The sequence below is a fragment of the Rhinoderma darwinii genome, chromosome 1, assembly GCF_050947455.1.
Source record: "Rhinoderma darwinii isolate aRhiDar2 chromosome 1, aRhiDar2.hap1, whole genome shotgun sequence".
In the NCBI taxonomy this organism is placed as follows: Eukaryota; Metazoa; Chordata; class Amphibia; order Anura; family Rhinodermatidae; genus Rhinoderma; species Rhinoderma darwinii.
Window position 1 is genome coordinate 238,794,794 of NC_134687.1, and position 576,716 is coordinate 239,371,509.

Consider the following 576,716-nt stretch of genomic DNA (forward strand, 5'->3'; position numbering starts at 1 on the left):
CACTAATTGTACCTGAATTACATGCATAAGCACTGAATGGCCGGGCACATTACCTTCCCGACCAATCAGCGCCTTTCAATGATGCTAGCAGCGCAATGACGCTTCCATTGTTGAAAGGCACGGATTGGCGAGGCAAGTTAGTCTGCCCTGCCAATCAGCGCCTTTCAACGATGCAAGTGGCGCAATGACGTCATAGCTTGCGTCGTTCAGCCCCGGCAGATCTGCTCAGAAGAGAGCAGGTCTGCATTGCTACCAGACGGTGAGGGAACGGGATCATATAAATAGGTTACGTTTTTTTTCTAATAAAACTGTAAGTGGCATTATCTACAGGGGGGGGCTATATGTGGGGATGTGGAGCACTATCTAGAGGTTGAGCTATATCTACAGGGGTGAGATACATATGGAGCTATATGTGAGGCATTATCTACAGGGGTGGGCTATATGTGAGACACTATATACAGGAGGACCTATATGTGAGGCACTATCTACAGAGGTGGGCTATATGTGGAGCACTATCTACAGAGGTGGGCTATATGTGGAGCACTATCTATAGTGGGAGCTATATGTAGGGCAGCAAGGTGGCTCAGTGGTTCGCACTATTGCCTTGCAGCACTGGAGTCCATATGTGGGCACTATCTACATGGTGCTGTATGTGGGGCACTATCTACAGAGGCTCTATGGGGGTCACTATAGGGGGCCTATGGGGACAGTGCGTGTGTGTGTGTGTGTGTGTGTGTGTTGCATGCGCAAGAGGTACATAACAGCTCCGTGTGTCAGTAGCATATGATGCGTGACTGCGTGATTTTCGGCAACCGCCATAATTATGACACGGTTTGTAAACAGAAAAGCACGTGGTGCTTTTGTTTTCATTCATAGTTTTTACTGCTGTTGCGTGAATCACACGCGTCACACGGAAGTGCTTCCGTGTGCTACGCATGATTTTCACGCACCCATAGACTTCAATGGGTGCGTGATACGAAAAAACGCACAAATATAGGACATGTCATGATTTACGCAGCGGACACACGCTGCTTTAAAATCATGGACTGCCTGAATGGCCCGATTGACTAACATAGGTCCGTGCGAGGCGCGTGAAGATCATGTGCGTTGCACGGACGTATTACACGTTCATCCGAATAAGCCCTCACGCAGGGGCATAGCTGAGAGGTGACTTCAGGGGCTTTTAGAGACTAGGCTGCCTGCAAACAGTGGAGACAGGCAGTTAGTCCAAAACATCTAATGTTTCTCAGTGCACCCTTAACCCCTTCCCGCGTACAGTCATGCCCTGTAGATGAAGCGGGCACAGGAGCTGTGCACGCTTCATCTTCAGAGGCTGTCAGCTGTAATACACAGCTGACATCCCGCTGCAAGGCAGTTACTGGCGATTGCTGCCGTTTAACGCCTTCAATGCGGCTGTCAATGGTGTCCACCGCATTGAAGTGGTTGACAGAGGGAGGGGGCTCCCTCTGTACCCCCGGCCCACCGTGATGGATCGTGGGTGGCTAGGGCAACCAGGAAGCCGTTGCTAGGCTTCCTGATTTCCCAGGTACAGAAGCCTATTAGGTCCTGCCCGAGGCAGGACCTAATCCGCCAACTGTCAGATGAATGACAGTAAAGCAGGGGTCTCAAACTCGGTCGGGTAAGTGGGCCGCATATAGAAAAAATGGGAAGTTGACGGGCCGCATTACTTTCAAATTTGATACAATACAAAATTATTGTTAATCAATTAGTTATTTGAACTACTAGAACACTATATTACTAGAATAATAATACTACATTACTATAATAATAGCGCTAGGTTTAAAATTTGAGATATTTCTCCACGTGCTTATTTCAACAATCCAGCTTTCCAGTTTAAGTGTCGCTAAATGCAGTCCGGCGGCTCAGTTAGCACACGTGTCAAGATTGGGCAGCCCCTTTTTAGATAATGCCGCAGTGCCCTCTGTGGATGCTGCCGCAGTGCCCTCTGTGGATAATGCAACACACCCCTAGATAAGGCCACAGTGCCCTCTGTAGATAAGGCCACAGTGCCCTCTGTAGATAAGGCCACAGTGCACTCTGTAGATAAGGCCACAGTGCCCTCTGTAGATAAGGCCACAGTGCCCTCTGTAGATAAGGCCACAGTGCCCTCTGTAGATAAGGCCACAGTGCCCTCTGTAGATAAGGCCACAGTGCCCTCTGTAGATAAGGCCACAGTGCCCTCTGTAGATAAGGCCACAGTGCCCTCTGTAGATAATGCAACACACCCCTAGATAATGCCAGTGTCCTCTTCAGATACTGCCACACACCCACTTGCAGATAATGCCACAGTGCCCTCTGTAGAGGCTGCCACAGTGCCCTCTGTAGAGGCTGCCACAGTGCCCTCTGTAGAGGCTGCCACAGTGCCCTCTGTAGAGGCTGCCACAGTGATGTCAGGGGCTTGCCCAGAGCTGGAGTCCCGGAGCAGAGCCGCTTCTGGCACTCTGCCTGGGATTCCAGCTCTGCTCCTGACATCACTGTCCATATATGGACAGAGATGTCAGTGGCAACCCCAGAGCTGGAGTCCCAGGCATAGCGCTAGTAGGCTCTTCCTGGGACTCCAGCTGTGCTCCTGACATCACTGGGACTCCTGCTCTGGGGAAGCCCCTGACATCATTGTCGATGTATGGACAGCGATGTCAGAGGCTTCCCCAGAGTCCCGGAGCAGAGCCGATAATAGCGCTCTGCCCAGGACTCCGCTCTGGGGAAGACCCTGACACACTGTCCATATATGGGCAGCGATGTCAGGGAATTCCACAGAGTCCCAGAGCAGAGCCGATACTAGCGCTCTGCCCGGGACTCCGCTCTGGGGAAGACCCTGGCACACTGTCCATATATGGGCAGATATGTCAGGGAATTCCGCAGCGTCCCGGAGCAGAGCCTATACTAGCGCTCTGCCCGGGACTCCGGCTCTGGGTAAGCCCCAGACATCGCTGTTCATATGTGGACAGCGATGTCAGGGAATTCCAGAGTCTCGAAGCAGAGCCGATATTAGCGGCTCTGTGTCCCGCGGGCCGCAGATGACAGCCCCAGGGGCCGCATGCGGCCCGCGGGCAGCGTGCTTGAGACCCCTGCAGTAAGGGTATGTTTTACGCCTCGAATTACGCCCGAAAAAATGGCTCCATTAGCCTACGAACATCGGCCCATTGCTTTCAATAGGTTTTACGGTGTTCTGTTCCCATGAGGTGTTTTTTTACGCGTCGCTGTCAAAATACGGCGCGTAAAAAGACGCCCGCGAAAAAGTGCATGTCACTTCTTGGGACGTTTTTGGAGCCGTTGCTCCAATAACGTCCGTAAAATACGCCGCGAAAAATGGGAGCTGCTACAAAAAAAAAAGTCTGAAAATCAGGGAGCAGTTTTCCCTTGAAAACAGCTTCGTATTGTCAGATGTTTTTAGTCAGGGTATGTTCACATGCTTAGCAAAAAAACTTCGGAATATACGGAGCGGTTTTCACGGGAAACCAGCTCCTGATTGTCCAGACACTTTTTTAGCGACTCACTTTTTTCACGGCGTTTGAGGCTTTTTTTCGGCCCGAAAAACATCCTAAAATGGCCTGTGTGAACATACCCTAACAATAGACTGAAAAAAAAAAATAATTTAAAAAAAAAAAAAAAAAAAAAGTGATCAAAAAGCTGCAAGTAACGGAAAATGGTACCAATGGAAGCTACAGTTCATCACGCATCAAACAAGTCCTCCCGCAGCGATATCAACTAAAAAATAAAGTTATGGCAACACTAAAAGCATTATTTTATTTTTTTTATTAAAGAGTATTTTTATTGTGGGAACGTAGTGAAACTTAAAAAAAAATTAAATACATTTAGCGTCGCTACAATCGTAATGACCCACAGAATAAAGTTAACATGTTTATACTGCACGGTGAACATCCTAAAAAACAAAAAAAAAACAAAACAAAAAAAAGAAAACAAGCATGTACCCCAAAATGTAACCAATAAAAATTACATCTCGTTCCGCAAAAAATGATCCCTCACACAGCTCAGTTAATGGAAAAAGATCGATTACTTAGCGGTAATCTGTTTTTCAAGAACCTATGACAGCACCCCTGGAGAGACGTCCCATCCGCTAGACAGGAAACCTGAGGATATAAAATGGACACCCCTCTCCACACCCAGTCTTTAGGAAGAACTCAGGATGAGAAGTAGTTTAGTTTGTATGTGTTTTTTTTTTTGGGCAAAGTCCCTCACACCTTAATATGTACAATATTTACAGGGACGCTCAAATTAAGGGTAGTGATCCAGTTTATGAGGGTCATGTACTACAGACATGGGTAACAGCGGGGTGCCGTCATAAGTTCTTGAAAAACAGATTACCGGTAAGTAATCGATCTTTTACCTATTCACCTATGACAGCACCCTTGGAGATGTAAAGTAGAAATCATTATTTCTAGGGTGGGACCACAGCTTGTAGTACCTTTCTACCGAAGGCCAAGTCAGAGGCTGTATGTAGTTGTAATCTGTAGTGTTTAAAGAAGGTGTGAGGAGAACTCCATGTGGCCGCCTTACATATTTGGTCTAGGGACGCATCTGCTCTTTCTGCCCATGAAGTGGATACGGCCCAAGTGGAGTGTGCCCCGAAGAATTCTGGGGGTTTGAGTTTTTGGTTTATGTAGGCTAGCCGTATGGCCTGCTTGATCCACCTTGCTATGGTAGCTTTGCTGGCTGCTGAACCCTTATTGTGACCCTGAAACTGGATAAACAAGTTTTGTGATCTCAGATCTTGGGTAACCTTTAGGTACTGGACTAGACATCTTCTTACATCTAGGCAGTTAAACTGTTGTTCCCTCTGATTCTTTGGGGAGTCACAAAAGGAGGGAAGGACAATGTCTTGGTTTAGGTGAAAGGGTGAAGCCACTTTAGGAAGGAATTCTGGTAGGGTTTTTAAGAGGACTCCATCATCTAGTAGTAGGGTATGTGGAGGAAAGGCAGAGGGCCTGGCTCTCGCTCACTCTACAGGCTGATGTAATGGCTAATAGAAAGGTAATTTTGAGTGTTCGCATCTTCCAGGAAATAGAGTCTATGGGTTCAAAGGGTGGTTTTATCAAAGCCTGGAGAACGAGGTTTAAGTCCCAGGGAGGAACTGGGGACCTTATCTGGGGTTTAAGTCTGCAGGCGGCCGCTAGGAATCTTTTGATCCAGGGGTGTTCTGCTAATTTAAAATTGAAAAAGGAACTTAAAGCTGAAATCTGAACCTTTAATGTAGTAGGCCTAAGGTTTTTTTTTAGTCCCGCCTGGAGAAAATCCAATATTAGGGGAATATCTGGATTAGTTAAAGGATTAACCTCCCTGCCTGCGAAGTTTAAGAATGCGTTCCATGACGTCAGATATATCTTTGAGGTAATCGGTTTCCTACTAGCTAGTAGGGTGGAGATGACGGATTCTGAAAATCCTTTGCCTAAGGATTATCCTTTCAGTTTCCATGCTGTCAAGTGGAGCTTCTGAATGTCGAGGTGTAATACTGGGCCCTGATATAGAAGATCTGGCCTGTCTGGAAGAACCCATGGTTCTTCCAGACAAGGGGGCGTAGCCTCTCTAGACTCCAGCACTGGGAGAGTGCGTCTATTGCTGTTGCGTGATCTGAGGGATTTAGGGAGAAGAACCTCTGAGTTTTCCTGTTTCTTTTGGATGCGAACAGATCTATGGATGGGGTTCCCCATCTGAGGATGATCTCCTGAAATACTGTGGTATTCAGGCACCATTCTGATTGGTGAAGCCTTTCCCGGCTTAGGAAATCTGCCACCAGGTTGTCCTTCCCTCTGAGATGAACAGCTGATAGAGTCAACAGGTGGTGTTCTGCCAGAGAAAATATCTGTGTGGCTAGGCCCATCAGTGAGGCCGATCCCGTAGCCCCTTGTCGGTTTATATAGGATACTGTAGTTGTGTTGTCTGAATAGATCTTTAGGTGCTGACCTGAGATCGCCTATATTGATCCCTTCAGGGCCTGAAGAACTACTGCTAGTTCCCTGAAGTTGGAGGATCTGAGAATGGTCTGCTGGTCCCACTGACCCTGAAGGAAAGATGAGTCGAAATGAACGCCCCATCCCCAGGGACTCGCATCTGTGGTCATATTGAGAGTAGGGGTTAACCTCCATGGAATATCCCTTGTGAGATTTGCCCTGTCTAGCCACCATCTGAGGTACAGCTTTCCTGTGGAAGAGATGTGAAAGGGTTGGTCCAGGGAGAAACTGTTCCTGTCCCATTGGTCTAGGATGTCCCACTGCAGTGGTCTGGACTTGAAGTGAGCCCATAGTACGGCTGGGATGCATGATGTCATGAGGCCCAAGACTGACAGCTTCCCTGAAAGATGTCGTATGTTTTAGGTAGATCTCTGATATCCTGTTCATCATGGAGGGCTCTGTATTGTAGGTGGCATACGGACCCGTTGAGTGTTACTGCTACCCTTAGGTACTTTTGATGATGGTGACATATGGGTACGTGATAATAGGCATCCTCTAGGTCTATTGAGGCCATCACGCAGTCTTTGGAGAGGAGGTTTATAGTTGACGTGATACTCTCCACGCGGAATTTGTAGGTCAGATAGCAGTTCAGTTTTTTTAGGTTTATAATGACCCTGTGTTTTCCTCCTGGTTTGTTCACTAGGAAGAGGGGGGAATAAAAGCCCTGACCTATCTCTGTCTGGAACCTGTATTAGGACCTCTTTTTTTATAAGTGACAGAACTTCTACTTCTAGGATCTTTTGTTGAACTGGGTTCCTTAGGACCCTTGTGGGAAGGAATCTGTCTGGGGGGAGGCTTGTGCACTCTAGTATATATCCTGTTTTTATGATTCCCAGAATCCAAGGATTCGATGAAATCTTCCGCCAATGTTTGAGGAACAGGGAAAGGCGACCCCCCCACTGCCCACTTGGCGTCATTGTTGGTCCCTATTTTTAGGGTCCTTCTGGGGCCTGAAAAGAAAGGACTTGTTTTTTCTTGGAAATCTCGAGGGTCTAAATTCCTGTGCCCTAGGGTTAGCGTACCCCCCTCTTTTGTTACTTGGCCCTCTGGGACGAAAGGACTCTTGTTGGCCTGGTTTGTGCCGGGAACCCCTTTTTACTGTCGGATGCCTTTTCTAGCATGTCATCAAGTGGGGGCCCGAAAAGGTAATCTCCTGAACAGATGATAGCGCAGCTTCCCTTTGGATCCGGTATCCCCCTTCCAGGTCTTCAGCCAGATAGCTCGTCTAGCTGAATTCGCCAGAGCCGCTGATCTGGCGGAAAGGCGTACCGCGTCTACTGAGGCGTCTGCCAAGAAGTCTGCTGCTTTAGAAAGTGTTGGGAGGGAGGCTAAGATTTGATCCCAAGGGGTTTTGTCTTTCAGATGTACCTCCAGTTGTGAGAGCCACACTTTCAGGGATCTGGCCACGAAGGTGGCTGCAATGGCTGGTTTGAAACACCCCGTAGAGGCTTCCCAGGTTCTCTTAAGGTAGAATTCGGCCTTTCTATCCATAGGGTCAGACAGGGAGCCTAGGTCTTCAAAAGGAAGGGAGTGTTTCCTTGAGATCTTGGCTACTGGAGCATCGAGCCTGGGGATGTTATCCCAGTCCCTGCATGCGTCTTCCTCAAAGGGATACTTCCTTTTGAGAAACCTGGGAATGCTTGTCTTTTTATCAGGAGTTTCCCATTCCTTTTTAATAAGGTTAGATATGTTCCTATCGATGGGGAAGGTTCTATTCTTTTTAGGTCCTAGCCCTTGAAACATAATGTCCTGGATGGACCATGGTTCTTTGGGGTCGTCTATATTCATAGTCGCCCTGACCGTTTTTAGGAGTAGGTCAACGTCCTCCGTTAGGAATAGATTTCTCTCTCCCTCCTCCTCCTCACCTGAGGAATCGTAGGAGCTGTACTCCCCTTCTTCGCCTAGCTGGGGGTCCCCTTCAGCTGAGGAATCCGAATCCAACCTGCTAGAAGAGGCGACCGGAGGATCTCTTCTCTTTCTAAGGGACTTTAGTGAGCTCCTCACTTCAGCCCTTACAATATCTTTAATGCTTGTGGCTAAATTTGTGGACTCTTCTGATAGAATATTATCTAGACATTTCTCACAGTCTTTTGTTATAGGAAGAGGAGTTTCTTTTTGCATATCGCACATTCCTTGTTATGGGCCTTATCCTGCTGTTTCCTAGGACAATCCCTGGCCTAAACGTATGTACAAGAGAAAGGGGAACAGCATTAAGTAAGGGAGAGGTCCTTCTCTTACCCCACTCGTGTCCTCAAGTACCGGGCTGGAGGACTTGGCATCCGAGCGTTCAGTGCGTCCTGGAGCTTCTCCTGGCGACTCCATGACTGTGGAAGCTGGAGAGCGAGTCCTGCTGTTACTGGCCTAAAATAGGCCAAGGATTGGCTGGGAGGCCCTCGCTCCGGATGCTGGAGCACCACCTCCCCACGTGGGCCACCGGAACACCGCCCCCTGGAGTGTTGGAAGCGCCCGGAAGTGACGCGTTGCGGCGACCGGACATGCCAGTGAGAGTGCCGGGAAGCCGCCAACGCTGGGTCTGGTCCGGCCCTTCCCCAGGCCGAACAAGCCCCCGGGGATCCGCTCCCCACTAGAGGAAGGCCCACTCTGTGGACCTTAAATCACCATCCTGTTTTGCAGCAGGAGGGGGGACGATGGACCGGGAGAGGCGGGAGTACCTATCCCAGACTAAGGTTGCTCCCAAGGGGGAGACATACCTTTCCAGAGCACCCCTAGTGGAATAAGGTAAACCTTGCTAGGGGGTCTGCAATCCCGGAGAAGTGCTTTCTCCTCAGGAGAATCTTCCATCCGGAGGACAGGAAACCTGACTGGGTGTGTGGAGAGGGGTGTCCATTTTATATCCTCAGGTTTCCTGTCCAGCGGATGGGACGTCTCTCCAGGGGTGCTGTCATAGGTGAATAGGTAAAATAACACGTTATGACTCTCAAAACGCAATGATGCAAAATGACGGCCCAGACAATTTTTTTTTTAGGTCCAGTAGAATTTCACTAAATACCCCACATCATAATTTGCTGGACCCCACAGATGGACCCTGTAGATGCAGCGGAGATGAGGAAACTTTAGGGCCTTGTGCGGCTTATAGGGCTAGTGAAGAAGTCAAATATAAGGCAATACTGGAGAGCAGATATTTTTTATAATACCCAATAAACCCGGCCTGTGCATAAAGGATTGGTTCAAAGCGTACCACACCAATCCAAGTATTATTCATTCACCCATTACATCATCCTATTATGCCCTGATGTACTCCGCCCAGTTTACATATGCCCCCACATTATAAACTGAAATACCAGTAAAACACCAAGCAAAATCGGCGCTTCAAAAGCCAAATGGTGGTCCAACTGATCCTGGCAGTGTGCCCAAACGTCAACTTCTGACCACATATGGGATATTACTGTATTCTGGAGAACCCGCTAAACAATTTATGGGGTGTCTACGGTGGTACAAGCTGTGCACAACACATTGGGCATTGAAATGGAATATCTGTGGAAAAATGCAATTTTCAATCTGCAACATCTATTGTGTACTCATTTTTGCAAAACACTTGTGGGGTCAAAATGCTCACTACACCCCCAGATAAATTCTCTGAGGGATCTAGTTTCCAAAAGGAGATAATTTTTCAGGGTACCACTGTACTGGTACTATAGCTCAATGCAACATGTTGTCAAAAAAAACAAAAAAAAACAAATCTTGTAAAATCTCCACTCCAGATACTAAATGGCACTCCTTGCCTTTAGAGCCTTGCTGTGTGTCCAAATAGACATTAATGACCACGTGTGGGGTATTGCCTCAGGCCCCATGCACACGACCGTGCCCGCAATACAAAGCATGGGAGCACGGCCCGCAAAATGCAAAAGAACGGACATATTCCATAATTCCCTGAACATTTCCGCGGCACGGACACCCTTCCGTAGTGCTACGGAAAGGTGTCAGTGTTCAATGAAATTGAATGGCTCCGTTTTTGCGGGCCGCAATTGCGGTCCGCAAAAACTTAGGTTTTTTACGGTCGTGTGCATGGGGCCTTACTCTGGAGAGAATGCTTTACGAATGTTGAAGTGCTTTTCTCCTATAGTCTTTGTGAAAATGCTAAATTTTGGGCTAGAACTACATCTTTTCGCAAAAAAATTCTCATTTTCACATCCCAATTCTAATAAATTCAGCAAAAACCTGTCTGGTCAAAATGCTCACTACACCCCTAGATTCCTCAAGGGGTGTAGTTTACCAAATGGAGTCACATTTCAGGGGTTCTTACTGTACTGGTACCTCAGGGGCTTTGTAAATACAACATGGTGCCCAGGAATCAATCCTGCAAAATCTGCGCTCCTTCCCTTGTATCCTGCAGTGTATCTAAACAGCAATTTATGACCACATATGGGGTATTTCCCTATTCTGAAGAAGTTGCTTTACAAACATTAGTGCTTTTTCTCCTTTGTTGAGAAAATGAAACATTTTGACCTAAAGCTACATCTTAGGCCTCATGCACATGAACGTAAAAACGCCTGTAATTACAAGCCGTAATTATGGCCCGTAATTACACGCCCATTGACTTTTATTGGCCACGGGTACCTTCCCGTGTGCTTATGGGAAGGTGCCCTTGCCGTTGAAAAATATAGAACATGTCCTATTCCAGGCCGTAATTACGACACGGGCAGGCCCATAGAAGTCTTTGCGGCTCCCGTAATTACGGGTGGCTACATGTGTGCACCCGTAATTACGCGAGCGTTGCTAGGTGACGTCAGGGGATAGTCACTGTCCAGGGTGCTGAAAGAGTTAACTGATCGGCAGTAACTCTCAGCACCCGGGACAGTGACTACCGCTGGAGTTAATAGTATTAAATGTTAACTTACCTGCTTCTTCCTCCAGTCTGGCCTCCCGGGATGACGTTTCATCTCTTGTGACCGCTGCAGCCAATCACAGGCCAAACACAGGCTGCAGCGGTCACATTGACTACGATGTCATCCAGAGAGATCGGACTGGATGTCAAAAGAGGGACAAGTCACCAAGACAACGGTACGTAGGAACTTTTTATTTAAAATCGCTGCGGAAACTCTGCCCGAAAGGGTTGCCCCTTCTCTTTCCAGCACTGATAGAGAGAAGGGGGTGCGTAAATACGGGTGGAATACGGGTGGAATACGTGTGACAAAGAACCCGTATTTACGGGAGGAAAAAAATATGTTCGTGTGCATGAGGCCTTAATGGAAAAAAAAAAACACATTTCATTTTTACTGCCCAATGCCTAATGGAATCTAACACCTGGGGGGGGGGTCAAAATGCTCACTACACCCCTAGATGAATTCCGCAATGGCTGTAGTTTGCCAAATGGAGTAACTTTTGGGGAGTTTCCACTGTACTGGTACCTAAGGGGCTTTGCAAAAGCAAGATGGTGCAGAAAAGACAATCCAGCAGAATCTGCTCTCCAAAAGCCAAATGGCGCACCTTCCCTTCTGAGCCCTGATGTGTCTTCATACAGTAGTTTATTACCACATTTGGGGTATTTCCGTTCTCTGGAGAAGAAGTTGCTTTACAGATGTTAGGGTGCTTTTCCTCATTTAATTGTTGAAAAATAAATTAAAAATTCTGAGGTAAAGCTACATCTTATTGGAAAATAATTTAATTTTTTAATTTTCACTGCCCAATTCTAATGAAATCTATGATATACCTGTGTGGTCAAAATGCTCACTACACCCCTAGATGAATTCCTCTAGGGGTGTAGTTTCCCAAATGGAGTCACTTTTGCGGGGTTGCCTTTGTTTTTGCACCACAAGACCTCTTCTAACCTGACATGGTGCCTGAAATATAATTTAAGAAAAGGAAGGCCCAAAAATCCACTAGGTGCTCCTTTGCTTCTGGGGCTTTTCTTTCAGTCCAGTAGCGCACTAGGGCCACATGTGAGATATTTCTAAAAACGGCAGAATCACGGCAATATTCAGTTCTTCCTCCAGGTAAAAACCTTCAGTATTAAAGGGAAATGGATTAAAATTGAATTTTTGCAAATAAAAATGAAATTTGCAAATTTCCCTTCCACTTTGCTTTAATTCCTGTGAAACGCATAAAGGGTTAAGAAACTTTCTAAATGCTGTTTTGAATACTGTAAGGGGTGCAGATTTTAAAATGGGGTGATTTGTGGGGGTTCCTAATATATAAGGCCCTCAAAGCTACTTCAGATCTGAACTGTTACCTAAAAAAAAAAAAAATAATTGGCTTTTGAAATTTTCTTGAAAATGTAGTAAATTGCTGCTAAACTTATAAGCCTTGTAACTTCGAAAAATAAAAGGATGTTCAAAAAAATGATGCAAACATAAGGTAGACATACGGGAAATGTTAACTAGCCACTATTTTGTGTCGTATAACTATCTGCCTTACAAGCAGATACATTTGAATGAAAATGCAAATTTTTGCAAATTTTATAAATTTGTGTTTTTCACCAAAAAATATTGCATTTAGCGACAACATTTTTTCACTAACATAAAGTACAATATGTCCCGAGAAAACAATCTCAGAATCGCTTGGATAGGTAAAAGCACTCCGGAGTTATCACCACATATAGTAACACGTCAGATTTTAAAAAAATGAGGCGGTGTCATTTGGTCGAAAAGTGGCTGCGTCCTTAAGGGGTTAAAGCCCTAATTGGTTTTTTTTTACGATCGTCACATGGCTGCATTAAAATCCTATAGGGCTATTCACACAGCCTGAAGTCCCTGAGCAGAGCATCAGCTAGCGCTCTTCCCGGGGACTCCTGCACTGCTCCTGACGTCACTATTTATACATGGACAGCGATGTCAGGAGTTTTCCCAGGGCCAGAATCCCGGGGCAGAGCCTCTATTAGTGTTATGCCCGGGGACTCAGACTCTGGGGAAGCCATTGACATCACTGTCCATGTATGTATACAACAGGAGCTTTCCCTGGACCGTAGTCCCGGGTCAGAGCCTCTATTAGCACTCTGCTCGGGGACTCCTGTACTGCTCCTGATGTCACTATCCATATATGGGCAGTGATGTCAGGAGTTTCCTATCGCTCCAGCGCTAGACCCAGGAAAAGGAAGTATAATAATTGTTTTGCTTTTATATGTGTTCGATTATTTTTTTGGTGTTTTGACAAGTTTGGTTGTTTGACTACTTCGGATTCGAGGACTACTTCGATTACTTTTTTTATTCTCAATAAAATGGTTAACGAGGTGAGATAGAGATAGATTTTTTATTATATTACTACTGCCTTAGTAATGGCCGCTGTCTGACAGCATCTATTACTAAAGAGGGGCTTAGTGTTAGCCGGTGAAAAGGCTACTACCTCCCCATTATTACCTCGGTACCCACCACCTCCAGGGGTACTGGGAAGAGCTGGGTATGATCCAGTACCCAAACATCTGTAGTGATGGTCAGGCAATGGGGTGGCTGCAGGCCGGTATTATTAGGCAGGCAAAGCCCAAAAACCATGCAATTTCCCATCCTGGTAATGCTAGCCTGCTGCTGCTATGTTGTATCTGGCTGGTTATGAAAAATAGGGGGGGGGGGACCCCCATTCTAGCCGGAGCCTGCTGCCGCCCCAGTAGCCGACCGTCGCTGAAGATCGTTGGGTACTGGATCGTACCCGGCTCTTCCTGGTACCCCTGGTGGTGGTAGGTAGGTTAGTGTTAGCCTCTGCACCAGCTAACGCTAAGCCCCTCCTTAATAATGGACGCGGTCAGCCAGCAGCCATTACTAAGGTAGCAGTACTAAAGTTAAATAAAACAGAAATTAACCTTCACGCTTTGGCCACTTTTGACTTTCGTGACAGATTTGAAAACGGAGGCTCTGACATGTTTCACTTTATGTGGTAATAACTTCGGAATGCTTTGACCTATCCAAGCGATCCTGAGATTGTTTTCTCGTGACACATTGGACTTTATGTTACTGGCAAAATTTGCTCAATACATTCAGTATTTAATTGTGAAAAACACCAAAATGTAGCGAAACATCGCAAAAATTAGAATTTTTCTACATTTAAATGTATCTGCTTCTAAGAGGCAGTTATACCACACAAAATTGTTCCTAATTAACATCCCCCATATGTCTACATTAGATTGGCGCCAACTCAGCTTCTGAGCCGGCACCAACTCGCTGATGGTACCGGTAGCCCTTTATGCCCTGCCGCCGAGCGGGGCATAGGAGGCTTCCATTGCTGGCAGACCGGGAGGCCAATATTAGGCCATGGGTTGCAATTGCAGCCACCGGCAACCAAGCGGTATCGTTGCTGGGGTGCCGGTGGTTAAGAACGCCTCACATGCCGCGATCTCTATAGATCGAAGGGTCTGAGGGGTTATCCAGTCGAATCGGAGGCTAGCTTCGGTCCTGGCCATTACATCAGGGTGCCGGCTCCTCTGCACGCACTATCACCGCAACATAATAGTACTGTGCTTTGTGGGAAGCCCTGCCCGACAGCGCCGTATATATAGTATGTAGTCCTCGAAGCCAAAGTAGTCCAACAACTGAACCTGTAAAAAAAAAAAAATTTGTAACACATAAAAAAGGAAAGCAATTATTACACTTATGTTTCCTGGGTCCAGCGCTGGAGCCGCAAAGTCAGCGAGCTACGCTGTTTTTCGTAACTTTATGAGTTATAGGGCAACATCAGCTCTAAATACGGCCCAGCTTTCACCAACACTCAACCTGCCCCCCCCCCCACCAGGGCCGGCCTTAGGTTGGATGGCGCCCTCCCTGTGCGAGACGCTCTATTGCTGCCCTCCACAAATAAAAAATTAACCACAAATCTACTGTACATAAAGATAGATTTAGACATACAGGGGGAACACACACACACACACTATTTTTTTCACTTGCAGTAAAAGCTTCTAAGGCTTTTTCCACACCATGATATAACTATGATAAATGGATCCATAGACCCCCATACACCCAACAGAGGCTAAAAAGAAAAAAAAAAGCTGTGCTATTCCATGCATTTATTTTTATTTTTTTTACATGGGTGCCTATTGAAAAATGATAGCAGGGACACTCATATTTTAAACTGTTTATTGCATCTCTTGGAAGCTTGATCAGCACATACATTAAATTAATAGAAATACTGTGGTGTGAAATGCATCTAAGAGTGTCCAATGCAGATGTGAACACAGCCCAATGCTGACAATAGTAAGGCTGCATTACTACAGCTATCACCAATGTTGCTACAGCTGACATGCTGACTGCGCCTACTTGTGCGGGCCCCACCTACAACATGGGGCCACTTTTAGATTATTTTTTTTCCAGGGCTACTTTAAAGAGGCTCTGTCACCAGATTTTCAAACCCCTATCTCGTATTGCAGCAGATCGGCGCTGCAATGTAGATAACAGTAACGTGTTGTTTTTTTCAAAAACTAGCATTTTTGGCCAAGTTATGAGCATTTTTATATTTATGCAAATGAGCCTTTCTTAAGTACAACTGGGCGTGTTTAAAGTTAAGTACAAGTGGGCGTGTATTGTGTGTGTACATCTGGGCGTTTTTACTTTTTACTAGCTGGGCGTTGTGAATAGAAGTGTATGATGCTGACGAATCAGCATCATCCACTTCTCTTCGTTAACACCCAGCTTCTGGCAGTGCACAGACACACAGCGTGTTCGAGAGATCACGCTGTGACGTCACTTCCTGCCCCGTGTCGGACGAGCGAGGACACATCGGCACCAGGCGACAATACACGCCCACTTGTACTTAAAGAGGCTCTGTCACCAGATTTTGCAACCCCTATCTCCTATTGCAGCAGATAGGCGCTGCAATGTAGATTAGAGTAACGTTTTTATTTTTAAAAAACGAGCATTTTTGGCCAAGTTATGACCATTTTCGTATTTATGCAAATGAGGCTTGCAAAAGTCCAAGTGGGCGTGTTGAAAAGTAAAAGTACAACTGGGCGTGTATTATGTGCGTACATCGGGGCGTGTTTACTACTTTTACTAGCTGGGCATTCTGATGAGAAGTATCATCCACTTCTCTTCAGAACGCCCAGCTTCTGGCAGTGCAGATCTGTGACGTCACTCACAGGTCCTGCATCGTGTCGGCACCAGAGGCTACAGTTGATTCTGCAGCAGCATCAGCATTTGCAGGTAAGTAGCTACATCGACTTACCTGCAAACGCCGATGCTGCTGCAGAATCATCTGTAGCCTCTGGTCCCGATGTGTCCTCGCTCGTCTGACACGATGCAGGACCTGTGAGTGACGACACAGCGTGATCTCTCGAGAACACGGCTGTGTCTGCACTGCCAGAAGCTGGGCGTTGTGAAGAGAAGTGGATGATACTTCTATACACAACGCCCAGCTAGTAAAAGTAGTAAACACGCCCCGATGTACGCACATAATACACGCCCAGTTGTACTTTTACTTTTCAACACGCCCAGTTGTACTTTTGCAAGCCTCATTTGCATAAATATGAAAATGGTCATAACTTGGCCAAAAATGCTCGTTTTTTTAAAATAAAAACGTTACTGTAATCTACATTGCAGCGCCTATCTGCTGCAATAGCAGATAGGGGTTGCAAAATCTGGTGACAGAGCCTCTTTAACTTTAAACACACCCTGTTATACTTAAGAAAGGCTCATTTGCATAAATATAAAAATGCTCATAACTTGGCCAAAAATGCTAGTTTTTGGAGAAAAAAAAACACGTTACTGTTATCTACATTGCAGCGCCGATCTGCTGCAATACGAGATAGGGGTTTGAAAATCTGGTGACAGAGCCTCTTTAAGCTCCCAATCCGCGCCCGAATGAGCATGTCCGAATATAATAAGTACATGGGGGATGGATTTAAGCGACCAGGTTTTAGAGCCCTATTTAGTTAAACGCAGAACAAAAACCTGGTACAAAAAAAAGTGGCTATTTATCTGCTACAGGTGGCAATCCACAATTCATTTGTGCTCAACAAAAGAAAGAGGCAGACACGCATCTGGATTTCCAGGAGAAAATTATTGAAGGCCTCATATTTGACGTTCAGGAAACCAGAGAATGCCCCCAGTTTGAGGATGTAAAATGATTGACTGAAAGGCATTTTATCACTCCCATTCCTCCAACACCAACTAGAAGTAACCCCCAGGAAAAATGATGCGTCTGCAGAAAAGATGGACGCCGCAAAGATTCTTTTTTTTTTGTCCCTCAACCAGGTTAATGCATTCACCGAGGGCCGGCATCAGCACCCGGCGAACCCAGGCCCACTACCCTTGGGGGGCCCACACGGCCAAGTGCGGACGCTGCTGTCGTCACGGCATCACTGTCCATATATGGACAGTAATGTCAGGAGGAGAGAAGGAGTCCCAGGCAGAGCGCTAGCGACTCTGCTCCAGACTCAGTCTCTTGGGAAGCCCCTGGCATCACTGTCAATATATGGGCAGTGTTGTCAGGAGCAGAGCAGTGCCGCAGGCAGAGTACTAGTAGCGCTCTACCCCGGACTTTGGCTATGGGGTTGCTCCTGACAACATTGTCCATATATGGACAGTGACGTCAGGAGCTTCTCCTGAAGCGGAATCCCCAGTCAGAGCGTCGGCAATGCTCTGACCGGGGACTCCACTCCTAGAGGAAACCCCAAAAGCGCTACCTACAGGGAAATGTCTGTGCGGTGCTACCAGGGAGGAGGGGGGTGTGTCACGCTACCTAGAGGGCACTAAATTTATGGGGGTACATGGGTCCTAATTTTTATATGGGGACAAACAGGGCCTAACTTCTATATGGAGGCACAAAGTGAAGTTTCCTGCCATTTTACTGCCGCCGTAAGTTCCCCCGCAAAGGGGCCTTATAAGTCTGTTGCCCAAGAGCCCACATAAACCTGGAGCCAGCCCTGCATTCACCCATGTTTAAAAAAATATATACTATTCTGAATTAGACTTTCGATTATTAGTTGAAAATAGATTATCCCTACATTTCATTTTTATTTTTCCCCTTATTTTACTCCAAGGGTGAGGAAGGGGATGTCATCTTTGCATATTTTCTAATATTAGACTGCTGGAAAGCTCTATTTGCATAAACCTGCAATTTCATATTTTAGGAAACTAAAATAAGAAATATTCCCATTATACCCCTAGATGAATACTTTTGGGATCTATGCTTCAAAAGCAGATATTTTGAAAGTGTTATTTAAAAAAAAAAAAATTCAAAGATAAAACTTTATTCACCTGCAGAGTTAAATTCATCTAAAGAAGTGCATAGCAAAATTGTGACATTTTCTCTGGTCATTTAGCTGTAAAATATAATATAATTTATTATAAAAAAAAAACAAACAAAAAAAAGTGTCCTGAAATCTTGCAGTTCTCACTGGCCACTGAGCCCTCAAAATAGGCTGACAATTCCTGTTCTGAAGAGATCACTCTTTAGCCTTCATCTAATTATCATCACAGGCAGGATTACAATGAAAGAGAATACCTCTATTATAATGCTGTAGGCAGAGAACACAGGATCACATGATTGACAATAGATGGGCATAGCTTCCCTCCTCCCTTCATATTGGCCTCCGCATAGTGTCCCAGAGCTTGCCCACAACACCCTCCCAAAGAATTTAAATAGGTAATTTCCTGACTGAGGGTATGGCAGCTGTAAAGCAAATATCTTAATTGTTGTTCAATGGTCAGAGCAGCAACTAAAAAGATGGCTGCCCCAATAATGATGTACAAAGAATAAAATAAAAAACAGATTATAAAATAAGAATCAGTATTTTGCTTTAATTAGTCAAATAAATATAGGTGATACACTTAAGATATGATATACCTTAAAAGTGGGAAAATCGTCTGCAAATCAATAGAGTGATGTAAACTACTGCTAAATTCACACTTGCGTTGTATAATCAGTTTGATATTTGACATCAATGATACAAATAACCCATGCGTTAGAAATAAATTTTTTTGAACGGAGTAAAAGTCCTGTACTCTGCACTTTTATCCCCGTCAAAAAAACAAAACCGCATGACTAACATAACTGATGCAATTAAAAATTCATCAATTTCGATAGGATTTTTAACTGATCCATTTTGATCCTCATTCTGATCTAAAAACGGATCAGAGTAAAGGATTATACAACACAAGCGTGCAAAACATGTCAGATTTGTTATATGTCATTGTACCATTTGCTAACTTGAACAAGTGTAGGGAACAGCCTTACAGTATAAAGCAGGGGTCTCAAACACGCGGGCCGCATTCGGCCTGAGGCGGTCATCTGCGGGGCACAGAAGCTCCCTCGGGAGAGGAGAGAGCAGGCCAAAAGGAGAAGCACACCAGCACTCCATTATGACGTCATGGAGTGCAGTCCCTTTTCCGCACTGCTGGATCGTTGGTGGTAGGTGAGCAATAGCCACACAGCTCCCTGTAGATCGCACCCCACCCTGTTGATAGCGCTACACCCCCCTCACTGTAGTTAGCGCTATTGGGGGCTACCTCTAGGAGTGGAATCCCCAGCCAGAGCGTTGCCAACGCTCAGGCCAGAGATTCCTCTGCTGGAGGAGCCCCTGAAGTCACTGTCCGCTCTGGCCAGGGAATCCGGTCCAGGAGGATCCCCTGAAGTCACTGTCCATATATGGACAGGCGGCAATGCTCTGGCTGCGGATTCCACCCCTAATAGAGCTATCTACAGAGGGCACTGTGGCACTATCTAAAAAGGGGCTTTCCAATCTTGGCATTCTTATGTCTGCCAAACGAGCAGCCAGACTGCATTTAGCGACACTTAAACTGGATTGTTAAAATAAGCACATGGAGTCACAAATTTCCGGTAAGTTTAAACCTAGCACTATTATTGTATCTATTGTATTTTGAAAGTAATGTGGCCCTTTAACGTTAAATTTTTTCTATGTGCAGCCCATTTACCCGACCGAGTTTGAAACCCCTGGTATAGAGTATCTGTAGATTTAAGATCAGGAATTCTCACAACAACTTTCTTTTTGCATGAAAGAGAGGTCATGGCTATTTTTTTTTATATACCCATAAACCCACTGTGTGCTAGTTACCTAGTTAGCAACATGGTGTGGCCTGGATCAGAATGAAATCAATGGCTCTTGGTGATGGGTGAAGTAATAGTGGAAGCCGTGCTCTCACTGACTGATACAGCAATTCACAGCCTTTCCCCAAGAAGACAAAGCCGAGAAGATCGAGATAGATAAATAAAAACAGATATCTATGCTTTGTGCACAAATGCTGTGTTTTCTGCATTGATACAGTAGAAGATATTACGGGTAAACATGAAAACTTTCAGTCATAACACATTTAAAGTGGCTCTGTCACCAGATTTTGCAACCCCTATCTGCTATTGCAGCAGATAGGCGCTGCAATGTAGATTACAGTAACGTTTTTATTTTTAAAAAACGAGCATTTTTGGCCAAGTTATGACCATTTTTGTAGTTATGCAAATGAGGCTTGCAAAAGTCCAAGTGGGTGTGTTTAAAAGTAAAAGTCCAAGTGGGCGTGTATTATGTGCGTACATCGGGGCGTTTTTACTAGCTGGGCGTTCTGAAGAGAAGTATCATCCACTTCTCTTCAGAACGCCCAGATTCTGCCAGATCACGCTGTGACGTCACTCACAGGTCCTGCATCGTGTCAGACGAGCGAGGACACATCGGCACCAGAGGCTACAGTTGATTCTGCAGCAGCATCAGCGTTTGCAGGTAAGTAGCTACATCGACTTACCTGCTAACGCCGATGCTGCTGCAGAATAGGGTAGTCGTCAGGGTCTCCGCAGGAAGCCCCTCTATTAGTCATTGCTGGAGAGAGCTGCTGCCACTGGGGGCAGGGGCCTGCACAAAAAGTATGGGCCCCACTGAGAGCTCCGACAAATTTTTTATTAAGTTAATGTTCACCATAATTTTATATCAGATTTTTTTAGTGGGAGCTCTGTTATTACTGATGCAACATGTGAGCCCTATTGATAAATCTGGCTTAAAGGGGTTTTCCCATCAGGGACATTTATGACGTATCCACAGGATGTGTCATAAATGTCAGAGATGAGGGTCCCACTTCTGGGACTCGCACCCATCTCTAGAACAGGTTCCCTAAACCTGACTATACAGTCGGAGGTTATGAAAACAGTGTAACTCGCTGAGCTACGCGGTTTACATAAGCCCCATAGTAGTAAATGGCAGTTACGGAAGCAGCGTAGCATGCGAGCTACGCTGTTTATGTAACGACCATTCAGTTGGACATTTACGAAAATAGCCTAGCTCAGCGGATTTCTTCTTCATGGTCGGAAATCTCCTGCTTCAGCTGCAACACAGAGTATAACAAGGGTTTAGGGAGCCCCGTTCTAGAGATCAGTGCGTGTCCCAGAGGTGGGACCCGCATCTATCTGACATTTAAGTCTTATAGGAAAACCCCTTAACGTACCTGGACGCAACTGTACGTTATGGTTTGCCCTGCATTAAAGCACCATGAAGTACAGTTACGTCATGGTGCTTTTCGGTCACCATGTCAAAAGACATGGTGACCGGACAGTGACATTGGCTGTCGCAGACAGCAGATAGTCACTGTGACTCATCGGGGAACAATCCCGGTGCAGCGCCGCCAGTGATCGCTCTGATTGGTCAGTCAGTAGTGACTGACCAATCACAGTATGGTTACCGGGCTAAAAGAGCCGGGTAGCCACGCTAGCCGATCAGCAGTTGGCAAGAGGAGGACTAACAATGTTCCCCTGTCTGCCAAGTACTGCAGGCTTAAAAGGCTTCCGGACGCAGATGAAAGATGGCGGCAGGCTCAGAAGCTGACTCTGCGCCATCAGCCGAAGGGTGTCAGCTGTATGGAACAGCTGACCTCCTGCTGTAACGGCAAGGAACGGAGCTAGCACTGCTCCCTGCCATTAACACCTAAAAGCGATCGCAGCATCTTAGTGGTTTCCAGGAGATCGGCATCGCTGCGATATGGTCGCAGGGATGCCGATCAATCCTATGGGAACCGGAGGCCAACAGTGGCTTCCTGGTCTGCCACGTACAGAAGCCTATTAGGCCCCACCTGGAGGTGGAGCCTAATAAACTTGCTGTCAGTGAATAGCTGACAGCTCTAATGCATTTCATTACGTGGGTAGTGCAATGTAGTAGAATAAAGATAAGGTGCAGGTCTTCATGTCTCCTAGTTGGACAAAAAAATTAAAAATTCAGCTATAGTGTAAAAATGTAAGTTCTAAGTTAAAAAAGTGCCTTTTTTCCCCTTGAGGTCTTTTATTATAGGGAAAAAAGAAACCATTAAAGTACACATATTTGGTATCACTCCGTTCGGAACCCAAACTATGTTATTTTTCCGCCACACGGTGAACACCGCAAAAAAGAAGTCCTTACACAGCCCTGTCAACGTAAAAATAAAAAAAGTTACGGCTCTCAGAATATGGTATATACCGAAATCGAACAAAAGGAGCATATAGGACTAGATTATATTTTATATCGAAAAAAAATTATTAATTTAAGCAACAAAGATAAAAACAAAAATATATAACGGATTACAAAAATAAAAATACAATTATATCAAACACCAACTATACAATGCCACATTAGTTTACATGGAGTGAGATGAGATATTATTTTGCTACATTAAGTAAAAGCCGCATGGCAGGGAATATACCTTGCAGATATAAATCAATAAATAAAGGTCAGTACATATCACAATGGAGGTGTATTGAATGATCAACTTGAAAAACCTCTGACATCAAATATGCATGCATATAGTACTGAAACCATGCCAGGAAAAGAAAAGATTAAACTGTTCCTCACATAAAACAAAGTGCAGTAACTGGCATGTATGCCACCTCAATGCACATTTCTAGTTAGTTCTCCTAAGGAGGCATGTTAATGAGGTGATTAAATATTTGACTGGAGCCAATGGAAGTCAACATATCTGATTGACAGATTATGTGAGCCAATGGAAACATAGGGAGTACAGCTTGTGTATAAGTAGCTTGTTGAGAGAAGATCGTCATGACATTGCAGTACATCCTGCGGAAGTGGGGCTAAGCAATGCAAAGCAGAGCACATAAGGAATCCTCACTGTGCAAGTCCCGTCGGCCATCTTGGAGGTGGCATGCAAAGCTGTAATTAGTTTATATTTCTAAACATGATTATTATGTGTATGTTTAGATATAAATATGTCATTTAAGGAGAAAGAAAATGTTAGTATGAAATATATCAGGACAGTGAATTACATCAGTTTAGATATAGTCAGTGAATATAAGTGTATATATAATCATCGTAATATCAAAGTGGGGTTAATTGTGTATTTGTTATCTAAATGTAAGGAAACATAATACTAGTAGGGAAGTGAAAAGAAGGTGTGTTGAATTGTGGTATACTGGCCAGAGTGAGTGTACCCAAGGTGATATACTTGTGTATTCAGCATTGAACTGATTATCATGACAAAAAAGAATTGTATATGTGAAGTGGAAAAAGGAACCAGGAGAAGATCCCTTGGGAAAAGAAGAACGGAAGACTCCATCTACATCTGGTCCGTCCGAATCAGACCAGAGTATCATGGTGGTCCAGCGTGCATCCAAACCGCGGGATTGTAAGTGAAATATAAAAGTATTAGGATAAGCCGAAACTGTATGTCAAAGCTTGCCCACGCACCTCCCCATATATAAAATAAATAATATATATTGGAGTGAGAATGAAGGTTCGGAATATATATATATAGTCAGTATATTGAGGATTATACATGCCACTGAAGAACCAAAGAGAACATGATCTCCCGGTGAGGAGAGCTTCCCAATTCTCCCATTTATCAATCTACATCCAACAAGGAGCAAAATTACTATCTTCACATGCCTCTGGAAAAAAGATCGTAAAAGACCATCTATTTGGTTTTTATAGTTATCATCAGTGGCGTAGCTATAGGGGTCGTAGCGGTCACAATAGCGAACAAGCCCCGAAGCCAGTGGGGCCCACGGCCCCCCACACCACATCAATAAAAAGTTACTATAGTAACTGGGGCTGCGTGCACAGCATCCTGATCCTGGATAGAGTCAGCTGCGGCTGAAGAGGAGGGTAAGATTAAAATCCCTGTCTGCTGAAGCTGATGGGCGGGGTCCGACTCCCGGGACCCCGCCAATCAGCTGTTTTGAAGGGGCCACAGCACTCGTGCGACAGCTGCTTCCCCTTCATTCCGGTCACTTGCTCATATTGTGAATTCGTATCGGCGATTCACAGTGTGAGCGAGTAAGGGAAGCAGCTCTCGTACGAGTGCTGCGACCCCTTCAAGATAGCTGATTGGCGGGGTCCCGGGAGTCGGACCCTGACCTATCAGCTATTGATGGCCTATCCTGGGGATAGGCCATCAATGTTTAGGGACTGGACAACCCCTTTAAACCTACGATGTGGCAGGCTTAGAGGGCCCATGAGACAGGATCACAGATTGTGTGATGCTGTCTGCTGGGCCCTGTATCTAAGCCAATCACATGTTAGGCTTAGATACATGGCCCATGTGTGATCCTGTCTTATGGGCCCTGTATATAAGCCTACCACATGGTAGGCTTAGATACAAGGCTCCAGCAAACAGTAATCTTATACTGTGAGATTACTGTCTGCTGGGCCCTGTATCTAAGCCTACCTTGACAGACAGTATCACACATGGGCCCTGTATCTAAGCCTATCACGTGTTACTAATCATTTTTTTTGTGTTTTCTTACAGGTTCGGTCATTGGACTACGTCGGATTCGAGGACTAATTCGATGACGGCTATTTTTATTATCAATAAAATGGTTAATGAGGGTTGTGTGGGGGGTTTTTATTTCAATAAAAAAAAAATTCTATGTCTTTGTGTTTTTTTTTAAAACTATATTACTACCGCCTTAGTAATGGCCGCCGGCTGATTGACAGCATTGACACCGGTGCAGAGGCTAACGCTTAATTCACACGACAGGGTCCGAGTGTCGGCCGATAAAATCGGCCGTTTTGGGCCGTTTTTCCCGGCCGGTTTGCATCCGTTTTGCATCCGTTCCGATTACGTTCCGGGCCGTGTTGACGTTTTTAACGGCCGATTTTGACCCGTTTTGCAGCCGCTTTTTTCCCTGTCCGTTTTAAAATCGGATGAATTTCATTTAAATTTGTTGCCACACACAGCCCTTTGTAGATAATGCCACACAGCCCCCTGTAGGTAATGCCACCCAGCCCCCTGTTGGTAATGCCACCCAGCCCCCTGCAGGTAATGCCACCCTGCCCCCTGTAGGTAATGCCACCCTGCCCCCTGTAGGTAATGCCACCCAGCTCCCTGTTGGTAATGCCACCCTGCCCCTTGTAGGTAATGCCACCCTTCCCCTTCTAGGTAATGCCACCCTGCCCCTTGTAGGTAATGCCACCCAGCTCCCTGTTGGTAATGCCACCCAGCTCCCTGTTGGTAATGCCACCCTGCCCCTTTTAGGTAATGCCACCCTGCCCCTTTTAGGTAATGCCACCCAGCTCCCTGTTGGTAATGCCACCCTGCCCCTTGTAGGTAATGCCACCCAGCTCCGTGTTGGTAATGCCACCCAGCTCCCTGCTGGTAATGCCACCCTGCCCCTTGTAGGTAATGCCACCCTGCCCCTTGTAGGTAATGCCACTCTGACCCTTGTAGGTAATGCCACCCTGCCCCTTGTAGGTAATGCCACCCAGCCCCCTGCAGGTGATGCCACCCAGCCCCCTGCTGGTGATGCCACCAAGTCCCCTGCAGGTGATGCCACTAAGTCCCCTGTAGGTTGCACCCATCCCCTCCCCCACATTCCAGGAAAACTCACTGACTTCAATGTCCATATATGGACAGTGTAGTCACTGACTTCTCCTGGAGAGGAATTCCCTGCCACAGGTCGGGGATTCCGCTGCAGAAGTGACTGTGTCCATATATGGACAGTGTAGTCACGCACTTCTCCTGTAGCGGAATCCCCGGCCATAGAGTCGGGGATTCCGCTGCAGAAGTGAGTGACGTCATTGTGTCCATATATGGACAGTGTAGTCACTCACTTCTCCTGTAGCGGAATTCTTGGCCATAGAGTCAGGGATTCCGCTGCAGAAGTGAGTGACATCGCCGTGTCCATATATGGACAGTGTAGTCACTCACTTCTCCTGTAGCGGAATCCCCGGCCATAGAGTCGGGGATTCCGCTGCAGAAGTGAGTGACATCGCTGTGTTCATATATGGACATTGTAGTCACGCACTTCTCCTGTAGCGGAATCCCCGGCCATAGAGTCGGGGATTCCGCTGCAGAAGTGAGTGACTTCGCTGTGTCCATATATGGACAGTGTAGTCACGCACTTCTCCTGTAGTGGAATCCCCAAATACCGGCCGGGGATTGGGGATTCCGACTCCTACAGGGAACAAAAAAAGACCTTCCTCCTCCCCACATGCCCTCTGCACTGTGAGGAGGAGGAGGAGGAGAGAGAGAGCGCGAGTGAAGGAATACATGGCCATCACTCGGGACACATTCCGGTGATGGCAGTGTATTACCCCGGCCCCATAGACTTCTATGGGAGCCGGGCGGCTGGGTAAACGGCTGAAAATAGGGCATGTCCCATTTTTTGACTGCCAGGTTTCCCGGGCCGTCAAAAAATCGGTTGTGTGAATAGCCCGATTAGGGGTCTATTGTTCCTAATGCAGCCGGGTGACGGCCGATTTATGAACGGCCGTCACCCGGCTGGGAAACCCTGTCGTGTGAATAAGGGCTTACACTAACCCCCATTATTACCCCGGTACCCACCGCCACCAGGGGTGCTGGGAAGAGCCGGGTACGATCCAGTACTCGACCATCTGTAGTGATGGTTGGGTAATAGGGTTGCCGCAGGCTGGTATTATCAGGCTGCGACAGGCCAGAAACAGCGTCCCTTTTCCCCCTGGTAATGCTAACCAGCTGCTGCTTTGTTGTATCTGGCTGGGTATGAAAAATGGGGGGGCCCCACATTGTTCATAACCAGCCAGATACAACACAGCAGCAGCAGCCTAGCATTACCAGGGTGGGGAGGACCACTGTTTTTGGCCTTCTCCAGCCTAATAATACCAGCCTGCGGCCGCCCCGTTACCCATCCATCACTACAGATAGTCGGGTACTGGTTCGTACCCGGTTCTTCCCAGTACCCCTGGTGGCGATGGGTAACTGGGTAATAATGGGGGTTAGTGTTAGCCTCTGCACCTGCTAACACTAAGCCCCGCCTTAGTAATGGAGATTGTCAATCAGCCGCGGCCATTGCTAAGGCGGTAATAATGAAGTTTAAAAAAAATACAAAGACATAGAAAAAATATTTTATTGAAGTAAAAAAAACACACACAACCCTCATTAACCATTTTATTGAGAATAAAAAAACGCTGTCATTGAAGTAGTCCTCGAATCAGACGTAGTCCAACAACCGAACCTGTAAAATAACACAAACACACAAAAATAATTAATAACACATAAAGAAGAAAAACAATTATTATTCTTACCTTTCCTAGGTCCATCGCTGGAGCCGCAATGTCAGCGGGCTGAGCCCTGTATCTAATCCTATCATGTGTGATACTCTCTGCTGAGCTACTGTATCTTATTCTATAATGTGTGATACTGTCTGTTGAGCTACTGTATCTAATTCTATAATGTGTGATACTGTCTGCTGAGCCACTGTATCTAATCCTATCCATAGCTATAGGGTCGTAGTGCTATAGATATACACACATATATACACACACACACACACACACACACACACACACACATATACTGACACATTAACGTTACTGAAGTGTCTTGACAGTGAATAGACATTCCTTCCAGCCAGGACGGGATGTCTATTCACAATCCCGACACTTCGTTAACGTTTGTGTGGCACTTACAGCAGAGCATGCGTAATCTCGCTGTAACCTGTCATTTAGAGCGTGATCTCGCGAGATTACGCTTGCTCTGTTGTAAGTACCACACAAACGTTACCGAAGTGTCGGGATTGTGAATAGACATCCCGTCCTGGCTGGAAGCGATGTCTATTCACTGTCAAGACACTTCAGTAATGTTAATGTGTCAGTATGACAGCACATAGTCAACAATGCAGTGTCACTATGCTCTGAGTAAATGAATGGAGAGAAGTGTATGACACTGATTGGTCAGCGTCATACACTCCTCTGTACAACGCCCACTTGGTCTAAAGTAAAAACACGCCAAGTTGGGCATTAAGAACATAATTAGCATAAAGCTAAAATCGCTCATAACGTGGTAAAAATAGACAGTTTTTCTAAATAAAAAACACTGCTGTCACCTACATTACAGAGCCCATCTCCTTATGTAGGAGATAGGGCACTTATAATGTGGTGACAGAGCCTCTTTAAGTTGTTCCAGATCTTTAGTAACTAGGTTGACAAATATATCCACCGCTGGACATAGGCTAATGTCACAGTCACAGGGTATGTGGACCCACTAGGCCGCTCCGCCGTAGCAGGCAGGCAGCTGACCAGGTCACAGTCTACACGAAAGTCAATAGCAGATAGCAATGCTTGGGTACCTGAATTAGTCCAGACGGTGGCTGTGGCTTCAGCACAGATGGGGGCCGGTGCGGCAGGTAGTGCCAGACATGGCGGGCAGCATCCGATGTAGCAGAAGACACTGGACGTGGCAGAAGACACTGGACGTGGCAAAAGACACTGGACGTGGCAAACGACACTGGACGTGGCAAACGACACTGGACGTGGCAAACGACAGCAGGTGCAGTAGACACGACTTCAACACTGGTAGGCACAGGAACAAGAACAATACGGGATACAGGAACGGGTAACAGGGCACGGGTAACAACTGGAACAGGGAAACACTAAGGGACCATTTGCGAGACAGACTGGAATAGACTAACAATGCTCAGGCAAGGATCAGAAGGCCTGGGGCCTTCTTATAGACCAGGAAATCATGGCAGTGGATGATGATGACGATTTCCTTTGTGCGCGCGCTGGCCCTTTAAGGCCGGGCATGAGCGTGCGCACGCACCCTACGGGACACAGCAGAACGGGGCGGAAGTGAGCGCTGTCATCTCCTAGGAAGGATCCATGGCTGCGGGCGTCGGGAGGTGAGTAAACCCGACGGCCCGCGGCCATGGACGCTACAGTATCCCCCCTCTTACGCCCCCTCTTCTTGGGGCCAGAGCGAGAGAGGATTTTATTTCATTTTTTTAAAGTATGTATTTTTTATTTTCCAACAATTACAGACAAATGAACAAAAATTCAACAACATGTCCCATGGCAATAGCATCTCTGAACACTAATATCATTATGTTGCAGAAAATATAACCTACAAGTCATATAAATTATTGCAAAAGATCCTCGTTAGAACAGGAACGGTATGAGAGATTTTACCCCAAAAACAAAGGGAAAAAGTATCAATATTCATAGGACATGTAACACACAAAAGAAACCATAAAGAAAGGGGGAGGGAAGGATAGAAGAGGGAGGGGGGGAGGATGGACACGTGTATCCCCCAGCAGTACCACAATTCCATATTGATACTTAAGGAATCATAGCATGATTGGTGTCACCCCAGACGGCTGATGCTCCAGGTACCAAGTTGAGGAGCCAAAGCATGCAATCAGCTTTTGCTTAATGTGAAGTGGTAAGAGGGGTATAAAATTCTCCCACATCTTGAAAAAGCCCTCCGTTTTGTGCTCTTTCCGAAGGGAGGTTTCCACCCAGTCCATTCGGAAAAGGTAAGATAGTTTTTCCAGGAAAATACGGTGTGTTAGTTATCCAAACCTGGAGAATTGCCTTCCTAGCAGCTGCAGAGACATAGTACAGCAGTTTTTTGTGATGGTTCGGGATAAAGAGCATGGAAGATGGTAGGATCCCAAAGAGACCCCACTTTTGGGCTGAGGGGCATTATATGGACAGGGTGTTTGACACAAAATATTGAATCTTTCACCAAAAGTCAACAATAGTTGGGCATAACCAGAGGCAATGTAATAAGTCTGCATGCGGTGCTTCACACTTTAAACACAAATAGTCAGAGGAGTTACCCATGAGAAAACCCCTGTAAGGGGACACGTAAGCCCTATGAGCTATTTTAAAAGACATCTCCCAGTACATGGCTGATGGGATGTATTTGGCAGCAGTGGTTACAGATGACAGGATATCGTCATGAGTTATGTGATCTAAGTGGTCAACCCAGTAAAATACACCCGATCGTGATTTAGCGTAGTCCAATGGCTGTCTTAAAACGTTATAATATGTAGTGATTAGTCTCTTTCTGCATTGATGAGATGGAGTTAAGTGACAGAAGAAGTCATCCCAGTCTTGATTTTGTAAGTGGCTAATGACCTTATGAGCATAGCTACAGGCCTGCATATAATAAAAGGGGTGTTGGCCCAAAAAATCTAAATGAATACGTAGTTCATTAAATGAATAGGGAAGGCGAGTGAGCATGTTAATTATCTGACTAATACATGTCAACCCCTTCCGAGCCCATCCACGAAAGACCACATGGGGATTGGCGTTTTGGAAGTCAGAGTTATGGATCCAAGGAAGGAGTAGGGAAAATGTAGGGTTTAATCCTAAATGCTGTCTAACCTTGGTCCATGTTGTCACGTAGCGGGATAGTGGACCCATTAGGCCGTACAGCCGTAGCGGGAAGGCAGCTGGACAAACCGCAGGAAACCCCAGAAATACAATGTCCCGCACAAGGGTACCTGAATAGTCCAAATGGTGGCCGCAGCTCTGGCACAGATGAGATGGGTGCAGCGGATGGCGCCAAACGTGGTGGATGACACAGGAGCCGCAAGTTGCGCCAGACGTGGCGGATTCCTCCGGACGTGGCAGATGACACAGGACGTGGCAGATTCCTCTGGACGTGGCAGATTGCACAGGACGTGGCAGATTCCTCTGGACGTGGCAGATGACACAGGACGTGGCAGATTCCTCTGGACGTGGCAGATGACACAGAACGTGGCAGATTCCTCTGGACGTGGCAGATTCCACAGGACGTGGCACGACTTGATACTAAGGCAAAGCACGGAAACAGGCACGGGGAAAAAGGCACGGGTAACAACAGGAACGGGAAACACTAAGGGACCATTTGCAAGACAGACTGGGAAAACTAACAACGCTCAGGCAAGGATTAGAAGGCCAGGGGGCTTCTTATAGACCAGGAAATCGTGCAAGTTGATGATGATGACGATTTCCTTATTGCGCGCACTGGCCCTTTAAGGCCGGGCGCGAGCGTGCGCGCGCACCCTACGGGACACAGCCGAACAGAGCGGAAGTGAGCGCTGGCGTCTCCTAAGAGGGAGACGGGGACCAGCGCTCCCAGATCCATGGCTGCGGGTGTCGGGAGGTGAGTGAACCCGACGTCCCGCGGCCATTGACGCTACACATGTCTTCCAGGAGGACATGACTAGGGGATTAGCCTGTTGATCAGGCGATAGAGCCGAGTAGGGAGTGTGTAGAAGGCATGTTAAGGAAATGGGTCTGGAAAATTGGAGATCTAATGTCGAATCAGTAAAGCAGGAGCTGCCGGTTATCCAATCTCCAATCACTTGCAGTTGAGCTGCCATGTTGTATAAATGAATCTGAGGAAAATTAATCCCACCATGTTCACGGTGCAGTATGCATAGACTCACTCTTGGTCTCCTCTGGTTCCAAATGAAGCCTCGGAAGAGAGCATTCAGCCGTCTAACGTCCACTGGTCTCAAGTATATAGGCAAGGATTGTAGTAAATATAACAATTTAGGGAAGACAACCATTTTCAATAGATTGGCCCTACCCAAAAATGTTAGAGTAAAGTGCCTCCAAGCCACGCGCTGGGATTCCAAACATGCAACATAGGAATTAAGGTTTTGTTGATATAAACGTGATGGTTGTCTCGTGATGCGTACCCCAAAATAGGGAATGTAATCAGAGTTCCATTTAAATGCATGCTTCGAAGACCAGAGTAGCCTGGAGGGACCCTTGAGAATTAGGGTTTCTGATTTTTGTAGATTGATCTTAAAACCTGACAAGGCGCCATAAATTGAGATATCCTGGAGGATTGGTTGTAGCGTAGAGGCAGGGTTGGATATGAACAGCAAAATATCATCTGCAAATGCCGATGTAATGATAGGGGTAGGGAAACGGACAAGTGAGCCCTAATCTACCCGCCACTCTGACCCTGCCTACTTGCAACGACCCGCCCTAGGCGACGGGGTACAACTGGGCGGCGGTCCCTACGCTCAGTAAGTGCACGAGACAAACAGACAAGGGTACACAAAGCTAAGGGAAATGGGGCAGTTGCCCACGGCAACACCGTGAGCAGCAGAGTGGTGAATGAGCCGAGTCAAACCATGAGAGAACGAGGTACCAAACGCAGAGCAGGAGAGTAGTCAGTAAGCCAGGGTCAGTATGAAGCAAGATCAAATAGTTAGTAGCTGTAGCTGGGCCAGGAAACCACACGAGAAGAATCACAAGCAAAGGAGGAACAGGAAAGGCAGGTATAAATAGACAGAGGGCGGGAGTTGGCTCCGTCTGGCCAGGCTGCGATAGGCTCTCCCACTCCTAAGCCTGCCATCCTGAGTCGTGGAAGATGGAGTCAGTCTCAGAGACATAGACTCAGGTGCAGACTGATTACCTATGGGCGTATACACAGAAGTTGTGCCTGGCAGATCCTTTACAGTAAGGCTTTCAAATGATGTAAAGATTCCATAGTCTGCAATATCGTTACCTAAACTATCATACTCTTGACCTGCCTAGGTAGAGTCGTGTGTTAACCTTAAACCATACTATCCCCCACCCCCATTTAGTAACGACACATGACACCGAGGTTGGATGTGAAATGGCCACAGCAGCCGTTTATTAATTTCACAGTTTTATAAAAACAATTTAAATCCGAAACATTCGGATAACTAGTTAGGAATCCACCAGAGAATTCCTCCTAATAATTCACATGACCCAACATGGGTCAGAATCATAAATAACAATTAAACGTTAACATTAACCCGAGCAGAGGAAGTCCTTGAAGCCCCTTCAGATGTTCCTTTCAAGAACACACCGAATTAGCCATCTGCAAACCACTAATTACCTCCAGCCGTAAACCAGCTCGGAAGCACCGTTCACCTCTGCAGATGGCTCCAACCACTAGAAGTCCACTTCAAGGGGATAACACCCGATGAAGCCCTCAAGTGATATACCGACCACTAGAAGTCCACTTCAAAGGGATAACACCCGATGAAGCCTTCAAGTGACATACCTTCTACCAGAAGACCACTTCAAAGGGATAACACCCGATGAAGTCTTCAACCATGTACCTTTTTTGGGGGACGCATACCCCCGATGCGACCCCCCCACCATTTTGTACTGACTGGCCTCAAGGACTCCCCCCGCCAGCTGCCATGACAACAGAACCTACTCCGGAAAAAAGAAAAACATGTTAAATAAGCACACAAAATAAAACACAACGCTCATAGACAGACGTACATAAGACCTAAGGAGTAACAAAACAAGGGTGGGAGGGTGGGAGCTTTGCTTACTGTGTGTTACTCCTCCCGCTGCTTCCGGCTCAATGCCGAGAAACAGCGGGAAGCGCAGTAACGGCCCCCCCCGCCCCCCTTAACTCCTCCCCGTCCCTCCTTCAGCTCCTTCAACTTTCCCTCACCTCGTAACATTAACCCTTTCCCTACCAGGACGGTCATGTCGGCTTCCCTTAAGCCTGCAGCTGCGTCCAGCCTCTTCTTGACCTGCCTAGGTAGAGTCGTGTGTTAACCTTAAACCATACTATCCCCCACCCCCATTTAGTAACGACACATGACACCGAGGTTGGATGTGAAATGGCCACAGCAGCCGTTTATTAATTTCACAGTTTTATAAAAACAATTTAAATCCGAAACATTCGGATAACTAGTTAGGAATCCACCAGAGAATTCCTCCTAATAATTCACATGACCCAACATGGGTCAGAATCATAAATAACAATTAAACGTTAACATTAACCCGAGCAGAGGAAGTCCTTGAAGCCCCTTCAGATGTTCCTTTCAAGAACACACCGAATTAGCCATCTGCAAACCACTAATTACCTCCAGCCGTAAACCAGCTCGGAAGCACCGTTCACCTCTGCAGATGGCTCCAACCACTAGAAGTCCACTTCAAGGGGATAACACCCGATGAAGCCCTCAAGTGATATACCGACCACTAGAAGTCCACTTCAAAGGGATAACACCCGATGAAGCCTTCAAGTGACATACCTTCTACCAGAAGACCACTTCAAAGGGATAACACCCGATGAAGTCTTCAACCATGTACCTTTTTTGGGGGACGCATACCCCCGATGCGACCCCCCCACCATTTTGTACTGACTGGCCTCAAGGACTCCCCCCGCCACCGCGAAACAGGCCTTGACCACCTTAAGCCTGTGAGTTCCTCCACACCACCACCGCCCTTTCTATGCCTTCTGCTATAGCCAAGCTCCAAATATCAATGCCAACCTCGGTCAGATGAACCCCGTCACTCCTCCAGAAATTCCCCAATCCTGACTCCAAATCCCTATGCCTCACGCAAATGCCCCCGTTCTTCGCCACAAAACGGGACACCGCCCGGTTAACTTTTATCCGAGCCTTATTGACTCTCTCCACCGATCTAGCTAACCGCCAATGCTTCCTTGGGACTATGTCCGACCACACTACCACCAACTTGGGATAAGATACCCACAAACACAACAAATCATGTTTGATATCCCGCACCAACTCACGAAAAGGGCGGACTCCTAAGTCATTCCCACCCACGTGCAACACTAAAACCTCCGGAACCCTATCAAGCCGCACATATGTCTGGAATTCCGCCAACACCCTGTTCCACGACATACCTCTAAACCCCAGCCAATGCACAACCGCATCCTGTCGCGGAATGCGCAACTGGCGACCATCCGGGCGGACGTCCGCCCTCAAAGCCCCCCAGTGCACGTACGAATGACCCATCAACCACACCAGACAAGGAGGCGAATCTGAAACGGAAAACACAGTTAGGCACCACCATATAACATTTGCAAGCATAAACAACAAAATTACAACATATGGGGGCGGACATAGGACTTAAACCTTTTAGACTCCCAACGACCAATACGCCTCACCCCCTCATCATCCAACCCCCAGCGCCCCGCTTCCGTTGCTGCGCCAATCCTGAAGGAATGAGATGAATATGGGCCTGCCGCAACCCCAACCGCCGTCAAACATTTTTTAAAAACAGCTCCAAACTGAAACCTGGACAAGAACGACCCGTCCACATGACGTAACAAAGGCAAATCTGGAGACCCCCTGTTTTTTGTAAAACCCCGCATGCACTCTACTGGGCACATGACCGACCCCGGGAGAGCGAACAAAACTATCAGTTTTCCCTTCCCTAATTGGTCAGTTTTTGATCTACGCAACCATACCTCCAACCGATCTGCAAAAAGGCTCACCTCCCCAGATCTCAGCCCCCCTGCCTGTTTAGTACTTGGCGACACCAACTCACCTATTCTAAATGCTCCGAAGAACGCCAACGAGAAAGCCAACCGAAACAAATCCATTTCATCTGAAGAACGACATACCGATGCCAATGAACCGCCCAACAAGCCCAGCAAAGCAAACGACACCGGCCTTCTACTATCCGCCTCCACCCTACCTCTGCTCTTACCCACTCCTCCCACTGCCTCCAACAAGCAGCATAAGCCCTCCACGTCGTGCGCGCCAAAGACCTTTGTAACAGCTGCTCTACGGGACCGATACCAGATCCCATAGATGATCCGGACAAGCCAAACCGAGACGTTCCGCTCCCGGGGCCAATTGCCGAAACCGGTCCCACTGCGAGCGAGAAAGAGCATCAGCAACACAATTCCGTACACCCGGGACATGCACCGCCACCACCCACGCGTTCAACGACAAACACACCAACACTAAATGTCGCAACAATTGAACTACCGGAGGAGAGGACGCCGTGATGTTATTAATGGCAAGCACCACCCCCATGTTGTCGCAGTAAAAACGGACCTTCTTATCCCTGAGCCTGTCCCCCCAAATGGTAGCCGCCACCACGATGGGAAACAGCTCGAGCAGGGCCAGATTCCGCGTCAATCCACTGGACACCCAGCTAGCCGGCCATTGACCTGCGCACCACGGACCTCCCCCGTAAGCTCCAAAGCCACCCGCCCCAGCCGCATCCGTGAAAATATTCAGATCACTCGTATCCTGCGCTGGGGCCATCCATAGCGAGCGACCATTGTACTGGCCCAAGAAGTCATCCCAAACCTGAAGATCAGCTCGGTGCTCCTCCTTGAGCCTCACAAAATGATGCGGCGCCCGCACTCCCGCCGTTGCCGCCGCCAACCTTCTACCAAACACCCTCCCCATCGGCATAATCCGACAGGCGAAATTCAACTTCCCCAGCAGCGACTGAAGCTCCCTCAGCGACATTTTCTTCCTTCTACAAGCCCGTCGCACCTCCAGCCTCAAAGCACCCAACTTATCCGCCGGGAGCCGACACTCCATTGCCACCGAGTCAATTTCGATTCCCAAGAAACAAATCGTCGCTACCGGGCCCTCCGTTTTTTCCGGCGCCAAAGGGATCCCAAAATCCCTCGCCACCTTCTGCAGGGCATGAAGCAAGTTACCGCAAACCGGCGAACCCCCCGGGCCAACGCACAAAAAATCATCTAAGTAATGGATCAACGAATCGACCCCGGATACTCCCCTCGTTACCCACTCCACGAAGCTACTAAACGCCTCGAAGTATGCACAAGAAAGAGAACACCCCATCGGAAGGCACCGATCCACGTAAAAGGCCCCATTCCAAAAACAACCCAACAGCCGTTGGCTTTCTGGATGGACCGGCAACAACCTGAACGCCGCCTCGATGTCGGTTTTTGCTAGCAGCGCCCCCGGACCCGCAGCCCGCACTAACCCCACCGCCTTATCGAATGAGGTATAAACTACGGAACACAACTCGTGATCAATCCCGTCATTTACCGACGAACCTTTGGGATACGATAAATGTTGAATCAAACGAAACTTTCCGGGCTCGCGTTTAGGGACAATACCCAAAGGGGACACAACTAAATCTTTCACCGGCGACTCCACAAATGGCCCCGACATGCGCCCCAACGAAACTTCTTTTAACAACTTTTCCGACACGACTTCCGCATGCAAGTAAGCCGATTTTAAATTTCTCCGCGTAACCGGAACCTCATAAGGAGGCGGAGGAATAACAAAACCAACACTAAACCCTTCATAAAGCAACTTAGCTGCCGCCCTATCCGGATACTCATTTAGATAAGGGGCCATCCTTTCCACCCTCACCGGCGACACCCCCTTGACCAGCCCCCTGCTGGTTCCCGGACCTCTTTTTTCGCAGACATTTTGCCGCCCCGTGTGATGCACCATTACACTCGGAGCACACGTGCTTGAACTTGCACGTGGCCCCAAACTTGCACTGGCCTTCATTGAATTGCCAGCAAAACCCCGCCTTTCCCCCGCCGCTTGGTCCACTCTGACTAGACTGGCCTCCCTGGCCACCGCTCCCGGGAAAGGGCTGCCTAACCGGAGCCGTAACCCGTAACCAGAGAGCAATATCCTTCTGGTCCCACCGAATCGCCGGCCGAACCGCCTTCCGCTGACGGAATTGCTCATCATATCGCAGCCACGCCTGACCCCCATACGCCCTATGAGCCTCCCCAATAGCATCAAAATAACAAAATAACGCCGAACAATTTTCCGGCGCCTTTTCCCCTATCACACTAGCCAATATGGCGAACGCCTGCGACCAATTAACGAACGTCTGCGGGATAAGCCTATACCGCCGCCGTTCCTCCTCGTCCTTTTTACTCTCATCCCGCTTGCTCTTATCCAAATTGAATTTAGCCAGCGGCAAGAGAGAAAAAATTTCAACATATTCATCTTTCCAGATCCGATCACGCACCTCCTGCTTTAAATGCGCCCCCAACGGACCCTCAAAACAAACATACACCTCCCCCCGAGCACGATCGTCCATGCGCACTCGATCGCCGTCCTTCTGTGCCTCAGTCTGCACCGACACCGCGACCGCCTCTCTAACCGCCACCACAGGACGCGCCTGCAACGATCCCACGTCCCTGGGGCCTTCCCAAACTACCGCAGGGGACACTTCCGTTACTACCGGCGCCGCGGCCCTATCCAGGCGCCCCACCAGCTCCCGTAAGCAACCCACTAACTCTGCCATACCCGCTCCGTCGCGTCCGCCCGCGCCACTACCGGCCCCCGATGCTATGCTAGCAGCCCCCCCGCCGACACCCGACATAAAAATCGCTGGATAAGACAATAATGGAGTTATACACTCACCGGTCTGCACAGGCGCTGTGTTCCCGTCAGCCGGACCATCCTGACCTCGACGATAGACGTCCAGTTCACCTTCCTCCAGTTCTTCTCTCGCCGACGACTGTCCCTCCCAACGACATCTTCGAAAAGGGGATGAGGACGCGCTGACCGATGGGCCGGCAACCTGCCGCCCGACCGCCGGGACCCAGACTTCCGACCGGACCTGTTGCCTCGACGTCGCTGCAGATCTAGTCGTCCGTCTAGACGATCCTGACGAAGCCTGCCCCCTGGCCGGAACATCACCATGCGGGGCGGCCGTACCTTGCTCTCGACATCTTCCATCTGATGGGGGAGGGGTGACAGGGAGCCCAGCCTGCGACTCCCTGCTTACCGCCGGACCCCGTCGCGGCCTGGGATTCCTGCCAGGACGCAGGGCCTGGGAAGGGGCGGTCCTCCCAGCTGCCTGGCCTGCAGCGTCCGGGATCGGGCTCCCTCTGCGACGCCGTGTCCGCGGGACTACCTCCGGACTAAGGCGCTCTGGAGGTCGGGACCGCCGAGAGGGACGGGTCGACACAGCCTGCATCGCCGTCACCCCTGCCACCGCTCTCTGCCTGCCCAGCGCAGGAGCGGTTGTTGCCGACTCCCCCCCCGCCGCCATAGCCATGCTCGTAGGGGGGCCGGGGGAGGGGAGCCTGTCCCTTACAACAGACCCCGAACGCCGTGCCCGACGTGGCGAAACGGCGTCCGGGATCCGCGTTAATGCAGCCACGGTCTCCTCCAGCCATCCGGGACCGTGGTGCACAGCAGCGGCGCGCAGCCGCTCTAAAATCAGGGCCTCTGCCATCACTAAAAAACCGGGCAACGGGGAGCTTTGCTTACTGTGTGTTACTCCTCCCGCTGCTTCCGGCTCAATGCCGAGAAACAGCGGGAAGCGCAGTAACGGCCCCCCCCGCCCCCCTTAACTCCTCCCCGTCCCTCCTTCAGCTCCTTCAACTTTCCCTCACCTCGTAACATTAACCCTTTCCCTACCAGGACGGTCATGTCGGCTTCCCTTAAGCCTGCAGCTGCGTCCAGCCTCTTCTATACCTTATCCAAGACTGTAATACTTTTGTACTGACCGCAGGCTGGTTTCAAATGTCCTGCATTCCATCTATTCTCCAGTGTAAAAAAGTACTTGAAGGTTTACATAGCCTTTAAGACAGCCTTGTCTATGAAAGAATATGGTGCAGCTGAATATCTAGACTGTACATAATGTTGTTCACGCCACATTTCTGGGCAAAAAAGCGGAGAAAAATGTTTGTATATGCAGCAGCCCAGGGGAGCGTGTGTTGAGAGGATGGGAGTCGTAGTACACGGCGGGCTGTAGTTTATGGTGTAGCCGGTGATTCCTAGGGACTCTAACTTCTCCTCCCCCACGCCTCTTGGACTGGTACAGTGATAGGGAGGGCTGCACTGATGATGATGGTGGTAGTGATCTTTCCTCCGCAGAAACACCCGATACAATATAGTGTCTTTGGCCGATGTTGTGAGTGGGGTGCCCCTGATGGTGTAGTGCAGGGACCAGAGGACACAGATGGATGGTACAACTCATGTTTACTGCAGAATCCAAATATGTACAATACGTCCAAGATGGAGGCACAGTTCTTGCGGTCCACTTCAGCTAATAGGGACCTAGTGACTAGTTGTTTGTGGTTTCTCTTATCCAGCAATACCTTGGCAGAGATTCCACAATTTCCAGCAGCAGTTGAATAGTTACATGAATTCACTTCTGCAGTGATTTTGGTTAAATGGAGTGACTTGATAGACACTTATATTCTGTTGCCGCATGGGGCAAAACCCTAGACAATGCCGGTACGTGCGCTGAAGCCCAGTAATGGTTAAAATTCTCTTCAGAGGCAGACAGCTTCTTTGGAGCTGAAGGAATATTGCTGTGGAGTTGTGGTGAAAGCCGGTATGCAGATGGATAATTCTCAGTTTCTTGTCTGCATTGAGGCTGTGGTAGGCTCAGCTAACAGGGCTGAGGCCTATCGCCTTTCTGGAAAGTGTAACAGTGTATAGAACCTAGAACCCCCTCCACTGCTTAGAGCAGGCAGGGCTCAACTAACTAACTGTTTTCTGTGAGAGCTCTATGGTTAAAGCAGGCTCCACTTTCTTCCAAACACACCAAAGATGTACAATGCTCCCTCTAGTGGCTCCCAACTAGAACCGTCACATCCTATTTGCATAGTGAACAGCACAGAATGTGGAAAATAACAAAGCATGTCAAATACACTTAGAGGGGAACCAGAAGGGTATCTTCTGGGATGCTGCATATATCACTTGCACCTAATGTAATCTGAAAGTTACATGCCCTTTTTTCGACACCAATGAAAATGGCTTTTCTTACTTTTATATTTATTCTCCATCACTGAACCTCACATATGTTAAAGGGTAGCTAAACTTTCAGAAAACTTCTGACATGTCATAGTGAAATGTCAGACGTTTTGATCGGTGGGGGTCCGAGCACTGAGACCCCAACTGATCACTAAAACGAAGCAGAGGTGAGCGCTGAGCTGCTTAGTTTTTGATTGGCTTTTCTCGGAAAGCCAATGTAACAGGGTACAGGCCCATAGACTTACTATTGTGTCCGTACACCGTTAAATCGGCTGTCCGAGAAAAGCTGATCAGAAACCAAGTGGCTCAGCGCTCACCCGAACGCTTCTGCCATTTCCTTTTAGCGATCGTGGGGGGCTCAGTGTTCAGACCCCCACCTATCAAAACTTCTGACATGTCACTATGACATGACAGAAGTTTTCTGAAAGTTTATTTACTCTGTAATGTCTGGGCAGAACACCCGATACACTTCTGACAACATTAGTAAAGTTTTCTCTTGTCCCTTCATAGATATCCTAATTACACCTAATAAACATATGAATACACATAATTAACATATTAATATACAAAGCTCAGTACATATATGTATAGGTAAAAATTCAGTCCTAATTGTAGGGCCTGTGAATAGGAGGCCCTCTGCTATTTTACACTGCATATAGGGTAAGGAATTGAGACTCGCATGAGCTGGGGCCCCCTTTCACAGGGCTTGCAGCAGTTGCGTGGGCAGCCTATATGGTACATACACCATTGATCTCCACTATATTTCAACCAACCTGATTCAATGACCAGACCATTAAAAGCATTTGCCATTGCCCTGTCTATATCAAGATTCTTTTTAGGGACTGCTGCCTATTTAGAAGCTTATGTATAAACTGACTTATATTGTATGTAGATTGTGTTGCATTTATCCATATTTGTTATTTTTTTCTATTGTCTATCTCCACACAGGTAATGTTGTGTTCACATCAGCGTTGGGCTTCCGTTCATGGGTTCCATTCGACCTTTCCGTCTAAGGAACCGATGAACGGAAAGCCAAACAGAGACCATACCTTCCTTTGGTATTATTTCCGCTAAAAAATACCTGAAAACTTACAGAACGGAAATAAACGGAAACCATCTGCAACAGAAGCATTACCATTTAAATCAACGGTAATGCTACGGAAACTATGGTTTCCGTTTGGCTTTTCGTTCATCGGTTCCTCCAACGGAAAAGTCGAACACAATCCATGAACGGAAGCCTGACCCTGATGTGAACAGGCCCTCAGTGAAATTTACCATAGTTCATTGAAGTTACATATTTTGGGTTTTCTCCTCTCAAGGTTTTAACTTGGTGGAGTTGAACTTAAAGAGGCTCTGTCACCAGATTTTGCAACCCCTATCTGCTATTGCAGCAGATAGGCGCTGCAATGTAGATTACAGTAACGTTTTTATTTTTAAAAAACGAGCATTTTTGGCAGTGCAGACACAGCGTGTTCTCGAGAGATCACGCTGTGACGTCACTCACAGGTCCTGCATCGTGTCAGACGAGCGAGGACACCGGCACCAGAGGCTTCAGTTGATTCTGCAGCAGCATCGGCTTTAGCAGGTAAGTCGATGTAGCTACTTACCTGCAAACGCTGATGCTGCTGCAGAATCAACTGTAGCCTCTGGTGCCGATGTGTCCTCGCTCGTCTGACACGATGCAGGACCTGTGAGTGACGTCACAGCGTGATCTCTCGAGAACACGCTGTGTCTGCACTGCCAGAAGCTGGGCGTTCTGAAGAGAAGTGGATGATACTTCTCATCAGAGCGCCCAGCTAGTAAAAGTATTAAAAACGCCCTGATGTACGCACCTAATACACGCCCACTTGGACTTTTACTTTTCAACACACCCACTTGGACTTTTGCAAGCCTCATTTGCATAACTACAAAAATGGTCATAACTTGGCCAAAAATGCTCGTTTTTTAAAAATAAAAACGTTACTGTAATCTACATTGCAGCGCCGATCTGCTGCAATAGAGGAAAGGGATTGCAAAATCTGGTGACAGAGCCTCTTTAATTCTGGATATTATTTTCTGTATTTACTTATTGTATAGCCTCATTCTGTTCAATGGATACAAATAAGCAATTGTAAGCCAATGGAAAAAAATCTGTTTAGACATGGATTCATCTGCATAAAAGAGCGCTTAGCACAACAGTATGGGACAAAACGAAAGAAAACTAACATAGCTTATATCCTTCTTGTACTTATACTCCAACTTAGGCCTCATTCACACAAGCGTATCAGAATCTGGTCCGTGTGTCTTGCTTCAGTGTGCTTTGCGAGTGGCATGCATTATTCATGCACTCGCAAAGCACATCTTTTTTTATTTTTTATTATTTTCAATTGGATTGATGCACAAATAACGCATCAATCCAATGTGCATCCGTGTGCAGAGCGTGGTTTTCATGCACCCATTGACTTCACCAATATAGGAGATGCAGTGAGTTTCACGCAACGGACTCTCACTTCGTGAAAAATCACGCATGTGTGAATGGCCCCATTGAAATCAATGGGTCCGTGTGCTGTGCGTTGTTTCAACGCACAGCACACGGACGTGATTCACGCTCGTGTGAATGAGGGATTAGGCCTATTGTTTTAAAGCAAGCTTGGATGTTTAACAATTTAATTTGTTTCACTGTAATGTATATCCTTATAGTTATGAAATAACTTTCAATAAATTATATTTGAATGTGAAAATAAAAAAAAAGTGTGAAACAGTGATATCATTTGTATAAGTGAATAAAAATTATTTAGAAAAAGAGTTTAAGAGTCATGTTAGATTACATATAATGAAATCACTGTCACACACGTACAAGGTGTAATAATTTATCAACCTTTGCTATACCAGTTTTAGAAAAGTTGCAAAAGTGCCCAAAAGTCGTCTTTTTGGCCTTTTTGCGCCACCCTCGCCTCTTTTGTGAAAAGGGGTGTGACCTCAGGAAAAGGAGGCGTGACCACCACTGCCCAACAAATTTATTATAATTTGAGCCAGAAGACTGATTAAAATGTATAGTTCAAATATACGCCAGCTGCTAGCTGGCGTAGATTTTACTCTATGGAGCGCAGCCAGGTAGAGGCCCATGCTGGGCATACCTTGCCAGCCCATGACCTGACTACCCCTTCTCCCCTTCCATTGGACAGTTAAATAAATAAAATAATGTTGTAAGCGACGCAGCACTGATGACGTTGAAGTGCTGCGTTGCATATAAGGTTCTGACGCTGCTCGGCATCAGGTCCTTGTATGAGCCGCGTTAGAACGATGAAGGAGCCAGAGGAGTGAAGAAAAGCGCTGAAGTGAGTATGAATGTGGGGGTGTGTGGGGCACATGGCCACAGTCGTTGCGCCAGAGTTGTAGCCCAGCCGAAAGATGGAACATATTAAGAGGCTTTTGCCTCTTAATAAATATTTTGGAGTTTACTCTAACTTTTTAGTCTATTAAGACTGGCGTGTGAAACGCCAGTCTTAATAAATTCCCACTATAGCAAATCACATAGTAAACACACATTGCCCAAAAGGTTTTTATTTGTAGCTAACCTAAATAACTTGTACATAAATGTTATAGAAGCTTAGTGTGAATTACACGGAAATCATTCCCCAGTTGTAACAATGAGTGCCAACATTGTGTAGAATAAGGCAGCAAGGTTCGCAAAGGGGCTTCATTGTCTGTGTTGTATTTTAATTTATACAGCATTCATACAGAAAATCTCTGTGCCATTGAGAGACTGGTAGCAGATTTAATGTGTAAGATACCCGTGACAATTACCAATCTTTTCTCTCCACAAAACACTGGGAGACATTACCTCTAATATTCTAAAACTTTAATACATTCCTATAGTAAAACACAATGGAACGAATAAAGAATGTTTAATAGTAACATTTTAATTATGGCAACCATTAGACCTGTGTATATTAGTTTCATTTTAGTACAATAAATAAAATGTAATTAAAAGTCTGATGCTACCAATGATGCTTATAATAAAATGTTTTAATGTAAAGTGGTAATGTAATGTTTGCACCAGGGACCATGAGCCTCTAGTAATGCCTCTGAAAGGTGCAAAGAAAATAGATGCAACCCTTAGGATAAGATCACACAGAGACGATATACTGCGTAAAGGTACACAGCGTATCCGCCGCGGTGGCGACAGGGAATTCCATGCAAAAAACCCCACCAAATTGTGGTGCAGTTTTTCGCTCAGAATGTTAGCTGCGGAAAACTGCAGCATTAGCCTGCCTGCGGGCAGGCCAGCCTCCTGGGATGATGCTTCATCACAGGAGACTGTTACAGCCTGTGATTGACTGCAGCGGTGGTCACATTGGATGAATCGTCATCCCAGGAGGCCAGCCCTCTGACGTCATCCAGGCAGGACTCCTGGGCAGACATTTCATCCCATGTGACCACCGCTACAGCCGGTGATTGGCTGCAGCGGTCACATGGGATGAAATGTCGTCCCAGGAGGCCGGCCTGCAGAACATCAGAGGTAAGTATAAGGTGTTTTTTTTTTCTAAGTAGCGATGATTTTTGCTGCGTAATCGCTGCAATCCCGCTGCAAAAGTCGCAAAACACTTGACTGTTTGTTGTGGGTTTTAGATCCCCATTGAATTCAATGGGGAAAACCGGTAATTCCGCAATCACAATTGAAATGCTGCGGCTTAAAAAACAATGCAATGTAGGTCAATTTGTGTGCGGAATAGCCGCATATCACATACGCAGTGTGTGGATGAGATTTCTTGAAAACTCATTTACTCCTCTGCTACTCTATTATGCTGCGGATTTTCCACAACAAAATACGCTGCGGAAAATACGCAGTGTTTATGCTACATGTGGACTAGCCCTTAGAGACGCTTAGAAACCCTGCAGAAGGGTAGTAATTGAATATTATGGAGTCACGCTGCCTATGTTAAAGGGCAGCATGGTGGCACAGTGGTTAGAACGGATGTCTTACAGCACTGGGCCCCTGACTTCAAATCTGACCACAGGACAACATCTGCATAGAGTTTGTGTATTCTCCCCATTTTCAGGTGGATTTCTTCTGGGTTTCTTTGGTTCCCTCTCACACTCCTAACATTACCTTACTGATAGGTTCATTGGCCCCTGTGTGAGTGTTTCTAAAAAGGACTGATATGAATAGTGATATTCTCTGTACTGCATTGCAGAGAAAGTTGGTGCTAACACAGCAAAGAGGAATAAATAAACACTCTTCGAAAAATGTACTGCATATACTGTGTTATGTGTAGTGCAGGGTCTGAGGGGTTGGTGCATGGTGCAAAGAACACCAAAGAGCAAAGTAATGCATCGTTCCCTCATTCTCACATATTCCCACGCTCTTCAAGAGAAATCTCATAATGTTACAAGAACACTTATTATGACTATTGTTAGCAGGGCCGGTATTAGACTAAGTGTGGCCCAGGGCAACGTTAAAGTGGGGCCCCAAATTCTGAATTATTGTAAAGGATCTGCCAGGCACAGCGGGGTTAACTCCCAGAACTAATCAGTCAGCACCTGAGAATACATCCCTGAGACTGACTCCTGCTTCCACCATTCAGGCTGGCAGGCTTAGGAGTTGCAGAGCCTATCGTAACCTGGCCAGACTCAGCTAGCTCCCGCCCTCGGTCTATTTAAGCCTGCACTTCCTGTCCCTCGGTGCTTGTTATTGCTTGTGTTTCCCTCCTTGTGGTTTCCTGGCCCAGCTACAGCTCCTGCCATTTTTGATCCTGCTCCATACAGACCCTGGCTTACCGACTACTCTTCTGCTTTTCGTTTTGTACCTCGCACACTCCTGGCTTGACTCGGCTCGTTCACCACTCTGGTTGCTCACGGTGTTGCCGTGGGCAACGGCCCCTTTTCCTTGCTTGTGTTCCTTGTATGTTTGTCGTGTTTGTCGTGCACTTACTGAGCGCAGGGACCGCCGCCCAGTTGTACCCCGTCGCCTAGGGCGGGTCGTTGCAAGTAGGCAGGGACAGAGTGGCGGGTAGATTAGGGCTCACTTGTCCGTCTCCCTACCCCCTGCCATTACATAATAACAAGCCCATACCTAGTCTACCCCTGGTCCCTGACACCACTATGGATCCCCGTGAGACCCTGGCTCAGCAAATGCAGGGTCTCTCCCTACAGGTCCAGGCCCTGGCTCAGAGGGTCAACCAGCCTGATGCTACCCTGGTAGTTCCCCTCACCGCACCTCTTGAACCCCACCTCACGTTGCCCGACTGGTTCTCAGGGGACCGGAGGGCTTTTCTCTCCTTTCGGGAGAGTTGTAGGCTTTACTTTCGTTTAAAGCCTCATTCCTCAGGTTCTGAGAGCCAGCGGGTGGGTATAATTATGTCCCGGCTCCAGGAAGGGCCCCAAGAGTGGGCCTTCTCCTTGGCTCCTGACGCCCCTGAACTTTCCTCCGTTGATTGTTTCTTTTCTGCTCTCGGACTTATTTATGACGAGACTGACAGGATTGCCTTTGCCGAGAGTCAGCTGGTGACCTTAAGTCAGGGTAAGAGACCTGTTGAGGAGTATTGCTCTGACTTTCGGAAGTGGTGCGTAGCTTCTCGGTGGAATGACCCTGCCTTAAGGTGCCAGTTTAGGTTGGGTCTGTCGAATGCCCTGAAAGACCTGCTAGTTAGCTATCCCTCTTCTGACTCCCTAGACCAGGTTATGGCTTTAGCGATACGACTTGACCGACGTCTCAGGGAACGACAACGTGAACGTTTATGTGTTTTCTCCTCCGACTCCCCCATGATGCCTCCCGAAGCTCCGTTGCTTCGTTCCTCCCCGAAAGATTCAGAGATACCTATGCAACTCGGGGCCTCCGTGTCCCCCCAACAACGTAGAGAATTCCGCAGGAAGAATGGTCTCTGCTTCTACTGTGGGGACGACAAGCATCAAGTGAACAACTGTCCTAAGCGTAAGGTTGCAGCCAGAGAACTTCCGCGTCTAAGTGATCATCGGGGAGGTCACTTGGGCGCACAGGTATTTCCAGTAAATATGAAACATACTAAGATCTTGCTTCCCTTTCAGGTCTCTTTTGGTGGTAGGTCTGCTACCGGCAGTGCCTTCGTGGATTCAGGGTCCTCTACTAATATCATGTCTGTGGAATTTGCTATGTCCCTTGCTATGCCTCTTATTGATTTGCCTAAACCTGTCCCGGTAGTGGGTATCGACGCCACTCCTCTTGCTAATGGTTATTTTACACAGCATACCCCTGTTTTTGAACTCCTTGTTGGCTCCATGCATTTGGAGCAATGCTCTGTACCGTTGATGCAGGGATTATCGTACGATTTGGTTCTAGGTCTTCCCTGGTTGCAGTTGCATAATCCTACGTTTGACTGGAATACTGGGGAGCTAACCAAATGGGGTAATGAATGTTGTACGTCATGTTTTTCTGTTAATTCTATTTCTCCCCCTAAGGAGGCGAATACGCTACCCGAGTTTGTTCAGGACTTCGCTGATGTTTTCTCTAGGGAGGCCTCCGAAGTGTTACCTCCTCATAGAGAATATGATTGCGCTATCGAATTGGTACCAGGAGCTAAGCTTCCTAAGGGTAGGATATTTAATCTTTCTTGTCCCGAACGTGAAGCTATGAGAGTGTATATCCAGGAATCCCTGGCCAACGGTTACATTCGTCCCTCTTCTTCTCCGGTAGGTGCTGGCTTCTTCTTCGTGGGGAAGAAGGATGGTGGTCTTAGGCCATGCATTGACTACCGTGGCCTGAATAAGGTCACGGTAAGGAACCAGTATCCCCTTCCTTTGATTCCTGATCTCTTTAATCAGGTTCAGGGGGCCCAATGGTTTTCTAAATTGGATCTACGGGGGGCGTATAACCTTATTCGCATCAAAGAAGGGGATGAGTGGAAGACTGCGTTTAACACGCCCGAAGGCCATTTCGAATACCTCGTCATGCCCTTTGGGTTGTGTAATGCCCCTGCGGTCTTCCAGAATTTCATAAATGAGATTTTGAGAAATTACCTGGGGATTTTTCTGGTAGTGTACCTTGATGACATACTGGTGTTTTCCAAGGACTGGTCCTCCCACGTGGAGCATGTCAGGAAGGTGCTCCAGGTCCTTCGGGAAAATAAACTGTTTGCCAAAACCGAAAAATGTGTGTTTGGGGTACAGGAGATTCCATTTTTGGGTCAAATCCTCACTCCTCATGAATTCCGCATGGACCCCGCCAAGGTTCAGGCTGTGGCGGAATGGGTCCAACCTGCCTCCCTGAAGGCGTTACAGTGTTTTTTGGGGTTCGCTAATTATTACAGGAGATTTATTGCTAACTTCTCGGTCATCGCTAAGCCCCTTACGGACCTCACTCGCAAAGGTGCTGATCTCCTCCACTGGCCTCCTGAGGCTGTCCAGGCTTTTGAGGTCCTTAAGAAGTGCTTTGTCTCGGCCCCGGTGCTGGTTCAGCCCAACCAAATGGAGCCATTTATCGTGGAAGTTGACGCATCTGAGGTGGGAGTGGGGGCTGTCTTGTCCCAGGGTACCAGCTCCCTCACCCATCTCCGCCCCTGTGCCTACTTCTCCAGGAAGTTTTCGCCAACTGAAAGTAACTATGATATTGGCAACCGCGAACTCTTAGCCATTAAATGGGCATTTGAAGAGTGGCGCCACTTCCTGGAGGGGGCTAGGCACCAGGTAACGGTCCTTACCGACCACAAGAATCTGGTTTTCCTAGAATCTGCCCGGAGGCTAAACCCGAGACAAGCTCGATGGGCGTTATTTTTTACCAGATTCAATTTTTTGGTTACCTATAGGGCTGGGTCTAAAAATATTAAGGCTGATGCACTGTCACGTAGCTTCATGGCCAGCCCTCCTTCGGAGGAAGATCCTGCTTGTATTTTGCCTCCAGGTATAATCATTTCCTCGATCGATTCTGATTTAGTCTCTGAAATTGCTGCTGATCAAGGTGCAGCTCCCGGGAACCTTCCTGAGAACAAGCTGTTTGTTCCCCTGCAATTCCGGCTAAGGGTACTTAGGGAAAATCATGACTCCGCACTATCTGGCCATCCAGGCATCCTGGGTACCAAACACCTCATTACCAGAAATTATTGGTGGCCTGGGTTGCCTAAAGACGTTAAGGCCTACGTCGCCGCTTGTGAGGTTTGTGCTAGGTCCAAGACTCCCAGGTCCCGACCAGCGGGCTTACTGCGTTCGTTGCCCATTCCCCAGAGACCTTGGACACATATCTCCATGGATTTTATCACCGATTTGCCTCCATCCCAAGGCAAGTCGGTGGTGTGGGTGGTGGTGGACCGCTTCAGTAAGATGTGCCACTTTGTGCCCCTCAAGAAACTACCCAACGCCAAAACGTTGGCTACCTTGTTTGTCAAACACATCCTGCGTCTCCATGGGGTCCCTGTCAATATTGTTTCGGACAGAGGGATACAATTTGTTTCATTGTTTTGGAGAGCCTTCTGTATGAAGTTGGGGATTGATCTGTCCTTCTCCTCTGCCTTCCATCCTGAAACCAATGGCCAAACGGAGAGGACTAATCAATCTCTAGAACAATACTTAAGGTGTTTTGTCTCTGACTGTCAATTTGATTGGGTCTCTTTCATTCCCCTCGCCGAATTTTCCCTTAATAACCGGGTCAGTAACTCGTCAGGGGTCTCTCCTTTTTTTTGTAATTTTGGGTTTAATCCACGGTTCTCCTCCGTTTCACCTGGTAGTTCCAACAATCCTGAGGTAGAGGTCGTTCATCGGGAACTGTGCACAGTCTGGGCCCAGGTTCAGAAAAACCTAGAGGTGTCCCAGAGTGTACAAAAAACTCAGGCTGATAAAAAACGTTCTGCTAACCCCCTGTTTATGGTCGGGGATCTGGTGTGGTTGTCGTCTAGGAACTTGCGTCTCAAGGTTCCGTCCAAGAAGTTTGCTCCCCGGTTTATTGGGCCGTATAAGGTCATTGAGGTCCTCAATCCTGTCTCCTTCCGGCTGGAGTTACCCCCGTCTTTTCGGATACACGACGTGTTTCATGCCTCCCTCCTCAAACGCTGCTCCCCGTCCTTGGCTCCCTCGAGGAGACCTCCTGTTCCCATCCTCACCCCGGAGGGGGTGGAATTCGAGGTGGCCAGGATTGTGGACAGCAAGATGGTCCAAGGCTCCCTCCAGTACCTGGTCCATTGGAGAGGATACGGGCCCGAGGAGAGGACTTGGGTACCCGCCCGGGATGTTCACGCTGGGGTATTGGTCAGGAGGTTCCACCTGCGTTTCCCCAGTAAGCCAGGTCCACTTAGAAAGGGTCCGGTGGCCCCTCATAAAAGGGGGGATACTGTAAAGGATCTGCCAGGCACAGCGGGGTTAACTCCCAGAACTAATCAGTCAGCACCTGAGAATACATCCCTGAGACTTACTCCTGCTTCCACCATTCAGGCTGGCAGGCTTAGGAGTGGGAGAGCCTATCGTAACCTGGCCAGACTCAGCTAGCTCCCGCCCTCGGTCTATTTAAGCCTGCACTTCCTGTCCCTCGGTGCTTGTTATTGCTTGTGTTTCCCTCCTTGTGGTTTCCTGGCCCAGCTACAGCTCCTGCCATTTTTGATCCTGCTCCATACAGACCCTGGCTTACCGACTACTCTTCTGCTTTTCGTTTTGTACCTCGCACACTCCTGGCTTGACTCGGCTCGTTCACCACTCTGGTTGCTCACGGTGTTGCCGTGGGCAACGGCCCCTTTTCCTTGCTTGTGTTCCTTGTATGTTTGTCGTGTTTGTCGTGCACTTACTGAGCGCAGGGACCGCCGCCCAGTTGTACCCCGTCGCCTAGGGCGGGTCGTTGCAAGTAGGCAGGGACAGAGTGGCGGGTAGATTAGGGCTCACTTGTCCGTCTCCCTACCCCCTGCCATTACAATTATTGTATCAATAATGCAGTCAATTCAGACGGTGATGTGCAGAGAACTGCATAGCTGATTTCTAGCGCGTCCAGGAATGTTGCAAGACCCAAAGCACATGACCCCCCCCCCTCTCACACAAAAAATTATCTATATACATATACAATTATTAAATCATACCACTATACCAGATTAAATATTACCTGCATACTGTTACTGAACACAACTCACTATTATTAGACCATTATTACAAATAATAACACAATATAAGGTTCATATAATACCGTCACACCATAACCACATAATGACTGAATACCCCCATACTGTTACTGAATAAAAACCACTATATAAAGATCAATATTACCACCATATAGTAACCATATAGTGGTAGATGGCAGTTATACACAGGAGCTCTGCAGACGATATAAGTGAGTACAACACATTTATTTCCAGTGACTCACAGGTGATATTTTCTCTGATTAGAGTTGCTCACTTTCCCCTTTCTTCTCCATCCAGACCACCGTGACGACTTATTCCAGCCACGACTAGTCTCTGCAGAATATGACACACAGACCACTCATAATCCACAGTGTCCCAGATGGTAATAATGTTCCGTTAGTGCTCGACACAATAAAAGTGTCCATCAGTAACCATGCCCCCTTTGTGCCCCCAGACAGTAATAATTCTCCCTTTGTGCCCCCTCGTAGAGTGCCACAGTGCAAATGTAGATAGTGGCACAGTATCCCCTGTAGATAGGGACACAGCATCCCTTGTAGATAGAGACACACACAGCCCCCTGTAGATGGTGCCACACACAGGCCCCCGTAGATGGTGCCACACACAGGCCTCCGTAGATGGTGCCACACAAAACCCCCTGTAGATGGTGCCACACAAAGCCCCCTGTAGATGGTGCCACGCAAAGTCCCCTGTAGATGGTGCCACACACATCCCCCCGTAGATGGTGCCACATACAGCCCCCCGTAGATGGTGCCACACACAGCCCCCGTAGATGGTGCCACACACAGCCCCCCTTTGATGGTGCCACACACAGCCCCCCGTAGATGGTGCCACACACAAACCCCCTTGTAGATAGTGGCACACAGCCTCCCATAGATAGTGCCACACACAACCCACCTTGTAGATAGTGCCACACACAACCCACCTTGTAGATAGTGCCACAAATCCCACCTTGCACATTGTGCCACACAGCCCCCTTGTAGATAGTGCCACACAGCCCCCTTGTAGATAGCGCCACACAGCCCCCTTGTACATAGCGCCACACAGCCCCCCTTGTATATAGTGCCACATAGCCTACCTTGCACATAGTGCCACACAGCCCCCTTGTAGATAGTACCACGCAGCCCCCTTGTAGATAGTGCCACGCAGCCCCCTTGTAGATAGTGCCACGCAGCCCCCTTGTAGATAGCGCTACACAGCCCCCCTTGTAGACACTACCACACAGCCAACCTTGTAGATAGTGACAGACAGCCCCCTGTAGATAGTGCCACACACAGCCCCCTGTAGATGGTGCCACACACAGCCCTGTGTTGATAGTGCCCCACAAGGCCCTCTGTAGATAGAGCCAGACAAAGCCCCTGTTGTAGATCCTGCCACACACAGACCCCCTTGTAGATAGTGCCATACACCCCCTGTAGATAGTGCCACACAGCCCCCTTGTAGATAGTGCCACACAGCCCCCTTGTAGATAGTGCCACACAGCCCACTTGTAGATAGTACCACGCAGCCCCCTTGTAGATAGTGCCACACAGCCCCCTTGTAGATAGCGCTACACAGCCCCCCTTGTAGACACTACCACACAGCCAACCTTGTAGATAGTGACAGACAGCCCCCTGTAGATAGTGCCACACACAGCCCCCTGTAGATGGTGCCACACACAGCCCTGTGTTGATAGTGCCCCACAAGGCCCTCTGTAGATAGAGCCAGACAAAGCCCCTGTTGTAGATCCTGCCACACACAGACCCCCTTGTAGATAGTGCCATACACCCCCTGTAGATAGTGCCACACAGCCCCCTTGTAGATAGTGCCACACAGCCCCCTTGTAGATAGTGCCACACAGCCCACTTGTAGATAGTACCACGCAGCCCCCTTGTAGATAGCGCTACACAGCCCCCCTTGTAGACACTACCACACAGCTAACCTTGTAGATAGTGACAGACAGCCCACTGTAGATAGTGCCACACACAGCCCCCTGTAGATGGTGCCACACACAGCCCCGTGTTGATAGTGCCCCACAAGGCCCTCTGTAGATAGAGCCAGACAAAGCCCCAGTTGTAGATCGTGCCACACACAGACCCCCTTGTAGATAGTGCCACAGCCAACCCATAGATAGTGCCACACAAAGCCCCCTGTGGATCATGTCACACACAGACCACTTTGTAGATCATGCCACACACAGCCCCCTTGTAGATAGTGCCACACAGCCCCCTTGTAGATAGCGCCACACAGCCCCCCTTGTAGATAGCGCCACACAGCCCCCCTTGTAGATAGTGCCACATAGCCTACCTTGCACATAGTGCCACACAGCCCCCTTGTAGATAGTACCACGCAGCCCCCTTGTAGATAGTGCCACACAGCCCCCTTGTAGATAGTGCCACGCAGCCCCCTTGTAGATAGTGCCACGCAGCCCCCTTGTAGATAGTGCCACACAGCCCCCTTGTAGATAGCGCTACACAGCCCCCCTTGTAGACACTACCACACAGCCAACCTTGTAGATAGTGACAGACAGCCCCCTGTAGATAGTGCCACACACAGCCCCCTGTAGATGGTGCCACACACAGCCCTGTGTTGATAGTGCCCCACAAGGCCCTCTGTAGATAGAGCCAGACAAAGCCCCTGTTGTAGATCCTGCCACACACAGACCCCCTTGTAGATAGTGCCATACACCCCCTGTAGATAGTGCCACACAGCCCCCTTGTAGATAGTGCCACACAGCCCCCTTGTAGATAGTGCCACACAGCCCACTTGTAGATAGTACCACGCAGCCCCCTTGTAGATAGCGCTACACAGCCCCCCTTGTAGACACTACCACACAGCTAACCTTGTAGATAGTGACAGACAGCCCGCTGTAGATAGTGCCACACACAGCCCCCTGTAGATGGTGCCACACACAGCCCCGTGTTGATAGTGCCCCACAAGGCCCTCTGTAGATAGAGCCAGACAAAGCCCCAGTTGTAGATCGTGCCACACACAGACCCCCTTGTAGATAGTGCCACAGCCAACCCATAGATAGTGCCACACAAAGCCCCCTGTGGATCATGTCACACACAGACCACTTTGTAGATCATGCCACACACAGCCCCCTTGTAGATAGTGCCACACAGCCCCCTTGTAGATAGCGCCACACAGCCCCCCTTGTAGATAGCGCCACACAGCCCCCCTTGTAGATAGTGCCACATAGCCTACCTTGCACATAGTGCCACACAGCCCCCTTGTAGATAGTACCACGCAGCCCCCTTGTAGATAGTGCCACACAGCCCCCTTGTAGATAGTGCCACGCAGCCCCCTTGTAGATAGTGCCACACAGCCCCCTTGTAGATAGCGCTACACAGCCCCCCTTGTAGACACTACCACACAGCCAACCTTGTAGATAGTGACAGACAGCCCCCTGTAGATACTGCCACACACAGCCCCCTGTAGATGGTGCCACACACAGCCCTGTGTTGATAGTGCCCCACAAGGCCTTCTGTAGATAGAGCCAGACAAAGCCCCTGTTGTAGATCCTGCCACACACAGACCCCCTTGTAGATAGTGCCATACACGCCCTGTAGATAGTGCCACACAGCCCCCTTGTAGATAGTGCCACACAGCCCCCTTGTAGATAGTGCCACACAGACCCCCTTGTAGATAGTGCAACACAAAGCCCCCATTGTAGATCGTGCCACACACAGACACCCTTGTAGACAGGGACATGCAGCCCCCCAGTAGATAGTGGCACACAGCTCCCCGTAGATAGTGACACACAAAGCCCCCTGTAGATCATGCCACACAAAGCCCCCGTTGTAGATCGTGCCACACACAGACCCTCTTGTAGATAGTGCCACACAGCCACCCCCCTGTAGATCATGCCACACACAGCCCCCTTGTAGATAGTCCCACATACCCCACCTTGCACATCGTGCCACACAGCCCCCTTGTAGATAGTGCCACACAGCCCCCTTGTAGATAGTGCTACACAGTCCACCTTGTAGATAGTGCCACATAGCCCTACTTGCACATAGTGCCACACAGCCCCCTTGTAGATGGTGCCACACAGCCCCCTTGTAGATGGTGCCACACAGCCCCCTTGTAGATGGTGCCACACAGCCCCCTTGTAGATGGTGCCACACAGCCCCCTTGTAGATGGTGCCACACAGCCACCCCCCCTGTAGATAGTGCCACACAAAGCCCCCTGTAGATCATGCCACACACAACCCACTTTGTAGATCATGCCACACACAACCCACTTTGTAGATCATGCCACACACAGCTCCCCTTGTAGATAGTGCCACATACCCCACCTTGCACATTGTGCCACACAGCCCCCTTGTAGATAGTGCCACACAGCCCTTTCTAGATAGCGCCACACAGCCCCCTTGTAGATAGTGCCACACAGCCCCCTTGTAGATAGCGCCACACAGCCCCCTTGTAGATAGTGCCACACAGCCCCCTTGTAGATAGTGCCACACAGCCCCCTTGTAGATAGTGCTACACAGTCCCCCTTGTAGATAGCGCTACACATTCCCCCTACCACACAGCCCACCTGGAAGATAATGACAGACAGCCCCCTTGTAGATAGTGCTACACAAAGCCCCCTGTAGATTGTGGCACACACAGCCCCTTGTTGATAGTGCCCCACAAGGCCCTCTGTAGATAGAGCCTATATCATTAATAAATAAGTTGAATAATAGTGGTCCCAGCACTGAACCCTGTGGTACACCACTTATAACCGGGGACCATTCAGAGTAGGAATCATTTACCACAACTCTCTGGATACGGTCCTTGAGCCAATTCTCTAATTCCATTTGTGTCTACATATTCTACTGCTAGTAGAAAAATCTCTAAAATTGTTAGGGACTATTGACCTATCCTCAGTGATACTTTTCCTGAGGACATTGAATTCCAAGGTCCTCCTATTATGTCCTTTCGCATTGGCGATCTATATATGTATTTTTCACTGTATTTGATTCTGATTATGTGGGGGCTTTTTTGACTATGTGACGATGTATTTATGAGGGTATTGTACTGTTGTTGATGTTGTATACGTTCAGGAAGTGATGTCACACAACATGTGGTATATAAAGCGTGCACTAATGTATTATCACTAGGCTTGACAAAGACCCAATAGGGGTTGAAACGTTGCAGTTTTTTATGCTTGGTGAATAAACCTACACTCTTTTGGATATCTGAGTGCTGCAGTCTTTCTTCTTACTACCAATTCTCAATCCAATTACAAACTATACTTTCTAAGCCTATAGTCCTTAATTTACCCTTTAGACGTCTATGAGGGACAGTGTCAAATGCCTTTGCAAAGTCCAAAAATACTATATCCACAGCAGCCCCTCTGTCTAGGCTTCTGCTCACATTGTGCCACACAGCCCCCTTGTAGATAGTGCCACACAGCCCTTTCTAGATAGCGCCACACAGCCCCCTTGTAGATAGTGCCACACAGCCCCCTTGTAGATAGCGCCACACAGCCCCCTTGTAGATAGTGCCACACAGCCCCCTTGTAGATAGTGCCACACAGCCCCCTTGTAGATAGTGCTACACAGTCCCCCTTGTAGATAGCGCTACACATTCCCCCTACCACACAGCCCACCTGGAAGATAATGACAGACAGCCCCCTTGTAGATAGTGCCACACAAAGCCCCCTGTAGATTGTGGCACACACAGCCCCTTGTTGATAGTGCCCCACAAGGCCCTCTGTAGATAGAGCCTATATCATTAATAAATAAGTTGAATAATAGTGGTCCCAGCACTGAACCCTGTGGTACACCACTTATAACCGGGGACCATTCAGAGTAGGAATCATTTACCACAACTCTCTGGATACGGTCCTTGAGCCAATTCTCTAATTCCATTTGTGTCTACATATTCTACTGCTAGTAGAAAAATCTCTAAAATTGTTAGGGACTATTGACCTATCCTCAGTGATACTTTTCCTGAGGACATTGAATTCCAAGGTCCTCCTATTATGTCCTTTCGCATTGGCGATCTATATATGTATTTTTCACTGTATTTGATTCTGATTATGTGGGGGCTTTTTTGACTATGTGACGATGTATTTATGAGGGTATTGTACTGTTGTTGATGTTGTATACGTTCAGGAAGTGATGTCACACAACATGTGGTATATAAAGCGTGCACTAATGTATTATCACTAGGCTTGACAAAGACCCAATAGGGGTTGAAACGTTGCAGTTTTTTATGCTTGGTGAATAAACCTACACTCTTTTGGATATCTGAGTGCTGCAGTCTTTCTTCTTACTACCAATTCTCAATCCAATTACAAACTATACTTTCTAAGCCTATAGTCCTTAATTTACCCTTTAGACGTCTATGAGGGACAGTGTCAAATGCCTTTGCAAAGTCCAAAAATACTATATCCACAGCAGCCCCTCTGTCTAGGCTTCTGCTCACTTCTTCATAAAAACAAATCAGGTTGGTTTGACAGCTTCTGTCCTTAGTAAAACCGTGCTGGCTGTCACTTATAATACCATTTATTGTCACATAATTCTGTATATAGTCCCTCAATAGCCCATCAAACATTTTCCCCACAATGGATGTTAAGCTTACTGGTCTATAATTACCCGGGGAAGACCTAGAGCCCTTTTTGAAAATAGGCACCACATTTGCCCTGCGCCAGTCCCTTGGCACTATACCGGTCTCTAGAGAATCTCTAAATATTATGAAGAGGGGGACAGAAATAACTGAACTAAGCTCCTTAAGAACTCTAGGGTGTAGCCCATCTGGTCCCGGGGCCTTGTGTACGTTTATTTTATTTTATTTAGCTTGCACCATATCTACATTCATCCAATTCACTATATCAATTGATATATAAACAGCACTGGCACCAGCTACATCAGCTGCTCTTTATTCTGTTGTATATACAGAGCTGAAGAACCCATTTAGTAACTCTATTTGACATTAGTTCTTCCCAGTCTATATCCTGAATTGCAGCCCTCATCCTGGGGACACTGGCCTTCTTAAAATTAAGTGTTTTTGCCCTCCCAGCCTGTGTTTGTTTTTTATAGTATAGGTAAAATGTAACTATATTGTGATCACTGTTACCGAGGTTTTCATGAACAGTGACGCTCCCAACAAGCTCTGCATTATTAGAAATGACCAGATCCAACAGAGCGTCACCTCTAGTCGGGTCTTCCACAAAACTGGCCCATAAAATTTTCCTGCAACAGGTTGAGGAAATGTCTCCCCTTTACAGTTGAAGCTGAACCATGACACCTATTAATATCCTGGTAATTAAAATCTCCCATTATCACTACTGTACTCGCCTGTGTAGCCCGCTCCATCTGTTTATATAGCTGATCATCCATCTCCTCAGTTATATTGGGGGGGTCTATAGATTACACCAAAAGTCTTTTTTTCAGTGTTTACCTCTTTGTAATTCCACCCACAAGGTTTCAACCTCCTCACAATCTTCACCCACTAATGTCTCATTTACACTCACCTTCATATCGCTTCTCATATACAGACATACACCACCACCTTTCCTATTCACCCTGTCTTTCCGAAACAGTGTAAAACCCTGTAGATTTACAGCCCAGTCATGTGAAGAGTCCAGCCATGTTTCAGCAACACCAAGTATATCTATATTTTCTTCCAGTACCAAGGCTTCCAGCTCCCCCATTTTGCTTGCTAGACTTCTGGCATTCGTGAACATACACTTTAACTTGCCTTTAAATGTTTCACTTTCAGTATCAGAAATTTTATTATTTGACATTATTTGGGAATTTTTATTTTCACTGCTGTTTTGTAACGAAAGGATCTCCTTATCTTGTTGCCTAGTCCTCTTTTGTATAGTTTTGACCTGTTTTGTATAGTTCTAACAATTGCAGAACTGGTATTACAGGAAATTTGAGAATCCCAATTTGAGTAGATAGGAAAGACATCAATCACACCTATTGTCTTATGCCATATGTTTGCAAATTACCCAGACTATTACATTAAAAGAATTTACTATGGACTGAAATAGATGGACAAAATTAAAGGAGAGTAGGCAGCAGAGACCAAAATCTCTAGCAGGTAGACAGCTTCCATTAAAGGACGGGTGTCGCGAAAAAAAAATTTTTTAGATCAATTTGCTTTTAGTGTTTTATTTAAAAAAAAATTATTTATTTGTGTGTTTGTGTTTTACTTTTTTTTTTTTTTCAAACATTTTCTTCTCTATGGGGGCTGCCATTTTTTTTTCATCTCTGTATTTTTCGATTAACGACACATACAGACATGGAATACGGCACATACAGCCCCATAGAGAATGCAAACGGGAGCCATTCCATTCACTATGCGCATGCGCCGCTCCCACACAGTCCACATGGAAGGTCTTTGGCCGAGCGACATCCGGCGCCATTTTCTTGTGGACCGAAAGCCGCGGCCGGACAGTAAGATGACTACTTCCGGTCGCGGCTTCCGGACATGTGTTCTGAAGCAAGCACTAGGAGCGGAGGGAGCGGAGGGAGCAGACGGAGCGGACGGACCGGAGGGAGCGGCGGCGGCAGGAGCAGGTAAGTTATGTCTGTGTATGTTCGTGTTTTAGTGTGTGATTACCACTGTATGTAAGCCTACTACACTGTGTATTCGCTCAAAAAATGGCGGCACACAGTGTAGGAGGTTTGAACATTCAATCCCCTCCTTTCTCCTGGTACTAGCCAGGATAAGGGAGGGGGGATACTGTGAGCTCACTAGAGCGAGTGTGTTTACACCAAATTTGCAGCATAAAGCAATGTGGTTGCTTTACCACATGCCAATGCTGCAATTTTGGGAATTGCTCCCTCTAGTGACCAGCACAGGGAAATGTTATAAATTAGAATCTAATTTATAATATTTCCTGACTTGTGAAAAAATAAAAATAAATTATAACAATGTCTAATCATGTATACACTAACTGTTTAACTAAAAAAAATTCAAAATATTTTCTAGCGACACATTCCCTTTAACCCCTTCGCGCCATTTCACGTACAGTTACGTGATGGGAGATGGTCTTTTCGCGCATCTCCACGTAACTGTACGTGAAGGAGATGGAGCTGGCTCAGGAGCTAAGCCAGCGATATCACAGCCGGGTGACAGCTGTATGTTACAGCTGGCACCCAGAGGTATCGGCCAGGACCGGAGCTAGCTACCGTTCCAACCAATTAACCCCTCACATGCTGCGTTCAATAGAGATCGCAGCATGTGAGGCGTTTATAGCCACCGGCGCCCCAGCAACGTGATCGCTGGGTTGCCGTTGGCTGCAAAGGCGATCGGAGGGATACTACTTACCTCCCGGTCTGCCAGTAACAGAATCCTCCTATGCCCCGTCGTTGGCGGGGCCCAGGAGGCTTCCGGTACCATCGGCAAGATGGCGCCGGCTCAGCTTCCGGCTCAGAAGCTGAGCCGGCGTCATCAGCAGTGGGTGTCCGCTGTATGTTACAGCGGACACCCCGATCTATCGGCAGGAATCGGAGCTAGCTCCGATTCCTGCCATTAACCCCTTCAATGCAGCGATTCAATGCAATCGCTGCATAAAAGTGGTTTGTATGCAATCGGCAGCCTTGCCATGCGATGGCAAGGCTGGCGACTGCTACTATGGCAACAGGATGCCTAACAATGGCTTCCTATCTGCCATTACGTTAGCCGATTAGGCCCCGCCCGGAGGCCGAGCCTGATCGGCTTGCTGTCAGTGAACAACTGACAGTTCCAATACATTGCACTACATAGGTAGTGCAATGTGTTAGAACATCAAACAAACAGTTGGAGCTTCAAGTCCCCTAGTGGGACTAAAGAAAAGTGTAAAAAAAAAGTGTAAAAAATGTAAAAATAAAAGTTGTAAAAAATACAATAAAAGTTTCAAATAATAACACAAAACACAATCGCCCTTTTTCCCTTATCAAGTCATTTATTATTGAAAAAAATAATAAAGCCATACAAATTTGGTATCGCTGCGACCGTAACGACCTAAACTAGAAAAATATGATGTTATTTATTCCGCACAGTGAACTCCGTAAAAAAAAAACTAAAAAATACTGACATAATTGCTATTTTTTGGTCACTTTGTCTTCCAAAAATTGAAATAAAAAGTCGCATGTACCTAAAAATGGTACCTATAAAAACTATAACTCGTCTCGCTAAAAACAAGCCCTCGTACAGCTCCGTCGACGAAAAATGTAAAACCGTTATGGCTCTCACAACTTGGCGACAGAAAAAATCCATTCTCTTTACAAAAGTTATTTTATTGTGCAAAAAGTTGTAAAACATAAAAAGTGCTATAAATTAGGTATTACCGGAATCGGACTGACCCGCAGAATGCATGGTGAACGCTGTATAAAAAAAACTAAAAAAATATGCCAGTATTGCTGTTTTTTGGTCACCTTGCCTCCCAAAAAAAAAAGGATAACAAGTGATCAAAAAGTCGCAGGCACCCCAAAATGGTACCAATAAAAACTACAGCTCGTCCCACAAAAAACCAGCCCTCATACCACTACGTCTATGAAAAAATAAAATTAGTCAAGGCACCAATAAGCCAGGAAATAAAAATATGCAGTTGTGCCGGGCCCGAGGGGAACGTTTGTTCTGTTTCAAGTGGCGAATTATCAAGGCCCCTAAAATTATTGAACCAGGAAGGGGAGGGCCCAAACATATCTGCTGGAAGTGAGGGCGCCCGTATTATACCAGGGCAACACTTTCCCAGCAAAATTCCCCAAACTTCAAAGGTGCCGAGTGTGGACCAAAAGGGGAATAAGTAGAGACCATTTATTAGTGCGACACCGGCCTGTGCAGAAAGGATTGTGTCACAGCATAACACACATCTATGGATTATTTTATTGGTTTTTTTTACCCCACTATACCACCTGACTATGCCCCTTATATACTCCGCCCGCCTTACATGTACCCCCACATTATAAACGGAAACACCAGTAAGACTCAAGACAAAACTACTACAAGCAAAATCCACGCTCCAAAAGCTAAATGGCGCTACCTCCCTTCTGAACCCTACAGTGTGCCCAAACAGCAGTTTACTTCCACATATATGGCATCGGCATACCCGGGAGAACCTTTTTAACAATTTTTGGGGTGTGTGTCTCCAGTGGCACAAGCTGGGCGCCACATATTGGCATATCTATTGAAAAACCATTTTCACTCTGCAACATCGAGTGCACACCAATTTCTGCCAATCACCTGTGGGGTTAATATGCTCACTACACCCCTAGCTGAATACATTGAGGGGTGTAGTTTACAAAATGGGGTCACTTCTGGGGGGTTTCCACTGTTTTGGTCCCACAGGGACTTTGCAAATGCGACATAGCGACCAGAAACCAATCCAGCAAAATCTGTACTCTAAAAGCCAAATGGCGCTCCATCCCTTCTGAGCCCTACTCTGTGCCCAAACAGCAGTTTATGACCACATATGTGGCATTGCCGTACACAGGAGAAGTTGCTTTACAAGTGTTGGGGTGCTTTTTTTCATTTATTTGTTGAGAATATGAAACATTTTCAGCTAAAACTACGTCTTATTTAAGTAAAAGGATTTTTTTTATTTTCACTACTTAATTCTAATAAAATCTATGAAACACCTGTGGGGTCAAAATGCTCACTACACCCCTAGATGAATTCCTCAAGGGGTGTAGTTTCGTGAATCGAGTCACTTTTGGGGAGTTTCCACTGTACTGGTACTTTAGGAGCTCCTTCTCTTCTGATCCTTGCCGTATACCCAAACAGCAGTTTATGACCACAAATGGGGTATTGCCGTACTCCAGAGAAGTTGCTTTACAAATGTTGGGCTTCTTTTATTCCTTTATTTGTTGAGAAAATGAAAAATTTTGAGCTAAAGCTACGTCTTATTGGAAAAAAAGGATTTTTTTTATCTTCACTGCCCAATTCTAATAAAACCCCTGTGGGTTCAAAATGCTCACTACACCCTTAGATGCATTCTTCAAGGGGTGTAGTTTCCTAAATGGAGTCACGTTTTTGGTGTTTTCACTGTTTTGGTCCCTTAGGGGCTTTGCAAATGCGACGTGGTCTCCGCAAACCATTCCTGCTAAATTTGAGCTCCAAAAGCCAAATGGCGCTCTTTCCCTTCTAAGCTCCGCCGTGTGTCCAAACAGCCGTTTATGACCACATGCGGGGTATTGTTTTACTCGGGAGAAATTGCTTTACAAAAGTAGTGGTGCACTTTCTCCTTTTAGTCCTTGTGGAAATTAGAAAAAATTAGCTAAACCTACAGTTTCTTTGAAAGAATGTAGATTTTCATTTTCACAGCCTGCTTCCAATAATTTCTGCAAAAAACCTGCGGGGTCAAAATGCTCACTATACCCCTAGATAAATTCCTCAAGGGGTATAGTTTCCAAAATGGGGTAACTTTTGGGGGATTTCCACTGCTTTGTCACTGTAAGAGCCTTTCAGACCCGACATGGAGCCTAAAATATTTTCTAATAAAAAGGAGACCCCAAAATCCTCTAGGTGCTCCATTGCTTCTGAGGCCTGTGCTTCAGTCAATAAGTGCACTAGGGCCACATGTGGGGTACTTCTAAAAACTGCAGAATCTGGGCAATCGATATTGAGTTGCGTTTCTCTGATAAAACTTTCTGTGTTACAAAAAAATAGATGAAAAAAATAAAAAATTTTTCTTCATTTCACATCTACTTTGCCTTAATTCCTGTGAAACATTTAAAGGGTTAAGAAACTTTCTAAATGCTGTTTTGAATACTTTGAGGGGTGAAGTTTTCAAAATGGGGTGACTTATCGAGGGTTTCTAATATATAAGGCCCTAAAATCCACTTCACAACTGAACTGGCCCCTGTAAAAATAGCCTTTTGAAATTTTCTTGAAAATGTGAGAAATTGCTGCTAAAGTTCTAAGCCTTGTGATGTCATAGAAAAATAAAAGGAAGTTCAAAAAACGATGCCAATCTAAAGTAGACATATTGGTGATGTTAATTAGCAACAATTTTGTGTGGTATTACTATCTGTCTTACAAGCAGATACATATAAATTTAGAAAAATGCTCATTTTTGCAATTTTTTGCTAAATTTTGGTGTTTTTCACAATTAAATACTTAATGTATCGAGCAAATTTTGCCAGTAACCTAAAGTCCAATGTGTCACGAGAAAACAATCTCAAAATCGCTTGGATAGGTAAAAGCATACCTGAGTTATTACCACATAAAGTGACATGTCAGATTTGAAAAAATAGGCTGTGTCCTTAAGGCCAAAACAGGCTAAGTCCTTAAGGGGTTAAAGAATAGTTATGAATGAATACCTTCAAGACAGGAAAATAGTATTCTTCCTAAAGAAGTATTTAATAATATTATTGTACTAAGAGACACCAATACAGCATTTTTAAGAGAAACTTTTTTTTTATGCTAAATTTCTCTTACATGTTTTTAATCATTAATATATTAATGAAATTTCAGTGAACTGCTCTAGGCTTCCTTTACTTGCTGGAAGATGAATACATCTCCTTCCTGCTGAGGACAAGTTTGCAGTTTGTTTTTCTGTGTCCCCTAGCATTTCCTGAATTTAATTAGAAAGATTTCCCATTACTTAGCAGCAGAGATATATATGTATATATATATATTATTTTTTTTTAAATTATTTTTTTCTTTTCTAAGTGTGATTTGTATACTCAGCTATTCTAAAAACAAACTTATTTTATGCTGAAAAGAAATAAAAGTGTGTTTTCATAGTTGCTGTATGAATGAAATATATTTTTATGTTGTTGAAATTTAAAACATTGAAAAATATGTTTTTTGTCGTACTGCTGGACATTCTTTTTTCCAAATGTATATAACCACCAGGGGTCTTGTATTTCCTGTTAAGCCAGATTCACAAGGACAAAATAGCTGGTCTACTGAATTATGTACATATTATGTGACTCATGTATATGATACCTCTTGAGTAAAAAATTGGATCGGGTTTATTTTGTAGTTAAGCCGCAAAATATGATAGCGACATCAGCTCAGTCTAGGGTGCTAGGCTATGTTCACACGCTAAAGCAAAAACGGCTCTAAAATACAGAGCTGTTTTCAAGAGAAAACAGCCTCTGATTTTAGCATCAAACGTCTATGGATTCGTTTTTTGGAGCGTTTTTTGGATCTGTTTTTTATTGACACAATGAAAACCGGCTCCAAAAACGACTCAAGAAGTGACATGCTACTTCTTTTTACGAGGCATTTTTTTAAATTCAGCAGCATAAAAATACACCTCATGTGAACAGCAGTGTATTTCCCATTCAAATCAATGGGAAACTGTATGCAGGCTTATTTCAAGTGTATTTTGGCTTGTAACACTAGGCTTTTCTGCTCCAAAATCAGCCTGAAAATAAGCCGTGTGAACATACCCTTAAGGGTATGTGCACACGGTAGCAGGCTTTTACGTCTGAAATGACAGACTGTTTTCAGGAGAAAACAGCTGCCTCGTTTCAGACGTAAATGCTCCTCCTCGCATTTTGCGAGGCTTCTCTGACAGCCGTAAATTTTGAGCTGTGCTTCATTGAGTTCAATGAAGAACGGCTCAAATTACATCTGAAAGAAGTGTCCTGCACTTCTTTTGACGAGGCTGTATTTTTACGCGTCGTCGTTTGACAGCTGTCAAACGACGACGCGTAAATGACAGGTTGTCTGCACAGTACGTCGGCAAACCCATTCAAATGAATGGGCAGATATTTGCCGACGTATTGTAGCCTTATTTTCAGACGTAAAACGAGGCATAATACGCCTCGTTTACGTCTGAAAATAGATCGTGTGAACCCAGCCTAAGGGCAGATACAGACGGACGTTGCGTTTTTGCGCGCGCAAACAACGCAGCGTTTTGCGCGCGCAAAAACCATTTGACAGCTGCGTGTGTCATCCGTGTATGATGCGCGGCTGCGTGATTTTCGCGCAGCCGCCATCATAGAGATGAGGCTAGTCGACGCCCGTCACTGTCCAAGGTGCTGAAAGAGCTAACTGATCGGCAGTAACTCTTTCAGCACCCTCGACAGTGAATGCCGAACACAATATACAGCAACCTGTTAAAAAAAAAGAAAACGTTCGTACTTACCGAGAACTTCCCGGCCGTTGCCTTGGTGACGCGTCCTTGGTGACGCGTCCTTGATGACGCGCCTCTCTTGACATCGGGCCCCACCTCCCTGGATGACGCGGCAGTCCATGTTACCACTGCAGCCTGTGCTTGGCCTGTGATTGGCTGGAGTTGTCACTTGGACTGAATTGTCATCCTGGGAGGTCAGACTGGAGGAAGAAGCCGGGAGTTATCGGTAAGTCAGAACTTCTTTTTTTTTTACAGGTTCATGTTTATTGGGATCGGTAGTCACTATCCATGGTGCTGAAACAGTTTAACTCTTTCAGCACCCTGGACAGTGAATATCTCCGGACGTCGCGTACCGGAAATTTTTTTGCCGAATTCGGCCAAAACGAGTTCGGCCGAACCCCGTGAAGTTCGGTTCGATTGTCCGGGTTCGCTCATCTCAAAGACACTCCATTTGGATGTTTGGAAACAGAAAAGCACGTGGTGCTTTTCTGGTTACATTCATCCTTTTGACAGCTGGTGCGCTGTTTCAGTCGGTTCGCACGGAAGTGCTTCCATGCGACCTGCGTGGTTTTCACGCACCCATTGACTTCAATGGGTGCGTGATGCGCCAAATACGCGGAGATATTGAACCTGTCGCGCTTTTTGCGCAGCTAACAAACGCTGCGCAAAAAGCACGGACTGTCTGTACTGCCCCATAGACTTGTATTGGTCTGTGCGAAGCGTGAAAACCACGCGGCCCGCACGGACCGAATACACGCTCGTGTGAATCCCCCCTAAAAGTGTAGTCCACTATTCACCCTAGCTATCCATATAGTATCTTTAAGCTAAGTTTACACATACCACTGTGACATGCTCTACAAAAATAGTTGCGTACACAACATGTAAATACAAAATTAGCAATCTTAACCACTTGCGGACCGCCCATAGACTATAAACTTCCGGGCGGTCCGCAATTAACTTTGCAAGGATGATCCAGAACGTCCTGCAGAGTTAGCAGGTGTGCCGCTCCCCGGCGGCATTTAGCTTTGTAATACAGCTGTCTGTACAAACAGTGTGGTCTCCGGTCATGTGATCGCTGTGACAGCCTACACAGCGATCACATTGTTCCTCCCAGCTGCGCTTGCGTGCCGATGGTAAGGAGCTCCATGATAAAGCTGTATCACGGGGGTTCATCCAGAGACCACTCAGTGTGGTCTCTGGTCAGATGATCGCTGATGATTTTTGCAATAAATAAATTTGTAGGTCTGTCTGTTTATCTGCTACACGCTCGACGCAGGTCGCCCAGTCAAAGATCACTATGTCCCATAGCCAACGTTGCCTGTAATAAAATTAAATGTGGTTGTGTCACAACGCGCAAGTTGCCGCAACGTGACAGTTGTAAGACATCCAAACTGTCGTGTCGCAGTTAATTGCAGGTCGTAACGAGATCACATTGACTTTCATTACTTGCGGTGTAGGCAATGGGACATAGTGATCTTTGGCTGGGCCTCCCAGCCGCCCAGGGAAAAAACTATTTTGGCAGTTTTTTGCACTGATTCCAACGCAGTTTCCACGTCAAAATCGGCGCCCAAAAAAATTCTGTGTGAACTGGGCCTTAGGATAACGTTAGATGTGGCGGATTCATTGCAGATTTTATCTGCGGATTTGCGAGGGTAAAGTCTGCAGCTGATTACAGTACAAGGCAAGTAAATTAGATTTTACAAATGTTATCCACATGCTGCAGAGATTTTACACGGCAGATTTTCAAATCTTTGATATGTCGTTAATTAATAACTTGGGGGGGTCTAATTTCCATAAAGTAGTCATTTTGGGGGTGTCAAATGGGTTTTCCAGTCCACAAAAATTGATGGCTTATCCTCAGGAGGATAAGCCATCAATATCTGATCGGTGGACGCCCGACTCCCGGCAGCCCCACCGATCAGCTGTTTTAAAGGGGCCGTGGCGCTCGTATGAGCACTGATTCCCCTTCATTTCCTTTATTGCTCACACTGTGAATCGTGGACACACTTGTAGCGGCGGTTCACAGTATTACAGTATACACTTGAATGGGAGAAAGCTGTAATACTGTGAACTACCGCTACAAGTGTGTCCGTGATTCAGTGTGAGCAGTAATAGAAATGAAGGGGAAGCACTGCAACCATCAATTTTTGGGGACTGGAATCATCACAATCAGGGGCGTAACTAGGAAAGACTGGGCCCCATAGCAAACTTTTGACAGGGCCCCCCCCCCTCCCCTGGGTGTCACACAACCCCCCCCCCCCTTGTAGATAGTGCCTTTTTTACAGCCCCTCCTGTAGATAACGCCATACAGTCCCCCCTGTAGATAATGCCATACAGCGCACCCCCCGCTGTAGATAACGCCATACAGCCCCCCCTGTAGACTGTATGGCGTTATCTACAGGGGGGACTGTATGGCGTTATCTACAGAGGGGGACTGTATGGCGTTATCTACAGGGGGGACTGTATGGCGTTATCTACAGGGGGGACTGTATGGCGTTATCTACAGGGGGGACTGTGTGGCGTTATCTACAGGGGGACTGTATGGGGTTATCTACAGGGGGACTGTATGGCGTTATCTACAGGGGGACTGTATGGCGTTATCTACAGGGGGGACTGTATGGCGTTATCTACAGGGGGGACTGTATGGCGTTATCTACAGGGGGGACTGTGTGGCGTTATCTACAGAGGGACTGTATCGCGTTATCTACAGGGGGACTGTATCGCGTTATCTACAGGGGGACTGTATGGCGTTATCTACAGAGGGGGCTGTATGGCGCTAACGCCATATGGCCCCCACTGTAGAGAACGCCATATAGCCCCTCCTGTAGAGAACGCCATACAGCCCCCCCCTGTAGGGAACGCCATACAGCCCCCCCCTGTAGGGAATGCCATACACCGCCCCCCCCTGCAGGGAACGCCATACAGGGCCCCCCCCTGCAGGGAACGCCATACAGCGCCCTCCCCCCTGCAGGGAACGCCATACAGCGCCCCCCCTGCAGGGAACGCCATACAGCGCCCCCCCCCCTGCAGGGAACGCCATACAGCGCCCCCCCTGCAGGGAACGTCATACAGAGCCCCCCCCCTGCAGGGAACGCCATACAGCGCCCCCCCCTGCAGGGAACGCCATACAGCGCCCCCCCCCGCAGGGAACGCCATACAGCGCCCCCCCCCCGCAGGGAACGCCATACAGCGCCCCCCCTGCAGGGAACGCCATACAGCCCCCCCCTGCAGGGAACGCCATACAGCCCCCCCCTGCAGGGAACGCCATACAGCCCCCCCCTGCAGGGAACGCCATACAGCCCCCCCCTGCAGGGAACGCCATACAGCGCCCCCCCCCCTGCAGGGAACTCCATACAGCGCCCCCCCTGCAGGGAACGTCATACAGCGCCCCCTGCAGGGAACGCCATACAGCGCCCCCTGCAGGGAACGCCATACAGCGCCCCCCCCCCCCTGCAGGGAACTCCATACAGCGCCCCCCCTGCAGGGAACGTCATACAGCGCCCCCCCCTGCAGGGAACGCCATACAGCGCCCTCCCCTGCAGGGAACGCCATGCAGCACCCCCCCTGCAGGGAACGCCATACAGCGCCCCCCCCCTGCAGGGAACGCCATACAGCGCCCCCCCCCCCCCGCAGGGAACGCCATACAGCGCCCCCCCCCTGCAGGGAACGCCATACAGCGCCCCCCCTGCAGGGAACGCCATACAGCGCCCCCCCTGCAGGGAACGCCATACAGCGCCCCCCCTGCAGGGAACGCCATACAGCCCCCCCCCTGCAGGGAATGCCATACAGCCCCCCCTGCAGGGAACGCCATACAGCCCCCCCCTGCAGGGAACGCCATACAGCGCCCCCCCCCCTGCAGGGAACTCCATACAGCGCCCTCCCTGCAGGGAACGTCATACAGTGCCCCCCCCCCAAAAAAAGAAATGCGACCTATAGTGTGTCCTGCAAATAACATGGATAGGGGATACATGTGTGATCGCTGGCAGCGATAGGGAGAACGGGGGACTGAAAGTCCCCTCAAGTTCTCCATGACTAACCTCTGACTTCCGGCGTCTGTGTCGGCAGCTCAATAAAAATGAAAGGAGCGCTGGTCACGCATGCGCACAAGCGCGACCGGCACTCCATTCATTTCTACGGAGCTGCCGACACAGACCCCGGAAGTCCGAGGTTTGTGATGGAGAACTTCAGGGGACTTTCAGTCCCCCGTTCTCCCTATCGCTGCCAGCGATCACACATGTATCCCCTGTCCTGTGGATAGGGGATACATGTCTTTTGTTTAATGGCAGAGCGGGGAGATACCTCCCTGCTCTGCCATAGTGTTCAGTGGCGTCCCGCTGTAGCACCCATAGCGGCTGCTAGCGGAGCCTGCGGCCATGGTGGGGGCCCGTGCTGGAGGGCGACACGGGCCCCCTCATGCCGCGGGCCCCGTAGCAGTCGCTACTGCTGCTACGGCGGTAGTTACGCCACTGATCACAATATCTGTAATGGTCATATAGTGTCAGCAAACCAGCTTTGGAAAATTGCTCTCTAAAAGCCAGTTTAAGCACCATTCATTGTAAGTTCCACACAGATATTTGGTATTGTTGAAGTCAACAGAGGTTGCCAAATATGTATTCAGGTGTGTTTACCCAGTGGCATGCACCAGATGACCATTAAACATCACCTAAAATCAAATATTCATATTTTTTTTTTCATTTTACACAATATGGAAGCCCAATATGTTCTGAGAAAAACAAGACCAAATACATGTAGGTTGGAAAAATAATAGAACAACAATTTGCTTTTAAATTGGCACATGGGTAAAATGTAAAACTGGTCCTGGTCAGGAAGTGGGGTAAAGCTTCTGGTCAAGTGGTGTTAAGGGGTTGTCCAGGTTGTCAGCTGTTGCTTATACTGAAGATCTATCCACAGGATAGGTCATCAGTATATGATCGGTGAGGGCAGGGCCGTCCTTAGGATAGATGGCGCCCTGTGCGAAATGATGTTTCGGCGCCCCACCCTCATCATTAAAAAAAAAAAATGTGAGGACGTGCTTTTCTTAGCTCCTCCACCAGCTTTGTAATAATCGGCTAACATTCAGTACCTGCAATGGGGAAGGCTACTAAAAAACATAAGGCTGCAGCCTCTACCCGTCCCTCATCTCCCCAGAGTGACAATGGGTCCTAATTTTGGCAACAGACCCCGATGCAGTTGAGGACTCCGCTCCGGGAGGAGGCCCGAGGACAAGATGGCGCCCGGCCTCTCCACCCTCGCTGTTCCAGTTCTCCGAGATCCCTGTGAGGTCCCAGGAGGACGGCGCCTTGCCTACCCAGGTGCAGCTGCTGGAGGTCTCGGACTCCCTGCATCCTCCTCGGGATGTCGGTGGTGCTGAGGCCCGGCCACCGCCGCCGTTTGCCACCATTCAAGATGGCCACCGAGACTTCCAGGTGCTGGATATCGGGCCTGCTCAGGCGAGTACGGCCCTCCAAACAACCGCCCCTGCTGGGGGAGCTTGGACTACACCGGTGATGGATCCCTTACATGTCCTGCTGCGGCGGCCACTCTCCATGCTGCGGACCACGTGGCTCTCCAAGATGGCCGCCGGCACTCTCCCGCCGAGACACAGATGCTGGGAATCTGCCTCCCACACACTCTCCTATCATGGCCTGTGGGCCCTTCTCCTCCAGCCCCTGTGTGGGCTGCTAACACGTGATCTGGGAACGGCTGGGCTGCTGGATTCCGTGTCGGCGGTCTCTGGTGCAGTGGAACTCCCTCCTTCATCTGCCGGTGTACAGCTGGAGACTACATCCAGGAGGCACAGTGAGTACCGAGGTCCTGGGCCTCATGCCACCTTGTCTGCTGCTAGGCCTTCAGGGCTGGAGGCCCAAGAACTCCTCCATCCTCCCCATGGTCTGTGTTGGTAGGGGTTTCTCCCTCTTGGTTCTCTGGCTCCTCATGGAGCAACCCCCCTAATATGCAGCCGACCATACCCCCGTCACTGCCTCAGGGGTCTCCCCCACACCACTGGACTTTGCCCGTAGTGCACACCCAGAGTCAAGGATCTCTGTTCCATTCCTTTACTCATCCTGACCCGGATTATGCTCATGCTCCGGCTGATATTCCAGGGGTTCTCGGATTAAGTCTTTCAGATTCCGACTCTATGTCCGTCTGTCAAAACTGACCAGCTACTCTTTCAGATATCCGTCAGCTTGCACAATTGTTACCCACTAGGGCTGATATGACTTCTTTTGCCAAACAGATTGTGGAAGAATGTAAGCTGGAGTTTACCAAGTTCCGTGCTGAACTTTCCTCACTTTCTATGAGGGTGGACACCCTTACTCAAGAACACTGCCAATATTGCAAATATTCAATCTACTATACAACAGCACTCGGCTCAATTATTCGTTTTGCAACAACATCTCGATGATATTGAGAATCGTAACTGGAGGAACAATTTACGTATTCGGGGGTTACCCGAATCCATTCCTGCGTCTGATCTGTTCTCTACTTTGTCTACCATCTTCAACAACTTGGCCGTCCGCTGAATACTCATTTAGAACTTGATCGGGCACATCGGGCCCTCCGTCAATATAGAGCGTTCCTATTGTTTTGAGTATTGTTTTCAAATGCCTTACAGTGCCTTCCTCCCTCTTTTATTTACAGTGTGTACATAATGTTAGCTGTTTATACTTATAATAATTTGAGCTGGGGAGTGCGGATAGCTCTTATCTGTCACCTTCCCCCTCTAGGTATTGGACCGAACCTTTGGTCCGCCGCATTTTTGCGCTTAGCTTGCGCGGCAGTTGTTTTCTTACTGCTTTTTTTGTTTGAATTTTTGTCTTTGTTTTTGTCTCTCTCTCATGCTGTGCTTTCTGTTTCTAGCTTGTCTTCTTCCCCTTTTCTCCTCATGGTGACCCTGGACTCCTGCCTTTATTGTTTCTTCCAGAACATCTCAGTGAGCAGTCTGCATCCATGGCTGACCTTACTATAGCCTCCTTCAATGCGAAGGGGCTGAACACTCCTGAAAAGAGGGGGCAAATCCTACACCATCTTCACAAGCGTAAGGTACACATTGCATGTTTCCAGGAAACACAATTCAAGGAAGGACATTCCCCTACCATTAAACATAAATTTTACACTAATTGGCATTTCAATAACAATTCCCTTTCCAGATCGTGTGGAGTTGCCATAGCTCTCCACAAATCTCTCCCTCATCAAGTTGTAAATTCTGTTGTAGATTCCGAAGCTAGATACATCATCCTGGTACTTAATATTGGTGGGCGGGAGTTCACTGTAATTAATGCTTATGTTCCTAACCAGGGCCAGGTACCTTTCCTTCTTAAACTCACAGATACTGCCCCTCTGGTGGTCCGGAGGACTGTGGTGTTGTGCGGAGACTTTAAACTTACTTTGGATTCGACGGTGAATAACTCTACTGGTCGCTCTAGTGTTGCATATGGTGCTATTAGGTGGCTGAGGTGTGCTCTCTTACAGCTTCAACTTTGTGATGCTTGGCGCCTTCAAAATCCCTCTGATAAGGATTATAGTTTATATTCCCATCCGCATGGCACCTACAGTCGCTTGGATTACATCTTCCTTCATCATCATGCACTTCCCTGGGTTGTCTCTACGTCCATAGGCAGTATCCTTTGGTCCGACCATGCCCCTGTGTATTGTACCTTACATCTTCCTTTCCTCACTAAGGGCCCCTGGACTTGGAGACTTAATGAATCTTTGCTCCTGGATGGGGTGTGCCATGCTGACCTGCAAATAACGGTTGAGCCTTTCATATCTGATCCCGCCCTTGATGATACGTCTCCCATGGTACAGTGGGAGTCCCTTAAAGAGGCTCTGTCACCAGATTTCAAACCCCTATTTCCTATTGCAGCAGATCAATGTAGATAACAGTAAAGTTTTTTGTTTTTTTTCAAAAACGAGCATTTTTCGCCAAGTTATGACCATTTTTATATTTATGCAAATGAGCCTTTCTTATGTACAACTGGGCATGTTTAAAGTTATGTCCAACTGGGCATGTATTGTGTTCGTTACAGCTGGGCGTTTTTACTTGTTTTACTAGCTGGGCGTTGTGAATGGAAGTGTATGATGCTGACGAATCAGCATCATCCACTTCTCTTCGTTACCACCCAGCTTCTGGCAGTTCACAGACACACAGCGTGTCCTCGCTCATTCCTCCTGTGGGAGGAAGTGAGTGACGTCACAGCGTGATCTCGCGAGGACACGCTGTGTGTCTGTGCACTGCCAGAAGCTGGGTGGTAACGAAGAGAAGTGGATGATGCCGATTCGTCAGCATCATACACTTCTATTCACAACGCCCAGCTAGTAAAACAAGTAAAAACACCCAGATGTACACACACAATACACGCCCAGTTGGACATAACTTTAAACACGCCCAGTTGTCCATAAGAAAGGCTCATTTGCATAAATATAAAAATGGTCATAACTTGGCCAAAAATGCTCGTTTTTGAAAAAAAAAACAACGTTACTGTTATCTACATTGCAGCGCCGATCTGCTGCAATAGGAGATAGGGGTTTGAAAATCTGGTGCGCTTTCTCTTCCGATTTTGCGGGAGTTGCAAGTTGCCCGACAGGACGCTAGGCGTTTGTTGGACTCGGCCCAAAAGCGTGCTCTTCAAGTCTGTCGTAGTAAGTTTTAGGAGTTTGGCAAAAAAAGCGGACGCATGTTGGCCAGAGCTTTAAAGGCTCGGATAGCCCAGTCGCATATACCAAAGGCTAAATCTCCTTATGGCCATGTTGTTCACACGAACCCAGAGATAGCAGATTGCGTTCATAAATTTTATTCTGATCTCTACAACCTTCGTCCTCCCACCCTCTCCCCATTGTTGTATGTCTTGGTCATGGAGCATCTCATGACCTCCATTCGGATTAGCCCAGATATTAAAGGTATTACCATAGGAGGGACGGAATATAAGGGCTCTGCATTTGCTGATGACTTGTTGGTTTACCTCACAGATCCGCATGTCTCTCTCCCCTCGTTCATGTTCCAAAACGTGACAGCTCGGACATCGTCTAACTTCAAGATCAACTTCTCCAAGTCTGAGGCTTTGAATATCTCTCTCCCGGTCCCGGTAGTGTCGCTTCTCAAAAGCAATTTCCCCTTCTCTTGGCCATCTACTGGTATAACATACTTGGGTGCACGTATAAGTAGTGACCTTACACAACTATTTACAAATAATTTCATTCCCCTATTAGCCAAGTTTCGCACAGATCTCAATTACTGGCATAAGACGGAATTCTCCTGGTTTGGCCGTATTAATATTTTTAAAATGTCTCTCCTTCCCAGATTACTATTTCTCCTGCAGATGATCCTCATCTCCATCCCATCCTCTTATTGGTTGCGTATCCAGCAATGTTTTGGATCCTTCATATGGCCAACAGGTCGTCCCCGTCTGAGTAGAACTATTCTTACTCGATCCACTCGCCGTATGTTTGAATATTCCCAGTTAAAACATTTTTATGGTACTATTAATCGCCGCGCCCATCTTCATAGGCTGCTTACTAACTTTGAACGCTTATGTGTTTCCACCCTCTCCCCTACCCATGCCATCTCCACATTATATAAACTCCTCCTTGCCCAACGATCCCAGTATCTCCCTTCCTTCTGCAGGGCTTGGGAGAAAGAATTACATACTACATTCAATCATGCACAAAGGAAGAGGTGTTTTTCCCTTTCTCAAAAAGCCTTTACAGCCATTAGAGTCCAGGAAACTAGTTACAAAATTGTTTCTAGATGGTACCGGGTTCCTGCTGCTCTTCATAAATGGTATCTGTCCGTGCCTAACAATTGTTGGCGTTGTGGAGCTATGGGAGGTTCCATGTCTCATGTTTGGTGGAGTTGCCCCTCGTTGAGGAGTTTTTGAGTTGCTATACTTAAAATAATATTAGAGGTTACTGGAGTCTCTGTTCCCAATTCTCCAGAGGAGGTTCTTTTATTTATGTTCCCTATGCCATTACACATTTATAAAAGTTCACTAACTAGACATCTCCTTCAGGCAACAAAGTCAGTAACCCCGCGTAGGTGGAAAACGGCGGTTCCCCCAACGTTAGATGAGTGGTTTCAAGAGGTTGCCTTGATACAGAGAATGGAACACCTGGTGGCCCATTCCCCGGCTGCTTCTGTAAGATACACGTCTACATGGTGTCCATGGATTACGTTCCTTTCTTCTTCCTCCTATCTTACTACAGTAACTTGAGTTGCACCCCTCTCCCCCTTTTTTCATGTGTGTCTTATTTTGAGGAGATGTTCTTTGTAGTTCCCTGGGATTTTTCTGGTTCGAATGTGCCCCTACTATGTGTATTGCGGTTCTTGCTCTTTTCTGTTTTGTTCATGATATTCCGGGACTGGAGTCCAGGCTCCCCATGTCAGCCCCCAACTCACAGTAAAATGACCACCAGCCCACCACTCACAGATTCCCCCTGTAGGTAGCGCCACACAGCCCCCTTGTAGGTAGCGCCAAACAGCCCCCTTATAGGTAGCGCCACACAGCTCCCTTGTAGAGAGCGCCACACAGCCCCCTTGTAGAGAGCGCCACACAGCCCCCTGGTAGGGAGCGCCACACAGCCCCCTGGTAGGGAGCACCACACAGCCCCCTGGTAGGGAGCGCCACACCGTCCCCTGGTAGGGAGCGCCACACAGTCCCCTGGTAGGGAGCGCCACACAGCACCCTGGTAGGGAGCGCCACACAGCACCCTGGTAGGGAGCGCCACACAGCACCCTGGTAGGGAGCGCCACACAGCCCCCTGGTAGGGAGCGCCACACAGCCCCCTGGTACGGAGCGCCACACAGCACCCTGGTAGGGAGCACCACACAGCCCACAGCCCCCTGATTCGTAGTGCCACACAGCCCACAGACCTCCCCATTGTAGACAGTGACCCCAAACAAAAACAAAAATTGTACTCACCTAGGCCCTGTTCCCAAACTGAGCTGCTCCACGATGGGATCTCGTAGTCTGGTACAGAGTTACCCAACCTTTTCAGACTCGAGGCAGCACTGGAAAAATTAAATGTTTCCTATTCACACATACCACACTTACCAGAGCCTCTTCCTCTGCGGTGCTTGTGCTCTGACAGCATCCAGGACCTTAATCATGGGACTGTGATGTCACCACAGGTCCTTTACCTCATATTTGCAGTCTTGCCGTTATCAGGCAGATGCTGGAGGTTTAGACAGATGGGACAGTGCACAGCAGCACAGGGGAGCAGACTGTCAGGGAGAGAGACTCCAGCACCTGCCCATTACAATCTCTGACAATCTTCTCTGTACCGCTGATGTGCTGTGCTGTGCTGTGATGCCCGCCCCCTGTTCCCTGGCCGAAATTGACTGCACCTGCACATGCCCCCCCCCCCCACCTCCGCTTCATCAGCAGGTGGGACCGATGACCGCAACAGGCAGCAGCCCTGGATCATTTTTTTTTAACTTATATGCGGTTTGGGCCGCCATAACCGCCCATATGAGGATCCGCCACTGTGGTTAATGCATGGGTTTCTATAAATGCGGGCATAACGTTTTCAAATCATATGAATATGCCTCAATGTCAAAAACTTTTCAGGCCAAAAACGATAATAAGGTTTATCACATCTCGCCTTACATTAATTAGAATGCGAGATTTGTTGTATATTTGATTGATAGTGAATTATTCCATCGTCAATGCGTGTGCATGTCATGCCTACAAAAAATTTGGATATAAAACAATATTTATCAGTTGTGGTCAATCATTACAGCACAAATGTGTCTGCGGTATCCCGATTTTCACAAAAACATGATGGGATGTTACACCCTACATCTATGGCCACGGTCTGTTGGTCTAACTTGCCCCTCAACGACCGCGGCCATGGACGTCCTGCTGCTGTGCTGCGTCGTCCCCCTGTGAGGCGCCGGCACTCACTTCTGGGTATCGAGCCTGTCTCCAGGAGGGTGCGCTCGCGCGCTCGTGCCCGCTCTTAAAGGGCCAACGCGCACCTGGAAATCATCATCATCAACTCCTGAATTCTTGGACTATAAGAGGATCACCACCCTTCTTATCCTCACCTGAGCGTTGTTGTTGTTTCCCTTAGTCTGTCTTGCAAATGGTCTCCTAAGTATCTTCCAGCTTCCAGTGTTTCCCGTACCTGTATCCTGTATCCTGTTTCCGGTGCTATCAGTACCATCCTGGTCTACTGCCGTGCTGAACTGTTGTCATGTTGGGCTGCATGCCACGCCTGTTCTACTACTCCACGCCTGACATCTACATGCTGCCTCGTCCCAGCCGAGCCTGTCTTGCTACTGTCTACATTGCCTCAGGTACCCTTTTCTGTACTATAGACTCTATACCTTACCTGTTTGGCCAGCTGCCATCCCGCTACGTGGTACGACCCAGTGGGTCCACACCCCACCTAGTGACAGAGGGTATATTCACGGGCTGTAAACGGCTGAAAAATCGGAAGCAGAACGCCTCCAAACATCTGCCCATAGATTTCAATAGGAAAAACGGCGTTCTGTTCCGACGGGGTGTTTCTTTACACGGCCGTTTTGAATAATGGCCGCGTAAAAAAACGCTAGCGAAAAACAAGTGCATGTCACATCTAGAATCGTTTTTGGAGCCGTTTTTCATTGACTCTATAGAAAAACAGCTGTTTTCAGACGTTTTTGGTTAAGCGTGTGCACATACCCTTATGGATTTTTCCTTTAAAGTTATTGAAAGGGTTAAGTTACATATCAGAGGTAGAGACCACAGGCAGGCCTACTAAACAGGGAAGCATACTGGATTTTTGTTCTCAATAATCATATTCCTAATGGTTTAAACTATAGACGTGATCTGATTTTGCATTACTTCGGTCACTTTCACATGACAGTATTTTGGTCAGTATTTGTAAGCACAAGGTGAGGAGTGAAACCTACACAGAGAAATCTATAATGGAAAGCTGTGTACCTCTTCCATGTTTTGTTCTCCTGGTTATGGCTTACAAATACAGATGCAAAATACTGACCAAAGTACTGCCAAGTGAAAGTGGTCTAAAATAGGATAAAATGGTAATCATAATATCTTAATATAAATATACAGTCTTATGTATGTCCATACCTCCCAACCATCCTAGATTCAATGGGATAGTCCAGGATTCCGGGCGGTATCCCGCTGTCCCGGCCGGTCAGAGGTATGTCCCGGTGTCAGCTGTATCTGCATCCACAGGATACAGATACAGTAGAATCCAATGCTCAAGCACGAAGGGTCTATGGACCCACTGGGCTGTACCGCCTTGGCGGTATGGCAGCTGGCCAACAGGGCGCAGGACAATGTCTATAGTTCGTATAGGTACCTGTAGAAGCTCGGACAGCAGCAAGGCAGGCTCGGCTGGGACCAGGCAGCAGGCAGACGTCAGGCGAGGTGAAGCAGGTCAGACGTGGGATACAGCATGACATGACTTTGGCACAGCACAGTGCTCGACCAGGATGGTATGGAATGCATGGAACAGGAACTGGAACAGGTACAGGAAACAGGAACACACTAGGAGGCCATCACATAGACAAACTTAGGAAACATCAACAATGCTCAGGCATAGAAGCAGGGGGCTGGACCCCTCTTATAGTCCAGGGTACTCACGGGTTCAAGTAATCAGAAGTCCGGTGCACATGCTACCCCTTTAAGAGCGGGCACGAGCGTGCGCGTGCAGCCTACGGGATCCGGCTGAGGTGAGTGGACGTGAGCGCTGGCGTCTCCTGAGGAGGAGGCATTCACTGTCCACTCGTCAAGCATTCCCCGGGCACAGCGCTACTTTAAATGGACAATGATGTTGGGCTTTCAACTATGGAGTCCCCAGCCAGAGCAAATTCAAACTCTCTGGTCGGGAACTCGTGTCTTGGCAGAAGCCCTCCCGGGGATTCCGCTCCTCAAGGAGCCCCTGACATCACTGTGACATCAGGGGCTCCTCCTAGAGCAGATGCTATGGCTGGGGATTCCACTCCTAGAGGGAGCCCCAATTAAGCTATCTACAGGGGGGGTAGCGCTATCTACAGGGAGGGGTGGCACTATCTACATGGGCTCTGTGTCACTATATGGGCACTAACTGCATGAGACACTGGCGCTATCCACATGGGCACACTGGCATTATCTACATGGGCACTGTGGCACTATCCAGCTAGAGGCCTTGGTACTGGAGGAACATATAGATATAGTTGGTGTTGCTGAAACATGGCTAGACTCTTCACATGACTGGGCTATAAGTCTACAGGGTTTTACACTGTTTCGGAAAGACAGGGCAAATAGGAAAGGCGGTGGTGTATGTCTGTATGTGAGAAGTGATATGAAGGCGAGTGTGAAAGAGACAATAGTTGGTGAAGATTGTGAGGAGGTTGAAACCTTGTGGGTGGAATTACAAAGGGAGGTAAACACTGAAAAAATAACTTTTGTTGTAATCTATAGACCCTCGAATAGAACTGAGGAGATGGAAGGTCAAATATACAAACAAATGGAGCGGGCTGCACAGGGGGGTACTGTAGTGATAATGGGAGATTTTAATTACCCAGATATTAATTGGTGTCATGGTTCAGCTTCAACTGCAAAGGGGAGAGATTTCCTCAACCTGTTGCAGAACATTTTTATGGCCCAGTTTGTGGAAGACCCGACTAGTGGTGACACTCTGTTGGATCTGGTCATTTCTAATAATGCAGAGCTTGTTCGGAATGTCATTGTTCGTGAAAATCTCGGTAACAGTGATCACAATATAGTTACATTTTACCTATACTGTAAAAAACAAACACAGGCTGGGAGGGCAAAACACCTAATTTCAAGAAGGCCAATTTTCCCAGGAGGAGGCCTGCAATTCAGGATATAGACTGGGAAGAACTAATGTCAAATAATGGTACAAATGATAAATGGGAGATTTTAAAATCTACTTTGGGTAATTATAGTGCAAAATTTATTCCTATAGGTAACAAGTATAAACGACTAAAATTAAAACCCACATGGCTTACACCTTCTGTAAAAAGGGCAATATATGAGAAAAGAAGGGCATTTGAAAAATACAAATCTGAGGGTACAACTGTAGCCTTTTAAACTATAAAGAGCTTAAAAAAAAATTTGCAAAAAGGTAATAAAATCAGCAAAAATACAAAATGAAGGGCAGGTGGCCAAGGATAGTAAAATCCCCAAAAATCCTTCAAGTATGTAAATGCGAAGAAACCAAGCTCTGAACATGTAGGACCCCTAAAGAGTGGTAATGGGGAGTTGGTGACAGGGAATCAAGAGAAAACAGTTACTAAATGGATTCTTTAGCTCTGTATATACAACAGAAGAAAAAGCAGCTGATGTAGCCAGTGCGGTTAATATATCAGTTAATATACTTAATTGGCTGAATGTAGATATGTCCAAGCTAAATTTAATTAAATAAATGTACACAAGGCCTGGGACCAGATGGGTTACACCCTAGAGTTCTTAAAGAGCTTAGTTCAGTTATTTATGTCCCCCTCTTCATAATATTTAGAGATTCTCTAGTGACTGGTATAGTGCCAAGGGACTGGCGCAGGGCAAATGTGGTGAATATTTTCAAAAAGGTCTCTAGGTCTGCCCCGAGTAATTACAGACCAGTTAGCTTAACATCAATCGTAGGAAAAATGTTTGAGGGGCTAATGAGGGACTATATACAGGATTATGTGAGAATTTTTTTTTTATTATAAGTGACAGCCAGCACGGTTTTACTAAGGACAGACGTTGTCAAACCAACCTGATTTGTTTTTATGAAGAGGTGAGTTGAGGTGAGCAGGAGCCTAGACAGAGGGGCCGCTGTGGATATAGTGTTTTTGGACTTTGCAAAGGCATTTGACACTGTCCCTCATAGACGTCTAATGGGTAAATTAAGGACTATAGGTTTAGAAAGTATAGTTTGTAATTGGACTGAGAATTGGCTCCAGGACCGTACCCGTCACGGCGCGGGGTGTGGAACCACTGGCGAAACAGGTACAATACAAAGTCTATAGTCCAGAAAGGGTACCTGACGCAATGTAGACAGTAGCGGTGATTCAGGCTAAAGATGAGGCTCCGGCAGTAGACAGACACCCGGCAGGTGTGACACAATGGATGCAGCGGAAGAAACAACACGACTCCAACTCTGGTCTGCACAGAGGCATGGTAGCACGGGATACAGGGTACAGGCAAAGGAACGGGTAACACTGGGAACTGGAAAACACTAGGAGACCATTTGCAAGACAAACTTTAGATACACAACAACGCTCAGGCAATGATCAAGAGGTCAGAGCCCTTTTTATAATCCAGCCGCATTCTGGGCTAATTGCATCTTTCCTGCAATTGTGCGTGCACTGGCCCTGTCTCTGAACCAGGAAGTGAGTGCCGGCGTCTCTCAGGAGGGAGATGCCGCCGATTACTCACACGTCCATGGCCGCCGCCGTCAGAGGGTAAGTCAGAACGATGGGCTGCGGCCAAAGACGTTACAGTATCCAGAGAGTTGTGGTTAATGATTCCTACTCTGAATGGTCCCCGGTTATAAGTGGTGTACCCCAGGGTAACGTGCTGGGAACACTATTATTTAACTTATTTATTAATGATATAGAGAATCGGATTAATAGCACTATTTCTATTTTTGCAGATGACACCAATATGCATGCATCATATGTCCTAGGGGGAGCTATACTGGGAGAGTCACTTGTTGAGAAGGATCTAGGTGTACTTGTAGATCATAGACTAAATAACAGCATGCAATGTCAATCAGCTGCTTCTAAGGCCAGCAAGATATTGTCATGTATTAAAAGAGGCATGGACTCAGGGGACAGGGATATAATATTATCACTTTACAAAGCATTAGTGAGGCCTCATCTAGAATATGCATATTAAAATAATTAAACCTATTTATCCTTGAAAAAACGACTAAGCGGGGACATGATTAAAGGAAACCTGTCACCAGCATTTCATATATTAAACCAGCAATACCAGGTGGTAGTGGGTGAAAAATCATTTCTATATAACCTATAATTGTCTTCTTAGTCAGCTCTGTAGCTTTAGTATTCAGCTTTTTAGTGTTCCCACATCATATGCTAATGAGCATAAAAGAGTAATATCTTCGTTTCAAAAGAGTCAAATCTTCGACTGAAAAGAGTCCTATCTTCATTTCTCAAGTCTTTCCGAGTTTACCCCGCCTCCTTACTTTTGATTGACAGCTCCTCGCCTTCCCCCAGCACAAAAAAATCCCACGCTTGTGTATTGATGTCCTCTTCTGGTGTGTGTGTGTGTGTGTGTGTGTGTGTACAACGGGACACCGGATTATTACGATAAAAGGCGCAAAATGTTTGCAGACAGGTTCGCTTTAACTTATATAAATATTTGAATGGCACATAATAAAAATATGGTGAAATCCTGTTCCATGTAAAACCCCCTCAAAAGACAAGGGGGCACTCCCTCCGTCTGGAGAAAAAAAGGTTCAATCTGCAGAAGCGACAAGTCTTCTTTACTGTGAGAACGGTGAATCTATGGAATAGTCTACCACAGGAGCTGGTCACAGTAGCTACAGTAGATGGCTTAAAAAAAGGCTTAGATAATTTCCTAGAACTAAAAAATATCAGCTCCTATGTGTAGAAATGTTTCCCTTCCCTTTTCCCATCCCTTGGTTGAACTTGATGGACATGTGACTTTTTTCAACCGTACTAACTGTACAGTATGGGGACATCTGTGTGGGCATTATTCTGTATTTGGGGCAGCTATGGGTCGTTATACTGTATGGGGGCATTATAATGTGTGTGGGGAATCTATAGGGGCATTATACTGTGTGTGGGGGTTCTATGGGGGTATTATACTGTGGGGAGGCACTATGGGAGCATGATTCTGTGTGGGCTGAACCGGGTGTGTATATGCTTATTTTTACCCTCTATCCCAGGGGTGGGGAATGTCCTGCCCGCAAGCCGTATAAGGCCCGCGAGATCGTTTAGTCCGGCCTGACCTCACTCAGACTGTGCTGTGAGGTTGGTGCGTGCCGGACCAAGAGTGGACCAGTCCGGTCGCCTGACCAGAGTCAGTGACGTGTGGTTAGGTGACTCAGGTCAGGTGACCTGACTGGTCCACTCCTGAGCCTTTACACACTCTGCCAACGTACTTTCTTACTCACATTTAGGAGCAGGAGGAGGGCGGCGGTCTGAGCCAAGTATGGCGGCGGTCTGAATGAGGCCGGTGCGTGGCGGCCCGCGAGTCGACCAGTCACCTTACCTGAGTCATCAGACATGAGGTCAGGTGACTCAGGACAGATGACTGGACCGGTCAACTCCCGAGCCTTTATACACACTGACCTCCTCACTCAGACCGCCGCATCCTCATTCACTAGTAGTGAATGACAGTACTTGGCTCCATCTGCCCTCCTTCTGCTCCTGACCTAAAATTTAAAAACTCAGCGGAGGCCTAAATGTAGAAATTTAGCTGTAGTGTAGACATAGGACCTGTCCTAAACGCATGAAGGGAGGTCAGGTGACATAAAGGTTTTTTTTTCATCATGGAAACTTATGATATATCCACAGAATATGTCATAAATGTCAGATAGATCGGGTCCCACATCTGGGTCCCAGATCTATCTCCAAAACAGGGCCCCCTAAACCCCGTTCTACCCCTCTGTGTTTGACTGACTCGTGTGATTCACGACCATAAAGATGAAAACAGCGTAGCTTGCTGAGTGAGGCTGTTTCCGTAAGCCCCATAGAACTGAATGGTAGTTACGGAAACAGTGTATCTTGCATGTTACGCTGCTTCCGTAACTGCCATTCACTACTATGGGAGTTAGGGAAACAGCACAGCTCAGCGAGCTACGCTGTTTTCTTGTTCATGGTCGGAAATCAGCCGGAACACAGAGAGGTAAAACGGGGTTTAGGGGGCCCCAATCTAGAGATAGGTGTAGGTCCCGGAGGTGGGACCCGCATCTATTGGACATTTATGACATATCCAGTGGATATGTCATAAATATCCCTGATGGGAAAACCCTTTAACTAAGTGAGTCAGAACAACTTACTGCAGCAAGCAGTTCTTTTCAAGACTTACCGTTGTAAAGAGTCAACTACGCTCCAGACTGAACGACGCAGTAGCAACATCATCAATACCGGCTAACATCACACGCCTCACCAAAGACAATCAGTTACAGCCATCACATTTGGGGTGAGTTAATTCAATGTTTGGCCAAATATAGCAGGCAAATTGTTAAGTTGATCATTTTGTGTGGCCCGCGAATGATGTTATAAATATCCAAATGGCCCTTGGCAGAAAAAAGGTTCCCCAACCCTGCTCTGTCCTATGGCTCACAGAAGTTTCCTGTGGGTATTTGTACACCTGTATCTGTACTCATTTTGCTTTGACTAAGGGCATGTGTTGCTTGAAGCGCATAAGCGGATAGTCTACTGGATTTAAACTCCTGTTTGACAAAATAAAATAAGATTTTTTCACCATTATGTTGTTGGATTATTTTGCTATTTTAGAATCTCTACTGTAACCTTGTGGTGCCACAACAGTTGGATAATTTTTCACATGAAGGAAGGACCTTATCGCAATACAATTTTTACATTTTTATTCAGCAGCTGAATGGTGGTGGCTGACAAAAAAAAAAGTAAATCCAGTTTATTATGATCTTCAGATCTGGTAATAAAGCAATCAGGTTATGAAGCCGGAGCACTACTGATACGGAAAAAGTCTGCTATGTAAACATAACCTAATTAAACTAATCACTTCTGATCAAACTGAATGTTACAGTCAAATGCTACAAATAAGAATTGTTTTTTTACTGCAGCCGCAGTGTGATTTTTTTTGTATTTTTTTGTTTTTTGTTTTATTGAACAAACTTCATTAAAAAGTCTACAGGAAGCTGTTCAGTGGAAATCACAGAGTTAAGCATGCACATCAGTATGATCTGCAGATAGGGGGAATAAGTAAAGGGAGAATCATATGACGGGGAAGATCCAATTGGAAAAATGAAGCAGTTACTTCTAGTGTTGCTTGCTGCTGCCAAAGCAGATCTAAGAAGACAACCAACAAGGCAGCATGTTAGAGCTGGAAGTGTGAGAGATACCGAAGAGGCAAAGAAGGGGGAATTAGACATGGATGAGTCAAGCATCCTGAGGCGGAGAGGACTGCAAGTGAGTCTTTGTATCTTCTACAATGCTGTCTGGTTCTCAGTGCAAAAAGTTGATCTATAGCGCTACTGTTTAATGCCTAGCTTGTTTGTTTCAGTATATTATGTTTCTTATGATGGGTGCAAATCTTACTAAACTATAACTCTATTCGCATTAGCTATATGCTCTGTGAAGGGGTTCCAGTATTTTTTACTACAATAATAGTACAGCCTGCAGCACTATTTTTGTTATAAAAAATTCCAAAACCCCAATGGAAACCTGATGGACCCCATTATGAGTCAATAGGATTCATCAAAATGTATTAGGCCCATTCAAAAACGGATCCGTCATGGCTGTCATTTCTCCTAATGAACTATGGTGCTAGTGTAAACAGATCCTAATACATAAAATCTGGGAAACTTGTCAGTTACGCAGGTACCATAAAAATAAACAGTTATCTTGTTGATATAGTTACATTTTAGACAATTTATGGATGCCTTCTTAGAAGGAAGCTCAGTGATATATTATAGATGGTACTGTGGATTCTATGGGTAGAAACGTAGCCAAAGTAACAATACATTCTATTATGAAATGTTTTCTCCCAGTTTAAACCCACTTTTTAAATTGTACATTTAGTTAGTTTACATTCAATGTTTCAGTGGCTACCATGAATGAAGAGGAGTGAAGAATGAAGAGGAGTGAAGAATATGCTGCCACTATACAAATAAATGTTATGACTATTATCTGACAACATATCTAAGGTGGCGTTGGACTTTATCTACTGACAGTTACTGAGCATCGATCTTCTATATATTGTACATAGTTTTGATAAAGTCGGATACACTAGGTTGTGGTAGGGATGAACTGTAGAAGCACTCTTTTTTTTTTTTGTTATCAGATCCATTGATGTGGATTTCAAATAGTTAACTGCCAACATTTTAACAGGTCTGATTTTAAATTCATTGCTAAAGAGCAAGCCTACATTCAGAAAAATTAATGTTTCTAATGTTTCCAGACATGTCATGCAGCATAACCCCTAATGTCTCAGATTGTGCATACCAGTCCTAGATTTCGTGCACTCTGCCATTGTCCCCAGTATCTCCTGCCTGGTACCAACTGGTGCAATTTATTACCGTTTGAAGACGGTTTTGCATTGCAACTGACCGGACGTTTATTTTAGTAGGTCTACATCTATTGGACTTTGTCTAAATTGTGTAGCCGGACACTCACGCAACGTGGAGGACATAGTGTTAGATGTTTTTTAATTATTTCTTGACCATGTGAATAAAATGGGTTGCATCTATTTCTCAGTTTGTCGTGTTTGATCACTTTCCTGTTTGACCTATTTTTGTCACACTGAATTTGTGTCTGGTAGATGTCAGCATTATGGGGAAACAGCTATTTGTGTGTCACAAAGGGTCTGTGGACCCACTGGGCCGTACCGCCGTGGCGGTAAGGCAGCTGGCCAACAGGGAGCAGGTGACTGTCTTTAGTTCTATAGGTACCTGTGGCAGCTCAGACAGCGGCAGGGCAGGCTCGGCTGGGACTTAGGTAGCAGGCGGGCATCAGGCGAGACTAAGCAGGTCAGACGTGGATGTAGCATAATACGACTTTGGCACAGCACAGTGCTCAACCAGGAAGATATGGATTGCTAGTAACAGGAACTGGAAACAAGTATAGGTACAGGGACAGGTACAGGGACGGGGACTGGAACAGGGACCGAAACAGGAAACAACTAGGAGGCCATCACATAGACAAACTTAGGAAACACAACAACGCTCAGGCATAGAACTAGTGGGCTGGACCCCTCTTAGGGTATGTGCACACACACTAATTACGTCCGTAATTGACGGACGTATTTCGGCCGCAAGTACCGGACCGAACACAGAGCAGGGAGCCGGGCTCCTAGCATCATACTTATGTACGATGCTAGGAGTCCCTGCCTCGCTGCAGGACAACTGTCCCGTACTGTAATCATGTTTTCAGTACGGGACAGTTGTCCTGCAGCGAGGCAGGGACTCCTAGCATCGTACATAAGTATGATGCTAGGAGCCCGGCTCCCTGCACTGTGTTCGGTCCGGTACTTGCGGCCGAAATACGTCCGTCAATTACGGACGTAATTAGTGTGTGTGCACATACCCTTATGGTCCAGGGTACTCACGGGTCAAAGGTCGTCCATGAGGTCCGGTGCGCGCGCTGCTCCTTTAAGAGTGGGGACGAGCGTGCGCGCGCACCCTACGGGATCCGGTAGAGTGGATGCGATCGCTGGCGTCTCCTGAGGAGGAGGCTGGGGCCAGTGCTTGCCGACTCGTGGCTGCGGCTGTCAGGGGGAGGTTGGAGCTGACAGCCCGCAGCCACGGACATTACATTGTGCTTACATATTGGCATAAGGGTGGTCTGGTGGTCATTTTTAGGCCACGCTATATTTTATGTTCGAATAGCGGTGGATTGTAATCCTTTAAGGTTGATGTTTGTTGATCCCGTTAGGGTAAGTGCCTCCCTTTGGGAAGGCACCATTTTGACTTTGGTGTGTTATAGACACATTATGGTCTTTGTATGCACATCTGGTGTCTCACTAACCCACATGAAGTGTGGACTAGCTGGTACCGCCGAGTTGTCTGAACCCTTACACAACATGACCCGTTAGTGGGTTGACAATCGCACTTGAATTCTAATATTGATAGGCTGTTTTAGCCTTAGCGTTGATATACCCTTTACCCAGGGCCTGTTCAATGCATGAAATGGGTGTGATATTACTGCTCCCTTGCTCCTCTTCCATTAGAGCCATTAGTGTGTTTTCAAGGTGGCACGGATGTAAAATTATGAGTGTGCATGTGCCATAGGTCGTGACTCTGACAGGTCGATGCTTCCCTGCTCATAGTGGTTGCTAGAGATGCTAGAACTGGGAACTGGATCACTGGGTTCTGGATCACTGTCACATAGAATGATAGGACGTCATGTGACCTTACTGGTCAGTTGATCATTTTCTTCAGACATACGCAGTAGTGAACACCAGATACCGGGTACCGGCGTGGTATGTGGCTAATTAATTGAGCGCTTGGTCTGTTATGGCCCGAGATGGGGGTGAGTGCTGGCTATTTTGCATAATAGGATTATGTCTCTATTTACATTTGCATTAAAGGTTTATGATTAATGTTGATCTTTTTTGCTCTGTAACACTTGCAATGCATTGTTCTGTATTAAGCACTTTATTGTGATTATCCTCATTCAATGGCACTATAAATAACATTTTTATAAATTGACACATTGAGTTTTATAACATTTGGTATTTAGAATATGTTAATATTGATATTTTGCTCCACCCACTGTGGGTTGTATCATAACTCCCAACTTTCAAGTAATGCAAAGTGGGACAACCGATGCGGCGCGCGTAGCTCACACAGTATCATGATCATATAGTGCCTCCCCACAGTATAATGCCTTCATAGAACCCCCCACACAGTATAGTGTCCTTATAGCTGCCCCCACACCGTATAATACCCTATAGTGCCTCCCACACAGTATAATGCTAAATAGTTGTCCCCACACAGTATAATGCCTCCATAGCAGCCCTTCACACAATATAATTCACCCATAGTGCCCCCATGCAGGATAATACCCCCATAGATGCCCCATACAGTATAATCTCTCCATAGATGCCCCAATACAGTACAAAGTCAACAGAGATGCCCCCTTACAGTAGAATGCCCACACAGATGCCCCATACAGTATGATGCCCACAGAAATTCTCCATGCATTATTATGCCACATAGCTGCCCCATACAGCATAATGCCCCCCTAGCTGCCCCATACAGCATAATGCCCCCCTAGCTGCCCCAGACAGTATAATGCCCCCATAGCTGCCCCATACAGTACTATGCCCACATAGACCCCCCAAACAGTATAATACTAACACAGATGCCCCATACAGTATAATGACCCATAGCTGCCCCCATACAGTAGAATGCTCACACAGATGCCCCATACAGTATAATGCCCACACAAATTCCCCATACACTATGCCCCATAGCTGCCCCATACAGAATAATGCCCCCCTAGCTGCCCCATACAATATAATACCCCCATAGCTGTCCCATACAGTACAATGCCCACACAGATGCCCCCATACTGTAACGTTGGGTATATTGGGTACGCCTTGATGGTATGGCAGCTGGCCAACAGGACATGGGTCACAGTCTATTGTTCGTATAGTGTACCTGTGGTAGCTCAGACAGTAACAAGACAGGCTCGGCTGGGACTAGGTAGCAGGCAGGCTCCAGGCTTGGTGTAGCAGGACAGGCGTGGTACACAGCGCAGCACAACTTCAGCTCAACACGGTACTTGACCAGGATAGCACGGGATACAGGTTGCAAGTGGCAGGAACGGGAAACACTGGGAACTGGGAAACACTAGGAGACCATTTGCTTAGACAGACTATGGTAGACAAAAAGGCTCAGGCATTGCAGGGAGGAGCACAGCCTTTCTTATAGCCCAGGGTGCTCTGGCAGCAATCATCTCAATCTCCCACCTGTGTGCGCTTTGGCTCCTTAAGTCTGGACTGAGCTCGCGAGCGCACCCTGGTGGTCACTGTGGAACAGGATGGCCGCATGTGCAGACATCTATGGAGGGAAGGGCGTCGACTGGATGGAAGGAGTTTGTGGTCAGCGACCACGAACGTTACACATACATTATAATGCCCACACAAATTCCCCATACATTATTATGCCCCATACAGCATAATGCCCCCGTAGCTGCCCCATACAATATAATGCCCCCACAGCTGTCCCATACAATACAATGCCCACACAGACTCCCCAAACAGAATAATACTAACACAGATGCCCCATAGCTGTTCCCATACAGGATAATGCCCCCATAGCTGCCCCCACACAGTATAATGCCCCATAGCTGCCCCATACAGATAATGCCCCCTTAGCTGCCACCATACAGTATAATGCCCCCTTAGCTGTCCCATACAATATAAAGCCGCCTTAGTTGCCCCCATACAGTATAATGCTGCCGTAGCTGCCCCATACAGTATAATGCCCCCTTAGCTGCTCCTACTTCCAGTGCCCACATATAGAGTGCCAGTGCCCACTTACATAGTGCCACAGTGCCCATGTAGATAGTGCCACAGTGTCCCCTGTAGATAGTGCCCATATAGTGCCACAGTGCCCATGCAGATAGCCACATCCCCTTGAATATAGCACTACCCCCCTGTAGATAGCGCTACCCCCTCCCTGTAGATAGCGCCTAGTGGGAGCGGAATCCCCAGCCAGAACATTGGCCACGCTGTGGCCGGAGATTCCGCTCCAGGAGGAGCCCCTGATGTCACTGTCCATATATGGATTGTGACGTCAGGGGCTCCCTCTAGGAGCGGAATCCCCAACCAGAGCATTGGCAACGCTCTGGCTGTGGATTCCGCTCCAGAAGTAGCCCCCGACGTCACTGTTCATTTATGGATAGTGACGCTCTGGCGGGGGATTCCGCTCCAGAAGTAGCCCCTGACATCACTGTTCATTTAATGTATAGTGACGCTCTGGCGGGGGATTCCGCTCCAGAAGTAGCCCCTCACGTCACTATTCATTTATGGATAGTGACGCCAGGGGCTATTCCAGGAGCAGAATCCTCAGCCAGAGCGTCGGCAACGATGAGAACGCAGATACAGTTGACACTGGGACATACCACTGCCCGCCCTGGACAGCGGGACACCGCCCGGAATCCGGCACTGTCCTGCTGAACGGTTGGGAGGTATGGTTGTATAAATGTATTGGAACACCTTTGTATCTTTGCTTCACAGAGGTTGCATTGAGCAGCTGAAACGTTGCATCTTTTGCACATTTGGGTGAATAAACCGTGATATTTACTTTGGAGTGTTACCTCTTTTCGAAGTCGAATTCCTGGAGGCTGGCACCCTCCTGGCCCTTGGAAAGTCTATTTTTTACTGTGCTGCTTCTACATCTGGTGTGTCGATATGCTGCAAGAAATGGTTCTAGACTGTAATCACACATGTTTTTTTTAGCCAAACACAGGGGTGGATCCAAAATTAAGTAAAATTATTAAGAATGACTAATATGTCTATCGTTTGTATCCACATGTATTTGGCTAACAAAAACTAAAAACAAAAAATGCATGTGTGATTCCAGCAATACAGAGGGCTATATAGAATGTGCATAGTGCTTTGCTACTGACAAAAGTAGGATATATTCACACGTTGCAGAAACTTTCGCAACCGTTCCCTTCATCTTTATTAGGGTATGTTCACACGTAGTGACCAAAAACGTCTGAAAATACGGAGCTGTTTTCAGGCGAAAACAGCTCCTGATTTTCAGACTTTTTGTAGCCACTTGCGATATGCGATATGCGCTGCGTTTTTAACGGCCGTTTTTGGAGCGGTTTTCCATAGAGTCAATGAAAAATAGCTCCAAAAACGTCCCAAGAAGTGACATGCACTTCTTTTTCACGGGCGCCTTTTTACGCGCCGTATTTTGGCAGTGGCACGTAAAACAACACCTCGTGGGAACAGAACATCGTAAAACCCATTGAAAGCAATGGGCAGATGTTTGTAGGCGTAATGGAGCAGTTTTTTCAGGCGGAATTCGAGGCATAAAACGCCCGAATTACGTCTGAAAACCGTGCGTGTGAACATACCCTCAGGGCTGAAAAAGTATGAAATAGATTTTCAGTTGCAAAAAAATTCTGCAACAAATTAGCTGCCTGTACATTTTTTAACTTATAATGAATGTTAAAGCTAATTAAATATCATGGTTTATCCATAACGTGAAATAATACTGCATTTTATTTTCCTATGCGAATGTTGAGAATCGCTTGCTTGAAAGTTTTCGACCAATGTTATATTTTATTTCACACTTCTATTACGGCAGTAACACACGCAGCCACCAGAGGGCATCATATACTTTTTAAATGAACTGCTGCATGACATTACTAAGAGTAATTGCTAGATCAATTTTGTTCTGACAGGAAAACATTATGAGATCTAAGAATATGTCATCCACATGACTTTTCTATAACCAAATATTGTATATGCACAAAACTTTTTCAGATTTTATGTTTTTTTGTTGTAATGTTTCTGGACATGTGTAACGTCCGTGGTCGCTGACCATGAACTCCTTCCATCCAGTCGACACCCTTCTCTCAAGAGATGTCTGCACATACGGCCGTCCTGCTCCACAGTGACCAATAGGGTGCGCTCACGAGCTCAGTAGAGACTTAAAGAGGCTCTGTCACCAGATTTTCAAACCCCTATCTCGTATTGCAGCAGATCGGCGCTGCAATGTAGATTACAGTAACGTTTTTGTTTTTTTTCAAAAACGAGCATTTTTGGCCAAGTTATGAGCATTTTTATATTTATGCAAATGAGCCTTTCTTAAGTACAACTGGGCGTGTTTAAAGTTAAGTACAAGTGGGCGTGTATTGTGTGTGTACATCTGGGCGTTTTCACTTGTTTTTCTAGCTGGGCGTTGTGAATAGAAGTGTATGATGCTGACGAATCAGCATCATCCACTTCTCTTCGTTAACACCCAGCTTCTGGCAGTGCACAGACACACAGCGTGTTCTCGAGAGATCACGCTGTGACCTCACTTCCTGCCCCAGGTCCTGCATCGTGTCGGACGAGCGAGGACACATCGGCACCAGGCGATTCTGCAGCAGCATCGGCGTTTGCAGGTAAGTCGATGTAGCCTCTGTCACCTGGTGCCGATGTGTCCTCGCTCGTCCGACACGATGCAGGACCTGGGGCAGGAAGTGACGTCACAGCGTGATCTCTCGAGAACACGCTGTGTGTCTGTGCACTGCCAGAAACTGGGTGTTAATGAAGAGAAGTGGATGATGCTGATTCGTCAGCATCATACACTTCTATTCACAACGCCCAGCTAGTAAAACAAGTAAAAACGCCCAGATGTACACACACAATACATGCCCACTTGTACTTAACTTTAAACACGCCCAGTTGTACTTAAAGAGGCTCTGTCACCAGATTTTGCAACCCCTATCTGCTATTGCAGCAGATAGGCGCTGCAATGTAGATTACAGTAACGTTTTTATTTTTAAAAAAACAAGCATTTTTGGCCAAGTTATGACCATTTTTGTAGTTATGCAAATGAGGCTTGCAAAAGTCCAAGTGGGCGTGTTTAAAAGTAAAAGTCCAAGTGGGCGTGTATTATGTGCGTACATCGGGGCGTTTTTAATACTTTTACTAGCTGGGCGCTCTGATGAGAAGTATCATCCACTTCTCTTCAGAACGCCCAGCTTCTGGCAGTGCAGACACAGCGTGTTCTCGAGAGATCACGCTGTGACGTCACTCACAGGTCCTGCATCGTGTCAGACGAGCGAGGACACCGGCACCAGAGGCTTCAGTTGATTCTGCAGCAGCATCGGCGTTAGCAGGTAAGTCGATGTAGCTACTTACCTGCAAACGCTGATGCTGCTGCAGAATCAACTGTAGCCTCTGGTGCCGGTGTCCTCGCTCGTATGACACGATGCAGGACCTGTGAGTGACGTCACAGCGTGATCTCTCGAGAACACGCTGTGTCTGCACTGCCAGAAGCTGGGCGTTCTGAAGAGAAGTGGATGATACTTCTCATCAGAGCGCCCAGCTAGTAAAAGTATTAAAAACGCCCCGATGTACGCACATAATACACGCCCACTTGGACTTTTACTTTTAAACACACCCACTTGGACTTTTGCAAGCCTCATTTGCATAACTACAAAAATGGTCATAACTTGGCCAAAAATGCTCGTTTTTTAAAAATAAAAACGTTACTGTAATCTACATTGCAGCGCCTATCTGCTGCAATAGCAGATAGGGGTTGCAAAATCTGGTGACAGAGCCTCTTTAAGAAAGGCTCATTTGCATAAATATAAAAATGCTCATAACTTGGTCAAAAATGCTCGTTTTTGAAAAAAAACAAACGTTACTGTTATCTACATTGCAGCGCCGATCTGCTGCAATACGAGATAGGGGTTTGAAAATCTGGTGACAGAGCCCCTTTAAAGAGGCTTTGTCACCACACATAATCTCCTACATAATGAGATCGGCGCTGTAATGTAGGTGACAGCAGTGGTTTTTATATAGAAAAACGATCTATCCATTCATTTAGTCAGCGCATAGTGACACTAAGTTGGTCACTATGTTCTGTCTTATACTGACATATTAACATTACTGAAGTGTTTAGACCGTGAATAGACATTCCTTCCAGCCAGGATGGGATGTCTATTCACAATCCCTACCCTTCGGTAATGTTTCTGTGGTACTTACAGCAGATCAAGCGTAATCTCGCTGCAAATGACAGGTTACAGCGAGATTACGCTTTGCTCTGCTGTAAGTGCCAAAAAACCTTAACGAAGTGTCGGGATTGTGAATAGACATCCCGTCCTGGCTGGAAGGAATGTCTATTCACTGTCTAAACATTTCAGTAACGTTAATATGTCAATATAAGACAGAACATAGTGAACAACTCAGTGTCACTATGCACTGACTAAATGAATGGAGAGGAGTGCATGACGCTGATTGGTCAGCGTCATACACTCCTCTGTACAATGCCCACTTGGTCTAAAGTAAAAACACGCCCAGTTGGGCATTAAGAAACGAATTAGCATAAAGCTAAAATCGCTCCTAACGTGGTAAAAATAGATTGTATTTCTAAATAAAAAGCACTGCTGTCATCTATATTACAGTGCCGATCTCCTTATGTAGGAGATAGGGCAGTTATAATGTGGTGACAGAGTCTCTTTAAGAAGCCAGAGCGCACACATGTTGGTGATTTGAGCTAATTGCTCCAGAGCACCCTGGGCTATAAGAAGGTCCCAGCCCCATCCTCCCACGCCTGAGCTTTGTTGTTGTATTCCAAGTCTGTCTTGCAAATGGTCCCCTAGTGTTTCCTGCTCCCAGTGTTCCTAATCCTGTATCCTGTAACCGGTCTCCTGATCTAGTACCGTGTTGAGCTGTAGCTGTGCTGTGCTGTTTACCACGCCTGTCCTGCTTCTCCACGCCTGACGTCTACCTGCTGCCTAGTTCCTGCCAAGCCTGCCTTGCTACTGTTCGAGCTGCCACAGGTACCCTATATAAACTATAGACTCTGCCCTGCGCCCTGTTGGCCAGCTGCCATACCGCCAAGGTGGTACGGCCCAGTGGGTCCACGTGACAGTAAGCTCAGGCCATGGACCCCGCTGGTCGATCCAAGACCATGACGACGTCACAAAAGATGCGGGCGGATATGCTAGAGCTCCGGTCTCCACAGGACCTATTCCTCCAGGCCTTGAACATTCTCGCACGTCGGCAGGAGGTACGAGCTGCCGTTCCTCCTACTACACCCCCTGGCAGTGTTGATCCTCAGACTACACCTCCTTGCAGTGTCAACCCGCGTTTTTCTTTGCCACTTACGGACCGCTATGATGGAGACGCAAGTACCTGTCGTGGATTTTTGACCCAGTGCCAGATCCACTTCAGATGTTAGACTAGGACATTTTCATCTGACGGCGCAAGTGTCGCTTTCATCATCTCTCTCCTCACTGGCAAGGCTCTTGCATGGGAGAACCCTATCTGGGAGAGACAAGGACCAGAGACCCGTGACTTCCAGGGCTTCCTCCGGAATTTTCGCATGGTGTTTGAGGAGCCTGGACGGGTCTCATCTGCAGCGGCTTCCTTGATTAACCTACGCCAAAGAGACACCTCCGTGAGTGAGTACGCCATCCACTTCCACACCCTGGCGCGAGGACGGTTATGGAACAATGAGGCCCTGGTGGCTGCATTCTGGCATGGACTGGCTCTTAAAATTAAGGACAAACTTGCCGCTCGAGACCTGCCATCTACCCTAGATGATCTCATCATTCTGTCTGCCCGGATTGATATGCAGATCCGAGAACGCCTCCAAGAGGTTCGTCGGGAGGGAGGCCTTCCTAGTTTGGTCCCTACTTTGCAGCAACCCCTGCTGTCCTCAGATGTCTATCCTCCTAAGGAGTCTATGATGATGGAACAGTGTAAGCTATCCACCCAGGAGAGACAACGCAGACGCACTTCGGGACTCTGTCTATATTGCGGCCTCGGTGGCCATCTTGTGCGCCTGTGTCCCCAAAAATCGCAAAGCCTAGGGTTGCTAGGAGAGGCAACCTTGGGTAAGAAAGGACTTCTGTCTAAACGGTATATACCAGTGACCATAGTATCCGGCGAGAGAACGCATAGGATCTCTGAGTATCTGGACTCTGGATCCGCTGCTAACTTCACCTGTAGAGACCTGGTGGATCTTCTTCAATTACCCACCACCCCCCTGGAGAGGCCGTTGATGGTTGCATCAGTGAATGGACTACTTCTGCCAGACCCAGTTATAGCTGTGATCAAGCCGCTGAGGCTCCAAGTGGGAGCTTTTCACTCCGAACTCCTGTCGTTCTATGTCCTATCCAAAGCCGTAAACCCTGTGTTGTTGGGCCTGCCTTGGCTCCGACTACATGCCCCAGTCCTAGACTGGAATTCTGGAGAGGTTCTCCAGTGGGGCCCTGAGTGTCAAAGCCGATGTCTTGTGCAGATTCGTTCGGCTCAGCCTTTGCTGCCTCGGTCATTGGCAGGTTTGCCGGGCCATTATGCAGCAAGAGGGAGGCGGAGACATTGCCTCCACCCCGGGCGTATGACTGCCCTATCGAGCTGACTCTTGGTGCATCCCTTCCCCGTGGTAAGGTATATCATCTCTCTTTGCCAGAGACTCTGTCCATGTCCGCCTATGTGAAAGAGAACTTGGAGTGGGGCTTCATACGGAGGTCTTCCTCCCCGGCAGGAGCCGGGTTCTTCTTCGTCAAGAAGAAGGATGGTTCTCTCCTCGTATACGTGGTGCCAAGATTTTTTCCAAACTAGACCTACGTGGGGCTTATAACCTAGTCCGGATTCGCCAGGGTGATAAATGGAAGACTGCATTTAACACCCTTGATGGACACTACACCGTGTTCCAAATTATTATGCACATTGGATTTAAGTGTCGTAAACATTTAATTATTCGTTTTTCAATTACACTCATGGATGGTACTGTGTCTTAGGGCTCTTTGGATCATTGTAATCAATCTCAGATACCTGTGATAATTAGTTTGCCAGGTGTGCCCAATCAAAGGAAAACTACTTAAGAAGGACGTTCCACATTATTAAGCAGGTCACTGGTTTCAAGCAATATGGGAAAGAAAAAGATTTCTCGGCTGCCGAAAAGCGTGAAATAGTGCAATACCTTGGACAAGGTATGAAAACCTCCAGAGGTTTGCAAGTGTTCATAAAGCTATTATTCGGCCACCCCTAAACAATGCTCACAAGCAGAAACGGTTGCAGTGGGCTCAGAAATACATGAAGACTAATTTTCAAACCGTGTTGTTTACTGATGAGTGCCGTGCAACCCTGGATGGTCCAGATGGATGGAGTAGTGGATGGTTGGTGAATGGCCACCATGTCCCAACAAGGCTGCAACGTCAGCAAGGAGGTGGCGGAGTCATGTTTTGGGCTGAAATCATGGGGAGAGAGCTGGTAGGCCCCTTTAGGGTCCCTGACGGTCTGAAAAATTAGCAAAATTATCTTCATGCATGACAATGGACCATCTCATGCTGCAAATAATACCTTTGGCTGCTATGGGCATAAAAGGAGAGAAACTCATGGTGTGGCCCCCATGTTCCCCTGACCTCAACCCTATTGAGAACCTATGGAGCATCCTCAAGCAAAATATCTATGAGGGTGGGAGGCAGTTCACATCAAAACAGAAGCTCTGGGAGGCTATTCTGACATCCTGCAAAGATATTCAAGCAGAAACTGTCCAAATACTCACAAATTCAATGGATGCAAGAATTGTGAAGGTGATATCAAAGAAGGGGTCCTATGTTAACATGTAACTTGGCCTGCTAATTTTTTTTTGATTGAAAGAGCTTTTGATTTCTGTAAATATGACCTCCTGATCAGGGGCGTAACTAGGAAAGACTGGGCCCCATAGCAAACTTTTGACTGGGGCCCCCCCTCCCCCGGGTGTCACACAACCCCCCCCCCCCTTGTAGATAGTGCCTTTTTTACAGCCCCCCCCTGTAGATAACGCCATACAGCCCCCCTGTAGATAACGCCATACAGCCCCCCCTGTAGATAACGCCATACAGCCCCCCCCCTGTAGATAACGCCATACAGACCCCCCTGTAGATAACGACATACAGACCCCCCTGTAGAGAACTCCATACAGCCCCCTCTGTAGAGAACGCCATACAGAGTCCCCCCTGTAGATAACGCCATACAGTCCCCCCTGTAGATAACGGCATACAGCCCCCCTTGTAGATAACGCCATACAGCCCCCCTGTAGAGAACGCCATACAGCCCCCCCTGTAGAGAACGCCATACAGCCCCCCCTGTAGATAATGCCATACAGACCCCCCTGTAGATAACGCCATACAGACCCCCCTGTAGATAATGCCATACAGTCCCCCCTGTAGATAACGCCATACAGCCCCCTGTAGATAATGCCATACAGCCCCCTCTGTAGAGAACGCCATACAGCCCCCCCTCTGTAGATAACGCAATACAAACCCCTCTGTAGAGAACGCCATACAGTCCCCTGTAGATGGCGCCATACAGCCCCCCCTGTAGATGTCTACAGAGGGGGCTGTATGGCGTTATCTACAGGGGGGGCTGTATGGAGTTATCTACAGAGGGGTTTGTATGGCGTTATCTACAGGGGGCTGTATGGCGTTATCTACACAGGGGACTGTATGGCGTTATCTACAGGGGGGACTGTATGGCGTTATCTACAAGGGGGACTTTATGGCGTTATCTACAGGGGGACTGTATGGCGTTATCTACAGGGGGGACTGTATGGCGTTATCTACAGGGGGGACTGTATGGCGTTATCTACAGGGGGGACTGTATGGCGTTATCTACAGGGGGGACTGTATGGCGTTCTCTACAGGGGGGCTGTATGGCGCTAACACCATACAGCCCCCACTGTAGAAAATGCCATACAGCCCCCCCCCTGTAGGGAACGCCATACAGCTCCCCCCCCCCTTGCAGGGAACGCCATACAGCCCCCCCTGCAGGCAATGCCATACAGTCCCCCCTGTAGAGAACGCCATACAGCCCCCCCTGCAGGGAACGCCATACAGTCCCCCCTGTAGAGAACGCCATACAGCCCCCTCCTGTAGGGAACGCCATACAGCCCCCTCCTGTAGGGAACGCCACACAGCCCCCTCCTGTAGGGAACGCCACACAGCCCCCCCTGTAGGGAACGCCACACAGCCCCCCCTGCAGGGAACGCCATACAGCCCCCCCCCCCTGTAGGGAACGCCATACAGCCCCCCCCCCTGTAGGGAACGCCATACAGCGACCCCAACCCCCCAAAAAACATGCAACATACAGTATATCCTACAAAAGACATGTATCCCCTATCCACAGGATAGGGGATACATGTGTGATCGCTGGCATTGATAGGGAGAACGGGGGTCTGAAAGTCCCCTGAAGTTCTCCATGACTAACCTCTGACTTCCGGCGTCTGTGTCGGCAGCTCAATAAAAATGAAAGGAGCGCTGGTTGCGCATGCGCACAAGCGCTCCATTCATTTCTACGGAGCTGCCGACACAGACCACTGAAGTCCGAGGTTTGTGATGGAGAACTTCAGGGGACTTTCAGTCCCCCGTTTTTCCTATCAATGCCAGCGATCACACATGTATCCCCTGTCCTGTGGATAGGGGATACATGTCTTTTGTTTAATGGCAGAGCGGGGAGATACCTCCCTGCTCTGCCGTAGTGTTAAGAGGCGTCGCGCTGTAGCAGCCGTAGCGGCTGCTAGCGGAGCCTCCGGCCATGGTGGGGGCCCGTGTCGCCACGGGCCCCGCAGCAGCCGCTACTGCTGCTACGGCGGTAGTTATGCCACTGCTCCTGATGCTGCAAATTCAACAAATTACCATTTTAGTTCTCTTTACAACCTTTAAAATGTTTTGATCTCTGTTGTGCATAATAATTTGAAACAGTGCATTTTGAGTATTTTACTTCTAAAAAAAAATCTGTTATCATTAGAAGATTTGTTCAGTAAAATTTGCATTATACTCCAACGGTTGATGGCTTGAAGATTATACTGACTGTCATTTGCATCGACTATTTAGGAAAATCAGCGAAAAATAACATTTGCATAATAATTTGGAAAGCGGTGTAGTGCTACACAGCCCCCTCTCCCCTTGTATATAGCACTACACAGCCCCCTCTCCCCTTGTTTATGGCGCTACACAGCCCCCTCTCCCCTTGTACATAGCGCTACACAGCCCCCCTCCTCCCCTTGTGTATATAGTGCTACACAGCCCCCCTCCTCCCCTTGTGTATATATTACTGCACAGCCCCCTCCTCCTCTTGTGTATATAGCGCTACACAGCCCCCATCCCCTTGTATATAGCACTACACAGCAATTCCCCCCTATATATAGCGTCACACCCCCATAGATAGTGCCACACACAGTCGCCCCGCTGTAGATAGCGTCGCCCTCCCATAGATAGTGCCACACAGCCCCCCCCGTAAATGGTGCCACACATCCCCCCTCCCGTAAATGGTGCGACACAGCCCCACCCATAGATAGTACCATAGCCACACACAGCCCCCTTGCATAAATATTGCCACACACCGCCCCTTGTATATATAGTGCCACACACAGCCCCTTTGTATATATAGTGCCTCACAGCCCCCTTGTATATAGTGTCACACAGCAATCCCCCTGTATATAGTGCTACACAGCAATTTCCCCCTGTATATAGTGCTACACAGCCCCCTCTCCCCTTATATATAGTGCTACACAGCCCCCTTCTCCCCTTGTATATAGTGCTACACAGCCCCCTCTCCCCTTGTATATCGTGCTACACAGCCGTCCCTCTCCCCTTGTATATCGTGCTACACCACCCACCCTCCCCTTGTATATCATGCTACTCAACCCCCTCTCCCCTTGTATATAGCGCTACACAGCCCCCCTCTCCCCTTGTATATGGCGCTACACAGCCCCCCTCTCCCCTTGTACATAGCGCTACACAGCCCCCCTCCTCCCCTTGTGTATATAGTGCTACACAGCCCCCTCCTCACCTTTTGTATATAGCGCTACACAGCCCCCCTCCCCTTGTATATAGCACTACACAGCAATTCCCCCCTGTATATAGCGCTACACAGCCCTCCTCTCCCCTTGTGTATATAGTGCTACACAGCCCCCTCCTCCCCTTGTGTATATAGCGCTACACAGCCCCCTCCTCCCCTTGTGTATATAGCGCTGCACAGCCCCCCTCCTCCCCTTGTGTATATAGCGCTGCACAGCCCCCCTCCCCTTGTATATAGTGCTACACAGCAATTCCCCCCTGTATATAGTGCTACACAGCCCCCTCTCCCCTTGTATATCGTGCTACACAGCCCCCCTCCTCTCCTTGTATATAGTGCTACACAGCCCCTTCCTCTCCTTGTATATAGTGCTACACAGCCCCTTCTCCCCTTGTATATCGTGCTACACAGCCCCCCTCCTCTCCTTGTATATCGTGCTACACAGCCCCCTCCTCCCCTTGTGTATAGTGTTACACAGCAATTCCCCCCTATATATAGCGCTACACACCCACATCATAATTTTGCTCAGTGGGAGAGAACTTGCGGGAAAAGAAGGCACAGGGTCAGAGGTGAGTGTGAGAAGTGGGACCCTGAGACAATACTGCTCCCACACCAACCTCGGAAGCATCCACATTAACCTCAACCCGGTTGAGTTTGATCCGGTTGGATTAGTACCGGGGCGGAGGAAAAGCACCTCTTAAGGAGCTCATAGGCTCGGACCGCCTCCAGAGACCAGTGGACGAGATCTGCACGTCTGTAGTAATTTGCGAACCCTAAAAACCTTGGGACGGCTTTCAGGGAAGCAGGCCGGACCCATTCAGATACCACCTGGACCTTGGCAGGATCCATGTGGAAATCCTCAGGGGTAAGGATGTGTCCCAAGAATGGTACTCAAGAGATGCCTAAAATGCATTTTTCAAATTTAGCGAACAAATTATTCTCCCTGGGAATGTGGAGGACAGTCCTGACATGTTTGATGTGCGAGTCCCAGTCTTTGGAAAACACCAAAATGTCATCCAAGTATACCACCACCAAGAGCCCCAGATAGTCCCTAAAAATATAATTTAAGAAAGTCTGGAACACAGCTGGCGCATTACATAGACCGACGGTCATCACCAGGTACTCAAAGTGCCCTTTGGGGGTGTTAAAGGTAGTCTTCCACTCATCCCCCTTACGAACTCTAATAAGGTTATAGGCCCCTGAACCGGATTAAAGAGATCAGGGATGAGCGGAAGTGGGTGTTGGTTCTTTATGGTAATATTGTTAAGCTGACAGTCAATACAGGGTCGGAGCCCCTGTCTTTCTTCCCCACAAAGAAGAAACCAGCACCTACAGGTGATGAAGAGGGGCGGATGTACCCCTTGGCCAGGCTCTCCTGGATATACTCCCTCATCGCTTCATGCTCACGGCAAGATAGATTAAAGATTCTACCTTTGGGGAGCTTGGCTCCAGGTACCAGGTCGATTGTGCAATTGTTTACTCGATGAGGAGGTAAATCTTCAGAGGCTTTTTTTTTTTTTTGAAAATATGTCACTGAAGTCCTGAATAAATTCAGGAAGAGTGTTCCCTTCCTCAACGAGACTGACCCTTATGGTGGACATACAAGATGATAAACACTTCTTACCCCAAGTAACAAGTTCCCCTGTCACCCAATCAAAGATGGGGTTATGCTTGCGCAACCTAATAAAATCTCGGTGGGTAGCCACTTATGGACAAACATAGTACATTCCTCAAAGTGAATTGAACCAATCTTTAAACAAAACACAGGGGTAGACTGGAAAACGTGCCCACAAGCTAACGGGGAGGGGTCTACCCCTACCAGGGGAATAGGAACAGACAAATCAATAAGGAGTAAACCAATCGACAAAGCAAAACTGTGGGAAATAAAATTGGCAACGGACCCCGAGTCCACAAACACAGAACCTATCCCAGTCTTGCCCAAAAATGACACCTGGGCTGGCAACAAGACCTTATTAAAACGAACGGGAAATACCTGTGCGCCCAAGTGACCTCCCCAATGACCACTTAGGCGCGGAAGTTTTCCAGAGTCTTCTTTTTGCGTTTGGGACAGGCGCTGAGTAGATGGTCCGCGTTTCCACAGTAGAAGCATAAGGCATTTTTGCGGCGGAACTCCCTGCGAACTTTAGGATCTCCTGTGATCCCTATCTCCATCTGTTCCTCCTGGCAGTCAACTGAAGATGGCACTGGGACAGCTCGAGACCTAGGAGGAGCGACTGGAGTAATAGGACTGGACCATTCCTGCCGACGCTCCCGGATGCGTCGGTCGAGATGGACAGCGAGATTCATGAGCTGATCTAGGGAATAAGGGGGGGGGGTAACCTACTAGCAGGTCTTTCAGGGCGTCAGTCAGTCCTAGCCTGAAGTGGTACTTCAGGGCTGAGTCACCCCAGGTAGATTCCACTGACCACTTCCTAAACTCAGAGCAGTACTCCTCTACCGGCCTCATACCCTGACGAAGTCCCCCTGAGTTTCAGCGAACGCTGGCCTGTCAGGTTCGTCATAGAGATGTCCCAGGGCGGAAAAGAAAGCGTCGACAGAGGAGCATCCGGGACTAATGGGAGATAAGAAAAATGCCCAATCCTGGGGGTCCCCCAGCAGACGGGATATGATGATCCCCACATGTTGAGACTCAGAGCCAGAAGAATGGGGCCGTAACTGAAAATAAAGCATGCAGCTCTCACGAAACGATAAAGACAATTTTCGATCGCCAGAGAAACGATCGGGTAACTGGATTTGGGGTTCCAGCACAGGTGCGGGAGGGTAGGCTGCCACGGGTAACACAGGGGCGGCCACCTGCGGGGCATGCTCCTGCTGGTAGACTCTCTGGGCCAGATCCTGCACCAACTGGGTGAGACCCTGCATTTGCTTTAACACTAATTCTGTCACTGACAAATACACTGTAAACAGTGAGGTCCCTGTTCTTCCCAAACCTCTGTCCCTACCTACTTGCACGACCCGACCTAAATGATAGCGCACAACTGGGTGGCGTACCCTATTCTAGTACAAGTGAAACTGACAAACGGATATGACAGAGACAGTACGAAATAACAAAGGGTCACCTGGGAAGTACACGGAGGGAGAGGCAGGGCAATTGCGCCACGGACATATCCAGGCGCAAAAGTCGGAGTCAGGCAGGCAGTGTCAAACCGGGAGAGTGCGGAAAAACAAAAAGTCAGAAGGCAAAGAAAAGTCAGGAGTCCAGCCGGGGTCAGGGGTCACAAAGGAGTCAAAATGCAGGTCGCTCAGGGGAGTCTGAAACAAGGGAAAGCACCAGGCAAGGAAACTAATTGCAGGCAAAGCCTACTAACCCCAGGCTGAACTAAATAAGGAGAGGGTGGGAGCTCAGGAACATCAGCCAGGCTTTGATTGGCCTCACGTTCCTGAGCTCCTATTGGCTGCAGACTGCCTCAGTCTGCCAGGCCGGGCTACGCCTGAGCGAGTGACTCTCGACGTCCTGGAGATTGAGGGAGCAGCAGGAAGGAAATACGTGACATTCATATATTATTTTTTGGGTAGGAATGTGAATAATAAACAAAGTCAATATTCTAATATATAATTTTAAGTCTGTTATATAGAATAAAAAAATAACAATGATGCACTTTTTTCTTTTATTTCAGAAAGAGCTAAGTTTGCCACGTCGTGGGAGTATGTAAGTAAAAATATATATGTATTCATTAGTTCCCAACAGGACAATTATTACTATAATATATATACATGTGTGTATGTTGCAAATATCCCTTATGAATTCCCTCTGCAATGTTTCTTTTTATATAGTAAACATTTGATGGTATTTTACTGAGATTAAGATAATGACATTACAGAATTAAGACATTTTCTCTAGGCCTTCTAAAACCTCATGCATACCACCATATTTATTGAGGCAAAATATGGCAACTATGCATTTACGTTATGCTATGCATAAAGGCACAGAAAAAATATTTCACTAGACAGATTTTTTTTATGTGGCATGCTCCATCAGATGCTGTATATTAGAGTTTTTCCTAAAAGTCCTGTTTTCAGTAATTCTTGGGAAAATATAGCTTCAATATATGCTACCCCACATGGAACTATGCAAGGCACAATATGGCCACATTATAGGCCAAACCGCACATGGTCGATCCTCAGTATGGTGATGCTTCTTCCTGCTTTTAGTACCTCAATAACTTCTACATATGCTTGGCTTGTTGTATGCATTGTTTATCCCAGTGAATTCAAAGGGAGGCTAAAACATGAAAAGAAGGCATATAAAAAATAGTCAAAAATGCATCAAAATACATTAAAGTTCATTAAACAATAACTTAAAAAACATTGTTTTTGAGGTCTATTATGTATCTTTTTTTTCAGCCATCAAATTACGCCATGTCTCAGCCTTACTCGCCTTTTTATGTACAGTAGATTTGTGGACATATACCTAAAATATAAAACACCAACTTATTGCAGAGTACCAAATTAATAGTGAATCCTAGTAAAACCACAGCTATTGTCTCACCTGTTTATATAATTTTATCAGCTCCTAGGAAAATTACATATAAGTAGGTGTACCTGCATGTACATGTAAATCATTTTAGATTTTCTAGTATGTTCTAGTTTGCAATGCTAGTTGCTACTAGTGCAGCCCTGAAAATAAAAGATATTGCGAAAGATATTGGCCCACATTTACTAATACTGTCTAAGTCCTTATTTACACAAGTGTATTTCACGTCCGTGATACGCGCGTGAAAATCACGCACGTCGCACGGACCTATGCAAGTCAATGGGGCCATTCAGGCATTCCGTGCTTTTCACGCAGCGTGTGTCCGCTGCGTGAAACTCACTGCATGTCCTATACTTGAGCGTTTTTTGTGCATCACGCACCCATTTGAAAAAGAAAACCACCTCCTTCATTTCATTTTGTAAACGTCAAAACCGCGTGACATAAGGATGGCATACGCACGAAAATAACGCAGACACGCACCAAACACTGATAACACACGGAACTGCAACGTGCGCAAAACGCTGCGTTTTTTACGCGCGCAAAACGGACACATTTGTGTTAATAAGGCCTTACAGTTAGACAGTATAAATTTAGAACAGGCAGGCACAAATGCGCCAAATTTATCACAGTGGTACAGGTTGCATTATCATTTTGGCACATCTTGCATGACCTGTTAGACAGTTCTTCTTTATACCACTTATGACTTGGCTTATTTTGCGCTTGCTTTTTGCACCAGTTTTTTTGGTGCATTTTAAGCCACACCCTTTCCAACAAGCCACACACCCTTTTCGGAACACATTTAAAGCATTTTTGGCGCACTTGTCTACGCTTTCTAGACCCAGACACAGTAGTAAATCTGCCTCAATTCATATATAATTGCCAGCATTTCCTTATTTTCACTTGGTGATATTTTTCCTTTTTTTTAATAAATGTATTGATTAAACAAACAAATTGAGAAATTAACAGAAACAGGTAAGGCCTCATGCACACGACCGAGCTTTTGTGGCCGCAATTTATGCACATTTTTGCGGATAAATTGCGGACCCATTCATTTCTATGGCCCAATGCACACGGCTGTTGTTTACATGGATCCATGTTGTGGGCCGCAAATCCGGACCGCAAAAACTCAGTACAAGTCATTTTATGGTCCGGATGACACATGGATGCACAACAAAGCCCAATGGACTGCAACAGACCTGTGGTTTTGCGGACCGCAAAATCAATGCGGTTGTGTGCATGATGCCTAACCCAGATCAATCAGCCATGTTTACATTCTTTTCAAATCACTACCCCTAATGACCACCAAGAGGGCATGTTCCGCACAATACCCACCAATAAAAAGCATATTAATTTTGTGCAATATAATTTATACTTTGCATTGGGCAGGAATCATATCATACTATACTTCTAGAAATGATATGTAGTAAATGTTTACAATTCAGTAATTACAATAAACACACTATATTCTGATTTAATCCATTCTAAGGCCCTGTTCACACGGAGTATTTTGCAGGTGGAAAAAATCTGCCTCAAAATTCCATCAGGAATTTTGAGGCAGATTTTGACCTGCCTGCACTGTTTTTCGCCCATGGCCATTGAGTGCGATGGGCAAAAAATGCCATGAAAAACGCATTTTCTGACTCCCATTGATTGCAATGGGGGGTCAGAGGCAGAACCATGGCAAGAAAGGATGTGCTGCTTTCTTCACCCGTGGGGGAAAAAAACACCTCTGTCTCCCATTGAAATTAATGGAAGACGGTTTCAGCCATTTTTTGGCGCAGATTCTGACGCGGTTTCCGTGTCAAATTCAGCACCAAAAAACTCAGTGTGAACTGGGCCTAATATTCTATTGGGTTTGTTCCCATCCAAAACCTGCTATTTACTGTTTCAGGTCTCATGTATCAAAACATTCCTTAGAGATGATAGCGCTCTTGTGTGCAATGATATCAGCAGAGTTTACCGTGCAATAAAAAGTTCATACACACTTTTTCTGTATTGTATTACTAATTTTGTTTAGTAGGCCGAAACTACTTATGATATGTCAATGCATCATCAAAAAGTGAGATTGGAGAAGGTGTGCCCACTCCGACCCCCCCCCCCCTCCAACTATCGTTCCCTATAAACATATCCAACACACTGACGGTCTCCAGTACTAGCCCATTTCAGGCCACTGTGTTAGGTTAAGGCCACACAGAGCAGCCCTGACACGGTCACAACGCGGCCAATAACCGCCCTGGCACCATGTTTGGTGCAGCTGTCAAATAGCCTGTTAGTGGACGCACATTAATGCGGGTAAACCGTCCCTTTATCTGCAAAATCGTGAGACCATGAATTAATACACTCTTTATGGCCGCACGATTTTGCAAGTTACCCTCTATTCATTCTCTATGGCTATCTCCGGCGCTCCCATAGAGAATGAATTGAGCGGCAGTTTGAACAACTTCGGGCTCCCCGTTCTCGTAGACGGTGGGGGTCCGAGCTGTCGGACACCCACTGATCAGCAAGTTACCCCTTACCCTACGGATAGGGGGTAACTTGTTGTAACCGGAATATGCTTAACATAGTGCCAGCGAGTTTGTTGGCCGCGTCGAGACTGTGTCAGGGCCGCTCCGTGTGGCCTTACCCTTACACTATGCCACATTTTCTGTTTCAGAAAAGTAATATACAGAAAGATGTTAGATAAATGTGTGTATAATTTTCCCCAAAAGAAATCTTTTAAGCACGTTTTTTATTTTTGCATCAATGTCGACAGAGTTGTTCTTTAGGTGCTGCTAAGACAACTCAACTAAATCTTACTACTTTGCTAAGATACAGTAAAACAGTTTACACCAGTGATAATATTGCTACTGGTATTTTTTTCTCGTCTATACGCGTTGTTGTTATGGCAACCAGGAAAACAGAGTGAGATCAGTGAGGGGCAACCTGGGACCTAATTTTCCTACCAGAGAAATAGTTTCTTCTCTAGAGAATCTAAGACCTAGTATGTTAATGAGCGGCATGAACCCTTGTTAATCCCGTAATTACCTAGGAGTTCTCCCCAATGCTGTGTATGAAATTCATGGGTTATATAGATACATTTATGTAGGAAAACGTTTCGCTAGAAAGAGGACTGTAGATTTCCCTTAGAAATATACATATATTATGAGTAAAAAAAAACAACAACTTTAAAGTATGTATTATTGAGGTCTGTGAGCACTAGCAGCATTTCCATGAAAATAAAAATTCATAAATTGTAGAAGAATTGTCCTAATTCCTATAATCTCACTGTGACAACATTTAAATGAGATATTATCTGTATTTTAAGAAGCATTCTGGGGAACATCTGTTCATTCGCATAGCACTGCATACACGGCTTATCAGATGAAAAGCTACAGGTTGGGAGGAGGCAGAACATCTTCACTGCCAGATGGCACCTGCATGGCACTTGAGGCCTTTCTTGGTGCAGCCAGGTTATGAACAGGATTAAGAAGCATTATTAACACTCAAGTACTCTAAAGTGTTCTTTAGTTAATCTGTCGAGTCTTTTGATTTAGGAAATAATAGCTCCGTGTTGTGGATGTAATAAATATCTACACATATAAGCAACAGGAAATAAATACATTAAAAAAATGCATAAATAAAGCCTTAGAATTGCCTCTGAACATTTTTGTTTTTCTGATGCCTGTCCCAACTTCTGACATGGCTCCCATCCTCTCCATTTCTACGTGGTGAAAGGGAAGAAACAACCCATCTGGGCATTCATGGTATATGTTGAGGTTTTTTAAGCACAAGGAAAGTTACCACACCCAAGGTAGAATGTATACAGTGTGAATTTTTCAGAAATAATTGAATCGCTACTTAATTAATCTCTGTCTCAATAAATGTATCATTATTACACCATTAGCCCTATACACTTATCCATGCCAACAGTCCCGAATTTTATGGGACTGTGCTGAATTTACAGAGACAATCCCGGCAAATTACTGTCCCAGACATGTCCCGGCAAACCCCGCCCCCTTTGACCAAGGCCGCAAGGCCCTAACATACTAGTGGCATCGCTAGCACTGGAGATTGGCTCGGTGCCCCAGACGACTGCCAAATTCAATTGTATCTGCGCCTTTAGGCCCAGATACAATAAAATACTATGGCAGAGCAGGAAACTATCTGCTCCCTGCTCTGCAATTCACTAGGCTACAGGCCACAATTGGCCTGTAGCCTAAAAGATGCTGGGACATCACATCACTGTATCGCGCCGGCCTACACAAGAATCCCGTCTCAGCGCCTCATATGCCGCAGGAATGAAGAGGCTGTAGAGCTCTGTTCTTCGCGGGAACGGAGCTAGGTGAATATAAGTTTTTTTTTATTTGTTTGGGAAGCACCCAGGCGCTATCTACAGGGGGGTTGTGGCAATATCTACAAGGGGGCTGTGTGGTATTATCTACATGGGGGAGGGTGGCACTATCTACAAGGTGGGAGGGTGGCACTATCTACAGGGGTGCATGTGGCACTATACATGAGTACATGGGGCACTATCTACAGAGGTGCGTGTGACACTTTCTATAGGGGGCTGTGTGGCACTATCTACAGGGCGGTATGGCACTATCTACAGAGGGAGGCACTACCTACAGGGGGTTCTGTCTCTACAGAGGGCACGATGGCACTATCTACAGGAGAGCGGGGTGGCACTATCTACTGGGAGCAGTGTGTGGCACTATCTACTGGGTGAACTGTGGCACTATCTACATGGGCTGTGTGTGGCACTATCTACAGGGGCAGCATGGAGCAACATCTACAAGGGGCACTGAGTGTGGCACTATCTACCCTGGTTTTTACACTACCAGTAGTGGTCAGCACATATCGCCTAGCCTTTTTTGTATTAGAGCTTGTAATATAAAGGGCTCGGCTGGTTGACACGTGCAGACCAATGCGTAAAAACCAGAGAGTACAGTAGGCGTGGTGAAAATAACTTGGTTTGAAAAGTATGCTTTTGGAAACCCCCCTTTAAAAGCTCTGATGAGTCTTTCGGCGTAATGGCCACTAAGTAATATAGACCGCTGCCTTCCCCGGTGTACAGTTTGCCCACTGAAAGTAGAGAGCAGTGGACAATATAAAGGTGAGGAAGTCCCCGCGATATACCGACTGGTATGTAGAACGATATTGACTTATTTACCGCGGTGTTCTTCCTGGTGTGTGGCAATTGTGAGAAACAAGGTAAATTATGTTTCCAGATGGGACCTGTCATTCTTAGCATATGTGCCATAACTAGTAATTCATATGTCTTCCTATTTATTACTCTTTTTATCCTTGGCCGCAGTTTTTCCAAAACTGTATCTTCGGCCTACAGTATAGGGCTATTGTAGCAGCCGAGTGAGGGTATGTGCACACACACTAATTACGTCCGTAATTGACGGACGTATTTCGGCCGCAAGTACCGGACCGAACACACTGCAGGGAGCCGGGCTCCTAGCATCATACTTATGTACGACGCTAGGAGTCCCTGCCTCGCTGCAGGACAACTGTCCCGTACTGTAATAATGTTTTCAGTATGGGACAGTTGTCCTGCAGTGAGGCAGGGACTTCTAGCATCGTACATAAGTATGATGCTAGGAGCCCGGCTCCCTGCACTGTGTTCGGTCCGGTACTTGCGGCCGAAATACGTCCGTCACTTACGGACGTAATTAGTGTGTGTGCACATACCCTTACAAGTAAAGACAGGTTATATTTATAGAAGATATGACTTCAATTATTGAGATGTTGCCTTCTTACAAGATTTTTTCAGCCTTTGCCCAGTTATATCCGTTTCTGGGAAAGCTGAGTGACAGCTGCTGAGTGACAGCTAATATTGCCCTAACTAAGCTCCCATAAAGTTTGTTACAAAGTTTTCCCAGACCCTAGTGATAAGGTGATACATCACCTGACTGTATACAACCAGATAACCAGAGAAAGATATCGGCCACCATAGTAGTTGTCAGACAAACGAGTGCAGAAAATTTTGTTCGTTTATTTGTATGCAGAAATTCTGGGAAGAAAGCTACGCCTCCATTAGCCACACCAAGCAGATAAGCCACACTGCCAGAAGATACACCTACCAGATAAGCCACCCCCAGAGGGCACCCCCACCACATATGCTGTGCCCCAATCCGTCTCCATATCCAAAGTGTCCCTGTAAAAAAAAAAAGTACGGATGTTGCCCCAACACATGCATGCCATGTAATCCTATTTCTGACTAAATGTCAGAGGTCACCCAAGACAGTTTTGAAATATACGCACAATGTAGCTGAAATGCCTCTTTGGTCTCATCCGTGGCTGTCTCATTTTTGGGGTCTGCATGATTCAGCTTTTTGGATAGCCTTGGGAGTGACAGACTTGCAGAATCTGATTGATGAAGAGGGTCATACGTTGTCTGCTAGAGAGATTCAGGATACGTTCCAGGTGCCTGATAGAGACACATTTAGGTGTATACAAATTCGGCATGCTTTGGAGTCTCAGTTTAGGGAAGATAAAGGGCCAATCTCTTAATTACCGCTTATAGGAATTCTTAGAACTCAGGGACCGAGGGGGATGGTGTCGGTCCTCCATACTTACCTATTGTCTTGGAGGGTCGCTCACGCTGAGTTTTCGGTAGAGGTCGGGTGGAGGGGTCTTATCCCTTCATTATCCACTGAGGATTGGGAGGAAGCTATGCAGTCGCATCTCTGGGTCTCGCCTGCGGCAAATAATAAAATGACGCAATTGTACATCATACACAGATGTTATATTACTCCAACTAGGCTATTTCGTATGGGAAGGGCATCCAGCTCACGATGCCCTAGATGCTCGCAAGACCAGGCTGGTTTTGATCACATGATGTGGCAGTGCTCAGTCATAGCAAATTTTTGGAGGGAGGTGTAATGACAGGGATAGGGAAACAGACAAGTGAGCCCTAATCTACCCGCCACTCAGTTCCTGCCTACTTGCAATGACCCGCCCTAGGCGACGGGGTACAACTGGGCGACGGTCCCTACACTCAGTAAGTGCACGACAGACAACCAGACAAGGAAACACAGAACAAAGGGAAACGGGGCAGTTGCCCACGGCAACACAGTGAGCAACAAGAGTAGTAAACGAGCCGAGTCAAATCAGGAGAGTACGAGGTGCCAAACGCAGAGCAGGAGAGTAGTGAACAAGCCGAGTCAAACCAGGAGTGTACGAGGTAGCAAACGCAGAGCAGAAGAGTAGTCAGTAAGCCAGGGTCAATACGAAGCAGGCACAAGTAGTTCAAGAAGCTGCAGCAGGGCCAGGAAACCAACAGAGAAGAATCACAAGCAAGGAGGAACAGGAAAGGCAGATATAAATAGACAGAGGGCGGGAGCTAGCTCCGTCTGGCCAGGCTGTGATAGGCTCTCCCACTCCTAAGCCTGCCATCCTGAGTGGTGGAAGATGGAGTCAGTCTCACAGACATAGAAGCAGGTGCAGACTGATTACCTATGGGCGTGGATACAGAAGCTGTGCCTGGCAGATCCTTAACAGGAGGTAACTCATCTGCTTTCCTAGATTTTGGACCATGTGGTCCCGTGTGAACCTGGACTATGCTTATTGGGGCTGATGCCCACAGGGGTCTGGTCGCACTATGAGGGAGTTTTCCTACGTGAAGCCTTGTCCTTAGCTAGGAAAGTGATAGCCATTCGTTGGATGGGGGATATCTCTCCAGAGCTCTCCCAGTGGAAAAAGCCAGTTAACTCTATACTCCCGTATGAGAATGTGGTGTATAAACACAGAGGATGTCAACATAAGTTCATGAAGGTTTGGGGGGGGGGGTGTTCTTCACCTCGTACCTCTTTCAGCTTGGGCGACCTTAGAGCTTCCTTGCCGCACAGTGTTATTGGGGATTGATTGACCTCCGACAGGATAATTTCTAACACACTCTTTCCTTGTCTTTGACCTGGGTATTGTTATGTGCATGGAATATGGTTTTTTATTTACCAACTTATCCATGTGTCTCTGCCCCGCCTGCGGTGCGGTGTCATTATGGGGTCTAATATGACTACTTTCTATGTATCCTATGTGATATTATTGCTTACCATGTGAATTCGTTTTATGCAGGAATGTTAATGTTATTGTTTTTGTTCCTATCAATGGTTTCTGTATGCATAACTACAATAAACCGAGTTTAAAAAAATGTCAGAGGTCACATGATATGTGTGTAAGGTGGTCAAATGACTGACGCCATGTTAGGTCATATTCAGTTAGCTCATGTATGCATTACACTGGACTAATCCGTGGGCTATACCATTCTACTGTCACAGGGGCCTCATGCACTATAAGAATGTATTTGAGCAGAATTTCTAATACTTGTATATTAGAAAACTGTATGATTTCCTATTCTACAAATAAGTAAAAAAAACTGGGCATCCCCTTTAAAGCGGATTTCCACCCAGAACTTAATATTGGCCATGTATTAGTAAATCAGACATTAGAGCATTTAGTAATTATGTTTATTTTACGTACAAAGTTATCAGAATTTTCTATTCAGTTGTTGGGGCAATTTTTAAAAAAAAGACAACATGAAGTTTAGCTATATTAGTTGTCACTTTTGAATTATTGCCTCTGAAACGGATGGTAAAACTGATTTACTAATATATGGCCAATAATACATTTTGGGTGGGAATCCTTTTCATTGTTAATACTGCTTTTCTTCTACCTTCTTCATTCGGGATGGAAGCATTAACCTTTTTATTATCTCTGCAAGATAATAACACACGGATAGCTTTGAATAAACGGCCAATAAACATAAGACTTTTATGTCCGTTCCTGTAGTTTTCAGCAGGATCTGCAGACAATGTAATGTGCATGGAAGCCATCAGGCACCCCCCCTCCCCCCCCACCACCACCTCCACTAACTGTTCTCAGCACAAAGCAGGGTTGGTTTTCTCTGGAAAATCCTCTTTTCCTATTATGTTATAGTGAAAGTGTCCGGAAGTATCTTACTCCTCCTCCTTCCATGTGCATGACCTGAATCTGTCAGGTCAGCGGGACTGACGGGTTCAGTGACAGCGGGCTCTGCGTGTCTCTTGCACGCAGGATCGAGCTGTTATCGATCACATCTAAGTTCATAACTTAGATGTGATCGATAAGAGGTGGATCCTGCGTGACAGAGACACGCAGAGCCCGCTGTCACTGAACCCGTCAGTCCCGCTGACCTGACAGATTCAGGTCTCAGTGCAAGATACAGCTGCCCTGTATACAGGATACATAGAAGCAGGAACTCAAAAAGTAAAAATAATTTTTAATAAAAAGCAATTAGTAGTTGCACTAATCAGATTGATACACTGTTTTATTTGAAGAAAAATTCAAAGGTGTACATAGCCTTTAAAGAGGCTCTGTCACCACATTATTAGTGGCCTATCTTGTACATAATGTGATTGGCGCTGTAATGTAGATCACAGCAGTGTTTTTTTATTTAGAAAAACGATCTATTTTCCCCAAGTTATGACCTATTTTAGATTTATGCTAATGAGTTTCTTAATAGACAACTGGGCGTGTTTTTACTTTTGACCGTTGTGGAGAGAAGTGTATGACGCTGAACAATCAGCGTCATACCACTTCTCTCCATTCATGTAATCAGCACATAGTGATCCTGCGTTGTTCACTATGTGCAGTCACATACACACACATTAACGTTACTGAAGTGTCTTGACAGTGAATAGACATCACCTCCAGCCAGGACGGGATGTCTATTCACAATCCCGACACTTCGGTAACGTTTGTGTGGGACTTACAGCACAGCAAGCGTAATCTCATGAGATCTCGCTGTAAACGACAGCACAGCGTGATCTCGATGAGTAAGTCACACACAAACGTGTCTGAAGTGTCGGGATTGTGAATAGACATTGCGTCCTGGTTGGACGCGATGTCTATTTAGGGTATGTTCACACACACTGTTTTCAGACGTAATTCGGGCGTTTTGCGCCTACAAACATCTGCCCATTGCTTTCAATGGGTTTTACAGTGTTCTGTTCCCACAGGGTGTTATTTTATGCGTCGCTGTCAAAGACGGCGCGTAAAAAGACACCCGTGAAAAAGAAGTGCATGTCACTTCCTGGGACGTTTTTGGAGCTGTTTTTCATTGACTGCATTGAAAAACAGCTCCAATAACGTCCGTAAAATACGCCCGTGAAAAACGCGAGTAGTTACAAAAACTTCTGAAAATCAGGAGCTGTTTTCGCCTGAAAACAGCTCCGTATTTTCAGACGTTTTTTGCTAAGCCGTGTGAACATACCCTTAGGGCGGGTTCACACATGGCGGATTTTCACTTAAATTCCGCTGCGGACACTCCGCAGCGTTAATCCGCAGCGGAGCCGTTTCTCCATTGACTTTCACTTTAATTTCGCAGTGTTCGTTTACACGATGCGTACAATTCCGCTGCGGAGCATAGGCTGCGGAGCGGAATGTGGTGTCCGCAGCATGCTCTGTCTGTTGCGGAGCAGTGGCGGACTGGTTGCGGACTCATGGCGGAATTTCTCCATTGACTTCAATGGAGATTCTAAGTTCCGCAATGAAGTCCGCAGCTGTCATGCACATGTTATGTGTGGTGCGGAGCGTATTGGTTTTTTTACATGACATTTCTTCATTCTGGCTGGACCTATGTATTTCTAGGTCTACAGCCAGACTGAGGAAGTCAATGGGGCTCCCGTAATGACGGGAGCGTTGCTAGGAGACGTCAGTAAATAGTCACTGTCCAGGGTGCTGAAAGAGTTAAGCGATCGGCAGTAACTGTTTCTGCACCCGGGACAGTGACTACCGATCCCAATATACATGTATCTGTAAAAAAACATATAAGTTCATACTTACCGAGAACTCCCTGTTTCTGTCTCCAGTCCGGCCTCCCAGGATGACGTTTCAGTGGAAGTGACGGCTGCAGCCAATCACAGGCCAAGCACAGGCTGCAGCGGTCACATGGACTGGCGCGTCATCCAGGGAGGTCGGGCTGGATGCCGAAGGAGGGACGCGTCATCAAGACAACGGGCGGTAAGTATGAATTTCTTTTACTTTCACTAGGGAAAGTGCTGTCCCTTCTCTCTATCCTGCACTGATATGGAGAAGGGAAGCACTTTTCCTGCAGTCCGCAGCGGCCAGTCCGCATCAATTTTCTGCACATTTTGTGCAGATCCGCAGCCGTAATCCGCAACCCGGATTAGGTGCGGCATTGATGCGGACAGTTGCGGAGGAATTCCGCCATGTGTGGTCATGCCCTAACTGTCAAGACACTTCAGTAACGTTAATGTGTGAGTATGTGGCTACTCATAGTGATCTAGTAAGATTACTATGTGCTGTGTAAATGAATGGAGAGAAGTGTATGATGCTGATTGGTCAGCGTAATATGCTTCTCTCCACAACGCCCAGTTGTCCATTAAGAAAGTCATTAGCATAAATCTAAAATAGGTCATAAGCCTCATGCACACGAACGTAATTATGGGCCCATAGATTTCTATTGGCCACGGGTACCTCCCCGTATGCTTACGGGAAGGTGCCCGTGCCATTGAAAAATATAGAACATGTCCTATTTCAGGCCGTAATAACGGCACGGGCAGGCCCATAGAAGTCTATGGGGCTCCCGTAATTACGGGTGGCTACGTGTGTGCACCCGTAATTACGGGAGCGTTGCTACGCGATGTCAGAGGATAGTCACTGTCCAGGGTGCTGAAAGAGTTAAACGATCGTCAGTAACTCTTTCAGCACCCTGGACAGTGGCTACCAATCACAATATAGATCAACCTGTAAAAAAAAAAAAAAAAAAGACGTTCATACTTACCCAGAACTCCCTGCTTCTTCCTCCAGTCCAGGCTCCTGGGATGACATTTCAGCCCATGTGACCGCTGCAGCCAATCACTGGCTGCAGCGGTCACATGGACTGCCGCGTCATCCAGGGAGGTCGGGCTGGATGTCGAAAGAGGGACGCGTCACCAAGACAACGGCCGGGTAAGTATGAATTTCTTTACTTTTACTGCGGAAAGGGCTTTCCCTTCGCTCTATCCTGCACTAATAGAGAGAAGGGGCTGCCGATTAGTGCAGTGCAATTTTGCAGCGAAAACGTGCCCGTAAATACGGGTGGAATACTGGTGACACCGGACCCGTATTTACGGGCACGCGTCCGTAAATACTGGTGCAATACGGGTCGAATACTTGTGACCAAGGACCCGTATTTACGCCAGAATTAACGGGAGGAAAAAAATAAGTTCGTATGCATGAGGCCTTACTTGGTGAAAATAGATTGCTTTTCTAAATAAAAAACACTGCTGTAATCTACATTATAGCGCCGATCACATTATGTACAAGATAGGGCACTTATAATGTGGTGACAGAGCCTCTTTAAATCTATTACTACTGCCTTTATAGCTATGCCAGATAAACTTCTGAATGCATGCAGCTTTTTCCACAAGTAATTAATAATATAACACAACATTCTATTCTTATGACCAAGCCAGATAACATTTATTGAGGCCAAAGTTCATGTACTGTCTGACTACAGTAACATTCAATAAATCGGCTTCATAGCAGCAGAATGGTAGTTTTTAAAGGGAACCTGACCCTGGAGTACAGTGAAATTAATCTAAACCAATCACCAGGAAGAGATGATCAAAAATAAATCACTGACTACTAGGAAAATAAAAATATATAACTATAAGGGTATGTTCACACGTAGTGAGCAAAAACGTCTGAAAATACGGAGCTGTTTTCAGGCGAAAACAGCTCCTGATTTTCAGACGTTTTTTTATCAACTTGCGTTTTTTCGCTGTGTTTTTTTACGGCCGTTTTTGGAGCTGTTTTTCAATGGAGTCAATGAAAAACGCCTCCAAAAACTTCCCAAGAAGTGTCCTGCACTTTTTTTGACGAGGCGTCATTTTACGCACCGTATTTTGAGAACATCGTAATTCCCATTGAAAGCAATGGCCAGATGTTTGTAGGCGTATTAGGGGCGTTTTTTCAGGCGTAATTCAAGGCGTAAAACGCCCGAAATTATGTCTGAAACCACAGCGTGTGAACATACCCTTACAATGATAAAACTATTTTGTTTATTTAACAACTAAATTCAATCCTGACACCTGCGGAGTTGTAGCACTGTCTATGTCAGATACCTAGATTGTGGTCTACACTTCTATGACCAGGTAGCTAGCATCATAGGCCCATCCAGCTGAGATAAAAAAAAAAAAAGCTGACACTTTCCATGTTATTAACTATCCCTCAATCCAGTGATAGTGAGACCAATAGTAGGCTAAGGCTGGATTCACACAGCACGCAAGTTTTGTTGCAGATTTTGATGCAGATTTTCGTGCCAAAGCCAGAAGTGGTTTCTAAAGGAATGGGAAATATAAAGGAAGAACTTATACTTATCCTTCCTCCTTGATCCAGTTCTGGCTTTGGCTAAAGAATTTGCATCAAAATATGCAACAAATACACGATGTATGAATCCAGCCTAAAGGTCTGTTTATAGGCAATTTTTAAATCTACCAATGTATGATCAGTGGGTTGAAAAATATCTGACGGACATTTCCATCAGAATATTCATGATACATATTGCTGCCATTTTTATAAATATTATTGCTGTGTAAACAAAACCTAAGGCCTTGTTCACATGGCACAAAAAAAAAAAAACGACGTGTAAACGCGTCAAAAATGCTAGCGTTTTTGCAAAGCGCTTTTTGAAAGTACACGTGTTTTTGACACATTTTTTGCCACGTAAAATGCTTCAAAAACGCGTTGCACACACGCCTTGTGAACAAGGCCTTAGAGACAGGAGACATATCACTAGGTAGATTTGATAATTTTTCTGATCCTAATCCTCTATTAATATTTAACATCTCCATGTATTTCCGCACCCTCATTAAACATTATATCTGAAGTCGAGATGAAAACTTGTATATTTCTTTGAGCTCAAGGCTACATTTCAGCTAAATCTCGACATTGATGCCAGCCACACAATAGAGAAATCCCTGCATCCCTCTTTCGTCACTACTGGTACTTTATAGATGTTAACATGTTTTGTAACATTATAAAGTAAGATGTAAATAAATATACTTTAAATGCCGGAAGGGGATGGTTTCCAACTATTCATAGAACGTTTGTGCAGGATATTCTAAAAGTAATTATCATGATATTAAAGTTCACAGTAAATGCTGCTAATGTGTTCATATCATTCTCAGCCAGTGTCAGACTGGCCAACCGGGGAGCCAGCATAATGGCCCCATGGTGGCAAAATTGCATCTTACCTGGAGTCATCCGAGAGTTGCATTGTTTAGATGATTACCAATGCACTCTACATTGATAAGCCAGGGAGCAATGCTAAAATAAGACTTGAGCTGGTTGGCTGAGACTCAGCCAATTAACGCTAGAGATTGTTTCTGCACCGCCCCATTGTTCATAAGTGCACAGTTGTAGAGCGGAACCACGGAGGAGAAGAAGGCCCGGTCTCTGCCAACGCAGAAAACAAGCCTAGGGCTTATTTGCCACAAAGACGAGGGTACTGGTAGGGGCTGATTAACCCATTAGTGATAAGAGTATTTTAGGCCTTAACCCCTTAAGGACATGGACTAGTTCGCACATTCAGGACGCAGCCCCATTTTTCAAATCTGACATGTTTTACTTTATGTGGTAATAACTTTGGAATGCTTTCACCTATCCAATCGATTCTGAGATTGTTTTCTCCTGACACATTATACTTTAAGTTATTGGCAAAAAAATTTCGATACATTCAGTATTTTATTGTGAAAAACACCAAAATTTAGCGAAAAATTCCAAAAATTTTCATTTTTCTAAATTTAATTGTATTTGCTTGTAAGACAGATAGTTATACCACACAAAACAAATGCTAATTAACATTTCCCATATGTCTACTTTAGATCGGCAATGTTTTTTGAACATCCTTTTATTTTTCTAGGATGTTACAAGGCTTAGAACTTTAGCAGCAATTTGTCACATTTTCAAGAAAATTTCAAAAGGCTATTTTTACAGGGACGAGTACAGTTGTGAAGTGGTTTTGAGGGGCCCATACAATGCAAAACCCCATAAATCCCCATTTTAAAAACTGAACCCATTAAAAAAATAATTTAGAAAGTTTATTAACCCTTTAGGCGTTTCACAGGAATTGCATCAAAGTAGAGATGAAATGTACAAATTTCATTTTGTTTGCAGAAATTAATTTTTAATTTCTTTTTTTCTATAACAGAGAAGGTTTTACCAGAGAAACGTAACTCAATACTTATTGCCCAGATTCTGCAGTTTTTAGAAATATCCCTTGTGTGGCCCTAGTGTGCTACTGGACTGAAACACAGGCCTCCGAATCAAAGGAGCACCTAGAGGATTTTGGGGCCTTCTTTTTATTAGAATATATTTTAGGCACTATGTCAGGGTTGAAGAGGTCTTGTGATGCCAAAACAGTGGAAACGCCCCCAAAAAGACACCATTTGGCAAACTACACCCTTCCCGTAGCGGGATAACAGCTGGCCAACTAGGTACAAAACAATGTCTATAGTCCAGAACGGGTACCTGAGGCAATGTAGACAGTAGCGGAGACACAACTTGACTTTCACCGTAGATGGAACAGTAGATGCAGCGGAAGACACGACTTGACTCTCACTGTAGATGGCACACTAGATGCAGCGGAAGACAAGACTTGACTTTCACTGTAGATGACACAATAGATACGATAGCACGGGATACAGGGTACAGGCAGCAGGAACGGGTAACACTGGGAACTGGAAAACACTGGGAGACCATTTGCAAGACAAACTTTAGGTTTACAAAAATGCTCAGGCAAGGAACAAGTGGGCAGAGCCCTTTTTATACTCCAACAGCATTCTGGGCTAATTACTGATAATAGACAGCTGGACGCGTACTGGCCCTTTAAGGCCGTGCGCGCGCGGGCGCGCGCACCCTGCGGGAACCGGTCACAGAACCCAGAAGTGAGTGCCGGCGTCTCCCTGGAGGAGGATGCCGCCGGGAATACAGACGTCCATGGCCGGAGCCATCAGATGGTAAGTCTGAACGACGGTCCGCAGCCATTGACTTTACAGTGAACCATTTGGCTTTTTGAGCTCAAGTTTTGCTGTAATGTTTTTCAGGTGCCATGTCGCATTTGCAAAGCCCCTGAAGAAATAAATTAGTGGAAACCCCCAAAAGTGACCCCATTTGGGAAAATACACCCCTCAAGTAATTTATCAAGGTGTATAGTGAGCAATTCGATCCCACAGGTTTTTTGCTGACATTAGTGCAATTAGGCCGTGAAAATGAAAATCTAAATTTTATCTAATAAAATGTAGTTTTAGCTCAGATTTTTCCATTTTCACAATAAAAAAAAAGGAGAAAAAGCACCCCAATATTTGAAAACCAATTTCCCGATTACGGCAATACCCCATAAGTGGTCATAAACTGCTGTTTGGACACACGGCAGGGCTCAAAAGAGAAGGAGCACTATTTGGAGCTCAAATTTAGCTGGAATCGTTTTCGGGGCCCATGTCACGTTTACAAAACCCTAAGGTACCAGAGTACAGTGGAAGCCCCCAAGAAGTAACCCTATTTTGGAAACTACACCCCTCAAGGCATTTATCATTTGCAGGGCTCAGAAGTGAAGAGCAACATGCGCAATTGAGGTCTATTTTGGTGATTTTCACAGCATTGGCCCACAATTGCAGGGACCTCAGATCAAATAGTAAAACAAATCCCCACAGTAGTGACCCTTATTTTGGAAACTACAACCCTTAAGTCATTGCGTTTTGCCCCCACAGGTGTTCTTCCATTAGTAATGCGCAGCGGATGGTGCAAAGTGAAAATTGCAATTTTCTGCTGATATGCCATTTTAGTAATGAAAATATATAACCCCAGCACTCACAGAGGTACGCAAAAGATCCAGATGCAAACAAATTTAAGTTTTATTGCAACAAAAGATGGTAAAGTTGAGGTGGAAAGCGACTTGGTAAAGACGTTTCGGCCGAACCTCGGCCTTTGTCACGGTCGCTGTAAGACGATATCACTGGTATGGGTTGTCCACGGACAACCCATACCAGTGATATCGTCTTACAGCGACCGTGACAAAGGCCGAGGTTCGGCCGAAACGTCTTTACCAAGTCGCTTTCCACCTCAACTTTACCATCTTTTGTTGCAATAAAACTTAAATTTGTTTGCATCTGGATCTTTTGCGTACCTCTGTGAGTGCTGGGGTTATATATTTTCAATATTGTGGGATTCTCGTCCCTACCTTACTAGCACCACGCCAATTGATTGAGGAGTGCATCCCAATATCTATTTTTGATGCCATTTTAGTACACAATATGTTGTGCCCAGTTTGTGCCACCAAAGACAAACACCTCGTAAACTGCTAAGCTGGTTCTCCCGGGTATGGCGATGCCATATATGTGGACGTAAACTGCTGTTTAGGCACGCTGTAGGGTTCAGAAGGGAGGGAGCGCCATTTGGATTTTGGAGTGCAGATTTAACTTGGTAGTTGTTCTGTTTGGGGTTTTGCTGGTATTTCAGTTTATAATGTGGGGACATATGTAGGCTGGTCAGAGCACATCAGGGCATAATAAGAAAGTATAATAATCCGGTAAATAAATAATTCATAGATATGTGGACAGTCTCGCACTGATAAATGGTGCCCGATCTTATCCGCTTTTGGACATTGCACATTTTGTATCGCCATATTCTGAGAGCCAGAACAGGAAGAAACAAAGTCCATAATGTCCTTGGGCAGCGTGGGCCACCAGAAATGACGAGCAATCAGATCCCGGGTCTCACGGACCCCCACGTGACCTGCCAGTCTAGAGGAGTGTCCCCAGCGGAGGATTCTTCCACGATTGGCCAGGCGCACAAAAATCCTCCCTGGTGGAATGTCCCCAACTTGCAGGGGATTGACAGAGATAATGCAAGACGGATCAAAAATATTCTGTGGACTCTCCAAGGTGTCTTCCGTCTTGAAAGACCTGGACAAGGCATCGGCCCTCACATTCTTGTCGGCCGGGCGATAATGGAGCTCAAACTGGAAACTTGTAAAGAACAGTGACCACCTGGCCTGACGAGGGTTCAGCCGTTGGGCCGTCTGGAGGTAGGTCAGATTCTTGTGGTCTGTTAAAATCAGGATCGGATGAGCTGGTCCCTCTAGTAGATGTCTCTATTCTTCCAGGGCCAATTTGATGGCCAGTAACTCCCGATCCCCAATCGAGTAGTTGCGTTCTGCGGAAGAGAAGAGGTTAGAATAATATCCACATACCCTTCATACCCTTGGGACCTCTCTGGAACAGGAGTGCACCAGCACCGACAGAGGATGTGTCTACCTCCAACGAGAACTGCAGAGAGACATCCGGATGATGGAGGATAGAGGCTGACGTGAGGGCACTCTTCAGGCTTATGAATGCGGACTCTGCCTCGGGAGTCCACACCTTGGCGTTCATACCCTTTTTAGTAAGGTTAGAGATGGGAGAAGTCAGTGAGGAGAAGTTTGGAATAAACTGCCTGTAAAAATTAGCGAATCCCAGAAAGCGCTGTATGGCCCTCAAGCCTTGAGGGCGTGGCCATTCCAGAACAGACTTTACCTTCTCAGGATCCATCTCGAGACCTCGGTTCGAGACGATGTAGCCCAGGAAGGGTAGAGCATCTTTGCCAAACACGCACTTCTCCAGCTTGGCGTACAGACGATTCTCCCTTAACCGTAGCAGAACTTGACGGACATGTCTCTGGTGCGTTATAGGATCTGGAGAAAAAAAATCAAGATGTCATCAAGGCAGACTACTACACAAACATTGAGGAGGTCACGGAAAATGTCATTCACAAACTCCTGGAAGACCGCGGGAGAATTACACAGGCCGAAGGGCATTATTAGATACTCATAGTGTCCATCACGGGTGTTAAATGCAGTCTTCCATTCATCACCCTGGCGAATCCGGACTAGGTTGTAAGCCCCATGCAGGTCTAGTTTAGAAATAATCTTGGCACCACGTATACGATCGAACAGTTCAGAGATCAGTGGCAACGGATATTTATTCTTCACCGTGATCTGGTTGAGACCTCGGTATTCGATACAAGGACGAAGAGAGCCATCTTTCTTTTTGACGAAGAAGAACCCGACTCCTCCCGCGGAGGAAGACTTTCGTATGAAGCCCCTCTCCAAGTTCTTTTTCACATAGGCGGACATGGACATAGTCTCTGGCAAGGAGAGAGGATATACCCTACCAAAGGGAAGGGATGCACCAGGAATCAGCTCGATAGGGCAGTCATATGCCCAATGTGGAGGAAATGTCTCCCTCCCTCTTGCTGAAGATGTCCAAAAATGCAGCATAATGACTCGGCAATCCTGCCAATGACCGAGGCAGCGAAGGCTGAGCCAACAGAATCTGCACCAGGCAACGACCTTGACATTCAGGGCCTCACTGGAGAACCTCTCCAGAATTCCAGTCCAGGAGCATGCAGTCGGAGCCAAGGCAGGCACAGCAACACAGGGTTAACAGCTTTGGATAGCACATAGAAAGGCAGAAGTTCGGAGTGAAGGGCTCCCACTTGGAGCCTCAGTGGCTTAGTCACAGCTATAACTGTTTTAAATATAAAAGGCTCATAAGGTTTTAGGTAAAGGGTTGGGTGCCACCCACAAGTGCCAGAGCACCCCCACTATAAATATAAATTTAAAGGCAAACTTCAAACAATGATGGAAACAACTTATATAGAACCAGGAAGTCAAAAAGCCATACAAATAATGAAAAAGTACAAATTTTATTAGAACATACAACAATAATCACAAACATTAAAACTTCAAGGAGATCTAAAAGAACAGTGTGGGTATTGAAAACAATTGTTTAGGGTATCCTACAAAGAATGGAATCCATGACATAACAAAAGACAGTGTATCTGTCAAGAAGAGAAGGGGGAGGGGAGGAAAGGCAAGGTGTTACAGTACTGATTAGAGCACATATGATCGGTATATCAGAAGTATCACTGGACGTCAGTGCATTCACTACCAAATGCAATGGATATTTGTGAGTGTCCAGGGTCAAGGGATTAGAAATCCTTAACTCTCCAAGATAATATTAAGTAGAAATGACAACCGACAGTATTGGAGTCAGAGAGGAGAAAAGAAGCATGGAAAACATCCCAGGTACATGTAAATCCAGAGGGATCTACTCAAAGAGCAGATCACTTATGTGGCAGGCTTACCCATGATGATGGTGGTATGTACGGTCCCACACTGCGACCCAAAGTGATAGCGCCCCCTCAGCGGCTTAGTCACAGCTATAACTGTGTCTGGCAGAGGTAGTCCATTCACTGAAGCAACTGTCAACGGGATCTCCAGAGGGGTGGTGGGTAATTGCAGAAGGTCCACCAGGTCTCTACAGATGAAATTCACAGCGGATCCAGAGTCCAGATACGCAGAGACCTGATGCGTTCTCTCGTCGAATACTATGGTCAGATGTGCGTCTGCGTTGTCTCTCTTGGGTAGATAACTTATACTGGTCCCTTATCACAGACTCTTTAGGAGGATCGACATCTGAGGACAGCAGGGATTGCTGCAAAATAGGAGCCAAACTTGGAAGGACTCCCTCCCGTCGAACCTCTTGGAGGCATTCTCGGATCCATGTATCAATCCGGGCAGGCAGAAGGATGAGGTCGTCCAGGGTAGACGGCAGATCTCGAGTGGCAAGTTCGTCCTTAATTCCAGAAGCCACCATGCCAGAATGCAGCCACCAGAGCCTCATTGTTCCATAACAGCTCTCCCGCCAGGGTGCAGAAGTGGATGGCGTACTCACTCACGGAGGTGTCTCCTTGGTGAAGATTAATCAAAGATGCCACTGCAGATGAGACCCGTCCAGGCTCCTCAAGCACCATGCGAAAAGTCCAGAGGAAGGATTGGAAGTCACGGGTCTCTGGACCTTTTCTCTCCCAGATAGGGTTCGCCCATGCAAGAGCCTTGCCGGTGAGGAGAGAAATGATGAAAGCGACCCTTGCGCCATCAGACGAAAATGTCCTACTATACAGGCTGAAGTGGATCACGCGGTTCAACACTGCCAAGAGGTGTAGTCTTAGGATCAACACTGCCAGGAGGTGTAGTAGGAGGAACAGCAGCTTGTGCCTCCTGCCGACGTGCAAGGATGTTCAACGCCTGGAGGAGTTTGTCCTGTCGAGATCGGAGGTCCAACATATCTGCTCGCATCTCCTGTGATGTCGTCATGGTCTTGAATCGGCCAGCGGGGTCCATGGCCTGAGCGTACTGTCACAAAGGGTCTGTGAACCCACTGGGCCAAACCGCCTTGGCGGTAAGGCAGCTGGCCAACAGGGAGCAGGTGAAAGTCTATAGTTCGTATAGGTACCTGTGGCAGCTCAGACAACAGCAGGGCAGGCTCGGCTGGGACTAGGCAGCATGTAGACGTCAGGGCGAGGTGAAGCAGGTCAGACGTGGACACAGCACGACACGACTTTGGCACAGCACAGTGCTAGACCAGGATAGTATGGAATGCAAGGAACAGGAACAGGAACTGGAACAGGTACAGGAACAGGAACAGGACTTGAACAGGTACAGGAACAGGAAACACACTAGGAGGCCATCACATAGACAAACTAGGAAACATCAAAAATGCTCAGGCATAGAAGCCGGTGGGCTGGACTCCTCTTATAGTCCAGGGTACTCACGGGTCAAAGTTCATCAAAAGGTCTGGTGCGCTCGCTGCCCCTTTAAGAGCGGGTACGAGTTTGCGCGCGCACCCTACGGGTTCCGGCTGAGGTGAGTGGACGTGAGCGCTGGCGTCTCCTGAGGAGGAGGCTGGGGCCACCGCTTACCGACTCGTGGCTGCGGCTGTCAGGAGGGGATTGGACACATAGACTAGAGTGGCCCTGTTTCTGGAACAAATATTTTTTATTTCGATCATGTACAACCTCTTTAGTGGCCCATTTTACTTGCACATTGTTTGCCACTGCTATTTGTGTATCGAACGCAGCTACTGTTTGCATGTTTTTAAGGCTATAGTTGGTATTATTGTGTCATAATAAAAAAAAGAAACTTCTTCCTGTAAGATGAATGTGGGCAATAAGGATTACTAAGATATTTATTTTATCAACTTATATCCCAATAATCCTTATTGACAAAAATTTATAAAATAAATAAAGGGATATTACCATTACAAACTTTTATAACATATCCATGGGATATGCCGTAAATGCCTAATAGATCAAGATCCGACCTATGGGTGGGACATGCAATGTTTTTATATAACTGGAGGGTAGTCCCTTAAAATTAATTAATCTGTTGGACCCAATGTGCTACAGTCTGAAACTATTCTCAGATATAGACATATCTTACTTATCGTCTTTATTATTCAGTTTGGTTTTCCAATTTGTTTGTAAACTTTTGGCTGTCCATGATTTTGCAAAATTGTCCAGAATAAAAACAATGAAATGATGGTGGCAACCCTGGTGCCCACTTTTCCTTGGTTGTCAAAATACTGTAGCCACTCTGACCACCTACAGTCATACATTAGTTTACTGGATGAAAGTGGGCCACTAATTTTGTCACCAATGTCTTCAAGGCACTGTAGATATGAAATACGGCATAACAACGCAATGGAATTTGATGCTTTTTTTGGTTCAGTGAGGTTATGAACATGCTAGCATAGGACATGGTTGGGCAGTGATGATGAAGAACTAGGACAGAATAATAACAGAAATCATTTTAACATGTGTGTGGACCTGTGCTTTAACTTAAAGCGGACCTGTCACTAGGTCATTATCACGGTTCTCACCAGGTTCGTTTGTGGATCCTTTGTGTCGTCCGGGAGATGGTGCTAGTAACCCAGGGAAATGCTTGGCACAGCAGGTTGAGAGGCAGTCGGATGTATAGGCCAGAAGTCATGACAGGCAGCAGACGTCGTTACGGGTATCGATAGCAATAGGTCAAGGCAGGCGGCAGGCAAGGATAGTCAAAGTTCAGGCAGAGGTCAAAAACTGGAAATCCAGACAAAGGCAGAAGGCAAGAAAACAGGGAACCAGGGTACAGGGAAACTCACAGGGGGAACTTGGTTGAACAAGCTAGGATTCAGAGGGAGGAGGATCCTTAAATAGGAAGTCTTGGAATTATGGCACGTGCTGGCCCTTTAAAAAGGAAAGAGTCAGCGTGCGCGCCCTCTAGTGGCTGTAGCCGCACATCGTGGATGACGGCCGTGGAGGGAGGTGAGAGATGCAGTTACCTGACGACGCCCAGAGCCTGCAGAGCGTCCGGATCGGGTAAGTGGAGCTCGGGACGAGCATGAGGAAATGGAGGGTGCAGGAACCAGAGCAGAGGCCGTGGAAGAGGCGGCGAACGGCGCGGCAGCCGTTACAGTCATATAAGTTGAACTGATTTACTGTCCTGAATAGTGCTGTCTTCCTGATTCCAGCACTGTGTCACGTAGCGGGTTAGTGGACCCACTAGGCCACACCGCCGTAGCAGGGAAGCAGCTGGCCAAACAACAGGAACTTCAGAATACAAAGTCCCGCACAAGGGTACCTGGATAATCCAGACAGTGGCCCCAGCTCCGGCACAGATGGAGATGGGTGCAGCAGGTTGCGCCAGACGTGGCAAATTCCTCTGGACGTGGCAGAAGATACAGGACGTGGCAGAATGACACAGATGCCGCAGGTTGCACCAGACGTGGCGAATTCCTCTGGACGTGGCAGATGACACAGGACGTGACACGACTCCAACACTAATAGGCACAGGAACAAGAACAGCACGGGATACAGGAACAGGTAACAGGGCACAGGTAACAACTGGAACGGGAAACACTAAGGGACCATTTGCAAGACAGACTGTGAAAACTAACAACGCTCAGGCAAGGCTCAGAAGGCCTGGGGAAATCATGGCAGTTGATGATGATTTCCTCTGTGCGCGCGCACCCTACGGGACACAGCAGACCGGAGTGCAAGTGGGCGCTGGCGTCTCCTAGGAAGGAGATGGGGACCAGCGCTCACGGATCCATGGCTGCGGGCGTCGGGAGGTAAGTAAACCCGACGCATGGACGCTAGACACTGTTTTTCTTTTTTTTCCTGGACTCCTCTATGCTATTTTGCTGTAGTTAGCCAACAGGACGTGAACTACCCTCATGCTGCCTCGCGCTGATTGATCAACTTCAGAGGCAGAGAAGCTAGCTCCACCCCGTTGGCGAAATACAGAAAATTAGCATATAGGGAGCCAACACAACAGTGGACCATGTCATAGTCACAGGGTATGTGGACCCACTAGGCCGCTCCGCCGTATCGGAGAGGCAGCTGACGAGGTCACAGTCTATACAAAAGTCTATTACAGTTTAAATTCCAGTTTAAGAGCGGCCACGGGCGTGCGCGCGCACCCTACGGGACACAGCAGACCGGAGCGCAAGTGAGCGCTGGCGTCTCCTAGGAAGGAGATGGGGACCAGCGCCCACGGATCCATGGACGCTACATACCACATCTCCGGAACGGGGGAAGGGGAGTGAGTCTAGGAGAAAACAAGAAAAACAGGAATCAGGAAGACAGCCTTACTCAGGTCAGTTAACCAGTTAAACTTATATGACCTAGTGACAGGTCCTCTTTAACAACTCTTAAAATAATACCATTTTGTCCTATGCATACTGTTTGTTTTTTGTTGTTGTTTTTTGTAGCTTGAAATCTATACTGACTAATATTATCAAATTAGAACAGTTTCAGTAATTTTTTTGCCATGTCTGGTGTCTGAGCAGATATGGAATGGACTATATAAGACTCCTACTTCTCTAGTTTAATAAGTCATTTTGTGTCCTGAGTAATCTGTATGTATTCTACTGAAGACCAACTGACAGCCTATTTGCAAATGTATTGTCTATTTGAATGATATTTATAAGCGTTTCCTCCTACTCCACATATGTGTTCATTGTCCATCTGTTGCTCGGTTCTTAGCCAAAATGAGCAGTTTGATGATGTGGGCTCCGACTCTGTTTGTTATTTAAAAAATAAATCAGAATTTGTTCCAGCTGACATCATTTCATACAAACCACTGTAAAACCACAGACTCTTCACATTAAAGTGAATCGGTTGCTAGAATTTTTGTAATTTTTTTTTAGTTAACCCCTTAAGGACGCAGCCTAGTTTTGGCCTTAAGGCTCAGAGCCCATTTTTCAAATCTGACATATTTCACTTTATGTGGTAATAACGTCGGAATGCTTAAACCTACCCAAGCGATTCTGAGATTGTTTTCTCGTGACACATTGGGCTTCATGTTCGTGGTAAAATTTGGTCGATATATTCAGTGTTTATTGGTGGAAAATTGCAAAATTTAGAGAAAACTTATAAAAAATTGCATTTTTCAGAATTTAAATGCATCTGCTTGTAAAACAGACGGTTATACCACCCAAAATAGTTACTAGTTCACATTTCCCATATGTCTACTTTAGATTGGCATTGTTTTTTGAACATTCTTTTATTTTTCTTGGACGTTACAAGGCTTAGAACATAAACAGCAATTTCTCATATTTTTAAGAAAATTTCAAAAGCCTTTTTTTTAAGGTACCTCTTGAGTTCTGAAGTGGCTTTGTGGGGCCTATGTATTAGAAACGCTGATAAAACACCCCATTTTAAAAACTAGACCCCTCAAAGTATTCAAAACAGCATTTAGAAAGTTTTTTAACCCTTCAGGCATTTCACAGGAATTAAAGCAAAGTGGAGGTGAAATTTGCAAATTTCATTTTTCTTGCGGAATTTCAATTTTATTCATTTTTTTTTCTGTAACACAGAAGGTTTTACCAGAGAAACACTACTAAATATGTATTGTCCAGATTCTGCAGTTTTTAGAAATGTCCCACATGTGGCCCTACTGTGCTCGTGGACTAAAACACAAGCCCTAGAAGCAAAGAAGCACCTAGTGCATTTTGAGTCCTCTTTTTTTATTAGAATATATTTTAGGCAGCATGCCAGGTTTGAAGAGGTGTTGAGGTGCAAAACAGTAGGAATCCCCCAATAGTGACCCCATTTTGGAAACTACACCCCTCAAGGAATTCATTTAGGGTTGTTGTTACCATTTTGACCGCACAGTTTTTTCACAGCACGTATTTGAATTGGGCTGTGAAATGAAAAAAATGAAATTTTTTCCAATAAAATGTCATTTGTGATCAAAATTTCTTATTTTCACAGGGAACAAAATACCCCATTTTGTTGCCCAATTTGTCCTTACTGTGGCAATACCCCATTTGTGTTGATAAACTGCCGTTTGGGCCCATGGGAGGGCTCAGAAGGAAAGGAGCGCTATATGTTTGTTGGAGTCCAGATTTTGTTGGATTGGTTTTCGGGTGCCATGTCGCATTTGCAGAGCCTCAGAGGTATCAAAGCAATGGAAACCCACCAAAAGTGACCCCATTTTGGAAACTACACCCCTCAAGGAATTCATTTATGGTTGTTGTTAGCATTTTGACCACACAGTTTTTTCACAGCACCTATTTCAATTGGGCTGTGACATTAAAAAAATGACATTTTTTCCAATAAGATGTAATTTTTTACCAAAATTTCTTATTTTCACAGGGCACAAAATACTCAATTTTGTTGCCCAATTTCTCCTGAGTGCATCAATTCCCCATTTGTGGCAATAAACTGCCGTTTGGGCCCATGGGAGGCCTCAGAAGGGAAGGAGCGCTGTGTGTTCTTTGGAGTACAGATTTTGCTGGTTTGGTTTTCGGGTGCCATGTCGCATTTGCAGAGCCCCAGAGGTATCAAAGCAATGGAAACCCACCAGAAGTGACCCCATTTTGGAAACTACACCCCTCAATGAATTCATTTATGGGTAATGTGACCATTTAGACTCCATAGTTTCTTCACAGAACTTATTTGAATTGGGCTGGGAATTTAAAAAATATATATTTTTTCCAATAATATGTCATTTTAGCTAAAAAATTCTTATTTTCACAAGAAATAAAATACTCCATTTTGTTGCCCAATTTGTCCTGAGTGCGGCAATACCCCATTTGTGGTGATAAACTGCCATTTGGGCCCATGGGAGGGCTCAGAAGGAAAGGAGCGCTGTGTGTTCTTTGGAGTCCAGATTTTGCTGGATTGGTTTTCGGGTGCCATGTCGCATTTGCAGAGCCCCAGAGGTATCAAAGCAATAGAAACCAACCACAAATGACCCCATTTTGGAAACTACACCCCTCAAGGAATTCATTTATGGATGTTGTGACCATTTTGACCCCATAGTTTTTTCACAGAACTTATTTGAATTGGGCTGGGAATGAAAACAAAATTATTTTTTTTCAAATAATATGTAGTTTTGGCTGAAAATTTCTTATTTTCACAAGAAACAAAATACCCCATTCTGTTGCGCAATTTGTTCTGAGTGCCGCAATACCCCATTTGTTGTGATAAACTGCCGTTTGGGCCCATGGGAGGGCTCAGAAGGAAAGGACCACCATTTGGCCTACTGGGGATTTTCTAGTGCGAAGTCATGTATGCAGAAGCCCCTGAGGTACCAGTACAGTTGAAACCCGCAAGAAGTGACCCCGTTTTAAAAACTACACCCTTAAGGCATTCATCTAGAGGTGTAGTGAGCATTTTGACCGGAGACCTACACCCCATAAACTGTAATGTGGGTTCTCCCGGGTATGGCAATACCCTACATGTGGCTGTTATCAGCTGCCTGGACACACAGCAGGGCTCAGAGGGGAAAGACGAGGGGGGATAAGCTGTGCGGAGTGCATCAGGGTAAGTAAAATTGGGGTAAATTATAAACCAAGGGATGTATGATACATTTTAAAACACTCTTTCATACAGAGCTCTGGTTATTCGGGACACATATCACATTGATATATTGTGTCCTCCCTTACCCCCTCTTATAGCAGACTTTGCACCTCTTTTGACTTTTTCCCTTCTTGCCAGTTTGGGGAACTTCTCCTGGAAAGTGTTGCCCTGGTACGATGCGTGAGGCCTCGCTTCCAGAAGTACTGGGTGCCCCCCCTTCTTGGTCCCTAAAGATTAGGTTCTTGATAATCACCTCTTGAAATTCCAGGAAAGTTCCCGTCTGGCCTGCACATCGACGTATCACGTACGCATTGTACAAAGCCATCTGTATGATGTGCACGGTCAGCTTCTTATACCACACCGCAAAGCGCTGTAGGGCTTCAGGGCTTGATCTTACAAGTCCATCCCTCCCATGTACCTATTGTAGTCCAGGATGCAGTCTGGTTTGGGGATGGCCTTCCCTTCATATAGCCTAAACCTGTAGGTATACCCTGATGCACTCTCGCAGTTTATACATCTTCACGCCATACCTTGCCCTCTTACCCGGCAGGTACTCGCGGAATTGAACCCTCCCTTTAAAATGTACCAGGGACTCATCAATAGAAATACACTTCTCGGGGGTGTATGCTTGGGAAAACCGGGCACTGGAACGGTCTAATAGGGGTCTCCGTTTATACAAACTGTCAAAACTGGGGTCATCTCGGGGTGGGCACGGCTCATTATCAGTATAATGTAAGAAGCGAAGTATTGCCTCATTTATTTATTTTTTTAGGTTCCAGTTCAGTTCTGAAGTTGCTTTGAGGGGCCCATATATTAGAAACCCCTATCAAACGCCCCATTTTAGAAACTAGACCCCTCAAAGTATTCACAACAGCATTTAGAAAGTTTATGAACCCTTTAGGTGTTTCACAAAAATTTAGAGCAAAGTAGAGGTGAAATTTACATTTTTTTTTTTGTCAGAAAATCCTCTTTATACCATTTTTTTTATAACACAAAAGGATTTATCAGAGAAACGCAACTTAATACGTATTGCCCAGATTCTGCCGTTTTTATAAATATCCCACATGTGGCCCTAGTGCGGTAATGGACTGAAGCACCGGCCTCCGAAGCAAAGGCGCACCTAGTGGATTTTGAGGCCTCTTTTTTATTAGGCACCATGTCCAGTTTGAAGAGGTCTTGTGGTGCCAAAACATTGGGAACCCCCCAAAAGTGACCCCAATTTGGAAACTAGACCCCTTGAGGAATGCATTGTAGTTTTCATGGGGTGCATGCGGCTTTTTGATCAGTTTTTATTCTATTTTTAGGTGGCGTGGTGACTAAAAAACAGCAATTCTACTATTTTTTTATTCTTTTTTTTTTTACAGCGTTCACCATGCGCTATAAATGACATATTCACTTTATTCTGCGGGGCGATACGATTACGGCGATACCAGATGTTTATAGTTTTTTTTATGTCTTATGGCGTTTGCACAATAAAATACGTTTTGTAAACAATCATTCACTTTTTGTGTTACCTTATTCTAAGAGCCATAACGTTTTTATATTTCAATCAATAAAGCCGTGCGAGGACTTATTTTTTGCGTAACGAACTGTAGTTTCGATCAGTACCATTTTTAGGTACATGCGACTTTTTGATCTCTTTTTATTCCATTTTTTGGGATGTGAAGTGACCAAAGAATTGTGATTGTGGTACGGTTTATTATTATTTTATTTTACGGCGTTCACCGTGCGGGTTAAATAATGAAATAATTTTGTAGTTCAGGGCGTTACGGACGCGGCGATACCAATTATGTATAGTTTATTTGTTTGTTTATATATTTTTATTAATAATAAAGGACTGATAAGGGAAAAGGGGGGATTTTTACTTTTATTACTTTTAAATCTTTTATTTTCTTATTTTTACACATCTTTTTTTAACTTTTTTTTTACTTTATTACTTTGTCCCACTAGGGGACATGAGGGCAGGAGGCCCTGATCGCTATTCTAATACACTGCACTACATGCGTAGTGCAGTGTATTAGAACTGTCAGCTACTCACTGACAGCAAGCATAGTGGGTCCTGACGTTGTCAGGACCCACTAGGCTTCCGTCTATGGCATAGCCGGACGCCATTGTTTGGTGTCCGGTTGCCATAGTCACCATCGCCGGCCGCTATCGCGTAGCAGGCCGGCGATGGCAGCTTAACCCCTAAAAAGCCGCGATCTCTATAGAACGCGGCTTTTAAGGGGTTAATCAGCGGGGACACAGCGATCGGTCCCCGCTGTAGGAGCTGTGACAGCTGCTGAACAAGACAGCAGCGTCACAGCTCCTGTATGTGTCGGGAGGACGGCCGAAACGGCCGTTACTCCCGAGACGTACTATTACGTCATGGAGCGCGAACGATACAGCTGCCATGACGTAATAGTACGTCAAGGAGCGGGAAGGGGTTAAACAATTATTATTTAAGTGATTACACATTGTTTCAATTTTTTTAATTTTTTCACAAGTCAGGAAATATAATAAATTAGATTCTAATTTATAACATTTCCATGTGCTGGTCACTAGAGGGAGCAGTTAACAAAATTGGAGCATGGTCAATGTGGTAAAACAACCTCATTGCTTTATGCTGCAAATTTGGGGTAGACACACTCTCTCTAGTGCCAGGAGAAGGAGGGGTTTGAATCTTCAAACCTCCTACACTGTGTGCCGCCATTTTCTGAGCGACTGCACAGTGTTGGAGGATTAGATACAGTGTTCAGCAGACAGTATAACACGAACATACACGAACATAATACACACATCACATACATGAACATGAATTACCTGCTCCTGCCGCTGCTGCCGCCTCCGCTCCTATTCCTTGCGCCTTCGCTTCCTTAAAACATATGGCCGGAAGCCGCGGCCGGAAGTCGTCATCTTACTGTGCGGCAGTGGCTTCTGGTCCACATGAAAATGGCGCCGGATTTCGCTCTGCGAACGAGCTTCGTTTTGGTCTGTGTGGGAGCGGCGTATGCGCCGTACCCACACAGACGGCATACGCTGCAGAGAATGGAACGGATCCCGTTCGCATTCTCTATGGGGTTGTATGTGCTGTATTCCATACAGAAATTTTTTAAAAAATGGCAGCCCCCATAGAGAAGTAAAAGTAACTACAAAGAAAAAGTAGAACACGAGAACACAAAGAAATAAAATTTATGTTCATATCATATTAAAAGCAATATGATAAAAAAAAATTAAAAAAATCATGACACCTTCCCTTTAAGGATGCTCGGTTAATATAAAACTTAAATCTATGTATATACATTTTGATATATTCAGCATATGTGTATATCAATAACAGCTCCTTCCTATATCAGTGCTCTGACTAATAACAGCTCCTCCCTATATCCGATACTTCCTATAAAAGATTTATCCATCCCACCACACAACAACCCTTGAAAAAGCTAACGGCGAAACGCGCGTCGGGGTTCTGTGGTGGTGGTTTGGTGATATTTGGGATTCACTATGCAGCACAGTGGTTGGTATCTTAACCTAGTGATATCCATGTTTTAGACATCTCTTCAGTCTTTGAGATAGGACTGTGCGCATGCCACCATCCTGCAAAGGCCAGGGGGGGGGGGGTTTACCTATAACCCTTAAATAATTAGACCGACACCAATTTCCTTTTAACGTGGTTGACTCGAGGGTCGGCCACAGCTTTATTTATTATTTATTTATTATCCAATTTCCACATAACTTATTAACCGTTTCATACCCGTATGCCAGCCTGCCTAGGGCAGGGCATGTAGGTCACTTCTTTTATAACAAAATACCGCCTGCTGTGACATAAGATCACCCCAAAACTACACCATCTTCACCATCACATAGCCATAACCATACCATCTCCATCACACGTAGTACAAAATTCCAAGAATAGCACCAATCGTCATAAACCGCTCATGAAACTAACCGGGTAACTTGTCCTAAGTACTTTCTTTGTCTTCCCCTTTTTTTTTTTTTATATAACCATTCGATCCCGTGAGGCACTCACAACCCAAACATAGGGAGCGAGGGTGGGACAAGCAAACGGCCAGAAGAGGAAGATGGCCGCCCTCCGCTGACTTAAGAACCCTTGCCATGAAGGGAGGGTCCCCCGACCGCAGCCCGCCTGCGGAACGCCCATAGGGGCGGGTCCTTATGTCCCCATCACGACTCCTTACACACGCTGCTCCCTGCTCTACCCGCCCTGGCCTGCCTGTTAACCCTTTAACCCCCGCTGCGCCGCACAGTCATGAGCCCAGCGGCTAATACGCCTGAGGGCTTCCAGCACTGACAAACAGTAATGTACTGAGTGCATACACTTCTTGTCTCCTTGTGCAATATGTATTGCCATTTCATGTGATACTCTGTGCTATTTTGTGCTATCTTTTGTACTGTATTGGCGTGATAAGCTGCTCTGTATGTTGTAGCTAAACTTGTTTGTCATTTTTAGGTCGTGTTGGCCATTGTTTTTACTATTTGTGATTAAATATAATAAAAATCTTTTTGCATGGTATCTATGATGTACTAATATGTTATTGTAGTATTTATATGGTAGTATCTATATATATATATATATATTTATAGGGATTTTACATGTGTATATCAGTCTGCTCACTTATCAATGCATTACTGGAAACAGCACTTTTTCATGGGATTATGATGTGTCACTTACCCTAAGGGCTCATGGACCCAATACGGCGACACACAAAGTACCTACAGGTGTATATTACAGACCCCTTGTCATTGCTGTATGGTGCCTATGTGAGCTACGGTATTCTTGCCTAGGAGCAATATCTCTAGAGGAGAACAGCTCCGTTGCACTGGAGCACAGCACAATATTTTTCTTATGGATTTCATATCCCGGCCTCCATACTTCCGAGGAGTCTTGTATTACACATCCATACAACATGGATCTGTAATGCAACCACGTACATGAGAACTAAGGGTATTTCCTTTTCAGTTTTTAAATCTCCATTGGATAAGACACAGATATATTATTGTGAAAATTCTGTGATGTGAAATTATATTTATATGCATAACAAATGTTATAATATATAACACAAAAATGATATCAGGAACATCTAGTAAGGAAAAAATATGTACAGAAAAATTAAAGATAAAAAAGTGTAAAGATATTCCACCTTCTAAGGCTTTGTTCACATCTGAGTGGTTTCCTATGTTATCCTGTTCTCTTGTTTTGTTTTACAGAAAAAACTTAGAAAAATCATTTACTGGTTAAATTAAATTGTAATGGATTCTTTTGTTGACGAATGCCATTATTTATACTATTATTCTGTCCAGTAAGAAAAAAACTGAAACTTGACAATCCGTTATTTTCACCTTTGAAGTCGATGAAAAAAGGATTAAAATGCAAGGCAACTCTTAGCATACATTGTTATTTCAGTTTCAAACCATTAGGAAACGTTAGTACGTGCTTTTGCATTTGCACTAATAAATTATTGTTTTCGCTTTTCTCAGTTGCTGTTCTATTTTATTCATCCATGATATATCTAGTGGGAGATTCGCCTTTACTTGTTTAAAATTTTTTAAAGTCTACCAACTGTCTTCCTAGTCTATGCTTCCCCGTTTTCTTCTATCATTTGCTCATTACAGTAACCTCTGGGCCTAGTCTTTGAGGACCACCTGTAGACCTATTCACCAGGTGGTCGATCATTTTTCACTCTGCTGAATGTCTTTTTTCCAGTTTGCTAGTGGATGAGCCCTGGGCTGCCACTGACCGAGCTCATCGCAGTGCGGGTGAGGAGCCTTTTCTTCTAGGAGTCTGGGAGGCCCTCCCTTTTTCGGAAAGAGTAGGCAACCCTGTGCTAGAGCTATAGAAGATGCAGTCATGACATGACATTAGAATATAATCACCAGCTTGTGTGGCTGTTCGGCCTCTGTTCAGCCCTCCCACCTCATGCTGCAGATCTTCCTGTTCAGATTGGCTGCTGAGTATTATAACAAGCCCAGCAGGAAGTCACTTTTTGCAGAGCTAATATTTATTAAATCAAGTATTGAATGATTGTGAATTGCAAGGAATTAAACCACCAATAAAAGAAAGTAGATTATCAGTAGCTGCCACAGATACACAAATCAGGTGGGATCCTGGAGTTTTTTTTCTGTTTACAAATTTAAAAATGACATACATACGTTATATGTGTTTACCTTTTTATCTAGATTGTTGCTTGAATCAATGTAGAGTCAGAATGAATGTAATCCTGGCGACACATTTTCTTAAGTGTAAAGTTCAATAATAGTTATTTATACAGCTATATCTATAGTTACACCCCTGATTGTACTTTTAATTTCCACCTATTGATTCAGATTGTAAATAATCTCTGGAAAAGATTCTAATAGGGCAGCAAATTATAAGTAGTGTACTGTATGTGTGTAGTGAGTGTCTGTGCAGTGGGTGTAAATGTGTATGTGTGGGTGCATGTATGTATTTGTGTAGAAGTACAGTATTGTCTTTGGGTACAGCTTCGCTATAATTGCACTGTTGTTTGCATGGGAGCAGTGTTTTTGGTAAAGATGTACTGTTGTGTGTATGGGTGCAGTGTTGCTGGTTTAGATTTACTGTTGGGTACATGGGTACAGTGTTACTAGTATAGGTGCACTGTTGTGTGTATGGGTGCAATGTTGTTGGTATGGTGCACTGTTGTATATGGGTGCAGTGTTGTGTGTATGGGTGCAATGTTGTTGGTAAAGATGTACTCTTTTGTGTATGGGTGCAATGTTGCTGGTTTAGATTCACTGTTGTGTATATGGGTGCAGTGTTACTAGTATAGGTGACCTGTTGTGTGTATGGGTGCAGTGCTACTAGTATAGATGCAGTGCTGTGTGTATGGGTGCAATGTTGTTGGTATGGCGCACTGTTGTGTGTATGGGTGAGGTTTTGTTGGTATAGGTGCACTGTTGTATGTACAGTGAAGGAAATAAGTATTTGATCCCTTGCTGATTTTGTAAGTTTGCCCACTATCAAAGACATGAACAGTCTAGAATTTTTAGGCTAGGTTAATTTTACCAGTGAGAGATAGATTATATAAAAATAAAAAAAAAAGATCACATTGTCAAAATTATATATATTTATTTGCATTGTGCACAGAGAAATAAGTATTTGATCCCCTTGGCAAACAAGACTTAATACTTGGTGGCAAAACCCTTGTTGGCAAGCACAGCAGTCAGACATTTTTAGTAGTTGATGATGAGGTTTGCACACATGTTAGATGGAATTTTGGCCCACTCCTCTTTGCAGATCATCTGTAAATCATTAAGATTTCGAGGCTGTCGCTTGGCAACTCGGATCTTCAGCTCCCTCCATAAGTTTTCGATGGGATTAAGGTCTGGAGACTGGCTAGGCCACTCCATGACCTTAATGTGCTTCTTTTTGAGCCACTCCTTTGTTGCCTTGGCTGTATGTTTCGGGTAATTGTCGTGCTGGAAGACCCAGCCACGAGCCATTTTTAATGTCCTGGTGGAGGGAAGGAGGTTGTCACTCAGGATTTGACGGTACATGGCTCCATCCATTCTCCCATTGATGCAGTAAAGTAGTCCTGTGCCCTTAGCAGAGAAACACCCCCAAAACATAATGTTTCCACCTCCATGCTTGACAGTGGGGACGGTGTTCTTTGGGTCATAGGCAGCATTTCTCTTCCTCCAAAAACGGCGAGTTGAGTTAATGCCAAAGAGCTCAATTTTAGTCTCATCTGACCACAGCACCTTCTCCCAATCACTCTCAGAATCATCCAGATGTTCATTTGCAAACTTCAGACGGGCCTGTACATGCGCCTTCTTGAGCAGGGGGACCTTGTGGGCACTGCAGGGTTTTAATCCATTACGGCGTAATGTGTTACCAATGGTTTTCTTGGAGACTGTGGTCCCAGCTGCCTTGAGATCATTAACAAGTTCCCCCCGTGTAGTTTTCGGCTGAGCTCTCACCTTTCTCAGGATCAAGGATACCCCACGAGGTGAGATTTTGCATGGAGCCCCAGATCGATGTCGATTGACAGTCATTTTATATGTCTTCCATTTTCTTACTATTGCACCAACAGTTGTCTCCTTGTCTCACCCAGCGTCTTACTTATGGTTTTGTAGCTGATTCCAGCCTTGTGCAGGTCTATGATCTTGTCCCTGACATCCTTAGAATCTCTTTGGTCTTGCCCATGTTGTAGAGGTTAGAGTCAGACTGATTCATTGAGTCTGTGGACAGGAGTCTTTTATACAGGTGACCATTTAAGACAGCTGTCTTTAATGCAGGCACCAAGTTGATTTGGAGCGTGTAACTGGTCTGGAGGAGGCTGAACTCTTAATGGTTGGTAGGGGATCAAATACTTATTTATCTGTGCACAATGCAAATAAATATATATAATTTTGACAATGTGATTTTCCTTTTTTTTTTTTTATATAATCTATCTCTCACTGGTAAAATTAACCTAGCCTAAAAATTCTAGACTGTTCATGACTTTGACAGTGGGCAAACTTACAAAATCAGCAAGGGATCAAATACTTATTTCCTCCACTGTATGGGTGCAGAGTTGGTGGTATAAGTGCACTTTTGTGTGTATGGTTGCAGTGTTGTTGGTATACCCCAAAAACATACCAATAGGGAATTTAGATTGTGAGCCCCAATGGGGACAGTAAGTGAGGACCTCTGTACAGCGCTGGTAATATGTTGGCGCTATATAAGTAACTGAAATAAATAAATATATGTGCTCTGTTGTGTATATATGTGCAGTGTTACTAGTATAGATGCACTGTTGTGTGTATGTGTAGAGGATCTGCCAGGCACAACTTCTGTGTATATTCCCATGGGTAATCAGTCTGCACCTGGTTCTATGTCTCTGAGACTGACTCCATCTTCCACCACTCAGGATGGCAGGCTTAGGAGTGGGAGAACCTATCGCAGCCGGGCCAGACGGAGCTAGCTCCCGCCCTCTGTCTATTTATACCTGCCTTTCCTGTTCCTCCTTTGCTTGTGATTCTTCTCGTTTGGTTTCCTGGCCTTGCTGCAGCTCCTAGCTATTTGACCTTGCTTCATACTGACCCCGGCTTACTGACTACTCTCCTGCTCTGCGTTTGGTACCTCGTACATTCCTGGTTTGACTCGGCTCGTTCACATCTCTTGTTGCTCACGGTGTTGCCGTGGGCAACTGCCCCATTTCCCTTTGCTTGTGTCCCCTTGTCTATTTGTCTGTCGTGCACTTACTGAGCGTAGGGACCATCGCCCAGTTGTACCCCGTCTCCTAGGGCGGGTCGTTGCAAGTAGGCAGGGACTGAGTGGTGGGTAGATTAGGGCTCACTGTCTGTTTCCCTACCCCCCTGCCATTACATAATCACAAGCCCATATACCTAGGCTACCCTGGTCCCTCACTCTATTATGGACCCCCTTGAGACCCTGGCTCAGCAAATGCAGGGTCTCTCCCTACAGGTCCAGGCCGTGGCTCAGAGGGTCAACCAGCCTGACGCTGCCATGGTAGTACCCCTCACCTCACCCCTTGAACCCCACCTCAAGTTGCCTGACCGGTTCTCAGGGGACCGGAGGACTTTTCTCTCCTTTCGGGAGAGTTGTAATCTCTACTTTCGCTTAAAGCCCCACTCCTCAGGTTCTGAGAGCCAGCGGGTGGGTATAATTATGTCCCGGCTCCAGGAAGGGCCCCAAGAATGGGCCTTCTCCCTGGCTCCTGACGCCCCTGAACTTTCCTCCGTTGACTGTTTCTTTTCTGCTCTCGGACTCATTTATGACGAGACTGACAGGACTGCCTTTGCCGAGAGTCAGCTGGTGACCTTACGTCAGGGTAAGAGACCTGTGGAAGAGTATTGCTCTGACTTTAGGAAGTGGTGCGTAGCTTCTCGGTGGAATGACCCTGCCTTAAGGTGCCAGTTTAGGTTGGGTCTGTCGAACGCCCTGAAAGACCTGCTAGTTAGCTATCCCTGTTCTGACTCCTTAGACCAGGTTATGGCTTTAGCGGTACGACTTGACCGACGTCTCAGGGAACGACAACTTGAACGGTTTTGTGTTTTCCCCTCTGACTCCCCCATGATGCCTCCCGAGGTCCCGTTGCTTCGCTCTTCCACGGAAGACTCGGAGGTACCTATGCAATTCGGGGCCTCCGTGTCCCCCCGACAACGTAGAGAGTTCCGCAGGAAGAATGGTCTCTGCTTCTATTGTGGGGATGACAAACATCAAGTGAACACCTGTCCTAGGCGTAAGAATAAGCAGCCGGAAAACTTCCGTGCCTAAGTGATCATCGGGGAGGTCACTTGGGCGCACAGGTATTTCCCGTAAATATGAAACGTAATAAAATCTTGCTTCCCTTTCAGGTCTCTTTTGGTGGTAGGTCTGCTACCGGCAGTGCCTTCGTGGATTCAGGGTCTTCTGCTAATATCATGTCTGTGGAATTTGCTATGTCTCTAGCTATGCCTTTGATTGATTTGCTTAAACCTGTCCCGGTAGTGGGTATCGACTCCACTCCTCTTGCTAATGGTTATTTTACTCAGCATACCCCTGTTTTTGAACTCCTTGTTGGCTCCATGCATTTGGAGCAGTGCTCTGTACTGTTGATGCAGGGATTATCGTCCGATTTGGTTTTAGGCCTCCCCTGGTTGCAGTTGCATAATCCCACGTTTGACTGGAATACTGGGGAGCTTACCAAATGGGGTAATGAATGCTTGACCTCATGTTTTTCTGTTAATTCTATTTCTCCCCCTGAGGAGGTGAACACGCTACCTGAGTTTGTTCAGGACTTCGCCGATGTTTTCTCTAAGGAGGCCTCCGAAGTGTTACCTCCTCATAGAGAATACGATTGCGCTATCGATTTGGTACCAGGAGCTAAGCTCCCTAAGGGTAGGATATTTAACCTTTCTTGTCCCGAACGTGAAGCCATGAGAGAGTATATCCAGGAATGCCTGGCCAAGGGTTACATTCGCCCCTCTACTTCTCCGGTAGGTGCTGGCTTCTTCTTCGTAGGGAAGAAGGATGGTGGTCTTAGGCCATGTATTGACTACCGTAACTTGAATAAGGTCACTGTAAGGAACCAGTATCCCCTTCCTTTGATTCCTGATCTCTTTAATCAAGTCCAGGGGGCCCAATGGTTCTCTAAATTTGATCTACGGGGGGCGTATAACCTTATCCGCATCAAAGAGGGGGATGAGTGGAAGACTGCGTTTAACACACCCGAAGGTCATTTCGAATACCTCGTCATGCCCTTTGGGTTGTGTAATGCCCCCGCGGTCTTCCAGAATTTCATAAATGAGATTTTAAGGGATTACCTGGGGGTATTTCTTGTAGTGTACCTTGATGACATACTCGTGTTTTCCAAGGACTTGTCCTCCCACATTGAGCATGTCAGGAATAGATATGTATAGATCAGCAGCACAGGATAAATTTTTCAAGAGGGTGCACGTCTCCTGGGTCACAGTCCGAGTGACCCCTCAGTCAAGACAAAAAAGAAATGGAGACAGCACTACCGAATTTTCAAAGTGAAGATCCTTTTATTCCACGGTGCAACGTTTCAGCTCAATGCTTGAGAAAGGCTCGTATTGAGCTGAAACATTGCACCGTGGAATAAAAGGATCTTCACTTTGAAAATTCGGTAGTGCCGTCTCCATTTCTTTTTTGTCGAGCATGTCAGGAAGGTGCTCCAGGTCCTTCGGGAAAACAAACTGTTTGCTAAGACCGAAAAATGTGTGTTTGGGGTGCAAGAGATACAATTTTTGGGTCAAATCCTCACTCCTCATGAATTCCGCATGGACCCCGCCAAGGTCCAGGCTGTGGCGGAATGGGTCCAACCTGCCTCCCTGAAGGTGTTACAGTGTTTCTTGGGGTTCGCTAATTATTACAGGAGATTTATTGCTAACTTCTCGGTCATCGCTAAGCCTCTTACGGACCTCACTCGCAAAGGTGCTGATCTCCTCCACTGGCCTCCTGAGGCTGTCCAGGCTTTTGAGGTCCTTAAGAAGTGCTTTATCTCGGCTCCGGTGCTGGTCCAGCCCAACCAAATGGAGCCATTTATCGTGGAGGTTGACGCATCCAAGGTGGGAGTGGGGGCTGTCTTGTCCCAGGGTAACAGGTCCCTCACCCATCTCCGTCCCTGTGCCTACTTCTCCAGGAAGTTTTCGCCCACTGAGAGTAACTATGATATTGGCAACCACGAACTCTTAGCCATTAAATGGGCATTTGAAGAGTGGCGCCACTTCCTGGAGGGGGCTAGGCACCAGGTAACGGTCCTTACCGACCACAAGAATCTGATTTTTCTACAATCTGCCCGGAGGCTAAACCCGAGACAAGCTCGATGGGCGCTATTTTTTACCAGATTCAACTTTTTGGTTACCTATAGGGCTGGGTCTAAAAATATTAAGGCCGATGCACTGTCGCGTAGCTTCATGGCCAGCCCTCCTTCGGAGGAAGATCCTGCTTGTATTTTGCCTCCTGGTATAGTCGTTTCTTCTATTGATTCTGATTTAGTCTCTGAAATTGCGACTGATCAAGGTTCAGCTCCCGGGAACCTTCCTGAGAACAAACTGTTTGTTCCCCTGCAACACCGGCTAAGGGTACTTAGGGAAAATCATGACTCCGCACTATCTGGTCATCCAGGCATCCTGGGTACCAAACACCTCATTGCCAGAAACTATTGGTGGCCTGGGTTGCCTAAAGACGTTAAGGCCTACGTCGCCGCTTGTGAGGTTTGTGCCAGGTCCACGACTCCCAGGTCCCGACCAGCGGGCTTACTACGTTCTTTGCCCATTCCCCAGAGACCTTGGACCCATATCTCCATGGATTTTATCACCGATTTGCCTCCATCTCAAGGCAAGTCGGTGGTGTGGGTGGTAGTAGACCGCTTCAGTAAGATGTGCCACTTTGTGCCCATCAAGAAACTACCCAATGCTAAGACGTTAGCTACCTTGTTTGTCAAACACATCCTGCGTCTCCATGGGGTCCCTGTCAATATTGTTTCGGAGAGAGGGGTACAATTTGTTTCATTGTTTTGGAGAGCCTTCTGTAAAAAGTTGGAGATTGATCTGTCCTTCTCCTCTGCCTTCCATCCTGAAACTAATGGCCAAACTGAGAGGACTAATCAGTCTCTAGAACAATATTTAAGTGTTTTATCTCTGACTGTCAATATGATTGGGTCTCATTCATTCCCCTCGCCGAATTTTCCCTTAATAACCGGGTCAGTAACTCGTCAGGGGTCTCCCCCTTTTTCTGTAATTTTGTGTTTAATCCACGGTTCTCCTCCGTTTCACCTGGTAGTTCCAACAATCCCGAGGTAGAGGAACTGTGCACAGTCTGGGCCCAGGTTCAGAAGAACCTAGAGGCGTCCCAAAGTATACAAAAAACTCAGGCTGATAGAAGACGTTCTGCTAACCCCTTGTTTATGGTCGGGGATCTGGTGTGGTTATCGTCTAAGAACTTGCACCTTAAGGTCCCGTCCAAGAAGTTTGCTCCCCGGTTTATAGGGCCGTATAAGGTCATTGAAGTCCTCAATCCTGTCTCCTTCCGACTGGAGTTGCCCCCATCTTTTCGTATACACGACGTGTTTAATGCCTCCCTCCTTAAACGCTGTTCCCCGTCCTGGGCTCCCTCGAGGAAACCTCCTGTTCCCGTTCTCACCCCTGAGGGGGTGGAATTCGAGGTGGCCAAGATTGTGGACAGCAAGATGGTCCAAGGCTCCCTCCAGTACCTGGTCCATTGGAGAGGATACGGGCCTGAGGAGAGGACTTGGGTACCCGCCGGGATGTTCACGCTGGGGTATTGGTCAGGAAGTTCCACCTTCGTTTCCCCAATAAACCAGGTCCACTTAGAAAGGGTCCGGTGGCCCCTCATAGAGGGGGGGTACTGTAGAGGATCTGCCAGGCACAACTTCTGTGTATACGCCCATGGGTAATCAGTCTGCACCTGGTTTTATGTCTCTGAGACTGACTCCATCTTCCACCACTCAGGATGGCAGGCTTAGGAGTGGGAGAGCCTATCGCAGCCTGGCCAGACGGAGCTAGCTCCCGCCCTCTGTCTATTTATACCTGCCTTTCCTGTTCCTCCTTTGCTTGTGATTCTTCTCGTGTGGTTTCCTGGCCTTGCTGCAGCTCCTAGCTATTTGACCTTGCTTCATACTGACCCCGGCTTACTGACTACTCTCCTGCTCTGCGTTTGGTACCTCGTACATTCCTGGTTTGACTCGGCTCGTTCACCTCTCTTGTTGCTCACGGTGTTGCCGTGGGCAACTGCCCCATTTCCCTTTGCTTGTGTCCCCTTGTCTGTTTGTCTGTCGTGCACCTACTGAGCGTAGGGACCGTCGCCCAGTTGTACCCCGTCGCCTAGGGCGGGTCATTGCAACTAGGCAGGGACTGAGTGGTGGGTAGATTAGGGCTCACTGTCTGTTTCCCTACCCCCCTGCCATTACAGTATGGGTGCAGTCTTGTTGGTATACGTGCACTGTTGTGTACATGTTTGCAGTGTTACTAGTATAAATGCACTCGTGTGTATGGGTGCAGTCTTGTTGGTATAGATGCACTGTTGTGTGTATGGGTGCAGTCTTCTAGGTATAGATGCAGTGTTGTGGGTATGGATGCAGTGTTGATTGTATAAGTGCATTATTGTGTGTGTGTGTATAGGTGCAGTTTTGTGTGTATGGGCGCAGTGTTGTTGGTATAGATGCACTGTTGTGTGTATGGGTGCAGTGTTGTTGGTATAGATGCACTGTGTGTGTATGGGTGCAGTGTTGTTGGTATAGGTGCGCTGTTGTGTGTATAGGTGCAGTTTTGTGTGTGTGTGGGTGCAGTGTTGTTGGTATAGATGCAGTGTTGTGTGTATGAGTGAGCTTTTGATGGTATAGATGCAGTGTTGTGTGTATGCGTGCAGTGTTGTTGGCATAGGTGCTGTAACGGTCGGTGGGTATGTAGACCCACTAGGCCGCACCACCGTAGTGGGGAGGCAGCTGGCCAAACAACAGAGCACCCCAGCAATACAAAGTCCCGCACTAGGGTTAAACTGTGTTAGAAGGCTAATGGATGAATAGAAAACACTTGAAAACCCTTGTGCAATTATGTTAGTACCGCTGTAAACAGTTTTGCTGTTTAGAGGAGCTATAAAACTGACCTTCCTTTGAGCTAGTTGAGAATCTGGAGCATTACATTTGTAGGTTCGATTAAACTCTCAAAATGGCTAGAAAAAGAGAGCTTTCATGTGAAACTCGATAGTCTATTCTTGTTCTTAGAAATGAAGGCTATTCCATGCGAGAAATAGCCAAGAAACTGAAGATTTCCTACAACGGTTTGTACTACTCCCTCCAGAAGACAGCACACACAGGCACTAACCAGAGTAGAAAGAGAAGTGGGAGGCCCCGCTGCACAACTGAGCAACAAGACAAGTACATTAGAGTCTCTAGTTTGAGAAATAGATGCCTCACAGGTCCTCAACTGGCAGTTTCATTAAATAGTACCCGCAAAACGCCAGTGTCAACGTCTACAGTGAAGAGGCGACTCCGGGATGCTGGCCTTTAGGGCAGAGTGGCAAAGAAAAAGCCATATCTGAGACTGGTTAATAAAAGGAAAAGATTAATAGGGGCAAAAGCACACAGACATTGGACAGAGGAAGATTGGAAAAAAGTGGTATGGACAGACGAATCAAAGTTTGAGGTGTTTGGATCAGACAGAAGAACATTTGGGAGACGCAGAACTGAAAAGATGCTGGAAGAGTGCCTGACGCCATATGTCAAGCATGGTGGAGGTAATGTGATGGTCTGGGGTTGCTTTGGTGCTGGTAAAGTGAGAGAATTGTACAAGGTAAAAGGGATTTTGAATAAGGAAGGCTATCACTCCATTTTGCAACACCATACCATACCCTGTGGACAGCGCTTGATTGGAGCCAATTTCATCCTACAACAGGACAATGACCCAAAGCACACCTCCAAATTATGCAAGAACTATTTAGGGAAGAAGCAGGCAGCTGGTATTCTATCTGTAATGGAGTGGCCAGCGCAGTCACCAGATCTCAACCCCATAAAGCTGTTGTGGGAGCAGCTTGACCGTATGGTACGCAAGAAGTGCCCATCAAGCTAATCCAACTTGTGGGAGGGGCTTCTGGAAGCATGGGGTGAAATTTCTCCCGATTACCTCAGCAAATTAACAGCTAGAATGCCAAAGGTCTGCAATGCTGTAATTGCTGCAAATGGAGCATTCTTTGACGAAAGCAAAGTTTGAAGGAGAAAATTATTATTTCAAATAAAAATCATTATTTCTAACCTTGTCAATGTCTTGACTATATTTTCTAGTCATTTTGCAACTCATTTGATAAATATAAGTGTTTCATGGAAAACACAAAATTGTCTGGGTGACCCCAAACTTTTGAACGGTAGTGTGTATGTATATATATATATGTACAGTGAAGGAAATAAGTATTTGATCCCTTGCTGATTTTGTAAGTTTGCCCACTGTCAAAGTCATGAACAGTCTAGAATTTTTAGGCTAGGTTAATTTTACCAGTGAGAGAGAGATTATATAAAAAAAAAAAAAAGAAAATCACATAGTCAAAATTATATATATTTATTTGCATTGTGCACAGAGAAATAAGTATTTGATCCCCTACCAACCATTAAGAGTTCAGCCTCCTCCAGACCAGTTACACGCTCCAAATCAACTTGGTGCCTGCATTAAAGACAGCTGTCTTAAATGGTCACCTGTATAAAAGACTCCTGTTCACAGACTCAATTAATCAGTCTGACTCTAACCTCTACAACATGGGATGTCAGGGACAAGATCAGGCACATCTAAGGATGTCAGGGACAAGATCATAGACCTGCACAAGGCTGGAATCAGCTACAAAACCATAAGTAAGACGCTGGGTGAGACAAGGAGACAACTGTTGGTGCAATAGTAAGAAAATGGAAGACATATAAAATGACTGTCAATCGACATCGATCTGGGGCTCCATGCAAAATCTCACCTCGTGGGGTATCCTTGATCCTGAGGAAGGTGAGAGCTCAGCCGAAAACTACACGGGGGGAACTTGTTAATGATCTCAAGGCAGCTGGGACCACAGTCTCCAAGAAAACCATTGGTAACACATTACGCCGTAATGGATTAAAACCCTGCAGTGCCCGCAAGGTCCCCCTGCTCAAGAAGGCGCATGTACAGGCCCGTCTGAAGTTTGCAAATGAACATCTGGATGATTCTGAGAGTGATTGGGAGAAGGTGCTGTGGTCAGATGAGACTAAAATTGAGCTCTTTGGCATTAACTCAACTCGCCGTTTTTGGAGGAAGAGAAATGCTGCCTATGACCCAAAGAACACCGTCCCCACTGTCAAGCATGGAGGTGGAAACATTATGTTTTGGGGGTGTTTCTCTGCTAAGGGCACAGGACTACTTTACTGCATCAATGGGAGAATGGATGGAGCCATGTACCGTCAAATCCTGAGTGGCAACCTCCTTCCCTCCACCAGGACATTAAAAATGGCTCGTGGCTGGGTCTTCCAGCACGACAATGACCCGAAACATACAGCCAAGGCAACAAAGGAGTGCCTCAAAAAGAAGCACATTAAGGTCATGGAGTGGCCTAGCCAGTCTCCAGACCTTAATCCCATCGAAAACTTATGGAGGGAGCTGAAGATCCGAGTTGCCAAGCGACAGCCTCGAAATCTTAATGATTTACAGATGATCTGCAAAGAGGAGTGGGCCAAAATTCCATCTAACATGTGTGCAAACCTCATCATCAACTACAAAAAATGTCTGACTGCTGTGCTTGCCAACAAGGGTTTTGCCACCAAGTATTACGTTTTGTTTGCAAAAGGGATCAAATACTTATTTCTCCGTGCACAATGAAAATAAATATATATAATTTTGACTATGTGATTTTCTGTTTTTTTTTTTTTTATATAATCTATCTCTCACTGGTAAAATTAACCTAGCCTAAAAATTCTAGACTGTTCATGTCTTTGACAGTGGGCAAACTTACAAAATCAGCAAGGGATCAAATACTTATTTCCTTCACTGTATATATATATATATATATATATATATATATATATATATAAGCAGCAGCATGGGGGAGATTATACAGAAGTATGAGCTATGTAGCTAAGAATCCAGCTGCAGCGTCTGTTCCTCTTGACAAAACTTCAGAACTGATTGTTCACTTGCTGCCTAATACATCCCACCGCTTGAAAGATGCCATTCTAATAAGATAATTAATGTTATTCACTTCTCCTACCTGACATCCTATTCTTAACCCATAGGCCATCAATATGAAGTTGGTTCCCCCTTTGCAGCTAAAACAGCTTTCACTCTTCTGGAAAGGCTTTCTACAAGATTTTGGGTGTGTCTGTGAGATTTTTTTGCCCATTCAGACCAGATCAGACCCTGATGTTGGACAAGAGGGCCTGGCTCATAATCTCTGTTCTAGTTAATGCCAATGGTGTTAGATGGGATGGAGGTTAGAACTCTGTGCGGCCAGTCACGTTCTTCCACACCAAACTCACCCAACCATGTCTTTATGGACCTTGTTTTGTGCGCTGGGGCACAGTCATGCTGGAACAGAAAAGGGCCTTCCCCAAAATGTTCAAACAAAGCTGGAAGCATACAATTGTCCAAAATGTCTTGGTTTGCTAAAGTAGTAAGATTTTCCTTCACTGGAACTAAGAGACCTAGGCCAACCCCTGAAAAATAACCCTATAGCATTATCCCTCCTCCACCTAACTTTACAGTTGGCACAATGCAGTCAGGCAGGTAATGCTCTCCTGTCATTCACCAAACCCAGACTAGTCCGTCAGACTGCCAGATAGAGAAATGTGATTCATCACCCCACAGAGCACATTTCCACTGCTTCAGAGTCCAGTGGCGGCGTGCTTTACACCACTTCATTCGACACTTGGCATTGTGCTTGGTGATATGGGGCTTGAATGTAGCTTCTCGGCCATGAAAACCCATGCCATGGAGCTCCCAGTGCACAGTTTTTCTGTGAATGTTAATGCCAGAGGAGGTTTGGAATTCTGAAGTTATTGAGTCAGCAGAGTGTTGGTGACTTTTATGTACATGGCCCCTCAGCACTCGGTGACCCCACTCTTTACGGGGTCTTGGCTGAGTTTTTGTGGTTTCCGAAACGCTTCCACTTTGTAATAATAACACTCACATTTGATCGTGGAATAGCTAGGAGAAAATAAATTTCAAATACTGACTTGTTGCAATGGTGGCATCCTATTACAGTACCACACTGGAATTCAGTGAGCTCTTTAGAATGACCCATTTTATCACAAGTGTTTCTAAAGGCAGACTGCATGGCTAGGGGCTTGATTTTATACACCTGTGGCAATGGAACTAATTGAAACACCTGAATTTAATGATTAAGAGGTGTGTCCCAATACTTTTGTCCATATAGTATAGGTTGTACACCACATGGCAGTTAGTACAGTTTCCTATATCATCAAAAGGCACCTGGAAACTGGTGGAAACTCCGACAGAAAGAGATCTGGAAGACAAAGGCCACTACAAAATTAGATGGCAAGTTTTTGAGAGTTAACAGTTTGTGTGATTGGCGCCTCACAGCACAAAATCTTAAAGCCCAGCTTAATGCAGCAGAAAATATACACCTTTCAATTTCAACTATGAAGAGAAGACTTCTATCTGCAGGTTTGGCAGGTCAAGTATCAGTAAGAAAGCCGCTGTAAGATTGCAAAATTAAAGAAAAAGACTTGCCTGGGCCAAGCAGCACCTTCAGTGGACTACTGAAGTGTGGAAGAAGGTCTTATGGAGTGATGAATCAAAATTTTACTTCTTTGGTACATCACGCAGGGTTTTTGTACGTTGACGAGTACGTGAAGGGATTCTTCCTCAGTGTGTGACACTAACTATCAAACATGGAGGAGGAAGTGTGATAGTCTGGGGCTCTTTTGCTGGATCCAGAGTTGGCAACTTGCACAGGGTTACTGACACACTGGACAAAAAGGGCTCCCACAGCATTTTGATGCGCCTTGCAATACCCTCTGGTGTACGTCTACTTGGTAAGTGGTTCACATTACAGCAAGACAATGATCTAAAACATCTAAGTTATATCAGAACTATCTAAGAAGACAATAAGAAGCCGGTAGGTTTTAAAGGATGGAATGGCCTGCACTGTCTCCAGACTTAAAGAGGCTCTGTCACCAGATTTTGCAACCACTATCTGCTATTGCAGCATATCGGCGCTGCAATGTAGATTACAGTAACGTTTTTATTTTTTAAAAACGAGCATTTTTGGCCAAGTTATGACCATTTTTGTATTTATGCAAATGAGGATTGCAAAAGTCCAAGTGGGCGTGTTTAAAGTAAAAGTCCAAGTGGGCGTGTATTATGTGCGTACATCGGGGCGTTTTTACTACTTTTACTAGCTGGGCGTTCTGACGAGAAGTATCATCCACTTCTCTTCAGAACGCCCAGCTTCTGGCAGTGCAGACACAGCCGTGTTCCCGAGAGATCACGCTGTGTCGTCACTCACAGGTCCTGCATCGTGTCGGACGAGCGAGGACACATCGGCACCAGAGGCTACAGTTGATTCTGCAGCAGCATCGGCGTTTGCAGGTAAGTCGATGTAGCTACTTATCTGCAAACGCTGATGCTGCTGCAGAATCAACTGTAGCCTCTGGTGCCGATGTGGCCGACACGATGCAGGACCTGGGGCAGGAAGTGAGTGACGTCACAAGCCTCATTTGCATAAATACAAAAATGGTCATAACTTGGCCAAAAACGCTCGTTTTTAAAAAATAAAAACGTTACTGTAATCTACATTGCAGCGCCGATCTGCTGCAATAGCAGATAGGGGTTGCAAAATCTGGTGACAGAGCCTCTTTAAACCCCATTGAGGTTGTTTGGGATGAACTGGACAGAAAGGTGAAATCAAAGCAGCCTACAAGTGCAGCACATTTGTTGCAACAATGTTGGGAAGAAATTTCTGAACAATATCAGAATGAAATTGTAGAAAGAATGCCTCGATTGTGTAGAGCTGTTATATCAGCCAGAGGTGGCTACTTTGAAGAGTCAGAAATCTAGATTAAATTTTTTTAAACATAGTTATTTTTATTCATCTTAACTTGTTTATTTCTTCTATGCTTTAATTTCAAAGTACATTTGAGACATTAAACTGTGTAAATATCAATAAAAACTGGAAAAATTGAGGTGCTCTAAAACTTTTGACCGGTAGTGTACATGCATTATATACAGTACTGCATGAACTAATAAACTGAAAGTTGTCCCCAGCAAGTAAAAACACATGAACTGTGCTGAATACTGTCTCTTGTATATGGTGGGCACTGTATTTACAGGAGACTGGCATTCAGTTAAACAATGTAATATTATGCCATAAATGCAGGAAAGACCCTTGCCTTCTAGTAACAACTATATAACAAACTATTTTTACATTTGCGGTTTCTTCACACACAAAACCAAAATACATTTAACGCTTTTTGATAAAAACTCCCACTTCTAAAGTAAATCCATAAGTCATGCATTTATTCACTAAAAATACCCGAACCAACAATTAAGATTAAAGAATATAGGCGCTGTTCCGACCACCTTAACAAAGTCATCCTTACCCTTTAATATTGTTCGGTGCTCCGTCAAACTAACATTTACATTTAACAAATCATCATACTAATCAAGGCATTTTGTCTATATCCACTTATGGTTCTTCATTTATACTCACCCCCCGTCCCTCTCTTCTTTTTGGCAGATACTCTCCCTGTTCATTGTCCCTTCTGAGCAGCCCAGCGATCCCTCGCGTTATGCGGTTCACCGTGCGTTCCATTTCCTTTTGGACCGCATCGGCTTCCGTAACATAGTTGGTCTCCTTGGCAACGTGTAAACAGCATAACCACCAGATAGAATCGTTCACGTCTCAAACATAACTAACATTCTTATGACTTAACAAACAATAATAAAAATCAGATACGACTTGCTCACCTTCCTCTCCCGATGACACCAGCTAACGATTCAAGCAACCAAATGTTGCTGTCCCCTAGACACGACACAACGTTTTTATCCACCCCTTTATATCGCTCCAAAATCATTCACGGACGTGACACCACGTCTTTTATTACGTATAGACTTTTATTTGTTTATTTATGTGTTTATATTAAAACTTTTAATAACTGCTATTGTAATAGATCCTTCCCTTTGAACTTTGACCCGCCCGATTTCGCGTTTTTTTTACCTAATTGATCAGTCTGAACTGGCCCTAACCAGATGGCCTCATGTCTGTATATAAACATGTCTCTTTCTTTCTGTATCCCTTATGCCTGACGAAAACGCCAGTTCGGCGTTGAAACGCGTTGCAAATTTAGCAATAAAACAGTTTACATAAACTGGTCTTTTGGATCTTACCTTGTCCACACCACGCAGCAGCGCCAACATAGATCCCATTTGTTCTTTCCTGCATTTATCGTACCCAAGCGGTCACCTCGGTAACCGGCTCGGATCTGGCAGCAGCTATCCCGTGGACCCCTCAATTCAACTCTCCTAACCTCACGGTGAGCATATATATCTCCTTTATTCCTCACCTCCATCTCCTTTGATCCACACCAAGTGGCGCCGTGGTTTTTTGCTCTCTTTCCTAATATTATGCCATGAACAGCTCATAACTCATTATATAACCATAATTGACTAATCTGAAAATGTCCGTCCACTTGCCAGAAACTTGCTTGTGCCGTATGAAGCTTCTGCACAAGGGGGTTATCTTATTCCAGCCAGAAGAGCCATTGATGGGATGACCCATATACAGAGAGCACTCTGTAAATTTGCATTACACAGTCTTTACACACATGCTCCCGCCCTCCTTCCCTCTTCTCCCTCCCTCCCTATGGCCAGCTGTGCCTTGTACACTTATTATCTCTGGCTGTGCTGATAACATAAGGGAAAGAGAAGACAGCGAGAGTGAGAAACACACTACAGCACGATTCATCTGTCAACAGCCATGAAATCCAGGAGAGAAAAACTGAAAATCCCGTCATTGACATTAGAGTGAGTATCTGCATATGTCTGCAATTTCCTGGGGGTTGGAATCAATGAATTAATAGACAGATTCGGAGAGGTTCATGGTATTTCGGGAGTGCTTTTGGGAAATGGCTGAAACAGCTGTTGAAGCCTACCGTAGCATCTATCTACCTGTGACATGAGTGAATGCATGACTGTAAGTAATACTATATAATAATAGAAAATCTAGCTGTAATAGAGACCTGTTGGGAAAAAGCATGTTTTCCTGTGAATGGCAGTGGCTGCATGTCAACAACATTAAGGTATCGCATTATATTGAATGATACTGGAAATCGGTAGGCAGTAGCCTATCTCTGTCCATCAATGAAAAGAAATGATATGGTTAACTTACGCACTAGATCCCCAAAGTAAGGTTGTATTTCAATGTGCTACGCAATATCTGATACATGAAAAGTAAGTGTTGATCCTTGCCATACATGGATGAGGGGGGAACACTTGGGACCACCATGGACATTGTCATAAGTTAAGGTAGTAGCAACATGTTAGAAAGTAAAATAAAAACTGATGTACAGAAGAGACCACCGATGAATGATGGGGGACTATTGTAATGCCATAGTGCGCTTGTGCAATATTTCATTGCTGAGGAATTGACAACATTTACTGATGAATTTAACTGTGTAGATGAATTGTTTTGGATAGTACAACTATAAGGCTGGATTCGCACGAGCACATTACGTCCGTAATGGACGGAACGTATTTCGGCCACAAGTCCCGGACCGAACACACTGCAGGGAGCCGGGCTCCTAGCATCATAGTTATGTACGACGCTAGGAGTCCCTGCCTCGCTGCCGGACAACTGTCCCGTACTGTAATCATGTTTTCAGTATAGGACAGTAGTTCCACGGAGAGGCAGGGACTCCTAGCGTCGTACATAACTACGATGCTAGGAGCCCGGCTCCCTTTAGTGTGTTCGGTCCGGGACTTGTGGCCGAAATACGTTCCGTCCATTATGGACGTAATGTGCTCATGTGAATCCAGCCTAACCGTTACCTAAATAAACAAGACAGCTATTAAATGTTCTGCGAATAGAAGCTAGACTAGCGACTTATTAGTTGTATAAGATGATGAAAGTTGGCTACTTACAAGCTGTAGCAGCTTTAAGGCCACTTGAGTCTTGCTATAGGATGTGGTACATGACAACGCATCCCTTAAGAATGCATTGAGTTGCACAATGCGTCCTCAGCACATCTGCAGAGCTGCATCAAGGTGCAACATTCACTAGGACTTGGCTGTTAAAGCAGCAGTAGCGCCAAGTGAATGGAAATTATGCTCGACTACAATGGTTAAATCATTAACCACCAAGGCATGATGACGCCGCAGTTCCCCTGTGTAAATCCATTTTGATTTGAAGTTTATTCTACTCTAATTTTTCTTATGCTTGGTTGCTGTCAAACTGACTTAAATCTCTCATTGTAAACAGTATAAATAATAGAATAAGTAAATTTCCAACTTTTTTTTAACTTGCTAGTTTGTTAAAACAAAAAAAAGTCGAATACACAATTAGATAGATTGAATAGTTTATTTTTAAAGAAAGGATGAGTTTATGTATTTTTATACATTATAAAATCGGTTTCTAAATTTTACTTTGCATGCAACTCATTTGAATAAGTTATTAGTTATTAGTTGACAAATATAGTCAGCAACGTTTTTTCTAGCAATACCAGAGAATAAAAATGAACATATCCATCTAGACAGCCTAGTTGTAGCATGTCTCTCTTAATCGCAAACTGACATTTATTCTGTATCATTATTTCCTATTGCTTGATGGTTTCCATAGTTTAGAAATGCATAAGAAAGGCTATTGAATGGCATGCAGGATAAGCAAATGAAGAAACAATGGATGAATGCTGAATATTATGTTCCTTTTGTGCATCAGAAATGGTAAAAGGTGTATACTTCATAGTAAAACGCAACGATATTCAAGATTAAGGCCTCCTGCACACTGCAGTAGCTATGTGCACAGTCCGGGATTACGGCACAGACAGGCAGCGGAGTGTCATCCGTGGACCATCCGCAATCACGGATCGTGCACACACAAAATGTGCATTCATTTCAATTTCCTATCTTTTTTGCGGTCCGGGCTCCGGGCAATGCATGAACCGTGGAAACCACGGTCATGTGCATTGGCCCATAGGTTAGCATGGGTTTTATACTATCCGCAATTGCAGATAGTATACGGCCGCAAAACTACTGTCGTGTGCATGATGCCTGTAGGACAAAAATCTGTATTTACCTTTTCACAGGATGTTGAGTAGTGTTGTCCAGATCTAGGCCATTTTTGGAATTGCTGTTGTCGTTTTTCCATGGATGTTTACAAGTGGTAGTATCAGTATAGTTCACTCATGTGCAGCAAAGGATCTTAAGCTGGCCATAGATGTAAAGGTTTTTCCACAATGAGCGTTGTCATTTTTACTTTTTTGTTTTGCAATCCGAATGCTATTGCCCGATATATACTTTTCTTGGCCGCTAATATAGTAAACGCTACAATTGACGGGGCAATTTCCCATTGGTTGTAAACACATTTTTTTAGTACCATAGATGTCTATAGCCAGCTTTAATGTCCTATCATATCATTGTATAGGTTATATGTATGTTGATATTATATAAGTTGTCAGTGTAACAGGATGTATACATGTGCGGAGATGTGTTTCCAATGCTGGAGCCTATAGACACATAAAGCTATGTTCACGTCTGTACTGGAGGCTCCGTTAGGTAAAACGGAATGGGTTCCACCAGGCGCTGTTAGTATCCCGGCGCCTGACGGAACCCATTCCGTTTTACTTAATGAACCTGGCGCTTCCGGTATTCTCATTGCTCTGCCCCTATGACAGAGCAGAACAGCGGAAACACTGAACGCGGATGTGAACGAAGCCTTACGTTTACATAATAAGTGTATACACAAAGCATTGTTTATCTTTACCTTTAGAGAGCAGAATATTAGTCATCCCACCATAGTGACGCCTAGTATCACTTCACATTCTTTGCCATGATATGCCTGATGTGGGCACAGATCAGCCCTGTGTTAGTGCACGCACGAGTCTGTATTTGTTTAATCACAAAATAATAGGCATTTGTTGCACAGCACTAGAGTCAGATGCCTTAACTATTGTTTTTAGCAGATTATTTTAATGCCATCATTCTACTATTGAAGGACTTAAGCGGTATCCTTGTCTAACTCCTTTTATAAACCTCACAGTGAAAGGGGATCTTACTGCAGTGGTACTGATGGGGTTACCATGGAGACAGAATCTTCCAGCCGGAAAACACCCCTCCATTTATAACCTAGCCTAATAGCAAACACCACCTTTACAAATCTCACACACCGCCTCTCCGGAAAGCCTGGAGTTCCACCGCTTGTCACTTCAGATCAAAGATTCTTTAGGGGGTTATTTGGCTAAATGTATCACTGTTACTATGATACCAGATCTTATCGTTTAGTAATAAAGGGAGCTCCATAGGTAGTTAAAGAGGATCTGTCACTAGTTTAGTAATGTCCTATCTCTTAGCTAATCTGATAGGCGCTGTCACAAGGATAATGCTAGTGAAAATTGTGTCCCAAAATGTTTATTATTTTAAACATTTTTTCTAAATATGCAAATGAGCCTTTATTAGACAAGTGGGTATCTACACCAGCGATACTCCTGAGGTGGCGCTACCTCACAGCCTCTGATGCTGTCCTATCATCATGAAGCTGCTTCACACAGTGTGAGAGACTGAGGCTGGAAGGAAGGGGGATCACATCAAACAGCAATATCTCGCGCTCTGGACCACCTAGAACAGCGTTTTTGGTGGCATATGAAAGAGGAGATTCAGTTCTAGCTGATATCACCAGTTGAAAACACAGTCAGGAATGGAAGCTGTATACTATATGATCACGCTGTGTTGCTGGGCAGGGAAGGGGGAGAAGCTGTATGAGGATTTGACAGCGTCATACAGAAAACATTACACCGTCCAGAGTGAAAAGAAAGAGTCACCTCCTATTTGGCTACAAGAGCCACATTACCATATGTAGAAAAATGCTCATAACTTTGCAAATAATAAAGGTTTTTTTAAAAACAAATCACACTAGTTATGAGCATCATAGCGCCTATTAGATTAGTTAGGAGATAGGGAATTAATAAACTGGTCACAGAGCCACTTTAAGTGCATTTGTATGATGAAAAAATATATATATTTTCCTACACAAAATTGTCTACACATTGTTGTCTTTTGTCTTCTGTTTGCTACACATTGTTTTTCTTTTTTCTTTTTCTTTTCCTCTTATAGAAGTGAACATGTTTGATTTGTACAAACCAAGCAATTGGCTTTTCATTGATATGTAACCTTTTCTCATTCTCAAAAACCTAAGGCCAGGGCAGCACCTACACTTTTGGTACTGCTATTAATAATTTTAGCTATTGAGCTACAGCTGCAGTCCAAATAACTACATTAATGTTAGGGATCTGCCAGGTACTTCATCTAGCTATACTCCTGGGATTAATCAATCCACACCTGAGGCCAGACCTGTTCGACTGACACCATCTCCCACCAACCAGGGTGGCAGGCTCAGGAGTGGGAGAGCCTATCGCGGCCTGGCCTGTCGGAGTTAGCTCCGCCCCCTGCCCTTTATTACCTGCCCTGTGCTCTCCCTCAGTGCTTGTAATTCTTTTGGATTCCTGGCCCCACTGCTGCTTGCTCCAGCCTGCTTCTGCCGTGCTTCTGCCTTGCTGCAGTTCTGCTTGCCCTGCTTTGCTTTGCCCCTGGCTTGCTTCTGTCTCCGTGCCCGCTCGGGTGTACTCACTTCGTCCTGGTCCTGACTGTTCGTTCGCCGCCCCGTTTCCTCGTGGCGTTCCGTGGCTACTGCCCCTTCCCTTGCGTGTTCCCTGTTTGTCTTCCTGTGCACTTAGCCAGCGTAGGGACCGCCGCCCAGTTGTACCTCGTCGCCTAGGGCGGGTCGTTGCAAGTAGGCAGGGACAGGGCGGTGGGTAGATTAGGGCTCACTTTCCCTTCACCTCCTTCCTGCCATTACATAATTACAAGCCCTTACCTAGTCTACCATTTCTCCTACGCTGACGCTGTCATGGACCCCCTTGAGACCCTGACCCAGCAGATGCAGGGCCTCTCCCTACAGGTCCAGGCCCTGGCCCAAAGGGTCAATCAGGGTGACGCTGCTTTAGTAGTACCCCTCACCTCACCTCTAGAACCCGACCTCAAGTTACCTGACCGGTTTTCAGGGGACCGTAAGACGTTTCTCTCCTTCCGGGAGAGTTGCAGACTGTATTTCCGCCTAAAGCCCCACTCCTCAGGTTCCGAGAACCAGCGGGTGGGTATCATCATATCCCGACTCCAGGAAGGGCCCCAAGAGTGGGCCTTCTCCTTGGCTCCTGACGCCCCTGAACTTTCCTCTGTTGATCGTTTTTTCTCTGCCCTCGGACTCATTTACGACGAGACTGACAGGACTGCTTTAGCCGAGAGTCAGCTGGTGACCTTACGTCAGGGTAGGAGACCGGTTGAGGAATACTGTTCTGATTTTAGGAAGTGGTGCGTAGCTTCTCAGTGGAACGATCCGGCCCTAAGGTGCCAGTTTAGGTTAGGATTATCTGACGCCCTGAAGGATCTGCTGGTTAGCTACCCCTCGCCTGACTCCCTTGACCAGGTTATGGCCCTAGCAGTACGACTTGACCGACGTCTCAGGGAACGTCAGCTAGAACGCTTCAGTGTGCTCCCCTCTGACTTTTCTGCGATCCCCCCCGAGGTCCCGTCTCCTCGCCCCTCCACGGAGGACTCGGAGGTACCTATGCAACTCGGGGCCTCCATGTCCCCTCGACAACGTAGGGAGTTTCGCAGAATGAATGGTCTCTGCTTCTACTGTGGGGACGACAAGCATCTACTGAACACCTGTCCCAGGCGCAAGAATAAGAAGCCGGAAAACTTCCGCGCCTAAGTGATCATCGGGGAGGTCACTTGGGCGCACAGGTATTTCCCGTTAATGTGAAACGCAATAAAATTTTGCTTCCCTTTCAGGTCTCGTTTGCTGGCCGGTCTGCCACGGGCAGTGCTTTCGTGGATTCTGGCTCATCTGCTAATATCATGTCTGTGGAATTTGCTATGTCTCTAAAGATGCCTTGTATTGATTTACCTTATCCTATCCCTGTAGTAGGAATCGACTCAACCCCCCTTGCTAATGGTTATTTTACTCAGCATACTCCTGTTTTTGAACTCCTGGTTGGCTCCATGCATTTGGAGCAGTGCTCTGTACTGGTGATGCAGGGATTATCGTCTGATCTGGTTTTAGGCCTTCCCTGGTTGCAGTTGCATAATCCCACATTTGATTGGAATACTGGGGATCTCACCAAATGGGGTAATGAATGTCTTATGTCATGTCTTTCCATTAACTCTATTTCTCCCCGGGAGGAGGTAAACACGCTTCCTGAGTTTGTTCAGGACTTCGCCGATGTGTTTTCTAAGGAGGCCTCCGAGGTGTTGCCCCCCCATAGAGATTACGATTGCGCTATCGATTTGGTGCCTGGTGCCAAGCTTCCTAAGGGTAGGATATTTAATCTTTCATGTCCTGAACGTGAAGCGATGAGGGTGTATATCCAAGAATGCCTGGCCAAGGGTTTCATTCGCCCCTCGACTTCTCCTGTAGGTGCTGGCTTCTTCTTCGTGGGGAAGAAGGATGGTGGTCTTAGGCCGTGCATTGATTATCGTAACCTGAATAAGGTCACCGTAAGGAACCAGTACCCACTTCCTTTGATTCCGGATCTTTTTAATCAGGTTCAGGGAGCCCAATGGTTTTCTAAGTTCGATCTACGGGGGGCATATAACCTTATCCGCATCAAAGAGGGGGATGAGTGGAAAACTGCGTTCAACACACCCGAGGGTCATTTCGAATACCTGGTCATGCCCTTTGGGTTGTGTAATGCCCCTGCTGTCTTCCAGAATTTTATTAATGAAATCCTGAGAGAGTACCTGGGTAATTTTCTTGTTGTGTACCTTGATGACATACTGGTGTTTTCCAAGGACTGGTCCTCCCACGTGGAGCATGTCAGGAAGGTGCTCCAGGTCCTTCGGGAGAATAATCTGTTTGCTAAGACTGAAAAATGTGTCTTTGGGGTACAGGAGATACCATTTTTAGGGCAAATCCTTTCTCCTCATGAATTCCGCATGGACCCTGCCAAGGTTCAAGCTGTGGCGGAATGGGTCCAACCTGCCTCCCTTAAGGCGTTACAGTGTTTTTTAGGGTTCGCCAACTATTACAGGAGATTTATTGCCAACTTCTCGGTCGTCGCTAAGCCTCTTACGGACCTTACCCGCAAGGGTGCCGATGTCCTCCATTGGCCCCCTGAGGCCGTCCAGGCCTTTGAGACTCTCAAGAAGTGCTTTATCTCGGCCCCCGTGCTGATTCAGCCCAACCAAGAGGAGCCATTTATTGTGGAGGTTGACGCTTCCGAGGTGGGAGTGGGGGCCGTCTTGTCCCAGGGTACCAGCTCCCTCACCCATCTCCGCCCCTGTGCTTACTTCTCTAGGAAGTTTTCGCCCACGGAGAGTAACTATGATATTGGCAACCGCGAACTTCTAGCCATTAAATGGGCCTTTGAGGAGTGGCGGCACTTCCTGGAGGGGGCCAGACACCAGGTAACGGTCCTTACGGATCACAAGAATCTGGTTTTCCTAGAATCGGCCCGGAGGCTTAATCCTAGACAAGCTCGGTGGGCACTATTCTTTACCAGATTTAATTTCTTGGTTACCTATAGGGCTGGGTCCAAGAATATTAAGAAGGATCCTGCTTGTATTTTACCCCCTGGTATAATCGTCTCTGCCACGGATTCTGATTTAGCTTCTGATATCGCGGCTGATCAGGGTGCAGCTCCCGGGAACGTCCCTGGGGACAAACTGTTTGTTCCCCTGCAATACCGGCTGAGGGTACTCAGGGAAAACCATGACTCCGCTCTATCTGGTCATCCTGGCATCTTGGGCACCAAACACCTCATTACCAGAAACTATTGGTGGCCTGGGTTGCCTAAAGATGTTAGGGCTTACGTCGCCGCTTGTGAGGTTTGCGCTAGGTCCAAAACCCCTAGGTCCCGACCTGCGGGCCTACTACGTTCCTTGCCCATTCCCCAGAGACCTTGGACCCATATCTCCATGGATTTTATCACCGATTTGCCTCCATCTCAGGGCAAGTCGGTGGTGTTGGTGGTAGTCGACCGCTTCAGCAAGATGTGCCACTTTGTGCCCCTTAAGAAGCTACCTAACGCCAAGACGTTAGCTTCTTTGTTTGTGAAACACATCCTGCGTCTCCATGGGGCCCCAGTCAATATCGTTTCTGACAGAGGGGTACAATTTGTTTCCTTATTTTGGAGAGCTTTTTGTAAAAAGTTGGAGATTGATCTGTCCTTCTCCTCCGCCTTCCATCCCGAAACTAATGGCCAAACGGAAAGGACCAACCAATCCCTGGAACAATATTTAAGGTGCTTCATCTCTGACTGTCAATTCGATTGGGTCTCATTCCTTCCCCTTGCTGAATTTTCCCTGAATAACCGGGTCAGTAACTCGTCAGGGGTCTCCCCGTTTTTCTGTAATTTCGGGTTTAACCCAAGGTTCTCCTCCGTCTCCCCTGGTTGTTCCAATAATCCTGAGGTAGAGGAGGTTCATCGGGAACTGTGCACTGTCTGGGCCCAGGTTCAGAAGAACCTAGAGGCGTCCCAGAGCGCACAAAAGATTCAGCCGGATAGTAGACGTTCTGCTAACCCCCGGTTTGTCGTCGGGGATTTGGTCTGGTTGTCGTCCAGGAACTTGCGCCTTAAGGTCCCGTCCAGGAAGTTTGCTCCCCGATTTATTGGACCTTATAAGATCATTGAAGTCCTCAACCCTGTATCCTTCCGTCTGGAGCTCCCCCCATCCTTTCGCATACATGACGTCTTCCATGCCTCCCTCCTTAAACGCTGCTCCCCGTCCTGGTCCCCCTCGAGGATACCTCCTGTTCCCGTTCTCACCCCTGAGGGGGTGGAATTCGAGGTGGCCAAGATTATGGACAGTAGGATGGTCCAGGGCTCCCTCCAGTACCTGGTCCATTGGAGAGGATACGGGCCGGAGGAGAGGACTTGGGTACCTGCCCGTGATGTTCACGCTGGGGTATTGATCAGGAGGTTCCACCTCCTCTTCCCCACTAAACCGGGTCCCCTTAGTAAGGGTCCGGTGGCCCCTCATAAAAGGGGGAGTACTGTTAGGGATCTGCCAGGTACTTCATCTAGCTATACTCCTGGGATTAATCAATCCACACCTGAGGCCAGACCTGTTCGACTGACACCATCTCCCACCAACCAGGGTGGCAGGCTCAGGAGTGGGAGAGCCTATCGCGGCCTGGCCTGTCGGAGTTAGCTCCGCCCCCTGCCCTTTATTACCTGCCCTGTGCTCTCCCTCAGTGCTTGTAATTCTTTTGGATTCCTGGCCCCACTGCTGCTTGCTCCAGCCTGCTTCTGCCGTGCTTCTGCCTTGCTGCAGTTCTGCTTGCCCTGCTTTGCTTTGCCCCTGGCTTGCTTCTGTCTCCGTGCCCGCTCGGGTGTACTCACTTCGTCCTGGTCCTGACTGTTCGTTCGCCGCCCCGTTTCCTCGTGGCGTTCCGTGGCTACTGCCCCTTCCCTTGCGTGTTCCCTGTTTGTCTTCCTGTGCACTTAGCCAGCGTAGGGACCGCCGCCCAGTTGTACCTCGTCGCCTAGGGCGGGTCGTTGCAAGTAGGCAGGGACAGGGCGGTGGGTAGATTAGGGCTCACTTTCCCTTCACCTCCTTCCTGCCATTACAATTAAGTTGCTGCCAATCTTGTGGACTGCAGCTGTCATTCAAGAGTTAAAATTAATCTGTAGCACTAGAAAAAGTCTAGGTATAGTCCTGTCCTAAGAGGCACCAGCAACAAGCCTATAACGGTCCATTCACACGTTGTGGTCGAGGTGCTGGAAAAAAACGTATCCAAAAAATGCAACGTGTGAATGGACCTTGATCTGGTGCACACAATAAACTCAATAATCGAAAAAAAAATTATGCGATTCAATAGTAGAAAGAGAGCTATAGCAGTAAATGGATTTAATGTGTTTTGTAACCTTACACAAGAGGTGTTTGGACAGCGGACAGAACAGGGCAGAAAAGCAGCTAATTAGAGGCCGCCTGTATGTAATAATTAACATGATAAGAGCTGCTGAAGTACATTGCTATGGAAGTGGAGTTTTAACCACTTAACTGCCTTTAACAATAGAGCTAACTCACTGGTTGCCAGATTCTATTACTTTCTGACAACATTATAATATGTAATATAGAGTTGGTAGAACTAAAGGCCTATTACATGGCCAATGATCAGGCAAACGATCGTTCATATGAACATTCGTTCCCGATCATTCATCGGCTAATCGTATAGTTTAGGTGACATAAAATATTATCATTCTCGGCATCACATCTCCCTGTAAACAGGGAGATGTGTTACCGACATGATGAAAATGTATAAGGGCCGAACGATCGGAGTATCGACCACTCGTCCCCATACATCATCATTGCTCCTTGTCTTGTTGATCGGCCCACATCGGGCCGTGTAATAGGAACTTTAGACCTCATGTACAGTCAAAGCAGTGCAAGTACACTGTATGGCAGCACACCGTTTCCCAACATGGGAAGAGACCATGGCTAAATTAACATGAAGATCCACAAGACAAAAATCCTCAATGTATCTCAGTGTTAAATCAGAGGCATTCAATATACAATATGTACTCATAAAGTTCTATTGGTGCCATATTATTGATTTGTCAAGTGCATAAGGGCTAGACTGGGTGTAAACGTGCCCATTTGTGCCAAAATGAGAACAAGAATGTCAAACTGTAGTCATAATACTATGTGTTATTATTCCAATCAGATTTGTCCCCATTAGAGCTCACAATGTAATTTCTTTATCTTAAAATAAATTTGTCATCAGTTTTGAGGCCTAAAATTGCTGTCAGTTCTATATGGGGAGAGGGAGGGCTACGTAATGAAACGTCACAGTTTTTCATGATCCCTCATTATTCACTTCCCAAATTTTTTTATTCTTTCCTGGTCATGTGATTTTCACGCAGGTGCATAGCTCGCTACAGTTACAGTACAGTTATCAGAGCTCCCTATTATAATGGGCCTGCCACCTGTATGAGCAGAATATCTATAGTCACAATAAAGTTACTTGAAAGAGGCTCTGTCACCACATTATAAGTGCCCTATCTCCTACATAATGAGATGGGCACTGTAAGGTAGATCACAGCAGTGTTTTTTATTTCGAAAAACGATCATTTTTGACCAAGTTTTGAACGATTTTAGCATTATGCTAATGACTTTCTTAATAGACAACTGGGCGTGTTTTGCTTTTTGACCAAGTGGGCGTTGTGGAGAGAAGTGTATGATGCTAACCAATCAGTGACCAATCGGCGTCATACACTTCTCCCCATTCATTTACTCTGCACATAGTGATCTTGCTAGATCACTATGTGCAGCCACATACACACACACCAATGTTACTGAAGAGTCTTGAAAGTTAATAGACATCACCTCCAGCCAGGACGGGATGTCTATTCACAATCCCGACACTTCGGTAACATTTGTGTGGGATTTACAGCATAGCAAACATAATCTCGCGAGATTACGCTGTAAATGACAGTTTACAGCGAGATTACGCTTGCTGTGCTGTAAATCACACAAACGTTACCGAAGTGTTTTGGTATTGTGAACAGACATCACATCCTGGCTGGTAGCGATGTCTATTTACTGTCAAGACATTTCATTAAAGTTAATGTGTGTGTATGTGGCTGCACATAGTGATCTAGTAAAAAAAAAAGCACTACTGTGATCTACATTACAGCGCCGATTACATTATGTAGAAGATAGGGCATTTATAATGTGGTTACAGAGCCTCTTTAAGAGAGATGACGGTTGCAATTTATAGACATAGAATACATAAAATAATCAGGTCAAATAGTACCCTTATTGATAATATGAGACCTGGCTGACTGAATGCCAACTAGACCATCCCATCTTTGGACCCTAAAACATTAAAGATCATCCTTCCATTTTCTATGAGGAAGTAAGGCTGTGTTCACATCAATGTTGCCCTTCCATTGAGGGGTTCCGTCGGAGGTTTCCGTCATGTCAACCCCTCAACAGAAAGGAAAGCTGAAACCATAGCTGCCATTTCCCTTACCATTGATCTCAATGGTGACAGAAACGTTGCTAAGTGTTTCCGTTTGTCACCATTGTGACAGGGATCCATTGTTTTGACGGAATCAATAGGCCAATCGACTGCGCTATTGATTCCGTCAAAACAACGGGACCCTATCACAACGGTAACAAACCGAAAACCTTTAGCAACGTTTCCATCACCATCGGGAGCAATTGTGAGGGAAACGGAAGCTAAGGTTTCAGCTTGCCTTTCTGTTGAGGGGTTAACCCCACGGAAACCTCAGACGAAACCCCTCAATGGCAGGGCAACGCTTATGGCCCTAAAAGTAATGTTTATCTCAAGTAATATAACATGCACTATTGAGTGCTTCCTATTGTCTGTGCATTTTTTACCGCCTTTAACACAACCCAACTCACAGCCTGACCATCTTTTTAGGCTTTAATATCAGGCCATATATGACTACTTATAGTCACCATTCTTTTCACAAACTTACATATTTTCGTAACTATCCTTGTGAGTCTGCCCTTCATGATATAGCAACCAATAGTTGATCTATTGCTTGTCAGCATGTTTCTCCAGTACTGGTGTTGAAGGGGTATTCCCATTTTTTAAACTGATGGCATAGCACTAGTATATGCCATCACTTTATGATCGGTGGGGGTCTGTTAAATAACTTCTGGGACCTTCACCGACCCTGAGAATGATGTGGTCACAGCGCTGTGGAGGCCAAACCCCCGCCAATCATAAAGTATTGGCATAACCTAGTAATATACCATCACTTTACAAGATGGGAAGGTATGTTTTTGTGTGTCTGTATCAGTTTTTGATACATTTTAAGGCATCTGTATTTCTCAGTTTTCACTATTCCATGTTTATCAGTACAAGTGTTTGGGAGTGAGTCAATCTGTGCTTTCTGTCTACAAGCATATGTGTGCATATGTGAGTCATAGATTACAATCACTCATTGTGAGTAGTAGTTTTGGCTGATCTGCGCATATATTGCTACTTGGTGTCCAATTAAGGTTTCTATAAATGCCACTTAAAATCTAGAAAATCAGCCCTGACTATCTGTTGTGTAAGTACTAAGTGCAAAGAAATATCTGTGCTAGCTAAAACGGCATATTTTCAACATGATAGTATATTTTTATAAGTATTATGTATTCAACTTTGTGTTAGCGGGTACTATGTAAAGGTAAGTGAGTTTTAAAAAGTTTCTGTTTCCTGAAGGTTGCAATGAACTGTTTGAGGGCCCCCCAGTTCTGAACTTGCTCTTCCTTTACAGTTTGTCTCCAAACAACCAAAGTCCAACTCTTCTCAGTCCCTGTAGTCCCTGCAGCCCAAACAGTCCCCTGCAAACCCTACACCCATGGAGGTAAGAAGCTCAATGCTGTACCTCATCTTCTACATTGTGTAAAGTGAATCTATTTTCCTTTCTGTTAAAACTTTCTAATTTTTTTTAATCTGGGGATTAAACAATTAATCCCACTACTATAAACTGTCCTTTTATACTATGCAATGGTATTTCTAAATATATGCCTACAGATGTGTAGTAGTTATTACTTTAAATGGAGCAACATAGTGCTGGGGGGTTTCAGTAAGTGTAACATATCTGACAAAAATATATATATTATTGTAATAAAAGTATAAAGTTTACTCTTGAATTAAAAACAAAAAAAAACATGCTTTCTTATTTTGTAAAAGGCCAATGTTGTGCTGCCCCCATTGTTTACGCTGCTAAATTCTCTGTTGGCTGGATTGCAGCTTAGTCAGTGTGATTGACAGTTCTGCTTGGAAAGTACAGGTTCTGCTTTGCCACAGTACTGTGTTGGGAGATCACTTCACATAGCCGTCAGCACTGAACTACACAGACATATACATATATGTGCTTATCATGTGCTCCATACTGCCACTAGCATTGTAAAACATGCGCACAGACCCACACAAATACGTGTATGTTTTTCTGAATATGCAGCTCAAGAAACACAAAAGACACATGCAGTACATGGCCAAAAACATGTGGCTACCTTTTCTCAATAGTGGGATATTTCATTGCGGATGCCCATTGCCAACTGGTGCCGATAATCCAGCATACCGCCTTGCAATCCCAATAGAAAACATTAGCGGTAGGATGGAGGTGACTGAAGAGCTCACTGAATTTTAGTGTGACTCTTTCATAGAATGCCCCTTTTTCAATAAAGATGTGGCATTCCTTACCTTTCCTCTTGGTTGAAGATATCCCGGGATGACCGGCGGGATATGACCAGCTTTGAAAAACAAAAACTTCAGGCGTTATGAGTAAAAGTTGTTCTTTTTTTTAAAGCTGGTCATCTTGCGCCACTCATCTCGGGATATCTCGAACCAAGAGGAAAGGACGGACACATCAGGAGGTCAGTTATTAAACTTCTAAACGGGAAATGTAGGGTACACGTAAGAAGGGTGCACGTAAGAAGACCAATGCCTGCTGAACTGACTCTCAGTGGACCCTCACTAATGACAAATTTATGACATATCGAATTGGTATACCATAAATGTCCTTCATGGAAAAACCCCTTTAACACTAGTACAACAATTTTGACAAATCAAAGTCAACTAAGCTCTGGTATAATAAAATAACAAAGGCAAATGATCCTCGTGTTATTAGCAATGCACTATAATGCATACCTAGTATAGTCATAGACATAAGTAGAGAGTGTCATGCATTCTAAGGAAACTGAATACTGTCCATATTTCATTCATTTGGGGGTCTTAACGTGCGTTCGGTCTTCCTGTGTGTTTCCCAGTGACCCCTAGGCCACATAGCATATGCATTAATGCTATGACAGCGGCAGATTGCCAGCAGAGCAAATCCTACAGTAGGAAATGTCACATACAAGGGGAGGGATGTCCCTCTCTCCCACAGAGCAGTGGCTGAAGATGTAATGAGGATAGGAACAAATCCATGGCGTTTCCAGGGAAACACCATCCAGCTCCCGGCTAACAGGAAAATAAGGGGTATAGTCGCTGTTGACTGATCACAGCCTTAGCAGAGAAAGGGAAACTCCATGCAGACAAGAGAGATTAACTCATTCACAGCTCTGCATGCGGGCAGACAGAAATGAGTTACGCTCCGTCAAATAGGAGAATGTACAGGAAATAAAGGACAGTGTAAGCATTGTTACTGCATACATTAAATGGGCGCAGGACAAGGAGAAATAAATGTAACAAGTTATTGTATTTGATTATGGCCAGTCAGGGGGTCTTTTTTCAGCCCATGTCTTACCTGATACCGTCTGTACCACTGCCCACAATATAAGGAATGCAACAAACTGATTTGTAAAATATTTTTGTACAATAAGATCCATTCCAAAATACGAAACGTTAAAAAATGAATTTTTCGAAGCGACTAAAGATCCTCTATTGGGCCCAGATTCTGACACTATTATAGTGCCCAGCCACAACATTGTGTGTTAGACCCAGCGAAGGACATCTTTCTGAAGCTGACAGTGTGTTAGACCACATGCTGCTGGAGTTTAGCACTTTATTGGGTTATTTCAGTAGTTCTTTGGTCTGTGTTTGTGCAATGATAGCAGAAGAGTTTACCATGAAGTGGACATGGACCAGTTCACTATTGCTGAGACTTGACCCTCAGAACCATTTTCTCTGGTAGGTCCAAGAAAGTCCAATCCATTACTAGATATGGGACATCAACTGAGTACATCAAAAAGTCTACCACTACTCCTCATACTATATGCATGAAAACATGTACCCTAAGGCGTCATGCACGCGGCCGTCTTAAAGCTACGTTTTGTACAGAGCCATAATATGGCTTCCATTCTAGTGCATGGGGCTTTTACTGTAGCTCTGTATGCTTCCAGGCTCAGTGTACATGACTCTGCTGTGTGCATGGGGCCTAAAATAAACCATCACATTAGTAACATGCCAATAACAAGCCGCAAAAGCCAGTGACTCAGAAAATCAATACCGATTAAATATCAAATTCATAAATTGTGTTTCCTTGCTATATGAAATTTTGCTGCATGAGAAATAATTCTCTTATAGCAGAAATTGTAATTAGAATAAATGTAGCTTACATTTATATAAAGGTTTATTATTATTTTTTTTAAATATTCTTTTCTTATTCATATTTAAATAAAATTATTTTTCATTTAAAAGTTAACGAAAGTATCAAAATTATATTTCCCCTAGATGTAGCATTTAGGCTGCAAACAGTAATTTGACTGAGGTCCATCAACACATTGCCAGCTCTTATTGAGCTCCAATTATTATCTTGGATCACAGCTATTTAGGAATGGACTGCTTGCCCATTTCCAGCCGCTCACAATTATTGTCCGTAACTTCTCTGGAGACAATTCTGTCCTCTTATGAACTCTCTGAGTGGCATCTGGACTCCAACAGTGGAACAATAAGCCACCAATAACACTCTGTACTGTAAAACCAGATATGGATCATGCATATACTTATAATACTACTGAAATTAACTCTGCCTATACGGTTGCACTGCAAAGAAAATAGCAGTAGATGTAAAATGCATTTAGGAACAGTACAGCTCAGCATGCCGCATATACTAAACAGAATATGTAGTTTAATTTGCAGACTGGTTTGCCATTACTTAGTAACACATCATACGTGAGCTGCATATCTGTGACAAAAATGTAGGGGTACGTTTACACATTGCAGATTCTGTCCGGATTTCCAGATTCCACTCCTAACTCCGGAGAGAAATTCATGCAAATAGGGATTTTTTTTATGCCCCATTCACACGCTCCAATAAAAATCTACATGGAATAATGGCAGTGCCATGGCTTTAATAATAAACCTGCTGAAGATTATTTAAGTGTGCTAAAAAGCCATGTATTAGCTCCAATGAACTTCAATGAATCTGATCCACGTGCAAATCTACATGCAAATCCGCAACAGAAATACAAGTTTCAGCTGCTGAATTCTGCCGCAGATTTTCCTATTGCAAATCCTGACTGTGAACATACCCTCATGCACACAACCGTAGCCATGTGCACGGCCGTGATTTTTGGGTCGGACGGCCGCGGACTGTCACCCGCCGGCCGCCCGCAAATCGTGGGCCGTGCACATGGCCACGTGCATTAATTTCTATGAGCCTGGACCACAAAACACGGCCGTAATAAGACATGTCCGTTTGTTTTGCCTTCCAGGCTCCTGGGCCATGCACAGACCGTGGAAACCACAGTCGTGTGCATGGGACCATTCAAATGAATGGGGCCGCTATTCACCTGCAGATTTGTCATCTGTGGCCCGCGGGACACAGAGCCGCTAGTATATGCTCTGCTCTGGAAATCTGTGGGATTCCCTGACATCGTTGTCCATATATGGACAGTGTTATCAGGGTCTTCCCCAGAGCGGAGTCCTAGGCAGAGTGCTAGTATAGGCTCTGCTCCAGGACACTGTGAAATCCCCCGACATCGCTGTCCATATATGGACACATGATGTCTGTGGCTTCCCCAGAGCCGGAGTCCCGGACAGAGCGCTAGTATAGGTGCAGCTCCGGGACTCTGTGGAATTCCCTGACATCGCTGTCCATATATGGACAGTGTTGTCAGGGTCTTCCCCAGAGCGGAGTCCCGGGCAGAGCGTTAGTATAGGCTCTGCTCCGGGACTCTGTGGAATCCCCTGACATCACTGTCCATATATGGACAGCGATGTCTGGGGCTTCCCCAGACCTGGACAGTGGTGTCAGGAGCACAGCTGGAGTCCCAGTAGGAGTGCTACTAGCGCTCTGCCCGGGACTCCAGCTCTGGGGTTGCCCATGACATCTCTGTTCATATATGAACAGTGATGTCAGGAGCAGAGCTGGAATCCCAGGCAGAGTGCTAGAAGTGGCTCTGCTCCAGGACTCCAGCTCTGGGCAAGCCCCTGACATCACTGTCCATATATGGACACTGATGTCAGTGGCCTCCCCAGAGTTTCGGAGCAGAGCCTATACTAGTACTCCACTCTGGGACACTGGCTCTGCGGTTGCCCCTGACATAACATTCCGGTCCAGGAGGATCCCCTGACGTCACTGTGTATGGACAGTGACATCAGGGGCTCCCCCAGCAGAGGAATCCCTGGTCAAAGCGTCGGCAACGCTCTGGCTGGGGATTCCACTCCTAGAGGGAGCCCCTATTGAGCTATCTACTGGGGGTGTGTGAGGCACTATCTACAAGGGGTGTGTGGCATTATCTACAGAGGGCACTGTGGCAGCATCTACAGAGGGCACTGTGACAGCATCTACAGAGGGGACTGTGCCAGCATCTACAGAAGGCACTGTGGCAGCATCTACAAGGGACACTGTGGCAGCATCTAGGGGTGTGTGGCATTATCTACAGAGGGCACTGTGGCTTATCTACAGAGGGCACTGTGGCAACATCTACAGAGGGCACTGTGGCAACATCTTCAGAGGGAACTGTGACACTATCTATAAAGCGACACTTAAACTGTAAAACTGGATTGTTGAAATAAGCACGTGGGGAAATTAAGTTTAAACCTAGCGCTATTATTATTATAGTAATGTAGTATTGTTATAGTAATGTATTATTATTATAGTAATGTATAATATTAGAGTAATGTAGTATTTTTATAGTAATGTAGTATTATAGTAATGTAGTATTGTTATAGTAATGTAGTATTGTTCTAGTAGTTCAAATAACTAATTGATAAAGACTAATTTTGTATTGTATCAAATTTGAAAGTAAAGCGGCCCGTCAACTTCACATTTTTTCTATATGTGGCCCACTTACCCGGCCGAGTTTGAGACCCCTGCCCTAAGGCATAATTTAATCATTTACAGCATCTTTGAATCTTTTAGTGAAAATCAAGAATGCCTGCCTAAATGGGACAACCTCCTTATTTACGGTTTATGTTTATTCATGTAACATAATATGGCATCCTCATGAAAACGAACACGCTTCTTCCTCTTCTTCTTCTTCTTCTTCTTCCTAGTTAATACATGTAAACCAGGAGGCAATTAGATCTAATTCTGTGTTCTGTGTTCTCCATCCTGAGTCAAATTTACAATTTCCCCTGCGCAGTGCAAGAGGATGAGGGACATTTAGTGGAGCACTGAACAGTACTTGCCCCCTGTAGATAGTGCCCCACATATAGCCCCCACATATAGCCCCCCTGTAGATAGTGGTCCACATATAGCCCCCACCCACTGTAGATAGTGCTCCACATATAGCCCCCACATACAGCCCCCCCTTTAAATAATGCTCCACATATAGTCGTCACATACAGCCCCCCCACATACAGCCCCCCTGGTAGGTAGTGCTCCGCATATAGCCCCCACAAATAACCCCCACATACAGCCCCCCCCCCCCGTTGCATCGTTGAAAGGCACTGATTGGCAGGCTGCCTTACCCTGTCAATCAATGACGCAAGCGTGATGACAACGAGGTAGTGACCCATTACAGGAAATGCTAGAAATGGTTTTCATGTTCTGGAACACTTTCTGCAACACCACACGTTCGATACTCTGGACATGAATTTCAATTTGTTGCTTTAGTTTGGGCACTGTATGGGGATTACTTTCACAAACCCGACCCTTCAGGTTACCCCACAGATAAAACTTGCACAATGTTAAGTCTGGTGACCGTGGAGGACACAATACCTTTGCTCGCCGCAGGTTATTTTATGAATGCTGCATGAACTCAGCACAGGAATGCGTGTGACGTATATCAAGTTGCCCCATCTTGTGGAAAGAAAAAATACTCACGCTTGTGATCAGTTAACTATACATAGAATTGCTCGAAGATGTCTACACGGCTGTGTTCACATTTTCCTAAAAATTATTTGGGCCCGCAATTCATGTACCCATAACAGCGCACCAAATGCTGATATTCAGATCATAAAGTGGCTGCTTGTGCAGCTCGTGTGAATTTTCTGTGTGCCAGTACCTATTGTTCTGCGAATTAACACACCCGATTAGATGGAACATGATATATTGCAACGGGTCCAAATGGCCATCTAGGATCATATCCAGTGGCTAATTGTATTACTCAACACACTTCTGTTTATTATGTATGGCTTCAGGAGAAGCGAATTCTGCAGAAGTGCGCCTGCTGCTGGGATCATTTTAGCATTGATTTCTTATGACTTTTCATAATGCTCTCCTGGAGCTCTGCAACAACGATGGGTATCTGAACAACCGGTTTTAATTTTTTTTGGCATCGGCTATGGATCCTGTGTTACGCCACTTCTGTATCAAACCATATATACTGCTTTTTGCTGAAACTGGAAGGTACGGAAATTGACCAGCAAAACAGTCCTGTGTTTATTCGAACAAACCTGTGCGTACATAGACTTCCACTATCGCAATGCATTGTTGAATTGATTACGGCATGTTGGTCACACTCACGCAGGTGAAGGATTTGATGGGCTATCTTAATTTTTTAAACTGCCTGATAAAATAAAGCTGTGCTCTGATTGGTTGCTATAAGCAACAAAGACAATTTTAGGGTATGTTGACACTGCCTTTTTTCGTCCGTTTTTCGGTCCGTAAATGCCCGAAAAACGTACGAAAAATAGGAACAGAACGCCTCCAAACATCTGCCCATTGATTTCAATGGGAAACACGGCGTTCTGTTCCGACGGGCTGTTTTTAACAAAACGGCCGCGAAAAAGAAGTGCAGGTCACTTCTTGGGACGTTTTTGGAGCAGTTTTTCATAGACTATTGAAAACAGCACCAAAAACGACCGTAAAAAATGCAGCGAAAATGGCGAGTGGCTTAAAAAACTTCTGAAAATCAGGAGCTGTTTTACCTTAAAAACAGCTCCATATTTTCAGACGTTTTTGAGTTTGCGTGTGAACATACCCTTACTGTAAGACAGTTTTGATGAATGAGGCCCGATAAGCATTATCCTATACAAACCACACAAAGGAATCAGGTTTAATTTTTTTTGTTGCCCACCCTGTAGAATCCCTTATTCTTATTTCTGTTATAATCCATTTATTTTCTGAAATACTGATCTTTTCATTTTCGAAGAACCATCATGTTTTCTCTCATTGGCTTCTCTATCAGTAAGTTCCTGCTTTTATCACTTAGGCTGAATTCACACTACAGCGTACGTCGTATGCATCGGGGGAAAGCTCTCGGCGCATATGTCAAACATATTCATAGATCCGCATTTACCCGACGAAGGTCAAAAGTGTCCTTTTGGGCTTTGTCAGGCTGGTATACGTTGGTATACAAAGATGGTGGTCACTTTGTGTCACATGGTCTGTTGCTATGCCACAGCCCCAGGGGCGTAGCTAAAGGCTCATGGGCCCGGGTGCAAGAATTCAGCTTGGGCCCCCCTACCCCTCCCCAGCACCACCATCATCATCAGACCCCTGCGCGCTCCTATGCCCAGACGCCTTGCCCAACAGCCCCCATAGTATAATGCCCCCACACAGTTAATGCTCCCATAGCTGCCCCCACACAGTTAATGCTCCCATAGCTGCCCCCAATATCAGCCCCCCCATACAGTATAATGCCCCCATATGTGCATAATTACTTACCTATCCCCGTTCCCACGTCGAGTGGAGGATCCTTCGCCTCCTCCGGTGTGTACTATGAGTGACTCAGCGCAGGAAGGCGCGATGATGTCGCTACATCCCGCCTGCCTGCGTCGAGCCGCTCACGGCACAGGGAATGCTGGATCAAGGAGATGTCAGCTCCTTGATCCAGCATTGATTGGAACCGGGACCTCGGTGAGTGACTCACGAAGACACCGGGGGACGCGACCCACAGTGTAGGGATGTCACGATACCAAAATTTGGACTTCGATACCGATACTTCGTTTACTTTGCCAACAGTAATAAAAAATAAAAAAAAGTTCTTCCATTTTCTGATGTGAGGCACGAGGTGTGATGATGAATTTTGAATGTGCCTCACATTAATAGTAATTAACCCCATCATGTTTCTCAGCCATAATGGGTTAATGTGTGAGGTACATGATGGGGTTAATTACTATTAATGTGAGGCACATGGAGGTTAAATTCATCATCGCACCTCGTGCCTCACAATTAGGCCCCATGCACACGACCGTAAATAACCTCCATTCACTTTCATTGAGCGCGGACACATTTCCGTAGCGCTACGGATGGGTGTCCGTGCCGTAGAAATGTTCTGAAAATTATGGAACATGTCCGTCCTTTTGCATTTTGCGGGCCGTTCTCCCATACTTTGTATGGGAGCACGGCCCGAAAATGCGGGTGGCAGTCGGCGGCCGGCCGTGCCCGCAATCGCGGGCCCTGATTGCGGGCACGGTCGTGTGAATGGGGCCTAAGTGATAGAAAGCAATTTTTATTTTATTTTTTTACAGAGTACACATCATAAATGATGCAAAAAAATAGTTGTGCAGGTTATTACGGGCGCGCCAATACCGATTATGCGTATGTTTTATGTATTGAGACTTATTTTAATGTTTATTATAAAAAAAGTGTATGTGTATTTTCTTATTTAACATTACTTTGTTTTTATTTTTAAACTTCAATGTACTGGCCTATAGCTATACGCCAGTACATTAGCCTGTGTACGGATAGTACACAGGCAGTTGTTAGGACATACCTCAGTATGCCCTAACAACAGGAAATATGGTAGGACAGCCCTGGGGTCCTTCAACAGACCCTGGGCTGTCTGCCCATATATGGTATGTCCCTTAATCGCATCACAGGAATTCCCTGTGACGCGATCCAGGGGCATCCCCCCTTCTCATTTTCCCCTGAATGCTGCAGTCAGCTTTGATCGCAGCATTCAGGAGAATAGCGGCGGAGATGAGAGGTTTCTCTGATCTCCGCCGTTATAGAGCGGGGCTGCAGCTGTGGAATACAGCCATTGCCCCGCTCCTGATATAAGTGCGCGCGCGGTCAGCATGTGGAAATGCGGCCGGCGCTGCACTAATGAGCGGCAGTTCAGGCATTGAGGACAGAACATGGGGGTGTTTTGTAGCGTGCCCACCATGTTCTGTCTTCAGTGCCGACGCTCATTAGTGCAGCGCCGGCCGCATCACATCATCCTGACGGCGCGCACATCTCAGGAGCGGGGCAGTGACTGTATTACACAGCCGCAGCCCCGCTCTCATACACTCATGTGTACTATACTGTATTGTGCAGTTTGCGGTGGAGGAGGAGGGGGGGGGGCGGTCTGTGATTTAACGCTCCCCCCTCTCCACCGCATACAACACAATACATTACAAGGCATCACATACATTACATTACATTACAATACATAACGTTACAACACAATACATTACATTACACTGCAGCTTACCTGGAGTCCTCCGCACCGACTCTTCTGCTCTGTCTGGAAGCTGTGTCACGTGACAACACGGTCACATGGTACCCGGAAGTGCCGGCTTCACGGCACAGAAGATTTAGTTAGAAAAAATGCTGTATGGCAACGGGGGCCCGTGGGCCCCCCAGGCTTAGGGGCCCGGTCGCAACTGCGACCGCTGCGACCCCTATAGCTACGCCACTGCACAGCCCCCTGTTATTGTATTGATAGGGAAAAATTAATACGAGTCTATTTTTTATAAGAAGAAGAATAATGCAAAAAAGGCAACAGTATTCATTTAACCCAAAGGCCATTTTACAATTTTGTAGCTTGCATCCAGATGGCAAACATACTGCATCCTAAATGTAAGCAACATGTACTATACAAGCAAGTGAAATTTCTTTAACTCAATGCGATATATAAAAACATTAATACTGTATGTATAGCGGATGTCGCGTCGCCAGTGTATGTGTGGAGCAGGCTCAGGAGCTGAACCCGGTCCATACGCAGTGGGTGTCATCTGTATTCATACCTCCCAACCGTCCCGGATTCAGCGGGGCAATCCCGAATTCCGGGCGGTGTGCTGCTATCCCGGGCAGCCGCGGGGTATGTCCCGCTGTCGACTGTATCTGCGTACTCAGGACACAGATACAGTTGAAACCATTTCTGAAGCAGGGAACCGTCAGCTCCCTGCTTCAGAATTAGTTCAGAGCTCCTCCGCTCGCCGAGGACTCCACAGGCACAGAGCTACATTAAGCGCTGTGCTCAGGGAAGCCCTTGACGTCGCTGTCCATATATGGACAGTGACGTCAGTGGCTACTGATTGAGCAGAATCCCCGTTGCCGATGATCTTGCTTGGGATTCCGCTCCTAGAGGAAACCCCTGAGGTCACTGTCCATATATGGACATTGACGTCAGGGGCTCCACCTAGAGCGGAATCCCCGGCCAGAGTCGGCAACGGGAATTCCGCTCAAGGAGTAGCCACTAACATCACTGTCCATATATGGACAGCGACATCAGGGCTTCCCTCTAGGAGCGGAATCCCCAACCTATACTTTGGCTGGGGATTCCACTCCTAGAGGGATTCCCAATGGCACAATCTACAGGAGGGGTAGCGCTATCTTCAAGGGGGGGTGTGGCACTATCAACATGGACACAGTGGCACTATATAGGGGCACTATCTACATGGGCACTGTGGCACTAGCTACAAGGGCATCGGCACTTTATATGTTGGCACTGGCACTAGGCGCAGCTTTGGTGCATTATATTGTATGGGGGCAGCTATGAGGGCATTATGGTGTATGTGGGCAGCTATGGGGCATTATACAGTATGGGGACGCTATGGGGGCATTATACTGTATGGGGGCATCTGTGTGAGCAATATACTGTATGGGGCATTAAACTGTATTGGGCAGCTCTGGGGGCATTATGCCGCATGGGAGAATTTTTTTGGGCATTATACTGCATGGGGGCATCTGTGTGGGCATTATACTGCATGGGGGCATCTGTGTGGGGATTATACTGTATGGGAGAATCTGTGTTGGCTTTATACTTTATGGATGCATCTATGGGGCATTATACTGAATGGGGCAACTGTGGGGCATTATACTGTATTGGGGAAGCTATGGGGGCATTGTACTGTATGGTGGCAGCTATTTGGCATTATACCGAGTGGGAGGCATTGTGGCAGCATGATACTGTTTTGGGCTGAACCATGTGTGTATGGGCGTGGATTGGGTGGAATTAGAAGCGTGGCTTAAAAGAAAATAAATTTCCGTTTTCTGATACTTGAAAGTTGGGAGGTATATGTATATTACAGCTGACACACCGCTCTATTGGCCTGGTTTGGATATATCTCCCATGCTGGACGTTTAACCACTTAGATACCGCGTTCAATAGCGACTACGGCATCGAATCGGTTAGATGGGGGGCACCTTCTGTCACCACATCAGCCCACCCGCAACACGATCATGCAGTGCCGGGGCCAGTCATGAAAGCCGGTAGCCTAATTAAGGTCCCCAAGTCTGCCATCTAAGTACTCCCTATTAAGCTCTGCCTCAAAGACATTAGAAAGGTTTTTTTTTATTCCGTCCCACAAAAAAGTGTTTCAAAGTTTTTCATTATATGGTGCCATTAAGAAATAAAGTTTGTCTCACAGAAAATAAGCCATCGTGCAGCTGTGTCAATGAATGACTGAGAGATGCAGGTCCCAGCTCTAGGATCCGCCCCTACTGTATATCAAGAACGGAGGTCAACCAAGCTACCGATTCCAGACAGGTGACTAGTGGAGAGGGGACCGAGCATGCACGAGTCTCTCTATTTTATTGTATGGGAGTTACGGAAACAGCCGAGCAGCGATTGCTTGGCTGTTTCCGTAAATCCCATGGAATAGAATGGAGAGAGTCGTGCGGGGCATCCTATCCACTAGTCCTTTGGATAAAGGCCCTTTTACACCGGCCAATAATTGGACAAACAAGTGTTCATATGAGCGCTCATTCCCGATCATTGTCCTGTGTAATCTTCTGTGTGATCTGCTTGTTTATGCGGCCAATAAAATGCTCGATAGTCAGCAGCACATCTCCCTGTGTAAACAGGGAGATGTGCTGCCGACATGATGGAAATGTATGGGGAGGAACAATCGTAGTAACTATCGTTCGTCCCCAAACATTACCGATCACAGCTCTATGTGAAAGGAGCAAACACGCGCCGATTGACGAGTTGTCTTGTCGATTGGCACTTGTTTTCACAGCGTGTAAAAGGACCTTTAGTTGGGAATACCACTTTAAACCGGTAAACTTTTGATAATGGTGGCACGACAGCCTGTTACCCATTCATTTTTAACTGACTTTTGTTGGTATGTCATATTTGTACTTCCTATAAACTATAAAAATAAAAAATGTTAGCTAATTTCATTAAATACATGCAATTTATATTTATAAAGGTTAGTTACTTTGCTTCAATTAAGCACAGCAGCGTTGGGAAAAAGTCTGCTGCAAGTAGTAGACATTGCACCACCTAGTGGTATCAATACAAAACACATAACATGTAAAACCATTCAAACATAAAAAACAATAAAACCAGTATCTTAATGTAATAATTAAGCCTTAATATGTATGGGATTATAATACATGCCACTAGTATTTCTGGTCCTTGCTGCCAGAATTAGGAATGTGGACCCAAGGCTGGATCATAGATTTTTGTGTATTTAGGTCCCCTGCAAACGCTGCAGATTTTGTTGCAGATATTATGCTTACTGCAAAAACAACTCCATTGAGGTGAATGGAACTGATTTTCTGCAACAAAATCTGCAGCGTGTTCAGGAGACCTTATAGTGTTTGTGTTTTTTGTGTGGATGTATAGGAATTTTAGTCTGTTCGATTTTTCCTTCAAATAACTTTTCTACCCAAAAATGTAAAAATGGTCGTATATTAGTAAATCAGAATTTAGATAGATAACTAAAGTTTGTTAATTAAATATTTTATATTTAGGCCTACACAGGCCAAAAACTCTTACGCAGATCACGCTGGCAATTGCATTCTGTTGTGCAGTTTTTGTTAAACTTGAAGTATATGGGTGTAAATCCCCTATAAAATGGCACCAGGGCCAAAAGCACCCTAAAAACACCAGAAATGCATTTTGTGGAGACAACTTAAAGATGCTCTGTCACCAGATTATAAGTGCCCTGTCTCCTACATAATGTGATCGGTGCTAATGTAGATAACAGCAGTGGTTTTATTTTTGAGCAAGTTATGAGCTAGATTAGATTTATGCTAATGAGTTTCTCAATGGACAACTGGGCGTGTTTTTACTTTTTACCAACTGGGTGTTGTACAGAGGAGTGTATGAGGCTGACCAATCAGTGACTAATCAGTGTCATACACTTCTCAACCGTCTCGCGGGAGAAAGAAGGGACATGCCCTATCTTAGGACGTTTACGCCTCTGACCTCCCATTGACATCAACGTCGCAAAAATCGGCGTGCAGGGAGAGGAAAATCTGCCTCAAACTTCCAAACAGAATTTTGAGGCAGAAATTCCACCTGCAAAAAACTTAGTGGGATCATAGCCTTAGGGCAGGGGTCTCAAGCACGCGGCCCGCGTGCGGCTTCTGAGGCAGTCATCTGCGGCCCGCGGGACACAGAGCCGCTAGTACATGCACTGCTCCGGGACTCTGTGGAATTCCCTGACATCGCTGTCCACATATGGACAGCGATGTCTGGGGCTTCCCCAGATCCGGAGTCCCGTGCAAAGCGCTAATATCGGCTCTGATCCGGCACTCTGTGGAATTCCCTGACATCGCTGTCCATATATGGACAGTGTTGTCAGGGTCTTCCCCAGAGCGGAGTCCCGAGCAGAGCGCTAGTACAGGCTCTGCTCCGGGACTCTGGAAATCCCTGACATCGCTGTCCACTTATGGACAGCGATGTCTGGGGCTTCCCCAAAGCTGGAGTCCTAGGCAGAGCACTAGTATAGGCTCTGCTCCGGGACTCTGGGGAATTCCCTGACATCGCTGTCCTCATAATGACAGCGATGTCTGGGGCTTCCCCAGAGCCGGAGTCCCGTGCAGAGCGCTAGTATCGGCTCTGCTCTGGGTCTCTGTGGAATTCCCTGACATCGCTGTCCATATATCTACAGTGTTGTCAGGGTCTTCCCCAGAGCGGAGTCCCGGGCAGAGCACTAGTAAAGGCTCTGCTCCGGGACTCTGTGGAATCCCCTGACATCGCTATCCACATATGGACAGCAATGTCTGGGGCTTCCCCAGAGCTGGAGTCCCAGGTAGAGCGCTAGTATAGGCTCTGCTCCGGGACTCTGTGGAAGCCTCTGACATCGCTGTCCATACATCGACAGTGATGTCACAGGCTTCCCCAGAGCAGGAGACCCAGTGATGTCAGGAGCACAGCTGGAGTCCCAGGAAGAGTGCTACTAGCGCACTGCCCGGGACTCCAGGTCTGGGGTTGCCCCTGACATCCATGTCAATATATGGACAGTGATGTCAGGAGCAGAGCTGGAATCCCAGGCAGAGTGCTAAAAGTGGCTCTGCTTCAGGACCCCAGCTCTGTACAAGCCCCTGACGTCACTGTCCATATATGGACACTTATGTCAGTGGCTTCTCCAGAGTTCCAGCGCAGAGCCTATAATAGTACACTGCTCCGGGACACCGGCTCTGGGGTTTCCCCTGATATCACATTCCCGTCCCCTGACGTCACAGCGTATGGACAGTGACGTCAGGGGCTCCATCAGCAGAGGAGTCCCCAGCCAAAGCGTCGGCAACGCTCTGGCTGGGGATTCCACTCCTAGAGGGAGCCCCAATGGAGCTATCTACTTGGGGTGTGTGGTATTATCTGCAGAGGGCACTGTGGCAGCATCTGCGGAGGGCACTGTGGCAGCATCTGCGGAGGGCACTGTGGCAGCATCTGCGGAGGGCACTGTGGCAGCATCTGCGGAGGGCACTGTGGCAGCATCTGCGGAGGGCACTGTGGCAGCATCTGCGGAGGGCACTGTGGCAGCATCTGCGGAGGGCACTGTGGCAGCATCTGCGGAGGGCACTGTGGTAGCATCTACGGAGGGCACTGTGGCAGCATCTACAGAGGGCACTGTGGCAGCATCTACAGAGGGCACTGTGGCAGCATCTACAGAGGGCACTGTGGCAGCATCTACAGAGGGCACTGTGGCAGCATCTACAGAGGGCACTGTGGCAGCATCTACAGAGGGCACTGTGGCAGCATCTACAGAGGGCACTGTGGCAGCATCTACAGAGGGCACTGTGGCAGCATCTACAGAGGGCACTGTGGCAGCATCTACAGAGGGCACTGTGGCAGCATCTACAGAGGGCACTGTGGCAGCATCTACAGAGGGCACTGTGGCAGCATCTACAGAGGGCACTGTGGCACTATCTAAAACGGGGCTGTCGAATCTTGACATGTGTGTCTGCCAAACACTGCTAACTGAGCCGCCGGACTGCATTTAGCGACACTTAAACTGTAAAACTGGATTGTTGAAATAAGCACGTGGAGAAATCTCTCAAATTTTAAACCTAGCGCTATTATTATAGTAATGTATTATTATTATTATTATTATTATTAGGGCTAGTTTACACGAGCGTGTGCGTTTTGCGCACGCAAAAAACGCTGCGTGTTGCATGCGCAAAAGGCACTTAACAGCTCTGTGTGCCATCCCCGTATGATGCGCGGCTGCACGATTTTCGCACAGCCGCCATCATTATGACACTCCATTTGGATGTTTGTAAACAGAAAAGCACGTGGTGCTTTTCTGTTTACATTCATAGTTTGACAGCTGTTGCGCGAATCACGCGCGTCACACGGAAGTGCTTCCGTGTGGCATGCGTGATTTTTACGAACCCATTGACTTCAATGCTTGTGTGATGCGCGAACAACGCACAAATATAGAACATGTTGTGAGTTTTTCGCAGCGGACTCACGCTGCGCAAAAATCAGGGACTGTCTGCACTGCCCCATAGACTAAGATATGTCCATACGACAAGCGTGAAAATCACGCGTGTTGCACGGACGTATATCACGCTCGTGTAAACGATCCCTTATAGTAATATAGTGTTATAGTAGTTCAAATAACTAATTGATTAACAATAATTTTGTATTGTATCAAATTTGAAAGTAATGCGGCCCGTCAACTTCCCATTTTTTCTATATGTGGCCCACTTACCCGGCCGAGTTTGAGACCCCTGCCTTAGGGTATGTTCACACACAAACTCAAAAACGTCTCAAAATATGGAGCTGTTTTCAAGGGAAAACAGCTCCTGATTTTCAGAAGTTTTTTAAGCCACTCGCGATTTTCACAGTGTTTTTTATGCCCGTTTTTGGAGCTTTTTTCTCTAGAGTCAATGAAAAACGGCTCCAAAAACGTCCCAAGAAGTGACCTGCACTTCTTTTTCGCGGCCATTTTTTTACGCCTAAAAAACGCTCCGTCGGAACTGAACGCCGTTTTCCTATTGAAATGGGCAGATATTTGGAGGCGTTCTGATTCCGATTTTTCGGCCGTTTTTTGTCCGTTTACGGATGGAAAAACGTCTGAAAATAGACCGTGTGGACATACCCTTACTGCTCACACTGTGAATCGCGGACACACTTGTAGCAGCGGTTCACAGTATAAGGGTATGTTCACACGCAAACGCGAAAACAGCTCCTGAATTCCAGACATTTTTGCAAGTACTCGCGTTTTTCGCAGCGTCTTTTACGGACGTAATTGGAGCTGTTTTTCAATGGAGTCAATGAAAAACGGCTCCAAAAACGTCCCAAGAAGTGACATGCCCTTCTTTGACGCGGGCGTATTTTTACGCGCCGTCTTTTGACAGTGACACGTAACATTACAACTCGTCTGAACAGCGTGTAAGAAATGCACACATATTTGGTATCGTTAAAGTCGGCAGAAGTTGCCAAATATGTATTCAGGTGTGTTTACCCAGTGGCATGCACCAGATATAAAAAAAAATATCACCTAAAATCACACATTCACATTTTTTTTAACCCCTTAATGACCGGGCCATTTTGCACGTTAATGACCAAGGATTATTTCTTGTTTTTTCACGGTCGCATTCCAAGAGTCGTAACTTTTTTTTTATTCCGTCGACATAGCCGTATAAGGGCTTGTTTTTTGCGGGACGAGTTGTATTTTGTAATTGTAGCATTTTTAGATGCTTATAATGTATTGATTAACTTTTATTAACTTTATTTTAGGAGAGAATTGAAAATAAGCAGCTATTCCAGCATTAATTTTCACGTTATAAATTTACGCCGTTTACTATGCAGCGTAAATAACATGTTAACTTTATTCTATGGGTCGGCACGATTATGGGGATACCAAATATGTAAAGGTTTTATATGTTTTTTCTACGTTTGCACAATAAAAACCCTTTTAGAAAAAAATTACTTGTTTTTGCATCGCCGCATTCCAAGAGCCGTAACGTTTTTATTTTTCCGTCAATGTGGCGGTATGTGGGCTTGATTTTTGCGGGACAATGTGTAGTTTTCATTAGTACTATTTTGGGGTACATAGGACTTATAGATTAACTTTTATTTTATTTTTTTGGGGGGGAATGGGAGAAAAGAGAGAATTTTGCCGTTGTTTTTTGCGTTTTCTTTGGACGCCGTTCATCCGGCGGTTTAATTAATGTGTTCATTTTATTGGTCAAGTTGTTACGATCGTGGGGATACCATATATGTGTATGTGTGATTTGTTTTGACAGTTTTACTAAATAAAACCACTTTTTGGGCCAAAAAAGTAGTTTTATTTGACTTTGACTGTAATTTTTTTTTTTTTTTTTTTCACAAACTTTATTTAACTGATTGTCATTTTTTTTTTAAGTCCCATCAGGGAACTTCACTATGCGATCTGTTGATCGCATATATAATGCTTTGGTATACTTAGTATACCGAAGCATTATTGCCTGTCAGTGTAAAACTGACAGGCAACCTATTAGGTCATGCCTCTGGCATCGCCTAACAGGCAGATGCTGAAGACAGACCTGGGGGTCTTTGTTAGACCCCCGGCTGTCATGGAAACCCGACGGCGACCCCCGATTTGTTTGCGGGGGCGCCGATCGGGTGACAGAGGGAGCTCCCTCCCTCTGTCAAACACATTAGATGCCGCTGTCACTATTGACAGCGGCATTTAATGGGTTAAACTGCCGGAATCGGAGCGTGCTTCGATTCCGGCAGTTGCAGCAGGAGCCAGGCTGAGTATAACAGCCGTGCTCCTGCCGCTGATCGCATGGGTACGCTGTCAGTACCCGCGCGATCACAGGACGGATATATCCGTCCTCCTGCGCGAACTAGCAGCTGCTGAGGACGGATATATCCGTCCTTCGGCGTTAAGGAGTTAACTTTTTTTTCCATTTTTCCTTCCATATTTTAAAAAAAAGTTAAATATATACATTTTTTTACACAATATGGAAGCCCAATATGTTCTGAGAAAAACAAGACCAAATACATGTAGGTTGGAAAAATAATAGAACAACAATTTGCTTTTAAATTGGCACATGGCTAAATCTTAAAAGTTGGCCTGGTCAGGAAGGGGGTAAAGCTCCTGGTCAGGAAGTGGTTAAAGAGGTCAGCGTGCCTGACTAAAACAGATTGTATAACTGAGGCTAATGAGACTACATGGTGACATAATGAACAGCCTCCTCTTGTAGATAGTGCCACTCAATCCCCCCTGTAGATAGTGCCACACAGCCCTCATTGTATATAGTCCCACACAGCCCCCTCTTGTAGATAGTACCACACAGCCCCCCTGTAGATAGTGCCAAACCCTCCCCTTGTAGATACTGCGACACACACCCCTCCGTAGATAGTGCCACAAAGCCCCTCCCTGTAGATAGTGCCACACAGCCCCCCCTGTAGATACTGCCACACAGCCCTCCCCCTTGTAGATAGTGGAATACCAGTGTGTTAAATATTTACCTGCAAATTGAAATTTGATGAATTCTGATTTTATGTTTCTCACTGTTTAATATCTTAATATTTTTTCCTTATATGTGTTAGTAATCAATTTTTTTTTAAACTAAGTTTATGTGAATGACCGCTATTATTAGCTACTATTAATGTCTAAAATAAAACCAATTATTAAAATAGAGGCAGGATTTCAAAGTGGTGACTAGTTCATTTAAATAGGCACTGTATTTTGAACAAACTTCGCATAAATCAATAGTACAAGCGAACATAGGAACATTTGTAATATATCTTATTAGAGAAAAATGACTTTCTTCACTAATCAGGCTCCTCCCCCCTCCTCCTTAGGTATTAAATGACAGGGAACGTTGGCTGTATGACGGGCGTTTTTTCAACGGCTGTCACACGGCTGCATTAAAACTAATGCATGTCTATGAGGCTATTCACACGGCTGTTTTTTTTAACATGTCCTATTTTTGCCCGTTTTCCCGGATCCCTCAATAGACTCAAGTCTATGAGGGACCTGTGAAAACGGGCCCCGCACGGGTGCAAATCGGCCGTGAAAAACAGCTTTTTTTCACGGCCGATTTGCACCCGTGCGGGGCCCGTTTAACACTCTGTCGTGTGAATGTAGCCTTAATGTTGTGAATACAGCCTTAGGCCTCATGCACACGACCGTAAAAACTCCCGTTATTACGGGTCGTAATTACGACCCGTAATAACGGGCTCATAGACTTCTATTGGCGACGGGTGCCTTCCCGTTTTCTCACGGGAAGGTGCCCGTGCCGTTGAAAACGATAGAACATGTCCTATTTCAGGCCGTAATAATGGCACGGACAGTCCATAGAAGTCTATGGAGCTCTCGTAATGACGGGTGGCTACATGTGTGCACCCGTCATTACGGCAGCGTTGCTAAGCGACGTTAGTAAATAGTCACTGTCCAGGGAGCTGAAAGAGTTAACTGATCGGCAGTAACTCTTTCAGCACCCTGGACAGTGACTACCGATCAGTATAAACCTGTAAAAAATAAAAATAAAAGACGTTCATACTTACCGAGAACTTCCTGCTTCCTCCAGTCCGGTCTCCCGCCCGTTGCCTTGGTGACGCGTCCCTCTCGACATCCGGCCCGACGTCCTGGATGACGTTTCAGGCCATGTGACCGCTGCAGCCAATCACAGGTCAATCACAGGCTGCAGCGGTCACATGGACTGCCGCGTCATCCAGGGATGTCGGGCTGGATGTGAAGAGAGGGACGCGTCACCAAGACAACGGCCGGGTAAGTATGAATTTCTTTAACTTTTATTACAGAAAAGGCTGTCCCTTCTCTCTATCCTGCACTGATAGAGAGAAGGGGCTGCCGATTAGTGCAGTGCTATTTTGCCGCCAAAAACGTGCCCGTAAATACGGGTGGAATACGGGTGACACCGGACCCGTATTTACGCCAGTATTTACGGGTGGGAAAAAATACGGTCGTGTGCATGAGGCCTTACTGTTCACTCACTCTCCATTTACTGCTTTTTCTGTCTCCAGACAAGACCGAATATCAGCTCACTGAAGGATCAGGTTACATGCTGCCTATAGAAGTCTGTGGAGAAGGTAGTGGGAGGAGGGAGCAGAAGCAGAGTGAGAAAGAGAGGCAGAAAGAGACAGTGCTGTTGCTGCAGCAGCTTCCTAGTAAGTGTTATATCTCACCGCAGCGAGATATTACACTTACCCATTTTACCCCTAAAGTATTGTAAAAAAATAAAAAGGTAAACGTTATTGGTATTGCCCAGTGTTGTAAGTACCGCTGTAGCAGCCAAAGTGGCTGCTACAGGGACTGCAGCATGAGGGGGGCCGTGCCGCCCACCGACATGGCCCCCCCATGCCCGGTGGCGCCAAGAGCAGCCACTATAGATGCTGCAGTGGTAGCAAAGCCACATTTAATACTATTGTACACTACGGCAGAGCATACTTGCCAACTGTCCCAAATTTGCCGGGACTTTCCCGAATTTACAGAGACAGTCCCGGCTGCATCCTTACGGTATCCTGTAAGGTAGATGTAGAAACAGAGTATAGTCAAGCAATAAATGGGGCTAATCCCCTGCATCCTGAGCCTGCAGACATGCATCAAGGCCCACAGCGAAACATAACTTAAAAGAAACTTTGAAAAAGGAAATGAGAAAAAAAGAACGACAGAGGGGGGAAAGGAAGGGACGAGTTCCGTTGTTAAGTGTCATGACTGAAGAGCACATCAAGAGGCTACGATATTAAAATTTTGGAGACTTTTTAATCACTTTTCAGTATTTCAGTTTCGAGATGAAGTGAGCAAAAAACAGTGAGGCCCCATTCACACGACAGCAAAAAACCTCAGTTTTTGCGGACCGCAATTGCGGTCCGCAAAAACGGGGCCATTCACTTTCATTGAACACTGACACCTTTCCGTAGCACTACAGAAGGGTGTCAGTGCCGTGGAAATGTTCCGGGAATTATGGAACATGTCCGTTCTTTCGCATTTTGCGGGCCGTGCTCCCATACTTTGTATGGGAGCACGGCCCGAAAATGCGGCTGTCAGTCAGCAGCCGGCCGTGCCCGCAAGCGGGCTGTGATTGCGGGCACGGTCGTGTGCATGGGGCCTGATTCTGGCGTTTGTTTTTTTTGTTTATGGCGTTCTCTGTGCGGGTTAAATTATGTCATACTGTAATAGTTTGGACTTTTACGAATGCGGTTTTATGTTAATTTATTTTCATTTTTGTGTTTCAATAATTTTTATTGAAGTTTTACAAGGAAATGTAAACGGTACATCAAGCAATACAAAAGAAAAACCTAGACGGGGGCATTCCCTGTAGATCAAATCATAACATACTATTATAATTCAAGACTTGTTTATTTATTTTTTTGCATTGTGTTTGGGGGAAAAGGAGAAAAGGGTTTTTTGGTTTTTTTTAACTGTATTTAACTTTTTTTACTAGTCCCCCAGGGGACTTGAACCGCTTGCATCATATACTGCAATACTACCGGTAATGTGTTGCATTATATCCTTATGCTCACAGTCTCCAACGAAGCCCTGCCGCAGGGGTTAAAGCGGGATCTCGCTCATTATACTGGAGTGTCGGCTGTTACACACAACCGTCATGCTCGCTCTATGGAGCCCGCTCCATACTCTCCTATCCGACCTCCGCCGTATATATACGGCAGATGTCGGGAAGGGGTTAGAATATAATGCTATTTAACCTATTAAGAACAATTTTAAAGAATTAGGCTACTGCCTGTGCCATGCGCATCACAGGAAAGACAGCGGGAGCTCAGGGAGTTAAATGCATGGCTTAAGTCTTGGTGTAGAGGAGAAGGCTTTGGGTTCCTAGAGCACTGGGCTGACTTTTCATTGGGGTACAAACTGTATTCTGCAGATGATTTGCACCTAAATGGAAGGGGGTCCGCTGTGCTGGGGGAGAGAATTCTAGCTGGGGTGGCGGAGTATTTAAACTAGGGCTGAGGAGGGAGGTCAATGTAGAAAATAAAGGGGTAGTCAGGTCAGAGAGGGGTCAGATTATATTGGTGGGGGAGAAATAGACTTTGGGGAGAGGGCTAGGCAACAAGATAAGGAGATCCTTTTGTTACAAAACAACATGTCAAATAATCACATTTCTGATACTAAATGTGAAAAATTTAAAGGAAGGAAAAAGTTAAAGTGTATGTTCACAAATGCCAGAAGTCTAGCAAGCAAAATGGGGGAACTGGAGGCCTTGGTACTGGAGGAGCATATAGATATAGTTGGTGTTGCTGAAACATGGCTGGACACTTCACATGACTGGGCTGTAAATCTACAGGGCTTTACACTGTTTCGGAAAGACCGGACAAATAGGAAAGGTGGTGGTGTATGTCTGTATGTGAGACGTGATCTGAAGGCGAGTGTGAAAGAGATATTAGAGGGTGAAGATTGTGAGGAGGTTGAAACCTTGTGGGGGGAATTACAAAGGGAGGTAAACACTGAAAAAAAAAATGTTGGTGTAATCTATAGACCCCCCAATATAACTGAGGAGATGGAAGTTCAGCTATATAAACAGATTGAGCGGGCAGCAGAGGGGGGTACTGTAGTGATAATGGGAGATTTTAATTACCCAGATATTAATTTGGTGTCATGGTTCAGCTTCAACTGCAAAGGGGAAAAATTTCCTCAACCTGTTGCAGGAAAATGTTATGGCCCAGTTTGTGGAAGACCTGACAAGTAGTGATGCTCTGTTGGGTCTAGTCATTTCTAATAATACAGAGCTCGTTGGGAATGTCACTGTTTTAAGAAGGCCAATTTCCCCAGGATGAGGGCTGCAATTCAGGATATAGACTGGGAACAACTAATGTCAAATAATGGTACAAATGATAAATGGGAGATCTTAAAATCTCTTAGGTAATTATAGTGCAAAATTTATTCCTATAGGTAACAGGTATAAACGACTATTATTAAACCACACATGGCTTACAGATTCTGTAAAAAAGGGCATTTGACAATTACAAATCTGAGGGTACAGCTCTAGCATTTGTAAATTACAAAAAGCTTAATAAAATCTGTAAAAAAATTATAAAATCAGCAAAAAATACAAAATGAAAGGCAGGTGGCTAAAATAAATCCCAACATTTTTTTCAAAATGCAAAACAGTCAAGGTCTGAACATGTAGGACCCCCAAATAGTGGTAATGGGGAGTTGGTGACAGGGGATCAAGAGAAGGCAGAGTTACTTAATGGGTTATTTAGCTCTGTATATACAACAGAAGAAAGAGCAGCTGATGTAGCCAGTGCCAGTGCTGTTAATACATCAATTAATATACTGAATTGGCTGAATGTAGATATTGTCGAAGCTAAGTTAAATAAAATAAATGAGCACAGGGCTCCGGGACCAGATGGTTTACACCCAAGAGTTCTTAAAGAACTTAGTTCAGTTATTTCTGTCCCCCTCTTCATAATATTTAGAGATTCTATAGTGACTGGTATAGTGCCAAGGGACTATCGCAGGGCAAATGTGGTGCCTGTTTTCAAAAAGGGCTCTAGGTATTCCCCGGATAACTATAGATCAGTAAGCTTAATATCCATCGTGGGGAAAATGTTTGAGGGGCTATTGAGGGACTATATACAGGATTATGTGACGAAAGATAGTATTATAAGTGACAGCCAGCATGGTTTTATTAAGGACAGAAGTTGTCAGACCAACCTGATTTGTTTTTATGAAGAGGTGAGCAGAAGCTTAGACAGAGGGGCCGCTGCGGATATATTATTTTTGGACTTTGCAAAGGTATTTGACACTGTCCCTCATAGACGTCTAATGGGTAAATTAAGGACTATAGGTTTAGAAAGTATAGTTTGTAATTGGATTAAGAATTGGCTCAAGGACCGTATCCAGAGAGTTGTGGTCAATGATTCCTACTCTAAATGGTACCCGGTTATAAGTGGTGTACCCCAGGCTTCAGTGATGGGACCACTATTATTCAACTTATTTATTAATGATATAGAGGATTAATAGCACGATTTCTATTTTTGCAGATGACACCAAGCTATGTAGTATTGTTCGGTCTATGGAAGATGTTCATAAATTACAAGCCAATTTGGATACACTAAGTGTTTGGGCATCCACTTGGCAAATGAGGTTTAATGTAGATAAATGTAAAGTTATGCATCTGGGTACCAACAGTCTGCATGCATCATATGTCCTAGGGGGAGCTATACTGGGAGAGTCACTTGTTGAGAAGGATCTGGGTGTACTTGTAGATCATAGACTAAATAACAGCCTGCAATGTCAATCAGCTGCTTCTAAGGCCAGCAAGATATTGTCATGTATTAAAAGAGGCATAGACTCGCGAGACAGGGATGTAATATTGCCACTTTACAAAGCATTAGTGAGGTCTCATCTAGAATATGCAGTGCAGTTCTGGGCTCCAGTTCATAGAAAGTATGCCCTGGAGTTGGAAAAAATACAAAGAAGAGCAACTAAACTAATAAGGGGCATGGAGAATCTAAGTTATGAGGAAAGATTAAAATAATTATACCTATTTAGCCCTGAAAAGAGATGGCTAAGGGGGGGATATGATTAACTTGTCTAAATATATGAATGACCCTTAGAAGAAATATAGTGAAAACCTGTTCCATGTAAAAACCCCCTCAAAAGACAAGGGGGCACTTCCTCCGTCTGGAGAAAAAAGGTTCAATCTCCAGAGGTGACAAGCCTTCTTTACTGTGAGAACTGTGAATCTGTGGAATAGCATAATGCAGGAACTGGTCACAGTAGGAACAGTAGATGGCTTTAAAATAGGCTTAGATAATTTTCTAGAATGAAAAAATATCAGCTCCTATGTCAATGTGTAGAATTCTTGTTTCATCCCTTCCCTTTTTCCCATCCATTGGATGAACTTGATGGACATGAGTCTTTTTTCAACTGTACTATGTAACTATGTAAGGCTAAGTTCACACTAACGTTAGTGTCGGCATAACTTTTGTTTCTGTGAAAAAAAAATGGAAACCTAGCGAACAGAGACAAACGGAAAGTAACTAAATCGTGGGTCCAATCAGCAGTTTATTACCACATATGGGATATTGCCGTAATCGGGAGACATTGCTTTACATATGTTGGGGTGCATTTTCTTTATTATTTCTTGTAAATATTAAAAATTTCTATGTTTTTTCAGTAAAAAGTAGATTTTCATTTTTACAGACTTATTCTGATAAATTTACCGAAAAACCTGTGCGGTCAAAATGCTAACTATACACCTAGATAAATTCCTTGAGGGGTCTAGTTTCCAAAATGGGGTAACTTTTGGGGTGTTTCCACTGTTTTGGCACCACAAGACCTCTTCAAACCTGACAAGGTGCCTAAAATATATTCTAAAAAAAAGGAGGCCCAAAATCCACTGGGTGCTCCTTTGCTTCTGAGGCCAGTGCTTCAGTCCATTATCACACTAGGGCCACATGTGGGATATTTCTAAAAACTGCAGAATCTGGGCAATAAATATTGAGTTGCATTTCTTTGGTAAAACCTTCTGTGTTACAAAAAAAAATGTATTAGAAATGAATTTCGGCAAAAAAATGTCACCTCTACTTTGCTTTAAAGGAACAGTGTCACCAAATTTTTTTTTTTTTATATATATATCAGTTTTATGTTAGGGTTTTATTAAAAACGTTTGTATTTATTTGTGTGTTTGTGTGTTACTTTTTTCTATTTTTACACTTTTTCTTCCCTATGGGGGCTGCCATTTTTTTTTCCATTTCTGTATGTGTCGATTAACGACACATACAGACATGGAATACGGCAGCTCCAGTCCCATAGGGACTGCGAACGGGGCCCGTTCCATCCACTTTGGTGTACGCCGTGTGTGTGGGAACGGCGCATGCGCCGCTCCCACACAGTCCGATTTGAAATGCGCGCCGTCCGGCGCCATTTTCCTGTGGACCGGAAGTCGCGGCCGGGCAGTAAGATTACTACTTCCGGTCGCGGCTTCCGGACTTGTGCACATGGAGCAGCGGCAGCAGACGGACCGGACGGACCGGAGGGAGCGGCGGCGACTGGAGCAGGTAAGTGATTTCTATGTATGTGCGTGTTTCAGTGTGTTTTACTAGTGTATGTAAACCTTCTACACTGTGTGTTAGCTCAAAAAATGGTGACACACAGTGTAGGAGGTTAGACCGTTCAAACCCCTCGTTTCTCCCGGCACTAGCCAGGATAAAGGAGGGGGGGATTCTGAGAGCTCACTAGAGCGAGGGATTTTTTCCCAATTTTGCAGCATAAAGCAATGTGGTTGCTTTACCACATGCAATGCTGCAATTTTGGGAATTGCTCCATCTAGTGACCAGTGCTGGGAAATATTATAAATTGAATCCAATTTATAATATTTCCTGACTCGTGGAAAAAATAAAAAAAATTAGAACAATGTTTAATCACCTACACACTAATTGTTTAACTAAAAAAAAAAAATAACATGTTTTGCTGGCAACACATTCCCTTTAATTCCTGTGAAACGCCTAAAGGGTTCAAACACTTTGTGAATGCTGATTCTAATACCTTGAGGGGTGCAGTTTTCAAAATGGGGTGACTTCTGGGGATTTTCTAATATATAAGGCCCTCAAAGCCACCTCAGAACTGAACTGGTCCCTGAAAAAATAGCATTTTTAAATTTTCTTTAAAATATGAGAAATTGCTGCTAAAGTTCTAAGCCTTGTAACGTCCTAGAAAAATAAAAGGACGTTCAAAAAACGATGCAAACATAAAGTAGACATATGGGAAATGTTAACTAGTAACTATTTTGTGTGGTATTACTATCTGTTTTACAAGCAGATACGTTTAAATTTAGAAAAATTCTAATTTTTGTACATTTTTTCTAAATTGTGGTGTTTTTCAGAAATAAATACCAAAATTATTGACAAGATTTTTTCACTAACATAAAGTACAACATGTCATGAGAAAACAGTCTCAGAATCGCTTGGATAGGTAAAAGCATTCCAAAGTTATTACCACATAAAGTAACACATGTCAGATTTGAAAAAATTGGCTGGGTCCTGAAAGCCAAAACAGGCTGGGTCCTGAAGGGGTTAACTTTTCCTAAATCTACGCCGTTTACCGTGTGGTATAAATAACACAATAACTTTATTCAGCGTGTTGTTACGATTGCAACAATACCAAATTTGTATCGATTTTGTATGTTTTACTACTTTTAAATAGTAAAAACATTTTTTTTTTCGAAATTATTTGTTTTTGTGTCTCCATATTTGAACAGCCATAATAACTTTTTTATTGTTCCAACCGATGTAGCTGTATGATGGCTTTTATTTATGCGTTACCATTTGAGTAGATGCGACTTTTTGATCACTTTTTATCAAATATTTTTTATTGCAGGATTCACAGAAAACAGCAGTTTTTTATTTTATTTTTTTACGGCGTTCACCCTGCGGGTTAAATAATGTAATAGCTTTATAGTTGGGGTCGTTATGGACTCGGCGATACCAAATATGTGTAAATTTTTTTACTTTATTATGTTTTTTTAATAATAAAGCATTTTGTAAGGGGAAAAAGGGGGTTTTTCATTTTTTTTAATTAACTTTCTTAAACTTTTTTAGTAGTCCCACTAGGGGACTTTAATATGCGATCATCTGATCGCTTTTATAATTCACTGCAATACTTATGTATTGCAGTATATTACTGCCTGTCTGTTTAAAATGGACAGGCATCTGCTTGGCCATGCCTCTGGCCCTATAGGCGGACCTGGGGGCCTTTATTAGGTCCCCGGCTGCCATAGAAGGCACAGACACTGGGCAATCTTATCGCCGGGTGTCGGTGGGATGAGCGGGAGCTCCCTCCCTCTCTCCAAAACAACTCAGATGCGGCGCTCGCTATTGAGCGCCACATCTGAGGGGTTAAATGGTTGAGATCGATAGTGATATCGATCTCACCCATTTGAGCACTAATGCCCCCAGCCCTCAGCTACCTCTGGTAGCTGATAGCAGGGAGATTTAACGGCTCCCTGCTCTGTTTATTTATTATAATGCAGCGCCGTGAAAAGGCATATTAGCAGTCACTAATGGGTTACTGAAGTGGTGATAACAATAATGTTAGTTTTTACATTGCTTTTGGAGGGAAAATGAGAAAACAGGGTTTTTATGAACTCAATTCTATTTGTACATAACAAAAATGTTGACTGTTTCTAACTTTTTTTTATTAGTCCCTTTTATACTGCAATACTTCTGTATTACATTATACTGTGTTTTTTGCCGTCTTCTAATAAGCCCTGCCTCTGGCAGCGCGTAATAGCAACACAAAGATGGCAGCCCAAGAGGCCTTGTGGGGGGGGGCTGTCACAGGGAGCCACCCCCTCTTTTTTTACCGCTTAAAGAGGCTCTGTCACCAGATTCTCAAATCCCTATCTCCTATTGCATGTGATCGGCGCTGCAATGTAGATACCAGTAACGTTTGTTATGACACTTCTGACTCTTTTCTTTGAGATTTCTAGCAAGTGAAACGAAATCTCGTTTACCTCCGTAATCTCGCGAGATTTCGCTTCCCTTGCCGGAGTCTCACAGAAAAGATTCAGAAGTGTCAGGATTCTGAATACACATGACGTCCAGGCTGGATGATCGTGTGTATTCATTAACAGGACACTTGATTAACGTTAATCTCTGTTTATGTGGCTGCACATCGCTGCTGTGTAAATCAATGGAGATGAGTGTATGATGCTGACTGGTCACTGATTGGTCAGCGTCATACACGTAAACACGCCCAGTTAAAAAACACAATACACGCCCAGTTGGACATAACGAAAAAAAAACGCCCAGTTGTCCATTTCAAACTTCATTTGCATATATATATAAAATAGCTCATAACTTGGCCAAAAATGAACGTTTTTTTTTTTAAAAAAACGTTACTGTTATCTACATTGCAGCGCCGATCCCATGCAATAGGAGATAGGGATTTGAGAATCTGGTGACAGAGCCTCTTTAAATGCAGCGGTCACTATTGACCATCACAATCTTAGGGGTTAAACGAGCGTGAGCCCGATGTCGGCAAGGGGTTAAATGGTGACATTAAAAACTACAACTTGTTCCGCAAAACACAAGCTCTGATACGGCTATGTCGACGGAAAAAGAAAAAGGCTTATGGCTTATGGAAGGCGAGAAGGAAAAAACTCAAATTAAAAACATTACCCAGATGTACTGACTTACAAATAACTTTACGTATAACTTTGTGTTCTTCCTCCTGAGCTGAAATTGGAGGGAAGAAAAGCTCCTGCACACTGGGTGGCACAGATGCCGTGGCAGCTGTACGACGTCCGGAGAGTATCATGCATTGGTACTATTAATTACAATTGGACCCATACACGATACTCAACGCGTGTGCATGGGACTACTCTGCACACCCAGGAGATCACAAGTGGAGGTACACTTCAAAATTTTCAGCTGGGCATAGGTTGTCTCAGGAAAGCCAATGATCAATGTCCAATCAGTGCGTATTAAAGCAATGTGACCCCTCGCTGTTTTAAAACTATGTAAGATAGAAAGGAAAAGGAAAAGAAAAGCAAAAAAACAAACAAACGATCTTTAATCTACATTAAGGCGGGATTCACACGACCGGGTCCCGCCCGAGCCCGAGTGTCGGCCGGTAAAATCGGCCATTTTGCCCGGCCGGTTTGCATAAAGTTTTGCATCCGTTCCGGGCCGGGCAGATCAGGACAGTGACATCATCATGTGTTCGGGGATTCTGCTTCAGGAGTTTCCCCTGATGTCACTGCCCAGATATGGACAGAGACATCAAGCGCTCTGTCCAGGAGCGGAATCCCCGAAAACACGGGGATTCCGCTCCTTCAAGGAGCTAAAGTGGGGCTAGCACAGTAGTAGCAGCCGCAGCAGCAGCAGCTGCTAGCGGCGCCATGAAAGGTGTCGCCGGGCCAGGGCGCTTTTAAAACAAGCAGGGGAAGGGAGCCAGCGCAGCGCTCCCTTCACCTGCTGTACACCCCGGCCCTGCCACACAGTGTAGCGTACAGCCATTCGTTCGAATGGCATCAACTCTTCCTCCTCACATGCACTCTGCGCTGTGAGGAGGAGGAGATAGAGCGCAAGCGACGGAAAACCTGGCCATCACTCGGGACACATTCCGGTGATGGCCGTGTATTACCCGGTCCCATAGACTTCTATGGGAGCCGGGCGGCCGGGTACCCGGCCGAAAATAGAGCATGTCCTATTTTTTGACGGCCGGTTTTCACGGCCGTCAAAAAATCGGTCGTGTGAATAGCCCCATTAGGGGTCTATTATTCCTAATGCAGCCGGGTGCCGGCCGATTTATGAACGGCCGGCACCCGGCCGGGAAAACCTGTAGTGTGAATGAGGCCTAAGAGTTGTCTAATCTTTCAATATGCATCGTAGATGATACTAAGGCCTCATTCACACGACAGGATCCGAGTGTCGGCCGGGAAAATCGGCCTTTTTTGGCCGATTTTCCCGGCCGGTTTGCATCCGTTCCGATTTTGTTCCAGGCCGTGTTGCCGTTTTTACCGGCCGATTTGGACCCGATTTGCATCCGGTTTTTACCCTGACCGTTTTTTAATCGGATGAATTTTTTGCACTTTACTTATTTTTTTATTATTATGGTCTGTCCCTCAAAAGGTCAAAAAAGACCTTTTTGGAACTTTTAATATTTTTTTTCTTTCTTTTACACCAGGCTTTTCCCCTGTAACTGGAGCTGTCACTAATAGGGCTGTGCTGGGTCTAGTTAGACCCAGCAGCAGTCTGTCACTAACGGCACCCGGCGATCATGTGACCAGTCACATGATCACCAGGAGGAATAGAGACAGCGCCGCTGCTGCTGCTGACTCTATTCCTATACACAGCGTTCATTGAACGCTGTGTAAAAAGACATCGGAGAAGACAGAAGCAGCGAAAGCTGCTTCTATCCTCTCCTCAGGGTCCCCGGCAGTCTCTGACAGCCGGAGACCCGACATTCAGCTGCCCGATCGTGCGGGCAGCAAGTTAAAACCCGAGCCGTAAAAAGTCTATGGCTCGGGTTTTAAGGACCCTGACCGCTGGCCGTAAAAACACAGCCAGCTGTCGGGAACCGTAACAAGCAGGGGAAAGGAGCCAGCGCAGCGCTCCCTTCCACCTGCTGTAAACCCCGGCCCTGCCACACAGTATCTCCAGCGTAGCCATTCGTCCGAATGGCATCAACTCCTCCTCCTCACATGCACTCTGCACTGTGAGGAGGAGGAGAGAGTGCACGAGTGACGGTAGACCCGGCCATCACTCGGGACACATTCCGGTGATGGCCGTGTATTACCCGGCCCCATAGACTTCTATGGGAGCCGGGCACCCGGCCGAAAATAGGGCATGTCCCATTTTTTAACTGCCGGTTTTCCCGGGCCGTCAAAAAAAAATCGGTCGTGTGAATAGCCCCATTAGGGGTCTATTATTCCTAATGCAGCCGGGTGCCGGCCGATTTATGAACGGCCGGCACCCGGCCGGGAAACCCTGTCGTGTGAATCCCGCCTAAGCTGTGTAAAGTAATAAACACAAAAGAGAACGGTATTATGTTACAAATGGATCTGGATAAGATGAAGTCATGGGCAGAGAAGGGAAAATGAGGATTAACACTGATAAACGTAAAGTTATGCACTTATAGGACTTAGAAATGTTACCCGTAAACTTTACTGTAGCAAACAGTGTCAGGCAGCTGCTCCCAAGGCAGATAAGATCAAGGGTTGCTACAAAAGGGGCACACCTGCATATGACAAGAACATAGGTCTACCACTCTATAAATCACTAGTCTGACAGCAATGATATAATATGTAGAGTTCTGGGCACCAGTGCCCAAGAAATACATACTGTAGTAAAGCTTGAGTGGGATCATTTGTGGGCAACTAAAGTAATAAATGGAATAAAGGGACTACAGTGCCCAGAAAGATTTAAAAAAAATGAGGGTTATTTCATTTAGAAAAAAATAACGGCTGAGGGGTGACCTAGTAACTATGTATAAATATATCTAAGGTCAATGCAGAGATCTCTCCCATGATCTGGTTATACCCAGGACTGTAACTTCAACAAAGGGGCACCTCTCTTTTTAGAGGAAAGAAGGTTTCTATGCTCTTTACTGTAAGAGCAAAGAGGATATATGGACAGGGATGTCAGGAGCTTTACAATGCCCAAATCTCCGGCCAGAGCATCAGAAGCACACTGCATCGGGTCTCCATCCTTGGGGAAGCTCCTGACATCACTGTCCATATTGGCGACATATCCCTTTGTATGACTATACAGTGGCATATGTTGCAGCTTTCCATCGGAGATATACGTCAGGAGACCAGGCAAAAATGTTAATATCTCTGCTAATTCACTAGACAATTTTAGTTGACTAAACTGAGTTTTTACACCAGTTGGCAACCAGGTGGCAGTGGTCTCAATAGACAATGATGTGTGCCCTCCCAATGCTGATTGTCTATTGAGCATACTTTCTACCTGTATGGAGTTCAGTATTCCCATACCAGTTCCCACTCCTCCTAGTAAGGTATAATAACATTCAGGGCTGCCATCAGGAATTTCTGGGCCCCATACTGCCAATGAGTCTGGGCCCCCGCCCCCCTCGTTATTAGGAGGGGGTGTGAAATGTAAAGGGGCGGGAAGTAGGGCACATTAAAAAGAAAACTCTTTGGAGGAGCAGGGCAGAGACAGGAGGTGGGTGTCGGAGGGCAAAGGGGAGAAACTAAGTGCCAGGGCTGGGAGAACTGAAGGTAGCAGTGGTAGCCAGGGGGGAGACGCAACCTCACAGGGGCTCTGTGGAGTGACAAGGAAGAGACAAGAGACAGCGGCTCTGTGGGGGGCAAAAAGGGAAAGTGAGTGTGTGTGTATGTGTGTGTGGGTGTGTGTGTGTGTGTGTGTGTGTGTGTGTGTGTGTGTGTGTGTGTGTGTGTGTATGTAGAATCTGTCAGGGTGTAGGAGGGCACTATAAACAAAAATCATTGCACTGAAGCCCTATACACAGCAGAGTCACTCACCAAAATGTAGTCCCTAAGATCTCCCACCGCCACGGGCATGTCAGGATGATGCTTTTGCATTCTCTTCACACGCTGCACACACGTTATCTGTGTGTAGCGCTATCTACAGGGGGCTGTGTGTGGCGCTATCTGCAGGGGTGGGTGAGGCGCTATCTACAGGGGAGTGTGTGGCACTCTCTACAGGGGATTCCAGTCCAGGAGGAGACCCTGACCTCACTGTCCATATATGGACAGTGACCTCAGGGGCTACCTCTAGGAGAGGAATCCCCGACCAGAGTGTCGGCAACTCTCTGGCCGGGGATTCCGCTCCTGGATGGGTGAATGGCAGAGCAGGAAGCTGATACTTTCCTGCTCTGCCATAGTATTCAATTGTATCTGCATCCTGTGGACGCAGATACAATTGAATATGGCAGTGGCTGAGACACGTCTGGGACAGTAATTTGCCGGGACTGCCTCTTTAGATTCAGGACAGTCCCTGCAAATTCAGGACTGTTGCTAACTATGCCTCCGGTATAAGCTTTCTCCCCCTACCCAGGTATACTCTCTCCTTCCTCTACCCCTCCCCATGTATAATTTCTCCCCTCCCTTCAGATATCATCACTTTTCAAGCAATTATTACCCCCCCCCCCCCCCATTGTATAATGCCTCCTCCAGTGGAGGGATGTCACGATACCAGAATTTGGACTTCGGTACCGATGCTTTGTGTAGTATTGCGATTTCGATAACAAAGCGATACTTTGCCAACAGTAATAAAAAAAAAAAACAGTTCTTCCATTTCTTATGTGAGGCGTGAGGTGTGATGGTAAATGTAAGCTCCATGTGCCTCACATTAATAGTAATTAAGACCATCATGTTCTTCAATTATAAAGGGTTAATGTGTAAGGTACATGATGGGGTTAATTACTATTAATGTGAGGCACATGGAGGTTCAAAATTCATAATACCTCGTGCCTCACATTAATAAGTGAAAGAAGTTTTTATTTTATTTTTTACAACGTACACATCATAAATGATGCAAAAAAATTGTTGTGCAGGTTATTACGGCCGCGCCAATACTGAATGTGAATATTTTATGTATTGAGACTTATTTTAATGTGTTTTGTAAAAAAGGTATATGTGTATTTTTTTTTAATTTAACATTACTTTATGTTTTTACTTTCTTTTTGAAACTTTAATGTACTGGTATATATCTATATATGGATAGTACACAGGCAGTTGTTAGGACAGACCTGAGTATGCCCTAACAGGAAATATGGTAAGACAGCCCTGGGGTCCTTCATTGGACCTTGGGCTGTCTGCCCATATATGGTATGTCCCTCAATCGCGTCACAGGGATTCCTGTGATGTGATCTAAGGGGCATCCCCCCTTCTTATTTTCCCCTGAATGCTGCAGTCAGCTTTGATCGCAGCATTCAGGGGAATAGCGACAGAGATGAGAGGCTTCTTTGATCTCTGCCTTTATAGAGTGGGACTGCGGCTGTGTAATACAACCATTGCCCCGCCCCGCACGCGGTCAGCACGAGGTGATGCGGGCGGCGCTGCACTAATGAGCGGCGGTTCAGGCACTGAAGACAGAACATGTGGGGGTGTTTTGTAGTGCGCCCGCCATGTTCTGTTTTCAGTGCCGCCGCTCATTAGTGCAGCGCTGGCCGCATCACATAATCCTGGCGGCGCACACATGTCAGGACTCCGGAGCAGGGCCGTGACTGTGTTACACAGCCGCAGCTCCGCTCTCATACATTCATGTATTACAATATTGAGCTGTGCGGCCGCACAGCTTAGTATCGAAATACATGAAATAACGGTATTGAACCGTTTGGGGGTGCATGGTATCGAAACCGTATCGAAGTTTTGATGCATCGTGCATCCCTACTCAAGTGCCATCCGCCCTCCATTATTATCTCCTTCCCACTCTAGCATCATTTCCCTCCCTACCCAATGCCATCTCACTGCCCCATTATCATCTCACTGCCCCATTATCATGTCCCTGCCCCCATTATCATCTCCCTGCCCCCATTATCATCTAACTCTACCCCCTCCCCATAGAAAGCAAAAATCTTCCCCACGTCTGTATTGGTTCACACTGCAGCATAGGATTGTATCACTCAGCTCCACGACGGCTCTTTTCTCCTGTCCTGTGTAAACAGAGGGAGAAGACAGGTTTATTGTCACATGTTACACAGGACGGGAGATAAGAGCCGTAGAGCTGATACAATCCTATGCTGCGGTGTTAACATAATACAGAGGTGGGTAAGATATTTACTTTCTATGGGGGCAGGAGGAGATTTTTTCAGGAGGCTCCGGGCAGCAGCAGCCGGACACAGGCATAACTTAGTACTCACTGTGTCTGAAGAAGAAGACGACGACTGCTGCTGCTGGACGTATCCTCCGAGGCTGAGCTCATAACTCCCGCTGCTGTGATGTCTCCACCCCTTGTCTCCTCCCCACACGCTGTCAGCTGTTGCGGAGGAGGAGGGGCAGGCACATGTCACTCTCCAGCGGGCCCTTACGATTTTATTCTGATGTAATGAACGGGCCCCTGCTTCGTGATGGGACCTGTTCCTTTCACCGAAATTAAATCGTAAGAGTCACACTGCCGTGAGTATATTAATTCCAGCGGCAGAGTGCGGGCCCCTTTTTTTTTAATTTATGCCCGGGCCCCTCACTGCAGTACCCCCAGTCCCCCCCTGATGGCGGCCCTGATAACATTCCCTTCGGGCTCTACAAGGGAAGCATTTGTGTGAGGGGAAAGGTTAGATTACCTGCTGGCTGACCTTTCAATGCTCGCTTTTTGACTGGAAACAGTGGGGTATTACAAACTGACTTTGTTTCCACTAAGGCGCCAGCTTTTAGTAAGTCTTCAACATATTTCAAGATTGCTGTTTGGGGAGTGAGAGGATATTGTTGTTGCATGGGTGGCCTGCACCCAGGCTTGAGATTGACCATAACTGGGGGAACCAGCAATGTTCCAAAATCTGTCTTACTTTTTGCCCATAATTGATCATTAATTCTAGCTAAAGGTATTTTATCACTTCCTGGAAAGCGTCTTTGAGGGGCTATTTTCCAAATGTACAAGGGCATTTATCATACAGACAATACCCTCATCTATTGGTGTTGACAAGGTAATATTTCCATCTTCCCCAAATTTTATAGATGCCTGAAGGGCACTAAGTACTTATGTCGCTATTAAATGCATAGGTGCTGTTTTGCTGACTATGAATCTTGTTAACATTTTTTTACAAAGCATTAGTGAGGCCTCATCTAGAATATGCAGTTCAGTTCTGGGCTCCAGTTCATAGAAAGGATGCCCTGGAGTTGGAAAAAATACAAAGAAGAGCAACGAAGCTAATTAGGGGCATGGAGAATCTAAGTTATGAGGAGAGATTAAAAGAACTAAACCTATTTAGCCTTGAAAAAAGACGACTAAGGGGGGGACATGATTAACTTATATAAATATATGAATGGCACATACAAAAAATATGGTGAAATCCTGTTCCATGTAAAACCCCCTCAAAAAACAAGGGGGCACTCCCTCCATCTGGAGAAAAAAAGTTTCAACCTGCAGAGGCGACAAGCCTTCTTTACTGTGAGAACGGTGAATTTATGGAATAGCCTACCGCAGGAGCTGGTCACAGCAGGGACAGTAGATGGCTTTAAAAAAGGGTTAGATAATTTCCTAGAACAAAAAAATATTAGCTCCTATGCGTAGAAATTTTTTACTTCCCCTTTTCCATCCCTTGGTTGAACTTGATGGACATGTGTCTTTTTTCAACCGTACAAACTATGTAACATTTTGCGACTGGGGTATACGGATATTAGAATTGGAGTGGACAAGAGGGAGTCCACAGGCTGTCCATCCACTCCTACACAAGTCACGAAAATCATCAGTTATTTCATAAGGAAACACTTCAGATGAGTGTACTACTGATTTGACTGCCCCAGTATCGACTAGAAAATCCAGATTCCACCCATTTTCCATTGTCACTTCTATCATTGGGGAGGCCCTAGGGAATCGGGCATTACTGAAGTGTGCACGCCAACTGGGTCACCTGTTTCCTATTGGGTAGTGTCAGTCTCGTCAGTATGGTTGGGTGTGATGGAGTTACAGTTGCGTCGTATGTGTCCCTCCTTTCCACACCCAAAACAAATTATTGGCCCATTATTCCACCCACCTCCTCTACCACTACCACCTCGTCCTCGTCCACCTCCTCTACCCCGCCCTCCGCCTCTTCCATTATACTGCTGATAGGGCATCACCCCTTTAGGGTGTGATGAAATTGTTCCTTGTTCTATGCCCTTTGCTACTAACAGTAAGTCAGAGGGGTTTTGACATCTCTATTCGGGGTGGGCAGCTGACACCTGATCCCTTAAGTATTTACGGAGGTCATCCATAAATGCCTGAGCTAGGAGTCAGGTGTCTAAGTTACTCATAGGACTATATCCCATATCAGTCCATTTGAGCTATAACCGAGAAAATAATTTTTCTACAGTCTCCCCTGTTTGTTGTGTCAAGTCAGACAAATTTACTGAATTCTCCAACTGTCTATTCTGCGTCCAGGATTCTATCAAATTGTAGTATTCTATACCCGATGGGAGGGTTTTAAAAGAGTCTTGTCCGTCCATACCGTTCCTATACATTTTTGTATTATTTGTAGTCTGGTCTATTATATTTGCCATCGGCTCCCCGGCCTTGGCATGAACTAAAGCTTCAAGATCCAACCAAGTGCAGTTATATGTCACCTGGACTTGTCTCAGCTGTTTAGAAAACATCATCGGCTGTTGGTCCGGATCAACTAGCTGCTTAATCATGTCCAACTGATCACCTGGTTTCCAGTGACGATACTCCTGGGGTTTCACTATCTGGATGATTTTGGGTAGTCAGGAGTGGCGGGGATCAGAGGGTTGTGGGAAGCTTAACTCCCTCAGCTTTGGCATAGGCGGGGGTGGAAGCCCTGGATCCGTCAAAAGACATTAGATCTGGGGCTGTCAAGTTAGGGTACAGTCGGGGGAAGGTTATTTGTCCTTGAGGACTATCCACCACATGATTAGTGGTAAGGACAGGCATCAGAGGGGAGGTCATTTTGTGGTGCAGCGTCGAGGAGCTCCACATGCACCACACGTATCCCTCCAGTCAGGGTTCTGCTGTCCATCCGACAGGTCCGTTATACGGAGGAGGACCTACTTTATTCTGAACTGGCTGTACACATTCATATAAAACTGTGTTCCCTACCCTCACTTCTCTGCACCCTTCTCTTGTCACTACCTCAGACAGCAACCTTCGCCCACTTACTTGCCATTTCCTGCAGTTTCTCATCCTGTAGCAACCCATATGCACTCTACTGAACTTTTCCAATTTATGCACATCCAATTCTCCTGTCTCCACCATCCCAGTTTTCCTCATCAACTTTTTACATACTGATACAGCTTGCTTTCCTTCTCTCCTTCTTACTATGTCCATGGCTGTCTGTTGTCCAGGGATCCCCTGCCCCCACTTGCCTAGCAGATTTCCCATATCTGCTAGTTTAAGTCATTCTGGTCTGGCTCAATGCTCTTCACACCCTGGTGCTTATTTCTCTTAGTGCTGGCACACTTTACATATTACTCCCTTAGCTCCTGTTGTCCCTTATGAGGACTCAAGCTCCTTTGGGGTAATTTATACCAAGTGGGCAGTAGGGTATCCCTTCCTTTGATCCTTAACTATTTTCCTCATTATCCAAATTATAAACAGTAAAAAGAACACTATCCCTAACATGAGGATGATCACTTCAATCTGCGTAAGTTTTTCCATAGACACACACAAGAAGGAAAAAGGATGGTGAGGTGGCATGCTCGCTGCACACCGGGGGCCCAGAGCCGCTTCACCAAAACACAACTCTAGGATAGTGCGTTGCCCACCCGAGATGGTCACAACAGGGGGACACATGAGGACTATCCCAGACTCATAGTATGCAACCAGCAGAAGATAAGAGATAGTATACGCGTTCACATACACACTTCTTCAGGGAGACATAGGTAAATGCACAGTTCTTGGAACCTGACTTATACGTACAATTGCTTACCCAGAGAGGAAGGAGGGGCACATGAAAGGTGAAGAAAGAAAAGGTTCGTAACAAATAAATCTTCTTAACTTTTTATGCTGCAGCTTTTGAGTTCACCGATGCATGTGCTCCTAGGTTCCCATCTGGCTCCGGATAAGACAGCTGTGATATCAGGTCCTGGGTTTCGGCACCACATTCTGTCAGTGAGAGGGTTAACTGGGCCCAATCGACACTCGTCTATGTCTCCTGAAGTTCATGAGCTGAGGCTGCATTTGTATTTTCTACGGAGAATATACCTCTTCAACAGTCTGACATAAATACAGCTTTCAAAGACCTACAAAAGACCTACAAGCAATATGTGAGATCATGCTGGGAAATTGTTTATAGGGGTTTGCGCATTAATATTACTCCCAATTCACATCGTGGTGATATTGATTTCATTAAAGGGTGGGAAGATCTTCTTACCAACAATTCTTTATGTCTGCTCAACTACCTTCTTGAGTTTGAGAAGCATGATTTTTCTAAAATCAGTACACAACTTGAAAAAGAGGTTAGTGACATACAGCCATTTAATTCCCTACCGGAGTTTACATTATGTGAATCCTGATTACAAAAAAAATATAGAAAATCTACAAGGGGAAATTAAGGATAGGAAACATCGGAAATACGTATGAGACCATAGAGATTTTGATACTGGACAAGTCTATATTCGTAGATCACGTCCCACCTACAATCAGGATACGAGATCTAATTGTGAAACCAGATATACCGAGCAGTCAGAGTCTGATTTATCAGGTACAGATGACTCTAGACAAATAAACGAACAAGCAAGACTAGGGATCAAACATAAAATCAGAAATCGAAATTACATCCCTCCAAAAAAAACAGCAGGACATTCTGAGACATCTAGATCACAAGTTCACACTCACCCTAATATCACTAACGCTGCATTCTGCAGACCAAATTCAATTTATGGGGGGCCTTCTACAATTTCTACAGTACCATCCTTATCTACCAATTCACTTACCTCTTGAACATCGGTCATGGCATCCAACCCTATCCGTGTAATGGCAAATCAGACCGGTACGAATATCTCATGTCCAGTAGGGACTTCCATAGCTCCCCCAATGCCTTTTCTTTTTTAGGACCAAGAACATTACGATGGGGACCCAACCCCAATTAGGATTGGGAAGACATGTGATAAGGGATGATATAGTAGAAAACTAAATGCAGATTTTCAATCTCTCCAGTTACCAACTTGACACCCATCAAGAGCATCTTTTACGTAGGGGTTTGTCTTATACCCCTACACCGGCATATGACGAATTTTTATGGATTAAAGATATAAATTTGTTTGCTAGAAAACTTGCATTACATAAGTATCATAAAGCAAACTCACATGATATTAGTGATATTGATCGTAGAGAGAGGAGTACCCTTAGGGTTTTGGAGGAATTGTATGAGGAGAATGAATATCCAGCTAGTGAGGCAATTGGTCCCTTTTTCACAGTATTCATATATATATACTTTTGTAAAAATGATTAGTGTAGCGTCCATGGCCGCGGGCTGTCCGGTTTACTTACCTTCCGACCCCCGCAGCCATGGATCTGTGAGCGCTGGTCCCCATCTCCTTCCTAGGAGACGCCAGCGCTCACTTCCGCTCTGGTCCGCTGTTCCTCTGACCCTTCGAGATCCTGCAGCAGATCAACCCTTTCGCCTACAAGCTTCGGCTGCCTCCTACCCTCAAGATCCCCAACTTCTTCCATGTCTCTCTCCTGAAACCAGTGGTTCTGAACCCCTTTACCAAGACTCCTAGCCCTGTGGTTGCCTCCAGCGGAGGCCTTCAGACACCTTCGAGGTTAAGGAGGTCTTGGACACCAAGAGAGTGAGAGGAAAGACTTTTATTTGGTGGATTGGAGGGGGTTTGGTCAGAGGTCCTGGGAGCCAGAGGAGAACCTCAATGCAACTACCCTTTTGAAGAAATTCCTCTCTCACTCTGGCCCCAAGAAGAGGGGGCGTAAGAGGGGGGATACTGTAGCGTCCATGGCCGCCAGCCGTCCAGGTTAACTTACCTCCCCACGCCCGCATGGATCTGGGAGCACTGGTCCCCATCTCCTTCCTAGGAGACGCCGTCTGTGCTGCTGCTCCTGGTCAGACAGCCTGAGTCTGCCCACCTGCATTGGCTCTTCAGGGACAACAGAAGGATGTATCAGAGGTCTCTGGAACCTAGGCGCCAGTCTGTAGGACCTTTCTCCTTATGTACTTCCTGGCGTGTTCTTGGAACCTCATGTCGATGCGTGGTGCCAGATGAATTAGGGCATCCAAGGAAGATGGAAGATATCGGGTCGCCAGCTCATCTTTTATTTGAGGCGCTAATCCTTGCCAGAAGGTGGCCACTATGGCCTCATTATTCCAAGCAAGCTCTGTTGTCAAAATACAGAACTGGATAGCGTACTCTCCAACCATCGACTCCCCTTGGAGGAGAGTTAGAAGTGAAGCAGCTTCACAAGATGTTAGGCCTCGGTATTTCAAACACACTGCAAAAACTCTCCAGGAATAGCTGTAGATTGGAAGATTCCGGCCCCTCACGTTCCCAGATAGGGTTCTCCCATGCCAGAACTTTGCCAGAGAGGAGGGAGACAAAAAAGGCAACCTTGGTAAGATCAGAGGGGAATAGGTGTGCATGCAACTGGAAGTGGATCTTGCACTGATTGAGAACCTCTACAGGTTGTTGCATCCCCATTGTAACGAGGTGGAAGTGGCAATGAAATTCCGGACCCAGAACTGAGTGGAGTGCTGGTGGGCAGTGGAGTAGGTGGGGCAGCAACAGAAGCAAGATACAAGCAAGTGGCAATAGCATTGACCGCTAGCAAAAGATGAGCCTTGCGTGCACGGAGATCTCGCATATCTGCTTGCATTGCTTGGACCGGCATCTTGGATTGACCAGCGGGATCCATGGCCTGAGCAAACTGTCACAGCTATGGGGTATGTGGACTCACTGGGCCGCTCCGCGGTAGCGGAGTAGCAGCTGATCAAACAAAATGTCAATGACAGTCACTAGAGAGAAAGTACCTGGATTGCTGGCTTGTACCGGATAATTAGAAGCAGGCTGGTGCCGGACTATCGGGATTTGTCTCAGATACTCGTCTTGAACACAGAAGTCATCTCGAACAATGCACTTGAAGACAGAGGTCGTCTCAGAAAGTGGACTTGAACACAGAAGTCGTCTCGGACAATGGACTTGAACATAGAAGTCATCTCGGACAATGGACACAGATACTGGATACAGGATACGGGATGCAGGATACAGGATACAGCTAAGGAGCCATTTGCATGACGACCACTGGGAAAACACAACATTGCTCAGTCAAAGTGGAAGTGGGCAGGGTTCCTTTTAAATTCCCAGGTATACTGGGATTGGCTTGGGGTGAATTACCTGGTGCGTGCGCTGGCCCTTTAAGACCGAGGATGAGTGCGCGCGCGCACCCTACAGGCAACAGCAGTAGAAGAGAGCAGTGTGCCGACTTCTGAGTGGGAGGAGACGCCGGCCAGGATCCAGAGGCATAACACGTAGCTCCTTGTGAAAGGAGCAAACGAATGCCGATCAATGAGCTGTCTTGTTGATCGGCGCTCGTTTGCACATCGGGCCATGTAAGAGGACACTTAGTTACCAAAGTAACAGCGATTATCGCTCTGATACTTGTTATCAGTCCTACTGATCAACACATTTATTTCTCTATGACTAGGAGTAGCTGTTGATTCCACTTTCCCTTTATCATTATCATTTGACTGCATGTTTTTTTTTCTTGCTGACATTGCCCTTTAACAATACCAACAGAGTTTACATCATGTAGACTGAGTATTGCCAGAGATGAGGACTTCCAGACAAAACATTTTATTTTTCCATGATGCAGTGTTTGGGCACACAATGATGTGAAAGCATTTACCCAGAGTCACGCATACTGCAGATCTCAATCATGCAGTCAAGAAGGAATTCCAAGACATTAACATCTGCATGGATACTGTGTTTATTGAATGAACTGTTTACTTTGTTCCCACAGTGATATTTTTATGCAGTATTTTTTTATGTTTTTAGCCAAAAAGTGGATCCATACAACTTCCAAGTTGTCCTGGGCCATATTACAGCACCCATAGAAATCAATGGGGCCAGCCGCCATAGTATACCTTTGTCTACATCTGATTTCATATGGAGTTATAATTAAGGGAGATAAAAAAGGAGCTAGGGGACAGCGTATTGCGTGATACGTCTCAGGAGTCAGTTTGTGCAGGTTACAATAAATGTTCGAAAACCGCACGCCTGATTGAACAAAGAGATGGGGTAATAGGAATGACTGCGGTGCCCAAAGTTTTTAGCCCCGACTTTCAATGACGATCTGGGTCACTTGTCTTCGATAATAAGTTAAAATCCGAACACTTCAAAGGCTTTCTTTAAAAGTGTTAATTTATTTAAATAGTATAAACAACATGCTAATCTAATAGAATACTATATATATATATATATATATATATATATATATATATATATATATATATATAGTCCAAAGACAGGCAGCACTCCAAGTTTTAGTGAAAAAATGGCTTTTATTTAGCCCTTGTGCGACGTTTCGGCTCAGCGTATGGGGCCTTTTTCACGCCTGCTTGAAAAAAGCTCCGTACGCTGAGCCGAAACGTTGCACAAGGGCTAAATAAAAGCCATTTTTTTCACTAAAACTTGGAGTGCTTCCTGTCTTTGGACGACTATACTTGGATTTGGAGCAGTGATCAAGCTCCCAGGGCGCGCACCCATCCACAACTTTGACTGGTGCTGCTGGATTGTGGACTTTCTATATATATATATATATATATATATATACACTTTGTTTTTTACTTACTGTTAGGCTAGGTTCACACTGTGCGTTTTTGTTGCGTTTTTAGCTTGCATTATTTTATTTTTTTGGTATAGTCAATCCCATAACACTTAATGGGAGTTCATCAAACAAAACAAAGAAACACATGCTATAAACAAACACAAAAACGCACAGTGTGAACCCACCTGTTAAGGGAACGCCTTTTCCCTTAAGATCACCATGACTACTTTTCTAGCTTCTGGGCGATTCTGGTTTTACTTTGAGCCTATCTGTCACGGTCACAGGGTATGTGGACCCATTAGGCCGCTCCGCCGTAGCGGGGAGGCAGCTGACCAGGTCACAGTCTACACGAAAGTCAATTGCAGATAGCAAAGTTTGGGTACCCGAACTAGTCCAGACGGTGGCTGTGGCTTCAGCACGGATGGAGGCCGGTGCAGCAGGTAGCGCCAGACGTGGCGGGCAGTATCCGATGTAGCAGAAGATACTGGACGTGGCAGAAGACACCGGACGTGACAGAAGACACTGGACGAGGCAGAAGACACTGGACGAGGCAGAAGACACTGGACGTGGCAAACGACACTGAACGTGGCAAACGACAGCAGGTGCAGTAGACACGACTCCAACACTGGTAGGCACAGGAACAAGAACAATACGGGATACAGGAACGGGTAACAGGACACGGGTAACAACTGGAACGGGGAAACACTAAGGGACCATTTGCGAGACAGACTGGGATAGACTAACAACGCTCAGGCAAGGATCAGAAGTCCTGGGGCCTTCTTATAGACCAGGAAATCATGGCAGTTGATGATGATGACGATTTCCTTTGTGCGCGGGACACAGCAGAACGGGGCGGAAGTGAGCGCTGGTGTCTCCTAGGAAGGAGATGGGGACCAGCGCTCACGGATCCATGGCTGCGGGCGTCAGTAGGTGAGTAAACTCGATGACCCGCGGCCATGGACGCTACACTATCTCTTTTCTCTGCCCTTATGCCTATCAGGTGTAGGGTTAGTATTTATACCTGGCTTCCTCCACCTGTTCTTTGCTTGTGAATTTCCTGTCTGCGTGTGTTTTGATCAAGCTACTTACCTACACTCTTTACCTCTGACTTCTGGACATCTTGGAAATTGACCTCGGAGTATATTTGGATAACCCTTTGTTTACCGATTTTGATTATCTGCTCCCGGCTGGTTCCGGCTGGTTTTAACCTCTGCTTTACCTGATATCCACTGGCTTACTGTTTACCCTTTGGCTGTCTGGTTCCTGTTCAGGTTTGTGTTACGATACTGGCGAACACTGCTGGAATCCTATGGTCAGAAGTAGCGAGCGGAGCACAGTGCAGAACCCGGTGAGACGTTCCCAGGAACAGTGCTTGGAGGGTGGAACACGAGTAGTAGTAAATAGCAAGGAAGTAGGAACAGTCTGGCAAAGACAGTTCTCAGGAGCAGGAGACTGGAACAAGTCACAATACTCAAGCACTGTTTGGTATTCTATGTGGTCTGAAGTAGGCCCAAACAGGAAACAAGATGGTTCCACACGATGCAACATTTGCCATCTTGGTTAAGGGCAAGTTCAAGGGCAAAACAGCAGCCTCCAGTGGTAAGGAGTAAAAGTGCAGCACAATTCTTCAAAGTGTAAAACAGCGGCCACTAGTGGTAATTTTGCAGTACAACAACAGAATCCTGACATTACTCCCTCCTTTCGACAGCGGCCTCAGGACGATGTTTGACTTGGTTTATCTGGATATCTTTGGTGAAATTCCCTAACCAGTCGAGGAGCATTGAGATTGCCTACGGGTTCCCACAAATTATCCTCAGGGCCATATCCTTGCCATTTTATTAGATATTGCAACAGATTTCTGAATATCCTGGAGTCCAGGATGTTTTCAACAGTATAATGTTCTTGTCCATCAACTTCGATAGGATCAGGGGGAGGCAGGTGGCGTCCTGGAAATGGATTTGGAACAACAGGTTTCAGTAGGGATACATGGAACACTGGATGTATTCTCATTGGTCTGGGAAGTTTGAGACGAAAAGCCACTGAGTTTACTTGTCCAATAATCTTGAAAGGACCAATAAATTTTTGGCCCAATTTTGCTGAAGGTAAGTGAAGTTTCAGATTCTTGGTGGAAAGCCATCTCCCACTTTGAAGGTTGGAGAAGGTCTACGAGATTTATCTGCTGTTTCCTTATATTTCTCCTGGGCAATTGATAATGTAATTTTTAGCATTTCCAGATTCTGTTGAAGTGATTGTATTCTGTCAGTCACTGCAGGAATAAAAGTTTCTCTGGGAAGATTAGAAAGAATACTGGGATGGTAACCCAAATTTGCAAAAAACGGTGTTTGTTTAGTGGAGGCATTCTGAGAATTATTGTAGGAGAACTCCGCCATTGGAAGTAAATCGACCCAGTCATCCTGTAAATGGCAGATGTAGCATCGGAGATGCTGTTCTAACGTTTGATTTGTGCGCTCAGTCTGACCATTAGACTGGGGATGAAAAGCAGAAGACAAACTGACATTTATGTCGAGTGCTGTGCAAAAACTCCGCCAGAATCTTGATGTGAATTCTACTCCGCGATCCGAAACCACTTCATCTGGTATTCCATGAAGACGAAACACATTCTGAATTATAAGATCAGCAGTCTCTTTAGCAGAAGGTAGTCCAGGGCAAGGAATAAAATGGGCTGCTTTAGTGAGCCGATCAACCACTACTAAGATGGAATTCTTCCCTTTGGAGACTGGTAAGTTGACAATAATGTCCATAGAGATAGATCCCCAAGGACGAGATGGAATTGACAGAGGCTGCAATAATCCCATGGGTGAGGTACGAGGAGTTTTGTACATGGCACAGGTGTTGCAAGAAGAAACATATTTCTTCACATCTTTTTGATAATTGGGCCACCAGAAAGAAATTCTTGTGTTTTCTGAATCCCCTTGTGACCTGCTAGTTTAGAGTCATGCATTAATTTTAGCACGTTTAATCTTACAGTTTCTGGAACGTAAATGCAGTGCTTGTTAGTCCATACTTGATTTTTGAAAGTTAGGGACACTTCATCTGGTGGGTGCAAAATAATTGGGTCGGTCTCATAGGCTTCCTTTATCTCATCAAGCAAGTCCTTGCTATGGATCACCCCCAGGAAATTGGACTCGGAAAGAATAGTTGTTGGTGGTACTGTCGAGGAGGAGTCATTGGAGAACAACCTAGATAAGGCATCGGCCTTACCATTTCGGGAACCAGGCCTGTAAGAGATCACAAAGTTGAAACGATTTAGAAACAGACTCCACCGGGCTTGGCGGGGAGACAAACATTTGGCAGATCTAACAAATTCAAGGTTACGATGATCAGTTAGAACCACTATTTGTTGAGCTGTGCCTTCTAAATGATGTCTCCATTCTTTGAAAGCAGCAATGGTGGCTAGGAGTTCCTTGTTCCCCACGTCATAATTATTTTCAGCAGAAGTCAAACTTCGAGAAAAGTAAGCACAAGGGTGCAGCAAATCTTTCTCTCCAGTTCTCTGTGATAGAATAGCCCCTATTGCACCGTCTGAAGCATCCACTTCAACAATAAACGCTTTTTCAGGGTTAGGATGAACCAGTATAGGGGCTGTTGTGAATTTTGTTTTCAGATTGAAAAAAGCATCTTGTGTCTGAGGAGACCACACAAAAGGTATCCCTTTCTTTGTTAATTGGGTAATTGGTGTAATAATGCCCGAAAAATTCTTGATAAAACGTCTGTAGAAATTAGCAAATCCTACAAATCGTTGGACCTCTTTCACATTTTTTGGAGTTGGCCAGTCTCTAATTGCTTGAATCTTGCTAGAATCCATGTGTAACCCTAGGGGAGAAATGATATAACCCAAGAACTGTATTTCCGTTTGATGGAATTCACATTTCTCCAACTTGATATAGAGTTGATATGCTTTCAGACGCTCCAACACCATTCTCACATGATTCTGATGTTCTTCTGCAGAATTAGAAAAGATTAATATGTCATCCAGATAGATGACTACGAACTGATCTAACAAGTCCTTGAAGATATCGTTAATAAAATGCTGAAAGGTTGCAGGAGCATTGCAAAGTCCAAAAGACATGACTAGATATTCATAATGTCCATAATGTGATCTAAACGCTGTTTTCCATTCATCACCTGGTCTAATGCGAACCAAATTATATGCACCTCGAAGATCCAATTTGGTGAATATTTTAGCTTGACGAACTCTATCCAGCAACTCCGGAATCAATGGCAGAGGGTAACGGTTTTTAATTGTGACTTTGTTTAATTCTCTATAGTCAACGCAAGGTCTCAAAGAGCCGTCTTTCTTTTTAACAAAAAATATAGGTGCACCTGCTGGCGATGAAGATGGACGAATAAAACCTTTAGCTAAATTTTCATCTATGTATTCTTTAAGAGCCTTCAGTTCCGGCTCTGCTAATGGGTAGATGCATCCAAAAGGTATAGCTGCTCCAGGCAACAGTTCAATCGGACAATCGTAAGGTCGATGTGGAGGAAGTTTATTAGCATTCTCTTTGTCACATATATCAGTAAATTCGTCATATAGAGGAGGTAATTTAGGAGATACTTCAAGCTCCCCTTCAATCTTTTCGTGAGATTGTTCTGGTAAAGACTCTGAGGAGGGGACCTCCGATGGAAAAGACACTTCTTTGGTTTCCCAGTCAATTGTAGGGTTCTGAGCCTGCAGCCATGGTAGTCCAAAAATAATTGGAAAATGTGGGGATGAAATGAATAGGAAAGATAGAACCTCATGGTGATTAGGTCTCATAATTATCTCCAATGGTTCAGTCTCTTGATCAACTGGACCTGAGTTCAGAGGGGATCCGTCTACAGTTTCCATAAGAATGGGTGACAGTCTCTCTTGAAATTTTACACCATGTTTATTAGCAAAAGAAATGTCCATAAAGTTCCCATTTGCTCCAGAGTCCACCATGGCAGAGGCGGATATCCATTGAGAATCAATTCTAAACTTGATGGGAATAAAGCAATGAGTGTCTTTGTGTTCTTTTTTAATATTGGGTGCTGTGCAGGAGACTGAATGAATGAGTGCATGCACTGGTGGCACTTGTTCAGAAGAAACAGATTCTACATCAGAGAAGTCCTGATCTGCTACTACCGCCACCATCTTGCGTTGACGACATGGACAATTGATAAGGAAGTGATCAGTTTTACCACAATAGAAGCATTGATTTTCTCGAAACCTTCGTTCTCTTCTGTCGGCACTTTCACGCTTTTGTATACTGTCAATTTGCATAGGTTCAGCTTGGTGTTCTTGGTAATTCTTTGTTTCAGAGTCTCTAGGAGTGGGAGCTGGAGCAGACGAGTAATAGTTATTATTACGGGACCAGGTAGAACCCCATTTTTCTTGTCGACGCTCTGACAGCCGAGTGTCTATTCGAATACAATGGTGTACAAAATCATCAAACTCTGTGGGAGCTTCAGCCCGTGCTAACTCGTCCTTAAGTGCACTAGATAGTCCTTTTTTAAAGAATGTTAATTTTGCAGCATTATTCCACTCAGTATCCATCACCCACTGTCTGAAATCTGTGGCATATTCGGCAACAGAGCGTCTGCCCTGACGTAGAGCCATCAACGCTGCTTCTGCTGTAGTACACCGGTTAGGATCATCAAATACTTGGCTCATGGCTGCTAGGAAGGCGTCCAAGTCATCAAGCCGAGCATCGTTGGTTTCAATAAGAGGGCTTGCCCAGGCTACAGCCTTATGTGTCAGAAGCATAATAATACACAGCACCTTTGAATTATCAGTAGGGAAGTGAGCAGGATGTGCACCAAAATATAACTTGCATTGGTTTATAAATCCACGGTATTTGTCACGATCCCCACCAAACCTGAATGGTGGAAGCGGCAGGGTAGATGAAGAGGCTGGGGTCACAACTCGATTCTGAAGTTCCCGGATCAGCTCTGCTTGCTGAGCCACCATGCCTTGTAAACCCTGTGTAGCTTGTCCATAAACTTGAACATCATGGGTTGTTTGATTTTCAAACGCCAAATATTTAGTCTTTAAAGTTTGCATGTCAGCAAAGATGTTAGTAAGCAAACAGTTCATATTGTTCATACGAACCTCCAAACTTGCTTCTCTGGCGGATTCCATGGAAATGGCTTGAGTATCCTGTTACGATACTGGCGAACACTGCTGGAATCCTATGGTCAGAAGTAGCGAGCGGAGCACAGTGCAGAACCCGGTGAGACGTTCCCAGGAACAGTGCTTGGAGGGTGGAACAGTCTGGCAAAGACAGTTCTCAGGAGCAGGAGACTGGAACAAGTCACAATACTCAAGCAATGTTTGGTATTCCATGTGGTCTGAAGTAGGCCCAAACAGGAAACAAGATGGTTCCACACGATGCAACATTTGCCATCTTGGTTAAGGGCAAGTTCAAGGGCAAAACAGCAGCCTCCAGTGGTAAGGAGTAAAAGTGCAGCACAATTCTTCAAAGTGTAAAACAGCGGCCACTAGTGGTAATTTTGCAGTACAACAACAGAATCCTGAGAGTTTGTCTGCATTGCACCACTTATCCAACACTGAACTCTGCTAAGACAACCTGGGTTCTATACAGCAAAAACCATCCAAGGCCTTAGAGTAGCCTTAGACTATGTCGATCAAAGTTGTGACGGATTTGAGGTTGCGGATTTATTTTCCAGGCAGTCCCCAGGAGCCTTTAGGGAATTGCTGAACTTGCAATTCCATAACACCAGCCTCAAAATGTAGTTGTTTTATGCATGCAAATTCCGTGTAAATTTACTGCCACTAGGTGTCTTCCTTCCTGTAATCTGCTATTTGCCCCCTGTTGTCAAGCAAAATCCATCTTTTATTACAGAGTAGAGGAGGCAGACTGCAGGAAGTGGGGGGTGTCTCTTATTAGCCTGCCCATAGCAATCTGTTAAGATTGAGACAGAGACACACTGTCCATAGAAGTCTAAGGAGAGGGGAGCAGAAGGAGGAAGCAGATTGACACACAGACGTGCTGCAGCTTCTGGTAAGTGTTATTTCTCACCCCAATGCAGGATTCACAGCTACACCGCTCAAAACTGCTGTATAATCTCCTAAATGCTGCTGCTTCTATATATCTATGTGAGGGCTTATTCAGACGAACGTAAAATACGCGCGTGCAATATTAGTAGCTATATTAGACAATGGGGCCGTGCAGACATGGCAGCGTTTTTTGCGCAGCGTTGCTCCGTTGCAAAAAACTCACGACATGTCCGTTGATTCAGCGTTTTCAACGCATCACGCACCTATTGAAGTCAATGGGTGCGTGAAAACCACGCATGTCGCACGGAAGCACTTCCGTGCGAACTGCGTGTTTGCGCAACAGCTGTCAAAAGGATGAATGTAAACAGAAAAGCACCACGTGCTTTTCTGTTTCCGAACATCCAAACGGAGTGTCTTTGCGATTAGCGAACCCCGACAACCGAAGCTAACTTCACCGGGTTCGGCCAAACTCGTTTTGGCCGAACCCGGCAAACAAAATTCCGGTCCGCGACGTCGGGGGACATTCACTGTGCATGGTGCTGAAAGAGTTAAACTGTTTCAGCACCATGGACAGTGACTTGCGATCCCAAAATACATGAACCTGTAAAAAAAACCGAAGTTCTAACTTACCGATTACTCCTGTCTCCTTCCTGCAGTCCGACCTCCCGGGATGACACTTCAGTTCAAGTGACAGCTCCAGCCAATCACAGGCCAAGCACTGGCTGCAGCCAATCACAGGCTGCAGCGGTCACTTGGACTGCCGCGTCATCCAGGGAGGTGGGGCTCGATGTCAAGAGAGGCGCGTCACCAAGGACGCGTCACCAAGGACGCGTCACCAAGGCAACGGCCGGGAAGTTCTTGGTAAGTAGGAACTTTATCTTTTTTTTAACAGGTTTTTCGCTGTTGTGTTCGGCATTCACTGTCGAGGGTGCTGAAAGATTTAGCTCTTTCAGCACCTTGGACAGTGACGGGCGTCGACAAGCCTCATCTCTATGATGCCGGCTGCGCGAAAATCACGCAGCCGCGCATCAGACACGGATGACACACGCAGCTGTCAAATAGTGTTTGCGCGCGCAAAACGCTGCGTTGTTTGCGCGCGCAAAAACGCAACGCTCGTGTGAATCCGGCCTGATAGATAGAGATAGAAGAGCTGTGTATAGAAAATATGAAAGCTGTTAGTCTCCACCCACTATCTCAGAAAAAACTGAGAATTAGAGATCGAGTCTGAAGAGGGGAAAACTGCTAAATAATACCATATACAAGTCACATAATGACCAGAAATAGTGTTATTCCTCATGTAGACACATATGACAGCTTATTCTGAAAAGTTAGGCACGCTTTAAGGAGGCTCTGTCACCACATTATAAGTGTCCTATCTCCTAGATAATGTGATCGGCGCTGTAATATATATAACAGCAGTGGTTTTTATTTAGAAAAACGATCCATTTTGACCAAGTTATGACCTATTTTAGATTTATGCTAATAGATTTCTTAATAGATAACTGGGCGTGTTTTTACTTTTTGACCAAGTGGGCGTTGTGGAGAGAAGTGTATGACGCTGACCAATCAGCGTCATACACTTCTCTCCATTCATGTACTCAGACATCGTGATCTTGCGAGATCACGATGTGCTGTCACTTACTCACACATTAACTTTACTGAAGTGTCTTGAGAATGAATAGACATCGCTTCCAGCCAGGACGGGAAGTCTATTCACAATCCCGACACTTCGGTAACGTCTGTGTGTGACTTACAGCACAGCACATCGAGATCACGTTGTGCTGTCATTTACAGCGTGATCTCGCGAGATCATGCTGTGCTGTGTGAGTAAGTCACACACAAACATTACCGAAGTGTCGGGATTGTGAATAGACATCGCGTCCTGGCTGGAAGCGATGTCTATTCACTCTCAATACACTTCAGTACAGTTAATGTGTGAGTAAGTGACAGCACATCGTGATCTCGCAAGATCACGATGTGCTGAGTATATGAATGGAGAGAAGTGTACGATGCTGATTGGTCAGTGTCATACACTTCTCTTTACAATGCCCACTTGGTCAAAAGCTAAAAAACGCCCAGTTGGGCATTAAGAAAGTCATTAGCATAAATCTAAAATAGGTCTAACTCAAAATTGTTCGTTTTTCTAAATAAAAAACACTGCTGTAATCTACATTACAGCGCCGATCACATTATGTAGGAGATAGGGCACTTATTATGTGGTGACAGAGCCTCTTTAAGTCTCACAGTGATAACACGTTTGACCTGTTTTGTCAGATTAAGAGTCTTTTGACCCCATCAGAAGCCACACGAAGAATATATCCATGATACTGTGCTGTATGGCCCTGTGCACAGACATTGGGGAGATTTTTCATGCAAAATACTCTGAGAATTCTGGCAAATTGCGCTACAAATTAGTGTACATGGCATGAGCCAAATTTATTAAGTATTTTAGACACTTTTTGCAACTTCCTAGACCGTTTTGAAAAGTGTCTACAAAAAAGGTGTGTGACTCCGAGGAGTTGTAAAATGCAACAGATTTGTTTACGCCGTGCGCCATTTTTTTGGTGCAAAATATTGATGTACAGTACGTCAGCCAGCAGGTGCCGTAAAGAAGAGAAAATTATCTAATATGTACAGCAAGACGCATCATATTTATCATACAGCGTTGCGCCACTGTGATAAATTTGGCGCAGTATCTGCTTTCTGGTCTAGTTTATACTATCTTTTAGATTGTATTAACCCGTTAATAACCAGGCCATTTTTGATTTTTTTTATTACAATTTTTCCCTCTTCGTCATCCAAGAGCCATAACTTTTTCCATTGACGTAGCTATAATTGTAGCTTTTAATGCCATTATTTAATGTACTCTGAGACTTTGAAAAATAATTTTGTAAGGTGGAATTAAAAAAAACAAAACAGCAATTTCCCCATAGTTTTTTGGGTTTAGTTTTTATGACTTTCATCCTGCAGTAAAAATTACATGTTAACTTTATTCTGTTATACAATTACGGCGAAACCAAATTATTATAGTTATTTTTTATGTTTTAATACTTTTACAAAATAAAAGCATTTTCAATATTTTTGTTTTCTAAAAAAAACAACCTTTGTTTAACTGTTTTTTACTTGCTCGCTCCATACAACCCTCCTCCCCCTATGACGTACATACACTATGTGTGGTCATAATTGAGTTAATAAATCTCCACTGTATATATGAATGTACAGCACTAGTTTAAGTAAGACCATTAAATGATTGTTAAGGCTACATGTTATTTTATAGAATTGTAAATACTATGGCAATAAGAAACAGGGAAAAGTATAATTTAAAGGCCTGTTTCAGGAAATAAGATAAATAAAACCATAAATAAATAAAAAATTATAATACAAAAAGTCATTTGAAAATGTTTTTTTTAAGCATCAATAAAGTTTAAGGGCTATGTAAACCTTTGAACACTTTAAAAAAAAAACAACCAATGTATTATGGTATTTTAAGCAACGTTGTAATTGTTTTTAAAAAAAAAAATGTTTTTACTTTTTCAGATAGAGCTGCTTTGTATCTTGTATACAGAGCAGCTCTATCTTGCTCTCAAACCTGTATCCGTCAGGTCCGCAGGATTGACGGGTTCAGTGTCTGCGGCTCCTGCTTGTCTCTGAGACAAAATTTAGTGGCTATCGATCACAGCTAAGTTTATAACATAGATGTGATCGTTTACAGGTGGATCCTTTGTGTCAGAGACATGCAGGACCCGCTGTCACTGAACCTGTCAGTCCAGCGGACCTGACGGATTCAGGTTTGAGCTGAAGATTCAGCTTCTATGTGTCTAGTATACGTAGAAGCTGTACCTCAAAAAGTAAAATTTTTTTTAAATAAAAAAACAATTAAAGTTGCTTAAAACACCATAATACATTGTTTTATTGAAAAAAAAAAAAAAGTTTATATAGCGTTTAAGGCATACTTCACATTTTGTAGACACATGATTGTAGCTCTAAGGCTTCATTCAGACGAACGGGAATTACGTCCGTGCAACGCGCGTGATTTTCACGCGCGTCGCACGGACCTATATTAGTCTATGGGGCCGTGCGGACATGTGCATGATTTTTACTCAGCGTGAGTCCGCTGAAAAAAAGTCACGACATGTCCGTTCTTTCGGCGTTTTGTGCAAATCACGCACCCCCCATTGAAGTCAATGGGTGCGTGAAAACCATGCATGCCGCATGGAAGCACTTCCGTGCGAACTGCGTGATTCGCGCAACAGCTGTCAAAAGGATGAATGTAAACAGAAAAGCACCACGTGCTTTTCTGTTTACAAACATCCAAATGGAGTGTCATAATGATGGCGGCTGCGCGAAAAGCACGCAGCCGCGCATCATATGGTGATGACACACGGAGCTGTTAAGTGGTTTTTGCGCACGAAAAACGCACACGCTCGTGTAAACCCGGCCTAACAACCAGTACAGTACATTCACCAACTTACCATGGAGTACAACCCCCCTCCACCCTCCATTAAGTTAAAGTTAAGTTTATTCTGCGGGTCATCATGTTTACGACGTTACCAAATTTATATATTTTTTTATGTTTAACTAACTTTGCACTAGAGGTTCATGAGGGCTTATTTTTTGCATGAACAAGACGCAGCTATTTCGGAATTTTTTGTAATTTTTTTTACTGCAGTGACTGTGGGATAAATAGCGCATTCATCTTATAATAGCGGTCTTTACAGTTGTGGCGATACCAATTATGCGTATTTTTGGGATAAAATAAAAAAGCATTTTGTAAGGGGAAAAAAGGTTTTGTTTTGTTTTCCACTTTGGATTTTTCTTTCGGAGATTTCTGCCTGTACAATCCCTGCGCCGTACATGTACGACACGTGGCATTCGTTTTCTGTGTGGCATTCACAGCATGTTGCATTAGTTTTGTAACATTGTTGCTGCGGCAATGAACATCGCATGTAAAAAGTGCTGTATTATTGACTGCCCAACATACAGTGGTGCGGTAATGTGAGTGAGTATGAGATGCTGCGCTCCGGCACTGACAGTGTTAGCCACAGGGGCCGCCCACCGCTGACGTCACCGCCCCAGCTTCCTGCCGTTGTAGCCCCTCGTTGTAAGCTGACCGGCGGGACCCGGGCTTCCAATACAACTGGTCTGTGGTAATCTTACACATGGACCGGGCGTGCAAGTCTTCCACCCTCTTGTAACAGGCATTACAGCATGGCGGCTGCTTTGGATTGTTTTACTAATACGAACCGTTTTTAAAAAGCGGAGGAAAACAATGGAACTAATAGAAGCCGGTAACGTACAGTGTGGTATAAAGGAATGGGAGTGTGTATAGGCAGCAGCACCACCGTGCCCTTATGTGGAACTCTATGCGACAACTGGGCAGGCACAGGGCTACAGCAAGTGCAGGGTTGGCACAAGGCTCATGGAAGATGTGGCCTTCTCTAGTGCATTGGTAAACATTGTGTGGTATCTGGAGCTGGTCCTCTAGATCTAATGAGTGCTGAGTATGGAGAACTTGTGGACAGGGCAGTAACTCCAGCTTCACCCTTCACCCTCCTCCTGCCATTCGCCTCCAGGACACGATCATTCCTGTCCACCCTGTAGTTATATAACAGGCTGGTGTGGCCGGGAGAAAGGAGAGCCAGTCCAGAACATACGCCACCTCTATCTGGATCATTGGGGATTTTGTGGGCCATTGGAGTATAGGAATGGAGTACAAGCCCTGAATGCCCGTGTACCCACCCGTTACTAGACTTTTAGGATGTCGGATCCAAGTTACTGGACAGCATTCCATGGCTGCAAGGGACACCTGGCGAAAGGGGCGCTACTGCAACGCTCCAAAAGGTAAATGTAACCGGTTCTGGCCGCAGGGACCGGCCTCTTCACACCACTACATGTCGCTAAACGATGGGCACATTTATTTGTTTGCCAAGATGGATATTTTTATTTTGTGGTTTTGTTTTTGTTTTTTTTTTATTTAGAGAAAAATAGGCAAAACAAAATACTTTCATATATCTTTTCACATTCTGTTGTAAGGTAGATGGGTTTATTAAAAATATTTACCCAAACGCATAATACCCGAATTCTCTCATGCCAAATAAGTGGCCCCTGTCTAATGTGTGATGTCACTATAATGCAAACAAAGACCCCATGTTCGTTTTCCATGTATCTCCCTGCCTATATACGCAGCTTTGGTATATGGTGATAATCATTCTGGTGCAGAAGCTTTCGAAGAGTAAGGCTTCGTTCACGTCTGCGGCAGGGTCCCGTTGTAACGTTCCGTCGGAGCTTTCCGTTAGAACGAGACAATGAGTTTCTCATTGCATCACCATTGATATCAATGGTGACAGATCTATTGCCAATGGTTTCTGGAATAGCGTAGTCGACTGCGGTATTGATTCCGTCAAAACGACTGAACCCTTGCACAACTGAGACAAATGGAAACCATTGGCACCGGATCCGCCGCCATTGAAATCGAGTCAGGGTCCCGTTCTGACGGGAAGCTCCGATGGAACGTCTGAACTGGACCCTGACGCAGATGTGAACGGAGCCTAAGCCATACACTAGACTTCTTTTGGCCAACAGCTATTTCTGTCAATTCCGACATAAACATGCAGTCACCTTGGCCGAGCAGCCATTGCCAGACACTTGTGGCCCAAACTATCTCCTGCGGTAACAGAAGATTGGTCATGTTGAAATCCATCATGCCCCATCTCTGTTTTCCCCCAACATCTGCCATTGAGGTAGAACTGTCCCATAGAACTGAAAGGTAGTTACGGACACAGCGTAGCTCGCATGCTACGCTGTTTCCATAATTGCCATTCACTACTATGGGAGTTACGGAAATAGCGCTGATTTCTTCTTCATCGTCGGAAATCACACACTTCTTCTGCAAAACAGAGAAGTAGAATGGGGTTTCGTGGGCCCTCGTTCTAGAGATAGGTGCAGGTCTCAGAGGTGAGACCTGCATTTATCTGACATTCAAGGCATATCCTGTGGATATCTTATAAATGTCCCTGATGGGAAAACCCCTTTAATACTAGGGTAGTACTGACAAAAATTTGGTCTGTTCGGTTTTTTGAGGTAACTAAGTTTGTGTTTAAAGGGGTATTCTCACAAAGGAATTTTAACACCTATCCATAGGATAGATGACAAATGTATGATCACTGGGACCCCCACCGATCACTAGAACCGGGGTCCTGTTACTACTCACTGCTCGATCGCAGTGAGGAAGATCTTGAGTGGCTGTCGCGCATGTGTGCTGCTGCTCCATTCAATGTCTATTTGGGCCAACGGAAATGGCAAAACATTTAGGCTAGGGCTCCACTGTGACTCTTTGTAGCGTGACTTTTAGCTATCGAGTGACCGCTGCAGACCACAGTGGTGTATGTAGTTGGAACTATCCTCAATGTACTTAACGTTAGAATTCTGCTGTTTGGGCCTCCCTCCACCCCTGTTTACACTCCTGTGTCATTGCGGTCATGTGAGTGGCCACTCACCATAGAGACATAAGCCATCACTGGCTGGCCCACTCACATGATGTGCCATCCTTATGGACATTCACTGGAGTATCCAACCCATAGCAGGGAGGAAATGGCAAAGAATTCTTAAAGAGGCTCTGTCACCAGATTTTGCAACCCCTATCTGCTATTGCAGCAGATCGGCGCTGCAATGTAGATTACAGTAACGTTTTTATTTTTAAAAAACGAGCATTTTTGGCCAAGTTATGACCATTTTCGTATTTATGCAAATGAGGCTTGCAAAAGTACAACTGGGCGTGTTGAAAAGTAAAAGTACAACTGGGCGTGTATTATGTGCGTACATCGGGGCGTTTTTACTACTTTTACTAGCTGGGCGTTGTGTATAGAAGTGTCATCCACTTCTCTTCAGAACGCCCAGCTTCTGGCAGTGCAGATCTGTGACGTCACTCACAGGTCCTGCATCGTGTCGGCACCAGAGGCTACAGATGATTCTGCAGCAGCATCGGCGTTTGCAGGTAAGTCGATGTAGCTACTTACCTGCAAATGCTGATGCTGCTGCAGAATCAACTGTAGCCTCTGGTGCCGACACGATGCAGGACCTGTGAGTGACGTCACAGATCTGCACTGCCAGAAGCTGGGCGTTCTGAAGAGAAGTGGATGACACTTCTATACACAACGCCCAGCTAGTAAAAGTAGTAAAAACGCCCCGATGTACGCACATAATACACGCCCAGTTGGACTTTTACTTTTCAACACGCCCAGTTGTACTTTAGAAAGCCTCATTTGCATAAATACGAAAATGGTCATAACTTGGCCAAAAATGCTTGTTTTTTAAAAATAAAAACGTTACTGTAATCTACATTGCAGCGCCTATCTTCTGCAATAGCAGATAGGGGTTGCAAAATCTGGTGACAGAGCCTCTTTAACAAATTCTACAGAATTCAAAATCTGCACGATAGGTGTCAAATGTATGTTATCTGAAGACCCCACCATTGGGATCCCTACCAATCTCTAGAACAGGGATCCTGACACCGTTCCTTTGGTTCACGTTTGTAGTAGGGAGGATTTTGAATGGAGCGGTGGTTGTGCACTGCTGCTCCATTCAATGTCTATGGGACCGATGGAGACAGCCGAGTATTGTGCTCGGCTGTTCTCGTCATTCTCATAAACTCTGACAGGATACTTAAAAATGCATTTGCATCGCGCAGAGTTTCTAAAGCTGGTACTCGTGTGTTCAGAATTTGTTCTTTCATTTTGGCGTAAGACCTTTTTTTTTTTACCCCATTTTTTTTCCCTCAAAATCATACTTACCCAGAACGCTCTCCTTCCTGCAGTGTGGCCTCCTGGGATGACGTTTCGTCCCATGTGACCGCTGCAGCTAATCACAGGCTGCAGCGTCACATGACCTTCAACATCATCTTAGGAGGCCGGACTATGTGCAGAAGAGAGGGAGGGGGTAAGTATGACCTTTTTTTTTTTTTTTTTTTTTTCCTCCGGCATTGCTTTCCGCAGCGGAAATTCCGTCCGAAAAAACGCACAACAGTGCAGTTTTCGGATGGAATGTGCGGCGGGTTCCATGTCTGACACGCTGCCCAGTTTTTATGCAGCGTATCCGACCCGTGAGAACCCGGCCTGAGGCTGAAAATTCGCAACATAATTGACATACTGTGGATTTGAAAATCTGCAGCAGGTCCTCAATTCCGTGCTGATTTTTATTATTTTTTTCACTACGTGTGTGTGTGTGTGTGTGTGTGTGTGTGTACACCCCATTCACATTTATTATAATATAATTTGCAGTGGCGAATCCACACTGCAAATCCACTGTCTAAACTTGGCCTAAAAATTTAAACCGTTAGGCCAGGGCTCCATATTGATAATTTGTGCACTATTATCACATTAATCATCCTGCACATAATGTATTTTTATGGGTTTTCATTAAATCACATGCGATATCACAATTGAGAATTAGTTTTTTTCTTAGAATAGGGATATTGCATGCAATATGAAGCAAATGCAATTATACACTATTGCATTGAGATTTTTTTGCTGTCAAAATACACTGAATAAAAACAACATGCGCATATAATCTCAATGTAGTTATCACATACAATAAATTACCATGGTGTCACAGTCTGAGGCCCCATGCACACGACTGTAAAAACTCCCGTAATTACGGGCTCATAGACTTCTATTGGCCACGGCACCTTCCCGCTTGCGTACGGGAAGGTGCCCGGGCCGTTGAAAAAATATAGAACATGTCCTATTTCAGGCTGTAACTACGGCACGGGCAGGCCCATAGAAGTCTACGTGTGTGCACCCGTAATAACAGGAGCATTGCTAGGCGACGTCAGTGGATTTAAATGTTTGAATAAAGAGAAGCAGAGAAAATGGCGTCTGAGCGATCATGTGACCTCATTTCCAGCCCCCCCTTTTTTTTTTTTTTTTTTTTTTTTTTTTTTTTTTTTACGGGTCCGTTAATACGGGTGGAATACGGATGACATCGGACCCGTATTTACGGGCACGGGTCCGTAAATACGGGTTAAAAACATGTGACAAAGGGCCCGTATTTATGGGAGGGAAAAAATACGGTCGCTTTATTGGGCTCCTGAAGAACAAATCTGACTAAGTTACACACTATACATAAATAGGCAGACTTTGGGTTCAAAACTAAGGGGTCATGTGTAAATGACCATATTACAGCTCCAACCACGGAGTTGCACAGAACCATAATGTGCAAGCACTCTGGCCGGGGACTCCGGTCCTGGGGAAGCCCTTGACGTCACTGTCCATGTATTAAATTTAAGATGCTGGAATACCCAGCCAGAGAGTCTGCAATGCTCTGGTTGGGTATTCTGCCCCTGATGTTAACTGTATATATATATATGGAAAGTGACGTTAGGAACTTTGAGATGCTGGAATCCCAGAGCATTGAAGCACTCTGGCTGGGAAATCCAGGGCTGGAGGAGCCCCTGAAATCACTGTCCATATATGACTTCAGAGGCTTCTCCAGTCCTGGAGTTCCCAGCTAGAGCACCACTTATTCTCTGGTCGGTGACCTAGTAGTTGAAAGCCCCTGACGTCACTGTCTACATATGGACAGTGACGTCAGGGGCTTCTCCGGTCCCAGAGTCCCTGACAACAGCACTTCTGATTCTCTGGTCGGGGACTCCATAGTTGAAAGCCTCTGACATCACTGTCCATATATGGACATTGATGTTAGTGGCTTTTCCAGGGTTGGAGTCCCCGTGCCGAGTGATAACGGATTATGTTCCCGGGGACTCCGGTCCTGGGGAAGCTCCCTGAGGTATACATCTGACGTACAGCTCTGACAGATGCCATTAAGTTTCATTTGTCACACACCGGCTCCCATGTTTAAAAAAAAAAAAAAAAAAAAGGATTTATTTGCGGGATCCCTCAGGAATAGCGTAATTTACTATGTTGTTTTAGTCTAAAAAAAAAAAAGTATACAGACGGTGGCCAGAATGACACTGTTTTGGCCTCTGTCGGGCTAATGGAGCCTTTTGGACACGTTTAGCGTGTATGTTGAGAACATTCCCGATGTACGCGCTAAACGTAGAGCTAAAACGCGATGTGAACCAGGCCTAAGGCTCTATGCGCACAGCTCTTGCCATGTGCGTAACGCCTTAGAAAGCCGGGTAAAACGCTATTCTCAAAAATAATTAACATAACTAACGGCTGAATAGAATTGAACAAATGTTATCCACTGCCTAATGAGTTATTTTTTTTTTTCTTCATAGCTTTCCGCCCCCCCCCCCCCCCCACACTTCTTATGAGCTATTTTTTTTGTTATAGTTTTCTTACTGTCTTTCTTTGTCTAAGGGTATGTTCACACGGCCTATTTTCGGCCCGTGAACTCCCGAAAAATCGGAAGCAGAACGCCTCGAAAACATCTGCCCATTGATTTCAATGGGAAAACGGCGTTCTGTTCCGACGGAGCGTTTTTTCGCGGTGTTTTTTTACGTGTAAAAAAAACGGCTGCGAAAAAGAAGTGCAGGACACTTCTTGGGACGATTTTGGAGCCGTTTTCCATACTCTAGTTAAAAAAGCTCCAAAAACGGCCGTAAAAAACGCAGCGAAAATCGCGTGTGAACATACCCTAAACCAAACAACCCCATTAAACTGAGCACTAGTTGTGTTCAAAGCTTATAATATATGGTCCTCTGCTCGGTGCTCCCTGAAGGATGTTGTGAAATCTCTCATACATACAGTGTGTTTTAAAAACACAGCGTTCCGTGTTTACGCATGTGATGAAAATGCTGCAGATGTCATGTGGATTGGCGCACTGTACCAGCTAGGTGGGTGAGATTTGAACAAATCTCCAAATGCTGCAGAACGTTTTCTGCGTGGAAATCTGATCATGCTACGGCTTTTCAAATCCGCAGGAGGCTCATTCTGTTATGGTTTCTCACAGCGTATTTCACGTTTTTCCACAGTAGAAGGGAGGAAATCTGCAGTGAATCCGTACCAAAATCCACTGCAGGTTTGCTGCCAAGAATATCTGTAACGAATCTACCGCGTGGGTGGCTACCCTGGTGTCTTTGAAGTGTGTGTTTTTGTTTTTTTTAAATAATTTCTCCCTTTTGGTCTTAATTTAAAACTGCTAGTACAACCTTGCGTGAGGTTATTATTGAAGTATTTTACAAAGGCATTCATATGTTTAACCATAGTTGTATGCCTAAACACATGCGTGCAAAGTTTGAGTAACTCATCTTAAATGAAATGCTTAAATTGTTAACCATTTCCATTCGTTCTGTGGAATCCTCTTTTCCAGAGCCCAAAAAGCCAGTGTGTTGTAAGTCCAGATGTAGCAGAGAGAGGTTTTACAGCAGATTTCACCCTATGCGTTGCAAAGGGGGAAATATGCAGTGACAATCCATGGCATTACCGCAAGAGAATGGGCATGCAGATCATTTGATAATATGCAGCATGCACTGATTTCCACATGGATTTTTTTCTGCAACCAAGTGTATTGTTTTTATTTAGGTTAGATCCATGGGATCGTGAGAGGATTGGGGCTTTCTTCCTGCTCCTGGTGGAGATTTAAGTGCATGTTCACTATGTTCAAAAATATAAAAAGCAGTTAAGGGTAAAAAACATTTTCCCCCTTGCAAAAATGATTTTAATGGAAATTTTTTGTATTTTTTTTAAATATTAACCCCGTCGGGACTTAGCCTGTTTTGGCCTTCAGGACGAAGCCGTTGTTTTTTTTTTTCAAATCTGACATGTTTCACTTTATGTGATAATAACTTTGGAATGCTTTTACCTATCCAAGCGATTCTGAGATTTTCCCGTGACATATTGTACTTTGTTAGTGAAAAAATGTGGTCGATAAATTCAATATTTATTTGTAAAAAAAACACCAAGATTTAGAGAAAATTTGCATTTTTCTAAATTTAAATGTATCTGCTTGTAAAACAGATAGTAATACCACACAAAATACTTACTAGTTAACATCCCCCACATGTCTACTTTGTTTGCATCGTTTTTTGAACATTCTTTTATTTTTCTGGGACGTTACAAGGCTTAGAACTTTAGCAGCAATTTCTCACATTTTCAAGAAAATTTCAAAATGCTATTTTTTTCAGGGACCAGTTCAGTTCTGAAGTGGCTTTGAGGGCCATGTATATTAGAAATTCCCCATAAATGACCCCATTTTAAAAACTGCACACCTCAAAATATTCAAAACAGCATTCAGAAAGTGTTTTAACCCCATAGGCGTTTCACAGGAATTAAAGCAAAGCAGAGGTGAAATTTACAAATTACATTTATTTATTTTTTTTGCCAAAAATTCATTTATAATAAATTTTTTTCTGTACCACAGAAGGTTTTACCAGCGAAACGCAACTCAATATTTACTGCCCAGATTCTGCAGTTTTTAGAAATATCCCTCTAGTGTGGTAATGGACTGAAACACCGACCTCAGCAGCAAAGGAGCACCTACTGGATTTTTCGGCCTTCTTTTCTTAGAATATATTTTAGGCACCATGTCAGGTTTTGAAGCGTTCTTAGCATTTTGAACCCACAGTTTGTTTGTTTTTTTGCTAAATTTATTTGAATTAGTATGTGAAGATGAAAATCTACACTTTTTTCTGAAAAAACGTAGAAATTTTTAGAAGGAATAAAGGAGAAAAAACACCCCAACATATGTAAAGCAATTTCTCCCGATTTATAGCAATACCCCATATATGGTAATAAACTGCTGTTTGGACCCACAGCAGGGCTCAGAAGAGAAGGAGCACCATTTGGATTTCGGATTTTGCTGGAATAGTTTTCAGTGCCGTGTCACGTTTGCAATGCACTGGAGGGACCAAAACAGTGGAAACCCTCCAAAAGTGATGCCATTTTGGAAACTACACCCCTCAAGGAATCTTTCTAGGCATAAAGTTAGCATTTTGACCCACAGTTGTTTAGCTGAATTCATTGGAATTAGGCCTTATTTACACTAACGTGTTTCACGTCCGTGTAAATCACGTGCATCGCACGAACCTATGTAAGTCAATGGGGCCATTCAGACATTCCTTGTTTTTCACGCAGCGTGTCCGCTCCGTGAAACTCTCAGCATGTCTTATACTTTAGCGTTTTTTGCACATCACGCACCCATTGAAGTCAATGGGTGCGTGAAAATCACGCGCAGCACACGGACGCACTTCCGTGTGCTGCGTGTGATTCGCGCAACTATTCAAGAAATGAAGGGAAAAATAAAACCACCGCCTTCATTTCATTTTCTAAACCTCAAAACCGCATGTCATAAGGATGCCATATCCGCGAAAATCACGCATCCACGCACCAAACACTGATGACACACAGAACTGCAACGCGAAAAAAACGCAGCATTTTCTGCGTACGCAAAATGCACACATTCGTGTAAATAAGGCCTAAGGCTGAGTTCACACGTCGCGGATTTGAGGCAAATTTTCAGCGCAGATTTTACACTTTGCAATGCAAAAGGGTGAGATCTGCGTCAAAACCGCAACAATATCTGCGACAAATCCGCAACGTGTGAACTCAGCCTAACTCTGTTAAGGTGAAAATCTACTTTTTTTTCCTGAAAAAAACGTAAGACTTTTTATTTTTATTTTTTACAAGGAATAAAGGAGAAAAAGCACCCCAACATTTATAAAACAATTTCTCCCGATTACGGAAATATGCCATATGTGGTAATAAACTTCTGTTAGGACCCACAGCGGGGCTTAGAAGGGAAGGAGCGCTATTTGGCTTTTGGAGCTCAAATTTAGCTGAAATTGTTTTCGGGTGTCATGTCGAATTTTCAAAAGCCCCTGAGAGGCCAAAATAGTGGAAACCCCCAAAAGTGACCCCATTTGGGAAACTACACCACTTAAGGAATCTATCTAGGGGTATATTGAGCATTTAGACCCCACAGGTCTCTTGCACAATTTATTAGAATTCGGCTGTGAAATTGAATAGCAACATTATTTCCACTAAAATGTTGATTTTTTTCCATTTCATAAAGGAGGCAAAAGCACCGCAACATTTGTAAAACAATTTCTCCCGAGTACGGCTATACCCCACTTGTGGTCATAAATGTTTTTTCGTTAGAAATTAATTAACCATTTCCGGACTGATCCATATTTTGCATTCTTTTTCGTTTTTCCCTCCCGGCTTTCCAAGAGCCATAACTTTTTATTTTTATTTTTTTGTCAATAGAGCGGTGTGAAGGCTTATTTTTTGCGGGACGAGCTGTAGTTTTTATTGGTAACATTTTTTGGTACACACAACTTTTTGAGCACTTTTTACTAAATTATTTGATAGCCAAGGTGACCAAAAAACAGCGATTTTGCAGTTGTAAATTCTTTATTTTTCACGGCGTTCACCGTGCGAGTTAATAATGGTATATTGTAATAGTTCTGACTTTTACGGACGCAGCGATACCAATTTTGTATATTTTTTTTTTTTACAATACTTTAGAGAAAAAATGGGAAAAGGTTTTTTGTTTTGTTTTTGGACTTTAAATATTTATAAAAAAAAATTTCGCTTTACTTTTTGTTTTTATACATTTCATTAGTTCACCTAGGGGACTTGAACCAGCAATCGGTAGATAGCTGGTGCAATACTAATGTATTGCAGTATATTGTACAGGCTCCTGTAACAGTGCGATCACTGTTCCTGTCAGTTAGTCCCAGGTGTCAGCTATAATACACAGCTGACACCCGCAGCGTATGGCGCGGGCTCAGCGTGAGCCCGCTCCATACATCACCCCCCCCCCCCACACCACGACACGCTATTAAGTCGTGGTGCGTGAAGGGGTTAATGCGCAGCGGAGGGTGCAGTGTGAAAATTTAAATTTTCCACCGATACGCCATTTTAGTGCGCTATATGTTATGCCCACTTTGTGACACTGAAGACAAATGCGTCATAAAATATTAACCGGGTTCTCCTGGGTGTGGTGATGCCGTATCGGTGGACGTAAACTGCTGTTTATGAACGCTGTAGGGCTCAGAAGGGAGGGAGTAGCATTTGGCTTTTGGAAGTCAGATTTTGCTTGGTAGTAGTTCTGTTTGGCGTTTTGCTGGTATTTCAGTTTATAATGTGGGGGCGTATTTAATCTGTGCGGAGAACATCGGGGTATAATAAGCGGGTATAATAATGCAGTAAATAATAATACTCAGATGTGTACCCAGTGTCGCACTGATAAATGGTGCCCAATCGTATCCGCTTTTGGAACACTGCACATTTTGCATCGCCATATTCTGAGAGCCAGAACTTCTTTATTTGTTCTGCAAGCAAGGTGACCAAAAGCCAGACATTCTGACAGTTTATTTTTTTTTTAACCGTGTTCACCCTGGGCTATAAATGTCAATTTTACTTTATTCTGCGGGTCAATGCGATTACGGCGATACCATATGTATATAATTTTTTTATGTTTCGCAGCGTTTGCGCATTAAAATCACTTATTTATTTTTAAAAAATCATATTTTTTGTGTGACCATATTCTGAGAGCCATAACTTTGTTTTATTTTTTATTTTTCAGTCAAAAAAGCTATGTAAGGGCTTGATTTTTGCGGGACTGGTTGTAGTTTTTACTGGTACTATTTTGGCGTACATGTGACTTTTTGATCACTCTTTATTAGATATTTTGGGACGGGTGATGAGCAAAAAAGAGCGATTCTGGCATTGTTTTTTCCCTTTTTTTTTTTTTTTTGCCGTGTTCACCGTGCGGGAAAAATATTATAGTTTTGTAGTTTGGGTTGTTACGAATGCGGTGATACCAAATATTTTTTTTTTAACGTGTTTTTCCTATAATAAAAGACTTATCGTAGAAAAAAAAGGCATGTATGTAACTTAACTTTTATTTTTACACTTCTTTAAAACCTTTTATCTTTTATTTTTTACTTGTCCCACTAGGGGACATTTAGACTTGCAGCACTGATCGCTGCTAGAATACATTACACTACCTACGTAGTGTAATGTGTTCTAACTGTCATTGTGATGTGACAGTCACTCTGACAGGAAGCCTATGAGGACCAGTCTTCGGCTGCTCCTCATAGGCTTCCGTACATGGCAGGGGCCATTGTCTGGCCTCCGGTTGCCGTGACTAGGTTCGCCAGCCCCCACAAATGCATGTGGGGGCTGCCGATCTGCTCTACACCTCTTAAATGCGGCGATCGCAATCGACCGCCGCATCGAAGGGGTTAATAGCCTAAATCAGCGGCGATGGGCCGCTGATCAGCAACACGGAAAGCAAGGTAGACACCCTGCACAGTTAACCACCGCTTAGGTGTAGCGGCACGCGTCGGTTAACAGTTTAAGCGCGGATGTAACTGCACGCCCAGGTGCATGAAATTACTGCTCACCTGGACATGCATTTACGCGAAGGTGTGGGAAGTGGTTTAATCGCTTAAGGACGCAGCCTGTTTTGGCCTTATGGACCAGGCCAATTTTGTCAATTCTGACATGTCACTTTATGCGGTAATAACTTTGGAATGCTTTTATGAATCCAAGCGATACTGAGATTTTTTTTTTTTCTCGTGACACATTGTACTTTGTTAGTGGTAAAATTCGGTCGATTACATTCGGTTTGTGTGGAAAACCCCAAAATTGAGAGCGAATTTGCAAAAATTTACATTTTTCTCAAATTAAATGTATTTGCTTGTAACACCGATAATACCACACAAAATAGTTGCTAGTTCACATTTCCCATATGTCTACTTCATGTTGGCATGGTTTTTTCAAAGTCCTTTTTATTTTTCTAGGACGTTACTCGAATTTTTTTTTTTTGTAACACTGAAGGTTGTACCAAGGAAACGCAACTCAATATTTATTGCCCAGATTCCGCAGTTTTTAGAAATATCCCACGTGTGACCCTAGTGTGGTAATGAACTGAAACACAGGCCTCAGAAGCAAAGGAGCAACTGGTGGATTTTGGGGGCTCCTTTTTATTAGAATATATTTTAGGTACCAAGTCAGGTTTGAAGAGGTCTTGTAGTGGCAAAACCGTGGAAACACCCCCAAAAAGACACCATTTGACAAACTACACCCCTCATGGAATTTATTGAGGGGTGTAAGAACATTTTGACCCCACAGGTTCTTTGCTGAATTCAGTAGAATTAGTCTTTGAAAATTTAAATCTACACTTTTTCCAATAAAACGTAGAAATATTTACAAGGAATAAAGGAGAAAAAGCACACCAATACTTGAAAAGTCATTTCTCCCGAGTACGGCAATACCCCATATGTGGTAATGGCTGTTTGGACACACGCCAGAGCCCAGAAAGGAAGGAGGGACCAAAACCGTGCAAACCCCTCAAAAGTGACCCCATTTGGCAAACTACACTCCACAAGGAATTTATCTAGCGGTATAATGAGCATTTTGACCCCACTGTTTTTTTTGCTTCGTTTATTGAAATTAGGCTGTAAAAATGAAAATCTAAATTTTTTTTCCCACGAAAATGTTGCATTTTTTTAAATTTTCACGAGGAATAAAGGAGAAAAAGCTGCCCAACATTTGTAAAGCAATTTCTCCCGAGTACGACAATAACCTATATGTGGTCATAAACTGCGGTTTGGACACACCGCAGGGCTCAGAGCGCTATTTGGCAAGCGGACTTGATTGGTTTTTGAGCGCCATGTCGCATTTGCAGAGGCCCCTGAGCAGTAACTCCATTTTGGAAACTACGCCTCACAGGACATTCATCTAGGGGTGTAGTGAGCATTTTGACCCCACAGGTGTTTCATAGAATTTATTAGAATTAGGCCTCATTCACACGGCAGGGTTTCCCGGCCGGGTGCCGGCCGTTCATAAATCGGCCAGCACCCGGCTGCATTAGGAATAATAGACCCCTAATGGGGCTATTCACACGACCGATTTTTTGACGGCCGGGAAAACCGCCCGGCAAAAAATAGGACATGCTCTATTTTCGCCCGGGTACCCGGCCGCCCGGCTCCCATAGAAGTCTATGGGGCCGGGTAATATCCGGCCATCACCGGGATGTGTCCCGAGTGACGGCCGGGTTTTCCGGCTCTTGCGCTCTATCTCCTCCTCACAGCGCAGAGTGCATGTGAGGAGGTGGAGTTGATGCCATTCTGACGAATGGCATCGCTGTACACGGTGTGGCAGGGCCGGGGTGTACAGCAGGTGGAAGGGAGTGCTGCGCTGGCTCCCTTCTCCTGCTTGTTTTAAAAGCGCCCTGGCCCGGCGACACCTTTGATGGCGCTGCTAGCAGCTGCAGCAGCTGCTGCTGCGGCTGCTACTACTGTAGCGACGCCACTATAGCAGAGCGGGGAGGTATCTCCCCGCTCTGCTATGTGCTAGCCGCACTTTAGCTCCTTGAAGGAGCGGAATCCCCGTGTGTTCGGGGATTCCGCTCCTGGACAGAGCGCTTGATGTCTCTGTCCATATCTGGGCAGTGACATCAGGGGAAACTCCTGAAGCGGAATCCCCGAACACATGAGGATTCCCCTTCAGGAGTTGCCGCTGATGTCACTGTCCGGATCTGCCCGGCCCGGCACGGATGCATAACTTTATGCAAACCGGCCGGGCAGAATGGCCGATTTTACCGGCCAGCACTCGGGCTCGGACGCGACCCGGTCGTGTGAATCCCGCCTTAGGCAGTAAAAGTGAAACATGCAATTTTTTTTCTAAAATATGTAGTTTTAGCTGCCAATTTTTAATTTTTACGAGGTTTTATTTAATTTCTCCCGAGTATGGCCATACCCTACGTGTGACCCTAAGGCCCCATGCACACGAACGTGCTTTTGCGGCTGCAATTCCCCCGAAAATCCACGGGAGAATTGCGGCCCCATTCATTTCTATTGAGCCATGCACACGACCGTAGTTTTTACGGTCTGTGCATGGCCCGGGAGCCCGCACCGCAGAAAGAACGGATATGTCTTTATTACAGCCGTCTTCTGCGGTCCGGGCTCATTGTAAATAATGGCCGCGGCCATGTGCATTGCCCGCGATTTGCGAGCGGCTCGCGGCTGACAGTCCGCTGCCATCCGACCCGAAAATGATGGGCGTGCACATGGCTACAGTCGTGTGCATGAGACCTAAACTGGTGTTTGGGCACTTGGCAGAGCTCAAATTGGAATGAGCGCAATTTGGCTTTTACAGCGCAGGTTTTGCTGGATTGGTGTACAGGCGCCATGTCGCATTTGCATAGTTCCCCTAGGTACCAGAGTACAGTGGAAAACCCAGAGAAGTTTCCATTTTAGTAACTACACCCCTCAAGGCATTTATCATTTGCCTAGACATATGACAGGGTTAGGAGTAAAAAAATCACAATGCGCGTTTGAGGCCTATTTTGGCAGTAGTTGGGAAATAGGGTTCTCTCTGCCTTTGGCATTTGTTTTTCAATTTTGTATATCAGACCTGCCAACTACCAAGGGCCCAACCCTTTCTATTTAGTGAGCATTTTTGACCCCACATGGTTTTTTTTTATTAGAAATTTAACGCTCAGCTCACACGTGTGCATAGCATCTCTACAATATCAAAAGTATCACATGTCAATGACAGAGTTCTTTCACTATTTGTACAGCAATTATTAAATAAAATATACAGAACAATATTATGATAGAGTATGGATAAGGAAATACATATGCTTCAAAAATAATGAAATAAAAAAAAATAGAAAAAAAAATAAAATATATATATATATATATATATATATATTATTTTATATTTTTTCCCCCTGATAAACCATATCTCACAATCCGGAAGCGTTGTGTGTTAAGGACACAGCCTGTTTTGGCCTTGTGGACACAGATGATTGTTTCAAATCTGACGTGTCACTTGTGTGGTAATAACTTTGGAATGCTTTAAAGAGGCTCTGTCACCAGATTTTGCAACCCCTTTCTGCTATTGCAGCAGATCGGCGCTGCAATGTAGATTACAGTAACGTTTTTATTTTTAAAAAACGAGCATTTTTGGCCAAGTTATGACCATTTTTGTATATATGCAAATGAGGCTTGCAAAAATACAACTGGGCGTGTTGAAAAGTAAAAGTACAACTGGGCGTGTATTGTGTGTTACATCGGGGCGTGTTTACTACTTTTACTAGCTGGGCGTTGTGTATAGAAGTATCATCCACTTCTCTTCAGAACGCCCAGCTTCTGGCAGTGCAGACACAGCCGTGTTCTCGAGAGATCACGCTGTGACGTCACTCACTTCCTGCCTCAGGTCCTGCATCGTGTCGGACACATCGGCACCAGAGGCTACAGTTGAGTCTGCAGCAGCATCAGCGTTTGCAGGTAAGTAGCTACATTGATTTACCTGCAAACGCCGATGCTGCTGCAGAATCAACTGTAGCCTCTGGTGCCGATGTGTCCTCGCTCGTCCGACACGATGCAGGACCTGGGGCAGGAAGTGACATCACAGCGTGATCTCTCGAGAACACGGCTGTGTCTGCACTGCCAGAAGCTGGGCGTTCTGAAGAGAAGTGGATGATACTTCTCATCAGAACGCCCAGCTAGTAAAAGTAGTAAACACGCCCAGATGTAACACATAATACACGCCCAGTTGGACTTTTACTTTAAACACGCCCAGTTGGACTTCTGCAAGCCTCATTTGCATAAATACGAAAATGGTCATAACTTGGCCAAAAATGCTCGTTTTTTAAAAATAAAAACGTTACTCTTATGTACATTGTAGCGCCGATCTGCTGCAATAGCAGATAGGGGTTGCAAAATCTGGTGACAGAGCCTCTTTAACCTATCCAAGCGATTCTGAGATTGTTTTCTTATGACATATTGTACTTTGTTAGTGAAAAAATTTGGTCGATAAATTCAATATTTACTTGTGAAAAACTTCAAATTTTAAAGAAAATTTGCCCAAATTAGCATTTTTATAAATTTAAATATATCTACTTGTAAAACAGAATCTAATAACACACAAAATAGTTACTAGTTTAACATTTCCCATATGTCTACTTTGCCTGCATCGTTTTTTTCACGTCCTTTTTCTAAGACGTTACAAGGCTTAGAACTTTAGCAGCAATTTCTCACATTTTCAAGAAAATTTCAGGGACCAGTTCAGATGTGAAGTGGCTTTGAGGGCCTTATATTTTTGAAAGTCCCCATAAATCACCCCATTTTGAAAACTGCACCCCTCAACGTATTCAAAACAGCATTCAGAAAATATTTGAATCCTTTAGGCATTTCACAGGAATTAAAGCAGATGTGAAATTTAGAAATTACACTTTCTTTTTTGCTGAAATTAATTTGTAATAAAAAATGTTTCTGTTACACAAAGATTTACCAGAGAAACGCAACAATGGGCTGAAACACAGGCCTCCGAAGCAAAGGAGCACCTAGAGGATTTTGGGGCCTTCTTTTTTTAGGAATATTTTTTTGGGCACCATGTCAGGTTTGAAGAGATCTTGTGGTGCCTAAACAATCGAACCCCCCCCCCCAAAAACTGACCCCATTTTGGAAACTACACCCCTCAAGGTGTTTTTCTAAGGGTATAGTTAGCATTTTGACACCCCAGTTTTTTTTTGTTTTTTTGCAGAATTTAATTAAATTAGTCGGTGAAGATGAAAATCTACTTTTTTTTTTTTTCCCCCTGCTAAAACATAGTTTTTTCAATTTTACAAGCAATAAAGGAGAAAAAGCACACCAACATTTATAATTTCTCCCGATTACGGCAATACCCCATATGTGGGCATACACTAATGTTTAGACCCACAGCAGTGCTCAGAATGGATTTTGGAGCGAAGATTTTTCTGGAATGGTTTTCGGTGCCATGTCAAGTTTGCAACGCTCTGGAGGGACCAAAACAGTAGAAACCCCCAAAAGTGACCCTATTTGGGAAAGTACACCCCTCAAGGAATTTTTCTAGGCGGTATAGTTAGCATTTTGACCCCACGGCTTTTTTTGTAGAATTTAGTGGAATTAGGCCGTGAAAATGAATATCAACGTTTTTGCCCACTAAAATATTTTTTTTTTTTAGTTTCACAAGGGATAAAAGAGAAAAACCACACCAACATTAGTAAAGCAGTTTCTCCCAAGTACGGCAATACCCCATATGTGATCGTAAAATGTATTTTTTATTTATTAGAAATTAATTAAACCTTTCAGGACTGATCCTTTTTTGCTTTTTCGTTTTTCACTCCCCTGCCTTCCAAGACCCATAACCTTTTTAATTTTTCCGTAAATGGATCGGTGTGTAATTTCTTTTGACACCATTTAAAGTACCATATAATGTACTGGGATACTGAAAAAAAAAATTTGCTGGCTGAAATTCTTCCATTGTTTTTGAGGTTTTGTTGTTTTCTCTCACCGTGTGGTAAAACGACAACTTAATTTTATTCTGTGTCTCAATACGATTACTGTGATACCAAATTTATATAGTTTTTTTTACATTTTACTATTTTTACAAAGAAAATACTTTTTGTTTAACAAAAAAAAAAGAAAAGATGAGCTGTCGGTTTTTATTGGTAACATTTTATGGTACATACGTCTTAATCACTTTTTATTAAATTTTATTTTTTTAGAGCTAAGGTGACCAAAAAAACATTGATTTTGGAGTTTTCAATTTATTTCTTACGGCGTTCACTGTGCGCAATAAATTACATTTTACTTTATTCTGCAAGTTGGTACGATTACGGCAATACCATATGTATATAGTTTTTTTTAATGTTTTGCAGCGTTTTCACAATAAAATCAAATTTGTATGAAATTATAAATTTTTTGTGTTGCCATATTCTGAGAGCCATAATTTTTTTTTTTTTTCCCGTAATAAAAAAAAAAACCTGTGTAAGGGCTTGTTTTCTGCGGGACGGGTGTTCGTTTTTATTGCTACTATGTTTGGGTACATGCGACTTTTTTTGATCACTTTTTATTCTATATTCTGGGAGGGGTGGTGACCAAAAAATAGCGACGCTAGCATAGTTTTTTTTTTTTTTGCGGTGTTCACCATGCTGGAAAAATATTGCGGTGATACCAAATATGTGTACTTCCTTTTTTTTTTTTTTTTTTTTTTTACCAGTTTCCTCTTTTTCCTATAATAAAAGACTTATTATAGGGGAAAAAAACCTACATTCTTTACTTTTTACACTTTCTTTTTTGACCAGCACTGATCACTGCTATAATACATTACACTACCTAGGTAGTGTAGTGTATTCCAACTGTCAGTGTAACATCACAGTCACTCAAACACATGGCAGACCCGGAGGCCGTTGTCCGCCCTCTGATTGCCATGGCAACCCCCACGATTGCATGGGGGCTGCCGATGTGCTACGAACCCCTTAAATGCGGCGATCGCAATTGATCGCTGCATTTAATGAGTTCATTGCCTTAATCAGCGGCAATGACCTGCTGATTGGCACCACTGGAGTGTCAGCTGTCGGGGACAGCTCACCTCCTGGTTCCCAATGCACACTGTTGCCGACCGTGTGCATCGGGAACGACACAGTGACTTCCTGTCACTCTGACAGGAAGCCTATCAGGACCAGCCAGAGGTTGGTCCTTATGGGCTTCCGTCCATGGCAGACACAGTAGGCCATCGTTTGGTCTCCGTTTGGCACGCTAACCATCGGCAAATCCTGCGTTTTCAGACCGATGTGTTAGAAACTCCTAAAATGCGGCGATCGCAAAAGATTGGCGCGTTTAAGGGGTTAATTGCCAAAATCAGCGGCAAAGGACCACTGGCCTGCAAGAGTGGAGTGTCGGAGACCGCTGACCTCCCGATGCACAATGTCACCGATAGTGTGCACAGGCAATGACTTAATAACCATGCGTCCTCGTGCGGGAAGTAACCTCCCACGACGACGTATAGTTACTGACTCGAGCTGGTAGGTGTTAATAGGGCATCCCTAAGATCAGCCAATCTGTGTGGGGTAAATAAAGTAAGCGGCGAATTGCACCAGGGGCCCCGGACATTAATACATTTCTCTACGCATTCCTTATTCCTATATACCAATCTAGCATATGGCAACATGGAGTTGACCAGAGATCTCCATTGAGAAAGCGTGGGAGGCCTTGGGCCCATCCATCTGAGCGCCACAGACTTAAGAGCCATAAATAGCACTTCCCTTATATATTCTAGTATGGTTAGACCATAGGTCTTCTGAAATAATCCAAAATAAGCATAGTAAAGGTGTTGTAGGTATTGGAAACTGAAGAATATCATTAAGCAGCGCTACTACATCAGACCATAACGATTGAATCCATGGACGCATCCAAATCGTATGCCAAAAGTCCGACCCAGGAGCTCTACATCTGTTGCACTCAGTGGTAGGGCACCTACCCATTTCATGGAGCCTTACTGGGGTCAAATACCTTGGGTAAATAATGAAAAGCTGTTTCATCCTATTCTTGTCGGCTGGGGATACTAATAAATGTGTAACAGATCCTTCCAAGTCTCAGTCTATTTCGGGTATGAGCTTTTCCATTTATCCTCCACCACCAGCGCAGCTGCCGCCAGTTTCGATTGAATGAGGAAGTGGTATATAGCAGAGATGAGTCTCCTAGGCCCTTGTGATTTGACAATCCCAATAAGAGGAGAATTAGATGTTGAAGGGTATTGAGAATGTAGGGTGTGTGTAATCTGCAAAAATTTATATTATGACTCCCTAGGGATATCAAAGTCTGCCTGCAGTTGTGTAAATGTCTTCACACTACCATCCGAAAATAAATCCCCAACACAATTCACCCCATGTCCTATCCAGAATTGTGGGTTCAAGTAGGCAGTCATATGCACCAGAGAGGGGTTATGGCACAAGGGCTGTTCAGTAATAATGCTGGTGAATACGAGCAGTTTCTTAGTAGCAAGCCACACTTGTGCAGCTATTCTGTGAAGTGGAAGAAACCTCTTCCGAGAAGTAGGTGTACCCTCAAGAATAGGCCATAAATTGGGCATATCCATATAAATGGAGACAAAGGGCACTCCTGTCTTGTCCTTCTTGCCAACTGAAGATATGGGGAAAGTAGTCCATTAATCTAAACTTGGGCCCTTGGGGATTTATATAATGTAGAAATCCAGCGAATAAACTGGGGACCAAACCCAAATCAGTTCAAAACTGCTGCTAGATAAGGCCATTCGATGGAATCTAACACCTTGGCTGCATCTAGCGCAGCCATAGCCCAATCCGTTTGTAAGGCTAATCCAACTTGCAGCACTAATCTGGGCCCAGCGAATATTGTCTGATGTAGACTTCCCAAGCATAAATCCTGATTGATCAGTGTGTGTGTAAGTTTTAGTATAACCGCATTCAATCTATTTGCCCAAATTTTAGTAAGTACTTTTATAGTCTATGTTTAAAAGTGAAATGGGCCTATATGATCCGCAGTCCAATGGATCTTTATCTGGCTTCAGCAAAATTTACAATAGTGGCATCATTCAGTGATTCAGGTAGAGATCCCTGAGCGTGCAAGCAAAGAAACATTGTATGTAAAATGGGAGTCAGGAGATCTGCATATTTAGGCTGGGTTCACACGACCTATTTTCAGGCGTAAACGAGGCGTATTATGCCTCGTTTTACGCCTGAAAATAGGGCTACAATACGTCGGCAAACATCTGGCCATTCATTTGAATGGGTTTGCCGACGTACTGTGCAGACAACCTGTAATTTACGCGTCGTCGCTTGACAGCTATCAAACGACGACGCGTAAATGGACTGCCTCGGCAAAGAAGTGCAGGACACTTATTTGCCACGTAATTTGAGCTGTTCTTCATTGAACTCAATGAAGCACAGCTCAAGATTTACGAGCGTCTCAGACGGCTCGCAAAATGCGAGGAGGAGCATTTACGTGTGAAACGAGGCAGCTGTTAACAGTCTGTCTTTTCACACGTAAATGCCTCTCATCGTGTGAACATACCCTAACAATAAACCTCAGGCGGTATCCCATCTGAGCCAGGCGATTTGCCCTTCGCTAAATCTTTTAGGCGCTCGCGCAACTTCATCTCGTGCAATGTCGGCCTCAAGAGATATTCTATCAGAGTGGGAAAAGTAACCTCATCCAGGTAGGAATAAAGTTCTTATGTGCCATTTTGCACCCTTGAGGTGTATAGATATCCATAACCATGGTAATGTCGCGTATACGTAACAATATTGCTCCAAGATACGCTGCCGAAAAATTAGCAGCCTGATGTACTAGGAACAGTGATGCCGGAGGAGGAAGATATAGTCCTATAAGAAGGTATGAGACATTATTTATAAATGCATGTATGAAGATAAAACAGCCATCAGCATCAATTTGAACAGTGTCTACCTCCCACGTAAGGGATTTGTGTATAAGTATGGATACCCCACAACAATAGGACGAATAACAGGAATGTCTGGACCATTGTACCCATGGTCTATTTAACACACGTATTGTATCTGGAATCAAATGTGTCTCTTGAAAACACTGTATATGTGGGGAGTATTTTCGTACCTGCGCAAATAACATAGCTCTTTTCTTAGCTGAACCCATGCCCCTGACATTCCATGACCTAACATTAATCATAACCATGTGACCTGTAACACATTCGGTCCGTAGAAGGAGCATTTCCTATAAGCAAGGTTTTACAGGGCGAGATCGCCATCAGAAGTTTATCCGTGACTTCCTCATCTGAAGAACCTGAACTTACTCTGAAGGAAGTCCCAGCGGTGCCTGATCTATCAGTTCCACGTGTGCGTTGAGGCATTGGAGAGCGCCCGTCATCTTGTGCATCTCCTCGAGCAAATTCCTGCAGTTTCTCGGTTGCAGTTTGACCACAAACTTCTGTCAAAGCTGTTAGGCCTCATGCACACGACCGTAGCCATGTGCACTGCCATGATTGTCACCCGCAAGCCTCCTGTAAATTGCGGCCCGTGCGCATGGCCGCGGCCATTATTTCCTATGAGCCTGGACCGCAGAACACGGCCATAATAAAGCATGCCCGTTCTTTCTGCGGTCCGGGCTCCTGGGCCATGCACGGACCGTGGAAACCACGGTTGTGTGCATGGCCCCATAGGGATGAATGTGGCCGCAATTCTCCCGTGGCTTTTCGGGGGAATTGCGGCTGCAAAAGCACGTTCGTGTGCATGGGGCCTAAGGGCTTGTTTTTTGCAGGGCGGGTTGTAGTTTTTATTCGTACTATTTTGGGGTACATGCAACTTTTTCATAACCTCTTGTTTTGGAGGGGTGATGACGAAAAAAAAAAATTTTTTACTGTGTCCACCGTGCTGGAAAAATTTGATATTTTTATAGTTTGGGTAGTTATGGACGCGGCGATACCAAATATGTACATTTTTTTTTTTAATGTATTCATTTTTTTCCCCTATAATAACACTTCTTATGGGGAAAAAGGCGGTTATTTATTTAAATTTGAAACTTTTATTTTTTTACAACACTTTTTTTTAACTTGAAGGCATGAAGCCCTGATCTCTATTCTAATACACTGCACTACCTACATAGTTCAATGTATTAGAGCTGTCAGTCATTCACTGACAGCAAGCCTATTAGACTCATCCTATAAGATGGGTGGGGCCTAATAGACTAACATACTAGGAAGACCAGGAGGCCATTGTCAGGTCTCCAGTTGCCATAGCAACCATCGGCACCTCCACACTTTTTTTTATTTTTTTTTGAGGAGGGAGCGCTTTTGATTGCTGCATCTAAGGGGTTAACCGGACAGATAGGAGGTTACGGTCCGGGCCTTTACAGCAGGGTGTCAGCTGTGACAAACCGCTGCCACCCGCAGCTGATGGTGCAGACTCTGTTTCTGAGCCTGCGTCATCTTCCTGGCCCTGACAGCAAGCCTCCTGGCGGGGCCTAAAAGCTACCGTACTTAGCAGACCAGGAGGCCATTGTTAGGCCTCCGGTTGCCATGGCAACCATGCAACCGCGTTGCAGGGGTGCCGACCAGCTAGAAACCACCTAGATGCAGCGATCGCTTTTGATTGCTGCATCAAAGGGCTTAATCGGCCAGATCGGAGGCTAGCTCCGGTCCTGGCCATTACAGCAGGGTGTCCAGCTATAATATACATAGAACACCTGCTGGTGATGGCGCTGGCTCAACTTCTGAGCCAACTCCATCACGTACAGTTACGTGGGGAAGCGCTAACACACTAGTGTCCATGACATAACTGCACGTGTTTGAGATTAAAGGGGTTATGTGGGGACCAACAATTATTAGCAGTGTACTCCCTGCAGTATGTGAGTGCACTTACTAATATACATTCTTTTCCCCTGTCGCGCTGATTCTAAGATTTTTATAGCGCTGCCAGGGGTTGAAGTCTAGTTTCACAGCCTTATTTGATGATCCGACTCTTCATGTGACAGACCCCGTTAGCGGGGCTGGTAACATCCTATCGTCATCAAAAAAGGCTGTGCAACTAGACTTCCGGTGCCCTGGAATGTATATTAGCGAGTGTACTAACACACTGCAGTGAGTACACTGCTAATGCTTTTTGGTCCCTACATAATCCCTTTAAGCAATTGAGAAAATAAAAATGGCTATTGCACCAGAGCTCTCTTCTTTTATACGCTGTAAGACCCCCTAATCATCTTCTACAAGGAATAATTCTGTGAAGAAACGCGTAGGATCTTTTTAGGGGCAGCAAATTTAGCAGACCTCACAACTTTCATATATTTGACTTGTTTTATTTAGCTTTCTATTCTTATCTCTTAGAATTTCTTTTGTTATTCCGAGAGCAGCAATATCGCCATATATTTATGAACCGGGTCAGACCGAGACTTAGTTTAGACAATGTTTTCACTATTCTCTGTATTATGAATTTTGTTTATTTGTTGGGCTTAGATATTTTATTTTTGGAAACAATGAAAATTCTATTTTGAATACCCAGTAGTGTTTACAGTGAATCTACTTTCATCAGTAGTACATTGTACAGCTAGGACAATGTGCAAATGGTTTTACTTTTAGCTTAGTTTACATAACCGAGTGGTGGATTTGACGTTCATAACCGTTTCCTCCCTGGAGATAAATAATGGTTATTGATCAAGCAGCAGATGGTTTGAACTTTCATAAGACATCCCCTTACTCTTTGTCCTCTCTTTTTAAACATCTGGCAACAAAATGACATGGCTGCTAAAGCCTTTGGTGTTACTGGTGCGCTGACTTGTGTTTTTAAAAAAAAAGAGAAAAGGGGGGGGGCAGTATTTCTTTTTTAAATATAATTTCAACATCCTCTTTTAACATCTTCCATGCTAGCAGACTTTCTTCAAGCATTTTAATCTGTTTCTAATTGTTTACTTTCGAAACAGTCATTTGACAAATAAAATATTGTATTTCTGTTAGTGAACAGACCATTGCAGTAAATTGAATCGTTTAAGACCGGGTTTACAGAAGTAGCAAAATAGCAAGGAAATGACTATCTTGGATTATCATGGGAAGACGAAAATCCTATGACCTCATTCAGCAACTGTTAAAAAGATTCACTCAGAAAGCTGTAGGAATTTGATGGACCACCTACACAGTAACCCTTACAGTCCGGTTACCAGAACTACACTGTCCTGTATTAAGAGTGCTATGAGGATCACCCACTAAATTCTAGTATCTTTCAAACCATGGAACTCTCAAAACTGCATCCCAATGTTCTTATGAGTAGAATTATATTTAATGATATACGGAGTGCTCAGATTCCTGCTCCCAAGAACACAGGTTTAGCTTATACTTAAAATTGAAACCTGAAAAAAAATTTTTAAAAGGGTTTACCAGGACTTTGATATTGCTGGCCTTTCCTTTTCATAGCCCATCAAAATATCAGTGGGGTCAGACTCCCAGCACCCCCACCGATCAGATGAGTAAAGGGGCCACGGTGCTCAGCGCCACGTCCTCGTCCTTATTTACCAGGCACAGCACCGTATATTTTGTAATGGCTGTGCCTGGTTTTGCAGCTCAGTCCTAGTCCAGTGAATAGGACTAAGCTGCAATACCGGTGACAGCCACTACCAAATGTACGACGCTGTGCCTTGTAAATGATGGGTACGAGGGTCGTGTCAGTCGGCGGATAGGTGGGGTGTCTGGATTCGGACCACACCAATCTGATATTGATGTCCTATGATAAGGATAGGCCATCATTATTTAAAGTACCGGAAAACCCCTTTAATATCTTCTAAACAGGGATGTTTTTCTTTTAGCCTAATTCTTTATTACTGAGAGGTTCTAATGTCTGTCAGGTGCAGTTGGTGAATTGAAGCCACGTGGTCTTCATGACAGCACCGTACCTGTCAAAAATCCAAACGAAGTGTTGTCATCAGAATCCCTCTCCAGGTTTTGTGCCTGTAAGGCCTCGTTTGCTGTTAAGTGCCTTTTGTGCATGCAAAACGCCGCGTTTTTTGCGTGCGCAAAACGCACACGTTCGTGTAAACCAGGCCTAACTGCAAGCAATTGAATCTCAGCATAGACAGATCCTCTCAAAACAACCATATTATTTGTAATCCAATCTGTTTGCTTTAAACTGCAGACATTTGGGCTACAAGTCTTCTCTTGGGGAATGGAAGGTGTGAGTGATTTGGTGTTCCCATTTAAGGAAGGTTTCAGGACTTTTTTCAATGCCTACCAAAGCAGTTATTTGTACATGCATTCTTACCATCCCTACACTACCATAGACCGTTCTAATATCACTGCACAACTACATGGACCACTGAGGCAGGACTTGATGTGCAAGTGATCCTGCAATGCACACTGCAAGCCCCGCCCCCTAAATGACGGCTCTAGCGGTCTTTTCATCAGCCACTAGAGGCATCACTCTAGCAGAGAGTGGCGCTTGAGACTGCCGCGTCGGGGAATCCGTTAAGTTTAAAATGCCCCTCATTGGACGCAGATACAATCGAATATTATGGCAGAGTACTAAACTAGCCACTCCCTGCTCTGCCATTCGCTTCTCCTGGTGCGGACTCTCCGGCCAGAGCGTTGCCGATTTCTCTTGCTGGATATTACGCTCCTAGAAGGAGCCCCTGATCTAGGTCAGGGGATTCCACTGCTAGAGGGAGCCCCAATGGTGCTATCTAAAAGGGAAAAAAAATTTGTCAAAAAAAGTCATTATTTTATGTCAAATTGTTTATTGCCCACACATTACATAAAGACAAAAAACCTACACGTTAGGTATCTACATGACCGTAATAACCTGAGGAATTAATTTAACATTTAATTAGCGCGAAAAATGAATGGAATAAACAAAATAGAACATGCCAAGAATCGCTTTTTCCTATATTCACATTACAAAAAAAATAATTTGGCTTACACAGTAAAAAAAAAAAACTACAATTTCTCCCGCATAAAACAAGGCCTCATACAGCCACGTCCATGTAAAAAGAAAAAAGTTATGGCTGCTGAAAAGCAGAGCGGAAAAACAGAAAAATGTTGCTGGTCATTAGGCCTTTTCAGGCTTGGTTATTAAGGGGATGAGATCTTTTATTATTCAGTAGGAACATTTGTTTACTTCCAGCAGATAACATTTTGTCCATGGTCGTGTGATGGACACAGGTGCACTGCTCGTTAGACACAACTCAGATACACTTAGGCCTTATTCACACGGACGTGTCCGTATTGCGCGTGCAAAAAATGCTGCGTTTTGCGCGCGCAAAAGGTCCGTGTGGCATCAGCATATGGTGCGCGGCTGCGTGATTTTCGCGCAGCCGGCATCATTATGACACTCTGGTTTTATGTTTACAAACAGAAAAGAACGTGGTGCCTTTTTGTTTTCATTAATTTATTTTTACTACTTTAGTGCGCATCACGGGCGGCACCCGGAAGTGCTTCTGTGTGCGATTTGCACGCACCCATTGACTTCAATGGGTGCGTGCTGCGCGATACACAGCCAAATCTAGGACATGTCGTGGGTTTTACGCAGCGCACATACGCTGCGTGAAATTCACTGACAGTCTGAACGGCCCCATTCATTAACATAGGGCCGTGCGACGCGCGTAGTACGGACGTATAACACGTTCGTGTGAAAAAGGCCTTACTGTAACGAAACATGCACTTGTATGTCCATCACATGACCATGGACAAAAATGTAACCACAAAGTAAACCATAAGGGTATGTTCACACGTGCACGTCCGTTACGGCTGAAATTACGGAGCTGTTTTCAGGAGACAACAGCTCCTGAATTTCTGACGTAATGCATGTGCAGGCGTTTTTCGCATCATCCATTACGGACGTAATTGGAGCTATTTTTCGATGGAGTCAATGGAAAACTGCTCCAATTACGTCTCAAGAAGCGACATGCACTTCTTTGACGCGAGCGTCTTTTGACAGAGGCGCGTAAAAAAAAAATTACCGTCTGCACAGTACATCGTAAAACAGATGTTTGCCGACGCTTTCAAGCAGTATTTTCGGAGGTAATTCCAGGTGTAAAACGCCTGAATTACGTCTGCAAATAGTGCGTGTTAACATACCCTAAATGTTCCTACTGAATAACAAGCAGAGATCTTGAAATCTGTGAGGAATTAACCCCTTCAGGACCAGCCCCATTTTTTTCAAATCTGACATGTCACTTTATGTGGAAATAACGCTGGAATGCTTTTACATATCAAAGCAATTGTGAGATTGTTTTCTCGTGACATTTTGGACTTTATGTTAGTGCAGAGTTTCCCAACCTTTTCAGGCTCCAGGCACCCCTTGGAAGAATTTTTTTTTCCTCAGGGCACCCCTACCAAAAATTGTTTACAAAAAGACAAAAATTGCTAAAAACAATAACTCAACAGAAAATCTGCCTCAAATTCCTTTGGGAATTTTGTGGCAGATTTTGAATTGACAGCATTGTTTGACGCTTTTTTCGTCACGTTTTTGCCCACATTTTTTTAAGCCGTTGAAGCTAATACAAAAACCGCAAGCAAAAAAGCACTCCAAATAAGCGCAGCAGATTTTTTCTGCCCCCTATTAATTTCAATAGGAGGCCAGAGGCGGAAACCACTCAGACAATTTGCTCCCCACTCACGGTAAAATGACCATCAGAGACAGTGTGCTTACTCCTGGGGAAGGAATAAATTGGGTATAATGGGAGAGAACTACAACTCCCAGTACATGCAGACTGTTATGTAATATCAGAGGACATTACAGAGAGGAGTATAAGAGGAGAGACCTACGACTGCCAGCATTCCCCTGGCTCCAGTTCTCACACAATTTCTGAAAAACCATGTAAGAAATACTTACCCTTCCCAGGTCCCTGCAGCGCCGGCTCCTCTCCCTCCGTCAGGCTCTTCTAGTGGGAAGTGGTGTGCGGTACTTGTAGCAGACGTGCGTGTGTCACATCTTCAGGTTTTTTTTTGTTTTTTTGTTTTTTGCAGTGGTTGAGCGGAGTGCTATGGCACACCTGGACGGTTCTCACGGCACCCCGTTATCACTGTTAGCGCAAAAATTTTGTGGCTGAATACATTGCTTATTTGTGAAAAACACCAACATTTTTAGAAAATGTGCAAAAATGATGTGTTTTTTTTTTTTTTTCAATTTAAAGAGGCTCTGTCACCAGATTTTGCAACCCCTATCTGCTATTGCAGCAGATCGGCACTGCAATGTAGATTACAGTAACGTTTTTATTTTTAAAAAACTAGCATTTTTGGCCAAGTTATGACCATTTTCGTATTTATGCAAATGAGGCTTGCAAAAGTACAACTGGGCGTGTTGAAAAGTAAAAGTACAACTGGGCGTGTATTATGTGCGTACATCGGGGCGTGTTTACTACTTTTACTAGCTGGGCATTCTGATGAGAAGTATCATCCACTTCTCTTCAGAACGCCCAGCTTCTGGCAGTGCAGATCTGTGACGTCACTCACAGGTCCTGCATCGTGTCGGCACCAGAGGCTACAGTTGATTCTGCAGCAGCATCCGCATTTGTAGGTAAGTAGCTACATCGACTTACCTGCAAACGCCGATGCTGCTGCAGAATCATCTGTAGCCTCTGGTGCCGATGTGTCCTCGCTCGTCTGACACGATGCAGGACCTGTGAGTGACGTCACAGATCTGCACTGCCAGAAGCTGGGCGTTGTGAAGAGAAGTGGATGATACTTCTCGTCAGAAAGCCCAGCTAGTAAAAGTAGTAAAAACGCCCCGATGTACGCACATAATACACGCCCAGTTGTACTTTTGCAAGCCTCATTTGCATAAATACGAAAATGGTCATAACTTGGCCAAAAATGCTTGTTTTTTAAAAATAAAAACGTTACTGTAATCTTCATTGCAGCGCCTATCTGCTGCAATAGCAGATAGGGGTTGCAAAATCTGGTGACAGAGTCTCTTTAAATGTATCTGCTTGTAAAACATAGTAATGCCACACAAAATAGCTACTATTTCACATATCCCATATACCTACTTTAGATTGGCATCGTTTTTTGAGCGTCCTTTTATTTTTCTAGGACGTTACAAGGCTTAGAACTTTAGCAGCTATTACAGCGAGATTACGCTTTGCTCTGCAGTAAGTACCACAGAAACGTTAACGAAGTGTCGGGATTGTGAATAGGCATCGCGTCCTGGCTGGAAGGAATGTCTATTCACTGTCTAAACACTTCAGTAACGTTAATGTGTCAGTAAAAGACAGCACAGCGTGAACAACGCAGTGTCACTATGCGCAGAGTAAATGAATGGAGAGAAATGTATGACGCTGATTGGTCACTGATTGGTCAGCGTCATACACTCCTCTGTACAACGCCCAGTTGGTCTAAAGTAAGAACACGCTCACTTGGGCATTAAGAAACTAATTGGCATAAAGCTAAAATCGCTCCTAACGTGGTAAAATAGATTGTTTTTCTAAATAAAAAGCACTGCTGTCACCTACATTACAGCGCCCATCTCCTTATATAGGAGATAGGGAACTTATAATGTGGTGACAGTCTTTAACCCTTCAGGCGTTTCACAGGAATGAAAGCAATGTAGAGGTGAAATGTACAAATTTCATATTTTTTTTGCCAAAATTTATTTTAATACATTTGTTTTTTTTCTGTAACACAGAAGATTTTACTGGAGAAATGCAACTCAATATTGCCCAGATTCTGCAGTTTTTAGAAATATCGCACATGTGGCCCTAGTGCACTACTGGACTGAAACACCGTCCTCCGAAGCAAAGGAGCACCTAGAGGATTTTGGGGCTTTTTTTTTTTTTTTTTAGAATATATTTTAGGCACCATGTCTGGCTTGAAGCAGTCTTCTGGTGCCAAAATTGACCCCATTTTGGAGACTACACCCCTCAATGAATGTATCTAGGGGTATAGTTAGCATTTTGACCCCACAGTTTTTTTGCTAAATATTATTTGAATTGGTCTGTAAAAATATATTTTTCTGAAAAAACATAGAATTTTCCCATTTTTGCAAGGAATAAAGGAGAAAAAGCACCCCAACATTTGTAAAGCAATTTCTGCTGATCACGCAATACCCTACATGTTGTAATAAACTGCTGTTTGGACCCACGGCAGGGCTCAGAAGGGAATGAGCGTCATTTTGGAGTTCAGATTTTGCTGGAATGATTTTCGGTGGCATGTCCTGCCATAATGCGGGTAACTGTCGTCGGCCGTGCCCGCAATCACGGACCGTGATTTCGGCTACGGCCGTGTGCAGGGGGCCTTATTGCTTCTCATCAGCAGGAATTTCCCTAGGTCAGGAAATGTGATAGCAGCACATTTCATAGTATACACTCAGGGACAGGGCAAGTGATGGAAGCTTTTTAGAAACTTCTCCCTTGAAGAAATTTTCAGCCTGTAAGGCTGGGTTCCCACAGTCCAGATTTGTTGCAGATTTTGCATGTAATTTTTGGAACGAAATCTAAACAGAAGAAATGTATAAAGAAATGCCTTAAAGGTCTGCTCTCCCTGATCCGGTTTTGGTTTTGGCTTACACAATGCTGGCAAAATCTGCAATGTGGGAACGCAGCCTAAACCTAGTTATTCTGTCCGCTCCAAACCACATTTTATTTACCCATCTTTAGGTTTGACTTGCCCTTTTGGAATCCACAGTAATAGCAAAAACCTTACATGCATTGTGTGTTATCACTGTTTTTTACTGTTGTGAAATAAGTAATGTTCCACTGAGATGAAAGGGCAGTGGCTTTGCCGTTGCTAGCGTCAACCAATGTTGTTTTTATTGGAGTTGCATGCCAGTGGGTGTTCTATGAATACGCTGTGGAAACAGGAAGTCTTTATAGAAACCACGACAAATTGTCAGTACCGAGCATGGTCACGTGTCTACAATGAGGTTTTTCCAAATTTATAGAACGTGGCATATTCTGTAACCCAGATGTGTGGCAAATAAGAATCGCTACAAACACAACAATGAGTAATGAAACATTTATTTCCCTTTATAATAAAATCTATACACACATTACTTCCTCATTGCCAGTGCTTCTAATAAGGGACTTTCATATATTTTGGAATACTTAGCTTCACAAAAAATCAGATCCTTGCTTTTTCTTTAACCCCTTCAGGACGCAGCCACTTTTGGACCATATGACTCGGCCTCATTTTACAAATCTGACGTGTCACTTTATGTGGTAATAACTCTGGAATGCTTTTACCTATCCAAGCGATCCTGAGATTGTTTTCTCGTGACATATTGTACTTTAAGTTAGTGAAAAAATTTGGTTGATATATTCAATATTTTTGTGTGAAAAACACCAAAATTTTGAGGAAATTTGCAAAAAATTAGCATTTTCTAAATTCAAATGTATCTGCTTGTAAGACCGATGGTAATACTACACAAAATAGTTACTAGCTGACATTTTCCATATGTCTACTTTAGATTGGCATCGTTTTTTGAACATCCTTTTATTTTTTTAGGACGTTACAAGGCTTATAAGTTTAGCAGCAATTTCTCACATTTTCAAGAAAATTTCAAAAGCCTATTTTTTTTTTAGGGACCAGTTCAGTTCTGAAGTGCCTTTGAGGGCCTTATATATTAGGAACCCCCACAAATCACCCCATTTTAAAAACTGCACCCCGTACAGTACTCAAAACAGCATTTAGAAAGTTTCTTAACCCTTTATGCGTTTCACAGGAATTAAAGCAAAGTGGAAGGGAAATTTGCAAATGTCATTTATTTTTGCAGAAATTCCATTTTAATCCATTTTTCCTGTAATACTGAAGGTTTTACCAGAGAAACACAACTGAATATTTATTGCCCTGATTATGAAATTTTTTGAAATATCCCACATGTGGCCCTAGTGTGCTACTGGACTGAAATACCGGCCTCAGAAGCAAAGGAGCACCTAGAGGATTTTTGGGCCTTCCTTTTCTTAAATTATATTTCAGGCACCATGTCAGGTTAGAAGAGGTCTTGTGGTGCCGAAACAAAGGAAACCCCACAAAAGTGACTCCATTTGGGAAACTTTACCATTTGAGGAATTCATCTAGGGGTGTAGTGAGCATTTTGACCCCACAGGTGTTTCATAGATTTCATTAGAATTGGGCAGTGAAAATGAAAAATTACATTATTTTCCAATAAGATGTAGCTTTATCTCCAAAATTTTTATTTTTTTCAACAAATAAATGATGAAAAGCACCCCAACATTTGTAAAGCAACTTCTCCAGAGTACGAAAATACCCAACATGTGGTCATAAACGGCTGTTTGGGGAAGCGGCAGGACTCCGAAGGGAAGGCACGCCATTTAGCTTTTGAAGTACAGATTTTGCTGGTTTGATTTCTCGGCACCATGTCGCATTTGTAAAGCTCCTAAGGTACCAGTACAGTGGAAACTCCCCAAAAGTGTCTCCATTTGGGAAACTACACGGAGTACATCAGGGCATATGTAAGCTGGGCGGAGTACATCAGGGCATATGTAAGCTGGGCGGAGTACATCAGGGCATATGTAAGCTGGGCGGAGTACATCAGGGCATATGTAAGCTGGGCGGAGTACATCAGGGTAGGGATGCACGGTGCATCGAAACTTCGATACTGTTTCGATACTGTGCATCCCTAAACGGTTCGATACCGCTATTTCCTGTATTTCGATACTGAGCTGCGCAGCCGCACAGCTCAGTATAGTAATACATAAATGTATGGGAGCGCGGCTGCGGCTGTGTAATTCAGCCACAGCCCCGCTACTGAGTCATGATAAGTTCGCGGGGTCAGGATGATGCGATGCGGCCGGCGCTGCACTAATGAGCGGCGGCACTGAAGACCGAACATGGCGGGCGCACTACAAAACACCCCCATGTTCTGTCTCCAGTGCCTGAACTGCCGCTCATTAGTGCAGCGCCGGCCGCACCTCCTCATGCTGACCGCGCACGCACTTCCTGTCAGAAGCGGGGCAATGGCTGTATTACACAGCCGCAGCCCCACTCTATAACGGCGGAGATCAGAGAAACCTCTCATCTCCGCCGTTATTCCCCTGAATGCTGCGATCACAGCTGACCGCCGCATTCAGGGGGTAAATGAGAAGGGGGGATGCCCCTGGATTGCGTCACAGGGAATTCCTGTGACGCGATCGAGGGCCATACCATATATGGGCAGACAGCTCCGGGTCTATTGACGGACCCCAGGGCTGTCTTACCATATTTCATGTTGTTAGGACATACCCAAGTATGTCCTAACAACTGCCTGTGTGCTATCTGTCCACAGGCTAATGTACTGGCACATATCTGATATATGTCAGTACATTAAAGTTTAAAAACAAAGTATTGTTAAATGTAAAAAAAATACACATTCACCTTTTTTACAATAAACATTAAAATAAGTCTCAATACATAAAATATACACATTCAGTAATGGCGCGGACAACAATTTTTTTTGCATCATTTATGATGTGTACGCTGTAAAAAATGAAATAAAAACGGCTTTCATTCACTTATTAATGTGAGGTACGATGAATTTACATGTTCCTCACATTAATAGTAATTAACCCCATCATGTACCTCACACATTAACCCATTATGACTGAGAAACATGATGGGATTACTATTAATGTGAGGCGCGTTCAAAATTCATCACACGTCGCGCCTCACATCAGAAAATGGAAGAATTTTTTTTTTTATTACTGTTGGCAAAAGTATCAATCGCAATACTAAACGAAGTATCGGTATCGAAGTCCAAATTCTGGTATCGTGACATCCCTACATCAGGGCATATGTAAGCTGGGCGGAGTACATCAGGGCATATGTAAACTGGGCGGAGTACATCAGGGCATATGTAAGCTGGGCGGAGTACATCAGGGCATATGTAAGCTGGGCGGAGTGCATCAGGTCATAATAGGATGATGTAATAATGGGGAGAATGAATAATCCATGGATTGCTGTGGTACGCTTTAAAACCAATCCTTTATACACAGGCCGGGTTTATTGGGTATTATACAAAATATCTGCGCTCCAGTATTGCCTTATATGTGACTTCTTCACTAGCCCTATAAGCCGCACAAGGCCCTAAAGTTTCCTCATCTCCGCTGCATCTACAGGGTCCACCTGTGGGGTCCAGCAAATGATGATGTGGGGTATTTAGTGAAATTCTACTGGACCTAAAAATGAGTCTGGGCGGTCATTTAGCATCATTGCGTTTTGAGTCATAACGTTTATTTTTCCGTTGACGAAGCTGTGTGAGGGCGCGTTTTGTTGTGGAACGAGCTGTAATTTTTATTGGTTCCATTTTGGTGTACATGCGATTTTTTTTTTTTTTTTTTTTTTTTTTTTTTTTTTTTTTATAGTGTTCACCGTGCAGTATAAACAACATGTTAACTTTATTCTGCGGGGCGATACGATTACAGCGACACCAAATTTATATAGTGTTTTTTACATTTCACAACGTTCCCAGAATAAAAATACTCTTTTTTTCTAAAAAAAAAACATGTTTTAGTGTCGCCATTTTCTGACAGCCATAACTGTCCATTTTGCGTTACTTGCAACTTTTTGATCACTTTTTATTACATTTTTTTTGAGACAAGATGACCAAAAAATAAAATGCTGTCATTATTTTTTATTAAAAATGTTTACTGTGTTCACCATGCGGTAAAAATAATGTGATCTTTTTATAGATCAGGCCGTTCCGAACGCGGCGATACCTATTATATATATATAGTTTTTTTTTCATATTTTCATTTTTTTTCTAATAATAAAGGAGTTGATCAGGGAAACGGGGCGACTTTTATTTATTTATTTTTCTTTCACATTTTTTTTTACATTTTGTACTTTTACACTGACCTGGGGACTTGAAGATCTGGTCTTCTGATCCCCGGTACGATGCACTGCACTACTTATGTAGTGCAGTGTATTGTAATTGTCATTCTTCAACTGACAGCGTATTAGGTTCTGCCTAGTAACGGCTCCCTGGTTGCCATAGCAACAATCGCCACCCGCGATCCCTCCCTCTGTCAACCACTTCAATGCGGCGGATGTCATTGAAAGCCGCATTGAAGGGGTTAAATGGCTGCGATCGACTGTAACAGCCATTGCAGCGGCATGTCAGCTGTGTATAACTGTGTATAACAGCTGACAGCCGCTGAAGATAAAGCGCGCACAGCTCCTATGCTCACTTTATCTGCAGGGCGTAACTGTACGCCCGTCTGCGGGAACTCACTTGGTTTCCGGGCGTACAGTTATGCCCAATAGCGGGAAGGGGTTATAGGGCACTTATGTGGTGCCTCGATCTCCTATATAAGAAGATCAGCGCTGTAATGTAAGTGACAGTAATGCTTTTTATTTAGAAAAACGATCTATTTTAAACCACTTTATGAGCGATATTTTGCTTTATGCTAATGAGTTTCTTAATGCCGAAGTGGGCGTGTTTTACTTTAGACCAAGTGGGCGTTATACAGAGGAGTGTATGACGCTGACCAATCAGCATCATACACTTCTCTCCATTCATTTACACTGCACTAGCGATATAGTTATATCACTATGTGCAGCCACATACGCAAACACTAACATTACTACAGTGTCCTGATAATGAATATACATCACTACTAGCCTGGACATGTTTATTCAGAATCCTGACCACTTCTGAATCTTTTCTGTGAGATTCCAGCAAGGCAAACGTAATCTCGTTTGAAATGACAGGTTACATCGTAATCTCGCGAGATTACCTTTGCCTTGCTGTAAATCTCACAGAGACGCTACAGACATGTCAGGATTCTGAATAAACATTACGTCCAGGCTGGTAGTGATGTACATTATACATATATATAGGAGATAGGGCACTTATAATGTGGTGACAGAGCCTCTTTAAGGCCCCAAGCGCACACACTTATTTTTGCGTCCCCAATTCACCCGCAAAAATGCGGGTGAATTGCGGCCCTATTCATTTCAATGGGCCCATGCACACGACCGTAGTTTCCACGGTCCATGCATAGCCCAGGAGCCTGGACCGTGAAAAGAACGGACATGTCTTATTGAGGCTGTGTTTTGTGATCCAGGCTCATAGAAATTAATGAGCGATTTGCGGGTGACACTCCGGCCGTCCGAGCCGCAAATCACAGCGATGCACGCCACTACGGTCGTGTGCATGAGGCCTAAGTGTGCTGATATTGTTACTATCTCTCTACTTTTGCATAAATATCCAGTGCTTTAGTTGTGACCAGCAATTGTAATATTGGATTACCCACTTGTAAGCAGTTGTGCGTTGCATTTGAGCGAAAGCTGTAGCAGATGGTAAGCCCCTTAAAGTAGTTTGACATTGTTCAGTGATCGTTAAAGAAACACTCTATCAAATATTTTTTTTTGCCTATGTAGTGCAGCATAAGCAGTGCAGAGAGGCTCTTGTGTATACCTGTTTTAGATGATGTGCCATTTGTGGTGTATCTGCCATCTTGGTTCGTTCTTCCCCCTCTGATTATGGTTGCCCTAATGCAGCCTACATTTCCTATGGTACTTCTGGCTTTGCAGAGTGGGCGGAGTCTCATCACGCTGCACTTGCTCTGCTCTGAGTCCCCTCTAAGTGTAGCAAGTTCTAGATCAGTGGCTTAGAACTTTTGTACACACACTGAGAGACTGCAGTGTATTTTTATGTGATACAACTTCACACTGCTCTCCCTGCTTGTGATATAGTTAGTACGGTTGAAAAAAGACATATATCCATCAAGTTCAACCAAGGGATGGGAGAAAGGGAAGCGATGAAGCAAATATCTTTGTCTCTGTCAGTTTTTTCACAGGAGGCAGTGAGGAGCAGCATCTCATAGAAATACCCTGGAAACTCTGCAAACCACACACACACCGATAGTATAGACCAGGGGTCTCAAACTCGGCTGGGTAAGTGGGCCACATATAGAAAAAATGTGAAGTTGACGGGCAGCATTACTTTCAAATTTGATACATTACAAAATTATTGTTAATTAGTTATTTGAACTACTATAACACTAGTTAGCAGCGTTTGGCAGACACACAAATGTCAAAGTTAGGCAGCTCCTTTTTTAGATCGTGCCACAGAGCCTTCTGTAGATACTACCACAGTGCCCTCTGTAGATGCTACCACAGTGCCCTCTGTAGATGCTACCACAGTGCCCTCTGTAGATGCTACCACAGTGCCCTCTGTAGATGCTACCACAGTGCCCTCTGTAGATGCTACCACAGTGCCCTCTGTAGATGCTACCACAGTGCCCTCTGTAGATGCTACCACAGTGCCCTCTGTAGATGCTACCACAGTGCCCTCTGTAGATGCTACCACAGTGCCCTCTGTAGATGCTACCACAGTGCCCTCTGTAGATGCTACCACAGTGCCCTCTGTAGATGCTACCACAGTGCCCTCTGTAGATGCTACCACAGTGCCCTCTGTAGATGCTACCACAGTGCCCTCTGTAGATGCTACCACAGTGCCCTCTGTAGATGCTACCACAGTGCCCTCTGTAGATGCTACCACAGTGCCCTCTGTAGATGCTACCACAGTGCCCTCTGTAGATGCTACCACAGTGCCCTCTGTAGATGCTACCACAGTGCCCTCTGTAGATGCTACCACAGTGCCCTCTGTAGATGCTACCACAGTGCCCTCTGTAGATGCTACCACAGTGCCCTCTGTAGATGCTACCACAGTGCCCTCTGTAGATGCTACCACAGTGCCCTCTGTAGATGCTACCACAGAGCCCTCTGTAGATGCTACCACAGAGCCCTCTGTAGATGCTACCACAGTGCCCTCTGTAGATGCTACCACAGTGCCCTCTGTAGATGCTACCACAGTGCCCTCTGTAGATGCTACCACAGTGCCCTCTGTGGAGGCTTGGGACTCTGCTCTGGCGTCTCCATTCATGGACAGCGATGTCAGGGATTACACAGAGTACCGGAGTAGAGCCGATACTAGCGGCTCTGTGTCCCGCGGGCCGCAGATGACCGCCTCAGGGGCCGCATGCGGGCCGCGTGCTTGAGACCCCTGGTATAGACAGTTGGTGTCAGTTTTTTTTTGTTTTTTTTTATACTGCTTTTAATCATTGTATGGACTCTTCTATTAGGCCCCATGCACACGACCGTAAAAACGCCCGTAATTACGAGCCCATAGACTTCTATTGGCCACGAGTACCTTCCCGTATTCTTACGGGAAGGTGCCCGTGCCGTTGAAAAATATAGAACGTTTCCAAAACGCCAATCCCCATGTGGTCTTTCGTGGATGGGCTCGGAGGGGGCTGACCTGTATTAGTCAGATAATTAACATGCTAACTCGCCGTCCCAGTTCATTTAATGAACTACATATTCAATTCGATTTCTTGGGCCAACACCCCTTTTACTACATGCAGGCCTGTAGCTATGCTCACAAGGTCATTAGACGGTTACAAGACCAAGACTGGGATGACTTCTTCTGTCAATTAACTCCATCTCACCAACACCGAAAGAGACTAATCACTACATACTAGAACGTTTTAAGACAGCCACTGGACTACGCTAAATCGCGATCGGGTGTATCTTATTGAGTTGACCACTTAGAACACCTCACTCATGATGATATCTTATCAGCTGTAACCACGGCCGCTAAATACCTCCCGTCAGCCATGTACTGGGAGATGTCTTTTAAAATAGCACATAGGGCTTATGTGTCCCCTTACAGGGGCTTTCTCATGGGTAACTCCTCTGACCATTCGTGTTTAAAGTGTGGAGCACCGCATGCAGACCTGTTACATTGCCTCTGGTCATGCCCAACTATTGAGTTTTGGCGTAAGATTCAATGTTTTATGTCAAATACCCTGTCCGGACACTGCCCCTCAACCCAAAAGTGGGGTCTCTTTGGGATCCTGCCACCTTCCATGCTCTATATCCCGAACCATCACTAAAACTGCTGTGCTATGTCTCTGCGGCTTCTAGGAAGGCGATTCTCCAGGTCTGGATAACGAACACCCCCCCCCCCACACACACATCGTATCTTCCTGGAAAAACTATCTTACCTTTTCCGAATAGACTGGGTGGAAACCTCCCTCCGAATAGAGCACAAAGCTGAGGGATTTTTTTAAGCTGTGGGAGAATTTTATACCTCTCTTACTGCTTCACATTAAACAAAAGCTGATTGAATGTTTTGGCTCCTCAACCTGGCACCTGGAGCATCAGTTGTCTGGTGTGATGCCAATCAGGCTATGAATCCTTAAACATCAGTGTGGAATTGTGGTACTGCGGGGGATACACGTGTCCATCCTCTTCCCCCCCCCCTCCCTCTTCTATCCTTCCCTTACCCTTTCTTTATGGTTTCCTTTATGCGTTACATGTCCTATGAACATTGATACTCGTACCGTTCTAACGAGGATCCTTTGTAATAATTTATATTACTTGTAGGATATATTTTCTGCAACATAGTGATATCCGTGTCCAGAGATGTTATTGCCATGGGGACAGGTTGTTGAATTTTTGAATATTTGTTTGTCTGTAATTGTTGGAAAATAAAAATACATACTTTAACCCCTTCAGGACTGAGCCTGTTTTGGCCTTCAGGACGAAGCCGATTTTTCAAATGTGACATGTCACTTTATGTGGTAATAACTCCGGAATGCTTTTACCTATCCAAGTGATTCTGAGATTGTTTTCTCGTGACATATTGTACTTTATGTTAGTGAAAAAATTTGGTTGATAAATTCAATATTTATTTGTAAAAAACACCAAGATTTGGAGAAAATGTGCAAAAATTAGCATTTTTCGAAATTTAAATGTATCTGCTTGTAAAACAGATGGTAATACCACACAGAATAGTTACTAGTTAACATTTCCCATATGTCTACTTTAGTTTGGCATCGTTTTTTGAACATTCTTTTATTTTTCTAGGACGTTACAAGACTTAGAACTTTAGCAGCGATTTCTCATATTTTCAAGAAAATTTCAAAAGGCGATTTTCGAAGGACCAGTTCAGTTCTGAAGTGGCTTTGAGGGCCTTATATATTAGAAAGTCCCCATAAATCACCCCATTTTGAAAACTGCACCCCTCAAAGTATTCAAAACAGCATTCAGAAAGTGTATTAACCCTTTAGGCCTTTCACAGGAATTAAAGCAAAGTAGAGGTGAAAGTTACAAATTTAAATTTTTTTTTTTTACAAAATTCATTTGTAATACATTTTTTTCTATACCACAGAAGGTTTTACCTGAGAAATGTAACTTATTATTTATTGCCCAGATTCTGCACTTTTTAGAAATACCCCACATGTGGCCCTAGTGCGCTAATTTACTGAAACACCGGCCTCGGAAGCAAAGAAGCACCTAGTGGATTATGGGGCCTCCTTTTTTTTTTTCGCATATATTTTAGGTACCATGTCAGGTTTGAAGAGGTCTTGTGGGGCCAAAACAATAAAGACCCCCCAAAAGTGACCTCATTTTGGAAACTACACCCCTCAGGGAATTTATCTAGGGGTATAGTTAGCATTTTGAACCCACAGATTTTTTGCTAAATTTATTTGAATTAGTTTGTGAAGATGAAAATCTACTTTTTTTCTGAAAAAACGTAGAAATTTTTTCAAGGAATAAAAGAGAAAAAACACCCCAACATATGTAAAGCAATTTCTCCTGATTATAGCAATACCCCATATGTGGTAATAAACTGCTGTTTGGACCCACAGCAGGACTTAGAAGGGAAGGAGCACCATTTGGCTTTTGAAATTCTGATTTTGCTGGAATAGTTTTCAGTGCCGTGTCGCGTTTGAAATGCACTGGAGGGAACAAAATAGTGGAAACCCCCGGAAAGTGACCCCATTTTGGAAACTACACTCATCAAGGAATTTTTCTAGGGGTAAAGTTAGCATTTTGACCCCACGGTTGTTTTGCTGAATTAATTGGAATTATTCTGTAAAGGTAAAAATCGACTTTTTTTCTGAAAAAAGGTAGCCATTTTTAATTTTTACAAGGAATAAAGGAGAAAAAGCACCCCAACATTTGTAAAACAATTTCTCCCGATTACGGAAATATGCCATATGTGGTAATAAACTGCTGTCTGGACCCACAGCAAGGCTTAGAAGGGAAGGAGCGCTATTTGGCTTTTGGAGCTCAAATTTAGCTGAAATGGTTTTTGGGTGCCATGTCGCATTTGCAAAGCCCCCGAGGGACCAAAACAGTGGAAACACCCCAAAAGTGGAAATTAGAACCACTTAAAGAATCTATCTAGGGATATAGTGGGCATTTAGACCCCACAAGTCTTTTGCAGGATTTATTAGAATTAGGCCGTGAAAATGAATATCGACGTTTCTTCCACTAAAATGTTGCATTTTTTCAATTTCACAAAGGATAAAGGGGGTAAAAGCTGCCCAACATTTGTAAAGCAATTTCTTCCGAGTACGGCAATACCCCACGTGTGGTCCTAAATGGTTTTTCATTAGAAAGTAATTAACCCTTTCTGGACTGATCCATTTTTTTATTTACCTTTTTAGTTTTTCCTCCCCGCGTTCCAAGAGCCACAACTTTTTTATTTTTCAGTCAATAGAGCGGTGTGAGGGCTTATTTATTGAGGGACGAGCGGTCGTTTTTTTTTTGGTACTTACAACTTTTTGAGCACTTTTTATTACATTTTTAGGTAGAGCCAAGGTGACCAAGAAAACAGCGATTTTGCCATTTTAAATACTTTTATTTTTCACGTGAGACGCTCCATGCATCACCCCCCACACTAAGACATGCTATGTCATGGTGCGCGAAGGGGTTAATGCGCAGCGCATGGTGCGGAGTGAAAATTACAATTTTCCACTCATATGCCATTTTAGTGCACTATATGTTATGCCCAGTTTGTACCACTGAAGACAAATACCTCATAAAATATTAACCGGGTTCTCCCGGGTATGGCGATGCCATATCTGTGGACATAAATTGGTGTTTAGGCACGCTGCAGGGCTCCGAATGGAGGGACGCCATTTGGCTTTTGGGGCGCAGATGTAGCTTGGTAGTTGTTCTGTTTGGGGTTTTACTGGTGTTTCAGTTTATAATGTGGGGGCATATGTTATCTGTGCAGGGTACATCAGGGTATAATAAGAGGGTATAATAATGCAGTAAATAAATAATAATCCGCAGATATGTGGCCGGTGTCGCACTGATAAATGGCACCCGATCTGATCTGCTTTTGGACACTCTGCACATTATGCATCACCATATTCTGGGAGCCAGAACTGTTTTATTTTTTCTCCACTGGAGCTGTGTGAGGGTTTATTCTTTGCGGGACAATCTGTAGGTTTTCATTGGTACCATTTTGGGGTACCAGAAATTTTTTGGATCACGTTTTATTCCATTTTTTGGCACGCAAGGTGACCAAAAACCATAAATTCTGACAATGTTTTTTATTCGTTTTTTTATGGCCTTCACCCTGGGCTATAAATGACCATTTTACTTTATTCTGCGGGTCGGTACGATTACGCCGATACCATATGTATATAATTTTTTTATGTTTTGCAGCGTTTGTGCAATAAAATCACTTATTTATAAAATAATGTTTTGTGTCACCATATTCTGAGAGCGATAACTTTTTTTATTTTTCAGTCAAGAAAGTGGTGTAAGGGCTTGTGTTTTGCGGGACGGGATGTAGTTTGTATCGTTACAATTTTGGGGTACATGCGACTTTTTGATCACTTTTTATTGTATATTTTGGGAGGGTTGGTAACCAAAAAGTTTTTCGTTTATTTTTTTCGCGGTGTTCACCGTGCGGGAAAAATAATATTACAATTTTATAGTTGGGGTCGTTACGAACGCAGTGATACCAAATATGTGTACTTTTTTTAACGTGTTCATTTTTTTCCTATAATAAAAGACTTATTATAGGAAAAAAAGCATTCTTTGTTTATGTCACTTCTAACTTTTATTTTTACACTTTTTAAAAACATATTTTTTTTTTTTTTACTTGTCCCACTAGGGGACACTTAGACTTGCAGCTCTGATCGCTGCTGGAACACATTACACTACACACGTAGTGTAATGTGTTCTAACTGTCATTGTGACGTGACTCACACTGACAGGAAGCATCGGAGGACCGGCCGGAGGCTGCTCCTCCGAGGCTTCCGTACATGGCAACCCGGAGGTCATTGTCTGGCCTCTGGTTGCCATGATAAGGATCGCCAGCCCCCGCAAATGCATGTGGGGGGCTGCCGATCCGCTGTAAACCTCTTCGATCACCAATCGACCACCGCATCGAAGGGGTTAATTGCCGATTTCAGCGGCGACAGGCCGCTGATCGGCAACGGGGAGAGCAGGGCAGACACCCTGCACAGTTAACCGCCGCTGCGGTGTAGGGCCGTGCCGCGGTTAACTGTTAAAGCACGGACGTAACTGCACGCAAAGTTACTGCTCACCTGGACGTGCATTTACGCTAAGGTGCGGGAAGGGGTTAAAAAAAAAGGAAGAAAAATATAGAACGTCCTATTTCAGGCCGTAATAACGGCACTGGTAGGCCCATAGAACCTATGGGGCTCCCGTTATTACGGGTGGCTACGTGTGTGCACCCGTAATTACAGGAGCGTTGCTAGGCGACGTCAGGGGATAGTCACTGTCCAAAGTGCTGAAAGAGTTAACTGATCAGCAGTAACTCTCAGCACCCGGGGCAGTGACTACCGCTGGAGTTAATAGTATTAAAAGTTGACTTACCCAGAACTCCTTCTTCTTCTTCTTCTTTCTCCAGTCCGGCCTCCCGGGATGACGTTTCATCCCATGTGACCGCTGCAGCCAATCACAGGCTGCAGCGGTCACATGGACTGCTGCGTCATCCAAGGAGGTCGGACTGGATGTCAATAGAGGGACGCGTCACCATGACAACGGCCGGGTAAGTATGAATTTCTTTTACTGCGGAAAGGGCTGACCCTTCTCTCTATCCTGCACTGATAGAGAGAAGGGGCTGACAATTAGTGCAGTGCAGTTTTGCAGCGAAAACGTGCCCGTAAACATGGGTGGAATACTGGTGACACCGGACCCGTATTTACAGGCACGGGTCCGTAAATACTGGTGCAATATGGGTCGAATACGTGTGACCAAGGACCCGTATTTACGAAAATACGTTGGTGTGCATGTGGCCTAGAGAGGGCAGTTGTCTGAGAGCTTCTAGGAGGATTTTGATTAGTGATGATGTCATCTTGTAGTGCACAGGAAGTCAGCCAGGAGATATGACGACCTGTCTACATAGGAGAGTCTGGTCTATTTTTGTGGTCAGACTGAGTTCACATGACCCAACTTTCCATAACGAAAGGGTTCAAAATGCATAGGTGCAACTGAGCTAGGAAGAAACAAGGCACTTCTAGAATATGGCTGGTGAGTTAGCACGATAAGTGCAAAAACAAAATTGCCAGAGTGCTTATTTAAAACTTGGTCTGACAACCTGCTTCTAGTGCATGCTCAATTTACAGGAAATCGCCATGATCGGAATTTGTATATGCCCTCGCAAAACTCAGTGCTGCAACGCTCCGAGGGAGGCGTATAGGTTTTATTGTGTTCATTCCATATGCTGAACATAGAATTGACTATTATGCAGTGCTGACTTGTCAATCTCCCACCTCTTATCTCTGCTTGTATTTATCTTTTAGTAACACAGTATTTGGATTTTAATAAAATAACAATGTTTGTTCTGTTCTTAGCTGTAGAAGCAGCAACAGAAAGAGTTTGGTGGTGGGATCGCCTTCACCCACACTGTCCCGTCCATTATCACCGCTTTCTGTACCAACAGGTTAGTTCTGGCAATTATACAATGTACTTTGGCTGTCTGTTTTTCATTAAATATTTATGTTGTGTTTATGGGACTATGTACAGTAGCCACATCTACTATTCCTAAAATCAGCAGGTTACCTGAGATAAATGTGACTAATAATTGCTGAAGCATACATTCATAATTTAGTGAAAAACTTCCAATAGTGAATTATTTCTCTATTCGGGAGGGATACGGAGTCCTAGGGCCTACTTATGCTCCCAGGAACTGTATATTTTTACAGGAATTTCAGGGCAAAGTCACCGTTTGCTATGGTTTGATTTTTCACATTTGTCTAAATGTGGTTAGTGCATTCAGGAGAAGCAGATCTAATCGTAGGTTGTACATGCAAACCTGTTCAGTAGTCAGTCTTGTGCAGGACCATAAGGGTATATTCACACGCAAACGCAAAATCCGTCTGAAATTAGAGCTGTTTTCAGGCGAAAACAGCTCCTGAATTTCAGACGTTTTTGCAAGTACTCACGTTTTTCGTGGCGTCCATTACGGACGTAATTGGAGCTGTTCTTCATTGGAGTCAATGGAAAAACGGCTCCAAAAACGTCCCAAGAAGTGTCCTGCACTTCTTTGACGTGGGTGTAATTTTACGCGCCATCTTTTGACAGCGACGCGTAAAATTACACCTCGTCTGAACAGAACATCGTAAAACCCATTGCAAGCAATGGGCAGATGTTTGCTTCTTTTCAGGCTTAATTCGAGGTGTAAAACGCCTCCATTAAGTCTGAAAATAGGTCGTGTTCACATACCCTAACTGTCCTAGGTAAAAGAAATCCGGAATCTTTTAGTGTTTGAAGGAATGCGTACAGTACTTAAAGAGGCTCTGTCACCAGATTTTGCAACCCCTATCTGCTATTGCAGCAGATCGGCGCTGCAATGTAGATTACAGTAACGTTTTTATTTTTAAAAAACGAGCATTTTTGGCCAAGTTATGACCATTTTTGTAGTTATGCAAATGAGGCTCATAGTCGATCTTACCTGCAAACGCTGATGCTGCTGCAGAATCAACTGTAGCCTCTGGTGCCGATGTGGCCGTCACGATGCAGGACCTGTGAGTGACGTCACAGATCTGCACTGTCACAAGCTGGGCGTTCTGAAGAGAAGAGGATGTTACTTCTCTTCAGAGCGCCCAGCTAGTGAAAGTATTAAAAACGCCCCGATGTACGCACATAATACACACCCACTTGGACTTTTACTTTTAAACACACCCACTTGGACTTTTGCAAGCCTAATTTGCATAACTACAAAAATAGTCATAACTTGGCCAAAAATGCTCGTTTTTTAAAAATAAAAACGTTACTGTAATCTACATTGCAGCGCCTATCTGCTGCAATAGCAGATAGGGGTTGCCAAATCTGGTGACAGAGCCTCTTTAAAGGATTTTTCCAGCAAGGGACTTATAATTGATCATCTAGACTTCCATTTCTGACCAGGCAGCTAATGTCGTATGGCTTATCAAATACAATCATATTTATGAGCCCAGAAGATTGTCTAGATTGATATACTGCTTCAAAACCCATCAGCTGGGTAAGCAGGACAAGGCCAGTAGGGTATTCCGCTTCTCAACATAACATAAATGTTTCCATTCACTAACAAGCAGAGATCTTGGAAATGGTAAGGAATTGAAATGCAAATTACATCGATCTGTTCACACCAGAGTGCCGAACGTATTGTCGCAACGTATGCAACTGTATGTCTTACACTTGCATACATCGCCTATTGACTCACCTTGTAAATCTGCAATGTTTTTAAAAACATTTTCTTTGTTCGATCCCGCTGTATTGAAAAGTGACGTTTTTTAAGCTTTTAAAATACAGTGCTATAAAAGGTATGGCAAAAAAGACACACTTTTGGAATGTGTCTGGCCCATAAAAGTCTATGGGTTTTTTCCTAGCATATATGCTGAACTTGCACCACAATTGTGGTATGAACACATATGTGGTCCGTGGTTTTCACGCACCCATAGACTTCAGTGGGCGACTATATGGGTGAAAACGCACCAATATAGGACATGCAGTGAGTTTCAAGCAACGGACATCCGCTGCGTGAATGGCCCCATTGAATTGCGTGGGTCCATGTGCTGTGAGGGATTTCAACGCACAGCACAGGGACGAGGATTACGCTCGTCTGAGCCCTTACGGTATGTTCACACGGCCTATTTTCAGACGTTTTTCGGGTCGTAAACGCCCCGAAATAAGGCTGAAAATACATGGGCTGAACGCCACCAAACATCTGCCCGTTCATTTCAATGGGAAAAACGACGTTCCGTTCCCACGGGGCAGTTTTTTACACTGCTGTTTTTAAAAACGGCGCGTAAAAAAAACACCCCGTAAAAAAGAAGTGCATGTCACTTCTTGAGCTGTTTATGGAGCCGTTTTTCATTGGGTCAATAGAAAAACTGCTCCAAAAACGACCGTAAAAAAAAACGCTTGATGCATAAAAAACTGCTGTAAATCAGAGGCGGTATTCCCTTGAAAACCGCTCCGTATTTTACAGCCGTTTTTATAGGCGTAACTATATCGCTAGTGCAGTGTAAATGAATGGAGAGGAGTGCATGATGCTGATTGGTCAGCGTCATACACTCTGTAAAACGCCCACTTGGTCTAACGTAAAAACACGCCCACTTGGGCATTAAGAAACTCATTAGCATAAAGCTAAAAATCGCTCATAAAGTGGTTTAAAATAGATAGTTTTTCTAAATAAAAAGCATTACTGTCACTTACATTACAGCGCTGATCACATTATATAGGAGACAGGGCACTTATAATGTGGTGACAGAGCCTCTTTAAGAGTGTGAACATACCCTTACACGGCACATGTTTTTAAGAGTGCTGATGACTGCTATATAGCTCGTATATTACGTTATTCAATTGTATGTGATAGTCGTCATGTTTGCTCATTTGTTTTCTTTTGATAGCAGGAAACAGTCCCCTGGATAGCCCAAGAAACTTCTCCACTAGTGCATCTGTTAACTTCCCCTTTGCTCGCAAGTAGGTATTCTTTTATATTAAATGTGTTCATTGAAAGATCATTTCAAAAATGTGCAATATCATTGATTTTTTTTTTTTTATCGGCGGTAAATAAGTACTGTAAATATAGTTGCAAAGTCCTTGAGCGGTCTTCAGCAAATCTTGCATCGGAATATACACTGTGTGCACAATTATTAGGCAAGTTGTATTTTTGAGGATTAATTTTATTATTGAACAACTACAGTGCTGTCGGTCCAAATCCAAAGTGTTAATAAACCTCAAACCTGAATATTTACGAAAGGAAATGTGAGGTTTTGGCTTTCTAAGGAGAATATTTGTGTGCATAATTATTGGGAACTATTAGGGTCAGTTCACACTAGGGATGCATCGAAACTTCGATACTGTGCATCCCCAAACGGTTCGATACCGTTGTTTCATGTATTTCGATATTAAGCTGTGCGGCCGCACAGCTCACTATAGTAACACATGAATGTATGAGAGCGGGGCTGCGGCTGTGTAATACAGTCATTGCCCCGCTCCTGAGTCCTGACAAGTGCGCGCGGTCAGGATGATGCGATGCGGCCAGCACTGCACTAATGAGCGGCGGCGCTGAAGACCGAACATGGCGGCCGAACTGCAAAACACCCCCATGTTCTGTCTTCGGTGCTTGAGCCGCTGCTCGTTAGTCCAGCGCCGGCCGCATTACATCATGCTGACCGCGTGCGCACTTATGTCAGGAGCGGGGCAATGGCTGTATTACACAGCCGCAGCCCCGCTCTATAACGGCGGAGATTAGAGAAACCTCTCATCTCCGCCGTTATTCCCCTGAATGCTGCGATCAAAGCTAACTGCAGCATTCAGGAGAAAATGGGCAGGGGGGATGCCCCTGGATCGCGTCACAGGGAATTCCTGTGACGCGATCGAGGGTCATACCATATAAGGGCAGACAGCCCAGGGTCTATTGAAGGACCCCAGGGCTGTATTACCATATTTCCTGTTAGGGCATACTTGGGTATGTCAGAACAGCTGCCTGTGTACTAAACATACACAGGCTAATGTACCGGCATATATCTGATATATGTCAGTACATTAAAGTTTAAAGATAAAGTAAAAACAAAGTAATATTAAATTTAAAAAAATACACATTCACCTTTTTATACAATAAACATTACAATAAGTCTCAATACATAAAATATACACACATTCAGTATTGGCACGGCCGTAATAACCTGCACAACAATTTTTTTTGTGTCCTTTATGATGTGTACGCTGTAAGAAAATAAAAATAAAAACTTCTTTCACTTATTAATGTAAGACTCGAGGTGTGATGAATTTAACCTCCAAGTGCCCCACATTAATAATTAACCCCATCATGTACCTCACACATTAACCCATTATGACTGAGAAACATGATGGGGTTAATTACTATTAGTGTGTGGCACATGGAGGTTAAATTCAGCATCACACCACGCGCCTCACATCAGAAAATGGGAGAACTTTTTTTTTTTATTACCGTTGGCAAAGTATTGTTTTGGTATCGAAATCGCAATACTACACAAAGTATCGGTATCGAAGTCCAAATTCTGGTATCGTGACATCCCTAGTTCACACATTGCAGAAAATTGCAGGAAATACAGTAGCAGCACATTGGATGTGATAAAACAAATTCATCCACACGCTGCGTAAATACTGACCGGAAAAAACACTCAGAAATTGACCTGCGGTAAGGAATTTTGTTCCCCAGCATGTCAATTGTATTTGCGTAAATGCTGCTTATTTGTTGCAGGTTTTTCCTATGGAATTCTATGGGGAAGTAAAATAGCAGTTGTTTTTTTTGCGGCGTGTTCGCAGTGATTCTGTCGCAAAAAAATGCAACTCGGACAAAAAATAAATCATCCCAGGAAACCTCATCCCAGGAGGCCGGCCTACTAGCAAGCCGGCGAAGTGCTTCAGTTTTCTGGAGTAGATATTCCGGGGAAAAACTGCACCACGGTTTAATGCGTTTTTTCATCCGGAATTCTCTGCGGCGCACAGGGCTGATACGCTGTGAATCCGCCACCTGTGAACTCTGCCTAAGTGTGCATAATTATTATGTAACTAAATCAAAATGGAAAATTCTCTCATCTCACTTGTTTTCATCTGTTAACCCCTTAATGACCGCCGATTAGCCTGGGCTTTATTCTGATGCAATAGCCTTTTCACGGCGCTGCATCAGAATAAAGTAAACTGAGCAGGGAGCCCTTAAATCTCCATGTTCTCAGCTGCCAGAGGCAGCTGAGGGCTGGGGACATCCCTGCTCGAACATGTGAGATCGATATTCGTATCGATCTCACCCGTTGAACCCCTCAGATGCGGTGCTCAATAGCGTGCGCTGCATCGGAGTGGTTTTGGAGAGAGGGAGGGAGCTCCCTCTCATCCCACCGGCACCCAGCGATAAGATCGCCGAATGTCTGTCTCCGATGGCAACCGGGGGCCCAATAAAGGCCCCCAGGTCTGCCTGTAGCGAATGCCTGCTAGATCATGCCGCAGGCAATACAAAAGTATTGCAGTGTATTATAAAAGCGATCGGATGATCGCATATTAAAGTCCCCTAGTGGGACTAGTAAAAAAGTTGAATGAAGTTAATAAAAAAAAAATTGAAAAAAAATAAATTAACCCACTTTTTCCCCTTACAAAATGCTTTACTATTAAAAAACCACAATAAAGCAAAAAAAGTTACACATATTTGGTATTGCCGTGTCCGCAACGACCCCGACTATAAGGCTATGTTCACACGGGGTCTTTTGCCGAGTTTTTTGACGCGGAAACCGCGTCGCAAAACTCGGCAGAAACGGCCCGAGAACGCCTCCCATTGATTTCAATGGGAGGCGTCGGCGTCTTTTTCCCGCGAGCAGTAAAACTGCCTCGCGGGAAAAAGAAGCGACATGCCCTATCTTCGGGCGCTTCCGCGTCCGACCTCCCATTGACTTCAATGGGAGGCAGGAGAAAGCGTGTTTTATGCCCGCGGCGCTCAATGGCCGCGGGCGAAAAACGGCGCGATAATTGCTATTCACACGGAGTATTTTGGGGGAGGAATATCTGCCTCAAAATTCCGTTTGGAGCTTTGAGGCAGATATTCCTCCCCCAAAATACTCCGTGTGAACATAGCCTAAAGCTGTTAGTTTATCTAACCCGCACGGTGAACGCCATAAAAAAGAAAATAAAAAACAATGGAAAAATTAATTTTTTCTGTTAATCCTGACTTAAAAAAAGTGACAAAAAGTGATCAGAAAGTCGCATCTACTCTCAAATGGTACCAATAAAAACTACAAGTCGTCCCGCCAACAAAAAGCCCTCATACAACTTCATCGGCGGAACAATAGAAAAAGTTATGGCTCTTTAAATATGGAGACACAAAAACAAACAAATTTGAAAAAAAAAGTGTTTTTACTGTGTAAGTAGTAAAACATACAAAATCTATACAAATTTGGTATCTTTGAAATCGTAACAACCTGTTGAATAAAGTTGTGTTATTTATGCCACACGGTAAACGACGTAGATTTAGGACGCAAAAATAGAGTGGCGAAATTCAGGTTTTCTTTTATTTCACTCCCCCCCCCCCCCCCCCCGAAAAAAAGTTAATGAATAAATTATATGTACCCCAAAATGATGCTATTAAAAAGTACAACTTGTCCCGCAAAAAACAAGACCTTATACAGCTATGTCGACGCAAAAATAAAAAAGTTATAGCTCTTCGAATGTGACGATGGAAAAACGTAAAAAATGGCTTGGTCATTAGGGCCCAGAATGCAAGCAGGGGGAAAGTGAGAATAATAAACAAACTGCTGAAAATTGATGAACATTTCTGACTTTTCCACACACAAAAATATCAGTGACCAATATAGCCCCGCTTCTTTTCAATAAGATTCATACTGAGTTTTTTGCGGGCTGAAAATTCTGCCTCAAAATTCTGTTTGGAATTTTGAGGCAGATTTTTATCTGCCTGCATGCCGTTTGCCGCATTTTTCGCTCGCGCCTATTGAGTTCCACGGGCAAAAACGCAGCAAAATACGCTTTCTCTGCCTCCCATTGATATCAATGGGAGGTCAGAGGCGTAAACGCCCGAAAATAGGGCATGTCGCTTCTTTTTACCGCGAGCGGTTTTTACTGTGAGCGGTAAAAAAACGCGGCCGCCTCCCATTGAATTCAATGGGAGTCATTTTCGGAAGTTTTTGGTGCGGTATCCGCGTCAAAAAAGTGTAATAAAACTCCGTGTGAAGGGCCTAAGCCTTCCATCCATTGAGTCTGTCAATTTCTTAATCTGTTGATGATCAACTTTTTGTGCAGCATCAACCACAGCCTCCCAGCCACTGTTCAGAGAGGTGTACTGTTCTCCTTCACCGTAAATTTGCCCTTTTAAGAAGAGCCCAGAAGTTCTCAATAGAGTTTGGGTCAGATGAGGAAGGAGCCATGTCATTATTCTTTCATCTTTATGGCCTTTACTGGCTAGCCATGCAGTGGAGTACTTAGATGCATGCGATGGAGCATTGTCCTGCATAAAAATCACGGTTATCTTGAAAGATGCAGACCTTTTTCTGTACCTGCTTGATGAAAGTGTCTTCTAAAAAGTGGCAGTAGGTTTGGGAGTTTTATTTTTAATCCATCTTCAGAACGAAAAGGTCCATCTAGCTTATTTTTTAATAATACCAGCCCACAGCCGTACTCCACCTTGCTGGCGTTTGAGACTAAGTGGAGCCCTGTGCCGTTACTAATCCAGCCACTGGCCCATCCATCTGGACCAGTCAAGAGTCGCTCTCATCTCATCCGTCATCATTTCTTGGCCCAGTCTTGAAGTTTCAACTTATGTATTTTGTTCAGTGGTGGTCGGGTTCCTTACATTGGCCATCTCTCTGAGCACTGAACACCTTGTACTTCTGGGCACTCCAGGGAGGTTGCATTCCAGGAATATGATAGCACTGGAGGATAGTGGGTTCCTGGTCGCTTCACGTTTCATTCTTCTAAAATCTTTGGAAGTTAATTTGCGTTTTTTTTTCCTCAGCATGTGTCTTGCGCCCTTATTGACTATTTGCAACAAAATGTATATCTAAGCAATTTCATGAGTGCTGCATACCTCTGAAAGACTTTTTTAACGAATTTTGACTTGTCATAGCCTGTTAAATCTCTATTTTGGCCCATTTTGCCGGAGGAAAGTAACCTTCCTAATAATTCTGCACACCTTGATATAGGATCTCCTTAGGCCGCACCCTAACTCATTACACGAATACACATCACTTGATATGCTTGAAGTCAATAAGCAGTCTACAGCTTGCAGTTGGAAAATATGCATAAAAATTATGGATATGGTCAAAATACTCACTTGCCTACTCACTTGCCTAATAATTGTGCACACAGTGTAGTACTAACAATGAAGATGACCTTAGAACAAATCTGCAGAGTTTTTTTTGCGCAAACATTGACCTGCCCTGCGGACTTTAACCCCTTCGTGACGTACTATTCCGTCATGCTGACTGCACCGTTCGCGCTCAGTGACCGAATAGTACGTCACGGGGAAAATGCATCGCTATTTTCCACCGGCGCGTTCTCGAGCTGTGACAGGCCCCGCCTCCTCGATCGCCGCTATTGGTCAGTAAGTGACTGTCTAATAGCGGTGATAGGTCTATTCACTTCCTCTCCCTGACATCACATCCTGCTGCAACCGCCCTGAACGCCTCGTTTGGAGATAACGAGGCGTTCAGAGCAGTTGTGAGAAGAGAGAGAGAGAAGAGCGAAGTGCAAAAAAAAAGTCACTTTTTTTTTTTTCTATTTCCCGCCTCCCCCATCCACTACCCACACCTGTACCCTCCCTCTTTTTTTGTTCCCCCCACAACGTTTTTGGTCCGTGATCTCCTATCACTGACAACACTTCTTAGTCTTCAGGACCAATTTCTTGGTCCCTGGGGATTATTTTTTTTTCTTTTCTTTTTTTTCTTTATAAAATATATAAAACAAAAAAAAAAATGTTGTTTTTTTTTTTAAAAAACAAAATTAGTTTAGACAATTTAACTGGTTAGTTTAGTATTAGGGTTAGTTAGTGTCAGGGAGGTGTCGGGCAACCCCCAAAAACCGTAGTTCGGTATAGCGTCAGGGAATTAAGTGTCCGGAATCCGTCCCCGTAGTTAAATCTAGCGTTAGGGGTCCATCACCGTAGTTCGGTTTAGCGTCAGGGAAGCTTGGAATAATCAATCGAGTTAGGTTTAGTGTCAGGGAATAGTAGCCATAGTTATATTTAGTCTCAGAGAAGTTCAAATAAAATCTAGTTAGGTTTAGTGTTAGGAACCCTCTCCCTAGTTAAGTTTAGTCTCAGGGAAGCCCACTCGTTCTATAAAAACACAAATTTTTTTGGGCTAGTTTAGGTAGCAGCCTATTGCTCCTAGTTAGGGAAGCAATCAAACATGTCCCAACGGACATTTAGTGCCGAAGAGGCATATTCATTTCTTGCCTCCGATACAGAGTCTTCGGATGGTGAGACCCCAGTTTTGACCGTTTGTACAAACTGAGACCCCTATTAGACCATTTCAGTGCCCGATTTGCCCAAGCACACATCCCAGAGAAGTGTAGAGGCGCGTGGTGTGATGATGAATTTAACCTCAACGTGCCTCACATTAATAGTAATTAACCCCATCATGTTTCTCAGTCATAATGGGTTAATATGTAAGGTACATGATGGGGTTAATTACTATTAGTGTAAGGCACGTGGAGGTTAAATTCATCACACCTCGTGCCCCACAATAAGTGATAGAAGTTTGTTTTTTTCTGTTTTTTTTACAGCGCACACATCATAAATGATGCAAAAAAATTGTTGTGCTGGTTATTACGGCCGCGCCAATACTGAATTTGTGAATATTTTATGCATTGAGACTTATTGTAATGTTTATTGTAAAAAAGGTGTATGTGTATTTTTTTAATATTTAACATTACTTTGTTTTTACTTTATTTTTTAAACTTTAGTGTGTGTGTGTGTGTGTGTGTGTGTGTGTGTGTGTGTGTGTGTGTGTGTATATATCAGGACACTAGCCTGTGCACTGATAGTACACAGGCAGTTGTTAGGACATACCTAAGTATGTCCTAACAGGAAATATGGTAGGACAGCCCTGGGTCCTTCAATGGACCCTGGGCTGTCTGCCCATATATGGTATGTCCCTCAATCGTGTCACAGGAATTCAGTTTTACTTACCCTGATGCACTCTGCACAGCTTATCGCCCTCAACTTTCCGTTCTGAGCCCTGCTGTGTGCCCAGGCAGCTGTTAACAGCAACTTGTAGGGAATTGCCATACCCGGGAGAACCCACATTACAGTTTATGGGGTGTATGTCTCCGGTGGCACATGCTGGGCACAAAACAATCTCAGAATCGCTTGGATAGGTTTAAGCATTCCGAAGTTAGTACCACATAAAGTGAAATATCTCAAATTTTAAAAATGGGCTCTGAGCCTTAAGGCCAAAACAAGGCTGCGTCCTTAAGGGGTTAAAATCCGCAGCATGTCTATTTCTGCTACAGATGTTACACGTTCAGATTTTGCAGAGTATTCTCTGTAAATATTTCCACTAGCTGTATTGCACGAGTAAGCTAAGTTCCAATATCTGTTTCTGGGACTCCTGTATTGGTGGTGTTTTTATTTTATTTTTTTGGGAACTGTTTGTTTTCACCTGTTGCACAAGCTTTTATATGTTTAGCTTGTATCATTATGTGGAAAAATGTTTAACACCTCTAGCAAAGATACAATGGAAAAAAATAAAATAAAAAATAAAGCGTTTGATGTCGACCGGTCGGCCAGTCGGTCTGTGTCGGCCGGTCCATACATAGCATTCAGCCATAACATTAAAACCACTGAAAATGGGCAAGTGTAGGGATCTCTGCGACTTTGACAAAGCCAAATTGAGATGGCTAGACAACGAAGTCCAAGCATCTCCTCCAAAACGGCAGGTCTTGTGGGGTATTTCCAGTATGCAGTGGCTAGTATCTACCCAAAGTGGTCCAAGCAAGGACAATCCGTTAACCCACAACCGGGTCATCGGTGCCCAAGTCTCATTAATGTGTGTGGGGAGTGAGGACTAGCGTGTCTGGTCAAAGTCCACAGTAGAGCCCTTGTAGCCCATACTGCAGAAAAAAGTTATTGCTGTCTATGTCAGAACACACATCGCAGCTTGCTACATTTGGGGCTGTGTAACGGCAGACCAGTCAGAGTGCCCATGCTGGCTTCTGTCATCACCAAAAGTGCCTACAATGGGCACGTGAGCATTAGAACTGGACCATGGAGCAATGGAAGAATGTGGCCGTGTTTGATGAATCACATTTTTATCTTACATCATGTGGATGGCCGGGTGTGTGTGTGTCACCTGGAGAAGAGATGGCACCAGTATGCACTATAGGAAGAAGTCATGTTGGCGGAGGCAATGTGATTCTCTGGACAATGTTATGCTGGGAAACCTTGGGTACTGGTATTCATCTGGATGTCACTTTGACATGTACCGCATATAAACATTGTTGCAGACCAAGTACATCCCTTCATGGCAACAGTATTCCCTAATAACCGGAATGGTTTGGGGATCATGACCGTTTTTTAAGAAATTTACTTGGCCTCCAAATTCCCTAGATAGCAATCGGATCAAGCATCTGTGGTATGTGCTGGAAAAACAAGTCTGATTTGAACTTGAATGAGTTAAGAGATCTGCTACTAATGTTGTGGACTCCATTCCTTGACAGGTCAGAGCTGTTTTGGCGGCAGAAGGGGGGCCTACACCATATTAGCCAGGTGGTTTTTATGTTCTGGATGTATGGCTGAAATTTAAATAAATAAATAAATAAATATATATATATATATATATATATATATATAATATATATACATACATACATACATACATACATACATACACACATACACACATATATAAAAAAAATTGATAGACATGTTAACGATAAGCAGATGCTAAAAAAAATATACTAAACATCTTGATTTGTTTAGTATCGAGTATGAGCACCACACGCAGTAATAGATGCACATACACTCCTTGGCATTCTATCATTGAGGCAATTAATGGTTGTCTGAAGAATATTATGCTACGCTGTTTGCACTTTAAAATGCAAATCCTCAAGATTGGCTGATGGCCGCTCCCTGTGCAATTGCCGACCAGTGATGTCCTATGTCTGATTGATGGGAGACTAGTCCAGAGATGCTGCAGGCCGTGATAGCCCGTTTAGGCCACGCAGGCTGCTCACAGTAGCACGAGCAACATGCGGCCTGGAGTTGTCCTGTAAAAAACGACATCTGGGACACTTTGGTGAAACTGCCGTACCACTGGTTCCACAACCAAAATTATGTAACGCCATGCTGTTAGTGTACCTGAAATGAAGGCTAGAGCTGTCCGGCTACCGTACACTCTGCCACCCCACACCATAATCCCGGGAGTAGGATCGGTGTGAGGTTCCCTTGTGAAGGCCTCTTTATGGCGTTACCGACGTGGTCTCCAGACCAATCTCCAGCTATCATTGTGTCCAAAACAAAAGCGGGACTAATCACTGTAGTGGATAGACCTCCATTCCAGCCTCCCATTGTCATCTTGATGTGCACCATTATAGCCTTTGATAGCGATGGCGTGTGGTCAATGGAACACCTGTAGCTGGACGTCTGGCTCATAGCCCAATGTCATACAAATGCCTTCTGATATATATAAAATCAAAAAGTGTGTGTAGCCGTAAAAGGCTCTGTTCTTTCTGACATTATGGGTTCTGTTAAAACAGGATCCATGACTGATGACCTCTATTTTGATCCCTTTTGTGATGGATCTCATTAACTTATAATGGTTTAGCCAGGTGTGGTGTTTTTTTGTTTTCCTGGTTAGACTTTTCTATTCAGTCTGTCCGTGTCAAACCATAACTCCATTGTAAACACAACCTTACTGGGACCTTTGGACAGCTTTCTGTAGAAACTGAGATGTAAAACAGGCTCTATGGTTTTCAGTTAGTAGCAATGTGTCCTCTTTCTCCAGCTTCTAGAGCAGGGTTGCAGATGAAGACTTTATCTTTTTCACACTCTAGTATGTTTGAGTCTTTATTAAATTAGGTTGATTTATATACTTGTTTTTGTCTCCCTACCCAAGGTGTGCAGTTGTTTTTACTAATGCTATAGTCTGTTCTGATTTTCTTTCTTGTTCTGTTGCTTATATCCTTTGATGCCTGCAGTCATGGACCGCGCACTGACAGGTAATCACTGATACTTTTTAGCATGCCTGCAAGCCTGTAGAAAAAGACTATACTTTTATTATAATAACCGAGAATGTTAACCATCTAGCATAACTTGTTTTCAGAGCGGATGGGCGTAGATGGTCCTTGGCATCTCTTCCCTCTTCTGGATATGGAACTAACACACCTAGCTCAACTCTCTCGGTAAATTGTTCGCTTTATTGTACTGTATTTAGCGAAAATGTTTCTTCCCAGCACCTACAATATTATTCTGCTCATGCACATTAATAAATCATGGATATCTTCCATAATGATTGCTTTTTCCATTTGTGGAATATTCGGAATAGCATAGTATCTTTGTTGGGCAAGGGCGTTAAGGAATGGAGGAGGCGAGTGTTGCGTCAAAGGGGGACTTACACCATGTTCCCCAAGCAGCATTGGACAACTTGAGTCCTAGTAAAATTTAAAGAGGCTCTGTCACCAGATTTTGCAACCCCTAACTGCTATTGCAGCAGATAGGCCCTGCAATGTAGATTACAGTAACGTTTTTATTTTTAAAAAACGAGCATTTTTGGCCAAGTTATGACCATTTTTGTATTTATGCAAATGAGGCTTGCAAAAGTCCAAGTGGGCGTGTTTAAAGTAAAAGTCCAACTGGGCGTGTATTATGTGTGTTACATCGGGGCGTTTTTACTACTTTTACTAGCTGGGCGTTCTGACGAGAAGTATCATCCACTTCTCTTCACAACGCCCAGCTTCTGGCAGTGCAGACGCACAGCGTGTTCTCGAGAGATCACGCTGTGACGTCACTCACTTCCTGCCCCAGGTCCTGCATCGTGTCGGCACCAGAGGCTACAGTTGATTCTGCAGCAGCATCAGCGTTTGCAGGTAAGTAGCTACATCGACTTACCTGCAAACGCCGATGCTGCTGCAGAATCAACTGTAGCCTCTGGTGCCGATGTGTCCTCGCTCGTCCGACACGATGCAGGACCTGGGCAGGAAGTGAGTGACGACACAGCGTGATCTCTCGAGAACACGGTTGTGTCTGCACTGCCAGAAGCTGGGCGTTCTGAAGAGAAGTGGATGATACTTCTCGTCAGAACGCCCAGCTAGTAAAAGAAGTAAACACGCCCAGTTGGACTTTTACTTTAAACACGCCCAGTTGGACTTTTACTTTAAACACGCCCAGTTGGACTTTTACTTTAAACACGCCCAGTTGGACTTTTACTTTAAACACGCCCAGTTGGACTTTTACTTTAAACACGCCCAGTTGGACTTTTACTTTAAACACGCCCAGTTGGACTTTTACTTTAAACACGCCCAGTTGGACTTTTACTTTAAACACGCCCAGTTGGACTTTTACTTTAAACACGCCCAGTTGGACTTTTACTTTAAACACGCCCAGTTGGACTTTTACTTTAAACACGCCCAGTTGGACTTTTACTTTAAACACGCCCAGTTGGACTTTTACTTTAAACACGCCCAGTTGGACTTTTACTTTAAACACGCCCAGTTGGACTTTTACTTTAAACACGCCCAGTTGGACTTTTACTTTAAACACGCCCAGTTGGACTTTTACTTTAAACACGCCCAGTTGGACTTTTACTTTAAACACGCCCAGTTGGACTTTTACTTTAAACACGCCCAGTTGGACTTTTACTTTAAACACGCCCAGTTGGACTTTTACTTTAAACACGCCCAGTTGGACTTTTACTTTAAACACGCCCAGTTGGACTTTAGCAAGCCTCATTTGCATAAATACAAAAATGGTCATAACTTGGCCAAAAATGCTCGTTTTAAAAAAAAAAAAAAACTTTACTGTAATCTACATTGCAGCGCCGATCTGCTGCAATAGCAGATAGGGGTTGCAAAATCTGGTGACAGAGCCTCTTTAAGAGGATATACTTGGAAAAATCGCATTGGTGTTGGTGAAGAACTTAGAACTTCTGTTACTGGAAATCATACAAAATTTGTCTCTTCAAATCCGTGTAAGTGTGCTGCCAGTAACTGAAGTCTCTAATCGGTGCCAAAGAGGTAAACCTATCTCTATAGAACTATTCATAGTAGTGGTCTGACATTAAAGACTTCACTACTATGATCATCCCATAAAGGACATCAGAGAACTACGTTTTTGCCTGATTTGAAGTTCGGTATAATAAACTTAGAATAGATTAAACCCATTGACTTGTATTTTATGATGCGTTTATTAAATCTATGTGCTCCAATGCTTTAAGTTATTACACTCTTGTTTTTCATGTTCCCAGTTTTTATATATACATTTTGTTTTCCTGCAGTCTTCCTCCTCCTCCCAGGAGAGACTACACCAATTGCCATTCCAGCCTACTGCGGATGAATTGCACTTTCTCTCCAAACACTTCCGGAGCACAGAGAGCATCACTGATGAGGAGGGAAGGCGCTCCCCTTGCGTGCGCCATCGTTCCCGAAGCCTCAGGTTAGGAAAAAAGAAAGGAAAATCTAATAGAAATTGGCAGAAATTAGTCTGTGACGCGCTATATATATATGTATGTATGTATTTATTGGGTCTTTTAGTTTTATGTATTGGGTCTTTTAGTTTTATGTATTGGGTCTTTTAGTTTTATGTATTGGGTCTTTTAGTTTTATGTATTGGGTCTTTTAGTTTTATGTATTGGGTCTTTTAGTTTTATGTATTGGGTCTTTTAGTTTTATGTATTGGGTCTTTTAGCTTTATGTATTGGGTCTTTTAGTTTTATGTATTGGGTCTTTTAGTTTTATGTATTGGGTCTTTTAGTTTTATGTATTGGGTCTTTTAGTTTTATGTATTTGGTCTTTTAGTTTTGGACTATGGACCGTGCGCAATTTCCCCATTCTGTTAAATCTCTGTCAATAGGTACTGTGAGTGAACGCTTATTCAAGTCCAGCTACGTAACAAAGTTGTTTAGAGGGTACTTTTGTCTTCACTGTGTCATTTTCTGCTAGGAAACTCGTGAGCACCTGGACATTCCATATACAGGTTTAGTAATGCAAAATTCACTTAGAGCATGAGCGTTCTGCTGCTTTCTGAAACCGTTGTATGCCTCAGCAGGCCAGGAATCCTAGATTTAAATGGAACCAGTCAGCAGTTTTGAGCAGGCTTCAAAACCGCTGACAGGGTGATATAGGGAAGGGGGCATTTTAGTTTCAAAATGTATTTATTGGTATAAAAAGTAAAGTAGGAAGCATACAAACAAAAAATTTTTTTTTTAACAATCCCTGCGCAGGGGGTTAGAACGGAGATGGGCTATTACGAAAAAGGGGCAATGGTATGGAGGAAAGGGGTGGGGAGGAACATAGGAAGGAGCAATATACAGGAATATTCAAAACATAAAACAAAAGCAAGAGCCATTATATCAACATCCACAACTAGTCACTTTTACAGAAAGAACAAAGCATCCTTGTATCCATAGAGTACAATACACCTGTATAGAAAGGTATTAAAACAAAATAATTACTAAGTAATGGTATATTGGAAGTCAGGTGCATCAGAGGAGGAGAGCCATGGGTCCCAGACAGTACGATAAAGTTCAAATGAGTCGGTTCTTATAGCCTATAACTTCTCATATATAGCTATACGGTTAATTCTGCTAATAACCGCAGAAAAATTCAAACCTACAGTACGCTCCTGTGAAGCTCTGTGTATGCCAGCTGCTAGTAATATATATATATATTGAGCAAGCTTAAATTTGGAGTTGGGCATCCAGGGAAGGACAACCCCCAACAAACATGTAGGCAATAGTTTCGGGACTATAAACTGACATATGTCATAGATTAAAGTACAGGCTTCTGTCCATAAGGTTGAGACTTGGGGGCAGGACCACCATGTATGATACATAGTAGCATCAGAAGCACAGCGTCTAAAACAACCGTCCGAGACCGTGGGATAAATGGCGTGGAGGCGCGCTGGAACATAATATGCTCTATGCATAAGTTTTGTCGATGTCTCAACCAGGGAGACCTGCAAACTACCCTTGCTGATTGTGTCACAGCACGGTTTCTATTGTGCGGGAGAGAGTCTGGTGCCCATGTCCTCCTCCCATTTCAGCATATACGGAAGTTTAACATCAGGAGGTGGTGTATTAAGAACACTATACAACATAGACAATAAACCTATTCGAGAGGGTGAGTAGGGCAGTATTTTTTCTACAGTGGTGTAGGACATTTCGACCTAGGCAGGGACCAGTTGTTTTAGGAAAGAGAATATTTGGACGGCTCGATACTGTTCAGATGTGGGGGGGTTAAAGGTGGTGGTGAAATGGGCAAAAAACATCAATCGTCCTGCTTTAACAAAGTCATGTACTCAATTGAGTTGTTTAGAAGACCACCAATCGAAATTGGTGTATTACAGACCTGAGGGATACCGCGGGTTCCCAAATATAGAAGTCATCGGGGAGTGACGGGATTGGAGACCTTGTTTAAACCTGACCAGTCACCAAAGGAGTATGGAATGGTATAAGAGGAAAGAGAGAAGCTATCTACATCAGTGCTCCCCAAGAATATGGAGAAAACTGGGCTAGTTCTAAAGAGACCCAAAGTGGTGCCCTACCCGGTGGAATATGGGTTAACAATAGATGGGCCATGCTGGCTGCCTTGTAGTATTTAAACAGATTGGGTACTGAGAGACCACCAGAACTCTTACGGAGAAACCTAATACGTGTCGATATTCTGGGGCTTTTATTGTTCCAGATGAATTTAAAGATGTCCTTTTCAGGGCCTCTAGATCCCCTTTCGGGAGAGGGATGGGAAGGGTTCTAAATAAATAAAGCAGTCTGGGAAGAGTTACCATTTTTATTGTATTTAATTCTACCCACCCTGGAAAGTGGAAATTTGGCCCATTTAAGTAGGTCAGCCCGAATGACCTTAAACAACGGAGGGGAGTTACATTTATATAGGGTATCAAGGGAGGGTGTCAGGGATATACTGAAGTAGGGGAGGCTATATTTTTAAATGTTAAAACCAAAATTGGTCTCTGACTTGGATTGATTTATACGGAGACCTGGGACCACAGAGAACGAGTCAAGGACCGCCAATAAATTTGGAAGGGAAGTCAATGGCTTGGTAAGAGTGAGGATCAAGTCATCTGCAAAGAGATTTTGTTTATGTTCCCGGTTCCCAACATGTAGACTGGATATATCCGGGTTACATCTGAGTATATCGGCTAAGGGCTCCATAGCCAGTGCGAACAATGCGGGCGAGAGGGGGCAGACCTGCCTAGTGCACATTCCCCCATGTATAAGGGGAAAAGTTGGTAGTCGGTAACTTAAGGTGTGCCTCAGAGTTTTTGTAGATAGCTTTTACTGCCTGAAGAAAGGGGCCCCTTTTATCCACGCTTTCCAAGACTGTAAAGAGGTGTTCCCTTAATATCCAGAGTGAGAAGGACCATTTGGGACCTAGTGGTATTAGCTGAATGAATGATGTTAAAGAGGCTCTGTCACCACATTATAAGTGCCCTATTGTGTACATGATGTGATCGGCGCTGTAATGTAGATAACAGCAGTGTTTTTTTATTTAGAAAAACTATCTTTTTTGACGTTATGACCTATATGGCTTTATGCTAATGAGTTTCTTAATGAACAACTGGGCATGTTTTACTTTTTGGCCAAGTGGGCGTTGTACAGAGGAGTGTATGATGCTGACCAATCCGTGACCAATCCGCATCATACACTTCTCTCCATGGAGCCACATAAACCCACTATAACGTTACTGCAGTGTCATGACAATGAATATACATTACCTCCAGCCAGGACGTGATGTGTATTCAGAATCCTGTCACTTCTGTAGCGTCTCTGTGATATTTACAGCAAGGCAAGCGTAAACTGGGTGTGTTTTTACTTTTTGGCCAAGTGGGCGTTGTACAGAGGAGTGTATGACACTGGCCAATCGGCGTCATACACTTCTCCCCATTCATTTACACATCACATAGCGATATAGCTATATCGCTATGTGCAGCCACATAAACACTATAACATTACTGCAGTTTCCTGACAATGAATATACATTACCTCCAGCCAGGACGTGATGTGTATTCAGAATCCTGACACTTCGCTAATACAATCCCGACACTACAGCACAGCAAGCGTAATCTCACGAGATTACGCTGTGTACACATTCCAAACGAGATTACGCTTGCTGTGCTGTAGTGTCGGGATTGTATTCGCAAAGTGTCAGGAATCTGAATACACATCACGTCCTGGCTGGAGAAGTGTATGACACAGGTTGGTCACTGATTGGTCAGCGTCATACACTCCTCTGTACAATGCCCACTTGGCCAAAAAGTAAAACACGCCCAATTGTTCATTAAGAAACTCATTAGCATAAATCTAATATAGGTCATAACTCCGTCAAAAATGATCGTTTTTCTAAATAAAAAACACTGCTGTAATCTACATTACAGCGCCGATCACATCATGTACAATATAGGCCAATTATAATGTGGTGACAGAGCCTCTTTAAGTATTTTCCTAACCCTTATCAGGGGCTTCTCGTTCTGGGATAAAACCCACTTTGTCTTTATGAACTAGTTGAGATAGAAACGTATTACACCTCCGGGCAAGAATCAAAGTAAATATTTTGGTGTCCGTGTTGAGGAGGGAGATCAGCCTGTGAACCCATCCGGTCCCGGGGCTTTTCCTAATTTAAAATTATTTTATTGTGAATTCAATTTCCTCATTAGTAATCTGTTTTTAGTTCATCAAGGTCATTTTTGGACGGTTGCGGGAAGATTGACAGCAGCAAGAAACCGCACCGAGGTCACAGAGGGGGGAGTGGGATTAGCATATAGTGATTGGTAAAAAGAGGCAAAAGCCGCATGGATATGATTTGGATTAGAATTAGTTTGACCCCGGCGTGACTGAAATATGGAAGAGGCTCTGTCACCAGATTCTCAAATCCCTATCTCCTATTGCATGTGATTGGCGCTGCAATGTAGATAACAGTAACGTGTTTTTTTTTTAAAAAAACGTTCATTTTTTGGCCAAGTTATGAGCTATTATATATATATATATATATATATGCAAATGAGGTTAGAAATGGATAACTGGGCGTTTTTTTTTTCGTTATGTCCAACTGGGCGTGTATTGTGTTTTTAACTGGGCGTGTTTACGTGTATGACGCTGACCAATCAGTGACCAGTCAGCATCATACACTCCTCTCCATTGATTTACACAGCAGCGATGTGCAGCCACATAAACAGAGATTAACGTTAATCAAGTGTCCTGATAATGAATACACATGACCATCCAGCCTGGACGTCATGTGTATTCAGAATCCTGACACTTCTGAATCTTTTCTGTGAGATTTCCAGCAAGGGAAACGAAATCTCGTTTACCTCCGTAATCTCGCGAGATTTTGTTTACCTTGCTAGAAATCTCAAAGAAAAGAGTCAGAAATGTCCGGATTCTGAGTACACATGACGTCCAGGCTGGATTTCATGTGTATTCATTATCAGGACACTCGATTAACGTTAATCTCTGTGTATGCGGCTGCACATCGCTGCTGTGTAAATCAATGGAGATGAGTGTATGATGCTGACTGGTCACTGATTGGTCAGCGTCATACACGTAAACACGCCCAGTTAAAAACACAATACACGCCCAGTTGGACAAAACGAAAAAAAAAAACGCCCAGTTGTCCATTTCAAAGCTCATTTGCATATATATATATATATATATATATATATATATATATATATATATAAAATAGCTCATAACTTGGCAAAAAATGAACGTTTTTTAAAAAACAAAAAAAAACACGTTAATGTTATCTACATTGCAGCGCCGATCACATGCAATAGGAGATAGGGATTTGAGAATCTGGTGACAGAGCCTCTTTAACTCTTTGTCGAGCCTTTAGTTGCTGAGCCATAACTTTATCAGGTTTATTTGCCCATTTGTAGTATTTAGATTGCGTCCCTTCTCAAGTGCATTTTCCGCCCTGTGTGTTATTAACCCCTTAGAGCACCGGTACGTCCTGGTGTGGGGGATGATGTTTGGAGCGCGTTCACGCGCTGAGCGTACTCCGTATTCTGCGAGTGTTAAGCCCTGCCTGTGGTGTTATTTAATGCGCATGGTGAAGGCTGTAAAAAATAAAAATTGTAAACCGCCAAAAGTGATCAAAAACTCTTATGTACCAACAAATGTTGCCAATAAAAACTACATCTCGTCCCGCAAAAAATAAGCCCTCACACTGCTCAATGCACGGAAAAAGAAAAAAGTTACGGCTCTCAGAATGTGGTAAAACGAAACTATCATTTTTTTTTTAACAAGTTTTTGGTTTTTTATAGTAAAATCTATAAAAAAATTAAATAAATGTGATATCACCGTAATCGTATTGAGCCACAGAATAAAGTTAAGTTGTTGTTTTTACCACACGGTGAAAGACGTAAAAACGGAACCCAAAAAATAATGGAGTAATAGCAGTTTTTCCCAATTTCAACCCGCAATTTTTTTTTCAGTTTGAGTACATTATATGGTACTTTAAATGCTACCAATAGAAAGTACAACTCCTCCCGCAAAATATAAGCCCTCACACCGCTCTATTGACGGAAAAATAAAGACGTTATGGCTCTTGGAATGCAAGAAGTGAAAAATGAAAATCAAAAATCAAAAAATGTCTGTGTCCTTAAGGGGTTAACATATCAGTCTGAAGCTTCGTATCTTTAATAGCACGAATAAGATAAAAGGAGGGAGCAATCACTAAGTGGGCAAGTTTGGCTTCAAGGGCAGTCTGAGCCTGGGAGCGTTCTTTTTTTACACTTAGAAGCTAATGCTATTATCCTACCCCTTATAAATGCTTTGAGCAAGCCATACAGTACGAGAATTAACATCCGGTGTTACATTATCTTTAAAGAATCGAGCGAGTTCGGTCTGTATCTGTGACTGAAGAGAGGGGTTGGATAACGGATTCATTAAAGGGGTTGTCCAGGAAAAAAAATTCTAAAAAGTATCCCCCAGCCTTGGTTTGCCTTCCCTAATACCCCCTATTAACCTCCTAACCAGTTTCTGTTTGATCTCCGTGGTCACTGCTGCTCTTTGTTTGTTTACATGCCTTGCTTCTGGTCCTGGCTGTTTCCTGTCTTGTAACCCACCATACCCATGATACCTTGCTGCATCTGAGGAGACAGCTTGCACCCCCCCCCCACTTCCTCCAAAGCATCTCTGCTATTTGCATACTGCCGCGCCCATCTATATTCACAGGGTTCTTCCCTGCTCTAATTCCAGGCAGCTCCCTCCCTGCACACTGTCCTACACACTAGAATCATCATTATCCTTTGTGCCTCAATCTATCCCTGATCTAAGTACAGGCACCCATCTCCCTCCCCCACCCCTTTCACAGCCTGATAAATGTAAGGCTGGATTCACACGAGCATATTACGTCCGTAATGGACGGAACGTAATTCAGCCGCAAGTCCCGGACCGAACACTGCCGGGAGCCGGGCTCCTAGCATCATAGTTATGTATGACGCTAGGAGTCCCTGCCTCGCTGAGGGACAACTGTCCCGTACTGTAATCATGTTTTCAGTACGGAACAGTAGTTCCATGGAGAGGCAGGGACTCCTAGCATCGTACATAACTATGATGCTAGGAGCCCGGCTCCCTGCAGTGTGTTCGGTCCAGGAATTGCGGCCGAATTATGTTCCGTCCATTACGGACGTAATATGCTCGTGTGAATCCAGCTTAAGTCTGCCCACGCCATGTCAGACCTCTTGGTACACACAATCCAGTCAGCACATTTTCCTCACCTACTGCTGGATCTGTTCCAAGAGATCCTGTATTAGGCCCTGTTCACACTGCACTGCACTGCACGCCGTTTGCCGTGTTTTTCGCAGCATTTTTGCCCACGGCCATTGAGCTCCGCTGGCAAACACGCAGCAAAAAACACTTTCTCTGCCTCCCATTGATGTCAATGGGGGGGGGGGGGGGTCAGAGACTTAAACGCACGGAAATAGGGCATGCCGCTTCTTTTTCCCGCGAGCGGTAAAACTAGTAAAAACGCCTCCGCCTCCCATTGAAACCAATAGGAGGCGGTTTCAGCCGTTTTTTTGGCGCATTTTCCAACGCGGTTTCCTCCGTATAGGTCATCAATATCTGATCTGTCAAGGTCCGACACCCGGCACCCCGGTCAATCGGCTGTTTTGAAGACACACTTGTAGCGGCGGTTTACAGTATTAGCGCTTTCTCCCATTCAAGTGTATACTGTAATACTGTGAACCGCAACTACAAGTGTGTCCACGATTCACAGTGTGAGCAGTAAAGGAAATGGGGGGGAAGCAGCGCTCGTACGAACATTGCGGCCCCTTCAAAACAGCCGATCTGCAGGGAGACGGGCCACCACCCATCAGATATTGATGGCTTATCCTGAGGATAGGCCATCAATTTTTTTTCTCTTTCACCTATGACAGCACCCCTGGAGAGACATCCCATCCGCTGGACAGGAAACCTTAGGATATAAAAATGGACACCCCTCTCCACACACCCAGTCAGGTTTCCTGTCCTCCAGATGGAAGGATTGTCCTGAGGAAAAGCACTTCTCCTGGGGTTGCAGACCCCCTAGCAAGGTCTCACCTTATTCCACTAGGGGTGCTCTGAAAGGTATAAGTCTCCTTTTCGAGGGAGCAACCTTGAGTCTGGTACAGGTACTCCCTCCTCTCCCGGTCCATCGCTTCCCTCCTGCTGCAGCAAAAGGAGGTGGTTTAAAGAGACTCTGTCACCACATTATAAGTGCCCTATCTCCTACATAAGGAGATGGGCGCTATAATGTAGGTGACAGCAGTGCTTTTTATTTAAAAAAACGATCTTTCATTCATAATACGCCAGAACTGGAGTCCAGGATCCCCTTGTCCTCTCCCCTCCCTCCTATCCCTCCCTCTCTTGGGGCCTTTTTCTATACTTTCTCTTCCCCTGTCTAGGGTAATGTGCCTCTTCTTCTCTGTTTGAATTAAGTGGTCTCGTTGTACATTCTGTTGTTATGCCTCTAGGATTACTCATGCTACTGTTGTATACCGACCATTCTTTTTCATGTTGAGATGTGTTGCACATTATTGATTTTCCTTTTGGTGTTTTGTTTGTTTTTGCTTTGGTCCACTGACCTTGTTTGTTTTTATTTAAGGTGTGGAGGCCTTCCCTCCACTATGTTTTGTAAATTTTGTGTTCTGAAACTCAATAAAAATTTTGAATAAGAAAAAAACGATCTTTTTTCACAAAGTTAGGAGCGATTTAAGTTTATGCTAATGAGCTTTCTTAATGCCCAAGTGGACGTACTTTTACTTTCGACCAAGTGGGCGTTGTACAGAGGAGTGCATGACGCTGACCAATCGGCATCATGCACTCCTCTCCATTCATTTACACTGCACTAGCGATATAGTTATATCACTATGTGCAGCCTCATACACAAGCCCTAACATTACTAGTGTCCTGATAATGAATACACATGACCATCCAGCCTGGACGTCATGTGTACTCAGAATCCTGACACTTCTGACTCTTTTTTTGTGAGATTCCAGCAACGGATGCGAGATCTCGGAGCTAAACGAGATTTGGTGTCACTTGCCGGAATCTCACCAAAAAAGATTCAGAAGTGTCAGGATTCTGAGTACACATGACGTACAGGCTGGATTTCATGTGTATTCATTATCAGGACACTAGTAATGTTAGGGCTTGTGTATGAGGCTGCACATAGCGATATATCTATATCGCTAGTGCAGTGTAAATGAATGGAGAGGAGTGCATGATGCTGATTGGTCAGCGTCATGCACTCCTCTGTACAACGCCCACTTGGTCGAAAGTAAAAGTACGCCCACTTGGGCATTAAGAAAGCTCATTAGCATAAACTTAAATCGCTCCTAACGTTGTGAAAAAAGATTGTTTTTTTAAATAAATAGCATTACAGCGCCCATCTCCTTATATAGGAGATAGGGCACTTATGATGTGGTGACAGAGTCTCTTTAAAAGAGGCTCTGTCACCAGATTTTGCAACCCCTATCTGCTATTGCAGCAGATAGGTGCTGCAATGTAGATTACAGTAACGTTTTTATTTTTAAAAAACGAGCATTTTTGGCCAAGTTATGACCATTTTTGTATTTATGTAAATGAGGCTTTCTAAAGTACAACTGGGCGTGTTTACAGTAAAAGTACAACTGGGCGTGTATTATGTGTGTACATCGGGGCGTTTTTACTTCTTTTACTAGCTGGGCGTTAGGAATGGGAGTGTATGATGCTGACGAATCAGCATCATCCACTTCTGTTCGTTAACACCCAGCTTCTGGCAGTGCAGACCCACAGCGTGTTCTCGAGAGATCACGCTGAGACGTCACTCACTTCCTGCCCCAGGTCCTGCATCGTGTCGGCCACATTGGCACCAGAGGCTACAGTTGATTCTGCAGCAGCATCAGCGTTTGCAGGTAAGTAGCTACATCGACTTACCTGCAAACGCCGATGCTGCTGCAGAATCAACTGTAGCCTCTGGTGCCGATGTGTCCTCGCTTGTCCGACGCGATGCAGGACCTGGGGCAGGAAGTGAGTGACGTCACAGCGTGATCTCGAGAACACGCTGTGTCTGCACTGCCAGAAGCTGGGCGTTCTGAAGAGAAGTGGATGATACTTCTCGTCAGAACGCCCAGCTAGTAAAAGAAGTAAACACGCCCCGATGTAACACATACAATACACGCCCAGTTGGACTTTTACTTTAAACACGCCCAGTTGGACTTTAGCAAGCCCCACATTGTTTTAATTTTTTAACTAGTCAGGAAATATTATAAATGATATTTACATTTTATAACCTTTCCATGTGCTGGCCACTAGAGGGAGCAGTTCCCAAAATTTCAGCATGGTCACTGTGGTAAAGCAACCTCATTGATTTATGTTGCAAATTTGGGGTGGACAAACTCTCCTCTAGTGTCCTCACACAATCTCTTCCCCCCCCCCCCCTTCTTCTGGCTAGTGCCAGGAGAAGGAAGGGTTTGAATGTCTTCAAACCTCCTACACTGTGTGCCGCCATTTTCTGAGCGACTGCACAGTGCTAGGAGGATTAGATACAGGGCTCAGCAGATAGTATCACACGAACATAAATTACCTGCTCCTGCCTCCGCTGGTCTACGCTCCTCTTCCTTGTGCCTTCGCTTAGTTGAACATATGGCCGGAAGCCCCGGCCGGAACTAGTCATCTTACTGTCCGGCAGCAACTTCCGGTCCACATGAAAATGGCACCGGATTTCGCTCTACAAACAAGCTTAGTTTTGGTCTATGTGGGAGCGGCGCATGCGCCGTTCCCACACAGACGGCGCACGCAACTGAGAATGGAACGGCTCCCGTTCACATTCTCCATGGGGTTGTATGTGCCGTATAGCATCTCCGTATGTGTCGTTAATGGACACATACAGAGATGAAAAAATAAATGGCAGCCCCCATTGAGAAGTAAAAGTAAGAATACATTAAAAAGTTAAAAATGAGAACACGATTAAATAAATTTTTTGTTAATATTAAATTAAAAGCAATATAATAAAGAATGGCTGTTTTGTGGTAAAAACTCTTACTTGCCTAAGACCATATCCCATTACCCTGTCACTTCTAGAATGTCTGGTTATTTTTTGACCCTTATGTAAGTTTGCTTGCCCACGAACCTCTCTTCTGCCTTTCCAGCAGGACGCAAAGAAGAAGCCCTCTTCCTGGTTCGTTATATTGTGGGACACAGAACGTGGGTATATGCTGTTTTCACTAGGAGGCTTGACACTATGAAATAAAAAATAAAAAAAGTGACTCCTCCTACAGGATATACCCTGCCAACAGACACTAAGCTATTCAGTCTTCGCTTAGTGTCTTAGTACGCAGACCCTTCTGCTGATAGCAGCAGAGTCTTTATCAAGAATTTTCATTCTGTTTTCATCATGAAGAACTAGGGTCATAGGGTCTCCCTGTGTTCCCATAAAACTGGTGCACAGTGTCATATGCAAATGCACTGTTGTCCAACCTGCACATGAAGACCAGCAGGACAAGAGCCCCAGCTCCTCTGTCACCCACCAGCCTAAGGAGCATCTCTAAAACCTCTCCCACCAGTGTCTCCTTGGTTAAGACACTGAGTGGGTGCGCCTGCTGGTCGGTACATCTGGGAGATGGAGAGTTGGGTGAGTGTTACTTAACCCACCCCCCAAAATCGGGCTACTGCTTGTGCACAGTGGCGGTCTGCTGGACCAGCCTATTCCCTGGGGCTTTCCCTTAGTCATCTCTTCGCTCCCTAACAGCGCTAATTTTTACTGTATGGCCGGTGACATTACGCCAGCGGCGCTACTTTGCTCTTCACTGCACAGGCGTGGGGAGGGGCTGTGAGACCTTCACCCTAGTATGCACCAATAGTGACCCAGCGTGCTTTTTTTTCCCCCATCTCCTCATGGGGAATAATGTGTCTTTCTCTCTTGATTTAGCTTGTGTCCTCACATGACCGCCAGCAGCCAATTGCGATGCTCCGTGGCAGGGCTTCAGCATTTTTCTCTTCTCTCCTCCATTTGGACGGACGCTGCTGAGGACACAGGACTTCTGACATCAAGAAAGCAGGAAGGGTCAGCCTTTGCTGCTTCTTTTCCCCTACAAGTGCCCTAGCCTACAGACATGGAGTTAGTTTCCTAAGGGAACATATTCTTTTCTTTCTGTGCTAGAGAGTGGAGAGAGGGTCACGTGTGCGTGCAGCTCTCTCCGTTCTGTTCAATGGGAGTTACGGAAACAGCTGAGCAAGAGCTGCTCGGCTGTTTCCATAACAACCATACAATAGAATAGAGTGCTGCGTGGACGCGAGACCCTCTCTCCATTAGTCAACGCATGGATTCTGCGGTCAGTTCTTGATACAGTTGCAGGTCCCAGGGCTGGGACCTGCGTCTATCAGATATTTTGGGCATTTTCGGTGGATATGCCATAAATGTCCGCGATGGGAAGCCGCCTTTAATACAATAGAGTGAAATCCAGTGACTCACCGTTGGCTTTTTCCCAGATTGTAGTCGCTCACTTTTCCTTTTCTTTCTCACCTGGCCCTGATGCCTTCTCCCGACTGCTAATCGCCTCTGCAGAATTTGCAACAGAAACTTTGTTGGCTTCTCACTTTTCTAGCACCTCCCCACCCTCTACAAAAACCTCACCATTTATAGTGCCCCAGATGGAAATAATGCCTCCTCGGTGCCACGCACTATATTAGTACCCCTTTTAGGTTCCACAATAATAATGGTGCCGCGCACAGCCCCGCCTCTAGTAGACGGTGCCGCACACAGCCCCCCCTCTAGTAGACGGTGCCGCACACAGCCCCCCCTCTAGTAGACGGTGCCGCACACAGCCCCGCCTCTAGTAGACGGTGCCGCACACAGCCCCGCCTCTCGTAGACGGTGCCGCACACAGCTCCGCCTCTCGTAGACGGTGGCGCGACACATACAGGGATGGAAAAAAAAAATGCCATGTAAAAGTGAGAACAAAGTAAAAAGTAGAACATGAGAACACAAATAAAGTTTGTTAATAACCTATTAAAAGCTATATGATAAAAAAAATAATTCATGACACCTTCCCTTTTTAAGACTTTTTTTTTTTTTTTTTTTTTGCATGGGCTGGCTCAATGCGTCCTCTGTTTCCCTCGTGGGATCTGAATTTGGTCTTGGATGGCTTACAGTCGACTCCATTTAAACCCTTGAGAGAAATAGCTTTTCGTTTTCTGTCCTGGAAGGTAGATTTTCTGGTTGCGGTGACCTCCATCCGGAGGGTCTCGGTGTTAGTGGCTCTCTTGTCGCTCTCCGTTTTTGATTCTTCACCAAGATAAAGCGGTTCTCCGCACGGTGCCCTTCTTTTTGCCTAAAGTGGATTCGGCCTTCCACATTTATGAGGATGTTGTATTGCCGTCTTTTTGTCCTTCTCCCAGTCATCCGAGGGAGCATTCCCTTCAAAGCCTTGATGTTGTCTGTGCTCTGCGGATTTACCTTTTGATCACTGCTTCCTTCCGGCGGTCGGATTCTCTCTTCACCCTCAGAGAGGGTCCCAGGAAGGGTTTGGTGGCCTCTAAGGTCACCATTGCTCGATGGATTTGAATGCTTGTTTGCGAGGCTTATTGCATCCGGGGGAAATGTTCCCCCTTTCCGGGTCATGGCACACTCTACCAGAGCGGTTGGGGCTTTATGGGCTGTGCCCCATCAGGCCTCTGCTCTTCAATTGTGCAAGTTGGCCACAAGGTCTTCTCTGTACACATTTGTCAAGTTTTACGAGGTGCATACCTTCGCTTCTGCAAATTATTCTCTGGGTTGCAAGGTATTGCAGGCATCTGTGAAATAACTGACCATGTCCTGTATTCTGTTCCCACCCCTGCGGACTACTCTTGGGCATCACACGGTCTGCCCACCCCCCCCCCCCCAATGTAACTAACAAGAGAACAGGATTTTTCGAGTACTCACTGTAAAATTCTTTTTTGTCCAGTTCATTGGGGGACACTGCTTCCGCTCAATTGTTTTCAAGATTGTTTTGCATTTACAGTTGTTAGTTTGAGGGATTACCCTCTCGAGTTCAACATACTTATGTTACCTTGTGTCTGCTTCTCCTACTGCTTGTGGGGACAGACTGAATAGCTCGGTGTCTGTGGGCAGGATATATCCTCACTTTTTTTTTTTAAATGTCATTGTGTCCCCTAATGAACTGAACAGGAAAAGGATTTTATGGTGAGTACTCAAAAAAAAATCCTGTTTTTAAGCGCTGGCCTTCCTGGCACACTTGACCAAAGGCGGATAGAACCAGCTCAGTCTGAAGGTACGCCCTCACTCGTTACAGTTTGGGTGGAGGCAGGCTTCCTCTCTTCCAGGACATCTGGCTCACCCACCGCTTGGAAGCCTGGGTTACAAGAGGTAGTGTCCACTGGGTTGAGTTTTACAAATTTCCCTAATCGGTTTTTCCAGTCCACCTCTCCTTGATTCCCACCCAAGACTGCTGCTCTTTTTCAGTCTGTAGACTCTGGTGCATCAAGGGGGTGATCGTCCCTTCCCTCCATACCAAAGATATTAAGGATTTTACTCCAATCTCTTTATTGTGCCTAAGAAGGATGGATTGGTGTGTCTAATTCTGGACCTATGGTGTCTAAACACTAGTGTATGGGTATTCCACTTCCACATGGAGTCCCGATGTGTTAGCCTGCATGGAGCAAGGGGAATTTCTTTCTTCTGTGTACATAAAGGATGAGTGACCTACACTTCTCAATCAGCCCATCCCATCATTTGCGGTGCCTGATCACTATTACCAGTTTGTGGCGCTCCCTTTCTATCTGGCGATGGTCCCACAGGTGTTCATCAAAATGCTCTGTGGTGTTGGCATTACTTGGTTCCAAAGGGGTGTCCTTCATCCCCCTACCTTGACGATGTTCTGATAAAGGCTCCGTCCATATTGGACAATCAAATCCGTCTCCAAATTGCTCTGGATACCTTGACCCAGTTAGGTAGGGTAATTTACCGCTCCAATCCCTCCCTTTTCAAAGGATTACCTTTTTGGCATGTCTGTCGATACTCCTACAGCAGGGGTGTTCCTCACTAAAGACGGGGTCAGGACTCTGCGAATGGGTCTCAGACCTCTCACTGCTATTGTTTGAGAGTACTGGGCACTGTGGTGGCCTCAATCAAGGCCGTTCCGTTTGCACGTTTTTATTCCGATCCTCTGCAAAGGGTGATTTTTTTTTATTATTTTTTTCCCAGGTTGGAACCGCTCCCCAGGCTCTTTGGATCAGAAAAGCCTCCTCACTTGTGATACTCTCTCCTCCTTGGCCATTCTCCGGGGTCGTTCCTTCTTTTCACTCCAGTAGCTAGTCCGTCTCTAAGAATGGTTTGGAGGGGGCTGGCTTCTACAATCTTGAGGCTCCAGGCCTATGGTCTCGTCTCGAATCCTCCCCTCCAACCATGTTGAGCCGCCCATGCTGGATTCAGGCGGACGAGGTCACGTCAGTGACCAAACTAAATCACCAAAGGGGCACCTGGAGTGCAGCAGCAATGGCTGAAGCCTCCAAGATCCTAGAATAGGTGAAGCACCACTTTCCTGCTTCCCAAGGGGTCAACTGTTTTCTCAGTCGCAAACGCATCTACCCAGGATGGTGGCCTCCCCACCAGGAGGTGTTCGACCATATTTGCATGAGGTGGGGCGTTTCAGATGTGGATGATAGGTTCCCTGTTTTATATCACATGCTCGTGATCACGAGGCTTACTCGGTGGACGCCCTGGTAGCCCCATGGAATCCGCTCAACCTGGTTTAAATTTTTCTGCCTCTTCCTTTTCTCCCCAGAATTATCAAGCGTATCAAGGTCCTGAGGATTCCCACCGTCCTCGTGGCACAGGGTATTCCCCCTGCCACTCTTGGTACGCTTAGGTGTTTTTTCTACTGGCCGACGCTCACTGTTGCTTACCCATTTGGCACGATCTGTTGTCTCTCAGGGTTTTCTTTTCCACAAGTATTTAGAATTGTTTTAATGGCGTTGCTGTTGAAGCCGCTGTTTTGAGGGCTTCCGGTTTGTCAGAGTGGGTTATCCAGAAGATGCTGAAGGCCAGGAATAGTTCTTCGGTGACTATTTACCATCGTGCTTGTAAATCTTATTCCAATGAGATGAGGCATGGAAACACCACCCCCCCCTGCTTTTTTTCCCTGTCCAGGATTAGTTTATTCCTCCATAGGGGCCTGGATCCAGGACTTGCCCTTAGTTCCGTCAAGGGTCAGGTCTTTTCAATCGCCTGTTAGCAAGGACACCTGACATCTGGACTTTCTTACACGGAGTGGCTCATGTTGCCCTCCTTACAGCTCCCCCGCTACTTTGTGGGACTTTTATCTAGTATTCGCTGCTCTACAGTCTGTTACGTTGTTACATTGGAGCCCCTGCAGGAGATTTCTCTTTGTCCCCACTTGAAAGGTGGTTTTTGTAGCGGCAAATAGTTCTATCTGGGGGGTCTCCAAACATCCTCCCCGTCTTGACAGTCTCCTTTTCTGCTTCTTAATCATGATAACGTGGCGATCTGTACGGTTCTCTTTTTTTTGCCCATGTTGGTCTCTTTTTGACCTTAATCAATTAATAGTCCTGCCTTCTTTCAGTCAGTCTCCCGTTCAAACAATCTTTCCACAACCTGGATGTTGTCCCTGCTTTATCTGTCTGTCTAACACAGTCTTTCCACAGATCTGTTTTTTTTGTTTGTTCTAGGAGGTCCATGAAGTGACCTGTTCCAGGTTACGGTTCCTTCCACCAGAGCGATTGGGGCATCCTGGGCTGTGCTCCATCAGACTTCTGCTCTCCATGTGTTCAGGGTGGTTACTTTGTCGTCTCTCTTCACACGTTGACCAAGTTCTACAGGATTCACACTTTCGCGTCCTCTGATGCTTTGCTTGAAATGAGAAAAGGGGATTTTTTAGTACTTCAAGTAAAATCCTTTTCTAGTTTAATTTATTGGGTGACACAGCTCCCTCCAAATTTAATAAGTTGATTGTTTTCTCTTTTCCTCCAGTTAGCCTGTTTGTTCGTTTGACAGTTCTTTGTCTCTGTCTTCTGTTTAGAGTTCCTTACCTTTTTTTTTTATTCCCTGCTCCTCCTGCTGTTCAAGTACACACTGGTTTGGCCCAGTGTCTCTTGGTGGGGTATAGCCTGTAGCTAACCCTTTTTTATGCCTGGTTTTAGCCTCCTAGTGGCAGCAGCGTATACCACATTTTCTGTGTCCCCCAATGAACTTGACGAGCGACACAGACAATGGATTTTATGGTGATTTCTCAAAATAAAAATTTCCTTTTTATCATTAATTTGCACGCAATATATGACCCATAGATAAAGAGAAATCCGGTTTATAGATACTTGCGCAAAAAAAAAAAAATTTGTGTTAAAAACACTTCTAGGCTTGACACAAGTTTTTTGACTATGCAGCACACTTTGACTAGGTGTATAGACACCCTTATTGTTCAGGGCGCACCAGTCTATTCCCTGCACGTGTGTCCCGTATCAATAAAGACCGCGGCATTTAACTTGTTTACAGAGGGAGGGAGCTAACTCTGTCACCCATCGGCGGCCTGCAAATGGAAACGCGGGCCTCTGATGGGGTGTCATGGCAGCCGAGGGCATAATAAAAGCCCCCAGGTCTGCCCTGGGCATATGTAGGTTGCCTGTCAGACTTACACTGACCGGCAATAATGCTCTGGTATACAAAGTAGGGATGTCATGATACCAGAATTTGGACTTCGATACCGATACTTTGTGTAGTATTGCGATTTCGATACCAAAACGATATTTTGCCAACAGTAATAAAAAAAAATTCTTCCATTTTCTGATGTGAGGCGCGTGGTGAGATGATGAATTTAACCTCCACGTGCCTCACATTAATAGTAATTAACCCCATCATGTTTCCCTGGAATAATGGGTTAATGTGTGAGTTACATAATGGGGTTAATTACTATTAATGTGAGGCACTTGGAGGTTAAATTCATCACACCTTGTGCCTTACATTAATAAGTGAAAAGTTGTTTTTTTTGTTGTTTTTTTTACAGCGTACACGTCATAAGTGATGCAAAAAAAATGTTGTTCAGGTTATTACGGCCGCGCCAATACCGAAAATGTGTATGTTTTATGTATTGAGACTTATTTAAATGTTTATTGTAAAAAAAAGTTTTGCCAGTACATTAGCCTGTGTAGTGATAGTACACAGGCAGTTGTTAGGACATACCGAAGTATGCTCTAACAGGAAATATGGTAAGACAGCCTTTGGGTCCTTACGCTTGCCTTGCTGTAAATATCACACCGACGCTACAGAAGTATCAGGATTGTGAATAGACATCACGTCCCGGCTGGTGGTAATGTATATTCATTGTCAGGACACTTCAGTAACGTTATAGTGTGTTTATGTGGCTGCACATAGCGATATAGCTATATCGCTATGTGCTGTGTAAATGAATAGGGAGAAGTGTATGACGCTGATTGGTCACTGATTGGTCAGCGTCATACACTCCTCTGTACGACGCCCACTTGGCCAAAAAGTAAAACACGCCCAGTTGTCCATTAAGAAACTCATTAGCATAAAGCTAATATAGGTTATAACGTCAAAAATGATCGTTTTTCTAAATGAAAAAACACTGCTGTAATCTAGATTACAGCGCCGATCACATCATGTACAATATAGGCCACTTATAATGTGGTGACAGAGCCTCTTTAGTATCGAAATACATGAAACCACGGTATTGAACCGTTTGGGGATGCACAGTATCGAAACCGTATAGAAGTTTCGATGCATCTTGCATCAATAATACAAAGTATACCAAAGCATTATAGCAGTGATCTGAAGATCGCATCTTAAAGTCCCCTAGTGGGTCTAAAAAATAAGTAATGTAAAATAAAAAATATTACTAAATAAAGCCACTTTTTATGGAAAAAAAAATGGATTTATTTTTTTACTGTCATTTTTATTAAGTGTAAAAAATACATAAAAGTACACATGTATGGTATCGCCGCGACCGTAATAACTCAAACAATAAAGTTAATATGTGATTTAAACCTCAAGATGAACACCGTAAAAATAACCCCCCACAAAAAACAATGGCGAAATTGCTATTCTTTTCCATTGCCTCCCCAAAAAGTCATAATAAAAGTTAATAAGTCCAATGTACCCCAAAACAGTACCAATCAAAACTACGTCTCGTCCCGCAAAAACCAAGCCCAAAAAATCACTACATTGATGGAAAAATAAAAAAATGACAGCTCTTGGAAAGCAACGATGCATAAACAAATAATTTTAGTTCAAAAGTCGTAAAACACAAAAAACCTATACATATGTGGTATCCACGTAATCGTACCGACCCATAGAATAAAGGTAACATGTTATTTACTCCGCACAGTGAACAGCGTCAATTTAAAACGCTTAGAACAATGGAGGAATTTCAGGTTTTTTTTTCTATTTCCCCCCCCCCCCCCAAAAAAAAGTTAATAGAAGTTAATAAAATATTTCCCCCAAAATAGTACCATTAAAAAGTACAACTAATCCCACAAAAAACAAGTCCTCATACAGCTATGTCGACGGAAAAATAAAGTTATAGCTCATTGAATGCGACTGTAGAAAAACAAAAAAATTGCTTGGTCATTAGGGCCTAGAATATGCTGGTTACTAAGGGGTTAAGGACACCACGTGGTTTCCGAGGAACAGTTGATTGGACAACAGTTAAGGACACCATGTGGTTTCGAGGCACATTTGATTGGACAACAGTTAAAGGGAACCTGTCACCAGAATTTCACCTATTGAACTTTTACTTCTCCCTCACTGGCCGTTGCTATCAAAAGTTCATTGCCGTTATCCCCTCTCCTAAACTCCTCCTCTGACTGGAAATAACAGTCTGCAAACATTTCGCGCCTTTTATCGTAATAATCCGGTGTCCCGTTGTACGTACTAGAATATGACATCAATGCGCAAGCTCAGGATTTTGTGTGCTGGGCGAAGGCGAGTAACTGTCAATCAAAAGTAAGGAGGCGGGGTAAACTCGGAAAGGCTTGGAATGAAGATTTGACTCTTTTCTGCTCATTAGCATACGGTGTGGGAACACTAAAAAACTGAATACTAAAGCTACAGAGCCGACTAAGAAGATAATTATAGGTTATATAGAAATTATTTTTCACCCACTACCACCTGGTCTAATAGGTGAAATGCTGGTGACAGGTTCCCTTTAAGGACACCATGTGGTTTTCGAGGCCGTTGCACAGTTAGCTCCGCCCACAACCCGACCTGCAGGAAGCCTGTGAAGGAGAGTTGAGTGCCCAGTCTTTCTGTTTGTGCCTCTATTTATCTGTGTGTCTCCGTGTTTGTAGAAGTTCCAGAATGTGTGTCTTTGTGTGTATTTGTGTCTATTCACACAACAGGGATTCTCGGCCGCAGTAGGAACAATAGCCCCCAAAGAAAATTTACAAATTAAATTTAGCTGTTTTTAAAACAGACAGGGAAAAAACGGATGCAAAACGGGTCAAAATCGGCCGTTAAAAGCGGAAACATGGCCCGGAACGGATGCAGAGCGGCCGAGAAAAAGGTCCGTTTTTATCGGCCGACACTTGGACCCGGTCGTGTGAGCCTTACATAGGACTTCAGATAACATCTACATTATCTGTACTCAGAGAGTTATCACTGTTATCTGTGGTGTTACATAGAACTGTAGGTAACATCCACTACATTATCTGTACTCCGAGTTATCACTGTGTTATCTGTGGTGTTACATAGGACTGCAGGTAACATCTACTACATTACACCTTTACCTTGGGTGAAAAATCTATTATTTAGCAAACGCTTCTGCATTTTTCTTAAGCTGCAATGTTTTTATATTTTTTACAAATACTTATTCCTTTTTCTGAATTAGTTACTTATATGGGCTGCAATAGAAGGGCATGAGGCCTTTACTGTACCTCCATATGCTTCTGATTTGATGAAAGAAATTGTGGCATTCTCTATTGCACTCCGTATGTAAAGAGGTATTCTACCGTAAAAGGCATTGCTTCTGGGGGTTAGATCTCCGTACATAGAGGATCTGATGGAGCTTGTATGGCAGCGCACCGAGGTTGTATGGCTCTGCACTAAGGAGCTCATTACAGTCTGTTTGGATTTTGCTGAAAAGCACTTAAAGAGGACCTGTCATTAACTCTTACAAAGTGAATTATTAGACTAATGTAATTGCTGTGTCTGTGAGTCCAGCAGTGTTTGTTGCTTACTTCTCCGCCCCCCGCCGTTGCTGAGATATTGCCCCCTCTCTATTTATTAAACAATATGTAAATAAACTGCTTTATAGCCAAGTGGGCTTGGCTGCCAGCGATTCTCAATGGGCGGAGCTAGCAGAGAGCCTCTGACGCTGGAGATTCACGCGATGATGCTGGCCTACGAGTGTCTGGGGGAAACAGCCTTACACTGATAGGTCAGCGTCAGAGGCTCTCTGCTATCTCCGCCCCTTGAGAATCGCTGGCAGCCAAACCCACTTTGCTAGCCAGCGCTTCATATACATATTGTTTAATAAAGAGGGGGCAATATCTCAGTAACGGGGGTGACGCGGAAGTAAACCACAGACACCGCTGGACTCTCGGACACAGCGGCAATTACATGAGTTCTTAACTCTGTAGGAGCTAGTGACAGGTCCTCTTTTTAAAGGATTCTCAGACCATGAGAAACAAGATTCTCTTGTCTAATGCAACCAAGGTTTAATTTTTTTTTGTCCTAAGTGCCAAGTGTCATGTCTGGAGAAAACCGGCATCGTTGATTACCTGGTCAATACCATACCTGCAGTAAAGCATGCTGGTGGCAGTATGATGCAGTGAGGTTTTTCTTCAGCAAAAACTAGGAGACTAGCAAGGATCAAGGGAAAGATAAATGGAGGAAAGTACAGAGAAATTCTTAATGAAAATCTGCTCCCAAGCGGTCAGGACTTAAAGAGGCTCTGTCACCAGATTTTGCAACCCCTATGTCCTATTGCAGCAGATCGGCGCTGCAATGTAGATAAGAGTAAAGTTTTTTTTATTTTTAAAAAACGAGCATTTTTGGCCAAGTTATGACCATTTTTATATTTATGCAAATGAGGCTTTCTAAAGTACAACTGGGCGTGTTTAAAGTTATGTACAAGTGGGCGTGTATTGTGTATGTACATCTGGGCGTTTTTACTTCTTTTACTAGCTGGGCGTTGTGAATAGAAGTGTATGATGCTGACGAATCGGCATCATCCACTTCTCTTCACAACGCCCAGCTTCTGGCAGTGCAGACACACAGCGTGTTCTCGAGAGATCACGCTGACACGTCACTCACTTCCTGCCCCAGGTCCTGCATCGTTTCGGACGAGCGAGGACACATCGGCACCAGAGGCTACAGTTGATTCAGCAGCATCATCGGCGTTTGCAGGTAAGTAGCTACATCGACTTACCTTTAAACGCTGATGCTGCTGCAGAATCAAATGTAGCCTCTGGTGCCGATGTGTCCTCGCTCGTCCGACACGATGCAGGACCTGGGGAAGTGACGTCCCAGCGTGATCTCTCGAACACGCTGTGTGTCTGTGCACTGCCAGAAGCTGGGCATTGTGAAGAGAAGTGGATGATGCCGATTCGTCAGCATCATACACTTCTAGTCACAACGCCCAGCTAGTAAAAGAAGTAAAAACGCCCAGATGTACACACATAATACACGCCCACTTGGACTTAACTTTAAACACGCCCAGTTGTACTTTAGAAAGCCTCATTAGCATAAATATAAAAATGGTCATAACTTGGCCAAAAATGCTCGTTTTAAAAAAAAAAACACGTTACTGTAATCTACATTGCAGCGCCGATCTGCTGCAATAGGAGATAGGGGTTGCAAAATCTGATGACAGAGCCTCTTTAAGATTAGGGCGAAGACTCTCATTCCCCCGGTACATTGACCCTAAGCACACAATCAAGAAAAGGCAGGAGATAAGTCTGAGGGTATGTGCACACGATAACGTCAATTACGGCTGAAATTACGGAGCTGTTTTAAGGAGAAAACAGCTCCTGAATTTCAGACGTAATTGCTTGTACTCTCGTTTTGCGGGGCGTCCATTACGGACGTAATTTGGAGCTGTTCTTCATTGAAGTCAATGAAAAACGGCTCAATTTACGTCCCAAGAAGTGACCTGCACTTCTTTGACTAAGCTGTTATTTTAAGCGCCGTCTTTTGACAGCGACGCGTAAAATTACAGGTCGTTGGCACAGTATATCGGCAAACCCATTGAAATGAATGGGCAGATGTTTGCCGACGTATTGAAGCCGTGTTTTCAGGCATAATTCGAGGCGTAAAACGCCTCGTTTATGCCTGAAAATAGGTCGTGTGAACCCAGCCTGAGAATGTCCTTGAGTGGCCAAGCCGGAACTTGGACATGGTCAATAATCTCTGGAGAGACTTGAAAATGCACTACATGGCCTGAAGTATGTGGACAACTCTCCTCATTATTGAGTTCAGATGTTTCAGCCACACTATCTTCCAACAGGTACTTAAAATCAAGCACACAGCCATGCAATCCCCATAGAGAAACATTGGTAGTGGTATGGCTCGTATTGAAGAACTCAAATGACTTTTAAAAGTGGCACTGTCATAGGATGCCATTGCCACAAGTCCTTTCATGACATTTCTGATTCGCTCAATCTGCCCTGCTACTGGGAAGTGAAAGCATCTAAGATTAACAGCTCAGCCATAAACTGGCATGCCACGCAAATTCACAGAATGGGGCGAAATGCTGAAGCATGTGGCACATAAAAATCGCCTATCCTCTTGTTGCATTACTCACTACATCGTTTCAAACGTCTTCTGCAAATGACATCGGCACAAGAACAGTGCATTGGCTGCTTCATGAAGTGAGTTTCCATGTTCGAGCAGCTGCACAGAAGCCTAAGGTCTCCGTGCACAATGCTAAGCGTCAGCTGAAGTGATGTAAAGTGTTTTCTGGAGTGATGAATCATGTTTCACTATCTGGCAGTTTAATGTATAAATCTGGGTTTGGGAGATGTCAGGTGATCGCTACCTACCGGAATCCACGCCAAAAAACGTCTGAAAATGCCTCCCATTGATTTCAATGGGAGGCGGAGGCGGTTTTTTTCTCGCGAGCGGAAAAACCACCTCGCGGGATAAAGAAGCGCCCTGCCCTATGTTCGGGCGTTTACGCCTCTGACCTCCCATTGACATCAATGGGAGGCAGAGAAAGGGTATTTTGCTGCGTTTTATGCCCGCGGCGCTCAATGGCCGCGGGCGTAAATCGGCGTGCAGGCAGAGGAAAATCTGCTTCAAAATTCCAAACTGAATTTTGAGGCAGATTTTCTGCCTGCAAAAAACTCAGTGTGAACCCAGTGAAAGACATTGGGGCATTAGACTGTGTAAACCAGGCAGTCTAAATACTTATGTAAATGGCATATTTATTTTTTAATACACTTGCTTATCCTTCGACTAGCCAGGTTTTGCTTTAGAAAACAGATGAATATTATCCATTGTAGATTATGATCAAAAAGTAACAAAACATGGAAAAAGTGAAGGCGCCTGCATACTTTCTAAATGGACTGTATGTGTAAAGACAGATGCTTACAATAATGCCCAGTTTTGGATTCACTCAAGTGATTCTTTTGTTTTTTCCTTTAGTCCTGGACGAGCATCTACAAATTTTGATAACGAGATCATTATGATGAACCATGTTTACAAGGAGCGATTCCCCAAGGTAGGTGCTTAATGAAATCCGCAGCATATAGTGGGGTTCCAGTTGATGAGTAAACACTGGTGTTTAATTTACTAGCCTTTGGGTTACGTATACATGTTACTTGTTTTCTTCAGTGTTGGCTGCTTTTAGTTGTACTCCGTTAGGGCACGGCGATGGTCTATGGCTGCAGGTAGTGTGCATTGTTGCAGTTGCACAGCTGTAATACGGCCCTGTGCAGGACCCATCCCATATTTAGACCCAAGAAACAGGAATGTATCATGTGTTAGCACTGGAAAGCGCTTGGTGGAAGGCTATCCTAATGCAACATGGCGGAATCCAATTTGCATTTTACTGGCAGAGATCTTGTTTGGAGGCCAGGAGTAACCTTTTTTACAGGTTGGTTATGTAGTAACTTAATAACATGTCTGCAGTAAGGACAGAATGATTATGAAGTACAAGAGGCTAAATTGTCAGTGAGCATAAATGAATTGCCCCGCATGAAGTATAGATGGCTGATTTCTTGCACTATATGTGAAGAATTGTTACTTTTAAAGTAAGCCAACGCAGGAATTGTCCGATTCCATGCCCACTTTCCACCTGGTAAATATCAATGTTGCGTACCCAGGTGACTGGAGTGTCTGATCTTTTGATATGTGTCTGGCTTAAAGAGACTCTGTCACCACATTATAAGTGTCCTATCTCCTACATAAGGAGATCGGCGCTGTAATGTAGGTGACAGCAGTGCTTTTTATTTTAAAAAACCATCTGTTTTCACCACTTTATTAGTGATTTTAGATTTATGCTAATGAGTTGCTTAATGCCCAAGTGGGTGTATTTTTACTTTAGACCAAGTGGGCGTTGTACAGGGGAGTGTATGACGCTGACCAATCAGCATCATGCACTCCTCTCCATTCATTTAGTCAGCGCATAGGGATCCTGCTAGATCCTTTTGTGCTGTCTTATACTAACACATTAACAATAGTAAAGTGTTTAGACAGTGAATAGACATTCCACGGGATGTCTATTCACAATTTCTGCACTTCGTTACTCTGTCTGTGGTAGTTACAGCAGAGGAAGCGTAATCTCGTTGTAACCTATCATCTACAGCGTAATCTCGCGAGATTACGCTTCCTCAGCAGTGGTTTTTATTTAGAAAAACAGCAGTCCCCTACATTATATCGCCCATCTCTTTATGTAGGAGATAGGGCACTTATAATGTGGTGACAGAGCCTCTTTAACCTGTCTCATTTTCAGGACTCTTCGGCCTCATGCACACGACTGTGTTTTTGCGGCCGCAATTCCCCCGAAAATCCACGGGAGAATTGCGGCCCCATTCTTCTCTATGGGGCCGTGCACACGACCGTAGTTTTTGCGGTCCGTACACGGCCCGGGAGCCCGGACCGCAGAAAGAACGGGCATGTCTTATTACGGCCCGGTTCTGCGGTCCGGGCTCATTGAAAACAATGGCCGCGGCCATGTGCATGTCCCACGATTTGCGGGCGGCCTGCGGCTGACAGTCCGCAGCCGGTCGACCCGAAAATCACGGCCGTGCACACGGCTACGGCCGTGTGCATGAGGCCTTCTTGTTTGCACATAGGCATTGTTCACAGCTTGTCTATAAAAAGCACTGAATGGACATGTATGTGTATAAACAAAACCACAGACACCAGTCTAGTATGTTTACCTAGTGAACCAAACTGACAAAAAAAGGGCATTTCAAAGTTTCATTCTCTGCCCTGAGGGAAGATTGTTCAGGAAAAGCACTTTACTAGATTATCAGTTTAGCTAACCAAACTTTTTTTTTTTTTTTTTTGTGTGCAGCTGTCTGGAAAGGCATAGTGTGCCCAAATTTATTTTACTTTTAAAACAAATCGGCAACCAGCTGTTATTATAAGGCTATTGAGTTCTCTTTAATTTATTCCTGTTGATTCTTTTTGAAAATTGTAGTTAACCTATATTTCTGTATTTTAGGCAACTGCACAAATGGAGGAGAGACTTGAAGACATCATCACAAGTGTCTGCCCCAGTCGGACTTTACCTCTTGCCGATGGTGTCCTTGGCTTTATACATCACCAGATTATTGAGCTTGCTCGAGATTGCCTGGATAAATCCAAGGAGGCTCTAGTTACATCTCGATACTTTGTGGAGTTGCAGGAAAAATTGGAAAAGATGCTAGAAGATGTAAGTTATTTAAGGGATAGAGAAAAAGTACTATGCACACCAATATGGAGTTATTTATCCAAACAAATTATTTATTTATAGCCAGTGACAGTGCGACGTAACCCGCCAAGCTTACAGCGCCATCCACGCAGGATAAAGCATTGACGAAAGTGCCTGAGGAAGGTCATGGTATTGACCGAAACGTCGCACTGTCACTGGCTATAAATAAATAAATTATTTGTTTGGATAAATAACTCCATATTGGTGTACATAGTACTTTTTCTCTATTGGATCGGGTTGGGCCCCTACTAATGCTCCCACACCATTACCTAGTGCTATCCGAACCTTGTAACTAACTTTATTTAAGGGATACTTATGAAAAAAATGGGTAAATGAAATTTTAGCTGTTAACTAAACTGCCTGTTTTTATACCAGTAAGGCCTCGTTAACATCCGCTTTGGAAGCGCCATTAGGGGCCTACATCGCAGATTTGGCCGAGAACACTGGAAACAATAGCGCAGCATGCTGAGCTATTGTTTCCGGTAGAACCATGGACGCGCTAATGGAACCCGTTAAAGTCAACGGGTTCCATCGGACGCTGGTGTGTCTGTGGTGCAATGGAACCGGCGCTTACGATTTTTTACATTTTTTTTCTCTTGTTGTTCTCCTCTGACTGTGGAGAACAACAGAATAGCGAACGCCAGTGTAAACCCAACCTTAATTGTTCTTCACCTAGCATCTATATGGATGTTATTTTGCCTTTCTGCTCTATTACATTATTTCCTCATAGGTGAAATGGTTGAACAAACACTAACTTTTCAAACAATTTATGCTAATCAAATATTATTCCTAATATGTGTCAACTTTGCAATTTACTTATTGTTAAAATGTAATTGTTTTGTCCATGCAAATTGTGTGAAGTTACTGCCACTAGGTGTCTCACTAGGTGTCTCTTACAGTAACGTTTTTATTTTTAAAAAACGAGCATTTTTGGCCAAGTTATGACCATTTTTGTATTTATGCAAATGAGGCTTGAAGAAGTACAACTGGGCGTGTTGAAAAGTAAAAGTACAACTGGGCGTGTATTATGTGCGTACATCGGGGCGTGTTTACTACTTTTACTAGCTGGGCGTTCTGATGAGAAGTATCATCCACTTCTCTTCAGAACGCCCAGCTTCTGGCAGTGCAGATCTGTGACGTCACTCACAGGTCCTGCATCGTGTCAGACGAGCGAGGACACATCGGCACCAGAGGCTACAGATGATTCTGCAGCAGCATCGGCGTTTGCAGGTAAATCGATGTAGCTACTTACCTGCAAACGCTGATGCTGCTGCAGAATCAACTGTAGCCTCTGGTGCTGATGTGGCCGTCACGATGCAGGACCTGTGAGTGACGTCCCAGATCTGCACTGCCAGAAGCTGGGCGTTCTGAAGAGAAGTGGATGATACTTCTCATCAGAACGCCCAGCTAGTAAAAGTAGTAAACACGCCCCGATGTAACACACATAATACACGCCCAGTTGTACTTTTGCAAGCCTCATTTGCATAAATACAAAAATGGCCATAACTTGGCCAAAAATGCTCGTTTTAAAAAAAATAAAAACGTTACTGTAATCTACATTGCAGCGCCGATCTGCTGCAATAGCAGATAGGGGTTGCAAAATCTGGTGACAGAGCCTCTTTAAGTCATACAATGGCCAGAAATAATGTCATTCTATGTATACACATGTGACCGCTTATTCTGAAAAGTCAGGTACGCTTTAAGCATATTTAAAGTTCTAGCTGAGAAAGGACTGGGGATATCACAAGTTAAACACTTGGGAATGGAAACGGTATACTATATACATATACAGTTCCCGTTTCTGACTGTGTTTTTAAATGGTGATCCCTCCGGTTGTGTCACAACTAGAACTGCGATCCTGGTGGCATATAAAAGATCCACAGCCTGAGATATGGCTGTTTGAGATTAGCCCCCTTCCCTCCAGCCTCAGTCTCTCACAGTGAGCCTGCATTCCGTCTCTGCATCCCTGCTGCTGAAGTCTATATCTTCGCATGTATATATACCTTCGCAACAGCGAGTGTACCTCAAATACAAACCGGAGCGAACCCTAGTGGCAGGGATTTCATACAGGTTTTTCGAGTGGAAAACGCAAGCTTTTTTAATAAAAGTAATTTGCAGATTGGTTCAGGATCAAATATACTAGGATTTCCAACAAAGTTTTTACAAAAGTTAGTGGTTATTTAAAAAACAACTGTTTCAACTTTTTTTCGTATTGAAAATTCAGATGCAAGTCAGATAATCAGAAATAGTTATTCCTCATGTACACATACATCACGGCTAAATCAGAAATGACGGTTACTCTTTTAGTACAAAATTTTCATACCTATGTATGTGAGGCTTCAACTATTCTGTAGAGAAAAATATATTTATTGCACAAGTAATATATAGCTGCAATATGCTCACTCTGTATAACTTGATCTTCTCTCCGCTTTAGGCCTACAATCGCTCAGAGAGTGAAGAAGTTACTTTTATTGTTCATCTGGCAAGAAAGTTGCTGATGGTTATTGCGCGACCTGCTAGACTCCTTGAGTGTCTGGTAATAAAGTCTATCTATGGGCATATCAAGTGATCGTCCTAACAACTTCACGTAGTCTTGAATTACATTTTTAGGAATGCTTCCTTACTATGACATAATTATTGGTTGTAAAGTGTCTTTTAATTTTACTATTTTACATAGGCATACAAGACCCTTTGCTATACACACTAAATCACTAGCTTAATGATCATTGAATTCTCTGTGCTTATTGTACTTGCAATATTTTTAAGAGTCTCATGACATCGAAATAATAATGAATAAATTCCTAGCCACTCTGTTTGCCAAGCGGTGTTTCAAATAAATGCACATGCTTAGGCAGATCCAACATTGGGTGTATGTTCACACGTACACGTCCGTTACGGCTGAAATCACGGGGCTGTTTTCAGGAGAAAACGGCTCCGCAATTTCAGATGTAATGGCAAGTGCAGGCGCTTTTTGCTGCGTCCATTACGGACGTAATTGGAGCTGTTTTTCCATGGAGTCAATGGAAAACGGCTCCTATTACGTCTCAAGAAGTGACATGCACTTCTTTGATGCGGGCGTCTTTTTTATGTGCCGTCTTTTGACAGCGACGCGGAAAAAATATGACCGTCGTCAAATGAATGGGCAGATGTTTGCCGACGCTTTGGAGCCGTATTTTCGGACGTAATTCGGGGCTAAAACGCCTGAATTACGTCCGTAAATAGGCCGTGTGAACCCAGCCTAAGGCCTCATGCACACGACCGTAAAAACTCCCGTTATTACGGGTCGTAATTACGACCCGTAATAACGGGCTCATAGACTTCTATTGGCGACGGGTGCCTTCCCGTTTTCTCACTGGAAGGTGCCCGTGCCGTTGAAAAAGATAGAACATGTCCTATTTCAGGCCGTAATAACGGCACGGACAGTCCATAGAAGTCTATGGAGCTCTCGTAATGACGGGTGGCTACATGTGTGCACCCGTCATTACGGCAGCGTTGCTAAGCGACGTCAGTAAATAGTCACTGTCCAGGGAGCTGAAAGAGTTAACTGATCGGCAGTAACGCTTTCAGCACCCTGGACAGTGACTACCGATCAGAATAAACCTGTAAAAAATAAGACGTTCATACTTACCGAGAACTTCCTGCTTCCTCCAGTCCGGTCTCCCGCCCGTTGCCTTGGTGACGCGTCCCTCTCAACATCCGGCCCGACGTCCTGGATGACGTTTAAGGCCATGTGACCGCTGCAGCCAATCACAGGTCAATCACAGGCTGCAGCGGTCACATGGACTGCCGCATCATCCAGGGATGTCGGGCTGGATGTGAAGAGAGGGACGCGTCACCAAGACAACGGCCGGGTAAGTATGAATTTCTTTAACTTTTATTACAGAAAAGGCTGTCCCTTCTCTCTATCCTGCACTGATAGAGAGAAGGGGCTGCCGATTAGTGCAGTGCTATTTTGCCGCCAAAAACGTGCCCGTAAATACGGGTGGAATACGGGTGACACCGGACCCATATTTACGGGCACGGGTTCGTAAATACTGGTGCAAAACGGGTCGAATACGTGTGACACCGGACCCGTATTTACGCCAGTATTTACATCTTAATGAAAGGAACCGTACAATTTGCAGGCTTGATGGCTCCTAGGACTTTGAACTTGTGTTTGTAGACTCATTTGGTCATTTGAGCGGCTAAGTATATATATTTTTGTATGTTAATTTTTTGGGATTTTTGGACAACTCGACTTATCCTGCTCCGACCTTTGCCAGAGAGTATGCGTAGTGTCTATTTTTTGCTGCTAAGGTATCATGCGCACTGCACTAAGGATGTACCGTGACACATGAAGTCAAGAACGGCTATGTGGCAAAGAGCCATACAGTACTCTTTGTGCCGTAAAATTTACCTCAAGTGTGTCCTATCATAGCTCCGTAATACAGCCATGTGCATGAGTACTAAAACTGAGCAGGACTTGCTATCAGCATGCAGCGCGGCCTGCCCAGTGTCTACACTGCTCACATATCACAGGAGTTGTGCTCTATTATTTTGGGAAAAGAATCATGAATGTTTAGTAGCAACGAGGGAGAACAAAACGGTCCAAACTTTACATTGATCTATTGCTGCTAATGGGAAAAATTAACAGGAGGTTCTTAGTACACCTTATGATCAAACCTAAAAGGCCCCCATTTTACTTTACAGCAAGCTTTTTTTAAGTTGGTTAAAAACTATATTATGTGAAGTATCGCATGGCAACCAATGCAGTCGCAACACAGCATCTGCAGGGGGAGCAACCCCAGCAGCCCAACAGCACCCCTGCCATGGCTCTGGGCCATATGTCCCGTAGGAGCAGCACTATAGCAACAGAAAGCCAAACACAGCACTACAACCATGTGAACAGATCAATAAAGCTTACTTTTCCATGTAGTGTCAGTAGACAATTGCAGATCAAATTAGTTGAAATCCTTAGGCAGTCTCCTGCTAATTAAAAAGTAGATTTAGGTTGGCGAGTCCGGCGTAATATTATTTCTGAAAAACTGGATGAACATGAGATTTTTAGGTCTTCTTAATCAAATATAATTGGAAATGTCAGTTTTAACTTATAGGTGGTTATGTCTCACCAAGATTTGCTGCATACTATTTAAAATGCCCTATTTCTCCTATCTATTGATGACGAACGGCGGCTTTGTCAGTACTCACTGTTAAGTCATTTTGCAGTCTGTTCCTACAGAGCAACTCGCAGAAGTTTACACTTAATTCTTTATTTAAAAAAAATTTTTGCGGCAATATTAGTATTTTTCTATATTTTTTTTCATTGGCTGCTAAGTTTTTAACCACCAGGTTTGCAGCTATACTAGTCACTTTAGCAGTAGTTTCTTAGCAGATGATTATGGATCTATCCTTTTATGTGTTGTAGATTTGAAGTCTGTGTCTGAATGCGGTATGTTGTTTTTTTGTTTTTTTTTGTTTGTTTTATTTATGTCCAGGAATTTGATCCAGAACAATTTTACCATCTGTTAGAGGCTGCTGAAGGTCATGCCAAGGAGGGCCAGGGTATAAAGACAGACATTCCACGTTACATTATCAGCCAATTGGGACTCGCAAAGGATCCATTAGAAGGTAAAATATTAACTCTGTGATTTGTAATTCCATCCATGTTGTTAATTAGAGGTATACCAGTTTTCGCAAATAAAATGGTTTTCTTTGTATAATGAAAAGGTATAAAAAGTTTTAATTTCTGTATCAATCACTTGTGATTTCTGTTATTGAATAGGAACATACATTTTTTTTACCTCCAGTTGATAAAAGCTGTCCTGGCCAGTACAGTTAACAGAGCTGTAGGTCTTGTGTGATTATCACATGACCTAGGACTTTTTATTTGCGCTGCATGGTGTCGCTGTGCGCCATGTAAGTAATATGGTTATGCCGTCTTATTCTGCATCGGCTGCTCTAATGTTTATATTCTATTCAAACGATTATTACAACATTCTCATTGGCCACAATGTTTGATTCTCCCAAGGGTTGCCACTATATTAAACCACCTCTTCTAACTCCACATCTGTACCCCTTGAGAGAGCTGACGGCGAAACGCCATTCGTGGGCCTGAGGTGGTTTTATTCAGTGGTCTAATTTTTCTTGGTGAATACCAAATATACCACTATGGGTCAGTATCTGTATGGTTGCTGTTAGTGGTCCATTGAATTGTGGATAATTGTTATATGCTTGGTGTTTTGTTTACTTATTAGCATATATACTCTGTTGTAACAATCTCTCTATTTGTGACCCTATATACCAGGATACTTGACCACCACCTTAGTTGGTTTTAGTGTGTGTTAATGTCTTAATTGAGATAGCTTGTTGTCCAATTTTGTCATTTTTCGATTGAATAAATATGTTGTTTCTAATATTTTGGACTTGTACTTTTTGTATACGGTATACATTTATTGGTATTCTTCTTTTTGATATATCGTAATTATTATTCATTATGGCACCTGCTTTGGTCTTTCTTTGGTTATTTTTTTTATTAACCCCTTCCCCTCAGCTATATAGGTTCCAACTGCTGATGCCCCATGCAGTTGTCATGTATATAAAAATTGGCAGCATGGAACGGGCTTTAATATGTGCAGCGCTGCACTTTCCTGTCTGGAGGCCCTCTCCCCAATGGAGTACCCAGCCAGAGCATCGCAAGCGCTCTGGTGGGGTCTCCAGTCTTGAGAAGGCCCTTGACGTTACTGTCCATATATAGACCGTGACATTAGGGGGATTTCGCTCCAACGGGGAGCTTCAGTGGTGCAATCTACGGGGGGTGGCTGTGGCACAATCAATGGGGCGGGGGTGGTGGTGGTGGCATTATCTACGGGGGGTGTTTCATTATATGGGTGCTATCTACAGGGGACACTGGTTGGGACAAGCAAAGCCCTGACTAATGAAATGCATCAGTTTTTTTTTAACCACCTTAAAGAACGACTGAAAAACAGCAGTTAAATACAATTAGACGGCTCGGAAATGGATAAATTTTGAGACACACTGATGCAAAACCGCTATGAAAAACTGACTATTGGTCCGTTTTTAACGGCTTGTTTTTTTTTCACTGTCGTGTGAATGTAGCCTTATAGCCATATTCACTCTCCCCTCACAGTTATCCAGGCTGATGGAGAGAAGACCAAGGCTGGGTTCACATGGGGGTTTTTTTTTTACAAGTTTTTTTTTAGCGCGGAAACCGCTCCGCAAAACTCGCCGAAAAAGCCTTCCATTGATTTCAATGGGTGGCGGCGGCGGTTTTCTTCTGCGAGCAGTAAAACCGAATCGCGGGAGAAAGAAGAGACATTCCATATCTTCGCGTGATTACGCCTCCGGCCTCCGATTGACCTCAATGGGAGGCAGAGAAAGCGTATTTCGCTGCGTATTATGCCCGCGGCGCTCAATGGCCGCGGTCAAAAAACGCAGCGAAAATCGGCGTGCAGGCAGAGGAAAATCTGCCTCAAACTTCCAAACGGAATTTTGAGGCAGAATTTCCTCCTGCAAAAAACTGTGTGAACCCAGCCTAAGGCTATGTTCACACGGAGTATTTTGGGGGAGGAATATCTGCCTCAAAATTCCGTTTGGAACTTTGAGGCAGATATTCCTCTCCCTGCACGCCGATTTTCGCGGCAATTATCGTGCCGTTTTTCGCCCGCGGCCATTGAGCGCCGCGGGCTTAAAACAGCGAGATATACGCTTTCTCCTGCCTCCCATTGAAGTCAATGGGAGGTCGGAGGCGGAAGCGCCCGAAGATAGGGCATGTCGCTTCTTTTTCCCGCGAGGCAGTTTTACTGCTCGCGGGAAAAAGACGCCGACGCCTCCCATTGAAATCAATGGGAGGCGTTCTCGGGCCGTTTCTGCCGAGTTTTGCGACGCGGTTTCCGCGTCAAAAAACTCGGCAAAATACCCCGTGTGAACATAGCCTTATTGTTAGAGCTGCAACTGTGTGTGTATATATTTACAATAAAAGTGTTTTTTTTTTCACATTTTTACTGATTTTGTTGGCTTTTATTTTTTACGGCGTTCACCGTGAGCGTTACCAATTCTGTTTGTCATTTTTAGAGGCTTCTGTAACAGCGCAATCGCTATACCTGTCCGTTATACACAGCTGACACCCGCAGCGTATGGAGCGGCTCAGCTGTTAAAGAGGCTCTGTCACCAGATTTTGCAACCCCTATCTGCTATTGCAGCAGATAGGCGCTGCAATGTAGATTACAGTAACGTTTTTATTTTTAAAAAACGAGCATTTTTGGCCAAGTTATGACCATTTTTGTATTTATGCAAATGAGGCTTGCAAAAGTCCAAGTGGGCGTGTATTATGTGTGTTACATCGGGGCGTTTTTACTTCTTTTACTAGCTGGGCGTTCTGACAAGAAGTATCATCCACTTCTCTTCAGAACGCCCAGCTTCTGGCAGTGCACAGACACAGCGTGTTCTCGAGAGATCACGCTGTGACGTCACTCACTTCCTGCCCCAGGTCCTGCATCGTGTCGGACGAGCGAGGACACATCGGCACCAGAGGCTACAGTTGATTCTGCAGCAGCATCGGCGTTTGCAGGTAAGTCGATGTAGCTACTTACCTGCAAACGCTGATGCTGCTGCAGAATCAACTGTAGTCTCTGGTGCCGATGTGGCCGACACGATGCAGGACCTGGGGCAAGAAGTGAGTGACGTCACAGCGTGATCTCTCGAGAACACGCTGTGTGTCTGCACTGCCAGAAGCTGGGCGTTCTGAAGAGAAGTGGATGATACTTCTCGTCAGAACGCCCAGCTAGTAAAAGTAGTAAAAACGCCCCGATGTACGCACATAATACACGCCCACTTGGACTTTTGCAAGCCTCATTTGCATAAATACAAAAATGGTCATAACTTGGCCAAAAATGCTCGTTTTTTTAAAAATAAAAACGTTACTGTAATCTACATTGCAGCGCCTATCTGCTGCAATAGCAGATAGGGGTTGCAAAATCTGGTGACAGAGCCTCTTTAAGTCATGGTGTGCGAATGGGTTAATGCACAGCGAATGGTGCAAAGTTCAAATTTAAATTTTCCACTGATATGCCGTTTTAGTGCACAATATGTTGTGCCCAGTTTGTGCCATCTGAAGACAAATACCTCATAAAATGTTAAGCGGGTTCTCCCGGGTGTGGCGATGCCATATATGTGGACGTAAACTGCTGTTTGTGCACGCTGTAGGGCTCAGAAGGGATGGAGCGCCACTTGGCTTTTGGAACACAGATTTAGCTTGGTGGTAGTTTGGGGTTTTACTGGTATTTCGGTTTATAATGTGGGGGCATATGTATTCTGTGCAAAGTACCTCAGGGCATAATAATAGTGTATAATAATTTGGTAAATAAATAATATATGTGGCCAGTGTCGTACTGATAAATGGTGCCCAATCTTATCCGCTTTTGGAACGCTTTGCATATTTTGCATCGCCATATTCTGAGAGCCAGAACTTTTTTATTTTTCCGTCAAAAAAGCTGTGTAAGGCCTTATTCACACGAACGTGTTATACGTCCGTGCTACGCGCGTGATTTTCACGCGCCTCGCAAGGACCTATGTTAATGAATGGGGCCGTTCAGACTGTCAGTGAATTTCACGCAGCGTATGTGCGCTGCGTGAAACTCATGACATGTCCTATATTTGGCCGTGTTTTGCGCAGCACGCACCCGTTGAGGTCAATGGGTGCGTGCAAATCGCGCACAGCACACGGAAGCACTTCCGGGTGCCGCGCCTGTTGCGAGCTACAGTAGTAAAATGAATGAATGAAAACAAAAGCACCACGTGCTTTTCTGTTTGTAAACATAAAACCAGAGTGTCATAATGATGCCGGCTGCGCGAAAACCATGCAGCCGCGCACCATATGCTGAACACGGTCCTTTTGCGCGCGCAAAACGCAGCGTTTTTTCGCGCGCAATACGGACAGGTCCGTGTGAATAAGAGCTTGTATGTTTGCGGACGGGTTGTCGTTTTTATTGTTACTATTTTGGGGTATGTTCGACTTTTTGATCACTTTTTTTATTCTATATTTTGGGAGGGGTGGTGACCAAAAAATAGCTATTCTGGTATTGATTTTTTAATTTTTTCTCTGTTCATCGTGCGGGAAAAATAACATTATAGTTTTATAGATTGGGTCGTTACGAGCGTGGTGATACCAAATATGTGTATTTTTTTTAGTCTTAATTTTTTTACGATAATAAAAGTCTTATTATAGGGAAAAAAGCTAGGGGACTTGAAGACCTGCAGCTCTGATCGCTGCTAGAATACATTACACTACCTATGTGGTGTAATGTATTCTAACTGTCCTTGTGACGCTGACAGTCACTCCGACAGGGTGTCTAGTATAGGCTTTCGTACGTGACAGATCCGGAGGCCATTGTCTGGCATCCGTTTGCCATGACAACCATCAGGACTCCCACGATCGCATCTTGGGGGCTGCCGATGTGCTACAAACCCCTTAAATGCGGCGATCGCAACCGGTCGCCGCATTTAAGGGGTTAATTCACAAAATCAACGGCGATGGACCGCTGGCCGGCACTAGTGGAGTGTCAGCTGAACGACTCCATAACTGTACGTCCTGGTGCGCAAAGAAACTTCGCTCCAGGACGTACAATTGCGTACTGGTGCGCCTAGGGGTTAAAGAAGTGCATTTCAGTAATGGAAATTTGACCTAGACACAGGTGCATTAATGACCCCATGTCATGAAATGGGTAAGTAGATAATGAAGGTTCCCATAAAATGACAGCAAGCAGGGATCTTGATAACTAAGGAATTGATACAGAAAGTGTATTGAAAAATTACATAGCTTTTTAATTAACATAAAATAACCATTATTTGCTGAAACTGGAATGCCATTTAAATATTAACTCCACGCATGCCATGACAGACGCAAGTGTATTAATGTGATTGAAATGTAGAACTATGTCAGTATCGTAATATAGGTTTATTTACATTTCTTTCCTTATTTAAGAGTGTTCGTACTATACAGCATGACATTTGAGAATATTAGAGTTCCCAGCAGGTTACTTGTTAGGCCTCATGCACACTTCCATCACCGTTTTCACGGCCGTTTCTCACGGATCCGTGTGTCCGTTATGGTTTCTGTGTGTACTCAGTGTTTCCGGATGGTATCGAACTTCATTTGAACTTGTCCCAGTCTGTGAACTTTGGCACGCCCTGCCGTTGCTAGGGCAACGGATTCATCAAAAACGGACGGCACACGGAAGCCTTGCGTGAGCCGTCCGTTTTTTTTCCCGGACCCATTGACTTCTATGTGCCCCACGGTCACGGAATCACTGGCAAAAGTAGTACATGCTCTACTTTTGACGGAACGGAACAACGGATCAGTGAAAATGTACCAATTTTATCAGTGGTGCATAGCTTTTGATTGGATACATAATAGATTAGATACTTGTGTACCATGTCAGGGCTCTCCTCCTCTGCTTCAGCCTCAGCGCTACACTGAAGCCTGACACACACATTGTAATATCACGGGTCTTATATTCAGTGCTGCGCCAAGGCTGGCCCTGAGAGAGAGCCCAGGAGGCAACTGCTGTCCACTCAGATCAGATCTTCGATGCAGCATTGTGAGCCTGCAGAGACGCCAAACAATAGCCCTAACTTCAGGGAGTAGCTAGTTTTTGGCACCTTTACAGCTACCCAATCCCACCCCGCATTTCCTACCCACCCCACACCGAACAGGGATTGCTGTTGTTTCTAGTCATACAACATGGTTCGAATGACGGCCGTCAAAGTCCGTTTTTGATGGCCGTTTTGTATCCGTTCCGTGGTTTGTTTTTGACACCTTTTTAAAAACAGATGAATTTCATCTGTATATAATGCTGCAGTGCCCTCTGTATATAATGCCGCAGTGCCCTCTGTATATAATGCCACAGTGCCCTCTGTATATAATGCCACAGTGCCCTCTGTATATAATGCCACAGTGCCCTCTGTATATAATGCCACAGTGCCCTCTGTATATAATGCCACAGTGCCCTCTGTATATAATGCCCCAGTTCCCTCTGTAGATAATGTCGCACAGCCCCCCTGTGGATAGTGCCACACAGCACCCCCTGTAGATAGCGCCATCCCTAATGTATATAGCGCTACCCTCCTTTCCCCTGTAGATAATTCCGCAGAACCCCCTGCCGATGGGGCCGCAGAACCCCCTGCCGATGGGGCCGCAGAACCCCCTGCCGATGGGGCCGCAGAACCCCCTGCCGATGGGGCCGCAGAACCCCCTGCCGATGGGGCCGCAGAACCCCCTGCCGATGGGGCCGCAGAACCCCCTGCCGATGGGGCCGCAGAACCCCCTGCCAATGGGGCTACCGCGTTCCCCGTAGATAGCGCCACCCCCACTGTTTATAGCACCTACGCTCCCCTGTCGATTAGCGCCACTGAAGCTCCCTCTAGCAGAGGAAACCCCGGCCACAGCATTGACGATGCTGTGACCGGGGATTTCCTCCAGAAGGAGCTCCTGACCACTGTCCATATATGGACAGTGATGTCAGGGTTTACTCCCTGAACGAAATCCCCGGCCACAGTATTGCCGACGCTATGGCCAGGGATTCCCTCAAGGAGGACCCCCTGGGCACTTATAATGTGGTGACAGAGCCACTTTAAAATAGATGGGATACTGCACCGGACCTCCCTGGGAGCCAGACCCAAAAATGCTGCAGGTAATGTTTTTGGATCCAGCGCCTGCACAGGTTCAGCACCATACGGGGCCACAGCTGATGTCCCCTGTGCCAGGACGATCCCATAGAAAGCTATGGGATCCGTTCTAGCATCAGTTTCCCTCCGGTTGTTCTGCAACATGCCGGCGGGAAACTGATCGAGGCAACACGGATATATGTGAACGGCCCCTTAGAATGTTAGTAAATACAGACTGTTTTACAACAACTTACATTTTATATTGCATTCAGCTTCCACTCTACAGACTGCTTGGAATATGTTTCCTTAGGCTATATTCACATGACTGTGAAAAAAATGGCCATTAAAAACGTATCAACTGTCAGTTTTTCATGGTCGTTTTGCATCAGTGTGTGTCCAAATTTTCATCCATTTCCCGGCCATCTGACCATTTTTAACGGATTGATTTAGTCAGTTTTGTAGGGTATAGTGCCACAGTGCCCCTGTAGACCGTGCATTACAAAAGAACTCCGAATGACGGGGAAGAGAACCAATGGTTCCCTTGCCTCCCCAGTGCTGTCAATTGTATCCGTACTCTAAGGACACCGATACAATGGAGTTCCCTTGTGAGAGTGCCATAATCAATTTTTAACGGCCTTCACATAGATGGCTTTCTATAAAATGGCCGTTAGAAACTGATTCATTAAATTCTATGGGGGCCGTCAGGCCATGATAACAGACGAAAATAGAACATAGGCCAATAAAATATCGGTTGTGTGAATACACCCAAAGAACTTCACACGGCAGTTTTTTTACTGTTGTGTGAATATAGCCTTAGGTATCTTAATTCTTTCATAACGTTTGATAATTAAGATTCTGATACTAGCAGTATATGGAAGAATTGTTAGTTATGCTATACCAAAAATGAGTCTACGATTTTAGTTTAAAAAAAATGTGCATGAGCCGCAACACGGAACTGTAGATATACCAAAAAATGAATTAAAAAAAATAATAAACAAACTATCTTCTCTTTACAGAGATTGTTCAGCTTGATAGTTATGACACAGAATCCACTCTGCAGCTAGAACAAGAAGAATTTCAAGATGTAAGACCTGAGAACTGTGCAATTTTATATATCTTTCCAGTATTTATAGAAGTGCATCAAATTCTGAAGTGCTATATTAGTAGTAGAATCAAATGAATCCCTGCTCCCCCTGGGACTCCGTTATAACTTTTCTCATACACACACTCAGACGTACACTCTATATCAGGGGTCAGGAACCTTTTTGGCTAAGAGAGCCGTAAACGCCACATATTTTGAAATATAATTCCGCGAGAGCCGTACAATATGTTTAAAGGACCATTGACAGATCAATCGCTCCAATGTTCACTTAGTACAGCAAGGAATGCTCCTCCCTGCTGTATAAAGCCACAACTGGACTGAAACAATGGTAATTAGCAGTAAAAAAATTAAATAAATAACTTACATTGTGAGCTTGCGATGCATGACATCAGTCCAGCAGTCTGGCTTCTTCTTTTTCCTGCGCATGACTGGAAGCTGGCATTCTTCCCACCTGATGTTGAGAGAATGCCAGCTTTGAGGCATTCGCAGAAGAAAGAAGCTGGAATGTTGGACATGTCACACAACGCATTGTCAGTTATGTCAATTATCTATTTTATTATTTTACAGCGAATTATTGTTTAGGTCCAGCGGTGGCTTAGTGCAGCAGAGAGGAACACTCCTTTGTGTACTAAGTGACCGCTGGAGCAATTGTATCTGTCATTGGCCCTTTTAAAAGTGTTGGTCTTACAGAAAATGAACAAAAAAGAGAGGCTCAGACCCATAGGGAACTAAAGCATTTACTACTTAAAGTGGTACATACAAGCAGGCACACCCAGCGTAATAAATAATTGAACTTTATTAAATAGTCTCACTGTACATAAAGTGCACACATTGACTTGTATTTAATTTTAAAGAACAACAAATCTCCGAACTCTTTTTTTTATAACATAATAACGTTTTAATGCTGTTGCTAACCAACGACGAATAGAATACTTCCTACCGTTAACGTCCAAGGGAGACACAAGGGAGGAGGCAGATGCCGCTTCACTAGGGGACGCAGGTGCGTGCTTGCAGACGGCGCGGCTATGCAGGGAGTTATGGGAAATGTAGTCCATGCTCCCTGCCGCTCACCACTGCCGCCAATGCTTATCAGGCCATCAAAGAACTACCAATATCAGCGTGCACCGCGGCCTGATGGAGCGCGGTGCACGGGCTGATGGAGCGCGGTGCATGCATCCTTCCCATAGACAGGTAGGAGCCCTGTCTGCGAGCCAGATACGGCCATCAAAAGAGCCATATCTGGCTCGCGAGCCATAGGTTCCCGACCCCTGCTCTATATAGTCTAAATTTCCTAAGAAACTACAGTAATTACTCTTTCGGCCTTTTTTGTGTGCCAGGAAAGCCGTGTCTGGTGGAAACCCACACAAGCTCTATTTAGAAGTTACCCTGGTTGGAGTACCTTATTCTTGCAAAGCTGCTTTAATAACCACCGAGCCAAAATGTATGCAGTACATATAGGCTGAATTCGTGGTGTGCTTTTTATATGCTTTATGTTATATCCATACGTTGTGCTAGAATGCTTTGATGTTTGACGTGTGATACATCCTTATCCATTTTTGTATTATCCATTTCTTTCTTTGTGCACACCGCTTTACAATGGCATTTCATAGTTTTTAAGGAAACATTTAGTTTTGGTATTTATCACCCTTCATGAGTGGATATTCTGTTTTTGCATGAATTTTTTGTTTGTATTTATACAGACCTTGATTTATTTATTTTTATTTCAGACTTGTATTTCAAGTACTCCTACCAGAAAAAAACCAGGAGAGAATGATTTTGAAACAATCAAATTGATCAGCAATGGTGCCTATGGGTATGTGCTAAAAAAATACTTTTTTGCATTATACTATTTGTATGGATTTGTTTTTAAGGATCCTAAGTAATATTAATAAATGGATTCTCATATTAAAACAGAATAAATACCTTCCATTATTAATGACCAGTAACTAACTTGTGTCAATGGTGAGTGCAAAATATCACACACACACTTATCCCACTGGCTTTGACCACACCTTCTTTTTTAACCGCTGTTAGGGTCTGTTCACATCAGCGTTGGCTTTCCGTTCCGTCGGAGGTTTCCGTCAGATGAACCCCGCAAACTGAAACCACAGCTTCCGTTTCAGTCACCATTGATATCAATGGTGATGGAAACATTGCTAATTGCTAATAAAAACTAATAAAAACGGAAACCTGCCGGAACGGTGACAAACGGAAACCATTTGCAGTGTTTCCGTCACCATTGAGATCAATGGTGATGCAAACAGAAGCTGTGGTTTCCGTTTGACTTTCTGTTGCCGGGTTCCACAACGGAAACCTCGGACGGAACCCCGGAACGGAAAGCGAACGGTGATGTGAACAGGCCCTTATATGGGAGCTGGGCCCGGCTCCTGACAAATAGCTGATTTTGTTCAAGGGAAACCTTGGCCAGCCATGCGTTTAGTATTTGGTCCCCCTCACATCGGGCTGTGGCCCTTAATTTATCGTGTAAGTCGTGAAAGCTCCCGACCTACACGATAAACTTCTTGGTAGAGATCTATTAGTAGACTATGCCATTCCATCCTAAAGGAACCCGCAAAAAAAGTATACTGGGTGGCTTGTTTTTTAACATGGGAGCCTATGGGTGATGTATGCCACTGATTGGCATCCATCACAAGTCTACGTTAAAACTGTTGAAAGGAGCTTCCCAATGCCAGAGTCCCGGGGCAGAGCATCAGAAGCACTCAGCCTGTGGATTTTGGCCTGGGGAACATCCTGACATCACTTTCTATATATGGAATCACCGGCCACAGTGTTGTTGACACTCTGGCTGGCGACTTCGGATATGCGAAGTGTCGTCAACGGCTTCCCCAGGGCCCTAAACATTGCCAGATGGCTGCCGACGCTCTGGCCGGGGACTCCTGTATTGCAAAGCTCCTTGCGTCTTAGCCCGTGTATGGACAGTGACATCAGAGGATTCTCCAGGGCCGGAATGGCAAATCTTCTGACATCACTGTCCCTATATGGACAGTGATGTCAACAACAGGGCCAGTGTCCCTGGGCCGAGGGCTAGCTGATGCTCTGCCCAGGAACTCCGGCACTGGGAGCTTTGCAAAGCTGTAGTCCTCTGCCTGAGCGTCAGCAACTCTGGCCAGTCATTCTGGATATGACCAGTGATGTCAGGAGCTTCCACAGCGCCAGAGTCCCCAGGCAGAGCGCTAGTTGATGCTCTCCCTGGGGACTCAAGCCCTGTGAAAGCTCCTGACATCACTTTTCATATATGGACAGTGACTTCAGAAGTTTCCCAGGGGCATATTCCTGGGCGATGTATCCCACTCTACGCCGTACAGTGAGATGAGGTTTGGTCTTCCGGACATATATATATATATTTTGAGTCCTTCCAACATTTGCCTCCGACGGAAGGCCAAAATGAGATGACGGGCCTTACATGGCAGCCAGTTCCTTAGTTAAAGGCAAACTCATTATATTTGTGATTTGCTTAAGGATACTTCTTTTTAAGCTTTGTCCATTTTGTTCTCCTGGTAGTGCTGTGTACCTTGTCAGGCATAAAGAGACGCGCCAACGATTTGCCATGAAGAAGATCAACAAACAAAACTTGATTCTGCGAAACCAGATCCAGCAAGTATTTGTTGAAAGGGACATACTAACCTTTGCAGAGAATCCCTTTGTTGTCAGCATGTTCTGCTCTTTTGAAACTCGAAGACATCTTTGCATGGTGATGGAGTATGTGGAGGGTATGTATTCAGCATGCTTTTCTCACACTACCCGTTACCGAATTTTACTTTTCTTTGAAAGCGAACCTTTCACCTGCCCATACATGTGCAGCATGTAATGGGCAGGACTTCACAAACACGGTCACACTTGAAATAATTTTTCTAACTTCCTCCGTTATTTACATATCGGTGTCGTTCTATTAGGCGCCCAATATGTAAATAAGTCCCTGAACTGTCAATGGGGCGTTTCTAGCTAACTAAATGGCAAGGGGGCGTGATGTCTTCGCTCTGACACTGTCCAATCCGCTACGGACAGTGTCAGAACGGTTTGCATTGTGTTCCCTCCCACGAGAACACACAGACTAAGAGAGCGCTCTCTGCAGAACCACCAATCTGTGTGTGTTTTCGCGTTCGGGAACACAGTGCAAGCTGCCCTGACACTGTCCGTAGCGGATTGGACAGTGTCAGAGAGAAGACATCACACCCCCTTGCCATTTAGCTAGATAGAAACGCCCCATTGACTGTTCAGGGGCTTTTTTACATATCGAGCGCCAAATATAACGGCACCGATATGTAAATAACAGAGCAAGATAGGAAAATAATTTCACGTAAGACAGGGTTTGTGAAGCCCTGCCAATTACATGCTGCACATGTATGGGCAGGTGAAAGGTTCTCTTTAAAGTGCTACTACTTTTGTCTCCGTATTTGTTTATCATTATAATTTTTATAAATTATTTTGGCAATGAGTGCAAGACAGTTTGGGGGACTATAGCTTGACTTGGCACAAATCCAGCCATACTCCATAAAGTCAGCTGAAGTCACCAATACTGGCAGGATCATTGGCAATCAAATGTCTATACCAGCAGCTTGTCGGTCCGCTGATGTCTGTATCGGGGCATGTTAGAAATACCAGAAAATTACGCTATCCCCATTGAAATAAACATTCAATCTCAGTGGAGTGTCGTTTTTCCCCATCTTCTTCAATTTTAGAGTATTTTTTGAAATGTCACTAAACCGTTCACAAATCATCCATCAGATTACTTGATCCTGTTATTCATGTTACACTCGAAATTTGTAGTGTATAGTCATAGCATCATTATTGTGGAACATGATTCTTCTTTTTATTTTTTTTTAATCATCTTGTGTTTGCCACTTCAAGTAAATAGTTTGTTGTATTTAGGTGGAGATTGTGCTACACTCTTAAAGAATATGGGGCCGCTTCCTGTTGACATGAGTCGCATGTACTTTGCTGAAACTGTCCTGGCATTGGAGTATCTGCACAATTATGGAATTGTTCACAGAGACCTCAAACCTGACAAGTTAGTAGTTCTTTAGTTCTGGTGTTGAGAATTTCATCCTCTGTCTGTGTGAGCTGCAACATAAAAATATTGGAAGTCTGATAGAAGGCATGCCTTACTTTTAATAATCTTAAAGGGGACCTGACTCCTTTTAATGCTTTCTTTACTTTTTATACAGGGCAAAAAGCCTTTTATGCAAAGCAAAAATAAAAGCACACAAACCGTTTTTTTTTAACATGGAATCCTATGGGTGCCACTGTCAAATGTCAGAAGCATTCCTTTAACGGATAAGTGGGTTTCCAATGGCCTTTCCTATGATGATACCATTAGGAAAAATCGGAAGCAGAACACATACAAACATCTGCCCATTGATTTCAATGAGAAATATGGCGTTCTGTTCCGACGGGGCATTATTTCACGCCTCATTTTCGAAAAACGCACGTAAATAGAAGTACATGTTACTACTTGAGTCTTTGGAGCCGTTTCTCATGGACTCAATAGATAAACCGCTCCAAAAACGGGCGTAAAAAACGCAGCGAAAAACTTTAGTTTGTTTTAAAAAAAACAGCTGAAAATCAGGAGCTGTTGTCCCTTGAAAACCGCTCCGTATTTTCAGCCATATTTTGTTAATCGTTTGAACATACCCTTTAAAGTTTATGGGTGACTGATCCTTTTAACAGATGCCTAATAGTGGCATCTGTCACCCATAGACTATAATGCACGTTTATAATTTTCTTGTATTCTTGAAGTAGACATGGTGTTGTGAAGAATAGCAATGGGTGTATAATTCTAAAAATGTGTAATAGCTGCATAAGAGCTATAACAGTAAGTAAATAAATATTTTTTTCTTCCTGCAGTTTGCTGATCACTTCTCTTGGACATATCAAGCTTACAGATTTTGGCCTGTCTAAAATTGGTCTTATGAACATGACCACTAATCTGTATGAGGGACATATTGAGAAAGACACAAGAGAGTTTTTGGACAAACAGGTTTGTATTAATGTTATTTGAAACTATCTAAAATATTTGTAGTTGCAACAGAGATTGTGACATAGATTAAATGTTAAACAAAATGCAGACTGTAGGGACGGGACGTCTGGGACCCTGCCCCTTTTCTTCTCTGCTGATCTGACCCATCGCACCGAAGTAGGATGAGTACTCAAACCTCTGCATTAACACTCTCACTTGACACCTAACACCATCACATTCATGTCTTGGAACGTGGCAGGGCTGAATTCGCCAATAAAGCGGATTCGCGCCTTGACACCTATCAAGAGTTTCCGGCCGGACATGACCTTTTTTGCAGGAGACACATTGGCAATCAGGAAACCCATTCACTCTTAAAGCCCCATGGATTGGTCACTGCCTTACACCTACTTACAAGTCTAAATCCCGTGGAGTAGCTATCCTACTTTATCACCTCCCTACAAACTAACGTAATAGAAGAATATCATCAATGCCACTAAATATACATTACTAAACCTATACACCCCCAATGAAACGTTTTACTCTGACCTTTACCAATTTCTACAGCATAAGAATTTGGACAACCTTATTCTGGGAGGTGACTTTAACACCCTACTCTCCCCGCACCTGGATCGATCCCCTGCCACCACCCATGACCACAGAGCCTTAGTGCTCATACTCACTATTATGCGACAATTCTCCCTCTGTGACCCTTGGCGCCTACTTCACACTACAGAATGGGACTACAACACGTTTCTCTCAAGTCCACCATACCCACTCTCGAATTGACTACTTTTTGATTCCGGACTCCTTATTTCACAAGGTCACTTGTACTACTGTGGATTTCCTTATCGTCTCCGTCCACGCTCCCATTACTCTCATGATCACTGTGGGACCCCTGGGGGTGGCTAGCAGAAATTGGAGATTTCCCTCCTGTCTCTTTAGCTCTGAGGACTTTAAAAGTTATCTTAATATCCACTGGGGCAATTTCATGGATGATAACTTATCATCGCAGGATGATTCCTCCCTCATGTGGCGCACTTCCAAGGCAGTCATGTGTGGCCATATCACTTCCTATGTTATATGTCGGAGGGCTGAACAGAGAGCAAAGTAGAACACCCTACGTAATGAACTCCTTACTGCACACCAGACTTATCTAAACCTTCCAACGGATGATTCTAAGCAGCGTTACCTCGAAGCAAAGTGCCTGATGGACGCTTTCACATTAGCCCATGCCAAACACAGTATAGAACTTACTCGCAACAATTACTTTAGATGGGGGGGCAGAACGGGGAGCTTATTGGCCAGACTAACCAGACCATTCTGTACCAAGAACACAATCTTAAATATACTTCATCCTGTTTTCAACGAACTCCATGCCTCGACAACGGACATACACGATGCATTTGTACACTGCTACTCCAGTCTATATAAGGCACAGCCATATTCCTCTTCCGATACCTGGGACCTCCTCCACCAATCCACCCAAATTTACCTCCGAGGAACATGAGGCCCTTTCAGGCCCTATTCTAGAACAGGAGGTCACCCGTGCCATCGCGTCCCTTCATAATAATAAATGGACTGTCGGCAGAATATTATAAATTGATCCAGGCCCAGGTCACCCCATTACTTACTTGCTGAACTCTGTCTATCAGCGCGGATCCTATGTAGAGGGTTTTCATGAAGCTCGGACCATACTTCTTCCGAAACCAAACAAAGATCCTGCCTGATGTTAGTGCGTATCGCCCAATATCCCTCTTAAATGTTGATTATAAAATACTGATGAGGATCCTCAATGATAGACTCCAAGGGTTCCTCCCTAATCTATTAACGCCTTCCCAATTAGGCTTTTTCAGAGGTAGACACTCCACCAGGGCAGTACGCTCAGCCGTAGTGGCCACAGTACACGCACGTCAACTTAAATTCCCTACCCTCATGCTCCTCAGCCTTGACGCAGAGAAGGCCTTCGACTCTGTCTCGTGGCAATTCCTAAACCCTTCTCTTAGGTTGCGGAACTTTGGGGACTTGCTTCTGTTTGTCTCTTGTCCTCAGGAGGTCCTGGGCCCACTATTACAGGAAATAGAATATAAGGGCACTGTTATGGGCTTTGCCATCAATGTTAATAAATCAGAGGCCCTGCTACTCGCCGGCCCCCCCTCAGCCCACATGGGCACGCACTTTCCCCCTAAAATGGCAAACCCGGTCATTAACATATCTGGCAGTCCAAATAACCAAAACCCACTCCAAATTTTGCTCAGTTAATCTAAACCATTTTTATGCCCAGTTACAAACGGACCTAACGACTTGGGGTAATTTCACCATTTCATTTCTAGGTAGGGTAGGTAGACCTCTTTAAAATGATCTCTTTCCAAAGACTCCTTTACTTGTTCCAAATGCTACCTTTACACCTGCATCCCAAAGATGAATACACAATCAACTGTTTTTTCCGCAAATTCATTTGGCAAAACAAGAAGCCACGAATTGGTCTATACCTCCAACAACACAAATTTAATGGGGGAATCAACTTCCCGAACATTAGGCTATAAAATGCAGGACTGGTTTAACGACTCCCCTACGCATGCCCCCACAGCGGTTGAAAAGTCATGTGCTTCCCCATTGCTCTACCTTGTCTTCTTCATCTCCCCTGCTCCTCACTCTCCATAACAGTTAGGGACAACCCATTGTTTCTCTGTCTGGAAAACTTGGGTCATGATCAGGCGCCACCTGAATCTTTCAGCTCAAACCTCCCTTTATCTCCCGTTTTGTCATAATCCCAATTTCCAAGGGGGCAGGGCACACCCGATTTTCCGTCGGTGGATGTCGCAGGGCATTTTAAGGGTGGGGGATTTGGTGGACACTTCCACGCGTAAAGTTCTCTCAAGCTTGCATCAAACATGAATTCATATGCCCACATTTCTTTCACTTCTTGCAGGCAAAAAGCTATATCATTGGTGTGTAGCGCTCCATGAGGGAGGAGGACTGGGACGACCATTTTTGTCGTCGGCTTGTCACCTTCACGGCTTCCCGAGGAACAAATCTCCGCTTACAACTCTCTACTCTGCAAACGGGTTGATTATCACAGCCAACTCGGGATTGGGGTGGTGGACTTCTCATGGCTCTGAGCTTACACCTGATTTAATCCTTCGCACTCTTGGCAAGGCACTGAAATACATACCGGCTATTTCCTATTGGAAAATGTTCTTGAAAATCACACATAAAGGCTATATCTCTTCCCCTACGAAACTTCCATATTGGGAATGCCCCAACCCCAGCTTGCTCCAGGTTCGGGGCAGTTGTGACTGACATGTACCACTGCTTATGGACCTGCCCAGAGTCCCAGTCGTTCTGGAATAGGATACTGCTTTTCACCCATACACACACTAAGCAACAGATTCCCCCAACCCCCAGTTGGGCACTTTTTGGTCATCTGCCTGACATCACTCCTCCCGTCCCCCGGCTCTACAAGAGCCTCCTTTTCTGCATTTCTGCTGCTGCCCGAAAAACCATCCTGCAGACCTGGCTGGCCCAGACATCCCGTCCCGTTTATTTTTAGAAAAGTTGGTCTTTCTATTACGCATGGATTGGGTGACAGCCCCCCTCCAAAAATAATCAAGAGTACGTGGTTTCTTTGAGACCTGGCAACCCATAATCCACATCCTCTCCACACATGTTAAGACCAGAATACGAGATTGTCCCAACGTCTAGTTCCTGGAACGGACGTTAGTTGGTGATGATCCTCTATAGTAGCCCGGTATAATCAAAAAGACTGAGTGATTGGTTTTCTTTTTCGGTCTGTCCCTTTGAACCATTGGGATGTTTATGGTCTGTGCGTCCTCTTATCCCTATTCCTCTCCCTTTATTTATTTTTCTCCTCACTACCTCTAAACACCAGCCTAAATTTAATACACAACTGCAGCTGCAGCCCAGTAGTCTGGAATTCTGTGCATTGAGAATAATCTGAAAAAACCCCCTCCTATATTTCTGCAAGCTCCCTATTTGGACTCACCCTGGATGACCTGCTCCCTGGAACCCTCATCTGAATGACCCCTAAATGGCCAAGAGACTTTTCTCTTTCTGGACTCTCTAAACCTCACCACCTTTTTTTTTTTTTTCCTGTTCTGTTCCTGTTTGCCGTGGAATTCCATGGCTGGTTGTAAAAAGTTTGAAAATATTTACAATAAAAACATGATAAAAAATAAAAATGCAGGCTCTAAATACTAGACATACAGCCATTTATTTGTTTATGCTTTATTTGGCCTTAAAGAGAACCTTTCACCTCCCCATACATGTGCAGCATCTAATGGGGAGGGCTGCACAAATCCTGGGGCACTTTAAAAAAAAAAAAAAAAAAATTCTACCTTCCTCCGTTATTTAGATATCGGGGCTTATATTTGGCGCCCGATATTTAAATAACCCCCTGAACTGTCAATGGGGTGTGTACTGGCAAGGAGGCGTGTTGCTCTGGCTGTGACACTGTCCAATCAGATATGGACAGTGTTTCAGCAAGAGCGAGAGAGAGCGAGTGTGTGTGTGTGTGCGCGCGCGCGCTCTCACGCTTCAGCTTTCAAGATCAGTCTTCTGCCGAACTGGCAAGGGGGTGTGTCACTGCAACGGACAGTGTAAGAGCTGAAGAGCGCTTGCACTGTCCATAGCAGACACACACACACCCCCTTGCCAGTTCGGCAAACAATGTACAAGACTGATCTCTCGCAAGAGGTGAGAGCATGCGCGCTCTCCTCTCCACAGCTCTTACACTGTCCGTAGCAGTGCCACGCCCCCTTGCCAGTTCGGCAGAAGACTGATCTTGAATTCTGTAGCGTGAGAGCGTGCGTGCTCACGCACAATCCTCTATCCTCGCTCTTGCTGTAACGCTGTCCATATCTGATTGGACAGTGTGTCAGCCATAGTAACACGCCCCTTGCCAGTACACGCCCCGTTGACCATTCAGGGGGTTATTTAAATATCGGGCGCCAAATATAACGGCACCGATATCTAAGTAACGGAGGGAGGTAGAAAAAAGATATAAAGTGCCCCAGGGTTTGTGCAGCCCTCCCCATTACATGCTGCACTCCGCTGCACATGTATGGGGAGGTGAAAGGTTCTCTTTAACATGTCCCAGTCCACCAGGATCTATAAAGCTTTCCAATCTATTTGCTGTAAACTTGCTATCATATAGCTTTTTTCGATTCAGATGTGATGTTTAAATGTCCTATTTTGTGGGCTGTAAAGGGGTACTTGATAACATTTTGCATTTTGTTGTTTTTATTGAAGTCCAGAGCAAATTAAAAAGAAACAAACAATTGCCGGAGGTATTATACGGAAGTATAAAGTTAAAAAATGTGTGATATGTCCACGGTTTTTCTTTTGCTTGCTTGTAAGTATTTTTATATTTTTCCCCAGGTATGTGGGACTCCTGAGTACATAGCTCCTGAAGTAATCCTCCGGCAGGGTTATGGAAAGCCTGTAGACTGGTGGGCAATGGGCATCATTCTCTATGAGTTTCTGGTGGGCTGTGTTCCATTCTTTGGTGACACTCCAGAAGAGCTTTTTGGACAGGTCATCAGTGGTAGGTGGATTTTTAAACAGATTTATACATTTGTTGTAGGTTTGCTGTGCTTTTACCTTTTTCCTATGATTTCTCCATGCCTTCTTCCTATTCTTTCTCTGTTCTGCTTCTCATTCCATCCTTTCCTTCATCCTCCCTCTTTAGGAGACTACAAACATGACTACTAGTAAATAACCCTTTAATGTCATGGACCGTGAATGATTCACTATTGAACTTCCACAATATCTACATATCATTGAATTCCCATTTGAAGTATAAAAGAAGAGCTCTAACTGGTAATAACAAACTTGGTTTATAGACCCAAACACCAGGGAATGGTAATGGTGCCTTATGTCACTGAATGTTATAATAAAGTGCAAATCTTCCAATTACTACTTTGAAATAAAAATACCATATTGGCCCAGCCCAAAAGTTCCTGAGTGTGCTTAAGACTTTACTACATGAATCACTGCATCTTTCCATGAAGGTCGCATTCTGACATGGCAGACCAACTGTGGATTTTTAGTGTGGATTCAGCACTGAAAATCTGCAACTAATGACCGTTTTTAAAACCCTATTTACATCTAGTGGAAAATAATCCCTGTGGATTTCAGGGCATGGTATGAATTTTCAAATCTGCTGCATGCCTATTATCTTGCGGAATTTCTATGGGTTCTTCTGCAAATCCGCAGGAAAACAAAATCTGTCAGATTTTTCTCTGCTATGTCCGTGCAGAACGAGTCCAGATTTATCTAATATTTCCTACGGGTCTAGGACCGTACCAAATATCCAGATTTATTGAATGGACTGTAAAAGGCCTTACTTTGTCATACCTACACTACCATTCAAAAGTTTAGGGTCACTTAGAAATTTCCTTATTTTTGCAAGAAAAGCACAGTTTTTTTCAATGAAGATAACATTAAATTAATCAGAAATACAATCTATACATTGTTAATGTGCTAAATGACTATTGTAGCTGCAAACTTCTGGTTTATAATGCAATATCTACATAGGTGTATAGAGGCCCATTTCCAGCAACCATCACTCCAGTGTTCTAGTGGTACATTGTGTTTGCTAACTGTGTTAGAAGGCTAATGGATGATTAGAAAACAATTGAAAACCCTTGTGCAATTATGTTAGCATCGCTGTAAACAGTTTTGCTGTTTAGAGGAGCTATAAAACTGACCTTCCTTTGAGCTAGTTGAGAATCTGGAGCATTACATTTGTGGGTTCGATTAAACTCTCAAAATGGCTAGAAAAAGAGAGCTTTCATGTGAAACTCGACAGTCTATGCTTGTTCTTAGAAATGAAGGCTATTCCATGCGAGAAATTGCCAAAAAACTGAAGATTTCCTACAACGATGTGTACTACTCCCTTCAGAGGACAGCACAAACAGGCTCTAACCAGAGTAGAAAGAGAAGTGGGAGGCCCCGCTGCACAACTGAGCAACAAGACAAGTACATTAGAGTCTCTAGTTTGAGAAATAGACGCCTCACAGGTCCTCAACTGGCAGCTTCATTAAATAGTACCCGCAAAACGCCAGTGTCAACGTCTACAGTGAGGAGGCGATTCCGTGATGCTGGCCTTCAGGGCAGAGTGGCAAAGAAAAAGCCATATCTGAGACTGGCTAATAAAAGGAAAAGATTAATATGGGCAAAAGCACACCGACATTGGACAGAGGAAGATTGGAAAAAAAGTGTTATGGACAGACTAATCGAAGTTTGAGGTGTTTGGATCACACAGTAGAACATTTGTGAGAGGCAGAACAACTGAAAAGATGCTGGAAGAGTTCCTGACGCCATCTGTCAAGCATGGTGGAGGTAATGTGATGGTCTGGGGTTGCTTTGGTGCTGGTAAAGTGGGAGATTTGTACAAGGTAAAAGGGATTTTGAATAAGGAAGGCTATCACTCCATTTTGCAACGCCATGCCATACCCTGTGGACAGCGCTTGATTGGAGCCAATTTCATCCTACAACAGGACAATGACCCAAAGCACACCTCCAAATTATGCAAGAACTATATAGGGAAGAAGCAGGCAACTGGTATTCTATCTGTAATGGAGTGGCCAGCGCAGTCATCAGGTCTCAACCCCATAGAGCTGTTGTGGGAGCAGCTTGACCGTATGGTACGCAAGAAGTGTCCATCAAGCCAATCCAACTTGTGGGAGGGGCTTCTGGAAGCATGGGGTGAAATTTCTCCCGATTACCTCAGCAAATTAACAGCTAGAATGCCAAAGGTCTGCAATGCTGTAATTGCTGCAAATGGAGCATTCTTTGACGAAAGCAAAGTTTGAAGGAGAAAATTATTATTTCAAATAAAAATCATTATTTCTAACCTTGTCAATGTCTTGACTATATTTTCTAGTCATTTTGCAACTCATTTGATAAATATAAGTGTGAGTTTTCATGGAAAACACAAAATTGTCTGCGTGACCCCAAACTTTTGAACGGTAGTGTACCTTCTAATGTATAATGGCATCCTCACCTTTCAGTCAGCATTAGTTTTATTACTATTGTATTTTGGTTCATTTGAGAAGTGGTTTAGGCATAGTAGTAAGAAACGTCTAATACCTGGTTGTCGCCATCTACGGATAACAATCTTCCACTGTATTATAGGCTACAATATAGTGCAAAATCATTATTAAAGTGTACGTCGAACACTGATATCCCTCCCTATCTGGCATGGAATGTGGATGTATGCTAGTGCACGCTGGGCGGTACAGTTGCCGAGGTAATTGTATGTTACTCAGGGATTATATTTTAATAGGTATTACCCTCGTACAATTTTATATATAATGTTAGAGCACTCAGATTTACACTAGGTGTACACCTCCAATTATTGATATATAAGTATAGGAAAGGGAAGTGGGAAAAGTAGTGTTCATTACCAAAATAGAAAAAATTATATTTTATTGAAACAATTTTAAAAAGAAAACAATGTTAGATGGAAATAGTGTTGTACCAAGATCCCCTAAATTGGCACACTAAGACTAATTATGTCTAGAATGAATATGCTCTGTTTTATTGAAGTTAAATAACCTAGCCTCCACTGAAGATATGATTATAGGACATCTAAAATTAACCCTACAGTGGTCCAGAAAATTTGTTTGTATCAATGAATTCTTAATGATTGTCACAATAAATAGTCAGGGGACACTCCGATTTCCATCTAACATTGTTTTTTTTAAATTGTTTCAATAAAATATAAATTTTTTCTATTTTGGTAATACACACTGCTTTTCCCACATCGCTTTCCTATACTTATATATGTTACTGAGGGACGTGCTCAGGACCTATTGATTAGAATAGGACCCGTTCAGGATAATATCCGGGCATGTTATGGGTGCTTGGCAACTGCTTCGGCGTTTGCAGGTAAGTCGATGTAGCTACTTACCTGCAAACGCTGATGCTGCTGCAGAATCAACTGTAGCCTCTGGTGCCGATGTGGCCGACACGATGCAGGACCTGTGAGTGACGTCACAGATCTGCACTGCCAGAAGCTGGGCGTTCTGAAGAGAAGTGGATGATACTTCTCGTCAGAACGCCCAGCTAGTAAAAGTAGTAAAAACGCCCCGATGTACGCACATAATACACGCCCACTTGGACTTTTGCAAGCCTCATTTGCATAAATACAAAAATGGTCATAACTTGGCCAAAAATGCTCGTTTTTTAAAAATAAAAACGTTACTGTAATCTACATTGCAGCGCCGATCTGCTGCAATAGCAGATAGGGGTTGCAAAATCTGGTGACAGAGCCTCTTTAAAGTTTTTTAGACTGTCCGGACTATTTTCTGGTCTCTCTGATTCTATGATCTATATATTCCTCCTTCCTAAAAACCCTTTAAACTATGGTGTAATATTTAATATTACATGACCCAATAATACTCTCCTCAAAGAGCTACTCTCTTCCCCCCCCCACCTACACCCTGGATTTTATGTCAACCTCCATCCACTTGAGCCTTAGTTTTCACCTTTCCCCCATGTTACAACACTCTCACCATTTTCACTTTTTTTCTCCGCACTCTTCCATTTTCTTCTTTCACTCTCCTGGAGTACTTTCCTCCAAAGTTTATGACTTGGTTATAGTCACACTATTTCTGGTATTGTGGAAAAGTAAGTTCTACTACATTTAATGAAAGTCTAAAGGAACCTATTTTTCACATTTAAATGTATTTGTTTATCTTATTGTGTGTCACGCTTTATTGCCAGATGATATTATTTGGCCAGGAGGTGAAGAATCTCTTCCAACGGACATCCAAGATCTCATCACACGACTTTTGAGACAGAATGCATTGGAGCGACTCGGGACAGGTAATAATTATCTATACGTGTTTTGTATAAGTGTGTTCACGAATACTTAGTAAATATATTGCCGATAATTTCTAACATGAGCACTTCATATCCTCTCAGCTTGTAAGATGCTTAAGTGCTGTGGAATGATATGTGGCTATATAAACAATAATATTAATGTGTATATATTTTGCCTTGAGGTGTAAACACTCAAGTCATGACTTTTTACTATCACAAGCCAAAATCGAATTTTTCTATTTGAAATTTTTTTTTGTAATTTTGTTGAACAGCACCGTTCTTTTTCTGTCTGCATAACCCAGTTGTTGTTCAGCTTATAGACAGATGATTGGACCTTCTTTTTTTTTTTTTTTTTTAAAAGGCTTTACTTTCAAAACTTTTGTTGTACAAAACACGTGCAAATTAATACAAAAGCAAAAACATCCAGAAAGGCATTAATACCGTGTAGAAATGTCAAGCCAGTGCAGATTTATTGCATGGCATATACAGGATATGCAAAATTACCATCTCTGAAAGCCTAACTTAATCAAAACTAACAGTCTCTCACAGTCCTCCTTGTGCTCTAACCCCCCCCCCCCCCTCCCCCCATACCTCTGCCACTCACAAGTGACAATATTTATAGAGTCTCTAACCACCTTGACCAAATGTTACTGAATTTATCTGGAAATTTTCTGCTAAGATACATAGGTATATATTTGTTTACCAATTGCTTCCAGTTTAGTAAACTCAGACTCTCTGTATTCTTCCAAGCCATAATCACAATCTTTCTGGCACAGAAATGAACAAAGCGAAAGAATATCTTATCGTAATTGTTTTGTATAACTTTATTCATAATAAGAGGCACAGGGGTAGGAAGTAGTGGAAATTCATAGTGGGTACTAAGAAACTTCCCTACCTCCGACCAAAAGGGGCAACTTCTGGGACACATCCACACACAATGTATAAAAGTAGCAAACTCCGACTGGCAGCGAAAACAACTATCCTAAGTTAATGCTCCCATCCTCTGAAGTCTAACTGGCGTGTAATAGATCCTATGTAAAAACTAAGATCGTATCAGAAAATTCCTTGCACTTACAACCGAATCAAAAAATGAAAATTCCACCTCCTTCCAGTCCTCCTCTGTCAAGTCAGGGACATCTCCCCTCCATCGCATATATTCCTTATCAAAGGGTCTATGACCCAGGGATGTCATTAAGGTGTACAATTGGGTGAGGACCGTTGAAAGATCTGGAGCACCAAGAAGGTCCTCCAGCCTAGAGAAACCCACCTGAGGTGATACAGAGCCAAATTGGGCACCCCAGGCATGCCATAGCTGGAGATAATGAAAAAAAGCTTTTCCTGAAATGGTAAATCTCTCCTTAAAGAGGCTCTGTCACTAGATTTTGCAACCCCTATCTGCTATTGCAGCAGATCGGCGCTGCAATGTAGATTACAGTAACGTTTTTATTTTTTAAAAACGAGCATTTTTGGCCAAGTTATGACCATTTTTGTAGTTATGCAAATGAGGCTTGCAAAAGTCCAAGTGGGTGTGTTTAAAAGTAAAAGTCCAACTGGGCGTGTATTATGTGCGTACATCGGGGCGTTTTTAATACTTTTACTAGCTGGGCGCTCTGATGAGAAGTATCATCCACTTCTCTTCAGAACGCCCAGCTTCTGGCAGTGCAGATCTGTGACGTCACTCACAGGTCCTGCATCGTGTCGGACACATCGGCACCAGAGGCTACAGTTGATTCTGCAGCAGCATCGGCGTTAGCAGGTAATTCGATGTAGCTACTTACCTGCAAACGCTGATGCTGCTGCAGAATCAACTGTAGCCTCTGATGCCGGTGTCCTCGCTCGTCTGACACGATGCAGGACCTGTGAGTGACGTCACAGCGTGATCTGCCAGAAGCTGGGCGTTCTGAAGAGAAGTGGATGTTACTTCTCGTCAGAGCGCCCAGCTAGTAAAAGTATTAAAAACGCCCCGATGTACGCACCTAATACACGCCCACTTGGACTTTTACTTTTAAACACACCCACTTGGACTTTTGCAAGCCTCATTTGCATAACTACAAAAATGGTCATAACTTGGCCAAAAATGCTCGTTTTTTAAAAATAAAAACGTTACTGTAATCTACATTGCAGCGCCTATCTGCTGCAATAGCAGATAGGGGTTGCAAAATCTGGTGACAGAGCCTCTTTAATTTCAGAAAAGGATGTAAAGCCAGAGTCTGTTTAAAAAAAATACCTGACCCAGGAATTTGACCCCTGCCCCCGACCACATCACCGCTGTGTGTAACGATTCAAGATGGGGCCACCAAGGATTATTCCATAGTGGAGTCCTAGGTGAGTATGAGGGGATCGTAGTGGCCTTCAGCAGAGCGTTTGCCGCCCTCCAAGCCACAGCCACGTCCGAAGTGGTAGTGGTGCGCAGCCCGGGGATTTAAATCTATATAGCAAATTTGTCAGACTTTCATAAGTCATAAGTGCACCCGCCAGTGCAGTGGCTGCATTACTCAGATCTATATCTATCCACCATCGTGCAATCACCATTTGAGAATCTAATATATATGAAGATTTGGTGCTGCCATTCCCCCCCCCCCCCCCCCCCCATTTGTTTAGGGGCCTACAATAGACTAAGACTGAACCTAGAAACGCCACTCTGCCAATAAAACGATCGAAGGATATTACCAAGCTGTTTAAATAATTTTTTAGACAACACAATAGGACAGGCACAGAATAGGTATAAAAATTTAGGTAAGTATATCATTTGAAATAAATTAATCGTGCCATACAGTGACAACGGGAGGTTCCTCCAGGTGTTCAACTGCCTTTCAGTAGCTACAACCAAAGGGTCAAGGTTAAGTTCGCCATACCTTGATACATTAAAGGCGACCCTAATCTCCAGATAGGTAAATTGGGAGACTATCTGCAATGGTACAGGGAGGTTCTGGCGGGAGCAATAACCAGGAGTAAGTGGAAACATAACGGATTTAGCCCAATTCACCGATAGACCAGAAAAGCTGCCAAATGCATCAATCAGTTCAAAGAGAGAAGCCAAGGAAGGACCATCATCCGCCAAGTATACCAAAGTGTCATCTGCATATAGAGATATTTTTCAGTTATGCGGCCTCTAGTAATACCATGTATTTAGGTGGATTGGCGTATAGCCACTGCCAGGGGTTCTATTGCAAGGGCAAATAATAGCGGGGAAAGTGGGCATCCCTGACTGGTACCACGTCCCAATAAAAAGGAGTCAGATATATCCAAATTCGTTCTCACCCTAGCACAAGGTCCTTCATATTGGAGGCGAACAAGAGCCAGAAACCTTAAACCAAAATTTAACCTGGAAAGGAGCATCCATAGATACAGCCACTCAACCGAGTCAATGGCTTTATATGTATCCAGAGAGAGAACAAACTACGGAGACACATCGTCTCTCGCTGCATCAATATTCAAGAACAATCTATGTATGTTAATGTCCGTACTTCCCCGGCATGAAGCCCGTTTGATCAAGGTGAACTAAAGACAATATAATCTTCTTTAATCTATAGGCAAGGGTTTTGACTAATATCTTAACATCTGAATTAATAAGTGATATAGGACGATAAGAATCCGGTAGAGTAGGGTTCTTCCCTGGCTTTATCACCACCATAATAAGTACCTCCTGCATAGAGGCTGGCAAGATGCCCAACTCAAAAGCACTAGAATAGACGTCCCGAAGTCTCGGCACCAAAGTATCACCATTGGCCCTATACCATTCACCCCCCAGTCCATCAAGTCCCGGAGTTTTGACCGAAGGTAAGGACTGAATAGCGGTTTCTATTTCTTCAACCATAATCGGGCTATATAACTCAATTGCGTGAGCAGCTGACAGACGCCATAAGGGAAGGGAGTGTAGAAATTGCTCTACAATACTTGTTGGACCACCACATTTTGAGCTATATAGTGCAGAATAAAAAAATCACAAAAGATCTTCTTTATCCCCTTCGGGGTAGTACATAGTATGCCCGCCAAGGAGAGAACGGATGGAATGGACACACACGGACGCTCCGACCGCAATAGATATGCCAGGAGTTTACCGTTCCGATCACCAAACTCAAATACAGATGCCTCGGTAGCTACCACTCGTTTCCTAGTCTGCTCAGTATGCAGAAGAAGCAACTCCCTTTGGGCTCTTGCCCATTGGCTCTTGGTGACAGGTTGGGGATTCGTAATCTAGTCTTGCTCAGCCCTTTCGACATGTCAAGAACCTCTCCTTGTCCCTGGAGGTTTTCCTATATTTAGCCACCCCTGCTATAAATGCTCCTCTCACTGTAGCTTTGTATGCATCCCACACAATTAGCGGGTCTGGGTGTGCGGAATTGTTTTCCCAATAGACTACATGAGAGGCTGAGACCTCTGACAATACGTCAGTATTGCCAAGCCACGCCGGATGTAGCCACCAGACCTTAGTCAATGGGAGGACCAGTTGAAAATGTTAAGAGACGAGCTGAATGATCTGATATACCCCTGGGAGTAAGATTAATGGAATTAACGGCAGGTAAAAAAAATCCCCCGAGGCCATGGCAAGATCAATCCTAGAGAATGTTTTATGAGTAGATGAGTAAGAAGAGTATAGTTTGTCTGACGGAAATTTCCATCTCCACACATCAGTGAGATGAAGTGCCGAGGACCAGGACTTAAAGGGAATGTGTCACTATAACATTTTTTTTTTTTAGTTAAACTGTTAGTATATAAATGATTAAACGTTGTTCCAATTTTTTCACGAGTTAGGAAATATTATAAATTAGATTCTAATTTATAACATTTCCCTGTGCTGGTCACTAGAGGGAGCAATTCCCAGAATTGCAGCATTGGCATGTGGTAAAGCAACCACATTGCTTTATGCTGCAAAATTTGAGAAGAGACACTCGCTCTAGCGTCCTCAAACAATCCCCCCTCCTTTATCCTGGCTAGTGCCAGGAGAAAGGAGGGGATTGAATGTACAAACCTACACTGTGTCACCATTTTTTGAGCGAATACACAGTGTAGTGGGCTTGCATACAGTGGTAATCACACAGTAAAACACGAACAAACACAGACATAACTTACCTGCTCCTGCCGCCTCCGTCTGCTCCCTCCGCTCCTAGTGCTTGCTTCAGAACACATGTCCGGAAGCCACAACCGGAAGTAGTAATCTTACTGTCCGGCCGCGGCTTCCGGTCCACAAGAAAATGGCGCCGGATGTCGCTCTGCCAAAGACCTTCCATTTGGACTGTGAGGGAGCGGCGCATGCGCCGTTCCCACACAGACGGCATACGCTATAGTGAATGGAACGGCTCCCGTTCGCATTCTCTATCGGGATGTGTGTGCCGTATTCCATCTCTGTATGTGTCGTTAATCGACACATACAGAAATGAAAAAAAAAAATGGCAGCCCCCATATAGAAGAAAAAGTTAGAAAATAAAAAAAAGTAAAACACAGACACATAAAAAAATAAATTTCCGCGACACCCTTCCTTTAACCCCTTCCCGCCCATCACGTACAGTTACGTGATTAAAGCTGATGTCTTACCGCCTTTTCACGTAACTGTACGTGATGGAGATGAAGCTGGCTCAGGAGCTGAGCCAGCGACATCACTGCCGGGTGACAGCTGTATGTTACAGCTGTCACCCTGAGGTATCGGCCAGGACCGGAACTAGCATCCGATCCGGCCGATTAACCCCTCACATGCTGCGTTCAATAGAGATCGCAGCATGTGAGGAGTTTATAGCCACCGGCACCCCGGAAACGTGATCGCTGGGTTGCCGGTGGCTGCAAAAGCGATCGGAGGGCTTATACTTCCCTCCCGGTCCGCCAGTAACGGAATCCTCCTATGCCCCGTCGTCGGCGGGGCCCAGGAGGCTTCCGGTACCATCGGCAAGATGGCGCCGGCTCAGCTTCCGGCTCAGAAGCTGAGCCGGCGTCATCAGCAGTGGGTGTCCGCTGTATGTTACAGTGGACTCCCCGATCTATCGCCAGGAACCGGAGCTAGCTCCGATTCCTGGCATTAACCCCTTCGATGCAGCGATCCATTGTGATCGCTGCATCCTAGAGGTTTGTAGCAAATCGGCAGCCTTGCCACGCGATGGCAAGGCTGGCGACTGCTACTATGGCAACAGGAGCCCTAACAATGGACTCCTGTCTGCCATTACGTAAGCTGATTAGGCCCCGCCCAGAGGCGGAGCCTGATCGGCTTGCTGTCAGTGAACAACTGACAGTTCCAATACATTGCACTACATAGGTAGTGCAATGTTTTAGAACATCAAACAAACAGTTGGACCTTCAAGTCCCCTAGTGGGACTAAAAAGTGTAAAAAAAAAAAGTTAAAATAAAAGTTGTAAAACATACAATAAAAGTTTCAAGTAATAAAATAAAACACAATCGCCCTTTTTCCCTTATCAAGTCATTTATTATTGAAAAAAATAATAAAGCCATACATATTTGGTATCGCTGCGACCGTAACGACCTAAACTATAAAAATATTATGTTATTTATCCAGCGCCGTGAACGCCGTAAAAAAAAAAACACTGCCATAATTACGTTTTTTTTGGTCACCGTCTTCCAAAAATTGAAATAAAAAGTGATCAAAAAGTCGCATGTATCCAAAAATGGTACCTATAAAATCTATACCTCGCCTCGCAAAAAACAAACCCTCACACAGCTCCATCGACTAAAAAATGTAAAAGTTATGGTTCTCACAACATCACGACAGAAGAAATACATTCTCTTTCCAAAAGTAATTTTATTGTGCAAAAAGTTATAAAAAAGTTCTATAAATTTGGTATCGACGGAATCGTACCGACCCGCAGAATAAAGGTAACATGTGGTTTATAACGCATGGTGAACGCTGTATGTATATATATATAAAAAAAAACTATGGCAGAATTGCTGATTTTTTGTCACCTTGCCTCCCAAAAAAAGGATAACAAGTGATCAAAAGGTTGCATGTACCCCAATATGGTACCAATAAAAGCTACAGCTCGTCCCGTAAAAAAAGAGCCCTCATACAACTACGTCTATGATAAAATAAGTTAAGGCTCCAATAAGTCAGGAAAGAAAAATATCCGGTTGTGCCGGCCCGAGGGGAACATTTCTTCTGTTTCAAAAGGCGATGTATCAAGGCACTAAAATTAGGGAACCAGGAAGGGGAGGGCCCAACCATATCCGCTGGAAGCGAGGGCGCACGTATTATACCAGGACAACACTTTCCCGGCAAAATTCCCCAAACTGCAAAGGTGCGGAGTGTGGACCAAAAGGGGGATAAGGAAGGACGCCAGTTATCAGTGCGACACTGGCCTGTAAAGAAAGGATCGATCACAGCGTAACACACATCTATGGATCATTTTATTATTTTTTTTACCTTATTATTATACCACCTAACTATGCCCAGATGTACTCTGCCGAGCTCACATATGCCCCACATTATAAACGGAAACAACAGCGATACTCCAAACAAAACTATTACCAAGCAAATTCCACGCTCCAAAAGCCAAATGGCGCTCCCACCCATCTGAGCCCTACAGCATGCCCAAACAGCTGTTTACGTCCACATATATGGCATCGCCATACCCGGGAGAACCCTTTTAACATTTTTTGAGGTGTGTGTCCCCAGTGGCACAAGCTGGGCACGACATATTTGACAATGAATTGGCATATCTAGGGCAAAATTTTAATTTGTACCTTCGGCAGCGCAATCATTTATGGAAAAGACACGTGGGGTGAAAATGCTCACTACACCCCTTAATAAATGCCTTGAGGGGTGTAGTTTCCAAAATGGGGTCACTTCTCAGGGGTTTCTTTTATTTCACATCAAAGCCTCTGCAATTGTGAACCAATACTTTATATGTCGCCAAATTAGGCCTCAATTTTACATGGTACTCTTTCACTCCTGAGCCCTGTCGAATGTCCAGGCAAAAGATTAGGGCCACACGTAGGGTGCTTCTAAAACCGGGAAACACCGCATAATAATTGAGAGCTGTCTAGTTATGGTGGCACAAGCCGGGCACCACATATTGGCGTATCTAAGGAAAAATTCCCATTTTCACTCTCCCACATCGTGTGCACACGAATTTCTGCAAAACACCTGTGGGGTTAACATGCTCACTACACCCCTAGGTGAATACCTTGAGGGTGTTGTTTCCAAAATGGGGTCACTTCTGGGGGGATCCACTGTTTTGGTTCCACAGGGACTTTGCAAATGCAACATAGCGATCAGAAACCAAATGCAGCAAAATCTGTACACCAAAAGCAAATGGCGCTCCTTCCCTTCTGAGCCCTGCCGTGTGTCTAAACAGCAGTTTATGACCACGTGTGGGGTATTGCCGTACTCCAGAGAAGTTGCTTTACAAATGCTGGGGTTCTTTTTTTCCTTTATTTGTTGAGAATTAAAAATTTTGAGCTAAAGCTACATCTTATTGAAGAAAAACACCTGTGGGGTCAAAATGCTCACTACACCCCTAGATGGATTCCTCAAGGGGTGTCGTTTTCTCAATGGAGTCACTTTTTTGGCGTTTTCACTGTTTTGGTCCCTTAGGGGCTTTGCAAATGCGACAGGGGCTCCGCAAACCATTCCTGCTAAATTTGAGCTCCAAAAGCCAAATTGTGCTCTTTTCCTTTTAAGCCATACCGTGGGTCCAAACAGCTGTTTATTACCACATGTGGGGTATTGTTTTACTCAGGAGAAATTGCTTTACAAATGTTGCGGTGCTTTTTCTCCTTTAGTCCTTGTGGAAATTAGAAAAAATTAGCTAAACCTACATTTTCTTTGAAAGGATGTAGATTTTAACTTTCACGGCCTACTTCCAATAATTTCTGCAAAAAACCTGCGGGTCAAAATGCTCACTATACCCCTAGATAATTTCCTCAAGGGTTGTAGTTTCCCAAATGGGGTCACTTTTGGTGGATTTCCACTGTTTTGGCACCGAAAGAGCCCTTCAAACCTGACATGGTGCCTAAAATATTTTCTAATAAAAAGGAGGCCCAAAATCCACTGGGTGCTCCTTTGCTTCTGAGGCCTGTGCTTCATTCCATTACCACACTAGGGCCACATGTGGGATATTTCTAAAAACTGCAGAATCTGGGCAATGGATATTGAGTTGCGTTTCTCTGGTAAAAACTTGTGTTACAGAAAAAATAGATTAAAAATTAATTTCTGCAAAAAAAAACGTTGATTTAATTTCTGTGAAACATTTAAAGGGTTAAGAAACTTTCTAAATGCTGTTTTGAATACTTGGAGGGGTGAAGATTTTAAAATGGGGTGACTTTTTGGCAGTTTCTAATATATAAGGCCCTAAAAGCCGCTTCACAACTGAACTGGCCCCTGTAAAAATAGCCTTTTGAAATTTTCTTGAAAATGTGAGAAATTGCTGCTAAAGTTCTAAGCCTTGTGATGTCATAGAAAAATAAAAGGACGTTCAAAAAACGATGCCAATCTAAAGTAGACATATGGGGGATGTTAATTAGCAATAATGTTGTGTGGTATAACTGCCTGTCTTACAAGCAGATACATTTACATTTAGAAAAATGCTAATTTTTGCAATTTTTCACAAAATTTTGGTGTTTTTCACTGACAAATATTGAATTTATCGACCAAATTTTTCCACTATCATAAAGTCCAATGTCTCACGAGAAAACAATCTCAGAATCGCTTTGATAGGTAAAAGCATTCCGGAGTTATTACCACATAAAGTGAAATATGTCAGATTTGAAAAAATGAGTCTGGTCCTGAAGGCCAAAAAGAGTCTGGTCCTGAAGGCCAAAAAGAGTCTGGTCCTGAAGGCCAAAATGAGTCTGGTCCTGAAGGCCAAAATGAGTCTGGTCCTGAAGGCCAAAATGAGTCTGGTCCTGAAGGCCAAAATGAGTCTGGTCCTGAAGGCCAAAATGAGTCTGGTCCTGAAGGCCAAAATGAGTCTGGTCCTGAAGGCCAAAATGAGTCTGGTCCTGAAGGCCAAAATGAGTCTGGTCCTGAAGGCCAAAATGAGTCTGGTCCTGAAGGCCAAAATGAGTCTGGTCCTGAAGGCCAAAATGAGTCTGGTCCTGAAGGCCAAAATGAGTCTGGTCCTGAAGGCCAAAATGAGTCTGGTCCTGAAGGCCAAAATGAGTCTGGTCCTGAAGGCCAAAATGAGTCTGGTCCTGAAGGCCAAAATGAGTCTGGTCCTGAAGGCCAAAATGAGTCTGGTCCTGAAGGCCAAAATGAGTCTGGTCCTGAAGGCCAACATGAGTCTGGTCCTGAAGGCCAACATGAGTCTGGTCCTGAAGGCCAACATGAGTCTGGTCCTGAAGGCCAACATGAGTCTGGTCCTGAAGGCCAACATGAGTCTGGTCCTGAAGGCCAACATGAGTCTGGTCCTGAAGGCCAACATGAGTCTGGTCCTGAAGGCCAACATGAGTCTGGTCCTGAAGGCCAACATGAGTCTGGTCCTGAAGGCCAACATGAGTCTGGTCCTGAAGGCCAACATGAGTCTGGTCCTGAAGGCCAACATGAGTCTGGTCCTGAAGGCCAACATGAGTCTGGTCCTGAAGGCCAACATGAGTCTGGTCCTGAAGGCCAACATGAGTCTGGTCCTGAAGGCCAACATGAGTCTGGTCCTGAAGGCCAACATGAGTCTGGTCCTGAAGGCCAACATGAGTCTGGTCCTGAAGGCCAACATGAGTCTGGTCCTGAAGGCCAACATGAGTCTGGTCCTGAAGGCCAACATGAGTCTGGTCCTGAAGGCCAACATGAGTCTGGTCCTGAAGGCCAACATGAGTCTGGTCCTGAAGGCCAACATGAGTCTGGTCCTGAAGGCCAACATGAGTCTGGTCCTGAAGGCCAACATGAGTCTGGTCCTGAAGGCCAACATGAGTCTGGTCCTGAAGGCCAACATGAGTCTGGTCCTGAAGGCCAACATGAGTCTGGTCCTGAAGGCCAACATGAGTCTGGTCCTGAAGGCCAACATGAGTCTGGTCCTGAAGGCCAACATGAGTCTGGTCCTGAAGGCCAACATGAGTCTGGTCCTGAAGGCCAACATGAGTCTGGTCCTGAAGGCCAACATGAGTCTGGTCCTGAAGGCCAACATGAGTCTGGTCCTGAAGGCCAACATGAGTCTGGTCCTGAAGGCCAACATGAGTCTGGTCCTGAAGGCCAACATGAGTCTGGTCCTGAAGGCCAACATGAGTCTGGTCCTGAAGGCCAACATGAGTCTGGTCCTGAAGGCCAACATGAGCTTGGTCCTGAAGGGGTTAAGGTAAGTAGATGCCTGATCTAACCCTCCTGTACGATCCACCGAGGCATCCGGTACTGCATTGAAGTCACCCAAACAAAACCGGACTCACTAGAAACTCCGACAATTTCTTAGCCACCAAATGCAGGATCCACAGGTGGGGAGGACATAGAAGTTAATAATATTGAAAACGGAACCATTAATCAAGCCGTGCATGATCATATATCGACCAAAATGATCACAGGTCACCTGCAGCACCTCCAGATGCAAACTTTTGGCTATTAGGAGGGATACCCCTCGCGAATAATTAGAGTATGAGGAGTAATATCCCCTCGCTATCCAGGCACGTTTAAGAGCCAGTACCTTTTGGCCGGTTAACCCCTTCCCGACATTTGCCGTATGGATACGTCATGGAAAGCTAGTGCTTCCCGCATTTTGCTGTATCCATACGCAAAATGCTTGGCACCAGCTCAGAAGCAGAGCCGGTGCCATCATCGCGGATGTCAGCAGTATCATACAGCTGACATCCGGCTGTAATGGTGGGGACTGAAATTAGCTTCGATCCCCGCCATTAACCCCTTACTGCAGCGCTCAAGCGTGATCGCTGCATTTAAGGTGTTTGCAGCTCAACGGAACCCCGGCAATAAAATTGCAGGGGTTCCGGTGGCTGCAATGGCAACCGAAGGCCTAATACTGGCCTCCTGGTCTGCCTTAACATGGAAGCCTTTCAGGACCCGTCGGGCAGCGGAGCCTGAACGGCTTGCGTAGCCGCCGGCGAGATGGTGCCGGCTCAGGAGCTGAGCCGGCGGCGTCAGCGGTGGATGTCCGCTGTATGTTACAGCGGACATCCACCTGTAATGGCAGGAACCGGAGCTAGCTCCGATCCCTGCCGTTAACCCCTACTATGCAGCGATCGAAAGCGATCGCTGCATCTTAGCGGTTGCTAGCAGATCGCCAACCCTGACATGCAATCAGAGCTGCCGACTGCTGCTATGGCAACAGGAGACACAATGGCCTCCTGATCTTCCACTACGGATGCCAATTAGGCCCCGACGGGAGGCGAAGCCTAATCTGCTTGCTGTCAGTGAATAACTGACAGATCTAATACATTGCACTACGTAGGTAGTGCAATATATTAGAAAAAAAAAACAAACAGACAGTTGGACCTTCAAGTCCTCTAGTGGGACTTGAAAAAAAGTGAAAAAAATAAGTTTGAAAACATAATAAAAGTTTCAAGTAATAAAACACGATGGCCCTGTACCCTTATCAAGTCCTTTATTATTGAAAAATAATAAACCATACGTATTTGGTATCGCCACGACCGTAACGGCCTGAGCTATAAAAATATTATATTTATTGCACGCAGTGAACAGCGTAAAAAAAAAACCTTAAACTACACCAGAATTTGTTTTTTGGTCACTTTGCCCTACAAATATTGGAATAAAAATTTATCAAAAAGTCGCACGTATCCAAAAATGGTACCTATAAAAATTATAGCTCGTCTCTCAAAAAAACAAGCCCTCATACAGCTCCGTCGACGAAAAAATTAAAAAGTTATGGTTCTCACAACTTTGCGACAGAAAAATTACATTCTTTTTACAAAAGTAATTTTATTGTGTAAAACGTTGTAAAACATAAAAAAGCTATAAATTAAGTATCGCCGAAATTGGACTGACCCGCAGAATAAAGTTGACATGTAATTTATAACGCAGTGTTCATGAACCCTGTATACGTTTTGTATAAAACTATGCCAAAATATTTTTCGTTACCTGGCCCCCCAAAAAATAAGATAAAAAGTGATCAAAAAGTCACATGTACCCCAAAATGGTACCAATAATAACTACAGCTCGTCCCACAAAAAAACAGCCCTCATACCACTACGTCTATGAAAAAATAAAGTTAGTTAAGGCTCCAATAAGTCAGGAAGGCGATTTATCAAGGCCCTAAAATTAGGGAACCAGGAAGGGTAGGGCCCAAACATATCTGCTGGAAGTGACGGTGCCCGTATTATACCAGGACAACACTTTCCTAGCAAAATTCCCCAAACTGCAAAGATGCAGAGTGTGGACCAAAAGGGGGATATGAAAGGACATTTATCAGCGCGACACTGGCCTGTGCAGAAAGTATTGCTTCACAGCGTAACACACATCTATGGATTATTTTATTGTTTTTTTTACCCCATTTATTCTACCACCTCGACTATGCCCCTGATGGTTTCTGCCCAGCACACATGTACCCCCACATTATAAACAGAAACACCAGCAATACTCAAACAAATCTACTACCAAGCAAAATCCGCCCTCTAAAAGCCAAATGGCGCTCCCTCCACTCTGAATCCAAACAGTAGTTTACTTCCACATATATGGCATCGCCATACCCTGGAGAACCCTTTTAACAATTTTTGGGGTGTGTGTCTCCAGTGGCACAAGCTGGGCACTACATATTTGCCACTGAAATGGCATATCTAGGGAAAAATATTAATTTTTAAAAAGACCTGTGGGGTGAAAATGCTCCCTACACCCCTTAATAAATGTGGGTCACTTCTCAGGGGTTTCTTTTTATTATTTCACATCTGAGCCCTGCAATCCTGAACCAATACTTTGTAAATCGCCAAATTAGACCTCAATTTTACATGGTATTCTTTCACTCCTGAGCCCTGTCAAATGTCCAGGCAAAAGATTAGGGTCACATGTAGGGTGTTTCTAAAACCGGGAAACGCAGCATAATAATTAGAGAATTGTCTAGTTATGGTGGCACAAGCTGGGCACCACATATTGGCATATCTATGGAAAAAAAATCCCATTTTCACTCTGCAACATCGAGTGCACACTAATTTCTACAAAACACCTGCGGAGTTAACATGCTCACTACACCCCGAAGTGAATGCATTGAGGGGTGTAGTTTTCAAGATGGTGTTACTTATGGGGAGTTTCCACTGTTTTAGTCCCATAGGCGCCCAGAAACCAATCCAGCAAAATCTGTCCTCCAAAAGCGAAATGCTGCTCCTTCCCTTCTGCTTCTCCCTCCCTTCCCACACCTACTGTGTGCCCAAACAGCAGTTTATGGGGTATTACCGTACTCTGGAGAAATTGCTTTACAAATGTTGGGGTTCTTCTTTTCCTTTATTTGTTGAGAAAATGAAACATTTTGAGCTAAAACTACGTCTTATTGAAGAAAAAGGATTGTTTTTATTTTCACTGCCCAGTTCTAATAATTTCTATGAAACTCCTGTGGGATCAAAATGCTCACTTCACCCCTAGATGAATTCCTCAAGGGGTGCAGTTTCCTAAATGGGGTCACTTTTCGGGCGTTTTCATTATTTTGGTGATTTGCAAATGTGACTATTCCTGCTAAATGTGATCTCCGAAAGCCAAATGGCGCTCTTTCCCTTCTGAGCCTTCTGTGTGTCCAAACAGCCGTTTATGACCACATGTGGGGTATTGTTTTACTCGGCAGAAATTGTGTTACAAATTTTGTGGTGCTTTTTCTCCTTCAGTCCTTGTGGAAATGAGTAAACATTAGCAAATCCTACATTTTCTTTGAAAAAAATTTAGATTTTCATTTTCAGGGCCTATTTCCAATAATTTCTGCAATAACCTGTAGGGTAAAAATGCTCACTATACCCCTGTATAACTTCCTCAATGGGTGTAGTTTCCAAAATGGGGTCACTTGTGGGGGGTTTCCACTATTTTTTCCCCTCAGGGGCTTTGCAAATGTGACATGGTCTCCGCAAACCATTTCTGCTAAATTTTAGCTCCAAAAGCCAAATGGCGCTCTTTCCCTTCTGAGCCCTGCCGTGTGTCCAAACAGCCGTTTATTACCACATGTGGGGTGTTGTTTTACTCAGGAGAAATAGCTTTACAAATTTTGTGGTGCTTTTTCTCCTTTAGTACTTGTGGAAATGAGAATTTAATTGCTAAACCTACATTTTCTTTGAAAAAAAATGTAGATTTTAATTTTCAAGGCCTACTTCCAATAATTTCTGTAAAAAAAACTATTATCAAAATGCTCACTATACCCCTAGATAATTTCCCTGATGTGTGTAGATTCCCAAATGGGGTCACTTTTGGGGGATTTCCACTGTTTTGGCACCGAAATAGCCCTTCAAACCTGACATGGTGCCTAAAATATATTCTAATAAAAATAAGGCCCCAAAATCCACTAGGTGCTCCTTTTGCTTCTGAGGCCGGTGCTTCAGTCTATATGCATGCTAGGGCCACATGTGGGATATTTCCTAAAACTGCAGAACCTGGGCAATAAATATTGAGTTGCATTTCTCTAGTAAAATTTTGTTACAAAAAAAATCGATAAATTATTTTCTGCAAAAAAATATGAAATTTGTAAATTTCACCTCTACTTTGTGTTAATTCCTGTGAAACGTCTAAAGGGTTAAGAAACTTTCTAAATGCTGGTTTAAATACTTTGAGGGGAGAAGTTCTTAAAATGGGTTGACTTTTTTGGGGTTTCTAATATATAAGGCCCTCAAAGCCACTTCACAACTGAACTGGACCCTGTAAAAATAGCCGTTTTGAAATTTTCTTGACAATGTGAGAAATTGCAGCTAAAGTTCTAAGCCTTGTGAGGTCATAGAAAAATAAAAGGATGTTCAAAAAACGATGCCGATCTAAAGTAGACATGTGGGGGATGTAAATTAGCAACTATTTTGCATCGTATAACTGCCCGTCTTACAAGCAGATACATTTAAAGGGAAGGTGTCATGAATTTTTTTTTTTTATAATATTGCTTTTAGTTGACATCGGATGTCAAGATTTTGGCAAAGATATTGGCGCTGCGGCTGAACAGGGTGGTACAGCATGTTGTGCATGAAGACCAATCGGGGTTCATGCCCTCCAAATCGACAGCGGTCAACCTCAGGCGGCTGTTTTTAAATCTTCAGGCGACACCGGATGAGCAAGGAGGAAGGGCGGTGCTAACGTTAGATGCTGCAAAAGCGTTCGACTGCGTAGAATGGGGGTATTTATGGCGGGTAATAGAAAAGATGGGATTCGGCCTTAACTTCGTGAAGTGGGTACAGTTGTATGTGGCCCCTACAGCCCGCATACGGGTGAATTGTGCAATGTCTGAGAAGTTTTCACTGACCCGGGGTACGCGACAGGGGTGCCCACTGTCACCATTACTATTCGCCTTGGCGGTGGAGCCACTGGCGTGCCTCATAAGACAGGAGGAACGTATAAGAGGCTTGCAATATGGGGAAATGGAGGAAAAAATTTCATTATATGCAGACGATATTTTAATATATATGACGGACACTGAGAATACACTGCAGGTAGTAATGGATACGATCACAAGGTTTGGGGAGTTCTCAGGATTAAATATTAACTGGACCAAGTCTGCTCTGATGCCACTTGACACAGTGAATATTGTAGATACTGGAGTGGGACTCCGGATTCCGATAGTCTCTGAATTTACGTATCTAGGGGTTAAGGTGACGGCTAGGGTCCAAGACTACATGTCTTTGAATGTTTCACCACTGCTGCTCAAGGTGAAACATAAGGTGGGGATGCCTGGAACAGGCTCCTGCTCTCTGCTCTGGGGAGGACTAACCTAATCAAGATGATCCTTATGCCTCAAGTTTTATACATTCTTCATAACTCCCCAGTATGGATACCTAAGCACTGGTTCAGACGATTGCACAATCTCTTTCGGGATCTGGTCTGGAAAAAAGGGGTTCCAAGGATTAAATTGGAGAAATTGCAATTGCCCAAAGACGAAGGGGGGGTCGCGCTGCCAAATGCCTGGATATATTACCTGGCTGCCCAGAGCCAACAATTTAAGGGATGGGAGGACACAGAGACTTGGGGTTCCAGTGCACGTTTATTGTCATATATGGGGGGAGGACACAACCCACTAGAGAGTCTGGAAGCACATACCTTTAAGAGATTGGCGAGTGCTAAACTAACGTTACTCCTGATACATAAAATATGGTGGCAATGCAAACAGATCCTGGGAGTGGGAATGTGCACCAAATATACTCCCCTATGGCATAATCCGGTCCTGTGGGAATTATACCAATTAGAGGGCATGCAAAAATGGGAGTTGGCAGGGGTTAGACGAATACAACACTTGTATGATGATAACGGGTTGAGATCATTTCAGCAGTTGAAAGACCTATTTCCACTAGAGCACAATATGTTCTATCAATATCTGCAGATCCGTCATGCCCTACAGGCACAGGCGCATGTGGTGGACCTGACGGTCTGTGCTCTTGGGGTCCTGGAGTATGTGGGAAGGGCTGACACGACCAAAAGCCTGATCTCAATGGCGTGCAAGAGCTTACTGTCCAAACACCTGGGAAACCCAATGGTGCTGGTAAAAGCGAAATGGGAACAGGATGTTGGTCCATTGACTAAGGAGGAGTGGGAGGAGATATTAGCGTCCACATGTCATCTATCACTCAGTCTGGCGCAGAGGAGATCCCAACTCTTTCTGATACATAGAGTGTATCGCACCCCGTGGGTATTAAAACAGATGGGTATTAGAGCAGATGCTAAATGTCCTAGGTGCACGGAAGAGAAGGCGGATATACTGCATATGTTTTGGTCGTGTGAGGCTCTGAGGACCCTATGGGGGGAAATATTGGATCTGATAAAGCAGGTGTATGGTCGGGAATTGGCGGCAGACCCTAAAGTTATGTTGTTGGGAGCGGTGGGAGAATTGGAGAGTGACAGAATGGCAAACCTGGCAATTGCCAAGATATTATATCAGACAAGGAAATGCATTGCTGAACACTGGCTGGATGAGGAGCCACCAGGGATGAGGGAAATTGTAGGAATGTTGAACTATAATATCCTGATGGAGCATAAGATATTTTCTAAAAGGGGCACGGAAAAAAATTTTGAGAAACAATGGAGCAGATGGATGGCATGTCCTGAGGTGCTGACACCTGAACTGAGCAGAATAAGGGCAAGAGTCGTCTGAGGAACTGGAGGTGATAGAGTTTGGAGCAAAAAGGGGTGGTGGGGAAACTTGATAAGAGAAATGTGCTCTGACCAGGAATGGTACTAGAAACAAAGGGCGGAGATATAGTGGGGGGCCGTGCGGGGAAGGGGGGAAGTTGGGGATTTCCTGATATGCTGTCACTATTGTATACGATGTTGGAAAATTGAAATGTGAATGTTACTATGTTATTTCTTTTCTGTGTTCGTATCAATAAAATTGGTTTGATTTAAAAAAATAATATTGCTTTTAGTGTGATATTAAAATACATTTTATTTATTTGTGTTCTTTTTTTTTTCATCTCTGTATGTGTCAATTAACGACACATGCAGAGATGGAATACGGCACATAAATCCCCATAGAGAATGCGAACGAGAGCCGTTCCATTCACTGCAGCGTACGCTGTCTGTGGGAACGACGCATGCGCCGTTCCCACACAGACCAAAACGAAGCGAAATCCGGTGCCATTTTCATGTGGACCGGAAGCTGCTGCCGGACATTCAGATGACTACTTCCGGCCGCGGCTTCCGGCGATATGTTCAAGGAAGCGAAGGCGCAAGGAATAGGAGCGGAGGTGGCAGGAGCAGGTAAGTTATGTTTGTGTATGTGATGTGTGTATTATGTTGGTGTATGTTAGTGTTATACTGTCTGCTTAGCACTGTATCTAATCCTCTTACACTGCATTCGCTCAGAAAATGGTGGCACACAGTGTAGGAGGTTTGAAGATTCAACCCCCTCCTCCTGGCACTAGCCAGAATAAGGGAGGGGGGATTGTGTGAGAACACTAGAGCGAGTGTGTCTACCCCAAATTTGCAGCATAAAGCAATGAGGTTGCTTTACCACATTGACCATGCTGCAATTTTGGGAACTGCTCCCTCTAGTGTCCAGCACATGGAAATGTTATAAATTAGAATCTAACTTATAATATTTCCTGACTTGTGAAAAAATTAAAACAATGTGTAATCACTCAAATAATGATTGTTTAACTAAAAAAAAAAAAATATTCTAGCGACACATTCCCTTTAAATTGCAAAAAGTGCTAATTTTTCGCAAAATTTTGGTGTTTTTCACAATTAAATACTGAACGTATCGGGAAAATATTGCTAGTAACATAAAGTCCAATGTCTCTTGAGAAAACAATTTCAGAATCGCTTGGATAGGTGAAAGCATTCCGAAGTTATTACCACATAAAGTGAAACATGTCAGATTTGAAAAAAGAGGCTCTGTCAGGTGGTCAAAAGTGGCCAAAGAGGGAAGGGGTTAAATGAGTTTCCTGTAAACATATGATGTGTGGGGAATGTTTCTTCACAAAGTTAAAGACAAGAGCTTTCAAATTTTGAATTAAGCCCTCGAACATTCCAACTTAGTATCTTAATTGAAGCCATAATGCATCCGGAGTTGATACAGCAGCCCGAGACCATTAGCAGTCATGTGACCTGGGAGGAGGGAAAGCCAGAGCACAACAATCACAAAATCAGACATCAACAGTAGCATATAGAACAGTACACTACAAACTATACTAGCCGCTGAGTAACCCCTGTCAGACACTAAACTAGCGAAGTGCAGACCTTTACCCTGTAACTACAGAACTACTAGAGAACAGTGGTCCCTGACTAAACTAAAACCTACTACACTAGTATAGTCCCGAGACCGGACTTCCTTAACTGGGTAATATTATTTCGGACATATCACATATTAGACTAGAACCACGCCCCACCACAAAATATAACCTCAAAGCATGTATATCAGAAGTGGCACACGATATTCGGGTATATGGAAATTGGTTGAGTTATATAGGATAGTTCCCTTTTTCCTTGCTGCCTGTAAGACCGCATCCCTGTCTCTGAAGTGTAACATGCGTGCGAGCAATGGACGTGGGGGCCCACCCTCAATGGTAAAAAAGGCAGAGAAGTTTTCAACAGCTAGGGTATCTTTTAGCGATTGTTCCAGGAATTTGACTGTGTCTGCACTCTCCAAATTTTCTGGTAATCCCACATCACTGATATTATTGCGTCGAAGACTATTTTCAAAATTAGTCTGCTCGTTCGCCCGAAGCCACTACCGGTCTCCTCAAATCTGCAATTTGAGCCGGAATAGGGCGTAAAGTGTCTTCCACCTCAGAGATTCTGCGCTTATTTTCAGTAGTACGTTCGTGGATTTTCTGCACATCATGCCTTAGTATAACTAAATTTTGACGCAGTTCATCAACTTTGGTAACAAGCTTAGACTGACAGGAATTGATAGCCGCCAGCAATTCTCCGAATTTTACATCCATATGTGAGGAGGAGACCGGCTGGTCTTGTGGGGACGGTGGACTCGGGGATCCAACAAACATTGATAGTGAAGGCTCAGGAGATGCAGGTAACCGCAGAGGTCTGGAAAACTGCTTAAGTTTCTTTGCCCCATGAGCTTTGATTTTAGATTTTATTGGCACCTGAAGGACCAGCATCCAGGGAGTGAAATGGAGGATCTTACATCACAGAGTTATCATCAGTGGGGTGGGGGGGGGGGCAGCAGAGTTTCCGGCTGCAATCTTGTGTATTAAGTGCCACACCTCAAATCTTCTCAATGGCGGACACCGGAGGGTAAGTGGAGACCTGTCCTCTCTGTTAGGTGTTGAAATCTGCAGGATGGCTGTGATATTCCAAGGATAAAGAGTCGGGGGACTAGGGAGCTCAGTGAAGCACGTCTGCTCAGTCAGACATCCAGCCACGCCCCTGATTGGACATTCTTTTTAAACGGGTCGTATCATAACCAACATTTGTAGGGGTACAGTAGGTAGTGGTAGAAGGTCAAGTATTAAAGTAGCAATATTAAATTTATAAAAACGTATTCTACATCATTCCTTTTTTCTCCCCTTTACCTCCATTGTGCTGCTTCATTCTTCTGGTATTGTGGGTGAGCTGTGAACAAAATAATTCATAGCGATTATTACAGCACCTCAGTATCTTCTGAATCTATTTACTCCTGTCCTATATGACTCCTGGCTAATGTGCATGCCCAGAGCACTCTGTGTAGTCTATATGATTCAACTACGCACGCATGGCCACCGCAACATGGTATCCATTTAATGGATATGCCATGAAAAGCTATTGAAAATCTCATAATGCCTGTGTCAGATGCCATACAGTGGCATCTATCACCATAGTCTACCATGTTAAAAAATATGTTATGTTTGTGTGTGTGTTTTTTTTTTTTTTATACTGGACGCTATTCCACACCTTTTTCTTTTCTTTTAACAATGTTTTTATTGAGATTTCACAATAATATAACATCAGAGCAGTGCAATAAAGTTTCGGTGTGTCATTGCAATAATGACGAAAGATGTACAAACTGAGCAAATACATCATTTCAGTCACGGCTTTTTTTTTTTTTTTTGCGGTTTGCCGGCGTATACCGGCCAGACGGAGGCCAAAAGAACGCTCTTTTGGTCTGTCTGACGTTGGAGCCCTATGGACACGTCTAGCGTGTACGTTTGTAAGCGTAGGGCAAAATCGTGATGGAGACAGGCGTAAACATGTCTTGACTAACATGTTTTAGTACTGTGCAGAATTTATAGTCTTTTATAAAAAATAGCCGCTTAAATATGTATTACAATTCTAATCCGCTTAACTGCATGTTGGTATATTCACACAGGAGGCGCACAGGAGGTAAAACATCATGTCTTCTTCCGCTCCCTTGATTGGAATGGACTTCTGCGACAGAAAGCAGAGTTTGTGCCACAACTGGAAGCTGATGATGATACCAGTTATTTTGACAGTAAGAAGAAATTGATAGTTAAATTTTTGTGTGCGTTTTATCCATTGTTTATCTTTTTAAGAAAAAAATGCAGTAGACGTTTATTTTGTTTTACAAAAATTTTCTACCATAATATAATACTTTCAATATTTAGATGAGATTACATTTAATTCCAGTGATTAAAACTCTGTTAAATGGGTTATGCTGGTAAAATAAAATTTGACGTCTTATCCTCCAGATAGGCAATCAATATCTGATCGGTGGGGGTCTGACTCTTTGTACCCCTGCTGATCAGCTGTTAAAGGGGCCACAGCTGATTCCCCTCTATTTCTTTCAAACAACTCCATATACGCTGACACATTTGTAGTGGCGGAGCACAGTATTACGGTTTCCTCTCATTGGCCGCGACTCCTTTAAACAGCTGATCGGCGGGGGTTCCTGAGAGCTAGACCCCAACCAACCAGATATTGATGGCCTATTCTGAGGATAGGCCATCAATTTTATTTCACCAGACTCCCTTTAATCTGTCTGTACTAGAGTTTCCACCTTGTCCACACAGAAAATCCCAGCCTGGTTCACTGTGTATTTACAAGTGCAAGTTTGAGAGCTCTTTTTTATTTTTTTTATTTTACACGATTTTGCACAAAATCACACTAAACACCTCACCCTCCAAAAACTGCCATGTGTAATACACCCCATCATAAGTAAAAAAAAAAAAAAGTAGGTGTGGTTTTGGGGCGTGCGTTCAGACTGAGTGAATTCCCACTGAGGTCTGGAAGCTTTAGGCCCAGTTCACACAGGTTTTTGACGCGGAAACCACATCAGAATCGGCACCAAAAAAACGTCCTTCAACTCCTGCAGGATTTTTGAGGCAGATTTTTTCTGCCTGCAAAATACTCTGTGTGAACCTGGACTTAGACAGACCTATGACTCCATGTAACTCGGTCAGTATCCTCCTCTAACCTCTGCTCTTGACTCTCGGGTCTGTGCAGGCAGCGTGAGCATGTCCAACTGTTGAATGTGAGTGTCTCTGGCTCTCTGCTCTTTTGCCTGCTGCAATTTACCGAGGGTGCCAATCCCACACTTGACCTAGTCTTGGTACTGTTGATTTTCCTAGGGCTGGGCAGTCTAAGGCCCTGTTCACACAGAACTCCTCAAAAACCGCCCGAAAATGCCTCCCATTGATTTCAATGGGAGTTGGACGAGTTTTTTTACCGCGAGTAAATAAAACGCGTCGCGGTAAAAAGAAGCGTCATGACCCATCTTGAGGCGGTTTCCGCCTCCAAAACCCCATTTCAATCAGTCAGAAAGAGGAAAAAAACGCCTCGACGAGTGTTTTGACAACGTCTGGAGCAGTTTTTGCAAAAAAACTCAGTGTGAACACAGCCTAACGAGCAGGAGTATCCAATCTAAATAGAAAATATTCTGACTGCGCATTCAATGTCTTATTAAACTAAAAACGTGCATTTGCCATATCTGGTATAAATATTTTACTTTTAATGGCCTGTCCGTGTAAATATTGGCTGGGCAAATGGTTACCGACCTGGTGGCAACCCTAGTCTCAACAGTACCTGTAACATAGCTCTTGTATCTGCACAGAGCTGCCTGATAATCTGACCAGCTTATGATCAGGAGAAAAGGCTTGAGGTCTGCTCTTTACAGCTAGATTTATTTCTCTCTAACTTTACATCTCAAAGGGACGCTGCATATCTGACAGCAAAAGTTAAACAAAAATGAAATATCACTAATTGTGAAGCTTAAGTCCACTAGTAGCAGCAGGGACATGCCCGGTTGGACCACCTATACATTAAAAGAAAATGGCCTGTTTGAGACGGAACATTTTCCCTTGTTTCAGTCTGTGGTTGCTCTTTCTATTTTTTAGGTCTCTGGAGCCTTGTTTTCACACGTACACTTGCTCTAATTATGTTATGGTGCATCCCTCTCCATCTTTTTCCCAGCACGTTCAGAACGTTATCATCATTTGGCTTCTGAAGAAGAAGACGACACGAATGATGAGGAGTCATCTTTGGAAATTCGTCAGTTTTCTTCTTGTTCACATCGGTTCAGCAAGGTATGGAATCTATGGAATCTTTGCTTTGATTTTCGTTGTCTTGTTGAGCTTAATGATATTAACCCCTTAATGACCAGCCTATTTTAGACCTTAATGACCAAGCCATTTTTTACGTTTTTCCATCGTCGCATTCCAAGAGCTATAACCTTTTTATTTTTGCGTCGACATAGCTGTATAAGGTCTTGTTTTATGCGGGACAAGTTGTACTTTTTAATAGCACCATTTTGGAGGACATATTATTTATTGATTAACTTTTATTAACTTTTTTTTGGGGGGGAATAAAAAAAACCCTGAAATTTCGCCACTCTTTTTTGCGTTTTAAATCAACGGCGTTTACCGTGTGATATAAATAACACAATAAGTTTATTCAGCGGGTTATTACGATTGCAACGATACCAAATTTGTATAGTTTTTGTATGTTTTACTACTTTTACACAGTAAAAACGCTTTTTTTTTCAAAATTATTTGTTTTTGTGTCTCCATATTTGAAGAGCCGTAACGTTTTTATTTTTTCGCCGATGCGGTCGTATGAGGGCTTTTTTTTTGCGGGAAGACTTGTAGTTTTTATTGGTACCATTTTGGAGTAGATGCGACTTTTTGATCTCTTTTTATCACATTTTTTTTAAAGTCAGGATTCACAGAAAACAGCAATTTTTCCATAGTTTTTTATTTCTTAACCGTGTGGGTTAAATAATGTAATAGATTTATAGTCAGGGTCGTTACGGACGCGGCGATACCAAATATGTGTAACTTTTTTACTTTATTTTGTTTTTTTAATAGTAAAGCATCTTGTGAGGGGAAAAGCTGGGTTTTTCATTTTTTTTCACATTTTTTTTTTTAATTAACTTTATTAAACTTTTTTTCCAATTTTTTACTAGTCCCACTAGGGGACTATAATATCCGATTCTCCGATCGCTATTATAATACACTGCAATACATTGGTATTGCAGTGTATTACTGCCTGTCCGTTTAAAACGGACAGGCATCTGCTAGGTCATGCCCACGGCATGATCTAGCAGGCATTCATTACTGGCAGACCTGGGGGCCTTTATTAGGCCCCTGGCTGCCATTACAGACACAGACACTCGGCGATCTTATCGCCGGGTGTCGGTGGGGAGAGAGGGAGCTCCCTCCCTCTCTCCAAAACCACTCAGATGCGGTGCACGCTATCGAGCACCGCATCTGAGCGGTTAAACGGGTGAGATCGATACTAATATCGATCTCACCCGGCAGAGCAGGGACGCTCCCAGCCCTCAGCTGCCTCTGGCAGCTGAGAGCAGGGAGTTTTGACGTTCCCTGCTCTGTTTACTTTATCCTGATGCAGTGCCGTAAAAAGGCTATTGCATCAGAATAAAGCCCGTTAGTGGCCGCCGTTAAAAGGCGTATTGGCGGTCACTAACGGGTTAAATGTATACGTAGGAAAGAGTAAAAATTAGTGTTTGCAAGAAAATAGTGTGGCAAGATCTCTTTATGATCATTGTTTTTTTACACAATAAGTTATTGACAACCAGCTTAAAGGGTTATTCCCAACTCCGTCACTGCCGAAAATCGCCATAAATGTCTGAGCAGAGAAGTGCATGCGCTGGTCTCCCTGCATTCTGTTCTATGGGAGTCACGGGTACAGCAGATGGCTTTGCCGGTGACTTGGATTCACGGACCATATTAAAGTACGATCACATATAGATAGAAAAATACGCCATTTGGATATCTTTATTTTTATTTTTTTTGTAGGTTTATAGTAGCTCTGAGCATCTTGCTACACATCTTAACCTCAGCTTCTCCTCCAATGAGAGAAGCCACAGTGATGAGAAAGAAGAACGAAGTGAAAAGTGGGACAAAGGGTCTAAAGATAATGAAAAAAGCCATATCACTTCTGAAACTAGGTGAGGATGAAACTAAGACAGTCTGCATTTAATAACAAAACTGTTATTTATATTTTGTTTTGTTTTTATTTTTACATTCAATGTTGCAAAACTAAAAGAGCCACAGTAGTATGTATGTATGCATATATAGCTATGTGTGTGTGTGTATGTATACATACATACATACATACATACATACATACAGTGCCCACTAAAAGTTCTGGAACACACTCATGACTTTTGAACGGCTCGAGGTAGAGGGTCGAAATCTGGTGGGATTTAGTGGTCATAAAATCTACCAGTTAACGCCAAAAAAAAAACACCCCCACCCCCTTGGAGGCGGTGGGGTGGGCGAGGGCAGCAAAATCTTAACTGGCATGGGGGGTCGAGTGGGAGCTCATTTGAAAGCTCCCACTCGACCCCCCATGCCAGAATACAATGTTTTTTCGCTCAGCTATTTAACTTTAAAGTTATCTTCATTATCGGCTACCGTCGGTGTTAGCATTACCCAAAATGTACTGAGCGGGTAAAATCCTAAATGTGTGTGTTGTGTGCGTGTGTGTGTGCGCGCTTGGGAATGTCACATCAAGGTGACTTTAAATGACGTATTATTACAATCGGACTTGGCGATACAAAATGGACCTTGTCTACGATTGTAACATGATTTCATGTGTACACATTTCAGTAGTCGCTTGTGAATTTCAGAGAGCGCTAATTTCTATTGTCATATCACAAAATGCATTCGACCGAAACAGAAAGGATCACTTTATTGATAAGAGGGTACTGCGAAGAAAAAATAAGAGCTTATAGAGAAGTAGCGGCTTTATTCAATGCCGCTTATCCTATCCATGATCCAATTTCATTGTCAACTGTTAAAGAGGCTCTCCTCACCACATTATCAAATCCCTATCACCTATTGAATGTGATGGGCGCTGCAATGTAGATAACAGCAAAGTTTTTTTGTTTTTTTTTTAAAACGATCATTTTTGCCCAAGTTATGAGCGATTTTATATTTATGCAAATGAGCTTTTCAATGGACAACTGGGCGTGTTTTCTCGTTTTACCAACTGGGCGTGTTTACTGGTTTTACCAACTGGGCGTTGTGAATAGAAGTGTATGACGCTGACAAATCAGCGTCATACACTTCTCATCGTTCCCACCCAGCTTCTTTCATTGCAGACACACAGCGTGACGTCACCCACAGGTCCTTCAACCTTGGTGTCGGACAGAGAAGATACATCGGCTCCAGGCGTCCGAGAGGGTAATATGCTCGTCTCTAGGGAGTTTACTATGCTTACCTGCACATGGTGATGCTGCTGCAGATTCAACTGTACCCTCTGACGCCTGGAGCCGATGTGTCTTCTCTCGTCCGACGCCAAGGTTGAAGGACCTGTGGGTGACCTCATCGTTCCCACCCAGCTTCTTTCACTGCAGACACACAGCGTGACGTCACCCACAGGTCCTTCAACCTTGGCACCTATGTAGATATTGCATTAAAAACCAGACGTTTGCAGCTAGAATAGTCATGTAGCACATTAACAATGTATAGCGTGTATTTCTGATTAATTTAATGTTCTCTTCATTGAAAAAAACGGTGCTTTTCTTGCAAAAATAAGGAAATTTCTAAGTGACCCCAAACTTTTGAACGGTAGTGTATATCCTATATACAAGAGCTACTAAGGAAGTTTACTGAAGGGGGGGGGGGGGACTAGGGGTTGCTATCATAGGTTCATGATAAACTGATGAACGGTATGTAATCAATCTTTTATCCTTCAACCTATGACAGCACCCCTGGAGATGTAAAATAGAACCACAGTTTTTAGGGTGGGACTACAGCTTGTAGAACTTTCCTACCAAAGGCTAAGTCAGTGACTGAATGGAACTGTAATCTAAAATGCTTAATAAAGGTGTGGGGTGAACTCCATGTAGCCGCCCTGCAAATCTGGTCTAGAGATGCGTTGGCTCTTTTTTCCCAAGAAGTAGATAAAGCTCTGGTGGAATGAGCTCTAAAGAATTCTGATCGATTGGCGATGTTCTGGCCCACATAGGCCATGTTTAAATCACCCTGCTATTGTCGGTCTGCTAGCTGCCGAACCTCTATTTGGATCCTGGAACTAAATATGTAGATTCTCTGAAGACTTCCAGTCCTTTGTGACCTCCAGGTAGTGGACTAAACACCTCATGTCTAAACAATTAAATTCCTGTTCCTTTTGGATTTTTTGGGGAGTCACAAAGGGAGGGAATAATAATTTCCTGGTCTTGATGAAATGGGGTAATTACCTTTGGCAAAAAACCTGGTAAGGTCTTCATAATTACTCTATCGTCTAATACTAAAGTTCAAGGGGGAGAGGGCCTGAATTTCACTTACTCTTCGGGCAGTAGTAACCGCTAGGAAAAAGGTCATCTTTAGAGTGAGAAATTTAATGTACTGGGAGTTTAAAGGAAGAACCCATCAAAGCGGTAAGGATTAAGTTTAAATCCCAAGATGGGACTGGAGATTTTATTTGGGGTTTTATCCTGGAGGCTGCAATCAGGAACATTCTAAACCAGGGATGTTCTGCTAATCTGTAATCCTAGAAGAAGCTTAGGGCAAAAATCTGTACCTTTTAATGTACTGGGCTTGAGGTTTTTGTCTAGCCCTGCCTGGAGAAAGTCTAATATCAGGGGTATATCTGGATCTGCTAATGGAGTTTCTGAAATACCTCTCTTCCTGAGGATTATCCTCTGTCTCCATGTTGTAAGATGCATCCTGGTGATCTTTGGATGAAATACTGGGCCCTGGGACAGGAGATCTGGTCTGTCAGGAAGGATCCATGATTGGGTTACGGACAACGTCCTCAACCATGTGAACAATGGTCTCTTTGGCCAAAATGGAGCAATTAGGATTACCGAGGCTTTGTCCTCCCTGATCTATATTTGAAACACTCGGGAGTAGACAATGGGGGGGGGAAAGGCATAACCCTGTTCCTGGCTCCAACACTGGGAGAGCGCATCTACTGCTACTGAATATTCCTTGGTGTCTAGGGAGGAGAATCTGTGGGCACCTTCTTGTTCTCCCTGGAAGCGAGCAGGTCTATGGAAGGATTCCCCCACCTGGTCATAATCATCCGGAAGACTTCCTGATTCAGGGACCATTCTGACTGTAGCAACTGTCTTCTGCTCAAGTCTGCTACCTGATAGTCCCTTCCCCTTAGATGGACAGCTGAAAGGGACAATAGATGCATCTCAGCTAGGGAAAGGATCTGCAGCTCAGAAGTCCTGATCTTGTACCTCCCTGATGATTTATGTATGCTACTGTAGTCGTGTTGTCCGAAAGAATCTTTACCCTCTTTCCCAAAAGTATAGGGATTGTGTTTTTTATAGCCTGAAGTACTGCCTCCAGCTCCCAGTAGTTGAAAGATCTTATGGAGGTTTAAGGATCCCACTAACCCTGAAGGCAGAAGGATTCGCCATGGGCTCCCCACCCCCAAGGACTGGCATCCGTTGTAATGTTCAGGGTTGGAGACCTTTCCCATGAAACACCCTTCCTGAAGTTTTCTACCTTCATCCACCAACTGGGAGAGAGAGTCTGGCTAACGAGGAAAGGAGTAGGGAGTAATCTAGTGAGAGTTTGCTCTTGTGCCATTTCTCGAATATGTCCCTCTGCGGAGGTCTGGACCTGAACTGAGCCGACATTATGGCCGGGATACAGAAGGTTAAAAGACCCAGGACTGACATAGCCCTTCTGAAAGAAGTCAAGTGATCCAAAAAGAGGACTGAGACCCTCTCTATCAAAGGCTGGATCTTTCCCTGAGGGAGAAAGGACAACTGTCTGGAGGAGTGTGAAAGGATTCCCAAAAAAATGCATCTGTTGGACGGTGTTAAGTTTGACTTGTTTATATTCCATCCCAGATCTATCAACCCCTTTTAGGACGCAGCCTGTTTTGTCCTTGTGGCACAGCCGATTTTTTTTTCAAATCGGACGTGTCACTTTATGTGGTAATAACTTGGGAATGCTTTGACCTATCCAAGCGATTTCTGAGATTTTCTCGTGACATATAGTACTTTATGATAGTGGAAAAATTTAGTCGATTTAAATTCAATATTTATTAGTGAAAAAAAGCAAAATTTAGAGAAAATTTGCAAAAATTTGCATTTTCCCAAATTGTAAATGTATCTACTTGTAAAACAGATAGTCATACCACACAAAATAGTCACTAGTTAACATTTCCAAGATGTCTTTATGTTGGCATCGTTTTTTCAACGTCCTTTTATTTTTCTAGGACGTTACAAGATTTAGAACTTTAGCAGCAATTTCTCACATTTTCAAGAAAATTTCAAAAGGCTATTTTTTACAGGTACCAGTTTAGTTCCGAAGTGGTTTTGAGGGCCTTATATATTCGAATCCCCCCAATAAATCACCCCATTTTAAAAACCAGGACGCGATGTCTATTCACAATCCCGACACTTCAGTACGGTTAATGTGTAAGTAAGTGACAGCACATTGTGATCTCGTAAGATCACGATGTTTCAGTACATGAATGGAGAGCCGTGTATGACGCCGATTGATCAGCGTCATACACTTCTCTTTACAATGCCCACTTAGTCAAAAAGTAAAACACACCCAGTTGTCTATTAAGAAAGTCATTAGCATAAATCTAAAATAGGTCATAACTTGGTCAAAATTGATCGTTTTTCTAAATAAAAACCACTGCTGTGATCTACATTACAGTGCCGATCACATTATGTAGGAGATAGGGCACTTTATAATGTGGTGACAGAGCCTCTTTAAGCCAACATCTCGATGCAAATTTCAGATGATATTGGCCGTTAGTCTTAATATGGGCCCGTACATGTCTGATGAGAGAAGTTTTCCATCCGATGTATCGACCAGACGTGTTGTAAATATAATGATGTAATCTACACTCTTCCTATGTCAGTTGGCATTTACAGAACAATTGTCCGTGGTCGCTTAAATGACCCATACAATTTCAACTTCTTCCAACACTCGGAAGAAAATTTCCAACGCGGCCGAACTGTTTTGTTTTTCTTAAACTATTTATGTTGGCCATGGGTCAGTAACGACTGTACAGTTAAATTTATAACCGACGGTTGTTCGTTCTGGTCACCTTAACAGTCCCCACCTTCAACGTAAGCTCTTCCAGCTCAGAAGCAGGAAGTCTCACAGAGCAGTCTGAGACTTGGTCTACTCACTGCTGCATGTGTAGCCTTCAGCTACAGTTGTCGCCGTTATTAGAGCTAGGGGCCCTAGACACTTAGGGCTAGAGCAGGGGTCTCAAACTCGGCCGGGTAAGTGGGCCACATATAGAAAAAATGGGAAGTTGACGGGCCGCATTACTTTCAAATTTGATACATTACAAAATTATTGATCATTAGTTATTTGAACTACTATAACACTGTTACTATAATACTACATTACTAGATGCTGCCACAGTGCCCTCTGTAGATGCTGCCACAGGCGCCCCCAGTAGATGCTGCCACAGGCGCCCCCAGTAGATGCTGCCACAGGCGCCCCCAGTAGATGCTGCCACAGGCGCCCCCAGTAGATGCTGCCACAGGCGCCCCCAGTAGATGCTGCCACAGGCGCCCCCAGTAGATGCTGCCACAGGCGCCCCCAGTAGATGCTGCCACAGGCGCCCCCAGTAGATGCTGCCACAGGCGCCCCCAGTAGATGCTGCCACAGGCGCCCCCAGTAGATGCTGCCACAGGCGCCCCCAGTAGATGCTGCCACAGGCGCCCCCAGTAGATGCTGCCACAGGCGCCCCCAGTAGATGCTGCCACAGGCGCCCCCAGTAGATGCTGCCACAGGCGCCCCCAGTAGATGCTGCCACAGGCGCCCCCAGTAGATGCTGCCACAGGCGCCCCCAGTAGATGCTGCCACAGGCGCCCCCAGTAGATGCTGCCACAGGCGCCCCCAGTAGATGCTGCCACAGGCGCCCCCAGTAGATGCTGCCACAGGCGCCCCCAGTAGATGCTGCCACAGGCGCCCCCAGTAGATGCTGCCACAGGCGCCCCCAGTAGATGCTGCCACAGGCGCCCCCAGTAGATGCTGCCACAGGCGCCCCCAGTAGATGCTGCCACAGGCGCCCCCAGTAGATGCTGCCACAGGCGCCCCCAGTAGATGCTGCCACAGGCGCCCCCAGTAGATGCTGCCACAGGCGCCCCCAGTAGATGCTGCCACAGGCGCCCCCAGTAGATGCTGCCACAGGCGCCCCCAGTAGATGCTGCCACAGGCGCCCCCAGTAGATGCTGCCACAGGCGCCCCCAGTAGATGCTGCCACAGGCGCCCCCAGTAGATGCTGCCACAGGCGCCCCCAGTAGATGCTGCCACAGGCGCCCCCAGTAGATGGTTTAATTGGGGCTCCCTCTAGGATTGGAATCCCCAGCCAGAGCGTTGCCGACGCTTTGGCCAGGGATTCCTCTGCTGGACCGGGAACTCTGGGGAAGCAACTGACATGAGCAACCCCAGAGCTGGAGTCCCGGGCAGAGCGCTACTACTGGGACTCCAGCTGTTCTCCTGACATCACTATCCAGTTCTGGGGAATCCCTAGACATCGCTGTCCATATGTGGACAGCGATGTCAGGGGATTCCAGAGTCCCGGAGCAGAGCCTATGCGAACGCTCTGCCCAAGACTCTGCTCTGGGGAAGACCCTGACAAAACTGTCCATATATGGACACCGATGTCAGGGAATTCCACAGAGTCCCGGAGCAGAACTTATATTAGCGTTCTGCCCGGGACTCCGGCTCTTGGGAAGCCCCAGACATCGTGTGTCCATTCATGGACAGCGATGTCGGGGATTTCACAGAGTACCGGAGCAGAGCCGATACTAGCGGCTCTGTGTCCCACGGGCCACAGATGACGTCCTCAGGGGCCGCATGCGGCCGCGGGCCGCGTGCTTGAGACCCCTGGGCTAGAGCTTGTATCAATAATTTAGAGAATAAATATTAAAATGCTACTAATTTGAGAGAGATTTTATGTTTGTGTCCCATTGATTAATGGTTATCCAGGAATTGAAGGGTAGTAATGTGGTCTTGATGATCACTTTCACATCTTATGTTTCCTTTGAATCTTTTTAATGTTACATCACATTGTAGTAAGCATATACTGTATGTTGAAACTGATTACTTTACAATATTTATCCTCTGATAAGTGTGTCATAATAATGTTAATATGTTTAACCTTCTTTTTTTTATTATTTTTATTATTATTATTATTTTGCTGATAAGGCTAAGGTCCTGGACGTCTTGTGGGTCTTCCCATCACTCATGGCTGAGCGAGCGCAGTGCAAGCCCATGTGTGCTTACCAGCACGTGCAGCCTGGATACCATGCCTAAATTTGCGTTTTCGTCTGAAGATGAAACTTCTGATCACAAGTCTGACAAACCCATCTTCACTTTAGGAGATCTAAAAGGGACATCTTCAAAGCCATCATCACTTTGTGGTAATTAAATTCCGAACAATTGTCTGCTTCCTTTGACACACATGACGTTATAGAAGAAATTCTGATCGGTTGTAGCATTTCTCCATTTTTGTCTTGAATTAGTTATGACAATAGTTTTGCCTTGTTTGTCAAGTATTTTAAGATAATTGTGTGCTATTTTTCATATTTAGAAATTCTATAATCTAAATGATCAAATTAACAATCGTAACATCAAATATTAAGTATGTGAACTTACCAGAAGTGTGAATACAGGCCTTTTGTCTATACTTTTAAACCCCTCTTTGTATAAATGGTAGTTTAGATGTGTTTTTGGGTTAACTTAGTTTGCAGAAATTTGGCTCCTTCGGATGAGATTTAAATATTGCAAACATTTCCTTCTGTGTTCATGTTATTTAAACAAAGTAATGTAAATTAATACAAAGGTTGCTGTTTTGTCCATTGGAAATACACTAACAAATGATAGATTATAATAAATTGGTTCAACTATCCTTCTTTAGCAGATATAGTAAGTTTAAGCCGAACTCGTCTGCGCAGTAACAGCACTGGAGCAAGAAACTCTACTCCTCGCACTCTGGAACCTGGACTGAGCCGGCGTCTACGGGGTCACAGAGAGACACCTGAAAAACAGAGCTCTACTCCTGGAAGCCGTGTCCCCAAATCGGCGTCTGTTTCTGCACTCTCATTGATTATTACCTCTGGTAAGACATTGTAACATTTTATGCTATACTCCACATAGCTTTAATTAGTAATGGTTTATCCACAATGTTGGAGTATATATGGCAGGATTTCCTGATGGATACCTCAGACAGAAGCATCCGATGGGCATATAGAGGCATACAGGCTTGCTTGTTAAAAAAAAAAAGTAAACTGCTATGTACTGTTCTTTACTGGCTGCCTCTTTATGAAGTAGCATAGTAGATTATGTAATTGCATACAGTTGAAAAAAAAAGGTATACAGACTTCCACAGGCACACAAAAGAGTATCTTTTTGGCATCCGTCACTCTTCTGTCAAACGCAGTGTAAATAGACCCTTGAATTTCATTGGTGTAATAGTTTGCAACATTTCTGTTTACTTGATTGGTGTGAAATTTTGCTGTTTGTCACACAATAAAAAAAATAAAAATAAAATGCAACATTTTACCTGATTAAATATTAGGAGGGATGGTAGCCTTTTTGGGAGGTTGCGTAATTTAAAAATATATGTTTGTTCCAAAAAAGTGAACTAATTCTCTCTAAGACCTCTTCAAGGGCCAAAGAGTATTAACCCCTTAATGACCAGCCTATTTTAGACCTTAATGACCAAGCCATTTTTTACGTTTTTCCATCGTTGCATTCCAAGAGCTATAACCTTTTTATTTTTGCGTTGACATAGCTGTATAAGGTCTTGTTTTTTGCGGAACAAGTTGTACTTTTTAATAGCACCATTTTGGGGGACATTATTTATTGATTAACTTTTATTAACTTTTTTTTGGGGGGAATAGAAAAAAAACCTGAAATTTCGCCACTCTTTTTCGCGTCTTAAATCAACGGCGTTTACCGTGTATTTATATAACACAATAACTTTATTCAGCGGGTTGTTACGATTCATCGGCTGATCGCTGCTAAGTTTACACAGGGCAATTATCGGGAACGATTTCTGTGAAATTTGCACACTGCATTATTTTGGGTTGATTTTATCTGGACAGGAAGCGTTGTGCAGTAAAAGCTTTAATTTTCTCCTTGCTATAACCAATGTTTGTATTTTTATTTTTTTTGTCTTGTAAGTTTAAACATTAATGACCTTCTCATTAATTTCTTGCTATGATCTGTTAATGCCATCCACAAGGACTTGTACCTACTGTATGGGAAAATGGGTTTCTTTTGTTTCAACAGATGACTTTGGCACTGGATCCCTTATGAGTCCCATATCCCCACATTCTCTGTCATCAAATCCCTCGTCCAGGGACTCTTCTCCCACCCGAGAAACAGCAGTGGCAGTAACAAGTCTGCGGCCCCCAATAATTATACATAGTTCTGGCAAGAAATATGGCTTCACTTTGCGGGCCATCCGTGTTTACATGGGAGAAAGTGATGTGTATACTGTACACCACATGGTCTGGGTAAGTAAAGCTTTGTGTCTGGTTGTGTAAAGAATTCTGTTTGACAGGTTGTTGAACCTTTTGTTGTGTTCCTTTAGAGTGTAGAAGATGGAAGTTCAGCTCATGAAGCAGGGTTGAGGGCTGGAGATTTGATAACACATGTTAATGGAGAATCTGTCCTTGGCTTGGTACACATGGATGTTGTGGAGCTCCTTTTAAAGGTAAATTTTCATATGTATCTAGTAGCTTTACCTTAAACCATGTAATTCAAGATGATAACCCATTCCTTTTTCAAAGAACCGCTCCACCTGAAATGTGTTGCATACCATTTACAATTTCCTCAGTTCGTTAACAGACTGGCAAAAACAGCACTTGGTGATCCAAGCTGATTGAAAAGTAGCTGTTTGTTTCTAAGACTTGACTGACCGAATTTTAAATGAAATCTGTCAATGTTCGTGAAATTTAAATTATGCTTGGTTCAAAAATTAAACTTTTAAACAAACTCCAGGCAAAGAAAATGAAAATTCAGCGCCTGTGGTGTCTCCTTGATTCTCTGAGATCATTTACTCTAGGACTGCGTTTCACCACCTCCTCTGTGCCCCCCTCCCCCCGTTTGTCTAGTTTCCCACATGTGGGCACTCCTGATGTGTATACGTATATGAAGCCCATATATGATATCCACACAGCCTACCAAGTCAACACTGTGGACCCTGATCCCCTCCCAACATTTGCCTCTATCCACGTCTAATGCATCTAACACTTGTTATGTCACTACCTCAGATGTACTTTAGGACCTGCCCCGAAATGCTTTTGTTTCTTGCACTTCACCTTTTGGGACAATTCACTACCTTCCCTCTGATTTGGGAAATAGGGATAACATGCCTCCCTGTTTGTCCACAAGCAGGGTGGGCGAACAGTTCTGAATTGTCACACTGTTACTCCCTCCTCAAAGAAGACAAAGTAGAATAGAGCAGTCCGGCTCCTCTGTTACCTGCCAGCCATGGGGTCAACCAGTGTTCCTGTCTGCTCCACCCCCTATTCAAGTGTACTCCCCAAGCTGGGTGTAAAGACGCTGAAGTAGTGACCCTGCTTGGTACTCTGGGGGAGCCGGAGTAAAGAGGATTTAGATAGGGAGAGTAAACTGTAATCGGTGAGTATGACGCTCCCCAGTCCCCCCACCCCCGCCATTTCTCTCCACACGTTTTTTTCCCCCATCACATGGAGGGGGTTATTCTCCCTCCTAACCCTTTGCAGCATTTTGCCTCCTTGCCATCTTTATCCCCAGCTCCACTCTTCCTATTGCATGGGTTATCTCACAGGGCCTGCTGCAATTCTGTTTTTTCCTGAGCTGCGCAACTGTGCGGCCCAGCCACGGAACAAATACAGGTCTCTTCATGGTCTCCGTATGTGCGGCGTCCCCTTCCTCCTACAATGTCTACATAGCGTGGGCTTTCCTGTCCCCTCCCTTTACTTCTGGCTCTCGTGGCGTGGGTGCACTAATTGAAGCCCAGGCCTTATTCTGGCCTACTCTGCTATGCATCTGCTACTTGAGTGAAACCCAGAGGCGAGACATTCCGCTCTTTTTCAGTAACCCTTTTCTTTGCTTACTCTTGTTGCTACTCAGAAGTTAGTCCCCACACACTCTGAACTTATTGAGCCGGGCTGGACACATCGTTGGTCTCTAACACTGGCCGATCTAATTAGTTCTCCCAAACAGTCTACGGGGCTGCCCACTGAAACTCCGTTGCAGGACCCCTCTCGCTCTGATGCCTTCTCTCAACTGGGGAAGACTTTCGACCGATCCTAATTGGAATTTAGATGCTGAGCAGTAAGTGGCTTTCATCATGATGGACAGCCTCATTCCTGCAATCCGAGAGATGCTGCGGATCAAGGACACTGGTCGTGAGGATTCATCCCTTCGGAGGATCATACGCTATTCCAAACTTTTTCCTAGACACTCAGACTTGTCAATGGTCTCTAAAAAAGTGGAAACCTCCAGACAGGCCTTTCTTCCAAAAACATCTGGATCTCATGTATTCATGGCAGACACTCTTCTTCCATGTCTCTCAAGATAGTCACTCACTATCCGTTACTTAGTCTGTCTAAAGGCCGGAGGTTTGACACAGGTCTGTTCCATTTGCCTGGGTAAGTACAACTTTGTGGATTGGGCACCTCCTCTCCACCAGGGCACCTCGTCTGAAGAGCCTCCTTGATGGAATTGGCTCTCCCACAAGTCTCACGTTGTATTGCTCCTGTCTCTGGATGACATGATCACTGAGCCCTATTGGGGGCTAGAGTTCCCTTGCCCCAGAATAAATCTAGACTCTCAGTTTCTCCCAAGAATCTGGTTCTTGTTCCACTTCATTTGGCATTTCTTCAGCCCCCATTCCACCGGGCAAGACATTGCATCTGAACTCACAAGGAAAACTGTCTTCAAGCCAATAACTTCCTGATGCCCACGTCCTCAACTCTTTACAATGGGCCCCAAACCGATGAATGGAAGCCCAACGCTTTTGTGAACACACCCTTAGCTGGGAAACAGGGTTAACAGAAGTCTTCCTGTTGTCCCCTCCAAGGCGGATGCACAGTGTCCTCTCTACAAATGCGCTGTTGCCTCCTGCCTATGAAGACATGTGGGATAAGAGCGTCAGCTACTCTGTCACCCATCAGCCTAAGGAGCACCCCTCATACTCACTCCCACCAGTGTCTCTCTTTACTACAGGGGGAATCACTGGGTGGGTGCTCCTGCTGATCTCCCATTTGAGATGGATAAAGAAGAGTGTTACAACCCCCCATGCCCACTGGCCTTCGCTTGTACATACAATACGCTTGACTCCACCTACCTGACTTCTGCTTTTTCGGGCTCCCATGCCCTTAACACTTGAAGAGGCATTATTTACAGCAAGCCTGTAGCCGGCAGCGCCATTTTCCATTTTCACTTTGAGTACCGCCATTTTCTGCCAGCTGTAGCCAGTGGTGCCATCTTCTGACAGCATGTGTGTGCTTTCTCAGGCAGGGGGCAGGACCGCTGCTTGTCCAATCGTGCTCCAGCGCGCGTTTCACGATCTCCTAGCGAATCAGCCTCGTGCTCCCGCTCTGTGTCTTGTTCATTTGGACAGATGCTGCTGGGGACACAGAACCTACTGAATGAGTATTGCTGCCTTTTCCTCTAGGACAATCATATACACTCCAGGAACTGGGTAGGACCGACCCTAGGCCTCTCTTTCTTGCTCCAGATGCCATAGCCCTAAGTCCCTGAGTGTTTTTTTTTATCTCACTGTACCCTAGACTGAGTCCATTCCCTTTTTAGGACTGTACATAACATCACTGATATCCCCCTGGGCATGTTGGTTCGCCTTTCTGACCAGCCAGTTCTGGACTCTGTCCACGTATTCCTCACACGGCAGGCCACAAAGCATGCCAGGTCTACACGACTAACTTCGGTTTTCCTGGCCTCTTCTGCCTCACCTCGCCCACCAAAGGTGGGCCTTATCAGAGGGGAAACTCTGATCTGGATAACAAAAATTCTTCCAAACTGTCCACTTCTAGTGAAGTGCTCATTAAGGTGGTCCATAACACCTTACAGGTCGCTGATGCGGTACCACCTTCATCTTATTCGGTTTACCTCCTTCCACCTCAACAGTCCCAAAAGGTTTTTCCAGTACATGCTGAACTTGAAGGCATAGTTTCCAAGAAATGGAAACACTTGGACAAGTTCACTCACTCTAGCCGGTTGGATATTAAGTATCCCTTTGAGCAAGGGGTCTCTTCCAAATGGGATAAGTCTCCAGCGGAGGACCCTCCGGTTTCCCACCTGGCCAAGACTACTACTTTGCCCATGGCGGATGCAACTTCGTTCAGATTTCTCTGGACCACTGCATGGAGTCCTTTGCCAAGTCTGCCTTTTAGGCTACTGGCTACACCATACGTCCTATTTCTTCTTTGACCTTAGTGAGTAGAGCTACCATTGAATGGGCACCCCATTCGTCATGGTCTCCTTTCTAGGGCTCCTTAGGAGGAATTGGCTGATCTATCCGATCACCTCTGTAATGCGTCCAAATACTTGTGCTAGGCATCTCTTTGACGCTGCTTGTCTGGTGGCTCGTGCTTCATATTCTACCATTGCTATGTGCAGGACAGCCTGGCTGAAATGTTGGTCTGCAGATATGGCTTCCAAGCGGTTTCTGACACGGATTCATTTTTCAGGTTCCTGTCTCTTTGGGACCAGACTGAATGAAATCATCTCTGATGTCATGGGTAGCATGAGTACGCGCCTCTCCCAGAACAGGGTCATACGTACAGCCCCTGACCTCTTTGGTCCTTTCGTGGGTTCCCTAGCACTCAGTCATCCATACAACCGCCCCACAGGATCAGAAAGCCAAGCTTTTCTTCAAGGCCCGTCCCCCTTGGTAGAAAAACCTCAGACTGCCAAGGATGGTAGGCCCAACTCCGCATGAAGGTGTACCCCCACTCTATTCGGTTCGGATGGGGTGGCAGACTTCTGTACTTCAAGGACGTCTGGCTTTCCCACATTTTGGACGCCTGGGTTCAGGAAGTGGTGTCCTTGGGATACAAAATTGAATCTACCAGCCTTCCTCCAGAACGTTACTTCCAGTCAGCTGTTTCGAAGTCTTCCACTCTCCACTCTCCACAGTTCCACTCTCTCCCCCTTCAACGGGTGATCTTCTCCCAATGGAACCATTCTCTGAACTCCTTGAATCAATGGATCCTCCTATCTCTGGCTGTCCGTCGGACCCTACAGGTGGGAGGGATCTCCTCCCCAGCCATTTCCCGCAATCGCTCCTTCCTTTCACTGAATGGTCAGATCATCTCCACGGATGCCAATCTCGAAGGGTGGGAAGGAACATTTTGGAACCAGGGGCTCTGGTCCCCACAGGAGTCATCTCTACCCATCAACCGCCTTTAGTTGAGAGCCATATTCCTTTTGTCTGCTGCACTGGACATCGCTTCTTTCCGGCCAACCATGGCGAGTCAAAACGGATACTGTCACAGCCATGGCTTATTTCGATCACCATGGCGAGACTGGAAGCGCAGCAGTAATAGCCGAGACCTTGAAGATTCTTACCTCAGCAGAACATCACGTTCCCTCTGTGTCCGCAATACATGTTCCAGAGGTTGACAACTGGGTCGGGGACTTTCAGTCGAACAGGTGGAACCCAGGGAGAGGTCCCTCCACCAGCAGGTCTTCGACCGGATGGGCCAAGCCAGATGTGGACCTGATGGCGTCCAGGTTCAATCACAAGGTTACCAGCTTTATCTCCTGAGCCCAGGATCCAGAAGTTTACTCCGTGAACGCTCTCGGGGCTCCGTGAAACTGCTTCAAGCTTCTATACGTGTTTCCCCTTTTTCCTCGGCTCCTCAGACGTCTCAAGGCCGATAGGATTCCATCCATCTTGGTAGCGCCAGATTGGCTGTGATGTAGTTGGCACGTGAACGTTTTGTCCCTGCTGGAAAATGCACTGTGGCCCTTGCCTCACCGTTCCAACCTCCTCTCTCAGGGACCTCTCTAGAATTTAGAGTCGCTACGTTTAACAGGGTGCCTGTTCAGGCCGCCATTCTGCGGGAACGGGGTTTGTCGGAAAGGGTTATACTCACCATTCTCAATGCTCGGAAGTCCTCCTCATCCCGCATTTATTGTCGTACTCGAAAGACCTACTATCATTAGTGTGAGAATCGCAATCTCCGTTCCTTGCGATTTTTCTCTCTCTAGAGTAATTTCCTTCAACCAGGGTGGCCTGGATCAGGGTTTGGCCCTTAAGGGACAGGTGTCAGCACTTTCCATGCTGATAATTCGCCCGTTGGCCTCCAAGTTCGATGTCAATACCTTTTTGTAGGGGATTGCTCACGCGGCTCCACCTTATTGTCTTCAGATTCCTTTACGGGGTTCTCAACTTGGTTCTGAACTGGCAGCTTTGTCATGCCGCTCTCCATTCCGGACACACTCAGGACAAGGAGTTGTTTAGTACGTTGCCCTACTTTTTGCCTAAGGTCGTCTCAGCCTTTCACCTGATTGAGGACGTCGTTCTGTTGTCCTTTTGCCCGGCTCCTAGTCACCCGAGGGAGTGTTGTCTTCCGAACCTAGATGTTGTCCACGCCTTGCGGACTTAAAATTGCTTCCTTCTGGAGGTTGGACTTCTTGTATATCCTCCTGGAGGGTACAATCAAGGGATTGGTTGCCTTTAGGGCCACTATTGCTCAATAGATTTGGCTGGCTATTCACGAGGCTTACCGATTAAGGTACCCCCTTTTTGGATCACAGCTCGCTCTACCAGAGCGGTTGGGGCTTCCTGGGCTGTGCGCGATCAAGCTTCTGCTCTTCAGGTATGCAAGGCGTCTACATGGTCTTTCTTGCACACTTGTCAAGTTCTATCAGGTTCACTCCTTTGCTTCCTCAGACACTTCCCTTGGACGCAGCATCTTGCAGGCATTTGAGCAGTAAGTGAGCATGTGCTTTCTTTCTCTTCCTGCCGCTGGGGACTGCTATAGGACGTCCCATGGTCTGTGTCCCGCAATGTAACGAACGAGAAAACAGGATTTTTTGAGTACTCAACGTAAAATAATTTTCTTGTCCAGTTCATCGGAGGACACAGCTCCCACCCATTTGTTCAAGGTTTTCATGGTGTTTTTTTTTTTTTTTTCGGAGGGATTCTCCTCTCGTTTTGACTTACATTGTTTCTGCTTCTACTACAGCTTACGAAACAAAATCACTGGAGTGGGACCGAAGACTTTATTATTTATATTTTAAACATGTGTACAACCACATATACAAAAACATAGCACTTCTGCATCGACCGCAATGAAAGCATTCAAAACTTCCAATTTTAGTTCGGAATAAGACCTTCAATAGCCCATAAAATGTAATGGGGTTTTTTGCCACAGTTATATCTGTTTTAGAGGAGTACGCGTTCCACTTGTTTTTCTTTGATAAAATTCCGATATATATTCTTTTATTGCAGTGGATGCAGAAGTGCTATGTTTTTGTATATGTTTTTTTATAAGTGTTTGTACACGTGTGTGATGGTGCATTTGTGATGGTGCATTATGTGTGGTTTATTGTGAGTCCTCAGCAGAGAGGAATGACTCTGTAATCAGGTACCACAGGTTGTGTCTCCAGCCTATGGACAATCAGACGAGTCAGAGGTGAAGTCCACAAGACAGTGTTCTCATTGTCCAGTCAGGAGACACCACAGTTATATTCAGCTCAGGTGCAGACCAGCAAACCAAGCAGATCCAATTATCACCCCCCCCCCCCCCCCCCCCTGTGTCCTCATCCCGGCTGTGGCAATACACATGATGGTACAAAGGACACAACTCACATACAGACAGTAGAGACACAAACTAAAGTCATTATAATGATGGTAACTAGAAGCTGCCAAGATGTTCCTCCCCCTGAGGGGTATATAAGGGCTTGTCCTTGGGAGGATGGAGATCTTCTGGATTTAGACCTTAAAGGGAATGTGTCGCGAATTAAACCTTTTTTTTTTTTTAAGTGTCGTTACTTATTTCTATTATATTTTTTACGTTTTTTTGCTGTATTTTTTTTTTTTTTTCCACATGGTGGAAAGTATTAAAAATTAAGTAATAATTTGACATGTTTTCCTATGTTGGCCACCAGGGGGGGGGGGGCACTTCCCAGAATTGCAGCAAGGTTAATAAGGCAAAGCAACCTGACTCACAGCTGCTGTAAATGTGGGAGGGACTCACCCCCCCCTCCTACAAGCCAGGAAAAGGTGTCTTCAAATTGCTAAACAATGTCCGGCTGCCATTTTGGGTGTGATTCTGCAGCTGGAATGCAGAAGTTATAGGACACACCAAACGGCTAAGGGTATGTTCACACGCTTACTAAACAAAGGGAAACCAGCTCCTGATTTTCAGCCATTTTTTAATCAAACTCGCGTTTTTTACGGCCGTTTTCGGAGCTGTTTTTCTATAGTCAATGAAAAAAGGCTCCAAAAACGACCCAAGAAGTGACGTGCACTTCATTTTGGCGGGCGTCTTTTTACGTGCCGTTTTTGGAAAACAACCACGTAAAAAACGCCCTGTCGGAACAGAATGCCGTATTTCCCATTGAAACCAATGGGCAGATGCTTGTAGGCGTTCTGCCTCCGATTTTTCAGCTGAAAATATTGTGTGTGAACATACCCTTAGACTGATGAAAGTGAAGTGAATGACTTTTCAGTTGACAGGTTCACACGGCGTGTATTTGTCACGGTTTTTTTTGCACATTTTACGTGCCAAAAACCACATAAAAAAACGCTTGATTACACTTGATTTTGCGTGTCGGGGGGGGGGGGGTCGTGTGTGTGCGTGTGCGCTCTCGCCGCTGATTCTTCAAAACAGCTGATAAGCGGCTATGAAGTATCAGCGGCGCCCGTGCACGCTCCGCTCTGACACACACACACACACACACACCGGAAAAGTCTTAAAGGGGTCGTCTAGGAAAACATGGCGCCGCACCTGTCCTCAGGTCGTGTGTGCTATTACAGCTCTGTCCTATTCACCTACTGCAATACCAGACACAACCTGGGGACAGGTGCGGCGCTGTGTCTCCAATCCGGACACTCCTTCTGTCCTGAGATGACCCGACGGGGGAGGAGGGTGTCAGAGCCACCCACCGCCATCACTGCAGACAGAACCACACAACTACGGCATGAGTGCAGGGCTTGTCCTGAGTGCACTGTCACTTGTTATGGACAGATTTATAGTCACATGAACCCAGTCTGCATCAGAACCGCTAACCTAGGTCCGATCACATGACAGAGGGGGTCACCAAAATCCCTGTGCACCCTCAGCCCGTCCATCCAGCCCTTTCTTGGTTATATCTGCTTCTGGGAAAGCTGGGTGACCACCATTACCCCTCCTACTGGAGTGTGTTTGGGGATGTGACTAATGAACCTCTCACACTCCAGTAGGAGGGGTAATGGTGGTCACCCAGCTTTCCCAGACCCCTGAACGGTAAATCTCTCTAGTTGTGCTGAGACTGTTTGGGGATGTGACTTATGAACCTCTCAGTCTCAGCACAACTAGAGAGATTTATCGTTCAGGGGTCTGGGAAAGCTGGGTACCACACTAATATTGTTTATCACCCAGTTTTCCCAGGACAGTTACATCATGTGTCCTTTATACAGAGTCCTGCACGACTATAGGGGGCCCCATCGGGTGGGGGTGGCTGCCGGGGGGGGGCCGTCGGAGCTCACGAGAGCGGCGGTCTGTGAGAGAAGAGGGACAGACAGAGACACACACCTTACCTGCAGTGCAGCTGGTCTTCATGATGGCGCCTGCTATCTCCCTGCAAACAGCTGCTCTACTGTGTGACTCTGACCTGCGTCTGCGCAGTACAGAGCCAGAGAGCAGATACAATGGAACGGCTCCCGTTCATTGACTCCTATGCACTGTAGCTGCCGTATTCCATCTCTGTATGTGTCGTTAATCGACACATACAGAGATTGAAAAAAAAATGGCACCCCCCATAGAGAAGTAAAAGAAAGAAAAAAATAAAAAGAACACAAAAACACAAATGAATAAAATTTATTTTAATGACATACTAAAAGCAATATTATATATAAAAAAATCGACATCTTGCCTTTAAGGAGAGCTGAAGCTGAGGCAAGCGCTCTTAAGATGTTCCTGTGATTACCTTATTTTGTGGACTGTGTGTTGTTCCTTGTTCTGTCAGCATTGGACGCAATAAATCGTGTTGGAGTTGCCCTTTCGTCACTGGCTTTGTTGATCGTGTATTAACTTAACGAACCCCATGACAACGTGTTTTAAATATTTTTCTAAAGTAAAAGTTATATTTTAACGAAGACTCCAGTTCTACTCCAGTGATTTTGTTTGGAATATTTTGTGGATATAGTGCGGGAATAACACTATTCTTAGTGTCAAGCCTCTTAGTGGCAACAGCATATACCTATAGTCTGTGTCCCCCAATGTACCGAAGAGAAAAGGATTTTACATAGTTTTTTGTTTTGTTTTTTAAAGTTAAATATATCACTTATTTTATTACACAATATCAAAGCCCTATATGTTCTGAGAAAAGCAAGACCAAATACATGTTGGTTGGAAGAATAATAGATCAACAATATGCCATTATAATTTGCACATGGCTAAAACTTTAAAATGGTTAGGAAGGAGGGGGGTAAAGCTTCTGGTCAGGAAGTGGTTAAGTACCTTATTCTCTCTGTTCTAGCTGACTGAAGTCTAATATTATTCTCCTTGTGAACTAATTTGGTTTAGACCTTAATATATTTCTATAATCAAATTATATCATTCGTTTTTTAATGGGCATGTGCTCTTGTTATAAATGTCTCCAGATTTGTCCTTACTCATGTCAACAAACTGGCCATTTGCAGTTTCAGAAATTATTGTTCATTAAAGGGGTTGTACAGGATTAAAAAAACATGGCTACTTAAAGAGGCTCTGTCACCAGATTTTGCAACCCCTATCTGCTATTGCAGCAGATCGGCGCTGCAATGTAGATTACAGTAACGTTTTTATTTTTTAAAAACGAGTATTTTTGGCCAAGTTATGACCATTTTTGTATTTATGCAAATGAGGCTTGCAAAAGTACAACTGGGCGTGTTTACAGTAAAAGTACAACTGGGCGTGTATTATGTGTGTACATCGGGGCGTTTTTACTTCTTTTACTAGCTGGGCGTTAGGAATGGGAGTGTATGATGCTGACGAATCAGCATCATCCACTTCTGTTCGTTAACACCCAGCTTCTGGCAGTGCACAGACACACAGCGTGTTCTCGAGAGATCACGCTGTGACGTCACTTCCTGCCCCAGGTCCTGCATCGTGTCGGCCACATCGGCACCAGAGGCTACAGTTGATTCTGCAGCAGCATCAGCGTTTGCAGGTAAGTAGCTACATCGACTTACCTGCAAACGCCGATGCTGCTGCAGAATCAACTGTAGCCTCTGGTGCCGATGTGTCCTCGCTCGTCCGACACGATTCAGGACCTGGGGCAGGAAGTGAGTGACGACACAGCGTGATCTCTCGAGAACACGGCTGTGTCTGCACTGCCAGAAGCTGGGCGTTCTGAAGAGAAGTGGATGATACTTCTCGTCAGAACGCCCAGCTAGTAAAAGTAGTAAAAACGCCCCGATGTAACGAACACAATACACGCCCAGTTGGACTTTAGAAAGCCTCATTTACATAAATACAAAAATGGTCATAACTTGGCCAAAAATGCTCGTTTTTTAAAAATAAAAACGTTACTCTTATCTACATTGCAGCGCCGATCTGCTGCAATAGCAGATAGGGGTTGCAAAATCTGGTGACAGAGCCTCTTTAATCCAGAATCTGCGCCACACCCGTCCACAGCTTGTGTGGTATTGCAGCTCAACACCATTCACCTCAATATAACTGAACTGTAATACCCACATACAACGTGTGAAGAGGTGTGGTGCTGTTAATCTAATCCTGTACAACCATTTTAATTACACTTCTTTTTCCCCCATTGCAGAGCGGCAACAAAGTTTCACTGAGGACCACTCCCCTAGAAAACACCTCCATAAAAATTGGTCCAGCCAGAAAGAACAGCTGTAAAGGTCGTATGGCCAGAAGGACCAAGAAAAGCAGGAAGAGGGAAAGTCAGGACAGGTAAAGATAGTCATTTTTATTTTTTAATTTTTTTAAAATTCTTTTAACAAAATAGATCTTGAACTTGGTTGTGTGTATAATCTGGTAGTTGACATAAATAGGCAGTTGGCCACAAGAAGCCAGTTGGGCATGGTAACAGATTTTTGAAGAGCGACACAATTAAACTAGTTGACGACTTTCAGAATTGTAACACTTTTGCGTCCTGAAAACTTGTGCAGGCGCACTTTGTTACAGTGGAGCATGCAGAGAAACGTGTCTAGTCACATGTTCCTCCATCCTCGGCCATATTATGGACCGGAGCTGCGGCCATAAGGAAGATATTTCGGTCTTAACAAGGGGGCGTGGTTTAGGACTCCGGGAAACCGGCACTAAACTGGAAATCGTCAAATAGTAAGTTTAACAAAAATGCTCTTTATAATGCACTGCTGATATTTTTTCTTAGTGGCAACCCCCTTTGATAAACCTGGTTCATTACTACATTCTGTGGTAGGTATGCACAGTTTCCGGTCTCCACTTACTAACATATAGGAGCACATGCATTCAATCAAATATTTACCAAAATTAGATGAGCTAAAATTTCTTCTACAGAAAAATAAAAAAAAAACTCTGTGGTCCCCGTCCGTTTTTGTTTATTAAGCCACAGCAATGACCTGCCGTAGTAGACATATGATCACGTCAGTCAATCACTGGCTGCAGTATTGTGATGGCCATCCATGCTGACATCACAGCTGCGGAAAGTTGTTCACTGCCGTTGTCGCATGTGGAGCACACCGCATCATTGCTGCAGTCTAGAAATCAAAGACTAGCAAGGGACCATGGAATCGTCGGCACAGGAGTGGCATCGGGTGTGAAAGGTATTTGTTTATTTGATATGCAAATTAAACTGTTGGAAAAGCCCTGTAATATTTAGTTATAAATATTCAATTATATCGGTTTTATTTTCGCAGAAAGCGTTCTCTATTCAAGAAAATTACTAAGCAATCAACAGTATTACAAAGCAGCAAGAGCTTTTCCTCAGGACTTCATCAGTCATTGTCTTCCAGTGAGAGCCTCCCAGCTTCTCCAACTCACAGCCTGTCTCCTGGGCCCACAACCCCTAGTAGAAGTCCTGCTCCTGATATGCCCATGGGTAAGTCTTAAATGGTATGACAGAGGCACATTGCCATTAGCGTTTTAAGGTATTAGTAACATGCGGTCAAAAGGAACCGGTCGCTGGGATCAGCTGTTTGAGAGTGTGCATTAATTCAACAGTTATAAAATATGCTCTAAACCTATCGAAACAGCTGTAAATCTAAAAGGTATATATTTTATGGAATACAAAATCTATTAAAAATGCGCATTTGTGAAACGCGCGTTGAGGCGCCTGCAGACACGCTGAGTGTTACTACTGCCCGTGTGAGTGCTTAGGAGTGTCTTAATCGGTGCAATTTGGTGTAACATTTATTTACCCTTTGCATCTTGGTCTACTCCGCATTAGGAGACTATATAGAACTCTTGTAGTTGCACACTCTGCATTACCTTCCTATTGCATTTTACTCTTGCTTATTTACCTTATTTCCATTGACCATTTATTTGTGGTTACTTCCATTTTGGCATCACATTCCTATTTAACCTTATTCCAGGGCTTTTTTTTTAGGGAGGCCATACCATACAGGTGACCATCCAGTAGTGTTCTATAGTACTATACTTTTACCACAATTTATTTATTACCCAGAACTCACCTCTGTTTATTTTGTATATTGGCCTGTCGGCAGGTTTTTTAGTTCTTCCATCCTTGATTTGTTTGTGTATGTTTTTACTAGATTGTGAATTCAATAAAATATATACCTTTTTATATTTATGAGTAATGTTCTTTTGGCTGTTTTAAGCTCCTGAGCTGTTGATAGGTTTAATGTTTATTTGGAGTAAAACCACCATAAAGTTTAAGGACTCTGATAGGTTGCATAAAATATGCTCTACTCTGAAATAAATCCATCCTGTTTCATAGATGGAAATAGCGCTCTCAAAATTGTGAGCTGTTGCGTTTGTACCACTATTGGGACTATTCCTTTTTTATATGGTAATATAGTATACTGTCCGTATTTATATATGTACACTGGTATCTGGACATTATATAATGTTAAATGTGTTATCCAGGATTACAAAAAAATAGCCTTATTTTTTTCCAGAAACCGCACCATGTCTGTCCATTGGCTGTGCTTGGTATTGCAGCTTATCCCTATTCGAGTGAATGCGGATGAGCTGCAATACAAGACCTTGCCATGCACTGTTTCTGTAGGAAAAAACAAGTCATTTTTTTAATATAGTCATAATTAGTGCTCCGTGCTGCTAGAACAATATATAATGTATAATCTCATGTTAAACAAATTCAAAATAACATTGAATGAAGGTATCAGTGCCACTTTTTCCTGTAAAAATCTTTCTATTTCCTAGATAACATTTCACCTCAAAGTACATCTCCATGCTCTAGTACACCAAGCTCACCTGCTGGCCACATCCGGCCCAGTTCCCTGCAATGTTTAGCACCCAAGCTCAGTGGACAACGCTACAAGGTAGGACGAAGGAAGTCCACTAGCAGCATTCCCCCATCTCCACTGGCTTGCACTCCATCACCTGCTCATCAGGCACCATCTTCCCCACAACGTTCTCCCTCTCCTTTATTGCCTGGGCATTCAAGGAGCAGTCATGGTGTTTTCCAGTGCAAGACTTTGTCACCCCCTGCCATTGTACGTCAAGGAGCACGAAACAGAGCAACAGAAGCTCCTCGATCGCCTCTTTTAAAAAGAGTACAGTCAGTAGAAAAGATGGCCAGCCACTTAACTTGTGGGCGCAAGACAACACCTCCAGAAACTCAGTCATGGGAGGAATCGCCTGATGGCACCAACGGTACATCTGAAGTGGGTAGTCGTAATAAAGACTGGGTAACAGAAAAATATGAGCGTGATTCGGAAGTAGTAGTAATGAGGAGGCTTAATCTCTCAGAGAGAAGGGACTCTTTTAAAAAGCAGGAAGCTGTGCAAGAAGTTAGCTTTGATGAGCAGGAGACAGTGGCTAGTGAATGCGTTTCTGAAGGGCAGAAAACAGAGAGCAACTCTGTGCTATGGGAGCGACTACCCCACCAAACCTCATGGATTCAAGCAAGACCGGCTAGTATATCATCGGTAATTACAGTCCATGAACAGCAGTGTCGCCTAGTGCCACAAATTGCTGTTCAGACCTCTGAAAGTGAGGAGCAAGACAAGGCCTCCGGGCACTGGGAGTGTCAAGCATTTTATCCCCTACAACCAACAAGTAAAGACAGATGCCCTCTTGTGTCTTGGTTGTCAGAGCCTTCAGCTGCTAGTCCAGAAAAGCAGGCCAAGGGTCATCTTACTCCTATGCAGCTGTTTTCTGTAGGCACAGATGTGCACTTGGAAGGTAACAAAAAGGGTAAGGGCAAAGAACGTAAACAAACAGAACAATCGGTAAAGAAAACAAGCTGAGCGGTTTTATTGGTTATGACTTTACAGAAAAACAAACTGATTTGAAACCTCACACAATAAATGTCTACAGAATGCAAGCTTTGTATAGGATTTCAAGTGTGTGTTTTGTTGTTTTTTTTTGTATTTTTTTCATTCTTTTAATTTTTTTTTAATGTGATAACTTTTATGGTATGGTTTTGATACTTTGTAAACTTATTTTATTGTACTTGTATTTATATATGATATCAGTGGCATGCATTGTTTTCTTATTTTACGGTTTAACCTAAAGTAGAAAATGTGTCATCTCTGTTACACTCCTTCAGTTTTTTAATTTCAATATTCTAGATTGACTATGTTGAAAATATACATAACTTATGCAGGTGGACACCTGCAGCAACTCCCAAGTTGTTTTCTAAATGACCTTTGTATAGTTTTCTCACATAAAAACTGGTTAATGTCAAGCTAACAAGTTATGGATTTGGATTCTAACACTAAATCTACAATGTTTAAAGTGAATCTCCGGTAAAAGCTGAAACGTCTGCTTTTGGGTGTTCCGGCATACTACTCACCACTAAAGTTATACTTGCCCGCTTCGTGCAGACCCTTAGATCTCCCACCATCCCCTTACTTCTGCTGAAGACCCCACTTGTTTTGAAGTTCCAGTTCTCCTATGATAACAACCATTTAGGATAAAACGGAGAGAGCAGTCTTCTGCAGAGATCTTTAAAAAGACTGTGGGGCATATTGACCCCGATCAAGTAAATAAGACTTTGATGGTGTGTAGGGTTTCTGAAGTGTGGGCAAAAAGTGAAAAATTCAACTTTTTATCTAGAGCTTCACTTTAAAAAGAAAAAAATGTATATATCGGAGTATGTTTCAAGTCAAATGTGCCCATCCATTTGGTTATTCAATTGTTTTTGCATTTTTGGCTTCACGGAGTACCAGGGCTATTATTTTTTATATAATGAAGGATAAAAGGTTTCTGAAAGGCTCAGTGTGATATGAGAATACTTTATATTGCATTTATACGTAAGTGTATACATTTGGTGCCATCTAATACGATTATCATTTATAACAAGAAAATAAAAAAAATATATATGTATACACACACATATATTTGCGTGTATATATGTTAACCATTATATAAAATAATATTTGGTGAAGTGTATATACCAGTAACTTTTGTTGTTTTTTTGCATTATAGGTAATACTTATGCAATTGACGTTAAAATAAATAGCGGTTCGGTGGAGAATAGTTTAGATAGTAATTTAGGGAAATTTAGAAGAGAAGAAAGCGAACGTGGCAGTGAGAAGCACGTATCACAAACTGTGCAAGGAACGTATGACGTAATCAGAAAATGTTCATGTAAACTACCACTGTATTGTTGTTCTATTTAATAGCTGGTAAAAAAAACCGCAAACAACCTTATCTTCACTGCTAAAAGCTTCAGATACAGACACATTCTTGTTGAACATACAGCTATCTCGAGTATAGGCCGTCTTTAGGCCGTTTTTGACGCACAGCATATTTTGATATCTATTCCTAGATTTTCAGCAATACTCCTATTCAAGGACACTGAAGACTATTCCAAAAAGAAAATATTTTGTTTGTTTGAAGCAGGTCCCAATTTTCCATTGTATTTCGAATCATTGCTTTGTTAAAATTTGTAACCTCTGTGCTGACTGACACATTCCAGGATATGTTGGTACTTGGTAGAATCCTTTCTTTCTGATTTCAGTGCAATAGTGGCAGATTTATTACGACTTAAAATTGGCACATCATCTTGTCTAGTTTTATCACAGTGGTGCACGCTGTGTCAAAAAAAAATTGCCGCATCTTGCTAGACATGTTAGACACTTTTTTTTCTTTTCTTTACGAAACCTCTTGGTTGGCTTACTTTAGACCAATATTGGAAATTTTGACGCATTTTAATCCACACACCCTTTTCACTAAGCCACGCCCACTTTTCCTAGACACTTTTCAAAACTCTGGTACGGTGCCAAACGTGTCTGACGTACGTAATAAATCTGGAGTTTGTCATGTACGCCAGTATTACGGCGCAAATTGATCCAGTGTTCTGGTGCATTTAGCTTACTAAATCTCCCCCAATATTCCAGTGCCACTGACTGCCGTTTATCAGCTGCCTTCCATCTTTGCTTTATCTGGTTATTGTAGACTAAGGCTGCGTTCACACTTTGCGTATTTGTTACAGAATTTTAAGCCAATGCCAGAAGTGGTTTCAAAAGGAATGGGAAATATAAAGGAAGAACTTAGGCTAGAGCTGCAAGACAACTATGGCCGCGACACAGGTTGCACAACTACAGCTGGCTGTGTCGACCTGTCTGTATCTCAGGTAGTGAAAGTGAATGTGACCTGCAGGTGGCCGCATTACGACTCACAGGTTGTTGCAGCCACAACAGGACAGTCACAGAAAAGCCAAACCTAATGGATTTTTTGTGACTGTTGTGTCGTGGTCGTGGCAACCTGTGGGTTGGAACGTAGCCACATTCACTTTATTCACCTGCAATGCAGGCAGGGTGACACAGCAATCTTTGGTTGTGCGACCTGTGTAGCGGCTAAAGTCGCTGTATAACCTTCTCCTTCCTCCTGGATCCGCTACTGGCTTTGGCTCAAAAAGTTTGTACCAACAAATATGCGATGTGTGAATCCAGCCTTAGGGTATGTTCACACGCTTAACAAAAACTACTGAAAATACGGAGCTGTTTTCAAGGGAAAACAGCAGATTTTCAGCCGTTTTTTAATTAGCGTTTTTTGCGCAGCTTTTGGAGCTCTTTTTCTATTGAGTCCATGAAAAACAGCTCCAAAAACAGCTCCAGAAGTGACATGCGCTTCTTTTTACGCGCCGTTGTTAGAAAATGAGGCGTAAAATAACACCCCACGTCGGAACAGAGCGCCGTATTTCCCATTGAAATCAATGCGCAGATGTTTGTAGGCATTCTGCTTTCGATTTTCAGTACAACGTCCCGAAAAACGGCTGAAAATAGCCGATGTGAACATACCCTTAGGCCTCTTGCACACGACCATAGCCATGTGCACGGCCGTGATTTTCGAGTCGGTTGCGGGCCGTGCACATGGCCGCGTCCATTATTTCCTATGAGCCTGGAGACCACAGTCGCGTACATGGCCCCATATGAATGAATGGGGCCGCAATTCTCCCGTGGATTTTCGGGGGAATTCCGGCCACAAAACCACGTTCGTGTGCATGGGGCTTTAGAGTGCAGTCACAGGCTGCAAGTTTTGTTGCAGAAATTCCTAAGTGTCTTTTTTTTCTATGTTGTGTTGTACACTACTATGATTTCCTTCTCAAGATACTGTAGAACCATATTAGTGCAGGCAACACTGCACACTAGGCAAGTGAACAGTTGCATCCTCCAGTGTTAGGCCGGATTCACACGAGCGTGTGCATTTTGCGCATGCAAAAAACGCTGCGTTTTGCGTGCGCAAAAGGCACTTAACAGCTCCGTGTGTCAGCTCCGTATGATGCGCGGCTGCGTGAGTTTCACGCAGCCGCCATCATTATGACACTTTGTTTAAATGTTTGTAAACAGAAAAGCACGTGGTGCTTTTCTGTTTACATTCATCCTTTTCACAGCTGTTGCGCGAATCACCCTGGTCGCATGGAAGTGCTTCCGTGTGGCATGCGTGATTTTCACGCACCCATTGACTTCAATGGGTGCGTGATGCGCGAAATACGCACAAAGAACGGACATGTCGTGAGTTTTTCGCAGCGGACTCACGCTGCGTAAAAATCACGCAACTGTCTGCACGGCCCCATAGACTAATATAGGTCCGTACAACACGCGTGAAAATCACACGCGTTGCACGGACATATATCCCGTTCGTCTGAATAAGCCCTTATTACGTTTACCAGCAGTCCGATCTTGGATTTTTTTGGTCTTCCAGATCTTGCCTTGAGTTTAACAGTTCACCTTCAATTTCTTAACATTTCAGATAGTGGGAACTGTAGTCAACAGAGTTTAAGTATCTATGTTTAGCCTTTCTCTGCTCTGTTAATGCGTTTTTTTATTTTTTTAATATTTGGGTTCAAACTGATAAAAAATAGTACTAAATTTTGTTGCCATTTTAACCCCTGTAATTCAACCAGACACTGTCACGAACTCCGAGCCACATATCCCACATCTCAGTGGCTTCGGGTATCGTACAGTTTCCGAGGCAACTGGACTGCCTTGTCAGGTACTATTGTGCCTGAGACCGTGTCACTTTAAGAACATAATGTCCATACAAGGGCCCACATTTAATAAAACTAGTGTTTTTTTTACACTAAACCAAGGAGGTTGTATATGTGATTATTGCCTCAGATTTAAGTTATTGCAAAACAATTGCCCGTATTCACTAATAATGGCGGATTTTGTACCAATGAAATAGAAGAGGGTAGTTTCCGAGAATTGCACCTCATATTTTTTTAATGCACTTGGAATTGTCTGTTTACATTTCCTTTTGTACATTTGTGTCACTAATTAGCGCCTCTTTTTTTAACCTTTCCCTTTTATTAATGAGTATAAAAGTATGTTTACCGCTTGACCACGCCCACTTATTTTTACTTTTACCATTTTTTTCTTTTTTGGATTAAATAAACTGAAGAAAATGGCTAATCTGTTCCATTTTCGACTGGGGTCCAGCAGAGGGGTGAGGTTTAGACCAGGTGCGGGACTTAACATGATTTTTGTCTTTCTGCAGACAGTGCAGAGTTGGGGAGACTCCTGCTCCAGCCAGTTGTCTTAAAGACAGACGCAGGACTGTGATATACGGTCGGTCTGTCGGCCGCATTTCCCGGACCGAACACACTGCAGCGAGCCGGGCTCCTAGCATCATAGTTATGTACGATGCTAGGAGTCCCTGCCTCTCCGCGGAACTACTGTCCTGTACTGAAAACATGATTACAGTACGGGACAGTTGTCCTGCAGCGAGGCAGGGACTCCTAGCGTCGTACATAACTATAATGCTAGGAGCCCGGCTCCCTGCAGTGTGTTCGGTCCGGGAAATGCGGCCGACAGACGGACCGTATATCACGAACTGGCTTTCTGTTGCGGGTTTTGCATCCCAATTGAAATCGATGGGGAAAACGCAGCACAAATTGACATGCTGCGGATTTAAACTCCGCACCGCAGGTCAATATATTAACCTTTACGCTGCGTTTTTTTCCCGCAGTGTGGGCATTAGATAAATCTTATCCACTTTGCTGCTTCTGTAAATGCTGTGGAATTTCCGCACAAAATTCCGTTGCGGAAATTCCGCAGCGTTTATTCTACATGGGAACCCGGCCTAAGGCCTCCTAATCACAGGGTTTTTGTCTGGCATTTTATGGCTTGTCCACGTGTAATCGATTTGCTGCAGAAAATGTTCGTAGTATTTAGACACAAACTAGCGGAAAATCCGCACTATTTCATGCGTTTTTTCCTGCGAAAAATAATGCAGATTTTTGCGGCAGTGATATTTAATTTTCCTGTGTCGTTTCCACCCCTTGTAAGAAATTTCAAAACGTTTACGCAGCAAATTACTCAGTACATCAGAAAAACTTGGAAAACGGTACACTTTCCGCAGCAATAATTGATATGCTGTGGAAATCAAATCTTGAACCGCAGGGAAGTTTCTGGACTTAATTTTTTCGCAGCGTGTGGATGACGTTTGTTAAATCACATCCACTTTGCTGCTATTGTATTCCGCTGCGTATTTTCCCTCCGTAAGTCCAGCCGGAAAATACGCAGCAAATCCGTTACATGTGGACATGCCCTTAAGCTGCTTGTAAGTCCTATAGTGAAATCTATAGGGAAAAACGCCATAGCCAGACCATGTTGTGTTTTGAAAAAAAATGCCACTGAACACAAAAATTGCACCACAAACCAAAATGCTTTGTATGTAGACTTTACAATATTTCACTGTAGTAACATTTGGCTGCTTCATTTTTTACCTAAAAAAACTCAGTGTAAAAACGTCATCGAAAAATTCCGCAAATTACCATCTTAATGTTTGTTGTAAAATCTTGTACAGGTGGTTGATGGGAACTAAGGCCTAAATAGTCAATTAAGTTGTAAGTCATTTGTAAAAGAAATATAAGTTAAAACCTATTTTTTCCTATTTCCTCCCCGTTTTAACATGTGGTGAAATGTAGTGTAATGTCCATCAGCTTACCTGGTTCTCTATTACCCATAGCTGCTCCTTTCCAGTCGGCCCAGGAAAGTCAGTGTCTCAATGCAAGTCTGCAAGAGCCTCGTTGTGAGTCTCATACTTGCATTGCGTCTGAGCTCCGGTTTCTACAGCAGGCATCGTCAGAATGAAGATCACGCGACCCCTGGGCGGCCCGGAACGAATCGGATGGCGGGTAAAGTAGGGGACTAGTAAGGCCTCATGCCCACTTCAGTTATTTTCTTCAGGGTGCTGTCTGTTTTTTTGGTTTTTTTTCAACGTATAGCACCCTGACACATTCATTTCTATGGGCCCATGCACGCTCCCGCTGTTTTAACGCAACTGTGTGGCAAATCAGACAGGAGTAGCATCTGTCCTATTTTTGTCAGTTTTTGACGGAACAGTCTCTGCCTTTTCATTAATTTGGTCCGTTGAAACAACGGACTGCACACTGAAGACATCCGTGTGCAGTCCGTGTTTCACGGGTCCGTCATTAGCGGCTGTACGACGGCCAACGGAAGTGTGCATGAGGCCTTAAGCTGATTCACGACATTTCACCACATGTTAAAATGGGGGGGGTGTCACTTGAGTTCTAAATAAATAACACTGAATCAGGCTGGTGATTCAGAAGCAGAACGCCTCCAAACATCTGCCTATTGATTTAAATGGGAAAACGGCATTCTGTTTCGACGGGCCGTTTTTTTACACAAAGAAGTGCATGTCATTTCTTGAGCCGTTTTTGGAACCGTTTTTCATTGACTATAGAAAAACAGCTCCAAAAACGGCCATAAAAAACGCAGTGAAAAACGAGAGTTGCCCAAAAAAAAAAAAAATAAATCTGAAAATCAGGAGCTGTTTTCTCTTGGAAACAGCTCCGTATTTTCAGATGTTTTTGGTTAAAGGGGTTGTCCGAGATCCCAACATTTTTTCAAAAACTCTGTCATACATTACCCCTTATACAGACAACCTAAATAAAGCATTATTTTTTAAAAAAATTCTACTTAACACATTTCTTCTTTGAATTCAGCACAGTTTGTTTACATGCAGTTCAGCTCTGGTTTGTTGATCTTTCCTTGTGATGAAACTTTTTTCACGTGCACGCTCATTGCAGGCTGCAATGAGCGTGCACGTACCTTCCAAGAGTTCATGTGAGCTGTCCTTGCTCCTCCCGCTGACCTCCTTCACTGCACTTGTCTTCTTGATGACATTCTTGAAGGATGATGAGCAAATGTTCTCCCCCCCATTATGTTTTTCACATTTATGTTTTATTTCTCTTTTCACCTCTTCGTGTCTACCCTAAGGGTATGTTCACACGCACTAATTACGGACATAATTCGAGCGTTTTTGCCCCGAATTACGTCCGAAAATAGCGCCTCAATAGCGTTGACAAACATCTGCCCATTGAAAGCAATGGGCAGACGTTTGTCTGTTCACACGAGGCGTATATTTATGCGCCGCTGTCAAATGACGGCGCGTAAATAGACGCCCGCGTCAAAGAAGTGACCTGTCACTTCTTTGGGCATAATTGGAGCCATTACTCATTGACTCCAATGAATAGCAGCGCCAATTACGCCCCTAATGGACGCGGCGTTCAAGCGCCTGCACATGCCGTTATGGCTGAAATTACGGTGATGTTTTCAGGCTGAAACATCCCCGTAATTTCAGCCGTTACGGACGCCCTCGTGTGAACATACCCTAACCCTTGTCCGCCCTCCTCTATCTCATGTCTCTCTCCACTAAGGCTATGTTCACACAGAGTTTTTTGGCAGGAACAATATCTGCCTCAAAATTCCGTCTTGAAGATTGCGGCAGATTTACCTCTCCCTGCACGCTGTTTTTTGCGTCGTTTTTCCCGGCGTTTTTTGTGCGCTGTTTGCGTTTTTCTTTGCCGATTTTTTTCGGGGCGTTGTTCGCTTACTTTATCTTGGCGTTTTTTGCTTGTTTGTTTGCGTCTTTTTTTGCGATGTTTTTGAATGTGTTTTCCGTTTCGTTTATCGTATCCTTTTTTTCGCGTCGTTTATCGTTTCTTTTTTTGCGTCGTTGTTGTCGGAAATTTTTTATGCGTTTTTCGTTGCGTCTTTCGTGTGGTTTTCCCCGTTTTTTTTCGCAGCCTTCTTTGCCTCTTTGTTTGAGGCTTTTTTCGCGTCATTTTCCACTATATTTTTTTCGTCGTTTTGCGTGTCGTTTATCATAGCCTTTTTTTCTACGCTTTTCGCGTATTTTTGGGGGGTTTTTCATTTCTGCGTTTTTCGTTGCGTCTTTCGTGGCGTTTTCCCTGTCGTTTTTCGTGGCGTTCTTTGCCTCTTTGTTTGCTGTTTTTTTCACGTTTTTTTTTTAATGTTTTTCCCCGCGTTTATCGTAGCCTTTTTGGCGTTGTTTTTTTATTGTTTTTTGCGGCGTTGTTTGCGGCTTTTTTTGCGTTCGTCCAGCCCCGTCTTATGCCTCATGCACACTTGCGTGTAAGATTGACGCCCGTGAGAAACGCATATGAAAACAGGCCAATTTAAAATAATGGGTCGCGTGTGCTGTGCGTGGTTTTCACAATCAGCACACGGGCGAGATTCACCCTGTTGAGAATGGGGCCTTAGGCACGATTTACACAAGCGTGAATCACGTCCGTGTGCTGTGCTTTGAAAAAACGCACAACACACGCGACCCATTTATTTCAATGGGGCCGTTGACACATGCGTGACTTTTCACGCAGCGAGAGTCCGCTGCGTGAAACATACTGCATGTCCTCTATTGGTGCGTTATCCTGCACCTACACTCACATTGAAGTCAATGCATGCGTGAAAACCACGCACCGCACACACGTGTTTGGTGCGTGATTTACACAATTTGTTAGATGAAAAAAATGTGCTGGCTTTGTGAGTGCGTGAATAACACATGACAATCGAAAAGCACACTGATGCATAAGGGCGGATTTACACGAGCGTGTGCGTTTTGCGCACGCAAATACAGTGGCGTTTTGCGTGCACAAAATGCACTTGACAGCTCCGTGTCATGTTCATATGGTGCGCAGCTGCGTGCTTTTCGCGCAGCCACCATCATTATGACACTACGTTTGGATGTTTGTAAACAGAAAAGCATGTGGTGCTTTCCTGTTTACATTCATACTTTTTACTGCTGTTGCGCGAATCACGCACGTCCCACGGAAGTGCTTCTGTGTGGTGCGCGTGATTTTTACGCACCCATTGACTTCAATGGGTGCGTGATGCTCGAAAAACGCAGAAATATAGAACATGTCGCGAGTTTTACGCAGCGGACTTACGCTGGGCAAAACTCACGGACAGTCTGCATGCCCCCGTAGACTTGCATAGGTCCGTGCGACCCGCGTGAAAACCACGCGGGTTGCACGGACGTATAGCACGTTCGTGTAAATCCGCCGTAACGCACACACAGACATGATTGACGCAAGTTTTTCACGCGTGTAAAATACACACGCTCGTGTGCATGAAGCCTTACTAATGGACGCTGTTAGACAGTAATGAACTAGTAATACATTTTAAAATAAATGAGGACATAGAAAAAATATTGTAATGAAATAACACACATAACACTGGTTAACGATTTTATTAAAAATAAAAAAGGGTGTCATTGAAGTAGTCCTTGAACTGTAAAAAACACATAACTAAGAAAAAAAAAGTGATGCTTAGATACACTGCTCATGTGTGATACTGTCTGTTTGACCATGTATCTAAGCCTACCACAAGGTAGCCTTAGATACATTACCCAAGCAGACAGTGTCACACATGGGCCATGTATCTAAGAATACATGTTAGGCTTAGATACAGGGCCCCAAAACACAAATCTTATACAGGAATAAAAAGAATGTCATCTGGGGTCCTGTATCTAAGCATACATTGTGTTAGGCTTAGATACAGGCTCCATGTGTGACAATTTTTTTTAGCCACTGTATCTAAGCCTAACAATGTAGGCTTAGATACAGGACCCCAGAAGATCTTTTACAGTTTAATATTATACGCTCTGCTCCGGGACTCCTGACATCGTAGCAGAGCCTATAATAGCGTAGTGCGGCTCCTCCTTGGGCCTGCTCGGTGCTACGGCGCAACGGTGTCCCGCGGGCCGCAGATAACAGCCTCAAGGGCTGCATGCGACCCGTGTGCTGCATCGAGTTGTCTGATCCCCTATCAAAGCCTACTATGTGTAGACTTTGATAGGGGAAGAACTAAAAGTACAGAGGTCACTGTACCTCTCTAGTCCGCGGGTGCCGTCCCTCTTCACTTTTTTCACTGTGAACACGCATAGGCGCGCTCACAGTGAAAAAAAGCTGCATAGGCTGGGCGGGCACCCGCAGAAACGACACATCTCCAGTGACGTGTCGTGTCCCATCCGAGGTCTCGCTGGGGCGAGACCATGTGATCGGGACACGACACGACAGTGGAGGAGGAAGAAAACGTGACGTCAGAAGACATGTGATCGGCAGAAAAGAGCTGCCAGAACGGAGAACAGAAGCAAGATTGCACAGGTAAGTATATTAGGGAATAGTTAATGTGTGTATTGTGTGTTTAACTTTTAAATAAAAATATATCTCGGACAACCCCTTTAAGCGTGTGAACATTTATTAACTAGTCCTTTTTTTCCCGGTTTTGTCGCTTTTTTTTTGTCATGGCTTTTTACAAAACTTTGCCACAATTTTCAGAAATTGTAAATACACCCTTGTACACCCAAAGTATGTTCACTTTTAGAGCTGTGTTTAAAACCTGCAACATGTAATTTGATCCAGGGGTAAACCTTTATATTTAACTACCGTATATTACTGTATTAATTTGATTAGTTAACTGTTTTATACCATTAAGGCCTGGTTCACACCGTTTTTTGCAGGCGGATAAATATGCCTCAAAATTCCTTCAGGAATTTTGAGGCAGACTTTGACCTGCCGGCAGAACACGCTGTGTTTTTGGTGTCGTTTTTCAGCCACGGGCAAAAAAATGCTGCAAAGTCAGCTTTCTCTGCCTTCCATTGATGTCAATGGGAGGTCAGAGACTGAAACGCCTGAAGAAAGGGCATGACGCTTTTTTCCACAAGTGTATTTTGGTTTTTTTTTGCAGGCGGAAAAAAAACGCCTCCGTCTCCCATTGAAATCAATCTGTGGCATTTTCGGTTGTTTTTTGGCGTGGTTTCCACGGCAAAAACAGTGCCAAAAAACTCTGTGTGAACATACCCTAATTGTCAACTACACTGCTATTTTAGAAACCTCATGCCGTTTCCTCATGGCAAGCGTCAGCAAACTTCGGCACCCCAGCTGTTGTGAAACTACAACTCCCAGCCTGCTTCGACCAAAGGCATTATTATTCCAGCCAAAGTATGTTGGGGCATGCTGGGAATTGTAGTTTCTCAACAGCTGGAGGGCCGAAGGTTGCTGACTCGTGCTCCAGTGTTTCAAGAGTTGGCTGGGATTAAATAAAAGAATAGTTAGAAATGCATTGTGTGAACAGGACTGTGGCATTCTGCACCAAAAACCTTCCAGTGTATGTTGTTTTTTTTTTTTTGTTTTTTTTTTACACAAGTGTCTGTGGGAACAAACTATAGGCCCTCACAGGGTCGCAAAATTTCCGCATCCCATTAATTTCAAAGGGGGGCGGACACTTTTTCCCACTGATTTTTTTTTTTTCAGCTAGCGAACAAAAGAAGCCTCCTGCCCGATCTTGGGCTGTTCACTGAAATAGGAAGCTTCCTGCTGGCAACAGGAATAATTCTGCGGCGGATTTGGCGTCGGGACCCGCCAAGCAAAATCCGCCATGTGAACGTTCCCTAATGGTGCCTTCACACACCGCATTTTTAGGAAAAATGCAGCGTTTTTCCAGTCGTGTTTTTGGTTTTTCTCAATTGTAAGTCAATAGGCAAATATAAAACGCACTACAAACGGTGCAGTTTTTTTCTTGCGTTTTTTGGTCTGCGTAAAAAAGAAAACGTCTAAGGCTGCGTTCACATCTGCATCAGTGCTCCGTTCCGTCAAAACGGAGCCCTGACTGAGCCAAATGGAAAAAAGAGGTTTCCGTTTGTCAGTCAGGGCTCCGTTCCGTCGGAACGGAGCCCTGATTCAGATGTGAACACAGCCTAAGAACACATCTCAAAAATGTGACTACAAAAAAAAGCCATCAAAGAAAGTTTGTAAAAAAAGAAGCCTTAATTTGTTTTACGTTGAACTTCCTTAGTGTGCCCGTACACTTATTGGTAGTGTGCCGTGCGGCTTGTGCAGGTAAGATAATGGTTTCAATCTCTACAAGTCACGCAACCAAAATCCATATCGCAAAACCGTGGAAACTTGTGCTAAAACCTAGTGTTATTTTTTTCCGCACAGCGCGCTGCCACTACGCGCACTTTTAGGCTTTCTTCACACAGAAATGTTCTGTCTTTTTAAACTGCATAAAAAAGACGCTTCTAAAAACTATAGCCGTTTTGAAACGTAACATGCGTCTTTTTAAGGTGTTTTTTGTGTGGCATTTTGTGGAGTTTTTCATGTGGTGTCTTTTTGTAAATGTTTGGGGGTTTTTTTTCTGCCTTTTTTTAAGTTCTATAGTGAAGCCTATGGGAAAAACACCATACCCAGAGCATGCATGAAAAACGTCATTAAAAACACCACGAAAAACGCAGCAAGGGTGTGAAAACCCTTTATATAGTTGTTTCCGTCATAAGGCAGCTTGCAGTTGTGTTTTTTATTATCTAAATGAGATTTAAAGGGGTTTTCCCACCATAAAATTTCCTGAGCTCTAGACACCCCACCGATCTTGAGAACATCCAATTTTTGTCCCATTTGCCGAGGTAGAGTAGGCCATGCATGCACAGAGTGCTTTCCCTCAGAAGCTTGTGTAATTCTTATCTCACTAGGTAGAGACCGCACATACACAGCCTGCTCTCCCACTGTGAACGGTACTAAAAAAAACATGTCTTTCAGGGACATAGCTATAGGAGTAAGAAGGTAGCAGTCGCACCTTGGCCCTAATGCCCGAAGAGCCCATAGATTCTTATGCCACGTAAATAGACACTAGTATTATAAATGGCACATGACACATTTGGGGGGCCCTGGTACAGATTATGCATTGGGCTTAGGAGCTTTGCGTTATGGTGGGGGCCTATTGGTTGGACCCTCAATGAGGAATGATTTTATGATCTATTTTATCGACCAGTCATAACGCATGGTCGGAGAACAGTCTGTATGACATACTATTTTATAATTCAGCATTTTGGGTTTTATATGCATAACAGTCTCTCTCTCTCTCTCTCTCTCTCTATCTCTCTATCTCTATATATCTCTCTATCTCTATATATCTCTCTATATCTCTCTATCTCTCTATCTCTATATATCTCTCTATCTCTATATATCTCTCTATCTCTATATATCTCTCTATCTCTATATATCTCTCTATCTCTATATATCTCTCTCTCTATATATATCTCTCTCTCTCTATATATCTCTCTCTCTATATATATCTATCTATATATATCTATATATATATATATATATATATATATATATATATATATATTTTGGACAGTTGTAGTTAAATCATGCCTATAAATTTTATCTTTCCACACAATTGAACTTTTAGCAGTGGCTGAGAGCGTATTTCTAGAAATAACTGGTTTATGTCAAACCCTGTTATATGATATAGACTGTCACTTCAAACAGGTTCTTATCCTGATCAGTCCTGCAATATCAAGTAAAGAACAGCTGCGTTTCCTGCTCTGTTTACCTCTTATTTTATACCTGCTTCCTTTTTGTGATCAACTGTATATTGTGTTGTAGCGAAATGCTGTTTAATATTGAAACTTGCCATAATTCATGTGGGTAAGGCTATGTTCACACTGAGTTTTTTGACAAGTTTTTTAACATGGAAACCGCGCTGCAAAACACGTCAAAAAACAAAAATGCCTCCCATTGATTTTTAAAACCGCCTCGCGGGAGAAAGAAGGGACATGCCCTATCTTCGGCCGTTTACGCCTCTGACCTCACATTGACTTCAATGGGAGGCAGAGAAAGCGTATTTCGCGATGTTTTATGCCCGCGGCGCTCAATGGCGGCGGGTGAAAATTGGCGTGCAGGGAGAGGAAAATCTGCCTCAAACTTCCAAATGGAAATTTGAGGCAGAAATTTCACCTGCAAAAAAACTCTGTGTGAACATAGCCTAAGGCTGGGATCACACGCCGCAGTCAAAATGTGGATTCTGCCGTGATTTTACTTCACGTCAAAACAGCGGTCATGGCAAGGAAAAAACGCATTTTCAATGCGTCACGTTAACCCAGCCTAAATAAAAACTTAAGATTTAATACTGCAGTTATGGACAATAGAACATTATAGAAAAGTACAAACTTCTGATTTGTTATCTATTCACAAATTGGGTCCTTTTTCTGTTCAACATGTTTCAGTGGCTCTTTCTGAAAGGAATAAAATGGTACAACCGATTTCATATCCAAGAAGAGATTCCGCCAAAAATCCGCTCTCAACCAGTGTTTATAGAAACACCTGCTGCCCATAGTATTTTGGTTTGCTTTTTGAGGGGGTGATTTTGTAACTGTCACATGTCATAAAGTGTCAAACCTATAATTTGTTCTAGTTATTGAATCAGCGGGTCATAGGACTGGAAACTGGATGATCACACCATGGGTTGGTCTTAAATGGTCATCATTGGTTGAGCATGAAGACCAATTAAATATTTTTCTTCCCTTCCCTGTCTTCTGCTCGGTGAGGAATCCTAAAGGGGTTGTACAGGATTAGAAAAAAACATGACTGCTGTGTTACAAAAACAGTGCCACGATTGTCCACACGTTCATTTAAATGGACAGTTGTGGCAGTCCTATTCACTTAAATGCAGCTGAGCTGCAATACCAGACACAGCCCATGGACAACTTGTTTTTCTGAGACCCCCTGCACACGGTCGTAGCCGTAATCACGGTCTGTGATTATGGGCACGGCTGGCCATGGACAGTCATCTGCATTTGCGGCCCGTGCTCCCATTATAAAGTTTGAGAGCACGGTCCGTAAAATAGGACGTGTCACGAGGTGCTTTCCACGACCTGGACACCTTCCCGTTAATATACGGTAAGGTGTCTGTGGGCCATAGAAATGATTGGATCCATACTCTGAGCCGCAATTACGGATCAAAATTACAGTCGTGTGCAAGGGGCCTAATGGTGTATTCACACTGCGCTTTTGACACGGGGCCAAAAAAAACACAGAAAACCGGCAATGTGTGAATACACCTTAGTCCTGAAAACCCCTTTTAGCAAGGGAACCAAACAACGGGCAGAGGATCGTGTTGGGTGAGGCCACTGGGGAGATTTACCAAAAATGGATAAGTTGCCATATGAACCATTCGAATTGTTTGAGTTTAACTCTGAAATCCAATTGGCAGCTATGGACAACTCCTCCAACTTTCCTCTGCTATAGTTAACCTACATTGTCCCCTGTTGGGTGAAGGGTAAGGGAAGTGACAGGTGCCCTGGCACATTTTGAGATCAGAAGAGTGGTTGGCCTGCAGCAATAACTACTATTTCCTGTTTGGACCATTCATACAGAGGTGTTAATAAAATGTATCGCTGCACCCGATGTGTAAGGTTATTATTCTGAACGCAGAGAATTGAGCTTTGTGACTGGAGCTTTATGGTATATGGTGTTCGAGATCAGGGCTTCAATGATGCTAGTAACTTAGACAACGCGGCAACAACTTCACACTTCAGGACACTGCAGTGATCATCATGTTCACACCGCTATCACCAGTGGAGTAGTCTAGAAATGCCAAGGAATATTTTGTTTAACAATGATGTGTTATTTGTCTATTAGAGATGATATAACCTTTTTGTATGATCTTATTGTGCCAGTTTACCGCATATGAAAATGGATTTAGTTTTATTTACAAAGATTTTTTTTCTATGTAGATGTTTTGTAATATTTTCTCTGATTTTACTATAAGAGACCAAAAGCGCATGTTGCAAGTGGCTAAAAGTGCAGTTTATCAGATTTTACCTTATCTGGTCTTTAGAAATAAATAAATAAGCCTGTAATGCATATGTAAAGGCATGCTGCCCTTATTCTATTTCCTTACCTGACGTTGCAATGGGTGAGGCCAGTAGTAAAATATCTGTTATCCATTTTTCATATAGACATCTGGAGGAGCTGTAAGTAATAAAGAAGGTTAGGTGCAGCACAGAATGGGTAAATAGCTAGGAGATTGGGGATGTTTTCACCATTGAAATAAACATGCATGTATATAATGGAGTTGCTGTCACGAGCGTCTGATATTAGTATTACTATATCAGTTATTGTAAGCTATCGTTACAGCTGGCAGTGGTCTTTGACTTGTGGCTCTCCAGATGTTGGAAACTACATTTCCCAGGATTGGGAATTTTCACTTTTGTGACAGATAGAGAGCCGCAGGTTGGACACCGCTGCTTTAGAGCGATCATTGCATAGTACGATATTCACAAGTGCAAACCTTCATGCAGAATAAGGAAAATACTTCTTGTAGACAATGACTTGTAAAAAAAATGTTGGCAGTAGTCGTGTCCAACAGGAGGAGAAGGTAGCCATGCTTGAGAAGTCAAATGATCACTTCAGTAAGAATCGCTCATATCCTCCAGAGTTGGATACAGGTGAAAATATTGTTGGAGGTAGTAAATATATACTTTTTACAACTTTCTATGAATTGCCTACTACAAAAGCCACTTTTAGAAGGGAAACCGGGCTGTAAAAATGGATTGTTCTTCTCTTTGCACGTTTAGTTTTGCAGCATAAATGTTTACAAGGGCATGTGTGTTGTCTTTTTGTTCTGTTTTTGATATGGACACATTAGCACCTTCGGTGAGGATGATTTTACCCTGTATTTCTATTTGACTATGCTGCATTTTGTAATAACTTGAATGTGTCAGTGAGATCGCTGCTTGTACGAAAACATGGCAGATGTGTTTATAAATATAATATGCAAAGATGACCCATTTTCTGTGTTTGTTTCTTTTCTTGATGTGGTTGCATACAACAGGTGTCTCTAAAGATGTCACACGTAAAGGGGTTTAAAACGTTAAAATACCTACACGGCAAACGGAAAATGCAGCGCATTCGTCTGAAGACTAGTCTATGTGTAACCAACTCCTTCATTAGTATTAACATTGTGTAAAACCACAACACAAGATTGTAAACCCAGAAAATAGCTTGAGTAGCACCGCCATCTAGGGCTGGGCAATTAATCGAAAAACAACGAACTTCAGCGCAATTAACAGATGTAGTCTTGCACGTTTCGGTTTCTTTTTCTTCCCGATTTCAACTCTATGTCCAATGGTAGAGCGGGGAGCCGTGACGCTCACGGCCCAGTGCAGATAGGCGCGAGGCAGTGATATCTGTACCGAGCCACACAGACCAGAGGAGCAAAGGAATCTCCTCCACTCGTCGTTGGAACGGGGTTAGGCGAGTATGTATTTTATGAGACACTATTCAGGCTGTGTTGTGGCAGCTCTGGGGCAATATACAGCGTGGAGACAGCTATATTGGACTTTATACTGTGTGGAGGGAAGTTATAGGGCATTCTACTGCGTGCAGGGCAGTTACAGGGGCATTATACTGTGTGGAGGGCAGTTAGGGGGGGTATTATACTGTGTGGGGCAGCTATGGGTGCATTCTACGGTGTGGAGAGCAGTTAGGGGGGTATTGTACTGTGTGGAGGGTAGTTACTTGTGCATTACACGGTGTGGGGGCAACTATGGGCCATTACACGATGTGGGGGCAGCTATGGGGGACTTTATACTGTGTGGAGGGCAGTTATAGGGGCATTTATTCGGTGTAGCGAAAACTGCAGTGGCATTATACTGTGAAGGGAGGTTATGGGGCAATATAATGTGGGGTACACAGCTATAGGGGCATACTGTGGGGATGGCAGTTATATGGGCATTATACTGTGGGTCAGCTATGGGAGTAATATACTGTGTGGGGGCAGTGTCGGGGTGTATTATGTACAGTAGTATACAGCAGGCTCAGGGGATAAATATTAATTCAATGGTGTAGCATGCAAATACAGGGCGTGGCATGCAAAAAGGGGTGTGGTGTAAATCATTCATGAATCGTAATCAAGGTTACATGTTTTGTGATTTTGATTTAGGTCATAATAACCCAGCCCTACCGCCATATCTTAATTGTATCTCGACCCAAAATCTGTACGGATTTTACCTACTCCATTAAGAAAGGTCAAATCCACATAGAATTACTCCAGATTACCACGGGTTGTGAATCCAGCCTAAATTTCTAGTGTGCTCATAGATGTTGCCTATGGGGCTTTCTGCTGGGTCAGCCACCCACACCTACCGTGACATGCACAGTACTTACACAAAGTAATCTCATGAACCACAGGTAATTTCACGATACCACTCTGTGAAGGTATTGAGGGTATGTTCACACACGGCAGATTTTGTTGCAGAAATTTCTGTGACTGAGGTTTTTAAAAATGTATGCACAACCCCATTCAGATTTATGTAATAGATTTTCAGTCGCAGAAATTTCTGCAAGAAATCTGCCGCGTGTAAATGTAACCTAATGCTTTCGAGCTGCAGGGAAACCACGCATCATGTCTGCATCATGGAATCCAGATAAAATATCTATGGGGAAGGTCAACCTTTACAGATTTATTTCACTGCGTGTGAAGAATGTTTTGTTTTTTAATCCTCATTCCATACCAAAAATCTGCAACAAATAAGCCACATGTAAATGTGGCCTAAATCGAGAAATCTGTACCACTTCTGCTGCTAGCTATATCATTGTTTTAAATGGAAAGAATTCCGACTGCAGCCAGACTATTGCCATGAGGGTAAATTCACATGTGGCAGATTCATTACAGAAACGTCTGCATCTGAAAATCCATTCCATACTTCTAAGGCCGGCTTCTCACGGGTCGGATACGCGGCATAAAAACTGAGCAGCTTATCCGACCTGGAACCTGCAGCACCTTCCGTCCGAAAAACCGCACCATATTGTGGTGCGATTTTTCGAACGGAATTTCCGCTGCAGAAAGAAGCGCTGGAAAAAAAAAAAACTTTCATACTTGGCTCCTCCCCTGTTTGTAGTCCAGCCTCCTAAGATGATTCTGCAGGCTATGTGACGCTGCAGTGGTCACATGGGATGAAACGTCATTCCATGAGGCCGGCCTGCATTAAGGAGAAGAGCGTTCTGGGTAAGTATGATTTTGTTTTTTTACTTCCTGAGCTGCGATTTTTGTGGTGGAGTCGCTACGATTCTGCCGCAAAAGTCGCAACATTTGGCTTTCTTTTGCAGGTTTTGCATCCCCATTGAATTCAATGGGGAAAACTTGCAATAGAAAATTGACAAAAACACAGCATAAATTGACGTTTTGTGGATTTAAATTCTGCACCGCAGGTCAATTTATTAACGTTTATGCTGCGTTTTTTTATCCACAGCATGGGCATGAGATTTTCGAAATCTCATTCACTTTGCTGCTACTGTAAATGCTGCGGAATTTTCGTACGGAACTTTGTTACTGAAATTCCGTAGCATTTGCGCTCTGTGGGAATCCGGCCTAAGGGTATGTTCAGACACAACGAAAACACTGCAGATTTTCTTCAAAGGATTTCATTGCAGAAAATCTGCAGTGTATTACAGTAGCAGCAGAGTGGATAAGATTTGCACAAATCTCATCCACACGCTGCAGAAAAAAAAAAAAGTCCATAAATTAACCTGCGGTGAGATTTTTTAAATATGCAGCACGTCAATTTATGCTTCGGAAACGCTGCCCTTCGGTTGTGGGTCTTCATCCATTGAACTCAATAGGAGGGTAAAAACCGCAACAAATCGCAAATAAGAAAGGCAAAAAAAACAACTTCTTTGTGTTTAAAAATTATAAAGGTATAAAAATCTTATACTTACCCCGTTCTCCACTGTCTTAGCAGCATGATCATGGCTTTCTTCAAGCGCCATCCATCTGAATAGGACAGTCACAGGAATTTCTGCCGCAAATCTGCCTCATACACTTAAAACGTGGGGCCTGCCGCCCCTTAGTCCATGTTCTTTGTTGGAAAACAGGACGAGCAAATGCTGTCCCTCTTTGTAAACTCAAACAGCCTTATTCCCTATGAAAACCATAAAATAAAAAAATTCCATAAGGCCTGGCGTAGAAAGGGTGACCTAGGGGGGAATTTGTGTAGAGATATTACTATAGACTAGCAACAAACACATTTTGACTGTGAAAAATACCCTTCTAAATGCAGCAAAAAATGCTGTGTGAATCCGACTGAAAAAGGCAGACTGTTTTATAGGCAGTTTTAATTCACATTAAAAAAAGAAAGGGTATAGCCAGAATTTCTGGAAATGAAAAAAATTTTTCAAAAAAGTAGACCGTTCGGGTATGTGCACACGCAAAATCAAAAACATCTGAAAATACGGAGCTGTTTTCAAAGGAAAACCGCTCCTGATTTGACGTTTTAAGCCACTCGCATCGTTTTTGGAGCTGTTTTTCTATAGTCAACAAAAAACTGCTCAAGAAGTGACATGCACTTCTTTTTTGGGGGCGTCTTTTTTACATGCTGGTTTTTGAAAATGAGGCGTAAAAAAAACACCCCGTCGGAACAGAACGCCGTATTTCCGATTGAAATCAATGGGCAGATGTTTGTAGGCGTTAATGCTTCCGGTTTTTCAGGCGTAAATGCCCCTGAAATACACTTGAAAACACTACGTGTGCACATACCCTAATAGCTATCTGGACATCCGTAGATCCCATCTCAAGAAATAAAGACAATCCATTCAGCCTTTCAGACAGTTTAAAAGAGTCAAATACAACTGCAGAAAAATATGTGACTACACAAACCAAAGCAAGACCCCTAGGGTATGTTCACACACTTAACAAAAAATGGCTGAAAATACGGAGCTGTTTTCAAGGGAAAACAGCTCCTAATTTTCAGCTGTTTTTTGCGGCCGTTTTTGGAGCTGTTTTTCTATTGAGTCCATGAAAAACAGCTCAAGAAGAGACATGCACTTCTTTTTATGAGGTTTTTTTTACGCAGCCGTTTTTAAAAACGGCCGCGTAAAAAACACCCCGTGGGAATGGAACGCCGTATTTCCCATTGAAATCAATGTGCAGATGTTTGGAGGCGTTTTGCTTCTGAATTTTCCGAATAGCCCATGTGGACATACCCTTAAAGATTCAAGGCCAAAGGATATCCAAACAAAATCATTGAAGCGGCCCATCAATGAGCAAGGGCTATCACACAGGACGATTGTCTTATGTTCACACAACTTATTTTCAGCTGTTTTTTGGGCCGTAAACGCCCCGAAAAACGTCTGAAAAAACGGAAGCTGAACGCCTCCAAACATCTGCCCATTTTCAATGGGAAAAACGTTACGTTCAGACGAGGCGTGTTTTTATGCAGCCGTTTGAAAAAACAGCACGTAAAATAACGTCCCATAAAAAAATGCATGTCACTTCTTGAGCTGTTTTTGGAGCTGGTTTTCATTGGGTCAATAGAAATACAGCTGCAAAATCGCTTCATGCTCTAAAAACGGCTGAAAATCAGAGGCTGTTTTCCCTTGAAAACAGCTCTGTATTTTACAGTCGTTTTTCTTTCTGTGCGTTAACATACCCTAAGGGTATGTGCACACGGTGAGAGGCTTTTACGGCTGAAATGACAGACTGTTTTCAGGAGAAAACAGCTGCCTCGTTTCAGCCGTAAAAGCTCCTCCTCGTATTATGCGAGGCGTCTGAGACGCTCGTAAATCTTGAGCTGCTCTTCATTGAGTTCAATGAAGAACGGCTCAAATTACGTTGCAAAGGAGTGCCCTGCACTACTTTGCCGAGGCAGTCAATTTACGTGTCGTCGTTTGACAGCTGTCAAACGACGACGCGTAAATTACAGGTCGTCTGCACAGTACGTCGGCAAACCCATTCAAATGAATGGGCAGATGTTTGCCGACGTATTGTAGCCCTATTTTCAGGCGTAAAACGAGGCATAATACACCTCGTTTACGCCTGAAAATAGGTCGTGTGAACCCAGCCGAATACCTTAAAACAAAATCACGCCCACAAAACGGACAACAGGCCAGAAATATAACACTAGTTTCAGAACTACGTTTAATACGAACCACAGAGTCCTCCAAAACATCCTGCAGAAACACTAGCTGATCCTGAAAGGGGACCCCTTTCTAAAATGTGACCTAACAATCAGACCACAAGTGACCTCCCGGAGAAGCCAGACCCTGAAATCTATACTCACACCAAGTAAACTTCATCAGAGACCCAAACCAGGGACTTCTACTAAAAATTCTCTTTTTCCTGACCGCAAAGGCAGCATCACCATTACCAATAGGAAATACACATGCAAAAGCAATAATACTGATGAAGAATTTCTAATCAAATCATTTTTGTCCTGGTCTTCCTCTTATGTTATCTATCGATCAGGCTCCATGCACACGACCGTGCCCGTAATTACGACCCGTAAGTATGGGAGCATGGTCCGTAAAATAAAAAAATAGGACGTCCTATTTTTTTCGGCAAGTTTCTATGGCATGGACACCTCCCTGGAAATATACGGGAAGGTGTCCGTCGTCCATAGAAACTAATGGGTCTGTAATTACAGGTAACTGTGGACTTCCGTACATAGGCCGCACAATCCAAACATTACGGGACAGAATTAACAAGCATCGATGGAATGTTACCAACGGGTACACTAAACATAGTGTCTCAAGACACGCTTTCCAAGCACACAACCGTGACTTCAACCACTTCTCAGTATCACCAATTGAGCAAATCTCACCCTCCTCCACGGACCGTTTCCAACTGTTACGCAAACGGGGGATGTTTTCGATCTTTAAAATAAAGTGTTGGATGCCATTCGGACTGAACGAAAGCCTTGAAAGTGATTTTCTAAATTGGCCCCCTTGTGCTTAGCCAAAACCAATATACACTCCAAGCACATTCATATCCCTTTTCGGCTAATCTTGCTGTTTTTATATGTCCACTCATTAGTTCTGTATGTTTCATTTAACATTGTTCTAACAGCTCCTACTCCCTTCAGAGCCTGTAACCGCATGCTCTCATCCATCCCTTACTCCTCCTCCTCCTCCTCCCTTCCTTTATAGTTCAGTTTAACAAAAATGAAGTCCAGATCAGGCAATTTTGTGATGGAATTTTTTTTTATTATACATTCATTTATTGTTCTATTAAAATTCATTTTTTACTGTATCGAGTCTTTATTACGTTCTCAAATTATTTATTAATTTCTAAATCATTCCATATTTATTTATTTTTCGGTTTACTCTGGATTCTGTGTAGTTACTATTTGAGTATTATGGGCTTGTCTACACACAACGGAATTGCTGCAGAAATTTTCTGCAGCAATTCCGTTAAGTCAAATACTTTCCACTGCGGCAAAAACGCACTATTTCCAGCGGTTTTTGTGTAAATTGCTGCGTTTTTCACAATGTTAGGAGATGGTGACATCTCCTCTGAAAAACGCAGCAATTCTGGCCACTTTCCATAGCAGGAATTGATATGCTGCGGTCCGAAAACTACGCACCGCAGGTCAATTTCGGCTCAGAGTCCACTATACTACCAGCGTGTTTATCTCCACTGTCCATTAGAGCGGGGACCCTGCGACCCCCCGCCCGTTTTCTCCCTGCAACTTCGGCGAGATTACATCTCAGGCTCACACATAACAGCCACTATAGTGCTCACATCTCTCTCCTCTCCTGCCCCCTTATCTCTCCCAGTCCTCACCCAAACGATAAAGTTACACAACTAAACCACGTCCCTAGGGAGGCCCCGGCACCAATTTCAAGTGCTTATTTAAACACAAAGGTCAGCTACATTATACACTGCATTGTCTCATGCTTACTAGATAAAGGTTCTGTTTCCCCAAAACGCCCTGTATTTTAGGATGTGCTTGCTTTTATTATGTACAGTATATTTCGTTATGCTCTTTTGTTTACAACAAATTGGCTTTTACCAAAAACCTGACTGACTCGTGGAAGTATTGCAACAGGATGGTGTCGTTTGTTTACAGTGGATCCCACCTGGTTCCCATTGTTTATCTACCTGCATCTACTGCAATGGCGGATCATCATTGGGCGGCAGCCCGAGGCTCCCATGGCTGCCCCAAGTACAATGCGATTTTGCTGCGAATCGCAGCAAAAACTGCGACGAAACGGCATTGTGTATGTCCTGTAAAGGACCTGCAGACATAAAGGTCACATAACTTTGTCTGCAGTTCTTGGTATAGATTAGAGACCTGCTGGTCACATGACCGCAGGTCCTACAACAGCAGCAAGCGAGAAGACTGCGAGACGAGGTGAGCTGCTAGGTAAGTATAAGAGGATCATGGATTTGTTTAAGTGGTCTGTGTTTAGGGGGTCTGCATTTAGGAGGTCTGAGGTCTGTATTTAGGTGGTCTGGGGTCTGTATGAGTTTAAGGCAGGGGTCTCAAGCACTTGGCCCGCATGCGGCCCCTGAGGCTGTCATCTGCGGCCGCGGGACATAGAGCCGCTAGTATAGGCTCTGCTCCGGGACTCTGTGGAATTCCTTGACATCGCTGTCCATATATGGACAGTGTTGTCAGGGTCTTCCCAAGAGCGGAGTCCTGGGCAGAGCGCCAGTACAGGCTCTGCTCCGGGACTCTGTGGAATTCCCTGACATCGCTGTCCATATATGGACACGCGATGTCAGGGTCTTCCCAGAGCGGAGTCCTGGGCAGAGCGCTAGTATAGGCTCCTGTCCGGGACTCTGTGGAATCCCTTGACATCGCTGTCATCATATGGACAGCAATGTCTAGGGCTTCCCCAGAGCTGGAGTGCTACTAGCGCTCTGCCCCGGACTCCATATATGGACAGAGATGTCAGGGGCAACCCCAGAGCTGAACAGTGTTCTCAGGAGCAGAGCTGGAATCCCAGGCAGGGTGCTAGAAGCGGCTTTGCTCCGGTACTCCAGATCTGGGCAAGCCCCTGACATCACTGTCCATATATGGACACTGATGTCAGTTGCTTCCCCAGAGTTCCGGAGCTGAGCCTATACTAGTGCTCTGCTCTGGGACTCCGGCTCTGGGGTTGCCCCTGACATCACATTCCGGTCCAGGAGCATCCCCTGACATTACTGTGTATGGACAGTGACGTCGGGCTCCTCCAGCAGAGGAATCCCTGGCCAAAGCGTCGGCAATGCTCAGGCTGGGGATTCCACTCCTAGAGGGAGTCCCAATGGAGTGATCTACTGAGGGTGTGTGTGACACTATCTACAAGGGGTATGTGGCAGCATCTACAGAGGGCACTGTGGCAGCATCTATGGGTGGGTGTGTGGCAGTATGTACAGAGGACACTGGCATTATCTAGGGGTGTGTGGCATTTACAGAGGGTACTGTGTCAGTATCTTAACAGGGCTCTGGCACTATCTAAAAAGGGGCTGCCTAATCTTGACATTTGTGTGGCTGCCAAACGCTGCTAACTGAGCCGCCAGACTGCATTTAGCGACACTTAAAGGGAATGTGTTGCCAGTAAAACATGTTGTTTTTTTTTTTAGTTAAACAATTAGTGTGTAGGTGATTAAACATTGTTCTAATTTTTTTTTTTTTTTTTTCACGAGTCAGGAAATATTATAAATTGGATTCAATTTATAATATTTCCCAGCACTGGTCACTAGATGGAGCCATTCCCAAAATTGCAGCATTGCATGTGGTAAAGCAACCACATGCTTTATGCTGCAAAATTGGGTAAAAATCCCTCGCTCTAGTGAGCTCTCAGAATCCCCCCCTCCTTTATCCTGGCTAGTGCCGGGAGAAACAAGGGGTTTGAACGGTCTAACCTCCTACACTGTGTGTCGCCATTTTTTGAGCTAACAGACAGTGTAGTAGGTTTACATACAGTAGTAAACACACTGAAACACGAACATACATAGAAATAACTTACCTGCTCCAGTCGCCGCCGCTCCCTCCAGTCCATCCGCTCCGTCTGCTGCCGCTGCTCCATGTGCACAAGTCCGGAAGCCGCGACCGGAAGTAGTAATCTTACTGTCCGGCCGCGACTTCCGGTCCACAGGAAAATGGCGCCGGACGGCGCGCATTTCAAATTGAACTGTGTGGGAGCGGCGCATGCGCCGTTCCCACACAGCGGCGTACACGATAGTGGATGGAACGGGCCCCGTTCGCAGTCCCTATGGGACTGGATCTGCCGTATTCCATGTCTGTATGTGTCGTTAATCGACACATACAGAAATGGAAAAAAAAATGGCAGCCCCCATAGGGAAGAAAAAGTGTAAAAATAAAAAAAAGTAACACACAAACACACAAATTAATCCAAACGTTTTTAATAAAGCACGAACATCTTTAACATATTAAAAAAAATTTTTTGGTGACACTGTTCCTTTAAACTGTAAAACTGGATTGTTGAAATAAGCGCGTGGAGAAATGTAGTATTATAGTAATGTAGTAGTAATATAGTATTGTAGTATTAGTATAGAAATGTAGTATGATTAGAGTAATGTAATGTAGTATTGTTGTAGTAATGTACAGTAGTATTATAGTAGTTAAAATAACTAATTGATTAACAATAATTTTGTATTGTATCAAATTTGAAAGTAATACGGCACGTCAACTTCACATTTTTTTTCTATATGTGGCCCACTTACTCGGCCGAGTCTGAGACCCCTGGTTTAAGTGGTCCGTATTAGTTTAAGGGGTCTGTATTTAGGGGGTCTGGAGTCTGTATTTAGGTGGTCTGGTCTGGGGTCTGTATTTAGGTGTGGGGTCTGATCTGGGGTCTCTATTTATGGGGGTCTGTATTTAGGGGGTCTGGTCTGGTTTCTGTATTAGTTTAGAGGCAGGTATGGGGTCTGTATTTAGGGGGCCTGGTCTGGGGTTTATTAGTTTAGGGAGTCTATTCTGGGGTATGTATTAGTTTAGGGAGTCAGGTCTTGGGTCATTAGTTTAGTGGTCAGGTCTGGGGTCTATATTTAGGGGTCTGGTCCGAGGTATGTATTTAGGGTGCTTGTTCTGGGGTCTGTATTAGGGGGGGGTCTGGGGATGGCAATAGTTTAGAAGGTCTGGGGTCTGTATACATTCTAATTAATTAGTCTGAGTAAAAGGGGTTGTCAGGGCACATCGATAGGTCATCAGTATGAAAAACCGGTCCGTGCCTGGACAACCCCTTTAATGTATGGTCCTGGGCCTTGGTGTCTGAATTTTTGTGTTTCTATAGAAGCTGGACATGGCTGCAGAAGCGAGGAGCAAAGATGTCTCATCAGGAGAAGTCGCCATACTGGTCTGTGTCAGATGGAGTAGAAAAGAGAACAACTCCCATCAGAGAAGACGTCACTTGTGAGTCACTGGACCTATAGAGGATCTGTCCCCTCTCCTGACATGTCTGTTGTAGGAAATCCTTGTATTATACACAGTCTTTGTGTACCCAGGGCTAACAAACAAATGCGTGTTACCATTCCCATTGTCAGAAGGATGTGTCCCTACACAGTGTGATACAGTCAGCGATGGTTGGAGACTGTCAGTATGTAGGGACACAGCCCTTTGACAAGAGGAATCGTAACACCCATTTGTCAATGCTCGCACAAAAAGGTGGTGTTCACTACAGACACGGCAGAGTAGCGGTGGGGAAGGGGGGCCCAAGTTTGTGGAAGAGCCAAGGGCCTATGGTCTACTTAATCCACCACTGATCTACTCCCTGGCCAGTTTGGCACCTGACGGTCTAGGAATTATGACACCGGCAGCATCCTTCCTAACCACCTGGCTCCGCCTATTCATGCACAACCGTTTAGGGTATGTTCACACGGCCTATTTACGGACGTAATTCGGGCGTTTTTGCCCCGAATTACGTCTGAAAATAGCGCCTCAATAGCGCTGACAAACATCTGCCCATTTAAAGCAATGGGCAGACGTTTGTCTGTTCACACGAGGCGTATATTTACGCGCCGCTGTCAAATGACGGCGCGTAAATAGACGCCCGCGTCAAAGAAGTGACCTGTCACTTCTTGGGGCGTAATTGGAGCCGCTATTCATTGACTCCAATGAATAGCAGCGCTAATTACGGCCGTAATTGACGCGGCGTTCAAGCGCCTGCACATGCCGGTACGGCTGAAATTACGGGGATGTTTTCAGGCTGAAACATCCCCGTAATTTCAGCCGTTACGGACCCCCGCCGTGTGAACATACCCTTAAGGTGCGCCTCCATTAATTACACTCAACAGAGAGAGCCATTCGTAGCCTGACTTACTCACCCTACGTTGTTCTCACTTAGCCTTTGTATTCGCCTGGTCATGTGCATGAGGCCTAAGAGTAAGGGTAAGTTCACACGTAGGGTAAATACGGCAGATTTTCTGCAATGGAATTCGATGCGGAAAATCTGCAGCATAATACAGTAGCAGCAGAGTGGATGAGATTTGTTCAAATCTCATCCATACGCTGCATAAATGCTGAGCGGAAAAATCGCACAGAAATTGACCTGCAGTGCATTTTTTTTTAATCTGCATGTTAATTGTATTTGCATAAACGCTGCATATTCGTTGCGAGTTTTCCCCATTAAATTCAATAGGGAGGTAAAACCTGCAACAAACAGCAGATGTTGCATTGTTTTGTGGCGAAAAAGCAGTGGTTCTGCCGCAAAGAACGCAACTCAGAAAAAAATAAAATCCTTATACTTAGGTGGTCACGTGATGAAACGTCTTCCCAGGAGGCCGGCCTGCAGGACGGCGAAGGGATGCGCCGCCATGGCCAAAAAAAATCAAAACATTTTTTTAGGTGCAGGTTTCCGCAGCGGACATTCCAGTGTAAAAACTGCACCACAATTTGGTGCAGCTTTTCGGCCGGAATTCCTTGTGCTTTTACGCGCAGCGTTTCTGCCCTGTGTGAACATACACTTAGTCTGGGGATATAAAAAAAAAAAAAAAATCCAAAAATGTTTGCATTGCTCTAATACCTGCAATAATACTACTACCAAGATTGGTTTAAAATAGTTGTTTCCAATAAAAGACACACATGAATGATTTTATACACTTGATCATTAATCATATGTCAAAATGTACTGAACAATATACTTTGTACAAGAGCATTATAAGAACAATGGGAATGACATTTTTATGGGAATGACGAGGACAGCAAGCATGTTAAACAGTTGGAGTCTACGTCCACCATGATATTTGTCTTCCCTCCTAAGTAGGGCAGCCGCCGAATATAAATTTAGGGTATGTTCACACGGCCAAATTTCAGACGTATACGAGGCGTATTATGCCTCGTTTTACGTCTGAAAATACGGCTCCAATACGTCGGCAAACATCTGCCCATTCATTTGAATGGGTTTGCCGACGTACTGTGCAGACGACCTGTTATTTACGCGTCGTCGTTTGACAGCTGTCAAACGACGACGCGTAAAAATACAGCCTCGTCAAAAGAAGTGCAGGACACTTCTTTGGACGTTTTTGGAGCTGTTTTCTCATAGACTCCAATGAAAACAGCTCCAAAAACGGACGTAATAAACGCTGCGAAAACGCCGCGAAAAATGCGAGTTGGTCAAAAAACTTCTGAAAAGCAGGGTCTGTTTTTCCTTGAAAACAGCTCTGGATTTTCAGACGTTTTTGTTGACTACGTGTGAACATACCCTAATGGTGGGAAACATCTAATGTTACTTAGAAATCTATTTTGATAGCTCTTCATACAAAAGGCGTTCTCATATTGTGTATTTGCAGATGTTGTTTGGGTGGAGGTCTGGATTGTACGGCTGCGGTTAGACCTAGACTTTTATTTTGTAGTAAGGGATAAATCGCTGTCCATAGGGATGCATTAGACTAGAGCGAATTATATCACTACGAAGAAATGGCTGACCATAGAGATGCATTAGACTAGAGCGAATTATATAACTACGAAGAAATGGCTGTCCATAGGAATGCATTAGACTAGAGCGAATTATATCACTACGGAGAAATGGCTGTCCATAGGAATGCATTAGACTAGAGCGAATTATATCACTACGGAGAAATGGCTGTCCATAGGAATGCATTAGACTAGAGCGAATTATATCACTACGGAGAAATGGCTGACCATAGGGATGCATTAGACTAGAGCGAATGATATCACTACGAAGAAATGGCTGTCCATAGGAATGCATTAGACTAGAGCGAATTATATCACTACGGAGAAATGGCTGTCCATAGGAATGCATTAGACTAGAGCGAATTATATCACTACGGAGAAATGGCTGACCATAGGGATGCATTAGACTAGAGCGAATTATATCACTACGGAGAAATGGCTGACCATAGGGATGCATTAGACTAGAGCGAATGATATCACTACGAAGAAATGGCTGTCCATAGGAATGCATTAGACTAGAGCGAATTATATCACTACGGAGAAATGGCTGTCCATAGGAATGCATTAGACTAGAGCGAATTATATCACTACGGAGAAATGGCTGTCCATAGGAATGCATTAGACTAGAGCGAATTATATCACTACGGAGAAATGGCTGACCATAGGGATGCATTAGACTAGAGCGAATGATATCACTACGAAGAAATGGCTGTCCATAGGGATGCATTAGACTAGAGCGAATGATATCACTACGGAGAAATGGCTGTCCATAGGAATGCATTAGACTAGAGCGAATTATATCACTACGGAGAAATGGCTGTCCATAGGAATGCATTAGACTAGAGCGAATTATATCACTACGGAGAAATGGCTGACCATAGGGATGCATTAGACTAGAGCGAATGATATCACTACGAAGAAATGGCTGTCCATAGGGATGCATTAGACTAGAGCGAATGATATCACTACGGAGAAATGGCTGTCCATAGGAATGCATTAGACTAGAGCGAATTATATCACTACGGAGAAATGGCTGTCCATAGGAATGCATTAGACTAGAGCGAATTATATCACTACGGAGAAATGGCTGTCCATAGGAATGCATTAGACTAGAGCGAATTATATCACTACGAAGAAATGGCTGTCCATAGGAATGCATTGAGTAGCTTGAAAATCTCTTCATACCGCTCCAGTCAAGAGCTTTGCTAGCGACTTTTTTCTTTCTTTTATAAATTGCTACATGCTGGGACTTCAGAGCTACATACTTGCCTGGAGAGATTTTGAAGAGATTTTCAAGCTTCTCAATGCATTCCTATGGACAGCCATTTTTTTGTAGTGAGAATTCGCTCTAGCCTATGGCATTTCTACAGACAGCGATTTATCCCTTACTCAGGAGCGTAGCTAGGGGGGGGCAGGCGGGGCATGTGCTCCGGGCGCAACTTAGAGGGGGGCGCCATCGCCACCCCCTCCTGCACTATAATTGTACCTGCGTCTATAGGACACAGGTACAATTAGAACCAATGAATGGCCGGGTACGTTCCGTGCCCGTCCATCAATGGCGGATTATCATATTATCATGGCCGCCCAAAGTACATTGTAGTTGTTGCGATTTTGCAGCGAATCGCGTAAAAACCGTGACGAAACTGCATTGTCTATGTCCTGCAAAAGGACCTTTAGACATAAGGTCACATGACCTTATCTCTGAAGTTCTTACTATTGCTTAGAGACCTGTTGGTCACATGACCGCAGGACCTCAAGCAAAAGCAGCAAGACTCCACAGAGAAGACTGACTATGTAAGTATAAGGCTGGATTCACACGAGCATGTTCGGTCCGTAAAGGACGGAACGTATTTCGGCCACAAGTACCGGACTGAACACACTGCAGGGAGTCGGGCTCCTAGCATCATAGTTATGTACGACACTAGGAGTCCCTGCCTCGCCCTTGAACTACTGTCCTGTACTGAAAACATGATTACAGTACGGGACAGTTGTCCCGCAACGAGGCAGGGACTCCTAGCGTCGTACATAACTATGATGCTAGGAGCCCGGCGCCCTGCAGTGTGTTCGGTCCGGGACTTGCGGCCGAAATACGTTCCATCCTTTACGGACCGAACATGCTCGTGTGAATCCAGCCTAAGGGGATTGATTTGTTAAATGTGTCTGTATTTAGGGGGACTGTATTTAGGGGTCTGGTCGTCTGTATTTACGGGTGTGGTCTGGGGTCTGTATTAGTTTATGGGGTCTGTATTTAGGGGTCTGTATTAGTTTTGGGGTCTTTATTTAGGGGTCTGTATTAGTTTTGGGGGTCTGGTCTGAGGTCTGTATTAAGGGAGTCAGGTCTGGGGTCATTATTAGTGTAGTGGGTCTGGTCTGAGGTCTGTATTTATTCAAGGTGCTTGTTCTGGGGTCTGTATTTGTTTAGGGGGGGTCTGGTCTGGGGACTGCAATAGTTTCGAAGGTCTGGGGTCTGTATGTATTCTGTGATCTAGTCTGTGGTCCAAATGTATTAGTCTGAGTAAAAGGGGTTGTCCAGGTACATCAATAGGTCATCAGTATAAAAACGGTCTGTGCCCGGACCATCCCTTGAATTTATGGTCCTGGGCCTTGGTGTCTAAATTTGTGTGTTTCTATAGGGGCTGGAAATGGCTGCAGAAGTGATGGGCAAAGATGTCTCATCAGGAGAAGTCATAACAGTCTGCATCAGATGGAGAAGAAAAGAAAACGACTCCTATCAGAGAAGACGTCACTGGATCTATAGGGGATCTCCTCTCCTGACATGTCTGTTGCAGGTAATCCTTGTATTCTACATATATCTGTGTACCCAGGACTAATAGACATATGCGTGTTACCATTCTCATTGTCAGGAGGATGTGTCCCTACACAGTGTGACACGGTCAGCGATGGTTGGAGACTGTCAGTATGTAGGGACACTGCCCTTTGACAAGGTGAATCGTAACAACCATTTGTCAATGCTCACACAAAAAGGTGGTGTTCACTATAGACGCGGCAGTGGGGATGGGGGGGGCCCAAGTTTATGAAACCGTTCAGGGGGCATATGGTATACTTAATCCGCCACTGCCGTCCATTCAGCGCCTTTCTACGAGTGAAGCGGCGCGATTCTTTGCACCGCTTGCGTTGTTGAAAGGCGCTGATTGGCAGGGAAGCGTTCAACCCCAGGAGACCTGCGCAGAAGAGAGCAGGTCTCCATTGCTGCCGGACAGAGTGTGAACGGGATTAAGGTGAGTTTAAATAGTTTATTTTATCGTAATAAAAAAGTGTGTGACATTATCTACGGGGGTGGCTTTATCTCCGGGGGGGGGGGGTTTAATCTACATGGGGGGACTTTTTCTGCGGTGGGGTTCTATCTACAGGGGGGCTATATACTGGAGCACTATATACAGGGGTGGGCTATATCTACTGGGGGGTTATATACAGGGGTGGGCTATCTGTGGAGCACTATATACAGGGGTAGGCTATATCTACAGGGGGCTAAATACAGGGGTGGGCTATCTGTGGAGCACTATAGGGGGAGCTATATGTGGGACACTATATAGGGGTGGGCTATATGGGGGCACTATCTACAGAGGGCTCTATGGGGGGCTCTATTGCAGGCACTATCTACAGGGGGCACAGTGTGTGTGTGTGTGTGTGGGACACGGTGCATGGTGCTATTATAACTAGAGGTGCAGTGTATGGCGCTATTATATTTAGGGGCGTAGTATGTGGTATAATGAGAACTTTATCTTTGTTTATAGGTGTAGAAATGTTGGAAAAGTGAGAAGCTGAAGACATCTGAGTGGCAAACTGCAGAAATGGGCTGTGACCAGGGGAAGTCATCATAGAGGTCTGGATCGGATGGAGAAAAAGAACTAGAATCTGAGACGTCACCGGTGAGTCACCTAATGTAAATATTCATTCTGCCTCTAATCAGCACTGTAGTCACTGTATGATCTGCAGCAAGATGATGGGTGGTATGATTATGATATGATTTATTTTTTGTGAAACAGCATCTCCCAGCATATTCTTACCACTGTTCGGCCCATGCTGGGAGCTGTAGTTTTAACCCCTTAAGGACGCAGCCTAGTTTGGGCCTTAAGGCTCAGAGCCCATTTTTCAAATCTGACATATTTCACTTTATGTGGTAATAACGTCGGAATGCTTAAACCTATCCAAGTGATTCTGAGATTGTTTTCTCGTGAGACATTGGGCTTCATGTTGGTGGTAAAATTTGGTCGATATATTCAGAGTATATTTGTGAAAAATTGCAATATTTATAGAAAATTTTGAAAAAATAGTATTTTTCTGAATTTAAATGCATCTGCTTGTAAAACAGACAGTTATACCACCCAAAATAGTTACTAGTTCACATTTCCCATATGTCTACTTTAGATTGGCATCGTTTTTTTGATCATTTTTTCATTTTTCTTGGACGTTACAAGGCTTAGAACATAAACAGCAATTTCTCATATTTTTAAGAAAATTTCAAAAGACTTTTTTTTAAGGTACCTGTTCAGTTCCGAAGTGGCTTTGAGGGGCCTATGTATTAGAAATCCCCATAAAACACCCCATTTTAAAAACTAGACCCCTCAAAGTATTCAAAACAGCATTTAGAAAGTTGTTTAACCCTTTAGGAATTTCACAGGAATTAAAGCAAAGTGGAGGTGAAATTTGCAAATTTCATTTTTCTTGCTGAATTTCAATTTTATTCCATTTTATTTCTGTAACACAGAAAGTTTTACCAGAGAAACACTACTAAATATGTATTGTCCAGATTCTGCAGTTTTTAGAAATGTCCCACATGTGCCTCTAGTGCGCTCATGGACTAAAACACAAGCCCTAGAAGCAAAGAAGCACCTAGTGCATTTTGAGGCCTCTTTTTTATTAGAATATATTTTAGGCAGCATGCCAGGTTTGAAGAGGTGTTGAGGTGCCAAAACAGTAGGAATCCCCCAAAAGTGACCCCATTTTGGAAACTACACCCCTCAAGGAATTCATGTATGGTTGTTGTTACCATTTTGACTACACAGTTTTTTCACAGCACGTATTTGAATTGGGCTGTGAAATTAAAAAAATGAAATGTTTTCCAATAAGATGTCATTTTTTATCAAAATTTCTTACTTTCACAGGGAACAAAATACCCCATTTTGTTGCCCAATTTGTCCTGAGTGCGGCAATACCCTATTTATGGTGATAAACTGCCGTTTGGGCCCATGGGAGGGCTCAGAAGGAAAGGAGCGCTATGTGTTTGTTGGAGTCCAGATTTTGCTGGATTAGTTTTCAGGTGCCATGTCGCATTTGCAGAGCCCCAGAGGTATCAAAGCAATGGAAACCCACCAGAAGTGACCCCATTTTGGAAACTACACCCCTCAAGGAATTGATTTATGGTTGCTGTGACCATTTTGACCACACAGTTTTTTCACAGCACGTATTTGAATTGGGCTGTGAAATTAAAAAAAAATCATTTTTTCCAATAAGATGTCATTTTTGATCAAAATCTCTTATTTACACAGGGAACAAAATACCCCATTTTATTGCCCAATTTCTCCTGAGTGCAGCAATACCCCATTTGTGGTGATAAACTGCATTTTGGGCCCATGGGAGGGCTCAGAAGGAAAACACCACCATTTGGCCTACTGGAGCTTTTCTGGTGCTATGTCATGTATGCAGAAGCCCCTGAGGTACCAATACAGTTGAAACCCCCGAGAAGTGACCCCATTTTGAAAACTACACCCCTTAAGACATTCATCTGGAGGTGTAGTGAGCATTTTGACCCAACAGGTATTGTGTAAAAGATAATGCGCAGCAGATGGTGTAGTGTGAGATTTGCAATTTTCTATATATATATGCCATTTCAGTGTCCGATATAGTGTGCCCAGCATGTGTCACCGGAGATATACACCCCATAAACTGTAATGTGGGTTCTCCCAGGTACGGCAATACCCTACATGTGGCTGTTATTAGCTGCCTGGGCACACAGCAGGGCTCAGAAGGGAAAGATGAGGGGGATAAGCTGTGCGGAGTGCATCAGGGTAGATGAAAAATCTAAGGGATCTATGATAAATTTTAAATCACGCTTTCCTACAGAGCCTTTGTTTTTCGGGACACGTGTCACATTGATATATTGTGTCCTTCCTTATCCCCCTCTTATAGCAGACTTTGCACCTCTTTTGACTTTTTCCCTTCTTGCCAGTTTGGGGAACTTCTTCTGGAAAGTGTTGCCCTGGAACCATGATGCCTGTGGCCTCGCTTCCAGAAGTACTGGGTGCCCCCTTCTTGGTCCCTAAAGATTAGGTTCTTGATAATGATGTGCACGACCAGCTTCTTATACCACACCGCATGGCGCTGTAGGGCTTCAGGGCTTGATCTGACAAGTCCACCCCTCCCATGTACCTATTGTAGTCCAGGATGCAGTCTGGTTTGGTGGTCTCTGTACTGGTACCTCATACAGGTACATGGGTACTGGTGTGGCCATGTATTGTTGTCAATACAAGAACATCTCTCTTGTCCTTGTACTTGACACACAATATGTTGCTGCTAGATTGTGCCCTGCTCTCACCCCTTCTTATTTGCCCAAGCAGAGTCTTAGGGAGGCCTCTCAGATTTCTTCTAGCAGTGCCGCATGCCGCAGGACTGGAAGTGAGGCAGTTGAAGAGTGGGACGTTGGTATAAAAATTATCCATGTAGAGGTGATGACCCTGGTCCAGCAGTGGGTGCACGAAATCCCACACAATTTTTGCATTAACTCCCAGTAAGGGGGGGGGGCATTCTGGGGGCTGAATACTGGTGTTCTTCCCTTCATATATCCTAAATTTGTAGGCATACCCTGATGCACTCTCGCACAGCTTATACATCTTCACGCCATACCTTGCCCTCTTACCCGGCAGGTACTGGCGGAATTGAAGCCTCCCCCTTTAAAATCTACCAAGGACTCATCAATAGAAATGTGGGGTGTATGCTTGGGAAAACCGGGCACTGAAACGGTCTAATAGGGGTCTCCGTTTATACAAACGGTCAAAACTGGGGGTCATCTCAGGGTGGGCACGGCTCATTATCAGTATAATGTGAGAAGCGAAGTATTGCCCAATTTATTTATTTTTAGGTTCCAGTTCAGTTCTGAAGTTGCTTTGAGGAGCCGATATATTAGACACCCCCATCAAACACCCCATTTTAGAAACTAGACCCCTCAAAGTATTCACAACAGCATTTAGAAAGTTTATGAACCTTTTAGTTGTTTCACAGGAATTTAGAGCAGAGTAAAGTTTTTTCTATAACACAAAAGGTTTTACCAGAGAAACGCAACTTAATACTTATTGCCCAGATTCTGCAGTTTTGAGAATTATCCCACATGTGGCCCTAGTGCGGTAATGGACTGAAGCATCGGCCTCCGAAGCAAAGGAGCACCTAGTGGATTATGAGACCTCCTTTTTATTAGGCACCATGTCTGGTTTGAAGAGGTCTTGTGGTGCCAAAACAGTGGAAAACCCCCAAAAGTGACCCCATTTTAGAAACTAGACCCCTTGAGGAATGCATTGTAGTTTTCTTGGGGTGCATGCGGCTTTTTGATCCGTTTTTTTTCTATTTTTAGGTGGCGTGGTGACTAAAAAACAGCAATTCTACTATTGGTTTTTTATTCTATTTTTTACAGCGTTCACCGTGCGCTATAAATGACATATTCACTTTATTCTGCGGGGCGATACGATTACGGCGATACCAGATGTTTATAGTTTTTTTTATGTCTTATGGCGTTTACACAATAAAATACGTTTTGTAAACAATCATTCACTTTTTGTGTTACCTTATTCTAAGAGCCAGAACTTTTTTATTTTTCCATCAATAAAGCCATGCGAGGACTTATTTTTTGCGTAACGAACTGTAGTTTCGATCAGTACCATTTTTAGGTACATGCGACTTTTTGATCTCTTTTTATTCCATTTTTTGGGAGGTGAAGTGACCAAACAATTGTGATTGTGGTACGGTTTATTATTATTTTCTCTTACGGCGTTCACCGCGCGGGATAAATAACGACATCGTTTTGTAGTTCAGGCCGTTACGGACGCGGCGATACCAATTCTGTATAGTTTATTTGTTTGTTTATATATTTTTTATTAATAGTAAATGACTGATAAGGGAAAAGGGGGGATTTTTACTTTTAAATCTTTTATTTTCTTATTTTTACACATCTTTTTTTACTTTATTACTTTGTCCCACTAGGGGACTTGAGGGCAGGAGGCACTGATCGCTATTCTAATACACTGCACTACATGCGTAGTGCAGTGTATTAGAGCTGTCAGCTACTCACTGACAGCAAGCATAGTGGGTCCTGACTTCGTCAGTACCCACTAGGCTTCCGTCGATGGCAGAGCCGGACGCCATTGTTTGGTGTCCGGTTGCCATAGTTACAATCGCCGGCCGCTATCGTGTAGCAGGCTGGCGATTGCAGCTTAACCCCTAAAAAGCCGTGATCGCTATTGAACACGGCTTTTCAGGGGTTAATCAGCGGGGGCACAGCGATCGGTCCCCGCTGTAGGAGCTGTGACAGCTGCTGTACGAGACAGCAGCATCACAGCTCCTGTATGTGTCGGGAGGATGGCCGAAATGGCTGTTACTCCTGTGATGTACTATTCCGTCATGGAGCGCGAACAGGGCGGTTTCCATGACGGAATAGTACGTCACTGAGCGTTAAGGGATTAAGCCGTATATACCTATACGGCAGGGGTTGCACTAAATTGAGCTGTATTTGTGCTGGTGCTGTATTTATGTACTGAGCTTGGTTCTGGGGCTGTATTTATGTACTGAGCTTGGTTCTGGTGTTGTGTATAGAACCATATTGCTTGTGAAATGTACAAATGTTTTTATGCTCGAGTTACATAAAAAGAAATGTGGAAAAGAAATGACACGTCGATTGGTAGAGAAAACAAACATGGCGAGGGGGAAGGAGATGTCGGGAAAGGGGTTGGGGGGGGGGGCCCTAGCTACGCCTCTGCCTTACTACAAAACAAAAGTAGGTCTAGCCCCAGCCTACCTGTTGTAGCATTTAAACAATATTTTAAGGGCGTTGTACCAGAATGGACATTTGTCACCCATCCACGAGATCGGTGATAATTGTCTCATCACTGGGACCCCCCACTGCTTATGAGAACAGGGGATATTGAACCACTATTCCTATTTACTGCTAGACTCCAGTGAGGAGGACGTTGAATAATGCAGTGGTCTGGCATGCGTGCTGCCCCGCTATTTAAAGTGTATCGGACTAACAAAAAGAGCAGAGTAAAGTGCCCGGCTGTTTTTGTCAGTGCCATAGACATTAAATGGAGTATCGGCACATGCTGGACCACTGCATCATTCAAGCGCCTCCTCACTGAGAAGAAACGGTGGGGGCTTGTGGCCCACGTGCCCAAGAGCGGTGTCCCCATCCCCCAGCGATCAGACTTTTGTCACCTATTCCTGTGAATAGGTGACAATAGTTGATTCTGGTACAGACCCTCGAAGTAGCGCTGCAGGGAAGCGCCACGTAGTTGGTTGTAAAAGGCGGAGTACAATTCTGATTCTATGCTATCCTATAAGCCAGAAGAGTGGCAGATGGATCACACAGGACTACAGGATCATACCCACCGATTTAGTCTGTAACCATGGAGACACACTGATCTGCACAGGAGCTGCACATGAAAAGCAAGATTAGTTACTTCACTTTGTTTTATTTTAGATATAAGGGCAGTGGAGGACAGTATTGCCACCGTGTCCACATTCTTTACGAGGTTAATGTTACACTGATGAGGTAAAGCTTGATAATATATTATTTAGTATTGTGTGAAATAAAGTAGTGACTATGGGAACATTTTTCTGCAGTCAGTCAGCCTCTCCTCAGTAAATGATGAAGCAGACTAGAGGTTTTCCGATAACCCCCACTTCTGATACGGTTCGGCTTCTGCAGAATATAGCACTCCACTTTGTCTGATACGGATCCTCGGTCTGCTCGCTCTTTTCCGTATCCTCGGTCTACTCGCTCTTTTCCGTATCCTCGGTCTACTCGCTCTTTTCCGTATCCTCGGTCTGCTCGCTCTTTTCCGTATCCTCGGTCTGCTCGCTCTTTTCCGTAGACGCTCGGCTTCGCCATGATACGTCACCTCGGGAGTTTCCGGAATCGCTCGGCTCTCACTCTGCTAGCTGCATGATGGCAGCTCCCGGGAGCCTCGGCTTGTGAAGGCAGGAGGAGAACAGAGGAGCAGGGGGAAGGCCATGCATAGGCTGGCGAGGACACCAGAGAGCGGTAAGGCGCGGTGGAGCCTGGCACTGGTCTGCTGGGCTCCGTATGTGAGCTGGGCATTAGCGTTGATGGTGATACTGGGCACAAAGTTCCAGGGGAGAGTGGACAGCAAAACACGGCAACTAGTGGAGGAGCTCGGTGCCAGCTCAGCCCAGGCCTGTTCACACGTGCGCCTCAGGCACTGCTATAGGTCTGTGCAGGGACCATATCGGAGCTGCGGCTGCGCTTTGTCTCTGTGCGCCATATGTGCCTTGCGGCAGCGCTCTTAGCGACGTCTCTGCGACTTTCTAGGAGCAACTTGGCGACTAGTACTGAGGCTGAGCATCTCACCGCAATGCATCATATATATTTGTCCTATGTTTATCTCTATACACACACACGCATATTTAACATCATTTTCTTCATTATGTGTGGTGTATATATATTTTTTACAAAAACCTACTTCAGTGTGCAGAGGTCTAGAGCCAGGGGTGAAGTGGTCATGTGACTACATCCCATGGGCATGTCACAGAGGTGACGCTGTAGCTGGCATTTGCACAGAGACCAGGGAATAAATGGAGAATACTTTTTTTTTGTGGAAATAAAATTGTCTTGGATTGTCTATTTATTAACTGTACCCCAAATGTCATGGACACACATCTAATTGTACTGCCCAAAATTCTATACTAATATACAATCTGCCATACGCAAATGTATCCGCTGAAGTTTTATTCAATGAAATATATAGCGCGCACAAAACCAGTCACCACAATATGGCCGCCTTCAGATGGCCGTTGGGGCAAATGCCCATTACAATGCATTTGGAAAGTCTTCAGACCTTTTCAGTTTTCTCATGTTGAGGCCTTGTGCTTAAAAAAGTTTTTCCCCAACGTTAAAAACAGAATGTTCGTAATCTTTGCTAATTTATTGAAAAGAAAAAACTAAAATATTGCATTGACACAAGTATTCAGACCCTTTACTCAGTACTTAGTTGTAGCACCTTTGGTAACTGCCTCCAGTCTTCTTGGGTATGATGTCACAAGGTTTGCCCACCTGGATTTGGGTATTTTATGCCATTCTTCTCTGCAGATCCTCTCACGCTCTGTCAGGTTGGATGGGGACCGGTTCAGGCGTTTTGTTTTTTTTTTCTAGATGTTTTTGGAGCGGGTTTTCCATTGGCATAATGAAATACAGCTTCAAAAATGGCCCAAGAAGCAACATGCTCCTTTTTACGCGCATTTTTTTTTTTTTAAACTGTAAAAAAAACACCCTGTCTGAATGATCGTTTTTCCCATTGAATTCAATGGGCAGATGTTTGTAGGCGTTTAGCGTTTTTCAAGGCGTATTTAGAAGCGTTTACAGCCCGAAATACGCCTGAAAATACAGTGTGTGAACATACCCTGAGAATTGAGACCAAAAAGTTAAATCTTGGTTTCATCAGACCACAGAATCTTGTTTCCCACAGTCTAAGGCCTCATGCACACGACGTAGTCATGTCCACGGCCGTGATTTTCGGGTCGGACGGCCGTGTAGTGTCGCCCACAAACCGCCCCGCCTATCGCGGGCCATGCACATGGCCGCGTCCATTGTTTTCTATGAGCAGAACACGGCCGTATTAAGACATGTCAGTTTTTTCTGCGGTCCAGGCTCCTGGGCCATGCACGGACTGTGGAAACTACGGTCGTCTGCATTGGCCCATAGAAATGAATGGGGCCGCAATTCTCCCGTGGAGACGCTTCGCGGCCGTCCAACCCGAAAATCACGGCCGTGCACATGGCTACGGTCGTGTGCATGAGGCCTTAGTGTCCTTTTGGGTGTTTATTTTTTTTTTTGTGTAAACTCCAGGCGGGCTTTTATGTGTCTTTTACATAGGAGAGGCTTCTTTCAGGCCACTCTGCCATGAAGCCCAGATTGGTGGAGTGCTGCAGTGATGGTTGACCTTCTGGAAGTTTCTCCCATCTGCACACCGGATCTTTGGACCTTAGCCAGAGTGACCATTGGGTTCTTGGTAACCTCTCTAAGGCTTCCTGCGCCCATAACTGCAACCCGTAATTACGGCCGCGGACAGCCGTTTTTACGGGCCGTGCTCCCATTATAAAGTATAGGAGCTTACGGTCTGTAAAATAAAAAATAGGACATGTCCTATTTTTTTCGGTAGGTTTCTACAGCACGGACACTCTCCATAGACATACGGGAAGGTGCCCGTCGGCCATAGAAATGAATGGGGCCGTAATTACGGGCAATTTTATGGTCGTGTGCATGGGGCCTTACCAAGGCCCTTCTCCCCCGATTACTTAGTTTGGTGCGGCGACCAGCTCTTGAAGAGTCCTGGTTGTTCTAAACGTCTTCCATTTAAGAATTATGGAGGCCACTGTGCTCTTGGGAACGGTCAGTGCAGCAGAATTTTTTTGTACCCTTCTCCAGATGTGCCTCCACACAATCCGGTCTCTGCGCTCTACAGGCAGTTCTTTCCTCCTGATGACTTGGTTTTTGCTCTGATATGCATTGTCAGCTGTGAGACCTTATATAGACAGGGGTGTGTCTTTCCAAATCGTGTCCAATTACATGAATTTACCACAGGTGGACTCCAATCAAGGTGTAGAAACATTGCAAAGATGATCTAGAGATATAGGAGGCACCCAGAGCTAAATTTCAAGTGTCATAGCAAAGGGTCTGAATACTTACGTCTATGTGAAATTTGAGTTTTTCATTCTTAGTACATTTTATTGAGTGCAGAATGATGGGGGAAACTGAATTATTGTTTTAGCAGAATGCCAAAGTGAAAGTGTCTGAAGACTTTCCTAATGAACTGTATGTGTGCAGGACCAGCTTCCATGCCAGGAAAGACCATATTACCTGAATAGCAGCACCGTATTGGGCAGAATGTTCTGCCAAACCCACATTACATCCTGCGTTGTAGCTATGGTATGAGAATGGTTCAGAATAATAGTAATAATAATTAGTATTCATTTTCCTTGTCTGTTACATATATAGGTAGAAATTTATGGGCCTCAGACTAAAAAAAAATATATTTTAAAAAGAGTCACTTGGGAGGCCATGACTCCTAAGGCTGGGTTCACACGACCATGTTACGTCCGTAAAGTACGGAACGTATTTCGGCCGGAAAACCCGGACCGAACACACTGCAGGGAGCCGGGCTCCTAGCATCATAGTTATGTACGACGCTAGGTGTCCCTGCCTCGCTGCGGGACAACTGTCCCGTACTGTAATCATGATTACAGTACGGGACAGTAGTTCCACGCAGAGGCAGGGACTCCTAGCGTCGTACATCACTATGATGCTAGGAGCCCGGCCCCCTGCAGTGTGTTCGGTCCGGGTCTTCCGGCCGAAATACGTTCCGTACATTACGGACGTAACATGGTCGTGTGAACCCAGCCTAAGTCCTAAAAATGTAGGAACCAAACAATATTTTCTGGTCCGCAAATTAAAAAGCGCCATTATCAAATGTAAAGTATAAGGTTTACACTAGACTGTGGACTGACAGGCTGCAGCATTTACACTAGACTGGACTGACAGGCTGCAGCGTTTACACTAGACTGTGGACTGACAGGCTGCAGCATTTACACTAGACTGGACTGACGGGCTGCAGCATTTACACTAGACTGTGGACTGACGGGCTGCAGCATTTACGCTAGACTGTGGACTGACGGTCTGCAGCGTTTACGCTAGACTGGACTGACTGGCTGCAGCATTTACGCTAGACTGGACTGACAGGCTGCAGCATTTACGCTAGACTTTGAACTCACCAACTTCAGCGTTTACACTAGACTGTGGATTGACAGGCTGCAGCCCTTACACTAGACTGTGGACTGACAGGCTGCAGCGTTTACACTAGACTGTGGACTGACAGGCTGCAGCGTTTACACTAGACTGTGGACTGACAGGCTGCAGCGTTTACACTAGACTGGACTGACAGGCTGCAGCGTTTACACTAGACTGTGGACTGACAGGCTGCAGCGTTTACACTAGACTGTGGACTGACAGGCTGCAGCGTTTACACTAGACTGTGGACTGACAGGCTGCAGCGTTTACACTAGACTGGACTGACAGGCTGCAGCGTTTACACTAGACTGGACTGACAGGCTGCAGCGTTTACACTAGACTGTGGACTGACAGGCTGCAGCGTTTACACTAGACTGTGGACTGACAGGCTGCAGCGTTTACACTAGACTGTGGACTGACAGGCTGCAGCGTTTACACTAGACTGGACTGACAGGCTGCAGCGTTTACACTAGACTGGACTGACAGGCTGCAGCGTTTACACTAGACTGTGGACTGACAGGCTGCAGCGTTTACACTAGACTGTGGACTGACAGGCTGCAGCGTTTACACTAGACTGTGGACTGACAGGCTGCAGCGTTTACACTAGACTGGACTGACAGGCTGCAGCGTTTACACTAGACTGTGGACTGACAGGCTGCAGCGTTTACACTAGACTGGACTGACAGGCTGCAGCGTTTACACTAGACTGTGGACTGACAGGCTGCAGCATTTACACTAGACTGTGGACTGACAGGCTGCAGCGTTTACACTAGACCGTTTGTCCGTATTTTTTACAGAATAAGATGGCCCACATTTACTAATACTGTCTAAGCTTATATTCTCACGAGCATGTCCGATTTGCACACTAAAAACGCAGTGTATTTTCAGCATTTCATGTCCGTGTGCGTTGTGTATGCGTTTTTCACGTCTGTGCAAGTAAATTTTATTTTTTTTAAATACAATTTCTCTGTATTTCTTTGTAACTGATGCGTGAAGCACACGGATGTCGTCTGTGTGAAGGTCTGTGTTTTTCATGCACCCATAGCCTTCAATGGGTGACAAGGTCCACAAAAATCTTGCCGATGGGAGCCCAGGAGCCTAATGAAGGCCCCAGGTCTGCCTTCACTCTGCCTCTGTTAAGCCCTTAATAAAATATGTAAAAAAAAAAAGTTAAATAAAGCTTTCAGTAGTGAAAAAAAAATAATTAAAAGTTCAAGAAGAAAACACTTTTCCCATTTTTCCTCTGAAGTAATGTAAAAAAAGATGAAATAAAATAAACAATATTGGTATTGCTGCCGTCCGTAAAAGTCTGAACTATTAACCCCTTAATGACCGTGCCTGAAAAGACGTTAATGGCCAGCTTAAATTTTTCTGTTTTTGCCTCTCTGCGCTTCAGCAGCCATAACTTTTTTATTTTTTCATTGACGTGGCTGTATGAGGCCTTGTTTTATGCGAGAAAAATAGTATTTTTTTTTCCCACAGATTGGTGGTAAAAAATTTTTTTTTACGGCGTTAATATAGGAAAAAGCGATTCTCGGAATAGTTTTTTTTTGTTTTATTTTTTATCCCGTTCACATTTCACGCTAAATAACCCATTAGATTAATTCTTCAGGTTATTACGGTCGTGTAGATACCTAATATGCGTAGGTTTTTTGTTTTTGTTTAGTGTAGGGGCAAGAAAATGTATTTTATGCAAAATAAAGACTCTTTTTGGGACTTTTTTTATTTATTTGTTTTGTAACTTTTTTTTTTCAATCCCATCAAGGGATAACTTTATTTGTAACTTTATTTTTTTACTTGTAATGTATTAGCATACTTCTGTACGCTAATACATTACACTGTGTCACTATGACACAGGCTGCTGATCGGGCAGCACATAGTGTGCCCGAACAGCAGGCACACGGAACAGACAGCCCTGGGGTCCTTTGTAGGTCCCCAGGGCTGACTGCAGAGGGATTCCCCGGTGTTTGATCGCATCACTGGAATCCCGGTGATGCAATCAAAGAGGGGAATTCCCTTTGATCTTGCCGCGGTCACGGACCGCGGTAATCAAAGAGTTAAACAGCTGGGGTTGGAATGTTTGCCGACCCCAGCTGTGTTCAGGAGGCTGCTCTAAGATCAGGAGCTGTTAGTAATAGCTCCTGCTTAGAGGATGAGCGCTCATCAGCCTGATCTACAGCGACGCCAAAAGACGTCTCTGTAGACTAAGCACCCGCACCGCCTGACGTCAAAAGACAGTGGGCGGTCGGGAAGGTGTTAATATATGGCATTATTTAATGCGCATAGTGAATGCTGTAAAAAGAAAAAATATAAGCCTCTAGAATCGCTGTTTTTTGGTCAACTTAGCGGTGAAAAAAAATGGAATAAAAAGTGATCAAAAAGTCGTATGTACCAAAAAAATGGTACCAATAAAAAACCACAGATGGTGTCACAAAAATAAGCCCTCACACTGCTCAATCAACGAAAAAATTAAAGTTATGGCTTTCAGAATATGGGGAAAAAAACATTTTATTTTCCGAACCGATTTTTCTTTGTAAAATGAGTAAAACATTAAAAAAAAACCTATATAAATTTGATATCGCTGTAATCATATTGACCAGCAGAGTGAAATTAATTTGTTGTTTTTACCGCACGGTGAAAGATATAAAAGTTAAACCCAAAAGAAAATGGAGGAATCGCTGTTTTTTCCAATTCCACCCCACATAGAATTTTTTTTCAGTTTCCCAGTACATTATATGGTACTTTAAATGGTGCCAATAGAAACTAGACCTCTTCCTGCAAAATACAAGCCTTCTCACCACTCTAAAAATAAAAATGTTATGGCTCATGGAAGGCGGGGAGTGTAAAACGAAAATGAAAAATCAAAAAATGGCTTGTACTTTAAGGGGTTAAAATCCACACTGCAGGTCCATTTCTGAACATTTTTGCTGCAGCGTGTGCATGAGACATGAGATTTGCTAAATATCATTCACTTTGCTGCTACTGTAAATGCTGCGTGTTTACGCTAAGTGGGATCCCAGCCTAAAAGCACAGAGCCATGGGCCTGGAGCCTGTATGGTATTTTGTGCTGCCAAACAGGTTCTGTCAGGTGCCAAAGCTATGGAGATTTCTGTGTTTTCTTCTCTGAAATCTGACGGCGGTACAGTAGAGGCACTTGAATGGGAACCCTTTTAAGTTAATTTCTGATTGTTTTATTTTTTATTTTTATCAATGTATTTTTTTATTTTAATATGGGTGGGAGCTAATGGTAAATTTTATCAATACTGATGTAAGTGCCTGTTCACCTCCGCGTCGGGCTTCCGCTCATCAGTTCCATTCGACCGTTGGATGAACGGAAAGCCAAACGGAAACCATAGCCTCCTTTTGCATTGCCATTCAATAGTAATTCTTCCGTTACAGTTGGTTTCTGTTTGGTTCTGTTCTGCAAAGTTTCTGTTTTGTTTTTTTAGCGGAAACGGCGTAGTCGACTACGCTATTGTTTCTGCAGAAGAAACGGAAACCAGCTGCAACGGAAGCATTACCATTGAAATTAATGGTCATGCAAACGGAAGCTATGGTTTCTGTTCGGCTTTCCGTTCATTGGTTCCTCCGACAGAAAGATTGAACGGAAGCCCGACGCTGATGTGAACAGGCCCTTACATGGAATGTTCCTCCATGTACAAAAAAAATAAAATCTTACTTGCGGTTGTACACCTAAGGCTCTTATCACATCTGCGTTGGATGCTCCTTTAGCACATGGTGCGCTATGGTTTCCAGTAAAGCCACGGAAAGCCAACTAAATCCATTAAAGAGGCTCTGTCACCACATTATAAGTGGCCTATATTGTACATGATGTGATCTGCACTGTAATGTGGATTACAGCAGTGTTTTTTATTTAGAAAAACTATCATTTTTGACGGAGTTATGACCCATATTAGCTTTATGCTAATGAGTTTCTTAATGCCCATCTGGGCGTGTTTTACTTTTTGACCAAGTGGGCATTGTGGAGAAAAGTGTATGACGCTGACCAATCAGTGACCAATCAGCGTCATACACTTCTCCCCATTCATTTACACTGCACATAGTAATCTTACTCGATCACTATGTGCAGCCACATACACACACATATTAACGTTACTGAAGTGTCCTGACAGTGAATATACATTACCTCCAGCCAGGACGTGATGTCTATTCAGAATCCTGACACTTCGGTAACGTTTGTGTGTGATTTACAGCACAGCACATCGAAATCACGCTGGGCTGTCATTTACAGCGTAATCTCGCGTGATTACGCTTGCTGTGCTGTAAATGACACACAAACGTTAGCGATGTGTCAGGATTCTGAATAGACATCACGTCCTGGCTGGAAGTGATGTGTATTAACTCTCAGGACGCTTCAGTCACGTTAGTGTGTGTGTGTGGCTGCACATAGTGATCTAGTAAGATCACTATATGCCGTGTAAATGAATGGGGAGAAGTGTATGACGCTGATTGGTCAGCGTCATACACTTCTCTCCACAACGCCCACTTGGTCAAAAGTAAAACTCACCCAGTTGGGCATTAAGAAACTCATTAGCATAAAGCTAAAATAGGTCGTAACACTGCTGTAATCTACATCACAGCGCCGATCACATTATGTACAAGAGAGGGCACTTATAATGTGGTGACAGAGCCTCTTTAAATTCAATGTGCGACGTTGGTGGTGTCTGTGGTGCAACATAACCGTAGTTTCTGGTTTTCCCTTGTTATGCTCCTGTGACAGAGCAGAACTACGGAAAGCCCCGACGCAGGTGTGAACATAGCCTAAAGGGGGTTTTACACTGTGCGATTATTAATGCTGCATCCTTAATCCTTATCCAGCGATTAAAAATTGCATTGCAATAATATATTTATGTGAAACTAAGTAACTTACTAATGTACTTTAATTAAAAATTCTGTACTAAATGGTGCAGTTCAAACGTCATGAATTATTCAGAAAGTGCTGGAGCTTTTCTAAAAGTGATGACGCTCCGATACGGCCCCACGTGACTGAGCTCTTGCTTCATGTGCTGTTCTTGTTATCAAGAACATTACCACAAGGGGCAGTCACATTGCTTATTGCTTGAGTCCCGAGCCGAGCATCAGCAAGCGCTTTGCTCAGGACTCCAGCGCTGCTCCCGACGTCCATGTTTGGTCAATTAAGGAGTTTCCTATCGCTGGAGTCCCGGAGCAGAGCATCAGCTGATGCTTTGCCTGGCGACTCCACAACTTCTGCCCACGTCATTGTAACTGTCCATATATGGACAATGACGTCGGCAGATTAGTACTGGAGTCCCCGAGCAAAGCATCAGCTGATGCTCTGCTTCGGGACTCCAGTAATGTTGCCGACGTCATTGTCCAAATTTTCTGCAGCAATTACGTTACGTGTGGACAAGCCCTTACAAGGTGTCCCTGCCGTAGGTTACTTTATAAGGCGAGGAGCACACACGCCAATTCGGTGCAGCATTTGGCTCAGTTTTTTTAGTCAAACTCAGAAGTGGATCCAAAAGGAAGGAAAGGTATAAACAAAAGACTGATGCATCTTCTTTCTTTTGTGTGCACTCTAGTGTTTGGCTAAAAAAAATTACCCAAAACTGCGTGTGTGATCCTGGTCTATGTTCACACGCTTACTAAAAAACGTCTGAAAATACAAAGCTATTTTCAAGGGAAAACCGCTCCTGATGTTCAGCCGTTTTTTTAGAAACTCGCGTTTTTCGCTGCGTTTTTTACGGCTGTTTTTCTATAGAGTCAATGAAAAACGGCCCAAGAAGTGACATGCACTTCTTTTTCGCATGCGTTTTTTTACACGGCCGTTTTTTAAAAAAAACGTCCCTTCGGAACAGAACGCAGTTTTTCCCGTTGAAATCAATGAGCAGATGTTCTGCTTCCGATTTTACGTCCCGAAAAACGGCCGAAAATAAGCCGTGTGAACGTACCATAACTGTTATTGAGAGTGTATTTGCAGATACGGATGGCCATAAGAAGGAGCTGGTCCATAGTGAAAGAATTGATTCATTAACCCTTTCAGGACTTGGCCTTGTGGACGGAGCCAATTTTTTAAAATCTGACATGTCACTATGTGGTAATAACTTGGGAATGCTTTTACCTATCCAAGCGATTCTGAGATTGTTTTCCCGTGACATATTGTACTGTATGTTAGTGGAAAAATTTGATCTATAAATTCAGTATTTGTTTGTGAAAATCACCAAACTTTAGAGAAAATTTGCAAAAATTAGCATTTATCTAAATTTAAATATATCTGCTTGTAAAACAGATAGCAATGCCACACAAAATAGTTACTAATTAATGTTTCCCATATGTCTACTTTATGTTGGCATCGGTTGTTTTTCACGTCCTTTTATTTTTCTGGGACGTTTACAAGGCTTATAACTTTAGCAGCACATTTTCAATAAAATTTCCAAAACCTATTTTTATAGGTACCAGTTCACCGGCCTCCGAAGCAAAGGAGCACCTAGAGGATTTTGGGGCCTCCTTTTTATTAGAATATATTTTAGGCACCATGTCCGGTTTGGAGAGGTCTTGTGGGGCCAAAACAGTGGAAACACCCCCAAAAAGACACCATTTGGCAAACTACACCCCTCAAGGGATTCATCAAGGGATATAGTGAGCATTTTAACCCCACAGGTTTTTTGCTGAATTTAGTGGAATTAATCTGTAAAAATTTAAATCTAAATTTTTCCCAATAAAACTTAGAAGTTATCAATTTTTACAGGGAATAAGGAGTAAAGAAGAAAAAGCGCCCCAAGATTAGTAAGGCAATTTCTCCTAAAGTCTATGGAGGGATGTGTGAAGCGCAAAAAAATAGGACATGTCACACTCTCCGTTGAAAGAACGGCCGTGTGAACGGCCACATTGAATTATGTAGGTCCGTCTCAACGGCCGACACAGGGACGTATTACACGTTCGTGTGAATGAGGCCTCAGGCTGAGTTCACACCGGGCGGATACACTGCGTAAAGCTACATAGCTTATCCGCCCCAGTGGCCGCAGGGAATTCCGGGCGAAAAACCGCTACAATCTGTGGTGCAGTTTTTCACCCAGAATGTCCGGTTTAACCTCCGATTGAATTCAATGGGAAAAACCCGCAACAAATAACGCAAATTTTACGCAAATACAATTGACATGCTGCGGAATAAAATTCTGCATTGCATGTCAAATTCTGAGCATTTTTTCCACTCCGTATTTACGCAGCGTGTGGATGAGATTTGTTCTATCTCATTCACTTTGCTGCTACTGTATTTTGTGGATTTTTCTGTGGAAACTCCGCAGTATTTACGCAACGTGTGAACTGTCCCTTAGGGCTTATTTAGATGAACGTGTAATACGTCCGTGCAACGCGCGTGATTTTCACGCGCCTCGCACGGACCTATGTTCGTCTATGGGGCCGTGCAGACTTCCGTGATTTTTACGCAGCGTATGTCCGCTGCGTAAAACTCACGACATGTCCGATATTTGTGCGTTGTTCGCGCATCACGCACCCATTAAAGTCAATAGGTGCGTGAAAATCACGCACAGCACACGGAAGCACTTCCGTGTGACGCGCGTGATTCGCGCAACAGCAGTTAAAATTATGAATGAAAATAGAAAAGCACCACGTGCTTTTCTGTTTACAAACATACAGTGCGCGAAAATCACGCAGCCACGCATAATATGGGGCTGACACACGGAGCTGTTAAGTGCCTCGTGTAAATCCGGCCTTAGGTTATGTTCACACTCAGTGTTTTCAGGTGTATTTCATGGCGTAAACGCCTCCAAATAGGCCTTGAAAACCGCTAGTGAAAAGCAGATAAAGCCTTCCCATTGTAATCGATGGGAAAAACGGTGTTTAGTTTAGACGCAGCATTTTTTTTTAATGCTGCGGTTTTAAAAAAAAACACAAAAAAAAACGGTGCCTAAAAAGGAGCAGGTCACTTCTTGAGCTGTTCTTGGAGCTGGTTTTTATAGGGTCAATTAAAAAACAGCCCCAAAACTCCTCAAAAAAACTTTTTCAGCTACAAAAACAGCTGAAAATCACTGGCTGTTTTCCCTTGAAAACAGCTCCTTCATTTTCAGCCGTCTTTAATTGTGCGTGTGAACATACCCTTACAGTATTTTTCTGCTAGAAGATGCAGCTTCTTTTCACAATCTGTGGGAGGGTACGCTTGCTCAACTGCCTGTGTCTTACCCTGTACAAGCTGTAATGCATACCTCACAGATTTTTGGATGTGAAGAGGGACACTTATGGTTTGTGTGAAAGAGCCATTTCTCATGCATATCTATATGCTTAAAGAGGCTCTGTCACCACATTATAAGTGCCCTATATTGTACATGATGTGATCGGCGCTGTAATGTAGATTACAGCAGTGTTTTTTTTATTTAAAAAAACGATCGTTTTTGACGGAGTTATGACCTATTTTAGCTTTATGCTAATGAGTTTCTTAATGAACAACTGGGCGTATTTTACTTTTTGGCCAAGTGGGCGTTGTACAGAGGAGTGTATGACGCTGACCAATCAGCGTCATACACTTCTCCCCATTCATTTACACAGCACATAGCGATATAGCTATATCGTTATGTGCAGCCACATAAACACACTATAATGTTACTGCAGTGTCCTGACTATGAATATACATGACCTCCAGCCAGGACGGGATGTGTATTCAGAATCCTGACACTTCTCTGCACTTCTCTGTGATTTAGGGCGGATTTACACGAGCGTGTGCGTTTTTGCGCACGCAAAAAATGTGGCGTTTTGCGTGCGCAACAGGCACTTAACCGCTCCGTGAGTCATCACATATGATGCGCGACTGCGTGATTTTCGCGCAGTCGCCATCATTATGACACTCTGTTTGGATGTTTGTAAACAGAAAAGCACGTGGTGCTTTTCTGTTTGCAAACATACTTTTGACTGCTGTTGCGAGAATCACGTGCGTCCCACGGAAGTGCTTCCGTGTGGTGCGCGTGATTTTCACGCACCCATTGACTTCAATGGGTGCGTGATGCGCGAAAAACGCAGAAATATAGGACATGTCGTGCGTTTCACGCAGCGGACTCACGCTGCGCAAAAATCACTGACAGTCTGAACTGCCCCATAGACTAGCATAGGTCTGTGCGACGCTCGTGAAAAACACGTGCGTTGCACGGACGTATTACACGTTCGTGTAAATCTGCCCTTACAGCGTAGCAGGCGTAGTCTCGCGAGATTACGCTGTAAACTGTCATTTACAGAGAGATCTCGCTGTGCTGTAGTCTCACACAGACGCTACAGAAGTGGTCAGGATTCGGTGATGTGTATTCATTGTCAGGACACTACAGTAATGTTAGTGTGTGTGTGTATATGAGGCTGCACATAGCGATATATCTATATCGCTATCTGCAGTATAAATGAATGGGGAGAAGTGTATGACGCTGATTGGTCACTGATTCGTCAGCGTCACACACTCCTCTGTACAACGCCCACTTGGTCATATAGTAAAACACGGCCAGTTGTCCATTGAGAAACTCATTAGCATAAAGCTAATATAGGTCATAATCTACATTACAGCGCCGATCACATTATGTACAAGATAGGCAACTTATAATGTGGTGACACAGCCTCTTTAGTTTTATTTTAAATGTTGGCACAAAAATCATCTGTATATAAAAAAAATTTAAGATTCAAATTGCACCAAATGATGAAATGATATACAAGTTAGGGTCTAATATACAGTTAAGAACCAGACCGAGAACCAGTTTCTGGACCAATATAATAGTTTTTTTTTAATGCAAATTTATTTTGACTGTCACAAAAGAGGGACATTTAAAGGACCAAAGTGTGGGGACTGTTCCTCCCTCCCCCAAAAGTGTGGGGACTGTTCCTCCCTCCCCCAAAAGTGTGGGGACTGTTCCTCCCTCCCCCAAAAGTGTGGGGGACTGTTGTATGGTATGATAAGGAGCTCTTCACTTAAAGAGGCTCTGTCACCAGATTTTGCACCCCCTATCTGCTATTGCAGCATATAGGCGCTGCAATGTAGATTACAGTAACGTTTTTATTTTAAAAAAACGAGCATTTTTGGCCAAGTTATGACCATTTTTGTAGTTATGCAAATGAGGCTTGCAAAAGTCCAAGTGGGTGTGTTTAAAAGTAAAAGTCCAAGTGGGTGTGTATTATGTGCGTACATCGGGGCGTTTTTAATACTTTCACTAGCTGGGCGCTCTGATGAGAAGTAACATCCTCTTCTCTTCAGAACGCCCAGCTTGTGACAGTGCAGATCTGTGACGTCACTCACAGGTCCTGCATCGTGACGGCCACATCGGCACCAGAGGCTACAGTTGATTCTGCAGCAGCATCAGCGTTTGCAGGTAAGTCGATCTTACCTGCAAACGCTGATGCTGCTGCAGAATCAACTGTAGCCTCTGCTGCCGATGTGGCCGTCACGATGCAGGACCTGTGAGTGACGTCACAGATCTGCACTGTCAGAAGCTGGGCGTTCTGAAGAGAAGAGGATGTTACTTCTCTTCACAGCGCCCAGCTAGTAAAAGTATTAAAAACGCCCCGATGTACGCACCTAATACACGCCCACTTGGACTTTTACTTTTAAACACACCCACTTGGACTTTTGCAAGCCTCATTTGCATAATTACAAAAATGGTCATAACTTGGCCAAAAATGCTCGTTTTTTAAAAATAAAAACGTTACTGTAATCTACATTGCAGCGCCGATCTGCTGCACTAGCAGATAGGGGTTGCAAAATCTGGTGACAGAGCCTCTTTAAACTGCCTCTGTGCTCTCTCTGCGTGAATCTCTGTGATGTATGAATGACGCCATACATGACAGAAGCAGGATAAAGGATCTGCAGGTCCTGTATCAGGCACTCTGCTCAGGTTGCATGGGTATTCATTTGTGCAACATACAGTAAGGCCTCATTCACACGAGCGTATCCGATTCACGCAGGTGAAAAACGCGTGTGAATCGGGTCCGTGTGTGTTGCATTATGCATCAGTGTGCTTTACGAGTCGCACGCGTTATTCACGCACTCGCAAAGCAGATTATTTTTAATTTTTTATTATTTTCAACTGAATTGATGGGAAAATCATGCAACGCATGTGCATCTGTGCGTGGTTTTCACGGGCCCATTGAAGTCAGTAGGCGCGTAGGTGCGTGATAACGCACCAATATAGCACATGCAGTGAGTTTCACGCAGCGGACTCTCGTTGCGTGAACAATCCCCAATGAAATCAATGGGTCCGTGTGCTGCGCGTTGTTTCTACGCGTTCACGCTCATGTGAATGGGGCCTAAGTGACAAAGTAAAGTGCATAGGTAAAGAATGTTTAAGACACATGTTTGGGACACAAGTAGGTGGAGCATAACCTATTATATTTTTTTTTTTTTAATTAAAAACCATGTTTAAAATGATTAAGGCGGGATTCACACGACCGGGTCCCGCCCGAGTGTCGGCCAGTAAAATCTGCCATTTTGCCCGGCCGGTTTGCATAAACTTTTGCATCCGTTCCGGGCAGATCTGGACAGTGACATCAGCGGCAACTCCTGAAGGGGAATCCCCATGTGTTCGGGGATTCCGCTTCAGGAGTTTCCCCTGATGTCACTGCCCAGATATGGACAGAGACATCAAGCGCTCTGTCCAGGAGCGGAATCCCCGAAAACACGGGGATTCCGCTCCTTCAAGGAGCTAAAGTGGGGCTAGCACATAGCAGAGCGGGGAGATACCTCCCTGCTCTGCTATAGTGGCGTCGCTACAGTAGTAGCAGCCGCAGCAGCAGCAGCTGCTGCTAGCGGCGCCATGGAAGGTGTCGCCGGGCCAGGGCGCTTTTAACAAGCAGGGGAAGGGAGCCAGCGCAGCGCTCCCTTCCACCTGCTGTACACCCCGGCCCTGCCACACAGTGTACAGCCATTCGTCCGAATGGCATCAACTCCTCCTCCTCAAATGCACTCTGCGCTGTGAGGAGGAGGAGATAGAGCGCAAGCGACGGAAAACCCTGCCATCACTCGGGACACATTCCGGTAATGGCCGTGTATTACCCGGCCCCATAGACTTCTATGGGGGCCGGGTACCCGGCCGAAAATAGAGCATGTCATATTTTTTGATGGCCGGTTTTCCCGGCCGTCAAAAAATCGGTCGTGTGAATAGCCCCATTAGGGGTCTATTATTCCTAATGCAGCCGGGTGCCGGCCGATTTATGAACGGCCGGCACCCGGACGGGAAACCCTGTCATGTGAATGAGGCCTAAACCCAGCAGTCGGCCCACTCCAGTATTTTGGTCAGTATTTCGCATCAGTATGTGTGAGCCAGTTACAATATGTTCTACTCCTGGTTTTGGCTTAAAAATTCTGATGAAAAATACTGAGAAATACTATAGTCAAATATGAGACTGCCTACATTACACAGAATTTTGGTTTGTGATATTTTGTAGCTTTTTTGGGGTCTGGGGCCTCTTCTTCAGAATATAGCATTCTGTAGGAGTTGTTTTCCATAAGCTTCTCTATAGAACTTTAAACGCCAGAAAAAAGTGATCTACAAAATAAAACACTATTAAAAATGCTTGAAATTTAAAACCCTTAAAAAAAACAAAAACAGGGCGTGTGAAGGAGGTGCAGTCAGAGATTTCTTCTCAGAACCTCATATGTGGACAGTGATGCCAGGGGCTCCTCCAGAAGCTAAAAACCCGGCCAGACCATCGGCAACACTCTGTCCATGGATTCAGCTCCAGGAGGAGGCCCTGACGTCACTGTCCATATATGTGAGGGCCAGATTCACTTTCTAATGGCCGTCACAAGGATTGATTGGCCGTATAAAACTGATCCATTGAGTTCTATGGGGGCTGTCTGACCGTGAAAACTGACAAAAATAGGGCATCTCGTAATTTTTGACGACCAGTATTCATGGGCCATTAAAAAAGGTGTCACGTCCATTTTTCCCTGAAGTGTGAATGTAGCCTAAAACTGCTTATGTCTAGGATTGACAAAGTACTGTAGGCATCAGGAGCAAGCTACATAAATCCAGAAAACTGCTTAAAGAGACTCTGTCACCACATTATAATGCCCTATCTTGTACATAATGTGATCGGTGCTGTAATGTAGATTACAGCAGTGTTTTTTAATTTTTGACCGAGTGATGACCTATATTAGCTTTATGCTAATGAGTTTCTTAATGGACAATTGAGCGTGTTTTACTTTTTGACCAAGTGGGCGTTGTGGAGAGAAGTGCATGACGCTGACCAGCATCATACACTTCTCTCCATTCATTTACACTGCACATAGTAATCTTAGTAGATCACTATGTGCAGCCACATACACACACATTAACGTTACTCAAGTGTCCTGACAGTGAATATACATTACCTCCAGCCAGGACTTGCCTTGTGGTAAATCGAACACTAACGTTACCAAAGTGTCAGGATTCTGAATAGATAGCACATCCTGGCTGGAGGTGATGTATATTCACTGTCAGGACACTTGAGTAACGTTAATATGTGTGTATGTGGCTGCACATAGTGATCTAGTAAGGTTACTATTTGCAGTGTAAATGAATGGGGAGAAGTGTAGGACACTGATTGGTCAGCGTCATACACTTCTCTGTACAACGCCCACTTGGTCATATAGTAAAACACGCCCAGTTGTCCATTGAGAAACTCATTAGCATAAAGCTAATATTGGTCATAACTCCGTCAAAAATGATCGTTTTTCTAAATAAAGAAACACTGCTGTTATCTACATTACAGCGCCGATCACATTATGTAGAAGGTAGGGCACATATAATGTGGTGACAGAGCCTCTTTATAACTTTTTGGGTATTCCGGCACAAGAATTCTTCATAGGAACAAAACAAAAAGTTAGTTTTACCTGGCTGCTGAGCTTTGTCCAAGCATGGTCTTAAAAGATCATAATAACTGTTTGTCTGACTGGGGTATAAAGTGTAGTTTCAACAGGAAAGAGAATGTATGATAAGGAGTTTTTTTTGCACATGACAATTGTCCGTGTTCTGTACCAAAAATATCATCAAAATCTGATTATTATACAGTGTGTACAACACCCCACCTCTTGTGTCAGAACTCCTCTAGAACGGTCATTATTTAATTTCATGCATGCGAACATTTTTCAAGTGTCCCTCCAATTTAAGTTTTTTTTTCTGACATGTGCATGACTGCTTCATTGGAATAAATGGAACTATCAACGTAGTCTGGACATAAGGAAGTCGTCCCCCGAAAAAAATCCCCCTTCAGAAAAACACCCAGATTTGTGTTGGAGACCTGTCTGAAGATAGATACCGATGGGATCTACTTTATAAATTTCCTTAGAGGATCTGTCACTAGTTTAGTAATGCCCAATCTCCTAAATAATCTAATAAGTCACACTGATAATTCCAGTGAAAAATTTGTCCCAAAATGTTTATTATTTTAAAAGTTAAAAGCTTTTTTCTAAATATGCAAATGAGGCTATACTAGCCAAAGGGGCGGTAACACTGCTCTTTTTCTGTGGGCGGTGTACGTGTTGTCTATATGACGCTGTCCAATCAGCGTCATACAGCTTCTTCCCTTCCCTGCACAGTGTGGTCTCCACTTCAATCGTGAGATCATGCTGTGTTTACACTAATGGCCTCAGCACTCATCCAGGAAGACGGTCCCTGGATGAGACGGTCGATGTGGGCATTTCGAAACTAGTGACAGATCCTCTTTAAATCTTTCCAAGTAAACCAACAGTTTTAGTTTGTAACACAAGGTTCAATGTAGTGCAGACCTCAATCACTTGTGAACAATAAAGATATAAGGGCATAGTTGCCAACATTTGAACAAATCATTTTGAAAAAAAAAGTGTGTTTACTGTTTAAAAGTAGTAAAACATAAGAAAACTATATAAATTTGGTATTGTTGCAATCGTAACAACCCGCTGAATAAAGCTATTGTTATTTATACCACACGGTAAATGGCGTTAATTCAGGACACAAAAAAGTGTGGCGAATTTGCTGTTTTTTTTTTTCATTCCTACCCAAAAAAAAAGTTAAAGTTAATCAATAAATTATATGTCCTACCAAAATGGTGCTATTAAAAAGTACAACTTGTCCCGCAAAAAGAAAGACCTTATACAGCTATGTTGACGCAAAAATAAAAAAGTTACGCCTCTTTTTAATGAGACGATGGAAAAACATAAAAAATGTCTTGGTCATTAAGGCCTAAAATAGGCTGGTCACTAAGGGGTTAATGTTTCTCCCTTTTTGAGCTATTCTGTAAATAAATACATATGTAGTCATGTCACATACTTCGTTTATATACGGTGGTTTGGAGGATTTCGATGCTGATGAACCTAACATGAACATCCAATCATTAGATTTTCTATTTCTAGGGTCTGTGGTATTTGGGTGTGGAGCGTGTTGAATACTCTGGATGTAAAAAGTCTACACACCCCTGTTAAAATGCCAGGTTTTTGGAATGCGCCAAAATCAGTCCACGATTAATCATTTCAGAACTTTTTCCACCTTTAATTTCACCTATAATCTGTACAATTGTATTGAAAAGCAAACTCATCTTTTCGGGTGGAAAAATAAATATAAAGAACAAAAATAATGTGGTAGCATAAATATGCACACCCTTAGGCCTTATTCGCACAAACGCGCGTGTGTTATTGTTTGCTGCGTGGCTGCATGATTTTCGCACATATGGCATCCTTATGACACACGGTATTGATGTTTAGAAAAAGAAATGAAGGAAGTGCTTTTATTTTTTCCTTTATTTCTTTATCTACTGTTGCGCGAATCACGCGCGACACACGGAAGTGCTTCCGTGTTCTACGCGTGATTTTCACGCATCCATTGACTTCAATGGGTGCGTGATGCGCGAAAAATGGCCAAGTACAGGAAATGTCGTGAGTTTTACGCAGCGGACACACGCTGCGTGAAAATCACGGACTGTCTGAACGGCCCCATTGACTAACATAGGTCCCTGCGACGCACGGACGTGAAACACGTTTGTGTGAATAAGGCCTAAAACTAATACTTTGTTGAATTACCCTTTGACTTAATGACAGCATTCAGTCTTTTTGGTTAGAAGTCTATCAGCATAGCACATCCTGACTTGGCAATTGTTGCCCACTCTTCCTTGCAAAAGCGCTCCAAATCTGTCAGATTGCGAGGGCATCTCCTATATACAGCCCTATTCAGGTTACCCCACAGATTATCAATGGGATTCAGGTCTGGACTCTGGCTGGGCCATTCCAAAGCTTTGATCATCTTCTGGTGAAGCCATTCTTTTGTTGATTTGGGGGTATGCTTTGGGTGGTTGTCGTGCTGAAAGGTGAAATTCATCTTCAGCTTTTTAGCAGAGGCCTGCAGGTTTTGTGCCAATATTGACTGATATTTGTTAATAACTCCCTTCACCTTGACTAAAGTCCCAGTTCCAGGTGCAGAAAAACAGCCCCAAAGCATAATGCTGCCTCCACCATGCTTCACTGTGGGTATAGTGTTATGTTGGTGATGTGCAGTGTTGGCTTTGCACCAAACATACCTCTTGGAATTATGGGCAAAAGGTTCAACCTTCGTCTCATCAGACCATAAGGGTATGTGCACACGGCTTATTTTCGGCCGTTTTTCGGGCTATAAAAGCTCGAAAAATCAGAAGCAGAACGCCTCAAAACATCTACACATTGATTTCAATGGGAAAAACTGCATTCTTTTACGACTGGCTGTTTTACGCGGCCCTTTTGGAAAAACGGCCGCGAAAAGGAAGTGCATGTCACTTCAGATGTTTTTGGAGCTGTTTTTCATTGACTATAGAAAAACCGCTCCAAAAACGGCCGTGAAAAATACGATGTTGAATAAAAAACAAATGAAAATTAGGCGCTGTTTTCCCTTGAAAACAGCCCCGTATTTTCAGAAGTTTTTTGCTAAGCGTGTGAACATACCAAAACACGTTTTCCCACATGCTTTTAGCAGACTTGATGTAGGTCTTTGCAAAACATAGCCGGACTTGGATGTTTTTCTTTGTTAGAAAAGGCTTCTGTCTTGCCACCCTACCCTATCCCACAGCCCAAGCACATGCACTACACAGCCAGTACCTTCCAGAAAGTCCTGCATCTCCTTTAATGTTGCTGTAGGGCTCTTGTTAGCCTCCCGGACCAATTTTCATCTTGTCTTTTCATCAAGTTTTGAGGGACGTCCAGTTCTTGGTATAGTCACTGTTGTGCCAAATGTAATCCACTTCTTGATGACAGTCTTCACTGTTTTCCATGGTATAGCTAATGTCTTGGAAATTCTTTGGTACCCTTCTCCTGACTGATGCCTTTCAACAATCCCTTTGGTGTGTTGTAAGCTCTTTACGGACCGTGGCTTTTGCTGTCACATGCAACAAAGAAAATGTCAGGATAATCCTAATAGAACAGCTGAACTTTATATGGGGTTATATGATTTCAGTTTGTTTTTCAATGGAATTGTACAGATTATGGGTCACATTAAAGGTGGAAAAGGTTCTGAAATGATTCATCTTGTACTGATTTTTTGACATAACAAAAACCTGGAATTTTAACAGGGGTGTGTAGACGTTTTATATCCACTGTATTTCTATGAAATACATAGACACATGCTGTTGACTGCATTCGTTATATTTTTATGGTTACAGCTTTCAAACGACAGTAGCTACAACCACCTGCATTCGAATTGTGTAATTGTGAGTGTAAATATGGCTGTATTGCCTCCATCCACAGTAGCCGTATATATGGCAGCACCAGAGAAGTCTGATGTTATATGTGTTTCCTTTGTTGTCTGTCTGGGTAAGTGGACAGTTTGTACATTTGTAAATTGTTGTAAGTGCTACTGGCCTTTTAGAGGTTAAATGGATCGAGTAACTCAGCAACTGTCTCAGAGCTCAGACATCTGGTATGTATTATGCGGTGGGGGGGGGACCCCCATCTTCTAAAGCACAATAGATTTCGCTGCATTAGCCACGCTCTGTTGTTGAAGATACTTTTCCCTCTCATTGGATGCATCTCCTTAGCTAGAAGTACTGCTCTAGTTATCTGCGTATCTGTTGTTTCATCTGTATGCCTTTTCTTTTTGTTGTATCCCATCAGAAGTAGGTCATTTATAGCATTTGGTTAACCACTGACCGCAGTCCATCCTGATAATACATATGCCAGCCCCCCTATAAACTAGTAAGACATCACTCTCCATTCTGTTCCTGTGACACCTTTTGTAAACTGTTGGGCCATAGTTCACATCTGTCAAGCAACAGAGAACTCTGTTCCATGGGAACATTGAACTTGAAAGACTTGACAGTTCAGGGGGTGAAATAAATAATTCCAGTAACATTAACCCAGTGCGGTGTTTTTCATAGGACTCGGTTAGTTTAGTTTCTCACACAAGCTAGACTTCGATCAATTACCAAAAGTCTGACGTCTCTTTCAGATGTCTACTTGGTTTATAAAGCAACGGGCAGCATTGTGTCTCGGTGGTTAGCACTTGGATCCTGCGTTTGAATCTGACATGGGGCATCGTCTACGTGGAGTTTGTATGTTCTTGCCATGTGTGCATGGGTACTCAAGTATTCCCCCACATTCATATATACAAATACTGATAAGTTCATTGGCCTTTTAAGAAATTGGCCGTAGTGTTGGCCCATTTACACTGGGCAATAGAAATGACAGAACCTCGGTACAATTTTTCAAACCACCAGTCATACGTTGGTCCATTAATCTGTCCTACATGTTTGAGAGCGGGAAAGCTGACTGTAAATCTCACTGGAGACTTATGTGAGTGAATACAGTCTGCACAGCGTTGCAGATATATAAGCTTGGAGAAATACATTTTGTTGCTTTTGTATTTACAGCTTCAACAGATTCATTTATCATCAGTGTTGATAAAGAACATAGATTTTTCTGGTGCTTTACAGGACTCCAAAAGAACACCACTCCTATCATTCAGCTGATCGATGTGGGCCCAGCTGCTGAAACCCATCGTGATCTGCTGACATTGCCAAAGGAAGCTGTAGGCAGCTGCAATCTTCCCCTGTAATGGGAATGTTGTAATCCAGATAGGTCAAATGCACAACTCCTAAGTAGAATCCGTGGCCTCCTAATGTATGAGGTGCGTGGTCATAGCACTTCTTGCCTGCACAGTTTACTCTTAAAATTAATGCAACTATACTGTCAAAATCTGCCATCGGCCAAACCATTAGCTCAAATGTTATTGTTATCTTTTTAGTTAAAATGCTGAAGTATTCCACTACACGGCCCAGGAATTCTGCTATCTAGCTGTGTAGTGCCACTAAAGTGTTAAGGCCTTTCCTGTCGGATAATTGTCTGGAGAGGATTTCATCCAAAGCTAAATTGCTGTAAATTCTCAGATTCTTTGTCTCTAGAGGCGGGAGTAGTAATTTTCAACTAGCAGATGTGACCTACAAACTGCATCTTTCTTGTACATCTAGCTTCCATTCAATGAACTGCATCCTACTTGATCTCTCTCACTGAGGCCCCATGCACACGACCGTAAAAATCGTCCGTTAGAATTATGGTCCGCGATTACAGAACCGTTCACTTCTATTGTCCACGGACACCTTCCCGTTTCTTTACGGGAAGGTGTCCGGGCCGTAGAAGTGTACCGCGAAAGATAGGACTAGTCCTATAATTTGCTTTTTACGGTCCGTGCTCCCATACTTTGCATGGGAGCACGGGGCAAAAATGCGGGCCGTGATTACGGGCACGGGCGTATGCATGAGGCCTAATAGTTATACCAGTTTTTAGGTTTTTCTTAGTTAATGTGTTACCCCTAGGGCTGAGCTACAACACTGGTTAATAATATATGTACAGTTTTCCCATTGACACCCCAAAAAAGTAGCATAATTCAATATTGTGTTTGAATAACAAATTTCAAAGTGTTAAACTAGTTCCAAGCGATCACAGAGCCCTTACTCAAGTCGGTGTACTTCTTGTCTTTCAGATTTGCAACCTTCAACACGTTGAGCATTGACAGCCATAGTCCTTCCTCACCTTTTCCATTTTGTGGTTCTTCCATTTGCCGCATGGTCCCTGAAAAGTCTTGGATTATGTTTGTCGCACTGTTCCTGTGTTCTATCATCTGGCTGAGTAGAGGCTTCAAGCTCAGAAAAAGAGGCAGCTAGAGGCATAGTTGTCTTGGTCACATTACATTCTATGTTCTGGGTTTTTTTATTGGCTGAAAGTGAACTTCACTTCAAAAGAAGGTACTTTGTATCTCCTGTGTAGAACAATGGGACGCACATCTGCTGTTGTAGTGTAAGATTTATTTCCCCAAATATTTCTTTGGTGCTGCTATGCACTAAAGACATTATTGAGCACCTGAGACTTCCAGGACATTTTGAAGTCCTTACAGGAATCATCCTGTACCAATGTCAACCGACGGGTTCCAGTATCGAGCTCTATACCCATATGAGAAAGAAAGAGAGGCAGACATAGACCTTTTGCCAAGTGATGTCCTAACGGTCAGTCGAGCATCTTTGTTAGCATTAGGGTGTAAAGATGGAGATGAGCGGGATCCAAATCGTATTGGCTGGATTTTGGGAGTCAATGAAAGAACCAAGCAGAAGGGAGACTTTCCAGGAACTTATGTTGAATTTATCGGACCTGTCCAGATGTCATTGCCAGCCCATCGTCCGCGTGGGCAGCGACCGCTTCCTGCAACTCCTACTACATCTAGGATAGACCAATCCAGCTCATCAGGTAGGTTATTTTTCCTCTTTTCTGACAGTGATGGACTTTATGTGGTCGAAATATTGACGTTATGAGCAAAAAGAGATGATTAATAAATATGACCACGCAGCATAAAGGTTTTCTTCCTGCTTTAATTTCAGAAAATGTCCAATTTAAAGCTCTCCAGTAGAAAAAAAGGCACATCTATAAGACCAATAGAAAACATATAGTGCAAAAACTTCTGTTACACTGAGATTAGACAGTTTACTTTACTTTTCAAGATATTCCTTCGTTATATGTTCCTCGCTGTAAATTTATCCACAGCTCTATAGACTGTGAGTGATCACATTTTTTTCTCTTTATTTTTCTCAGAAAATTGGACCAATTTTGGACAATTCCTTAAAGGGGTTGTCTTATCAGAGACATCCCCTTTCAGAACGGAGCAGGTGGAGCTCCCAGCACCTGTGGCTGCTGCAGGAAGAATGTAGTAGTGCGGGGAGGCCGTGTGGATGAATGTTCATCCATATAATGGAAGGATGCCCAAGTCCGCCAGAACAGGAGCTGCTCTTATAGCAGCTCTTTGCTCTGGCTTATACAGGAGGGTGCGTATGGGCTGGGGTGCAGGATCGTGCAGGTTTAGATTTTTACCGTCTCAATATTTTGTTCCCCAGAAAGATAATTGCTGGTGTCTGGCAACCAAGTACTCCCCTTTTTCTATACCAATAATACGGTAGCCGCAAATAAATGGGATTTCAAGTAATCTCATCTACATGTTGCAGAATTTTTCCGCACGTAAATTGATCTGCGGTACGGATTTTAAAGTCTGCAGTGTGTCCATTTATCTTGCATTTCCATCTCACAATTGTATCTGACAAGTTTCTGCACCTGTTTCCGCATAAAAATGCAAAATCTTCAACTAAAAATGCAAAAATAAACCTTAACAACGTTAGGCCTTATTCACACGGACATGTCTGTTTTGCGCGCGCAAAAGGTCCATGTGGCATCAGCATATGGTGCGCGGCTGCGAGATTTTCGCGCAGCCGCCATCATTATGACACTGTATGAATGTTTACAAACAGAAATGCACGTGATGCTTTTCTGTTTTCATTCATTCTTTTTACTACTGTAGCACGAATCACGCACGGCACCCGGAAGTGCTTCCGTGTGCCGAGCGCGATTTGCACGCACCCATTGACTTCAATGGGTGCGTGCTGCGCAAAACACGGCCAAATATAGGACATGTCCTGAGTTTTACGTCACAGCGTGATCTCTGGAGAACACGGCTGTGTCTGCACTGCCAGAAGCTGGGCGTTGTGAAGAGAAGTGGATGATACTTCTATACACAACGCACAGCTAGTAAAAGAAGTAAACACGCCCCGATGTACGCACATAATACACGCCCAGTTGTACTTTTGCTTTTCAACACGCCCAGTTGGACTTTTGCAAGCCTCATTTGCATAAATACGAAAATGGTCATAACTTGGCCAAAAATGCTTGTTTTTTAAAAATAAAAACGTTACTGTAATCTACATTGCAGCGCCGATCTGCTGCAATAGCAGATAGGGGTTGCAAAATCTGGTGACAGAGCCTCTTTAAGTGAAGATTTTACCTGCGGAAATTACCTGCGTTTATCTGCCGTTTTGGGCATGTAGCCTTAAAGAGATTTTCCACTGGCTTGTTTCTTAACCAGTTCAGGACCGGGCTATTTTGAGCCTTTAGGACCAGACACCGTTTAGCCATTTTTAGCACGCGTTAAACAGCTATAACTTTTTTATTTGTTGGGCTAGCGACGTGATTTTTCTGATGTTTTTTCTGTAGACAATGCAGGTTTCTTTTTTTTAATCATGTTTATACACATCCCTTTTGCTATTTTACCATTTTTAGGCTTAAAGTTTGAAAATAATAGTAAAAAAATAAGCTTTTTTATCTATTTTTTTTCTGGTAATAACATCGTTTTACCCTTAAATAGACCTTTTATTTGTGATCATCATGGCCTACCGTAAATTTTAATATATTACATGTGTATTTTAGGGTAATTGGCTCAGGCCTAGCGTTACGGCAATGATTGGCAGGGGGAACGTTTTTTTTGGGTGGGTATTTTATGTGTATTTATTATTACATTTTTTTGCACTTTACTTTACTTTTATTTTTTTATTACTGTGGTCTGTCTCTCAAAGGTCAGAAAAGGCCTTTTGGCGACTGCTGCTGCCTCTATTCGTATACACATCGCTCAATGAGCGCTGTATAGAAAAGAGCAGAGAAGATAGAAGCAGATTTCGCTGCTTCTATCTTCTCAGGGTCCCCGGGAGTCACTGACTGCCGGACACCCGACATTCAGCTGCTCGATCACTTGGGCAGCAAGCTGAAACCCACGCCGTAAATAGCCTATGGCGTGGGTTTTAAGGACCGCCGGCCGTAAATACACAGCCAGCGGAACTGGTTAGTTTGGCCATAGGCATAAAAGATTCCAATCCAGCAGGGGTACTGAGGTTTTTTGCTAAGAGACATACATACAAAATATATATTTGTTACTATACAAACAATTTTGTCCATGTAAAATAATTTTTTAGTAGCAGAGAATATGGTGTACTCATTCTTCGTCACACGCACATGATTTGTCACACAAACGTTTTTAGCACTCCAGTTCCATTGGCTGGAACCGAATGTTTTGGTACCTTATACAGGAACTTTATTGTTCATGACCATTTCCCCTGAATCAACAATTCTGGAACATGTTTTTTGTTTTTTTTAGGACTCTGCATTGTGCCTTTCCTCTGTTATTCCTCCTAGAAGTTTATAAATAAATTGACAACTGGGTGTTTCCAGCTGAGGGGGGTGTCCCTATATACTCTGACACTTTACAATCAGTGCTGACAGTCAGAATGTGTAGGGACACACTCCTTTGACAAAGGGATTGGTAGCATCCAGTTGTGAACTTATTCAGGAGGAAGATTTTTTTTTTTTTCCAGAACTGTAATTTTATGTGGAATAAATAGGTATTTACTAAAACAGACTATGTCAAGAGAGGCGATAGGTCCTCTTAAAATTAAGATAATTCAAAGCTTTAAATCGATGGTCTCCTTTAGAAATGGCAGGAAGCCGGAGTCCGGCCCCTTCTCACACTGAACGAATGGGTCCCAGCTCGAAGTACTGAGGTGGACCCTTCTGATTCTGACAGGACAACGCAGGTGGAGAAGCATAGCTGGACAAATATAAGCGTAGAAATGGTTTGATTCGTTTAGGGCCCTGACCGCCCATACTGTACTGTATATGTACATAACTACCACTTACAGGCATGAACTGTATTTCATAAACTCTGACATGAGCTGGATTTAGAAGACATACTCTGCTGTATTTACTTGCTCACACGCACACAGCCTTTCTGCATGTTGTCCATTTGCTGGTACAGCATAGTGTGCCCTCTCCATGAAACTCGGCTTGTTCTCTGACTCTGGCCCACAAGCTGTCGGCATCAAAGAAAGGGCAAGGAAGGCCAGCCGGGCGCATAATTCCTCTTTTGTTCCGCTCCCGTCGTCAAGCCATCTCTGATATTGTCCCTTGTCACCGACAATTTCTATAGAGGACAGCTCTGTGCCTGCCAAATTCCTTTTAACCCTCGTGATTCCTCAGGATGTGCGATCCGCTCTAGCGTAGAACAGTAAAATTAAAAGGAACTGTGTGTTAGTTTTGCGGAAATTATGCTTCGCTGTGTTTATGGTATCACTTCTTAAGTCTCAATGCAATTTGTTTCCAAATATAGTGTCTCAATAATCTTTAATACAGAAGTTCAGATGTACAAACATCAAGCATGTACTCATACATAAACATATTGTAAGCCGTATCAACATACCACTGATATCTGTGTTTGGTTGAAGCGATAAGATGGTAGAAATGAAAATATTGAAGATATTACTGAATATTTTACCTATTATGTTCATTTCAATGCTATCCTAGAATATGTAACAAATCAATGAGTCAAAATGACCTTATCCCAAAAAAGGCCGCACTTAGGGAATACTCCCGCATCGTGGTAACACCACTATTTGGCCGGGACGTGTGACTATACCCGTACTGAACAAGATCATGTTAAAATACCAGTTCCCAGTAGGATGCAGACAAGCCACAATGTTACATGACGGTGGTTGCACAATTGCAAAATACTGATGTCCATCCACTCCTGCGCCTACAGGTGGGGGTGGCTGCTTAGTTGTAGGGTATATAAGCAGGTGCAGTCAGATCGTGGTTTATTGCAGCAATTACAGCAAAACCATGGCATTTTGCCACTATTATGCTGCGGTAATTGGGACTTTTTTTTGCCATGCGATCAAAAACCGCACCGAAAAACGCATTCTTTTTTTACTGCGCTTTTGAGTCTAGTAAGAAACTGCAGCAAGTCGTATTAAAAACACAGGCAGTTTTTCGATGTGGTTTTTGGCCTCACGGCAAATCCGCACCGTGTGAATGCACCCTTATAAATGCACATAGATAAGGCTTTTACAAGAGGCCAGTTACACATCGTGCTACTATCAAAGAATAACCTGAAATATCTAAAGTTTAAGTAAATCACTTTCATGAAGTAGAGATGTTTCCAGGCCATATACATTTATTGTATTTACCAGCATCAGAAATTAGAAAAAAAAAATTCCACCAATGCTTTTTTGCGGGGTCCCCAGTACAGTCTCGCTTATCGGTTGTTACAATCACGAGGATACAATATATGTGTATTTTTTTTTTTAACGCTTTTTTATGAAACAACTTTCTATTGAAAAAAATGGTTTTATTTCTTTGTTAAAAATAACAATTTAAGTCCAATAAAGTTCTCCAACTAGGGGACTTTGCAAAGGGATCATTTGATCTGATATAATGCTTTAGTATACTTGGTATAGCAAAGCATTATTGCCTGCCCGTGTAAAACTGACATGCATTCTATTCCTATGCCTCTGATCGTGTTATAACTTATGGCAAGCCTTTGTTAGCCCCCCGCCGCCTGCAATGGCATTTACCCATCCGTGGCCCACAAACTGGGGATCCCCCTCCACTCTGTCAAACCACTTAGATGCTGCGGTCAATAGCATGTTATCTCCAATCCCAGCCGTTGCAGTGGTAGGCCGGCTGTCTGCCACAGCCAAGCTGTAGATGATCGTGCGGTAACAGCTCCTGTGCCCACGCGATCAGAATGACGTATATGTACGACATTCTGCGTTAAGGGCATTTGTAGTCTCTCGTTCACAGCTCAACTCTAAAATTTCAATGAGGGTATGTCCTCCGTTCGCATTTAGCAAGTGATAAGGTTTGTAAACTCTGCTCCATTCTATCATCGTATCTATTTAAGACGTAGATACTGTTGTCGAGAGATCATGGACCTCTACATCCGCAGAGCATTATGGCTTAAAAACCATCAACAATTTTTCCTTTTGAACACTTCAGCAGCCACCAGCAGTGAACTAGGGACTCCAGTTACTCCTAATGCAAACTTTGCTTCAAAAGATTCACTAGTTCAGACGTTAGAAACGGGGTGTGCCCCTCAAAACAGTGTGTGCCATGCAGTCAGTGAAGCTCCGCTATTTGGCATAAACCATCTACTTTGGAATTAAATTTAAAGAGTTTGTTATATAATATGAAATATTATGTGCCTTATGCCAACCTGCTGTAATGTACAAGGCATTTAGAACTCCGTACATTGCTTCCACGGTCAAATTTGCATTCAGCAATGGCAGTGTATATATATATATATATATATGATTCTAATGTTAGAATTGTCCACCCAGTCTTGGTGGTTTGATCAAGTAAGATCTGTAAATGCAGCCGAAAGGGTTTTTAACTTTTTCCTACGAGTAGGTGCCCCAAAAATCAAATAAGCACGGGTTGACACACTTGGACCCCCAGCAGTCGGCTGTAATCTATGGAGGAAAAGTGTTATGGAGTCAGCAAGTGTTCAATTCCCCTGCAGCGCCACCGTATGGGTGATTTAAATCAATGGTATGTTCATGTAATGCATGTATGTGCCGAGTCCTCCAGAGCAAAGAGACGTTCTATGTAGCTGCTCTCTATTTCATGCGGGACCCCTTCTCTATTGAATCAAAATGCACTAATGGGGTATTTGACAATGGGTTTTCTAAAGCAGAGAGCCCCTTTTAAGACCTGAAGACTATTGCAGCAAGGCTTTACATTATGAGCTACTGTAAATCTAGGATTAAATCCACCTTCTAGAGCCACACAGCCGTATCCTTTAATCTTGCTTTATTTAGATAGAGATGATGTTGCTGTAGCTTTTCATATTGATGGATTATACATGCGTGTGATATTTCCCTGTGCTGCAGACATAGCAAGTTGATCTTGCTGAAACCAGTTTAAGGGGTTTTTTTTCCTCCCTCTTGACACGTGGTAAAAATTGAATTGCGTGGCTGGTTGTATGGGAAGCAGCAAAGCAGAGAGCGAGAAATCCCTCTTGGAACATGGAAGGAGGAGGGGGAAAGTGCTTTCCATGTCTCTGGCAATTATTCCCTCCTTGTAGCGTGAGAGTATTCTTCTCAAATAGTTTCCAACATGATGATGATTATTTTTTTTATTTTAAATGAAGAGAAAGTAGAACATTTCTTGCTGTGTGTACATGATATATATCTGGGTGTGTTCCCAGCTTGTCAGACAAGCACATTTACAGTATGTAGCAGACTTTGCTAGATCGTTCAAGTTACATAAAGCCACAAGCCACAATACAAGACTCATAGAAGTCTATAGGACCCCACTGTACCTCCATATGCCCCAGATTTCATACAGACATATACATAGTTTCTTCAGTTGTATTCTGTATGAAATCTTAATTTAAAGGTCTATACTTTATAAAAAAAATAAAAATTTGTATATATGTTTTAAAGGCTATGTAAATCTTCAAAAGCAAATTATATTTTTTTTTTATAAAAAGGTCAATCAGTGTGTTTTGTACAACTTTATAGTTCGTTTTTATGCAAAACTCCCTTTACTTTTTGAGATACAGCTGCTTTGTATTCTGTATACATGTCAGCTGTATTGTGCACTAAGACCTAAATCTGTCAGGTCCATGGGACTGACTAGTTCAGTGTCAGCGAGAGACACGCAGGATCCACCTGTAATCGATCACATCTAAGTCAGAGACACGCCAGACACTGACAGATACAGGTCTCAGCGTAAGATACAGCTGCTCTATATACAGGATACAAAGCAGCTTTATCTCGAAAAGTAAAAATAATTTTTAATAAGAAGTAATTACAAAGTTGCACAAAACACACTGATAAACATTTTTTAGGTGTACATAAATGTGGCATGCTCTATCAAGTGTTTTATGGAGGTATTCTCCCCCAGAAGTACAGCACCATACAGTACAGAGGCACGTGCTACCTTGTGCCTCTCTACAGCCTTGTTTACCTTCACAACGGAGGCTTTTAGCTCCAGTATGGAGGTATGCAAAGCAAAATGTTAGGAAGCTACAATATATGGCCCAAAGCATTTAGATACCTGACCATTATCCTGATAAGAGCTTATTGGACATCCCATACCATTAATATAGAGTTGGGCCCCCATTGCGCTAGAACAGCCTCCACTCCTCTGGTAAGCCTTTCGACAAGATTTACAGGAACCCACGGTGATGGGCCCACTCTGGCCACAGGGTGGCTTCTCTATCTATCCTCTATAGTATCCTGCTGCTCCTGCTCACACTCTCCACAGATCCCTAAATATTACACAGACACTTCATCATCCCAGCCAGCCAATCACAGAGAATCTATGATTGTCTGAGCCGCTCTCTGATTGGCTCATAGCTATTAAAACAATGTTTGAGAAATCTTCAGCCACAGATTGAGGAACAAGAGGAAGAAGTCCTGCAGCCTTCAGTACGGGAAATTAACCCCTCCACTACACAAAACTAGACCATCAAGGATGCTAACAATAACTCCTTCATTGTACCAGGGATGTTACCATTCATCCCTTCACTGCCCTAGACCACAGGGATGTAGCCATTTAACCCCTTCACTGCCCCAGACCAAAAGGAATGCTACCATTTATCCCCTCACTATCCTAGACTATCACTGCAAGGGATGATCACATGATGATTTTAGGCTTAAGTGCAGATTCTTGACCATAGAAACCCACTTCATGGAGCTCCTGATGCAGTTTGTCGCTTCCTGAGGTACTTTGGAACTCTGTGGTGAGTGATGCAACAGTGGATAGATGACTTTTCATAGTACCCACTCTGTCAGCTTGCTTGGTCTACCACTTCATGACTGCGCTGTTGTTACTCCTAGATGCTTGCACTTCATTAGCACTTGACCATTGGCCGCGGCAGATTTAGCCAATAAGAAATATGACAAATTTACTTGTGGCAGAGTTGTCATTTTAGGTCAGTGCCACGTTTAATTTTTTCCCCCTTTTTTTCCTGTGCAGAGTACATATGATCACTTATGCACAAATTGCATAGGGGGTGACCATAATTCTAAGGTCGGCGGAAGATCGCAATGTCAGTCCCTCCGTCTGTTAGCAAGGTGCAAAACGTCCAAGGAAATTGTAGTAATTCATCCAAGAAAAAAAAAATAATATCTTCAAAATTGGTTACATTTTTTTCTCATTTAAGAAGTGAATTTTAAATCACGAAAAGTCCAATAGCAAGATTCAGAAAATCTGGGGCCACTGGAGACTCTTTAGATAGATGACATACAAGATTATCCAGGCATAGGGAATACTACCCTTACCTACAATACATTTGTGACTACAGTCAATGGTGGCCATTTAGGTACTTGTAACTTCAAAGGCATCACAATATTATGCCTTCGACTAGAAATATTTATAGATGCGCCACCTGCATACTAGCTTTGTTAATATTTATCATAAAAGGACTGGCAACATTTACTTTTTTATTTTATTGTTAATTGTAATTTTGTGTATGAGTATTAGTTTAAAAAAAATATGTTCCCATTAAACAGTTGCAGTGTTTCTTTGTTCCCATTCCCAGTCTTTTTAGAAGTTTTGTGTTGTCTGTTTTTAAGCAATCATCAACAGGCACAAGAATATTACCCACTGAGCCCCATATAGTAATACACTATATGGACAAAAGTGTTTTGGGACACCTACACATAACACCCAGGAGTCATCCTATTATAAATCCATAGGTATTAATATGGAGTTGTTCCCCTCTTGGCAGCTAAAACAGCTTTAACACTTCTGGGAAGGCTTTCAACAAGATTTTTTACAAGAGCATTTGCCAGGTCAAACAAGGATGTTGTAAGAGGGGTCCAGGCAAACAATCTCCATTCTAGTTCATCCCAAAGGTGTTTGATGGGGTTGAGGTCAGGACTCTGTGGGGGGCAGTGAAGTTCTTCCACACCAAACTCTCCCGACCATGCCTTTATGGACCTTCTTTGTGCACTGGGGCACAGTCACGATGGAACAGAAAAGGGCCTTCCGCAAACTGTTCCCATACAGTTGGGGGCATATAATTGTCTAAAATGTCTTGGTATGCTGAAGCATTAAGATTTCCCTTCGCTGGAACTAAGGGGCCTAGGCCAGTCCCTGAAAAACAACTCCATAGCATTATCCCTCCTCCACCATACTGTCCAGTTGGGACAATTCAGTGAGGAAGGTAACGTTCTCCTGGCATTCGCCAAGCCCAGACTGCCAGATACAGAAGGCTGATTTGTCACTCCACAGAGCACGTTTCCAGAGTCCAGTGGCGGCGTGCTTTACACCACTCCATCCGACACTTGGCATTGTTCTTGGTGATGTAAGGCTTGCGTGTAGCTGCTCGGCCATGGAAACTCATGCTATGATGCTCCCGGGGGCACATTTTTTGTGCAAATGTTAATGCCAGAGGAGGTTTGGAACTCCGCAGTAATTGAGTCAGCAGAGCATTGGCGACTTTTATGCACTATGCACAGCATTCAGTGACCCTGCTCTGTAACTTTGCAGTTTGCCACTTTGTGGCTGTGATGCTGTGGTTCCTAAACACCTCCAGTTTGTGAACATACTTAGGGTATGTTCACACGTACAAAAACAAGTGGCTGAAAATTACGGCGCTGTTATCAAGGTAAACCGCCCCTGATTTCAAGGCGTTTTTTTTAAGCTTTTGAGCCGTTTTTCATAGCGACAATGGAAAATCGGCTCCAAAAACAGACGATCATGGTCTGTTCTATGTGGAACAAGGCTTGTTCCACGTCTAACACCATAATCATTGAATAAAATAAGTTTTTGCTAAGTTCACTAAGTGCTTCGATATTTTTTACCTTTTGAAGGTTTAAGAATTTGTGCTGTTCTAGTCGATGAGCACCCCGTGGGCAATTATATCAACTGAGTCCATTTATAAATATACTGCCGAGAGAAAAAGAAACTCTGTGCAGTGCCATGTCTGAATTTTAACAGTTCCAGCCTTTTTCCATCTATTTTTTGAACTTTAAGTAAAATGCAGACCACTTGATTTTTCGGAGTATGGCAGCTTGCATTCTGTTAAGAGTTAATAAACTTGGAGAGCTTGGAATTTGCTGACAAGGCTAAATAAGCCTGGCTGAGGATTAAGCACTGAGCCAGGATGTGTATGAGGAGGAGGAGGAGGAGGGGTGCAGATAAAGCATCAGTCTCGCTCTGCATCTTTCCTTCTCATTTCTCCTAAGCGCGGTTAAGGGGCGACAAATGTATTTGCCTTCGAAACTGGTGGAATTTTTTGTTCTGTTTGGTCATATAATGGAATATATGGTATAAAAACACATAGTTTGGCATAATGTTGTAAATATAACAAAAATTATATATATGGTATGCTTTGGGGGGAAAAAAATAAGACCGGGAAACTACCAAAAGTATTCAAGTGTCCGTACACATTAGACAAAACTTAGTCGCCCCCTTGATTTCGGAAGAATCGTCCGACTGTCTAATATGTATGGGGGGCTACCGGACATCTGCTGTCGGGGGGGTTAGTTGTATTTTTACATGCCCGATTCTTTGTTCCCATGGGAGATAGGTGGCTGAATGGCTTATTGCCCATTGACTTAAACATGCACGCTTGGCCAAGTGTGAATATTTATGGGGGATTCGGGAGAAATAACTGACATCTCCGAACAAGCTCTTTCGGATGACATATTTAATGTGTAAAGGCACTTTAAAACTGTTAAGTGTACATGAAGATGAAAACTGTTCTTAAGAGTTATTAGTGCTTACAGGACCAAAGCTTGAGGCAGCTGAACTCTCGTGTCACTTTCGGCATGTATCACTTCTAGTTCAGTCTAGTCATAAGGATGCTCTTTAACCTCTTCCCGCCATTTCACGTACAGTTACGTGATGGGAGATGGCCTTTTCGCGCATCTCCACGTGATGGAGATGAAGCTGGCTCAGGAGCTGAGCCAGCGACATCACCGCCGGGTGACAGCTGTATGTTACAGCTGGCACCCTGAGGTATCGGCCAGGACCGGAGCTAGCCTCCGATCCGACCGATTAACCCCTCACATGCTGCGTTCAATAGAGATCGCAGCATGTGAGGAGTTTATAGCCACCGGCGCCCCAGCAACGTGATCGCTGGGTTGCCGGTGGCTGCAAAGGCGATCGGAGTGGTAATACTTACCTCCCAATCAGCCTGTAACGGAATCCTCCTATGTCCCGTCGTCGGCGGGGCCCAGGAGGCTTCCGGTACCATCGGCAAGATGGCGCCGGTTCCGCTTCCGGCTCAGAAGCTGAGCCGGCGTCATCAGAAGTGGGTGTCCGCTGTATGTTACAGCGGACACCCCGATCTAACGCCAGGAACCGGAGCTAGCTCCGATTCCTGCCATTAACCCCTTCAATGCAGCGATTCAATGCAATCGCTGCATCAAAGTGGTTTGTATGCAATCGGCAGCCTTGCCATGCGATGGCAAGGCTGGCGACTGCTACTATGGCAACAGGATGCCTAACAATGGCTTCCTATCTGCCATTACGTTAGCAGATTAGGCCCCGCCCAGAGGCGGAGCCTGATCGGCTTGCTGTCAGTGAACAACTGACAGTTCTAATACATTGCACTACATAGGTAGTGCAATGTATTAGAACATCAAAAAAACAGTTGGACCTTCAAGTCCCCTAGTGGGACTAAAGAAAAGTGTCAAAAAAAGTGTCAAAAAAGTAAAAATAAAAGTTGTAAAAAATACAATAAAAGTTTCAAATAATAACACAAAACACAATCACCCTTTTTCCCTTATCAAGTCATTTATTATTGAAAAAAATAATAAAGCCATACATATTTGGTATCGCTGCGACCGTAACGACCTTAACTATAAAAATATTATGTTATTTATTCCGCACAGTTAACGCCGTAAAAAAAAACTAAAAAATACTGACATAATTGCTATTTTTTGGTCACTTTGTCTTCCAAAAATTGAAATAAAAAGTGATCAAAAAGTCGCATGTACCCAAAAATGGTACCTATAAAAACTATAACTCGTCTCGCTAAAAACAAGCCCTCATACAGCTCCGTCGACGAAAAATGTAAAACCGTTATGGCTCTCACAACTTGGCGACAGAAAAAATCCATTCTCTTTACAAAAGTAATTTTATTGTGCAAAAAGTTGTAAAACATAAAAAGTGCTATAAATGAGGTATTACCGGAATCGGACTGACCTGCAGAATAAAGGTAACATGTAATTTATAACCAGTGGTGAACGCTGTATGAAAAAAACTAAATAAATATGCCAGAATTGTTGTTTTTTGGTCACCTTGCCTCCCAAAAAAAAAACGATAACAAGTGATCAAAAAGTCGCATGTACCCCAAAATGGTACCAATAAAAACTACAGCTCGTCCCACAACAAACCAGCCCTCATACCACTACGTCTATGAAAAATAAAATTAGTCAAGGCACCAATAAGGGAGGAAATAAAAATATGCAGTTGTGCCGGCCCGAGGGGAACGTTTCTTCTGTTTCAAGTGGCGAATTATCAAGTCCCCTAAAATTAGGGAACCAGGAAGGGGAGGGCCCAAACATATCTGCTGGAAGTGAGGGCGCCCGTATTATACCAGGACAACACTTTCCTGCAAAATCCCCCAAACTGCAAAGGTGCGGAGTGTGGACCAAAAGGGGAATAAGTAAAGACCATTTATCAGTGCGACACCGGGCTATGCAGAAAGGATTGTGTCACAGCGTAACACACATCTATGGATTATTTTATTGTTTTTTTTTACCCCACTATACCACCTGACTATGCCCCTTATATACTCCGCCTGCCTTACATGTGCCCCCACATTATAAACGGAAACACCAGTAAGACTCAAAACAAAACTACTACAAGCAAAATCTACGCTCCAAAAGCCAAATGGCGCTACCTCCCTTCTGAACCCTACAGCGTGCCCAAACAGCAGTTTACTTCCACATATATGGCATCGCCATACCCGATAGAACCCTTTTAACAATTTTTGGGGTGTGTGTCTCCAGTGGCACAAGCTGGGCGCCACATATTGGCATATCTATTGAAAAACCATTTTCACTCTGCAACATCGAGTGCACACCAATTTCTGCCAATCACCTGTGGGGTTAATATGCTCACTACACCTCTAGGTGAATACCTTGAGGGGTGTAGTTTCCAAAATGGGGTCACTTCTGGGGGGTTTCCACTGTTTTGGTCCCACAGGGACTTTGCAAATGCGACATAGCGACCAGAAGCCAATCCAGCAAAATCTGTACTCCAAAAGCCAAATGGTGCTCCTTCCCTTCTGAGCCCTACTCTGTGCCTAAACAGCAGTTTATTACCACATATGTGGTATTGCCGTACACAGGAGAAGTTGCTTTACAAGTGTTGGGGTGCTTTTTTTCATTTATTTGTTGAGAATATGAAACATTTTCAGCTAAAACTACGTCTTATTGAAGAAAAAGGATTTTTTTTATTTTCACTGCCCAATTCTAATAAAATCTATGAAACACCTGTGGGGTCAAAATGCTCACTACACCCCTAGATTAATTCCTCAAGGGGTGTAGTTTCGTGAATCTAGTCACTTTTGGGGAGTTTCCACTGTACTGGTACCTTAGGAGCTTTGCAAAAGTGACATGGTATCAAGAAACCAATCCAGCAAAATCTGTGCTCCAAAAGCCAAACGGCACTCCTTCTCTTCTGATCCTTGCCGTATGTCCAAACAGCCGTTTATGACCACAAATGGGGTATTGCCGTACTCCAGAGAAGTTGCTTTACAAATGTTGGGGTTCTTTTATTCCTTTATTTGTTGAGAAAATGAAAAATGTTGAGCTAAAGCTACGTCTTATTGGAAAAAAAGGATTTTTTTTTATCTTCACTGCCCAATTCTAATAAAATCTATGAAACCCCTGTGGGTTCAAAATGGTCACTACACCCCTAGATGGATTCTTCAAGGGGTGTAGTCTCCTAAATGGATTCACTTTTTTGGTGTTTTCACTGTTTTGGTCCCTTAGGGGCTTTGCAAATGCGATGTGGTCTCCGCAAACCATTCCTGCTAAATTTGAGCTCCAAAAGCCAAATGGCGCTCTTTCCCTTCTAAGCTCCGCCGTGTGTCCAAACAGCCGTTTATGACCACATGCAGGGTATTGTTTTACTCGGGAGAAATTGCTTTACAAAAGTAGTGGTGCATTTTCTCCTTTTAGTCCTTGTGGAAATTAGAAAAAATTAGCTAAACCTACATTTTCTTTGAAAGAATGTAGATTTTCATTTTCACGGCCTACTTCCAATAATTTCTGCAAAAAACCTGTGGGGTCAAAGTGCTCACTATACCCCTAGATAATTTCCTCAAGGGGTATAGTTTCCAAAATGGGGTCACTTTTGGGGGATTTCCACTGTTTTGGTGCCGCAAGAGCCTTTCAGACCCGACATGGAGCCTAAAATATTTTCTAATAAAAAGGAGGCCCCAAAATCCTCTAGGTGTTCCTTTGCTTCTGAGGCCGGTGCTTCAGTCAATAAGTGCACTAGGGCCACATGTGGGGTATTTCTAAAAACTGCAGAATCTGGGCAATAGATATTGAGTTGCGTTTCTCTGGTAAAACTTTCTGTGTTACAAAAAAAATAGATGAAAAATGAATTTCTGCTAAAAAAAAAAGAAATGTGAACATTTCACATCTACTTTGCCTTAATTCCTGTGAAACATCTAAAGGGTTAAGAAACTTTCTAAATGCTGTTTTGAATACTTTGAGGGGTGAAGTTTTTCAAATGGGGTGAGTTATCGAGGGTTTCTAATATATAAGGCCCTAAAATCCACTTCACAACTGAACTGGCCCCTGTAAAAATAGCCTTTTGAAATTTTCTTGAAAATGTGAGAAATTGCTGGTAAAGTTCTAAGCCTTGTGATGTCATAGAAAAATAAAAGGATGTTCAAAAAACGATGCCAATCTAAAGTAGACATATGGGAAATGTTAATTAGCAACAATTTTGTGTGGTATTACCATCTGTCTTACAAGCTGATACATATAAATTTAGAAAAATGCTAATTTTTCGCTACATTTTGGTGTTTTTCACAATTAAATACTTAATGTATCGAGCAAATTTTGCCAGTAACATAAAGTCCAATGTGTCACGAGAAAACAATCTCAGAATCGCTTGGATAGGTAAAAGCATTCCGAAGTTATTACCACATAAAGTGAAACATGTCAGATTTGAAAAAATTGGCTGTGTCCTGAAGGCCAAAACAGGCTGTGTCTTGAAGGGGTTAAAGGTCACTAACCAGTATAGGACTGGTCGCCAACAATTAGAACTTTAACTAGACAACAACCCAACGAGCTAGTGCTACGTTTTTGGGCATGTTAACTACCTAATTTGTTGAGTCCCTATTCGTGTATACTAAAAACCTTTAATGTAATATTTCTTGGTAGTTTTACTTTTAAATAGGAATTCTCTACTAAAATGTAATTAATGTAATCGCTCCCAATGGATGTGAGAGCCCGCTTTAGTTCTAATAGAGGAACTTTGAATTCTGCTGGGTTTCCCTACTCTGTCAACCTGCATCTATTTATTTATATGGCAGTTTATAGACTGTAGATGTGTCCAGACTATTAAAGAAGACAGTTAGGCTGTTAGTTCCTGTTGCGTTTTTAATATGCGTTTTTTGTTTTGGTTGATGAACTCCAATGAGAAAAATGCGTGTTTAAAAACACAACAAAAACTTGCGGTGTGAACCCAGGCTTATCCTGCTGACTGAATTTGAATGACTCCTGTAGTAGATTTGGAGCACTCCTGTAGCTAATGGAGATAATTGAATCCGTTACCTTATATGTTTCTGAAATATGTTTATAGTAAAGCATATTATTAATCTTACATTGCTTTGCACTTGATTGGCCTAATGTATGTAAGGCCTGGTTCACACCTATGAACCAGTCTAGATCTGGCTGCAGTCATTTAAGAGCCATCATCAAAGATGTAGTTAAGAATGCAACATATACGTATATACCACATAACTCCTTAATTTTATCTTTTCTTCAGGTTCCCTTCTACTTGAACTCGTCGATCAGTTTTCTCCTCCTGAAGAAGCACCCCCTCTCCTTGTACGGCTGTTTAAAGCAATTGAAAAAAAAGGTGAGATGTCTTAGTCTGTCAATATAGCTACAGGTTATTAGGTAACTATTTGATGTCCCCATGTACCTGAACAGTATGTGGTCAACTTCCACAATTCTTAATCTTCCATATAATTATCTTGTCTATATGGTGTCGGGATCTGTGTGTATGGGGGGGTTGCGGTTAGTCTATATACATGCATACTTTACCGCTCAGACGCTCTCTGGACATGACTCAACTGCGCCCTATGTGCACATGCGGAAACTGGACATAAATAAAACACACACCTATAAAACAAACCGCTAGTTTCCTCACCTATTTTTAAGCATAAGTTAAGTGTGCCCTGGATCAGGCTTTCCACACTATCCTTGTGTGGACTCCCAGGCTCTGACCCTCTCTGCTCTAACGACAGTGCTTTTATGGCTTAGTAAGGAGCCCACTAGCTTCTCCTGAGCTAACTGGGCTTGGGGTGACGTCCGCACTGGAGTGGGGAAGGGAATGACAGAACATACATTTTACAAAAGCCTCAGGAAACTAGGAGCTTTGCTTTGTCTCCTCCATCTCCACAAACTGACTGAGCTATACACCCCTCCAATACTTATTCTTATACTGCTGCAGGCTTACATATCTCCCTGTCTTCTGACCGGAGGACTGGGCAAATTCAGCAACCAAGCAATGCACTCTAGAGAGTGTGTCGGCATTAGCCTGTAGTTTACCCTGTCTATGTTCCATATCAAAATTGAAATTCTGTAGCACCAAAAACCCCCTAGTCAATGTGTTTTTTTCCTTGTTTTGCTTCGTCCATGCCAGGGGGGCATAATCTGACAGTAGTTAAACTTTCTACCAAGAAGGTAATACTTCAGTGATTCAAGTGCCCACTCACTTGACTGCCAAGAATTCGCACTCAACAATTGCATAATTTTTTTTCAACTGGAGTCAACCTCAAGTACATGACCGGGTGTTCCTCCCTCTTCACCACTTGTGACAGTACCGCACCCAAACCTGTATCCGAATCATCCGTCTGTACTTATTCCAAAAATCAGGGGTAATGAGCACTGGCTGTTGGCATAAAGCAGGCTTTAGGCTTTGAAAAGCTTTCTTTGCCTCGGTTGTCCACGTCAACGTTGCTGACTTCCCAACTTTTGCCAAGTCAGTCAATGGAGCTGCAATTAAAGAAAAATTTGGCACAAACCTTCATTTGTAGCCAGTGATGCAGAGAAAAGCCCTCGTCTATTACTTTGCCAGAGGCCTAGGCCAGTTTTGTATTGTCACATTTTTGTTAAGAGCCTGTTCACATCTGTGTTGGAGGCTCCATTAGGGGCCTAGGAAACTAGCACAACATGCCGCATTATAAAGGAAATCCGATGGAACCCATTAAAGTCAATGGGTTCCGTCGCCTGCTGATAGTGTCAGTGTTGTAACGGAACCATTGCGTCTGGCAATCCCTAGTTCTGCTCCATCAGAGGAGCAGAACAACGGAATGCCCCTATTCAGATGTGAACAGGGCCTTACCCGTGGATTGATTAACCCTTTGCCAATGATGTACCCATGGTATCTGGCTTCCTCTAACCCTAACGCACATTTCTCAAGGTTTAATGTCGGGCCTGCATTAATTATGGAATCCAGTAAGGCCTGAAATTTACACAGGTGACTTTTCTAATCCGAGCTAAAAATTACCATATTGTCCAGGTATAGTCAGCTGCATAATCACTATGCGGCCGCAAGATCAGGTCCATTAACCTCTGAAAATAGCAGGGGCTCCATGCAACACAAACGACATCACTACATACTGGAAAAACCCATCTGGGGTTAAAAAGGCGGTCTTTCCTTTCACCTCATCCATTGACGGAATTTGCCAGTAACCCTTTGTAAGATCAATATTATATATTTTGCGTTACCCAACCTCTCAATTAGTTCATCCACTCTGGGCATGGGATAAGCATCAAATATTAAAACCTCATTCTTTTTTTTAAAATTGGGACAATTGGGCGTGCCCACTCACTTTTAGACTCATCAATTACACCCAGGTCAAGCATACGTTTAACCTCAGATGACATAGTCTCCCTACGTGCCTCTGGAATTCGGTATGGCTTAAGATTTACTTTGATTCTGTGCTCCGTTTCTATATGGTGTTTAATAGGCTGTGTGGTAGGTCAGAAAACGTAAATTTTTGTTTTCCTGCAGAAATTCTTTGACTTCTTGTGATGCTGAAAGGTTCTTCCCCCAAAGACCAGGGAGTAAAGTCCCTTTTACACTGGCCAACTATCGGGCAAACGAGTGTTAAAAGAACACTCGTTCATGATAATTGCCCTGTGTAAACAGGGCAGCGATCAGAAGATGACCGAGCAAACGCTCGTTCATCTGCTGTTCGTATCGTTTTAAATAAGAAAAATATTACAGTTGTTGGCAGCACATCTCCCTGTGTAAACAGGGAGACGTGCTGCTGATCTGATAATAATGTATGGAGACGAGCGATCGGAGTAACGAGCGCTCTTCCTCATACTAGCTCCTCGTGAAAGGAGCAAACGAACCCCGATCAACGAGATGTCTCGTTGATCGGCGCTCGTTTCATCGGCCAAAATGGGTCAGCGTAGAAGTGCCTTAACTTGGGAGATGTAAACAGGGCCTTATCTGTTGTATAGTGTTTCTATCCTACCTTATCTAGAACGATAGAAGTACAATAGAGCTGTAATGATAACGAGGTGACTCTGCTCATGGTTTCCAAGTCTACACAGCAAAGCTGACACTTAAGATGCAAAAAAAGTATCAAATTGTGTATAAAACCAGAAGTATCTTTTTTAGGGTATGTTCACACAGAGGTTTTTTTACGAGTTTTTTGACGCGGAAACCGCCCCGCAAAACTCGTCAAAAACCGTCCGACAATGCCTCCCATTGATTTCAATGGGAGGTAGAGGCGTCTTTTTCCCGCGAGCGGTAAAAAAACCGTCTCGCGGGAGGAAGAAGGGACATGCCCTATCTTCGGGCGTTTACGCCTCTGACCTCCCATTGAAATCAATGGGAGGCAGAGAAAGCGTATTTCGCTGAGTTTTATGCCTGCGGCGCTCAATGGCCGCGGTGAAAAACGCAGCGAAAATCGGCGTGCAGGCAGAGGAGAATCTGCCTCAAACTTCAAAACTGAATTTTGAGGCAGAATTTACGCCTGCAAAAAAAACAAACTGCGTGAACCCAGCCTTAGTGTAGAATCTGGAAAATGACAAGATTTTTTTTAAAAAAAAAAAATAAACAAAATATATATAGATACATCACAAAGACATGATTTAAATAATGTCATTTTCTGATTATACATTCCCTTTCATTTTCATCGGTGTAGTTCAGTGCTACTTTAGGGGACAAAAACATAACAAAAACTGTACTTTTTGGGCAGCTGTCAGTTGCCGTACCATGACATGTTCATCGTGATAATGTTGCAGGCACTACCATTGCACCCTTGAGATCAGTGGCGGGAGCCCTGCAACTGCCAGAACCTTGGAAGTTAACCGTTTCAGTGCTGCAATGAAACCGGATCACAGCACTGTATAAGTGAGGGAGCCTCTCGTATTGGTGATCCCCGTGCTGGCATCACCATTGACAGTTCAGGACCTAACAAAGGTCTCATATGCCCTAATAGGCGCCTGTTCATATTTCTATTCGCAGGCACAATATGCTGGCGTGCAAAAGTATGCAAGCATAATGTTAATAAAAATATAAAATGTAAAGTTACAGTTCCTATATGGGACAAAAAATGTAAGATTAAAATAAAGCTTTGTAAAAATATAGAAAAACTAGACACAAACCTAAAATGCCTATGGCAGAAAACACGCACGTTCCGCAATATCGGAGTGTGAATCTTTGAGGTATTCAAAGGAGATAGCAGACCCAGTCGTTTAGGTGGTATCTGCCAACAATTTATTTTTGTGGCCCACCATAGTCATTAGATTGTCTGCAGATCCCACCAAAAATGTCTGGATGTGCCAACAGTTATTTCATGTCTGTGGCCAGCTGGCTTTTACTTATAAAATGTTACATAGGTTGACACAGGTCCATCATGTTTAACCTTTCTCAATCAATTACACATTTTTTATTGCTCGATTAGTTCTAACCCTCAATGCCGTTCTTCAGTACATAGGCATCTAACCCTTTTTGAAATGCTGACATAGTTTCTGCCATCACTACCGCTTTGGGTAGGGCATTCCATAGTTTGACTTCTCTAACTCTGTTACTTCCCGATCCATGGGTATTTACCCATAATGACCCCACACTGTCACAGTCTCCCCCAATGTCTTCATTCTGCTCTGGTCTTAGGCTGGATTTTGACAGACAAACCCTTCCACGTTTTTAACTGTTCTATCCCTCCTAAATCCGGTGTAGCCCCTCACATTAGTTACATGGCTCTCATCCAGCCAGGTATCTGTTCTGCTCACTGCATTATAACCCACGTTGGTCAGTGGATTCTCCAGTTTATTCATTTTATTTATAAGTTTAGCATTTGCCAGTGTGCATTTGACATTACGAACACCTTTATCTTTTTCTTAGGTTCATATTTATTCTTAATCACCTCCCTACTCGGCTTGCTAACCTCCTCCCCCACCTAACTCCCAAAAACCCCTGCTCTATCCCACTCCATATGTGCTCTATCTAACCCCGCTTGTGTATCTCCACCCTCGCTCCCCCCAGATCCTTGTTTAAAAGCTCCTCCAGCTGTCTAACCATTCCTTCCCCCATTACCACTGCACCCTCCCCGATTTAAGTGCAGCTTGTCCTTACCATAGAACTTGTAGCCGACAGAGAAGTCAGCCCTGTTCTCCAGGAACTCAAAACCCTTCCTCCCTGCACCTATTTCAAAGTTACTTATTTAACCCCTTCCCGACAATTGACGTATTCATACGCCATAGCTGGGTAGGGGAAGTATGGAAAGGGCTCACGGAGTGAACCCACTCCATACGATGCGGGTGTCTGCTGTATGTTACAACCGACACTTCACAGTAACAACCGGGATCGCGCGTGATCCCACTCGTTTAACCCATTAAATGCCATGGTCAATAGCGACCGCGGCATTTAAATCATTAGAAAGAGGGGGGCGACCCCCTCTGGCAGCTCATCACGCCCTCCGCAATGCAATCATGGGGTGACGATGGTTGCTATAGCAGCCCGGTGGCCTAATGAAGGCCCCCAGGTCTGCCATCTTTGTGCTTCTATTAGGCAGAGGCAGGGCTTAATAGAAGCCTGTCACAAAGACGATATACTGCGATACCTTATTATTGCAGTATATAGTGCAAGTGACCCCACGACCGCTGGTTGAAGTCCCTTAGGGGGACTAATAAAAAAAAAAGTAAAAATTTGTAAAATAAACAGTCTTTTTTTATGTAAAAACAAATAAAAATATTAAAAGTTCAAAAAAAAAAACCTTTTCCAATTTTCACCCTAGAGCATTGTAAAAATATAAATAAATAAACATAATTGGTATCGCCGCATCCGTAAAAGTCTGAACTATTACAATATATCACTATTTAACCCACATGGTGTACGCCCGTAAAAAAAAAAAAAAATGTAAACGCCAGAATCACTATTTTTTGGTCACCTCATTTCCCACAAAAAATTGAATAAAAAGTGATCAAAACATCGCATGTACTCCAAAATGGTAGTATTAAAAAATGACAGCTTGTCCCGCAAAAAATAAGCCATCCTACGACTTAATCGACAGAAAAATAAAAAAGTTATGGCTCTCAGAATTTGGCGACACAAAATAAATTATATTTTTTCCTTGTAAAATATAGAAAAAACTATATATATATATTTAGTATCGCCGTAATCGTATTGACCCGCAGAATTAAGTTAACATGTTGTTTTACTTGCACAGTGAATTCTGTAAAAACGAAGCGCAAAAAACTATGGGGAAATCACTGTTTTTTTTTCATTTTCTACCCCACAAATAATTTTTTTCCTGTTTCCTGGTACATTATATTGCACAGTGAATTCTGTAAAAACGAAGCGCAAAAAAAACCGTTTCTGAGTACATTATATGGCACAATAAGTGGTGCTACGAAAAACTACAACTCGTCCCGCAAAAATCAAGCCCTCATAGGACCATATCGACGGAAAAATGAAAAAGTTACGGCTTTTGGAAGGTGGGGTGGAAAAAGTTTACGACCGGAATGGGTTAACTCCTAAGCTCCCATTGTCTTTCTAGTGATATTTCAGTAATGTTGGGACTTTAATAATAATTAAAAAAAATATTGGTGTTCTGCATACATTACAAATACAAAACGTTGCTGATATTTATTACCCAGAGGCATCTGCTGATATCCACTTTTTTTCTTCTGATGTTTGATGTCAGAGTATCGCTTATCGATCACATGGTGAATAAATAAATATATATATATAATATATATTAGTATGTGATATACATGCAATCGCCTAATACAAGTGTGAGGGTGATGGAGGCCCTCGAAGCAGGCATGTGGGGGCTGGGAGCTGACTTGGCTATGTAAATCAAATTTGTATGCTTTTTCCCCCCTCTGTAGGACTGGACAGTGAAATGCTTTACAGGACCGCTGGCTCGCTGGAGTTAAGACGCACACTAAAAACCGGTAAGAAGCAGTTCTCACAAGGGTCTTCATAAATGGTAGGGAGGTCTATTCATTTGGTATAGCAGGGAGATGGTTTAATTACAACAAAGCCAATATACAAAGTGTCAAATGTAAAGTAAACTGAAGCTGGTGTCTTTTTCTGTACTTCGATGCAATGTCCCCAATAAGCTGTGCTGGGAAGTGAATAAACATTGGGACCAGTACACACTGCAGCACTTTTCATCACTAGTCAATGTTTGAACCCACTGACATATATTTCTATGTTTACTCTGGCACAAGCAGCTACCATACCACCAGCTGTTTCAGCCATTCAGCAGTAGGTGTAGGCCCGGAGCCTAGATATTCTGCTATTAACCCCATAGGCTATGTTCACAAGGAGTATTTTGCCGAGTTTTTTGACGCGGAAACCGCGTCGCAAAACTCGGCAAAAACGGCCCGAGAACGCCTCCCATTGATTTCAATGGGAGGCGTCGGCGTCTTTTTCCCGCGACATGCCCTATCTTCGGGCGCTTCCGCCTCTGACCTCCCATTGACTTCAATGGGAGGCAAAGAAAGCGTATTTCGCGCTGTTTTAAGCCCGCGGCGCTCAATGGCCGCGGGCGAAAAACGGCGCGAAATTAGGCGCGAAAATCGGCGTGCAGGGAGAGGAAAATCTGCCTCAAAGTTCCAAAAGGAATTTTGAGGCAGATATTCCTCCCCCAAAATACTCCGTGTGAACATAGCCTTAATGACCGCCAATACGCCTTTTCACGGCGGTCATTAAAGGGCGTTATTCTAGGCCGCCGCAGTGTCCCGTGCAGGCTGCAGCAGGGGCTTGGTTGTCGGATGACGGCCGGGTTCCTGCTCCAACGGTAGCGATCAAAGTTTACTTCGAGCGCGACTATTTAACCCCTGAAATGCCGGAGGCACGTCCTAATAGATGCATGTCAGTTTTATACTGACAGGCTGTAATGCTTTGGTATACGAAGTATACCAAAGCATTATATGAGCGATCTAAAGTTGGCATAGTGATGTCCCCTAGTGGGACTGAAAAAATAATTTATGTGAAATAAAAAGGTACACACAAAAATGTTTTATTTTTTCCCATAAAAAATTTTTATTTTGTAAAAGTGTAAAAATAAAATAAAAACGACACGTATATTGTATCCCCGCAATCGTAATGACCCAAAAAATAAAGTTAGCATATTATTTTTACCGCAAGGTTTTTTTATAAAAAAACAAGGCAAAATTGCTCCCCCCCCCCCCCAAAAAAAAATAAAATAATAAAAGGTTAATCAATAAGTCCCATGTACCCTAAAATAGTAGCAATGAAGTCCCGCAAAAAACAAGCCCTCGGCTCTTGGAAAGCAGCGATGCAAAATAAAATAATTTTAGTTCAATAGAGTTTTTATTCTGCAAAAGTAGTAAAATATTTAAAAAAAACTGTGCATATTTGGTATCGCCGTAATCGTATCAACCAATAGAATAAAGGTAACATGATTTTTACGCCGCACGGTAAATGTAAAATGCATAGAACGATGGCTAAATTGCTGGGGGTTTTTTATACCCCCCCCCCCCCCAAAAAAGTTAATAAATGTTTGTAAAAAACAATTCTATATACCCCAAAACGGTGTTATTGAAAAATACAACTCATCCCGCAAAAAACAAGTCCTCATACAGCCATGTCCACCGGAAAATAGTAAACGTATTGCTCTTTGAATGTGACGATGGAAAAACGAAAAAAATTGATTGGTAATTAAGGACCAGAATGCAGGGGGGAAGGGGTTAAAGGCTATGGACACCTTTTTCAAGGCATTTAAAAAAAATAAATAAATAGATCAGTCCGTGTGTTTTGTGTAACTTTATAATTAGTCTTTATTAAAAAATGGTTTTACTTTTGGAGATACAGCTGTTCTATACGTTCTATACTCTCTATACAGAACAGATGTATCGCTCGTTTTACATTGAATCCATCAGTCCCGCGGACCTGACCGGTTCAGTGTTGGTGAGTCCTGCGTGTCTCTGACACACGGGATCCACCTGTAAACGATCACATATAACCTGCCAGGTCCGTGGGAGTGTAAAACGAGCGATACAGCTGTTCTGTGTGGACAATATAGAGCAACTGTATATCCAAGTAAAACGATTTTTTTAATCAAGACTAATTATAAAGTTGCTCTAAACACACTATTTATTATTAAATTATTATTTGTTAAAAAAATTAAAATGCCCTCAAAGGTGTCTATACCCTTTAACCCCTTAAGTACACGGCCAATTTTGGCCTTGAGGACAGAACATTTTTTTTTTTATATTCCCCTCTTTGCATCCTGAGGCTCGTAACTTTTTTTATTTTTTGTACGACATAGTTGTATGAGACTTTGTTTTTTGCAGGACGAGTTGTACTTTATTTAGGAACCATTTTTTGGTACAAATACATTACCGTTCAATTTGTATACATTTTTATTTTTATTTTTTTAATCCCATAAAGGGATTTTTCATTTTGATTTATATTTTGTAACTGTAATGTACTGGCGTATATCTATATGCCAGTACATTAGCCTGTGTACGGATAGTACACAGGCAGTTGTTATTTATTTATTTCAGTTACTTATATAGCGCCAGTACAGAGGTCCTCTTTTACTGTCCCCATTGGGGCTCACAATCTAAACTGCCTATTGGTATGTTTTTGGGGTGTGGGAGGAAACCGGAGTACCCGGAGGAAACCCACGCAAACGAAGGGAGAACATACAAACTCCATGCATACCTCAGCATGCCCTAACAGGAAATATTGTCAGACAGCCCTGGGGTCCTTCAATGGACCCTGGGCTGTTTGGCCATACAAGTTATGGGTTTTGATCGCGTCACAGGGATTTTCTGTGACGTGATCAAAGGGCAGTCCTCCCTCCTTATTTACTTTGAACGCTGCAATCACCCATCAAGGGGTTAGCGGCGGAGAGAAGAGGTTTATCTTCTCTCCGCCATAAGAGCAGGGCTGCGACTGTTTGTTACAGCCGTTGCCCCACTCGCGATCGTGCGCGGACCCGGCTGTCACACAGGACAAGAATGCTCGTCCTAAAGGATGCACCAGCACGTTATTTGAGACAGTGTCCTAAATGTGATTTGCCTAAAGCAGATTTATTGCATGGTGTGTGGCATTGTCCTGATATTCAGCCGATATGGTTGGAAGTACAGGCGCTAATTGCAGATGTGTGGGAGGAGAATATTCCTCTTTTACCTCTTCATTATATATTCCATTATGTTCCTCAGGGTTCCGATGTAAGATCGCATGGGTTAATGTCGAAAAAGGGAATACATATTGCACTTTTCGTGACAAAAAAGTGTATATTGCGACATTGACTGCAACCGCAAATACAGACGACGGCAGAAATAAAGAGCACAATAAAGCATTTAATGGTTCTGGATAAAGATAATGCAGAAAAGAGTAAAGATGCAAGTACGGAAAGGTTTTTTAGGAAATGGCAACCGTTTATAGGGAAAATTTTGGAGGATTCTGAGGTTCAGACATCGATGCATACATTCAAATATACTGCCTGGTACAATAAGGAAAATTTAGGTGGAACGTTGGGTAGGTTTAAAGATTTCTGATTTGGGGTCTCAGAGGATGGGTGACGAGTAACGATGCACAGGGTGGGGTGGGGGTGTTCTTTTACATATGTTATAGGTGGCCGTAGTTATACACGGTTGTTCATTTTGTCAGAGTGGGGGAAAATTGAAAAGGAGTGAGGGTGCTGAGTTTTCTGTATAAGCATGTGAACTATGTCATGTTTCTGATGTTCATTTTGGAAATTGGATATCATGTATGGAACATGGATTGTTTTTTGTTTTTACTCTTTATTTCTTCCTTTGTATACTCTGTACCTCAATCAAAAGAATGTTAAAAAAATAAATAAATGCTCGTCCTAATGCGCGAAGTACCCGCCGCCCACGACGAGCATTATCGTACTGTGTCGGCAACTAGTTAAAGGGAATGTGTTGCCAGCAAAACATGTTTTTTTTTTTTTTAGTTAAACAATTAGTGTGTAGGTGATTAAACATTGTTCTAATTTTTTTTTTTTTTTCACGAGTCAGGAAATATTATAAATTGAATTCTAATTTATAATATTTCCCATTGCTGGTCACTAGATGGAGCCATTCCCAAAATTGCAGCATTGCATGTGGTAAAGCAACCACATTGCTTTATGCTGCAAAATTGGGTAAAAAGCCCTCGCTCTAGTGAGCTCTCAGCATCCCCCCCTCCTTTATACTGGCTAGTGCCGGGAGAAACAAGGGGTTTGAACGGTCTAACCTCCTACACTGTGTGTCGCCATTTTTTGAGCTAACACACAGTGTAGAAGGTTTACATACAGTAGTAAACACACACTGAACACAAACATACATAGAAATCACTTACCTGCTCCAGACGCCGCCGCTCCCTCCGGTCCATCCGCTCCGTCTGCTGCCGCTGCTCCATGTGCACAAGTCCGGAAGCCGCGACCGGAAGTAGTAATCTTACTGTCCGGCCGCGACTTCCGGTCCACAGGAAAATGGCGCCGGACGTCGCACAGTTCAAATTGAACTGTGTGGGAGCGGCGCATGCGCCGTTCCCACACAGCGGCGTACACTATAGTGGATGGAACGGGCCCCGTTCGCAGTCCCTATGGGACTGGAGCTGCCGTATTCCATGTCTGTATGTGTCGTTAATCGACACATACAGAAATGGAAAAAAAAATGGCAGCCCCCATAGGGAAGAAAAAGTGTAAAAATAAGAAAAAGTAACACACAAACACACAAATAAATACAAACGTTTTTAATAAAGCACTAACATCTTTAACATATTAAAAAAAAATTGGTGGTGACACTGTTCCTTTAAGGCTATATTCACACTTGCGTTATTTCTTCTGTAAAGTTAAGGTTACTCTTTGATGGCAACATGTCACACTATTCTATCCAATACAGCGACATAAAGGGGCCGATTAGCGTTACCATCTGCTCATTTCCGGGCAATCATGAAAGTGTGAATGTATAAAAAGATCAATTATCAACTATAAAACGATCATTGATCTTGATCGATCATGCCTTTTGTAAAAGTCAGATTTATCAGCATCACACTCTGAAAATGCAAATGCTGCTCGTGGTATTTATTCTAGGCCTAGCATGCCACACTCCTAGTATCTGTTGCTAGGCAGTAACGGCGCTGCCTGCCCGGCAGGGGTCACTCATTGGAAATAGCTGCAGCGATCGTCAGGAAAAATTTTTCAAACCACCAATTGTTTATCTGTGGTTTTTAAAATCTTAAGTATAAAAGATCCTTTAGGGTATGTTCACACGCCGCAGATTTCTTGCATAAATTTCTGCGACTGTCCCATTCATCTGAATGGGGCTTGCAGAAACCCATGTACAGTACATGCTGCAGAAAAGAAACCATTCAGATGTATGGAATGGACTTTTCTGCAACGAATCACACAGAGTTTTTTGATCTGCCTGCACGCCGTTTGCCACGTTTTTCGCTGTGTTTTTCGCTCACGCCCATTGAGTGCCACGGGCAAAAACGCTGCGAAATATGCTTTCTCTGCCTCCCATTGATGTCAATGGGAGGTCAGAGGCGTAAAAGCCCAAAGATAGGGCATGTCGCTTCTTTGAAATCAATGGGAGGCATTTTCGGATGTTTTTTGGCGCGTTTTCCGACGCGGTCAAAAACTCTGTGTGAACAGGGCCTTACTCGGCTTTAAACCTGGGACATTCTGTAATAAATTGGTGCTAGTACCTGTAGCTAGCAGAGCACTGGTATGTAAGTGGCAGCCGTAGAGTATTTCAATCATTTACTTTTAGAAACTTGGAGTGTATTTCCCACGCATGTATCTTTTCTTAAGAAGAACTTGTCTCGCTTTAGGAGTAATAGGAATGTACAGGACGGAAAGCATTTGTGAGGAGAACATTCTACTGTTGTTGCTGCTGCTTGTGTTCTTGAAATAGGCAGCATTTATGTTTACAGAAAAGGACCATTTGACATACCTGCCATTCATGTAGAACCTCCAACCTATTGAGCTATTTTTAATGACCCCACTTCACATTAGTGTTACAAAGTTCCCAAAATCCTTCATGCCTTACATTGTGTGTTCTAGGGCATTTAAAGGGATTGTATCCTCGGAAAATGTCCTATTCTTTGAAATAACGTTTTTCCACCTTTTTTTTTTTTACATGTTCTGTGTTACTATATATATTAAACGCTTACACGGCATTCAGGGCTCTGTGATTTTGTTAGTTCAGTTCTATTTATCTGCCATAGGAGGGCATGTATTTGGCGGGATGTGTTGTCTTTCTTAATACCGCTATTTTGGGGTATGTATAATGTACTGAAAAACTTTTTATAAACATTTTTGTGTTGGGGGTGGAAAAAAACAAAATATTTTTTGGGAGGAGGTTTTCGTTTTTTACAGCATTCATCGTGCGGTATAAATTAGATGTTTGCTTTAATGTGAAGGCCAGCACAATTACAGCAATATCACATTTATTTAGTTTAGGTTTTTTTTTTAGTTTTTTGGGGTACATATGAGTTTTTGATTGCTTTTTAGCCCATTTTTTGGGAACCTGGAAGAACTGAAAAAAAACAGCAATTCTGACCTTTTCTTTTTTTTGTTGTTAGAGATCGTTAAATAATGTGATAATTTTATAGGTCAGGTCATTATGGACGCGGCTATACCAAATAAAAACGACATTTTCTTATTTTTTTTTAGTGCCAGTAGGGAACTACACCATGCCTGTATTATGCCTCTGAGCAGAACGCTGACAGACATTCTAGTCTCTGACTGCTATGACAACCCATCGGTACCCCATCGCCTTCCCGGGGGGGGGCAATGGGGTAACAGAGGGTGCCCCGCTCCCTTTGTCAAAGTACTAAGATGTCGCAGTTACTATTGATTGCAGCATCTAAGGGAACAAGCAGCCAAGATTGATGCTAGCTCCGATCCCTGCCGTTGCAGCAGTGTCAGCTGTATGTTATAGCTAACACCTGCTGCTAAAGGCCCGCGCCATCACAGCACCGTAAGTGGATGCCCTGCCAGCTGCACTGTACATTTACGGAAGAGGGTGTTATGGGCTAAGGACATCTTTGTTTTTTTTTTGTTTTGTTTTAGTTATTGAAATGCATTCATTTAGTGGCAAAACACACTTTTTCAAAGCTCAGTTTTGATTAAGTCAAAGTGAATCCACTTTGACTTGAACAGAACTGAGCTTAGAAAATCGCTAACTATGTGACAGTAGCCGCTGTAAGTCGAGCCATCAGTGTAGATCACTGACTGTTTAGTCTCATAACGGCTTTTTGCCGCGTCTATGTACTGTGATACATCGAAGCTGCAGAAGTGAAACAATGACATTTCTTTTGTCAACAAAAGTCTATTGCAAAAGTGAAATTTTTATCACTAAATGAATGCTTTTAAATAAAAATAAAATAACAACCTCCACGGTGTCCATAGCCTTTAAAACTATTACTGAAATATTACAATTTTCACACTGGCAATTGAGATCCCATAATAGGCTAGTACATCCTTTTTTGTAGTGGTCACTTTACAGTAGTCCTCTCCTTATCATTCCAGGGAGGATTAGGATGAAAGGTAACCTCTCTATTCTAAAGCTGAAGACTGATAACGGAGGAAGACAACATTTCCAGTAGATGATGGGAACAGCTCCCCCCTCCCTGCACAGTGACCTCCGCACATGTCACAGAGCATGGCCACAACGTTGTGTCTGCTATAGATAAACTGTTCTTATTTTCACTATTATAGAGGATCTGTCACCAGAATATTCTGTCCTATTTAAAAGCAGCATGTTATTATGCCAGTCCGAATGGCGATCATATTGCAGTGTGTACAGGCAGATATATCAGCGTTGGAAAATTATAGGTGAGGGCAAAAGGAGAGGTGTGGTGAGCACAGGCTCATGAATACGTAGACTCAATCTGGGTCTGCTGTATATCATCTTATCTTCTACAAATGGCACAATATTGTGTTGTGGTGTTTGGTATAAAAGCTGTTAGGACCTGTCATGATGATATGCTATGCTTTATTAGAACAGCATATTTGCATGACAGATCCGCTTTAAGGGATTCTTCATTGTAATTTCGGGATTGAGGATGAGCAAGATCTAAAAGCTGTGTCACATGTCTGAAGTGTCTCTGCTCTGAAAGACTGCTGGCATCTATTGAAATAATCCATAAACAAATGGAAATCCATAGTAAACTATGCCTGTCTCAATTCAGGGGTCTGCGCATGAAGTAGCAGCACATGTCTCCTGCCTCTGCCAGTCTCCTCGGGTACAACTTCCCATTTAGGTAGGCGGCTTGATCAATCACCTACCTTGGAGTTCAACTCCCTAAGGCCCCATGCACACGACCGTAAAAAACCTCAGTTTTTGCGGACCGCAATAGCGGTCCGCAAAAACGGACCCATTCACTTTCATTGAACGCGGACACCTTTCCGTAGCACTACGGAAGGGTGTCCGTGCCGCGGAAATGTTCCGGGAATTATGGAACATGTCCGTTCTTTTGCATTTTGCGGGCCGTGCTCCCATACTTTGTATGGGAGCACGGCCCGAAAATGCGGCTGTCAGTCGGCGGCCGACAGTGCCCGCAATTGCGGGCACGGTCGTGTGCATGGGGCCTAAGAACAGGTCTATAGGTTAAATTTCACTTGCCTCCTGTAGGCCCCGAAGACAGACTTCTCTAGGTGGTCTCAGGGGACCTTCCCATAATGTGGGAGAGTGGGCATCCTTAAGATGAACGTCCTTCACAGAGTATTGCACCCACTATAGGCCTTCACTTTTGCTGTTCTGCCAAACTTCTTTAAGGAAGTTCATAAGTTGTTGACCACCTTTGGTCTGTGCAACAAACTCACCCAGATTACCTTTGGAAATACTGATATGGCCAGAATGCTATGCAGAAGTATCATTACCCAATGAGGAGTGCTACCATGCTGCCACCTATCTCACATGGATAGTGGATTGGTGAAGGCTCTCAAATTGGAACTGTGGGTCTCCGTGGAACAGGCAGCCTCATATATCTCCCTCACTTGCCTCCCATGGGTTAACCCCGGACACTAGACGACAGTGAGGACACACCCAAACCTGGACCCCACTCTTCACATTATTTTTGTTACTCCGTTCTCATGTGGCCTTTGGCTGATCTAGAACATATCTCCTTAGACATCTATTAAACTTGGCGAAGGAACGTGCATTCTGGCACCTTGGAGATCCCCTAAGCCATTATTTGTGACTTCTCATGCACGATGAGAACGATCAGTCTGCCCAGTTTGACAAAACGTGGTACTACTGTATTCGGTTTACTGCTCCTCTCAATATAAAGAGGTCCTTTAATCACATAGAGACCTAGATGAGTCTTGGTGGGCATAAGAAATTTGTATGGCCCCATATTTATTTATTTTTCCCCTAAGTCTTTCTTGATTCTATAATCTGCCACCTCTGGACCTCAGTAAGCTGCCAAGTGATGGTTTACACCATTGTCACTTATTGTTGTTGTGTTATTTTTGTTGTTATCAAACTGGGGTTCACTGATTTTAGGATATGGCGATATGTAGCCCAAACACACATTATGGACTTCTCCCTCTGGCCCTTGTGGCATGAAGCAGAGCTTATGTTTCGGCCTGTGTGCTACTGAACCTATCATGAATGTCTCTTATACTTTTGAACTTATGTTCCATTCTATACAAATGTATCCCTAGAATTGTTACTGTTTTTATCTCCTTTTTCCCCTCTCCATATTGTACGTTTTTTCCCCTAACACATTGTATTTTTTTTTTAAATGTTGCCTGTCCAAAACAGAAGAAAAACTCTTATTTTACTTATAAAATGACTCATCCATGTGCGACCCGTCTCATCCAGTCCCTGCACTTTTTAATTTTTGCCTTTTGTGGTTTCAGATCTCTCTGGGATAGACCTGGAAGTGGCAGATATTCATTTCCTTACAGACACGGTAAAGTCCTTCCTGCAAGAGTTACCTAGTCCTGTTATTCCAGTGCATGTCCATCGGGATCTCATTCAGGCATTGCTAGGTAAATAAACTTCCTGTTCTGTGGTCTACGTTGTGGTCATTAACTCCATAAACCTGTCATACTATTAGACAAGCTGGTTAAATGATGGGATGTTATGCAGTGTTCACACAGATGGTGTGGGAGAGGGGTTCGGACTATTAAAAAACTGTAAAGGTGGCTATACACATTAAATAAGTTTAACCCCCACAGTTCTTTTTCCTGACTCCCCCGTAAATATGAGCCGAACGTTCATATATATTTCAATGCGGACAGGGGAATAAGCCACTGCCAGACACCTCTGGCAGTGGCTTGCCTACCTGAGAACAATAGATTGGGCATGTTAAATTTCTTTCTGCCGATTACTTGAGAGGTAATGTAGGGTGGCCCCCATACACATTAGATCGTTTGGCTATCCTGCCAAAATGAACGGGTTTAGACAAGTTTTGTCAATGTGTATGGGCACCTCAAAGGAGTTTTCCAGTCCTAAGAAATTGATGGTCTATCCTCAGGATAGGCCATCTGTACCTGATCGGTGGGGGTCCAACCACTGGCACCGCTGCCGATCAGCTGTTTTGAAGGGGCCTGCAGCGCTCGTATGAACACTGCTTTGCCTTCATTCCTTACCTACTCATACTGTGTTTTGCCGACACCCTTGTGGCGACTGATCACAGTATTACAGCCTTCTCCCATTTACTACAAGTGTGTCGCGATTCACAGTATGAGCAGTTTGAAATGAAGCGCCGCAGCCTCTACAAAACAGCTGATCGGCGGGGGTACTGGGAGTCGAACCCCCACCGATCAAGTGTTGATGACCTATCCTGAGGGTAGGCCATCAATTTCTTAGGACTGGAAAACCCCTTTAAGACTGGGTTCACATTGTGCGTATTTAACCCCTTCCCGACGTATGATGTATACCTACGTCATAGCCATGTAGGGGGAACTATGGAGTGGGCTCAAGGGCTGAGACTGCTCTGTACAATGCGGGTCTCGGTTTAAACAAACATCCCGCTCGTTAAACCCCTTAGATGCATTTCATTTAAAGCATTAGAAAGACGGGGCGACCCCCTCTAACAGCCCATCGGCCGATGGTTGACATGGCAGCTTGGGGTCCTAATGAGGGCCCCCATGTCTGCCATCTTTGTACTCCCATTAGTATTGCAGCTTATAGTGCTAGGGATCCAATGATCACTTGTTCAAGTCCCCTAGGTGGACTAATAAAAAAGTAAAAATCAGTTAAAGGTTTCTTTTTAAGTCCAAAACAAAACCCTTTTCCCATTTCCCCCCTAAATAATTGCAAAAAAAGTAATAATAAGCATTATATATATATATATATATATATATAATTGATATCGCCCTGTCTGTAAATGTCTGAACGATTGCAAAACAACATTATTTAACACCCACGGTGAACGCTGTAAAAAAAAAAAAAAGTAAAATGACAGAATCGCTGTTTTTTGGTGGTCACCTCATCTCCCACAAAATTTTTTTTATAAAAAGTGATCAAAAACTTGCATGTACCACAAAATGGTACCGTTAAAAAAAACAGCTCGTTCCGCAAAACACAAGCCAACATACCGCTCAATCAATGTAAAAATAAAAAAGTTATGGCTCTCAGAATTTGGTGACACAAAATAATAATAATAATTTTTTTTTTTACAGTTAGTTTTTTCCTTGTAAAAACTATATAAATTTGGGATCGCCATAATCATATTGACCCGCAGAATAAAGTTAACATGTTGTTTTAATTTCACTGTGAACGCCGTAAAAACGAAGCGCAAAAAACAATGGAGGAATCGCAGTTATTTTCATTTTCCACCCCACAAAGAATTTTTTTCCCGTTTCCTAGTCTCTCAATAAGAGTTTATCAAATAAAACAAAAAAATGCATGTTAAAAACCCAACAGAAGTGCACATTGTGAACCCAGCTATAGTGAAGTCTGTTACAGTCTGGCGGCACTCCTGGTGATTGTTTACATGCACGTAGCATGTGACCGCTGCAGCCAATCAGAGGACTTAACGGTGACAAATCGTATTTCTGGCATAATCCAGAAATACAACGCAGCCTCTGATTGGCTGCAGCGGTCACATGCTACATGTAAACAATCACCCGGAGTGCCACAGGACTGTCAGCGCTGGACTGCCAGGGGAACGGATAGGTAAGTACTGCATTTTTTTTGCTTATTTATCTTATTTGCTGCCATTACCCCACAATGTTCAGAACCCGGATAGCCCCTTTAACTCTTTAGAATCTTTTCATATAGGGATTAATAGAAGGTTTGGCAAATATAGGGAGTCCTAAAGCCACAGTAGCAATAGGACTATTATCAAACGTATTTTTTTATTTTTTGTTTTCTGCTATTGGTAATGGTAAAAGCTGCCACTTTTATTGTTGACAGTTGAACTTGTTCTGGCTCTGGAGTGTGGAATTAGTTTTCTTGCATAGAATACTGATGCAAATGGAATTGCATGCAAAATATGCTCATTCACAGAGCGGAGAGTTGAATAGTCCTGCCCCCTACTGGCACACGTGTTACAGAATTTGTAACTAATTCTGTTTTAGTTTATTTTTTGGACTCCTTTTATTAAAAAAAGAAACCAGTCAGTTAGTTAAGAAATACTTGTCATAAAGTATATTTGCTTTCTATTCCATACATGCAGATAATGGGGAAGATGTGCAGAAGAGAGCACATGTTTTGTCACTTCTCCAGCCACCTGCAGTTCCCATGCAGCACGTTCTCACTTTCCATTGTGTCCTCCAACACATCAGGAGAGCATGCAGTGTCAGTAACTTAAATGGATTCACGGGGAAGTTTGCTATCGAGATGTTTGGCCCTTTGCTGTTTCGGCCTGTCATTACAGGGTAAGTTCTTGGGTATAATGGGTAGAATCTTCAATACTGTAATGAAATAATATATACAGTCTTTAATAATTACAGGGGCTTTGTTTGTATAATATAAGAGCCCAATGCGGTACACTTATAAAGATTAGTGTACTGCAGTGTGATTTGCTAGCGTGACAAACTGGTCTACTGGTCTACTGTGCCCTGTATTCCCCAACAGTAGTGACGATGCCAGGTTGTACCTAATGCTGATCACTGCCACTCCTGTTCAGAAAAGTGGCTGTACGTGTTAGTAAATCGGTTGTGAAGGCCATGCCCCTTTTTCCGAGACCAACTTGTGTGGCGTTTACTATAACACCAGGAAAATTGTGTAATTGCATTGATACATTTCCTTAAATTACTTTGTGTCTTATTAAAGGGAACCTGTCACGTTTGAAATGCAATCTGCGGGCAGAATCTTGGAGAGCAGGAGTAGGGGAGCAGGTCGATGTCTAGTTTTGTAGCAAAAGATTCGGTATAACGTGTAATTTATTAATTTAAAGGGGTTTTCCCGACATCCTCTCTCTAATAAATACATCAAATAAACAAGGTCCTCTACAGTAGCCAACATGTTTAGAATATTTGTACAAAAAAAATAGGGAATTGGCGATACTTCCGTTCCTGGGGTGCGCCGTTTGTTTTAATTGCTTGTTGCCTGAGCTCCTTGCTGAGACTACATGTCTCATAATGCTTTGCATGCTCTAGGTAGCGTGCATTAAGCTCCTCCCTCTATTTTCTGGTTCGCTAAAACGGAGAGTACAGCGGGGACCGTGCATGCGCGTTTCCCTGCTGTGAAAATACGCGCCACCGAAACGAGATGTCGCTAATTACATGCCGTATACTGGACTAGGACTATCGGAACCTAGCCCATGTGACCAGTATACAACACGTCTCTATAGGATGAAGGAAATGTGATGTTAGAGGTCACGTGACAATCGGCTAGAGCGGAGAAACACAGCACTTTAGGAAGGGTAAATAAATTACAAAGTTACTTTGGGGAGAGACTAGATATAGTGCCCACATAAAACCGTAACTCGGAAAATCCCTTTAAACCTCTTCTTATTATGGGTGTAGGAGACCAGTGGGTGGTCCTTATCACTGATTGACGGCTATCCCTGTATTCACACTTATACAGGGGAGGCTGTCAGTCACTGTAGGACTGCCCACTGGACTCCTAAGCCTGGAATGATCCGAGGTTTAAATGAATAAATTACACGTTAAACTGAATCTTTTGTTTTAAAAATGTATATTAATATGGATCGTTTTTCACGTGGCGCTTCCTTGTCTTTGACACCTTATACTCTGCTTAGTCAGTTAGTAGATGGTGTGGGCTGGATAGTTATGTGGAGGTACCATCATCCTCAGGATTTAGAATATACCTGCCACTCAGTTGGGAGATATACTCTCTCGAGAATCGATTGTTTTCTGCTCACCAAATTTGTCGCTGTATGTTGCTTCGGTTTCACATGATTGTAGAGGGATTTCAGACCATAGTGCCCTTGTTAGATTGGAATTTCCGGGCCCGCCGCCTGTTACCCACTTGGAAGCTACACCCTTTTTGGTTGAAGCAGATTGGTCCCTCTGATCGTATCCCAGACCAAATAGCTCAATTTTTGCAGGTTCATGACCTTCCTATTGTACACACCTTGAAATGGGACACGTTTTTCGTGGTTGTCTGTGATCTACTATCTCATACATTAAAAAAACTACGGCTCACTCAGAAAGGGATTTAGGGAGTAATTTGGCTGCTGCGGAGTCCCTGTATGTTTTTGACCCCTCAGAGGACCATACATCTGATTGGATGAGTTTATCTCGCTTGTATCCACATCAACTTCATTTGAAAACTAAGCGTAAACTTTTTTTTTTACAAAACAATATTATTTTGAAATGGGTAACCAATCTAGTCTTTTATTAGCCCACTTGATTAAACAGGATAATGCTACTAGCTCTGTTTGTAAAATTAGAGATTCCTCTGGCCTTGTATTTACAGAGGGGGGTGCTATTGCAGCTGGGTTTAGGGACTATTATGCAGATTTGTATAGCTCTTCTACTGATAGGCCAGGACGTCATCTATATCACTATCTGCAGGTTTTGACCTTCCCCACTTTAACGCATGAAAAGGTCACATTACTATATCTATGGAAGAGGTCCAAGAAGCCATGCGTGATATGGCGTCTAATAAATCTCCTGGCCCTGATGGACTCCCTATTGAGGTCTACAGAAAATATCAGGAGCATGTTATCCCCTTATTGGCTACTCTCCGTAAAGCTATTGAAACCCATTCTCTCCCCTCCACCTTTTATGACGCCTCTCTTATAGTTCTCTTGAAACCAGGTAAAGATCCGGAGTGTTGTCACCCGTATAGACCGATTTCCTTGGTTAATGTAGACTATAAAATCTTAACAAAAATACTTGCTAAAAGGCTAAACCAGGTTATATTGACAATTATACGTCAGGATCAAACTGGGTTCATGCCTGGGAAATCTACCACTATTAATACTAAGTGAGTACAGACCATGATACAGGTGGGTAGGGCACATAATATGCCATGGGCTATCGCTTCATTGGATGCCATGAAAGCATTTGACTCCGTTGAATGGCCATTTCTGTGGGCCTGCCTTCGCCGTTTCGGCTTTGGACCCCAATTTATAGCCTGGATCCAGCTGTTGTATAAGTCTCCTAGGGCTAATGTAGTGGTAAAGTGCATTCCTTCCGACTCCTTCCCCCTTGCAAGAGGAACAAGTCAGGGCTGCCCTCTTTCACCGGCCTTTTTTGCGATCGCTATAGAGGCTATAGCGATTCGTTTACGATCTACCCCTATGATAACGGGTGTGCAGTGGAGAGGGATCACTAGTGTGGTGGGTCTATATGCAGATGACATGGTCCTTTTCCTAAGTAATCCTACTGAGTCCTTTGGCCTGGATGTTCATTTACTTGACACTTTTTCCAGATTTTCAGGGTTAAAGGGAATGTGTCGCTAGAGATTTTTATTTTATTTTTTTCAGTTAAACAATTATTATTTAAGTGATTACGCATTGTTTTAATTGTTTTAATTTTTTCACAAGTCAGGAAATATAGTAAATTAGATTCTAATTTATAAAATTTCCATGTGCTGGCCACTAGAGGGAGCAGTTCCCAAAATTGCAGCATGGTCAATGTGATAAAGCAACCTCATTGATTTATGCTGCAAATTTGGGGTGGACACACTCTCCTCTAGTGTCCTCACACAATCCCCCCATCCTTATTCTGGCTAGTACCAGGAGAAAGAGGGGTTTGAATCATCAAACCTCCTACACTGTGTGCCGCCATTTTCTGAGCGACTGCACAGTGTAGGAGGATTAGATACAGGGCTCAGCAGACCGTATCACACGAACATACACAAACATAATACACACATCACATACACGAACATAAATTACGCTTCAGAGAATGGAACGGCTCCCGTTCGCATTCTCTATGGGGTTGTATGTGCCGTATTCCATCTCTGTATGTGTCGTTAATCGACACATACAGAGATGAAAAAAAAATGGCAGCCCCCATAGAGAAGTAAAAGTAGAACATGAGAACACAAATAAATAAAATTTATGTTAATATCATATTAAAAGCAATATGATAAAAAAATTTCATGACCCCTTCCCTTTAAGGGTAAATTGGCAAAAATCAGCTATAATGTATACAGCCTCTACTCCACCACTGGATCAGATAGTGTCACAATGTGGTTTGGAAGTGGTTTGCCGGTTTACATATTTGGGAATTGAGATGTTCTGGACCCCAATGGGGTGATGGCTGCAACTATAGATCCGCTACTAACTCACAAACCTGAAATTTGAAGTTGTGGTCTAAATTACCATTGTCGATTGCTGGTCGGATAAACTTGATTAAGATGGTCATCCAACCTAAATGCTTGTATATACTGCAGCATATGCCGGTTTCTGTCCCTCAGTCATATTTCCCTTCACTGCACTCCTTATTTATTACATTCATCTGGGGCTCCTCTCGTTCTAAACCTAACTCACTACCGTACAGCGCCCCAAAGCAGAGGGGGGAATGGCACTGGCTGACCTGCACATTTATTATTTAGCTGGCCAGTTGCGAGGCATTAGGGACTCTGTTAGACTCGACTAGGTATCTGGCCTCTCTGGCGGTGGGTAACACTCTTATCAGTTACCTAGAATACCCTCATTTTACGCGACCTGCAGAGTTGCTCCCTTTACATAGAATGGCTTTAAAAATATGGTGCGCTGCAAAAAATAGATCGCATTATACTGATGTTCTCCCGGAACTGCCTCTATGGAATAATCCTGCTTTCATTATTTAGCATACCAGACTGGTGCTTTTGGCAGGACTTCGGTGTATCTCAAGTCGGAGACGTTTTTGCTGAGGGCTTCTTTGTTACACTCCTGCAGTTAAGAGAGGCTCATGACTTCCCTCACGTATACAGTGGTATAGATACTTTCAGCTTCGCCATGCTGTCCACTCCCAGTTTCCACCGAACATTCGTGTTATATCTGACTATCCCCTTATTGGGATCTTGAAATCACAGGGACCTAAGGGCCTCATATCAGTACGATACGCCCATTTACTCTCTTCCAAGCAGACTTCGGTGCCGTTGCCTGTATTTGATAGATGGTTGGGGCAGATTCCAGATCTTACATTGGAAGATAAAGATGCCGTGTTTAGCTCTCACATGCCCGTTTCCCCAGCGATAAATAATAAATTGATACAGTTGTATATTATACACCAATACTATTTGACCCCTATTTGCGTAAAATGGGTAGAATACCCACAACGGAGTGCCACAGATGCCATTATTTGGATGCAGATTTCTGGCATCTTATGTGGAACTGTCCATATATTTCTGATTTTTGGGCACAAATATTTTACCTCTTATCCTCCCTTTTACCGTCCCCTGTGCCCATTTCCCCTAAGGTGGCTTTATTTGGTATCTTAGATGAAGAGATTTGGCCACACTACATGCACATTTTCTTGAAAGAAACCCTGTTTTTGGCTAGGAAGGCTATAGCTATTCGCTGGATGGCTGATAACACGCCCTCAGTTGCTCAATGGAGAGGTCTTGTTACTACAGTGATAACATATGAGCGATTAGTATATCTACATAGAGGATGTCCGGATAAATTCTTCAAGGTCTGGGGTCCCTGGTTAGATACTTTTGATGTAGAGGAACATTAACTTCTGTCTCATGGAGTATGTCCCTAACCTTATTCGGTTCTTGCTTTGCCTATTGCACACACTCCTCGTATAATTGTGATATTTTCACGGCATAGACATCCGGTTTTATTCTTGTTTAAGTGTTATTATTGACAAACTATAAAAAAGGTTTTGAATGTTGCTGATTAACCCTTCCTTTTTTTTTTTCCTCTCTGTATCCCATGTGATGTAACATCATTTATTTTCTTGGTGCACTTGTTTGCCCTTCATCCTGTCTGCAACATTTTAAATAAAACGAATTGAAAAAAAATAAATGTATATCAACCTGCTCACCTACTCCTGCTCTAAAACATGCTGCCCGCAGATTGGACTGCATTTTCAACGTGGTTCCCTTTAAAAGGATTTTCAAAGATGCGGGTACACTTCAGAGAAAGTTTTGACTATGCTGAATCTCGGGAGAATTTTTTTTAAAAAGCGTTTCCAACGCAATGGCCTGATGCATTTCCCACCGCCTGTCTTCCGGGTAATGATGTCACATGACCGTGGAAGCCAATCATGAGTTTTATTTCCAGACACCCAGCACAGTAAAGGGATTTTCTAAAATTCACCTTTAAAGGGGTATTTCGGTTACAACAAGTTACCCCCTATTCGTAGAGTAAGGGGTAACTTGCTGATCGGTGGGTGTCCGACATCTTGTGAACGGCGACCCCGAAGTTGCCTGAGCCTCTCGTTTAAACCAAGCTGCAGGTCACTTATGCGCACTGCCACTCCATTCGTTCTCTATGGCAGCGCCGGAAAAAGCCGAACACTGCACTCGGCTATCTGTCGGACACCCACCGATCAGCAAGTTATCCCTTACCCTACGGATAGGGGGTAACTTGTTGTAACCGGAATACCCGTTTAACTTTGGATAAGTAATTACTATAAAGAATCTCTTAAGGAGTTTACATTCTTTTTTTTTTTTTTTTTTTTTTTTTTTTTTAATGCTTTTTGGATTTGAGCGTTATATTTCTTAATTACAAAGACAAACGTCCTGAACTGGACAAGGCTGTTGAGACCTAGGGCAAAATTGCATGTGTTTAAATCCGGCCATGGCCATATATATAGAATTTCTGTATAAAATATATGTAGATTTCCTTCCACACTGTAAAAACCCTGATATATAAATTAGCCCTATTGTGTGTATAAAGTACTGAACTTAATCGGAAAGCCCTGCTGATAAATAGCTTAAGGGACACCTACAAGCCATGCATGTCAATATATTTAACTCTTAAAGGGGATGTCCAGTTTTTATTTTTTATTTATTTGTAGAATAGGAAATCAGCAGAATTTCTAATACGTGTATATTAGAAAACTGTATCACATACATTATTATAGTACATGAGGCCCCTGTCACAGTAGAATGGTATAGCCCACGGATTAGTCCTGTGTAATGCATCCACAGGCTAACTGACTATGACTAAACATGGCGTCAGTCATGTGACCACACACACACACACACACACACACACTCTCCATGTGACCCCTCACACTCCGTTAGCAGCATGACTACATTACATACATAGAGGACACATCCATAGGCTAAGTGAATAAGTGGAATGATGACGAACAACTACTTCGCTGTGTGTATATTTCGGCCCTGTTGACACCGTTTTTTGCCGCGGAAACCGCGGCAAAAACCGTCCGAAGTTGCCTCCCATTGATTTCAATGGGAGGTGGAGGCGTTTTTTTCCCGCGAGCGGAAAAAACGTTGGCGGGAAAAAGAAGCGACATGCCCTGTCATGAGGTATTTTCCGCCTCAAAAACCCCATTGAAATCAATGGGAGACGGAAAAAACGCTGTGAATGGTCACAGAGTTTTTTTATGCGTTTTTTTAAACTCGTTTTGTGGGCAAAAAAATAAACGCTTGCATTTTTTTCCTTTGCTTGTTAGAGGTACAAAAAAAAAAGCGCAGCAAAAAATGTGTCAATATTCACGGCAAAAAAGTGTCAAAAAACGCTGCAAAAAACTTAATTTTCTGCCTGCAAAAAAACTATGTGTGAACAAGGCCTTACTGTCTCTAGGTGATTTTTAAAATGACTGCCTGTCTCTTAGAGATTTTGTTAATAAAGTTAAATATAAAAAAAAGTCACGACACACAGGAGGAAAGGAGAAGAATGTAAAAGCTACTCCGACAGACATGATGAGATGATCCTCAATAACATATAATTCATCTGTTATACACCTGGACAGTGTTTCCTGAATGTCAGTGGTCACATGATGTGGGTCACATGACGGACACCATCTTTAGTCCATTCAGTTATCCTATGGATGCATTTCTAATCTGTGGGCTATACCTTTTTTTTCTAGACAGAGGCAACTGCACTGATATAAGAAAGGTATGTGAGCAGAATTTTAAATACATGTATATTAGAAATCCGTATGATTTCCTATTCTATAAATAAATAAAAAACACAAATAAAAAGTGCACAACCCCTTTCATTTCACAGACCTACGAGTTTCCAGTTATATAAAATTAAAAGGGGTTGTACACGAGAAGAAAAACATGGCTGCTTTCTTCTAAAAAAGCATCACACCTGTCCACAGTTCATTGAAGTGAATGAGCGAAACGGCTGCAATACCTGTGAATCGCCGCTAAATGCGCTGCATCCCTTTCAAAACCGCTGATCGGCCTATCCTGAGGATAGGCCATCAATTTTTACTGGCTGGAAAACCCGTTTAATGGAGCTGAGCTGCAATACCAGACACAACCTATGGACAGTTGTGGTGCTGTTTCTGGAAGAAAGCCGCTGTGTTTTTCTAATCCTGGAAAACTCCTTGAACTATTTTAGTAAAAAAAACAAAAAACTATTTAAGCAGAGTGCTGGTATGTGCCCCTTTAATTAACTCAGCCACAATGGCAAAAAGGCAGAATTCAGGATGAAAAATTCTTGGGACGGTCCAAATTGGATCTCACAAATTCAAGACTATCACTCCAGAGGTCCTGGATTACCATACTGGTAGGAGCCTACACCTAGGGCATTCTGGGGCTGCCAGTTTGCTCACCTTATAAAGACGAGAGGGAGTGCAGTAGGCTCTATGTATGACGGTTGACCTGAATGAATTGATCCCTAGCACATACAAGGGATGGAACCCCTTTCTACCATTTTTTCTTTTTTTTTCTTTGATCAGGGCAGAAGCATTGCCAGATTATCCTGCCCTGCTACTGGAGCTTCTGCTTCAGGATAATGAAGCTCCACAAGATCAGCCTCCACCAGGTACAACTGCATTGGAATAATTAGAGATGAGCGAACCGGGACAACCAAACCCGGTTTCGGTCCGAACATCGTGAAAAGTTCGGTTCGCAGCGAATCCGAACTTCACCGGGTTCGGCCGAACACGTTTTGACCGAACCCGGCTTATGAGTCACTGATTTTCCGGTACGCGACATCAGGAGATAGTCACTGTCCAGGGTGCTGAAAGAGTTAAGCGATCGGCAGTAACTGTTTCAGCACCCTGGACAGTGACTTCTGATCACAAGATACATCAACGTGTAAAAAAAAAATAGAAGTTCCTACTTACCGATAACTCCGTGCTTCTTCCTCCAGTCCGACCTCCCGAGATGACGATTCAGTCCAAGTGACCGTTGCAGCCCATCACAGGCCGATCACAGGCTGCAGCCATTCACAGGCCGATCACAGGCTGCAACGGTCACATGGACTGCCGCGTCATCCAGGGAGGTCGGGCTGGATGCCGAAAGAGGGACGCGTCACCAAGGCAACGGCCGGGAGGCCGGACTGGAGGTAGAAGCAGGAAGTTCTCGGTAAGTACGAGCGTCTTCTTTTTTTTTTTTTTTTTTTTTTTACAGTTTGCTCTATATTGTGATCGGAATGCACTGTCCAGGGTGCTGAAAGAGTTACTGCCGATCAGTTAACGCTTTCAGCACCCTGGACAGTGACTATTTACTGACGTTGCCTAGCAACGCTGCCGTAATGCCGGGTGCACACATGTAGCCACCCGTCATTACGGGAGCTCCATACATGATTTATTATGGGCTTTCTTGAATTACAGGTTCGGTCCGAACTAGTTTGGTCCGAATCAAACTTTTTCAAGAAATTCGGTGAACCAGCCGAACCGAACTTATCATAAGTTCGCTCATCTCTAGGAATAATGTTACGTCTTGTTGGTTCAGTTATAACCTTCTTTTATTAGGAATGAATAAATCAATAAATAGTAAAGTTACTTTGTGATTATGAGGATTTTTTTTTTACTCTCTGGCTGCTTGTCCTCTACAGCTCTCCCTCCCAAACCAGCAAAACCCAAACTACCAGCATGTACGATCAACGGGGTCGGAGAGACGCTACCGGAGGCAGAGTGGTACTGGGGAGACATTTCTAGGTGAGATTGATGTTCTCCTTTTATATTTGGTTGATGCTAATGCAGCCTGTAAGGTCACTACTATTGAAGACTGGAGTCTAATAATACCTTATATTAAGTTTTCACCTAGTCTTGTTGAGTTTGTATGTATGTATGTATGTGTGTATGTGTTCCACAATTTTTGAATTGGTATGCGTACCTTTAACTATCATAAAGACAAGTCAGAAGTGAGTAGTATACGGGTCATGCACAACACCACGTTTTAAAACTTGATACATAACCCCTCATGTCTATATAGGTGTAAATGTAGGTTCCACAAACAGATAGACCAGTTTCACACAGGCGTATTTGTAAAATTATATAATACGGGTCCACAATATGAACGTATTACTGATCATATTGCATGAGCATGTCCTATGTACTACAGATCGGTAATACAGATGGAGTGTCTTCTAGGCAGGATATTAAATAACATAAGGCTATACATATTAACATAAGACTCCTATACATATTACTGTTGCTTTTTGTTTGTTTATTTTCTTTGTTTGTAAAGATGTCCGCTTAGAATAGCGTTCAGGAGAGCAGAGAGAGGGGCTAGAAACTGACCCGACATTAAGCTGGTCTGCCGGACAGTGCACTGAACGGCAACCAGCAGCTTGTATTGTAAGACATACAAACTGCAGAAGACAAACCGTGGAAACTTTTTAATCAAAACTAATTATAAATACATTAATAAAACACATACAATGAAATAGTAAAAAAAAGTTTGCAATGGTGTCTGTAGCCTTTAAAGGAGTCTCTCACCAGAATGTCCGTATTAAACTAGTACCAGGGTATTGTAGAGTGAGACCAACCTGTTTCTAACGTTTATTTTCATTTTCTGCTTACTGCCTCCTTAGTAGAGAAAGTTTATTCTAATGAGCATTTAGGTGCAATGAGGGCGTTGCATCGCTCCCCAGTTCAACCCCCCTCCTTTCCTCCTTACATTGATTGACAGGGGCTAGGCAGCGTAATCGACGCGTTCATGCCTGGCTTCGTACTGTCTGTATCGTGTGATCGTCCCTGCTATTTACTCGCCGCATGCACAGTTGTGCCGATTAGAACGTCAAGCGGAAAGTTCGTACTGCGCATGCGCCGAGTGATTAGCAGGGGCGCGCGTGCGTTACAGATAGTACAGGGCCTGGTGTGAACGCTAGAAACAGGTTAGTCTCCTCTAAAATATCCTGTTACTAGTTTAATACGGACATTCTGGTGACAGACTCCCTTTAAAAAGTAACTGAACTTTCATCAAACTTTTGATGTGTCGCCAATCACAGCCGAAGGTGCAGGGCGCTCAACTGAGCGCTTCTGCAGCTTAGTTTCAGAGACGTTGGGGTCTCAGCACCCGGACCCCCACCGATCCAAACTTTTGATATGTCTATATTAAGGCTATGATGCTCTGGAAGATTTGTGGGATTGTTTGATTTTTTTTAAAGCCAATTGAGGGAAACTTCAAGAGATCAGGCAAAAGTTATGTGACCTTGACTTTGCCATGTGTGTCAAAAACCAAGCGTTCAATTCTTCAGTTCCTCACCTTATGCCTGGTTTCAGGGAGGAAGTCAATGATAAACTTCGAGATACACCAGATGGGACATTTTTGGTGAGAGATGCTTCTAGCAAAATCCCAGGGGAGTACACGCTCACACTCAGGTAATATAATTCTTCATTAATGTGTGTATCCCGTCTGGTTTTGTCTTATTTTCCAATCTTGATTTCATTGGGGAAAAAACAGGCCATTAAAATAGACCCTTTTTCCAAATCGACAGTCAGCCTTCATATTCTGCTGCTACTTTCAATACTTAATAATTTTAACTTCCCTTTATATTTTAGGAAGGGTGGAAATAATAAGCTAATCAAAATATTCCACCGAGATAACCTGTATGGTTTTTCGGAACCTCTGACTTTTACATCTGTCGTTGCTCTAATTGCACATTATCGGCACGAGTCTCTAGCTCAATACAACGCTAAACTAGACACCAAACTTCTGTACCCCATGTCCAAATACCAGCAGGTAAGGGCTTTTAGCTGTGAGTTTCACTGATGTTTTCATCGTTGCCTTTATCTAACTAACTTTAATCTTTTATGGGGATTCAGGACCAGATTGTGAAGGAAGACAGTGTGGAGGCTGTAGGCGAACAACTAAAAATTTATAGTCAACAGTACCGAGATAAAAGTCGGGAGTGTGATTCCCTTTATGAAGAATACACCAGGACAACTCAGGTAGTCTCTTGACTGTTCTTAGCTGTGAGCTGGTTATTCTGCTCTTCACACATTTTAAATCACCCCCCAAACATCTGTTTTGTTTTTTTTACAGGAACTGCAAATGAAGCGGACAGCTATTGAGGCTTTTAAGGAAACTATCAAAATCTTTGAGGAGCAGTGTCAGACCCAAGCAGCATTTACCAAGGACTATATAGAGAAGTGTCGCAGGGAGGGCAACAACCAGGAGATAGAAAGGTCAGAATAAAATGGATGAATAAGAAAGATCGCTTTGGAAATTAGTAGTCAATTGTGTCATTGACCTGTAGGGTGTGTTCAATTCAATACATGTATATTACTTGCTGCAAAAGCTGCAATCCCTTACCAGTCTTACAAAACCCCCAGACTGTGCAAATCTTTTTCTACTTTTATCTGCATCCCACCCCCTAATTCAAGCACGTGTCCTCCGAACTAAGCCCTGTTCTCTCCCAGGATCCCATGTGAATTATAGTCTAAGACTACAACAGTTAGGTTGCCCATGCAGACTAGATGAAAGTTAGCCGAACCGAGCCGACTAACTTATGTTTATGGGGGTAACTCAACCCTCCTCCGAAAGCAGGTGTCGAGGTAAAGAAGGGCTTGTTGGATGTCAACATGTCTGATTCTTTGTTTCCGTGGGAGATAAGCCACTGCCACAGCCATTATGGGATGTTATGGGATAGTTTACCAGTGTGTCTGCATATACAATATCTTGAGCCTTTTGTCACTATACTACTTTGGCCAACTTTCAATAGAATCATGACGAACTCTGAAAAACTCAAATCTCGGGTAGCAGAGATCCATGACAGCAAAAAGAAACTAGAGCAGGACCTAAGGAAGCAAGCAAATGAAAACCGAGAGATTGACAAGAAAATGAATAGCTTGAAGCCAGACCTGATGCAGCTTCGGAAACTTCGAGATCAGTATCTTGTGTAAGTAACTTGTGCAGTGGTTCTACTGCTTTACCTACTAAACTTATGACTTGACGTCTAAATATGCTCATCTCTGATATAAGCTGCTTCTAATCTATCCATTTAATTCCTATATAGTGCCTTTATTTATTTATTTATTTATTTATTTATTTACATATGTGAGAATGTACTTCAACCATTTACTATTTAAATCTTAATGTCATTTGTATTCAATTTTTTTTTCTCCCAATAGAAGTCATAGGAGAGTTGCAGGACTGCCATGTGACTAGCTCAATTTTCCATTGACTTCCATGGGGTGTGATTGTTAGCCAACTGTATTGTATCGCACAAACATTTGATGTCGTATTGGGTTACACATAATGAGCCTCTTTTATCAAAACGGTCTAACAGTAAAACTAGCTTTGTTGGCCATAGCAACCAACCAGAGCACAGCTTTTCTTAAATGTCTCTATCAAAACAGTCCAACAGTAAGACTGGCGTGGGTGCCTATGGAAATCAATTGCAGTGCAGCTTTTATTTTGACAATCAAGGCCCAATTATTGTGTGATTCATTGCATTCCTCAAATGTCATTGAAGCCAAGTCTTTCCATCTTTGGCCTGTTTTAGACCTCGTATGTGGCTTATTGGGGGGAGATTTATCAAAACTAGTGTAAAGGAAAAAATGGATCGTTGCCCATAGCAACCAATCAGATCCCATTTTCCAAAAGCCCTTTGGAAACTGAAAGCTGAAATCTGATTGGTTGCTTTGGGGCAACTATTCCACTTATCCTTTGCACTACTTTTAATAAATATACGCCATTGCCTTTTCAGTATATTGTGTGTCTTAGGCCTCATGCACACAACTGTAGTGGTGTGCACGGCCGTGATTTGCGTCTCGGACGGCCGCGGAGTGTCACCCACTGGCCGCACGCAAATCGTGGGCCATGCACGTGGCCGCGTGCATTCATTTCTATGAGCCTGGACCGCAAAATATGGCCATAATAAGACCTGTCATATCTTTTTGCGGTCCAGGCTCTTGGAAACCACGGTCGTGTGCATGGGCCCATTGAAATGAATGGGTCCGCAATTCTCCCGCAGATTTGCAAGTGACTTGCGGCCGCAAAAATAAGTTCATGTGCATGGGGCCTTTAGTGTTTTTTTTTAATTTTATTTGTGGTGTGTTCCATTACAAGCCTTTTGTTGTGCTGTTTGCATTTTGTGTGTGTTTTTTTTTCTTCTTTTTTTTTGTCTGTATCTAATTATTTGCTACCTCGCTGTTAACTTTTTTTTTTTAATTTAAGTTGTTACAGTTTCTGACAAATTATTTCAATTTGATATTTTAGCTGGCTGGTTGGAAAAGGTGCTCGACAGAAAGATATCAGTGAGTGGCTGGACATGAAGAATGAGCCTGAAGAGTAAGTGTTGCTAACTAAATTCATTATTTACTTGAAACCTAAATATTTCAGTCGTCACATAATGTGACATTGATAACTACCCGGTAGGATACTGATACATGTAAACTTGCCAAATGTATGCAAACGTTCTAACCGCGTGTAACGGCTACATTTTCATGTGTGTGGAGACCTGAACTCAACTAGAATACAACTAAAAGGGTTGGTAAATGAATGTAAAAATGTTGCAGAACATGGTCATTACTGATCTTTCTTCTCTTTCAGTCCATACTCCCTGATGGATGATGATGAGGATCTTCCTCACCACGAAGAGAGAACCTGGTACATGGGAAAGATGAAACGCGAGCAGGCTAAAGAAATGCTTGAAGGGAAGCCAAATGGTACTTTCTTGATTCGAGAGAGCAGGCAGAAAGGTTGCTATGCGTGCTCCGTTGTGTAAGTAAAGTTTCATGGCCACCCGGGAATGATGAAAGTGGAACTTCTATCCTGTCTCTGTTTCTTTCCATCTTTCCTTGTTTGCATGTCTTTTCAGCTGCACTGTAGAATTTATTCTCCTCACCTTTTTCTCCTTTAACCTTCTTCATCTCTGTTTTTTGTCCCCTTTGGGGTGCCTTCACCCACTTTGATAATGCGTACAATTTGAAGATTTCTCTTGCCCAACAACTTGCTACTAATCTAGAAAAAAAAGAAACACATAGTCTACGTTCACATGTGGCGATTCCCCCGATATTGCAATGAAATTGTAGTTGTAGTCACGTGGTACAGAGATGGGTTAGTTTAATTGCCAGACCATCGACAAATTGCACTTCCACACAGTGATTTGCGGATCTTTTGATATTTTTTTACCTGAAGATCTTTTATCGCGATGTGGTAGCACCCTTGCATATAAATAATTCTCCGGATGGTATGTGTTCTATATGTCTCTACATGCATTAACCCTTGAAATTTTCCATTTTTAGGGTTGATGGGAACACCAAGCACTGCGTTATCTTCAAGACAGCCACCGGCTACGGCTTTGCTGAACCCTATTACCTTTATGCCTCTTTAAAAGAGCTAGTGCTACATTACCAGAACACATCACTGGTGCAACACAACGATGCCCTGAATGTCACTCTGATGTACCCTGTGCTGGCACCTCCTTCACGGTGATCCAATCATGGTATCGTCTACCACATAGGAATGTGCCCTTGGAGTGAAACTTTTAGTTGGTTTTGTCGTAGAAGCTTTAGACTTTGATGATGAGCAAATCCTACTAGAATTTTCTTCACATGCTGGCTTTATAGGTCACATTTTTGAGAAAAGCAACTTTGGTTGTTCAATCCTTCCAGAACACCACATCTTTCCTTAGAAGGAATTGCTGTTTTGAGCATTGCCATTGTGAAGTTGGATGTGTTTCTATGCTGCCGTTCTATCCGTAGCATTGTGTCATCTAATGCTTTTGGTAAATGCTTACACCATATACAGTAGTAGTTGAAAGTATAAATTAATGTTACAACTTGCAGGGAGATCTATATCGCCGATCTTCTCTTAGAGGTGTTTAATCAGATGTTGTGGTTCCTTTTAGTTTTCTCCTTGGAGAAATGATACCTAGGCAGAGAAATGGTTCCTTTCTCATATAGGGCGCTACACCTTCAGTTATCAGTCACACAATCTATCGTGTTGTAGTCGTGCAATGCGCTTCTTTCTTTATAGAGAAGTCTTATCAGAGTCACTTGGCCTGCATCTTGCCACAAACACTACCAGTCTGTGCATTTATACTATACATAGGGCAGCAGATCTACGTTATATTGTGTAAGGAGTCACTGAAAACACACAAACCTTAAATAGCACCTCCAATTTGTAGTACTTTTTTAGTACAATTAGCTATTTATTCATTGAATATGGTTTTCTGCCCTTCTGTGCTTCTAATCTGTAAACATAGGCACAATCCTGGGTGGTTTTACCCACAGGTTTACGAATATTCTTCAACTGGGCAAAGCCAAAATAAGGGAGGTGGTTTTGAGCACTACGCTCAGCTGCACACATTGACTGACTCTTTACTCCTCTTTTTTTCACACTTCTGCAGAGGTAAGCAGTCATATGAGAGGACTGTTCCTTGCAATGTCGTGAAAGTGGTCTCGCAAGAATGTGACTCTTTAAGCTATGTATACGCTGCATTATTCATGAATCTGTCGAAAACGGAGATCGAGAAATATATATGTAGAAAGCAACTTTTGATTTAAAAAACAAAAATTAAGATTTTGGGTTTATATTGAGTGGTTATTACCAGACTGTGGTGCGGGCTCACCACACTACTCATTATTTACCTCTCCATCAACAGAGCGCACCAGTATCACGTTTCCAGCATGGTTTCTTTAGGTGCTGATGGAATTTCACTACTGTGATTATGTCGATCACATTTTAAAGTGTATTCTTATTTGGCTTTGCGGTGTTCAGTGTTTTTAGTGGGATTCTGAGAGTTTACTATCCTGATAGAAATCCAGATGTTTGGTGCTTTAACAATACCTTGCAGTGTCTTCTGGTTATACAAAGCTGCATTGAGAGGCGGCCTGAATACACGAGTAATATTCTAGTACAAGGGCTTTTCCATTTTGTATTAGGCAATGGTTTAAAACTTGAGATTCTTGCCCTTTCTATTCACTTTTTTTTCACCTTGTTTAAATATAAATCAATGATCTCTTTGGTTTCAGAAATAGTTTACTTTCCTACTAAAAAGTACAAAGTCCTACATTCCTGTTTTTTGGGTCTTTGTTTTTTTCTGAAGGCAAATATCTTTTATTTTTTTATGAAGTCTATTTGCTGCTGAACTTCTATAAAGTTTTGACAGCATCTTTTCTGGGTGGCCTGGATTACAGCTTCTTTTTAAAGGAGTTTTTCCATCTCATTAAATGATGGCCACCGATCCTGAGAATGAAGAGGCGGCATTGCTGGTTTAGTGCTACGGCCCCATCACACGAACTGAATTCAAGTGATACGCCATCACGGCGTATGATGGAAAAACCCTTTAATGTAGAATTAGGTCAGGGATATTTGGGACCAGATGATGGAGTTGAATTATCTCCTGCTTTGATTTAGTCTCATTGAATGGACCATGTTTTAAAATGATAAATAAATTCTCCTGTATGTCAAAGGTATGTTTCATATTCTTACATTACACTATATTCTACTACATTACCCATACATCCTCAAAAGGAAAGCTGACATGAAGAACAATGCTTGGTATTTGATGGGTTAAGTTACCTATAAATAGTAATTGCTTAGTAAGACCTACTTTACATTGAAGTAGAACTCCACCGCAAAATAATTTTGCTTGTATTTGAGTTTTCGTTACCATCCCACCCATATAACTAATACTAAGGTGAATTGTCTCACTGTTTATTACTTGCTATCACAGGAAATTGTATAGACAATACTGGTTCATGCTGAAGTGGACATTATTTAGACCAATATTGGCACGTCCATTGTTAGAAGACCGCTATCTATAGTGACTAGGAAGGTGGAGATCCCACACTGATATCAATATCCGCCGACTTCAGGTTAGTTAAAAATGTAGTATGTGGGGCATTACTGAAAGCCTCAACCAAACAGGTTCAAAGATAATATCGGAGAATGTTTGCACATTTAATGTACTGTATATTTTTTTTTTTTTAAAACACCTCACAATGTAGGTACAATTTTGATCCTTAAGCTATACTATTCACCCCTTCTTAAATAAAGACTCCAGCAGCTACACATAGTCATCCTGTTCTCTCCCTTGGAGCTGGGACCGGATGTGTTGGCATATACCAGCACCTCAACACAATGGGTGACCACTGGCTATCTGGTGTTGTCACATACGGGCTGCCTCCTCTGTCACTAAGCCGTGGCTGGTTAGCAAACCGCAAGCCTAGAAAATGAGGAGTTACAGTTGTGTCCGTGTAATATTTGTCAGGATTCAGAGTTGGGTTAACGCATTGAAAATGATGTAAAGCTGAATCTGCATGTGCCATTACTGCAGTTAGCTGCCATTCAATCTAGATGCTGTATATTTTATCCTAACCTAGACTTGACTCCACTGTACGTAAGCTGTGATTGATTTCGTCACATTATCATGATCTATCCATCTATCTCTGAAGATAGATGTACAGTCCAGTTACAACATAAACACTAAAGTTGTTATGGCTTCTCTTTCTAGTTTGGGGCCGCGTCTAAACTAGACGTATTTTTTTTATAAAAAGTTTTCAGATCACCTCATGGAGAAAATACAATTGCCCATTCTTAAGCAATCATGACCAAATGGTAAAACATTAACCCTTCATGTTATTGCGATAGTATACCTCAAAGTAAAGCTGACCATAGACTTATAATAGCTGCTCGCTGAATGATTGGCCAACAGATATCCTGCCCCAACTCCTCCATTAACATGTTGGGCATGTTTCTATAGATAGGGGATAAACAGCTGCCACGTCATTGGCGCTGCTCATCTCCGGTAAAACAAAGCATCAGACAGGTAAAATAAATAAAATCCTGTGCTCCTTGTTTCTTCCAACAGATGAGGTCTTGGGACTGTCTGGCTGCCCCTACAAACTTAGATTGTCAGCGGTATCTGCTAACGAAAATCTGTGGCCAGTTTAAAGAGGCTCTGTCACCAGATTATAAGTGCCCTATCTCCTACATAATGTGATCGGCGCTGTAATGTACAGAACAGCAGTGGTTTTTATTTTGAAAAACTATAATTTTTTAGCAAGTTATGAGCTAGTTTAGATTTATGCTAATGACTTTCTCAATGGACAACTGGGCGTGTTTTCTCTTATTTCCAACTGGGTGTTGTACAGAGGAGTGTATGAGGCTGATCAATCAGTGACCAATCAGTGTCATACACTTCTCATTGTTCCAGCCCAGCATGATCCACAGCACAGTCTGATTGTGCAGTGAAAGAAGTAAACACGCCCAGTTGCTAAGAACACAAAACACGCCCAGTTGTCCATTAGAAAGGCTCATTTGCATAAATATAGAATTGCTCATAACTTAGCCAAAAATGATCGTTTTTCAAAAAAACTAAAACTTTACTGTTATCTACATTGCAGCGCCGATCACATGCAATAGGAGATAGGGATTTGATAATCTGGTGACAGAGCCTCTTTAAGTCATGTTATCCTGTTGCACTTTAGTCTTTCAATGTCTGGTACAGGCTTCACAGCATTGTTGTATTGTCGCGTACACTGCCTCCCTCACTTCTTTATGGCCTTGTTTATTGACTGAGACCTAGGCCCAGCTATTGGGGGAACTCAGGTGGAGATTATGTATTTTCCTAAATCTAGATGGCAGCAGGATTTATTTGTAGTATTCAGATGTTGCAGATGGCAGGTTGTGTCTAAGCACACCACTTTCTTCAACAAGGGCTAGTGACAGACTACTAGCTACTCTTGAATTCAAGTGGCGCCTACCATAAGCGTTTAGTAATGGGCTCCATAAATGACCTGTTGGAAGCTATTTCTATTAATGCTGCCCTTTATTCCTGCCCTCAGTGCTTTTAACATTTAAAATAAGCTATTGTAACACTTTTTTTTATTTTAGAATGTGTGCCTATTTTTCTATCTATGCTTTTTCTGCAGTTTAGAACGAATCTGTAGGTTTGCAAAGGGTCGTTGCACTAGACTAAACCTGCCCTTTGAAACAGTCAGGAGCAATGTGTCACATCCTTGAGTTACTTATAAAGAAACATTTGGAGCAAAACTATGAAGAAATGTTATTTGCAGTTCTCACTAATCTAGAAGCTACTGCAAATAAGGCCGTCCCATGAAATACTGTACATGGGTGTACACCTTTGATTCGGACCGTGTTGGATGGCTAGTTGTGGTCTACCTAAGAGTAGTGTTTGTTTCAGTCTTGGCTGCTTTTTAACTCTACACCATTAGGGCACAGCTAGGAGCCAGACACAGAACCATCAGTTCCGACAGATTTAAAAATGTGTCCTATCCATTGTAACGTATTATGGTCTTACGGGAAACTAGAGTTAGTCAGATTGTTGCAAATATCTTCTTTGAAGGTATATACTTTTATGATGAACGTCCAGTTAGTGTAAAATATCAGAACGCTGGTTGGCCTGCTTTTGCATGGACTCTGTTAGGCCTCAAGCAAATGGCACAAAATACATGGCTTATGCACATGCCGTAATACAGCCAAGGTCCGGATCAGATCTCCTCTTATGAGATCAGAAAAGCTTTTCCCAAAGCAAGGCTTTTCTGATCCGATACTATCCCCTCCTTGGCTAGAACTATACGCCTATGTGCACAGAGCTATAGTCTGAAACCCACCTTTTGTCCCATACGAGGCTTACACTGCTGCTCTTTCCCTCCTCATGCTGTACTTTAGCTCTGCTTGTCCAGACAGGCTGCTTTGTATAAGCACAAGCTCACCAGGAAATCGAAGCATGTATAGCAAAAGGACAGTAGAGGGTCCGCAGCTTGAAGATAGCTAAATCAGGATTTATTAGCTCTCCATGGATCTATTTCTTGCCAGTGGTCATGCTATAAAGAGATGGTCGCATGTCTTCAAAAAGACCTTGTTTTGGGTTTTTACACCCCATTCCAGGTTTTTTTTATTTTGTGAATGATCATTGCTATATAACGTTTTTAACCTGTCTTCAAAGCGGCTAATAGATATGAACTGACCGGTTATAAAATAAACAGTGACATAATATATTTTGTTTTGCTTATGTTACTCCACTCTACTGCCGGTATTTCCTTGCCTCCATGTAATCTCTCCTAATGGTAAAAATTGCCATCTCTCTTTATAAAAGTGATACAGCTGCACCAAGGATTGCCCACATTATTGTAGGATTTGACGTACACGTCACAAGGTGTATGTACTGTATGCACTATGTCAGTTTTGCTTCACATGTTCTCTAGTGCCTGATCCAGAGATGTTGCTATGATTGTTTCTCGGGGCAGAGAATTTAAATTCTTTTATACTTTATAAGCCTATGCAGACAAGAAAGCCGATTTGGAAAGTGTTATAGATTTTTATACCTAACCATGTTTTATACATAGATGTATTCCATTTCACGTCTAGATTATTACATTTAAGCTTTTGTTGCTGTAGATTATGCAGTAAAAAACAAAAACAAAAAAAAAAGCATACTGTGAAAATTCTACATAGATGTACTATTAACCCTTTTACTAGGAAATGTAGAGTGAATCGCTTCTGTGTCACAGATTCTCCTCCTATTACGGATGTAGTATGTAGCCTTTTTTTACACGACAAGCCATTTGACACAAATGCTGAAAGTTTCTACAAGATAAGCTGGCTTTATTGTTGTATGTTTAATTTTTCATATGTTTTATGCCATAAGCTGTTTTATCCAGTGGACATTGGTAAGATAACGTTTAATTTCTCTTGTATACTTAACGCTACTTGTTGCATATGTTAGGCAAAGTTCACCCTACCGTTGTCTCCTGTTTAGGTCTCTTCCATCAGAGGAAGAGATGACCGGAAATTTGAACAGAAAGCATCGCTTCCGTCTGAATTACCATTGATTTTAATGGTAATTCTTTCGTTTCAGTTGGATTTAGTTCTCTAGGTTTCCCTTTTTTACGGAGCCAAAAGTGCAGTCTGCAGCACTATTGCGTCTGTGAATAAAAACGAAAACCTAACAAACGAAGGAAAACGGAATCCAACTGAAACAAAAGAATTGCTATTAAAATCAATGGTAATTCAAACGGAAGCGATGCTTTCTTTCCGGATTTCTGGTTATCTCTTCCTCTGATGGAAGAGACCTAAACAGGAGACAACGGTAGTGTGTACTTAGCCTTACCAGAGATTTCCATTATCTTTTTTTTCTTAACAATGTTTCTGTTTATAAATAAATGTTTACTAATGTAAACCCAGTATTTGTTTCCAAGACTGGCACTCAAAATGACATTTTGTATGGTACTTCAAAAATAAAAAAAGGAATAAAAGCAGATGAAAAACTATTTTGTCTTTTGATATCGATTACAAGGGAGGAATGATTTTATGACGATTGAACTAAGACTAGACAACCTGTAGCGCGTGTTTATTAGCAGCAGATGCTGCAGCTTATACACTTGCATTGAGTTAAATAACTTGTGTGTCTAAGGCTGACCATACACGTGAAAGATGTCAGCCGACAATGTTTTCATCTGACTTCACCAAAAGGTGTATGTTTATTTCAATTGAAAGAGAGGAATAAGGGCCTGTTCACATCACCTAAGCTTCCGTTTCCCTCACCCTTGATATCAATGGTGACGGAAACTTCGCTAATGGTTTCGGTCTGTCACCGTTGTGACAGCGTTCCGTTGTTCTTGACGGAGCCAATAGTGCAGCGGCGGTCACATGGGATGAAGCGTAATCCCAGGAGGCTGGTCCTCTAACGTCATCCCATGTGACCGCTGCTACAGCCTGTGATTGGCTGCAGCGGTCACATGGAATGAAACGTCATCCCAGGAGGCCGCGCTGGAGGGAGGAACACAGACTTTTGGGCAAGTATGAGTTTTTGTATTTTTCTGAGTTGTGTTTTTTGTGGTGGGATCAATGCGAACCCGCCGCAAAAAACGCAACAAATGCAATTTGTTGCAGGATTTACCTCCCCATTGAATTCAATGGGGAAAACCCACAAAAAATAAGCATATTTGTCCTCCAGACTTCTCAAAATCTGCAGCCTTGGTCTTTAGGTCTTCTTCATAGCCAAAAAGCCTGTGTGATTACATCAGCAGGTTCCCTGCCTCTTCTCAAATTTTATTTCTCAGTGTGAGTGTCATGCCGTTGTCATGCTCTTCTACTTCCAGTTTGACTACAGTAGAGTTGTCCCAATACCAGAATTTGGACTTCGATACCGTTACTTTGTGTAGTATTGCGATTCACAATACCAAAACGATACTTTGCCAACAATAACAAAAGTTCCTCCTTTTTCTAATGTGAGGCACATGGTGTTATGAATTTAGTATCTCCATGTGCCTCACATTAATAGTAATTAACCCCATCATGTACCTCACACGTTAACCCAATGTCGTCAATTATGACTGAGAAACAATGTTGGGTTAATGTGTGAGGTACATGATGGGGTTAATTACTATTAATGTGAGGAACATGGAGGTACTAAATTCATAACACCTCGTGCCTCACATTAATAAGTGAAAGAAAGCAGTTTTTATTTAATTTATTTTTACAGCGTACGTATCATAAATGACGCTATACATTTGTTGCGCAGGTTATTACGGGCGTAACGATTATGAATATGTGTATATTTTATGTATTGAGACTTATTTTAATGCTTGTTGTAAAACGTGTGTATTTTTATTTTTTTTATTTAACATTATTTTTATTTCTTTTTTTATTTTTAAACTTTAATGTACTGGCATATATCTATATGCCAGCACATTAGCCTGTGTAGTAATAGTACACAGGCAGTTGTTAGGACATACCTCAGTATGTTCTAACAACAGGAAATATGGTCCGACAGCCCTGGGGTCCTTCAATGACCCTGGGCTGTCTGCCTATACATGGTATGTCCCTTGATCGTGTCACAGTGAATCCATGGGGCATATCCCTTAATCACTTTCCCCTTGAATGCTGCGGTCAGCTTTGATTGCAGTATTCAAGGGACCTACAATGTGGAGACTTGGCTGTGGGGAGACTGACTGAGAATGCATGTCCTACAGAACTGAGCTCATTAGGTGAATATGCACATTGCTATACACTTTAAACTCCCCTTCCTGACATTTGACGTAACTTTGTGATGGCCGGGAAGGGGAAGTCTGAATCAGGCTCGCGGGCTGAGCCCGCCCCATACCCTGCTGGTTGCGGCTGTACGCTACAGGCGACATCTAACTGTAATGGCCGGGATCGGAGATAACTCCAATCCCGGCTGTATAACCACCTAGATGCTGCAACAAATGTCAATACCAACAGTAGAATCTAAGCCATTAGAAAGAGGAGTTGCCTCTTTCATCCCATGGCACACCCCTGCGATTGCAGGGTGCCGATAGTCATGCAGCCGTCTGGGGGCCTAAGGAAGGCCCTTAGGACTGCCATATTTGTCCTCCTATTAAGCTCTGAATTTGATAAAAGTACAAAACTGCATTACATAAGCATTGCAGTGTAATGTACCAACGATCTTATGATCGCTTCTTCAAGTGCCCAAGAAAAAATGTCCAAGTTGAATAAAGTTTTTACATATAAAAGGAAAAAAAGAACCCTCTTCCTATTTTCCCCCTAATGTAATGTAAAAAAAATAAACATAATTGGTATCGCCGCATTCATAAAAGTCCAAACTACTACAATATAACATTATTTATCCTGCACGATAAACACTGTAAAAAAGAAAACAAAAAAATGCCAGAATTGCTGTTTTCTTTTATCACCTTACCTCCTCAAGAAAAATGTAATAAAAAGTTATCAAAAAGTCATATGCCACGCAAAAAACAAGCCCTCACACAGCTCCATCCACGTAAAAATAATACAGTTATGGGTCTCAGAATATGGCAGCACAAAACAATTTTTTCTTTTTTTCTTTTAAACAAATGGTTTTTATTTTGTAAAAATCCTATAAATTTAGTATTGCTATAATCGTATCAAACCCCAGATAAAAGTTAACATACCATTGTTACCGCATGGTGAACGCAGCAAAAGCTAAACCCAAAAAGCAACAGATTTTTTTTCAATCCACCCAACAAAGCATATTTTTGCAGTTTAACAGTACATTATATTGTACAATAAGGCTGGGTTCACACAAGAACATTAACGTCCGTAATGGACGGACGTATTTCGGCCGGAAGTCCCGGACCGAACTCAGTGCAGGGAGCCAGGCTCCTAGCATCATAGTGATGTACGACGCTAGGAGTTCCTGCCTCTCCGTGGAACTACTGTCCCGTACTGAAAACATGATTACAGTACGGGACAGTTGTCCTGCAGAGAGGCAGGGACTCCTAGCATCGTACATAACTATGATGCTAGGAGCCCGGCTCCCTGCACTGAGTTCGGTGCGGGACTTCCGGCCGAAATACGTCCGTCCATTACGGACGTTAATGTGCTCGTGTGAACCCAGCCTAAATGGTGCCACTCAGCCGGCAAAAAAACAAGCCTATCTTGACGGAATAATAAAAAAAAAGTTATGTCTCTTGGAACGCGGGGAAGAAATAACTAAAATGAAAAAAATAAAAATGGTTGCAGTGGGAAGACCGTGCTCCAGATAGCTCGCCAGTCTGCTGTCTCAATCATGGTCCCCAGATCCCGATGCCATTTGTCAACACATGGATGTGTAGCAGGGGGGGGGGGATAACTGATGAGCCATTTGTATAGTATGGATATTACACCTCTAGAGGTTGGGCATGTTTCGCAGATTCTCTCGAACTGAGAGTAAGGCTGGGTTCACACGAGCATGTTACGTCCGTAATGGACGGAACGTATTTCGGCCGCAAGTCCCGGACTGAACACACTGCAGGGAGCCGGGCTCCTAGCATCATAGTAGATAATGGTTAGAGGGAAAACCCAGCTCACCTTAGATGAAGACTTGCACAAATGAACCCGCACGGATCCTCGTGTCGGCACACAATGTGTGGATAGCAAACAAAGAGAGGGTTGGATCCAGCGTGATTTGAAGATAAAATGGAACCTGGTTCCAAGTTTAATTGGGTCGAGTTAAAACAGGATCAAAAAATAGGAAAATGAAGTCCTGGAGTATAGGGAGAGGTATCGTAGGTATAGAGAGCCTACGCGTTTCAGACGCTTCCTGCGTCCTTAATCATGGCTGTGGTTGACTGTCTGACCTGTGTGGCCGGTATATAGCCGGTTTGACACATGTGGAAACTAATTGCGTTCCAAACGGGAATGGATTCCATGGAACGCAAAGGGAAGTTTGGTTACGTGGACATATTGTAACACTGTTTAAATGAATAGGTAGGGATACATTTCAGTATAATTATAAAGAACACAGAAACTGGTCATTGTTTTCCGCTACAACAAATAAAACAAATACCATCTTTGTCTATTTCTTGAGAATGACAAAGATGGTTGTTTTAGACATAGTGATTAAACTTAAACTAGCTACCTATTCATTTAAAGGGTATGTGCACACACACTATTTACGTCCGTAATTGACGGACGTAAATCGGCCGCAAGTCCCGGACCGAACACAGTGCAGGGAGCCGGGCTCCTAGCATCATACTTATGTACGATGCTAGGAGTCCCTGTCTCGCTGCAGGACACCTGTCCCGTACTGAAAACATGATTACAGTACGGGACAGTTGTCCTGCAGCGAGGCAGGGACTCCTAGCATCGTACATAACTATGATGCTAGGAGCCCGGCTCCCTGCACTGTGTTCGGTCCGGGACTTGCGGCCGAAATACGTCCGTCAATTACGGACGTAATTAGTGTGTGTGCACATACCCAAACAGTGTTACAATATGTCCACGTAACCAAACTTCCCTTTGCGTTCCATGGAATCCATTCCCATTTGGAATGCAATTATAAGTAAAAACAATATAATTACCATACGGCATATATAAATATAGTGCCTGTCTTCTTTTCCCTCCTATTTTGGTTTTAAATCACTATTATTCCTGATATCTGGATACATCATTTGTGTTGGAAAACACGGAATCTAGAAATATGACCCATGAGACGCAAATTACAAGAGCACAAATGGCTGTAAAGGTTTTTGGAAACTTAGACAATACAACCACACATAATCATGATCTAGAAGACCTATTCCATAATCTGGAAAAACACATGGCACAACAAGCAAAAATTTGGTGGGATTTAAACACCCTCAATAATTATATATCCAAAGACATGATTCCAAGAGGCCTGAGAATCAAAAAAGTCCCTACTTTCAATTACTCAGAGTCTTTTAATCAAGAGTGGAACCAAACCCTTTCAGATTGCTCTATTAAACTGATGAAACTCATCACTAAAGAAGAAATCAAATTGACAGAATTAGAGGCCAAAATTTTGGACATTAAAACAAAACTGGATGTCTTCCCCAGCTCACCAGACTTTGCAACACTTGATACTCGTACTTCACAATACATTGACAAACTAGATCGTTCTATAGCTGAAACTTAAAAGACCAAATTCTTAAGAGATACACGTGACTATAACAACAACCAAGTCTATGATTGGATTAAAAGAGACTCAAACCGAACAAGACCAAAACCTATACTCAAAAACCGGAATCCATACAGAAAACACCCAGATACATTTAATAGAGTTAGCTTCAGCTCAACAGAACCGGATTCAATGGACGGTTTCTCCGAGGATGAAAGCACCAGGACCCGTATCAAACCCAACTACAGATATGACAACACTCAACATATGTCAAAAAACGAAGGAGGGGCGGCAGGAAACAGACAGATTAGACCAGATCCAAAGCTGTCACCGCCGATCTCGCAAATTTCAACTTTAAAGTTAAATGTTGTCAACCTATCATCCACCCAACTCACACCAGCACAAAATGAAGCACTTTCTTTAGGTCTCAATTTTGCTCCGAACAACAATTTTGATCCCTTCCACACTTCTGGATATTAACAAGTTCATACGCAATCTCACAATTAAGAGACCTTTTCTCACACCTGAATCACAAAGTTTGGGACCTGACCATGCAGTGCCATTATCCCCCTCAACAAGTAGTTCTACAGATTTTCCTGGAACATCACAACAAGGAAATAATGAACAATCATTAATTCAATTTTCCTTTGAAGAACTCAAAACCATCGTCTGTCTGGAGAGTCTTTGCACGGACAGCTCAAATATTTCGACTACCAACTCCATTAATTTCCCTACGACTAACTCGAAATTTTATCCCATTAACTCAAGAACGGAATCTATGGACCGCTTTCAAACAATCATAGAAAAAGAACTTCAGGATCTATCTGACCGAGCAAAATTAACCAAATACGAATCCAATCTTCCCCTTAGATTAAAAAATGCAGTTAAGGCACTCAAAGACAATAAAGAAATAATAATCAAAATGTCTGATAAGGGAGGAGGTATAGCGGTAATGAATAAAATCGACTACAAACAATCAATCTTGAATTTACTATCAGACGAAAATACTTACAAAAGACTAGACAAAAACTCTACAGAAAAAATCCAAATCATCATGAAACAACTACTGAATGAAGGATTGAGAGGTGGTTTCATTATTCAAAAACAACTAGACTACATCTACATAGAGCAACCAATTATGCCGATCATACATGCTCTTCCTAAAATACACAAAGGAATGAACCCCCCACCAATGCGGCCCATAGTATCGGGCATCGGCTCCCTTCTAGAGAAATTATCAGAATGGCTTGACGCACTACTGCAACCTTTAGCCCAACGAACACCGGGTTTTCTCAAAGACACAAGAGACGTGTTATGTTCCTTCCAACATAAAATCTGGAAAAAAGAGTATGTTGGGGTGACGTGTGATGTAGTGTCACTATAAACCTGTATCCCTCACCAAGTCGCATATGCTGCTCTAGAACATCATCTAGCCAGTCATAGCACCTACAGCAAAAACTTCCAAATTTACATCTTAGACACATTGATGTTCCTCATGACTCACAACTACTTCCAGTTTGATGGAAAATTCTATTTGCAGCTCAAAGGTGTATCCATGGGGGCCAAATTTTCCCCCTCCATAGCTAATTTAGTTATGGCATGGTGGGAGGAACACTTTGTCTTTTCCACCAACAATCCCTTTGGGGACCACATAGCATGGTACGGTAGATATATAGATGATCTCCTATTTATTTGGAGCGGAGACATCCCAACTATCCAGATATTCGTGGAATTCCTAAATCATAACCCATACAATCTTCAATTTACCCATAGCTATGATAAAAATAATATTGTGTTCCTGGACTTGGAATTGGAAGGATCCACTATATAATCTATAACCTACCGCAAACCAATAACTGCAAATACTATCTTGCATGCTAACAGCAATCATTCAAAAAAAACTATTATGTCCATCCCCGTCGGGGAAATGTACCGAGCCAAGAGGAACTGCAGCTCTAACAAGCAATATATCACTGAACAAAAACAAATACAATCCAGGCTCCATAACAGAGGATACCCCAATTGGTCACTCAATCGAGCAAATAACATCACAGCCAAAACACCAAGATTCGATCTACTCAAACAACGCAATCAACCAAAACAACCAGACCCAAGAACACCCACATTGGTCTTACAACAGAGCAACCAATTCCCTGAAATAAAACAAATCGTAAACAAATACTTACCAATCCTGATGGAAGACGATAGCCTGCATTCCATTCTTCAAGGGGGCTGCAGAATAGTGGCCCGAAAAGCCCCCTCACTTGGCAGTCTCCTTTCACCGTCCCTCTTTACGTCAAATGAAACCAAAACGACCTGGTTAGAAAATAAAGGCTTTTTTAAATGTGGACAACATCCAAGTAAAGTCTGCTCCCATGCTCATCCCACAAAAAGTTTCTCCAACTCAAACAATTCTGACACATTCACAATATCAAACTATATCAACTTCGGTCATTTACATCATTGAATGTATTGCATGCAATCTAAAATACGTTTATGTACTAGTTGAAAGTTTAAGACCAGAATACTGGAACACCTAAGTTATATACGCAACCCCAATATTAGCAATACATCCAACGTAGCTAAACATTTCATCCACAATCACAATAGAGCAGTAATAACACTCAAATGCCACGCGATAGAAAAGTTCATCTTCCCAAAAGAGGCGGAGATCTACAACATAAGATCTACCAAAGAGAAGCCTTTTGGATATACAGACTGAGAACCCGAGTCCCGAACAGCCTCAACCTCAAAAAGGAACTGATGTTCCACTACTAATAATATTACTTACATATACCATATGTTCCACCACTAATAATAATTTTTATACATACCACCAACACCATTCTTCCAACCTCTGACCAACTAATATTCATTTCCAAGCAATTAATTTATTTAACACTGCATATAACACCGTTGTTGCTGAGAATTTTCCATACTATATATATAAAACTTATGTCTCTCCTTTGTCTTCTTTTCTCCTCACACATTGACTACATTCAATGTCTGATTCCAAAATAGAAACCAAATTGCATTAAATTCAATACAAAAATGCAGCTGAGCCATAAATATTGCATTATATCCTATGAGTCATCTACATATTATTCCTATCCAGCCTATCCTCACTACCCATTCCATTTCATGTTTTAACTAACTGTACATGCATGTTATATGTTTCTTACATGTAAAGTTTTTTAGCCATCATATTTTGTTCCACTTTATCCCTATATTTCTTTTCAAACAATCTCCCTTTTACTTTTACCTTGGCTATAATTAATCAATTAATATTATCGACTGTCTGTTTCCATGTAACACTTAGAAGTAGCAATAACAATGCCACCCTTCTCCGATCGCTAATGGAATAATTAGTGCAAGAGCGTTAAAACACAAACATATTTGTTTACATTGTACTTAACCCGTTAGTGACCGCCAATACGCCTTTTTCACGGCGGCCACTAACGGGCTTTATTCTGATGCATATGCCTTTTTACGGCACTGCATCAGGATGAGTAAACAGAGCAGGGAGCCGTCAAATCTCCCTGCTAGAGGCAGCGGAGGGCTGGGAGCGTCCCTGCTCTGCCGTGTGAGATCGATATTAGTATCGATCTCACATGTTTAACCCCTCAGAAGCGGTGCACAATAGCTCCCTCTCCCGATCGCCGAGTGTCAGTGTCTTCTATGGCAGCCGGGGGCCTAATAAAGGCCCCCAGGTCTGCCTGTCATGAATGCCTGCTAGATCATGCCTCTGGCATGACCTAGCAGATGCCTGTCCGTTTTAAACGGACAGGCAGTAATACACTGCAATACAGAAGTATTGCAGTGTATTATAATAGCGATCGGAGAATCGCATAGTGAAGTCCCCTAGTGGGACTAGTAAAAAAGTAAAAAAAAAGTTTCATAAAGTTAATTTAAAAAAAAATGTGAAAAAAAAATGAAAAACCCACTTTTTCCCCTTACAAACTCCTTTACTATTAAAAAACCGAAATAAATTAAAAAAGTTACACATATTTGGTATCGCCGCGTCCGTAACGACCCCGACTATAAATCTATTACATTATTTAACCCGCACGGTGAACGCCGTAAAACATTTAATAAAAAACTATGGAAAAATTGCTGTTTTCTGTGAATCCTGACTTAAAAAAAAATGTTATAAAAAGTGATCAAAAAGTCGCATCTACTCCAAAATGGTACCAATAAAAACGACAAGTCTTCCCCGCAAAAAAAAAAGCCCTCATACAACTGCATCGGCGAAAAAATAAAAACGTTACGGCTCTTCAAACATGGAGACACAAAAACAAATAATTTTGAAAAAAAAGCATTTTTACTGTGTAAAAGTATTAAAACATACAAAAACTATACAAATTTGGTATCGTTGCATTCGTAACAACCCGCTGAATAAAGTTATGGTGTTATTTATATCACACGGTAAACGGCGTAGATTTAAGACGCGAAAAAGCGTGGCGAAATTTCAGGGTTTTTTCTATTCCCCCCCCCCCAAAAAAAAGTTAATAAAAGTTAATCAATAAATAATATGTCGAGGCGTGGCTTGGACATGGCGCTGACCAGACGTGCTGCTTGAGAGCTCCGTTCCTGCACTTCCCTAACCCGCTCATAAGCATACTAAAAGGCACACTTGGACCTACCTAATGGTCAGGAAATCTAAGGCAACCACGGGGACTCCATACTGTACGAGGCAGATGTCTTCAGCCGGCTCCATTCAAAGATTCCTCACTGACGCTGCTGCCGGGCCGTCTCCCAAGATGGCGCCGCTGGAGGGGAGACTAACTGGAACAGGGTTCCCGCTTGCAGAGGAGTCTTCTTCGGGGGTTGCCACTGCAGCATCAGGTATTGACAGTACCCCCTCTTCGGTCTCTGGCTCCCTGGCTCCGTTTCCTTCCCTGCTGGCGGGGGTGGAGATGGGTCCTTCTGGGACTGTCATGGCGCTTCCCGCTCCGTCCTGCTCACCACGTGGTGTTAGTCATGGCGCCCGGGTCTCCTTCCTCTGGCATGCTGGGGTCTGCATCGATGCCTGCATCGATGCCTGCTTCTCCTCGGGATCTGGATCTACATTCCTCTCCCCACATTGTTGGCTCTGCTAGCATGGGAGATGATTTACAGGGCCTGAGACAACAGCTCGCCACATTGCCCACTAAACAGGACATGGAGCGTTATGTGAATCGTCTTGAGATGACTTACAAATCTGAGATACAGGCTCTTACGAATAATGTCTCTCAATTGTCAGATCAAGTTCATCGCATAGAAGGCGACGTTTCCACTGTTACACAGCAGCAAGTCTCTCATACAGAACGGCTGGATCATCACTCCCAGCAGATTCATGCGCTCTTTAACCTGGCTGAAGATCATGAGAATCGGAATCGCCGTAACAATATTCGGCTCCGGGGCATTCCTGAGGATGTCTCTCCGGGGCAACTCATACCTGTCTTACAGTCCTTGTTTAACTCCCTGCTGGAGCGTCCTGCTGATGATCCACTGGAGCTGAATAGGGCTCACAGGACTCTTGGCCCTCGTAACCCGGATCCTGATGGAATTGAGATGTGCTATGCCGTGTCCATTTTTTCTCTCTGAAGGAGCAGATCATGAGGAAGGCCCGAGATAAAGGAGAAGTCTTATTACAAGGGGTCAAGATCCAGTTGTTATCCGATTTGTCCAAGATGACCCTGGACAAACGCTGAGTGCTTCGTCCTTTACTGGATGTGCTGAGAGAGCATGAGATCTCCTATTCCTGGGGTCACCCCTTCCAGCTGCAGGTTCGCAGGGACATTGCTGAGTGTTCGAGACCCAGGAGATGTTCCGGACTTCTGTGCTGCCCTCCGGGTGCCGAGAGTTTCCCTGCCTGATTGGCCTTATGTTCCCCTACCACCGCAGCGTCCAAGGCCACGCCGGCGTGGTCGTTCTCCCGCTTCTCCTATGGGTCGTCCTGGTGGGCGACGTGCTGATCCGCTGTGATGTCTTCTGGATGTTTCTTTGTCGGCCAGCAGTCGGACTAGGCCTGTTAAAGAGGCTCTGTCACCAGATTTTGCAACCCCTATCTGCTATTGCAGCAGATAGGCGCTGCAATGTAGATTACAGTAACGTTTTTATTTAAAAAAAACGAGCATTTTTGGCCAAGTTATGACCATTTTTGTATTTATGCAAATGAGGCTTGCAAAAGTCCAAGTGGGCGTGTTTAAAGTAAAAGTCCAACTGGGCGTGTATTATGTGCGTACATCGGGGCGTTTTTACTACTTTTACTAGCTGGGCGTTCTGACGAGAAGTATCATCCACTTCTCTTCAGAACGCCCAGCTTCTGGCAGTGCAGACACACAGCGTGTTCTCGAGAGATCACGCTGTGACGTCACTCACTTCCTGCATCGTGTCGGACGAGCGAGGACACATCGGCACCAGAGGCTACAGTTGATTCTGCAGCAGCATCGGCGTTTGCAGGTAAGTCGATGTAGCTACTTACAGTGGAGGAAATAAGTATTTGATCCCTTGCTGATTTTGTACGTTTGCCCACTGTCAAAGTCATGAACAGTCTAGAATTTTTAGGCTAGGTTACTTTTACCAGTGAGAGATAGATTATATAAAAAAAAAAAAAGAAAATCACATTGTCAAAATTTATATATATTTATTTGCATTGTGCACAGAGAAATAAGTATTTGATCCCCTACCAACCATTAAGAGTTCAGCCTCCTCCAGACCAGTTACACGCTCCAAATCAACTTGGCGCCTGCATTAAAGACCGCTGTCTTACATGGTCACCTGTATAAAAGACTCCTGTCCACAGACTCAATTAATCAGTCTGACTCTAACCTCTACAACATGGGCAAGACCAAAGAGCTTTCTAAGGATGTCAGGGACAAGATCATAGACCTGCACAAGGCTGGAATGGGCTACAAAACCATAAGTAAGACGCTGGGTGAGAAGGAGACAACTGTTGGTGCAATAGTAAGAAAATGGAAGACATACAAAATGAATGTCAATCGACATCGATCTGGGGCTCCATGCAAAATCTCACCTCGTGGGGTATCCTTGATCCTGAGGAAGGTGAGAGCTCAGCCGAAAACTACACGGGGGGAACTTGTTAATGATCTCAAGGCAGCTGGGACCACAGTCACCAAGAAAACCATTGGTAACACATTACGCCATAATTCATTAAAATCCTGCAGTGCCCGCAAGGTCCTCCTGCTCAAGAAGGTACATGTACAGGCCCATCTGAAGTTTGCAAATGAACATCTGGATGATTCTGAGAGTGATTGGGAGAAGGTGCTGTGGTCAGATGAGACTAAAATTGAGCTCTTTGGCATTAACTCAACTCGCCGTTTTTGGAGGAAGAGAAATGCTGCCTATGACCCAAAGAACGCCGTCCCCACTGTCAAGCATGGAGGTGGAAACATTATGTTTTGGGGGTGTTTCTCTGCTAAGGGCACAGGACTACTTCACCACATCAATGGGAGAATGGATGGAGCCATGTACCGTCAAATCCTGAGTGACAACCTCCTTCCCTCCACCAGGACATTCAAAATGGCTCGTGACTTTGTCTTCCAGCACGACAATGACCCAAAACATACAGCCAAGGCAACAAAGGAGTGGCTCAAAAAGAAGCACATTAAGGTCATGGAGTGGCCTAGCCAGTCTCCAGACCTTAATCCCATCGAAAACTTATGGAGGGAGCTGAAGATCAGAGTTGCCGAGCGACAGCCTCGAAATCTTAATGATTTACAGATGATCTGCAAAGAGGAGTGGGCCAAAATTCCATCTAACGTGTGCAAACCTCATCATCAACTACAAAGAAACGTCTGTCTGCTGTACTTGCCAACAAGGGTTTTGCCACCAAGTATTAAGTCTTGTTTGCCAAAGGGATCAAATACTTATTTCTCTGTGCACAATGCAAATAAATATATATAATTTTGACAATGTGATTTTCTTTTTTTTTTTATATATAATCTATCTCTCACTGGCAAAATTAACCTACCCTAAAAATTCTGAACTGTTCATGTCTTTGACAGTGGGCAAACTTACAAAATCAGCAAGGGATCAAATACTTATTTCCTTCACTGTACCTGCAAACGCTGATGCTGCTGCAGAATCAACTGTAGCCTCTGGTGCCGATGTGGCCGACACGCTGCAGGGCCTGGGGCAGGAAGTGAGTGACGTCACAGCGTGATCTCGAGAACACGCTGTGTGTCTGCACTGCCGGAAGCTGGGCGTTCTGAAGAGAAGTGGATGATACTTCTCGTCAGAACGCCCAGCTAGTAAAAGTAGTAAAAACGCCCCGATGTACGTACATAATACACGCCCAGTTGTACTTTTACTGTAAACACGCCCAGTTGTACTTTTGCAAGCCTCATTTGCATAAATACAAAAACGGTCATAACTTGGCCAAAAATGCTCGTTTTTTAAAAATAAAAACGTTACTGTAATCTACATTGCAACGCCTATCTGCTGCAATAGCAGATAGGGGTTGCAAAATCTGGTGAGCCTCTTTAAGTTCAAATTGTTACTGCTTATATCTTGGGAGGCGATGGTCTGATGTGTTTCATGTAACACCCCGTTATGTCTGTTCGTCCGCTCTAGGTGGGGGCTGCAGGTGATCAGATAGGCCATTTGCCCGTGATTAATTAATGTTCCTCAGCTGCCAGTAATACTGCACTATATATGTTAGGTGATTACCTACGTTTTTACTAATTACATGCCTGTACATCCATGCGGTAAATGCATACATCTCCGGGAATGTCTTGTTATGCTGGCATCTCTCTTTGATCCTGCCCAAATGTCGGCCATTACTTCATTTTTCTTGTGATATTGAGCGAATTGCCTTGATTTTCTTTCCATTCATGTTTTGGTTCTTAGATGTTTGATATTTGTACTGGGTTGGGGGGTGCGGGGCGCTGGCTAGACCTTGTCCTGACACTTCTCCTCTTAGGGACTCACTGGTTATATCCGGTGTATTTTGGATTGTTTCTCCTTGAGTAGCTCAAGGAGTGGGTGACTACTTCACCTGTCTGTTTGTCTTTGTGGTCGTGTCTCCCTTCCTTGTTTGTCCTGTTTTTGTTCGTCTCGCCTCTGCTTAGTGCATTGCTCTACGAGTTCCTTCAGTGGGAGGTGGCGATGGCACAATTGAAGGCTTGTACCTTTAATGCTAGGGGGCTTAATGTCCCAGAAAAACGCTCACAAATTCTATATAACATGCATAAAGAGCGGGTACATATTTTGTTCCTACAAGAGACCCACTTTCAGGTGGGCCATACGCCACAGTTCACGAATCGATATTTTCCGGCCTGGTTCCACAGTACCAACCCGGAATCCAAGTCCAAGGGTGCCAGTATATGTATTCATAAGTCACTCTCATAAAATTCTTGATGTTCTGGTTGACCCGGATGGTCGAGCTATCTATACGTAATAAGATCTTTACTCTGGCTAATTTGTACCTCCCCAATCAGGACCAGGCACGAGTGGGCCGATTGTATTTAAGGAAACTGGAGGAGTTCACTGAGGGCGTTTTAATTGTTGGAGGTGACTTTAATTTGACTTTCGATTCCAGACTTGACACCTCCTCGGGCAGGTCTGTTGTCCCTAAGACGCATTTGGGGGCATTGAAAACTGTGATGCATTCCATGCAGTTGATTGACGTGTGTAGGATTCTACACCCTCAGGTAAGAGAATACACTTATTTCTCCCCACTGCATAACATGTACAGTGGGATAGATGCTTTTTTGGTTAGCCACCACTTGCTTACCTGGCATCCTACCTCTGAAGTGGGCCCTATGGTTTGGTCGGATCATGCCCCTGTGTTTCTGACCCTTACATTTCCTAACTCGTTGCCTAATTTCCAATCCTGGAAACTTAATGACAATTTGCTACGGGATGCAGTATGCGTGGCGGCCATTAAAGATTCACTTACCGGTTTCTTTGAGGTTCATGAACATGAAGCTACTCCCTTGCCACTCCAGTGGGAGGCACTGAAGTGTGTCATTCGAGGGGTACTGATACAAAATGGGGCACGATTGAAGCGCGAAAAGGGGTTTGCTATTGCACGTCTCTTGATTCAGATACGGGATCTGGAATCCTGTCATAAACAGGTTTCATCCTCACAGATTTTTGCAGAGCTCACTACAGCGAGAGAATCCTTACGTTCTTTGATAGATCAGTCACATGCTCGGTTCAGGGATCGGATGCGCAAGCACTCATACGAATATGCGGATAAATGCGGTAGGTCTCTGGCACGGATGCTGCATCCCCGTACACAAGCGTCATATATCCCTAAAGTTTCATCTCCCTCAGGCGGTAAGGTTCATGACCCGGTTGGTATTACTGACTGCTTTAAACACTATTACTCGGCGCTATACAATATTAAAGGCCAATTTCATGATATGCAGGCAGAGGCATTACGTGATAAAATCGACCGTTATGTTCATGAAACTGCGTTGCCGACCTTGGAGGTGGGGGTGGCTTTGGAGCTTGAGGAGGATTTTTGGGAATCCGAAGTTGAGCGTGCTATTGGAGAGTCACCCTTGGGCAAGAGCCCGGGGCCCGATGGGTTTAATAACAAATTTTATAAGGCATTTAAAGATCAATTGGCTCCTTTTCTGACGAAAGTTTTTAACTCGGTGTCCTGCTCGTGTCCCTTTGCGCCTCAATCCCTTGAGGCTCGTATAACTCTCCTACCAAAACCAGGCAAGGATCCAACGTTGTGCGCAAACTTCAGGCCCATATCGCTAATCAATGTAGATGTGAAGCTTTTCGCAAAGTTCCTTGCCTCTCGTTTATCCCCGGTACTGCCTGGCTTGATCGCAGATGATCAGGTGGGATTTGTATGTGGTCGGGAAGCGCGGGATAACACTAACAAAACCCTCCTTTTGACGTCATACTGCCAAACCCGTAAGATACTGATGTGCTTACTCTCGATAGATGCCGAAAAGGCTTTTGACAGAGTGCACTGGGTGTTTCTCCGCAGTGTCCTGACGCAGGTTGGCCTTGGCACCACTACGGTGGATAGGATAATGGCCTTGTACCATAGGCCTACTGCTCGAATTCGTGTCAACGGACTATTATCTGATCCTCTGTCTATTGCTAATGGCACGAGACAGGGGTGCCCACTTTCGCCTCTTTTGTATGTTCTGGTCATGGAACACCTGGCCGTGGCACTGTGGAACAACCCTAATATTAATGGTATACACGTTGGCTCACAGCATCATAAATTGGCGTTATACGCGGATGACCTCCTGGTATACATCACAACTCCCATGATTTCTTTGCCATCTTTGACGGAGGAATTTGAGTGCTTTGGTCATTTAAGTAATTTTAAAGTCAATTACTCTAAATCGGAGGCCTTGAATATCTCTTTGGATCCCCCTCTGGTTGCCCATCTTGCTCGGGTTTTTCCGTTCAAGTGGCAATCTACGTCCTTAAAATACCTGGGGGTACATGTCCCCACGCAACAGTCAGATTTGTATGCTTTGAATTATACGCCCATTCTACAGCGTACCCTGAAGGAATTGGCAGAATACAGCGGGAACCGCATGTCGTGGTTTGGGCGTATCAATGCGGTTAAAATGGATATCTTGCCCAAATTTCTATATATCTTCCAGACCGTCCCTATTGCCGTACCATCCAGTTTTTTCCAGGTGTTACATAGGGCCATAACCAAGTTTGTGTGGGGCTCCTCTAAGCCTCGTATTCGGTTTGCTGTCCTTAGCCGGCCAAAAGTAGACTGGGGCGCGGGTCTCCCAGACTTTAAACGATACCATCAAGCTGCGATGATTATGAGAGTAGTGGATTGGTTCCGTTCGGAAACAGGTAAGCAATGGGTGCGTATTGAAAAAGCTATGTCTCCTCTTGCATTGTCCTCTCTGCCGTGGCTGTCAGTCCTTCAGAGACAAACTCTTTCTCTACCTTTCCTCACACGTCAGTTTCTCATGGTATGGAACGGATCCTCGGTACTACGGGCCTTGTTCATCGCCCGGGTCCCTTGACTCCTCTATTCGATAACCCTTCCTTCCCTCCGGCGGAGGGTGATGATACATTCCTCTGTTGGGAGAGAGGGAATGGTGGATGTTTGTCTGAGACCCTTACTCCAGACGGTGCCATTTTGCCAATGACTGCTGCATCTGCTGCATCTGCTGCCTGCCCGGGGAGGCGGTCAATCTGGTGGTCCTATTTGCAGTTGCGGTCCTATCTCTCTTCCATGGGTGACTGCCTGGTATTACTACAGGATAAGACTCCTCTGGAACTCTACTTGTCCTTGCTCACAGCCCCTTCTCATGTGTTGTCCCACTTACATGGGATCCTTTTGCCAAAATTTTATTTTTCTCAATTGTCCTTCACTGCTGCATGGGACGAGGAAATGGGGGTTAGACACTCTGAAGAGGAGTGGGGTACCGCTTTCTTTTTAGCCCATAAGTTACCGATGTTTTGCCCAGGAAAAGAACTACAAAATACTTACCAGGTGGTACCGTTGTCCGACCTTGTTACATAGGATATATCCTGATGTGTCTTCTGATTGTTGGAGGTGTGGGGGGGCTCCTGGAACTATGTTGCATATTTGGTGGGACTGTCCCATGCTACGTCCCTTTTGGGGAAAGATTTTTGATCTAGACAACAAGCTTCTCCATACTGAGGTTCCGACCTCGGCTTCCATAGGCTTGCTTTCTATGGTTCCTGGATCACTCCCACACCTCAAAAAGGGGATCTTTCAACATTTCTTGACCGCAGCGAGAACAGTGATACCTCGTCACTGGAAATCGCATACTGTACCGTCCCTGACGGAATGGGTGACGGAGGTGAACGGGATTATGAGGATGGAGGAGTTGCTGTCCGCTGATAGGGGCAAATCAGTGCTCTTCGTCCAAACTTGGATGGTGTGGTCTGGATTCCGGGGTGGTGCTGATCTACCTCTCTGACTGGATGGAATGTTCTGAACGAATTATATTGCCTAACTGAGGCACTTTGTCTGCATGTATTTCCCCTTTGTTGTCTAGTGTTATGTGTTGTGTGTCCATATATTCAAAAGTGCTCTTATATGTGCTACTTCTTACTTTACTGGGGGGGGGGGGGGGGGTCTCCCTGACTATTGCACTGTTTTGATGCAAACATGGTACAGTTATTGCCATTATATCTCTCTTATCACTCAATTCTGATAGGTGGGAGGCTACCTTCTACTGATGTTCTTATACATGTATATATATATATATATTACATATTGTTGTTATACTATGAAACTTCACTTAATGTATTGCACTGCGTGCAAATTTCAATTTTTTTTGCAAAAAACGTGAAATGTTTATGTATTGTTATATTTTCAAAATAAAATCTTTGATAAAGAAAAAAAAAAAAAATATGTCCCCCAAAATGGTGCTATTAAAAAATACAACTTGTCCCGCAAAAAACAAGACCTTATACAGCTATGTCGACGCAAAAATAAAAGAGTTATAGCTCTTGGAATGCGACGATGGAAAAACGTAAAAAATGGCTTGGTCATTAAGGTCTAAAATAGGCTGGTCATTAAGGGGTTAAGAATGTCTCATATTTAGCTAACATTCACAAAAAAAAAAAAAAAATAGGTTACCATATAAATAAACAACCATCATTATTTACTCACTGACGTAGCTTGTCCTGGTTTAGCTTGCCCGCAGCCAGACGCCGCCTTCACTTCCTGTTTGCACTCCACACCGCCCACGTGCTCTGGAACGCAGAGTATTCAATCCCAGACCGGAAGTGACCTCATTTCAGTATAATTATAAAGAACACAGCAACTGGTCATTGTTTTCCGCTACAACAAATAAAACAAATACCATCTTAGTCTATTTCTTGAGAATGACAATGATGGTTGTTTTACACATAGTTATTAAACTTAAACTAGCTACCTATTCATTTAAACAGTGTTACAATATGTCCACGTAACCAAACTTCCCTTTGCGTTCCATGGAATCCATTCCCATTTGGAACGCAATTAGTTTCCACATGCGTCAAACCGGATATATACCGGCCACACAGGTCAGACAGTCAACCCCAGCCATGATTAAGGACGCAGGAAGCGTCTGAAACGCGTAGGCTCTCTATACCTACGATACCTCTCCCTATACTCCAGGACTTCATTTTCCTATTTTTTGATCCTGTTTTAACTCGACCCAATTAAACTTCGAACCAGGTTCCATTTTATCTTCAAATCACGCTGGATCCAACCCTCTCTTTGTTTGCTATCCTAGCATCATAGTTATGTACGATGCTAGGAGTCCCTGCCTCTTCGTGGCATTACTGTCCCGTACTGAAAACATGATTACAGTACGGGACAGTTGTCCTGCAGCGAGGCAGGGACTCCTAGCATCGTACATAACTATGATGCTAGGAGCCCGGTTCCCTGCAGTGTGTTCGGTCCGGGACTTGTGGCCGAAATACGTTCCGTCCATTACGGACGTAACATGCTCGTGTGAACCCAGCCTAAGAGTCAGTTTCAGCTTTGTTGCTGAGGAGCGATGATACCCAGTTCTTGAGTTGTAGGTAACCGAATAACTCGTTACTAGGGATTTGTTTAGAAGATCACAGAACGAGAGAATCCGAGAATGAGTGGCTATGAGAAAGTGATGTACCCTCAAAAAACCATGGGACCACGACCATTTAAAGGCCTGATAATTGTCTGCGACTGAGGAGAAAAGGAGGTTATGCCATAGGGAGATGAGGGGAGATCAGTCTGCTAGAATATTTAATGGAAAACACAGGAAAAAAAGTTGGTTTGCCCACCATGAACCTTTTGAAAAATCCGGCACCACGCTGTATGTTCTCTCGATGCTTGTAGACATGGAAGGGTTTCTGTGTTGGCAGCAGATCAAACAGTAGATAAACTGAAGATGACGTCCAGCACTCGATCCAATAAAATCAAAAACTTTAATTTCTGTAATTGAAAGTTTTTTTATTTTATTGGAGTGCTGGACATTATCTTCAATTTATCTAGAATATTTAATATCCCATACTGAAAGAAAATGTGTGAGAGTGGGGGTCAGGTGGTTAGGATGTAGAGGGTGATATCTCTTGAATATCCAGGTACACCCAAAGAGGCATATATGTAGTTGTATGTAATTTGGTCAAGGGTGCTATCAGGGGCGTAGCTAAAGGCTCTTGGGCCCTGGTGCAAAAGTTCAGCTTGGGCCCCCCGTGCACCTGTAATTTTCAGCGGCATTGCTGGGTCTCTTAAGAGACCGATTAATGAAGCACAAGTAGCCAGGGGCGTTGCTGAGGTCTAACCCAAACCCCAAGACATGTGTTTTGTAGCGCCCCATACTTCTAAATAATACAGAACCAAATAATGGTAACAGTTCTACACAGTGAAAAATGAACACAGTACAGTTACATCTAATGACTTACAGGTAACGTCTTTTCTTTCCCTTCTTGACTTCTTCCAAGTTCCAGCCATGACTCGTATTTGCAAACAAACGTCCTATGCTGCTGCTACCCCCAGTGCCCCTACAGAGTAATAGTCCACTCCTTTGTGCAACATTACAGTACTAGTGCCCAAAAGTAATAATCACCCTGAGCCTCCTAAATTAATAATACCTCCTGCAGTCTGCTGAGACAGACTGTGGGGTCCGCATAACTGTGGATTGTCTCATGGCAAGTCTTCATGGGCAAAGTGTCTATATTGCTAATATATCCAAATGTAAAGTTTTAGTTTTTTTTAAAATAACTTACAGGGACCCTTTATGACTTTATCCCTCCAGTTCCTTGTATGTTTCCATTTGGTTGGCGGACAATTACCCTTTTCTCCCAACAGCAGGACTTGTGCTTCTACACCAGTGGACTGGCACTGTTTTACAACATCCTCAAAGGCTTTGTAAACCTTTGAAAGCGATTTTTCTTTTTTCCTAATAAAAAGGTCAGTGTGATTTGTGCAACTTTATAATTAGTCTTTATTAAAAATTATTTTTACTTTTTGAGATACAACTGCTTTGTATCCTGTATATAGAGCAGCTGTATCTTACTCTAAATCCTGTACCAGTCAGGTCCGCAGGACTGACAGGTTCAGTGACAGCAGGTCATGCATGTCTCTGACACGCAGGATCCTCCTGTTCTCTATCACATCTAAGTTCATAACTTAGATGTGATCGATTACAGGTGGATCCTGCGTGTCTCCCGCTGTCACTGAACCCCTTAGTCCCGCGGATCTAAAAGATTGAGGTCTTACATCTTTTGCACACGACCGCAGCTTGGCCGTGAAAAACGGTCCGTGTGTCGGCCGGATTTCCCAGCCCAACCACGGTACATGTGAACGTCCCGTTCCCTGCCTCCCCACGGAACTGCTTTTCTTTACTGAACTAAATTATATAGTACGTAACAGCAGTTCTGTGGGGACGCAGAGACTCCTAACATCATAAATGTCTATGATGCCAGGAGTCCCGTTCACATGGACCGTGGTCAGGTCGGGAAATCCGGCCACACACAGACCGTTTATCACTTCCCGGTTAGCAAATGATACATCTGCTCTGTATAGAGAATACAGAGCAGCTGTATCTCTAAAAAGTCAAAATAATTTTTAATAAAAACGAATTATAAAATTGCACAGAACACACTGACTGACCTTTTTATTTAAAAAAAAATAGCTTTCGAATGTTTACATAGCCTTTAAAGGCTATGTACACCTTTTGGAGGGCAATTTTTTTATTTTTATAAAGAGGTCAATCAGTGTGATTAGTACACCTTCTTTTTACTTTCTGAGATACAGCTGCTCTGTATTCTCTAAACAGAGCAACTATATTGCAGAAAGTAAAAATAATTTTTAATAAAAACTATTTAGAAAGTTGCACTAATCACAATGTCTGAGCATTTTATTAAAAAAAAAAATAAATAATAAATTGCCCTCCAAATATTTACATAGGCTTTAAACTATTCCTCATTACCATCCATACCATATATTTGTATTTTTCATGGGCAGTGAGCCATGAAGTGGTACAAGGAAAAAAAGCAAAAAGGGAGACACGGCGCCAAGTAGCGTGATCAATAGTATAAGGAGCAAAAAAACGGTACATAAATGCTCACCTGTTCAGTGGCAAATTACCGGCATGTAATTTGTATCAATAAGCTGCTGCCAATCCCAGACGCAATCCCCGTGGAGATGCCAAAGTAATATTGAAGTAAGAGAAAAAACGGGATAAACGGCGCTGCTTATAAAGGTACGGTTTATTAGAAGGATGCTACGCGTTTCGGCGCCGGACCGGCGTCTTCATCAGGCATGTCGCAGGGTTAAAAACCACATGTATATATACCAAATACCATAGGGTAAATTACAAACTGATTGGACCAGTTCAGACCAGCCTCCTGGCAAAAAACCGCCAAAAACAGCAGGTCAAAGTTCAGAAGTTGATACAAATAAAGAGAGAAAAAAACAAAAAAAAAAACAAGGAAATGCAATATGCAAACATATAACAAGGAAATAACAATATATGACAAGGATGATTAGATAAAAGACATGGATGATTAAATAGGTATATTAAAACTAAGACAGATGTTTGTAAAAGCCTGTCTCGAAATGCCGAACTACAAAGAGGATAAATACAAATCAGAGTGAACTACCAGCTAGTTTACGATAATAGAAATAAAAAATATATATAATTATAATAAAAAACATTGCTGAAGTACATACGTGATGGTAGTTTAAGAAAAGGGCAGCGGCCGTTGTATGTTGCCAGGAAACACATACACAATACAATCCGGAAGAGGTAAAGCGGTCTCAATGGAACGCATGGTGGAACGTTGTCAGGGAAACCACTGACAACAAAAATCCCGGAAGTGAAGCACAGTGATACGCATAATGGACCGCAGATACGGGCGATATGCTGGGATTATAAAAACAGGATTTACCTGATTAATACAGTAATGAATTACAATAGAAGATTTAGAAGGACATAATAAAGGACCTAACCCGGGGACATATAGACAATTAGGACGGCAATACTAGATACAATAGCCGAAGAAATTCAATATTGATTTAGACATGCACGAACTATAAATAATAATTAATAATATTATTATAGAGCGTAAAGAAATATATATATATAAAAAAATATATAGTATGAACTAGCCTCAGCTAATAAAATTCACATAAAATGTTAGGGTAAAATTACATAGCACAATGATAATAATACTTACAACAAAACTGCATAAATGAAGATAGAAGGGTTATTGTAAAATAGTAACATAACGCTTATGAGGAACAAAATCTAAAAGCAAGGTTAAATTAATCGTCAAGACTTCTATATCATTAATCCAATACGGAAATATGGTTAAAAAGCAAGGTCAACAGTTATATAAACATAAACATAAGATCATTAATCCAATGCGGACTCTGTAATATCGTTAAGACCATTGGGGTATAACGTTCCCAATTTATATATCCAGAAATTTTCCCTTTGTTTTAATCTGGTAAATCTATCGGGTATATCGATAGGTATTCTCTCTATAGGAGTTACAGTAATAGCGCCAAAGTTACAGTTATGTACAGTGGCACAATGGCGAGATACACTATGTTTAACGAAACCAGTCCTGACATTAAATCTATGCTTATTGATCCTATTTCTAAGGGTTTGGGTGGTACGACCCACGTATTGACGGTCACATGTGCATTGTAATAGGTATATAACATAGTCGCTCCCGCAGTTGAGGAAGTTTTTAATCGGGAAACTTTCCTTGGTATTTACCGATATAAAATTAGTTATTTTGTTCGCAATATTGGAACAACAGAGGCATCTTGGTTTGCCGCAAGGATATGAGCCATTAGATGTTAAAATTGTTTTATGAGGGTCACAATTAATTTTCCGTAATCTACTAGGTGCAATTAAATTCCTCAATGTTTTAGCCCTTCTATAAGTGATCTTGGGTCTAGTGGGAATAATACTTTTCATATATTGGTCGTTCTTAAGGATATGCCAATGTTTATTAATTGTTGAACTAATTAATTTGCTTCCTTTGTTAAAAGTAGTAATAAAATTGCAATTAAAATCTGTGGATTTCTCTATACAAGCACTCGGATTAATGCAATCTAATTGTGTTAATGCCTTTGCTCTCGATTCTGCTCCCATAATCAGGCTTGCTGGGAAGTTTTTTTGTTTAAACCTTCTTTTTAATAAATTACATTCAGTCGAGAAATCTTTGTCATTAGTGCAGTTTTTTCTTATCCGCCTGAATTGGCCAAAGGGTACGTTTTTTAGCCAAGGTTGGTAATGTGCACTTTTAAAATCCAAGTAGCTATTCACATCAACTCCTTTAAAATGTGTTTTAGTACTAATGAGGTGACCATTTTTCATAATTGTAATATCTAAAAAATCAATGTATTCACGGGAAGATGTGTGTGTAAAGGAGATACCATAACTGTTATCATTAAGATGCTCGATAAAATCTGAAATAACTGTCGCCTCACCTTTGATAATAAAAAAGAGGTCATCGATATACCGTTTATAAAATATAATATTGTCCCTAAATTTATCATTACCATAAATATAAAAATCTTCAAAGGCCCTCATGTACAGATTGGCGTACGATGGGGCAAATCTCGACCCCATCGCACAGCCCTTTAACTGCCTATAAAAACTCCCTTCAAATGTGAACACATTGTGTTGAAGTATAAAATCAATGCACTCCATTAAAAAATTGATCTGGTTGTTTGGTAATCGTGGATCAGACATTAGGTAGGTTTGTGATGCCTGCATACCAAGGTCATGGGGGATGTTCGTGTATAATGATGAAACATCTGCTGTTAAAAACCAAAGATCCGTAAAATCATGAATGGTTTGTAAGTGGTACAGCTCTCTAATTAGATCAGTTGAGTCTATAAGATGAGATGGTAATTTAGACACATGTGTCTGGAGATTAATATCTATAAAGTGGGATAGATTACTTGTAAGGGACCCTATTCCAGATATGATGGGTCTACCAGGGGGATTAGATAGGGATTTATGAACCTTAGGTAAGTGGTAGAGGAACGGTGTGGTAGGAAATGGAACAGTTAAAAATAATTTTTCTTTTTTATTTAAAATCTGATCCCTGAAAGCAGTTTCAATAAGATTTTTATATTTAGTTTGAAACAAGGGTATTGGGTTACATTGCAGTTTCTCATAATAATTAGTATCGGACAGCAATCTATAGGCCTCATTGGTATAATCCAAACGATCCTGGATGATAATCCCACCACCTTTATCTGCGGACCGTATAACAATTTGGTGGTTCTTTTGGAGATTCTTTAATGAAATACGCTCAGATCGCGTAAGGTTATCCAGAGAATGTATGGGCTGTTCTATTGTTTTAAGATCATTACTGACCAGGTTATAAAAAGTTTCAAGAGCTGGTCCACGGTGGTGGAGTGGATAAAACGTAGATCTAGGCCGAACGTCTACACTGATGGGCTTAGGACAATGGGGGGATAGGACCATTTGGTGTGGGAGCTCAGGTAGAGAATTTTTGGGTATTAGTGCAAAATGTCGTAGGAGTGTTAGTTTACGCATAAACCTATTAAGGTCCATAAAAATTTTGAAGCCATCGGCAGAGGTAGTAGGGCAAAAAGAAAGGCCCTTGGACAGTAAACTTGTTTCATCAGTATTAAGATTATATTTGGATAGATTGAACAATTTTATTGTTTCTGTCTGTGCTTTTTTGGAAGCAGGGAGGGGCTTGTGTCTGCCCCCTCTACATCCTCTGGTTCTTCCTCCAGTTTTCTTTTTATTGTAATCTTTTGTATCCTTGGAAAAAAGGCAGTGATGGTTTGGGATTTTGGACTTTTTAAAAAAGGCAGAAGAATATCTTGTGATCGGGATATCGGAGTGATCGGGGGTCGGGTGAACTGCGATGGGAGTCCTAAAAAAGACACAGTTCCCAGGGTATTATCAAAAATAGGTTCTAAACCATCCGTGGTCATGTTCAGTGGGTGTGTCCTCGTATGTCGATTGTCCAAAGGGACCGGATTGTCGTGTACAGAAATGTTCAGCAAGCATGATGGGAGGGGTGATGCTACATCAACATCAATAGAATCATTAAATACAGGGGATTCAAAAAATAAATCAGAGGTAAGACTAGGCGGAGTGTCAGGGATGAGGTTATATAATTTAAGATGAGCATCCAAATTGGCGGACTTGAATGCATGTTGAGGTATTTGTCCCAATAGGTTATTATTTTTGGACATATTTTTGGTATTTGTGGTAGTAGGATTCATAGGAGCTATGCAATTAGTGGGATTGGGATATTGGGACAATGCATGGCCGGTAGGAATCTGGGCTGGTACAGACTTATGAATGAGGGCCATGGGAATGGTGTGATTACATGTGCCATTATTTTTATTCAGATTGACTACAGGGGTGGGTGTATTCAAATTAATGCTAAGGTTAGTTGTAGATGTCTCGTCTCTAATTAGGCCATGTTTTGATTTAAAACGTTTGCGGGAATATGATAAATTAATACGAGGAGTTTCAGGTTTATTTCTAAAATTATTATTATAACGGTCCATGAGCGGACGTATGGTGGGAGGGGGTTTAGATGTCCAGTCCCCCAACTTGTTGTCAACATAATCATCTCTATCACGTTTGAGTTTTTTCATTTTTCTGCTAATGGTTTCTTTTTCAAATATATGCAGACGTTCAATAGTAGATAATTCCAGTTTTTTGTAATCTGGAAAATCAGAAAAACAATATAACTGCTCACTCAGGTCCTCTATAGTTCTAGACAGACCAGCACAAATGTCAGATCTTTTTTTGTGCAGACATTTGATAAGCCCTGCATTGCTCAGTTCCAGAGCTTTAACCCATTCAATAAAGAAATCTTCATCATTTAGATACGGGGTATTGAAATAGACCCTGAGGCCCCTAGGGGCTATTTTTTCTGACAGATACATGTCCAAAAAACGACAGTCAATGCTTAGGAAGGATTCCTCTTTCAATAGATCCTCCAATTGTAGAAACAAGTTAGTCATTTTCTTCATTTCCTCAATATTGGTGGGGTTATTTACAGGCACAGTCCCATCCCCATGGGAGTCCATGGATGTCAATTGTGTGAAAAGACAATCACGAGTGGTAGCTCTTTCTCTGATGAAATCCATCACAGAAAAAAGGTATTCGTTGTTAATCGGAGTAGTGGTTGAAGGCAAAACCGGAGTAGTAGTTGAAGGTAGAATAGAGGCTGCCAGTGTCAGAGGGTCTCCAGCACGGTTATCCTTAAATTCATACGGGGCAAGAGTGCACGGAGTACCTCATAAAGCGGGATCCAAGCCACCCAGGTGGGGTATGAGCAATGGCCCGAAAATTAGTACTAGGAAAAAAAGCAAAAAGGGAGACACGGCGCCAAGTAGCGTGATCAATAGTATAAGGAGCAAAAAAACGGTACATAAATGCTCACCTGTTCAGTGGCAAATTACCGGCATGTAATTTGTATCAATAAGCTGCTGCCAATCCCAGAGGTATTGATACAAAGTGAGTTACGTTAAAAACAAGCACAGTGTAGCTCAAGCCAACTTGTTGTTTATCTAGGAGTTATATCTATGAAACATGTTACTTGTATATAGTTTCTTGAAAAGTTGTGGCCTTTTGTTTTGTTGTAGAATAATACGTTCATAAATCACTTCAGTATACACATATTGCATATATATAATCATACATGAAATAGATATGTAAAGGACTCACTGGTTAACGTTGGGAGCTCGTGAGGAGAAAACTTAGCCGAATATTTATGACAAAAGGAACATGTGGAGAGATCCTCCAGCTCACCTGACACACTCCGGTGTGTCGTTGATAGCGCCCGGATCCTCGTGTCGGCACACGGATAGCAAGTAGAGAACAAGGAAACAAAGGTAGGATCCAGCGCTGAGAAGCGTTAAAATGGAAATCGATTTTCCAAGTTTAATGTTGTAAATTAAAAGGAAGTCCAGTGAATTAGGTCCTGGGTGTGTATGAAGTGGAGGGAAGGTGTCCTCTTAGGCCTACGCGTTTCGGACGACGCTGCGTCCTTAGACTTGGCTGTGGTAAGTTTTGAAAAGAGCGCGCTGTCCTATATATGCTGTGAAGGTTGGAACAGCTGATGGGTAGATAATGATTGCGTGTCATGGTTGTGTTATTTTGGAACGCAAACACCGGAAATGGATGTCAGGTTACCATGACTTGATGTTTGGTAGATGTTTGTATGTATCTATGCATTACAAGGATTATGTTCGGAAACTGTTTTGTATTCCGACGATGAATTTCTAATACTTTTGACTTATATATATGTGTGTATGTTAGAAAACATATCAGATTGCGTGTTTGTCTGTTTATTAAAGTTTTATTTGATTCGGTTGCGTTCCAGGACTCGTTTTGGGATACAACATGAGAGGTGATCGACAGCCCGATTCCAGCTCCTTTTTAAATCCATCATTGAATGTCGGTGTAAAAGGAGCCTTTATATATAATAAATATATAATGAATACTCACTTACTACACACTCACGTGGGTGTGTACAAGGGCTGGTATAATAGCTGGGTTTCACCTACTTGGTCGCCCACTATTACTACCTCCTTTATAATCAGGGTCACTAGGGTTATGCCTAGTTCCCCTACCTTTTCCTTATACTAACGTCTACTTGCTTTGCTTTGCTTCTACGGAATAGGACCGTACAATAAATACAATTGTATAGTAAATAAAGGGTAATATTTATTACTAACAATAATCACACTTGCATATAAAATACACCAAACTAAACACAGAACACAGTAACTGATCACAGTATAGTATCAGTATACCCGAATACACATAACACGTTAATATATACTGAGTATACTCACACTATACGTAGTACAGTATAAACACAGTATCCTATGTTATGCCTCCACCCACATACCTAAACATACACATGAATACAGTTACGTTACAATCCAATACATGCTCACTATTTCTGTATCACTCCCTCCTAATATAGCTTTCCCTATACTCTAAGGGTTAATAGCAAGGGTTACCAGGGACAGCAGGAGGATAAAGGGTTAACTTAGGAAAGGGTTAAAGTAAGGAGGGGGAGAACATAATGTGTAGCTGCTGCTACACGTGGATACTTAGCAGTCCATGTGGTACAAGTTGGTGTGGTCTCTCAGCAAGGGCCATGAGCAGGCCAGGAGGGAAGAGGAGACCCTTAGTGGAGTTGGGGAGCAGGAACAAGAGAGTGAGCTTTGGGAAAGTTTGTCCTTTTAAACCTCCCCGTGCACACCTGTGTGACCTCACAGGCTCATGCACGTGAAAGGGAGGGGCCTGGGCCACATGGAATACCATTATCTAATAGGGGGATGGGTATACACCTTTCTGGAGGGGCAAATCTATATATTTCTACACTCACATGTATATAGATAGAAATATATAAAACACTTCCCTTTACAGTCGGTAAGTATTTTTATTATGTTAAATTTTATGATCGTATGTGGTGATGATTGAAATTTGCAAATCACCACTGGTTTATGAGAATGTATATTATGTTTATGAAAATGTCCGTGGAAAGATTTTTTTGATGTCTTATGGGGTCGATTTTATCTCTCAATTTTGGGTATTACTGTGTGCAGGTTGTTGTTCAATGTATATCTATGTCATTGTATATTTTTGTTAACTGTTTGTTTTCATTTGGGAAATTTTGTGTGTGTTGTATATTTCAGTTTTATTATTAAACATATATATGTTGTCAAATTTGTTTTGTGATATTGAAAACAGGGCTCTAAATGGCGTTGACGAGGATAGGATGTGGGGGGGTGTTGGTTGGACCACAACTGTAACTGGTAAAGTGGGGAAACTTACATTATACATAACTGGGGTTTGGTGATGTGACGGTTTCTATGTACAAGGCAACTAGCAAATATTATGCCTGTACATATTGGGAACATGAATATAAAATTGGGATTGTATAGATACCTTGGAGTGACTAGGAATATATTGGCTTACTTTAAATTGTTTGTCATAAGAGCGTATGTTTTAGTGGAGGTCCTAATTTAATTGTAGATGGATTAATAGAGATACATTAATTCTTTCTTTAAGTTAAGACCTTCTGGGTATCTTGTGTTTAGCCTATATATCCAATACGCTTCTCTTAAATGAGTTTTATGTTTAATATCTCCACCTCGCTTTGATGGTTGAATTTTTTCAATAGCATAGCAACGAAAAGTTTTTGTAGATTTATTGTGATGAGAAATGAAATGTTTGGCCGCATTTGATATATTGAGAATATTTGCATTTCTTATGTAGCTCAGATGTTCTAAAATTCTCGTCTTGAATTTTCGATTCGTACAGCCCACATATTTAAGTTGACATTCCGTGCATTCAATTAGATAAATAACTGACACTGAATTGCAGTTAATGTAATTTTGAATTGTAAAATTGTCTGTTTGTATGGAATTACTGAAATTTTTGGTTGGGTATACGTAGGAACAGGTTTTACAGGGATGCTGGCCACATCTGTAGAAACCTTTGGTCTCTAACCATGTTGTTGTTGTATTGACATTGGATGTATATAACGAGGGAGACAGAGTGTTACCCAAGGAGGGGGCTTTCTTTGCTACTATCCTGCAACCTCCTGACAGAATTGTACGCAATGTGTCGTCTTCCATGAGGATGGGCAGGTAATTGGTGACTATATTTTTTATTTTGGTGAATTGATTACTTTGTTGTAAAATGAGTGTAGGTTGATTGGCAACAGGTTGTGGTTCTTGTTTTTTATTTTCAATTTTTTGTTGGCCAAGAAGTTGTTTTCTTGATTTTTTGTTTATGATGTTGCTAGCTCTGGTCAATGTCCATTTCGGATAACCTCTTTCTTGTAGTCTTGTTTGTATTAGTTTTTGTTCAAGCTCAAACTGGTTCTGGCTGGTACAATTTCTTTTTGCTCGATGCATTTCACCCAGAGGTATGGCTCTGATGGTATGTTTTGTATGGTCACTTTTTGCATGAAGAATATTGTTAGTAGCTGTAGGTTTTCGATGGGTTTTTGTGGATATGAACATGCCTTCGTCTCCTTTTAATTCCAAATCTAGGAATATAATGTGTGAAGTATCATGATGGTAGGTGAATTTTAAATTGCACTGGTTGTTGTTGAGGGCTGCCACAAATTCAGGGATGATGTCCATTTTTCCTTTCCAAATAATCAGAATATCGTCGATATATCTACCGTACCATTCTATACAGTTGCTGTGGATATTGTCAGGCGAAAAAATGTGGAAATGTTCCCACCATGACATCACTATATTGGCTATTGATGGAGAAAATTTTGCCCCCATGGACACACCTTTGAGTTGTAAATAGTATTTCGTGTCGAATTGGAAATAGTTGTTGGTTAATAGGAACATGAGTACTTCTAGTATATAGGCTTGAAAATTTGTTTCGTATATACTGTATTTCATTAGATGAAATTTGAGGGCAGTATGGGCTATTTCATGTGGAATTGACGTGTATAGTGATACAACGTCGCATGTGAGCCAGGTAAAATGTTTTTCCCAAATTTTGTTATGAAATATATTGAGAACATGTTTTGTATCCTTTAGAAAACCGGGTGTGTTTTGTGCTAGAGGCTGTAATAGTGTATCTAGCCAGTCTGATAGCTTTTCTAAGATTGATCCTATACCAGAGACTATCGGTCTCAATGGTGGAGGTACGGTTTGTTTGTGGATCTTAGGTAGCGCATGGATTATGGGGGTAATTGGTTGTTCGATGTAAATATACTCTTTTTGTTTCTGAGTAATGAATCCACCTTGTAGTCCATCATCCAGTAATTTCTTCATCTGGTGTTTGATTATGTCGACAGGATTTCTAGCCAAAGTCTTATAGGTGGTTTTGTCAGATAGCACGTTGATAATTGATTGCTCGTAATCTTTTTTGTTCAAAACTGTGACATTGCCACCTTTATCTGACATTTTTATAGTTAAATCCTTGTTCTCATGTAATGATTTTACTGCTTTGTTTAGTTTAGTTGACATATTCGTTCTTGGATATTGATTTTTGAGACTGTCTGCAAGGTTATGTAGCTCTTTTTCTATGACAGTTTGGAAACGATCCATTGAATCCGTACGTGAACTGATAGGGTAAAATTTCGAATTTGATGTAGTAAATTTATGTGCCGTCGTGACAATTTGATTAGCAGTTTCACTGCGTAAATGGTCTAGGGATACCATGGTTGAGAGTTCTTGGAATGTGAAATCTGTTGGTATTGATGCTATCGTCGCTTTAGGTCTTATCTCATCTGGCGATGTGATTATGGATGTCGTCTCTGTGGATGTAATGTCAGAGCTTGTTTCATTCTGAAGAAAATGTTTTTTAACCGTTAAGTTACGGATGAATTTATTTATGTCTAATATTGTGTTGAATAGGTTAAAAAAAATTTTGGGGGCAAAATTGAGACCTAGCGTTAATACTTCATTTTGCTCTGGGGTCAACAAGGTAGAAGATAAATTGGTGACATTCGTTAACGGTATTGTTGGTATTTCCTTGGGCGGAGGCGACGATTTTGTTCTTGATTTATTCGACTTGTGTTTCCTACCGCCCCTCCTTCCCCGTTTTTTGAGAAATAAGATGGATTTTCTGTTCAATGATTAGGACGGGGACACGTTTGGCTATTGTCATCTTCTGAAGTACCATCCGCAGATTCTAATTCGGTCAAACTAAAACTGACTCTGTTGGGTAGATCTCTATATTGTTTGAATTGTTGAATCCTTTTCTTCAGGATCGGTCTTGGTCTGGTGTAATTCCTAGTTTTTTTTACTCCAATTGTATACTTCGTTACTGATGTAATCCTTTGTATCTCGTTGAATCAGGTAAATCCTGTTTTTATAATCCCAGCATATCGCCCGTATCTGCGGTCCATTATGCGTATCACTGTGCTTCACTTCCGGGATTTTTGTTGTCAGTGGTTTCCCTGACAACGTTCCACCATGCGTTCCATTGAGACCGCTTTACCTCTTCCGGATTGTATTGTGTATGTGTTTCCTGGCAACATACAACGGCCGCTGCCCTTTTCTTAAACTACCATCACGTATGTACTTCAGCAATGTTTTTTATTATAATTATATATATTTTTTATTTCTATTATCGTAAACTAGCTGGTAGTTCACTCTGATTTGTATTTATCCTCTTTGTAGTTCGGCATTTCGAGACAGGCTTTTACAAACATCTGTCTTAGTTTTAATATACCTATTTAATCATCCATGTCTTTTATCTAATCATCCTTGTCATACATTGTTATTTCCTTGTTATATGTTTGCATATTGCATTTCCTTGTTTTTTTTTTTTCTCTCTTTATTTGTATCAACTTCTGAACTTTGACCTGCTGTTTTTGGCGGTTTTTTGCCAGGAGGCTGGTCTGAACTGGTCCAATCAGTTTGTAATTTACCCTATGGTATTTGGTATATATACATGTGGTTTTTAACCCTGCGACATGCCTGATGAAGACGCCGGTCCGGCGCCGAAACGCGTAGCATCCTTCTAATAAACCGTACCTTTATAAGCAGCGCCGTTTATCCCGTTTTTTCTCTTACTTCAATATGAAGTGGTACAGTATACTTAGCATGTACTAAGATATACAAAGCAGCACACATTTTAAATAGAGATCAAAATATCTCTGCACTGCTCAGAAGAAAGAAATCAGAGTTTTTCTTTCTCTTTCGTTGGCACGTGCAGAGAAGATAAGACGAGACGGCAGGGTGCTTCCAGATGGAGCAATCCTAGTCTTATCTAAAGTTATTCGGCAGCTCAGCTGTCAAACTACAATGTCCTGAAAGTCTTTGCAGGAGTGAAGGGGGAGAATAACCCAGGCACAGAGACCAGTGCCCACAGCAAATTCTTCCTAATGACGGGGAAATAAGAGCACAGCAGCGCATGCACGTTCACCACTGCTGCCTGATACAGCGCGGAGTGCGGAAGTGTGATTATCCAGACTCTTCCTCCTTAGTACAGCACAGTCAGCGTTAGTGTGGCGAGGGGGCCTAAGGGCCCCCCTAGTTTAGGGGCCCATAGCTATGCCACTGGCCGCCTTATAGTATTTCGAGATACTTGGGACACTAAGGCCTCCGTCATGAGTATGGTGATGGAGGTGGACCTGGATATCTTGGGACGTGGGCCATGCCAAACAAAAGAGAAAATTAGATTTTGAAAGAGACGTAGTACGTGTGGTGGAACTTTAGTTGGTAGAGTTTGGAACAGGTATAAAAGTTTGCGGAGGAATGTCATTTTAACTCCATGTATGCGTCCAATCCAGGAGAGAGGCATGGATTTCCACGACTGTGGTCAGAAATGTAATGCGCAAAGGAGGGGGGTGGGGGGGGGGGGGATAATTAGCAGAATATAATTCGTCATAAGATGGGGTAAGGTGAATTCCCAGGTACTCCAACGACTGTTTAGCCCATTGAAAGGGCGGATCAAGATTATGGCCAAGTGCCTGGGTCCTTAGGCACACGGCCGTAATTTTGATCCGCAATTACGGACCGTAATATGCGGATCAAAGTAAGGACACATTCATTTCTATTGCCCACGGACACCTTCCCGTATATTTACATGTCCTATTTTTTATTTTACGGATCGTGCTCCCATACTTTATAATGGGAGCGTGGCCCTCAAATCCGTGTGACTGTCTGTGGCCATCCACGGCCGGCCGTAATCACGGACCATATTTACGGCTACGGCCGTGTGCAGGGGGCCTTAAGAGAAGGTTCAGCTCTAAGGCCCCATGCACACGGTCGTAGTTTTGATCCGCAATTAAGGACCGTAATTGCGGATCAAAGTACGGACCCATTCATTTCTATTGCCCATGGACACCTTCCCGTACTTTGTACAGTAGTTGTGTGACATAGATAATACAGTTTTGAGTACAAACTAGAGGCATACAACAGTCTAAACAAGAATACAGCTGGCCAGACACAATACAAACGTACGACAATGCACGGTGTGTCAATAGGTTGTCTAGTTGGAGGAAAGAAAAATTAGTTATGCGCAACATACATAAAAATTGTGATTGCATGGTGTCTCTGGCAAGGCTTAACAGGAGCCTGTAAAAATGACAATGCACTTCGATACATTAGTACTGCGGTGTATTGAACCAGCAATGTGATGATCGCTGGTTCAAATCCCCTAGGTGGAGTAATAAAAAAGTGTAAAAAATAATTAAATACAATTTTATTTTAGCCCATGGATGTCATGTACCCTGTTAACTGAATGCCAAGAGGTGTGTTTGTGTGTGTGTGTGTGTGTGTGTGTGTAACACATTGCAGACGACATTACTTTACTTCTACAAACAATGCCATGTCTAAAAAGACAGTTAACAGCAGAAGAACAAGGTGATGCTAAACGCCGCAAAGCCAATGACCGAACAAGACGGCAACAACAAATTGCAGATGAAACAAAGGCTGAGCTTCAGCGTTTGTGTGATCGTCATAATGAAATGACACCACGACAAATTAAAGCTAAATCTCAGTGCATGCGTAATGTGAATATTGCAGAAGCACAAAACATGACCAACGAAAAAAGGGCATGTCTCGGCAATCGAAATGCACAAAGACAACTGAAACAGACAAGAACAGCATGAAAATATTCGAAAACGGCAAAACCGCAACAACAGAGATGTTAGAGCTCTCCGAGCTAGAAAAAATTCTACATGGTAAAAGGCCTTAACCAACATACATTATGAAAATGCTGTTGCAAGACATTCACGTGACACTTTTAACCAAGTTTTCTGAATGTTGCTCTAAAGGAGTAGCAAAATTAGATTGCATTCACATTTCCACATTAATTGAACAACTTATGAAAACTCAGCATGGGCATTCTAAAAAATATGCTCAATTGTATATTCTTAATCCTGATGATGAAACTGCAGTCCAAAGAATGCAAATGCCAGAAAATAGTGGTCACAATGAAGATCTATTGCAAACCTTAACCCATTCCTGCTCCTTGACGTACTATTCCGTCATGATGAGCGATGCGTTTGCGCTCCATGACGGAATAGTACCTCATGGGTGGAACGGCCATTTCGGCCATCCTCCCAGGAGATACAGGAGTGCAGCTCCTACAGCGTGGACCGATTGTGGTGGTCCCCGCTGATTAACCCCTTAGAAGCCGCGTTCAATACCGATCGCGGCTTCTTAGGGGTTAAACCACTATCGACATCCCGCTACATGATCGCGATGGTTGCTATGTCAACCGGAGGCCTAACAATGGCCTCCGGCTATGCCATCTATGGAAGCCTAGTGGGTCCTGACAAAATCGAGTAGCGAGAAGCTGACAACAGGTAGTGCAGTGTATTAGAATAGCGATCATGAAAACTACAATGAATTCCTCAAGGAGTCTAGTTACCAAAATAGGGTCACTTTTAAGGAGTTTCCCCTGTACTGGTACCTCAGAAGCTCTGCAAATGCGATATGGCACCCAGAGACCAATCTAGCAAAATCTACATGCCAAATAGTGCTCCTACCTTTCTGAGCTCTGCCATTTGTCCAACCAACAGTTTATGACCACATATGGGGTATTGCCATAATCGGGAGAAATTGCTTTACAAATGTTGGGGTGCTTTTCTCCTTGTAAAAATTTAAAATTTGTACCTTTTTATCGTACAAATGTGATTTTCAATTGCACAGCTTAATTCCACAAAATGCAGCAAAAAACCTGTGGGGTCTAAATGCCCACTATACTCGATAAATTTCTTGAGGGGTGTAGTTTGCCAAATAGGGTCACTTTTGGGGGGTTTCCACTGTTTTGGCACCACAAGACCTCTTCAAACCAGACGTGGTGCCTAATAAAAAGGAGGCCTCAAAATCCTCTAGGTACTCCTTTGCTTCTGAGGCGTGTACAGGATAAACGCCACCCCTTCTCTGACATCACTAAGTGCTCTGCAGCTATTGGCTGAAGCTTTACTTCATAGACTTTCCATGTATTTAAATAGATATGTTTCATCAGGAATCAAATCATCGTGTTTTTTGTTGCAATTTGCGTGCACTTTTTGCACGTTTTTTGGCGCATAATTAGGACTCCAACTGACTGGGAACATTTGGCGTGTTTTACGTGCAAAGGAATTGACTCAAAACTTCTTTATTTACACAATGCGTTTGTTAAAAACGCGTGTGTAAAAAAGCGCATTGTATTTAACAGCGCGCTTTACCAATTATGTAAATGAAAAGCATAATCAAGAGTTTTTTATGCAGTTTTTGGCACGTAAAATGCGTGGGTCTCCCACAGGGTCTCCCTCTTGACTTTCATCCTTCTTAGACTTTTGGTGTGTTCTAGAGCTTCTACCAGCTGCCATTGTAAAAACACTACCAAAATCGGAGCCGGACATTGCTTAGCAATTTGAAGACACCTTTTCCTGGCTTGTAGCCAAAAATAGGGAGGGGGTAAGATTCCCTCCCACATTTACAGCAGCTGTGAGTCGGGGTGCTTTCCCTTATTCACCTTGCGTAATTCTGGGAAATGCTTCCACTGGTGGCCAACATAAAAATTAAATATGTTTTCCTAATACTTCCCACCTTGTGGAAGAAAAAAAAATACAGCAAAAAACTTAAAACATATAATAAAAATAAGTAACTTACTTAAAAAAAAAATTTTTAATTCGCGACACATTCCCTTTAAATATTTATTGTGACCAAACTAAAGCAGTAATGCTCGGTCACCTCCACCACCAAACCCCACCCCCTGTGAAACAAATAACCTGTACCTGTTACAGACATAGAAAACACAGTTATGTATCTTTGGTCTTAGACATTAACCACAGGTCTTTGTAAAATATATGCTTCTATTACTACAAGTTCTGTTATTAGATGTTGGCTAGAGAAATAGATGTTTATAGAGAACACGTCTATTATCCATGACTATACATTTATGCCATTGAAGCTTACAATCTATTTTCCATCCGTAGATGTTCCCACACAAATCTACAGACGTCCAAAACAATAACATATATTTATGTTTATACATTTATTGGGATTCTCCAGAACTGTATCATTTGTATTTTTTCAGTCTTTGTAATTCATGATCATTATCCAGGGGCGTCGCTAGCACCGGGCCTTCGGGGCTCAACCCCCGGATCTTTGGCCATCGACGTAGTCCTCGAATCCGGCCGAACCTGTAAAAAAAACACAAACACATAAAAAAGCAAAACAAATATTATTCTTACATTTCCTGGGTCCAGCGCTGGAGCCGCAATGTCAGCGAGCTGGGCCCTATATCTAATCCAATCACATGTGATACTGTCTGCTGAGCTACTGTATCTAATCCTATTCATAGCTATAGGGTTGTAGTGCTACAGATATGCTGTCTCCTATATATATCTTAAATATATTTTCGAAAGTTTGTTTGAAGCCCGATTTTTCATTGGTTTAAAATCAGGGAATAGCTATTTTTGATTGGACATGCGTTCCCCAGGTAACGGATTGCACTGACAGGCTCCGCCCCCTATTGATGATGTGGCAGCCCATAATTGCAACGTACATCATTCGATGACTTCTGGGACCTGCAGTAAGGACTAATTCCCTATCACTTGTCATTTATAATCAAGCACCGCAGTAAGGGTATGTGCACACGACAACGACAAATACGTCTGAAATTACGGAGCTGTTTTCAGTAGAAAACAGCTCCTGAATGTCCGACGTTTTTTAGAAGTGCACGCGTTTTTCGCGGCGTCTTTTACTGACGTAATTGGAGCTGGATTTCATTGGAGTCAAGCCCCTTGTAGGTAGTGGCACACAACCCCCTGTAGGTAGTTCTACACAGCACCCTCTCCCCTACCTGTCTGTAGATAGCGCCACTGTTCCAGGAGAAGTGCCTGACGTCACGGTGTCCATATATGGACACAGTGCAGTCAGGGACTTATCCTGGAGTGGAGACACCGGCAACAGGGTCGGGGATTCTGCTTCAGTAGTGCCTGACGTCACTGTGTCCATATATGGACACAGTGAAGTCAGGGACTTCTCCTGGAGTGGAAACACTGGCCACAGGGTCGGGGATTCCACTTCAGAAGTGCCTGACGTCACTGTGTCCAGTGACATCAGGCACTTCTGAAGCGGAATCCCCGACCCTGTGGCCGGTGTTTCCGCTCCAGGAGAAGTCCCTGACTTCACTGTGTACATATATGGACACAGTGACGTCAAGCACTTTTGAAGCAGAATCCCCAATCCCCGGCCACAGCGTTGCCAAAGCTGTGGCCGGGGATTCTACTCCTACAGGGAGCAAACAAATACCCTCCTCCTGCTCCTCACATGCACTTCGCACTGTGAGGAGAAGAAGGAGAGAGACGTCCGTCACTCGGGACACATTCCAGTGATGGCAGTCTATTACCCGGCCCCATAGACTTCTATGGGGGCCGGGAGAACGGCTGAAAATAGAGCATGTCGTGTGAATAGCCCCATTAGGGTTCTGTTGTTCCTACTGCGGACGTGTGACGGCCACGAAACCCTGTCGTGTGACTAAGGTCTTACAGATATGCTATCTCCGATAGATATATATATATATCTATGTAAAAAAAAAAATGGGGGGGGGGGGGGGAATATATGTCTCGGGGCTTGTGCCCATGATCTAAGTGTAACGTCCGTGGTCGCTGACAACGAACTCCTTCCATCCAGTCGACGCCCTTCTCTCAAGAGATGTCTGCACATACGGCCGTCCTTCTCCACAGTGACCACCAGGGTGCGCTCACAAGCTCAGTCCAGACTTGAGAAGCCAGAGCGCACGCATGTTGGTAGTTGAGCGGATTGCTTCAGAGCACCCTGGGCTATAAGAAGGTCCCAGCCCCATCCTCCCACGCCTGAGCTTTGTTGTGTATTCCTAGTCTGTCTATGTGATGGCCTCCTAGTGTGTTAACTGTACCAGTTCCTGTTCCTAGCATTCTATACCTTCCTGGTCGAGCACTGTGCTATGCCAAAATCGTGTCATGCTGTATCCAAGTCGGCCTGCTGCCTAGTCCCATCCGAGCCTGCCCTGCTGCTATCTGAGATGCCACAGGTACCTATACGAACTATAGACTTTCACCTGCACCTCTTGGCCAGCTGCCTTACCGCCAAGGTGGTACGGCCCAGTGGGTCCACAGACCCTTTGTGACACCTAGCAACACCCCTGTCATTAACACTTTGGTCCTCAAGAGAAGATCTCTAAGGTCACAGCCATTGTATTGTATTTGTTTTTTCAAGAGGAGCAATTCATACATAGAGACTTTTATGTTTTATTTGGAATTTCTTTGCTACGATTAAAATCAGCATGTAGAGAAAAGGTAAATAAAAAGTTAGGGAGCGTTCACATTCAGGCAGTGATGTAACAGGAAGCTTCCCTTCTAAGGAGACTTTTGCAATCAAGGTAGTTGCAGATGGGAGCAAAAGATGAGGAGGGCTGGTACGCAGTTCATTCCATTCAAAGCTATGAAATTTACAGGAACAGCCAATCTTGTGCACAACAATGTAACATCTGGCCATTGTGGTAAACTACGGCAGCAACACCGCACAAAACCATTTACTTTAAACCAGTCCTTTCAGTCATAGTGACATGTCAGAAGTTTTCATTAGTGGGGGTCCGAGCACTGAGACCCCCACCAACCACTAAAACGAAGCGGCAGAAGCGCTCGTGTGAGCGCTAAGCCGCTTCATTTCTGTTCGGCTTTTCTCAGAAAGCCGATGTAGCAGTGTATGGGCTCATAATCTTTCTATTGAGTCCGTGCACCAACTGCTCAGTTTTCTGAGAAAAGCCGAACAGAAAGCAACGACAAACTTATGAAGCCCTTTCTGCTTTTTTCAATGTGCAACTGTGGCGGAACAGTTCTCTGGGCTCAAGAATTGCACTGGTGGCACACTCTTTTGTGACTCACTCACAATCTCTAAAAGTAGAGAGTTACCACAGCACTGAACCGCCAGAAGGGTGCACGCCTCCACAGAACACGGTCCCCAATATCAGGCAAGAAATGGACAAGGAGACAGCACTTCCAAAAAAATGCAACAGCCTTTAATCACCCATGCAACGTTTCAGTCCACCAGGACCTTTCTCAAGCATAGTAAAACACATCAAAACTCCAAGTATTTAAGGACTCACAGAGTCAATTAACAATAAAGCAGTGATCAAGTAAAAAACATTAAATACGGTATAAAATATTACAAATAGTTCAATTACAAGTTACAGACATGAATAGTGGTGAAAATTGTGTGTATACATACAATTCAATCAGGGACTGGTACAGACAATAGGCAGTCCAAATGTAAACAGTGGATAAATTGTTGATAGATCACCCAGGTGTATATATTAAAAAGGAAATTACATACTGTCATTTGTAGAAGGCGAAAGGACATACTCCTTGTATGTTTACGGCGTCCCTGTATATCAGCTGCGTGTATCCCACATGTGTGTGAGAGACAAGTCTAATCAGTGAGTGTGCATCAAAATACCACGAGATGACGCTGCGTAATTCTCGCGCATGCGCAGTCAGTCAATGACTCTCGCGGTGGCCATCTTGAAAGATGGCAAAGGGATCAAACAGATGCGTAATCCTTGATTGGCTGTAAAGCCACACCAAGGAAAATCACACTGAAGGATCCATTTCACACCATAGAGTAGAAGAAGAAGGGAATACATGAAAGGAAAAACCAATGGGAGCTAAAATGAATCCCATCCCTTCACTACTGTATATCCAGAAATGCAACATGTAAACTGATGTATGATACATGCACCAATTAATATAAAAATTGGATCATATCCTTATGTATACAAATATCTATAGTTGTCCCCAAATACTTTTTATAGCAATAAACTGGTGTAAATACACATATATCCAAGATATATTCCACTTCAGAGAGGAAAAAACATACGAGCTATAGACCAAGCAGTGAATATACTCTGCTTGAATAGATGTATAGAGGCACCCAAAAACCAAAGAGATAGTCCAATCCGCAAGATGTATCTGCAAATGACAGTAAAAAAAATTTAAATTATATATATTAAAAATATGTTTTATATTATAATGCAAATATATTCAAGATGTGTTCAAATTTCACATACAAAGAAAGATGGCGCATATAGATCAAACAAGATACCGCAAGGTAAAAAAATAGCAGTCCAAGAAGTGATATCAATACTTCATAGCCGCACCAACCTTAAAATCAATATTTAAACCCTGTGGGGATAGGGAGTTTAACTTGAAAATCCATTCAAGCTCCCTACATTTGAGTCTCAAGATTCGATCCCCACCCCTCCGATGTATAGGTCTTTGGTCAAAGATCCAAGATTTTAGATCACTGACCCCATGTCCCGCTGAGACAAAGTGTGATGAGACCGGTAAGTCAAGTCTCTTTGTTCTAATGGTAGATTTGTGTTTATTTAAATGGACACGACATGCTTGAGTTGTTTCTCCAACGTAAATTAATTTGCAGGGACACTGTAGTACATATATGACGTGGGATGATGCACAAGTTAAAAAATGTTTGATGTAAAAAGCCTTACCACTGACCGGGTGACAAAATGTGTTGCCTTTGACCATATTGTTACATTTTGTACAATTCAAGCAAGGGAAACATCCCAATTTTTTAGGAGCCAGGGTTAACTGGCGATTAGTGCAAAGAGGTCCCACGTCAGCATGCACCAGTTGGTCCCTAAAATTTTTTTGACGTCTAAAGGCCATCATCGGAGGACGACCAAATTCAGGGACTGTATCTGAAAGATTCGCGACAATACCCCACTCATGGCGTGTAATATTGGAGACTCTACTACTAATGTCCCAATATGTAGAGACAAAAGCCAGTCTACCAGAAGGCTCTCGTTTATGAGGTGTCAATAACTGTTCTCTTGAAACCATCTCCACCCTATCTCTCTGTTTCTGTAGGAGGGCCCGTGGGTATCTACGTTCGGCGAACTTCTCGCTCATTTCATCAAGATGTGGTCTAAGATATTGAGGTTTTGCTACTATCCGTTTAACCCTTAGCATTTGGCTAAAGGGCAATGATTCCACCATCCGTTGAGGATGTTGACTATCATATCGCAATACACTATTGCGATCCGTATCCTTTTGGTATAAATCAGTAACTAGCCTGTCACCCTCCCTATAAATCAGGGTGTCCAAAAAATGTAGACTTCTAATGGAGGATTCCATCATAAATTTAATGTCCTCATCTATAGAATTGAGGAATTCAAAAAAGTCTTCAAGTTGTGCCATAGTGCCAGTCCAAATGACAAACACATCATCTATGAATCTCCACCAACTGAGTACATGACTGAAGTGGTGGGATACATAGATGTGACGCTCTTCAAGGGCCGCCATGAACATGTTGGCGTATGTGGGAGCCACATTAGAGCCCATGCGTCAGTGATCTAAAATTCTGGATCGTTGACTACACATCGGAGGGGTGGGGATCGAGTCTTGAGACTCAAACGTAGGGAGCTTGAATGGATTTTCAAGTTAAACTCCCTATCCCCACAGGGTTTAAATATTGATTTTAAGGTTGGTGCGGCTATGAAGTGTTGATATCACTTCTTGGACTGCTATTTTTTTTACCTTGCGGTATCTTGTTTGATATATATTCGCCATCTTTCTTTGTATGTGAAATTTTAACATATCTTTAATATATTTGCATTATAATATAAAACATATTTTTAATATATATAATTTCTATTTTTTACTGTCATTTGCAGATACATCTTGCGGATTGGACTATCTCTTTGGTTTTTGGGTGCCTCTATACATCTATTCAAGCAGAGTATATTCACTGTTTGGTCTATAGCTCGTATGTTTTTTCCTCTCTGAAGTGGAATATATCTTGGATATATGTGTATTTACACCAGTTTATTGCTATAAAAAGTATTTGGGGACAACTATAGATATTTGGATACATAAGGCTATGATCCAATTTTTATATTAATTGGTGCATGTATCATGCTGTTTATACATCAGTTTACATGTTGCATTTCTGGATATACAGTAGTGAAGGGATGGGATTCATTTTAGCTCCCATTGGTTTTTCCTTTCATGTATTCCCTTCTTCTTCTACTCTATGGTGTGAAATGGATCCTTCAGTGTGATTTTCCTTGGTGTGACTTTACACATGGATTACGCATCTGTTTGATCCCTTTGCCATCTTTCAAGATGGCCGCCGCGAGAGTCATTGACTGACCGCGCATGCGCGAGAATAACGCAGCGTAATCTCGCGGTATTTCGGCACATGCTCACTGATTAGACTTGTTTCTCACACACATGTGGGACACACGCAGCTGATACACAGGGACGCCGTAAACATACAAGGAGTATGTCCTTCCGCCTTCTACAAATGACAGTTTGTAATTTCCTTTTTAATATATGCACCTGGGTGATCTATCAACAATGAATCCACTGTTTACACTTGGACTGCCTATTGTCTATTGTCTGTACTAGTCCCTGATTAAATTGTATGTATACACACAATTTTCACCCCTATTTATGTCTGTAACTTGTAATTGAACTATTTGTAATATTTTATACCGTATTTAATGTTTTTTACTTGATCACTGCTTTATTGTTAATTGACTCTGTGAGTCCTTAAATACTTGGAGTTTTGATGTGTTTTACTATGCTTGAGAAAGGTCCTGATGGACTGAAACGTTGCATGTGTGATTAAAGGCTGTTGCATTTTTTGGAAGTGCTGTCTCCTTGTCCATTTCTCACTCACAATCTCTGTCACTTTTCTTATTAGAAAAGTGACCGAAAACAAAGCCAAATGAACCCTGCACCACCTTAACCTACATTTGTCAAAGCTCTCAGTGGGGGATGGGCCCATTCTAAATTTTGTTATGGGGCACTATGATTTGTGTGTATGCCTCTCTGGGAGATGGTGTTGTGTTTGGGTGTTCCCATCTATCCTAAGGTCTCATGCACATGACCATATTACCAAACTGCGCTTTTATAGGGTTGCCATAGAGGTTTTTTCTGATGGATCTTGTACGAGTTCAAAAGAAAACATTTTGTGGCATGCTCCATCAGGCTCTGTATTCAGGGAGGTGTCCTTCCATAGAAGCACTGCTTCTAGGGTATATCATCACTGTACATACAGTTCATGGAGGCCAGATGCCTCCTTAGTATGCCATGTGCATGAGCTCTTACATATCCAAATGCCATTATGCAGGGCAAACTAAATTATACATGTAAAAAAAATTACAAGGTTTTATTTATGCTTTTTATAACAAGAGAACATTTGAACAGCATGGCAGAGGGTTATTCACCTTCGCAGAACGGAAGTTTAGGATAACATGTCATTAATGTAATTTGAATAATATACCATACAGATAACATAGACATCTCAGTTAGGGTAATAGGCGTAACCACCCACCATACAGCCAACATCCCAGTCAGACACCATTCAACCACATGCGCTACTTGACTCAACCAAGTCCGCATCCCCGACAAAAACTTGCAGATGTTTACATTGCAGTTTCAGACAACTTTAGCCATTGTGACCAGATTTTCTCGAATTTGTGAGGACATTTCTTACTGATGTACAATTTTTTATATAAGGGCATGTATTTATTAAAAAGCTGAAACCAGTGTAATATAGTCAGAGTTTCTGTCACCTTCCAAGCCACAACGAGAATTTTTCTGGCACAGAACAGTACAAATCTGAAAAATATATTTTCATAGTATCCCATCACTACATCATTCAAATCTGAGGGGTGAGGAGCTGCGAAAACCGAAAGTGGTCGCAGAGGAACGACCTCAGAACAAAAGGGCATAACTTTAGGATATAGCCATACACAGTGAAAATAGGTTCCCGTAGCAGACTGGCATCTAAGAAAGGAGTCTGAAATAGAAGTACCAATCCTCTGAAGTCTTACTGGAGCAAATTCGGTGCAAAAACGTGTATTGGTTTAAAAAAATCTCTAGCACTCACCACAGCGTCAAAAAAGGAGAGCTCCCCTTCCCGCCACTACCAGAAAAAAAAACCCTATCAAAGGACCTGGGCCCCATAGATTGCAAAAAAGTATAAATTTGTGTGAGAGGTTTATGCAGGTCAGGGGTTCCAAGGAGGTTCTTGAAAAATTAAACTCAGAGGTCAGAGAACCAAACTGTGCTACACATGCATGATGCAGCTGAAGGTAGTGAAAAAAGGCAGTCCTTGGGATCTCGTAACGATCCTCTAGATTTGAGAAAGACACTGTCACGGCGCGGGGTGTGGACCCTCTGGGCCATACTGCATAGCGGAATAGCAGCTGGCCAAACAGGTACAATACAAAGTCTATAGTCCAGGAAGGGTACCTGAGGCAATGTAGACAGTAGCGGTGATTCAGGCTGAAGATAAGGCTCCGGCAGTAGACAGACACCCGGCGGGGTGTAACGCAGTAGAGGCAGCGGAAGACACAACTCGACTTCAACTCTAGATGGCACAGAGGCACGGGATACAGGGTACAGGCAGCAGGAACGGGTAACACTGGGAACTGGAAAACACTAGGAGACCATTTGCAAGACAAACTTTAGGTACACAACAACGCTCAGGCGAAGATCAAGAGGGCAGAGCCCTTTTTATAGTCCAGCAGCATTCTGGACTGATTGCAGACTTCCTGCAATTATGCGTGCACTGGCCCTTTAAGGCCATGCGCGCCCTGCGGCAGACAGTCACAGAACCAGGAAGTGAGTGCCGGAGTCTCTCAGGAGGGAGATGCCGCCGAGCACTCACACGTCCATTGCCGCGGCCGTCAGAGGTTAAGTCAGAAAGACGGGCCGCGGCCATAGACGTTACAGTATCCCCCCTCTTACACCCCCTCTTCTTGGGACCAGAGCGGGAGAGAAACTTCCTCACGAGGACAGGAGCGTCAATGTTCTCCTCTGGATCCCAAGACCTCTCTTCTGGACCAAATCCCCTCCAATCCACCAAATAAAACGTCCTTCCTCCCACTTTCTTGGTGGCCAGGATCTCCCTCACTTCGAAAGTCCCTGACGAGCCGCCAGGAGCCACTGCGGAACTAGGAATCCTGGAGTAGCAGTTCAGGACCACGGGCTTCAGCAGGGAGACATGGAAGGAGTTAGGGATCTTGAGGGAAGGAGGCAGCCGAAGTTTGTAAGACACAGGGTTAATTTGTAGCAGAATCTCAAAGGGTCCGAGGAACCTGGGAGCAAATTTGCAAGAGGGCAACCTCAGCAGGATATTCCTGGAAGACAGCCAGACCTTCGTACCTGGAAGAAACTGAGGAGGCTCTCGTCTTCTAGTGTCTGCCTTCTCTTCATGTGGTCCACCACCAGCAGAATAGAAGATCGGGTTTGTTGCCATATCTGCAGAAAGTCCCTGAAAGTAGAGTCAGCTGCAGGCACCTGGGACATAGTAGAGATAGGAAGAGGTATTCGAGGATGTTGGCCGTAGACAATGAAGAATGGACTGGAGGTGGTGGACTCACTAGTATGGTTACATAGTTACATAGTTTGTACCGTTGAAAAAACACACATGTCCATCAAGTTCAACCAAGGGATGGGAAAGGGGAAGTAAAAAAATTCTACACATAGGAGCTAATATTTCTTTGTTCTAGGAAATTATCTAAGCCTTTTTTAAAGCCATCTACTGTCACTGCTGTGACCAGCTCCTGCGGTAGGCTATTCCATAGATTCACAGTAAAGAAGGCTTGTCACCTCTGCAGGTTGAACCTTTTTTCTCCAGACGGAGGGAGTGCCCGCTTGTTTTTTGAGGGGGTTTTACATGGAACAGGATTTCATAATCTTTTTTGTATGTGCCATTCATATATTTATATAAGTTAATCATGTCCCCCCTTAGTCGTCTTTTTTCAAGGCTAAATAGGTTTAGTTATTTTAATCTTCCCTCATAACTTAGATTCTCCATGCCCCTTATTAGCTTCGTTGCTCTTCTTTGTATTTTTTCCAACTCAAGGGCATCCATTCTATGAACTGGAGCCCAGAACTGAACTGCATATTCTAGATGAGACCTCACTAATGCTTTGTAAAGTGGTAATATTACATATCTGTCCCGTGAGTCGATGCCTCTTTTAATACACGACAATATCTTGCTGGCCCTTGAAGCAGCTGATTGACATTGCATGCTGTTATTTAGTTTATGATTTACAAGTACACCCAGATCCTTCTCAACAAGTGACTCCCACAGTGTAGCTCGCCCTAGGAAATATGATGCATGCAGGTTGTTCGTACCCAGGTGCATAACTTTACATTTATCTACATTAAACTTCATTTGCCAAGTGGACGTCCAAACAGTGTGTTCAAATCGGCTTGCAATTCACGAACATCTTCCATGGTCTGAACTCCATTACATAGCTTGGTGTCATCTGTAAAAATAGAAATAGTGCTATTAATCCCATCCTCTATATCATTAATAAATAAGTTAAATAATAGTGGTCCCAGCACTGAACCCTGTGGTACACCACTTATAACCGGGGACAATTCAGAGTAGGAATCATTTACCACAACTCTCTGGATATGGTCCTTGAGCCAATTCTCAATCCAATTACAAACTATACTTTCTAAACCTATAGTCCTTAATTTACCCATTAGACGTCTATGTGGAAAGTGTCAAATGCCTTTGCAAAGTCCAAAAACACTACATCCACAGCGGCCCCTCTGTCTAGGCTTCTGCTCACCTCTTCATAAAAAACAAATCAAGTTGGTTTGACAGCTTCTGTCCTTAGTAAAACCGTGCTGGCTATCACTTATAATACTATTTATTGTCACATAATACTGTATATAGTCCCTCAATAGCCCCCAAAACATTTACCCCACAATGGATGTTAAGCTTACTGGTCTATAATTACCCTGTGCCAGTCCCTTGGCACTATACCAGTCACTAGAGAATCTCTAAAGATTATGAAGAGGGGGACAAAACTAACTGAACTATGCTCCTTAAGAACTCTAGGGTGTAACCCATCTGGTCCCGGGGCCTTGTGTACATTTATTTTATTTAATTTAGCTTGCACCATATCTACATTCATCCAATTCAGTATATCAACTGATATATTAACAGCACTGGCACCAGCTACATCAGCTGCTCTTCTGTTGTATATACAGAGCTGAAGAACCCATTATAGGTGAACTCAGCCCACGGGAGCAGCTGCACCCAGTCATCATGCCGCATGGAGACAAAGTGCCGCAGATAGTTCTCCATAATCTGGTTAACCATCTCGACTTGATCATTGGACTGGGGATGGTAGGCCGAGGATAAGTCCAACTTTACACCGATGAGACCGCAGAGTGCTCTCCAGAACTTCGAGGTGAACTGGACCCCTCGATCCGAGACAATGTGCAGAGGCAAGCCGTGCAGACGGAAGATGTGTTAGACAAAGAGGTCGACCAGTCGAGTAGCAGAAGGCAGGCCAGTCAGGGGAACAAAATGAGCCATTTTGGAAAATAAATCCACCACCACCCAGATCACGCTGCATCCAGCAGAGAGGGGCAGATCCGTGACGAAGTCCATTGCAACATGTTGCCAGGGGGCATCGGGCACAGGCAGTGATTGGAGCAAACCGACTGGTATGGAGTGGGCAACTTTATTTGCTGCGCATACCGTACAAGAGGAGACAAAGTTCATGATATCTTTGGGTAGCGTGGACCACCAGAACTGACGGGCAATTCGGTCTCACGGGCACCCGCGTGACCTGCCAGCTTGAAACTGTGACCCCATCTAAGGATTCTTCCTCTGTCTGCCAGACGTACAAAACCCATTATCAGCAGAGTAAAGTTGACCTACACACTTAATCCCGGTTCCAGCCCCCGGCAAAGACTCCAGTTTGGATAAATAAGGATTAAACCTCAATGGGATTGTAGGTGAATATAGGGGAGTGGCATGGCCCGAGATTATAAAATTTGAAGTTTTTCAGACTCTGGCAACTGTTTGAAGCGGAAGGACCGCTGAGAAAGGTGACTTGTATCTGTACAGTAATTTAGTAAGACTCTCATAAGAGCTCCTGCAAGTACAGAGGCCACATTGCTCATGTCTATATGTACCAATGGGCATACACTACTGGCAAGAAATGTTTAAAGGGAATCTATCACCTCCGAAACCCCCCTAAACTACAGTAATCCGTAAATAGCTTTAAAAAAACGCTGGTTCCGAATCTGCAATTTTTATCTTTCTACTCACTTGCCTTACCCCCCGCTGTAAGCCCGCAAACAAGCCAAGCGCTGCATGCAGATGACAAGTGATAGTAGTCCTCTCTATTATATTGCCGCTTAGTAGTCCTCTCTGCATCAGCATGCAGCGCACGGCCCATTTGTGGGATTACAACAGGGGAATGCAAGTGAGTAGAAAATAAAAACTACAGATTCAGAATCCGCATATTTTAAGCTATTTACGAATGACAGTCTACTTTAGACCATACTCACTCTTTGTCATGTCACCAAAACCACAGCTAAAAATCTCCTGCAGGGACTTCTCATTAGATTCACCCACCTACACTGTAGTATTTTCTTTTCCTTCCTTCATTTTCTTAGCTCTGATTAGCCACTGCAAAATGTAGATGATCATGTGAGTAGTCAGGAAGTAAGAGGTGTAACTTGAAGTTCATAGGCCCTGATGCAAAATCTTTGGGGCCCCCAACAACTTATTTTATTGTACTAGTGTCCTCTTATATAGTAGTGGTATTTAGCTTTTAAAGTAATTCTAGGGAGCAGATTGGATAAGAGGAGGATGAGGATGGTCATTTTGGAAAATAAATTGTACAAGTAGGGCAGGAAGCAAAAGAAAAACTAGCAAAAAGTGGGAATATCAACAACATATGAGGATGTCTGCCCTTTTACGCCACAGTGGGTGCATGCTTACAGGGCCTCAAATTTTTGGAAATGTACTTACACTTCTGTGGTGGGTAGACAAGAGAGAGAAAAAAAAAGAAAGTGAAGGAGAAAAAGAAAAAAGAGAAAGAAAAAGCAAAAGAAAAAGAGAGAGAAAAAAGAAAAAAAAAAAAAAAAAGAGACAGAAAAAAGAAAGAAAGATAGAGAGAAAGAGAAAGAGAGCAAGAGAGAATCCTCTTGCCTGAAAACCTTCAACAAACAGCAACAATTGCCTCTTAAGCAGTCGTTTGGGCGAGGCTTAAATTAAAAGTATGACTATTCCCATCCAGTGACCCCTTAAAATGACCAAAGCCTTGAGCACCATTATAGCTTTAGATATGCGGCCATGGGTTTGCCAATGTGTTACATATCATTTGTCCAAGGTACCAAATCCGCTATCACATTCCAGAAATGTACAAGGATATCATAGAAGTATCCCTTAGACACATCACTTAACAACCAACATGTGGACTAGTGGTACAAGGCAGACCTAGGATTACATAAAAATGATGAGACTCTTTTGATTGAATCAATTAATGTCATGCATGGAATAATGGAAAGATAAAATTCAAATGTGCAAAGCTTCTTAATGAGCAGACAAGTAGAGGGAAGGAGAGGGGTTTCTATGACATCCAGACTGTGCCACCCTCAGCAGACAACCAAATGCATTTTAGGTTTCCCCACCAATTTGGACATTAGCTAATAACTATTTACAATTATTTATTACCATGAAAGATATTAAACTATTTACAACAATTATTTACACCAAAAACGTACAAATTGGATTGCAGAAGTGTGCCCCCTTCCCTGTGGTTTATCACAGACAGCATTGTTATACAGTCACGAAATTAAAGGCGCAGGGGCATTCTATGCACTGGAAACTTTTATATACTTTTATATTTTAGTACTATACACTGTCCTACTGTTGTTGCTCTGTATTATTTTATATTTATTCATTGTATAAAATTGTCATTAATGTGTTAAAGAAACATCATATTACCTGACTCAATTGTCAAGGATAAAATTTTACCAAATGCTAAAAATTTAGAGAAGTGTAACTTCTTGAAATGATAACATCAAGAGAAGTGCACACCACATTAATGAAGTGAAACAAGATTTTTTTCATCAAACATTATTTCACAATCCACAGATCAGTGTAAGCTGTGCCCGGAAGAGACTGTCATGGAAGCTATTTTATTCGTTTTTCTATAGTCGCATTCACAGAGCTATAACTTTTTTACTTTTCCGTCGACATCGCTGTATGAGGACTTGTTATCTGCGGGATTAGTTGTACTTTTTAATAGCACTATTTTAGGGTACATATAATTTTTTAATTAACCTTTATTAACTTTTTTTGGGGGGATTATAAAAAAAAACAGAAATTCCACCATTGTTCTATGTGTTTTAAATTGACACCGTTCACTGTACGGCGTAAATATCACGTTACCTTTATTCTATGGGTTGGTACGATTACGACGATACCACATATGTAGAGGTTTTTTATGTTTTACGACTTTTGCACAATAAAAACACTTTTGAACTAAAATTATTTGTTTTTGCATCGTCGCTTTCCAAGAGCCGTAATTTTTTTATTTTTCCATCAATGTAGTCATTTTTTGGGCTTGTTGTTTTGCGGGACGAGACGTAGTTTTGATTAGTACTGTTTTGGGGTGCATGGGACTTATTGATTCATATTTATTATGACTTTTTTGGGGGGCAATGGGAAAAAATTGCAATTTCGCCATTGGTTTTTGCGGGGTTTCTTACGGTGTTCACCTTGCGGTTTAAATTACATATTAACTTTATTAATTGAGTACAAATGGTCGCGGCAATACCATATATGTGTAATTTATTTTTTACACTTTTACTAAATAAAACCACTTTTTATGGAAAAAAATTGATTTATTTTTTGACTGTCATTTTTATTAATAATTTTTATTTCACATTAATTACTTATTTTTTTAGTCCTACTAGGGGACTTTACTATGCAATCTTCAGATCGCTGCTATAATGCTTTGGTATACTTCGTATACCAGAGCATTATTGCCGGTCAGTGTAAATCTGACAGGCAATCTATTAGAACTTGCCTCCGGCGCGTCCTAATAGGCATATGCCCAGGGCAGACCTGGGGGCTTTTATCAGGCCCCCGTCTGCCATGACACCCCATCGGAGACCCGCGATTGCATTTGCGGACCGCCGATGGGTGACAGAGGGAGCTCCCCCCTCTGTAAACAAGTTAAATGCTGCAGTCGCTATTGACGGCGGCATTTAACAGGTTAAACGGCCGTGATCTAAGTAAACTTCGATCGCGGGTGTTTGAGCAGGAGCCCGGCTGTCATCAGACAGCAGAGCCCCGGCTCCAGTCTGCACGGGACACCCGTGCAGGACTTAGACTGGGCCACAGTGAAAAGGCGGCAGCCTAGCCTAAGGCCCCTTAGTGACCACCGTGAAAAAGCGTATTGGTGATCACTAAGGGGTTAACTGTAAGTTTGGCAATTGCAAGACGTTTGACAAGATGGCAGCAGTAAATTGCTGCCCTCTTACGCAATGTTGCTCAATGTAGATGCAAGAACTAGCTTGGAAGATATGTAGACCCTTAGAAGGGTGGCGTCTAGTTTACGCCAACAGGTCGGTAGGAGAAGTTGCAAGTCAATAAAAACGGGCTGGTTTCCCACCAGTGGTTGTTGGGCTTGTCAGTGGCAGAGACTACTGTTGGTGGTGGAAACGTCATAGCTGTGTCGTAGGAAATCCTCAGCACATCCAGATTTAGAAAAAGATAAAAAGAGCTTTATTTCGACGTAATATAAAAGTCCATGAGACACAGGTAGGACGTGCTACCGCTAACGCGTTTCGAGTGTTCTTACTCATGCTATACTGTGTCTCATGGACTTTTATATTACGTCGAAATAAAGCTGTTTTTATATTTTTCTAAATGCGGATGTGCTGAGGATTTTCTTTTAAAAATTCTTCTATTCATTGGATCCTTGCCTGCTTTCAAGCCCCCTTCTTCCGACTGCACTCCAACTGAGAAACTACAGATCCCAGGACAACCTATTGGGTGAGCACACCTGCAGCTTCCATTGCTGCTATATGTTTTTGAATGCTTTGGTATACGGAGTATTCCAAAGAATATTTTTTTCCATCAACTACCTTAAAAAAACCAAAAAACATTAATCAATAAGTCAGTTGTACCCCAAAATGGTACCAATGAAAACTACATCTCATGCCTCAAAAAACAAGCCCACATAAGGCTACATTGAAAAAAACAATAAAATGTTATGGCTCTTGGAATGCAGCGACACAAAAACAAATTTTTTACGTGTTTTTATGGTGCAAAAGTAGTAAAACAAAAAAACTATTCATATTTTGCATCCCCGTAATTGCACCGACCCTTAGACTAAAAGGTAACACGTTATTTAACCCGCATGGTGAACTCCATAAATTGCAAGTGCAAAAAAATTTTTCCCCAGATATTAAATAAGAGCTAAGGAAATAGTGCCATTGAAAAATACAACTCACACCCCCCCCCCCCAAAAAAAACCAACCAGTTACATGGACTGAAAAAACCAACAACAATTATGGTCTTTGGAATGCAATAATGAAGAACCTAAACAGTCCTAAAGCCAAAATAGGCCTGGTCGTTAAGGGGTTAAAATGGCTTAACATGATTTGGGTAAGAATGTTTTTTTGTCTCAAGATATAAGAAATACATTTTATATCTATTTAGAACTTTACCGATCCCGGTCTCCCACAGGGACTTATCTTCCCTCCAATCCACCACCATAAAATGAATATTTGTGTGCAAAAAGAATGGGAGTTTCTTTTAAATCAATTCTAGCATTCAGTACTGAATCTAATATTTGCACACAGACATTCATTTTCTGGGTCTCTTCTTGAATTCCCTCCTCTGGACATGACATTAGAGGAGCTATGTTCACAGGACCAAAGCATTGTCATTGTCATGATATGTGGGTATGTGGACTCACTATGCTGCACTGCCGTAGCGGGGTAGCAGCTGGCCAAGCAACAGTGTACCAAGTCTATACAAAGTCCAAGCACAAGGGTACCTGTAATAGTCCAGACAGTAGCAGTGGCTTGGGCACAGATGGTAGTTTGACAGCAAGTGATGCAAAAGGTGGCAGGAGATACCAGGCGTGGCAGATGACACCAGACGTGGTGTAAGATAGTAGGAGTAGCATATGGCACAACACGACTCCAACACTAGAGAGGGCACAGGAACAAATACAGCACAGGATACAGGTAGCAGGGCACGGGAACACAGGGAACAGGATATGACTAAGGGACCATTTTTAAGGCTAACAGAGGAATACAAACAACGCTCAGGCAAGGAGTGAAAGGGCAGGGCTCTTTTTATAGTCCAGGGTGATTTGGGAGTAAATAGTTAATTCTTAACATGTGCGCGCACTGGCCTTTTAAGGCCAGAAATTAGCTCGCGCATGCACCCTAGTGGTCACTGTAGGACAGGACGGCCGTATGTGCTGGCATCTCCCAGGAGGAAGAAGTCGGCAGGATGAAAGGGGTCTGCGGTCTGTGACCATGGCCATTACAGTCATGTTATTTGGCATGGACTGGAAAGCCATAGCTCCCACCTGGTAAAATGGGTATACAGTTAGGTCCAGAATTATTTGGACAGTGACTCAAGTTTTGGCATTTTAGCTGTTTACCAAAACATATTGAATATAGAGTTATATAATGAATATGGGCTTAAAGTGCAGACTTACAGCTTTAATTTGAGGGTATTCACATCCTAATTTGAGGAAGGGTTTAGGAATTACAGCTCTTTAATATGTAGCTGCCTCTTTTTCAAGGGAACAAAGGTAATTGAACAATTATCTCAAAAGCTATTTAATAGGCTGCATGGGCTATTCCATCGTTAATCCATCATCAACTATGCAGGTAAAATGTCTGGAGTTGATTCCAGGTGTGGCATTTGCATTTGGAAGCTGTTGCTGTGAACCCACAACATGAGGTGAAAGGAGCTTTCAATGCAAGGGAAACAGACCATCATTAGGCTGAAAAAAAAATGAAGAAATCCATCAGAGACATAGCACAAATGTTAGGAGTGGCCAAATCAACAGTTTGGTACATTCATGAAAAAAAAAAAAAAAGAGCGCACTGGTGATCTCGTGAACTCCAAAAGGCCTGGACGTCCATGGAAGACAACAGTGGTGGATGATCACAGAATCCTTTCCATGGTGAATAAAAACCCCTTCACATCATCTACCCGAGTGAAGAACACTCTCCTGCAAGTAGGTGTATCAGTATCTAAGTCTACCATAAAGAGAAGACTTCATGAGAGCAAATACAGAGGGTTCACCACAAGGTGCAAACCATTAATCCACCTCAAAAATAGAAAGGCCAGATTAGACTTTGACAAACAACATCTAAAGAACCCAGCCCAGTTCTGGAACAGCACTCTTTGGACAGATGAAACTAATATCAACCTGTACCGGAATGATGGGAGGAAGAAAGTATGGAGAAGGCTTGGAACGGCCAATGATCCAAAGCACACCACATCCTCTGTAAAACATGGTGGAGGCAGTGTGATGGCATGGGCAGGCATGGCTGCCAAAGGCACTGGGTCACTAGTGTTTATTGATGATGTGACTGCAGACAGAAGCAGCCGAATGAATTCTGAAGTGTTCAGGGATATACACTACCGTTCAAAAGTTTGGGGTCACTTAGAAATTTCCTTATTTTTGAAAGAAAAGCACAGTTTTTTTCAATGAAGATAACATTAAATTAATCAGAAATACACTCTATACATTGTTAATGTGCTAAATGACTATTCTTGCTGCAAACATCTGGTTTTTAATGCAATATCTACATAGGTGTATAGAGGCCCATTTCCAGCAACCATCACTCCAGTGTTCTAATGGTACATTGTGTTTGCTAACTGTGTTAGAAGGCTAATGGATGATTAGAAAACACTTGAAAACCTTTGTGCAATTATGTTAGCACCGCTGTAAACAGTTTTGCTGTTTAGAGGAGCTATAAAACTGACCTTCCTTTGAGCTAGAAAAAGAGAGCTTTCATGTGAAACTCGACAGTTTATTCTTGTTCTTAGAAATGAAGGCTATTCCATGCGAGAAATTGCCAAGAAACTGAAGATTTCTTACAACGGTGTTTACTACTCCCTTCAGAGGACAGCACAAACAGGCTCTAACCAGAGTAGAAAGAGAAGTGGGAGGCCCCGCTGCACAACTGAGCAACAAGACAATTACATTAGAGTCTCTAGTTTGAGAAATAGACGCCTCACAGGTCCTCAACTGGCAGCTTCATTAAATAGTACCCGCAAAACGCCAGTGTCAACATCTACAGTGAAGAGGCGACTCCGGGATGCTGGCCTTCAGGGCAGAGTGGCAAAGAGAAAGCCATATCTGAGACTGGCTAATAAAAGGAAAAGATTAATATGGGCAAAAGCACACAGACATTGGACAGAGGAAGATTGGAAAAAAGTGTTATGGACAGACGAATCGTAGGTTTGAGGTGTTTGGATCACAAAGAAG

The 576,716-nt window shown here is 43.9% G+C and overlaps 2 protein-coding genes across 3 annotated transcripts; both read left to right on the forward strand.

Annotated features, from left to right (window-relative positions):
- The first annotated feature begins 86,587 nt into the window (after positions 1–86,587).
- MAST3 (microtubule associated serine/threonine kinase 3) lies at positions 86,588–397,810 on the forward strand. The gene is made up of 29 exons (XM_075862996.1): positions 86,588–86,688; positions 106,384–106,415; positions 171,401–171,490; positions 273,977–274,065; positions 277,016–277,088; positions 287,289–287,309; positions 287,414–287,492; positions 289,583–289,740; positions 314,403–314,478; positions 316,429–316,638; positions 319,112–319,213; positions 322,152–322,284; positions 330,354–330,421; positions 332,167–332,252; positions 333,962–334,170; positions 335,330–335,468; positions 336,305–336,437; positions 341,814–341,979; positions 346,167–346,268; positions 368,063–368,185; positions 370,123–370,235; positions 371,967–372,118; positions 379,326–379,540; positions 380,038–380,238; positions 381,414–381,640; positions 381,718–381,840; positions 393,111–393,247; positions 394,195–394,376; positions 395,681–397,810. Exons 1-29 carry the CDS (start codon positions 86,650–86,652, stop codon positions 396,727–396,729), a joined length of 4,527 nt encoding a protein of 1,508 aa, XP_075719111.1. The 5' UTR covers positions 86,588–86,649; the 3' UTR covers positions 396,730–397,810.
- Positions 397,811–436,806: 38,996 nt separating this feature from the next.
- On the forward strand, positions 436,807–515,079 carry PIK3R2 (phosphoinositide-3-kinase regulatory subunit 2). Of its 2 annotated transcripts, XM_075863016.1 has the most exons (17): positions 436,807–436,946; positions 459,576–459,769; positions 460,622–461,379; positions 477,757–477,849; positions 484,350–484,415; positions 494,324–494,455; positions 497,092–497,293; positions 505,652–505,737; positions 506,755–506,857; positions 508,427–508,525; positions 508,706–508,886; positions 508,970–509,095; positions 509,190–509,332; positions 509,869–510,045; positions 511,368–511,439; positions 511,701–511,871; positions 512,396–515,079. In XM_075863016.1, exons 3-17 carry the CDS (start codon positions 461,049–461,051, stop codon positions 512,583–512,585), a joined length of 2,172 nt encoding a protein of 723 aa, XP_075719131.1. In that variant the 5' UTR covers positions 436,807–436,946; positions 459,576–459,769; positions 460,622–461,048; the 3' UTR covers positions 512,586–515,079. The 2 variants fall into 2 exon arrangements, with proteins under 2 accessions (XP_075719131.1, XP_075719123.1); XM_075863008.1 differs by lacking the exon at positions 459,576–459,769.
- Positions 515,080–576,716: the final 61,637 nt, after the last annotated feature.

What these genes read in the sequence shown, in the direction of transcription:
- MAST3 (XM_075862996.1), top strand. Translation starts at nt 86,650, where the DNA reads ATGGATGAGTCAAGCATCCTGAGGCGGAGAGGACTGCAA. An exon ending in TTTTGGACAGGTCATCAGTG is followed by an intron (nt 341,980 to 346,166) that starts GTAGGTGGATTT and finishes CTTTATTGCCAG; the next exon opens with ATGATATTATTTGGCCAGGA. An exon ending in CTGTACACCACATGGTCTGG is followed by an intron (nt 381,641 to 381,717) that starts GTAAGTAAAGCT and finishes GTGTTCCTTTAG; the next exon opens with AGTGTAGAAGATGGAAGTTC.
- PIK3R2 (XM_075863016.1), top strand. Translation starts at nt 461,049, where the DNA reads ATGTCAACCGACGGGTTCCAGTATCGAGCTCTATACCCATATGAGAAA. An exon ending in TAAAGCAATTGAAAAAAAAG is followed by an intron (nt 477,850 to 484,349) that starts GTGAGATGTCTT and finishes CCCCCTCTGTAG; the next exon opens with GACTGGACAGTGAAATGCTT. An exon ending in TTTCGGCCTGTCATTACAGG is followed by an intron (nt 497,294 to 505,651) that starts GTAAGTTCTTGG and finishes TTCTTTGATCAG; the next exon opens with GGCAGAAGCATTGCCAGATT.